The 576,716-nt window shown below is 42.0% G+C and overlaps 1 protein-coding gene, 1 long non-coding RNA gene and 2 pseudogenes across 3 annotated transcripts in view; 1 reads left to right on the forward strand and 3 right to left on the reverse strand.

The window, feature by feature from the left end:
* Positions 1-117,256: 117,256 nt before the first annotated feature.
* Positions 117,257-463,269, reverse strand: LOC126261993 (uncharacterized protein KIAA1143 homolog). Its single transcript, XM_049958585.1, has 3 exons — positions 463,076-463,269; positions 462,225-462,357; positions 117,257-118,283 (listed from the first exon to the last, which is right to left on the reverse strand). Exons 1-3 carry the CDS (start codon positions 463,181-463,183, stop codon positions 117,997-117,999), a joined length of 528 nt encoding a protein of 175 aa, XP_049814542.1. The 5' UTR covers positions 463,184-463,269; the 3' UTR covers positions 117,257-117,996.
* LOC126210348 (5S ribosomal RNA) lies at positions 202,862-202,979 on the reverse strand (annotated as a pseudogene).
* A 58,747-nt stretch (positions 463,270-522,016) lies between the features above and the next one.
* LOC126210856 (5S ribosomal RNA) lies at positions 522,017-522,134 on the reverse strand (annotated as a pseudogene).
* An 11,746-nt stretch (positions 522,135-533,880) lies between these two features.
* Positions 533,881-576,716, forward strand: part of LOC126262025 (uncharacterized) — a 100,230-nt gene continuing 57,394 nt past the window's right edge. For both annotated transcript variants that reach the window (XR_007546707.1, XR_007546706.1), the window contains exons 1-5: positions 533,881-533,967; positions 534,182-534,282; positions 536,026-536,217; positions 537,702-537,769; positions 553,447-553,574. This is a non-coding gene — a long non-coding RNA (uncharacterized LOC126262025). The remainder of the gene's footprint in view (positions 533,968-534,181; positions 534,283-536,025; positions 536,218-537,701; positions 537,770-553,446; positions 553,575-576,716) is intronic.

Raw genomic sequence — 576,716 nt, forward strand, 5'->3', positions numbered from 1 at the left:
GTCAATAGCGGCAGTTCTGTCACATTCGATCTCACTCGCATACTGATATGGTACCCATTAACATAATTCATTCACAGATTTACAACATTTCCTAGATACCACCTAGAAGAAGAACCTTCAGAGGTGTGGAACGACTCATTACTAACCATAGGAAAGCAACCCTTGGAAACTCAATTTGTGCGCTTTGTTAAAACGAACTATATTGTTTCATAGTATTTGTGTTTTTTTTTTTTTATCTTAAGTCCGAAGATTGGTTTTAAGCAGCTCTCCACTCTAGTCTACTGTGTGCAAGCCTCTTCATCTCTGCATAACTGCTGCAACCTTGCGTACTGTATTCAGGTCCCATCTCGCTCTACAATTTCCACCATCCACACTTCCCTACATTTTCATTCATGTCTCAGGCTCTGTCGTACCAACTAGTACCTTCTTTTAATCAAGTTGTGCTATAAATTTCTTTTCTCCCCGATTCGATTTAATATCAGTTCATTAATTATTCGCTCTACTCAATTAATATTCAGATGTCTTCTGTAGCACCATATTTCAAAAGCTTCTATGCCCTTCTTGTCGCGCTGACTGTCGTCAACGTTTCACTTACCCACAAGGAGGACTGAAGTCAAGACATAAACTTTCAGAAAAGACTTCCTAACACTAAAATATACATGCGGTGGGCAAAAATATGGAAACGCCACCAGGAGAATACATTACCATGTTAATACACTACTGGCCATTAAAACTGCTACACCAAGAAGAAATGCAGATGATAAACAGGTATTCACTGGTCAAATATGTTATACTAGAACTGACATGTCATTACATTTTCACGCAATTTGAGTGCATAGATCCTGAGAAATCAGTACCCAGAACAACCACCTCTGGCAGTAATAACTGCCTTGATGCACCTGGGCATTGAGTCAAACAGAGCTTGGATGGCGTGTACAGGTACATCTGCCCATGCAGCTTCAACACGATACCACAGTTCATCAAGAGTAGTGACTGGCGTATTGCGACCAGCCAGTTGCCACCACTGACCAGACGTTTTCAATTGGTGAGAGATCTGGAGAATGTGCTGGCCAGGGCAGCAGTCGAACATTTTCTGTATCCAGAAAGGCCCGTACAGGACCTGCAACATGCGGTCGTGCATTATCCTGCTGAAATGTAGGGTCTCGCAGGGCTCGAATGAAGGGTAGAGCCACAGGTCGTAACACATCTGAAATGTAACGTCCACTGTTCAAAGTGCCGTCAATGCGAACAAGAGGTGATCGAGACGTGTAATCTTCTTCCTGTCGGTTAAATTTCGCGTCTGTAACACGTCATCTTCGTGGTGTAGCAATTTTAATGGGCAGTAGTGTACAATGTAGGAAAAATGTTGGCATTCAAAGCAGCTTCCAGTTGTCTCGGAATGGATAAATACCGATCCTGTATGGTTTTCAAGGGAATTTTATATAATTCTTCTTGTAAAATAGTGGGAAGTTCAGTTAACGATGATGGAGGTGGTTGGCGATCACGCACCCTTCTCTCCAAGGTATCGGCAACGGCTCAGTAATGTTGAGATCTGGAGACTGTGGTGGCCGGGGGAGAAGTGACAATTTTTGCTCACAAAACCAGTACTGGACTATGAGCTGTGTGAACATGGGCGCTGTCGTCTTGAAAAACATCATCAGTATTGGGGAACAAACACTGTACCATGGGATGGATCTGATCAGCCAAACTGGTCACATAATTCTTGGTACTAATGCGACCTTGCAGAGCAAGCAAGGGCCCCTAGGAATACGACGATATGGCTGCGTAAATCATCACCGAACCCCCCGTCCTATTTCACTCTTCGGACATAAACGCGGCCAGAAGCTGGAAACAGTGTGAAACAAGACTCATCCGACCAAATGACTTTCTTCCATTGCTCCATAGACCAGATTTTACGGCTTCCTCGCCACGCTTTCTCGTTAAGGGCATTTGCTTCACCGATGAGAGGTTTTGGACTTCCAGCTCTCTGCAATTCCTTGCATCTGGAGTTCCCTCGTGTTGTTTTGGTGCTGACAGTATATGCGAGTGTGACATTCAATTCTGCAGTGAGTTTTGTAACTGTCGTCCTTTTATTTTTCGTGCCGTCTCTTCAATGACCGTCCGTGCCCGCGGCTCGTGGTCTTGCGGTAGCGTTCTCGCTTCCCGCGCACGGGGTCTCGGGTTCGATTCCCAGCGGGGTTAGGGATTTTCTCTGCCTCGAGATGACTGGGTGTTTGTCTTTCATCATCATTTCATTCTCATTCACTCGCAAGTCGCCGTAGTGGCGTTAAAGAACTTGTGGAGCGGCGGCCGAACCGCCCCGCGAGGGGTCTCCCAGCCACCAATGCCATACGCTCATTATTATTATTATTATTATCAATGACCGTCCCTCACGACAGCACACAGTTTCGTGCCCATTGTGATCTAGCGGACGATGTTTTTTTTCCCCATTTTCCCTAAGTGCGGTATAAATCTCCGTCTCTTGAAACTCCAAATACTTCCGTAACCTTCGTTACCGAAGCCCCCACGATACGAGCATCAATAATTTGCCCCACGTTGCATTTACTTAGTTCCGACATTACGCACACACAACTTCTGACCAAGACTGACACATGTAACTTATTGAGGACATTGCAGAAGTGCCGTTCGTGGTCAAATACATTAGTGGAGTCTGCAGGCTTGGCTAGCATCTGCATTTATATGCAAGCATGCATTTCTTCCATTCCATTTTTTGTGTAGCCCATGTATATCAATTGTTAACGTATTTCTCTTTTTCATAAAACTTGTTGCTATTACTGAAATCTGCATTTTATTTCTGCCAGTACCCCTCCCCCCCCCCCTCCCAAGAGCAATATTCACCTTCATAGCTGAGTGGTTAGCGTACATGGAAGCCATGCAGGACCCGGGTTCGAGACCCACAACTACCCAGGATTTTTCCTTAGACGATCGACTGGTATGGCGTGCACTCAGCCGCGTGATGTCAACTGAGGTACTGCTTGATTGACAAGTAGCGGCTCCATTGTTGGGAAAGAAGGCGAATATATATATATGCTGGTTCGTCAGTTACATTACATAGTTTCTCTCTTATTGACAGCTTAATATTTACTTGAATACCTCGGTATTTCCAAAGGCTTGTTTACAGTACATTATAGCTTGTCTTTTAGCTTTACAATGACATTGGTACTAGCCATGTAGATAACCAAAAATTCCAATCCTTGAACTTAGAAAATATAATGTATTTTAGAAGAAGCGGTTAACAGGATATTTTTAATATTCTTTTGCACTGATACGGATTTGTGTTTCTTGCTTTATGTTACTGAGAGCTTGAATTAATTCTCGATGTTGACGAAGACTGGACAGTGGTTATGCACGGCGGACAGCGGCACAAGAAAAAAATGGTTCAAATGGTTCTGAGCACTATGGGACTTAACATCTGAGGTCATCAGTCCCCTAGACTTAGAACTACTTAAACCTAAGGACATCACACACATCCATGCCCGAGGCAGGATTCGAACCTGCGATCGTAGCAGTCGCGCGGTTCCGGACTGAAGCGCCTAGAACCGCTCGGCCACCGCGGCCGGTAGCGGCACAAGACCTGTTTTAACAGTAGAAACATTAGGCTTGCAGATCTGTGTGTGGCTTTCGAGTAGAGTGAAAAAAAATACACCTATTAAACGCCTTGAAAATGTCGAGTTATGTACCTACAAAACAGCATTTGCTGGATGTGTTACACTTCTGCTTTTATCTCAACGGATCTGCCGCGGAAAGTCATCGTTCGCTAACGGAACAGTGTGAAGAACATTCTCCGTCGCAAGTAACGTGCAGAGATTGGTTCCGACGATTCAAAGACAACGATTTTGAGGTGGGTGACAAAATATGTCCTGATTGGTGTGGTGTACCATGAAATGCTGCAGTCGGGTCAAACGGTGAATGCAAAACGGTACGAAGCACAGTTACTCAATATGAATCGCGCACTTAAAGACTAGCGCCCGCAATATGCAAAGAGACATTACAAAGTCATCTTAGTGCCAAACCACATATTACAAATCGAGTGAAGAAAACCTGGAACTGACTTCGATGGGATGTCTTAACCCCTCCGTCATATTCACCAGACATTCCTTGTTCGAATTAACATTTCTTTCGGTCTATGCGGCATGGCCTTTCTGAACAACACTTCATATCTTTCAATGGTTTCGAAAATTGGCTCAATGAGTGGATCACCCTAAAAGAAACTGAATTTTTTTATTGCGGAATTTATTTGTTACCCGAAAGTGGGATAAGGTTGTAGCTGCCTTATCTTGTGCCATTCTACTAAAATAAACACGTGTTTTCTGTCCAACAAACAGCGATAGTTTCAAATACCCAACATATAGGTTATGTTGAACATTCGCATCAGAGAGCGTGGCTTCTCTCCCTATCCTAGACAAATAGGCAAAAACAAGATGAAAAATATTTTTGTGTCTTTGTGTTTTTGAAAATTACAGTTCACTTATTTTTACTGTGGGCGAAATAACATTTTCTTAGGGTAGAAAAACGATCCGATTTACATCAGTTACAAAATTAAATTATTTTAAAAATAATCTCTGTTGTGAATACTCTAGCATGTATTAGGTCATCATTATCATCAGTCAGCAGATGTCTTACTTTCGCTCATCGGAATAGATGTCATTGGAAAGCCTGCAACTGTGTCATTCGCGATTTAAATAATGAAACACTGCACCAGTTACTTATTTTTTCGTGCTTAGCACAACGCGTTTCGTGAATGTATTACCGTTGTCATGCGCAGATATTCATATGAGTATTATGAGTTTGCATCACACACATTACTAATGTAAATATTTGCGGTTGACTATGAAAATAAAGCCGCGCGGGATTAGCCGAGCGGTCTTAGGCGCTGCAGTCACAGACTGTGCGGCTGGTCCCAGTGGAGGTTCGTGTCCTCCCTCGGGCATGGGTGTGTGTGTGTTTGTCCTTAGGATAATTTAGGTTAAGTAGTGTGTAAGATTAGGGACTGATGACCTTAGCAGTTAAGTCCCATAAGATTTCACACACATTTGAACATTTTTTATGAAAATAAATTCTCGGAACGAGTTGTGCTAAGCATGAAAAAATAAGTAACTGGTGCAGTGTTTCATTATTTAAATCGGATATAAACTGCTTCCTTTACAGTTATCCTTGTGTTATGCTACTACTGCATGTTTTGGGATGTGATCCTGCGGCCTTTCGGTAGGCACTTGCCGCCGTCTTTTCTTACCTCATGCAATAGGGCAAAGAACTTCTTTTGTCCATCTCTCTTACTTTCAGCAAGTTATCTGTATCGCTTGTTTATATTTCATTTTCGTTTGCTTGTCTCTCGGTTCCTGTAGTAATTTCAATTATTGCGCTCTCCATTGCTTACTAAATAGTACTAACTTTTTGAATTCTTTCCCCTTTAAAATATATGTAATTTGTCAAAACTGGTAATATACACTGTAAATATCCAGTTTCAGACAAATTTATAGTTTCGTTTCAAACACCATTTTTACTCCTCCAATTACTTCTCTCCTTCTCTACCCATTAACTCTAATCTTTTCATTTGGAAAATTGAGACGGAAATGATTGGCTTCTTAGGCTATTTTCAATGAATGAAGGAAATTTTCAGATAGTGAAATGAAGTTCGAGCCAAACCAATATTTATAGGACTCCTTAAGGCAAGGCACTGCAAACAGATTTTGATACCAGTATTAGTGGCTTTCCGTCTTATTCCATTCACGCATTGTCTGTATGCCTCTGTCCGCGGCCTAATCTCAGTTTCATGATCCCCACGCGAAATGTGGATGGTGGCAGTGGGACTGTCAAATAGTCTTCCTCGAATACTGACTGTCTTAATTTACCCAGCAGGTCTTCGCAAGAACAACGTCAGCTCTCTTCCACCAATTCTCCATTTAAGTCCCCTAAGGACCTCTATTACACTTTCGTAGAGGCTATACCGACCTATTCCGATATTGAATTCTCTTGAGCACTGTTGTCATGTGCCTGTTTGACAAGAACTCCAAACGCAGGGACAATAGAACTGGTCGCACGGTCGTCTCATACGTGATTTTTTCCAAAATGATGATGGTGTTTGGTGTGTGGGGCGCTCAACTCCACGGTCATCAGCGCCCGTACAAAGTTCCAATTTTTACACAATCCAATGTAGCCACTGTCACGAATGATGATGATGACAGTTAAATGATGAGGACAACACAAACACCTAGTCCCGGGGCAGAGAAACTCCCCAACCAGGCTGGGAATCGAACCCAGGTCCCTGTGATCCAGAGGCAGCAATGTTAGCCACTAGATCATGAGCTACGCATGATTTTTTCCCCAAGATACACTGCAGTTTCCCAGAGCTTTCCCAACAAATCAAAACCTAAGAATTTTATGCGACTTCCCTGATAGCGATTTTAGGTGTTCTACCTATTTCTTCTTGATATTAGGCCTAAATATTTAGACCACGTGACGTGCTCCAGGTGTTCGCTACTAATCTTGTAATTGGATTCCGCCGTGTTTCTTAGCGTAGTGAGCAGTTGTGGCTTGTCGCATCTTGCAAAAAGTCACTGCTTGTAGCCCTACACAGACTTAGCACACTGGACTCGCATTCGGGAGGACGACGGTTCAATCCCGCGTCCGGCCATCCTGATTTAGGTTTCCCGTGATTTCCCTAAATCGCTCCAGGCAAATGCTGGGATGGTTCCTTTCAAAGGGCACGGCCGACTTCCTTCCCTAATCCGATGAGACCGATGACCTCGCTGTTTGGTCTCTTCCCCCAAAAACAACCCAACCCCTACACAGACTCTTTCTTAAGTTCTAGGCTTGATATTCCTCATTCCTTTTACACACTTGTTATTGTGAATCGAAAAAATAACGGTTTTATTCAGTTAATTCGCAAACATCTAATGCTGTTCAAGTTGCTTATAACATCGCAATAAATAATTTTAAAAGGTATTATTATAATAGGCCACACATTTTAATTCAGCTTACGATCAACTGCGACATTTGATATCATTGCAAAAAATGCAATTCAATCGGGTGTCCATATTCAGCACTGCTTCCAGAAAAACCACTTGCATGATGCTGATGTCACACACTACGCAAATCTAAGGTGTCTGAGGTCGATAGTAAATAAATAGAGTTAGAAAACGGTTGCAGCATTTGCACATCGTTCTTTTTTCTTTTTACGTAATTGCAGAACTGTTTAAGATTACAAAGACAGCGGAATTACAGAGAACTCATTTAAGCTACCGATACTGTGTCGTACCACTGTCTAGACTCCAGTACAAAGTGTCACGTCAACTGCCATACCTCTTATATAGATACAGGTGCATCTCGCTATCTTTTATTGCATAATCCAAAAACAGTTTTAACTCCTTAATCAGTATACGTAGAACTTTGTTAGTGGAACTCTAAAAGCATGACTGGCTTTCCTTGTTCAACTATCAACATATGCGACACAGACAATACGTCGAATTGATACATGAATAGAAAGATCTATTCTGTTTAGTTCGGCAATAGATCCCTTTGAGATTGAAGCTTTTTGTGGCTGGATTGTCGTTCCTGTTATATACGTCGGGATATAATGGATATGCGCGTGTACTTGGTCCAATGCTTCGCTAAAGAAACAGTATGTTTTATATCTGTTGAGCGGCAAACAAGGGCGCGGTTGTTCAGCAAAGAGCCCGCGCGAATGCGTATTTCCACGAGCCACTTATGGAGTTCGACACGACCTCTGACCTTTTACTCAACAGAAACTAGAGTATTTGAGTTGCCCAAATTTGCGCGGCAAATGTGCTCGGAAGCAAGTGGCAAGAGACTGCAAATATCGTACGGCTGTGCTCCATATCCGACACCATTCCACTGAAGAGACAACGGCATACAATCACAACTTCATAATGGGACTTTCGTACTGATAGTCACTCAAATCATGGACCAGTTCTTCAGAATTACTAACAACTGCGTTCTGAATATTCAGATTGTAACACAGTTGAAAGTTACCTTCCTTTCATCTACACTGCTGGCCACCGTAAATGCAACACCCTGAAGGAAGCATCCGAATCAAGTGAAATTTACACCATGGGTTTGCAGCGATGAGATATGCAACTGATTAGAATTTCAGCGCAGACGCACATCACGCGCGCCTGTGGCGCCACCTCATAGCGCCATTTAAGGCTTGGCGATTTCGACGAGTGTACGTTCGGCACGTGTGTTTACCTTGTGGTTGTTTCACAAGACGATCAGTTATGCCTCGTAGACAACAGCGAACATCTTTTGATCAAGTATCCGAGTTCGACAGAGGAAGGATAGTGGCTTACCGAGATTGTGGATTATCATACAGAGAAATCGCTAGTCGTGTTGGACGAAACCAAACAACTGTAATGCGGATATGTGACCGTTGGATGCAGGAGGGTACGACGGACCGACGTGGTCGATCGCATTCACCTCGGTGCACCACTGCACGTGCTGATAGGCAAATTGTGCGCATGACAGTGACGGATCGCTCAGTGACACCCCGAACCATAGCACAGCACACTGCGTCTGTAACGCATCATCCAGTGTCTGCGCGTACCATTCGACGCCGTTTACAGCAGAGTGGTCCGTCCGCAAGACGTCCATTGCTTCGTCTACCATTGACGCAGAACCACAGACGTCTCCGTCGCCAATGGTGTGATGACAGACGGATGTGGACGGCAGAATGGAATGACGTTGTCTTTACTGACGAGGCACGCTTCTGTCTGCAGCACCACGATGGTCGGATTCGAGTGTGGAGACACCGTGGAGAAAGGATGCTGGACAGCTGCATTATGCACCGCCACACTGGTCTTGCACCGGGTATTATGGTATGGGGCGGTATTGGATATTACTCTCGCACGCCTCCAGTACGCATTGCCGGTACTTGAAGTAGCCGGAGCTACATATCCGAGGTGCTGGAGCCAGTTGTCCTTCCTTACCTTCAGAGCTCGGCCACAGCCATATTTTAACAGGATAATGCGCGACCACACGTGGCACGCATTGTCCAAAGGTTCTTCGTCAATAACCAGATTGAATTGCTTCCTTGGCCGGCTCGCTCTCCGGATCTTTCGTCGATAGAAAACATGTGGTCCATGGTTGCTCAACGAGTGACCCAGATTACATCCCCAGCTGCCACACCAGATGATCTTTGGCAACATGTGGAAGCTGCTTGGGCTGCTGTACCCCAGGAACACATCCAACGTCTCTTTGACTCAATGCCGAGACGTGTGGCAGCGGTGATCTCCAACAATGGCGGCCACTCTGGCTACTGATTCTGGCAGGAACCACATGTCACAGACGTCTGTAAACGTAATCATTTGATACTTGGTCAACATGTTATCTACAAAATAAATCTTGTTGTGCTACCTCTTGTCTTTCTTGGTGTTGCATTTACGGTGGCCAGCAGTGTAATTCTATAGCTAGCTGTAAACCACTACAACGTAGGCAGGAAATTAGGAAGTTTCAGTCAAATGGGGCCGTTAGTGCAAAACACTTTTTTTGGATTATTAGTCTTTTCACTGCTTTGACACTGTCGCCTCTTTCTACTATGTGCGAAAGGTTTCGCCTGTAGCATATCTGCTACAGTTCACAATCTTGACGAAGCGTTTAGGTACTCTAAACTTTCTATTGCCTTATCCCGCTTTTATGAGCTCGTTACGGAACTTTAGACCTGAAGCTTCCTTCCTTCGTTCTGTTCCTCTCTCTTCTGCTCCTTCCCGTGCTAAATGAACTATTGTATATCTTAACAGAAGTCTCCTTAACCTGACCCTTCTTATGAAGTCTCACTAACCTGAACCTTCTTATGATGTTTTCTGTGTCCTCGAGTTCTTCGCCTTTTCTTTCTGTTGTCTCTCCTTTTTACGCTGTAACAGTTCACATTTTGTGCGACATCCTTTTGTAGTACCGCATTCCAAATGCCTCCAGTTTGTTCTCCAGTTTCCTCATGCTTCGCGCCCCATTTCCAGGCAAATATCAGCGCCCGAAGTGCTGTTTCAGCCACTTTCATCCGAATTACATGCCAATATTTGATATCAGTAAAACTCTCTTCCAGAAAAATGTTGTTTTCGTCTGTACCAACTTGTTTCAGGTTTCTTGCATTGACTGGCTGCGGAGATCTTATTCATCTTTTACGTATAGTGCGTCGCTATTATTCTTTCTTCATGTCTTTCGTCTTTCCTTTGTTAATCTCTAAGACAAATTTTGTGCAAAGAACGCAGCTCATTCCAGTCAAGAGTTCCTTACACTCGACCAGAATGGGAACGTCGTCCGGTAACTTCACCAGCCTCTACCTGTTTTAGTCGTGTTATGTAATTCTCGTTCGCTTCCTTCACTGCACTTCATGTCTCTTCACTCCTATCTTCAGCAACTGTGACAACTTGGAACAGCCACGTGCTTCTCTCACGAGCTTGCTAGGCAACAGTAGGTGCGCCTATATTTTTCATTTGTACAAAGCAAGAACACAGACACATGTGCGGCAAAATATTCTCAGGACTCCACAACTGCAATATTCGAACCCAACCATTCATCAGAAGACGGTATCACATTCACAGAGCAGTTATATCAAAGAGGAATTGAGTGATCAGAGCTGTCTGAGATCGCCTGATGCAGGGATGGATCTGTATTTCGTGTTCTTTTTTTCCAGTTCGTCTCTTTCCTGTAACGCCAGAGTTGTTTCATTGTATAGCAACGGGAAAGCCTTTTGCTGGAACAGGCTTGGCTACTGTCAGCGGCGCCAGTACTCTCTATTAATGCAGAAAAACAGAGCCATTCACTAGTCGGACATGGGACCACGTATTTGCAACAGGGAAAGACCGCTAGTTGCTGCATAGTTGCGACACACATACTGCTGAAGATAAATGGGCAGAAGCTCGAGACATCTCTGACCCTTTACTTTGCTGCTCCGCCTCCCATCTTTACGGAGTGTCGATTGCGTACTCCTCCATTAGGCTGCGTCTCTGTCAGAGTCACAGCTTCTCTAAACGTCTGATCACTGCGCTGACGTATCTGACCACACACCTCTGCAAATCTATTAATTAGTTTTATGGTGACAATCACCATTTACACTCTCTAATTTTTGATTACACATCCACAGACATTACTTTTTCCGTATTAAATCACACACACACACACACACACAAACACACACACACGCACAAGCAAACACATAGGATATATGCATAAAATAATATTAAAACGAAAATCACACATAAGAATGGTACGCTTCTGTTACTTAACTTTTGAATAGCTAATGAGCTTCCACCTCTTCTCTCGAACAATTCGGATAATGCTTTCTCTCTCTCTCTCTCTCTCTCTCTCTCTCTCTCTCTCACTTGTGGCGAACAATACAAGTTAAAGAAGAGAGAACTTCTACTGCATGAGATAAAGATTATTTCTCGTGTGCTTGAACTGCCTTAAGGAGCAACACTATTAGCCTCATTGTTGCCTCTATTTCTTTCTATTGAGTGAGAGGACGAACAGATTAAGACATCTGACCTGCATTCGAAAAGAGTCGAATCCAAATTTCTTTCCATATATCCTGACCAAATATAGAAAGCGAACCTCTAATTCTTCAGTTTCCACTGGAATGGGATGTTCAAGAAACTGTCTTTCGAGTACCTTTATCGATCGATAATTTTTCCATTAAATTTCTTGAGGAGTTCTCAGTAACGAAACGGTACTCTGAATACTTAAGGTGGAATAAATGGTCATCATCTCTGTTAAACCGACATTTAGAGAAGTGATTATGGCATACGACTTCTCCTCGCTTGACTGTATGCCGATTAATGTTTTAGACTAAAATCCAAATCTCGCAAAAGGGTGTCACGGAGCGATGGCAAGTGACCGTTGACGGCGATTCAACCCTCAAACTCGGCGGCTCCCTTGATATTCATCGAAAGAAGTAGGTTACGTGCTGGCACCGCTCTCTTTTTCTCTCGTGTCACCGACAACAAAAACTCAGTACAACAAAAACTCACCCACACCTCATTGTCTAAATCAGACAGTTATATTTAAGACACCAAACATTCAGCCTGCGGAAATGGTATCAAGTCGAAATGATTGCTTGATGAAACAACATTATTATTATCAGAGAAACCCTCACTTGGGATCAAAGACGCTTTGCCTGATAAATTAGCCACAATGACCTCAGAGAATGTTCGTCGTCGCAGACCAGAGATAGAAAAGGTTAACATGATTTTAGTAAACTTCAGGAGCATCCAAGGAAAGGTCCCAGAATTAATATCGCTTACTGAAGATTATAATACACATATAGTATTAGGAACAGGAAGTCGGTTGAAATCTGACTTTAATGACAACAAAATCCTAAGTTCACATTGGAATATTTATCGTAAAGATAGATTAGCCGTGATTATTGCAGTAAAGAATTCTATAAAATCTAGTGAGGTTATTACGGGTTTCAACTGTGAATTAATCTGGGTGACATCAAGTATCAAAGACCGGTCAAAAATGATAATGGGATGCATTTATAGACCACCTGTGTCAGGAGCTCTAGTGGAAGAGCACTTCAGACAGAATTTGCAGAATATCGTTAGTAATTTTCCTCATCGTGCCGTTATAATAGGAGGTGACTTCAACTTGTCAGGTATAGATTGGGAGTGTCATGCTATCAAAACTGATGCCAGAGAAAGGGATTTGTGTGACGTTGTTCTGGATGTCTTGTCGGAAAATTACTTTGAGCAGATGGTTGAGAACCAACTCGTGAGGGTAAGGTCTTAGACCTCCTGACAACAACCAGACCTGAACTTATCGAATCAGTTAACGTAGAGGAAGGTATCAGTGATCATAAGGCTGTGATAGCATCTGTGACAACGCGTCTTACAAAGAATGCTAAGAAAGGTAGGAAGACATTTTTGCTCTGCAAGAGTGACAGGATACAAATTTCAGAGTATCTGAACGGTCAGCATCAAATATTCGGTGATGGGGACGAAGATGTGGAGAATAAATGGAAAAAATCCAAAGGTATCGTGCGATATATCCTAAACAACTACGTTCCGAGTAAGGTGTTAAGGGATGGGAAAGATCCACCATGGTTTAATAAACTTGTTAGAAAACTGCTACGTAACAAAGAGAACTTCATCTCAGATACAAGAAAAGTAAAAACATTGCTGGCAAACAAAAGCTGAACAAAGCGAAAATGAGCGTAAGGAGAGCAATGAGAGAAGCGATCAATGGTTTTGAAAGTAAAACTTTGTCAACCAATCTCATCAAAAATCCTAAGAGCCGTAAGAGGTTTTGGTAAGTTATAAAATCAATGAAATGAAATGATCGTACGGCATCGTTGGCCGGGAGACCCCTTGCGGGGTGTTTGGCCGCCGAAATTGCAAGTCCTTTTTAGCTGACGCCACTGCGGCGACTTGCGAGTCAATGATGATGAAATGATGATGAAAGACACACAACAGCCAGCCATCTCGAGGCAGAGAAAATACCTGACCCCGCCGGGAATCGAGAGCGCTGCCGCAAGACCACGAGCTGCGGACATAAAATCAATATTTCGGTTGAAATCGTCTATTCATTACCTCAGTGACCATACTGGCACCGAAAAATAGTACAGAGAAGGCCGAAATAATGATTCGTTCTTCCGATATTGTTTCGCCGTGGAAGATCGTAACATGGTCCCTCCTCTCAACGTCGAAATGCCAGATATTGAGATAACCGATAGCGAAACAGAAAAACAACAACAATTGCTCAGTAGTCGAATGAGATACCTATGAAATTCTACAAAAATTACGCAAAAGAACTTGGTCTCCTGGCAGTAATTTATCGCAGACTCCTTCAGCAACGAAGAATACCTAGCAACTGGAAGGAAGCGCAGGTCAATCCCGTTTTTAAGAAGGGTCATAGGACAGATGCACACAATTATATACCTATATCGTTGACGTCACTCTGTTGTAGAATTATGGAACATGTTTTATGCTCAGGAATTATGAAGTTTTTGGATAATGAAAATCTCCCCTATAAAAATCAATATGGATTCCGCAAACAGAGATCCTGCGAAAATGAGATCGCTCTGTTTCTCCATGAGATCCACGGAGCCCTAGACAATGGTGCCCAGGTTGATGCCGCGTTCCTTGACTTCAAGGCATTTGACACCGTCGTACACTGCCGTTTAGCGAACAAAACATGGGCTTATCGAGTATCGGAGCAGATTTTCGACTGGATTCAACAAGTTACTCTTCAAGGAACAAAATCAACAGATGTAAAGGTAATTTCCGGGGTACCCCAAGAAACTGTGATAGGACCGCTACTGTTGGCAATATAGCCCTATACACTGAAGAGCAAAAGGACTGGTACACCTTCCTAATATCGTGTAGGGCTCCCGCGAGAACACAGAAGTGCCCCAACACGACGTAGCATTGACTCGACTAATGTCTGAGGTAGTGCTGGAGGGAATTGACACCATGAATCCTGCAGGACTGCACATAAATCCGTAAGATTATGTGGGGGTGGAGATCTCCTCTGAACAACACGTTGCAAGGCATCCCAGACATGCTCAATAGCGTTCATGTCTGGGGAGTCTGGTAGCCAGCACAAGTCTTTAAACTCAGAAGAGTGTTCCTGGAGCCCCTATGTAGCAATTCTGGACGTGTGGGGTGTCGCATTGTCCTGCTGGCATTGCCCAAGTCCGTCGGAATGCACAATGGACATGAATGGATACAGGTGATCAGAGAGGATGCTTACGTACGTGTCACCTGTCAGAATAATATTTAGACGTATTTAGACGTATCAGGGATCCCATATGCTTCCAACTGCACTCGCCCCACACCATTATAGAGCCTCCACCAGCTCGAAAAGTCCCCTGCTGACATGCAGGATTCATGTTCAAATGGTTCAAATAGCTCTGGGCACTATGGGACTTAACTTCTGAGGTCATCAGTCCCCTAGAACTTAGAACTACTTAAATCTAACTAACCTAAGGACATCACACATATCCATGCCCGAGGCAGGATTCGAACCTGCGACCGTAGCGGTCGCGCGGTTCCAGACTGTAGCGCCTAGAACCGCTCGGCCACTTCGGCCGGCCAGGGTTCATGTATTGATGAGGTTGTCTCCATACCCCTTCACGTCCATCCGTTCGATACAATTTGAAACGAGACTCGTCCCACCAGGTAACTTGTTTCCAGTCGTCAACAGTCCAATGTCGGTGTTGACGGGGGCACAGGCGAGGCGTAAAGCTTTGCGTCGTGCAGTCATCAAGGGTATACGAGTGGGCCTTCGGCTCCGACAGTCTGTATCTATGATGTTTCGTCGAATGGTTCGCACGGTGACACTTACTGATAGCCCACCATTCAAATCTGCAGCAATTTGCGGAAGGGTTGCACTTCTGTTACGCTGAACGATTCTCTTCAGTCGTCGTTGGTCCCATTCTTGCAGGATCTTTTTCCGGCCGCAGCGACATTGGAGACGGGATGTTTTACCGGATTCCTAATATTCACGCACTCGTGAAATGGTCGTATGTGAAAATCCCCACTTCATCCCTATCTCGGAGATGCTGTGTCCCATCGCTCGTGCGCCGACTAAAACACCACGTTCAAACTCACTTAAACCTTGACAACCTGCCATTATAGCAGCAGTAACCGATGTAACAACTGCGCCAGACACTTATGTCTTCTATAGGCTTTGCCGACTGCAGCGCCTTTTTCTGGCTGTTTACATATCACTGTATTTGAATATGCATGCCTATACCAGCTTCTTTGGCGCTTCGGTGTATATAAATGGTCTCACAGAAAACGTCGGATGCTCTTTAATGCTGTTCGCTGATAATTCGGTTGTCTGTAACAAAGTAGCAACATCAGAAGGTAGTAACGATTTGCAGAATGACCTCTAGAAAGTGATGAAAGATGCAGGCTTTGGCAGTTGACCCTGAACGAATAAATGTAACATATTGCGTATACGTAGGAAAAGAAATACACTACTGTACAACCATACTATCGATGATAAACAGTTGGAGAAGGAGCACTTGCCCGCGAGTTCGAGTCTCGGTCCGACACACAGTTTTAATCTGCCAGGAAGTTTCGTATCAGCGTACACTCCGCTGCAGAGTGAAAATCTCATTCCAGCTGGAGACAGCGTATGCCGTAAAATATCTAGGAGTAATTATCCAGACCGTCCTTAAGTGGAATGACCACGTGAAACAAACAGCTGAAAAAGCAGATGCCAGACTCAGAATCAGAGGAAGAATCTTAAGGAAATGTAACTTATCCACGAAGGAAGTGGCCTATAAGGCGCTTGTGCGACCGATTCTTGAATGTAGTTCACCTATTTGGGATCCGAACCACGCAGGACTGATAGAAGAAATAGAGAAGATACAACGAAGAGCGGTGCATTTCGTCACGTGATCGTTTAGCCAGCGTGAGAGCGTTACGAAGATGCCCAACAAACTCAATTGGCAGACGTTACAAGAGAGGCGTTGTGCACCACAGAGATTTATAATTGAAATTTCGAGAGAGCGCTTTCCGAGAAGAGTCGGACAACATATTACTTCGCCCCACATACGTATCGCGTAACGACCACGAGGAGAAAATTCGAGAAATTAGAGCCAATATAAAGGCTTACCGACAATCATTCTTCCCACGCACTAGTCGCGAGTGGAACAGAGTTGGAGGACTCAGTGATAAAAGATGTACCCTCCGCCACACACCGTTTAGTGGCTTGTGCATTATGATGTAGATCTCTCTGAGTCCAAATTATTCATTTCAAAACTACTAACGAAATTTTCTTTTTGCGCTGAGGTTCGAGTAGGCAAAACGCAGAACGATTCCGTGATGACTTTACAAACTTCAGCGATGATGGAGAATCGTAAATGTATCGATATGAGACGAGGGACTCCGGTCCGGAGGCGACCTAGTCGAAAAATATAAACGAAAATTCTTCTGATACCAATCGCAGTGGACTTCTTCCAGTACAAGTTCTTTGGCTTCCATATTTTGGGAGGAGGTATATGGACCAAAACAAGAAAAAATTGTTTAATAAACATGGGCTGTAAAATGCATACCTTATCAGCTAAGAGTACTCGTTTGGTAAAAGAGATGTGTTTCACAGTAGCAAAGACAAACAACTGCTCATAGGTCGTAAGGTAGGCATTTTAGAGCCCACGATTACTGGACAGTTTTTTCCTGTTTTGAGCCGTCTACCTCAACCCAAAATATGGAAAGTAAGTGCTTGCATTAGAAGACGTCCATTGTCAGAGATATGAGAAAAGATTTACGCTTATAACTTTCGACTTCGCCGTTTCTGGGCCAGCGTCCCTTACTTCAGATTTATACGTTTATCCTTCTCCATCATCCCTGAAAGTTTGAAATATCAACCTCTACATATGCAACACCATGTAATGATAATGCCCCACAATTAGTGTTGAAATAGTTAAGATTAACGAATTGGAAGCACAGGAAAGCATGACACTATGTGGCATTAAAAATTATAACCGCCGATAAAAATTTCTATCTGCTGTGGGCACAACTGTTATCTCGGGAAGGCTAGGGACTCCAAGGTCGAACAATTTTTTCCAAGCCCTCTCGCGCAATTCGGCGATGTCATAAGTACGGTTTTGGGCATGCTGCCACTGGATAGTTTGTATCTCAGAACAACTGATAATTGGTGAATTATAGTTTCAGGTCGAAGCAGCTTTGTACAAATACGTTAAATAAACTTCGAAAGAAAATTTTACCGAATGAACATTTTATAACTACATGACCGAGTGCAACTAACAAGTGTTGCTGTTGCGTTATCATGCTGATAACAGGAAAAGCAGGCAATATACAGGGTGTAACAAAAATGTACGACAGAAATTGCAGGACACGTTCCTCACACGTAGACGAAGAAATTATGTGGTATGAACGTGGGTCTGGAAACGCTTTGTTTCCACGTTGCAACTCATTTTCTCCGACTTATTAATCATGGGGAATACACAAGAACAGAACGCTAGAACCCTGGGAAACATTCACTCTTGCTGACGTCAACATGCACTCTTGGTGACGTCTGGTTACTTAGTGGACCGCCAGTGTCTTGTTTTCCATGTCGCTATTGCTATGCGACGTACGTTGTTGCTTATTGCTACAGTCATGGACTGTGCGGCTGGTCCCGGCGGTGGTTCGAGTCCTCCTTCGGGCATGGGTGTGCGTGTTTGTCCTTAGGATAATTTAGGTTAAGTAGTGTGTAAGCTTAGGGACTGATGACCTTAGCAGTTAAGTCCCATAAGATTTCACACACATTTGAACATTTTAAATCAGAACCAACGCCTGATGGCAAGTCACTAACACTACTAACATCGCCAATTCTGCAGCGCACAGTCTGGACATCATTCGTATAAAGTTAAAAAGGTTTCCGAAAAGCCATTTGATTTCAGTGTGTGCTTTCACGTGCCAAAAGACCACAGGTAAATAGGGATTAGGTGTCGCTGTTTTTGTTCTCCTTTGTTTAAATCGAAACCTATTTGAATATAATCAGCTTTCCCAATTGTGCCGTTGCGATCATGTGTGTACCGTTTTGTAACATTTCTGTACAGTGTAGAGTGGAGTCCGGGGTAAAAACAGCTCTACCAATTTCTTTTCATTGGTCAAAAAGAGATTCATAATATTTCAAGTCATTTTCAAGTCGCGACGCAAGCATCGTGCGTGGTAATGTTCTATTTGTGGTTTGGTTACATGTGATCTTTTCAGGTGTTTATCAATATAATAATGGGGTTAAACTGTGCACCTGATAATGTCAACTACGAAGAAAATCAACAGTAAACAAATAGCAGCAGAAAATAGTGGTATAGGCAGAACTAACCAAAATGAAAAGACACAACTGAAAAGCACAACTTCTAGATTTTTATTTCAACTATTATTATTACTATTATTGCTGGTATTGAACACAACGTATGGCCCAGTACTATGGATCCTTTGCAAGACGCATTTAAGACACAATTCCTAATTCCGTTATAGTGAAAACAATAAAATGAAGCGGACTGAATGTGCAGATGAAGCGGAAAGCACCACTGCAGACGTTCTACAGAGGCAACCAATGTAGAGTTCGCGCTGTATACGGTGAGCCATGAGCAATGAATTTTCGTCCGAAGCGCTGGGTGAGTTCATTCGTTTGTTCGGGAGGGGAGGCCGCCTCTGTCCTTTGCCTTCTGCCGTGCAGTGCACGTCTAGAGATCGAACTGCTATGCACAGCATGGGATCCAGTCTCCAAGCACCATAGGGGCAGGAAAAGTCCTGAATAAGTAAGCACGAGAGATTGTTTATATCATAATAAAATTTATGTCGGAAGAGGCGATAGAGGGGATAAAAGTCCCACTAAAAAGTATAATAGAAAGTGTTCAGGCTGCTACTAGTGTTTCACTTCTGACAATAAGAAGAATAAAGAGGGCAAAATCTTACATTTACATGATTCTAACGAATAAGTTGTTAATAGAATGATACACAATTTTCTTATGACAAACAAACAGTGTCCCAAAATAAAGTCACTTTTTCCTGTGCTAAGAGAAAATACGTCTTTTAAATGTAATAGTTCTTCACTACAGTACCTACACCACAAATTAAGCTTTAGGAACGATATTTTTTAATTGCCATGTGCTGCATATACATTTTAGGGTAATTAACATGGCTAATATTTACCAGGTGACATAAAACAACAGATAACAGTAAGGTGCTCGTGGAACATGTAGAAATACGCAGTGAGCATATTGTCTATTTAAAAAAAAAAATAAAAAACTACTGTGAAAAGGGTAGACCATTGCATATGTTGATGAAACACATATTCACACACCCAATAAGTGAACAGATGGACCAAGTGAGGGAGTAAAGGAAGGCGCCAATTTCAAAAGTACAACCTCTCGTCACATTCCGGCTCGAAAATGAGTGCACTACATAAACTCCATTTTCTTGAGATTGGCGACACACAAAGAGAGAGAGGGAGGGAGGGAGGGAGGGAGGGAGGGAGGCGGAGAGAGAGAGAGAGAGAGACCTCCCCAAAATCTAAAGAAAAATTCAACATATTAGCTAAATTTCATGCACAGCAACATATAATATGCACCTCGTGCTAAATCATAGCGACCCCTATTTTTCATTGTAAACTTCAAATATCATGCATATCTTCAGGTGCAGTTGTAGCGTCTTTATTAACAAAATGTCCTTTACGAATACCCACAAGAAAAGATCCAGAGGCGTCAAGTCTGGCGAACGAGCCAGCCACGACACATCTCCTCCGCGTCCAATCCAACGATTTGGGAAGTGTCTCTGCAACTCATTTCTAGGCATCAGCGAAAAATCTGCCGGAAACCCATCGTGTTGATACTACATTCTGTTTCTTGTTCCTAAAGGTATTTCTTTCAGTAACAGACCTAATGTTTCTTGCAGGAATGTGGTGTACTTCTTAACGTTAAGATTTCCTTCGATGACATAGGGGCCTATAATTCTGTCCTCCTGAATCCCACACCATGCACTCACCGACCACGGTTTTTGGTGTGCAACTTGCAGCAGCCAACATGGATTTTCAGCTGCCCAATAATGCTTGTTACGCAAATTAACATTTCCATGGTTCGTGAATGTAGCTTCGTCAGTAAATAAAATCAAATTAATAAATGTGGCATCTCCCTGAATCTGAAGTTGGGCCCATCAGCAGAATTCAATGCGACGCATACAATCAGTACCAGTTAATTCTTGGTGGAGACCGACATGGTAAGGATGATATTTATGGCGATGCAGAACACGAACAACACTACTCTGGCTCATGACATATTCCCTTGCGATTTGACGCGAACTAACACAAGGATCTCGAACCACAGTGGCTAGAGTGCCAATTTCCGTTTCCCTTGCCGGATATGTTTCCTATGCGTTAAAGATCCAGTTGTTCTCAATGTATCATACACGTATTTAAATGCACGTAGGGTGAGTACGTTGACGATATCTTTCAGCGTGTAAGTCTCTAGCTCTCACGGAATTTCTTTGGCATTCTCTGTAAATGAGAAGCATATCGATTTGTTCTTCAAAGGAATACATCATTCACATTCGCTTTATTCTACGATACTAGACTTACCGTTCCTATTACTGTTGTATTACGAAACCGTCGAATGTTGTTTAGATGTCAATGGCACGTCAGATGGATACGCAGTATTTGGCGAGTATTTACTATTTGCACGATATACGAGAGAGCATTGTCAGAGCATGTGCTTCGGTAAGTTCAAATGGCTCTGAGCACTATGGGACTTAACGTCTGTGGTCATCAGTCCCCTAGAACTTAGAACTACTTAAACCTAACTAACCTAAGGACATCACACACATCCATGCCCGAGGCAGGATTTGAACCTGCGACCGTAGCAGTTGCGCGGTTCCGGACTGAGCGCCAAGAACCGCTAGACCACCGCGGCCGGCCTTCGATAAGTGCCAAAGTGATAGGGAATACCACTCAATCCATGATAAGAAGATTGCAGCACTGCATTGATACCAACGGTCATCACTTCGAACACCTTCTGTAAATGGACGTTCATGCCACCTTTTTGACCTTCGTTGACCTTCAAAGACCTTACTGTTACACATCATTGGATTCGTCTCGATAGACGCTGTCAGAAAATAAGTACCAAACTATAGCATCCCGTTTAAAAATACAGTTGACCTTCATGTCTCTGCCGCGATCCCACCTAGCAACAAAAAACCAACGTCATATTATAGCACCCGTTGTCCCATACGAAATTTGTCCCTCAAACTTTTCCGCTACTGTCATACTTTTGGAGTTATTCTAGGTGGCAATAATTAGTGACTCACCCTGTATGACAGACTGCGAAAGTATTCAAAAATGCTCTGAGGACTATGCGACTTAACTGCTGAGGTCATCAGTCCCATAGAACTTAGAACTACTTTAACCTAACTAACCTAAGGACATCATACACATCCATGCCCGAGGCAGGATTCGAACCTGCGACCGTAGTGGTCGCGCGGTTCCAGATTGTAGCGCCTAGAACCGCTCGGCCACCCCGGCCGGCGCGAAAAAGTATTGATTTGCTGACTAAGTACTTGTGCAAGCCCTGCTTGTCAGGATTGTCGAGACAGTGAAATATGGAATTGAGTCACTGCACATGCACAGACATCAACAATGGCTGACTCAGTTGGAAAGGGCTATAAAGGAGAGAGCGAATCTTGATCAATTATTTGATGCTGAACCATCATATTTGTCGTTTGAACGCTTTCTTCTTCTTGGAACAAGCAAGTAGCTCTCCGAAAAACTTGTCTATCGTATATACTAGTATTAACGATTGTATATCTTTTCGTTTTTTTTTCCCTTTCAGTTTTGCAGACTCTATACTAGTCGTCATATATAAAGTACTCACTTTGAGCAATGGTTGAAGAACTGTGCTACGTGTCCCCAAAATTTAGTGTGTGCGGAAATTCTCTACAAAAAATATAAGTCTGATATCATCTACCTACTGATTCTTCTGCTTATGCAGATCGTTCACAGAGTCTCTTCTCTTTTATGTCGTTATACGTGTTTCTTGCTATATCTATGAATACAAATAAATTGTCTTCCCTATGGCTTTTTTTTATCACTCAGTGTTGTAAATCTGTAGGTATCAATGACTCTCAAAAGTACAGTCCACTGACTGTTGATCAGCAGAATATCTGCAGCAGCTAGTAGCCGACTGAGGAAGAAGGAGAAGAAGAAGCCTCTTGGTAGGCTGAGCATCATTGCCAACTTTGTGGTTTTATTGTATAAGCATTAATGGGTAAGTCATCTATGAAGCATGTTAAAATCAGTGATGATAGTCTGGACTGGTCTGGGTGGATTCAACTTTTAAAAACCAATTATGTACTGGTGTAATAGCCAATCATGATAATTTCACAGATCACAAACAATTTCTTGCCGCATGTTTCCCTGTTTTGACCAACAGAGTGCGGGAGCTGGGTCGGCCAGTTAAGATAAATGTTTCACTAATCTGTCAGTTCCTATTGCGCAAGTCTGGAAAGGTTACGAAAATGTATATGAGCACCAAGAACGCAGCTCTGTCTCTCTCTGCCGACATCAGTGAATAGCACTCAGCCAATGTCGCAGAGTGAATTAAAAAATAAAGACAAGAAAACTGTGGTAACCGTTAGTTAAAAGAACGATGTTTATTGCCTGAAATGATCAGTTTGGGAGTAGATAGTTTGTACCCAGAAAATAACCATGTGAATCTTGTGGCTAGCGATCTTCCATATTCAGATCTATTAAACTTTTGCAAATGTGTCTTTTTCCCACTTAACTGAGTCATGTAGTGATACCTGAGAAAACAATGTAAATGTATCTTTTAATGTGTATAGTATTCAGTACTCTGAGTATGAGTTTATGGTTATAGGAGGGACTGAAGAGGAACATGAAGGAAAGAAGTTATACGTGGTCCCACTGTATGTCTTGGAACAGTATAAAAGCGAGAAGCGTGAATGTCTTAACGCTATCTATTACAAACGCATGAAGTCACCCTTTCTGCTCAATGAAAAACCTTTCGAGACTAGCACGAACCAGCATTACTGCTTGTCTCCGTTAAATTGAGGTATGTGAACGACGTTCATCCTACTTCCCTTGTAAAGAGAAGTTGACAGCGCAAACAGTGGACTGTTCACAGTTCACACCAATGAGAAGTATAATGCCCCAAGCGAAGAAATAATTCTCAAAATTCGACTTGTACAACAAACAATTATAATTGACATTCGTCGTTTATGCAGACACTGAATGCTCGCTGCAGCCGTGTACTAGAAACGAAATTCTTTCACCACATAATGTAGTTGTCTAAGTTCACTGTAGTTGTAATGACGAATATTCAGAGTTTGAGCTGTACTGTAAAGTAGATTGCAAGGAGTGGTTTACCAAACAGTTGTGTCAAAAGACTGCTGAGTGAGTAAAAAATTACCTGTTGCAGGACAAGCAGATTAATTTGGAAGAGGAAGCAACTCTTCGAACAGCAGAAATTTGCCATGCATACAAAGAAAGCTTCAAGCAAGCAGCCACTTTAATGTAGACATAATTTTCTGGTGACTGTTGTGTTTCAAAATTTAACGAATTATAATGTGCACTTTATAATCATGAATAACTGTGAACGAATGAAAAAAACAGCTAAAATAAAAGCTTTCACTAAATTTATCGCAGTGGAGTATCGTAGTCAGATAAAATTTCACTTTATAGAGTCCTTTAACTTTCTGGCATGATGTCTAGAAAAAATTGTCTCATATTTAAAGCCTTAAGAGATGAAAATAACAACAGAATATTTCCCTGACAGCGAGCAGTTTAATTTAATCAACAAGAAAGACGTCTTTCTCTGTCAGCATGTAACTGATGAATCCGTTTTGTTGGAGGAATAGTTGCAGGTCGATTGAGGCGTTCAAAAGCTTGATGTCTGGTGAACCAACAACCAACGAACGGGAATACCAAAGAGTGTGCAAAGTGTGGAGCTTACTTGATTGCAAGGCTTGGGAGATTACTCTGACTTACACTCGTACTTAAAAACCAATGACTCGCATCTGGCTGATGTGCTTGGAAGCTTCTGCACTCTACATCTACATCTTCATCATATTCCGCAAGCCAGCTAATGGTGTGTGGCGGAGGGTACTTTCGGTACCACTATCTGATCTTTCCAACCCTGTTCCACTCGCGAATAGTGCGTGGGAAGAATGATTGTCGGTAAGCCTATGTATTGGTTCTAATTTCTCGAATTTTCTCCTCTTGGTCAATACGCGAGATGTGTATGGGGGAAGTAATATGTTGTCCGTCTCCTGAAAACCGCTGTCCCGAAATTTCAGTAGTAAATCTCTCCGTGATGCACAAAGCCTCTCTTGTAACTTCTGGCAGTGAAGTTTGTTTAGCATCTCCATAACGCTCTCTCGCCAGCTAAACGATCCTTGACGAAACGCGTCGCTTTTCGTCGAATCTTCTCTGTCCCCTCAATCAATCCTACCGGGTAGAGATCTCAGACAGATGAACAATACTCAAGAATCGGGCGAACAAGCGCCTTATAAATCACTTCTTCCGTGGATGAGTTACATTTCCTTAAGATTCTTCCGATAAATCTGAGTCTGGTGTCTGCTTTTCCCACTATCTGTTTTATGTGGTCATTGCACTTAACGTCGCTGTGGATGGTTACGCCTAGATATTTTACGGCAGACGCTGTCTCCAGCTGTTTGTCATCAAAAGTGTAGCGGTACAGCAGTGGATTTCTTTTCCTACGTATGCGCAATATGTTGCATTTATTTACGTTCAGAGTCAACTGCCAGAGTCTGCACCATTCATCAACTCTCTGCAGGTCGTTCTGCAACTTCTTACTATCTTCTGGCGTTGATACTTTGGTATAGACTACTACATCATCTGTGAATAGCCTTAAAGAGCATCCGAAGATTTCTACTAGATCATTTATATATACTGTGAACAGCAACGGTCCTATCACACTTCCCAATGGCACTCTGGATATTACCTTTACATCAGTCGATTTACTTCCGTAAGAGTGACGTATTGAGTTCTATCTGCAAGAAAGTCTTGAATCCAATCGCAGGTCCGCTCAGATACTCCATAAGCTCGTATTTTTTTTTTTATCATACGGCAGTACGAAACGGCGTCAAATGCCTCACTGAAATCAAAGAACACGGCATCAGCCTGAGCGCCGTTGTTCACTGCGCTGTGGATCTCACGGAGGAACAGGGCGAGCTGAGTTTCGCAGGATCTCTGTTTGCGGAATCGATGTTGATTTTTATAGATGAGATGTTGATTTTCCAAGAACGTCATAATTCTACAACAGATTGACGTCAATGATATACGTCATAATTGTGTGGATCTGTCTTACGGCCTATCTTAAAAACGGGAATGACCTGCGCTTTTTTCCAGTCGTTAGGCACCTTTTGTTGCTCAAGCGATCTACGATAAATTACTCCTAGAAGGGGAGCAAGTTCTTTCGCATTATCTTTATAGAATCTTATACGTACCTCACCTGGTCCTGATGCCTTTCCACTACTAAGCGATTGTAGCTGCTTTTCAATTCCGCCATCGGTTATCTCAATATCTGCCATTTCGACGTTTTCACGACGATTGAAAGGATGGACAGTGATACGATCTTCTGCGGTGAAACAACTTCGGAAGACCGAATTCAGTATTTCGGCGTTCTCTCTGTTATCTTCCGTTTCAGTACCGGTGTGGTCGCTGAGAGAATCAATAGATGATTTTGATCCATTTACTGATTTTACATACGATCAAAATCTCTTAGGGATTTCACTCAGGTCAGTTGGCAACGTCTTACTTTCAGAATCATTGAACGCTTCTCTCATTACGCTCATTTTCGCTTCGTTCAGCTTTCGTTTGTCAGCTAGGTTTTTTCTTCTCTTGACTCTGAGATGAAGTGCTCTTTGTCTAAGTAGCAGTTTTCTAACACGGCTATTAAACCATGATGGATCTTTCCCATCCCTTAAAGCCTTACTCGGAACATACTTGTATAGGGCATATTGAACGATGCCTTTGAATTTTTTTCTATTTGTTTTCCACACCTTCGTCCTCATCAACGATTATTTGATGCTTGCTGCTGAGATATTGTGAAATTTGTATCCTGTCACTCTTGCTGAGCAAATATATCTTCCTACCTTTCTTAACACTCGTTGTAGACCTGCCATCATAGATGCTGCCACAGCCTTATGATCACTGATACCTTCCTCTACGTTAACTGATTCGATAAGTTCAGGTCTGTTTGTTTCCAGGAGGCCTAAGATACAAACTAGATCTGGCATGTTATATGACATCACATGGCGTGGCATGGGATGCACTGGCTGGAAACCACTGAAGAAAATTTGCACCTTATTGCTTATTGAGCAATTATAATTTGTTGGCCATGGCATCAGAGGTGGTATTGTCCACTGCTCACACTGACAAGCAGCAGCAAAAAATATGTTTGTGGCTATGATGAAAATAATGGTGAGTCGTATACTGGACACCTCCATGTTAATGATGTGTACAGGTGAGACATGAAGCAACACTCACCACTCTCAGCGAGTAAAGCATGTAAGTAGGCTGTTTAGGTTTTTATGTTGGCAACGCCACCTAGCGCGCTGTATGAAAATCGCTGACTGTGCTGTGTGCAGTCTGTGGCTGATTTGCATTGTTGGAATATTCGCTATTGTAGTGTTGGGCAGTTGGATGTGAACAGCGCGCAGCGTTGCGCAGTTGGAGGTGAGCCGACAGCAGTGGTGGATGTGGGGAGAGACATGGCAGGGTTTTGAAAGCGGACGATCTGGACGTGTGTCCGTCAGAAAAACGAAATTTGTAAGACTGGATGTCATGAACTGCTATATATATTATGCCCTTTGAACACTATTAAGATAAATACATTGTTTGTTCTCTATCAAAATCTTTCATTTGCTAAGTGTGCCTATCAGTAGTTAGTGCCTTCAGTAGTTAGAATCCTTTATTTAGCTGGCAGTATTTGCGCTCGCTATATTGCAGTAGTTGGAGTAACGAAGATTTTTGTGAGGTAAGTGATTTATGAAAGGTATAGGTTTTTGTTAGTCAGGGCCATTATTTAGTGGGGATTATTGTAAGTCAGATTGCGTTGCGCTAAAAATACTGTGTGCCAGTTTAGTGATCAGAATAAGTAGAGAGAGAAATGTCTGAGTACATTCAGTTTTGCTCAGCTGTTTGAAACTCAAATAACGTAGAGGTTTACCAGCACAGTAATTTATAATTTTCCAAAGGGGACGTTACAAGCATCCTGAAAATTGACACCCCACTTTGTGGGGCCATATAAGATGCTGGAGGTACCCACTGCAGTCACGCTTAGGCTCTGTTAGGAAATGAGTGGAAGTGGGTTGTGGGTGCACCTTAGCCAAGTTTGGAGAGAGAGTTTTAATTAAGTCTCCCTTTGTGAGAACTGCCCTGTTCCCTGGGCTCCTGTTTTGGGGAGGGGAGGGGGGGGGATAGGGCTGAACCGTTACGTGGCCGGTAGCTCGCATCACATTCCTGGAACATTCTTTGGCATTAAGGGGACGTGGCACGTTTACCGCGAGTGCCGTTGAGACCATTTTTCTGGGTAGAGGCAGTGTGTGAAACAGCAGAGACAGCGCACTTCCACAGGGCAACGGGCTAGCTGTTTGTTCTACCGCTCAAGTTAGTCTGGAGGAGCATCTTCTGGGCACGAGGGAACTACACCGGAAATGGGAGTGGACACATTATTCCTTTGGCCGACCAGGTCTGGAGGCGAATTGTGGGTCGTCGTCATCTACACATCTGCTGGAGGCTCCGAAGTTGCGGCTTTGTATGCTCGTTGAAATACTTCTGCTTCGGTTCCGAGACCACGTGGCATCCGTAAAGACCGGTGTTGCACTCCGCTGTGAGCGTGATGATCGTGACTGGTTCGCTTCCGGAGCACGTCTGTGCCCTGCTGCTTCTATACTGGATTCAGTTCAGCCTTCTGTTGTTGTTGTCCTCTGTTCCTGCATCTGGCCAGACAATTTGAGGAGCGTGTCACTCGGATCCAAACGTAATAGCTTCCATTTGGTAACTGCCATAGAGTTGTTATTTGAGGGTGTGTTTTAACCCTTTGTTTCCTGACATAAGAAAATTTTTACTTTTTAACATTTTCTTTGCAGAACTTATGCTATTGTGGCCTCAAATGACTAGGATTTTTTGTAAAATTTTATTTTATTTTTTGCAACTTTTTTCTCTCCTGGTACTCAGAAGTACCGTCAGACTCCATGGACAGAATCACAACATGCGCAGAAAAATGCTCCAATTTTTATAACTTGTACTTTATTCCACATAAATATTAAATATTTTTACATTAGAAAATTAACAGAAATATGATATTTCTGAAATTTTTTTAAAATTTCGCATAAATTTATTCTAGAGCAACTTTACAATACATAGTAACTTGGCTATACATTTTTGACAGTATATACATATCACATATTTAGTGATACTTCATGAAATTGTAGGAAACAGTTCTTTTTCTCATTGCAGCACAAATACGCTTTACATGTACTACATTGTGAATGTGGTCTCGACTGAATTTTATTTTTTGCACACATTTCGCATCGTCCTCTTTTACAACTGAACACTACAAAATGGTTTCCTCAGTTGCCAAGACGTACATCCTTCGGAACAGAAAAGTTATCCTTCCTTCTCTTTGGGAGAGTTATTTCATCTTTACCAGAGTTTCTCTTTTTGAGATTTGGCACTTGCTGTTAATTCATTAGCCGTAGTGCCACAGCACGCCTGAATTCCAGCAGTGGCAGTGCCCCATGTAGATCACTGAAAATGACGTAAGCATTGACAAAAGCAATTTCTATTGCTCCCCAGAAGAGACGGTGCCACCATTTCTGTGATCACTTGTCAAGACCATAAGTTGAACGTAATCTGTCTGCATTATCCACACCACCCATGTTTTTATTGTAATCACATACAATAACTGGACATGGTATAGACATACTAGTTCCATCTTTCTGTTTTCTTGTCACTACGCTCTGTTCGGTGCTGTGGAAGTTTGACGCAAAATACACTACTTTATTTTCCTTCCATTGAAATACTGTTAGTTCTAAAGATGACACTCTGTGATTTGATTTAGACATTTTTCTTTAGGTGAATTCCCTGGCAAACCTTTCCTGTTTTTTCTAATTGTTCCACAGGCAAATGTATTTACGGATTTCTGTGTGAGAAAAAGTGGACAGAACAACTAGTGAGAGGTAACGCATTGTTACTACAATAAAGTGTTCGCACAACCTGACGGTACTAATAAGTCCGCCTTATATTTTCCCCTTTATCTCATTCACTTGTAACGTAATACTTCAAACTGTTATAAAAAAACAAAGAAGGTAAGTACGTACAATGTAAAACTCAACGGAAGCTTCAATAAATTGCGCACAAATTCAGGCAACACCACGGAAACAAGCACATACAATCTTCTGTTTTCACAGCAGCGCGCGAAAAACAATTTCAAGCTCTGACCGCCAGAGAGGTCTATGTATTGCACAATAACAACTATGAAACAGTAGAGCAGAGTTACTGTTACATACCGACAGGCTCTCAGATCACGAAACTGCACCACGAGAAAATAATGAGAGTCAAAACTTACTGGTACCGTCAGGCAACAAAGGGTTAAATTACTGGGGCTTTGTAAATTACTCTGCCCTTGAATGTGTCATTATTTAGGACGTTCAAAGTATTTTTTGTTTTGTATGTTATGCACTAAATCGCCAAGTTGCTTTCTTTAGTTATTTGGAGCCTGCAAGCTTATGCGCCTTGTTGGGGCAAATCTTGTTCCACGTATTTTGGTGGGTTATACTTCCAAGCCAAGCTTGTGTTTACATAGGACAGGTTCATCAGCCAACCGTTCGCACCTTCCTTCGACCTATGTTTTCCGTCCTGTTCGATGGTTAAGTTTTTACTGTTTCCACCTTTTGGCGTGATTTGAAGCTGAATGTTGGTTGGCTGATGAACTTCTTCAGTATCAGGCGTAAGTGGGGGTTGTGCCTTAGGACAATGCTGGGTCAGCACATTGCAGTAACTGACCTGCTTTACAGCACTGATCACGTCTACCTACACTCATGGCATTCGTTCTACCCTCTTCAAAGAATCTGGCACACCAAATCTCCCTGTTGCTGCACGTGAAACTAGTTAATTATTTACAGATCATTGTGGCCACATCTGGTTAGTCTTCGACTCACAACAGCTGTAAGTGTCTGTCAGTGACTTTTTAACAGATAAAACAGATACCGAGTTACATTTGACACAGACACACACACACACACAGACACACACACACACACACACACACACACACACACACACTGTTTATAAGGCTCCATCCGCTAGCTGTTTCTAAAAACTAGTCCTGAGAACAAATACCAGAAATGGGTTTTCACAGTTACATTACACAAGCTTAACTTCCCTTTTGCAGTTCACTCAGTGCAGGACTCTTAAGTGTGTTAGGTCACACAGTGTACACACAACCATTGCCACTGGTTCATTCCTTCGGCACTTCACTGGTACCACAATTGAATCTATACCCAACATAATGAAAATTAGGACAGCAGCAAGAGGAAAAATCCAGGAACAACAGGTACAAGAAACCTAAAAGTAATTATGAAATGCACATTATGATCCTTACTTATGTTTCCCTTAACTGCTGCAAACGTCGAACCACAACTGTAGGCTCCATCCCATTTCTAATATATCGTGCAGAGGATGTGGGTATGCTCTGATAGAGGATGCTGGAGCAGATGAGTCAGAAGCCACTCAGAGGTAGCAGAATTTCTCTATTAATTTATTACAAGCTCAGTCCTTATTTGGTGTCGGCTGGAATGTTGGCCTCGACCAATGGACCCTATCTTGATGAAGCGTTACAGTAGCATGCTGGCCACTGCTACGCTCAGTGCAGCGTAGACGTAGTTCGACCTTGCATCGTAGACAGCGGTCAAGCTCAGTCCCTTATCTGGTGTCGGCTGGAATGTTGGCGTCGACCAGGACTGATGCAGCAGGCTGATGCTGCCAACTTAGTGTAGGTACAGCCAAGGTTACTAAATAATAAGGTTGGGCAGTAAGCGCTCTGCTCTGCCATTGGCTGGCCTAGTGACGTCAGCGTGGAAGCAAGCGCTCACAAGCAGACGACACGGCATGCGCGTTTACGTCAAGTTTTTGGCGGAAGATTTTGTTTATACCAGAACTGAGATGTCTAAACTGCTTTTCTGCTGCTAAAATATTACAGTTAAAACTTATGAGTTATATTCTTTCGCAGCTTATGCCTCACACATCGGTAAAATATCAGATCACAACCACACTGACACACACTTGAAATTCGAAACCTCGGCTCAAATAAATCAGAAACTATTCATTTAATCGCATTGAAATGAATTTACTTAAGAGCTCGAAGCTGCACACACTTGTTTGTATGAACAGCATTCCTTCTTTCTAAAGCCGCTATAGTATTCATCAAAGTAACTTTATCTGTGTCTGAAAAAAAAACTATCATCTGTACATGTGCTCTTATTATGATGTTTCTTATTTGGTGACAGTTTTTCCAGAGTTTCCAGAGATCTCTTATGTAGTTCTCGTTTCTTATACCGTTTGGTTCTGTCTTCTGTTGCGGGTGACACATTGACAGTCGCACTACTGCACGGCAAATTGCACGAAGGAACTGCATCTGGCTTGAGCATTCTTTTTCGGGGCAAATTAAGCAATTCAGACTGTAAATCCCTTAAGTAATCTGTTTCTGCGAAATGGCGAGAACATATTCGTGCATGCGCAACATTTACACTGTCTTTCCTACAACATTTCCACAACCATAGTTTTTGTAATGTTTCATTACGCGGGAAACTGATACATTACGTCAGTTTCCTTTGTGTTCCGGTTGTAGGAAAAACAGCCCGTAACAGCAAAGCGTGGCATTGTAAAAATTAATTTTCTCACTCACTTGTAGATTCTCCAATAAGAATTTCACAGGACGAACCATAAACTATAGAGCTGGCGAACACAATTGTTGATCCCGCTGTCCACTATCGCTAACTATTTCATTTTCGAATCAAATATCAATTACAGCAAAAACCGTTAACACTCCCGAATTCCGAATGTTTCCGCTGTTGACTGAGTACCTCAGAAGAAAGAACTCAATCAAAATACTCCTTCAAACACAAAACAACACAAGAAAAACAATCACACACAATTCGAACTGTGTACTGTGTTTGGCACAGCTGCTTCCACCGTGACGTCATGCGTACAGCTCTGAAAACACGTTGCTTTATGCGCATCGCTTTCTGCGCCCCCCTGGGTACAACCATCCAGGGAGCAAGCACCAAGGCGGCAACCAACTGGCAGCAACTGGCACTGGCGAGTAGGGATGGGAGAAACCGATTAGTTGAAACCGATAGGGCCTCGTTTGTAACAAGTTGTTTTATTTTTTACTAATCATGGATAAAAAACCAGTATATCAGTTTGCCACAGCAGCGATGCTAAAATTTTCAGCCCTTAAATAAAACTTTTTAAAAAAACGAGTGATTTTTATTTGTAAACTTTCCATTACTTTGAAATATTTGGCTATTATAGAAAATCAGAAAATCGATCAGTCCTATTTCAATAACAACGCCGACTATTAGAAACGAGCAAAAAATACATGACAGAAGCATCGGTACAGTATTGAGACAGTACTGTACACTATGCCCTGACGGCGTGTAGCGCGGGCTACTGCATGATGTGTGTGCATATGCAGTGAATAGCGTGCAAGACTTACCAACAGCTGGTTAAAACTAAATAAATATATCTGACTACAAAACGAGCTTTTCATTCAAAATAGTTAAAAAAACAGAACGTTATAAATTTTATCTGTCTGCCATTGTTACGAACTGTGAAAGACAAAGGAAATTGTGGCAACAGTAATAAAATGAAAACTTAACAGTTCAGTCTTAATTTACAATGACAATAAAAAGTAGCTGATCTGTTGTCTGTGTCTGTATAATATGGTTTTAGGTGCTCGTAGACCTCGGAAACAGACACTTAACTTGAAAAACAAAGAGTTGTCCAACCACGGTTTTCACTCTTCTAGCGCTGACTTTTTGTAACGCCCGAGCAGTGGTATGTTCTTCGATTATAATTCGACTTTTGATCAAAGTTTCAGAAAAATCGCCATCAATAGGAGCGTACTGGTGATTTTTTGTACTTTTCAAGCCCTCTACTCTTTACGAGAAAAGCAGCGAATGGTCAACTGACAAAGATTTCTTTTATTTACCTATTGTAATGCTCGCCCACTGCCAGGCTGGAAATCCAAATTGTTTGTCAGGACACAAACCAAGGACTTACCTGGCGTCTTTATACACAATAAAACAGTGTTCAAGATCATTCCATTTATTACTAAGAATACAAGTCACTGCCGTGTCTTCTGCGACGGCTGGTGGCTACATAATCCGGAGACGAATCCGCTGAATCCACCAGCGGACTCAACGCTCTCAAAGACACTGCATCGTCCAGAGTGGAAGTCGCTGAGACACTGGTGCGGTGGTTTGGCGCCCACTGGCGATGTAGGCACACCCTATCGGTAGCGCTGTTTGGAGATGACGGTGAGCATGACGTGTGTGTTTCACTCACACACAGTTTCCGGGAGTGCTCAATGCTTCTCCGATCACTGCCAGTGTTGTCCCACCAGGTGGACCGCGATGTCGGGCCGTGAAGTCATGCTGAATGCTGAACATGGCCCCGCTGTGCGGTAAGTTGTCAGAGTCGTGCAATGCTGGAGTTTTGGGGCAGCTTCTGCCCTCGACTGGAGCTGTGTTCGTAGACGCCTGGGCTACCCGTCAGTGCTGGCTGCTCTACTGGCTTCACTACCAGATGCTCAAGTTCATTATCCAAGGCTACAGATAGCTGACCTTCTCATAAGGTTGCAAGTGTAAGACCAAAATCAAAAAAATCTCACACAGAAGATATTACAACCAGAGAATCGGGTGCAAACGACTTGAACGCCATCGATTCTACAAATCGAGTGCTCTAGGCTAGTGAGGGTTGAGAATTTACGTCGTCGACGAGAGGCTCTGTTCTTCTGCTTAGTCAAACCTCTGGCACGTAGTGTTGCGTCGTACCTAGTGTCACTCATGTAACGTTACGAAGGCAGTTCAGTCGGCACCCTTCTAACGATGTCCTGCTAAGCTTGCTTGCAGTCTGATTCAAAAGTCTTCACCCTGCTATTTTCCTGACCGAATAATGGTGCTGAAATACTTCACTTCCCGGTTGGCGGCTGTTGATGCGTCCACGTGACTGAGAATAATGGCGATTGTTCGCACTTTGAAAGTTTTACTCTCCTGTTTCATTGCCAATTTGTCACATAACGTTTCCCTCCACTTTAACAAATTTCGTCCCAAATTTTACCCTTTTCTATACGTTTGGTTAAGTATTTTACATTTTTACATCCACTCTGAACTTTTTGTTCTCTTAAGCACGGAGAAAATCTTATCCTAGCTCAGAATTATTGTTCTAGCTTGCTTCTTTTTACATTTTGCCTTAGAATCTCGTACTTACTGGTATGAATCCATTCGAAAGGAATTTCATGGATGGTTGTTCCCTTTGCACGGTTTATTCTCTTTCTGAGACAAAAGCACACTGCAAAAATGACAGCTACTGGCTGATACACTGATTGTAACAATATTTTATTTACGCTTCTCGTGATATTTCCGCACATGCTGAAACATTTGGTCTACCGAAATTTGTCCTTTTCTGCAATGACTAATTCATTTACCGTCCATAGTAAAGTGGCATCTGAAACATAATTTAGGAAGGTTAAGTTTTGCTCGGGTAACACGCTAAACATTGGTTGAGTTCCCGTACTTACTGTGATACCCGTAATAGTAGTAGGAAGGTGAAACCTTGTTCTGGCTGTATCACACTTGGCACCATTCAGTAATAACCCACTTTGTTTTAACTCTAATTTTGGCATCCCCATAACTGTCTTATTATTGTAGCAATTGACTGTTACTGGCTCCGACAGAAAAATATAATGTAACCAGTGCCTGTCAATCCGCTGAAAATGTGCTTGCGGCATTGACAATACTTTTTACGCTCTTTTGCTTTCATATGTCCCAGGAGTAACTGAACTGCACATGACTGCTTGTCAGTTTGAAATACCTGTGCTGTACGAATGGTGACCAGCTCTTTGACACAATTGCTAAGATCTTCTAATGACGTAAGAATATGTGTATTTCTTTGTTCTGACACAGGTAACATTTCATTACTTTGCACTTGTACAAGCTTATCTATAATTTTCTATTTGACTGGTTACAGGTGAACCGTGCAAAACTGATAATGATAATTTAAAACTTGCAACTGGAAGCAGTAAGTTAATATACACCCTAGATCGATCTGAATAACCTTAATTTTAAACATGAAAGGAGAATGCTACATTACTTTTCACTAGTGGTACAACATGTCATATCCCTGTTGGAAATTCTTCTTCCTCTTGCTGCAGTCCCAACAGAAACTACTGTGATGTTAAGAATGTTGTACATAACTGTCCGTGTGTAGCATGATGTATTGCTTCTTCTACCTTTCCAATTTCTATTCGCCAATGGCTGCATTTTAATTACCTTTCCTTCACATATGTGCAAGAGTATTATTCCCATGATAATACAGTTCGACGTCATCTTCGACATCATCTAGGAGAAATGAGTTACTTGTGAATCCCATTTCTCCTCAATAAAAAAGCGTATCTCACAGCAAACTACTATAACAAACAAAACAAAAGTATTAATCTAGGTAAACCAACTGAAGATTAAATTCGACACATGGATATTTTATTACTTATCCATAGACCTAAGCTGATAAGGTCTCGCTCTGTGGTACTCTCGTTCCGCAGTAGTAATTGCTTTTCCTGCGGTAAGGATGCAGGTATTTGTGGTAACCCAACAACTGTACCCTTAAAATGTTTTTCGTCGGTAATTCCAACTTAACATTTACTGGTGAAGTCATTTTCACTATCTGATACGGTCCTCGAAACTTCATCAAGAATTTGTGTGGTTTACCCTTTGGGGTATTTGGAGTTGTTGGTAGAACACGTTGTCCTACTCTGTATTCAGGTAATTTACTTGTACCCTGGCTAATGGCTGTTGACGGGCCAATGCCTTTGTATTTGCACGTCTCAGTCATTGCCAAACTTCTTTTAAGGTTTTTGCCAGTTGCTTCACTTGTTCACCCTGGTTGTAGGAAACAATGCTGTTTATCCAACATGTCATTACTTGACAGAGTTCTATTAAACATAAAGCTTGTTGCGGAACATCGATGTCTATCACAACCCTAATTATCTTTCCTGTACCTGCTGGTACTGTGTCATTCAAAACAACTTGTAATGTACTTGTACACAGCTTTGTTGGTTCTACCTTAGCAATGTGTGCACCTTGTTACACAGAAACATTTGCAGCTGCAGTCCCTATCGAACACAAATCCCAGTTGAGCTCAACTGTTTGTTGCCAAAGATCCATTTTAACATAATACCAAACCAGAAAGTCTCAACCGCGTATTGCAGAAGGTACTTCCATTTGTTCATCAAACAACGTGTTTCCTGTTGTAAACTTGAGCTGTGTTGCCCACACTGAATCTATTTTGTTATTCCCTATTGCGCGCAATCTATACCTCGGCGTTTCCAGTCTCCTCTTATCCACGAGGTCCAGACTCACAACCAACACGTGTGCCCCAGTATCTACTAAAAACTTATATTTCCTTTTATTTCCTCAAGCTGTCATGCAACTATATGTCAGAAAAAGGTTCCACTGTTTTATTCGCCTTCTGTGTTAAACTACTGATTTTTTTCCTAAAAAACCGTGAACTGTTCTGTTTTCTATACTTCTTATGTGAACCCTCCGCTAACTCACTGGTACCCTATTAAACACTTCATGATACAAGATACAGAGTCTTGCCTCGCCTGTGATACGTAACTTGGTCATCGGCAGACATGTTTCGTCTGAACAGCTATTTAATGCGGCCATGGATAATGTATACTCCATAAACACAGTACCGTCCTCTGTTGTTTTCCCGGAGAAGCGGGTTATGAGCTTCGTTGCTGAAGGATCAACGGATGAAGGAGTAACATTTACTACAGTTTTAACTTTATTCAAACTTGATTGTGGCTGTTGTTCTGCCAATAAAGATGGTAACTACTGATTTAACTGTTCAATAAGTGCTATCTATTGTTCATTATCCTCTAACAATTTCGAAACTTGCTCCGTAAGAGCATCTATTGCCTTGTTAGTACTACCTGATCGTGTCTATGCCATTTTGGTGCAATTTACCTTTCTCTCTTTTACGCGAATCGAACTAGCATTACTTCCGACAATAACTCAATAGCCACAGTTGCACAAACAAGAAATTACATGTAATTCCTACGTCTAACCATTAACCAATGACACTCTGAACAATCATCAGACGTGTGACCGTATTTTGTACATGTAGTACATATTGCTGGTGAAAATCTATCACATGGTGCTCTACGTGCCGTTAAATTATTAAAATTTTACGAAGTGTCAGAACAAGATACGCTTACCGACTATTATCCTTGAACTGCGATAAATCAGCCAGTTGTGTCTGTGTATACAAAGTAACTTCAGAATTTTTAAACCCTAGCCAGGACACTGCGAGAATTACTTTTTTTCTTTTGAGAACACTTAAAGTCTTCTCTTTGACTCATCCTGTGTAGCTGTTACTGATCTTGGTGTGCCGGATCGTTGGCCTCCAACTCTTCCTGGTACTGGACTGGAGCACTTCTGACCACTAATCTGTAGGGGTCGCCCATAGGCACGCTGTAAACCCATACTGTTTTGTCAGGATGCAGACCAAGGACCTGTGTGGCGTAGTTAGACGTAATAAAACAATATTCAAGATTATTTCATTTATTATTCAGAATACAAGTCGTTGCTGCGACTTCTGCAACGGCTAGTGGCTACATAGTCCGGAAAAGAATCCGCTGAATCCAACAGCGGACCCATGTCTGTCCAGGGTACTGCATCAGCTCGGAGTGGAAGTCAATGTGGGCCTAGTGCAGCTGTTTGCCATCCGCTCGTGAGGTAAGTACGCCCCCTCAGCAAATCTGCTTGGAGATGGCAGTGACCACGACGTGTGTGATTGATTCACACACAGTTTCGGGGAGTACTCAATCCCTCCGAGATAAATGCCCGCATTTTCCCATCACGTGGACCGTGATGTCGGATGCTGTGACATGATGCTGAATGCTGAACCTGGCCCACTGGTATGGTGGGCCATCAGACTCGTGCAGCTGAGGAGTTTCGGGGTACTTTGTGCCCTGAACCGCAGCCGTCTTGGTAGACGCTTGGGCTACTCAATAGTGCTGGCTGGTGTGCTGACTTCAGTACTGGATGTTGGACTTCATTATCCGTGGCTACGGACCACTGATTTTCTCTCAAAGCAGCAAGTGTAAGACCGACATTAGAACAATCTCACACACAAGATATTACCATACTACACTCCTGGAAATTGAAATAAGAACACCGTGAATTCATTGTCCCAGGAAGGGGAAACTTTATTGACACATTCCTGGGGTCAGATACATCACATGATCACACTGACAGAACCACAGGCACATAGACACAGGCAACAGAGCATGCACAATGTCGGCACTAGGACAGTGTATATCCACCTTTCGCAGCAATGCAGGCTGCTATTCTCCCTTGGAGACGATCGTAGAGATGCTGGATGTAGTCCTGTGGAACGGCTTGCCATGCCATTTCCACCTGGCGCCTCAGTTGGACCAGCGTTCGTGCTGGACGCGCAGTCCGCGTGAGACGACGCTTCATCCAGTCCCAAACATGCTCAATGGGGGACAGATCCGGAGATCTTGCTGGCCAGGGTAGTTGACTTACACCTTCTAGAGCACGTTGGGTGGCACGGGATACATGCGGACGTGCATTGTCCTGTTGGAACAGCAAGTTCCCTTGCCGGTCTAGGAATGGTAGAACGATGGGTTCGATGACGGTTTGGATGTACCGTGCACTATTCAGTGTCCCCTCGACGATCACCAGTGGTGTACGGCCAGTGTAGGAGATCGCTCCCCACACCATGATGCCGGGTGTTGGCCCTGTGTGCCTCGGTCGTATGCAGTCCTGATTGTGGCGCTCACCTGCACGGTGCCAAACACGCATACGACCATCATTGGCACCAAGGCAGAAGCGACTCTCATCGCTGAAGACGACACGTCTCCATTCGTCCCTCCATTCACGCCTGTCGCGACACCACTGGAGGCGGGCTGCACGATGTTGGGGCGTGAGCGGAAGACGGCCTAACGGTGTGCGGGACCGTAGCCCAGCTTCATGGAGACGGTTGCGAATGGTCCTCGCCGATACCCCAGGAGCAACAGTGTCCCTAATTTGCTGGGAAGTGGCGGTGCGGTCCCCTACGGCACTGCGTAGGATCCTACGGTCTTGGCGTGCATCCGTGCGTCACTGCGGTCCGGTCCCAGGTCGACGGGCACGTGCACCTTCCGCCGACCACTGGCGACAACATCGATGTACTGTGGAGACCTCACGCCCCACGTGTTGAGCAATTCGGCGGTACGTCCACCCGGCCTCCCGCATGCCCACTATACGCCCTCGCTCAAAGTCCGTCAACTGCACATACGGTTCACGTCCACGCTGTCGCGGCATGCTACCAGTGTTAAAGACTGCGATGGAGCTCCGTATGCCACGGCAAACTGGCTGACACTGACGGCGGCGGTGCACAAATGCTGCGCAGCTAGCGCCATTCGACGGCCAACACCGCGGGTCCTGGTGTGTCCGCTGTGCCGTGCGTGTGATCATTGCTTGTACAGCCCTCTCGCAGTGTCCGGAGCAAGTATGGTGGGTCTGACACACCGGTGTCAATGTGTTCTTTTTTCCATTTCCAGGAGTGTATAATCAGTGAAACGAATGCGAACAACATGGACGCCATCGATCCTACTGACCGAGTGCTCTAGGCTAGTCCGGGTTGGAGTATTTATCTCATCGAGGAGACGATATGCTATACGACGTCATTCGTAATGACCGAATCAGTACTGGTCTTCTTTAGTCTGACCGTGTAGCGGTGTTGAAATCTTCACGTTTCCTGGTTGGCGGCCTTTGATACTTCCGCGTGACTGAGTAACTCCGGCTGTTCAAACATAGAAAGTTTTGCTATCCCATTTTCATACTAAATTGTTGCTTAACAGTATTTTATTTGAAGTTTTTGATTCTACATATTTTGAAACGTGTAATGCAAAATTCTGCAGATTCTGCAAATGAAAAAGCCGGGTGCAACCGAAAACCGGTCGTTTTAGCGATAACCGCCCGTCTCAGTGGCCAGTAGAGCCTCGATTCGAGCCCTGGCCAATAAAGTGTCAGCTGGCTCGTCTTGGCAGGGGGTCCTGTCGCCATGATGGCAGAATGGCGGTGACCTTGATGACTCGGTGACTCGCTGCTTCGACGCATACCCAACTAGGCTGGGTTGGTTCAAATGGCTCTGAGCACTATGGGACTCAACTGCTGAGGTCATTAGTCCCCTAGAACTTAGAACTAGTTAAACCTAACTAACCTAAGGACATCACAAACATCCATGCCCGAGGCAGGATTCGAACCTGCGACCGTAGCGGTCTTGCGGTTCCAGACTGCAGCGCCTTTAACCGCACGGCCACTTCGGCCGGCCAACTAGGCTGGGCGACCGCTATTTAATAGCGCCTTAATTTTGTTTTATGTTGCGTCTGCAGAAGTCATGTATGTCGCGTTGCGAAGTGTCCCTGGTTTTGATATTCATCTGGGCACTAGCTCACTGACTGGCAGGCAAACGGCGGCGCCCGGTGAACGCCCTGGCACTCCGCTGGGGCAACGGACTGCTAGGCTCGTGCTCTTACACCAGGTGTAGTTGCGGGAATTTCAATTGTGTGTTGCGTTACCCATTCACATTACGCTTCAATCACATCAGACGCAATTATTACCGTTATATATCCTTGTAACAAGAATTTTCAAAAATTAGAATGCATTAAAATTCTATTCTGGCTTGAAATTGTCTGTAGTTGAAAAAAATCACAGCTCCTTACATTATTCCTTGCTACATCTCTTTTACTTGTTTTTTATATGGGTATTATTGAACTACACAGCCATTAATCATTATCTTCAAAGCAATAGAGCTATGTTAACTATTGCATTAACAAATGTCAGCTTCATATAAAGATCTACTATTGCACTACTTGGATAGGTCCTCCATAAAATATCTACTTGGAAGTAGCAAGTGTGTTGTAAAAACAGCAGTGTATATCGATATGGAATTGTCAGTTCCATTACAAACCTAGAAGTTTCCAAACAACAAGCAAATCTTACGACTCCACTATTACTGACGAAGTCATTTTACGCCTCTGGTCAGATAGAGAAACTGTTAGAATTTTGTGACGTTTTGGAACCTCTGCGCTTCGTCTCTAACGACCTTCCAAATGCGATGTAGAAAACGAGTTTTTCTGTTCTGCCTCTCCTCGCGCATGTTCCTAGAATGATGAGACTTTCACCATTAATAGTTAAAAAGTGTTGAGTGAAAACAATACTGTCGTTTATAAATAGCAAGTCACAAATATTGAATTAAATGATAATTAAATCGAGACCCTAAGCTGTCGACAGGCGTTGATATACATCAACAGGCACAGTTGAAAATGTGTGCCCCGACCGGGACTCGAAACTGGGATCTCCTGCTTACATGGCAGACGCTCTATCCATCTTTTTTTTCTTTTTTTTCATTTTGTTCGATATTGTTCGTTGCGTTTGGTCTGGGCGGACGTCACAAGACACCCGTTCAAGTTGATCGTTGATTCCTTTACTCAGTTTTTTATTACAGACGGAACACGCTGAGCTACCGTGGCGGCGGTCTATCTGAGCCACCGAGGGCACAGAGGATAGTGCGACTGCAGGTATTTATCCCTTGAACGCTCCTCGTGAGACCAGCATTCCCAACTTAATGTCTACCCACTACATTCGTAGTGCCCCTGAACATTACACTCATTACTCGCGGCAGACAATCTTACCGAGTCCCGCAAGAGTTCGGGCAATGCGTGTGCATCCAGCGCAAAAGAAGGTCAATGGCCGGTTAGCCTTAACTATATGAAGATGGTATCTGTTCTTTCGGACATGTCCGATCGAAGTGCCACAGTGGCAACGACCACAGAATACCGTAAACTGGGAACGGCTGCCAGCTACTTGAACAGTACAAGCACTCATCGCGTAACAGGCAGAACGATGAGGATAAGACGATGGGTTTTCGCAGTGTCGGACATCCAGCTTCTGCGGTTGTACACTCATGTCACTGCCGCTTATGCATCCTTGACGTCTATAGCTACTAAGTAGGATGAGTTTCTTTTGCAGAGTAAAGCGGATAAGATCGATTACTGTTTCTCCTGTTCTTATTTTTGTGATAATCGATAGCTTGAATGGTTATACGACTTTCGCCAGTCATCAAATACAGAACTTCCAACAACAATAAAATAGAAGACGTTGAGTAGAATTTATAATGAACGCTGTACAGAGAGATATTTTTCCTGCGATACAAGAATAATTCACTTCGTTTAATTTGTAGAGGAAATTAGCCTGTTATGAAATAATACAATTCGAAGAGAGGTTACTTTTGTTGGCTACGAATATGTAATCGTCTCTTATATGTATAATACTGACTCTGCAAGTGTAAGTTATCTCTTCTGCTTTGCTATAAAAATTCTAATTTTTTTCAAATTTTTTCTTTATAATTAAAAATATGCTTTAAAAATTAAATATGTTTCTTTCACAGAACTGCTGTACACGTTAAATTTTAAGATCATTTCAAACAATGTTACTAGGAATACAAAAGTATTGTAGAATTTTATTCGTAATTTATCCTTTATTCATACCTTGAAAATATTCAGTTGGAAACATGCGGGGCTCATAATGTATCCAGGTTTTGACGACGCAGCGCGCGATTATTACATGGCTGCCGACTCCTGATCTACACTGTTTACATATTTTGTAATGAAGAAACAATATATTTTTTACAGCTAACAAACAATGTTCAATACTGATACCATTATCACTATGTGTCGGAGAAAACTGTTTATGAACCAGCTCTCTCACACGACGTTGGCCCATCAGTTAACGATCTGCATGCATGTACCGTTGCCTGTATGAGTTCGATCACTGTGCATGTGGCAGGCCAGACTGCACTTAATGCCAGAAAAGATAATAACACATAAAATCAAATTTGCACGAATCCTACGCAGACAAGGTTCCTAGTATATACCAGTATAATCGACAATGCAATACAGCAATTTGCTTAATTAATTTCCAGGGACGCCCCAACAGAATAGAAGGATGAGCCATGAGGAAATTCTTAAGTTTAGATTTGAAAGCAAGAAGGTTATTCCTAAGATTTTATTTTATTCCTTGCGGTAGCTTACTGAAAATGAATGCAGAACAACAATGCACGCCTTTTTGCCCAAGTCCGACTCCGCAGCGCAGCGGTAGCTTTACCGCCTACCACGTAAGGGGCCCTGAGTTCGATTCCCGACAGGGATCATCATTGACACGCAAGTCGCCGAAGTGGCGTCAGGGATCATCATTGACACGCAAATCGCCGAAGTGGCGTCAACTAAAAAGACTTAACAATACGGCGGCCGAACCCTGAAGGGGATATCCCGGCCAATAAATTCCACACGATCATTTCATTCTGCCCACGGTCAAAGAGGTGCGATCCAACTGAAGACTGAATTTCTACCTAATATTAACTGACTGAAAGCTGCTAATTGTTGGGAATAAGCTTATACTGTTAACAAATGACATAATGGAAAATATATATTGAGAGGCCAATGTCATAATTCCTAGACTCCTGAACAGAGGTCGACAAGAGGTTCGCGAACTTAACATCACTCATTGCTCGCACTGCCCGCTTCTGAGTCAAAAATAGCCTTTGCGAACGGGAAAGTAACCTCAGAACATATTGCTCTATGTCATAAGCGAATGAAAATAAACAAAGTGGACTAATTTACATATTGGACTATCACTCACTGCAGATACTGTTGTACAGTAAATAAAGCAGCATTCAGTTTTTGAACAAGATGCTGAATATGGGCTTTCCATGACAGCTGGCCATCTATCGGAACAACCAGGAATCTGGGTTGTCCAGACTCACTAATCATATGCTAATTCTGTGTAATTAAAATTTCACGATATTTGAACTCTGTGTTAGAAACTGAGTAATACTGTGATTTAGCATCAATTTATTTTTTACATGCGCTAAACTTGTGTCCTGAAATGCACTAGTTGATTCCACTCAACATCCTTCACTACCAAGCTAGTATCATCAGGAAACAGAAATATTTTATAATTTTCAATGCGACAGGGTCCGCAGCTGCGATGAATTTTTTGAAAGACTTTCGATGCCTTCAGCTGCCATTCTCTTTATTTCAGTTACGATTGTACAATTTTGGCTTTAGGCCATTTTCAAGTATCTAAAACGGCAGTATCATACATTGGATATATTAGTGACACTTGTGATTTTGATGTAGGAACAAGTCATATCTGTAGATATACTAGGCGCATTATAACTTGCTTTATGGATGAATTTTTAGTAGTAAATTATGTCATGTACGTCGTTGCTCCTATGACACCACATTATGCTCATATACCGAGCGAGGTGGCGCAGTGGTTAGCACACTGGACTCGCATTCGGGAGGACGACGGTTCAATCCCGTCTCCAGCCATCCTGATTTAGGTTTTCCGTGATTTCCCTAAATCGTTTCAGCCAAATGCCGGGATGGTTCCTTTGAAAGGGCACGGCCGATTTCCTTCCCCATCCTTCCGTAACCCGAGCTTGTGCTCCGTCTCTAATGACCTCGTTGTCGACGGGACGTTAAACAACACTAACCTAACCTAACCTAACCTAACCTAACCTATGCTCATAAAATAAATCCGAGATGTTCACGCTATTACAGGAGCACGTTACTTTCGAGCAAGTGTTGTAAAGCTCTTATATATAAGATCCATGCTTTAACGTACTTAACACTAGGAAGATTATAATTATTTTAGAGAAATTTGCTACTTAACTTGCATATGCGTTTGTTCTCAGTTATATTCATTTATCGTTCATCATCGGTGTGAATATGACTGTATGTAATTTCTTTAAAATAACTTGTAAATATTTGTTCTGTTATTGTGGGAGCACGTCAGTTTTGAATAGTCGGTACAAATATCTCATATATGAAGTCTATTACAGTACTCTAATGAAACAGTACTGAGAACTATGAGAGTTGAGTAGAAATAGCTTTATGGCTGCGCGGTATTTCGCATTACAGTCATACTTATTAATGAGTCGAGCGATAATTTTACATTCTATGGTTCCGTAATGGGTCGCCGTAGAACTGGTGGAAAGTTGTCTAGGATTTAACCATTTCGCATATCTTTTTGCTCATTTACAACTCTGTCTGACTGATCTTTTAAATTACATCCATAATTTTTCCTTTCTCTGACTTATGTAATTATGAAGTTAGATATTTTGTGGTTGGTGTCTTTTTAAGTGTGCAGCAAATGTGGATGGGTTATTGCCGCTTACTGTCGTGTACTCTTTAAATCGTATACTAACTTTTCTTCTTGTTTGTCCAATATAAAATTTTGGGCATTCTTCAGTTAATTTTGTACATTCCTGATTGCGAAAACGGTTCTGATTTACGTGGTATGTGTCTCAATAATCGTTGTAGATTGTTAGTGGTTCTGCAACTGGTGTATTATTTTGTATTCTTGAAACATCGAGTAATTTTGTCGGAAATAATACCTAGATATGGCCATACAAGAACTTTATTTTTATGTGGTTCGTTTTTGTCACTAGTTAGTTTTTTATCTGTGGGATTAGCACGTGTTTGATTGGTTTTCTTTTTGAATAACGTGACTGCTAAGTTTTTAGGATAACCATTGCTTGTAACTACATTTCGATGAAGATCTAGTTCTTTCTCAATTTTTTTTCTTTTTCCAGTTGTAAGTTGTTTAGTCTATGTAACATAGAATGAAAAGATGCGAGCTTGTGTGCTCTCGGGTGGCATGACCTGGTTGTGGATAATTATGTCTGTTGTCGTTGGTTTACGAAACATATCGAATATTTGTTCAGATTTTTCCTTATAAATTTTTAAATCCAGATAGTTTATGCTCTTATTTTTTTCTCTTTCCATAGTGAACTTAATTTTTGGATGTAAACTGCTGAATCGTGAATGCATGACGTTGCACTCATCTATTGTGCAATCGAATGGGATTAAGATGTCATCGACACATCTCTAATAATAAAGTTTTTTTTTTTTTTTTTTTTTTGGCTGTTTGAGTGAACTTGTTGAAAAAATTTTCTTCTAAAGTATTAAAGAAAATATCTGCTAATGTACCTGCTAGACATGAGCCCATTATTACCCCATCTTTTTGGAGATAAATTTTGTTCTGAAATGAGAAATAATTGTAAGAATTGATTAATTGTAGAAGTTCTATTATTTGACAAATTTCTCCTTGAGTGACTGTCTTATATTAGAGAAAGATGTTTTTAATGATTTCTATAGTTTCTGTTACTGTAATGTTTGTGTACATGTTAGATATATCGAATGGTAAGAGTATTCCATTTTCTGGTAGCTTAATATTTTTAATTTTACTAACAATATCATAACTTTTTGTAGTGTATTCATTCTTGTGTATGTAATATTGCTTAAGGAGTATGTTGAGCTTTTTACTTACAGCATGTGCTGGACTATTAACATGTTAACAATTGGACGAATCGGGATTTGTTCTTTATGTATCTTGGGCTGGGCACTCAATGATGGTGTTGCATTCATTATAATGGAGTCTTTTATATCTTTTTCTGTGAATATGAAGTTACATCTTTTTAGTGCTTTGTTTAGTTGTGCTTTAAATTTGTTGGTTGGATCCTGGTCGATAATTTTGATATTATTTTGGTCGAAAAATTCTAGTACATTTTTGTTGTAATCTTCTTCTGACATAATCGTCAATGTATTTCCTTTATCTGATTTTACACTAATTGCATTATTTTCTTGAAGCTTATTATTTATCTGAGGTATAGTACTACTGTCCTTCCCTTTTATATTGGTCCTACTTTCTCATTTTATTTGTGTTTATATTTTAGAATCATCTGTCACATAAGAAGACAAATCACATATATACGAAATAGTAGTGGTTCCAGAACTGGCCCTTGATGCACTGCCCAGTTATTATACCCCAGTCAGATTCTGCTCATAGCTGTTATCGTTGCTTTGGAGAATGGCCTTTTGCTGTCCATTTTTTAAGTATGAGACAAACCAATTGTGAGCCACTATTATTCCACAATGGCCCAACTTCAGCAATAATATTTTGTGATCAACACAATCAAACGCCTCAATTAAATCAAAGAAGACGGTTAGTATTTGCAACTTTTTGTTTAATCTGTCCAGTGCCTCACAAAGAAAAGAGGAAATAGCATTTTCAGTTCTTAAGCCATTTCTAAATAGACAAACTGCGCATTTCACAGTAAATTATGTGAATGAAATGAGCAATTACCCTTGTGGATATAGCCTTTGCAACAACTTTAGCAAACACTGATGGTGTAGAAATAGGTCTAAATTGTCAACGTTATTCCTTGCTCGTTCTTTATAAAGTGGTTTCATTATTGAGTACTTTAACTGTCTAGGAAACTAACCATTCCGAAGGGAAAAATTACAATTGTTGCTAATTTCTGGACTAACATATGTAACACAGCGCTTTAGTACAATACTAGATAACCAATTATATCTATGAGAGTCCTTAGTCTTCAGCGATTTAATTATTGTCTCAATCTCGCCCTTGTAAGTATTTCGGACTGTATGATTAAATGATGATGGCGTCCTCTTGGGTAAAATATTCCGGAGGTAAAATAGTCCCCCATTCGGATCTCCGGGCGGGGACTACTCAAGAGGACGTCGTTATCAGGAGAAAGAAAACTGGCATTCTACGGATCGGAGCGTGGAATGTCAGATCCCTTAATCGGGCAGGTAGGTTAGAAAATTTAAAAAGGGAAATGGATAGGTTAAAGTTAGATATAGTGGGAATTAGTGAAGTTCGGTGGCAGGAGGAACAAGACTTTTGGTCAGGTGATTACAGGGTTATAAATACAAAATCAAATAGGGGTAATGCAGGAGTAGGTTTAATAATGAATAAAAAAAATAGGAGTGCGGGTTAGCTACTACAAACAGCATAGTGAACGCATTATTGTGGCCAAGATAGACACAAAGCCCATGCCTACTACAGTAGTACAAGTTTATATGCCAACTAGCTCTGCAGATGATGAAGAAATTGATGAAATGTATGACGAGATAAAAGAAATTATTCAGGTAGTGAAGGGAGACGAAAATTTAATAGTCATGGGTGACTGGAATTCTCGTCAGTAGGAAAAGGGAGAGAAGGAAACATAGTAGGTGAATATGGATTGGGGGGAAGAAATGAAAGAGGAAGCCGCCTTGTAGAATTTTGCACAGAGCATAACCTAATCATAGCTAACACTTGGTTCAAGAATCATAAAAGAAGGTTGAATACCTGGAAGAATCCTGGAGATTATATAATGGTAAGACAGAGATTTAGGAACCAGGTTTTAAATTGTAAGACATTTCCATGGGCAGATGTGGATTCTGACCACAATCTATTGGTTATGAACTGCAGATTGAAACTGAAGAAACTGCAAAAAAGTGGGAATTTAAGGAGATGGGACCTGGATAAACTGAAAGAACCAGAGGTTGTAGAGAGTTTCAGGGAGAGCATAAGGGAACAATTGACAGGAATGGGGGAAAGAAATACAGTAGAAGAAGAATGGGTAGCTCTGAGGGATGAAGTAGTGAAGGCAGCAGAGGAGAAAGTAGGTAAGAAGACGAGGGCTAATAGAAATCCTTGGGTAACAGAAGAAATATTGAATTTAATTGATGAAAGGAGAAAATATAAAAATGCAGTAAATGAAGCAGGCAAAAGGGAATACAAACGTCTCAAAAATGAGATCGATAGAAAGTGCAAAATGGCTAAGCAGGGATGGCTAGAGGACAAATGTAAGGATGTAGAGGCTTGTCTCACTAGGGGTAAGATAGATACTGCCTACAGGAAAATTAAAGAGACCTTTGGAGAGAAGAAAACCACTTGTATGAATATCAAGAGCTCAGATGGCAACCCAGTTCTAAGCAAAGAAGGGAAGGCAGAAAGGTGGAAGGAGTATATAGAGGGTTTATGCAAGGGCGATATACTTGAGGACAATATTATGGAAATGGAAGAGGATGTAGATGAAGATGAAATGGGAGATAAGATACTGCGTGAAGAGTTTGACAGAGCACTGAAACACCTGAGTCGAAACAAGGCCCCCGGAGTAGACAACATTCCATTAGAACTACTGATGGCCTTGGGAGAGCCAGTCATGACAAAACTCTACCATCTGGTGAGCAAGATGTATGAGACAGGCGAAATACCCACAGACTTCAAGAAGAATATAATAATTCCAATACCAAAGAAAGCAGGTGTTGACAGATGTGAAAATTACCGAAGTATCAGTTTAATAAGTCACAGCTGCAAAATACTAACGCGAATTCTTTACAGACGAATGGAAAAACTGGTAGAAGCGGACCTCGGGGAAGATCAGTTTGGATTCCGTAGAAATGTTGGAACACGTGAGGCAATACTAACCTTACGACTTATCTTAGAAGAAAGATTAAGAAAAGGCAAACCTACGTTTCTAGCATTTGTAGACTTAGAGAAAGCTTTTGACAATGTTAACTGGAATACTCTCATTAAAATTCTGAAGGTGGCAGGGGTAAAATACAGGGAGCGAAAGGCTATTTACAATTTGTACAGAAACCAAATGGCAGTTATAAGAGTCGAGGGGCATGAAAGTGAAGCAGTGGTTGGGAAGGGAGTGAGACAGGGTTGTAGCCTCTCCCCTATGTTATTCAATCTGTATATTGAGCAAGCAGTAAAGGAAACAAAAGAAAAATTCGGAGTAGGTATTAAAATTCATGGAGAAGAAGTAAAAACTTTGAGGTTCGCCGATGACATTGTAATTCTGTCAGAGACAGCAAAGGACTTGGAAGAGCAGTTGAACGGAATGGACAGTGTCTTGAAAGGAGGATATAAGATGAACATCAACAAAAGCAAAACGAGGATAATGGAATGTAGTCAAATTAAATCGGGTGATGCTGAGGGGATTAGATTAGGAAATGAGACACTTAAAGTAGTAAAGGAGTTTTGCTATTAGGGAGTAAAATAACTGATGATAGTCGAAGTAGAGAGGATATAAAATGTAGACTGGCAATGGCAAGGAAATCGTTTCTGAAGAAGAGAAATTTGTTGACATCGAGTATAGATTTAAGTGTCAGGAAGTCGTTTCTGAAAGTATTTGTATGGAGTGTAGCCATGTATGGAAGTGAAACATGGACGATAACCAGTTTGGACAAGAAGAGAATAGAAGCTTTCGAAATGTGGTGCTACAGAAGAATGCTGAAGATAAGGTGGGTAGATCACGTAACTAATGAGGAGGTATTGAATAGGATTGGGGAGAAGAGAAGTTTGTGGCACAACTTGACTAGAAGAAGGGGTCGGTTGGTAGGACATGTTTTGAGGCATCAAGGGATCACAAATTTAGCATTGGAGGGCAGCGTGGAGGGTAAAAATCGTAGAGGGAGACCAAGAGATGAATACACTAAGCAGATTCAGAAGGATGTAGGTTGCAGTAGGTACTGGGAGATGAAGAAGCTTGCACAGGATAGAGTAGCATGGAGAGCTGCATCAAACCAGTCTCAGGACTGAAGACCACAACAACAACAACAAGTATTTCGGGAGTGTATTTCAGCTGTCAGTCTCGGAAAGTTTTTTTTCTAAGAGATCTAAATTCCCCCAGTACAAACTAAGTTTTTATCTAATTTGTCTGCTATATTCAGAAAGAGATTTTTCAATAATGTATATATATCTTACTTATCAGTAGCAAAAACATTTTCACTACATATTGACTGTATATCCTTGACCTTGCGCTGTTAGCCATATACTTCCTTTACCATTGACCATATGGTGTTAATTTTATCCCGAAAATTAGTTATTCTATTTGGATATCACATGGTTTATGCCTTCCTAATAACATGTTAAGCACCTTACACCACTGTTTGTAATGGATTACTGCAGCTCGATTGTGACTATTTCTAACGTTTTTATAATCACTACCTTCTTCTACATAATATGATATTCGTATCCCGCAAGTCATCCTACCAGGTTCCCGGTTAGTACCAGTGACTTGTTGATCCAGATTCACACATCGTTGACTTCGCCTGAATGCTCCTTGCATACAACTTCCGCATTTCGTGACTCACGATCGCAGCCTGTTGGGAGTTCCAGTTGTTCATTAATTCGAACAACCAAAAGGAAGTTCCATGCATGTCGTAACTGTATTGTTCTTCCTCTTCCTGAAGAGGTGGCTTGAGGTGAAGATCTCACGGAATTTACGTTGTTGGGTGTTTAAGTTCTTCTGGTTTTCTTTTGATGTTTGCTTTTCTTGTAGAGATATTTGTTTATTTTAGTGCTACTTGAAGAGTAACTTGCTGCCAGTCGTATCAAGACGAATCATATATGCCATTTATGGACGGGGGCTTCCTTGGATGCCTCTAAAAAGGTCTCGGTTGCTCTGAAGAAACTTTTTCTCTATTTTAGTCGTAGATGCGCATGATACTACCAGTACAGAGGTGTTAAGATCTTCCTTTCCTCGTTGACTGCGGCTACTTCTTAGTGTATGCCAGGGGCGCAGTGTGTGGTATTGAGCACCCTGTAACGCGCAGCACGTCTCATTAACTGCAACATCCACTTGCTTGGCATGGCTAGATCTGTACTGCGCCCGCCAAGCACATCCACCAGGACAACAGCATGGTGTTAACAGAAATGTTCCAAGTATGTGCAGCAGTTTCGCCTCGCAGTACCTTCGGCTTCCGCACAACATTCTTTCGAGCTGTTAATTTTTGCTCGATGCTCATCAGAATGTCTGTGCTGGCTAAAGGCTTTTCAGAAATGCAAAATCAAAAGTAAGTTCCGAGCACTGGCGCCCTAGAGAATGTCCTCGGGCACATAGCTCATTTCTGCCATAATATCAAGGGTGTATCGTGTGCCATACACATAGTCTCTCAAAACAAACACCGACAAGCTTTAGGAACAAGTTCCTTATACTAAACGACGAAAAAAGGTCTAGCAAACATGGCGTCCTAAATGCATACCTCAGGAGCTATGAGCACTTGTTCAGTAGAAACTAGGGAAGACGGAGGTGCTCACATCTCTTAAGGTAGGCATTTTAGATCCCGTGTTTAGTTGACGTTTCCTTGGTTTGCTACACACGACCTCCACCAAAAATATCGGAAACAAAGTCCTTGCAATAGAAGATACGTGTTTCATTGTACTGAACATGAAATTTTTGTCTTGCTTTGGTATAAGGAACCTGTCCCTCAAGCTCGGCGGTGTTTTTTGGGACACCCTGTATGTTTTGTTTTCTCGTTGACTACATTTCGATTCTGAAAACTGAATCCACTATCAAGATAATTAATAACAAAAATTTAGCACTACCTGTCTATTGTTTCCAAACTAGACGTGTTAATATGTAAATTCCTATAAATATGAATTACGTTACTTCTGTTCTTCTTAAATTGTAGTACCAAGGCAGTCCAATATCCTTGTAAAAGTGATCAGCATATAAATAAAACTACTGCTACTTCTACTACTTTGCAAGTCCCAACACCATGGAAGGGCTGTCTCCCTAGATAGATGCCACCAAAAGTACATTTGGAGATGTCTGTAAAAGGATTTACTGAAAACCATCATGTTTCACAGCTGCAGAAAATGGATGAAGGCTAGTATATCCTGATTGCTGAAATGAGGTAACTTATCTAGTAGATAATATTTAATTTCAGGGAGATAATTCATGTCTGCTAGCACGTCTACACCTTTACAGCAGTTTAATGGAGAGGAGACATATCTGAATAGTGAATACTATACTGCTGTTGAGATAGGTATTTGTGACTCTCACATTGAAGACTAAATATGCTGACCTTTCAACGTTCATCTACATCTACATGAATACTCTGCAAATCACATTTAAGTGCCTGGCAGAGGGTTCATCGAACCACCTTCACTATTCTCTATTATTCCAATCTCGTATAGCGCGCGGAAAGAACGAACACCCATATCTTTCAGTACGAGCTCTGATTTCCCTTACTTTATCTTGGTGATGGTTTCTCGCTATGTAGGTCGGTGTCAACAAAATATGTTCGCTTTCGGAGGAGTAACTTGGTGATTGGAATTTCCTGATAAGATTCCCTCGCAACGAAAAACGCCTTTGTTTTAATGATGTCCACCCCAAATCCTGTATCATTTCAGTGACACTCTCTCCCCTATTTCGCGATGATACAAAAAGGGCTGCCCTTCCTTGAACTTTCTCGATGTACTCCGTTAATCTTACCTGGTAAAGGTACCACACCGTGCAACAGTACTCCAAAAGAGGGACGGACAAGTTTAGTGTAGGCTGCCTCTTTAGTAGATCTGTTACATTTTCTATGTGTCCTGCCAATAAAACGCAGTCTTTTGTTAGCCTCCCCCACATCATTTTCTATGTGTTCTTTCCCATTTAAGTTGTTCGTAATTGTAATTCCTAGGTATTTAGTTTCATTTACGGCCTTTAGATTTGACTGATTTATCGTGTAACAGAAGTTTAACGGATTCCTTTTAGCACTCATTTGGATGACCTCACGCTTTTCGTTATTTAGGGTCAGCTGTCAATTTTCATACCATACAGATATCTTTTCTAAATCGTTTTGCAATTTGTTTTGATCTTCTGATGAGTTTATCAGTCGATAAACGACAGCGTCATCTGCAAACATCCCAAGACGGCTGCTCAGATTGTCTCCCAAATCGTTTATATAGATAAGGAACAGCGAAGGACCTATAACACTACCTTGAGGAACGCCACATTAGGGGAAATAGGACTATCTTTTAAAGATCCAAACAGGAATCCACCAGTGTGACACATCATGTGACTGCCCACAGTCATCTTGCTTTTTTCGTTATAAAAGATAGGTAATAAAATAAATAAAAAAATCTCCACCGCTTAAGAATTCAAAAATGGTTACAACAGCTGCAATAATGCAGATTATGTTCCAGAAGCCCTGTATTCACAATTTTCATTGCTCCAGCCAGTGAGATACTAGAATGACGAAACTGTGCAGTATTTGCAATGAGTCTGCCTCAAACGATGCACCACAGCATTATAGAGAACATAAGAGTTCGTCATTGCACAGGCATGATTCTATTCGTACCGACTTCCTCACTAGAAACAGCACACACTGCCTGCTGAAGTTGTTGACGATGGACGCAGCACGGCTGCCAAGAAAATACTGCGCTGTTCGAAATTAGGCCAGCACATCTTCACAAGTCTTGTAATGAAACTTTACGTTTTGGTTTTCCAACCCTGTTCTGTACAGACCATAAATTTCAACGTTTCAACTTTATGTCTTATTGTTTAAATGTTTTGCTCGTTGGTTGACAACGGATCCTATATTTAGATGCAATAAACATATGTAAGCTCATTGGATTGTGAGAGCGAGCCTTTACAACTAACGCTGAGCTATGCAGATCACTGCTGTGGGAGAGACTTACTATTGAAATTTCGGGACCGCACTTTTCAGGAGGAGTCAGACAACATATTACTTTCCCTCACATACATCTCGCGTATTGACCACGAGGAGAAAATTCGAGAAATTAGAGCCAATACAGAGGCTTACCGACAGTCATTCTTCCCACGCACTATTCGCGAGTGGAACAGTGTTGGAGGGATAAGATAGTGGTACCGAAAGTACCCTCCGCGACACGCCATTAGGTGGCTTGCGGAGTATGATGTAGATGTAGAAATAAGATCAAAATGACAGTTAGTGTCTTTTTATCAACAAAAGTGGTAGTGCGTTTCTTCTGACGAGCTTCTCATAACTTACAGCGCTGCCTCACAAATGTGCACCGATGAATAATTCGAACAAGAAAAAACTATAACGATATAAGTACGATCTAGGATAGCTGCTGGCTAATAGCGGCCAGCGCGCCACATGCGGCCCACTGATGGTTTTTGTGCAACCCGCCAAAACAGTCGGAAAAATCTGCCTTGAACCGAGATTTCCTTCCCATGCGCGACCGAAGATTCGGACGGTCACGTCAGCATGCAAGCTCAGTGTAGATACTATTCGTGCAAACCAAGTTGACACTCTGTCCTCCCATCAGCAACGGCGCCCGGTGTCAATTTGGTTTCCTCGAATAGTGCGATGTGCAGAGCTTTCCCAGCTGGTCTGATTTATTTCCATTTTTGCTATGCAAACAGTAAATATAGAAGTTTCCAATTTTATTGGAGCCATGAACATTCCGAAAAAATTTAAAATCCGTGATCAATGTCGTGTGTTTAAGAAAAATGGACAAATATATATTTTTTTGTTGATGCAGGGAATAAAGCCGTGTCTTTGTTGTGTCGTGAGACGGCATCCGTGTTCAAGGAGTGAAGTCTGAAACGGCACTACGAAACAAAACACAGCGGATCTGGCTGCAAGGGATAGCTTAAAATTGAAGATGTGGAGTATGTGAAAAGACTGAAGATACAACAAATGTAATTTAAAAGGCAATCAACGCTTCAAAACAGCGCTACAGAAACAAGCTGCAGGAGAGCCTATAACCTTGCTAAACGCAACAAGCGATTTCGGATAGCGACATTATGACGCAGTGCATGGTAGAGTGTGCAGGCATAAATATTGTGTCCTGACGTTAGAAGCATTATGACAGCACTAAAGTCAGCACATTGACTTAATCAGTGACGAACGCACATAACAGTTGAACGTAGGGAGCAACGATTTTGTTTGGTTTTCCGTGACAATGGATGGGAGCACAGATAATGAAGACACTGCACAGTTACACATCTTTATCTGACGAATTAAAGAAAATTTTGCCATCACAGAGGAATTATTTGGCCTAGAAACAATTAGAGATAGAACGAATGGTCAGAATTTTCTAGAGTGTGCCGTGAATTTTGTGGAGAAAATAGGTTTATCCTGGAACTTTTGGGAAGCATTACAACGTAGGAACCTCAAGGCTTTCAGTGGGGAATATGTATATATGGCAGAACTTAAAAAAAAAAAACAAGTTACAACGACAAGACACAGACAGTGATGTCTCGTCTCTTCATTGCACTTTGCACCAGGAGAGCCTTTGTAAAGCTGCACTGGACTTAAAGCATGTGGTAGATCCTGTTGTTGTTGATGTGAACACAAGATGTGAAGCAAGAGCACTCCATTCTCGACTGTTCAAATCTCTTCTTGAGGATATGGGCCAGAGTATGAAAACGCAATTTACCACAATAGTGTGAAGTGGTTGAGCCTGGGCACAGAGTTAAAAAGAGTCTGGGTATTGCAGAATGAAGTCCTCTTATTTCAGCACACGAAGGAGATATGATTTTGTTACAAAAATAGGGATGTATGGAGTGAAAATAAGTGATGATGGTTGCGGAAGTTAAGAAATTGAATGAACTGAATCTGGCATAGCAAGGAAAGTGGTTGTTTGCATATGCATGTTAAGCAAAGCAAAGCTAGGTATATTTGCAAGGCAAGCACGCGAAGGCAATTTTTGATATTTCCCTTTATTAGGAAAACAGAATGTGCCTGAAAGTGTTTCTGCTAAGATCAGGAATCATCTGTAGAATTTGGAAGAAGAGTTCACAAGAAGATTTTAGGACTTAAGAAAACTGAGACTCAATTCAATTTCCTAGTGTATCCCATCACTGCTGAAATTGACACATCACCTGAGGAGCTGCAGTTTGAACTTAATGACATCCAGTCAGATCGCACTGTGAAATAAATGTTTAAAGCTGTGACTTTAGTCGATTTTTACAAATCATTGTCAGCTGAAAAATTTCCAAGTATGAAGAAATTTGCTGGGAAAATGTTCTCCGCATTTGGGTGTACAAAATTTTTTGAGCGAAGTTTTCTAGGTTGAAGATCAACAAGAGTGAGTATCGATGATCTTTGACCGACATTAACTTGCAGGCTATATGAGAATCTACATCTACATCTACATGATTACTCTGCAATTCACATTTAAGTGCTTGGCAGAGGGTTCATCGAACCAAAATCATACTATCTCCCTACCATTCCACTCCCGAACAGCGCGCGGGAAAAACGAACACCTAAACCTTTCTGTTCGAGCTCTGATTTCTCTTATTTTATTTTGATGATCATCCCTACCTATGTAGGTTGGGCTCAACAAAATATTTTCGCATTCGGAAGAGAAAGTTGGTGACTGAAATTTCGTAAATAGATCTCGCCGCGACGAAAAACGTCTTTGCTTTAATGACTTCCATTCCAACTCGTGTATCATATCTGCCACACTCTCTCCCCTATCACGTGATAATACAAAACGAGCTGCACTTTTTTGCACCCTTTCGATGTCCTGCGTCAATCCCACCTGGTAAGGATCCCACACCGCGCAGCAATATTCTAACAGTGGACGAACGAGTATAGTGTAAGCTGTCTCTTTAGTGGACTTGTTGCACCTTCTAAATGTCCTGCCAATGAAACGCAACCTTTGGCTCGCCTTCCCCACAATATTATCTATGTGGTCTTTCCAACTGAAGTTGTTCGTAATTTTAACACCCAGGTACTTAGTTGAATTGACAGCCTTGAGAATTGTACTATTTATCGAGTAATCGAATTCCAACGGATTTATTTTGGAACTCATGTGGATCACCTCACACTTTTTGTTATTTAGCGTCAACTTCTACCTGCCACACCATACAGCAATCATTTCTAAATCGCTTTGCAACTGATACTGGTCTTCGGATGACCTTACTAGACGGTAAATTACAGCATCATCTGCGAACAACCTAAGAGAACTGCTCAGATTGTGACCCAGGTCATTTATATAGATCAGGAACAGCAGAGGTCCCAGGACGCTTCCTTGGGGAACACCTGATATCACTTCAGTTTTACTCGATGATTTGCCGTCTATTACTACGAACTGCGACCTTCCTGACAGGAAACCACGAATCCAGTCGCACAACTGAGACGATTCCCTATAGGCCCGCAGCTTGATTAGAAGTCGCTTGTGAGGAACGGTGTCAAAAGCTTTCCGGAAATCCAGAAATACGGAATCAACTTGAGATCCCCTGCCGATAGCGGCCATTACTTCGTGCGAATAAAAAGCTAGCTGCGTTGCACAAGAACGATGTTTTCTGAAACCATGCTGATTACGTATCAACAGATCGTTCCCTTCGAGGTGATTCATAATGTTTGAATAAGGTATATGCTCCAAAACCCTACTGCAATCCGACGTCAATGATATAGGTCTGTAGTTCGATGGATTACTCCTACTACCCTTCTTTAACACTGGTGCGACCTGCGCAATTTTCCAATCTGTAGGTTCAGATCTATCGGTGAGCGAGCGGTTGTATATGATTGCTAAGTAGGGAGCTATTGTATCAGCGTAATCTGAAAGGAACCTAATCGGTATACAATCTGGACCTGAAGACTTGCCCGTATCAAGCGATTTGAGTTGCTTCGCAACCTCTAAGGTATCTACTTCTAAGAAACTCATGCTAGCAGCTGTTCGTGTTTCAAATTCTGGAATATTCCATTTGTCTTCCCTGGTGAAGACTGCGTACAATAACTCCGCTTTAGCGACACGGTCGTCGGTAACAGTACCATCGGCACTGTGCAGCGAAGGTATTGACTGCGTCTTGCCGCTTGTGTACTTTACATACGACCAGAATTTCTTCGGATTTTCTACCAAATTTCGAATCTCAACAAGCAATGTCACTCCTGATTTCAATAAAACTGTCTCATTAAACTGGTTCTAAAATTAAATGTGCGTGCAGATGTAGATGATAATTAATTAGTTAAATAAATAAATTGGATAAATCTACAACTGTTGCACTTATATTTTCTGTTTTTTATAGTACAATTTATACCTTTTGTGAAATGCAAAGTTAACAAACGAATGCAATCGTTTTAAAAGGTGCGGCCCTCCACAAACCTCCGCTCCCAAAATGTGGCGCTTGAGCCAAAACAATTGCCCACCCTTGCTCTAGGTCTAGGAGTATTCCATATCAGAAGGTACTTCGCTTTGTTCTCGTTACCCTTGGTTAACATCACATAAATAAAGTATACTTCATTATTTTCGTGGGAAGTTTAAATAACACACACACACACACACACACACAGAGAGAGAGAGAGAGAGAGAGAGAGAGAGAGAGAGAGATGCCACATGCTCGTATGAGACAGCTTTATCAGTACCTGACAGAGTTTGAATGAGGCCTCATTGTAGGTCTGTACGTGGCCAGTTTGTTGAATCGTGCAGTATCCAGCTTTGTGGCACATTCTGATGCGACAGTGGCTCAGTGTTGTACTGTATGGGAATGTGACCATAGACACACTTGTCATCAAGGTTCCGGTTGAACGTGGCTGACCACATCACAAGGCAGGTTCGCCGTATCGTGTACCAAGCACATCACAGCCGCTTTACACGTGCTCCTACCATCTGAGGACAAGTAATGGACTCCCTGCGAAATCCTGTGTCATCCTGCACCATTGGTTGAAGACTAGCAACAGCTGTATTAAGGAATCACCATCTCATGAACAGGATGCCATTAACACCATGACACAAACAGGTTGCGTATGGAGTGGTGCCATGACTGAGAAGCATGGACTGCTTTTGAATGGCGTCGACATGAGGGGAGCCATTGGATATGACCAAGGTCAAAGCCGGCAGTGAGAGGGAACCCTAATGCCACAATGGTATCCTGGTTTATCATGTGTTACCTCTCATGCGACAGAATTTTGGTGTCATTTTCAACATTACAATGCTTGTGCACACATTGTACATTTCCCTGTGAACTGTCTGCATGATGCTGAGGTACTCCCATAGCCAGCAAGATCCTCATATCTGCCTCTAATAGAGGATGCATGGGTCATCTCGGACTTCAAATCTCTCCCAGTGCCATTATCCAAGATATCAAGGATCAGTTATACCAGTTGTGTGCCAGCTTGCGTCAGGAGAGGATACAACGACTTCGTGACATCTTTCCCAACTGCGTCAGTGGATGTATCCAGCCACGGGGCGTACAATGTTATAGTAATAGGTGGGTTCGCACTGCCAAATTCTTTGTAAATTTGACTCGATTTTGTAATAACTGAAACGACATTGCATACCCACTCAACTCATGAAATTGCATTCCGCTTACTCTTTCCCTTCTGGGTGCTTCGCTTTCTTTGTCTGACAAATATATGATGAGAAAGAACCAACCATCAGTATGATGTGGATAATGAGGTAGACTTCATCAGTACGAGACCCACCCCCTCTGTAAATTTTAATTAGAATATTCGATTCTAGAAATTCTATCTGTATCGAGAAGCAGTGTTCTGGAAGTTCTCAGAAATCACCTGGACGACTCATACCAATTCCACCAGCAGAATTGCCTTTCCAGCATGCTAGGATTAAATTACGCGGACAATTCTCAACTTCTACTAGTGACAATAAGAGTATTTTTGTTTACACTGATTATCTGGCCTTATATGCCATTACAAAAGTTTTGAAAACAGCTGAGGCATCTGAGGTAGCCAAATTCGTATTGGAATACTTGTATTGAAACATAGAGCCCCAAAATCAATCATTACGGATCGACGGTAAGCTTTTTAGTCAAGACTTGTGGAGATAAACTGTTAGTTCAAATAGTTCAAATGGCTCTGAGCACTATGGGACTTAACATCTGAGGTCATCAGTCCCCTAGAATTTAGAATTACTTAAACCTAACTGACCTAAAGACATCACACACAGCCATGCCCGAGGCAGGATTCGAACCTGCGACCGTAGCAGTCGCGCGGTTCCGGACTGAAGCGCCTAGAACCGCTCGGTACCCGCGTAAACTGTTAGTGCAACATTGCACACCAAATGATGATTGTCTACTACTGTATCCTCAAGTAATGCGCTTATCAGCACCTTAATAAAACATTGGCTGACATGCTATCCAAGTATGTCAATGTGGAGCAGAGCGGCTGGGATGAGGTGTTACCTTTCGTAATGTTCACCTATAACACTGCCAAGCGACAGACTACGGGATTTATACCATTCCTCTGGGGCATGTCGTGGAGCAACAACGAAACAACGACGGACACAATGGTTCAGTTTCATTCTAACAAAGTGGGCGATGATTAAATCGGTCAGTTATTAACCAGGGGTGAGGAATATCGCCGGTTAGTTGTATTCTACTCGCCGTAGGCTGAAGAAACGGGTTGTCGAAGGCACGATGCGAGTCAGTGCCATGTTTTGTTCCAGCCTGGTGACCTCATCTGGATCTTCACTCCTGTTGGAAAGGCTGGTCTGTCGGAGAAGCTCCTCGTACATTTCTTTGGACCACAGAGGATCTTAAGGCAATTACCTGACGTTACTTGTGAAGATTCTTATTCTGCACGAGAAGACGAAAAATTAGAGAGATGGTCCACATCCTTTGAATGAGACTTTGTAGGGATCCCTCAATTCAGTGTAAATTTGATGCTCCAGCACGAATCAGCATGCTGAAAGGCGACGAAAGCAGCAACTTTGACATTAGTTTCAAGATATACTACAATAACCAAAACATGCAACACATAATAGAGAGAAATGCAAAAACCCAACCCTCAGATGCAAAAGTACTGTGATGTGGTTGGCAACGGTGCGAGAACAGTTCAGCGTAGTGTCGTTGTGCTAGTCTTTCATTGTATTCAGTGCATCCATCCAGGAGGTGCATTTCTGCGAACTATTCTTTATTTATAAACCCATCCACAGTACTGCTGTGTATCACTGTTAACACACATCTAACACTATCGGAAAACAAAACGCCAGACAGATCCGAACCTTACTGATCGCAGACTTCATGGCAATGAGTTAAAAGTGCTTTACTGTTGAGCGAATGGAAACGAGACACACATACCGTCGGCATTTGCGCTGTATTCTTAGTGCAGTACAGATACAAAGCAAATTGGGACTAGAAACCAAATGAAATGCAATAACTCTGTAACGAGCTGCTGGGGACTTTGGGTCCCTTATACCAAAACACTTAGAAAGTACTTCTGAACAACTTCCGAAAATTTGTTGATGGAGTTCTGGTTCACTCTCCTCTAGACTTCTCGATGCATTGTACTGAGGTGACAAAACTCTTGGGCTATCTCCTAATATCGTGTCGGAGGTCCTTTTGACCGACGTGGCATGGACTCAACAAGTCGTGGAAGTCCCATGCATAAATACTGAGCCATGCTGCCTCTATAGCTGTCCATAACTGTGACCGTGTTGACAGAGCAGGATTTTGTGCGCGAACTGACTTCTCGATTATGTTCGACGAATATTCCATGGGATTCATGTCGGGCGATCTGGGTCGCCAAATCATTCGCTCAGACTTCCGCAATGTTCTTCAAAGCAATGGCGAACAACTGTGGCCCAGTGACATGGCGCGCTGTCATCCACGAAAATGCCATCGTTGTTTGGGAACAAGAAGTCCATGAATGGCTGCGAAGGTCTCCCAATAGTGGAACATAACCATTTACAGCCAATGATCCACCCCATGTAAACACAGCCCACACCATTATGGAGATACCACCTGCTTGCACAGTGCCTTGCTGACAACCTGGGTGCATGACTTCATTGGGCCGGCGCCACTCGTGAACCCTACCATAGTCCAATGATACCATATTATTCCACCAGCTCAGCATCCGTTTTCGCAGCTTTTCCTCTCCAAATGCAAAAAGTTAATTACCCCACGATGCCCCACATTATCAATGGGCTGTCTAGTATTATTTTGTCTCCTCCAGTGGCATGTTATGCTACAGTGGTGTATGAAATTCAATGTGTACCAGTACAGCAGGTATGTAGTTGAAAACAAACAAAAAATAAGTATGTATCTATTTTTTGAGATAATAAGTATAGCTTTAAGATAGTCCCTTGTCAAGAAAAATGCAACTATTCCGCAGATTTTTTATAATTATTTTTGTGAAATAGAATTCTTCCTTATTTCCATTCACTGCAGAATCTCCTTCGGTAACACAGAAAAAAAGTTTCACAGTCTTTCATATCAATAATAAATCAGTTTACAATGTTAATAAAACTCATAAATTATATCACTTCAGTTAATTCTGTTACAATAAATAATCTCTTTAATTTGCCACGCTCCTAGTTTGCAGACTATAAATGAAGCAGCGTAACTAACGAATTGTGTTTCTGTAGCATCGTGTAGTACACGTAAACACCTGTACCTTGCAGAATAGTTCCTTCTCACACGGTATTTTCTGTTTGTTTTAAGCGCAAAAATTATTAAACGTCTTTCATTCTTAACGTAGATTACTAACACTTTTGGGCTGATAGTCGTTTTCGACAGGATATTCATCCCTCCACTTCAATAGCACCTTAGACAGGCGAGGTATTATGTGAGAAGCATGGATGGGATCTGCGATAAATAATAAAAAAAAATTATCATCTGCATCACGTATTACGCATTTAGCCTATTCTGGCTCCTTATTCATGAAAAATAATAATTAATATTCCATTTTGCGTATTACGTAAAATTTACATTGTAATCCAGCCGCAAATGCCACTTCTACAAATCAGAGCAGCTAGCCAGAATAATATGACCCCGAAGGAAAACACTGCAAGAAAATCACGAAACACGGAGACAGAACTATGCTTAGTTTTGGGAAAAAGATGAACTAACGTATGTACCCATGTGATGTATGGTGAATCATATGATCATGGTTTCTAGTGTCAGACTCCGTCTGATCAAAGAGGAATATACACTGAAGCGTCAATCAAACAGGTATAGGCATGCGAATTCAAATGTACAGATATGTAAACAGGCAGAATACGGCGCTGCGGTCGGCAACGCCTTGATGACTGGAAACATGTTGGCTGGTCGGACGAGTCTCGTTTCAAATTGTATCGAGCGGATGGTCGTGTACGGCTATGGAGACAATCTCATGAATCCATGGATCCTGCACGTCACAGGAGACTGTTCAAACTGGTGGAGGCTCTGTAATGGCGTGGGGCATGTGCAGTTGGAGTCATATGGGACCCCTGATACAAAAATGTTCAAATGTGTGTGAATATTTTTGGGACTTAACTGCTTACGTCATCAGTCCCTAAGCTTACACACTACTTAACGTAAATTATCCTAAGGACAAACACACACTCCCATGCCCGAAAGAGGACTCGAACCTCCGCCGGGACCAGCCGCACAGTCCACCCCCTGATACGTCTAAATACTATTCTGACAGGTGACACGTACGTAAGCATCCTGTCTGATCATCTGCATCAATTCATGTCCATTGTGCATTCCGACGGACTTGGGCAATTCCACCAGCACAATGTGACATCCCACACGTCCAGAATTGCTACAGAAAGGCTCCAGGAACACTCTTCTGAGTTTAAACACTTCCGCTGGTCACCAAAGTCCCCAGATATGAACATTATTGAGCATATATGGGATGCCTGGCAACGTGCTGTTCAGAAGAGATCTCCGCCCTCTCGTACTCTTCTCTTACGGATTTAAGGACAGCCCTGCAGGATTCATGGTATCAGTTCCCTCCAGCGCTACTTCAGACATTAGTCAAGTCCGTGCCACGTCGTGTTGCGGCACTCTGCGTGGTCGTGGGGGCGCTACACGATATTAGGCAGGTGTGCCAGTTTCTTTGGCTCTTCAGTGTATTAAGAGAGATAAAACGAAAGGATTTTAGATAACTAATACTTAGCCGACGTCGTGGCCATTAGAGAGAAACACTAGATTGGATGCGATGAAGCTGATTGATGAAATCGACCGTGGGTTCTTTGAGGAACTGAGGAACATTACCAGCTTTGCTTTGAGGTGATTAAGAGAAATCACAAAAGTCTTGAATTACGATGGGCTGAGTGGAATTTTAAGTTAGTAGCGCCCAAACACCATGCAATGTTTCTGGTTTCATTAGCTCTGTTCGTAATTGCATTGTTCACCATATCTCTGCAGTTAGCTGACGATAAGATGTCGTGGGTTTCTCATGTTGAAACCAAAAGACCACGTACCATACAACATGAAATGTAGCTTAAGGCATAATAATTTGCGGAACTATTCTGCTTGTATTACTCGTAAACTGCAGATACCCTGGTAATCCACGCAGGAAGACGGATTTCTTTAAACGCGAATGATTTCTTTATTAAGCAGTTACAGTCAGAAGAATTATGATCGAAAACTCCTAAACTCCATCGTAAAGGTGCTGACGTATTTGTATGAAAAAATTATAACCCAATGCATCCAACTTGAGGCGAAAAAAGCGCTTTATCATTGTGAGAGTACAGAGGCGAGCGAGTGAGCCGGAGCTTACACCGGTTCACTACCACCAGCGCCACGTCATCATAACGCGTCTGTGCGTGAAATGAAAAATTAAAATAACTTTTCCGAACTTCGTCACTGTATGCTTTAGTATATTAATGTTAACATGGTAAGGTATCAGAATAATCAAATGAAAATACGAAGCAAAATATACGATCTTAAAAAAAATGGCGCAGAATAATGTGACTACACTGCTAAAAACTGTTCAGAATACGCAAATGTATGTCACAATTAAAAGTTACAAGTCGCAACTTGATAAGAGCATTGTTTTGGCCAAAATCGGCGTCTTTACAAAAAACTGAAGGTGCTACACATTAGAATCAGAAAGATGAAAATCCGTATTTAACCTCTGTTACATGTACAACAAACATTATATACGTGACACCAATATTCTACCTCTATTAGTTTTCAAGTTATTTACTAAAAATCGAATTTGGAACGAAAACATTCTTATACACGATAGATTAAGTATCATATGTATTTGTAATAGAAAATTCTAATTACAGCATTCGATTACGTTCATGCAATAATACAGCTGTACCAAGTTTCAGGAGTGTATTGTAAATAATAATAATTACAAGGAATCTTAAAGAGGCAGTTCAGAGGTCATGTTCAGCTGTCGGTTCCGTTCTAAAATTCTAGCCGGCAAAGTTACATGCATCGAGTTAAAACAGCTGCCTTATGTGCTGGCATTGGTGATAGCACCTGAAAAAAAAGAATGCATAATCGTATGTGATGTGTCCACAATGCAGTTTATCACTGTTTACAGTTCATGATGGGTGTCCAACATGTGTTGTTACTCGTTACGGTAACCCGCAGACATGTATTCAGTGTTAAGGCGCAACTGTAAGTAGTGGCCGGAAAACCGAATTTCGCAGCAGATGTCGTCGCCCCGAATGAAAACTGGAGCATTTAAGCCACAGGAAACTGGCCAAAATTCTCCACAAAGGACTGTTTCTGTTTGTATAATAGATCTGAGGAACATGATGTAAGACAGCGTGGGAGAAGGTATATGAATCAGCACCCGTTTGATAAATTGCCAGAAAACTGACGACTCAAAAGACGCCCTTCTACTTGTGAGTGGAACAGGAAAGGGAATGACTAGCATTGGTACGAGGTCATTGGTACGAGGTACACTCCGCCATGCGCTTTATGATGGCTAGCGCAGTATGTGTGTAGATGTAGCTTTATGGCCGTGAGCATCTAAACAATAGATAATTTCGTCGTTGGATTGGAAGGGGTGGTCCTGTGCCACCGCCAGTGCAATCGCTGTGTACCAACCACTGCTATGTATTTTATTTTACGGGTTTACATGCTTTTGTTGATAACTCCGGTAAAACCTGAAGAGGAATTGGTTGTAACGTCCTACCTGCCTATCTCTTTTCCCAACAGACACAGGGATACATGGCATGGTAGAAAAAGTTGACAGCTTTAAATATCTAGGGGGAAATAGTGCAACTGAAAACTAGACAACAACATCAGACGAGAAGATATGGGCAGTTCTTATCATAGGACACATGCTTTACACCAATGGAAAGCCATCCCAAGTTTAGGTAAAACTAAGACACTACAACACTGTTATTAAAAAGGAGTCTCCGTGTATTGTGAAAATCTCCGAATGACGGGTATCAGGACTAAGAAAATCTGAAAAATTCGAGAGAAAAACGCTCCACAAAATAATGGGTCAAAAGATCGTGGACAGGCATTATAGATTACGGAGAAGGGAAGAAGTAAATCAGGAAAATAAACAGTTAATCGAGCCAATTAGGAAAAGATGAAAAAATTTTTACGAATATCAATTTAGGATGGCTGGAAAGAGGCTCACCAAAACAGATTTTTAGTATACTTGACGGAAGATCCAAAGTTTGCGACTAACGATTCAGAGAGGTAAGAAAGGATATTGAACGGGACGCATTAAATCAAAGAGACATCTCATACCGAAAAATGTATAGGTCAGTTATCGACAGTTGAAAAGGCTTCCATGATGAACAGAAATTGAACAGGGGATAGACATAGCAAAGAAGACTGCCAGAGAAAGAAAGCAAAGATTTGGTCTAGGCTTCCAGTAAAGTGTAAATATCAGCTAGCTAACGTAGGCTCTAATGGGCGTCACAGAACATACGCAAGGTTCTCTATTCATCTTGACCACCCCAATTTAGTTTTTCCCTAGAACCTAAGTAACAAATGTGTCAAGAAAATGTTTAGCTGCCAGGGGGAGATTGACCAGCATGACTGCCTTTCTTGTAACGTGGTTCGCTAGGAAGATTTCAACAACAGTGCGTCCGTTTTACATAGTACCCCAAATTTTTTTATTCGGTAAGCCACTTCCTCTCCTCAAGAACTGTTCAAAAACATATCACAGTGAACCATTCACGCATGCACGACATTATTAAAAAACGTAACACAAAATTGTCTTTGATTCTTCTGTACTGCCACAAAGTGCAGGTAAACAGGGTAACGTAACCTGTTCTCTAGATGGAGTTTACAGTAAACAAATGGAAACACAAAAAAAAAAAACAGCCGTTCAGTCAACCGCCCTCAGCTGAAGCGTCAGGAAAGTACATTGCACACCAATAAAGGGAAAGTAGAAATGCTTGTGTGCTTGTACACAAGAGTCATAGACAATTTTGTGTTATGGTTTAATAACGTCACGCTTATGTGAATGGTTCACAGTGATGGAAATTTACAACGTTTTCAAAAACAGAAGATGAGTTCCAGAACAGTTTAATTAATAAAAAATGCGTATGGTACACGTAATTAAAACACTCCTATGCGAATGGTACATATCATTAATATCAAGATATATCCAAAACTGCAAACTGTTTAACGACGTCAAGAAAGCCGGTCTTGTAAACGATTAAAAACTGTTACACATCGTCATACGCAGTGTATATTTAAAAAAAATACCAAAAGAATGAAATTGTCATACTACAGTGAACATATAAAAAGTGACGTCCGTTTCTGGCACGGGCGTGCACGATGGATACATTATTTGAAACGGTTAAAATGTGAAACTATAGTTACGGTTCCGAAGGCGAAAACAGCCTTCATACAAAATAATAAATTCGATGGATAAGAAATCTGAACTTCCGAGAATTTAATATTCGACCTTCAGTTTCATAGTGGTGAATAAACTATTGAAAGGATCTCTAATTACACTATGTGATCAAAAGTATCCGGACACCTCGCTGAAAATGACTTACAAGTTCGTGGCGCCCTCCATCGGTAATGCTGGAATTCAGTGTGGTGTTGGTCCACCCTTAGCCTTGATGACAGCTTCCAATCTCGCAGGAATACGCTCAGTCAAGTCCTGGAAGGTTCCTTGGGAATTAGCAGGCCATTGTTCACGGAGTACTGCACTGAGGAGAGGTATCGATGCCGGTCGGTGAGGCTTGACACGAAGTCGACGTTCCAAAACATCCCAAAGGTCTTTTATAGCATTCAGGTCATGACTCAGAGCAGGCCAGTCCATTACAAAGGTGTTATTGTCGTGTAACCACTCCACCACAGGCAGTGCATTATGAGCGGGTGCATGTTAAAAGATGCAATCACCTTCCCCGAATTGCCCTTCAACAGTTGGAAGCAAGAATGTGCTTAAAACATCAATGTAGGCCTGTGCTGTGACAATGCCATGCAAAACAACAAGGGGTGCAAAGCCTGTCCATGAAAAACACGACCACACCACAACACCACCGCCTCCGAATTTTACTGTTGGCACTACACACGCTGGCAGATGACGTTCACTGGGCATTCACCATACCCACAGCCTGCCATCGGATCGCCACATTGTGTACCGTGACCCGTCACTCCAAGCAACGTTTTTACACTGTTCAATCGTCCAATGTTTGAGCACCTTACACCAAGCGAAGCGTCGTTTGACATTTACCGGCGTGATGTGTGGCTTATGAGCAGCCGCTCGACCATCAAATCCAAGTTTTATCACCTCCCGCCTAACTGTCATACTACTTGCAGTGGATTCCGAAGCACTTTGGAATTCATATGTGATGGTCTGGATAGATGTCTGCCTATTACACATTACGACCCTCTTCACCTGTCGGCGGTCTCAGTCGGTCAACAGACGAGATCGGCTTGTACGCTTTCGTGCTGTAAGAGTCCCTTCACGTTTCCACTTCACTATCACATCGGAAACAGTGGACCGAGGGATGTTTAGGAGTGTGGAAATCTCGCGTACAGACGTATGACACAAGTGACACCCAATCACCTGACCGACTTCCGACGTCCGTGAGTTCCGCGGAGCGCTCCATTCTGCTCTCTCACGATGTCTAATGACTATTGAGGTCGCTAATATGGGTGGCAGCACAATGCACCTAACATGAAAAACGTATGTTTTTGGGTGCGACCGGATACTTCTGAGCAAATAGTGTATTAATTGTGTTTTGCCCTTCTGAAAGCATGGATCGTAAATTAGATTCCATGCCAGTGATTGAGGATTCAGAATTTTCTGCAATTAGTGATGAAAAACTACCGTCCAATTCTCGATGCTATCCGTTGGTTGCCACATTCTTGGTCAAATGGCTCTGAGTACTATGGGACTTAACTTCTAAGGTCATCAGTCCCTTAGAACTTAGAACTACTTAAACCTAACTAACCTAAGGACATCACTCACATCTATGCCCGAGGCAGAATTCGAACCTGCGACCGTAGCGGTCTCGCGGTTCCTGACTGGAGCGCCTAGAACCGCTTGGCCACTCCGGCCGGCGCCACATTCTTATTCTTATCTTACTACAATCTGCCAGGTCCACAAAGAAATTGGAAAGATAGAAAGGTACCTTCGAAAGCACGTAGCGAATGTGAAATGGTTGTGTCCATTATAACAGTATAACCGCGATAGTGAAATAAAGTGCCCGAAGGTGTACAGTACGATGTTGTTGATAGCAGCGGTAATGATGACGACAAAAAAGCACCTGCTTCGTCAAAACATCAAACACAAATTATTCAAACACCGTTTTGGTGTCTGTTACGTATGAATATTTTACTCGATTAATATAAGTTTACAAGACAACTACTATTTAGATGTGTCACCAAACATGAATAAATACAATAGCAAAAATCACAACATTTTTGGCGTGCAACAAAAAATAATTTCATAAGAATGTATCATCATGTCGAGAAATTAATCAGGAATCTCGTACAGCGTGCATTTCCATCACTTTTTGTGACAAGAGTAACGTTGATAGTTTTGACATATATATTACGTTTTATGAGGGAAATGTGACGTATGACCACACGTACGCAAGAAATGAAACAGCTTACAACCAAGGTGGTAGGTATCTGTGAAAGAAACCTAGTGTTTAATATACATACCATGTTTTACGCAAAGTGATCCGCTTCTTCACCTGATTGAGACTGGTTCTCTTCACGAACAAAAATGTACCTAAAACCTTCTTTCGCTCCGCTACTGTTACGAGGACTTTCCAAAGAATATTAATCGGAACTTCGGTAACAAGAGAGAAAAGAACTGTAAAACAACTGAGTATCGAAATAAATTAACCAATAACACGTTAATTTTTACGAAGTATAAAAATTCCAGTTACCGCCTCTCAGATACTCAGTTTGGAACAACAGGAAATCGCCGCGCAAATGTTTTTTTTTTTTTTTTCAGCAGCGAAGTTAACTGGTGGCGGGACACGTCTTAGTGGCTGACGCTTCCGGAAACGTAAGAAGAGGAGTTGGTATTGGTGCAATAAGCAGCGCCGCTATTATTGGTTCAAATGGCTCTGAGCACTATGGGACTTAACTTCTGAAGTCATCAGTCCCCTAGAACTTAGAACTACTTAAACCTAAGGACACCACACACATTCATGCCCGAGGCAGGATTCGAACCTGCGACCGTAGCGGTCGTGCGGTTCCAGACTGTAGCGCCTTTAACCGCTCGGCCACTCCGGCCGGCCCGCTATCATTCAGAAACCTCAGATTCAAAACGCAGCGCCATGAAGAAGAAGGAAGACCCACACTGTAAGGTGTCAAGATTGTGTAAGCCCATTGGGCTTAAACACCAAAGACGAAGATAACGTGACAGAAATCGTAAAAATTAAAGTATACCTTTCCAAAAAGATTATGTGACACTAAACGTGATGGAAATGTGCAGAAGACGGATGGAAGGGAACTTAAAAAGTGTTGCGTCCCGTTCACATCGAGATCGTTATGGACAGAGCACTACCCCCACTGTTCAAGGATGAAGGCAGAAATAAGCCATGCCCGTCCTGAACGAAAAATCAAGTCCAGCTTCCTCCCAATACGAGTTGGATGTAGCTACGAGTCACCTCACTCCGTATGCGTCAGAGACTTTGAGTTGGGCACAGTCTCAAGATTTGTTACTGAGAAAAAATTTATGTACGGTTCATGCAGTGCATGTTGCATGCAACTTTTATGAGATTGAGCTGCAGTCGTTTTCTGACACATGGGGTGTCTGGCAGGTATCAAGGGAAACTTGTGACAACTTAAAGGTTCGAATCAGCCTGTGAAGCTGAGGTATTTGTTTCAATGGTTAGTGGGAAGTTTACTGAAAAGAGGCAGAGGCTGTGAAACCAGCAAGAGAGAAATCCCGTGTGGGCACAGTGTGTATCTGTTGCGAATTGTTCCTAATGCAGATACAAAAATGCTGTTAGTTGCTTTTTGAACTCAAAAGTGTTTGAACAGATCATCCAAGGGATCACTTGCAACAGGAACACATTGACAGGACTTTATTCCGTCGATATTGTCTAGTACACTAACGGTTGTGAAAATGCAATTGCTACAGAGAATAGCGTGAATGAATCCATCCGTAGAAGCTGTGTACGTCAGTGTACCGACAACAAGTGAGCAACATTGGGGGTGTATGCCGTAGAGCATGCACTACAGCCCCATTTTATGTTCGGGTGAAAATGTCGGAATGAAGAAATGAAGATGGGATTTAAGCCTGTTGACGAAGAGGCCATTAGAGACAAAACACAAGCTCGGAATGGGGAGGATGGAGGAAGAAATCATTCTTGTCCTTTTCCAACGAACAACCTCAACTTTTTCCTTAGACAATATAGGTAAACCACAGCTAAAACTGGGTAGTCGTAACATCTTTTTATGAAATGCGAGTCGAGAGTTTTACGACGGCACCACCTCACTCGATGGGAAATGTATGTTTAGCCACCTTCACCATTGAAGAGCCGCCATACGAAGAGGAAAACATAGAAGAAAGTGCCACAATGGCTAATCGATGTCAAGGAGTGGAATATCAACATGCTTGCGAGTTTGAATGGACCAGAATCATACGATGCAGATAGTTTTGCATTATCATAGGACCACAGCTCGTACAGGGTGTGCTGTTACGACAGTGTGTCCTGTGAGCACGCAGTAGACGGGAGAGAGTCTTGCACAGCAATGGCCGAGCACTGGACCACACAATGCAAGCACTTTTTCACTGCAATCTTGCTTCCTAGTGTCGGCTCGATGACGGAGAAACAAAATAGTGTGAAGCTACCCGCGGCGACCATTCGATTCAGTATGCTGCGGTATGCACGCAGTTGCGTCGACGTCCATTGCCGCAGACTGCAATTGACAAGTTAACGCTGACCCTGACACGCCAGATGGCAAAGTTTAGTGTTCCTGTTGTGTGCCAGTTGACTGTAGTGGCGATCGCAATCTGCAGCCTGCGCTTTTCAGCGGCATAGCTGGTAAATATCAAGTGTCTTAGGCGTCACTGACTGCAATATGTGATATAGACTCCTACCTGCAACATGAAGAACGAACACTACGCCAGAGAAGTTATAGAGTAAGGGACAGTGCTATTAGGCAACTCCAAATGTCACATTCAGCAGGGCAAAACGTGGAAACCCGACTCCTTGGTCGAAATCGCTAATGGACGCCAGTGCATTGTGTGCTCGACTTGGAGGTATCCAGTTCGAATCACGATGGTGTAAAAAATTTTCGTCGCTACTATTTGGCTGGCAAGAGAAGGAGAGGTGTTTGCATACAGGCAAAAATTTACGTCTATGCCTTGAGCTGAATTCTAACCTCTACACAATGTCTCGTGGAGGGAAGGCATATCAGACTACTGATGCCGACGTTTAACTCTACTGCCCCAGCTGCTATTCCAGAGGAGTAGGCTATGAGCTGGAAATGGTTTTCACCCTCTCCCTTTCCTTCACAAACACAAACATCATCCACAGTGTGCAAGCACACACCGCAACCGTCCGCACGACACAGATACACGCCTGTCACTTGCCATTACAGTGTTGCCATATCGGCCGCCACCTAACCCTCAGTTATAGGTGAGACAGAAACACGACAGGTCACTTCGCAGTTCTTTTAATGTGTAACGCGGAGCAATCTTGGAACTGGCCGCCGCGATGTAGGTCGGAAATGCGAGATGCAAGTGATTTTAAATGACTAATGGTTGAAGTGCGTTTTGTAGACCTGGATTTAAACTAATGTCCTGAGCTAACAACAGTCTCGTGATGCGCCATGTATCTGAGAAAACGGCAGTCTGCGGCAGAACTAGAATCGCGATCTTTTTCTTCACGGTGATTATAGCTAACCTCTATGAGCAAAAATTCAGTTTCAGCGCTAAAAGCAAACTGTAAATCCTCGCTAGCATTCGTTACAAGAAACTACCCTCACACTGTTTACACGAGCTGCTGCATTACCAACGGATGAGCAGCCCTTATTGGCACTTGATTGCAGATTACAGGCAACACCGGCAGATTAAAAGATGAAAAAAGAATTGTAAGAAGAAAAACATGAGCACAATAAAGAAGTCAGTATTATGATCATGAAAATGTGGCAAAGAACTATAAATTAAAAAAAATGCAATAACCCAAATAGCTGAACAAAAATAAGAATCAAACTATTTTGATTAGATACAGTATTTAAAAAAATTCACCACATTTGATGAGATTCGAACCTACAACCTTCTACACGTCATGTTTATTCGCTAACCATTGTGCTATGCTACAACACTGTGTTTCGTAATTATATTTATAACATCAGTGACCCAGCCGCAGTGATGAACTGCAGCCTACAAAAATTCGGCTTCGCCAAAGTGGTGCGAAGCTAATCTAACATAAGCAGATCTCTGTTATTATAATTAACTGTGTATGTGACACCGAAACGCGTCTTGTGCGAAGGTATGCAGTAGTGTTTAGTCAGTGTTGTGTGTGAAATATGTGTATTTCTTTAGCATTCTTTTGTGTGTGTGTGTGTGTGTTACCTTTGTGTGATGAAATACGAAAGAAAGAATGTTGACAAGGAACTGGAAGCGACTGACAAACTGTACTGGTAGTTTTGCAATGGCGAACAGTTCGTATATGATGTTGAGCACTCTGATTGGAGGAAACCAGCTCCAACACGTCACATGTTAACTAGCAAGTAATTTTAATGATTGCAGTGCCTTGTTCACGATTGTAATTATGTAATTCGCGCACCAGCTCAAAACGTTCATTTCCTGAGGAAGGGATTGAATTATGTTACAAGTGTAATGTCCACACACATGTGGCGAGGAATGTGCAACCCTTTTCACACAAGGACAGGGAACATTGCTTCCCTGGCCAGCACGTTCGCCTGACATGTCAGCTATCAATCATGTCTGAGACATGGGCGTTCAGCAACTTGTTCGCCACATTCTTCAGCCAACAGCGATTTCATTCTCCTCATGACATTTTAGAGACTTTGAATGCTTCTCATGACTGCCTGATATCATATTCACTTATCATAGTCCAACATCATAACACATCTCAGTGAAAAAGAAGTAAGATTAGGGATTAGCACCCCATCAGCGACGTGGTCATTCGAGACGGAGCACGAGCTCGGACTGGAGAAGAGTGGTTACAGGAATCACCAATGTCTTTTTGAGAGAATCCAGAGGGGGATTTAAGCCGTCGTCCTCCAGGATGCATGTCTCCTCACTACTATGTTACACCGATTTGTCAAAATTCGGGAATCATAATCACTTGAATATTGTCATGTACCTAATCTGTGCTGTAAAGTGAATTTGAATCACATGTATCCTTATTTGGTGTTGCATATGGTAGCGTATTTGATGTAAATGAAACAGGACTAGCTCATTTCACAGAAGAGACAAGTATAAGCATCTGTTCTCAGACATATAACAGAATAAATGGCAAATAACGTTTTAGAAAAATTATTGACTAGCTTTCTGCAAACAGTTTTTCTTGAGTTTGAAAAAAAAAAGAAAGAAACGCACAGTATTTTCTGTTCTACACAACAGTAGGTACAGCTTTACTTCCAAACACATAAAATGATCACGTATTAATGAAGCTGGCAAATGGAGCAAAATGTTTAGCTGACAAATTCTGGAGCTCATTAACAGCTGAGGTCAACAGCTTTGGAGTTTCGTCTCATTACTAGTGTCAGCCCAATTCAGTATGTTAACATATGTAGCCAGTTTTTCATCGCTAACGTAGTATCGAATGATATTTTAGGGCGAGGTTTAATGCAAAAATGTGTAACACACAAATAAGTGTGGTGACTGTAGACATCTTCTAGGCACATTTCACTACAACTTCATCCTACATATATTCCATGATGAAATTTGATATAAATGATCCAACATTTTTGAAGGTAATAACGATAATAATAATAATGCTAGTAAGTGTGACGCTAGATTAAAATATGATTTCCTTTACGTGTAGTGTAAAAGAACATACTTCCTGACAGCTTAAAACAAAGTTTTTTATTTGTATGTGTACTCATCTGTAAACGAGCAGTATCTAAAAAAAAAAATTATTATGTCAACAGCCCGAAAAGGATACGTTTCACATTACTTCAGTATGTCCTGAAAATTATCTCAGACTCAAATAATCATTTATCTAACATGCGGGGATCTTTAAGTTTAGAATTATCTAAGTACTTTCCGACAGATTGAGTTACAAATTCGAATCGGCTTTTCTCTTCTGTTGGTCTCGTCTGTAAAGAGATAGCTACGAACGTACTGAAGAACTGCACAGTCATCTCCACAGCCAAGTGCAGCATGAAAAGCAAAAGTAACTGATGGTGAAGGTATTTAAGGATAGAACAGCTCTATTTGGACATCGCCCACGTCCTGGGTTAAAGATTTACCCAGCGTGGGTTCTCGATGAGTTACTTATCGTCAGTCTAGATCGCGCGGGCGTTCAGTACATATTGACCTTCGCTTGGGAGGGTGCTGTGTGAGTTCGTAACTGTGACAGCTGAAACCGCTGTAAGTTCTCTTTCTGCATGCCTTGTCGACTAATACTCATGTTCTGTCACAGCCACAAACGCAAAAACTATGGTTCTTAGTTCAGCATACACTACAACTGTGTAATAATTCTTAAGCTTTGAGAAAGAATGAGTTTCGAAGTAAGTCTTCACTACCTGAAAATTACAACTTCGATATATTTGTCATTTCCATAGCGCAAATTGGCGTACTCTCGTATTCGTTACTATTTTAATTGTATCTGTTATTGATAAAGGACGCCTTCTTGTATATCATGAGCTGCACTTGGAAAGTACTTGCGAGACCGGTATTTGGGCATGTAGCCCATCCTCAGGGCATATACTGTGTACGTCTACCTCAAACGACGTTTCTGTCAAGTATAAAATCTTTATGAAGTGCAAAATTCTATGAGTCTCTGCTGTACGCATATCGTCGTGTGTACATAATATATGTTTCGTATTGCTGTTTTATATTTATATTATTTTGTTTTTTTCATTTTTTAGACTGAGTAGTTTAATAATATAGTAAGGGTGCTAAGCACAACAAAGTGGAACCTAATAAAAACAGCAACAACTACGACTCTCCTTCAGTCTCTGAACTGAGCGAGGTGCAGGGATGGCGGTTATCGCTGAAACAACCTTGTTTTCGGTTATACAGTTTTTTACTTCAGTTTAATCTGAATGTTAAAACCGCTCAAAATAACCAGCTTCTGAGTTAACCGATTTTCGATTTTCACTGCTGTTACTTTCAGTAATAAACTTTGAATTAGAACAAAGATTGAGAAATTTAATGAAGGTGAAGGAGTTGGAGATTTCGATCGACATGCGCTTGAGGCTGTGCCAGAATTCGATCTCATTTGTCTCCAGATGGCGAAGGCGAAGGAGACGATCGCGGTGACTACGAGAGCAAACCGTCACACGTTGGTGACTTTTCTGCTTCATGGATAGTATCAGTTTTTCACTCTGAAGCAATCACAGAATTAAGGATTCAGTCATTATCCCAAATTTAGTGCACGTGAATAAAATTATAGATATATAAGTTAAATTTGACTTCTCTTGTAAGGATCATCGTTGATGTTTTCTTCTTAGGTTGTTTAGTTTGTTGTGCCTCATCCACTTTTTAAACTTTTAAAGGAAATGGAGCACTGTACTTCATTGCTACCACAGTTTGTAAAATACTTCCAGACTAGGAATGGTGCCATTCTGTTATACAACTGGTGTCCAAGGACAAACGGGAAACTATAATATAGACCACGCGCGGGCAGGTCTTGCACACTGTACGTAAACGCTTACCGTCTAATAGGCCTCGCCCCATGACAATAGGTACATTATTGTCTTAGCAATGCTGTACCAATACTAGAGATGGGCAGAATTGTTCCTTTCAGAGATCATATCAGAACTGCTCACTCACTGGGATGAACTAGTACTGTTTCATGACTGACCACTCACTCACAAAATAAGTAAAAGGAAGGCATATTACCTTTTAATTCAGGTCACTAAACCTGTATTTTTATGTGGTTTGGTCCTATTTTGAAAGAACATGTGAAGAGAAGTAATAATTTTGTGTATTATCCCTATTAATTTTGACATATAAAAGTTTTAAATATCGTCTGCTGTAAAAATTATAAATATTACGACAAAATCCTTAATAATTTTTATCAAGTGGAAAAATTTTAAGAATGAAGGCTGGTTCTTGTTATATTTTTATTGCACAAAATACAATATAAAAATTATAACAGGACTGTAATTAAAACATAGCTACAGTCAGTATTACTACATGTGTACCCCAAAAGGAAAAATTAATCAAAATTGTCATGTATAAATAAAATCTGACCCATTTTAGTCGATGTGAGTCTGTTTCTCTTCTCCATGGACATTTATCCTGCTTTTGAAAATATTCGTTCACTGGGCATTGATGTTGCTGTGATACACAACACTTTTAGAACCAACTGATACAGCGTTGGCCACAGCAGTTTTCTTGTTTCCCAACAGTTCAAGGGGCCGCTGTTTCAAGACAAATATCCCTCCGTTAAATATTTGTCCAAGTTGACAATTGTTGCACTTTTCACGTCGTAATTTACTTGAAACCAACCAATAGTTTCACCAAACTCCTCCCAGGTTGAAGTCTCAGGCATTACGGTGGTAAATAGTTGGGAAATTAGGTGTGTTTTTCTTGTTGAACAACCAACGCTTTCATTTCTGCAATAGCCTTCATATAGCAATTCTGAAATGTTTTGTCAGCTGAAAATCCTTGCCGTTTGAATCGGAGGTCCAGTAATTTTGCCTCACCAATCAATTCGTTCCTGGAGATAACACTAAACCACTCTGATAACCCTTTAAGAAAATTATAAACCAATGACTCCATTTCTTGAGGACAATCTTTATTTTTGTCTTTAAAAGATTTCAGTTGCTATTCCATTAATCTTGGCAAGATTTTCATGTTTGAATGTGAGACTGTTTTCTCTGAGGACGCCTCTTTGATTACCTCACCGAAAGCTTTCAAAATATATAAAGCCTGTTGCATTATCTCCAAGTCTGTATCTTGTAAGTACAAGGTTATTGAATTTCCGCCTGAAATAGCGATACAAGAAATTATGGCATCTTCAAGTAAATCTTCGCAACATTTCATAAGTAGAGTTGCACCTGTTTGGGACACCTTGTTTCAGTTTCAATCGATCATTCTTTTTAAACTTTCTTGCATTTCAGCAAGACTGCTTAAAGCAAAGTGTCTCTCCTATCGGGTCTTTTGACCTCATCAATGGTTTTCTGTATGGACTTCTGAATTGCGTGTTGCACAGGGAGGTTGAAAGAACGTGCAAAGCATGGGATATGTGGAAGTTTGAGAAGCATGGAAGTCAATTTCATAATTGACGCATTGTCTGTTATTACGTAGGTCATTTTAAAATCGATAATGTATTTAGCAGTAGCAGACTATACTCGGTTTGAGATGTTTTCAGCAGTGCGTCTGTCTTCTGTCAGCACTGTAAAAGGTATGACTGTAGTTCACTCTTCTTATCTACGAAATATGCAGTGAGAACATAGAAACTAATGCTGTTTACACTTGTCCACGCATCAGATGTAAGGCAGACTGCCTTTGCCGTGGCCTAATCATTTTTTTATTTTATTGAAGTACTCATGATACAAACTAGGAATTAGAGAGCGTGATAACGTTTTTCGACTTGGTGAATTAAAATTTGGGCAAAGCATGTATAATTTTTCTTAAATTCTGTGTCTTCAACTACAGAGAAAGGATGGTATTCTTTGCAAATCATTTTTAAAGGCTCTACATCTAATCCCACACTTCTATGTAATGTGTGCGACTTTATAGTATTTATCTATTTACTTAGTGGTTGCTGTAACGTAAAAGTTTTTGGGAGTGAGGGCATCAAAAAAGGAATTAACTTAAAACTTAGTCCAGAACCCGACGACACTGATGGGCTGAATAAAGCTTAAGACCCAATTTGCCATTCTGACAGGATACCTTCACCGTATGTGGAAGCAGACGTCAGTGAGGACGGCTCACAAGAACTGATTTCTCGAGTTTCTGCATCGATTGATTGCGATCTTGATCGGCTTCCTGACCCAAATCGTTCCAGAGGTTCTGTAGGATGCTTCGATTTTAGATATCACTTCAATGAAACGATCGTATGGCATTGTTGGCCGGGAGACCGCATTCGGGGTTGTTCGGCCGCCGTATTGCAAGTCCTTTTTAGGTGACGCCACATCGGCGACTTGCGACACCCAGTCCCCTACCGGGAATCGAACCCGGGCCCCCTGCGTCCTAGGCGGTAACGCTCCCGCTACGCTACGGAGGCGGAGAGGTTTGATGACGAGCCGAAGCCACTGAAATTATCTGCTGGCACTAGCGGCACTTTCTTTTTTTTCTCATTCTGGTATAATGGTACAGTATATCTCTAGTAATTCTTTTAGTCCAAGGCAATCTGTTTAAATATTGTTCTGCAGCATTGAAAAGTACACTGGAAAAATAAAAATATTTACTGTTAACAAAGACATTTTAAATTGTCGAAGCTTAAAGTGAAAACAAATATACAAGCAGCACATTCTACATTCAGAAGTTATGAGGAGGACGTAGGACGTTATAATGCGCGAAATCTAGACCCACAATCGTAAAGTTTGTATCACATGCGAAAAAAAGGAAAAGTCACAGTGATTAAGGAACTCGCGAAGACAAGGCTGACAATATGCGAGGATTCACTGTTCAGAGTTGAAAATTTTGAATAACATGATATCCGAAGTTGGGTTATATAGCGTGTTGCGAGCTAACATCCCAAAGATGTTCGGGCTGACATGCGGTTCCTCTTCGTCGAAATATCTTGGCTCAAACTCGTCTAGGGGTTGAACCGCACGTGTCGCATTGCACGCCCAAAATTAGACCTTGTGACCCTTTGGTTGAATTTACTGGCTGGCGGAAAGTTTGCGAAATACAAAGTTAATATAATATACAATAACAATAAAAATAATATCGGGAACTAAATTAATGACCCATAAATGATGTAGGCCACACAGTTGCGATTTGGTTAGAATAATGTTTATTCAGAAAGCGAACTAATAGCGAAAGTAATCGTATTTAGAGTTACAGTTACACTCGAGCGCATATCCATTTGATACAGTTCGATCATTCACATTCTCATCGCGAAATACAAGTTATCTACGCGAAAAGTTAGAGTTCACACCAGCCGCGCGCCTGCTCACAGCTCAGTCCCGCGATACCACACAACGCGAAATTATGTAAGTCGTTTCACTTCCTCGCTGCCTAAAGACCGACTGTCGGCTTTCGCGTCTCAGTCCGAACTGTACCCTTTGGTGTCTAGACCAGAACTGTTCACTTTGGTGTCTCCAGCCGAACTGTCCGCTTTCGCGTCTGCACCAGCACTGACTCTCCGCCCGTCCCCGGTCGCGTTTCCGGCGCGCCGAATGTATTCGCTCAATTGATTAGTGCAGTTCCCTTTCCTAAAACCGTCCATCTGATTGGCTACAGCTTATTCCACATTATCTTACATTTTAACCTATTTAAATAAACAAACTTGAAAACTTTCACGTTCTAAATGAAGTAACAATAATATCAATTGTTAAATTCTTTTACAAAAAAAAAAAAAAAAATACAATTTCCTTCTTAACTTTGAATGTCACGGCCAATAGCCTTGCACCAACGTGCTTTCTGATAAATAAATAAATAAAGAACAAAAGTAACTATTATGCACTCAACTTTACAACAAATATTCTATTACGTAATGATTCAATAAGGTGTCATGCTGTCATCGTTCAATGTGTTTCGTGTGGAGGAAATGATGATCTGATGCTTAACTGAAAGTACTGTTAATTTAAATTTACTATATCTTTTAAACAAATTAAGTCACAGAGTTGATATTTAGAACGTTTGTCGTATGAATGATGCTCTACTATATGAAATATCGATCGCTGTCATCGACCAAAGCGTTCAGACTTTCAGCATTTAGGCCTTGGTTACAAAACGTGTAAATTTAACTTTAAAGTAAATCCTAAACTATTATATATATGATCAATATTCAAGTTTTATTGCCATCACCAAGAAAATTTATGAAGGATGGTCGATTAAAATTACCGTGGCTTCATTCCCTGCGTTACTACAGAATTAAATAGTTTCCATAAATGTTTCCCTTTATAGCTGATCTTAGGTCCGCCATATTTAACACTGCTATGTCTCCTCGGCCACAAACGGTTTCTACTGGGTTTGTCTATGACGTAGGTTTTCGTCTGTCTCACACACTACAGCGCTCAGGCCTCAATAGATGCCTGTGAGTTTCCCCATCTCGTGGTGAATCTGCGCCCTTTGTGGCACGCGGTCCTGGACGACAGGACAATTCCTGTAGGCTGACTCTTTCGGCCAAATATTTAAATGCTCGTTAACTCACAGTGTGAACAAGTGATTGCAGGATAATGATGTGGATAACGGCTGGAAGAAAGCAGTGCAGCCGGCCGGTGTGACCGGGCGGTTCTAGGCGCTTCAGTCTGGAACCGCGCGACCGCTACGGTCGCAGGTTCGAATCCTGCCTCGGGCATGTGCGTGTGTGGTGTCCTTCGGTTAGTTAAGTTTAAGTAGTTCTAAGTTCTAGGGGACTGATGACCTCAGATGTTAAGTCCCATAGTGCTTAGAGCCATTTGAACCATTTTTGAAAGCAGTGCAAATGAACTGCAAAGCTACGTTTCAGAATATCGACATCCATGTCTTTCTTCTAACGTACGTGAACACCAGGCTCAAGCCAAGCATGTTCTCCATTTCCGTAAACATAGACTCCAGTGTCCTAAGGTACAACAGAAGTAACAGATGAGGAGCTGAAGTAGCGGCATACAAGCGCTTTGACTTATTGCCGACTGGGCTACTCACATCAAACGGTAATGAAGACAAACAAGTTGGATATACGTTCGTAAATATCAAATCGCTTAACAAAATTTGCCTATCTGCGTCGTCTACAAAACTCCGACAGCAGGCGGCATAGCCAGTTTCAAAACTGACCTTCCAAAATTCGATTCGACTTAGGAGCATAGAAATAATGCTAATAACACATGCATATTTTGCCCATTCACTTTGGAGTTCACGTGTACAGTTTCTTCTTCAAATGTTACAGAACTTCAGCTTGCACCTACACTTAATGCAGCCTATAGTCACACTCTGATACATATATTTGCCACAAAATCCACAAGCAAAGAAATTCGTATCTGGAATCAGCTCACATCATCATATTCATGACTTACTATCTAATTATCCAAGGAACAAACCGTAAATGACAACATACAGAGAATTTAAGTGTATCAGTCTACTCGAACTTGTATTGGAGATGCAAGAGATAATTTGGGGGGACGAATTCCATTCCACCCCTGGATTTGAAAGACCCCCAAATCCGAGGAGAGAACCTGCACCCTGGTGAACAGAAGAGCTAAAACAGTTTATGAATCTCGGAGACACTGCACATCGGATTTACAGACAACCTCCTATCATTGAAAATAAAATTTATTACAAGCAAAAAGCAGTCAATCAAGCTGAGAGAAATGGTAACTAAGGAAAGCCAATGCATTAATCTAAAACATAATGACCAGATGCTTTTGGAAAATCTTGTGTGATCTGAAGAATATTGGCAAAGTAGAAGCTGCAGCTGATCACCTTTATCCCATTCAAGGAACTGGACCAGTACTTGAATTTAGCGACTACCATCACTGAACCGCAAACAAAACATAGACTTGCTGATTATTTCACAGAGGTAAATAACGGTAGTCGCGAAAAATTCTGTCCTGGGGTGACAACGCCGTCGAAAAATCCTTCAGATCGGCATAGTACAAATAAGCAAGCTTATTGTGACTTCTGAAATTTTCCCGGCGTATTTCTTCTTCTAATAATTTCCGGGTATGCAGCCGGATCCCGTCGACATTCTGCCACGATATTTCGGCCCAGAGACGTCCGGCCATCATCAGGTGAGTACACAACTACTGAAGAGCCCAGTTTTTTTTTTCCTTTATTGTATTTCAATTCCCCATCGGGGCGGGCTGGCAGCAGCATAGGCGCTGCTCTTCAGCCGAAAGACATAGAACAAAACAATAGAAGACATTTAAAAACAGCAAAGGAGAGAATAAGGTGAACATAGATATAAAAAAGGGGAACATCATGGAAGGCAATAGACAAAAAACGGGGTGACTGTAAAATGGAGATAAAAAACTGTTTAAAAGTAGCACACACAAAAAGCCACACACTGCGACGGTTAAAAGAACACGAGGCACAGTATGACTGGAGCATAAAGGTAGCGACGTATGGCAAAGCACATAATGTAACACTGATGGCGAACCTCAAGGCAGGACACAATTAAATCACACCTCTTGACGCACACGAGAAACAGCACTAAACAACACTGATGTGGCACACTGATGAAGAGCAACACAGAGGATCTGCCAGGCGCTAGGAGATGAGGGAGACCTGAAGAAGGGAGGGAGGGGAAGAGATGGGGGAGGTGACCGGGGGGCGCGTGGAGGAGGGCCAGGGAGGGAGGGATGTGGGAAGGAGAGAGGCAAGTATGGGGTGCAGGGTCTCAGGGGAGGGGGGGACTGAGGAAAATCCGCTCTGGGAGAAGGAGGAAAGAGGGAAAGGGGCCCTGGGGAGGGGGGGGGGAACAAGGCCAGGTTATAGTTGGAAGGAAGGGTAGATGTCATGGCGAAGTTCGTCATCCGGGAGGGGGAGGCGTTGGAAATTGCCCTGACGAAGGAGATGGAGGGTGTGGAGGTGGAGAGAGGGAGGGATACAGCGATAGAGGCGCGGCAACGGGCGGAGGGTGGAGAGGAAGGAGGAAACCAGAGGGTGGGGGGGATCAAGCCTGCGAACAATGTAAAGGATGCGGAGATGTTGGAGGAACAGGAGGAGGTGGGGGAAGGGGATCAGTTCATACAGGAGCCGTGTGGGGGAAGGAAGGCGGATACGGAAGGCAAGGCGGAGCGCATGGCGTTCAAGGATTTGGAGGGCCTTGTAAAAGCGGGTGGGGGCGGAGATCCAGGCAACGCTGGCATAACAGAGGATAGGACGGATGAGGGATTTGTAGGTGTGGAGGATGGTAGAAGGATGCAAGCCCCATGTCCGGCCAGACAGGAGTTTCAGAAGGCGGAGGCGGGAATGGGCTTTCTGCTGGATGGTCAGGAGATGAGGGGTCCAGGAGAGGTGGCGGTCAAGGGTGAGGCCAAGGTATTTCAGGGTGGGGGTGAGTTGGATAGGACGACCATAAAGGGTGAGGTAGAAATCATGGAGGCGGAAGGAGCGAGTGGTGCGGCCTATGATGATTGCCTGGGTTTTGGAGGGGTTGAGACGGAGGAACCACTGGTTACACCAAGTGGTGAACTGGTTAAGGTGGGTTTGGAGGGTACGTTGAGACCGTTGAAGGGTAGGATAGAGAGCCAGGAAGGCGGTGTCATCAGCATACTGGAGAAGGTGGACTGGTGGGGGTGGCTTGGGCATATCAGCTGTATACAAGAGATAGAGGAGAGGGGAGAGGACAGAACCCTGGGGGACGCCAGCCGTGGGATAAAAGATATGGGAGTTGGTGTTGTGGAGGGTGACATAGGAAGGACGGTGCGAGAGGAAGGAAGCGATCAGACGGACAAAATTGATAGGCAGGGCGTAGGTTTGGAGTTTAAAGAGGAGACCGGGATGCCATACACGGTCATAGGCATTTTGGAGGTCAAGGGAAACAAAAATGGCGGAGCGACGGGAGTTGAGCTGGAGGGACAGAAGGTGAACAAGGTTGAGGAGTTGGTCGTCAGCAGAGAAGGACGGTCGGAAGCCACACTGGGTAAGGGGGAGGAGGTGGTGTTGAGCAAGGTGCTGATGGATACGGCGGGAGAGGATGGATTCAAAGACCTTACTGAAGACGGAGGTGAGGCAGATGGGACGATAGGAAGAGGCGGCAGAAGGGGGTTTGTTGGGTTTGAGGAATAAGAGGACGCGGGAGGTCTTCCACAGGTCAGGGTAGAAGCCAGTAGAGAGGACGACATTATAGAGATGGGCGAGGACAGTCAGGAAGGAATAGGGGCTTTCGCGAAGGTGACGGTAGGTGACACAGTCGTGACCAGGGGCCGTGTTGCGTTTGGACCGGAGGATAAGTTTAATGTCTTGTGCTGTGATGGGAGTGTTTATGTCGGAGGGGGGCAACTGCCCCAAGTACTGGAGACTAGGAGCAAGAGGAGCGACCAAGGTATCGGCACGTTCCATGACCGTGGGGAAAAGAGAATAATCAAAGTGGGGATCATCGGGGATGGAGAAGACCTCGGAAAGGTGGGAAGCGAAGTGGTTGGCCTTACTGAGGTTGTCAGGAAGTGGGCGATCGTTATGGAGAAGGGGGTAGTGGGGAGCGGAAAGGGAACCAGTAAGACGATGGAAGGCGGACCAGTACTTGGAGGAGTTGATAGGGAGGGTGGCGTTGAGTCGTGTGCAGGTCTGGCGCCAGTCTCGGCGTTTCGTTGCTGTAATAAGGTTCCGTACGTGTCGCTGTATTTGCCGGTGGCGTTGGAGTGTATCCCTGTCACGAGTGCGCAGGAAGGAGCGATAGAGGCGGCGGGATTCACGGAGGAGGAGGACAGCCCGCGGAGGGAGAGTGGGACGGTGTGGGTGGATGGTTTTAGTAGGAACATGGGCCTCCACGGCGTCAGTAAGTACCTGCTGAAGGAAGGACGAGGCGTGGTTGATGTCGTCAGGAAGGTGATAGGTAAGAGGGTGGCTTTCGACCTGGGCGGAGATGGAGTCCCGGTAGGCATCCCAGTTGGCACGGCGATAGTCATGGACGACCTTGGGAGGGGGTGCAGGGTGCGGAGCCGGAGGGGGGCGGTTTGCAGATGTGATGGTGAGGAGGACAGGGAGGTGATCGCTACCTGTGGGGTCAAGGACGGCGACAGTGATACGCCCAAGGAGGTTGGCAGAGGCAATGACAACATCGGGGGTGGTGTTACTTTCAGGTCGGGTGTGCTGGGGAAGAGGAACAAGGTCACCTTGAAGTGTGGAGAGGAACTGATGCCACCGCCGAAGGGCAGCAGGAGTGCGGCTATGGATGTTGAGGTCGGCGGCAATCACATAGGTGGAGAAGGTGTGGTCAATGTGTGAGATGAAGTCATAAGGAAGAGGAGCAGTGGGGCGGACATAGATGGTGGCACAGGTAATGGTGAGGGAGGGGAAGAAGACGCTAAGGATAAGGTGTTCAGTGGGGTCATTGAGGAGAGGTTGTGGCCGGACAGGGATATGCTTAAGGTGGCCAATCGCGACTCCACCCTGCGCACGAGGACCAGGAGCGTCAGTGTGGTGGAGGATATAGGGGGAGGTGTGGATAGAATGGTGGGGCTGGAGAAAGGTTTCGTTCAAGAGGAAGGTGTCGACCTGGTGGTGGGAGAGGGTGTGCATGAGGAGGTATTTGTTGGAGCGGAAGGAGCGAATGTTCGGGAAGAGGATGCGAGACTCGTGCAGCACCATGACGGGAAGGAGGGGGGGAAGAGAGGGAAGGGAAGAGACTTAAACTAGGGTGTCGAGGCGGGTGAAGGTGAAGTGGGCTTGGTTGTGGGAGTAAGTGGCGAAGGCGTTCAGGTGGAAAACAGAGCGAGCAGCAAGGGATATTTGTTGGAAGGTGTGGGGGCGCTGAAAAGGGTGAATGTTTTGGAGGACAACGGTAATGAACCGGATGATGTCCTCGGCCGTGGGGGGTGGACGGAGGGAATTGTTGGGATGGACAGGGGGATCGACGGGACGAACTGGGACCGTAAGTTCAGGGGTGGCTGGAGGGGGTTTAGCTTTATATTTGTGGGAGTATGTGGGATGGGGGCCATTGCAGGTATTACAGGAAGGAGGAGCAGCGAGGTTGGGGCAGTTTTTAAGAAAGTGGGAGGCCTTGCAATGGGGACAGGTGGGGGGGTTTTTGCAGTTGGGAGTCAGGTGGTCATTGTACATCAGGCACCGCTGGCAACGGTAGGATTGGGGAGGGGATTTGGAGGATTCAACAGGGTGGCGACGGTGGTATAGCAGGGCACCCTGGGTGAGGAGATGGTCTATGGATGGGGCGGATTCAGAGAATACCCGCATGAGGTAGGTGGGACCAGAGGCATTGTGGATACGGCGGGCAGAGCGGATTTCCAAGTCCGGGTGGGAGTTCAGTTCTACCAACACTTCATCCTCTGTGATCACCGAGCTGAGCTTGGTGATCACAGCGGTGTAGGTGGGGGGGCGACGGGGAGGCTGGGGCTGACGAGGAGTGGAAGCGGAAAGGAAGGGTGTCAGAGAGGCGTGGGGGCCAAACATAACTCGTGGGAGTTTTCGCAGGAGGTCTGTGTGAAAGGATGGGGACGGGGACTTGATAAGGACTGAGTCCCTACGGGGAATGAGTTGGGAAATGGGAGCACCAGGTAAGTACTTTCGTATTTCCTTGGTGAGGGTACGAGCGTCGAGGAACTTAGAATCGGGAGTTGACAGGACGAAGGTGTGGAGGGTGGGGGCCAAGGTATGGGTGGCAGGAGGAGGGGTGGTGTCCATGGTGACGGCAGGGGGAGGGGGAGGGGGAGGTGGTGTTGATTTTTTGTGGGAAGTCTCGGGAGCAGAGTCGGTAAGGACGCGCTTTTGGGGTTTTTTGGAGACTGGAGGCTGGGAGGAGGGGAGAGGGACGGGGAGGAGAGGGAGGTGGCGGGTGGCAGATCCCTGTGGCGTAGCGGAGGCACCGGGAGAAGCAGCTGGTTCAGTGGTGGCGATGGTGGCTCGGCGCGACGTGATGCGTGCGGGAGATGCAGAAGACGAAGCGACGGGGTCGGTGAGAGAGGGGAAGCCAACGACCTGAGGGGCGGCAGCAGAGGCGGCAACAGAGGCGTACGTGAGGGCGGGGGTAGGAGTGGGAGCTGTTGAGGGCGTGGAAGCTGGAGGAAGGGTGTAGAGGTGTGGGTATACAGCAGGGGAGGATATAGGGGGATGTGTGAGCGGGGGAAGGGAAGGGGAGGCGGAAGGAGGGAGGCCAGGGGCGGCACTCCAGGAAGTGACTGTGGGAGAAGGGGAGGGGGAGGTGTAGATGACGGTGGAGGTGGGAGTACTCATTGCAGACGAACGGCGACGGACAGACGGACGTGCAGCAGGCAGCGGCGGCGTCAGCGGCGGCGTCGGCGATGGTCGGCGGCGAACAGCAGGCGGCGGTGGCGGCGGCGGCGGCGGTTACGACGACGGCGATGGACAGCGAGCAGGCAGGCAGGCGGACGGACGGACGAACGAACGAACGAACAGCGACAAGCGGCGGGCACACAGACAAACACACACAATCTTCGAAGACGGAGATTCCACCCTGAGAGTAGCCCAGGCTTTGCAATCTGACGCTTTCGAAGGAGGGGATCCAACCCTCTAGATGAAGAGCCCAGGTGCAGTCGCGGTATTTATGCCGAGTCTCGCGCATGCGAAATGTACTGGCATCCTACAGCGCATGCGTCAGGTGTTGACATGCGCAGCATAGCCGAGTTGTACGTGCTGCCCTCGATGGTGAAAACAAAGGTTCATCTAGTCATTGAGTATACAATCACAGTGGAATCGACAGTGTCATTCGATACTCAATGACTAGATGAACCTTTATTTTCACCATCGAAGGCAGCACGTACAACTCGGCTATGCTGCGCATGTCAACACCTGACGCATGCGCTGTAGGATGCCAGTACATTTCGCATGCGCGAGACTCGGCATAAATACCGCGACTGCACCTGGGCTCTTCAGTAGTTGTGTACTCACCTGATGATGGCCGGACGTCTCTGGGCCGAAATATCGTGGCAGAATGTCGACGGGATCCGGCTGCATACCCGGAAATTATTAGAAGAATCAAGCTTATTGTTGACCCACTACTGCTGACATTAACAACTGCTCCCTAGCTCTTGAAGCTCCCGCCTGGACAACACAGCAGAAATACTCGTACTTGTTCCCATCAGAATACAAGCACTTGAGATCCGATTGCTAAGAAGAGTAGCTGGAACATTTTTAATGATATTAATCTGTCCAGGTTAAACGAATAATTAAAAAATTAAACATAACATACAGGTTGTCTCACGACAAATGATCAATATTCAGTGATGATAGGAACGATCATTTGAAGCATAAAACTTCATGTGGACTTTTGCTCTATTCTGAATGGTTTCCGAGACACAAATTATTTAATGTACATTGTTATTTATTTTCTTTATTATTCAATACATTGTCATTGTTTACAATGTACCATAGTACAGTAGACAAAGTTGAGAACTAATAATTTGATATAGGACATGCGGGCTATCAATTCGGGAAACTACCTCAAATTGGCTTTCAACACATCTCAGCGTTACAGATTTTTTATTATTTTCTCACTCTCTTTGCGCAAACTATAAGCCTTAGATAAAGAATGAATAGGATCTTTTTATACGAAATTTAATGTAGTTTAATTTTGCATTGCAACACAGTTTCGCTACAGGCTAGATTTTGAATTAAAAATAAATAAATAAATAAAATAAAAATAACATCTACAGGAGTCAATTTAAATGTGTTCCATCTCAGAAACACTTTGGAATAGTGCATAAGCCTATATTTTATGTTTTGTTTCAAATGATCGTTCCTGTCATATCCCTGAGTATTGACCATTCTTCCTGAGACAACCTGTGTGCATGGACTATCATATACATTGAAATAATTACGTGTTACACATACCATTACTTTTATAAAAAGCTGAATTAAGATGGAGAGGTGTTCAGTCAGGAAGGCAAGTTGCCGCTGTATCACTGTGCAAAGAGCGCAGAGAACAAAATGACCCCTCAGTCGCCATCTGATCTGCTCCGCGATCTCATCCATGAGTATGGTGCAGAGCAGCGAGCTACCTTGCAGTCTAATCCGTAACAGCAGTGGGGACAAGTGGGCCAGTGAACTAACTTGTGTTCCGATCCCTGAGAACGGTGGGGAGCAGTGAGCTAGTGGACAGTTTGTGGTCCGATTTGTGAGAGTGGTGGGAGCTACTGGGAGTGGCGTGCTGTTTGGATCACCTTGCGATACACTCTTAACGCATGGTGGACGAAGACTGCACCTTATGTGGCCACGGACAACGCATCCAGAGTGTAATGCTAAGCCCAAAGATAAGAAGTAACAACTCGCTCAAAAGTATGTAAACGCACCATGAGCTTCTGAAATCTGAGGTTTTCTTTTCAAATGAAGTGCAGGGACACAGTGCTGCAAGTTTTTTCTCCGTTAATGTACTGCTTTAAATAGCGAATATGTTATTTCGGTAGCTTCGGCGGTCAGTGCAGCAGATTGAGAAGGGAAAGGATCTGGGTTCAGTTCTCAGCTGAGTCGAATTTTCTTTTCCTCTCCAAGATTGGGTGTTATGTTGTGCTTACTTTCATACTCTCATAATGGGCATTACTATTGAGATAACTGAATAGGTACGGCCTGACAGCCAATAAATTGAAAAATAAGCGGAGATTTATTTTATATTGTTTTTATGGAAGACAAAAACTTCACATAGTAACAAGGTATGCAAATCCGCATGTGCACATGGTCTATAACACATTTTTTGTAGCTTGGGAAACGTTTTCTTAAGGATGTGGAGTGGGGCCCCGCTGGAGGAACCCGCTGGAGAATTTTCATTCTCCTCATTACAGCCACCAGAGATGCCTTTTTGAAATCAGATGAGCAACCATTCATTTTTTCTGAATCACCCATCACCCACTCCTTAGAAGGATCTGACTGTTCGAATCAACTCAGGAGCGGATTCTCCATCTGCAGTCAATACTAATTTCAAATGTTTGTTGTACGTTTCGAACTGTCGGCATCGTTATTAAAATACAACTGATCGCTTTTTCCACTTTCTACAATTACTCAATATTGCAAAACAATGGAAATTTTATAAATAAACACTACACATTCTTTAAAAAAAGTTCTTTTTTAAACCAAAAAATAACCACTGCTGATATGGCAAATTACATGCAGGCTTTTCCACCCAGTTATTAGTAAAAAGTGGAAAATATCTGTTACGACCGAGACTGAACAGATACCGAAGAATACCAGTTAATCATAACTAAAATACAGGTATCGGTTTTAACTGGCAGGATTTCCCCATCCCTAGCGAGGTGGCACAGAACGTAATGCAAATGATATATATTCGAGAGTACTCGATCCCCTATGAGGCAGTCCTTATTAGTTTTTTCCCGTGGTTTCTGTAAATCACTTATAGCGAATATTAGAATGGTTCCTTCGAAAACTCACTGACGGTTTGCACACATAACCACATCCAGTTCGACTTTATGCTCTGCATCTAATGACTTCATCATCGGTGAGAGGGTGCAGGGTAATTCTGCTTCCATCCTTTTCAGTGAGTGTTGTTAGGGCATGCTAGTCAGTTGTAACCGTTTCAGAAACGAAACACATATTTCGCACAGTATAAAGAGCAGCAGCGTCGTAAATTCCTGTAAGTACTACGTTCGACACAAACGAAAGGGGACTGATTCTTATACAAACACATTTTTCCTATGATGGACGACTTGGTGGTGATTCGGGTTGTTGAAGTTCGAATTTTGGCTGTTCAGGGAATGTACCACTTCGAAAACCACCTCTGTGTCACTTTGGAAATGCATCCCACACACTTGTTCCATCATCCGAGAACAGATGAAGTCGCTGGCTGCCATGTTAAGGAAATACGGAAAGTGAGCCAAAAGGTGAGCCCAAAAAAACCAGGTTGTGTGACTGTGTCCTACGCTGAATCAGCTGGGGCGTTGTCGTGCAGAGAAGACAGACCCTTCGACAACTTTCCGACACAATTCGTCCTCAGAGCTTCGTGTATCCGCATTAGGCAATTTCAATTGTCTGCTCTTGTGACGGTTTTCTCCTTATGAGCATTATCTGTTAGCCATGACAGACACAAAAACACTCACCATCATGCTTTACTCCTATTTCGTGGGGTCATAGTGAGCCACCCATCACTCGTCCATGCTGACTAGTCGACTAAGGAAGTCATCTCGATTGGTCTGGTGTAGCTTCAACATTTCCACTATTGCCTCGATCCGGCGGAATCTTTGAATGTCAGCAGGATCCAGAGAGCGGGCGGTTGTAAAATGATATGCAAGATTTTCTGGTCCATTACTGATTTTTGTGTTTTTCATTCTCGCCTCAAGTGTGATACGCCAGAATTGGAGCACTAGAGTCTGCCCTTCTCTTGTGATCCTCTCAAGGGCACCCATACGATAGTTTGTCGGGGACGGGAGGGTAGAACTGGGTGGTATGGAGTATGTTTAATATTTTGGAAGACGACCAGTGACTTGTAAGCAGCCATAAAAAAATTCCACATCCGACCCTGTTAAAAACATGCATCATACGGACTTTAAATCATTTTTCTTGAAAGAAAAACGCTTGCCCCGGGTATGGGCGCCCTTGATTTCTGGTCTTTCTCAAAGAGATGGTTTGCCGCTTTGTTCTTCGTCATTCAGTCTTGTCTGATCGCACTGGAAGCGTCTGCATCACCTAACAACAGAGTCATAATACGCTGCAGTTCACTTCATCCAACTCCCCATGGTCAGTTGCAGCGTTGTCCACCTTTTAATGCAAAAAGTGGATTCTGTCCCACGTTAGTTGATCAATGCGTAGCGTCATTTTCTTTTCGCTCCTCTAGCGGCGTGCTACAGTATTATGGCGGGCGATATCGATGTGTTATCAGGATTACAGACATGTATCTGCAGAAATGATGGAATTCATTACTCTACTTTTTTAAGGTGATAATTTACAGTTTATCATTGCTCTTTGCGTTTGTCATGGCATATTAACGATCGACAGTTTGCAACCATACACTATATCGTTACACAGCAGAAGTTTGATTAAATTCGATTACATCGGCGGCAGCGAACGAGTAGTTCATTGCGGCGCAATACTGACAGAAATGTACTGTACACCGTCTGAGTCAAAACAATCGACGCCAATGCTAAAATTTGTTTACTTACGATATATGACATGTAGAAGTTTTTGAGAGGGAAATCATATCCTCAGTGTACTGGCGTAAAAATTATTTTTCTAGTAGAGGGACAGGCAAGGAAAACTATTCACTGATTCCAGAATGAGATTTTCACTCTGCAGCGGAGTGTGCGCTGATATGAAACTTCCTGGCAGATTAAAACTGTGTGCCCGACCGAGACTCGAACTCGGGACCTTTGCCTTTCGCGGGCAAGTGCTCTACCATCTGAGCTACCGAAGCACGACTCACGCCCGGTACTCACAGCTTTACTTCTGCCAGTATCTCGTCTCCTACCTTCCAAACTTTACAGAAGCTCTCCTGCGAAACTTGCAGAACTAGCACTCCTGAAAGAAAGGATATTGCGGAGACATGGCTTAGCCACAGCTTGGGGGAGGTTTCCAGAATGAGATTTTCACTCTGCAGCGGAGTGTGCGCTGATATGAAACTTCCTGGCAGATTAAAACTGTGTGCCCGACCGAGACTCGAACTCGGGACCTTTGCCTTTGAAAGGCAAAGGTCCCGAGTTCCAGTCTCGGTCGGGCACACAGTTTTAATCTTCCAGGAAGTTTCTTGTTCACTGATTGTTTGGGGATGGATCTAGGCAACCTATTCATTTATTTCGTCTAATGTTAATAACACATACATATTTCAGCAAAACCATTAAGCGAATATAGGTTGTGCAGCTCTGGTAGTTCGAGGACAGTCTGCATTATTGACCGATATCCCCCTACCCCATGAAGTCATGAAACATTGCTAGATAACTATATGTCTCCCCCTATGCTTTCTTTGCAAAATGGTTCAAATGGCTCTGAGCACTATGGGACTCAACTGCTGAGGTCATTAGTCCCCTAGAACTTAGAACTAGTTAAACCTAACCAACCTAAGGACATCACAAACATCCATGCCCGAGGCAGGAGTCGAACCTGCGACCGTAGCGGTCTTGCGGTTCCAGACTGCAGCGCCTTTAACCGCACGGCCACTTCGGCCGGCGCTTTCTTTGCATACCTGAGGAAATAAATTTCATCTGGTATACCCACCTCAGCTACATCTGTTTTCAACCAAAGAAGCGCTTCTTCACATTAAAAACATTAAGTTATTATTTCAAAATGGAAAGACGGATTAGAGAGGTTCTCTCCACATGCAATGCATTGCAGAAGGCAAAAACCATAAAAAAAATGGTTCAAATGGCTCTGAGCGCTATGGGACTCAACTGCTGAGGTCATTAGTCCCCTAGAACTTAGAACTAGTTAAACCTAACTAACCTAAGGACATCACAAACATCCATGCCCGAGGCAGGATTCGAACCCGCGACCGTAGCGGTCTTGCGGTTCCAGACTGCAGCGCCTTTAACCGCACGGCCACTTCGGCCGGCTACAAAAACCATCGACTAGAGCAACGCAGGCAACACTGTGTACAATTTTGCTCAAGAAATTTAGACAACATGACGCAACCGATTTAAGGGGACCCCCTCTGAGAACACAAGGTGAATTCTGCTTTCTGTTGCTGGTAATAGAACTCTCATACAAATCTGTGACACACACGCCTTTATGGAAAGTAACGGTGTTGACTGTATCTCAGGTGTTACGTAGGGATTTCCTCACGTAAGTCAGTCACATAGGCAAAATCATTTCAGATAAAGGTCGCCAATTCAGGCCGGTATGATGGAAAGCAACACTAAAGAGAAATGGGATCAAGCCTATTTTTATTTCATCATACCACAAAAGTTCAAATCCCACAGAATGGGTTACGAAAGATCTTGAAAACTTGCGCAGAATATACTGCAGCAAACAACATACTACGTGGGATGTATTTCTGAAGGATTTTCAAGATGTAGTTAAAGAGATTCGATACAGTATCACGTTACTGTTCCTCTTGACTGTCTTAAAGAAACAACAGTCATCGGACAAACTGAGAGAAGTAGTAAATGTTCCACCAAATAGACAACAGGGCAAATAATCTGTCAGTCAGGTTTTTCACAGAACACAAGATGCAGGACGCAAGCGAAAGGAATGTACTAACAAAAAGGGGGGCTGCAAGAGTTTGTTGTGGGTCAGAAAATACTAGCGAAATTTTTCAGATTGTCGAATATGCAAAAAAGGGCTACATTACAAATTATTTTCTGTATATTACCGTCCATTGATGATAAGAGGAATCGCTCAGGCAACCGGAGTCAAGCTAGAAGCCATTACATCAAGAAAACGGTTGGTGTACACCATATTAGCTACATTACACCATTCTGGGAGTAAGAGATAAGATACTGACAAAGAACGAGCAGTTTGTGCAAAGAAAAATGTTATCCAGACAGAAATGCAGTATGTAATGAGAGGAAGTGAACAATTTAATGTATGTAGCATCGATCACTGATGTAAGATTATGATAGGTGTAAGCAGTGGTACAGTGTCTTGGATTAGGATTAATTGGATAGAAGAAGAATGAGGCAATCTCTGAGAATGCTGATGTTTTTATTAAATGAGGTGTAAGTTACAATCATGAGGGAGATATGTGAGTACTGGTACGCATCAGTGTTGGCTAAATGCACTGATGAAACTGGGGCATCATAGGGAAATGAATGTCCTAATAGTGTTCTGTTGAATGCTGCATAGAGAAATTGCACACTGTTTCATGATAAGTAGTATTGGTATTTTAAGAGTTGTTATGTTTGTCCTTAGGTGATAGGTGTAGTAATTTTTGCAATGGATAATTGAAAATGGTCAAATATATGTTTTATTTGTTAGAGAGATAATAGCATTATACAATGGAGTTAAACTGATGCTTTACTCAATTTACATTATTGGAAATGGAGCATAAGAATGAGTAAATGTATGTAAATTACGACAGGGATACTCAGTCACTAAATAATGTAAGATAAACATGAAGTTTTTTAATTATTATGAAAAACCAGGTTATTAAGACAGTTTTGTTATTGATCTGTTTATGAAAACTGTGCAGAATCGCGAGCATCAAATGGGGCCGAGATGGAGACTTGGTCAGCATGCGTGCAGAGACAGACCCATGTGGCGGCAGCGGCTATCACCACGGCTGCTTGCCAAGTGGCAACAAGTTGAAGTGAATCACTCTCTTTTACTGCGGAGTGACTGATGGAAGGAGGAACAGTGGGGCACTGAGTTGCCTGGTGGACTATTCCCACGGGTGGGAGTCGGAGAAGAAGAACAGAAGGGTGGCTCTGCATCAAAACATGGTAGTGATATAACATGGCCGGCCGGAGTGGCCGAGCGGTTAAAGGCGCTACAGTCTGGAACCGCACGACCGCTACGGTCGCAGGTTCGAATCCTGCCTCGGGCATGGATGTGTGTGATGTCCTTAGGTTAGTTAGGTTTAAGTAGTTCTAAGTTCTAGGGGACTTATGACCACAGCAGTTGAGTCCCATAGTGCTCAGAGCCATTTGAACCATTTGATATAACATGGGATGCCGCAAGCGTGGATGTTTACAATGGGAAACTCCTAAGCTAAGAGCAAGGAGACTTCTTGTGATGTTCGCTTTATGGATGGCAGGAAATGAACATTTTTTCCTACAGCAGTTCAAACACTGGTCTGCGTAATGTATGATGAATTATTGCACGTTCTCTCCCTGTGAGAAATTTAGAGCATAGATAGTCTTTACCAATACACAGTACTGTGCTACTTGGCTATTACTCGATTTTCACGTTGTTTCTGCTATGAAGAACACCCACATTCTATCCCCCATAGAAAAAGTCTAGCCGGCCGCGGTGGTCTAGCGGTTCTGGCGCTGCAGTCCGGAACCGCGGGACTGCTACGGTCGCAGGTTCGAATCCTGCCTCGGGCATGGGTGTGTGTGATGTCCTTAGGTTAGTTAGGTTTAAATAGTTCTAAGTTCTAGGGGACTTATGACCTAAGATGTTGAGTCCCATAGTGCTCAGAGCCATTTGAACCATTTTTAGAAAAAGTCTTGATAAACATATACACTTCACTCTAAACTCATGGATAGCAACCACGTATTGATACATGTACTCCACAACCGAAACCTCTTCACCTCTCAACGAAGCCATTAACACCTCACTGGCATTGTACAGTCGGGTTAACAAATACAGAAAACATCCATCAGTAATTTGTCGACGTCTGGGAGAAACTGCAACCAGTCTCTGCGTCCAGAAGCACTAGCTACCCCACACCAATACTAAGAAGACACGATGTCTGGGTCATGTCCACAACTGAGTACTTTTTGCCACTCCATTGACAGTCCCATTGCTACCCTGTTATTGAAGATTCCTGGTGGAAGGAGGAGGTTATGTGCCTGTATCCAGGCCGAGATGAGCCTGGCTGTCATGTCACTCCCACCCAATGAACCACTACTGCTTATATGCCCTCAACGACGATCCAGAACGTTTGGTGATTGTGAAAGTTCCACTTCTCGTCTGACGCAGTGAACGCCCCTTTTGGTGTGACACATTGAACATCTCACAGTTCTCATGTGACAATGATTGCATCTGCAGTCTTAGATCAGGTTCATATTCAGTATTGTGTGTATTGTTATTTCAGTAGACTTTTAATTGATGCATGTACTACATATTGTTCATTGTGCAACAATAATTATGTATGTTGGCTCATCCTAAGATTAAGAAATTTTGTGTGCTAGTAATATCATTACATGCTTCTTGGCTTATATCTTTTGTGTTAGCTTTACAAGTAAAGCTACACACGCCATGTTTTCACAGACCACATACTACCTTTAAACCTTTCATTAATCTTCCAGTTTTATGTAGCTACTTATCATGATCTGGTAGATGTGGTTTTGTCGATGGTCACAGATATAAAACTGTTTTGGTGATACACAGTTCATCAGAATATTACAAAAGTTTACACTTTCACGCTACTAAGTCTTCTCTGAAATTCTTAAGTCACGGATGCAAGAATTTCAGGACTTACGACGCTGTGAAATTTTGTGGACCATGGCTGCAGCTGGAACAATCGCTCTGGGAAGCATCATGTTGATGGCTTACAGTAATTTATCAGATAATAACATCATCATCAGCCACACTTCCAACGACGCAACTACGGTAAGGCAAGGCTTTCATTTTGTTTTGTAGAGGTTTATGTGTGGAGTAACAGTCATCATATTGAAAATGTGGATACTCAGTTAATTTGAAAATTATAGATCGTTATCATAGTGAATAGGCTTTAAACTGAACATTCCATCAGTGTTCCACCCTCGTTCCTTGGTACAAATAATAAATTCTGCGAAATTTATGATCTTTAGCGTTGTATTAACATTTTCAGAAACGGTACTTCAAAATATGATATTAATTATGAATCTCGTTAAAAACTAAGCATTATGCATTCGTCACCTCTGCTTTTCCATTTTCTGACTTAAATTTTGCTGAAAGAAAGTTCACAAACTTAGCAATAATTTTCAGTAATTAATTACATAAAAGTTTTAAAGGTGGCTGCCTGAACATGGGATTAAAATCATTACTGCCTGCTGCAATCTTGCATTTTTAAGTAGAAAGCACAATTAACAGAACTGATTACTAATGCACATAAAATTTCAGAATCAATAAAAAATTAAATTAACTCCTTCAGAGCTTGGCGACCGTAAGAACCTAGATATAATACTTATTTCAGACGGTTTCATGAAGTGTTACAAACATCTTTTTCCTGTTCCTGCAACGAGAAGCTCATCTGGTGGAAGTAATCACGGTATCAAAACGATGCCGAAGGCACGCAGTGCTACGATTATGGCAGTGTTTTTGCAATAGTTGGTGAAATGTACGATCGAGCCCCTCACGCACCAGTAGTATCGCAGTTAGTAGTCAGATACTTTTCTTGTTAAATAACAGTCCAGTTAAGGCACACATAGCTCAGATTAGCAAGAAAGTGATAATAATATCATTAATTGCCCAAGTAACACCAATGCGAATATTCCTTGGGTGACAGGGCAAAGCTTTTTGTTTGACGATAACTTTTGCGAAGGCTACAGTTGCGATCTGCTTCACAGCCAAGGTCGCACGCCGCGAGCACGCAGACGACAGGTGCAGTGTCCAATTTCGTGCACAATGGCCGATGAAGCGAAACAGTGGCTTTCGTAGTTCAGTACAAAGGTTTTGACCACATCTGGCGCATTTAAACGATATTAACACATGTGACAGATAGTAATAAGACCAACTGATCAGGAATTATCAGTCATATAACAATATACATAAGAAACTCGATCAGATTATACACATTTTTATGTAACTTTTTCACCAAATAAAAGTACCAACTGAATTTACGTAAAATCGTAAGGATTCTGACATAATTTCCAATTGAGTTCTCTATCACAGATCTACGTACTTCATCTTTTAGATTTCGTCTTGTTTGTTGTTGTTGTGGTCTTCAGTCCTGAGACTGGTTTGATGCAGCTCTCCATGCTACTATACAGTAAAGCTGCATGTCCTCGGGAAAAATTACGGCTGTAGTTTCCCCTTGCTTTCAGCCGTTCGCAGTACCAGCACAGCAAGGCCGTTTTGGTTAATGTTACAAGGCCAGATCAGTCAATCATCCAGACTGTTGCCCCTGCAACTACTGAAAAGGCTAATGCCCCCTTCAGGAACCACATGTTTGTCTGGCCTCTCAACAGATACCCCTCCGTTGTGGTTGCACCTACGGTACGGCCATCTGTATCGCTGAGGCACGCAAGCCTCCTCGTCTTGTTTATGACTGCTTAAATTCTTGCTTAGCATATACTTACTTGGCGATATTCTAAGGAAAAACATTATTACGTTCTAGCAACATTTGTGTTTATTGCAAAACAATTACGTCAGTTATAATCATTGGTACAGAATAGACATCAGAATAGTACATAACTAGTACGAGTGAACCTTCAATCAGGTTGTTTTATCACTTCGCTTGAAAGACTAATCAGGGAAGTGGTAGTTGATAAGGGCAGAGTATCAAACAATTTCGTAACATAATACCAACTCTACCCGTGGTAAACTACAGAATGTTCGACCAGCAGGGCATTTGACATGCACATTGCGGAATTATTGATGATCACGTAATTGCTTTCAGCCGTTAGGGCTAATATGTAAGACGGTTTCCCTTTGGATGAATATAGTTTCTTTTATCTTTATTTTGTTCTTATTGCCGAAGATACCGTCTGTTTTACCCTTTGATCAGTCAGTGACTATGGTGCTTTGCTAGGTTAATTTGTAGACCATACCAGATAAAGCTCTTTGTAAAATTTAGCTTCTGATGCCCCACTATCTTCCGTAAGATGAATACCACCTGCGCAAAGTTCTTGTGCAAGCAGGATGTAGTGAAAGGTGGCAAGCCCTTCGGCCCGTCTCTTTTCATTTATTTACCTTTAATTACGTAACTGTGGGGGAGGGGCGGGGGGTGGTAGTTGAATTAATTCAACGGCAGTCATGAGATCACAGTGATTGCATGAGCTGATTCTTCTTCTTAACGTTCTGTAATCTAACATGGTACTAGGTATAATAGTTTGCTTCATGGGTAAGCTTTGGAAATGAGGAGTCCTGTGAATACGAGAAGGGGACTTGTACTGAGGCACGGTGAAGCGAGCCACGGGGAGCCGTCGGGCCGCCGTCTGTGGCACAACTATAGAGAAGAGAGGAACAGGTATAGCTCCTTGCCATATCAGACGTGAAAAGTCGCTTTGCGAATGATGAGCAAGTGGAAAGACTGTTTTGCAGATTAGTAGACACCACTATTGGAAACAATAATGCATGTCAGAAATGTTACACTGAAATAGTACATTTACGGGGATGTCTTTAGTTCTCACTGCTGGACTGATACTTTGACATTTTTCTAACATTTGATCTTCGCTTTTTTGTCTCATAAAATGGCAGTTTCACGTAGAAATCCCTTGCTGCATCAAGTGTTGGAGGTCTCTAAACTTCTCAAGTTAGAGTGGGATGAGATCTGATAGATTTCTTGTGGTGAAAGATTAATATTAAAACCACGATGCCATATATTTTGTTTTATTTTAAGAGCGTGAAATGGAAGTAACCATCTTACCTTTGCACAAATAATCCGGAAAGAAGAATTCTTCGGAATTTACCTCACTAGCTGTATCTTCACCTTCACGGGGCCAAGGGCCACGGAGTTGTTGCTTCATTGATGAACTCTCCCATGCACTATCGCAAGACCTTCAGAACTGAACAAGAGGTCCCATTCTTGTTGCAACAAAAGCTGGCTGAATGGCAAAATGACACTTCTTCGGACATAAAAAAACCGGGCCCAAGATCTGGGAAGCGCTTGTTCTACTCCATAATGTCAAAAGGAGATGGTTTCACTCTAGCTGCAGAAAAATGGCTCAGCAAACGGTTAGGAATTTCGGCAGGTGTATTTTTGTTAATGAAGACGATATTACGGTCACACTCCATACAAGAGTGACCTCTAATGGGAAACGTTACTGTGAGTTCAGACTACTTCTGTTGTTAATAACAGTAAGTGAGAATCTGCTAATAGAACAATTTTTATTCTATATGTGCATTCTACATGTCTTCAGCTATGCATGCCACTACTAACTTATTTTCGACAAAAATGTGACAGCCATCATTTTTCCCGTTGCCTCTTCATACAGCCTACATCGCAGCTCTTTATCGAGTCTAGGTTTCCACAAAAATCAATTAGATCATCCACTCCTCACATTAACAAACAAAAGAATCTGGTACGACAACTCTAATATTTAAACAGTCCTCTCGATCTTTGCTTCCTCACAGTTAACCATCTTTTACAGGTACAGCTACAGTCAGTTTCCAGGTCGATCAAAATACACATCACGTAAGATATGTGGTATTTTTCTTTAACTAACACTGATTTTTTTTATGTTGTGTATGTAACTTCTGATGTAACAGAAATTTGTTGGCAGTAGTTGAGAGCTATTTAACATTTTTTGACTGGGTGCACCTTCATAGTGAACAATGAGCATGGAAAGTCTCGTTCTGTAACTGTGAAGGGTTTCCATTATCATAATCGTTTGACAGGCTGCAGGTGTTCTATTCTATGGCAAGGTGTTTTTTTTAGACGATCTTACGAGGCAGGCATATATGTAAATACTTTTGAACTGAAGGAGACCACTAACTGAAAAGCAGAAACATTGAGTTGTCGATAGAAATACAAAAAAGGGACGAACTTGCTAGCTTTCAGAGTTATTCTTTTTCGAGGTAAAGTAAAATACACACACACACACACACACACACACACACACACACACACACACACATATATATATATATATATATATATATATATGTGTGTGTGTGTGTGTGTGTGTGTGTGTGTGTGTGTGTGTGTGTGTGTGTGTGTGTGTGTGTGTGTGTGTGCATACACATGTACATGGTGCCAGATGACGAATAGTGTCAGTGCTGCATTTTGGTGGACTAGGTCGTGACAACGATTATGTTGGGTGGGGTAGACAGAAGGAGAGAGAAGCAGGAAGAGGGATTGGGCGTCGGTGGCTAGCATCTCGGAGGTTTGCTGGATAGGTATTCAGAAGGAAGGGGTGGCAAGTACATGGGCTAAGCATGTGACCCACAGTTGTCAGATGGGGTGGGGGGTGGCGCATGCTGAAGGTGACATCGGGACATGAACTTGGAGGGGGTGGCAGGACAGATGAAGTGGAAACGGTTGGGTGGAGTGTGTGAGGGCAGTGGATTACCAGAGACTGAAGCCAGGGTGCAATAGCGAAGGATGTGTTGCAAGGATAACTTCCAACTGCTTAGTTCTGAGAAGAGAGAAGTTGGAGGTGGAGCGAAGGATCCAGATGGCCCATTTGTGAAGCAGCTATTGAAACTGAGCTGTTGCACTCAGTTGAATGTTGTGCCACCGAGGGTGGGGGAGGGGGGGTGGGGGGGAAGGTACACGAATAAATCTAAACCATAGTGATGGGCACCTATGTGATACCCTCCTATGTCAACCCGTTTATGGACCATCCAGAGCAAACCTTCCTGTCCTCCCAAACTCCAAACCCTAGTATGGTTCAGGTTCAATGATGAGATCTTCATGCTCTGGACTTTAGTAATCATATGAGGGTAGTTTGACAAGTCTGGTGAAACAAAAACCAAGAAAAGATGTTTGTTACATTAACAACTCACCCTACTCCTCGACTGTTTCCTTGAATGGACATAAACTTGGTCCAGCGCTCCTCCAGCTTTTTCATCCCACCACAAAAATAGGTTCTGCCAAATACTTGTTGACTGCAACTATCACTTCCTAATTTGATGAAAATTTCTTGCCTGCAAGGGAAGGTTTCAAGTTAGGGGCTGCACAGTCTGTGGCGCCTTGCCACGGCTCGCATACTCCCCCTCATCAGAGGTTTGAGTCCTCCATCAGGCATGTGTGTGTGTGTGTGTGTGTGTGTGTGTGTTGTCCTTAGCGTAAGTTAATTTAAGTAGCGTGTAAGCCTAGGGACCGATGATCTCAGAAGTTTGGTCCCACAGGAACTTACCACAAATTTCCAAAATTTCCAGGTTAGGGAACAGGAAGAAGTCATTTTTGGCTATGTCTGGAGAACAGGTGGATGAGGAACCAATCCAGTTCTCAATTTCATGCACTTTCGCCATTGTCATCGCTGATTTGTGGGATGATGCATTATCCTGCACTTTTTTGTGTGCCAATCTTACTCTTTTTCCAGTAAAGGCAAGTTTTACACGATCCAACAATGAAGCATAATAGGGTCCAGTTAGGTTCTGCCTTCTATGAGGATTATTCCTTGGGAATCCGAAAAAAGAAGTGAACATTACCTTACTAGCTGACAAAGTGGTCTTCAAGTTCTTTGGTGCACTCTCACCAGCCTTTGTCCATTGTTTTGACTGTCATTTTGACTCTGGTGTGTAATGAAGAATCCAGGTCTCACCTACAGTTACACATCAACGCAAAACGTCTTGCAGATTGTGGTTAAACATCGCCAGACGTTGTGTTGGTATGTTGTGCCAGATGTGCTTTTGGTCGACTGTGAGCAATTACAGCGGCCTCCACGCACACAGCTTCTTTATAGCTAATTCTCTACGCAGGATATAACGCGCTCGCTCATTTGGGATGCCTACAGTCTCCGCAATATCACGCGGTCTTGAATTACTGTATCAAGGATTTTGTCAATGATTTCTTTTCTGGTGACCTCAATTGGACAGCCACAGTGCAATTCGTCTTTGGTGCTTGTATAACCACTTTACATTCATTAATCCAAAAGTAAATGGTTCTCAATGACGGTGCACAGTCCCCGTGAACCTAATCCAATTCTGTATTGATTTGCGTGGCAATCCAACTCTTCAAATATAAATGTTTAACAACAGCATGAAACTCGGCTTCTTCTACTTTCAATTGCAGTCGACATACTGGCAAATTCAGATGACTGTCAATAATGAAATGTACACTGTATGATGTCGATATGCTTTGTATAGTACTTGGAATAATAAAGCTTACCAACCATGAAGGTGCAACAAAAATGTTCCAACCACCCTTCTAGCTGCATATGTTTGGGGGTTTTTGTGAATGAAACACCATTTTGAGAGATGGATAATCATTTACTATTAATTTTTAAAGTTGAGTTAAGTCTGCTAAGTACACAAATAAGTTCAAATATGTACAACTCTGCATTAACATCCAACAGTGATGTTGTCGTATCATGAATACTTCATGAATACTGCGTACAACACGCACAAAAATTTGCAGTGAAGCCTTCTTCTGAAGTGTTCTGATGGGTAAACTATTGAAGGGCACAACAGACATTTCTATAAAATCCATGCACATAAAGGTGCTACCTGAGACATTCATCCACAGTGCAGAGGATGGATGGGATGGCACACATCAAGTTTCCAAAAACAGATTCCTGAAACTGAGTGCATTGTGTGGCAGTCTTGCTGTTGTATATACTTTCGCTGTTGTTGAGTAGTCCCCAAAAAATGTTATATGACAACCCAGTGACTGTTGAGAGTTGAAGTTTGCAGTTATTTGTGTTTACTTTTGACATAATTGATACTATTCATAGTCTTATAGAACTGTATGGTATTCTCTTGTTGGTTATATTTTCATTGTTTTTGAGTAGTCTTCCACACACGAGGTATGAAAACTCGGTGGCATGGTTAGCATTTTAAAGCTGAGTATTGCAGTTATTTGTTTGACTTCTGAAATAACTGATGCTATTCAAAGTCTTATAGCTCTACTTTTCTGTCAATAAAGCATGGATTTTCAAAAATTACCACATCATTGAACTTTCATTCTGATGACAAGCCTATAACAGCTTGTTTACTGTCACTTCTGCATACTGATTTGATTTCTGTTCCAATGTGTGAAGTGTATTAAGCAATGCTGGTGGTTTGACGATTGCTGCAGACTTTGGATATGGAAGAAATTCAAAGACTGGAACTAATTCTGTGTCCTGCTTCAATATATCTGGCACTGCATCAAGGAATCTTTCTGTAGGCTGACTTGATTTCTGCTGTTGCTTAAATGTATCAGACACTTGTCATTACAAAGGAGGAGGAATAATAAAAGAAAATCATGCAAACACACACAACAAATTATAGTACTGCTAATAATAATAATAATAATAATAAACACAGAGAGGGGTTAATACTTACATTTGACTGTACGAGACTTTTTTGTATTCAGCTTGAGGGTTGTGAATCTCTGATGATGCTTCATGATCGAAATTTCACTATGGTGCACAGAGCTTGAGTGCCAAGTCCACATGATAGCTTGAAGCCTAGATGCTGTGGATGAATGGTGGGAGTAAGAGATTGCAGCATCACGGAAACTGGAACAACTATTTTGGAGTGCTAATATTTCAGGCTGTGCCCTTATCCATAGGACAGCCTCCTGGATCGCCATCTTGGATTTCAGCATCACTGATGATGTCATATTGATCGCCACATTGCACTGTGATATCATATAGGTGTGGTTCCATCTTTGCAAATGTGTCTTGGATTCTATACTTAGCACAAGCGACGTACTTCTACGGTAATATAATGAGAGACCCGATTAGAGCAAGTGCAATCCAATAAGCATTCAGACTGTGCCAGCTATGTAATGTTTATGAGTAATAAATAGAACCCACAGCTTTGACATTGCCGGACATCAAAGAAAAACCTAGCAGGAGCATCACTGGTAACAGCAGCAAACACTTGTGAAAGGTACCATGTTGTGTCTATTAAAAGCCCCATATCAGCATGATTGGTGTACGAGTGATGCAGAATTTGTACTGACCTGTTGTGTTGGGTCTGTGGTCTGCCCAACAGCTCTTGAGGAACTCTAGTGCTCCATGAGTTCAGCAAATTTTGCTGTAATATAGTGATGTAATGAAAATTTGTTACTATTTTTCCTGTAACATGGAAAGTTTTGTTACAGTTTTGCTGTGATACAGTGTTTTGTTACAAATTTTGCTGTAACATGAGGTAATTATCTAAATTTCACTCTAACATGGGATCAGTTTGTTACAATTTTGCTGTGACATGTAGATGCGTGGGCTGAAGTGTTGCGTAGTCTTTACAATGCAGCAGCATGAGTTGTATGTAGTTTAAATGTGGGTTGTTCAATTTCCCGCCGAATTCCAACTTCACATAATATTTTCAAAGTGTGAACTTTGTCCAAAATATTTCAGAGTAGCTTTCACAAAATCAAAGTCAATGCGAATTTGAATAGATCTAAGTTCGAAGTCAGAAATATTTGAAAGTTTAACAACAGTCGAACAAATTTCAATATTCCACAAAGTATATATCAGACTTGCAGAACTTCCCCCAGTATACACCTGCTGTAATTTCAGTGCAAATCTCCAAACATCGACAATCTTGACTTGTGAACGACTTCCTGCACAAGCACTCTTTCTGAAAGAAGCACTCCTGCTTTTGTCAGAAATGAGTTATAACCTTTGGGAAGATTCGATGTTTGTGCCACACTTTTAGATGTGTACCCAGTAGATCAATGCAGCTAACACCTGTGTTTGTTGAAAGTGATTTAGAAGTACCACAGAAACACTAAACGTCTACTAATTAAATCATCGCACATCTTCCGAGGAGTTTTCGAATGGATGTACTGTGCTGCTACACACATAAAAAAAAAAAAAAATTGCATCACCCCGGTTCCCGGAACTCCTGAAGATAGTTGTTGACTCTGAATATTGTTCACCGTCCCTTTGTTCAGACATATCACTAAACCCGCCCAAAGATGTAAACAACCATGCATGAGCAGCGCCTTTTAGACGGAAGGGGTCCGACAGCCCGTCAGTTCCAGTCGTTCCTCTAGGAAAGAGGTATCCGGCTCCTGTTGTCTGTAGTTCAACCACGCCTAGACGGTCAATACCGCGGTTCGATCGCGTCCGCATTTTTACTTTGTATCAGGAAGGGCTGTCAACAAGGGGAGTGTCCAGGCGTCTCGGAGTGAACCAAAGCGATGTTGTTCGGACATGGAGGTGATACAGAGAGACAGGGACTGTCAATGACATGCCTCGCTCAGGCTGCCCAAGGGCTACTTTGCAGTGGATGACCGCTACCTACGGATTATGGCTCGGAGGATCCGTGACAGCAACGCCACCATGTTGAATAATGCTTTTCGTGCAGCCACAGGACGTCGTGTTACGACTCAAACTGTGCGCAATAGGCTGCATGATCTGCATTTTCGCTCCCGACGTCTATGGTGAGGTCCATCTTTGCAACCACGACACCATGCAGCGCGATACAGGTTGGCCCAAAAACATGCCAAATGGACCTCTCAGGATTGGCATCACGTTCTCTTCACCGATGAGTGTCGCATACGCCTTCAACCAGACAATCGTCGGAGACGTGTTTGGAGGCAACCTGATCAGGCTGAATGTCTTAGACACACTGTCCAGCGAGTGCAGCAAGATGGAGGTTCCCTGCTGTTTTGGACTGGCATTATAAGGGGCCGACGTACGCCGCTGGTGGACATGGAAGGCGCCGTAATGGCTTTACGATACGTGAATGCCTTCCTCAGACCGATAGTATAACCATATCGGCAGCATATTGGCGAGGCATTCGTCTTCATGGATGGCAATGCGCGCCCCCACCGTACACATTTTGTGAATGACTTCCTTCAGGATAACGACGACATCGCTCGACTAGTGTGTTCAGCATGTTCTCCAGACATGAACCCTATCGAACATGCCTGGGATAAACTGAAAAGGGCTGTTTATGGACGACATGACCCACCAATCACTCTGAGGGATCTACGCCGAATCGCCGTTGAGGAGTGGGACAATCTGGACCAAAAGTGCCTTGATGAACTTGTGGACAGTATGCGACGACGAATACAGCCATTTATCAATGCAAGAGGACGTGCTATTGGGTATTAAAGGTACTGGCTTGTAGAGCAATTTGGACCACCACCTTTGAAGATCTCGCTGTATAGCGGTACAACATGCAATGTGTGGTTTTCAAGAGCAATAAAAAGGACGGAAATGATGTTTATGTTGATCTCTCTTCCAATTTTCTGGACAGGTTCCGGAACTCTCGGAATCGAGGTCATGCAAAAGTTTTTTTGATGTGTATATTTATCTTCGATTGTAAACCTGTCTCATCTGTCGTCATCAATCGAAAGGGCTACTCTGTCGCATCCCATCTAGAGCTATCTGCAATGCTTGTAGGCCCAAGATTTTCATGCTACTTCTACAAACTAGGATCTTGAATACAATTACGATGAACTATTCAGCGACTGCTTTAGGTTCTACACAATGTGATGTAAACCAACGGATGGTCATTGTCCCCAATCAGGCGACCAAAATCGCGAGCAGCACATCTCCATCCAAGCAACACAATACTACAGATTTATTCTCGCAATGTATATCCGTAAAATACTTGTGTTTATCTTCCTTACGATGGCACTGAACTCCATAGCTCATTACTCCTCAGATGTTCAACATCATAATACAGTACAATTCTCCAGGCCTTCAGAGATCCGAAAGGTACACTACCAAGTGCACATTATAAGCAACACAAAGTACAGTTCTTGTCGTAAAATACCATATATTACTGGATTGATTCCGCGTTTTGTGTCAAATTCGCAATGCCATGAGCAATGATTTGGCTGCAACATTCTTACACCTTAACGTCCGAGCAGAGAAATAATATTTGGATCTTGTGTGGTCGCAGCACAGTCCAGAAAGTTGTACACACATGTATGCCATGTAAACTCAAAAACACACCTTGCCACTGAATAGAAGTCTAACAACCTGCTAACCGATTACGAGCTCGAAAACCGTTCACAGGTGCCGGAACAGATATATACTCATTATCATCACGAAAGTGTGCCCTGTCCACAAATTGTTACTATGGTATAAACTGTGCATCTTGTCTTAATGGAAAAAAGAAGATTATAATTTCATTGGACAAAAGAATGCATTTCTATTCTTTTTGGAGTTCAGAAGTTTTATATACTCTTCCCGAATGTTGCTTTCCTTTCCACACTTTGAGAAACAAATTCTTTTATGATATCCGTAAGATTAATCTTCTTTTGTCGTCTTTTGATGAAGATGACCACGAATAGCTGGGTGAGTCTAGATGGTACCATTGTTAATCTGATGCAAGTTTTAAGTCTTCTCACGGCGCTAAATGATGTCTCAGAATGATGTTGACGACAGAATAAGCAGAACAATTAGTCGAATAGCTTCCTGAAACAGTTCTTTAGCCCTATCACATTCACAAATACACCCTTCGTAAAGGAGTATACGTTGCATGGTTACACAACAGTCTTAAAGATTTGCAACATTTCAAGCAGTGCATGAAGCCTGTACAGGTTAAAATCTGCTGTTTAAGTACTCCAAATAACTCTTCCATACGTCGTGTAGACGGAGGATTTGTTTAGGAGGAGGTAACAAGTATGTTTTCAAGATGTGATATCCGCTTTAGGTCCTCTTGGTCGAACCTTCGGTCAGTCTCCTGTTTCCTGAAATACAATTTTTCCTTAAAAGTTTCGAAGATTTTATTCGTGCAGCTCTTAGCACAACAGCGACATACTCGTTTTCCTTTTCGAGTACTCCAGAACTATACTGAAATTTCTGTCACAGTTGCCAAGACACCACACAATGGATCACAGCTTGTTGAAACTTCCTGTAATTCAAGATTCAAAAAACGGTTACTGCACTGGATGACTGGTCTTGGAGAAGGATTTCCTTGACATACTTGTTCTGTGTAGACATATTAGCTGCACCGTCGAAATAATGAGTGCGTCAAAACTCAGTTCCTATTGAGGGCCTTATTGAAGGATGTATTTGTTGCCAGAGTGCCCTAGAGTCTGGTGGTTTGTACAGACTCAGAAATACGTGTTCTACTCAAAGCGTCTCAGGGTTGACGAAACGCACAGAAGGAGTGAACTGCTACAGGCCAGCCACTTCCAGTCGTCGGACCTGCCGTAAACCTGTAAACTGGAGAATTTTTTATTTGTTACACAATGTTTAGCGTGAGCCATAATTTCCAGTACTGTATTCCTTTTGTATCAGAGGCGTCAACAAAGTGTTGTGGCACTTCTGCCAGATTTTCAGTTCTGGCAGAAGGTACTTCTCCTCATAGAAAAAATTTCCAGCGATCGTTCCATGACCTATCAGCGTGTTATCTGTTCGATCCAGGAACCTGAGAGAACTGATAATTGCTAGTAAAGCTGTTCTAGCTTTCCCCTGATCGGTCAGCAAATGTCGCGCGAGTATGCTGATCACAGCTGTGCTGTTTTCACGTTGCTGAAGAACTACGATAGACTTTCGATGAAAAAGACTGTTCTCCTATATTTGGAACTTTTCTGTAGCTTTTATTCAGTTACAGTAACCTTCTTTAAGAAGTGAGGTTTCTTTCTGTGGTCTTCTATTGCTGATTACTTGAAACTAACGCAGACGGAGCAGAGACAAATGTCTCTCCTTTATTCGTAATGTAGCTACGGTTAAGACACGAACCATTCCCATTACGGGAGATTTCTTTCCTTTGTAGAACACAGGACAGAATATTTTTGGAGTTACAGGACTTTAACATTAGCTGCTATACAGTAGAGTCAACGATGCGCTGGTTTGATTCAATTATGAGGAAAAACTGCTGTCAAGCAAAATAATTGCATATTTGCTGAAGTACAGGATAGTTTTTGTGCTGGCTCTGCCTGTAGGTCATGTACACCTGTAAGTGAATTTGTGAAGGCTGAGGGACAAAAGCCCCGATTCTCGCCCCTGCCCCCCCCCCCCCCCCCAATCCCTCGCCACTCCCCCTGCCAAGCTGATACCCTGTTGCCAGATTGCAGGGGCTGCGAAACGGAACAGTGCAGTTTTGAGTAAAGAATCAATTATGGCCACTCTGAAGAAAGCTAGCCCTCCGCCCTGTCACTGGTCTGTGGTTATAAGGGAAAGCGTGAACAAATTAAAAAAAAGAGTTTTGGCAGATATTTGTACCCAATATAACCGAATACGAGTTCAGGAGTTTACTTCTGCATCATCTAGCACAGTAGCATAAACTAGAGAATACATAATGCACGCATTCCCTCTTTCAAAGCTCTGGATACAACGTAGATATAACACATTGCTGTCTTGGTGAACAATGGAGGTGTCCTACCTTTGTCACAATCAGCCTCGATGTCGAGTGTGAAATGTATTTTGTGAATGACTGTAATAAGTGATTGTGGAGTGTGGTGTTGTATCTGTATTGTTAAAAAATTCGCCCCTGGTAGCTGAGTGGTCAGCGCGACGGAATGTCGTACCTAACGGGCCCGGGTTCGATTCACGGCTGGGTCGGAGATTTTCTCCGCTCAGGGACTGGGTGTTGTGTTGTCCTTATCATCATCATTTCATTCCCATCGATACGCAAGTCGCCGAAGAGGCGTCAACTGGAAAGACTTACACCAGGCGAACGGTCTACCCGACAGGAGGCCCATGCCACAAGGCATTTATTTATTTTATTGTTAGAAAGAAGTATGGAATTAAAGAAATTGAGAGATTAAGAGGATTGCCGACCTAAAGCATCCCAACGCGACGGATGAACATTGTAAGCAATGTCATATGCGATCACTTCATGATATAAGTTTGGCATTTAAGCTTCCGGAACGTCGATGCAGAATCTGGTGATCACAAACTGAATGCCAGCGACACACCTTCGATTACAACCTAAATACTGATCACGGAAATTCCTTCCACAACCAATACTGCACCTTCAGGTGCAGCGTCGCCACATGAGCGAGGATTGCTTGTCTTGACTACGACGGCAGGTTACATCACAAATGGATGTACCGATATTGAGCTACTGTTGAGGCGTAAGGGATAAATAAACTGTGGCACCACTTTTGTCACAGTGTGGATCAGGGGCGGCCCAGAAATCGCCCACGGGCCGTGCCTTGGCACGAATGCCGTAGCACTCAGCCTTGCTGGTACGTTTCCCTCACCGCTACGCCATGCTGTCTGAGGGCGAAACCACGAATGCGCAGAGCCGTATTTAAATGGCAATCAGTCGCGCTGTTAAGAGTTGGTTTTATATTTCAAATTTTTCGACAACACGCATAAAAAACAAAACAAATTTTCAGTATTATTTAATTATTTTTGGCACGCTGAAGACATATAATTTTTATGTGGTACAAAATGTCGGCATACGGACAGACGCAGACAATTTCACAGATTTTCGCACAGTTTTTGCCACTTAATCGTGACTTATTTAGTCGAAATATTGTAGCACTTTCGGAACCTCATTACAGTGACGTGGAAAATCTATCAGAGAAAGCAATGTGGGCGTCCTGCACGATGTTAGCGTTAAAGGAATTTGTCTTTAAAACGGGAGTTACCTTGCAGATCAGTCAGTTACATCTGCACATGCACTGGGGCGTTTCCAGCTGAAACGGCAAACAGTCTCGAAAACTGCTCGAAAACAGATACGAGATTAGTAATGTCCTCAAAACGTGTAGGAAGCGAAACTTGTATTTATTTTAAGGCCACAATGAATTCCTCAAACCTCGCGTTTTCTTTAACGCCAGTGAGCTTAGGAAACACGACTGTGTTTGTCACAATCTGTCGATTCTACAACGTGATTTTCTCTTTAATTGCATCCCCAACAAATCACAAGTTGTTTCTCTCCTTGCAATGTCCTACTGTTGGCAGTGTGCAGTCAAGTCCACTTAAAATGCGAGGCCTGCAATCCATTCGGGATGTTCTAATTTTCGTTCCTGCACTCCTTTTTCCTTTATAAATTCAACAATAGCAAGTTTTAAACAGAAAAATTATTAGAGGTATGCCCCATGACTTGACCAACGTACTTCGCAGTAATATAGAAAGTCTCGATATTCTTCGTCCATTTCCGTCGAAAACTGTACCAACTGACAGAGGAACAACGTGTACGACGTCAGAAATTTTACTATTTGTGCCACAAACTTTTTTACGTGCTCTATGGTTGCAAATTTAGCACAAAGTGCTTTTTGATGGAGAGGACGATTAATCCCGTCTGTCGATCTTTACAAATTTTGGCTCTTTCATTGCCAGCTGAAAGTTTAACTTCTTCCTGCATGATATTGTAATGTCGTTTCACAACAAATTTGCAGTAAATGTCGCTGACACGAGTGCCTGGTGTATATTGAGAACTGTTATTCCTACCTTGTATAATTCCCATTCATTTTTAAAGGTTTGTGACGATCACAAGATTGCCTTTTTTCGTGCAGACAGCCACTGGACCTGTGAACGCCCCCTCCCCCCCTTAAAACGAACAAATAGCGAAGGGTAAACAGTGATGACACCCCTGTTCTGCCAAACTTAAGAGAGTTGTACAGACCGAAAGACACCACACCGCAATACTCAATGAAATGTCGCGCTGTCCCGCCTACTTCCGTGAAGGACTGAGCAAAGCCGAGGGACAGCCGGGCCTTCCAAAGCCCACAGCCCGCACACACTGCTCGCGTGAAATTTGGCAAGCCGCGACCGGCCATACTACAGGCAGATATTCTTCACAGAACTGTACAAACTTTCAGTCTTCTGTTCCTTTCCTTCTTGTACAAACTGTGTCCAACCCATCACTTCGTATAGCTTATACATATTTTTCTAAAAATTTCAATCATAATGAAATTTTCACTCTGCAGCGAAGAGTACGCTATTATGAAACTTCCTAGGAGATTAAAACTGTATGCCAGACCATGACTCGAACTCAGAACCTTTGCCTTTCGCCGGCAAGTGCTCTACCGACTGAGCTACCCGAGTACAACAGGAGTGCTAGTTGTGCAAGGTTCGCAGGAGAGCTTCTGTGAAATTTAGAAGATAACAGACGAGGTACTGGTGGAAGTGAAGCTGTGAGGTCGGGTCGTGTGAGTCGCGCTTGCGTTGCTCAGGCGGTAGAGCACTTGTCCGCAAAAAGCAAAGGTCCTGAGTTCGAGTCCTGGTCCCGCACACAGTTTTAATTCGCCAGAAACTTGGAATTTCAAACATATTGCACTTTTTTAAGTTTTAAACTTTTTTCTATATCGGCATAACTTGTGCAAGTGTATTGATTTTTCTTAAGTCTTGCTCCCTTTTATCAAATGTCTCTGGCGCTTGGTACTGGTTCTGGTGTCGAGATGCAAGAATTGTTATGCTGGTTGTGCGATAATTGTCGTACTTATTTCGCTTTATATCTTTGTGATTGTGTGGGTGATATTCTTCCAGAAGTCTAATGGTACGTCTCCAGTATCCTAGACTCTACACTCTAAGTTGGTTAATCATTTGATCTCAAGTCTTCTAAGCCACCATCAATCTCTGAATCTAATATTGTATTTACCCTGTATTTACTCTATCTTAGAAATCGGCATCCACTTCTTACTACCTGCTAAAAGAGCCTTCAAAATTATGGAATCCAAGTTAAATAAGAAAGAATATTTAGCGTATAGACAGACTTGCTACGAGTAACACACAGAAACCGTGATGCAACATTTGAAAATTGGAATGCCACAGATCTGGGCACAGGAATTCGCACATTCGTTGATAAAAAGCGCTGTTACCCTTGCTGAAATCTGGAGAAACTATGAGAGAAGCTGCACAGTAATGTACCCCGGAAACCATGGGAAACCTAAGTATGAACGGCCGGAAGAGGAATCGTCACGTCGCTCGTGCTGATCGATGCATCCTATTGTGGTGTGCTCCATCTGGTTCAACTGAACTGAGGTAGGTAGCTCACTTTTCTGTGATACCTGCAGTTACAACTTATTTTTTGAATCAATGTGCTTATAACTTATTTTTGTCGTAGTATTTCCTGAAGTTTCTTACTTAAGGAAATAGTGCAAACCACAGCAATGATAACAGTCTATTAGCGCTTCAAATGTAAGCTGTCGGCGAAGGCGGTCAGTGTTACACACACACACACACACACACACACACACACACACACAGCCTACTGGAGCTCAAGAACAGAATACTTCAAGATAATGAAAAATCTAAGTTCAAGAAACTACAATATATCAGATGTTACGCAGATGGCCGAAAATAGGATTTTTAGGACAGTGCAACAATTAAAACTGTAAAAGTTCACATGAATAGTTACAGCTACGCAACTCGTCGCGCTTCACATCTAACCTGGTACTTATACACGAAGCTTCTCTCAAGTTTATATTTCAGAATGCAGGGGAGCGGAGGATGAGGTACGGAGGGACAGGAAACTACTGGGCACAATCAATCGTAAATCAATGTGAATCTGCACATACGAGGGAAACGTACAGCAGTTTGTCAAGGAAGGACAATAAATATTCTCATTTTTGTTGTTATACGCAGTTTATTTCCCACAGCGATTGTCTCTTTACAGTAGCATCAGCAAAACCGAACGGTAATGAGGTGTAAATATCTAACTATGGGCAGATACGATTTGTATTTATTTGCCCCTAAGGATTTTAATAAGAGTTTTGGTCTGTGCTTTCATTTCTGTTTAAAACTGTTAGTCAATAGTTCATCCGTAAATAGTCAGCAGCTCATCAGAGAGATTTGTCTTTACTGTCAAGACAGTAGGATTGGCTTAATGAAATCATAACTATAAGCCATGTTGAACTGGGTTAAGAAGTTCGATATTGATGTGTAACTGTCTTTTTCTTCATAACTGCTTTTAATATGTATACGTTTTATGTAATGGTGAGTGTATGTTATAAACTTTTCGTGATGTGTTGAAATACTTGTTCTGTGAAAAAACTGGACGTATCCTACAAGGATAAATAAACAAACTCACTACTTATGGGACTTAAATTATCCTTAAAGGACTATTATATCGGTAAAAGAAATCGTAAAATCATCGTAGACTATGAGTGCTGATAAAAATGAACGCATTGTGGAAGAGAGAGTACTACGGAGCACAAACGAGGGGATTGGCTGCGAAGGTAGTACCTGCAGCGAAGATGAAAGCTGACGAACGGACCGAGGCTCGACTGCGCCTCAGAGAGGAGACCGTCGCTGGGCGGCAGAGGAGGCTGCGAGTGCAGAGTGGGCGCCGCCTCCGGCCAGTGAGGACCGCGAGCTGTGCGCTCAGTCTTCGACCTCCTGGTCGTCGCCGTCCCCGAAGCTGAGCAGACTTGTGGAGGCAGGAGCGCGCCGCGGCCGAGCCCGGGCTTGAGGCCCCTCTGGACCGGCCGCCACTCGCTTCCTGCTGCTGCTGCTGCTGCTGCTACTTCTACTGCTGCTACTGCCGCCTCCGCCTCTGCCGCTGTTGCCACTCCCCCTGCCGCCGGCGTCCGGCTCGGCCGCCGGCGTCGATTTGGAAGGGGCGCGAAACACCACCCTCTGGCTCAGGTCCGCCGGTGCCTCGGAAGCCTCTGTGAATACCAGCACAAAATGTTCGCAAACAAGCCACAATTTATTACAAGGTACAAGAACTAATTCACCATCGGCTAGACTCTAGTCGGTAGCAACATCGCATCAGGGATCGATATTGGGTCAGTTGTATTTCTCGTCAGACGTACACTGACAATGCAAAACATTATCAACACTGCCCACTGCTACACTGTATTTCGCCTGCTGTCGTTGCAGGCACGAGACGCAGTAAGGAAAGTGTACAGGGTGTTCCGAAATTCCAATTTCAAAGTTCTAAGACTTGTAGAGAGCCGGCCGCGGTGGTCTCGCGGTTCTAGCCGTGCAGTCCGGAACCGTGCGACTGCTACGGTCGCAGGTTCGAATCCTGCCTCGGGCATGGATGTGTGTGATGTCCTTAGGTTAGTTAGGTTTAAGCAGTTTTAAGTTCTAGGGGACTGATGACCACAGCAGTTGAGTCCCATAGTGCTCAGAGCCATTTGAACCATTTGAACTTGTAGAGAGGAGTGAGTACATAATATTTTGAGTGGTAAACCATGTCCGGTTTGAAAACATGTTTTTGTGGGAAGGTCTGCTACAGTGTAGTATGATGGGTGCTCTGTAACAGGGTAGTAATGGGTGCTTACGTCGGATAGGCTCGTGTCAGTTGACGTCTGTCCTACCTCTCTGACCCACAGTTCGAGCTTCATTCACATGTCTGTGACTGTTCGAGCAACATGGATGAGTACACGTTTGCAGAATACACGCGACATTATGCTTCCGTATGGCGAAGCTCACGATAATGGAGCAGCTGCTCGTCGCCTTTATTAAGATCGATATGCACAACATTCGACTCCATTGCGTACCCTTTTCGCCACAATTACGCAACGGCTTCGATACTGGGGTACACTCACCGTCAGCAGACGTGACTGTGGTGCTCCAAGGAGACGCTACACACCCGAACTGGAAGAGGTCGTACCGCATCATGTTGAAGAGAACCCGTCAACGAATACACGAGCAATTGCGTGTGCAACGGATGTTGCTCCCAGCACCGTCTGGTATGTTGCGGATGACCACAAATTACATCCATACCACTTCCAACACTCCATACCACCTCTAACACTCGTAGACACGTGAATGAGTCTCGAACCAGTTGAGAGTGGTAAGACAGGCGTCAAATGACATCAGCCAACCAGGTGAAAGCAACCCACCCCTCTCCCTCCACCATGATTACCCTGTTGCAAATCTACTTAACAAACATGTTTTCAAACGCCTATAGCACGGAAACGGTACGTTTCCAGATGTGTGTTCCTACTCAAAATATTACGTACTCACTCTCCTCTACAAATCGTACTCGTAAAAGTTTGTAACGGGAATTTCCGGACACCCTGCATACGCGGAGCAGAAACGAACGGGGAATCATTCTAGAGAGGATAGGTACCGCCAGTGAAAATCGCTTAAATAAGCGACAATCACAAAGGACAGACTGTTATGGCCTGGTGCCTGACAATGAACATTTCGGAAACGGCGTGCTACTGTCGTGAGAATCAAATGACAGCGGTTCAAGCATGGTGAAACCTCGAGTACGCGACAAGGTGTTGGACGTCCACTGGTCATCACAGAACATGCAGGTCAGAGACTTCCCCGCTATGTAAAACAAAATAGGCGGCGATCTGCGGCAGATCTGTCGACACAGAAGAACGGTGGTAGGGACAAAAGTATTTCGGAGCACACTATTGACTCGACATTGTTGAACTTATGTCTACGCAGCAGACGACTCCTCCCATGTTAACCCAATACCGTCATCAATTACGATCTTGGCACGGGATCACCGAGATTGGACCGTGGATCAACGGAAAAATGTCGCCTGATCGGATGAATCACGTTCCTTGTTACAGCAGGCGATCGATCAGACGTCACCCAGATACGCCGTCATCCAGGCGAACAGCTACCCGAAATAAGTACTGTCCCATGGACACAGGTCGGTGGGGATAATGTTATGCCTGAGCTTTCATGGGACCCGCGGTAGTAATCGAAGGCACCATGAGACCTGAGGACAACGTGAACATTATTGCGAACCACATACATCCCTTGATATTTTATGTCTTCCCCAATGGCGATGGCGTCTTCCAACAGGGGAGGCCAGAAACAAGCTACAGTGGTTTGAGGAGCATGACAGTGAGCTTATGTTGATGTCTTAGCCGCAAGACTCACCTGATGCAGGCCCGATGATCCCACACCTGGGACAATGTCTGGTGCTAGCCCGATGGCCACGACCAGAAACCAATAAATTATGATTACTTCGTCTCCAGTGCACAGGCATCTGGTGCCACAGACCTCCGGAAACATATTAAGGACTTGTTGAATTCATACCACGCAAAATCGATGCTGCATTGCGTTCGAAAGTTGGACCGAAGTCAGTTAAGCAGGTGGTCAGTATATGTTTACTGGAACATATTTTCAAGCCTTTGCTCTCGTCTTGTGCCTACTGTGCACGCTAGAGACGGTTTTCGGTATCCAGGGAAGAGACTTTCTCCAGCATGAAAACGACGAGACGGTCTATCCCTAACATTCATAAAAGGATCGTGGTCCCAGCCGGCTAGGCTCGCTGAAGAGCTTGTGATTTCCCGTTAGTCAGTGTTTTCCAACACTAACTGTAAAGAAATTTACTTCTTTGCAGCAAATGCTAGTGCCGTTAGACAATGTAAATGTCTGAATTCTGTTGCTGAGAGTGATCGACTGGGTCAAGTATTAAATATTTCGTGCAGCGGTTTGGTATAGAAGTGGTGTCCTGCGAAGTCCGTAGTGAGTGATCCTTCACGATCAACCAAATTATTTCTTGAGTACGGGAAACTGCGATCATCAGAGAGTGCGCTTCCATGCGCTGGGTTGGATTTCTGATTGAACTATTCCCCGTTTTCTAGGCGAGTGTAGTTGTTTACATAGTAAACACGCACGCACGCATACACACACACACACACACACACACACACACACACACACACACAGTAAGCAGAGACCTCAACCTACGCTTTGGAGTACAGTAACGAGCTGAACGGCAATACTTTAATGAACAAGACGGGCTTCCCTAGGTTTGGGTTTCGTTGCAGCTAATAAATTACAATCTTTATCGCGGAAATTGGAATGAGGTGTTACTATGTGATTTTTTTTCCTCCTACTGTCTTTGAACTGTATTCCTGTTTTGTTGTTGTGGAGGTTATCGACAAAAGTTCCTAGGACCTAGATGGAGACAGTTTATGAAATTCTACAGGTGAACACATTCCAATCCAGTAATCGTATCTCGGAATCCCTACGAGAGAGGGCACATAGATACAGGGATTATAATTAATGACTGTGGAGTTGTGAGAAGTTTAGCCCTGTCTCAAGGGTCATCGCGAAGCTTGCCACCAATATTTAGCCCCCTTTTTTTATATATTTAGCCGTGGAGAGTATTAATCCAATGACAACTATAAATTCATAAATGCAACATTCGAAGTACTTATTATTATCCATCGTTCAGCCTTAATGTGTCACAGAAAGGACTGGCTTATTCAGTCATAAAAGGAGGAGGAGATTAGTGTTTAACGTCCCTTCGACAACGAGGTCATTAGAGTCGGAGCACAAGCTCGGATTAAATGGTTCAAATGGCTCTGAGCACTATGGGACTTAACTTCTGAGGTCATCAGTCCCCTAGAACTTAGAACTACTTAAAACTAACTAACCTAAGGACATCACACACATCCATGCCCGAGGCAGGATTCGAACCTGCGACCGTAGCAGTCGCGCGGTTCCGGACTGCAGCGCCTAGAACTGCTCGGCCACAGCGGCCGGCAGCTCGGATTAGAGAAGCATTGGGAAGGAAATAGGTCATGCCTTTTCAAAGGAAGCATCCCGGCATTTGCCTAAATCAGGATGGCCGGAGACGGGTTTGAACTGTCGTCCTCCCGAATGCGAGTCCAGTGTGCTAACCACTGCGCCACCCCGTTCGATTCAGTCATAAAAATCTTTAGCGCTTACTTAGTGATGTGAAGAATCTGACAAGTAATTAAATTAACTGCAAACACAAACTGAAAAGGTTTATGCTACACATTTCCCACTATCCAGAGAATAATTTCTGAAAATGTAATCATAAAGTGTGTGTCCTACAGCTTAAATCACTATGTTGTTGTGATCTTTGGCTCGAAGACTGGTTAGGTGCAATTCCCCATGATAGTCTATCCTGTACCGGCCTCTTCATCTCTGAATGACTGGTGCAACCTATACCGTACATCCGTTTAAACCTGCTTACCGAATTCAAGTCTATGTCTGCAACAATTTTTACCCCCCACATTCCATAACGAAACTGAGCGTTCCTTGATACCTTAAAATGTATTCCATCAACCAATCCCTTCTTTTATTCAAGTTGTGCCACAAATTTCTTTTTTCCCTAATTAGTTCAGTACCTCCTCATTAGTTATTCGATACCCATCTGAACTTCAGCATCTTCTGTATAAGGCTACACGCCACGAAAATCACTATAAATAAAAACAAACATAGTTGATGAGTAATTCGTATATGTCCAGAACTCATTTTAACACAGAGTTTTATGATTTTCGCACATATCATTTATTAGTGATCACAAGCAACAGCTGTGAGTTCTGCAAGGAGTTTTTTCTTCAGTGGGTTGACAATAACCCCATTGGCACATAACATCGTCACTACTGTGGAACAAGAATAATCAAAATAAAACGTGTTTTACGCTAGTGTGTGTTTATTATTAAATATTTGATAATCAACCTTTATTATTACAAGTTATGAACTACAGTATTAATTAATAATATTAGCTGCAAAGCATTTGTCATGCAGATATACGTTACGGTTTGCGGCATATTTTTACAGTTTTATTTTTAGAAAGCACGCATCTTCTGACTTGACCATTGAGAATAATATGTATGGGCATATAATCGGTTAATGTAAATGACAACCAGGTAAACTATCACAACGTTGGCATTTATCACTGTGAAAGTGTAGTACAATTGTAAACTGATTCGTTCTATTCGTTCTGCTTTCTAACTAACTAACACCTGGCATGTTAACTGGCGACTAGCTAGCCAGATTCTTCCAATTCTCAGCTCTCCCTTTCATATAGGAAAGAGTGCTGACAAGTTGTGAATGCCGTTCTCCGCAGTAATATACAAGGACAGAACAGACGCAATAGCACCAGCCGCGAGAAGAGCTTCCGACGAGTATGACACCGCCGCAAGTATCTGCGGACGACTCTTGATCGCTTCTGAATTAGCGGCCACTGTGACTGTACGTTGTTGATCATTGTTCCTTTCCGACGAAGATTTCTCACTGATTTCCCTGGTTGTGAGCTGATCTAGTTTCTAAATAAAAGAACGTCAGCAATATTAGATGCAAAAGGATATACTGAAATAAATCTGACAACGAAATTCGACAAAATTTTCATCGTTGACTGTTTTGCGCTGGGCTCTACGAGACTACCTCACTCTGCCCTCGACTAATACTATCGACTGATCCTATTTCAAGACGACCGCAGGGCAAGAGTGGATACTCGTCATATAACATTCTGCACTCGAACCCGTAGCACGAATATGAGATAAAACAAGGAAACGACTGGAGATGGGCGACAAATGAGATCACAAGCCGTAGAAATTCTATGTTATAAAACAGCATTAGAATAGATCCACTTGACAATAATATACACACACTTAATGCCGGCATTTTATTGATGCATTCTAACTCTTTCGCCTGCTACGATTGCTGTCGATAGCTGGAACAGACAAGGTCATTCCAAATGAAGCTATTTAACCAATGTACAGTACCTATAATTTTTACAGCAATACTGCAAAACTTCGCAGTTTAATCAAATAACGAAAGAGTTCTTTTTTGGTCCAGCAGTTTTTATTTTCTGTCATCAGAGCTTAGCACCAGTTAATACGAGAGGTGTTCACAAAAAGTTTTGATTATCACTTCGAAAAAATAAACTTTCGTAATTAATTTTTGGTTTGTTTGCAGCTACGTGTTTGCAGTGCTGTTCACACAGAAATCCCTGCGCTACAGAGCCGTAGCACGCCGCTAGTGGAGCCGCAACAAAATGCTGCGGCCTGTCCCCACTTTATCAGCAGACACGAGAAACTAAAATGAGTGTGAGCAACTGACGTTCCCCTGAAAGCGATCGATTAAATATGGCGCGAACGTAAACATTAGGCTACGCTACTGGTTAAAATGGCTCTGAGCACTATGGGACTTAACTGCTGAGGTCATCAGTCCCATAGAACTTTGAACTACTTAAACCAAACTAACCTAAGGACATCACACACATCCATGCCCGAGGCAGGATTCGAACCTGCGACTGTAGCGGTCTCGCGGTTCCAGACTGTAGCGCCTAGAACCGATCGGCCACTACGGCCGGCGCTACGCTACAGGCAATATCTTACCACAACCTTTACTAGCATTCACATTGTCGGCTTCGCTGACTCCCACTGAAATTATCAGCTTTCAACCTAGCCTATACCACGCGCTACGCAGCACATCAATCTGCCACCGCAATCAGTCCAACTACACTCCTGGAAATGGAAAAAAGAACACATTGACACCGGTGTGTCAGACCCACCATACTTGCTCCGGACACTGCGAGAGGGCTGTACAAGCAATGATCACACGCACGGCACAGCGGACACACCAGGAACCGCGGTGTTGGCCGTCGAATGGCGCTAGCTGCGCAGCATTTGTGCACCGCCGCCGTCAGTGTCAGCCAGTTTGCCGTGGCATACGCAGCTCCATCGCAGTCTTTAACACTGGTAGCATGCCGCGACAGCGTGGACGTGAACCGTATGTGCAGTTGACGGACTTTGAGCGAGGGCGTATAGTGGGTATGCGGGAGGCCGGGTGGACGTACCGCCGAATTGCTCAACACGTGGGGCGTGAGGTCTCCACAGTACATCGATGTTGTCGCCAGTGGTCGGCGGAAGGTGCACGTGCCCGTCGACCTGGGACCGGACCGCAGCGACGCACGGATGCACGCCAAGACCGTAGGATCCTACGCAGTGCCGTAGGGGACCGCACCGCCACTTCCCAGCAAATTAGGGACACTGTTGCTCCTGGGGTATCGGCGAGGACCATTCGCAACCGTCTCCATGAAGCTGGGCTACGGTCCCGCACACCGTTAGGCCGTCTTCCGCTCACGCCCCAACATCGTGCAGCCCGCCTCCAGTGGTGTCGCGACAGGCGTGAATGGAGGGACGAATGGAGACGTGTCGTCTTCAGCGATGAGAGTCGCTTCTGCCTTGGTGCCAATGATGGTCGTATGCGTGTTTGGCGCCGTGCAGGTGAGCGCCACAATCAGGACTGCATACGACCGAGGCACACAGGGCCAACACCCGGCATCATGGTGTGGGGAGCGATCTCCTACACTGGCCGTACACCACTGGTGATCGTCGAGGGGACACTGAATAGTGCACGGTACATCCAAACCGTCATCGAACCCATCGTTCTACCATTCCTAGACCGGAAAGGGAACTTGCTGTTCCAACAGGACAATGCACGTCCGCATGTATCCCGTGCCACCCAACGTGCTCTAGAAGGTGTAAGTCAACTACCCTGGCCAGCAAGATCTCCGGATCTGTCCTCCATTGAGCATGTTTGGGACTGGATGAAGCGTCGTCTCACGCGGTCTGCACGTCCAGCACGAACGCTGGTCCAACTGAGGCGCCAGGTGGAAATGGCATGGCAAGCCGTTCCACAGGACTACATCCAGCATCTCTACGATCGTCTCCATGGGAGAATAGCAGCCTGCATTGCTGCGAAAGGTGGATATACACTGTACTAGTGCCGACATTGTGCATGCTCTGTTGCCTGTGTCTATGTGCCTGTGGTTCTGTCAGTGTGATCATGTGATGTATCTGACCCCAGGAATGTGTCAATAAAGTTTCCCCTTCCTGGGACAATGAATTCACGGTGTTCTTATTTCAATTTCCAGGAGTGTATTTCAGCCGAATGACAGATATACCGTACTCATTTAAGCGGCTCATTTACTGGACTGCGCAATTTTGTTTTGCCTTGCCTAGAGGCGAGCCAAGTACTGGGACTCCAGGTACGTATTTGTAAACGAACGAAAAATTAATTACCTAACTTTATTGTAGAGATGACACTTACGACTTTCTGATTAATTCTCGTAAAGTTGTCGACAGACACTCAGAAAGGTTTGGTCGTTAACTGATATCACACTCTTCCAATAGTAGAATGTTACTTTGTAACGAAGTCTCACAAAGACGCAGCGAGTTACAGCCTCGGGACGCCTCTGTAACGGGACAACATCTGCTGACAGCGACCAAGAAAGTGGTTGACTTTACTAGGCTGCTGGAGAGCTGAACACTGCACAGACGATCTTTTGGAAGATCTTACGCAAACGATGGAAGGAAGGAAGGAAGGAAGGAAGGAAGCGAGCTCCTGTCGTTGTTGAGGTCATTAGCATAAAGCATAAACCAGCATGGGAAGGAAACTAACCGTGTAGTTTTCGAAGAAACCATCCAGACATTTTGCACAACATATTTACGGAAACGACGTAACGACTATTCTCGATCACGAGTCCACTCCTTAATCACACGCCATTTCAAAAGGTGTGTAGACACAATATACGAATTTGTGACACAGGAAATCCCAACACTATCGTGCAATACTCTTGCGAAAAATCAGAAACGAATGTCTTCAGTGCGATCTCATACTCTGAAGATTAAGTCCCCTGCCCTCTTCTTCTGTTGGAACACGCCTTTACAAGGAAACAAGATTAGTCTGTAACGTCCCGTCGACGATGATGACATTGGAGTCTGTGAGCATTACAAGACACGAGTACCTGGACATGTTGCAGAATTTGCATATGTCGCAAGCCAGAAATCCAGAATGTAGACATCTCGCGAATTCTTAAACATAGCACTGGTAAACCGTTCAGTTATTCGTAAAAAGGAGAAAGATCACATATTTCTGTTATGGCATCTAAGTACCAACGAGTTAATCTCATGCAGCGTGCGTGTAGTGTGAAAGATCCAGTGTCTGCTACACTTTTGCCATAACAACGACCTCGTTTCAACAGTGCCTTCGAACAGACCTACACGTCGAATGTGGGAGGAACTTGATTACATATATGATGTCAGCAGTTTCAATGTGATGGAACATGCACAAAGATATAGATAATTAATTTCGTTTGTAAACGACACGGCCAATTTGTATCTCTGAGCCGTCTTGCTTGGCTGTGGCTTGGTAGCCAACCACATGGCAGCCAACCACACGGAGAACAGTCAAGTGCATTACATGGTGTATGCCTCGATAACACGGTAGAAAAATTGAAACCTTCATAAATGAAACTAACCCATGGGGCTGGGTAATGCAATGAATAGAAATTTGCAAATAAATCCATGGTGGAAATGGTGATTTTTAACACAATAATTTCACGGCACTGGCACCTCACGCGAAGAAGAAAATCGAAAGATATGTAATGCAATATGAATCATGGTACACAGTATGCTGTTTCGGTGAGAACTTGAGATCTGGAATGAAAAGGAATGATAGAAGATAAGGATTTAACGGCAGGCTGACGACGAGACCAGTAGAGAAGAAGTGCAATATTGGAATTGAGAAGAACCGGGAATAACTTCGGCTGTGCCCATTCCAAGGAACCTCTTAGGTTTTAACTTAAGTGATTTTGACAAATGATGGAAAACCTAAATATGGATGGGCGTTCAAGGGCCCGACGCTCAGTGTGTGATTTGGAGACTGGCTGAAGAACGGCCTCTGACGGCCTATTTAGACTCTATTGTTAAATCTGTATAAGCAGGAGTTAAAGAAGGCTTTTCTTTTACGTCGTGTTTAGGGCTCTTACTGCTCTATGTGCAGTATAACAGCGGAGAACTAAAAAGTCGTCTTAAAGTGCTACCTGGAGGTCCTGGAACAGCTCGATAATGTGCATAGCGGGTTTGGAGATGAAATAGCATTCGGTATATAATAGGTTGTTGCTGGAGAGTAGTTTCACCTCAGTAAATGTACTGGCTATGGATTAGGACGCTTACATTTCTGTCTAGAACTCGAGTGAATATTTGTAAGTTGTTTCACGGCAGTGGCTCTGCGCTAGCAACAACATTTTTCGTCATTATTGTTCCACAGGAAACGTTTCATCGCCTTGTAGAAATACAATTTTGATTCGTCACCAAAAAGCCTCCTTGCGGTGTATGGCGGAAGGTAGTTTCGGTACCACTGTCACTCCCCCCCCCCCCCTCCCCCCCTGCTCTGTTCCATTAGCGAGTAATTGGCGGGAAGAGCGATTGCCGGTCAGCCTTTGTGTGGGGTCGAATCACTCTAATTTTATCATCTTCTTGGTCTCTTCGTGAGATATATGTAGGAGGAAGTAATATATTTGTTGATTTTTCTAGGAACGTTCGCTCTCGGAACTTGAACAGGAAAACCACATTGTGATTGAGAACGTCTCTCTTGCAGTGTCTGCCGCTGGAGTTGGTTGATCGTATCTGTAACACTTTAGTGCTTACAACATGAACATGTAATCAGTCTGCCATCTGACTTACTCGTGATTAATTTTATATGGTCGTTCCACTGCAGATCGATCCGTACCCATTCTCCTACATATTTTATGAATGTAAATGCTTCCACTGATTGCTCTGCAATTTTTTAATCATACAATAAGGGGTCTATCTGTCTATGTATTCGTAGTACGCTACATTTGTTTATACTGAGGGTTAATTGCCATTCCCTGCGCCATGTCTTCCTGCATTTCGTAAGAATTTTCTAGAGTCGCCTCTTCGCTGTATACGACAGCATCATCCGCGAAAAGCCTCCGAAATTCGGACGTTATCTGCTAGCTCATTTATATACAGGGTGTCCCAGCTATCTTGTCGACCCAAAATATCTCTGGAACAATAACAGCTATTGGAAAACGACTTTCACCGGTATCAATGAAGGGCTGGGGCCCATGAATGTACATATTTGGAAACATTCTAAAACGAAAGCATATGTGTTTTTTAACACAAACTTATGTTTTTTTAAATGGATCTCCTATATTTTTTCTTCAGCAATCCATACCATGACAAAGCACATACACAATGGCGTTGATTGCATCGCAATATTCCCATTACATCCCGAGATATTAAGACGCGAAGTTGACGCTTGAAACACCCGACAAGCGCTGCTAGCGCACGTCCTGAGGCTCAGGCGTGAACCCCATGCTGCCCGTAATCGCGATGTGATTGACATGTGTAATCACACCTCCATACTTATCAAGAGGTCTGAAACGAATAATACGGTCTGCTGCCATCCTGCATTAACGTCGTACATTGCAGCAGGTATTTATCCCATAGGCTAGGGGTGATGCGGTTCTGTAACACATCTGTGTACCGCAACGTTAGTCACAAAGTTAACTTCGCTTATCGCTAATCCGTTACTAAAAACTTTACTTTACTGTAGATCTAGCGCAAGTGACAGTTAATCATTCACTCGTAATAGTGAAATTCATGTTGATGGTTTTAGTGAAACGAGCAAGTGGACTAAAAGTTTTACCGTTGTTTAGGTAAAAATGTTTTGATTTGGGAAGTTCAGGTAGGACATAGAAGATGAATGTAAACATGTTTAACCAATTAGTTTTATTATCACATAATTATCAATGTTAAGTTTATCTAATGCGTTAAATGACAAATTGTTGCAAACAAATGTTTCTTAACATCACTGGGTAAAATGGCCCTTTGTAGAAACTTCCACTGTGATACCAGCACTACATGCTAAACATAGCGTTCACATCTCATGCTCAAAGTGATGCCCATTGGCTTGCATACATACGGTCACTCTGCGGATGAAGGATGCCCTACTTCGTGCTACTGTTTCCTCTTTGATGGCTGTACAAGCATCAATAATGTGTTGCTTCATGTCCTCTGGTGTTGTTGGTTCATGTTGGTAAACAGCGTCCTTCACTGCTCCCCAAAGACAATAATCCAGCGGTGTAAAGGTCCGGAGATAGGGCAGGCCACCTAACTGGGCCACCTCGTCCAATCCACCTACCAGGGAACTTACGGTTCAGAAGTCGTCGTGCTCGTAAGGCGTTATGTGCAGGGCATCCGTCATGCTGATACCACATGGCCATTCTCCGGTTCAGAGGTATGGTGTCCAAGAGAACAGGAAGATTGTGTCGTATAAATCTGGAGTATTGTCTGCCATTTTGGATGCCATTTATAAAGAAAGGTCCGATAAGGGTATCTCCAATAATTCCACACCAAACATTAACTTTCCACGGACGTTGATGCTCTACCTGACGGAGCCATTTTGGATTGTCTGCGGACCAATAATGCATATTCCTCATATTGACAATTCCTTTGTTGGAGAATGATGCCTCGTCGGTAAAGAGAACATCTGCAAAAAAATTTGGATTAGTCAGAAGTTTTTGCTGAGCCCACCGACAAAATGTTACCCTATTGCGGAAGTCATTTCTAAGAAGATCCTGGTGTAAATGATCATGGTAAGGATGAAATTTATGACGTTTAAGAATACGCTGTGCACTTGATTTCGACACACCAACTTCACGTTCAATTTGACGTGCGCTGATTTGAGGATTCACAGCTATGGTAGCGAGCACAGCAACTTCAGCACGTTCATCTGTGCGTGTTCTAGGACGATGTCGAGGTCTTGGATTTAAGCTTCCCGTTTCACGTAGACGAGATGTGAGACGACCAAACATCCGGCGCGAAGGCGATGGCTTGTCAGGGAATCGTCTTCTGTACAGTCGTTCTGCCTGAACAGCATTTCGTCCACCTACAGCAGGGTACAGTACAGGTATGTAGAGTAGGGTAGAAAACAGACATATTAACTTAATAATCATAATGTTCGCTAACAGTACTATCAACAAACAAGCAATCTCATACCGTATTTCCCGTCAACGTACATTCTCCATAGATCAGCAGCATTTCTACCATATCTTCATGTGTGTACATTATACTGTACAGTATAAGTTCCACAACACAACGTTTATTCACAATGTTTACTACCTCCGTGCCGTCACCAGATTACTCTGATGCACGACTACACTGGCAAGCGGTGTACTGCACGCCAAAGCAACAACAAATGGGATGCTGGGAGGGTGGTGGAGTACAGGAGTTTGCATGGGTCGAAAAAAAATAAACAAGGCGAAGTGGTAACTGTGGCAGTAGTGGGAACTACGTTGGACACTTGACTAGGTAGAGCCAGGCCCTGCGCGACAGGCACAATGGGTCATATAACGCATTAGATAAACCTTATTTTGGGTGTGCAGGATAAATAAGACAACCTGACGGGTATACACCGATCGGCACTGGTTCATATTGTGTACGTAGATACTTAAAACGTGCAAGAGGGAAACCATTATGTGCTTATGAGAGTTGATGGCAGCAGACCGTATTATTCGTTTCGGACCTCTTGATAAGTATGGAGGTGTGATTACACATGTCAATCACATCGCGATTACGGGCAGCATGGGGTTCACGCCTGAGCCTCAGGACGTGCGCTAGAAGCGCATGTCGGGTGTTTCAAGCGTCAACTTCGCGTCTCAATATCTCGGGATGTAATGGGAATATTGCGATGCAATCAACGCCATTGTGTATGTGCTTTGTCATGGTATGGATTGCTGAAGAAAAAATATAGGAGGTCCATTTAAAAAAAACATAAGTTTGTGTTAAAAAACACATATGCTTTCGTTTTAGAATGTTTCCAAATATGTACATTCACGGGCCCCAGCCCTTCATTGATACCGATGAAAGTCGTTTTCCAATAGCTGTTATTGTTCCAGAGATATTTTGGGTGGACAAAATAGCTGGGACACCTTGTATATAGCTCGTCCTGTAACACTCCCCTGGGGCACGCCCGTAGTTACTTTTACTCCTAAAGACTTCTCTCCGTTCAGAATTACATGCTGTGTTATGTTTGCTAGAAACTCTTCAGTCCAGTCGCACAAATGGTCTGATATTCCGTGCGCTCGTATTTTGTTCATTAGGCGGAAGTGCGTAACGGTATCGAATGCCTTACGGAAGTCAAGGAACAAGGCTTCTACATGGACGCCTGTATTTACCGCTTTTTCTGTCTTGTGGACGAACAGAGCGAGCTGGGTTTCACACGATGGTTGTTTTCGGAACTCATCTTGGTTCCTACAGAGGAGCCCCTCGGCTTCCAGAAATGTGAGAATACGTTAGTATTTTCCAAAATTCTACAACTGACCGACCTCAGAGATAGAGGCGTATAGTTTTGTTTGTCTGTAAACGACCCTTCTTAAAAACGGGAATCAACTGTGCCTTTTTCCCGATTATCGGGAACACTTCGCTCCTCCAAAGGCCTATGGCACACTGCTGTTAGAAGAGAGGTAAATTCTTTTGCGCACCCTATATAGAATGGTAATGGTACCCCGTCAAATCCAGTTGCTCTTCCTCTGTTGAGCGATTTCAATTGCTTTTCTACCCTGTGGTCACTTATTTCGATATTAGCCATTATGTCGTTAGTGCGACGGTATAAAGAAAGAATTACTGTGCAATTTTCGTCTGTCTTTGATTGTCTACATGCATGTGTACGCGGCTAATCTCTCTCATATTAATCTTACGGTCTGTACCCGACATATTCGATGGTGGTACATACTAAAGCATCGGTTCTCAAAACTTCCTCTGCAGGATTTCTTACTTCTGAAGATTTCCGTGCAAATTTCTCGAGGCTGTCTGATCCACTTTTTCACGGGTTACAGTGACATGTTACGATTCTAGTAGCACGGCTCAGAATTCATTCGATTTCCGCCTTTCAAACTATGGAACAGGACAGAAGAATTGGTAGCACTGGTGTCGTGTATGCGATTCACTTTGCAGACGCACCGTTTCAGGAAATCAAAGTCTTGCATTCGACTATCCTAATTCTTAACTTACCTGTTCTTCCCATGTTCATATAATTTCTTTGCATCATACATGAACGATGTGACATGCTCCAAACGTTTACCATTAATACTGTACATATTCTTCCATTCTCAGCGATAACCTATAATATCTCAATAAATCTTTACGTCGCACCGTACAGCTTCATTATCAACTAATGTTAACAATAGCTGTGGGAGTTTTTTTTTTCGAAATATATAAACATGTTTTACTGTGTATTTTTAGAGTTATTAAGTGCTGCACTACCCTTCAAAGTGATACCGCTATGTGACACTCTTTGTCAACAGTCACCAAGTGTCTGTAAACAACTCTTTCAGTTCCTCGACGACAGAAGTCAAGCATCCAATGGACAACCGCTGCGTGAACGTCCGTATCGTTGGAAAATCTCTTTCCCCCACACGTCCTTTCAGTTTACCGAGAAGATGGAAATCGCAAAGTAAAATAAGAGTTGTGGACTTCCTCATCAGCAGCGCCTACATCTGTGCGGCACTGGTCAAATTGTTGGCACCATTTATCTATGGTTGGACACGACACAGCATTTTATGCATATACCGTCAGAATTTCACGGTGAATCCGTGCACAATTTAGACCGTTTGTTCAAAAGAATCGTTCGGTCCACCATACCTCAACTTTGGAGAACACTTCTAGCTATTGCACTCCCTCACCGTGATACACCTGCTGTCGGTAGAGCAGGAAACACGGAACTCTCTTCTGACGTTGAGCCACCTTCTTGCGCAGTGATCAACGGGGTGACGCACGTAACTTACTTCCTGAACTTCCTGCATACATAGTGTCGAATTTAAAATATCTTGTAATCTATTTCGATCCTTTCAACATTAGGTGCCATCGCCTGAAAAGACAGTCATAAACAGGTCTACAGAAGCCATCAAAACGGGAAAGATTTTATTCTGGTGTCACAATGCCCAATTGCAATATAACGGAACGTTCCAATGGACAAAGCAATATCAAAAACTTTGGCAATCTTTTTTGTACAATTTTAATAACTTTTTCAAAAGGTCAGCACTGATTTCCATAAACGTTCGAGCCTATGTAAACTTTTATGCCTGCTTCGTAATACTATTCTACTCTGCAGTAGGACCTGCAATCGACACGGCCAATCGGAGTTTACGCTTCGAACACAGCGCTGCACAAAATGATATCCGATATCTAATTGGTTCCTGCCCACATCTTTTTACTGGTAGAGTTTCTGATGAAGTGATTTTAGCACGTCATACTGGTGCTTTCTGTGAAAGTATAAATAAATCTCAACCATTCGTCTCCTCCCGGTTTCGGTATAGCTACCAACTTTCTTGCAAATACTCAAAACTTCCTTTGGACTCTCGTTTCTGTTTTCATTTTTAAACCAAAGAGCATCTCTCACGTATTTGCACAGGGGCAGAAAAGAATAATTCATCATACTAACCCTGCTTATTGCTTTCGACACGACAACAAGTCCTACGCACACGTGAAGTTACGAACATAGCACAATTTGTAAAAGCGAACTGTGTCGATAAATAGTGTTCATAACAGTACAAAAGTGGACGACGTTATCGTGGTCACGTCTACCTTACGGGTGCTGCAGCTACGAAGTCAGTTCTGGCACCCAGCCAAACGAAGGAAAAAGAAGAATGTTGTGGCTTTGAAACTATTGGTAGGACTATTTTCAAACGTCCACCGCCTGATTTGTAGGCGAAGAAACTATGTGAACTTGGTCGAAAGACCCCTCATTTTCTTGCTCAATACATCAGCAGTAATTATTACTAATGCAATTCATACAGCAAATCCGCAAACAATTTTCAAAACTAGGACGTCGTTTCTTGTCTGATGAAACTAAATATTTTTGTAAGTTGAAACGTCCCCTTTTGAACAATTTTACAGGACTGTGCTTAACCTGACACACAATATTTTTTTAGCGCAACGCAATCTGACTTTCAACACACAATATTTTGTTAGCGCAACGCAATCTGACTTTCAAAATTCTCTACAAGAGAATGGCCCTGACTAACATTAAAATATACCTTTCACAAATCACTTACCTCACAAAAATCTTCGCTGCTCAAGCTACTGCAATACAGCGAGCGCCACTACTGCCAGCTAAATAAAAGATTCAAACTATGGAAGGCATTAACTACTGATAGGGATAGTTAGCAAATGAAAGATATTAATAGAGAACAAACAATGTATTTACCTTGATATCATCATATATATAGCAGTTCATGACAGATTACAAAACTCCGCCATCTCTCTCCCCACATCCACCACTGCTGGCGGCTCACCTCCAACTGCCCAACGCTACGCGCTGTTCACAGCCAGCTGCCTAACACTACAATGGCGAGTATTACAACAATGCAAAGCAGCCACAGGCTGCACACAGCACAGCCAGTGATTTTCATACAGAGGTGGCGTTACTAATAAAAAAACCTAAACAGCCTACTTACATAGCCCCCATGCTCCCCACAAAAAAATTTTACAAATTTTGTTGGGCACTGGCCAATACAGATTTGTTAAAATTTTTCATAATCGTAATTACAATAACAAAGAAATCAAATGCACACACTTCTTGATACAATGTTGGTCAAAAGCTAAAATTTTCTCACAGTCCATAAAGACAGTCCTGATCATTCATCACACTGCAGTATGTTTCTCAAAGTCTGAGCAGTAAAAGAAAATGCACACGGAAGTAGTGGATTTCCATGCAGTCTTGAAGAAGTAGCGTTGTCCTTCCAACGGAAAGACAGTGCTGACTCTTGACATGCTGACAGGTAATGGGCCACAACAGAGCAAACCCACAGCGGAGTCAATCGAAGTTTTGAAGAATATCGTTAGGTAGGTCATCACAGAGCAGACCCACAGTAGTGCTGGTAGAGATTATGGTATTGGTGGGCCACCAGAGGCGCAGACCCACTGCAGTCCTTGCAGAAATAATGGTCCTGGTGAGTTAGCAAAGACGCAGACCCACTGTAGTCCTTGTAGAGATTACGGTACTGGTGGGCCACCAGAGGTGCAGACCCACTGCAGTCCTTCTAGAGATGGCCAGCAGCCATCTGTTGTGACTGTGCAGGTGCACAATCACCATTGAAGAGTCTTGCGGATAATATAGCAAGTCCATAACCACCACTTGTGCACTCACAAAGTTTTTGGAATTGTCCTTAGAACCAGCAATGCTGTTATCCAGTCCCTTGCTGAATTATTAACACACATACAAACACTAACAGTCCCTACTTTTCACATATTGTCCATATACTATGACCAATAGAAACGTGTGCAGTGAAATGTAACTTACAAGTTACCCAATTTGATGAACTGCTGTCAATTACAATTTTATAACATAAGAATACAATTACAAAGGTACAAAATACATCATTAAAGAACATTACAATACAGATAACATTTGTAGTACAGGCTTTACAACAGAATAGAAATAAACATATACATCAATGTTACAGGAATTATGACATAAGTAGATACATAAAAGTTCAGAATAACTTTCGAAACATCAACGTCACCCATGAGCATTAAAAAAAAAAAACAGAACAAATAATGTCTAAACATCTTTACAAAGGAAATAACATAGTATTAGAAAAATTTACAACATAACAACATCAGCTAAACACATAAAGAGAGGAAAAACACAAATACACAAGGATACACAAACACATAGAGGGATGACACAAAAGGAAAGGAGAGGGTTTGTTTTACTGCAGTATTTTGCATGGAGATCTCCCTGCATGCTTCATTATTTCCAAAAGTCCTATCTATACCTGCTTTCTGTACTTTTCTCGTAGAGCCTCTCAATGCATTTTTTCCAATTAATCGCTGCTCATTCTCTTATAGGTTACCCCCTCTTAAGCTAACTTATATCTACTGAGCTCAGATGCTAAACTAAGGGACGAGGCAATGCAGCAGCACATAAAACAATTAATATAAACAGCAATGAAAAAAACGCAGATTTGCGAAGCAAGCAGCATTAAGAAATTAGCAAAGCAATTGTAATATTACAACTAATCTAAGGCAATGTGCAGCAAACAATAAAAATAAATCATTAGTAAAACTGGCTTATCAGAATAATACAAAGTCAAATTCAATAACACTATGCTTGGCAAACAGCAGCAACTTATACCTAAACATGACATAGCTCAAGCAGAAAAAATATTACACTAAAGATAACAATGCAGGTAAGGAAAATGTATAATCACATCTTAATGTCTAAGTAATTAAAGTGGTGCACCACAAAAACTAATTCTACAAAAAATTACTCAGCAGTTGAAAAGAAAATTCCGTATGCAATTCCTGTGAAGGGAAATATCTTTTTATGCTCCTTCGTTTTTTTTGAATAGATCATAAAATTATTTACTGGATCTGTAGGCATAAAATATTTATATTAGTACATCTATAAAATTTTATTTTAACCAGTGCTGCAGTGCAGCTAGAAACTAGATATCAAATGAAATAAGCAACTATGTACAAAGGAAAGCATAAAAATATCATTCAGTAGTCATGAGGTATTTCATAAGTTAGTAGAAAAATCTCTCAACTAGAGAGACAGTAGTCATAATCAGGTGTATAGACATAAAAATATTTCTCGTCATTTCATTAGGCATCCAGTGTAATCATATGTTTTCAAGTTCGACCGTGTCGTTTTTACGATGCTTTCTACAAAAGAATGTCAGAAGCGAGGTTAATGGCCTCCCTTTTTTTTTTTTTCTTCTCCACCTGTGCCTCTGGCACACACTAATGGCTTTTTCTCAAGGCGGCTGGCACACCTGGCCGCTCACAACGAATTACTTCACGGTCACTTACCTTTCTTAACGAAATATTTACGACAGCAGTTTTCGCTACAGCGACAGTCTCACATAAAAATTTCATAGGTCAAGAATTTGCGTTACAAATCTGTAGAAACAAAATCGTATGAATATAACAGTGTCCAAAAAATTTTCGCCGGCATTGTGATACATTCACGCATTTACACACATTTCATAATTCTAAAAATACGATTCTTGGTTTCCAACATCCTTTTCCACAAAGCAGAGTTCCTATCCACTATTCATTACTCCTTACCTTATTATACATATACATATTCGTCGACACTTCAATATTTCATCGTAACATGCGTATCATAATCAGATTCCTCATATAGCATCATCTCATTGATAATAAACATACCTCAACAACATAATACACATCATCGCCGTAATAATAACATCATAAAACCTCAGTCAAATCTCAAAAACGTCGTAGCTTCCTGGAATAATTTCAAAACCCTAAAAAATATTCTCTGCTCATTTCAATAGTGTCATCTACCTCAAACGTACCTTAAAAATCATGATCTCATACCAAATACATCATTCTAAGCTCTCATAGTATCACAATGGTTCCGAAAAAATATGAACAGTTTACAAAGTACTGACAAAATGCAATTTCATACGTGTGAAGTTATTCAACTGTGTAATTACGTAAACATCTGTCACTAATGTAGTAAAAAAAATGTTTGTCTCTCTCAGTTAAATGATTAGATAGCTGTGTAATTTATGTGTTAGAGAAATATGGTACCGATGTGTAAAGTTGTATAAGCAAATACCATATTAGCTAGGGTTCCTTGTGGTTGCCACACACATGGTACACAAAGTAAGCGTGTACCCCCCTGAGGATAAATGTAATTATACCCTCCGGTGTTACAAATTACAGCAATGGAATGAAATGTATCACGGAAAACTTTCTTTGCAATTCAAAAATCTTTAAAAATAAATGTTTTAAGTACAAAATTAATCACTCAATTACGTGTCCTGTAGCGCTAAACTGTACGTCATGTTGTAACATAATCTCTGTGGAAGTGTCGTAGTTATCGTCCTCCGAAAGATAAGTTCTGCAGAAGTCAATGTACTTACCTCATGATACACAAAAGTGAAATGCTTTGCGTATAGATATCTTAGTTATTACGCTAATTGCCGTGATGAGGAAAGTACTGTGTTGTAACGTATTGTTGTGCTACGGAAAAGGCTGTCTCCTTGTAGCTATACCACAAAAGTTAAATACTAAAACATGTTTTACTTTCCAGAAGAATTCAGAAAAACTGTGCAGATATAAAACAGATTCACCGCAAAAGCAACAAGGTGAATTGTGTCACACATTAGTAGTGTCGTGATATAGTCGTGTAGCTGTCAAATAAACTAACCACTGTGTCGCCTGGTATCTCTCAGAAAGCACCTTGAATCCATAATGTACTTGCAAGTAAACCAAAATGTTGCATTAAAAAAAAGCAGATTATCTTTCATTTCACGGTTTTACATGTGAAGGGTGGTGCAATCCTTTACACTTCATAGTACTCAGAGTTTGAACTTTAATGCAATTATCGTGCGGTATACGTCAGTAAAGAATACTGGAATTTTTCTCAAGGTTAGCGTCTATGTTATTTTTCTCGGAGCCAGCCGGCGCAGGTGTCTGCCTGCGGTGCGGGTCATTGTCTGTTGTCTCTTGTTGGCGCGCGTCGTTAATGGGATTCGGTGACCGAACTTCTACAAATTCGCCTTGCCGAGAGGGCCCTGCCGTGTTTAAATCCCGCCAGTTCTGATGCAATTCAGGTCTGTCGTTACGAATATATCGTCTGTCGTCATGTCGGTAGATTTCATAATTTCTTCCTTGTCCGTCACGTGGTGGAGAATTTCTCCCTGAATCGTCACTGTGCGCCGAACTGTTGCGTCTGAAGTTATTCTGCCCTTTTTTTTTCTTTTTAACAGCTTATAGTAAAAATCATTGTGTCGGCGAGTAGCATATCGGTCATTGTTACGTCGTGTCGGCGGTTCCATCTCAAAATCCAATGCGCCTTGCCAATTTCTTTCATAATTTCCGAAATGTCCTGTGTTATTATTTTGTGGTTGTTCCGTATTTCTATGTCCCTCTTCCCGTACTGGAGCGCGAGTGTCCTCTGAAATATGTAATTCTTGTATTATCTGCGTCAACTGATCTTGTACTTCCCGGATTTCTCTTTTGTACTGTGTATTGATTTGATTTTGATTTTGTTTGAATTTTCTAATTTGTTCATACTCTTCTGTGTCAGTGAAGGCTACAGGTCTTGTGTCATTCAGATCATCATCTACCTTTGTAGATAAGTTAGTGACCTGATCCGAAAGTTCGGCTACTTTCTCCGATAGTGAACACATTTCCTCAGTGTGTTTTTCTGAACCAAGTTTCAGAGTGTCCATTTGTGTTGAAACCGAATCTACTGTGTCCTTCAAGTTTTCCTGAGTTTTTGCAAGTTGCGTAACCGAATCGGTAAATGCAACTGAGTCAAATTTAGCTTGCAAGGTCTCGTGATTTTCATGAACAATGGTTTGCAGTTCTTTTATGGCTGCTTCGTGATTCTGTAATGCATTTTCATGCCGCGAAAAAATAGGTTGAAAATGCTCACAAATTTGTATTTTTACATCATTACAGACTTTTTGACATTTCGATTCAATATTATGTAACTCGGTAGTTAAATCTTCACGTGTTTGTTCAAGCTTATTTTCCACTGAGTCTAACTTTTGAAGCTTTTGTTCCATTTGTTTCTGATTTTGTTCAATTGTGTCTAATTTTTCAAGCTTTTGTCCCATTTGTTGCATTAATTGTAATAACAATGCACTGGTGTCTGAAACACGTTCCTCAGTGCTTTTCGGCAGTGAAGTAGCACCAGCAACATTCACATTTTGACAAGCAGAAAATGTGTCTTGACTTATTTGAGAAAACGGTGAGGACCCAAATCCTGAATCCACAGCATTTCCGAGATTGTTTCCTGTCATTTCGGATTCCTGAGGCGAGCTGTCGCCAACCGATCGATCGATAATGCTTCCCTGCTCACTATTTGTTTCACTGTCTACGCCATTGTTTAACGCCCGCTCCATTTCCCTATGCACAGTTACCAAATTACTACTTTGAATATTAGTTAATTCATTACACGGTGGCGCTAACACACTGCTTTCGTCTTCGCTGTCATTTCTCAATTTACTTTGGAGCCTAGTGTTACGTTTTTCACACGCCATTATTGTCACAGTATTTCACACGACAACACAGAAAAACACAATTTGAAGAGCAAAAATAAGAGAACACATTAACATAACACTGAAAATAATATCTAGTTAATTGCAGCTGCGAAATACTTGGTGCAAATCTACATGCATGCCACAACTGTTTTACTGTACAACAATGAAAAACTACAACTACAATGGAAATTCTCTCTATAATTATGCGCTGGCAATAAACAAAAGCTACACTAATTACACAAACTACAAGAAAAAATCAGAAGATTCCAGTGAGGTATCCTGGCAGGGTCGCCATATGAAACGTCCCCTTTTGAACAATTTTACAGGACTGTGCTTAACCTGACACACAATATTTTTTTAGCGCAACGCAATCTGACTTTCAACACACAATATTTTGTTAGCGCAACGCAATCTGACTTTCAAAATTCTCTACAAGAGAATGGCCCTGACTAACATTAAACTATACCTTTCACAAATCACTTACCTCACAAAAATCTTCGCTGCTCAAGCTACTGCAATACAGCGAGCGCCACTACTGCCAGCTAAATAAAAGATTCAAACTATGGAAGGCACTAACTACTGATAGGGATAGTTAGCAAATGAAAGATATTAATAGAGAACAAACAATGTATTTACCTTGATATCATCATATATATAGCAGTTCATGACAGATTACAAAACTCCGCCATCTCTCTCCCCACATCCACCACTGCTGGCGGCTCACCTCCAACTGCCCAACGCTACGCGCTGTTCACAGCCAGCTGCCTAACACTACAATGGCGAGTATTACAACAATGCAAAGCAGCCACAGGCTGCACACAGCACAGCCAGTGATTTTCATACAGAGGTGGCGTTACTAATAAAAAAACCTAAACAGCCTACTTACAAAGTTTCCGAATTTTTTCAGCAGTGTACTGAAAGCAACACTGTCGACGTTTAAGTTGACATGAAAGCGACTGGTCTCCAAGGCCTGTTCATCTGCCGAATTCATCATTGCCTTGTTCTGCAAATAGTAATCTACGTTTAGAATGTATGCAGCGAAATCGCTGCTATCGAGATATCAACGTTTACTTACGATCGTACATTTCACATACGTCATTCAGCAACGTCCTCTGAGGTAACACTACTGATAGTCTGGTATGTAAGATATAAGACAAAACTAATTAAAATCCCTCTACAACGCACAACAGTAGCTACAATAGCGATGGTGGAAACATACAATGGAATTTAGGTACCAGGAGGTAGCCTACAACGGAAGAACGTCACGTTTAACTCTGCTCCAGATATTTCAACAAACTGGATGGCACACTGCTTAAAACAATAGCAACAATAAATGTCTACTTTTATTATACGCAGTTTCCATTTATTACGATTTCTGTACCGGACCGCTTCAGCATTTCACCTTTGTCATGCAGGATGCTATCGGCGATTTTTCTACCACTTCTTTGTACAATTCTACGCCTGGGCAGCAATGACTGTAAAATAGTTAGTTACATGTCTCATATAATATTTTCACTACAGGAAGTGAAGTCAAGTATCGAGTCAGATCACTGTGTGTTTATATGAATGCGTGGCTTGTCCGAGAGAACAGATGCTACACGTACTCACATAATTGTTTCGCCTCGATGGGCAATGAATCCATCACTTTCAGTGCGAATGCACAACTATGTTCGACCTCCTGTGAGAATCTCAGAGTAGCGGGCGTGGAGAACGTGCGGATAGGTGGGAACGTGTATCGCCCGGGAGGTGTGCCGAGATGGTCAACGCAACTGCAATAATGCTTCGTCCAGATGGCGCAGCGGTTAATGCAACTGCCTACAAATCAGGATATCCCGTGTTCGAATACCAGTCCGCCACACATTTTCACTAGTCGCCGCTGATTCTGCATCAAGTCCCGATGCAGCTGACGTCAACAGTTCCTTCTCTTTTCTTTCCTTTCTCCACCCTACATTTACCTAATATTGTGTGTCTAATTAGCGTCCTACATATCAGAACTTTTATACTAATGGCCGAGCGTTCTGACACGGAGTTTGAGCCAGCGGCCATCTAATGGGGAGAAGCGGTGTCTAAATAGCCGGTCTTTCACTGCTTTTCCGAAACACCCTCAGATGAGTGACTAAATAATTTTATCGCTACATAACGCACACCGTAATTCTTCAGCCTTTCCCAGCGATCTGTTGACGTCTTGAGGTGTCGGGTGTTCTGTCGGATATTAGTGCCGTCCATGCGCAATATTTCGACAACGTGACTCTCTTGTTCCATCAGTTGCTACCTGAGTCTCACGTAACACACCTCAGGACAATAACGTGCACTCTTTGTTAACAAAATTTAACTTCAGTAAAGAATTTTGTATTATACCATTGGTTTTGAACTACGTTGAATTAGTGACAACAGAGTTCTTAACAGAATATATCGGTTGTTTCAGGTAAAGTGCTTTTCTCTGTAACTTACAAAATAATATATGAAAGCAATATTTATTTATATGGGTAAACGAGAAGAAGACGTTAATCCTTCGGCAGAGTTATGAAAATAGTTCATTTAGTTATTTCCCCGAGAGTTACAACAACAAGCTACAATCTTTTAAACAGACAAATATTTTTTCTATGATGGAGCTTGTAACGCCGGAAATGCATATCCTCCTATTTCCATCTATTGTACTATAATTTTTTTCCTTGTTTTGTTACCTCAAGATATGACATTTCTGTGTCTTTATATATTGTAATTGTTTTACTATTTGTATGTATATATATATATATATATATATATATATATATATATATATATATATGCATTTATGTCGATGTATAATTGGTTTGTTTTGTAAATATTATTTGTATTTTACGCTGGGTCTTGCCTAGGGAAAACTATGCTATCGAACGAATACATCGATAGGTCGTGTGAAGAACGAAAGTGTTTAGGATCTTTGGTAGTGTTAACTCTGCCGCGTGGAGCGCGGGCAGAGGGGAGGCTGGCTGGGGTGGTGCAGTGGAGCAGGTGTGTTGTGTGACGCTCCCGCGAGTTGCCGCGCTTTCGGGGTTGGGCAGCATGTAATTGCGCTCGACTTGCTATGATAGTTTCTGACACGGTGTCGCGGACGGGAAGCATTAGCTGGCGCACATCAAGAGCCCGTTTCGCCTGGTGACCGTGCCGAGAAGAAGGCGCGCCAACATCCAGCTTCTGCAACAGCGACGGCCGACAATGAGTGACTGTCGCCACCTCCTCGATCGACGGTTTCAAACCTTCAATCAACCAACAAGGAAGACTGGAAGCACGCAAAGTTTTAGAACTGTATGGCAGACCTCAGCTTTTCAAACTGTTCCATTTTCATAACTAAATTACAGCAACGTAGCATGAACCTTTGTTGCTCATTGTCCCAATTACATTACCAAGCAGGGTCCCTTCCTTTTCCGGAATGAATCCGAGTGTCGTTGAAATTAAAACGCCAGCATCATTCGATTTCACTGCTTTAATTTCAAAGTTCAGTTAAGGTATTCATAGCTGGCAACAATATTTAGATTACACAAGCACAAATTAAGAGTGCGAGTTTTGTTACCGTATTTTAGCTTACCTGTGACTGCAGCTCAGCTTGGTACGTACTCAATTTTACTATTGTTAATTGTTCAGAATCATTTAATTCAAGTTCAAAGTTAAATCTCTTATTTCTAAATTGCGTAGATTCAAGTAGCTTTTGAAATGATTGTTGAGGTAGTCCAAGACTAACCGTATTTTACTGAATTTCGATGTGCTTCAGAAAGAAAGCTCACTATTAACTTCAGTCACTAAATTAACTTTCGATTTTCCGGTGTTATTAATTCTTTTGCTAAATTAAGTCAGAGTGTAGCGAAATTTATTACTTCTGACAAACTTTCAGTTTTCACACTACATGTGTCAACCTTCAGTTGCCACGCTTCTAGTGCTAATTATATGTGTAATAACCTTTCTTTTTCAGTTACTATAGTAATTGTCCTTAGGACTGGCGACCGTAATTTCCCCCAAATCTCAAATATCTAATTACCGCTAGTTAATTGTTAACGTAACGGCCGCACATTTACTTTCTTTATTAACGTTACCCCTTTTCCAAATTAATTTCCACCAGTTTCATTTGCATTTTTCCTTTCATTTAGATGTAACCCTTTCCTCCCTCTTTACCCACAGATTAACTTCGGTGACGATTGCTTTTCCCGAATTTCCATTAGGTACACGCGGTTTAATTTTTCACTGTCATTAAGGTCGATAAGTGAGGGGGAGGTTACAAGCTGACATATTTAAACTGCGTATAACCAATTCGAATCGAAGTGACATCAATTGTAATTAGTGACGTTTAAGGATGAAGCCGGCCGGTGTGACCGAGCGGTTCTAGGCGCTTGTCTGGAACCGCGCGACCGCTACGGTCTCAGGTTAGAATCCTGCCTCGGGCATGGATGTGTGTGATGTCCTTAGGTTAGTTAGGTTTAAGTAGTTCTAAGTTCTAGGGGACTGATGACCTCAGATGTTAAGTCCCATAGTGCTCAGAGCCATCTGAACCATTTAAGGATGAATGCAACTTGCTGTAGATAACCGGCTGTGTTCAGATGGATGTTTTGGTGGCGGAATGTTCATTTAAGTGAGGTGTTCAAACGAGTGCCCAATGTCCTGAATGCACAACTAAATGCGCCTTCTAAACGACCCGCTAGCGACATCTAAACTTGCTGGTGTCAAGGAGCTACAAGATTCCCCCATTGTGCAGTTTGGAGTCATTTGAGATTGTGGGCTCTCTAGATATTCCCACAAAGAGATCTACTGGTATTAAATCGGCTGAGCGTACGGGTTATCCCTGAGAACTACGGCGTCCTTCAAACAGGACATCGAGGATGTGGCTTACCTCAAGGCACTTGTGGACACTCTTCCTTGCCGAATTCAGGCCATTATCGAGGCTGGCTGCGGTGTTATACGATTTTAGCGCGATGTCTCCCGGCGATGACTAATTGCTTGTCTGGTTTTTATGTCCAAAGTCTCAAGTACATCAAATTGGCGGATTAGATGTCGTCGAGCTGTGTATCCAAGTGCATGGAAGTGTAAGCACGTTCCGAATACGTTTTCTCTAGAAATAAATCTACGGCGGGAAATGAGCGAGTTCGACTGGGATACGATTGTAAAGGACCATAGGGTATTTCACAGGAGATGTAAGTTCCCTATGGACTTCTGGCAATGCTGTTATGGAGTGGAAACGTCAGGAAACTGCAGAGATCACTCATCGCTCTAAAAGACCAAAAAAATTAACTGAAGAGAACAAGAGAAGTCTGAAGCGGGCTGTAGCAGCCGACCGTCAGACGTCTTTGTCACCTACCGCAGATGGTAGGATGTGAGACCCAACTCGCTTTATTTGTTCATGAGACCCAGAAAATATTAGATACAGGCTCCCAGGTAGATGCTATTTTCCTTTACTTCCGGAAGGCGTTCGATACAGTTCCGCACTGTCGCCTGATAAACAAAGTAAGAGCCTACGGAATATCAGACCAGCTGTGTGGCTGGATTGAAGAATTTTTAGCAAACAGAACACAGCATTATCAATGGAGAGACGTCTACAGACGTTAAAGTAACCTCTGGCGTACCGAGCGAGGTGGCGCAGTGGTTAGACACTGGACTCGCATTCGGGAGGACGACGGTTCAATCCCGCGTCCGGCCATCCCGATTTAGGTTTTCCGTGATTTCCCTAAATCGCTCCAGGCAAATGCCGGGATGGTTCCTTTCAAAGGGCACGGCCGACTTCCTTCCCCGTCCTTCCCTAATAAACCAAACCAACCTCTGGCGTGCCACAGGGGAGTGTTATGGGACCATTGCTTTTCACAATATATATAAATGACCTAGTAGATAGTGTCGGAAGTTCCATGCGGCTTTTCGCGGATGATGCTGTAGTATACAGAGAAGTTGCAGCATTAGAAAATTGTAGCGAGATGCAGGAAGATCTGCAGCGGATAGGCAAATGTAACGTAGAAAAATGTAATGTATTGCGAATACATAGAAAGAAGGATCCTTTATTGTATGATTATATGATAGCGGAACAAACATTGGAAGCAGTTATTTCTGTAAAATATCTGGGAGTATGCGTGCGGAACGATTTGAGGTGGAATGATCATATAAAATTAATTGTTGGTAAGGCGGGTACCAGGTTGAGATTCATTGGGAGAGTCCTTGGAAAATGTAGTCCATAACAAAGGAGGTGGCTTACAATACACTCGTTCGACCTATACTTGAGTATTGCTCGTCAGTGTGGGATCCGTACCAGATCGGATTGACGGAGGAGATAGAGAAGATCCAAGGAAGAGCGGCGCGTTTCGTCACAGGGTTATTTGGTAAGCGTTACGGAGATGTTTAGCAAACTCAAGTGGCAGACTCTGCAAGAGAAGTGCTCTGCATCGCGGTGTAGCTTGCTGTCCAGGTGTCGAGGGGGTGGGTTTCTGGATGAGGTATCGAATATATTGCTTCCCCCTACTTATACCTCCCGAGGAGATCACGAATGTAAGATTAGAGAGATTCGAGTGCGCACGGAGGCTTTCAGGCAGTCGTTCTTCCCGCGAACCGTACGCGACTGGAACAGAAAAGGGAGGTAATGACAGTGGCACATAAAGTGCCCTCCGCCACACACCGTTGGGTGGCTTGCGGAGTATAAATGTAGATGCAGATGTAGATGGTTTTGTCTGCTGCTCCGGTACAGAGTTCAAATAAATCCGTCGGAGGGGGCGTATAGGTTTCGTCTTCTAAAGATTGTGCTGCAGTCGTCCGGAAGCCAGCGATCACGAGTACGAATGAGCGACGTCACTTCGAATGGCGCAATCAACTTCGTAACTGGCCTGTGGAACTGTGGAAGGGGAGTGTACGGACAGATGAGTCATTGTGCATTACGTGGCACTCACATGGGCATGGGTGAACTTGGGGAACAACTAGTGACCGTTATTTACTGGACTGCGTTGCCAAGAGAGTGTGTGGAGGTGGTAGCACTGTAAAGGACCTGCATTACAGGGAACTGGTTTTTTTTCATCAATATAAAAATGAATTTCGGTGTCCATTAAAGCGTTTTACATAATAGTCACGCTGCGGCTACACTTCGGAACTCTTTGTGACGAATTAGAGATGTAGCTGCGTGCCGCAAAAATTCGCCCGAGATCCCAGCAACAGTTGTTGACCGTGCTTCGGGTAGTATGAGAAAAAATTTCCCACGCCCGGGTTCCCGGGTTCGATTCCCGGCGGGGTCAGGGATTTTCTCTGCCTCGTGATGACTGGGTGTTGTGTGCTGTCCTTAGGTTAGTTAGGTTTAAGTAGTTCTAAGTTCTAGGGGACTGATGACCATAGATGTTTAGTCCTATAGTGCTCAGAGCCATTTTTGAGAAAAAAATTCACCTTTAGTATATCAAACATGCAGGAAAACTACGCCACAGTTACATTATCAAAAGAAGTATTAAACGATATTAGTTGCATGGTTAACCTATTTGGATCGGACAATAAAGGGTGTCCGAATATTTTCGAACAAATAATTTTAATTATTCACAGAGGTGAAATTAGTGTACGCAAAAAATTATTACGCTGTTACAAGGGATATCTGTAAGTAGTTTCTTAACAAAAAACATGTTCATGTGATACTGTACTTCATCTTCTTAGGTCATCTCTTTTATTGCTTGCTGGTGCGGAATGACTGATTCAGAATTATCTTCTACGACCACCTCCTCTTCTCGAATACTCTGTCGGACAGTCCATATTTATTAAAGTTTATTTTTGCCGTCAATTTTAAAATCACACCAGTGCTATTTGCTTCAACACTTGAGTCACTTCGCACAGGTGTAACGTAAAATGAAAATACTATATACACTTTTGGACAAAACAGAAATGGGTAGGGCCACCTACTACCGACTGCGGCATCCGGGTTTGTATGCAGATAGCCCAAATATACAACTACTCATCGAAAGGAGAAAGTTGACAGTCGCCATTCAGTTATTACATGCAGTATCCGATTTCAAATTAAATAATAAAACACACTCTAGAGTTGAATGTAGTGGAAGTGCGGCCTAAGAACGACAATGACATCATTATCGGTAATCGATGCTGCATTCACTCCAGCGATAGTCAGCAATTTTTAACCAGAATGAAATATTAATGCTGCATGTCACTTCTCCAAAGCAGCAAACACAAGGACGTTCCTTGATTAGAAGGAGTCCGGCGGCGGTGGCCGAGCGGTTCAAGGCGCTTCAGTCCGGAACCACGCGGCTGCTACGGTCGCAGGTTCGAATCCTGTCTCAGGCATGGATGTGTGTGATGTCCTTAGGTTAGTTAGGTTTAAGTAGTTCTAAGTTCCAGGGGACTGATGACCTCAGCTGTTAAGTCCCATAGTGCTTAGAGCCATTTCAACCATTTGATTACAAGGAACTTCCTGGGACAATGAGAATTCTAGGTAAGCGTTATGTAGTCCGCTGTCGGTCTCGGCATTTTCGACTGTTTTGCAAAGAAATCGCAACATGGAGTCTTCAGAACAAATGATTCGGTATATACGCATCCAAACTCTACAAAACCACCGAACGGTGTATGGCAGAGGATACAAGGTGTAAGAGAATCATCTTCCTCCCATCCCCGGTACGCAGCTCATGGTCTAGTGGTTACCGTCGGGTTCGATTTCCGGCCGGGTCCGAGATTTTCTTCGCTCGGGAATTGAATGTTTGTATTGTCTGAATCATTTCATCCCATTTTCAACGACGCGCAAGCCGCTGAAGTGGACCCAATAGAAAGACTTTCACCAGGCTGTCGATAACGCCATACGATAATTTCAACTCCTCCCACCTCCCTCCCTCCAGTTGTTTAGTCGATTCCGACTCTCCGTGACCCCATGTATTAAAGTACAACTACTGTCTGTTAAATAAAAGCGTGGTCTGCATAACACACAGATGGTAAAAGATATCGCCTTAGTTCTTTCATAGTCTAATAGGGGGATCCCTTGTCATTCAATCAATGTCCATGAAGCATTAGTTTAATTTGCATTCTTGACTGAGATACACATGAAGAGAGACGCGTGGCGTTTTGAGGCTGTGTTCCTCTGTGGCCACCTCAAAGGTCGGAAAATAAGTCATGCCGCGGCGTCTACATATATGGGGAACTCAAAATAACTTGCACAAAAGTGGATAATAAGCCCTAAATTAGTTAAAAACGTGGATGATTTTGAAGAACATGGTTCAACCGGTAAAGTGACTCCAAAATTGGAAAAAATGATTATTAACCTTTTTTCGTGAAACATAGCGTAAAGTGCAAGCAAGATTCACTTTGAAACAGCTGTCAACGCAAACTTGACACATCTGGAGGTCTCTTCCACGTGAATACGCGGAAAACTTGGTTTCAAGCATGCGTCGAAGATGCCAAGTGATTATATATCGACGCTGCGGGTGACTGGACGTACTATTAATTGCAATGGCATTTTTGTTTTGTTCATGTGTGATGGATGTGTATGTTTTGGTTTGTTGTCAAACACATTTTTCTACTGATTAGCACGAAGACGGTCTTACGTAATAGATTGTATTTGTTCTGTCCTGTACCTTCCAGGTTAGGATCCATTACTCCTGCGGTGCCAACCACCCAGCTCATCCTTTGCCTCTTATCCCTGTGCCTTCCATCTCCCCCAGCGTTGTCGTGTTTTCCAGCAGACACGTCCAAAGTAGTTCAGTTTTTGTATCGGTATAACACCTTTCAAGGAGCAGCCTGGTTTTAGTTACTATAGTACTGATCGATTCGTTCTGCCTGCGGTCCATGGAACTCTAAGGAGTATCCTCCAACATCACGCATCTCACATCAAAGGAGTCTATTCTACCCGTTCAGCCTTTCTTAGGGTCCAGATCTCATATCCGTACATCACAAATGGGAAGACCATATCCCTTAATGTACGGATCGTCGTTGTTTAAGTTTTATCTCTCCTCGATAAGCATTATCAAGTTTTGACATTCCTTTCTGGCAAGCAACAAGCGTCTCTTGATTTAGTGCCTGCAATCACCAATAGCAGAAATCTGCGAGCTGAGACGACTGAACATAGAAACTACCTCCACTGTTTCTCCTCTCTCCTTGAAGTGATAGCTGCCATAATGTTCATTTTTTTGACATTCAGCATTCATTTCTTCTTTCACCTTCAGTATGAGGATCTTTAACTATTCTTCACTTTCTGCCATAAGGATAGTATCATCTGCACATTTAAGGTTTCACTTACATTTATGCCAGCAAATTTTATTCCGCTTTCTTCTTTATCTAACCTGGCAAATCTCATAATGTCCTCTGCATACGGACTGAATAAATAAGACTACAATATGCAGCCTTACCGTATTCCTTTCTTAATCTTGACCGACTTAGATGCTCCATATAAGGTTTTTGCTGTGGCTTGTTGATCAGAGTAAAATTACGTATGAAGAGAAGGACGTAATCAGGCAGTTCTATGTTTCTGACTATTCCCCAAAATTTATTGTGGTCGATACAGTCAAAAGCTTCAGCATAATCAATAAAGCGCACATCTTTTTGCAATTCTTTTGCCTTCTCAATAATCCATCGGATGTTGGCAATTTGCTCTCTGGTCCCTCTTCCTTTACGAAATCCAGTTTGTTCATCAGGTAGCTTCAGTCCATTTTGTAAGATTCTAAGCACGACTTTGCTAGAATGTGAGATAAGTTCGACTGTTCGGTGATTCGGAAAGTCTTTAGAAATACTCTTTTTTTGGAATCAGGATGAATACTGAACTTTTCCAGTGTTTTGGCCAATGTTCGGTTCTACATATTTGCTGAAATATTGAACGCAACGCTTTCACCGCGTTCTTTCCAATGACTCTGAACAATTCTTATGGAATTACATCATGCCCACTAGCCTTTTATTTAGCCGTATTTTCTAGAGCCAATTGACTTCACTTTCTACAATATGCGGGAAGAAAGACAATAAGTATCCATCAATACGCTCGAATTTCTCTAAATAAACCTTCGCGTTCATTACCGCGAGACGCAGGTTGGAGGAAATAATTTGTTTCATGCCTTGCACTGAAGAGTTGACGCATGACGCATATCGTAAGGTGTTCCCCGATACATAACATTTACTTGTATTCAAGATGAGCTTGTCAGTCTTCACGCTTTGTCCTGAACCCTTAACGACTTTCAGAATTTCGTAACAATTTTATGACAACATGGTTTATCCGAATACAACTGCGTCGTCTTCGAACAGTCAGTACGGCTAATAGTGTTGTCCGCTACGTCGATGGCATATGCCGGGAACACTAACGGTCCTCTCACACTTTCATGAGGCACTTTCTCAGTTTCACTACATTCCAGATATACGATGACAGCAAGATGGAAAGCTCAAGCATAGCAATCATACGCTACTTATAATTTTTACGTGTTGGTTTAAGAAGTGATATCGAGGCGATGGCATGCACTTGTGGCAGCGATGAGGTTCTTAATAGCTTCATGTCACGTTGTTATCGCCACACAATAAAACCACAAAATGTGTTCACTTTAGCAAATGTAGACGAGTCTTTACATTAAAGGACAAATACAAGGGGTGTCGTTGTAGGAATGGTCAATCTCCAGAGATGTGACAGGAACGATCATTCAAAGCAAAAGTGTCTAGTAAACATGGGCTATAAAATAAGTAACTTGAAAGCTATGAGCACTACTTCATGTTCGCTACTATACAGCACATTTCTTCTACTAAACAAGAGCTCATAACTGTTACAGTATGCATTTTAGAGCCTAAGTTAACCAAAGAATTTTTCTTGTTTTGGTATGTACTGCCTCCTCCTAAAATATGGAAAGCAAAGAGTTTCAATAGAAGAGTTTTGTTTCACTGTATCGAAGATGGTGAAGCACTGATAGCTCTTAACATATGTATTGTACAGCACATTTATACACGACTTTTTTGCTTTGAATGATCGTTCCTTCCTATTCCTGGATACTGACCATTCCTCCCGGGACACCCTGTACAGAAACAATTTTCATGCTACTTTTTACAGACTACATTGGGACAAGCCAGAGTTGGGAAGTTAATGGCGTTTCCATAATGAACTGACCCCCCACTCCAACCAACACCTCCCTCTCCCCCCCCCCCCACACACACACAAAGAGAGAGTGGGGGGAAGAGAAGGGGGGGGGGGGAAAGAAGGAGGGACAACGTTCAATCAACATCGGGGTCATTAGGTAAGGTAGTGAAGTGCCAGGGCGACAATGAAGAGAAAGGAAGCCAACCACGGTCTTTTAGGAAACACTATCACATGGTGTCGTTTACAGAAATCAAAATTAAGAGAGCCTGGCAGGGGTTTCAACACTGCTCATGCCGAATTCCTAAAAATTAGAGGTAACCAGATTTTTGCTTTATCCTACTATGAATCTCAAAGTTAATAATCACAAGATAAGTACGTAGAACGAGCTAAAAAGATGGCTTTTACCATTATTTAAAAGAATAACTACTTAGATCCTGGCCATCTTAATAATACGAGGAAAAATGTAACTAGTACATCATTCTTATAAAACCATGTTAGACTGGACACATGTATGGGATTTGCAAAACATTCCATCATTCATTTGTATTTCACTCGTACTTTAAACAGGACGGAAAGGATGATGACGGTCTCACAGATGCACCTGGAGATTACAAACGGATTGGCTTAGAAAATTTCTTAATGTTAATAAGTCACAGAAGTGGACAATTAACGGAGGTTCCAATAATAGCGCGTGAAAATTGTAATGTTTACTCCGTGAAGAAGTCTGTTTAAATGTTAGGGAGGGTCTGAAGGCCTAATCTTGCCCAGTGAAAAAAATGCATACATAAATAAACAGACAGATGAAAATTAACTTTGATGCTGCTGGGTCCACACCCGACGTAGTTTTTTAAAAATTTCTTTTGAGTCATCAGTCTTCTGACTAGTTTGACGCGGCCCGCCACGAATTCCTCTCCTGTGCCAACCTTTTTATCTCACAGTAGCACGTGCAACCCACGTCCTCAATTATTTTCTGGGTGTATTCCAATCTCTGTTTTCCTCTACAGTTTTTACCCTCTACAGCTCCCTCTAGTAGCATGAAAGCCAATCCCTGATGTCTTAACATATGTCCTATCATCCTTTCCCTTCTTGTCAGTGTTTTCTACATATTCCTTTCCTCTCCGATTCTGTGCAGAATCTCCTCATTCCTTACCTTATCAATCCACCTAATTTTCTACATTCTTCTGTAGCACCACATCTCAAATGCTTCGATTCTCTTCTGTTCCGGTTGCCCCACAGTCCATGTTTCACTACCATACAATGCTATGCTCCAAACGTACATTCTCAGGAATTTCTTCCTCAAGTCCTTTGTTTGATACTAGTACACATCGCTTGATCAGGACCCTTCTTGCCGCGCTAGTCTGCTTTGACATCCTCCTTGCTCCGTCCGTCATTCGTTATTTTGCCGTTTAGGTAGTAGAATTCCTTAAGGGGCTCCGGAAAGGCTCAAAAATCATGAAAAGTTCAATTTTTACTTTTTTGCGTTTTCTGAATCTGCAGACTATTACCTTTTAATAGATATATAATTTATTCAATTCCGAAGACTACAACTATTTTTAAATTTTTTTTGAAATGTGTTCTACATGGGCGTGACCCACTGTGACGCTGTTAAACTGCTGTCAAATGGTGTTATTATTAACGTCCGTGTTCATCAGGTACATTTTAGTGATGTGAGATAAAGTATGTGTTGTGGCTAACCTGTGATGGTTCAATATATATCGCTGGTGTGATTGTCGATTGTTTCATGTTTATTTACTCTGTCGTTATCTCGAAAATATTCGTAATTAATTCTGTTTCTTGAGTCTCTGTTTTGTTGAAGTATAATAATGAGTAAAAGTAAAGTTATTAGAAATCCTCTGAAGGCTTTTAAGAAAAGGATAAATGTTGGAAAGCCAAAGGTATGTGTTATTACTGTAAACAATAAAGACGATGAAAATCCCCAACATAGCTTGTGTCCCAAAGAAGAAGACAGTTGGTGTAAATATAACAAAGGATTGCTAACTGGTGAAGTGTACACTCATAAGCATAGTCTGCCTCATGCAACAATGGAGGTGATAAAACCTATTTTCAGAGACTTAGCAGCACCTGAACTGTTGAAAAAGTGTATTCACGGAAAAACTCAAAACCCCAATGAAAGTGTAAATAGTGTTATATGGTCGAGAATCCCCAAGACTGTATTTGTTGGAATAGAAACACTTCACTTTGGTGTGTATGATGCTGTTGCGACTTTCAATGATGGCAACATTGTAAGGTGCAAGGTATTTAGAAATATGGGAATGAAGATAGGTTCTAACATGGTACGAGCGATGCTTGCTTTAGACAAGGAACGCCTTCGGGCTGCAGACAGGGCTGTAAAGAGTCTAGAAATACAAGCAAGAGTAAACAGGAGGAGGAACAAGAGGAAGCTGGAGGAGGAGTTTGCAGAGGATGAAGATAATCCATCCTATGGACCTGGAATGCACTAAAAAGTTAATCCAATCTTTGTCGCTCGATTCCCAAAACTTTTATTTTCTCATACTAATTACATGTTTTCTAAGGATCTTCCAAACATATTTGTTTCAAACTTTCAGTAAATGTTACACAGTACCTTCTGCATAATTTAACACAGCCTTTTTCCAAAAAACTGTATATTTTTGAATATATAAATAAAAAATTGCAAAAAAATGTTGTGAATCTTCATTACAGTTGAAAAAAAATCATCTTTAATAACTGAACTAAAATTTTGTAAAATCGCTGTGTTAAGTTGTAGCCCATATTCCAATAAATAATCTGTAAAAAGTTCAACTTCCTACCTCAAATACTTTGTGAGGAAAGATGTAATTTATAAGCGTTATTTTAATATTGCAAGTATAGGGCGTTCCGGAGCCCCTTAACTTCATTTACTTTGTGACCATCAATCCCGATGTTAAGTTTCTCGCTGTTCTCATTTCTGCTACTTCCCATTACTTTTGTCTTTCTTCGATTCACTCTCAGTCCATATTCTGTAGTCAGTCTTCATTCCACTGAGCTGGTCATGGAATTCTACTTCACTTTCGCTCAGGATAGCAATGTCATCAGCGAATCGTATCACTGATATCCTTTCACTTTCAATTTTAATTCCACTCTTGAATCTTTCTTTTATTTCCATCATTGCTTCTTCGATGTACAGATTGAACAGTTGCGGCGAAAGACTACATGCATGTCTTACACCCTTTTTAATCCGAGCACTTCATTCATGGTCGTCCACACTTATTCTTCCCTCTTGGCTCTTGTATATACTGTACATTACACGTCACTCCCTATAGCTTACCCCCATTTTTCTCAGAATTTCGAACATCTTCCACCATTTTACACTGTCGAACGGTTTTTTCAGGTCGACAAATCCTATGAACGTGTCTTGTTTTTTTTTTTTTTAGTGTTGCTTGCATTATCATCCGCAACGGTACAATTGGCTCTCTGGTGCCTTTACCTATCGTAAAGCCAAATTGATCGCCATGTAACACAAAACTAAAACTCCGTCCGAATAGGCCTTGAAAGGCCCAACGGTACCGATCGGCCGCCGTGCCATCCTCAGACCACAGGCGTCACTGCATCGTATATGGAGGGGCATGTGGTTAGCTCACCACTCTCCCGGCAGTATGTCAGTTCACGAGACTTCTCAGTCACACCTCAGCTTGCCTCACAAGTGCTGAGTGCCCCCCGTTTGCCAGCAGCAATCGGCAGACCGGACAGTCACCCATCCACGTGCTAACCCAGCCCGACAGCGCTTAACTTCGGTGATCTCGCGGGAACCGGTGTTGCCACTGTGGCAAGGCCGTTGGCACCGTGATGTAACACATCCTGAATTTTATTTTCCAGTCTTCTGTATATTATTCTTGTCAACAACTTGGATGCATGAGCTTTTAAGCTGATTGTGCGATAATTCTCGCACGTCAGCTCTTGCAGTCTTCGGAATTGTGTGGACAATATTTTTCCGAACGTCAGATGGTATATCCATACCCTCATACACTCTACACACCAACGTGAATAGTTGTTTTGTTGCCACTTCCCCCCAATGATTTTAGAAATTCTGATGGAATGTTATCTATCCCTTCTGCCTTATTTGATCTCAAGTCCTCCAGAGCTCTTTTAAATTCTGGTTCTAATACTAGATCCCGCTAACTCTTTTAAAGCGACTTCTGTTTTTTCTTCTATCACATGAGACAAATCTTCCCGCCCATAGAGGCCTTCAATGTACTCTTTCCACCTATCCGCTCTCTCCTCTGCATTTAACAATGGAATTCCCGTTGCACTCTCAATGTTCCACTTTCCTTTATGCTGAGTCAGTTCTTCCGAAAATCATTTCTTTTCGTTTTCTTCACATTCTTCATGCAGTTATTTCGTCTTAGCTTTCCTGTACTTCCTATTTATTTCATTCCTCAGCGAGTATTCCTGTATTCCTGAATTTCCCTTAACATTTTTGTACTTCCTTCTGTCATCGACCAACTGAAGTATTTCTTCTGTTACCCATGGTTTCTTTGTAGTTACCTTCTTTGTGCCTATATTTTTCTTTCCAACTTCATTTAAAGAGTTTATTATTCCAGAAGGGCTGTTCTATTTTCTAAAAAAAAGATCATTGTTTCACAACGGTTATTTTAAAATCTTTTAGAGCAGTCACGTGAAATAATGACCTCTTTTAATACACATCTCCAGCAATACTGTGTTGCAAAACAAACTACTCTCATCTCACCTGATGACAGCAACACTGAGTCAGCGATCACTGGAGTACATATCCAAACATAATAATTATTAATTTTAAAATGTAATTTTTCGTTAAGGAATTAGATGAATGCAGATGCTGGTAAGGATCATACTCCCTAGTAGCATAAATGGAACAAGGCTGAAGAATATTAAAAGAAGACAAGTGGTAAGAAAATGAGATGCGGTAAAGTTAACCACTGACAGTTCTACAGCCGTTCTCGCAAACTATTGAAGAAATACTGAGAAATTCAGCAGTGAGTGCCAAAATATCAGAAGAATGAATAGAATAGCTATGGATAAAAGACCTTTTGAAAAGATGAAATGTTTGTTGTTCTGAAAGCTTTAGATGAGGTTGGAAAAATAACGAAGGAAAGTAACAGGAAAGAACAGATTAATTATAACATATTAGATATGGATGAAAGTAGGATGTACGAAAATTCTGTTAAAATATAAAGAAAGGAAAACCCTTGGATCAAGTAAAATCTTTTCGGTACTTAAAACGCTTGATGACGGAAAATTGTAATTGTGTGGAAGAAATAAGGAGTGGAGGGGAAAGACTTTTTTTAAAAAAAGATGCCATGTTTGTTGACAGCAAAAAGAATTACAGTAGAAGAAAAAAAGAGATTCGTGAAGTGATTTGCGTGGAGTATGAAATTATATGCCACTGCATCAATCAAAAACAAAGAGAAAAAATCTTGCTTCAGTTCTGAATGTGTTATGATTGAAAATACTTAAAGTGAAATGAAGGGACACAATGAGCATCTCAGAGTACAAGCGGACAGGAAATTATTAGAATGCGGAAAACATACTAACTGGACATATACTGCGAAGAAATTGGGTGCAAAAAAGAGTCATCGAAGAAAACATTGCAAGGAAGCTAGGTACCAGAAGGCTTCGAATATTGGATGACATTAAAATAGGGCGAACTTGCCGGCAGATTAAGGAAAAGGCACAGGACAGAGCGATGTGGAGAGCGTCCAGTCAATTCATGTCGTAAAACAGCAACACCAGAGAAGTACACGCCTCAGCACCGCATGAACCACACATACGCTTCCTGAAATGGCGTTCGTACCAGAGAAACAGGTGAACAGTATCACCAGCAGTACCAACTAGTGGCCTTCGAAGAAAACCGCAAAACCAGTTTCCAAGGCGTACCGGTTCTTTATATTACTTATTTTTTCTTCCCTCATCTTCACTTTTCATGCGTCCGGAGAAAGGTTGATGTTTGTATGACTTCTCAAACTTCTCCGTGAAAGGTTTTTCTCATAATGGGAAGCAATAATCCAGTCATAAATCAAGTCAGTCTCTCAGACTGTATTAAATGAGCCTACAATATACGTACTTGTTCCCCGATGAACATACGTCGGGTAATGTGTGTAATCAGGAGAGGATAATAAAAACATCTGCAATGCAGTAATTAAGAAGCACTTAGCCGAATAGTGAAGGGAAGACAGCAATGTTTGGTGAGATAACAACAGTACACGTTACTATTCAACTGTAGCTCTTAACTCGACGCAGTGCACTGGAGTTCTTCAACGTGGTATTCATTCAAAAACTACGTTTGGGAACACGTGCCTCCTAGGAATGAGAATGCATTTGAAGTAACGATCACTCGTTCCTGAATTATTCTCCACGAAGATTGAATGGTTAAGCGAAAATAAACTTTAATACAAATGATTTAAACTGTTTCACTAATGCACTGTATTGGCTTTTTAGGGTTGCGTACTTCGGTCGGTAAAAACGGTACCCTTCTAGGATCACTTTGTTATCTGTCTTTCTGTCTGTCCGACTGTTAGAAGTCCTTTTTTAAGTTCCTAAGTTACTGCACTAAAGATAAAGCTATTCATGTCACACATTCTGATACTCGCATACTCACTCACCTAAAACTATAGGCTACTTCCCGTTGACCTAGAATCATGATATTTGGTAAGAAGCAAAGTTTCCCGTGAAAATTAGGGGAAAAAATTAGAAAATAGTGAATTTGTAATTATATCGCAAGAAAACTCATTTGTTATCCGACTTAAACTTAAAATTTAAAATTTTTCGAAAGTCTTGGAATCCCCAGGGTCGGCATCTTGCCAGTGTCACTAACCGGTAAAAATCGTAAAGACTGTCGATTCCCGGGATGGATGAACTGGCTACACACACAATTAAGTTTGAACGGAACCCCCAGAGCGCAAATCCTACTCACACCTGGCCAATTTTTCAATACAGTATTGTAGAGCTTGGCAGTCACACAGAGAAACTTAAGAATTTTGGCTGCAAGGGCTCAATTACCTCTCAATTACTTCCTGCTACTTCTGAACATATCGAATCTACAGGGTGTTTGACAATTTCTTTTAATGGCTTCTATGGGATTCAGTAGAACTTTCATAAGAAACCCATGTCCGGGAATGTACCGTTTGGATATAAAATAAGTCTGAAGATCGGATCACTTTCATATCTCCCTCTTCACGATACACACACAAACTAAAAACAGGGAGCCGTCGTCAATACGTGTTGTAATTAGCGGTCTGGGATTACTCTCGACGCAGACATCAAGTAACATTTCCATTCGACTACAACAACAGCTGCGAGAAATTGGTACATTCGCAACTGCCAAGATAAGAAACATACGTAGAAGTAGATATCCTCGGTGCAGCAAAGCAGCTTAAATCACTTAATAAAGGTAAGGCCTCCTGTCCAGATTGTATACCAGTCAGGTTCGTTTCAGAGTATGCTGATACAATATCTCCATATTTAGCACAGAACGATCCGCACCTAAAGACTGGAAAATTGCTCAAGTCACACCGATACCCAAAAAGGGAAATAGGAGTAATCCGCTGAATTACTGATCTATATCACTAACGTCGATTTGCAGTAGGGTTTTGGAACATTTACTGTGTTCGAACATTATGAATTACCCCGAAGAAAACGATTTATTGACTTATAGTCAACACGGATTCAGAAAATATAGCCGGCCGAAGTGGCCGTGCGGTTAAAGGCGCTGCAGTCTGGAACCGCAAGACCACTACGGTCGCACGTTCGAATCCTGCCTCGGGCATGGATGTTTGTGATGTCCTTAGGTTAGTTAGGTTTAACTAGTTCTAAGTTCTAGGGGACTAATGACCTCAGCAGTTGAGTCCCATAGTGCTCAGAGCCATTTGAACCATTTTTTAGAAAATATAGTTCTTCAGAAAATATCGGTCCTGTGAAACACAACAAGCTCTTTATATTCAAGAAACAATGTGTGCTATCAACAGGGAATGTCAAATTGATTCCATATTTTTAGATTTCCAGAAGGCTTTCGACACCGCTCCTCACAAGCTCTTCTAACCAAATTGCGTGCCTATGTAATATCGCCTCAGTTGTGCGACTGGATTCGTGATTTCCTGTCAGAAAAGTCACAGTTCGTAGTAATAGACGGAAAGTCATCGAGTAAAACAGAAGTAATATCCGGCGTTCCCCAAGGAAGTGTTATAGGCCCTCTATTGTTCCAGACCTATATTAACGACATAGGATACAATCTAAGAAGCCCTCTCAGATTGTTTGCAGATGATGCTGTTATTTACCGTCTTGTAAAGTCATCAGATGACCAAAACAAATTGCAAAATGATTTAGATACAATATCTGTATGGGGCGAAAAGTGGCAATTGATCCTGAACAAATAAAAGTGTGAAGTTATTCATGTGAGAACTAAAAGAAATCCGCTAAATTTCCATTACGCGGTAAATCACATAAACCTGAAGGCTATAAATTCAACTAAGTACTTAGAGATTACAATTACAAATAACCTAAATTGGAACGATCGTATAGATAGTGTTGTGGGTAGAGCAAACCAAAGACTGCGATTCATTGGCAGAACACTTAAAAGGTGCAACAGGTCTACCAAAGAGACTCCTTACACCACCCTTGTCCGACCTATTCTGGAGTACTGTTATGCGGTGTGGGATCCGCATCAAGTGGGAATGACGGATGATATCGAAAAAGTTCAAAGAAGGGCAGCTCATTTTGTATTATCGAGAAATTGGGGAGATAGTGCCACAGACATGATATGTGAATTGGAGTGACAATCACTAACATAAACGCGTTTTTCGTTGCGACGGGAACTTCTCATGAAATTTTAATCACTAGTTTTCTCCTCCGATTGCAAAAATATTGTGTTAGCAGCCACCTACATAGGGAGAAATGATCATCACGGTAAAACAAGAGAAATCAGGGCTCGGACAGAAAAATTTAAGTGTTCGTTTTTCCCGCGCACTGTTCGGGAGTGAAACGGTAGAGAGACAGCTTGAAGGTGCTTCATTGAACGCTCTTCCAGGCACTTTATTGTGATTAGCAGAGTAATCATGTAGATGTAGACGTAGATGAGGAGGATTTATTGTGGCGGTCCACGGAGGCACCGCATTATCGACTGTGAAGAGGATGGCCTTCGTCACGTACAAGAGAAACCGACGGCGAGTAGGCGAAACATTGCCCATGTCACGGACTTAATATGCAGCACACAGGTAAGAGCCCATTGTCTTCACTGTGTACGTATCGTGAAGCGGAATGTCTGGAAATTATTCGATATCTTATCAAAAGTGAATCAATTAAGTCCACTCCTGAACCGCTACGAGCCTCCAATAGGAATTCTGAAACTACCTGTACAATCACATTCGTCCCACGTTCGACGTAACATACCCGTAACAGTCTGGTAGAAGACAACATGATGGGTTCACTTCCACTTGTTAGTCCCTGATAAAAGTAGCGTAAACACAAATCTTTCTCACATGTTATAAACTTTGCAGGACACGTTTTAGCAGCCACACAGCCGTGACTCATGTACAAATAAGTGTGTGTACATGGAAGTTTAACATTATTCAGTAATAAAATACACTTCGATTTTAATACCTCATCCAAGAGTAATAACGCTACAAAAGTGTATCTATAAGCTCTACATCGTGTATTTCTACTGTATATCGCCGGTTCGAGTGAAAGATTTCATGGCCTTGCAAAAAACATGTCGCTGCCACAATAGCGAGTTTCAGTGGTTATTTTATCGGGATTATTTACGATAATATGGATGTTAGTAGCGCATAGAATCCATTCCCAATAGTCTCAAATACTGGAAACTGTACTGATCCTTATCTTCCCTACCCCGGCATCCAATGACTCTTGCACGGTTTATAAAGTAGATATATATACACGAGGAAACGTAGACGGAGATTTTCCATGGATCCCAACTTGTATTGCGGCATGTGAAAACGATCCGGATTGAAATTCACTGTCAATGTAGCCTTAAAAACAAAGAGTGTATGGCATTGTTGGAAGGGAGGCTCCATTCTGGGAAGTTCGGCCGCCGAGTGCAAGTCTTATTTCAATCGACGCCACAATGGGCGACTTGCGTTCCTATGATAAGGATGAAAGTTAAGGCTATATTTCATCCTCAATATAGCCGTAACTCTTGTAGTCACTAACGTCTCACAGAAACGGGAAATGAGTGTCCAGTTATCCAGGAAAACCTAACGGGGACAGCAGTGTTGTTACACGTCGTAGTCTGGCGTTACGAAACATTGCATAAATATTCAGTCTACTTCAAATGAGGATTCCGAGCAGGGCGGTGCATAAAGGTATGTGAAATCTCCACATCACAGACCATTCGGCATGAATGAATGCCCTCTTATGCTGATACCCACAACGCTCATTCCCGAATCGTTCTTCGACGGTGCACGTTGCATAAGTCGTGGCAGTATCTTGATGCCCTCTGCCATGACATAGTCAAGCGAAGCAACGAGAGGTCCAAGATTTCTCCCGGAGGGAAAACTACAACGAAATATACTTTAAACATTTCACTGAATGCCATACATCTCGTGAAACGCTTTAAGTACATCGACTCCGTTGTGGCAAATAACGAAAACCTGAGGTAGATCACCAAGTAAAATCCGGACGGGGTATGGAATTCTACGTGACGGAAACATAAACATCGAAGTCAAAGGAAATAAGACAGCCGTGAAGTCAGCATGGAAATGTCAGAAACCACTGAAAACCAGAGTAAGAGGATAGTTTTACTTGCGGCTGAGACATGTATGTAGGCACCATAAGGGATAGAATTCAGAATGAGGCAATTCGAAAGTAGGCTGAAAGTCCATCACAGTGGACTAGTGATGAGATTAGATTAGATTAAATTTACTTTCATTCCAATTGATCCGTAGTGAGGAGGTCCTCCAGGATGTGGAACATGTCAGAAAAATAACAATACATGACAAATATTTACAACTAAAACAAATAAGCTAATGTACCATTCCACAGGTCCCAAGTGGAATGATCGTCATTTTTTAATGAACACTAAGAGTCATTTTACAAATACTAATGTACTGAGAATAGATCAGATGACGACTCAAAGGAAAGAAGAAGACCAAAGAGGAGGTGAACTGACTGACTGATATGAGGATGACACACAACAAAGGGTTAAATAGAGGAAATCTGTCAAAAACATTTACTCAGCGTAATACAGGTAGAGATGTAACGAAATGTAGTTGAAACGGATGTAATCGAAAAGCAGCTACAATCGCTTAGTAGCGGAAAGGCTTCAGGACCATACGAGATATCTATAAGATTCTATAAAGATTATGCGAAAGAACTTGCTCCCCTTCTAGCAGTGATTTACTGTAGATCGCTTGAGCAACGAAAGGCACCTAACGACTGGAAAAAAGGGCAGGTCATTCCCATTTTTAAGAAAGGCCCTAAGACACATCCACACAATTATAGACCTATATCGTTGACGTCAATCTGTTGTGGAATTATGTAAAATGTTTTATGCTCAAGAATTATGATGTTCTTGGAAAATGAACATCTCCTCTATAAAAATGAACATGGATTCCGCAAAATGAGATCCTGCGAAACTCAGCTAGCTCTGGTCCTCCATGATACCCACAGCACAGTGGACAACGGCGCTCAGGTTGATGCCGTGTTCCTTGATTTCAGTAAGGCATTTGACACCGTCCCGCATTGCTGTTTAATGGAAAAAATACGAGCTTGAGAGTATTGGAGCAGACCTGCGATTACACTCAAAACTTTCTTGCAGATAGAACTCGACACGTCGCTCTTAACGGAACTAAATCGACAGACGTAAAGGTAATATTCGGAGTAGCACAGGGAATTGTGATAGGACCGTTGCTGTTTACAATACATATAAATGATCTGGTAGGAAGCGTCAGATGCTCTTTAAAGCTACTCGCAGATGATGCAGTTGCCTATATCAAAGTAGCAACGCCAGAAGATAGTAAGAATTTGCAAAACAACCTGCAGAGAACTGATGAATGGTGCAGGCTCTGGCAGTTGACCCTGAACGTAAATAAATGTAACATATTACACATACATAGGAAAAGAGATCCACTACTGTACAGCTACGCTACTGATGACAAACAGCTGGAGACAGTTTCTGCCATAAAATATCTGGGCGTAACTATCCAGAGCGACCTTAAGTGGAATGAACGCATAAAACAATTAGTGGGAAAGCACATGCCAGACTCAGATTCATCGGAAGAATCTTAAGATAATGTAACTTATTCACGAAAGAAGTGGCTTATAGGGCGCTTGTTCGCCCGATTCTTGAGCATTATGTATCCATCTGGGATCCCTATCAGATAGGACTGACAGAGGAGATAACGAAGATCCAACGAAGAGCGACGCGTTTCGTCACGGGATCGTTTAGCTGGTGAGAGAGCGTTACGGAGATGCTAAAGAAACTCCACTGACAGACGTTGCAAGGGAGGCGTTGTGCATCCCAGAGAGATTTACTATTGAAATTTCGGGATCCAATGATCATGCCAATCCGACGTCAGATAAATCGCTCCGTCTCCACATTACAACTGCACTGTTTTCCACGTCCCCCCGACACGCTTAATGTAGCCACCGCTACTGGTGCTGCCTCCTGCCTTCTGTGAGTGGTTACTCCACGTTTACATCTGACACAGACGTTTGTCACACTGATGTGACTGGACCATGTATGTGTCGCACAATGATTTAATTTTGCAGGTACATTTAGTGGTATAAGTGGACACTTCTGCAAAATGTGTTGCGAACAAAGTTAGTGGTAAATAATAATAAATTACAACGTCATCCGTGATGCTGAAGTTTTACTGCATGAATAGCGAAAGTGTAGTAAGCGATAAACTATTTCGTTTTGTCATTTTGTGGGGAGGATTAACGAAAACAATTTTCGTAAGGGTTTTCAATTATCTGTAATTGTGTGAATGTTGTCTGGGTAATTAGCGCCACGTGAGTTACGGTTTCTCAAGACGTATACACAGTTTCTAACTGGGTACACTATGTTTCACTGTGTTCAACTTTTAAGGTAATATTATACCTCGTAATGAACAGATTATGACAGCATTCTAAATTTTGAAATTTGGTCATTAATTATATTTGTTCCCCCTGGAAGCCGTTAGATAGGCATCGTGCGACTGAGACCGTGCGCTGTGCACCTGGTTAGCCGTATAGTAATACAGATTTGTAACAGAGACGTAACATCTGTCAGGCGTTCTCTAAACCTATGCGTCACCATCGGAGACCTATAAGGAGTACCGTTATTCATCACAGCATAAAATTTCTTTCCTCTGATCCAGGACGATCCACACACCAACAGAAGGCAGGTGAAGGGCATGTCTGTATGATACGTGGTTTATAGGCAGCTCCACAGCCCTCGATATAAAGTTTACGTCGCACGCGCCGAACTGTAGTGGTGCTAGGAATAGATACTGACCGCGTCTGCGAGTGGCGATGGAACATTGCCAATATTTCTAAACGACTATTACAACGTTCTGCTAACTTTTCAGTTACGAATAACAGCGGCCCTTAGAGATGAAAATTGTCCAAAGTTAATCTTTTAGATTAACTTATTTTGTGTACATCCATTCATTAATGTCTTAAACGCACAAAAGTTTTGTATAAACTATTCATTAAGGAAGATAGTACGTATTTCCACGTTTTATTCCGAAAGGCATATTACAGAAAATATGTAACGTCTGTGCCCTGAACTATAGCACATACTGGTTCAGGCAGAAAGCTTGCTCAACTTGTAATATCAGGATGCGCTTGTTACGTGAAATTTGATATTAACGATAATTCCGATTTCAACAACGGAAATGATATAAAACGCACTCCGGACGTTACTTAGCATTGGTAAGGAACTGACAGACTTCAAACTCGCCGAAATAAAAATAGTTGACGTTTTACACAATGACCTAAAATGTCTGACAGACAGATTTTTAGAGAAAATGTCTGCTGGAGTTCACTACAGAATAACTTCTTAATGATAGTGTGTGATTTTTCTGCAGTTTAGAAAGTAGAGTTGAACTCATTAATTTTAAGTCGTATGATAAATTGGCATAAAAACAGCTGTATACATAGCCACAATGTTCCCAAGGAAGCACCAGGAAGACGTGTCAACTTCTCAATATACTGACACATTTCACAGCACGATGAATCTAGCAAAAAAACATAATATGAGTATACATTCCGGCAGCTGAAGGGAAGTAGGTCATTCCGCTCATATTTAATCTGCGAAAGTCCCGTCGACAAAGCGAAATCAATCAGGGCGGGCTCCACCGAAGGGGGTAATTAACAAGTCGCCTGGATACCACAGTTATGAAAAGGAGGGGTCACGAAATTTTGAACATAAATACAGGAGATTCCCGCATGCTGGTTTTGTCTGTTAACATCAATAGCTATTTAAATACATGGCAACCATACATTGATAAGCCAAAACATTATGACCACTGCCCACCACGTTGGATGCCGCTTGGTGGCGTTGCGGGCATGTGACGCGGAAACAAAAAGAGTGTAAGCGGAGCAGATGTGGAGGAGGGATCAACCTGGCGAAGATATGGGCCTGAAATGAGGAAATCCATTGATGTAAGCGACTTTTACAAAGGGCGGATTATTATTGCGCAGAGTCTGTGAACGAGTATCTGGAAAACAGTGAAGCTATTCGAATGTTCACGTGCTACCGACGTGAACATCTACGGAAAGATGTAGGACAGTGAAACTACCACTACACGCTAAATTGTCGGAAGTCCACGACTCTTCACAGAATGTGGGGTTCGCAGCCTCGTCTGCTCTGTAAATTAGGGCAGATGGTGATCGGTGGCATCTGTGTCGAACGAGCACACTGCTGGTACACGCACAGGTGTTCCGGAGCACTCCGTTCATCGAGCATTGTCGAACAAGCAGTTCCGCAGCAGATCACACGTACGCGTTCACATGTTGACCCAACGACATCGTCAGTTACGATTGCAGTGGGCACGGGATCATCGAGATTCGACCATCGATCAATGAAAATGTGTCGGCTCTTCGGGTGGTTCACATTTTTGCTACACTGGGTCGATGATCGTCTCCATAAAAACTGACATCATGCTGAACGGCGGCTCGAAGCGTGCAATGCGCCACGGATGCAGGCTGGTGGGGGCAGTATTATGCTACGGGGGACATTGGCTCAAATGGCTCCGAGCACTATGGGACTTAACATCTGAGGTCATCAGTCCCCTAGAACTTAGAACTACTTAAACCTAATTAACCTAAGGACATCACACATCCATGCCCGAGGCAGGATTCGAACCTGCGACCGTAGCGGTCGCGCGGTTCCAGACTGAAGCGCCTAGAACCGCTCAGCCACACCGGCCGGCACGGGGGACATTCTCTTGCGCTTGCATGGGACGTGTGGTAGTAATCGAAGACACACTGACAGCTGCGAATCACTTGCATCCCTTCATGCTTGATGTCATTAAGAGCTATAATCTTATGTTAAAAGTTTAACAGAACAAGTCAAGTATTGTAGTTAGAAACCGCGTATATACAGGGTGACAGTTATTGAACTACACGAAAAAGAAAATACGTAAATTAGTTACAAACTACAGCATGCACACACTTTATTCAATATGCAAACGTCACTACAGATATTCGGATTAAGATTACGACATGATCGATACGCCTGCCGCCCTTGGCGATGATGTAGCGCAGATGAGTAGCGAAATTCTGCATGAACCCGGTGAAGTGTCGGAACATTGATGACCACCTGAATGGCTGTTTTCAGCTCTGCAGTGGTTTTGAGGTTATTGCTCGTACACATTGTCTTTAATATAGCCCACAAAAAGGAATCGCATGTGTTCAGATCAGGAGATTATGACAACCAATCGAGGCCCATACCAGTGGCCTCTGGTTACCCCAGAGCCACAAGGCGGTCCCCAAGGCGCTCTTCTAGGACATCAGCCACGCTCCTGCTTCGATGGAGTCCAGCTCCGTCTTGCATGAACCACATCTTGTCGAAATATGGGTCACCTTGGATAATGGGGATAAAATCACCTTTCAAAACCTTCACGTACTTTTCGGTAGTCATCGTGTCATCAAGGAATATAGCAACGATTATTCCTTGGCTGAACATTGCACACCACACAATCAGACACTGGGGGGTGAAGAGACTTCAAGATCGTGAAATGCGGATTTGCTTAATGACGAATCCATCCAAACGAAAGTGGGCTTCGTTGCTAATCCAAACGATACAGCGCTTACTAATTCCCATCATACCCCGCGGCAAACCGTGCAGTTGTCACCCTGTATCTTGGGGGCAACGTATCTCACGGCGCGCAAATTACCCAGTCTACAGTCATCCAGTATCTCAGAATGAGAGCACGTAGCGACTTCCAACAAACTTCACACATAATTTTAAGCTTCATGATACTCCTCCTCGCTGATACACTCCCCACAAAATGATGAAATGAAAACGATTTCTCACTTACTAAATTTTTGCTCTTCGTGCACTAACACTGCAGCATCAGGCGTGACGTTTTAATCTATTACTTCTTTACTATTAATTCTACTCGCAACAAATTTTGTAGACTGTGTCCACGTATACCGCTGCATTTAAAAACTAATCTCCTCCCGAACAGGCCATGAAGGCCCAACGGTACTGACCGGCCGCCGTGTCATCCTCAGCCCATAGGCGTCACTGGTTGCGGATACGGAGGGGCATGTGGTCAGCACACCGTTCTCCCGGCCGTATGTGTTCCCGAGACCGGAGCCGCTACTTCTCAATCAAGTAGCTCCTCAGTTTGCCTCACAAGGGCTGAGTGCACCCCGCTTGCCGACAGCGCTCGGCAGACCGGATGGTCACCCATCCAAGTGCTAGCCCAGCGCTCAACTTCGGTGATCTGACGGGAACCGGTGTTGCCACTGCGGCAGGGCCGTTGGCACCGCTGCATTTACCAGCACAATTACATCCCTGTACGACACATAGTTCGTAAGATGTGACGTTTTATACACGAGAGTTCTACTCTATAAGGAATAGGAGGTTTACTGCTTGTTATTAAACCAGTTTCTGTTATAATTGTTCTATTCAGTCTAAACAACATAATACTAAAATTTCGAGTTTTCTGAGGGAGTGGGGAGAGGCGTTGTGAGAGGAAGTGACCGTTAGAAGGAAAGAGAGAAGCCCTAAAATACCTAGAACAATTGCTGAGGACAGCAGTATTTAAAGGGAAATGACTAGTAAGGCCTTGCACACACTAGTGTACAAAGTCGAGCGATTTTTGTATCTAGGCAGTGTCTACAGTCAATCGAGCGATTTTGTATATAGACAACTGAGACAGATTGGTCTACAGACACGCTTTTGCAACAAAATCGCAGAACTTTTGACTACCGTGTGAAATGGGAGACATGAGACAAATCTTAGACAATACTGTGCAATATTTCATAGTGTGGACTTGTTGCTAGATATGGCCTCCATTTATTATCTTTGTTACGTGGAAAAAGCTTCATCGTTTTTTTTATTATTTTTGTTTTTCATACTGTTAAACATCACTTATCAAGATGCGACCAAAGAAAGTGTTGCAGGTGACTGAAGATTTGTCGCAGTGTCACGTTAGTGGGAAGTTTGTAATTCCGAATATAAAAATCTCAACACGAATTACTTGACTATCGGAGACCTGGCCAAAATATATTAAAGCATCAGTGAGTGATGTTGAAAAAAAAAAAAACAAAAAAAAAAAAAACAGCTTCCTTCTACTTTCAAGGTAGAAATTACATTATAGTCGAAACAAGGCCCCTCCACGATCAGTTCACGTTTCCAACAACGTCTACTCTTTCGATTTCTTTCATTATCCATTGTTATTACTGCACAAGCAGCGGTCCCAAAAAGGTCAGCCATATTTATCAAATATCGCGAAACAAGGCACTCAAGTGCGCACACGAGAAAAAGTACCTAGATGTCTCTATACTAATTCTAAAGACAATCGCTCGATCTTGTATACAAGTGTGTACTTACATTAAGAACAAAACTAGTTGTCAAAGATAAAGTTATCAGCAAGTAAAATGTTTTACATATTCGTACTGCTATATTTCATATGGCATACACCTTGATGATATGCTGAACAAATTTAGAAGTAGACCCTATATCCGGCAGTGTGCACGGAAACTCAAACAACAGAAATCGAAGGAAAATGGACAAATTTCTCGAACGCTGCTTCGATTCTATTTCTTGTGGATGGAACCAAAAGCAGAGTGTTCGAACGAACAAGTTAAAACCCGAACTCATGTAGTAGAAAATAATTGTTTAAAATGCACGTTGGGGTGTACACAAGAAGAAAATCATTCATCGGAGAAAGGAAAGTAAAATGGAGTAAAACGAAAGCAAATACCAGATTATGCTGCGATGATCTACAAAGTGTGGTTGTATGTAGATGCCTAGCAATAACAAACACAACAAGGCTGGAGTCGTAAATCAAGTCTCTTTTTCACCACAAAATTATCATCTTTCGATAAGAAGGCTGAGGCTAGGAAAGAAATATTATTTGGTACTGTCACCTATTGTCAGTCATAAAAAGATGGTTCGAGTGGGAAAAATAAGGGCAACGTTTTCATGTTTTTCACATTTCTTTTACTAATCGTTATTTATATACTATCATATGGTGTATCTTCCAAATGTGTGACTGGTTGGTGCAATATCAGACTAACAGAAAGCAAAACGTTACACTGGACGCCGAATGTTCGACAGAGACAAATGGAACTATGAATTTCCGGAGGAAGCGTAATAGGACTAATAATATTCTCACCATACAAAAACGGTTTATCATATGGGACCAGCAGCACTCTAAGACTGTTCGCTGATGATGCTGTTGTATTTTGGGAAATATCTCCACTGGACGATCGTAAAGAATTGCAGAAAAACTTTGACAAAATTTATACTTAGTCTAATGCATGGCAGTCAGTTTAAGTGGATAAACGTAACACTAATGAGCAATATGAAATGAGATGGTCATGTAAAATCAGGATAAGAGAAGGCGAATGGTAGACTAAGATTTATAGGAAGGATTCTTGGAAAGTGCGGGGTATTCAAGACCATACTACTGCACCAGTGTTTGGAGTCTTCATCCAGTAGGCCTAACAATAGACATCTAACAAATTCACAAACGCGTTGCTAGGATCGTAATAGATCGGTGTAGCCCATAAGGCGAAATCTTGTTGGGTGAACTTAGCGATCCTGCGTTCGAAGAAGACTTTGTGATTATTATACGACGGCCAAAGTAAGTATACCTCGCGTAGACGCGAGAAAAATTTACTTTACTCACTTTACATTCTTTTTAGAAGACAGAGTTCAACATTTATACCTATCCCAGCAATATAATACGGTAACTTTTTTCGCGAAAAACTAAAGAAATGGTTCTAAGCACTATGGGACTTTACATATGAGGTCATCAGTCCCCTTGACTTAGAACTACTTAAACCTAACTAACCTAAGAACATCACACACATCCATGCCCGAGGCAAGATTCGAACCTGCGACCGTAGCAGCAGCGCGGTTCCGGACTGAAGCGCCTAGAACCGCTCGGCCACAGCGGCCGGCGCGAAAAACTAATATGTCAGTCATTGTCTTATAAATTTCGGCATTTTACTAAGCTTAGCCTCGATTCTTTTATGGTAAATCTGACAGTAAAACTGTTGTGTGATAGTTGAGGTATCTGCGTTTTGGCACATAGCAGATGTAGACAAAATTTCTCTTTGGTGCATGAATAGCAGGTTGCTCTACATATAGAAAAATGTAACGTAATATGGATGAGCTGGAAAAGCAACCCTGTAACGTTCGAATACAGCATTAACTGGGTGCAGCTTCAAAATTGGAAATTTGTGGTAGGTTTCTATGGGACCAAACTGCTGAGGTCATCGGTCCCTAGGCTTACACAGTATTCAATCTAACTTAAACTAACTCACAGTAAGGACAACACACACCTATGCCCGGGGGAGGACTCGAACCTCCGACGGGGGGAGACGCGCGAACCGTTGTCAGGCGCCTCGGAGCGCGCGGCGCAGCTTCAAACAGTCACATCAATCAAATATGTTGACGTAACGTTGTAAAGCGACACTAAACGAATGGGCATTTCAGTTTGGTTGTAGGGAAGGGGAATACTCGACTTCTTTCTATTGGGAGAATTTTGGGAAAGCGTAATTCATCTATCTAGGAGAGGGCGTATAGAACTCTAGTATGACCCATTCTTGAGTACTGCTCCAGTGTCTAGGATACGCACTATGTCGGATTAAAGGAAGACATCGAAAAAGTTCAGAGGCGTGCTGCAAGACTTGTTACCGGTAGTTTCGAGCAACAGGCAAGTATTACGGAGATGTTTCGTCAACTCAAATGGGAATCTTTGGAGGGAAGGCTACGTTCTTTTCGAGGAGCGTTACTGAGAAAATTTAGAGAACAGGCATTTGAAACTGACTGCAGAACGATTCTACTAACGCCAACATACATTTAGTGTAAGTACCACGAAGCTAAGATACGAGAAATTAGAGCTTTATTTGTGAGTGGAACAGGAAAGGAAATTGACTAGTAATGGTAAAAGATACCCTTCGCTGTGGCTTGCAGAGTATTTATGCAGATAATAGATGTACTGAGATTTAGATTAACTAGTGCACGTACTGCCGATCCTTGAAAAAACTCCGCGTTGTAAGCGCAGCCATTCTAGCGGCCAGCTCGCTGTGCGTTGTGTGACTGGCAGAGCCAGAGAGAGGCAGTCTGCGCTGCAGTGCACCAGCTGTGGCGCGGCAGGTGTCTGCCACGGCGCTGCGGCGGCTGTTTGTTGCTGCCGCAGCAACAGCAGCAGCAGCAGCAGCAACCGTTTCTGTAACTGCCACTATTCTCCGTTCAAATTTCTCGTTGACTCTTGCGCGGCTAAATAACCTTTAGATTCGAAACCAGTCCACTGGAGTCACCGAGATTTATTCAGATCCTAGACAAAACTATTACACCCGGTATGCAAGACATGCCGGGCAGCCAAAATGCCCCCATACTTAAAGACGAATCTTCGAAAGAAATCAGGTGTTGACAGGTGCGAATATCACTGAACCTTAGTTTAATCAGTCATGGTTGCAAAACAGTGACGCAAACTACAATGACGGAAAAAATTGCAACAACAAAAAATAATTAAGGTAGAGTAATGAAATTATGAGAATACATTTATCTAGGTAACATATTTAAGTGATTAACACGGCAAGATCACAAGTTAATGCAGTTGCGAGATAAGCCATTGCAAATGTGAAATGCTGGTACGTTAACAACCGGTGTAACCGCCAGAATGTTGAATGCAAGGATGCAGACGTGCATCTATTGTGTTATAGAGACGCCAGATATCAGTTTGTGGGATGGAGTTCGATGTCTGTTGCTCTTGATAGGTTAATCCACGGGCGGTTAATGCTGGTTGTGGATGACGCTGGGGTTGTCGTCCGACGATGTTCCATACGTACCCGACTGGAGACAGATCTGGTGATAGAGTAGGCCAGGGCAACGTGTCGACACTGTCGCGCATATTGGGTTACAACAGCGGTACGTGGGCGAGAGTTATACTGTCGAAAACTCCTGCTGGAATGCTGTTCAGGAATGGCAGTACAACAGGTCGCATCACCAGATTGACGTACAAAATATGCAGTACTCCTGTTGGCATATAAAATCGTACCCCAGACGATAATTCCAGGTGTAGGCCAGTGCGTCTAGCATGCAGACAGGTTGGTTACAGGCGCTCACTTGGTCTCCTAACCAACACACGGTCGTCACTAGCACCGAAGTAGATCCAGATTTCATCAGACACAAAAAACCTTCATCTTGCCTCCTAATGAGCTCTCACTCAGGTTGGCGAAAGATGCGTATTGTACAAAATTACGATTGTACTACACATTTCTGACCGATAGTCAACAGTTGCAAAGGTTACCATCGTGTGCAACAGCACTGACAGTACTGTTCTTCAATGGTCCTGTAAACTACGCACAGAAAATATTGCGCCAGAAAAAGTTGAGGGATGGTCCACTAATTTCCCCCCCTCCCCCAATCCGAATTCCGCAACGGGCAGGGAAGGAACCCAGTCCTCCCGTTCAAAGCAATTGGTAGTATACATACATCTAGGCAAAGCTGTAAAACGTTTTTCTGTCGTAACAAATAAGGAAAGACGACTTTGATTATCCCGCTATTGCTTAAATATGAATTACTGCTTTTTGTAACAGTTCGTTTAGTTCTACCCAGAGTGTATGCACCACAAAGAGGTTTAGGAATTGACTACAGCTTTGGTGTCGAGTTAAATTTTCTTCAGTACCTCCAGAAATCTGTATATATCTTGGGCTGCAGGAGTAGAAGTGACTGTCGTACTTGTGAAAACTTTCGCAATCATTGGCGGTTTCTATCTATTGCAACGTAACTTATGCCCGTGCGGATGGAGGAAAGAGTGCATTTTTGCCTATATAAGTATCTACTAAGTAGTCGCAGAGTGTTTGTAGTTTTCACACGCAGGCATCGCTTACATTAAGTCCTCAAGAAAACAGTAACCAATTATTTCAGGATCCTGCATCAGCAAACCAAATACATAAGACAGAAGCTTACCGATTTCATTTCAAGAATAATTGTCGTGAGCAAGTCCCAACGTTAACATGTTTCGCCACCAGATCTGTGTTAGATAAAATTTACGATGTTATGATCACCTGCCAGAGTCAGTGAAGCAGGAGACTATCTTCTCTGTTTGAGAGTGTGGTATCCTTTTAGAACACTTTATAATATTTTATTTAGATCGCATAGATGAACAGTTTCAACCAGTTCAGTAGCCATCTTCAGATGCATAATCACATAATCTGCAACAATTTACCACTCTACACAATGTCTAATATATTGCAGGTTCGATAATTATGAATCTGAAGATCACCAACGAACTCCCTGAAACTGATTATCTATATAACAAAACTTGCGATATAGGCAATAAAGCGTTCTAAAAGGGTACTAGAATCCCAGAAATTTACAGCCGTGGATGCTTACATTAGCTTACACTTCACTTCTAGCTTTCATTACGCTTTCTTTAAGCTATGAAAAAATTATTGACGCAGATAATTTCAAACACAGATTATCACATTTATCAACAGGTGTTGAAAAGACATGCTGATAAGGTGAAGTTTTCTTATCGTCCAATGATGAAAAAAAACATTGAAATATAACGTCCATTAACAAGTCCATGGATCGTAAACAGCTGACAAAAAGTTTGTATAATACTTGGGGTTCCATCGACATATATTGGGTCACACTAAGGTTTTTGACGTTTTCAGCTTCACAGCATATTACAAGGTTCTGATCATTATGTAAGCACAAATCCGGCCCATCTGTAGTTTTCACATTTAATTTGTTTGCAAAAACATGAACCTGCTATATACTTGTAGGTAATTTCGGTAGAATTTTCCGCCTACCGTTGCAAATGGATTTTCGAAGGCTGTCGGCATCTTTGATGGTTGTCTTTTCGATGTGATCACCTTTCAGTTGGTTACATATAAGTTCTGATAGTCTCTCACATATATATTATGTGCTTTCCTCTTCAGATCACAGGCTATTTTCCGCCTCTGAATTTTATCACCAGCTATCTCTCACTGTTGCGGTCGTCTTCACTCTTGAGCACATCGGTGTCTTCAATGGTGGCAGTTTTAACAAAACATTTGCAATCCTTTATGTTGCACGTCCATCGCGCTACAGTTCATTTTAACAATGACTGTAACAGTGTCCGAGACATGTTCACTATGAAGTGATCTGTCGTAGACGGAAACCTGAGCCCACAAATGCCACTCCGAGGATGCGCGGAGGCTCGACGCTCCTACGTGCTGGTACTCGTACTTAGTCGGAGGCATGGGTCCTGTGCTACCCTGAGAGGCCAACCTGCACTGCGCAGACCTCTCTCCTCTCTGGTCCCTGCTGATTTGCATGTTGTAAGTTCTCTTTCAATGTATTTCATATCGGTGCAGTTTGACATGGGAATGGTTAGGTTACTGTTGACATTGTGAGGTGTATATCTGCATCATTGGCTAGCCTTGAGAGTTTGAATGAAAGAGCTGTGACTATGTACAAACCTTTGACTTTTCTGAGTCTGCTTATCAAAGCAATGATCCGCTGCTGATTTCCACCAAATTTAATGGGCTCCTAGGAACTGTGATAGTAAAAAAAAAATTGAGAAGATTAGGCGCCTGAAGGGAAGTAAGTCAGCTGTTACAAAATGATGTGAGAAAGAAAATGGAATGGTTCAAATGGCTCTGTGCACTATGAGACTTAACTTCCGAGATCATCAGTCCCCTAGAACTTAGAACTACTTAAACCTAACTAACATAAGGACATCACACACACCCATGATCGAGGCAGGATTCGAACCTGCGACAGTAGCGGTCGCGCGGTTCCAGACTCTAGCGCCTAGAACCGCTCGGCCACCAAGGCCGGCAAAATGGAATATTTATAGATATCTTTTTACTGCAGATACAGTTCTCCTAAAAGAAGTGCCATCTTTGAAATATTTTGGGCCTACACAATTCAATAACAGTTCGAAATCTGTAGCTCTAATTCGCAAGAAATTATGGCCATCTTAGGAATATTTTGGGCCTACACGATTCAATAACAGTTCGAAATCTGTAGCTCTAATTCGCAAGAAATTATGAAATAGTCCATATTACGATTCAGCTTTAAGTCAGACGTTAATTTTGTCCCGTCATACTGCTCCCTACCTTTTAAAAGACAGGTGGTCCACCAACATCTTTCCTTTTCTGCTTTGCCTGATGATCACAGTCTCGCAGTAAAATAACTACTGCATATGTGACGACTGCTAAATCATCTTCTTCCCTCACAATATCGGCCGGTGAAACTGTAATTAAAGCGCTACTTTATTACAATAATAAAATGGAGCAACCTCGACAAGTTATCTGAGCCAGCTGCGAATCCACATGGCTGAACCCGTTCGTCCCAACCCCTTGGTTTGGTGAGGACAACAGGCCGAATGCCAATGCTTTGACGACCAACGTTCGGCCGAATATAATGGCTGTCGTTTGCCTTCGTTGGGATAGTGAGCACGGCTTCCTTTACTTAGTTTTTAATAACCCAATGTTTAAAACAAATAGAAATTTTGCCAATTAAAACTTTTTATTTAGAAATTGCAGTTTTTCCCACCACTGATACGGCAAGGTCAGACAAGTTTTTTCAGCCTGGGATTTGTTTCAACCTCAGCGTACAATGATAAAGAAAACGACAAATCTAGTCTATCATTTTTTATTTAATGTTGAATAACATGTAAACTGTTTTTGTTCTATTGATTTTTGCTTATTTGTAACTGTTTTCGGCTTATGGGCCATCATCAAGATTAATGTTTCCTGGATGACGGCCCAGTAATCCGAAAATTAGTTGCAAATAAACAAAAATTAGTAGAATATAAATAGTTTACTTTTTATTCAACCTTGAATACGGATTTGTTCTACCGTGAAGTGACGGAATAATCCATAAATACTATTTATTAATTTGTGAGTTCGTACAAATTTATTTTCTCGAGCGCACCGTTGTATCTCTTCCATTTATGGCCAGACAGGTAAACAGTATGATCTATTTACAATGTCCAGCGGCAATGCAGAAAACAGAAGTCATTCAATTGATCTTCAACCTTTCTTTGAATTTAATGAGAACCGTGCTGAAGTTGAACAACTGAAAAACGTTAATGATACAACAATTTAAATTGTCTGCCGGCTGCAATTTGCCTCGTGCTCTCATCTAGAATTTTTATCGATAGATATTGGAAGCCTTCGTCGTTGTAAGAGCTGCCAACGCATGCAAACTAACAGTGGGTGGCGCTGTGTTATTACCAGTGTATTGATTCATTACACTGTCATTGGCGGTGAGTGACCATAACTGAAAAGCTATTATCCGCTCTCTCGAAACATTTTTACTTCCACGCTTCGTTTCGGCCGTGGCAAATTATCGATACGACACGCGGAGTTGGCAGTACTGCACAGAAGTCTCCCTGCACTGTTCCTCACTGTGCAGCCGTCGTCGGGCCAAAGCATAATTTTTTACCTTTTCTCAGAGGCACTGCAATGTGTTGCGTATGAAACACAAGGGTAAGAATCATTGCCACCGCGGGGAGTGGACTGCTGGCCGGCTAGATCGCACGCGGTGCTGACATTTTCAGCTCGTGCTACTTTTCGACCTCTTGCTGTGATGGAAACGACGCACGGAAGTAACAAGGTTTCGCGAATGTGCGTATAGACCTTTTCAATAAGATGCACAATCTTAAAATTTCAAGCTTATTTCCGGATGTATATGTAGTTTTGTAGGACATGTTTTGAGGCATCAAGGGATCACAAATTTAGCATTGGAGGGCAGCGTGGAGGGTAAAAATCGTAGAGGGAGACCAAGAGATGAATACACTAAGCAGATTCAGAAGGACGTAGGCTGCAGTAGGTACTGGGAGATGAAGAAGATTGTACAGGATAGAGTAGCATGGAGAGCTGCATCAAACCAGTCTCAGGACTGAAGACCACAACAACAAACATGTAGTTTTGCGCATCTTTTGCACTCTTCCGCCGGCCAGGGTGGCCGAGCGGTTCTAGGCGCTACAGTCTGGAACGGCGTGACCGCTACGGTCGCAGGTTCGAATCCTGCCTCGGGCATGGATGTGTGTGATGTCCTTAGGTTAGTTAGGTTTAAGCAGTTCTAAGTTCTAGGGGACTGATGACCTCAGATGTTAAGTCCCATAGTGCTCAGAGCCATTTGAACCATTTGCACTCTTCCAGTGACTCTAAAACTGAAGAGCAGGAGGATACTTCATCACTTTGGCTTGTCTTAAAAACTGTCTATATCAACTCTGTAGACTTTGATAATATGATTCAAACATTTGCTGAACAAAAGGCTCGCAATGCTCTATTGGCAGTCTTGTAGGCGAATAGGTTATAATAAACTACCCGTTGCACGACTTGTTGCGCTTAGCGGTGTTTTGTTCTGACAGACAACGACTGTCGGGTACAAAGTTCCGAAATTTTCCATGTTTTAGTTATATGTTACCCTGAAGATGCGGCATTTAGTGCCACGACACCGGTAGTGATCCAATAATAAAGGACTAAATACAGCTGAAGCGTTTTATTAATACCCAAGATGAGAGCTTCTGGCTGTTTACCGAAATGTGTGGGCACGTCAGGGGACGTGGGAGGGCGGGAGGGGGGGGGGGGGTATACGGACGAACATGGAACACAGGATATGGTTCCCAGCCTTACTGGCACCAGACAGACGGTCTCGGGAAAAAATAACAAGGGCTTCAGTCACAAAGCGTGCAGGCCGAACACAGGAAGAACGTTGATACAGGAACCATCGGTATAACAGTTGTACATTGTCGTAGCTGTGTTGAGAAAGTACAAGAGTTCCAAGCGCTAATAGAAAGCACTGATGTTCAAATCATTACAGGCACTGAAAGCTGGCTAAAGCCGGAGATAAGCTCAGCCGAAATTTTTACGAAGAACCGAACAGTATTCCGAAAGGATAGGCTAAACACGGTTGGCGGTGGCGTATTCGTTGCTGTTGGAAGTAGTTTATCTTGTCGCGAAATTGAAGTAGATAGTTCCTGTGAGTTAGTATGGGCAGAGGTCATTGTTCGCAACCGGAATGAAATAGTAACTGGATCCTTTTACCGGCCTCCCAATTCAGATGATACAGTTGCTGAAACGTTCAAAGAAAAATTGAGTTTGATATCTAACACGTACCCGACCCGTACGATTATAGTCTGTCGTGACTTTAATTTATCCTCCATATGTTGGCGAAAATACATGTTTAACTCCGGAGGTACGCATAAAAGATCATCCGAAATTGTGCTAAACGCATTCTCTGAAAATTATTTCGTGCAGTTAGTTCAAGAGCCCACGCGAGTAGCAAGCGGTTGTGAAAACACACTTGACTTCTTAGCAACAAATACTCCTGAGTTAGTAACGAGCATCAAAACGGATGCAGGCATTAGTGAACAAAGGGTTGTCGTAGCGAGAATGAACATTGTAACCTCCAAAAACAATCCTCCAAAAATAAACGAAAAATATACCTATTCAGAAAAGAAGATAAAAATTCACTTGACGCTTTCCTGAGAGGCAATCTCTACTCCTTCCAAATTAATAAGTGTAGACCAGATGTGGCTTGAATTCAAAGAAATAGAATCGGGAGAAATCGAGAGATTTATACCAAATAAATTAACAAACGGCGGAGCTGATCCTCTTTGGTACACAAAACGGGTCAGAACACTGTTGCAGAAACAACGAAATAAACATGCCAGTTGCACGGACTTCAATGCGAGATCCTTATAACAGTTTCCACAACGAAACTTTGTCTCGAAACCTGGCAGAAAATCCAAAGAGATTCTGGTCTATGTGAAGTACGTTAGCGGCAAGAAACAATCAATGCCTTTAAGGCAAAGGTCCCGAGTTCGAGTCTCGGTCCGGCACACAGTGTTGATGTCAGGAAGCTTCAGTCAATGCCTTTTCTGCGCAACAGCAATGCAGATACTCTCAAGAAGACAGTGCTGCCAAAACACATTTTTTTTTTAAATTACCACTACCAGTCATAAACTTTTTCGACTATTGTGTTACTTATTTATTTAGCGACATGTTTCGAGGGTCATACCTCATCTTCAGGCCAAATGGCATTACAAAAACAATTTTACAATAAGGTCATACTGATGTTACATAGTCTTTTCGTAAATGCTGTAGTCATCCTGTGGAAGAAGCATTCAGGATCTCGTTATTCCCCATGTGGCCATGGATGAATATTTCCATTTCTTCCAAGATGTCCATTTTCCAGCTCTTTTCTACATTATGTAGTACTTTGAGATCGTTGTCTATTGTAACATTGTGGCCTGTTTGATTTATATGTTTCGCCTGCGCTGATTTATTCGGTATGCCAAGTCTGAAACAGTCAATGTGTTCTTTAAAGCGGGTTTTAAAATTTCTTCCGGTTTGGCCAATGTAGTATTTGTTGCAATGACTCCATGTAATTTTATAAATTCTTGCTCTGTTAAGTTTCTCTGTGGGATATGAGATGTCACGTATCAGTTTCTTAGTATCAGTTGTTGGTGGCAAAGGTGATCCCGATGTCTGTTTTTTTTTTTTCAAACAGCTTGGCTATATTCTCTGATATGACACCTAAATATGGTAACGTTATGTACTTGGGTTTTTGAATGTTGTATGAGGAAGCTGTGTCACATTGTTTGTTGTTATTTTTAGTTTTGTGTTGTGATAGTGTGTTCTTTCATGTTCGTGATAGCCATTATTATGTGCAATGCATCAGCTCCATACTTAACAATACTAAACATACTAAACAATACTAAACATACTAAACAATACTTAACAAAACCTTTACATATTTCTTGAAACAGTCATGGTCGAAAAATAGTCAAAATGGCTTCAAATTCTACTGAACACAGCATTCCGAAATGCCCTCACAAAAGAAGAGGAAGTAAATATTCCAGAATTCGAATCAAGAACAGCTGCCAACATGAGTAACGTAGAAGTAAATATCCCCGGTGTAGTGAAGCAACTTAAATCACTTAATAAAAGCAACTCTTCTGGTCCAGACGGTATACCAATTAGGTTCCTTTCAGAGTCTGTTGATGCATTAGCTCCATACTTAACAATCTTATAAAACCATTCGCGCCGGCCGGAGTGGCCGAGCGGTTCTAGGCGCTACAGTCTGGAACCGCGCGACCGATACGGTCGCAGGTTCGAATCCTGCCTCGGGCATGCATGTGTGTGATGTCCTTAGGTTAGTTAGGTTTAAGTAGTTCTAAGTTCTAGGGGACTGATGAAAAATGGTTCTGAGCACTATGGGACTTAACATCTGTGGTCATCAGTCCCCTAGAACTTAGAACTACTTAAACCTAACTAACCTAAGGACATCACACACATCCATGCCCGAGGCAGGATTCGAACCTGCGACCGTATCAGTCACGCGGTTCCGGACTGCGCGCCTAGAACCGCTAGACCACCGCGGCCGGCGGGACTGATGACCTCAGAAGTTAAGTCCCATAGTGCTCAGAGTCATTTTGAACAATCATTCGCTCGACGAAAGATCCATACCCAAAGACTGAAAAGTTGAACAGGTCACACCAATATTCAAGAAAGGTAGTAGGAGTAATCCACTTAATTACAGGCCCATATTATTAACGTCGATATGCAGCAGGATTTTGGAACACATATTGTACTCGAACATTATGAATTACCTCGAAGAAAACGGTCTATTGACACACAGTCAACATGGGTTAAGAAAACATCGTTCCTGTGAAACGCGACTAGCCCTCTATTCGCATGGAGTGTCGAGTGCTATTGACAAGCGATTTCAGATCGATTCCGTATTTCTGGATTTCCGGAAGGCTTTTGACACTGTACCACACAAGCGGCTTGTAGTGAAATTGCGTGTTTATGGAATATCGTCTCAGTTATGTGACTTGATTTGTGCTTCCCTGTTAGAGATGTCACAGTTCGTAGTAATTGACGGAAAGTCATCGAGTAAAACAGTAGCGATTTCTGGCGTTCCCCAAGCTAGTGTGATAGGCCCTTTGCTGTTCCTTATCTATATAAACGATTTGGGAGACAATCTGAGCAGCCATCTTAGGTTGTTTGCAGATGACTCTGTCGTTTATCGACTAACAAAGTCATCAGAGGACCAAAACAACTTGCAAAACGATTTAGAAAAGATATCTGAATAGTGCGAAAATTGGCAGTTGACCCTATATAACGAAAATGTGAAGTAATCCACATGAGTGCTAAAAGGAATTCGTTAAACTTCGGTTACACGATAGATCAGTCTAATCTAAAGGCCGTAAATTCAACTAAATAGCTAGGAATTACAATTATCAAGAACTTAAATTGGAAGGAACACATAGAGAATGTCGTGGGGAAGGCTAAACAAAGACTGCGTTTTATTGGCAGGACACTTGGCAAATGTAACAGATCTACTAAGGGGACTGCCTATACTACTCTTGTCCGCCATCTTTTAGAATACTACTGCGCGATGTGGGATCCTTACCAGATAGGATTGACGCAGTACATCGAAAAAGTTCAAACAAGGGCAGCACGTTTTGTATTATCACGAAATATGGGAGAGATTATCACTGAAATGATACAGGATTTGGGCTGGACATCATTATAAGAAAGGCGTTTTTCGTTGCGTCGGAATCTTATCACGAAATTCCAATCACCACCTTTCTCCTCCGAATGCAAAAATATTCTGTTGACATCGACTTACATAGGGAGGAACGATCACAAAGATAAAATAAGGGAAATCAGAGCTCGTACGGAAAAATATGGGTGTTCGTTCTTTCCGCGCGCTATACGAGATTGGCATAATAGAGAATTGTGAAGGTGGTTCGATGAACCATCTGCCAGGCACTTAAATGTGATTTGCAGAGTAACCATGTAGATGTAGACATTCGTCAATGTACGGATCAGTGTAATACCTAACCTTATGTTTTAAAGTGAAGTGAAAGTGAATTAAACCAATTTACACAATAAAATTAAATGGAGCTTCCACAAGTTTTACAATAATTCATTACTGTGTAGCATCTGAAGTCGAATTTGTAATTTCATCAGTCATAGTGTCTTCATTACTGCTTTCCAAATCAGTGTTTAGAGTATTTTTTTCATTTTCCTATTCCATGAAAGCGTCATAGCGCTGCTGTTTTTTCTCAGTGTTTTTAACCTTTACACCTTCATTTATGATTCATTCGACAGGTTTGTTGGTTCTTCCAAAGCTGCGGTGGGAAAATAGGGACACGACGAGGTCTTTTTAAGCGGCTGCCAGCGACATAACCACTTTTTTCCTTTACTACATTCCAGATGTCTCTCACTGTAATAGAACATTTAACAACGTGTGTCGTAATAAATATTTCTAGTTTTCAGAAATAACATACGGCGCGAAATTACACATTTTTCTTAATAAGGCAATATCCAGAAATGTGTCATTTTTATTTTACTTTCTTTGAACGGAATTGTTATAATTACATCCAGTGAAATTACAGATATATTTACAAATTTTATTTAAATTTGTAGCTACCGCGATCTGTTTAGCTTCTGAGTGAAAACTGGAGTGGAAATCGGAAATGTGAATGCAGAAAATGTGCTCAAAAGAAAAAATTACATATTGGAGGCAGGCAATTTAACTTTCTGTGTCAGTTCTGTAATCAAGAATCCCATATTTAGACATTGCCGTAGAGAAACAATGTTATGAATTTCACAGAAGATATTCTGTGATTTATAGTAACAAACTAACTTCAGTGGTTATTTCCATGATAACAGCTGAAAGAAAAGCATCTAAACTGGGCGATGAGAATTGGTTTTTATATAAAGAACGAAGCATTTGCATACACTGAATTACAGATAAAAAATTTATATGTTAATGTCCTCTATGACAGCAGAACATTAGGAACAGTTATTCTAATACACCTGTATATAAACTTTCTGCTCTGCGTCAGAACTCTTCGTGCGAGTTCTTGGTGGGACACCTGCTTTATAGACACAATGCAGTGGCGCGTTACTATCTGCATAATTTCCTCGAATGTTTGCAGGCTCTGTCATCCAGAATGCATCGAACATGAAACCGAACTTTTGCTGTTTATAGTGGCTCGACGATACACGTGTGTATACAACAACATGTTCTGATTCAGCCTATTGCTCCATAAAAAATTAACTATTAGTCCGCTCTAATTCCGCCGACATAGTCTCGTCCAATGTTTTTGAGAACATACGTTTACTGTTAAATAATAAATTGTATTTATTATCTATGTCAACTTAATAATTATTTTTGTGTAGTTCCAACGCTCACCCAATTACGTTTAAATCGTGTTAAACCTTCTTTAAAATAACAATAAAATTCGATTGCTGTATTTGAAGTGGGGTCCAATCACACATCCTGCCCCGATCCCAGTGCTGGCTCTCACCGTCCCTGTCACTGTAGTGAAAATGAAATTAAAGTGGCAGGGAAACGTGGCTGGATGGGCGGATTGCAAGGAGAGGAAAGACTCAGACGTGGACCTAATGAAAAGTGGATACACGGCATAGCAAAACACATGAGCAGTAAGGATGTATACAGTTAAAGAGGTAGTATTTCACCCAGCAGTCGGTGTCATGTGGCTGACGGTGATGAGTGAGACGAAAGTGGTTTCAGTGCGCATCCAAAAATCTTTAAATTTTTGGACCTTGCCGTTGGTGGGGAGGCTTGCGTGCCTCAGCGATACAGATGGCCGTACTGTAGGTGCAACCACAACGGAGGGGTATCTGTTGAGAGGCCAGACAAACATGTGGTTCCTGAAGAGGGGCAGCAGCCTTTTCAGTAGTTGCAGGGGCAACAATCTGGATGATTGACTGATCTGGCCTTGTAACATTAACCAAAACGGCCTTGCTGTGCTGGTACTGCGAACGGCTGAAAGCAAGGGGAAACTACAGCCGTAATTTTTCCCGAGAACATACAGCTTTACTGTATGATTAAAAGATGATGGCGTCCTCTTGGGTAAAATATTCCGGAGGTAAAATTGTCCCCCATTCGGATCTCCGGGCGGGGACTACTCAAGACGACGTCGTTATCAGGAGAAAGAAAACTGGCGTTCTACGGATCGGAGCGTGGAATGTCAGATCCCTTAATCGGGCAGGTAGGTTAGAAAATTTAAAAAGGGAAATGGATAGGTTAAAGTTAGATATAGTGGGAATTAGTGAAGTTCGGTGGCAGGAGGAACAAGACTTTTGGTCAGGTGATTACAGGGTTATAAATACAAAATCAAATAGAGGTAATGCAGGAGTAGGTTTAATAATGAATAAAAGAAATAGGAGTGCGGGTTAGCTACTATAAACAGCATAGTGAACGCATTATTGTGGCCAAGATAGACACAAAGCCCATGCCTACTACTGTAGCACAAGTTTATACGCCAACTAGCTCTGCAGATGATGAAGAAATTGATGAAATGTATGACGAGATAAAAGAAATTATTCAGGTAGTGAAGGGAGACGAAAATTTATAGTCATGGGTGACTGGAATTCGTCAGTAGGAAAAGGGAGAGAAGGAAACATAGTAGGTGAATATGGATTGGGGGGAAGAAATGAAAGAGGAAGCCGCCTTGTAGAATTTTGCACAGAGCATAACCTAATCATAGCTAACACTTGGTTCAAGAATCATAAAAGAAGGTTGTATACCTGGAAGAACCCTGGAGATACTAAAAGGTATCAGATTTAGGAACCAGGTTTTAAATTGTAAGACATTTCCAGGGGCAGATGTGGATTCTGACCACAATCTATTGGTTATGATCTGCAGATTCAAACTGAAGAAACTGCAAAAAGATGGGAATTTAAGGATATGGGACCTGGACAAACTGAAAGAACGAGAGGTTGTAGAGAGTTTCATGGAGAGCATAAGGGAACAATTGACAGGAATGGGGGAAAGAAATACAGTAGAAGAAGAATGGGTAGCTCTGAGGGATGAAGTAGTGAAGGCAGCAGAGGATCAAGTAGGTAAAAAGACGAGGGCTAATAGAAATCCTTGGGTAACAGAAGAAATATTGAATTTAATTGATGAAAGGAGAAAATATAAAAATGCAGTAAATGAAGCAGGCAAAAAGGAATACAAACGTCTCAAAAATGATATCGACAGGAAGTGCAAAATGGCTAAGCAGGGATGGCTAGAGGACAAATGTAAGGATGTAGAGGTTTGTCTCACTAGGGGTAAGATAGATACTGCCTACAGGAAAATTAAAGAGACCTTTGGAGAAAGGAGAGCCACTTGCATGAATATCAAGAGCTCAGATGGCAACCCAATTCTAAGCAAAGAAGGGAAGGCAGAAAGGTGGAAGGAGTATATAGAGGGTTTGTACAAGGGCGAAGTACTTGAGGGCAATATTATGGAAATGGAAGAGGATGTAGATGAAGACGAAATGGGAGATAAGATACTGCGTGAAGAGTTTGACAGAGCACTGAAAGACCACAGTCGAAACAAGGCCCCGGGAGTAGACAACATTCCATTAGAACTACTGATGGCCTTGGGAGAGCCAGTCATGACAAAACTCTACCATCTGGTGAGCAAGATGTATGAGACAGGCGAAATACCCTCAGACTTCAAGAAGAATATAATAATTCCAATCCCAAAGAAAGCAGGTGTTGACAGATGTGAAAATTACCGGACAATCAGTTTAATAAGCCACAGCTGCAAAATACTAACACGAATTCTTTACAGACGAATGGAAAAACTAGTAGAAGCCGGCCTCGGGGAAGATCAGTTTGGATTCCGTAGAAATGTTGGAACACGTGAGGCAATACTAACCTTACGACTTATCTTAGAATAAAGATTAAGCAAAGGCAAACCTACGTTTCTAGCATTTGTAGACTTAGAGAAAGCTTTTGAAAATGTTGACTGGAATACTCTCTTTCACATTCTAAAGGTGGCAGGGGTAAAATACAGGGAGCGAAAGGCTATTTACAATTTGTACAGAAACCAGATGGCAGTTATAAGAGTCGAGGGGCATGAAAGGGAAGCAGTGGTTGGGAAGGGAGTGAGACAGGGTTGTAGCCTCTCCCCGATGTTATTCAATCTGTATATTGAGCAAGCAGTAAAGGAAAGAAAAGAAAAATTCGGAGTAGGTATTAAAATTCATGGAGAAGAAGTAAAAACTTTGAGGTTCGCCGATGACATTGTAATTCTGTCAGAGACAGCAAAGGACTTGGAAGAGCAGTTGAACGGAATGGACAGTGTCTTGAAAGGAGGATATAAGATGAACATCAACAAAAGCAAAACGAGGATAATGGAATGTAGTCAAATTAAATCGGGTGATGCTGAGGGGATTAGATTAGGAAATGAGTCACTTAAAGTAGTAAAGGAGTTTTGCTATTTAGGGAGCAAAATAACTGATGATGGTCGAAGTAGAGAGGATATAAAATGTAGACTGGCAATGGCAAGGAAATCGTTTCTGAAGAAGAGAAATTTGTTAACATCGAGTATAGATTTAAGTGTCAGGAAGTCGTTTCTGAAAGTATTTGTATGGAGTGTAGCCATGTATGGAAGTGAAACATGGACGATAACTAGTATGGACAAGAAGAGAATAGAAGCTTTCGAAACGTGGTGCTACAGAAGAATGCTGAAGATAAGGTGGGTAGATCACATAACTAATGAGGAGGTATTGAATAGGATTGGGGAGAAGAGAAGTTTGTGGCACAACTTGACTAGAAGAAGGGATCGGTTGGCAGGACATGTTTTGAGGCATCAAGGGATCACAAATTTAGCATTGGAGGGCAGCGTGGAGGGTAAAAATCGTAGAGGGAGACCAAGAGATGAATACACTAAGCAGATTCAGAAGGATGTAGGTTGCAGTAGGTACTGGGAGATGAAGAAGCTTGCACAGGATAGAGCAGCATGGAGAGCTGCATCAAACCAGTCTCAGGTCTGAAGACCACAACAACAACAACATGATCCTTTGAACGAACTCTATCCACCTAATTTGTTCAGTATTTAACGACTTTGGCAACAACACACACACACACAGACACAGACACACACACACACACACACACACACACACACACACACACACAGAGAGAGAGAGAGAGAGAGAGAGAGAGAGGGGGGGGGGATTTTGAGTGGATTTCGGGAATAAATTTGATATGCTCCACTCAAACCATTTATAAACGGAAGATGCTCCACCTATGTTGCAATGAAACTTCGCTGTGCTGTACACTGGATTACGACATGACAGTTTGCAGTGTATATGCGAAAGAAAGGTGCGAAGATTATCTTCATAAAGAGAATCCCCACTTGCAATAAGAATCTTCTTACGTTGTGCCTGGCTATGACTCTCAACGTTAATAAACACACATTTCCAGCGTATTTTTCCCGAAGTTATTGCCGAGTGATGTCTTCTCCGTTGTAGAAAAGGTTTCAAGTCTTCCTTTGGCACACTATTTCAGCGACGTCTCTCTGTAGTCATCGGTTTCCACACAAGACAGAGTAATACAGCAAGAGGCTGACGAAGATAGAGAGAACTTCGACGAACTGTTGTGCCACAAGGATACTGTGACCTAGCTGTGAGCGTAGGCTTCTGTTGAAACGGCACACACGTATTTCGCACCGTTACGGTTGACGTTACACCCGTGGCTTGTAGCCTTTCTCAATCAACTCTTCCTTTCTACCTACATGTATACTCCGGAAGCCACCTCGCGGTGTGTGGAGGACGATATTCCTGGTACCATTATCTCACCCTCTGTCCTTTTATCAACGTTGCGTGAGAACGATTATCGTAAAGCTCCGCACGACATCAAATTTCTCTCATTATCCGATCATGATCGTTTCGCAAGAGGTATGTGGGGGTATGTCCGATCCTTCTTGGAAAGTACGTCCTCGAAATAACAAGAGTTAATTTCTCAGTGACGCTTAATGCGTCTCTTGTAGCATTTGCCACTGGATTCCGTTGAGCGTCTCCGTAACGGTCTCGCGCCAAGTGTCCCACGAAGTAAGGTGCTGCTGCCGGCCGTTGTGGCCGAGCGGTTCTAGGCGCTACAGTCCGGAACCGCACGACCACTACGGTCGCTGGTTTTTTTCTTTTTTTTTCTCTCCAATCTAGTAGAATGCGGGCAGGCTTTATCGTGGAGTAATATCACTTCACCCAGTCTTCCTGGTCATTGCTCTCGGACTGCGTCAGCAAGACGTCTCGTTGTTAACCACAAATGTCAGCCGTTATGGTTACACCTCGTGGAAGCAATTCGTAGTGCACCACACCGCCGCTGTTCCACCAGATGCATAACATCGTCTATTGTAGATGCGCACAGGTCTCTGTACGGGGAGTTCCTGCTTTGTTTGGGCTCAGCCATTCCTTTCTTTTCCTTACGTTAGCGTAAAGACACCATTTCTCGTCATCAGTAACTATACAGGATAGGAATGGTCGGTGTTGATCAGGAGTCAGTTTGACGAGCATGCAGAGGTGACCGCCCACCCGCTGATTTATGTGATTTGGCTTACAGCACGCGGTACAACAAACCCGACTTTTGAACCTTCCCCACTGCAGGCAAATGTCGCACTGTGGTGGAATACCCATAGTTCTACACATCTGCCACTTCTCGAGCACACGGACGTGGATCACTGTGGCTTAATTCGTTTAAACGATCTTTGTCAAACCCCGAAGCTCTTCCTAAACATGGACAGTCACTAATGCCAAAATGGTCCTTCTTCAAAAGAGGAAGCCATTTTCTTGACGTGCTGTGTCCAGTGGCATTATCCCCATAGACGGAGCTAATGTTTCTGGTTGGCCCCGCTGCTGTCACCCCTCTGTTGAACTCAAACAGAAGAATACGCCGGAAAAGTAGCGATTTAGCCATTTGGCACCCTATTTTCTAGCGTCCACAGCTCCACTTACTATTTCCAAATGACTAAATGACAAAATGTGAACTTAAAAAGCAAATAAAAGAGACAATCGATAAATAAACCCATAGTAGTCGGTATACCAATATGTAAAACAAAAACGCTACGAACCTATGCACCAACCTAACATTATACTTTGTAACGGTCTTTTACTAATGAACAGTGCCTAATGATCGGCCGTATAATTGTTTTTTAAGCCACTTCTTTCACGAATGCATTTCCTTAATATTTTCTCAATTAATTTCAGTTTTGCTTCTGTTTTTCTTATTATTTGTTTAATGCGAGTATTCTATTTTAGGTAACCCGGATGCTTACTTCTAGGTACTTCAGGATAGCTTTTGTTTCAAATGATGTCTCATCAATAGTCTATCGAACTACACTAAACCCCTTTGTTTCTTTACGCGTAATACCCAACGTTAATTTGTGTTCAGGGTCAGTCACTCCCTGCACCGATTACCAACAGGTCTTATTGTATTTCGCTACGGGTTTCTGGCGTCGCTACCTTCTTATAGAGAACCGCAGCGTCCGCGAACAGTCTTATGGTGCTTCCGATATGTTCTTCTAGATCATTTATATACACTGTAAACAACAGCAGTCTTATCACACTTGCTTGGACTATTCCTGAAATTACCTTTACGTTTTCTTACTTTGTTCCGGTAAGAATAGCTTGTTCAGTTCAGTCTCCAAGGAAGTCCTATACACATTCGTAAGTGTGGTCCGATACTAGGTAACTCCGTATTTTGTCCATTAAACGACGCGAAACTCTACTGAATGCCTTCCGGGAGTCAAGCAATATGGCATTACGCTGACGCATTTGCCTGATGGACAGAGCGAGCTGTGTTCGCAAGATCTGTGTTTGCGGAACCCACGTCGATTTTTATAGAGATTTCCGTTCTCCGAAAACGTAACACGCTTGAGCAAAAACTCGTTCCATAATTCCACTACAATTGATTGTTCAATTGAGTGTGGCTCTGAGCACTATGGGACTTAACATCTATGGTCATCAGTCCCCTAGAACTTAGAACTACTTAAACCTAACTAACGTAAGGACATCAATTGAGTGTGAAATCTTATGGGACTTAACTGCTAAGGTCAGCAGTCCCTAAGCTTACACACTACTTAACCTAAATTATCCTAAGGACAAACACACACACACACACCCATGCCCGAGGGAGGACTCGAACCTCCGCCGGGACCAACCGCAATTCCATTACAGACTGACGTCATATACACAGGCCCATAATTATGTGTGACTATGTGTCGACCATTTCTGAAAATGGGAATGAACTGCGATTTCTTTTTCTTGTTTCTTCAATCGCTAGGTACCATTCGTTGCTCCAGAGACCTAGGACAAACTACAGCTAGAAACCAAGCAAATTCTTTCACATAATCGCTGTAGATCTTCATATGAATCTCATCCGCTCTAATTGTCCTTCTGTTTTTTCATGAAACAACAACCGTAAATTCATTAGAAGTAAAGAGACAAATCCACGCCAAACTGTAGATAGAGAATTTTTATTTAACTAATTTGAGGGTGAGGAGCTCCCTCGACTAACGTTCGCATTCAATAGTATTTCTCTATTTATTTCGTTCATCTGCCCTGAAATATGTTCTGTTATACGTATACATACTATGACCATACTGTTGACAGCTCTCAGCAACCCAATTTCAAATTTATCAAGATGCAGAACATCACACACAGAATTTTTCATCATGCTCATTTACAACGGTTTCGACAAGAGTGAAATGGCGTGTCCTGCAACTTCGGTAAGATTCAATTCATTCTCGTCTCCGTATCCAAAGAGAAACATTTGGCTGCTAGCCCTAAGGGCGGGGAAGGAGCTGCACAAATAACGCAGCGGCCTTTCGTGCTGGTGTGCAGCAGTACACGGCTCGTGGCGTCTCTCTAAACGGCTCTGAGCACTATGGGACTTAACTTCTGAGGTCATCAGTCCCCTAGAACTTAGAACTACTTAAACCTAACTAACCTAAGGACATCACACACATCCATGCCCGAGGCAGGATTCGAATCTGCGACCGTAGCAGCGACTCTCTAACTTGGCTGTCTGCTCTCAGTAGCATTCGAGACGACAAGGAGCAGCGGCCTGCTAACGGGAAAAGAGTAATAACGTAAAGCTTTCCCAAAGGCTACCCGCCCAGGAATGCTCAATATACCCTGCACGCGTCTCAAATCAAAAAAACCATTCTGGACAGCTCGAGAACCCGAACCATTCAAGATTGAAGATGTGTGGAAGGAAAAATGGAAAAACGACACCAGCATACTTCGCCATTGCCTCGAAGACCCTACATGCACACCAGGCTTCCAACTACCTAGAAGAAACAGGTGTGTGCACAACAGAATCCGATGTGGACATGGAAGAACTAAGTCCTTCACGTACAAATTGGGACTCTCAGACTCCCCGAAGTGCGACTGTGGAGCAGCAGAACAGTCTGTTGAACACATTGTAGAGGAATGTTCCAATAGATGTTTTAGTGGAGGCTGGAACGACATAATCAAAGCCTCGCCAGCAGCACTGGATTGGATAGACTCTCTGGATATCAGTTTGTGATATAATTAGTCACCATAACTCTTGTACATTCCTTTTGTTATGTATAAATATTTCTTTTGTATTGTGTAAATATCACTGTAAGTTGCATGTGTATTTCCATACAATAAATAAAATAAGTAATAACATGTTCACCTTCTGCATCTGATATCGGCAGTGTGTGGTTGCTCCAGGTCGTCACGAGTTGTAGGCACCTTGAAGTGCGGTACGTACTGTGCACACACGCCACCGTGATCCATTAGATCTTGTAGCCTCCCAGGCGTAAGTTTTTTTGTGTGATTTATTTGGCTGCGAAAAACTGTCTATACAGGTCAGAGAAAAATAATCACAATCCCCCCCCCCCCCCCCATTTCTCTCTCTCCCTCTCCCTCTCCCTCTCCCTCTCTCTCTCTCTCTCTCTCTCTCTCTCTCTCTCTCTCTCTCGACATTACGTCCGATTCTGGTTGTAGCAAATGTCGGGCAGCCATAACACGAGACAGAACACACGACCGCTGCACGGCTAAACACGCTACCAACTGCTAGAGGTCACGTTTTCTCCCCACCGCTACGAAGATAATTGAATTCAGGAGACAACAGTCAACAGCGAGAACTACTCTAACAGTCGCATACTTGGAGGAGTTACGTCATTTTATAAATTTCGTTTAGTTTAAAGGCAAATGATAATGAGACGGCAGAAGAGACAAAAATTCTCAAGTGATAGCCTAATTGACAGTAAAGGATACACGATGAGAAAAAATACAAATGAGAACGCTACATAAAACAACAAAACAAAAGAGAAAGAGTTATGACGCACAAACTAGTGATATCGACGGTAGGCAATGAAAACCTCATAACTCCATTTTGTTAAATTTTGCAAGTGAAGCAAAAACGGCTTTTTTAAAAATAACAAAGTGATACACAAAGTTGCTACACGTGTAACTATATAGTAACAGCCTAGTTTTTGACAAACTGGAGAAATACAAGCACTTTCAAATCTCTCTTTAATTATGGAGTTATTGGGTAATGGTTCAAATGGCTCTGAGCACTATGGGACTTAACATCTGAGGTCATCAGTCCCCTAGAACTTAGAACTACTTAAACCTAACTAACCTAAGGACATCACACACATCCATGCCCGAGGCAGGATTGGAACTTGCGACCGTAGCATTGGGTAATGGATTTATAAATCTTCACATGGCTTTAAGCCCTATGGGACTTAACATCTGAGGTGGAAATGGACTTAGAACTACTTAAACCTAACTAACCTAAGGACATCACACACATCCATGCCCGAGGCAGGATTCGAACCTGCGACCGTAGCAGCCGCGTGGTTCCGGACTGAAGCGCCTAGAACCGCTCGACCACAGCGGCCGGCCAACAAATTTTCACAGACAGATGGAGTCACGAGTTTTTCATTCCCTACCATCTATGTGCATACTGAGTATGACCGCAACATCTTCTCTGTAGACTCATGCCAGGCGTTGCTGTTACTGAGAAAAGGGGGCGATTTGTCCAAGTTGTACACAAGAATAACATTTGGCTTTCGTCAAGGGAGCAATACTTGTCAACAAAGCAATTTGCGAGCTACTCTGATGCTGGTTTACAGAAATAATCGTAGAATTCAATAAATGGAGCAGCTGTGGGCAACCGGCGCAACAAATGGCGTTTATGTGAGGGCAGGTCAACACGCCATACCGAATCTGTTCAGTACAAAAATAAACTAGGGGACCACCACATAATGAAACGGCAGTACAGCGAACAGAGCTACACGCGTGGCTGCTGTACCATCTTCCATTTACCATTGTCAAAGGCACTTCCGCTCGTTCTCATGCTACAGACAGACGACTGACGAAAGGAATCTGGGGTCTAGTGAAGCAGGGGATACAACCCGTCGGCTTTGACCAATGACGTCAGAATTGGCCAGGGAGCATTTATTACAGAGATGAAAGAGCTGACAAGACTGTTCAGAAACAAAGGAATACGACAGACGGAAAATATAGTTGACATATATCAAGACAAGTAGTATTTTCACGTTAAGACTATCGCGTGTTTGTATCGTATTGTTTCTGTGAAAAATGAAGGGGAAAAATGGATGGAAATATTGGTCGCATAGAATACATACCTCACGTCACATATATATGGGTTGTATATCGAACCTCATTAGAACTGTATTGGTTAACTGCAGTACGGGATACAAGTTTAGAGTATGTCGATTTCTTCGTTTTCGTTAGCGTTAATTTTGGGTCAAATGGCTCTAAGCACTATGGGACTCAACAAAATGGTTTAAATGGCTCTGAGCACTATGGGACTCAACATCTGAGGTCATCAGTCCCCTAGACTTAGAAACTACTTAAACCTAACTAACCTAAGGACATCACATACATCCATGCCCGAGGCAGGATTCGAACCTGCGACCGCAGCAGGCGCGCGGTTCCGGACTGAAGCGCCTAGAACCGCTCGGTCACCGCGGCCGGCTCATAAATTCTGTTGTCCAGTTAACTACATAGGTCAACTGAAGCACGGAATACAAATTTTACATGTGTTGCTTCTTTCGCCTCTGCTACCACTAATAGTCTGTTCTTACGTAGATAGTAGTATTACCGATGGCAGAATGAGCTACGTACATAATGTTTGTATCCCATACTTCCGTTGACCTATATATATGTACACTGCTGACGAAAACGTGGAAATGGACGTACGTTACATTTACAACCTGTACCTCAGTTGAACTACGCGAAGAGGCAATAAAATGACACATATACAATTTGTATCCCGTACTTCACTATAGGGTATAGTTTTTTTTCGCATCGATACTAATAGTATCGACTGAAAGTTATAGTTTTGATCACAGCAGTAACAATGGTATCCCATTCTTTAATTGAGCTATATAGCTATAAACAACATTTGTATGCTGCTCTCCAGTTGACATATATAGGTAAATCTCAGCAGTGTTACATATGTCGTTATTTTCGAATAGGTAGTGTCAGTGTAAAGGTCAACTGAATGACGGGATACAAATTTTAGTTATGTCGGGCGTTTCGCCTTTAATATTGCTAGCACAGATTCGAAAGAATCATTCTGATACTAGTGCTGAGAAACGAAAGAAGAACGACACCTGCGAAATTTCCATTACGTACTGGAGTACACGAAAACATACGTAATGGTGTAATACAAAAATGAAATACGTCAAAATAGTCAAATGTAGTAAAACAAAAAAATGGAAAACTGAACTTAGCACACGGGAACGACTTTAAAGGAACCAAAGCTCGCCCAGGAAGACATCAACAAAAATCACATACCCACATACACAACAAACAAATCATTACGAAAGCGCGCGCGCACACACACACACACACACACACACACACACACACACACACAAGCGCGCGAACACACACACACACACACACACACACACACACACACACACACACACACACACACACAACCCCCACCCTAATGTGAAATTAGCTAACATATTTCGGACCGTACATTTGCCCAACCCGTGTAAGAAAACATTTAAACGGGCAATATGTTTGGGGAATACTACGCCTCCATGAATATTCATTTGACTGACTTTGAAGTGTGGAAATCCGGCGTTTCCCCTTCCCTACAAGAGATTTCACAACTGACCAATAACACCCTATGCTATTTGTGCAAGCCCCTGTGGATAATGATCTGTACTCAATATTGTGATTAACTACGAGATGCTGATAACCTCTTTCCCCTAAATCCCTATATCAAGAAAAACCATCTGAAATTACAATGGAACCCTCTGCAACGTGATCTTCAATTAAGCTTCCTTCCTTCGATTGGGTACTACTTTAAACACTACATCATCACACTCTTGACCTGAAACAACAACAGCCCTCTAAACCCATAATCCCACCGGAGGTTCCTCCCTGTTGTACTTCCTTTTGCCAAAATGCGACTCGCGAATTTCGATCATAACACCCCCCCCCCCCCCCCAACGGCCCCCTACATTTCATGTATTCGTCAAAAACTTCACTGCAAAAAGAGTACCGATCCACAACCGTACGCTTACTCACACGACATTCATGGGCACACAGCCACACAGGATATCTCAAAAACCAACAGTACGTGATTTTCATAATGTCTCTTAAGGCGAGCTTAGATTTTTCGAACCACGTCCCTCGTCTAATGGACAGCCACAACCGATCTTCGGTGCAGCGCCATACGAGTAAGGTGTGAGTACGGCGACGAGATACACTTCTGAAGCGCATATGTTCGCCGCACTCACGACATCGAACATACTCGGCAAAGAGACTACACATTCGTAAAAAGCAAATCATGGCCAACATGTCTACGCCCATAGCCTCTCTCAAATCATCCAGGTTCATCGGAACAGATAAATCCATATCTACAAACGAAAATGAGATACTAAAAATTGTCCTAAAATAAGAAACTAATAGTCCAAATTACCTCAATATCACTAAGAATGAAATTAAGAACCGAATGAATTGCAAACAACCAATTATTTAAATAAATGCACACGAAGAGCAATATTTTGAGCAACATGGAGCGATAACTTTTAAAATCACATTCAATTATTTTAATGTACAATGATAGCGCTTATGCGGAACACAGAACTGTTTTATTATCTATGGCTGACAGTGAAGACATTATTATCTATGCTTTCACTAGACCCGAAATCTTTCTCTTGCTTCCAGAATAACTCACTTTCTCTCTGTCCTCCTCCTGTCAACAGAGATAAAATCGCTGAATTGGTTTTAAATTAATTAGTCCACACCAAATCATGCTGATACTCGATCATTTACATTGAGCTGACGGAAGTCATGGGATAGCGATATGCACATAATATACAGAGGACGGTAGTATCGCTTACACTAGGTACAAAAGGGCACTGCATTGGAGGAGCAGATATTTGTACTCAGGTGATTCATGTGGAAAGGTTTCTGACGTGATTATGGTCGCACGACGGGAATTAACAAACTTTGATCGTGGGTTGGTGGTCGGAGCTAGACCGATGGGACATTCCATGTTCGGAAATCGTTACGGAATTCAATAATCCGAGATCCAACGTGTCAAGAGGTGTGCTGAGGACGAACATATCCGTTAGGATGATCGTGACTGTATCGATTGGATCCTAGGCGACTGAAAAACCGTGGCCTGGTCAGATGAGTCACGATTTGAGATGATAAGAGCTGATGGTGGGGTTCGACTGTGGCGCATACCCCACGAAGCCGTGAACCCATGTTTTCAGCAACGCATTATGCAAGCTGGTAGTGTCTTCATAATGTTGAGGGCTCCGCTCTGTTTCCATGGATTTCACTGAGTCCTTTGGTCCAACTGAACCGATCATTGACAGGAAATGATTATGTTCGGCTACTTGGAGACCGTTTTCAACAATTCATGTACTTCATGTTCCCAAACATGTCACTGGGCCACAATTGTTCGTGACTGGTTTGACGAACATTCTGGACAATTCAGCGGAAGAACTGGCCACCCACACCGCCCAACACGAATAGCGTCGAACGTTTATAGGACTTAATCGAGAGCTCAGTTCGTGCACAAAATCCTGCACAGGCAACACCTCCGCAATTACGGACAGCTATAGTGGCAGCAGGGCTCAATATTTCTGCAGGGGCCTTCCAACGACTTGAGTCCATGCCACGTCGTGTTGCTGCAGTAATCCGGGTAAAGGAGGTCGGCCGGGATATTAGGAGGTACCCCACGATTTTTGTCAGCTCAGTATGTTAACAAACTTCTGCCTGGAGAACACAAATTACAACATCTCCATTTTTCATTTATTTTACGACTGTTGAAAATGATACTGCAACACAGAGGAAACTGTTTTTGATGTTGCTGAGCAACAGTCATACAATAATTTTTAAATGAATACACCACTATTTGAAACTTCCTGGCAGATTAAAACTGTGTGCCCGACCGAGACTCGAACTCGGGAAACACCACTATTTGCCTGTATTGTTTATGTAATCACGACCTATGTTTCGGCCTTTTATGCCATTTTCAGGTGATTGAGTTTATGTCATTAACACAAATCAATCACTTGAAAATGGCATAAAAGGCCGAAACCTATGCCGTAGTTAAATAAACTACAATACAGTCACATAGTAACGTGTTTATTTAAAAAAAATAGAGGAAACTGCTCAAGTGAACGGCTAATTGATAGTAAAGGATACCTGACGAAAAAGAGAGATGAAAACGCCACATAAAAGCATGAAACCAAACAGAGCGAGTTATGACGCAGCCGCAGGAGGTGCAGTTTATTATATAGGTATCAATTTGGGTGGTTGTATTGGTACTGTACACCTGATTAGTAAGGGAATGCTTCCTTCTACATTAATAATATTTGCTACGTCAAACAAATAGACGTTGCATCAGGTACGAAACAGCTGCGAGCAGGCTGCCTGCAACAGTTCCTGGCAAACACAGCGACAGTGTTGTGATACGGGAAAACTGTTTTCTCGCATCCTCCGTCACTACCCATCTACGTGTAAGGTACTGTCAGCTGATGTAATCTCGAATCCACATACGACTGTGCGTACTGGTCGCCTTTTGTGGATCGGGTGCATATTCCATCAGCAAGGCACTTTGAGAGGTTGCAGGGATATACAAAATAAATGATCCAGTGCGGTTGGAACAGCTTTCTGAAGATTTTTCACTTGAAGACAATCACACTTCTCTAAAGAGTAGCCTCGCCGTTGTGTTCCGTTAGTCGATTCATCTTCTGTCTCCTCCTAGCAGTTTAGATACGTACTGTTGGCCCTACTCACATGTGAGCAAACACCTGTAGCTTGATAAGGATCTCGTATCCCTCTTTGTTTCTGTTCCTGTTGTTCGCTTCACTTACTCTTAAAGCTATCTGGTTGAATATGATGCTTTTTAAATTTCATACGTAGAAAAATTCGGAGTGTTTCCTTGCCGAAATAGCTGCCCTTCTAAATTGCTATAGGGTCTAAATATTTTCTGCAATGTATCTCTCGATGTTGGCGTTAAATTGTGAAGGGTTACTCACAACCACACAACTTACTTCTCCAGTTATTTAAGTAAGCGGTCAAAGAAACTGCTGTCTTTTATACTTTTCACTACTTTCTGTCATTTGCTAAGTAGTAGTTCGCACTACGGGCTGCAAATAAGCAACTAAACCGATGCAGTGCTGAGATAACAAGAGCAATTGAGTTAGTTTGCCTGATTAGTTATTTATACGTTCCAAACTTCCTATTATGAATTAGGGTTTCTACTTAGCTTCTTTTATTGTGTCAGGTATAGAACTGTTACTGGAATTGAATGCTACAAGGATGAAGGGAATATGCCCACTGGTGGCGTTACTGTGTTGCATATACCACATGGAGAATATGGACAACATGTTACATGTGAAAAAGCACTGTTTCTTTCCAAATGTCAAGGTATAATACAAGTGGCGGTTTCTAAAAATGTGAAAGTGGAACGACAGAGAATATCCATGGCGGAGTTCCCTGCAACGAAGGAATCAAACTAAAGTTATGACTTCGATGAAGCAGCACAGGTAAAGATGCCGGTAGCAATACCAGCATTCAGATAAAGAAATGAACACGTTGGCGCGACTGAAAGCAGTAAATCTTACATTCCAAAGAACAGAAAGTAAGACCTGATCATTGTCATTGTCAGAAGTTCTTGAAATGTGAACGGTAAATATCAAACGGATAACAATATCCCTGGTCGCGCTAAGAAGCTACGGGCTGTTGTGCACCAACGCTCGGCAGTTCATTGTAGGAACTGAAGAGTTTCGTAAGGGTTTCTGACAGTACTTTCCTTCTACTGTACTGTGGGAAAGAAACCGCCTAAAAACTGAGCTACGAAGGCAGCTTCAAACCATGAGACATTTTCAGGTCTTCTGTTGTCTGACAGGAGTAAATATGAGTTGTCTTACGAACGGTTGTTTATAGGTGACGCACATCGCAGTTGACGGTTTTCTTTTTCATGTCCTCAGGTACACTTCCAAAGGCGGGCAGCACCCTCCCCTGATTCCCGCCGTTGTGTCAGCCACCCCTCGGGCGGGGCTGGCCAGCGCACACGGTTAAGGCATCTATTCCACCAAAAGCTCGGGAGGGTGCATCGCTGTGTTGGATGAAGAGGGGGGAAGCCAAAGAGAGGGGGAAATGGAATCGCAGCAGATTTCTGGCATCCACTGTTCCCTAGTCGGGGACCGTTACACAAGTTGTGTTTGGGCAAGGCGTATTCGTTGGGAGAATGAGATTCATTTTACGAGTGACAGCTGGAGTCCCAAGTCTGTCTGCGGCACTGCTTTCGTGCAATGAACTTAATGCAGCAGGTTACAAATACTGAAGAAAATAATTTACTGTGGAAGTTGCTACCGTCACAAGTGGGAAAAGAAACTGCACTCATAATATTTTTAAAGAAAATCCAGATCTCGTCTATAAATACATAATTTCAATTTTACATTATCATTACCTAGCTATATAAACTAAACTCCGTCCGAAAAGGTCTTGGAAGGCCCAACGGTTCCAACCGGCCGCCGTGTCATCCTCAGCCTTCAGACGTCACTGGATGCGGCTATGGAGGGGCATGTGGTCAGCACACCGCTCTCCCGGCAGTATGTCAGTTTACGAGACCGGAGCTGCTACTTCTCAATCAAGTAGTTCCTCAGTTTGCCTCACATGGGCTGAGTGCACCCCGCTGGCCAACAGCGCTCGGCAGACCGGATGGTCACCCATCCAAGTGCTAGCCCAGCCCGACAGCGCTTAACTTCGGTGATCTGATGGGAACCGGTATTACCACTGCGGCAATACCGTTGGATACCTAGCTATATGGCGAAATAAAATCCCAAAGCAGAAATATTTGTCAGCCAGTTCAAAGTACATTTAGTAGAACGCTTCCGTTACATTAATTGTTAACACAGTATTGTTCTGTATCATAACTGACGGTAAAAATATTGTACCTTTCAAATTAATGTGTGAAGTGATACTACTGATTTTTGTAGAGTTAATTAGCCCCTACGTTTTTTCTGAGAACGATCGTTCAGCCTCTGTGCGGTTCTGCTGGGGTACGCCGTGACTGCCGGCGAACGAAGCTCTTGTGATGCACTGTACAGGAGCAACTTTTTTCCTCTCAAAACGGCGACGAAGGTGTTGGCCCGCAGCTGGTTCCAAAGTCCGTGGCTGTGTGTCTGTTTTAGGACGAAGCTCTGGAGCAAGCACCCTTTCGCTGCTCAACGCGCCCAGTAAGAAGCAGGCACTCTGTTGTCTGGAGAAAAGGCACTACCAGAAGGCAGCCTGGATTGCGACACAACAAGCCACTGCTTACGTTTATCGGAAATCCATAACGAGAGCCACATCGGCGCTCATACTCCCCTTGTGGGCTACTTGGGAGAGTCACGGTTTCGCCGGAGATATCGGAGTAAGCCACGTCTCTGCCAAGATTCCTCCAATGTCCCACAGCAGTGCAGTTTCTGTTGTTCAGGTCTTTAAATGGGACTATGATGCTTCTCAGAAGTATGCCCTAAGTCCAATCATCGAACTATTCTTGATAACATTTACGGTTTTGTTCCATGTTAGATTTTCTTCCATTTCTTTTCTTGTTTTAGAACGATATCGGTACGTAAATAAAAAACAGGAGTTCAACAAGGGACCAGCACTTCTTTAGATAAAAACTTGTTTGCATGAGCACGGGCAGTTCGCCGTTGAAAGCTTTTTGAACTCACTGCCTTTGACAACTACAGTGGTGGAATTATTTACTGCATCACCAATTATTACTTCATTAATTTGACTTTGGCGGCTGTTTTCTTCAGGTTACACCAGTCCATTGTTTTTAAATCGTCTGTTTCATATTCTTACTGTTGAATACTGCATAGTCGTCGAATATGGGGTGTCTAGGAAATCTGCTTTCACGGATCACTAAACAACAATTCAAATGAAAATGAGGGCAACATGCATATAAGAAATCTCTTCAGTATTATACAATTCCTAAGTCGCTGGTCTTGAAGTGTCTAATCTTGATGCTTCTGTAGAACTGGCTAGTCTTGATATTATTCTTGAACTCGGTGCTGTAGAAGTCGTAGAACTGGTCTGCCACCAGTCGGCGCGGCGCTTATGTCCTCTTCGCATAGAGGTCGCTGCCGTCGCGTTGTCGTCCTAGAGAGGGGTCGGCCAGCGTGCAATTGGCTGACGTCTTCTTCACAGCTCTCTCTGCTCTCTCGTTTCGTACTGGCACGCCGGCGCTTAACTTTACGCCAAACACGTGCCTTTATTGTTTCACTTCCTACCACATTTTTTTTCCAACATTATTCAGCTCCTTGTTGCCATTGTTTTCATCTACCATGAAGCAATGTTCGTACAGATCTTTTGTGTTGACAGACTTGCTTATGCGTCAGCTGCTCTCAGGGTAAGACAGGCATCCTCTAAGATAGGTTTTAATCAGTCTGCAATTTCGAAGATGATGATAATGATGTTTGGTTTGTGGGGCGCTCAACTGCACGGTGTTCCCAATTTTTTCACAGTCAAATTTTTTGCACACTCCAATCGAGCCACTGACAGGAATGATGTTGATGAGGATGAAACGATGAGAACAACACAAACACCCAGTCCCCGGGCAGAGCAAATCCCCAACCCGGCCGGGAATCGAACATGGGACACCGTGCTCCACAGGCAACAACGCTAGCCACTACACCACGAGCTGCGGACTGCAATTTCGAGGTTACTGAAAAAATTCAGAAAGAGAAAGAGAGAGAGAAAGAGAGAGAGAGAGAGAGAGAGAGAGAGAGAGAGAGAGAGAGAGCGAATGTTAATCGTGAGGAAGGAAGAGATAAGAAAAGGGCATCTACTACCAAACAAGATAGGATCGTCGCGCACCTAAGGCGAGACTGGTAAGCAATTTGTGACGTCTCAGTAACCAGTAGTGTTCTTAGAAACAAACTGCTGGCAACTGGGCTCGCTGCCCGTCGACCTAGAAAGAAATCTTTGTTGACAGAAACAATGCGACAACAGTGGAAATTATAGCACATTTGACAGACTCTGGAGATATTGAACAGAGTAATCTCTTCGTATGAGTCTAAATTTAATCTGTGTGGCTCCAATGGCAAAGTGTTCGTGCGTCGCAGAGGTGGTAAAGGATTTTTGCCTTCGTGTATAACACGAACATCCAGCAGGTGAGATGGCCTGGGTATACATTTCTACCCACGGAGTAGGTCGCTTGGCCTTCATAAATGGCTCCGTCAATGCAAGTATACATCGGCATCCTTGAAAGGGAGCTTATGCCCACAATAAGAGATTAGTTTGGAAATATTTCCAGTTGCATTTTCCAGGACGATTCTGCACCTTGCCACAGAGCTTTGCAGGTAGGTTCAGTGATCAATGTTTGTGTCAAGCATGAAGCAGACGATGTTCCAACTTAATTATGCTGCATTTCGTGTAAAAACTTTCCTTAAACAAAATGGGGCTCAAACGTTAGAATGGCCTGGAAATAGCCGCAATCGCAATCCTATAGAGAACTGTTGGAAGGTTACGGTAAATGCTGTTGCAGAAAAGAAACCACGGAATAGACGGGAAATATTGGAGATTCTTGTGCGTGGGTAGTGAGTGAGGAATACACTGAAAATTCTTTCAATGTCTACACGATATGAATAGCGGTTATCAAGGCATTTTGAGAACTGATCAAGTATTGAATGGCAACAGTGAATTCAGACGAAGTAACTGTAGGTGTAAAAACATCAAAAATTATCAGTGTTATCGTGAAGTTTATTCAGTGTTCCTTCCAAGATTAACAGTGATAGTTCGGAAGAAGAAACAGATCAAATGACGTATGCACTTCCATCCGGTTCCTTAAGAGTGTTAAAATGTAAATAACAACTCCTCTTATAGAAATAAATCAAGAGACTAAAATAAAATTTATATATATTATTGTGTACATTTGCTTCCTAGAGAGAGGGAGGAAAATCAAGCCAATTCGCCTAAGATTTTCGACGATTATAACAACAGTACTGAATTATGGAATCTGATGCAACAAATTCCACCACCGTAGTTTTACGCAGTCATCAATATTTGAAACAAAATGCGGCGGACCTACTGAAACAATGAGCATCAACTTTGGAAAATGGCATCTTCATCCTGTTGATGCTTTTATTCGAGCTAAGGCAGCTTCCGGTATTGCGCATTTTGATCCTTACCAAACGCTGCTATTTCCGACGAAGGGAGCACGTGTGCTGCTCCCCAGCGAATTAATTGAGCACTGCAAAATTTCTCGCTTTTCTTACAAGCAGATCACCGCAAATCTGCCGCTGTTACTATTCTATCCGTCATTATGTAAAAGCAAACTAATTATTTTATTACTGGAAGATAAAAAAGTTAGTAGGCGTTACTGTCTTTCGAACGCAACAGATCTAAGCGTTCCCAACTAATAGACGTGAAGCATTGCTTGTGGTTCTATCGACGAGATGTTTTTCGTCTCTGTAGCACGGGGGCAATCTTCGAGCAACTAGGAAGTACGGCAGTGAAACGCTAGACTTTTTAGCTTCGTAATCCCTGCCTGTCCGTGACGATTCTCTTGGTGCGTCTTAAACTAGTGCATCGTTCCTTACCTTAGCAGACTTTGAAATCTAAGGGGGGCTCTACAATTTACATTAAATTCTAGCAAAAGAAGAAATACTACTTTGCGTTTTGCTGTATGACAATTACTGAGAATTGCACTGACTTAGTGGATGTCAGACTACATATCTGAACGTTAGGGTCTTGAACATGAAATAGTCTTTCTGGAAATTAGCGTCAATTCCATCAGTAGCTGGCAGACTACATATCTGTACGTACGCGATATGATCTCGTGTTGGTCTTGGGATTTATGTCTTGAACTTAACGTGGTTTTAACCTCTGATAATGCTTTATGAATGTACCATAGTCAAGCGGCAGCATCGCTCGGGCTCCACGATAAACTGTCAGCAGCCTCCATATAACAGTGTCGGTGAACCGGTTCACGGGTTGAAGGTACGAAAGGGCATCGCACCTCCAGAAAGATTATGCCCTGTCAAGCACCGTGCGGTTCAAAACAATGTTCGGACAGACGACTGGTTTTCCTTATAGTAACTGAGACAACACCTTACTAAAATGTTTCCCGCCCAAAAATGCACAACTGTCACACGCTTCGATTTCAAAATCGTATGCTAAATTGGAAAGTGATTCAGCTAAACGTTTGTAATCTTCATTGGTGAGATAGCTATGTAGTAATCTAGCACTCATGAAGCAGCAGTATGTGAACTGGATAAAACCAGAAACAACACTCGTTGCTTTATCTCATCTTCAAACCAACAGGTGAGGGGCATCGCATGTTTGAACAGTGTTACAGAACAAATTTTACAGTAAATGCGTTGCAACCAGATGCTTTTTATAATAAGTGTACCGCTATTACATTTCTCATCGTTGGCAGTACTGACTTCCAAAACTCCACAAACATATTTACTTTCCTTGACTGAGTACCGTTTCTGTTACGAAATTACACACACTCTGTTATTTTACAACATTTAAGGTAACGAAGCTCTTCACGGCAAATCCCCGTTTCTAATAATTATTGAATTGTTAACGTTTAATTGATTAGGAGATCTAAACTCCAGACGATGTTAACTCTAAGAACGTTAAACTATTTTCAAAAAACATCTTGGGTATTCTGGAGCATTTGCTTCAAGTTTCTTTAGGGCTAAAGCGACTGGTTGACGTTAAAGAGCGAGCAAAACGGTTGATGCGTATAGCATTCAACGGGGAAACACAATCAGAAGCTTCGACATTAACGCAAAGAATCTGAAACCAAATACTTAGTAAAGTGGCTATTAATTACGGTGCTCTATAGAGTGTCCCAAAATATTAGAATTAAAATTATAAAGATGGTAGTACAGCCTTACATGACTACTGTACGATAAGAAAGTAAATGCCATGTGACTAGGGCCTCCCGTCGGGTAGACCGTTCGCCGGGTGCAAGTCTTTCGATTTGACGCCACTTCGGCGACTCGCGCGTTGATGGGGATGAAATGATGATGATTAGGACAACACAACACCCAGTTCCTGAGCAGAGAAAATCTCCGACCCAGCCGGTAATCGAACCCGGGCACTTAGGATTGAAAGTCTGTCGCGCTGACCACTCAGCTACCGGGGGGCGGACAGATAAGAAAGTGATGATCTGAAATGAATACTTAGTTTTTTATTGACATAAATAATTAAATCCTTACAGCAATAATTTAATCTTACAGTAACCGTTCAATAAACGATCTCAATGCATTCATTATACCATAATCCACTGACAGATCTGACCACTTTGTAACTGGTGCTCCACCTGTACTCCGCAAACTTTATTCATTGAAGTGAAGATTTCACTAGCAAGCCGAATGACGCCTAATGCGAAACTTTTTTCTGTACATTCTTTCGGCTTTGTAGGAACTGCATCCTGCTGCGACACACATTGAATGCATATCTGCAAGTTCCTGTAACGAGTAATGCTCCATCTTCGACTACTAGTCTTGAGCTGCAACAGAGGTAAATTCCAGTAATAACGAACGACAAACTGTTGTGGATTGTTTCCTCAAGGTAGCGACACCAAGTTTGATGTAGCGGATAACTTGTTTGTTATGAAACACAGGCCGTTAACAAATGTGTCTCACAAGCATTACTCATTCAAGATCTCGTCCCATCTCAAATATTAATTTCCGACCGTTGGTTTCACATCTCATAATAGTTTAGGGTTCCACATCTCATAATAGTTTAGGATCCTGCGATAATTTTGACCCTAAAGGGTTTTGGAGCTTCCTGCACCAATCAGCCAGTCGATAAAATGTGGATTTTTGTCTCGTTATAAAAACACTAAGTCAGGTATTGGTTTAGAGCCTGTAGCAGATTCTGTTATAGTAGTCAGGAAGATGCTTTCTTTATAATGGAGAGTAAGTTACGCCGCTATTAAACTTCACATCGTTGGAAGTACTGACTCTCAATATTCCACAGATACAGGTGACAAGAGTCATGGGAGAGCGATATGCAGATATAGACATGGCGATAGTATTGTGTACAAAAGTTATAAAAAGGGCAGTGCATTGGAGGAGCAATCATTTGTATTACGATGATTCATGCGAAAAGTTTCCGATGTGATTATGGCCGCACGACTGGAATTACCAGATTTTGAACGCGGAATGGCAGTTGGAGCTAGACGCATGGGAGATTCCATTTCGGAAATCGTAAGGAAATTCATTATTCCAAGATCCATAGTGTCAAGAGTGTGCCGGGAATACCAAATTTCAGGCATTACCTCTCATCACGGACAACACAGTGGTCGACGGCTTTCATTTAACGTCCGAGTGCAGCGGTATTTGCGTAGAATTATCAGTGCTAACAGAAAAGCAACACTGCGTGGAATAACCACAGAAATTAATGTGGGACGTATGAAGAACATATCCGTTACGACAGTGTGGTGAAATAAGGCGTTAACGGGCTGTGGCAGCAGACGACAGACGAGAGTGCCTTTGCTAACAGCACGAAATCGACTGCGGCTCCTCTATTGGGGACTGCAAAAACGTTGCCTGGTCAAATAAGTCCTGGTAAGAACTGATAGTACAGTTCCAGTGTGGCGCAGATCCCACGAAACCATGGACCCAAGTTGTCAGCGACGCACTGTGCAAGCTGGCGTTGACTCAATAATGGTGTGGGTTGCTTTTACATGGGATTGACTGGGTTCTTTGGATGTTCAGCTACTTGGAGACCATTTTCAGCCGTTCATGGGCCTCAAGTTCCCAAATAACAATGGAATTTTTATGGGTGATAATGCGCCGGTCACCAGGCCACAACTGTTCGAGCTTGGTTTGAAGAACATTGTGGACGATTCCAGCGAATTTTTTGGCCGCCCTGATCGCCGGACATGAATTCCATCGAACATTTGTGTGACATAATCGAGAGGACAGTTCGTGCACAAACTCCTGCACCGGCAACACTTTCGCAATAGTGCACTGCTATAGAGGCAGCATGGCTCAATATTGCTGCAGGGGACTTAACAACGAATTGTTGAGTCCACGCCACGTCGAGCTGGTGCATTACGCCGAGCTAAAGGAGGTACGATACGATATTAGGAGGTATCCCATGACTTTTGTTACTTCAGTGTATATTTACTTTCTATGATGCTACAGTCACGCTTTGATGCACATACGGGATCAGCCGCAATTGACTTTTTTTTTTAAACTTGTGTGTGCCATAAAGAGCTTAATTACCTTGAAATGTAACAACGTACAAATGTTGAAAGATAATAGTCTGTGACGTAACTTCCTAAGAGATATGGTGCAATGTCATAGAAATTAAATGTATTTGTCGACTATCGGGAGTCGTACCATCAACGATGTGAAACGTAATAGCGACGTAACTTACTCTCCATTATAAAAGAAGCTTCTTACTACAGTGCGGAAGAAACAGACTGATGTTCTCATGCAGTTAATGATAATTTAAAGCTTGTGTTACGATGTTTGAAACTATGTAACGGTTTGTACCGGGAGCCTACGTTGTAAAAATATTTCTGTCAACAATAAGCAGGGGGGAGTAACAGTCGTACACAAAGTACCCTTGCAACACATGTAAGATGGCTTGTAGGATATACATGCACTTGTAGTCAGCCATGGACGAGTAAATGTTAAGCAGTTCACAACGCGTCTGGTACGAAGTTTGAAAACAATATAACCGTAAAGTGCTGCACCACGTAGAAGTCTGCGGATGCAGATAAAGAAAGAAGAGCGGTTTTGCTTGGCGCAGTATCCTGGCTGTTTCCGTGCGTATTTCCTCTGCCCTTTCACAAGGAAAGGCACGAATGGCTGCTTCGGTGTTGGCAATGATGTCCTCCATAGGTATGGTTCTCGGGATGATAGCGAAATTCCCTCCTTTTTGAAGAACAGACACTTCCTCTTCGGTCAATTGTCGTTCAGTGAGCTTGACCACTGTGTGTGACACGTCGGGAGTCGCCTTGTCGGTCTGCTTCCGACATGTTTAAAACTTTTTCTTCTGTCGTTCGGCGCTCGAGTTCGTTCTGCATGCTCCTGTGAGTGATGCTGTCGATCTTGTCCCAGTCGTCTCGATGCATTCTGCTACTTAGTTGATAGAAAATGTCCAGAAGTTCCTGATCCGTTCTTGCCAAGTCTCTCCGTGTTGTATGTATTCGCTCACGAAGAAAAGCTCGTTCCATTCTGTCGTAGATGCGATGTGCTTGGGCGGTGGTGAATAGGCGCTTGCATCAAAGAACTTCGGTGTAGCACATTCATCTCGGCACCGCGACAGAAAGGCGAGAGAGGACATCAGTCGCGCTTTCTTCTTCCGTCGTTGGTCAAGGCGTCGGTACAATCTGCAAATCTCCTCCCCGTAGAAGCGTAATACAAAATTGTTGAGGCTTTCGTGGCCACTTGTTGACAAACTGCCTATTGGCTTCTGTCTCTGCGCCGAGCAAAACCGCCAGCTTGCAACCTGAAGAAAGAAGAGGTACAAGCCATTAAGAATCTTAACGCCGACAAGAGTATATTGGTACTGCCTGCTGATAAGGGGAATGCGACCGTCGTAATGAAGACCGAAGATTATGAGCAAAAGATCCGAGACCTATTAGATCAGACGACGTACCGAAAACTAAGCGCAGATCCGACGCACCGTATCACACGGAATACGAATCGATTGATCAAGGCGTCTTCTATGCCGGCGGACATACAGAGAAACCTGCGCAACACAGAAGCCCTACCACCTCGGCTGTATGGATTACCCAAGATCCATAAGAACAACGTTCCACTGAGACCGATCGTTAGCGCTCCTGGATCACCGACATATAAACTGGCAAAACACTTGGCCTCTCTGCTCCAACCACACGTGGGGAAGACCGACACATACATTAAGGACTCAGGACATTTCATTGAGAAGCTGAAGAAACTGAAACTTGCACCAAACGACATCCTGGTCAGCTTTGATGTTGTTTCGTTATTTACGAAAGTGCCACTCAGTGACGCTCTGGAGCACATCGGTTCCATTTTCCCGCTAGACATCAGAAAGCTCTTCCATGCATGTCTCACCACGAGCTATTTCACGTGGAATGGCGACTTCTACGAACAGCTGGAAGGCGTCGCCATGGGTAGTCCTCTCAGTCCAGTGGTGGCCAACTTCTTCATGGAACAATTCGAAGCACAGGCACTGGACTCGGCGACTTGCAAACCTAAGGTGTGGTACAGGTAGTTCATCTCGGCACCGTGACAGAAAGGCGAGAGAGGACATCATTCGTGGTGTGGAGCCATGGTGAAGAACAGCTCGGTGACTTCCTAAGACACTTGAACAGCCTCCATGCCAACATAACATTTACCATGGAAGTAGAAAAGGACAAGAAACTGCCATTTCTAGATGTGCTGGTCACAAGGGACGGCGAAAACGTGGGACACAGCGTGTATCGAAAACCGACTCACACGGACCGATACCTGCACAAACTGTCAAACCACCACCCGAGCCAGAAAAGAGGCATGATTAGTACGCTCGTAACGAGAGCAGGACGAATATGTGAGCCGCAACACCTCAAACGAGAAATGCAACACCTGGAAACTGTCCTGAGGAGCAATGGGTACTCCACAAATTATATTAGAAGTGTAACTGAGCCAAACACTCGGCGAAGTAAGGAACCAGAAAAAGAAATGTCGGGTACGGCCTTTCTGCCATACATTCCCAGAGTGACGGACAGAATCGGCCGTATATTGCGCAAACATGGCGTAAAGACGATTTTCAAACCGACAAGGAAGATCAAAGAGTGTCTTAGATCGGCGAAGGAGAAAAGAGACCCACTTGCAATGTAGGGAATATACCGCATACCATGCACATGCGGAAAAGTTTATGTCGGAATGACTGGACGATCCATTAACACCAGGATCAAGGAGCATAAGCGACATTGCAGGTTGGGGCAGGTGGAGAAATCGGCCGTGGCAGAACACGCACTGAATGAGACCGACCACATAATAAAATTCGCCGACACGGAAGTTCTGGCTGTAGATAGACTAATAGCACGCTCAGGTCAGTGAACATATCGAAATTAATAGTTTTTAGAAACTGAGACATTCAACAACCGCTACACCGTCAAGGGGTTTGGTACAAACGAAGATACAGCTATTAGACAGTATAATGGAATACTACCTGTTTCACTACCTGTATGGTGCGTGAAATATTGGAGATGCATCTCTCTTTTAGTCTCGACTTAGGATATGAGACAATTCATCATGGGAACTAAGACAAGCTGACACTCTAATAAACTTTTGCCCCTTATTCCTGTCCCAGTATCGATCCATACCCCCCACCCCTCAACACCGGCGGGACGTGTCATTCTTACAGTCTGGACACGTAGTACTTTACTCATTTATTGATTTATTCAACCTGGCAACATTAGGGGCACCAGGCCTTCTCTTGCATCTAAACAAGCGCTCTACATATTTCAGATTGTAGAAATTCGGTGAGCATGTTGTAGCACACTTATAAAATAAAAATTACAGAACTACATGATAAATACTACAATACTTAGACATTACGCCACGGTAGATTTTCAATTATGAGTGCTAGCAGCAATGGGCACGGAGAAGGGGATGGAGAAGGGACGGAAAGAGGAAAGTAATAACAAACAGTTCGTGAATATAAGGGAAGAAACCGTGATGTGACTCAGAGAGAAAGGAAAAGACAAAGGAGAGAAATTGGAGCATTGGCTTTAGTATTACACAGAAGTAAAGTTGGCCACATACGTTAATTTTTGGGGAAACGCTACGAGGAGAGAGAAGGAGCCCGCATCTCGTGGTCGTGCGGTAGCGTTCTCGCTTCCCACGCCCGGGTTCCCGGGTTCGATTCCCGGCGGGGTCAGGGATTTTCTCTGCCTCGTGATGGCTGGGTGTTGTGTGCTGTCCTTAGGTTAGTTAGGTTTAAGTAGTTCTAAGTTCTAGGGGACTGATGACCATAGATGTTAAGTCCCATAGTGCTCAGAGCCATTTTTTTTAGAGAGAAGGAAATTCTTCACTTTCTTATAAGCAGCAGTTTGTCCCTGAGGCGGACAGCAAAGGAGTTAGCAAATGTTTCTGATTTATGAATGGGCACTCTAAGGACACTAGATAAGTGAGACTTTGTGTTTATATTATGATGGCATGAAGGGTGTTTAACCTCAGATGCGAGATACTGCGGTGTTTGCGCACTGAGGAGCCGATGAAGTAGTTGTAGCGTGTGGCAGTTCCGTTAACTTGTCTGGCCACAACTACCCTAACAGGGCACATGAAGCGCGAACATGGTCATGTTAACGGATGCTGCTTATGTAACGCACACAAGCATTCATTGTTAGTTCTAACAGTCTTGTTTCTTCACGAATCGTGCCATACTGAATTACACTACAATAGTGGAGGTTCGGCAGAACGAGTGATTGCTACAGTTTCCGTTTCACATCCTGAGGAAATATGTTCTGAAACTTTTTGAGGGCACAGAGGCACGCGGGAGTCCTTCAGCACATTGTGACGGTATTTTCTGCCCAGTTTAGATGCACAACCGAAGTTACATCTACGTAGTTCACCATTCTGATTGGTCTGCACTCTTTTGACGGTCTCTGAGAAGAATAATGTCATAAGAATCGAGATTTCAGCTTATTCCGCACTTCGTCGTAGATTTGAGAGACCTGAAGCTGATGTCTTCCCTTCTAGAACTGGACAATACAGCTGCACGTGGTCCGACATACCTATGGTTCCGCAGTTACGAGTGGGTTTATTACTCTATATATGGGCCACGTCCTGTTAGAAAGTATAAAAAAGAACCGGTTGGCTGAGCGTGACCCAATCAGCGTCTCTCCCCCCGAGGGCAGCCTTTGGTGGTTATTGTTGTTGGGCCTCTCTACGCGCACGGTAGTCTACAATCATTTATAAAGTTTATCTCGACAATTAAGATGCCTCAGCAGAGCAAATAACGAGTGCCACCGAAGGTTATCAACGGCACCAGACACGACAACCAATAGGGAACATACTGGCTCTGTGATCCTCCCCCATCTTCAGAATGTGGTTAAATTTCCTCTTTCCGAAGCCATACTGAGTGTGAAACATTGCAGTTTCGCTACTGTGAAGGTGAAGCCACTTGCTTACTACTTTTTCAAACGCTTTCGCAAAAACATTAAATAGGCAAACGGGTCTACAGGATTTTCCCTTGGTAAAAATCTTTTCCCTAGCCTCTTTTCTGCATTATGACCTCTGCTGATTTCCATGTTTGGCAATTTTCCTTGCGCAAGAAACTCACTGAATAGCCTTCTTAAAGTGGAAACTGCTGCACCTAAATACTTAAATATGTCGCTAGGAATGCCATCTGGACCTGGCACACTATTTTACAATGTGCTGAAGATCCCGAGAACTTCTTCATCGCCAACCGGATTAACAGCCCGATTGATCTCGGATCCCTCACTCAGCTCTTTCCTCAATATTTTGTGTTAGTCTTTGTCATCTTCTTGCCTGTGGCAATAGTACCCTCAAGAGTAGTTCGACTTACTTACAAGGAATATTGTTTTAGAACTACGAGCAAAACTGCAACACGAAAGAATTTCCCCCTTAAAGTAATTGCAGTAACATACATAGTGCATACGATAAAGCAAAGGGACTACAAATGTAACCTTCTACTTCTCTACAGATATATATGTAGCTGTATAGTGAACAGGGACATTCTGCTAAATCATTCAGTTCGTCTGTTGGTAGATGCCTAAAGTGAACATCAGCATAATGCCTATTAGCAGCTTACTGCCATCCTTGATGAGGTGAGAAGCCTCTGCTGAGAATAAAAGCGAATGAAACGACAGAAGCCAGACCATGGGCGTTCACTGTAAAGCTAACATCTTGTAACAAAATGGCTCCCTCCGAGTAACAACGGCAGCGCTGAAGCGCACCCCGTGAACAGTAAGTCTTCAAAAGTGGGCAGCAATATTTTATTCGATGCTGGTGAACCTACTGTTATGAATTAGAAATATACCTCATTATATTAAATATTCGAGTCGATAACTGTGGCAGGAAATTTAAGTTAGACGAGAAACATTAGCAAAAAATAATAAACGAAAGTATCGGGGTTCTCTGCGGCATGTCTTGGAAAATGTGCGAATATTTACATAACAGTGTGTATTGAAGCTCGTGAAAACTCAATAGGTAACGTTCGCACTTCCTGCTGTGATAAACAAATTCTAAAAAAATAAGATAAATAAAGCTCACAAAGTGAGGAATATTGTAATGGCGTGTTAATGATGTAGCAATTCCACTTCGAAGTGGAAGATTTACACCACCAGCTAATCTAGAAAACGTGAATTTATATGTACAGATTCCATCGTTAGAGAAGTTAATGACCTTCGACTTCCGATACAGTTTTATCATTGTGATTGAATGTTGATATTTCCTTAACTGTTGCACTGTAGAATCTCAGTTGGGTCAAACCAAGGTCTCTCAATCTGGCCATGTCCAAGTCTCTTTAACATAGAGAATGCAATCACCCGTGGTTCTCCTGTGCAGCACTGCACATCTGATTATCATGGATCATCACTGTCGCTTTTGGCTATTAGTATTATTTACATAACTGTAAGGTCCAACTTCAGTCTTTAGGCCACTGCGAAAACAAACTGTAAACATTAAATTGTACCACCTCACTAATTTCTCGTGGAGTTTGTAATGTTAACAGTCAAAGGCGACAATGTTTTCTTTTAAAGAGTTTTATATGACTATGGCCTTCAGGCTCTGGCTCTGAGCACTATGGGACTCAACATCTTAGGTCATAAGTCCCCTAGAACTTAGAACTACTTAAACCTAACTAACCTAAGGACATCACACACACCCATGCCCGAGGCAGGATTCGAACCTGCGACCGTAGCAGTCCCGCGGTTCCGGACTGCAGCGCCAGAACCGCTAGATATGGCCTTCAGGCAATCAAAACATAATCACATTAAGAGCAGCTCGCTACATACACACACACACACCGACATGACAAAAGACATGCGATAACTCCCAATATCGTGTCGGACCTCCTTTTGTCCGGCGTAGTGCAGCAACACAACTGGCATGGACTCAACAAGTCGTTGGAAGTCCCCTGCATAAATATTGAGCCAAGCTGCCTCTACAGTCGACCAAAATAGCGAAGGTGTTGGTGTAAGATTTTGTGCGCGAACTGACCGCTAGATTATGTCCCACAAATGTTCGATGGGATTCATGTGGGGCGATATGGGTAGCCAAATCATTCGCTCAAATTCTCCAGAATATTATTCAAACTAATCGCGAACAACTGTGGCCGAGTAACATGGCACATTGTCATCCATAAAAATTCCATCGCTGTTTGGGAACATGAAGTCTATGAATGTTTGCAAATGGTTTCCAGGTAGTCGAACGTCGTGTTGTTAGCAAAGACATTCGTGGCGGTCGTCTGCTGCCATAGCCCATCCTGACGAACACGCTCGTCATACGTTCCACACTGATTTCTGCAGTTATTTCACGCAGCGTTGCTTTTCTGTTAGCACTGACAACTCTAAGCAAACGTCGCTGCTACCGGTCGTTAAATGAAGACCGTCGGCCACTGCGTTATCCATAGTGAGAGGTGATCCTGAAATTTGGTATTCTCGACACACTCTTGACACTGTGGATCTCGGAATACCTAGTTACCGAACGATTTCCGAAATGTAATGTCCCATGCGTCTAGCTCCAACTTCCATTCCACGTTCAAAGTCTTTGAATTCCCGTCGGGTGGCCATAATCTCGTCGGAAACCTCATCACTTGAATCACCTGAATACAAATGACAGCTCTGCCAATGAACTGCCCTTTTATACCTTGTGTACGCAATACTACCGCCATCTGCATAAGTGCATATCGCTATCCCACAATTTTTGTCATCTCAGTATGAGATCTGTTGTAACAAAATGAGATGCGTGGTCAAACGCGTAGTGTTTGAATGGTCTGAAACAGTGAAACAGTTTTCCAAGTGTTGCACAGGGCCAGTAAGTTGTAGAAGGTGCACTGGTGTGGAAATGTTTTTCATCTGTTTGCGACAGGCGTACTACACACGATTATCTGTAGAGCGACGAATTACACACGTCTTCCCACCCTTTTTAAAAATAAGAACCAAGGCTTCCGCTGGTTAGGAGCTACAAATTTTACGGGATTGGCAAATGCAAATGGCTCTGAGCACTATGGGACTCAACATCTGAGGTCATCAGTCCCCTAGAACTTAGAACTACTTAAACCTAACTAACCTAAGGACATCACACACATCCATGCCCGAGGCAGGATTCGAACCTGCGACCGTAGCGGTCGCGCGGTTCCAGACTGTAGCGCCTAGAACCGCTCGGCCACAACGTCCGGCTTTACGGGATTACTAAATTGTTGTTGAGCTACTTCATTAATTTACGATGATACAAACTCATATTATGTTAACATGGCCTTATTCCGTAAGCAGTCTCCATTGCCCTTGAATATAATATCTTGATTTGCGCACTTAGTTTCGCTTCTATTTCATCACTGTCTTGTGCATAAATGTCATAGTCAAAACTTTTATCCTTAAGGTAAATCAGGTTCTTCACTGTTTGTCCCTGGGTCATGGCTAGATTATCACTGCTATGGTATGCTCACGAATATTACTAGACATCAAAAAGGACAGCTTAATGTTGTTGTTGTGGTCTTCAGTCCTGAGACTGGTTTGATGCAGTTCTCCATGCTACTCTATCCTGTGCAAGCTTCTTCATCTCCCAGTACCTACTGCAACCTACATCCTTCTGAATCTGCTTAGTGTATTCATCTCTTGGTCTACCTCTACGATTTTTACCCTCCACGCTGCCCTCAAATGCTAAATTTGTGATCCCTTGATGCCTCAAAACATGTCCTACCAACCGATCCCTTCTTCTAATCAAGTTGTGCCACAAACTCCTCTTCTCCCCAATCCTATTCAACACCTCCACATTAGTTATGTGATCTACCCATCTAATCTTCAGCATTCTTCTGTAGCACCACATTTCGAAAGCTTCTATTCTCTTCTTGTCCAAACTAGTTATCGTCCATGTTTCACTTCCATGCATGGCTACACTCCATACAAATACTTTCAGAAACGACTTCCTGACACTTAACTCTATACTCGACGTTAACAAATTTCTCTTCTTCAGAAACGATTTCCTTGCCATTGCCAGTCTACATTTTATATCCTCTCTACTTCGACCATCATCAGTTATTTTACTCCCTAAATAGCAAAACTTCTTTACTACTTTAAGTGTCTCATTTCCTAATCTAATTCCCTCAGCATCACCCGATTTAATTTGGCTACATTCCATTATCCTCGTTTTGCTTAATGTATAGTACGATGATAAGAACAAACCACGAAAGAATGTTTTTTTTTTTTTTTCCGATGCAGAACCGTAGTGCCGAATGCTTCCTTAGTGTCAATTGAGATGAATTCCGGCTAATTTTAGTCGAAGTCATATGGTACACTTTATTATTATTAAGAAGCCATTCCTGGGTTACTTAACCGGACCAGTAGCTACTATGTGGGAAATGTGTTGGCTAACATTCTTCGAGGGTATATTTGCTAATATTTTTTCTTATAAGTATTGAAATCAAGGGAATACAAACTGGTTCGAACCATCACTTCTCTCAATCAAACAGCACTCGGCAAGTATTGTACAGAGAACAGGAAAGAAGATTAATGATTAATGAGAACAACCACTGCTGTATTGACTCATATACATTGTGTCACGACCGCTTTCGTTCGTCAGATTAACATCAGGTTGCTGAGTAGTGCCAATTCCGTGATGTAAGAGATCGAGGTTCCTTACGTAACGCTAGACACAAAATCTGGAAATGACGATCATACACGGAAGAGCCAAAGAACCTGGTACACCTGCTCAGAGCCATTTAATTAACAGTAATGATGATTCAGTCTGATCACAGAATCATAAGCAGAAAAAAAGGCTAAGTATGTACTAGTTTGCTTCGAAAAGAGAAGAAAGCGCGCTATTTATTAAAATCGATCACCACGTGGCGAGTGGAGAGAACAGGCAAGGCCGACTGTGGACTGGCAACACAGTACCGCCACACCGGTATGGATGTGTTTCAGGCAAGCACTCCTCAAAGATCAGCAAATTCCCAACAAGAATTGTGTTCTTGGTGAAGAATTGTGTTCTTGTTGAGAAACCTTTTGTCACATCACACATATGTGGGACGGGTTAAATGAAAACGGAATACTTCTTGGCTGCGAGATAACAGTAATCAACCAGCATATTCTTTTCTTGTTAAAGAAATAGAACTATCCATCCTGTTAGGAAGAAAAGGGAAAGGAAGAAATAAAGCAATCTTTATTTACGAATCCTACTCATTCTTCTTTGACAGCCTACTTTATTATTAGCTCTAGAAACTGAAATAAATCATAAGTGGGTGTTATTCCTTGTGATTACGAATTTAATTTTAAACGTCAAATTTTAGTGGTGGTACTTCATACAGGGCGAGTCATATTTTAATTCTTAAATAAATGTCTTTCGAAAGGATTCTGCCTTGAGAAAATACAATTGTCTTCTATTCAGTCATATTTCGGGCGTGCATCCGAGACAGCAACATTTCTTCTTGCGTCTGCAAGGCGAGTCTGTTACTAAATCAGAATCACTTGACACAATGACATCCGTTTTTAGTGAATACCTCTTCCAATATCTCCAGTTAAATCTATAGACTGTCAGCTTCGGACAGTAAATGGGATCTTTGTATTAAAGCTGTAAGTACACTCATACTTTGAGTAGGACTGTGGCAGCTAGAAACAATAAAGTATGAATCCGACGGGAATACTTCAAGAAACACTATTTTCTTCCTTTTCACCCATACATGTTTTAGTGGGAGTTTCTGCTTAATACGTCACGGTGATTGAGGGTGTGTTTGTTAGTATAATTTCATAAGAGTCTTGGCAACATCTAAAGCACAAAAAATTGCAGATTACATTCTGCACCGAAATACTAGTTGTACTTCAGATAATAGACAGCTACATGAACAACAGTAAGTGTTATTAAGAATAAAAAGAAAGAAAACCCACTGACGATGGTGGAGCTTCACTGAAACATGAATGAGTGAAAAAAGAAAAATATCAGTGTTTGATGAAGGCAGTATCTTGTCAAAATATATTTATTTGTAGATGCAAAAACGGACATAAAATGTTGGCTTTCAATTCTAGACGAATATCACCGTACCTGGAAGAAATAAAAGATATTTTTCATCTAACACGTACAGTCTCTTGTCACAGCAACATTAATTCGAAAGTTATCGGTATCAACTTCGTTTTTTCAAATGGAATTATAGCAGTTTCGGTAGCTCGCATCGTAGATCTGAAAGATACGAACTCGCTGCTCGAAATTCGAGTAGTTTCAGAGAAATTAGGATAAAGAACTTAAGGTTTCTCTGTTTCGAACATCGACCTGGTTGCTGTCTTGTGCGGAAGTTTGCGAATTCATAACCAAATAAGGTAGTAAACCGTGTCATATAAATGGAAAACAGCATGTTAAACCGGCGCTGTTTCTCGTCTGTGCCCCTTGTAGACACAAATAGCGCGATACGACATAATTTATTAGCTGCAGTGCTGCGTTAGAAACAGGCGATCAATGTAACACGCTTATCATCGCCTATTGACGATGTTATTGTTAATAAAGGACTTTACTGTCGGTATTGTGTTAGTGTGTCAGTTTGTTCTTACGGTATATTTATCCTAACTGATCTTGTAATATATTTATCGTGATTTCGAACACTTTTGTTGTCCTCAAAAGCACTATCCCCGATTTAGCGTGGGTGTATTTTGATGGAGAATTTTCATCGTCTTCCGGGAAAAAATCAAGTAACGGACCAACGAAGGGTCACCTTTTATTCCTAAGTGTTGATGAGAAGATGGAGTTAAATCTTGTATTTTCATGGGTGCCCAGTGGATCCCATTGGCTGACGTACTTTGCTTAATGTACGAAAACTTTCCTTCTAGTCTTTCATTCTCGAACAGCATTATCCAGCTTGTATGCCAATGATTCGCCTGACCACTGATTCGATCCTTGAAAACTCGGAAGCGATCACGATTAGTTTAAAAAAAAATTTATTTAACGCTTTAACCAACAAATAATCGAAAGGAGATTCATTATCGCATAATTCTACTTTTTGTCACAGTGGCAGCCTACACTATCCGATCAAAAGAATCTGGACACTCCTATGTGACGTGTAACTGACCACTAGATCTCAAGAGAGGCGAGCGCGCCAGCTTAAAAGAAGGCGTTGAGTATTGTGTTGTCAGTAGAGGAGCGATAACAGCAGAATGGGTTGGTCGGGAGAGCTCAGTGATTTTGAACGTGGACTGGTCATTGGTTGACACCCGAATATCAAATCTACCAGGCCATTTCAACCCATCTAAAAATCCCCAAGTTGGCGGTTGATGAGCTGATTGTGGAGTAGAAACGCGAAGGAACAACCACAGGTACGTAAGTCCTGCCACACCACATGTACTGACGGACAGGGACCGCCGAGCACTCCATAGGGTGCTGAAAAATAACGCTGCATGAAATCAGCAGTGTTACCAGAAGTCCAGCCAGCTCAATGATTCTGCAAAGGATTATGAAAAAATGGAGTATAATGGTAGAGCAGCGCCAAATAAGCCACAAATATTTGCAGCGAATGCTAAATGACGTTTGACGTGATGTAAAGAGCGAAGGCACTGGACAGTGGAGAACTGTAAACGAGTGATTTTGAGTGATGAATCACGCTGTACCCTGTAGCAATGCGACGTTAAAGTTTGAATTTGGCGGATGTGTGGAGATCGTTACCAGCTATCACGTGTGGTGTCACCAGTGAAGTACGCAGGAGGCAGTGTTACAGTATGGGGGGTGTTTTCTGTGGTCAGTATGTTGTCCTGTTATTGCCCTTAAGAAAACGCTAAATGCGGAAGTATATGAACACATTATAGAGCATTGTGTACAGTAGAGGGACAGTTACGATACGATGTTTGTTTGTATCACCATGAAAATGTACTCTTTCATAAAGCAGTATCTGTGAGGCGCCTTGCCACGGTTCGCGCGGCTCTCGCTGCCGGAGGTTCGACTCCTCCCTCGGGCATGGGCGTGCTTGTCCTCAGCGTCAGTTAATTTAAGTTAGATTAAGTAGTGTGTAAGCTTAGGGACCGATGACCTCAGCAGTTTGGTCCCATAGGAACTTACCACAAATTTCCATCTGGGAGGCAATGGTTCGCGGACGAAAACTTTCCTGAAACTGACTAGCTTGGCCAGAATCGCGACTTGAACACAATGGAAGACGGGTGGACACACCGCATATTAATGTCCACAAAACGCGTGTCCGAATACTTTTGATCAGATAACGTACAAGCAGCAAGTCGGCATGTGCCAGATAGAACTATAATATTGTGAATCAATACACATAACTTTTTGATGACGATCGTTTTTCCGCAACTGATACGGATGTAGTACACACATCTTGAAAAATGTAATTGCAAAATTTATTCAATACTCTTTACCTCATTTCTTTTTACTTGTTGCCTTTTTTTCGAATTCATTGAGCAGCATTATTTAATGTTCAAACAAATTTCGGGCTTGCAGCCGGTCGTCGTTCAATACTTCGCACGATATTTCAACCGTCGCGACGGCTCACCTGAAGATGACTGGCAGGTGCCCAGTTGAAATATCGTGCGAAGTATTGAACGACGACCGGCTGCAAGCCCGAAATTTGTTTGAACAGTCAATTCGCCGGGAAAATTTTAAAATTCACAGCATTATTTAATATTCTCCGTACAACTAGCATCTCAAAAATTAATGTATCTAGTTCGTATTGGCGTTGTCATTATAGTTAGAGTCCTCAATGATTTGCCTTCGACAAGGAAAAAAATCGTCTTAACTGTCTTGTGATGCAAGATTATATTACGAACCATCTAGAGGTAAACTTGAAGAGATCGAAAAGATTACGGAAAAATAAAGTATTTTAGACTTACTATATCTGGGACAGAGACAAGACGCGTGAAGTCAGAAGTAGCATACAAATTGGCAAGAGGTCCGAAAGCCTTGTAGCTTGTGAAAGAGAAGCATTCTGCTGGCGTGAACCCAAAGCATAGTATGACATGCGAGAAGATTGAGATAGGCCTAAATGAGATGCACGAAAGATGATACTGCAATGAAATGGACGTCAAGATAAAATCCTTTCGGTCTGATTATCACAAGCTACTCCTTACGATGCACGATTGCGACCGAACGGTCAGCAATGGCCACATGAGTTCCGTTGTGGATAGCAATAACAGGAGAAAAGAAACGAGCTTGTATTTTATCACGATAAAAGGAAGATGGGCTAGAATCCATCATTTTTGCTACTTCATACCAGTACTATCGGCGATGCAACCCTACCTGCATTACTTGTTTTTTTTTCCCCCTCTTATAGCAGTAGCGAATTCTCTTCATTGCGAGAGGTAAACGAATAGCATATGACAAATTGCTGCGAATACCTTTCAAAGTAGCTTTGGAATTGACAGTTAATATACATTCCGAAACGGAATTTTATCGACAGGACTTTAATTTCTTGTTGATGAACCTTGGTTATGATATAAAAGCTTCGGGACTGCGTGTCTGTGAATGAAACTGCTCAGAACTCACGGCTACAAGTGCGCCAAAATGTCAAAAAATAAATAAATAAATAAATAAATAAATAATAAAAATATGGACTGCACAGCCGCGATAACTGTTTACAGATATCAAGCAAGACTTCACAGTAAAGATCTGTTGTGGTATACATTGCTACTAAACGACCTCTGTTACAGTATTTCGGGAAAAAAATCATTTTTGTAGTCCGTCCTTATGCGAGGACAAAAGTTCGTTTTCCTGTTTAATCGAATGTCTGTATATATTCGTCACTAAATACCATGGTGAGCATATCCTCAAACGATACCAATATTGTCTCAAAAGGAAGATTCAACAAGCAATATGTCTGTAAACAGAATGGGCCGAAATACTTACACAGTTTGGAAAGAAAGACATTTTAGCGAGTTGGATATTATAGTGATTGATTGTTATGGAAATAATTTTTTATCCGACCCAGTCAAATGCAATGGCCTTCATAGGCCATGCTCAGACCGTAAAGTACATGCTTCAGTCGAATCCCATCACTGTGGAGGCCACAACGTAGTTTCCGCAGTGGTGAATTGAGCCACAGCAAGTATTTTATGATTTCAGGATGATCTATGCCGGCCGAAACTGGTCATTTCGTTTGAAATTAGTGTGCCTGTGTCGGACAATAACTTATTTACAATTGCACGTTTCCTACTGTTCACGGGGATCGCGAAACTCTTTCCACCTGCCGTCCGCCTTACAGGGGACCTTACGGATTAACCCTCTTCGATTTTATTGGATCTGAAAGTCAGAACCCGCACATTAATTTACGAAACAATTTTTAAAAAATCTGGAAAAGCTGCCGTTGAAGATCTGCGGTAAGTACAAAACATTTCGACCAATTTAACAGAACCACCGGCAGCAATGAGCATGGTCGGTGCTTCGATTTTTTGCTGCTCTGTAGTATCTGTAGTCCGGCACTTTACAACTGAACCTACAGTTGTTATTAAATATTATATTTGGACTGATAAATTCAGAACATATTAAGGTCATGAAAAAATTCTGTATCATATTTCACTTTCATCGGTATATGTAACACAGAACAAACCATTAAACTTCATTGAGGGAACGGAGTGTGTACGAAAAGCTGGAAGATTATACTGGGTGTGCCATTCAATTAGGTGTGTTACTAATTATGTCACAAATAGTTCAATACGTCATCATGGGACGAGAACCAGTTTAATGCATTTATTTAAAAATGCAAGCAAAATGTACCTCTTAATTGCTGCATATTACACAGTTGAAGATTACTTAGAGAATTCTGAGCAGGGGGGATTAATGATAAAAAGAGGTAACTTGTAGCGCATTATACTCAAGTCTCGCCATTTTTATAAGTTCAGCATCTCACTCATCGTGAGGAGACGCGTGGCAGCATGGACGTGGTCCACACAGTCAGCGGCAAGTGTGTGTGGCTGCGTGCAGTGAAAAGTCTTAACGAACAATGCATAACAATTTTTTTTCAGTTTAGTCATCAATGCGTAATTATTTTTATGTACTAAGTTAGCTTGTTTCAATTATGTACAAATTCAAGAGAACTGTACGTCTGGTATAATTAACTGAAGTAGTGCAAATATTATAACACGGTCTAAGGTTAAGATGGGCGAGGCTCTTGTTCTAGCTGACCATCGTGCTAAATGCTTTCGTTAATTAAGTCAAAAGCTGGGGTGGTTCCTGCAACAAGGCCCACGGCCGTCCACTAGTCCTGCCGTCTCATCATTAAACACATGTTTATATTCAAATGCCTTCATATATACTGATGAGCTAAAACATTATCAGTACTTTCTTAACAGCGTTCTGGTCCACTTGTCGAATGCAGTACAGCAGCGATACTGCGTGCCAGAAGTTTTAAAAATCCTTGGTAGGTTTCCGATGTTATGTGGCGTCTACGCGCAGGTCACGCAGTTACCGTAAATTATTGGCCAGTGGATGTGGGCGCGAAGATGGGGCCAGGTAGGGTCCCAGATGTATTCCGTCAGGTTCAGAGCAGGCACGTTTGGTGGCCAAGACCTTAACTTGAGGTTACCTCAAACCACTGTATCACGATTCTGCCCTTGTGACATGGGCGTTGCGCCGAATAGAAGATGCTATCGCTCAGTATAATACTGATACTACTGGCCTGGCGCAGTGCGTTTCGAATAGTCTTTCGCGTGGACAACGGCGTATGTGGGCGCGACCGTCGAAAAAAAAAAAAATGGTTCAAATGGCTCTGAGCACTACGGGACTTAACATCTTTGGTCATCAGTCCCCTAGAACTTAGAACTACTTAAACCTAACTAACCTTAGGACATCACACAACATCCAGTCATCACGAGGCAGAGAAAATCCCTGACCCCGCCGGGAATCGAACCCGGGAACCCGGGCGCTGGAAGCGAGAACGCTACCGCACGACCACGAGCTGCGGACCGACCGTCGACCTGGTGTAACAAGGAGCGTGACTCAACCGACCAGGCGAGACTTTTTTAGCCCACAGTCCATTTTCGATGATCCCGTGCCCACTGCAATCTTGCACCAGCACTGTACTTCGTTGTCAGATCTACCACACATCAGCCTCTATCCTGCTAATCAAAGCCTCTGACCTCCACGATCTAAGATGTGTCGTGGACGGGACGTCTACCGCACTGTCGCCTACTCGCGATTTCACCGTCCTTCAAACATCTGCCACGACAGTAGCTTGTAAACAGGTGACCAGTTTCGCAATTTCCGAGATACTCGTTCCCTGAAACCGAGCCATAATAATCTGCCTCTTGGCAAAGTCGGATATGTCAGTGTATTTCCCATTTGTGCCCCGTACCGTCGCTAGAATGAGTCATGGATGGTCTCTGCTCCGTTTATGAACTTCCCTTATTGCGTCACGGGCCCTCAGCAGCGCCAGGCAGCGTTCCGTCTAGAGGCGGGCAGTGCTCATGTTGTTTTGGCTCACCAGTGTATGATTAGCATTTGCCGCGTATATCATCGTAAAATGATCCTTGGACAAACTGCTGAAACTTTTATACACGAGGGCTATGAGTTTAGAAGCCTTAATACCAAAATAAAAATCATCATCAAACAATCACGTTATGTAGCAAATTTCTGTTCGTTAGAGTTGCTGCTGTATTATACAGGGTGTTACAAAAAGGTGCGGCCAAACTTTCAGGAAACATTCCTCTCACACAAAGAAAGAAAATATGTTATGTGGACATGTGCCCGGAAACGCTTACTTTCCATGTTAGAGCCCATTTTATTACTTCTCTTCAAATCACATTAATCATGGAATGGAAACACACAGCAACAAAACGTACCAGCGTGACTTCAAACACTTTGTTACAGGAAACGTTCAAAATGTCCTCCGTTAGCGAGGATACATGCATCCACCCACCGTCGCAGGGAATCCCTGATGCGCTGATGTAGCCCTGGAGAATGGCGTATTGTATCACAGCCGTCCGCAATACATTTGGTACCGGCGTTGCGTAGACAAGAGCTTTCAAATGCCCCCATAAATGAAAGTCAAGAGGGTTGAGATCAGGAGAGCGTGGAGGCCATGGAATTGGTCCGCCTCTACCAATCCATCGGTCACCGAATCTGTTGTTGAGAACCGTACGAACACTTCGACTGAAATGTGCAGGAGCTCCATCGTGCATGAACATGTTGTGTCGTACTTGTAAAGGCACATGTTCTAGCAGCACAGGTAAAGTATCCCGTATGAAATCATGATAACGTGCTCCACTGAGCGTAGGTGGAAGAACATGGGGCCCAATCAAGACATCACCAACAATGCCTGCCCAAACGTTCACAGAAAATCTGTGTTGATGACGTGATTGCACAATTGCGTGCGGATTCTCGTCAGCCCACACATGTTGATTGTGAAAATTTACAATTTTATCACGTTGGAATGAAGCCTCATCCATAAAGAGAACATTTGCACTGAAATGAGGATTGACACATTGTTGGATGAACCATTCGCAGAAGTGTACCCATGGAGGCCAATCAGCTGCTGATAGTGCCTGCACACGCTGTACATGGTACAGAAATAACTGGTTCTCCCGTAGCACTCTCCATACAGTGACGTGGTCAACGTTACCTTGTACAGCAGCAACTTCTCTTGACGCTGACATTAGGGTTATCGTTAACTGCACGAAGAATTGCCTCGTCCATTGCAGGTGTCCTCATTGTTCTAGGTCTTCCCCAGTCGCGAGCCATAGGCTGGAATGTTCCAGTTCTGGCGCTGCAGTCCGGAACCGCGGGACTGCTACGGTCGCAGGTTCGAATCCTGCCTCGGGCATGGGTGTGTGTGATGTCCTTAGGTTAGTTAGGTTTAAGTAGTTGTAAGTTCTATGGGACTTATGACCTAAGATGTTGAGTCCCATAGTGCTCAGAGCCATTTGAACCATTTTTTTTTTAATGTTCCGTGCTCCCTAAGACGCCGATTAATTGCTTCGAACGTCTTCCTGTCGGGACACCTTTGCTCTGGAAATCTGTCTCGATACAAACGTACCGCGCCACGGCTATTGCCCCGTGCTAATCCATACATCAAATGGGCATCTGCCAACTCTGCATTTGTAAGCACTGCACTGACTGCAAAACCACGTTCGTGATGAACACTAACCTGTTGATGCTATGTACTGATGTGCTTGATGCTAGTACTGTAGAGCAATGAGTCGCATGTCAACACAAGCACCAAAGTCAACATTACCTTCCTTCAATTGGGCCAACTGGCGGTGAATCGAGGAAGTACAGTACATACTGACGAAACTAAAATGAGCTCTAACATGGAAATTAAGCGTTTCTGGACGCATGTCCACATAACATCTTTTCTTTATTTGTGTGTGAGGAATGTTTCCTGAAAGTTTGGCCGTACCTTTTTGTAACACCCTGTATACCCCAACGTCTGGGGATCTCCAGAGACGCCTTCGGCCTGGAATCTCATTGCTGGAGTAGAAATGTCTTCAGTGACGAGTCGCGTTCGAATTCAGCTCAGACGACCAGGGAACACGCGTCTGGAGACGCCCGGACCTCAGTGGGATACCAACCTGACTGTCGTCCGCCATATAGCCCGACAATCAGAAGTGATGGCCTGGGGTGTCTTCTTCTTTTCTTTTTTTTTTTTTTTTTTTCACGACCCCTTCGGTTGTCATCTGCAGCATCTTTGCAGCACAGCGGTACGTCGACGATATTCCACGCCCCGTTTTGTTGCCCTTCATGGCAAGCCGTCGTGGGCTTACATTTCAGTAAGATAATGGCCATAACAAACAGTGGGAGATTCTACTGCTTATCTTCGTGCTTGCCAAACCCATCTTTGCCAGCATGGTCGCCAGATCTCTCCCTAATTAAAAACGTTTGGAGCATTATGAAAATGGCCCTACAACCAGCTTGGGATTTTGACGAACTAAGGCGCCAGTAGGACAGAATTTAGCACGATATCCCTCAGAAGAAAATCCAACATCTCTAATTTCCGTCCCATTCGGATAATTCCTAGTTGGTGTGCTTTTTTTTTTTTTTGGTCTTCCAGTGTAGTTATTGTAGTATGCTGAGCATGCTGGGTGTCCCAGAAATTTTGCGACAAAAGTCTAGGATAGGTGCGGCACATCGTGAGTCTTGAGAAATCCATAGCAAACCATTTCTGCAAACGTCAGCGGTAAGTGGTAGCAAGGTAGAAGATCGGAAAGGAAACGAGAGAATGATTAATTAGAAACATTTATTGGGCACAATGAGTACACATCGTATACGACATGAATACTGCTCAAATGTTAGAACAAATGCTCAAAGTTTGCACCATCAGATGTCACCCATGCACGACAGCCACGGAGTACTGGCTGCCGAACACACTAAAACACACCGGGAATTTCTTCGATTGCAGCAGCTGTGAAGATCCATTTCAGACTAGACAAGATTGGGATAAAAGAGAGATTTCGTGGCTCCACACAGGCTCGATGAATTCGGAAAGAGAGCAGGACGGCGAACAGATCCCCAGGCCCATTCCATCGATGCGGGAATGACGTGTTCAAATGCCTACGAACAGACAGTCCAAAATGAGCAGCCGCCCCGTCGTGCTGGAACCACATGCTGCTCCTCACGTTTGCTGGGATGTCTTCAAGCAAGCTCAAGGAACCTGTTCCAGAAAGCTCTGTTAATTCGTGGCTGTCAAGCGGAATAGTGAAAGGTAAGGCCCGACTAAGGAGTCGCCGACCAAACCCGTCCACACATTAACTGTTATGCGACGTTGCGTCGCATGATGCTCCACACGGTAGGAGTTTTCTGGTGCCCACAAATGCTGATTTGGGTGATTGAATATGCTATCTCGAATGAATGTGGCCTCGTCAGTGAACAATGCGGAAGCTGGGAAATGAACATCTCGGCCATGTTGTTGCAGAAACCACTGTGAAAACACCCACACGTACAGGATGGTCATCGGGGTGCAATAACAGCACGCTTTGGAGATGAAAGGCGTGAAAGAACTCGACATTCAAAACATGCTGGACACTGCTACGAGACGTTCTTATATTCGAGACAACGGCACGTGTGCAGGTGCTTGGACTAGTCTCCACGGCATCCAACACACTTTCTTTCCTAATGACCGAACGCGCCGATCGTCGCCTGCCCTCACTAGCCCTCCCACTTCTTAATGACCCTTAATCGAACAAGTTGCGACGCAGATGTGAAAAGAAATTATGGTGCAGTTGATGTCTGTGAGGGAAGTGTTGTCAAAATGGTTCAAATGGTTCTGAGCACTATGGGACTTAACTTCTGAGGTCATCAGTCGCCTAGAACTTAGAACTACTTAAGCCTAACTAACCCAAGGACATCACATACATCCATTCCCGAGGCAGGATTCGAACCTGCGACCGTAGCGGTCGCGCGGTTCCAGGCTGTAGCGCCTAGAACCGCTCGGCCACTCCGGTCGGCGGGAAGTGTTGTCGATAAGTAGGTCCACAGCTCGTCCATTGCGCTCAGCTATTCCATACATTAAGAGCATGTCTGCAAGTTCAACGTTCGTATACCTTTCCACGCTACTGCTATGCTAGCTAGCGCTCGAATGAGGAAATCCACGAGTTCCCCTCCAGTACTCTCGTGTATAGCACCATCTAGCGGCGTACGACGTCGTTTGCGGCCATGGATTGGTGTGCAATTCTCAATACTTATGATATACCCACCTCCCCCAGAAGTTTGTCGCAAGATTTCTGGGGCACCCTGTGTAACATTATAAAGTAGTGTACAACAATGATTTTATGAAGTAGGAGTTCAACGTACGTCGACATCAAAATCATTCGAGACTTGGTATGACATCGGACTGGACAGGATGGGTAAGGAATCCAGCTGTTATCTCCTCAGTGTAACTACATCAGTATTCGCCTTAACCGACTTGGGGAAACTGTGGAAAAACTAGACCTGTGTGGCTGGTTGATGTTTTATGTCTAGTCCTCCAGAAGCTTCTTCTAGTACCTCTACCATCTCACCAACTCTTCCAGCAAATATAGGTTTCATAAGTGAGAACCTTTGTAAGTTCACTATCTAAAGCAAAGCAAATAGATATTTATGGTATGTCACTACCTTTCTGTCAATACAGAGAGAGGGGGATGGAGAGGGGGAGGGGGAGAGAGAGAGAGAGAGAGAGAGAGAGAGAGAGAGAGAGAGAGCAGCCAATTTTTAATCTATGTTTCTGGCGAGTGACGGCGTTTCATAATATTTTTGTAGTTTGATGCTTTCGTATTTTTTCATCTGTCACAATTTTAATTCATTTTCCAAATGTGAGAGTCTGTCTTTTACCAGCTCATACCTTAGTTTGCTTTACGTCTTTTGCAGGAATGTTATATTAACTTCACTGTATGCACAAAGATGTGCACTGCAATTTATGAGATCCATTTAGAATGTATTATTAATCGCTCACTTTAGTGATCCAATTGTAAATAAAAAATAATTAAATGATGACGTAACAGATATAACCAACTATCGAATTCCATAACTGATAACTTCATATTATGCTTCCGATCACACAACTCTGCAAGCACTTGCTGCGATGGTTCCGATGTGTACTAGTCGGACAGTAATACCTTTTACACATTTCTTGTCTTTTGGTAAATAAGTGGCAGTATCTGAGTATACATCGTCACAATGTCCGCATATTTCTTTCTTCTATTTGACTTTGGTTTCGTACAACACATTTTTAAGATGGCTGTTAGCAGAAATGCATAAGTAAATTGCGATCTATACTGAACTTTTGTATAAACCCTACTAGATCGCGAACCTCTGTTTAAATTTCCTATTTCTTACTGATGGCTGTGGTGCAAAAGTATAGAGTATATAGATGATTAGTAAAGTAACGGCACAGGTCTGTGTGCCGTGAGCATAGTTTGTGACGGAGGTTAGTCTGCACTCTGCAATGACCCGGGCGGTCTACTGCGCACCCTACTGCGCAGCTCGCCACACCTATATCAAGGCCAGCATGTTGAGCGCCTCCATCAAACGATCACTGTAGGATGAAGATACAGCAAAATCACAAGCCCTTCTGACTTTTAATAAGAGTAGGCGCTGGATAGAGGTCGACTGTCAGTTTCAATGAACAATGTAACATAAGTTGATACCGGACAACATGACTCGTGGTAAGGCTTCGCCAATGCAGGACAATTGTGAACAAAATTATCTCTCAGTAACTGAGATCGCCGAGAGCTGCAAAAGGATAACGGAAGTATAGGAGAACTTTACCAGCATCTCTAATAACTTCTTCCTGAGGGGACTGCACACAGAGTGAACATATGCTCCAAGTAAACAATGTAAAAGTCTTTGATCACAGCTAAGAGCGCGTCAGCACGACGCAAACGTTACTGAAACGTTTCACTGTGAAGACATTATTAGTGGAATCAAGTACAATGGGTCGTGAAGTGTCCTCCTCCTCCTCGTGGGCATAGTGAAAGAGTGTCCGCACTTAAATAGTTTCCCACTAGTCTTACACGTATTTCCCAAGAACGAACTATATATTCGAGAATTACATGGAAATTTCAGCTGATCAAGTACACTCTTATTGCTGTTGCTGTCATCGGTCCAAAGGCAGCTTAGAGGCAATTGGCCATACGAGTCTTTCCCGAGCACGCTCCTTCATCTCTGCGTATCTACTACAACCTACAGCCACTTGAACCTGCTTACTGTATTTAAACTTTGGCCTCCCTTCCAAGTAATATCCCCACCCCCTCTTCCACTTCCCACCATTAGCAAATTAATTACGCCTTCACGCTTCAGAACGAGTCCTCTCAAATGATTCCTTCTTTTAATCAATTGTGCCATAAAGTTCTTCTCTCCTCAGTTCGATTCAGTGCCTCTTCGTTAGTTACTCGGTATACCCATTTAATTTTTAGCACTTACTCCGTCACCATGTATCAAAAGCTGCAGTTCTTTTCTTGGCTGTTTCACTTCAAAATAAGGCAACACTTCACACAAACATCTACAGTAAAAACTTACTAAGACCGAAATTTATATTATTATACAGATTTAACTTCAAAATAAGGCTACATTTCAGACAGATACTTACAGAAAAGGCTTCTTAAAACTTAAATTTATATTCGAAGTCAACAAATTTCTGTTTCAGACAATGGTTCTCTTTCTATTGCCAGTCTGTATTACACATCATCTTTAATCTGTCATAATTCAGCTACACTCCATTATCATTATTATAGTAATGTTTATCTTCATCTTACATCTTCTCAAAATACTAACTATTCCACTCAACAGATCTTCCAAATCTTTTGCCGCCTCTGACAGAGTTACAATATCATCTGGAAATGTTAAATATTTCTTCTTCTTCTTCTTGAACAGTAATCCCTGCTCCAAATTTCTCCTTGCTTGCAGAATGAGATTTTCACTCTGCAGCGGAGTGTGCGCTGATATGAAACTTCCTGGCAGATTAAAACTGTGTGCCGGACCGTGACTCGAACTCGGGACCTTTGCCTTTCGCGGGCAAGTGCTCTACCATCTGAGCTACCCAAGCACGACTCACGGCCCGTCCTCACAGCTTTACTTCTGCCAGTACCTCGTCTCCTACCTTCCAAGCTTTACAGAAGCTCTCCTGCAAACCTTGCAGAACTAGCACTCCTGAAAGAAAGGATATTGCGGAGACGTGGCTTAGCCACAGCCTGGGGGTTGTTTCCAGAATGAGGAAGTTTCATATCAGCGCACACTCCGCTACAGAGTGAGGACGGGGTCTGAGTCGTGCTTGGGTAGCTAAGATGGCAGAGCACTTTCCCGCGAAAGGCAAAGGTCCCGGATTCGAGTATCGGTCCGGCACACAGTTTTAGTCTGCCAGGAAGTTTCTCCTTGCTTTCTTATGCTGCCACTCTATAGTATGTACAGACTGAGTAACATTAGGAGTTATCCTACAACCCTGTCTCTCTCCTCTTTCATCTATTGCCTCCCTTTATGCCCTTCGAGGCTTGTAACTGCAGTGTGGCTTCTTTACAATTAGAAGATAACCATTCCCTCCCTGTATTTTATTCCTGTTACATTCAGATTTCCAAAGAGTGTGTTCTAGGCAACACTATAAAAAAAAATCTAAATTTATAAATGTAAAAAATGTAATACGGTATGTACTACTCCTTTTGCGACTGTAATAAAAGTCTTATCTAGACCAGACGCGTTTTGCTTTATTGAGTGGTTCCTTTCTTGTCTCCTATTTCGTCTCCTAACATTCTTATACGCACAGGTGTTCGACTTTCAGCACAGTGCACTTCACACACATCACAATCCCCGTGTTAAAAACGATGTATATGAAACCAGTGTCGATTTACAAAATACGAAAACGAAAATATATTCCTTGTCAGCGAAAGCAAATGCCTGTATGTGGATGGGCGTTAGAAAATGAAGTAGGAGCCAAAAAAACTGCCCACCGAAGATTCTTTTAAATAAGACATTCATTGCAGTCGCAAAAGAAGGAATATATCCCATATTAAATACAAAACTACGACTGCGGAAGAGGGGCTACAGAAACAAGTAAAAGACAACATAATATAGATGTATTTACCTTACTTCAACCTGTCTTCTAGGGCAGTTGTACGGTCAGCATTGCCTTTCGTGTTCCTACATTTCTGCGGAACCCAATCGGATCATTCCCGCATCGTTTTAACCAATCATTACATTCTTCGCCGGCCGCGGTGGCCGTGCAGTTCTGGCGCTGCAGTCCGGAACCGTGGGATTGTTACGGTCGCAGGTTCAAATCCTGCCTCGGGCATGGGTGTGTGTGATGTCCTTAGGTTAGTTAGGTTTAAGTAGTTCTAAGTTCTAGGGGACTTATGACCTAAGATGTTGAGTCCCATAGTGCTCAGAGCCATTTGAACCATTACATTCTTCGAGTTACTATTTTTTTGGGCCATGAACTAATAAAGTGATGGAGCATCTGATAGCCACTCAGAAAACCCCGTACATCAAACCACTGGACTAGAAGATAACATTGTGCGTTCCGTGTCCACTTAGCCGCCTACTAGTGTCTCCTCCCCCCCCCCCCCTCCACCCCCACCCCCCTTGACTGAGAGTAAATAACAGGTAATAGGCAGGGAAGTGAAAACCTTCGTACGAAATCAGAGATTTTGACTTGCCTGAAACAACACAGTTTATTCGTACAATTAAAGTTCACCAAGTCATTTCTTTGCGACTGCAGCCTTCTTGGCTCGTTACCAAGACTGCCTTCTTACACTGTCTCCCACCAAAGTGTTGTGTCCGCTGGAGAATCTGTAAAGATACCCAGCGTCGAACACGGAGACCATGGGATAACCAGCGAGGTGGCGCAATGAAGAACGGCGATTCGAATCCTCGTCCAGCCACCCAGATTTAGGATTCCTGTGGTTTTGCTAAATCCTGTAAGGGATATTTAGGAGTGGTTCCCCTGAAGAGGACTGGAGCGATTTCGTTCTCTATACTTCCCTAATCCAGCATGTGTTGCGTCTCTTAAGAGCTCCTCGTCGACGGGACACTAAACCACAATCTTCATCGTTACTTAAATCGCGAATCACTACCGTCTCTCCCCGCGACTCAGAGGCAAACTCCATTTCACCAGATACAACTATGTCACATAATGAAAGAAGCAGGACATTTGTGTGAGTTCAACATAAAATATAAAAAACAATGTATTATATAATTAAATGGTATAAAGGTAAATAAACAACTGCGCGAGCCCCATCTTGAAGAATGTTCGCTGAACGGTGAGGTCCGAGACACCTGCAAGAATACAAAGTAGGCTTGGTTCACCTTTGGAATGCTACAAGGCAGCGAATCTGTGTAACATGGATTCGACAAGTCTTTGGTAGGCCTATCTACGCACAGATCACGCAGTTCCGTAAATTACAAGCTTGTGGTTTGTGGGAGCGTAAAAGGCGTCCGATTGAATTCCAAATACGTTTGATCCGGTGTAGATCAAGCGCGTTTGGTGGCCAAGACACCAGCGTTAGTTCACTATCATGCTCCTCAAACCACTTTAGCATCATTCTGGCTTTCTGGCACAGGAATTTTTTAATCGCCGTAAGGGAAGACATGTAGCATAATGGGATGCAAGTGGTCCCCAGTAAAGTTTACATAATCTACAGCTGTTACGGTGCCTTTGATTACTACCGTAGGTTAGATGGAAGCCCAAGTGATGTCCCTCATAGTCTGATACTACCACCAGAGGCCTGCATCCTTGGGGCGGTGCATGTTTCGAGCAGCCAGTCACCTGGATGACTAGCACGACCATCGATCTGGGTTAACAAGAAACGTGATTCAACCGACCAGGCGACACATTTCGTTTGATTCATGATCCATTCTTCCGTGCCCACTGCAATCGTAACTGGTGATTTCGTTCGGTCAACATGGGAACACGGAGGTTAGTCTGCTGTGGAGCCCCATCTTGAACAATGTTCGCTCAACGGTGAGGTCCGAAACACCTGTGCCTGCACCAGGTCTGCACTTCGCCGTCAGATCCGCCAGATTTGCCACACGTTCTCATTAGAGGTGTCGACGTCCGACAGTTCGTATCCTAACCGCAGTTTCACCGACCTTCAGTCACTTTTCATAGATCCTCACGACGGTGACATGTAAGCAGTCGACCAGATTGGCTTTTTTTTAAGTGCCAGGACGCAACAGTCTTCCCTACGTCAAAGTCTTATGTCAGCGGGTTCTCCCATAATTATGCGGCCCGTATCGTCACTATAATGATTCTTCATTTGTTCCTGATTCGCTTATAAACTTTCCTGGCCGCGGGCAGGCGGCAACCAATCTCGCTGCGGGCAGTGGTCATAATGTTTTAGCTCATCGATGTATTTAAGATATACAGTCAAGTCACATTAATGTGACCATCGCCTATGTTCGACGTTAACATGCAAAAGCACTCACAGACTGCAGGCGGCAGCACCAGTAGTGCAGGGTATATAAAGCCTGTCTGGGGGAGGCAGAAAACAGTGCAAGGATGAGGAAACTGAGGGATTTATCAGACGTCTAAATGGGAATGACTATTGGCTATCAGCCCAAGGATGGAAGTATTTCCGAAACGGCTAAGGTTGTGAACTGTTCGCGTGCCGCCGTGATTAGATATACCGTGCAGGGTAGAATGGAGCTATAAAAAACCGGCGCCTAGAGAACAGTGATGCACCACGGGCCATACATGACAGGGGTGACAAACGGTTGTGTAGGGGCGAATAGACGTGCAACTGTAGACCAACTGACCGCCCAGATGAACCAAGGGGCTACTAGCAGTGTCTCTTCAACAACTGTTCAGCGAACGTTGATGCGTATGCGCCTCTGCAGCAGACGCCTAGTTCAAGCACCAAGTTGACTGCTTTTTACTGACGAGGAAGGCTGGAATTTCCACGCCAATACCGCAGCTGGATGTCCATTAATGGCGACAGACGTCATTTTCGGACGAATCGCGCTTTATGCTCCATCGGACAGATGGCCGTTGGCTATAGGAGTGGAACGTCTGAAAGCAAACAAGGAGGGAGCGTTATGGCGTGGAGAATGCTTCCAAGGCATTCCCTATGTGATCTTGTCATTCTGGAAGGCACAATGGATCAACAAAAATATGCATCCATCGTTGGGAACATGTAATTTGTTTTCCATCGGCATAATGGTACCTACCAGTAGGACTATCGTGTCACATAGCTCGCAATGGACGTGCGTGATTCGAAGAGCACCAGAATGAGTTTATTGTACCCCTGTACCCACCAAACACCCCCCCCCCCCCCCGCATTTAAACAGAATCGAGAATTCTTGGGACGACCTCGACCGGGCTGTTTGCGGCATGGATCCTCATCGAGAACCTAGCGCAGCTGGCCACGACACTGGAGTCGGCATGATTCCACACCCCTGTTGATGTCTTCTAGAACCTAAATGACTATCTCCCTGCATGTTCGCAGCGGTCCGCTGTAAAAGCGGATATTCCGGCTTCTGACAGGTGGTCAGATTAATGTGACTGAATAATGTAGAAGACGTACAGTAGATCCAACGAAGATAGCTGCGTCTCGTCACGGGATGGTCTAGTAAATACGAGAATATTACGAAGAGATCAACTAACTCACTTGGGAGACGCTGGAAACGAGACGTTGAGCATCACGGAGAAACATATTGCTGAAATTCCGAGAGCGTGTGCTCCAAGAAGAGGTGGACAACATATAACGTCCTTTCTTTTTTTATTTATTTACATGTCAAGTTCCGTAGGACCAAATTGAAGAGAAAATCTCCAAGGTCATGGAACGTGTCATTACATGAACTTACAACATAAAAGTAATAACAGATAAAAATAAATGTTCATGAACCTGAAAGAAAATCAGTCCATAAGTTTAAGCAAACGCTATCAGCATTACAATGAGAATCAGCTTAATTTTTCAAGGAACTCCTCGACAGAGTAGAAGGAGTGACCCATGAGGAAACTCTTCAGTTTCGATTTGAAAGCGCGTGGATTACTGCTAAGATTTTTGAATTCAAGTGGCAGCTTATTGAAAATGGATGCAGCAGTATACTGCACACCTTTTTGCACAAGAGTTAAGGAAGTCCGATCCAAATGGAGGTTTGATTTCCGCCGAGTATTAACCGAGTGAAAGCTGCTTATTGTTGGAAATAAACTAATATTGGTAACAAGAAACGACAATAAGGAATATACATATTGAGAGGTCAATGTCAAAATACCCAGGTCGACAAGAGGTTCGTGAACTCACACCACTTATTGCCCGAACCGCCCGTTTCTGAGCCAAAAATATCCTTCTAGAATGGGAAGAGTTACCCCAAAACATAATACCATACGACATAAGTGAATGAAAATATGCAAAGTAGACTAATTTACGTGTCGAAGTATCACTCACTTTCGATACCGTTCGGATAGTGAAAATGGTAGTATTAAGTCTTTGAACAAGATCCTGAACGTGGGCTTTCCACGACAGATTACTATCTATCTGAACACCTAGGAATTTGAACTGTTCAGTTTCACTAATCATATGCCCGTTCTGTGAGATTAAAACGTCGGGTTTTTTTGAATTGTGTGTTAGAAACTGTAAAAACTGAGTCTTACTGTGATTTAATGTTAGTTTATTTTCTACAAGCCATGAACTGAGGTCATGTACTGCACTACTTGAAACCGAGCAAATGTTGCACACAACATCCTTTACTACCAAGCTAGTGTCATCAGCAAACAGAAATATTTTAGAATTACCCATAATACTAGAGGGCATATCATTTATATAAATAAGGAACAGGAGCGGCCCCAACACTGATCCCTGGGGCACCCCCCACTTGACAGTACCCCACTCAGATCCCACTTCACAGCCGTTATCAACATTGTGAATAATGACCTTTTGCTGCCTGTTGCTAAAGTAAGAGGTAAACCAATTGTGAGCTACTCCCCTTATTCCGTAATGATCCAACTTCTGGAGCAATATTGTGAGACTAACACAGTCAAATGCCTTTGTTAAATCAAAAAATACGCCAAGCGTTCGAAACTTTTTGTTTAGCCCATCCAGTACCTCACAGAGAAAAGAGAATATAGCATTTTCAGTTGTCAAACGACTTCTAAAGCCGAACTGTACATTTGATAGCAAATCGTGATATAAAATGATCAATTAACCTTACATACACAGCCTTTTCGATAACTTTTGCAAACACTGATGGCATAGAAACAGGTCTAAAATTATCTACATTATCCCTTTCTCCATTTTTATAAGGCGGCTTTACTACTGAGTACTTTAATCGCTTAGGAAACTGACCATTCCTAAAGGAAAAATTACAAATATGGCTCAATACAGGGATAACATGTGCAGCACAGTACTTTAATATTCTACTAGACACTCCATCATAACCATGAGAGTCCTTAGTCTTCAGTGATTTAATTATTGACTCAATCTCCCTCTTGTCTGTATCACAGAGGAGTATTTCAGACGTCAATCTCGGAAAGGCATTTTCTAAGAAATTTATATGATTTCCTGTAGAAACTAAATTTTTATTTAATTCACCAGCAATGCTCAGAAAATGGTTGTTAAATACTGTACATATAACTGATTTATCAGTAACAGAAATATTATTACTGCGAACTGACTTTATATCATCAACCTTGTGCTGCTGACCAGACACGTCCTTCACAACTGACCATATGGCTTTAATTTTATCCTGTGAATTAGCTATTCTATTTGCATACCACATACTTTTTGCCTTGCTAATAACATTTTTAAGCACCTTACAATACTGTTTGTAATGGGCCACCGTAGCTTGATTGTGACTACTTCTAACATTTTTATATAATTCCCGCTTTGTTCTACATGATATCCTTATCCCACTAGTCAGCCAACCGGGCTGTCCATTACTGCTAGTACCCCGTTTAGAATGTTCTAATGGAAAGCAACTCTCAAAGAGCATGAGAAATGTGTTATGGAAAGCATTGTATTTATCATCTATATTATCGGTACTATAAACATCTTGCCACTCTTGTTCCTTGACAAGTTTTGAAAAACTCTCTAATGCTGTTGGATTAACTTTCCTACGTAGTTTGTAATTAAATACGACGTTGGTTTGAGTACAAAAACCTTTTAATGTTAAAATTTGTGCATCATGGTCTGAAAGGCCATTGACCCTTTTACTAACTTATATACTTTTCGCGAAATGGCCACAACGAGAAAATTCGGAGCCGGCCGGTGTGGCCGAGTGGTTCTAGGCGCTTCAGTCTGGAACCGCGCGACCGCTACGGTCGCAGGTTCGAATCCTGCCTCCGGCATGGATGTGTGTGATGCCCTTAGGTTAGTTAGGTTTAAGTAGTTCTACGTTCTAGGGGACTGATGACCTCAGATGTTTAGTGCTCAGAGCCATTTGAACCATTTGAGAGAATTCGAGGGATTAGAGCTCATACGAAGGTTTATCGGCAGTCGTTCTCCCGTGCACCATGGAACAGAGACGGTGGGGCAAGAATGAATGTTCTATCACAAGTACCATCCGACATACATCAGGAGGTTGCTTGCACAGTACAGAGGCAAATGCAGACCTCTCCATAACAGTCGCAAAACAAATCTGTTTCTTAGTGTAGAAGTCACTTATTTCTCATAACTGAATTTCTTGTAACGATTGCACATCTTGTAAATGGCCAGAAACTTTATCGTTTGTAAGAAGCATTTCCTTCACTTCCCGAAGTGCGTAGATGGGAAACCAAACGACAGTTAGGTCGAAGATAAGGAAGAAAATGGACAAATTCTCCTTGTCAGCGTTACCGACGAACAGAGGTCGGCGCAGTGAGACAGGCTGCGCCCTGTCTTTCGGCAATGATCGTTAACACTGTTTATCAGGCTCAGCGGGCTGACAGACGAACTGTTTCCCTGGCCGGTTTATTTACCGACGGAGCCGAAGAAGATGACGTGGCGCGGCGCTGGCTTTCCACTGCAGGGTCCTGCGGTCGAGCAAACTCAGGCGTCCTGATCTCAGTTTCTGATAATTTCCCCCACGGGGCACCAGCACAGTCTAAGTCGTCTTCTGCGGTGAGTAGCGAAGGATGGGAGGTCACAGGTTGATTCAGGTCGCTTCCACAGGCAAATGGGCGCCCTACTACGGTCGGAGTATCATGCCTCCGAAGAACTAATGACAGAATTATGACTAAGTCATTTTCTGAATGTACTGTCATACAGACTACGTTTCTGAATCGTGTACTAGGTAACATTTCAGGCTCTTGCAGCTATGGTTACTTTCTTGTCATCTCAACCATATTGTACATTATAACAGGCAACTGACGTCATACAAAAGTAGTGATAGCTAGCTGCGCCCAACGAAAGTTGCCACGCATACTTAAGTTCGTTGAAAGGTTTGCGCGCCAATACCTATAGGTTCACAACAATTTATCAAAGTGTAAAAAGTCGCTCTTCAATGAACTGATTAGGATGTACTTATTAAAATAATGTAACTGTAACTTTATCAAAATAGTAAAACATGTTAACAGCCGAATCACTTCGGCGTTGTCAGAAAGCCACGAACAATGCCCCAGAAAGTGACCAGCCTCGGCAGTGAGTTTGTCGCGCTGCGCACCTTACCAACAGCAGTGTGGTTGCGTGTTGGCGCGTGCTGCGAACAATGTCGGCTAATTACTTATTTGGAAAGTCATTTATTACACATTGTTCATGACCACCCACCACTGCGCTGGACATACTATTTGGGGTAAAGATGTCGTGTCAGTACAATTTACAGAGATACGCGATCTTTTATGGTGTGTTAAGACCCAACTACGACCCCACACGGATCGCAGTATCAGTAAAATGGGGTCAGTACTGTGGATACAGAATCAGACCGTTCCTCACAAGCGACTTCTAATCAAGCTGCGGGCCTATGGGGTATCGTCTCAGTTGTGCGACTGGATTCGTGATTTCCTGTCAGGAAGGTCGCAGTTCGTAGTAATAGACGGCAAATCATCGAGTAAAACTGAAGTGATATCAGGTGTTCCCCAGGGAAGCGTCCTGGGACCTCTGCTGTTCCTGATCTATATAAATGACCTGGGTGACAATCTGAGCAGTTTTCTTAGGTTGTTCGCAGATGATGCTGTAATTTACCGTCTAGTAAGGTCATCCGAAGACCAGTATCAGTTGCAAAGCGACTTAGAAAAGATTGCTGTATGGTGTGGCAGGTGGCAGTTGACGCTAAATAACGAAAAGTGTGAGGTGATCCACATGAGTCCCAAAAGAAATCCGTTGGAATTCGATTACTCGATAAATAGTACAATTCTCAAGGCTGTCAATTCAACTAAGTACCTGGGTGTTAAAATTACGAACAACTTCAGTTGGAAAGACCACATAGATAATATTGAGGGGAAGGCGAGCCAAAGGTTGCGTTTCATTGGCAGGACATTCAGAAGATGCAACAAGTCCACTAAAGAGACAGCTTCCACTACACTCGTTCGTCCTCTGTTAGAATATTGCTGCGCGGTGTGGGATCCTTACCAGGTGGAATTGACGGAGGACATCGAAAGGGTGCAAAAAAGGGCAGCTCGTTTTGTATTATCACGTAGTAGGGGAGAGAGGGTGGCAGATATGATACGCGAGTTGGGATGGAAGTCATTAAAGCAAAGACGTTTTTCGTCGCGGCGAGATCTATTTACGAAATTTCAGTCACCAACTTTCTCTTCCGAATGCGAAAATATTTTGTTGAGCCCAACCGACATAGGTAGGAATGATCATCAAAATAAAATAAGAGAAATCAGAGCTCGAACAGAAAGGTTTAGGTGTTCGTTTTTCCCGCGCGCTGTTCGGGAGTGGAATGGTAGAGAGATAGTATGATTGTGGTTCGACGAACCCTCTGCCAAGCACTTAAATGTGAATTGCAGAGTAGTCATGTAGATGTAGATGTAGACTACTTTATTCTGACTTCATTACTGTACACCCCTGTTTACTGTTTGCACAGAGAATACCTTTCTTTATGAATTCAACTAACATCAGCACCAAAGACTTCGATACAACATGTTTATACCTACTTTGGTACTCTTCAAGCCACGTTACAGTGTGTGGCTGAGGGCATTTCTGGAACCACTATCTTTTCTCTCCTTCCCTGTTTCAACGGCGCGTGGGAAGAACGACTGCCGATAAACCTCTAATTTCCCCTGATTTTCGCGTTGTGGTCATTTCGAGACACGTATGGAGAGGAAGTAATATGTTGCACTACTGTTGTTGGAAAGTACGCTCTCGAAATTTCAGGAGTAATCCTCTCCGAGACACACGACTCTCTTGTAGCGTCTGCGCCTGGAGTTTCTTGAGCGACTTCGTACCACTCTTCCGGCGAGTAAATCGATTCCGGCCGCTCGCTCTCTCTCTCTCTCTCTCTCTCTCTCTCCCTCTCTCTCCCTCTCTCTCCCTCTCCCTCTCCCCTATTAACCCAGCATGGCAGTGTTGTATAGGTCCCAAACTGATGAGTGGTACTCAGTAATAGGTCGAATATGTGTTTTTAAGGCACTTCCTGCGTGGGTGAACTTCATTTCCATGTGAGTGTTCCAATGAATTTCAGCCTAGCAACTACAGCTCCCGGCTGATATACGTCTACAGAGCGGCAAGTTCAGTGTATATCTTTTTCTGTCTTCTCATCATACTATATTTATTAAATTTCGTGCGAATTTTTCTGTATAGGAGGTTTAATCTCGCCTTTATTACGTGTAAATTCAGTCACTCTGTAGCGCAGTAGTTTCTTACTGAACAAGCAGGTACAAAGCTCATTAACGCATCAGCGTCCATTGGTGATACACCAGGAGAGTAGCAAGCTGCATATCTAGGATTCAGTCTGTTTTTATAGTTTACTTCTTCAGTTAGTCTTTCTAGGATGGTTAGGAAGTGTGCATGCTGTGTGCGGATGCACCAGGAGCTGGCCGCAGTTTGCGAACAGCTGAATGCGCTTTTGGGTACGATCAGTTACGTTGAGGCGACTGCCTCGGAGTGGAGCGGTGGCGGAGAATCTGGCGCGTCGCATGGGACACATCAGGTGTCCCTTGTTTTGCCCACGGGCTCTGCTTCCGAGGCATCTCCTAGTGCATCCGGCGCGGTGGATCCACCTCACAGCAGGATGAGTGGTGGGTTGGTAACGCGTTCGCGCACTCGAGGCGGAGGGCCAATGTAGATACTGGCCGCCTGGCCTCGCCCAAGCACCCTGTGAGTGGACAGGTAGCCAATCCTTCAGCAGGGTGCGAGCAGGCTCACGGGAGGAGGGGTTTCCTAGTTACCGGGAGCTCCAGCGTTTGGCGCGTTATGGAGTCCCTTAGTCAGACAGCGTTCAGGGTTGGAAAGGAAGCCAATGTGCACGCGGTATGCCTGCAGGGGGGCTTCACCCGAGATGTGGAGACAGCTTTACCTGTGGCTATCGAGCGTTTAGGGTGCGTACGTTTGCAGGTTGTGCCTCACTCCGACACCAACGACGCCTGTTGCATGGGTTCTGAGGCCATTTGTGGCACTGTTCCCAGAGATGATCAGAGTCTTTTGATTATGAGCCGAGTGGAGGGTCTCAACCAAAGGCTTTGTAGACTCTGTGACGATCTTGGCTGCATATATCTAGAACTGCGTTATCGTGTGGGAATTTGTAGGACCCTCCTTAATAGTTAAGGGTGCACTACGCAAACGAAGCAGCTATTCCGGTAGCAGGGTACTTGCGGAGTGTACGTGAGAGTTTTTTAGGCTAGACGGTAATTTCAGGTGTTCTGATGAACACTGGCCGATCGATACGCAGGAAGGGCAGTCAGACGGCGTTCAGAGTAAAGACAACTCGACTGTCAAAATTTTATCAGTAAACTGTCGAAGTATCCCTAGTAAATTTGCCGAAATTACTACGCTCCAGGATGGTTCTCACGCTCAAATTATTCTTGGGACTGAGAGCTAGTTGAAACCCCATGTGGAAAGCTTTGAGATATTTAACAAGTCATGGAACGAATATCGGAAAGACAGATAACAGGCCATAGGAGGAGGAGTGTTCATTGCAGTTGACAAAAATATTCTCTCTATTGAGATCCAAGTTGAGTGTGACAGTGGGGTTATCTGGTCGCATATAACAGTTGTAGGTGAAACCAAGGTACCTGTTGGATGTTTTCTCCGGCCACCCGATTCCACTGTGACAGTTCTAGAGTCATGACTCATTCAAGGAAACTCTACGGTCAGAAGCGCGTAAACACCCAGATCATGCAATACTGGTTGGAGGCGACTTTAACCTGCCAAGTACACAGTGGGATGTCTATGGATTCATTATGTGGGGTACAGACAGACAGACAAAAGATCCACCGTGGTTTAATAACGAAATTCGGTGGGTGCTTAGGAAGAAGGGGCTGTTGCGCTCTCGGTTCACAAGAGAACGCACAATGACTACAAGCAAAGGTTAGTAGAGATTAGTGCGTCTGTGAAAAGATCTATGCGCGGAGTATACAACAACTACCACCGTCACACCATAGTAAAAGATCTGGCACGGAACTCGAAAAAATTCTGGTCCTATGTAAAATCGCTAAGAGAGTCTAAGGCTTCCATTCAGTGCCTTGTTGACCAGTCTGATGTGGCAATTGCAAATAGCAAAACGAAAGCCCAAGTTTTACACTGCACATTCAAGAACTCATTCACACAGAAGAATCGTGCAAACATAGCGTCATTTGACCATCGGACAGACTGCCGTATGGATGACATAGTAATAAGCATCTCTGGTGTAGAGAAACAACTGAAAGGTCTGAAAGCAAATAAATCACCCTTTCCGAATGGAATATCAATTCAGTTTTACAAAGAGTACTCTACGGCACTGGTCACTAACCTAGCCTGCATTTATTGTGAATCTCTAGCCCAGCAAAAATGTCCCAAGTGACTGGACAAAAACGCACGTGACTCCAGTATGTAAGAAAGATAAAAGAACGGACCCTCAAAATTACAGACCAATATCCCTAATTTCTGTTTGCTGCAGAATCCTTGAACATGTTCTCAGTTCGAATATATTAAACTTTCTTGAGACTGAGAAGCGAGTGCCCACGAATCAGCATGGTTTTAGAAAGCAACACTCGTGCTAAACTCAGCTTGCCCTTTTCGCACATGATATACTGAGAACCATGGATGAGGGGCAACAGGCAGATTCCATATTTCTAGATTTCCCGAAAGCATCTGACACGGTGCCCCACTGCAGGCTTTTAACGAAAGGACGAGCATATGGAATAGGTTCACAGATATGTGAGTGGCTCGAAGACTTCTTAAGTAATAGAACTCAGTATTTGTCCTCAGCGGCGAGTGCTCATCAGAAACAAGGGTATCGTCAGGGGTGCCCCAGGGAAGTGTGATAGGACGGCTGTTGTTCTCTATACACATAAATGGTTTGGCAGACAGGGTGGGCAGCAATCTGCGGTTGTTTGCTGATGATGCTGTGGTGCACGGCCAGGTGTCGAAGTTGACTGACAGTAGAAAGATACAAGGTGACTTAGACAAAATTTCCAATCGGTGTGATGAATCTCAGCTAGTTCTAAATGTCAAAAAATGAAAGTTAATGCGGATGAATAGGGAGAAAAAACCTGTAATGTTCGAATACAGTATTACTATTGTCTTGCTTGACAAGGTCACGTTGTTCAAATAACTGGGCGTAATGTTGCAAAGCGATACAAAATGGAATGAGCATGTGAAAACTATGGTCGACTTCGGTTTATTGGCAGAATTTGGGGAATTAGTGGTTCACCAGTAAAGGAGATGCATATAGGACACTGGTGTGATCTATTCTTGAGTACTGTACACGGGCGGATGAAGGAAATCTTCGAAATAACTCAGAGGCGGGCTGCTAGATTTGCTATCGGTAGGTTCGAACAACACGTAAGTGTTACGGAGATACTTCGGCAACTGAAATCGGAAATGCCGGAGGGAAGGCGACGTTCTTTTCGGGAAAAACTATTGAGGAAATTTACAGACCTGACATTTGAAGCTCTCTGCAGAGTAATGCTGTTACCTCAAACATACACTGCGCGTAAAGATCACCAAGATACGAGAAATTAGGGCTCATACGGAGGCATATAGACGGTCGTTTTTCCCTCGCTCTATTTGCGACTGAAACAGAAAAGGAAATGACTAGTAGTAGTACAGGGTACCCTCCGCCACACACCATACGGTGGCTTGCAGGGCATCGATGTAGATGTTTTTAGTACAAAGACAGTCGTTTTTCCGTCGCTCTATTTGCGACTGAAACAGAAAAGGAAATGACTAGTAGTGGTACAGGGTACCCTCCGCCACACACCATACGGCGGCTTGCAGGGCATCGATGTAGATCTTTTTAGTACAAAGACAGTCGTTTTTCCGTCGCTCTATTTGCGACTGAAACAGAAAAGGAAATGACTAGTAGTGGTACAGGGTACCCTCCGCCACACACCATACGGCGGCTTGCAGGGCATCGATGTAGATCTTTTTAGTACAAAGACAGTCGTTTTTCCGTCGCTCTATTTGCGACTGAAGCAGAAAAGGAAATGACTAGTAGTGGTACAGGGTACCCTCCGCCACACACCATACGGCGGCTTGCAGGGCATCGATGTAGATCTTTTTAGTACAAAGACAGTCGTTTTTCCGTCGCTCTATTTGCGACTGAAGCAGAAAAGGAAATGACTAGTAGTGGTACAGGGAACCCTCCACCACACACCATACGGCGGCTTGCAGGGCATCGATGTAGATGTTTTTAGTACAAAGACAGTCGTTTTTCCGTCGCTCTATTTGCGACTGAAACAGAAAAGGAAATGACTAGTAGTGGTACAGGGTACCCTCCGCCACACACCATACGGCGGCTTGCAGGGCATCGATGTAGATCTTTTTAGTACAAAGACAGTCGTTTTTCCCTCGCTCTATTTGCGACTGAAACAGAAAAGGAAATGACTAGTAGTGGTACAGGGTACCCTCCGCCACACACCATACGGCGGCTTGCAGGGCATCGATGTAGATGTTTTTAGTACAAAGACAGTCGTTTTTCCCTCGCTCTATTTGCGACTGAAACAGAAAAGGAAATGACTAGTAGTGGTACAGGGTACCCTCCACCACACACCATACGGCGGCTTGCAGGGCATCGATGTAGATGTTTTTAGTACAATTTGTTTTATGAGATCATTTCACTTTAGATTGTTCTGGATCGTTCTCCTAGGTATTTTATGGCACTTATTGTTTCCAGAGATTCGTCACCAAAAGTGTAATCCAACAGTAGCGGACTTATTCGCTTATTTATATGCAATACAGTACTTCACATTTGTTTATGTTCAGCGTCAACGGTCAATTCCTTCACAAATCATCGATCCCTTGCAGGTTTTCCTGCGATTCGGTACAGTTCCTGTGGTCGCTACCTTCTTATAGAGAACTGCATCATGTGCGAAAAGCCCCTTGGAGTTTTCGACGTTATTCACTATATCACTGGTCGTCGAACTGCGGCCCAAATTAAGTTTTCGTGTGGTTCGCGGTTCCGAGCCGTATTTTGTAACAATACGCATTTAGCAGCCAGCAACCAAATCCAAAAAATCTCAACTAATGTTAAGAGCTTCTTAAGAGCGTAGCTTCCCTGCTTAGTAACAAACAAAAATATTTTCAGAGACAGCAGTATTTTAAGGTGTGCTCGATTTTAATTGACGCTGGTGAACTCGGCCGTAAGCTAAGCAAAATTGCCCGCCTCTGTCAGGGACAGAGGGTAACCGGAACGGCTACTTAGGGATCACGGAACGTGAGAAAGGGAATGATGTACTGTTTGTCTTCCATTACTGATACCACACGGGCGTGCGCGACTCGGTCAGATCAGTTACTGTTGCATAAATTTTGACACAGACATAACACGGATTTGTGAATGTGCATTGCAGAGGCGGCCATCTTCAAATGCGGAACTTAATTGTGGTAAATAAAAAGAAATTCATTAAGGCTGTTGTAATACCATGCAGTAGGTGGAACAAAGCTGGTGTTTCATTTATAAAACTTTATAAGGGCAAATGCATCATTAACCGAAGTCATCCGCACACGTGGGGCAACCAACTACTCTTCAGCACGCAACTATAACGAAGGAAGGGAGAAAGGAAGGAATATTGGGTTTTAACGTCCCGTCGACATCGAGGTCATTAGAGAAGGAGCACAAGCTCGGATCGTGTCAAGGATGGGGAAGAAAATCGGCCGTATCATTTCAAAGAAACAATCCCGGTATTTGCCTGGAGCGATTTAGGAAAATCACGGAAAACCTAAATGTGGATGGCTGGACGTGGGTTTAAACTGTCGTCGTCCTGAACGCAATCCCAGTCTGCTAACCACAGTGTAACTATAGCGTCATAACTGTTAAGATGGGTTGGCAACAATCTAAAGTAGACCATAATCAACACTAAGTGTTCTGAACAGTCCCGGCATGTAGCCATCAGTTCTTTGGGGCTGCCGGCCAACTTCTCGCGTGTTTATCTATAACAAAAGTGACCAATAATTACAAAAGTGCAGTTTCTCAACGCTCTTCAAATTACAGTGACCTGTGAGGTCGAGGTTTTATTTAAAATTTTCTCGACGTACTTACCACCGTCTAAATGGCATTGTACGCACAGAAAAGTTTATCCACCGTGTTGTACATATTAACTGCAACTACAGCGCGATTAACATTGTAATGCATTTGATAGTTACGAGCATGAGTTGCCTGTATCTGAGAGGACCAATCTTATCTTGCAGTCTAGCGTACGAGCTTTGCATGGTTGCCATCTATCCGACATGCGCACTGTTGCAACTGTCGCTGTGTCGCTACAGGTGGAAATGTGGTGCGTCCCTTTCGTTGGCTGGCAGGTGCAAAGTACTTTTAATTGCACTGTAGTGAAATGCTGTCTCACGTGATAGTTATAGATTCCGCATTTAGAAAACACAACATAGATCGTACTCATTAGAATACTGCAGGTGCAGACATGGACGAGAAAGCCAAAACAGTACATCACAAGACATATTAATTAAATAATTTTTATACTTAAATTTCCCAGAATAAATAATTACCATTTGCAATTGTTCGCTATACCTGACTCGGTCGCCGAATCAAAAATACACTAGAGGAATTATAGCATGAGTGCTTAAAGCTGACCGGTCATCTCAGGGATGAAGCTGGGTGCACGGGCAGATAAGATTTGTCGTTGCAGGGTTAAGGTATTTGACAGGGGGAAAGGTTTCCTTGTTTGTCTTTCAGTATTGGCAACTCACGGACATGTGTGCCTCGTACTGATCAGCGGCTATGGTATGAATTTCAAACAGGAGTAACGCCGATTCCTGCGTGTGCATTATAGATGATGATGTTTGGTTTGTGGGGTGCTCAACTGCGCGGTCATCAGCACCCGTAAAAAGTCCCAATTTTTACACAATCCATTTTTTTTACACAGTCTGATCTAGCCACTGTCAAGAATGATGACGATGATGATGATGATGAAATGATGAGGACAACACAAACACCCAGTCCCCGACAGAGAAAATCCCCAACCCGGCTGGGACTCCAACCCGGGACCCCGTCATCCAGAGGCAGCAACGCTATCCACTAGACCATGAGCTGCGGGCATGTGCATTACAGAGAAAGTCATCTTCCCACGCGGCACGTATTTGTTGCAACGAATATCAAATTAAATTAAGACTCTTGTAATACAACGCAATGAGTAGAAAAAAAATGACACTCAAAACATTTAGTACGAATACTTGTTCTTGTATCTCCTATTGTAAGATGTGTTTAAATATATGTACAGTTACTGCTATTAATCAGTTAATCAAACACTCACGCAGACAACACAACAACACATCGCCAGGCAATTACAATGTCTCAACTTTCGGGTCGCTGAGCGTGGAAACATTCTGAAACGCAGAACAGCCGAAGACTAGTGTTCCAAAAGGTGTCGATTTCTAACGATCAGTACTTGGGGGGCCAGCACGGCTAAATTACTGCGCCCCTACTATAGCTAGTATATTATGTAGATTATCAATTAATAATTAGATCGAAAAATTTGCGATCCTATATGCCGCTTAACAATGTCAGTATTGGCTCTTGAGCAAAGAAGTTTGACTTGCGTTAAATGTTGCTGCTGTAAGACGACTTCAAACGCGCGATCCAAGTTGCATAGGTCAAGCAGAGCCTGTACTTCGGCCTTCAAAATCCCTTGATCTCAACAGACAAAAATTACTAAACCTGCTAACAAACCGTACATACGAATTACGTCCTCACAGCATCATATATATATAAAACAAAAATATGCAGTACATTGTATGGTTCAGTCGGAAGATGGCTCGACGATTCACAGCCGAAACACCACAACAGGAGAAGAAATGGTTCGGTTGCATTCCCAGAACTCCATGGATAAAATAATAATAATTGTATAAAATTACATTTGAAGAAAAACGTATTCGTCGAATATGTTCAAAACAGGTGTACCGTCTTTCACGAGTATCATTACATCCTTAGTGGCTGTTTAACTGAATCGAGCATGGAAAGTATTACGTGTGGTGCAATAAACCAATAATTCGCGCTAGCACCTCCTATCTCACAGCATCATGAGTAATATGAGCGAAAGCGGGTCTAACAATGGATAAGGATATAAGATTGTGGTTAGGTTACTATGAATATCATAGTGAACTTATTATCGTAGCCAAAACAGACGCGAATCCAGCACTCGTCACAGTTTCGAAAACGTGATCTTTTACCACCAAGAGGTACTGATAAATATTCTCGCCCCTCGGCGAGAAAAACGTTTTACAAGCCCGGCATGAACGTGTTACATATAGGTACAATCACTGTAATTACAACTCATACAAACAACACAACAACACTTCGTCAGGCAATTACAGTGTCTCAACTCTGGTGCCGCTGAGTTGGCAGCAATCTGAAAGATAACAGTGTTTCGAATGGTGTCGACTTTTAACGATCAGTACTTGGGGTCTGGCGACCATTATCCTGCAGTCTTACTACAACTTGTCTATTGCGGGCTCGTAAAATACTAATTTACGCAGCCTATCAATTGTTAATAACAGACTATCAATTGTTAATAATAAGATCGATACATATGCAGCTCTAGGTGCTTCCTCACAACGTCAGTATTGGCCCTTGAGGAAGAAGGTCGACGAGCACTGCACTAGATTATATATAATGTAAAGACACCACTGTGAAGCAGACGCCATTAGAGAAAACCCTGATCAAAGGAAAGCGAAAATTTCATGATTACTTCATTCTATTTTAAATGAAAATATGGTGACGATGTAGATGATGTTAGTATTTTACCATTAAATCGAATTCTTTCTGTCTCTCTCTTTGTTTACTAGACAACACTAACATTGTGGAGCACGCACAGTGTAACTTGTGCGGATTTCATTCATTTTTTCAGATATCTGAGATGCTAAACCAGCGTAACTTCCGCAAAAACTGAGTACCAAATTCGCCAGTAAAATACTCGCAAGGAGTCTTCTACTGCAAGCTCTTTGTTTTCCATATTTTTCGAGGAGGCAGTATGGTCCAAAACAAGAAAAAATGTCCAGTAAACGTGGGGGCGAAGAAAAAAGGAAAACCCCAAAGTACGCCACTTGGACGTTTCATAACTACTCGAAATAAGACTTTTAACTAACACCCTTTTGTCCAGGTTTGTAACAATGTTGAAGTCGCTTGGCTGTTGGTGGTGATGGAACGAGAACAAAAGTTCGTACAAACTTGGCTATTCACAATCTAACTAAATTTTGCGATGCAAGAGTTAAAACCTAACCGCATGTACTGATTCAAGCAGAAGCTAGTATAAAAACAGTTTTCATTTTTCGTTCAATCTAAGTCAATATATAACTAATTTGCAATTAATTGCGCTTGCAAGAGTAGCGCACAGTACCCTAACTAATGTTTTACATCTGTTGTGTGTGATATCCTTAGATTAGTTAGGTTTAAGTAGTTCTAAGTTCTAGGGGACTGATGACCATAGATGTTAAGTCCCTTAGTACTCAGAGCCATTTTTTGAACCATGTTTTACATCTCACATGAAAACTCCACAAAAACGCCAATTTTGGATCTCACAGCACAATTCCACCACAGAGCGTTTTTACAGATTGTTTCAGCATTTCGGAAATACATAGTTCGTCCTATGACTTGCATGTGGAACGGCAAATGTGTCAGTAACCTCCGTGTTGGCCATTCTAATCCACAAAGACACACCACACAAGCACACAATGGACTAGCTTTCTGAGTACTATCAGCTCTTTGAAGCTTTAACTATGAGTTTGATGTATCTGTCATCTGTTACGGAAACAAGGAAACAAGAATAATTAACGAAAAGTTTCTGTTGCACGGAGAAATTTTGAATATTTTATACATACACAGTGTGTCATAGTTAATGACGTAAACGCATACAGCTGAAAGTACACGATACTAGAAGCAAAGTAGTCTAGTAAACATGGGCTTTATAATGCGTACCTTAAGAACTATGGCACTTCTGCATCTTCAGTACTCCAAAACAAATCTCTTCTACTGCAAGCTCTTTGTTTTCCATATTTTTCGAAGAGGCAGTGTGGTCCAAAACAAGAAAAAGTGTTCAGTAAACGTGGGGTCTAAAGCGCATATATCTCTGCTACTGAACGCATTTTAGAGTCCATGTATATTGAACTTTTTCACTTGTTTTGGTTCATACTGCCTCCTTCACAGATATGGAAAACAAAGAGCTTGCGGTAGAAGGGGTTTATTTCACAGCATCGAAGATTGAGAAGTGCCAATAGGTCTTCAGCTATGCATTTGAGAGGCCAACTTACCTACACTTTTTTGCTTCTAGTATCATGCACTTTCAACTATATGCGTTGACGCCACTGGTTATGGTACACCCTGTACAAGTAATACCGTTCACAACACAAAGGTCGGTTTGAGCACCACAATGCTCAACAAGGGATGGCCCCACTGGAAGTAGTAGTTTATTCAGCCTGTTATAGGGGAACCTGCAGCTTATTTGGGTTCCGAACTACGGTGCAATTTAGTAATTTTCAGTTTAACAAAAAACTGCCGATGGGGAAAGAAGAGATAAATAACAGAGAAATATATTAGGATCGACTAGCGATAAAAATCCAGAACTTTGGATTTTCCAACCTGGCACTTACAGAGCCACCGTTTCACACATTTCATTTATGCAACCGTGTATTAAATTATGGAGGCTAAAAGAAACTTTATGACAACCTCGTCCACGACAGCCAGTGTAAAATTCAAGTTGAACACTTTGTAGGCATCCCAAACAAAAAGACGCACAAAATGCTAACACAAGCCAGCTAGAGATGTAGGTCTGATATGAGGAATTTTCGTCGTCGCTACTGCGTACCACTGACGTGAATACCCGACACTGCACGTGAATATCATATGTGTTAGTCGTTGGATGGCAACACCGCCATGACTGAGATCCGGTATCGGCAACGCGTCAATCAACACTTTTACAGAAACCACTAACAACATTAGATTCGAATCTGCAGACAGCGAAACACCTGAAAACGACGGACTTTCCAGTTTGCGGATGCCTCTAGGTGTATTTCTACAGACATCCAGGCTGTGGTGGTTGTCAAATAACTCTCTTAATGACAGCTTACAGCATGGCTTAGCTAAGTACAGGTATTGCATGCTGATCGTTTACACTTGGGATGCTGTCTGATTCATCAGACTTATTTAATCCGTCACTGATGACCACGATGTCGCTGGTACACTAAGCCGCTAGGCATTCCGAAAGTGGGACAAATGACTGCAGTTTAACGTCTCGTTAAGACGTCGGAGTTGTTAGAGACAACCTCCTCGGTTTTGTGGAAACGACAGAAATTCTACCTCAAGATGATAGACGGGGGTTTTAGCCCTCTCCTCCTAATGTGAGGCTTAATAAAACCTGAGGCGCCAAAAGTCATGGAATACTTCCTAATATCGTGTAGGACCTCTTTTCGCCCGGCGTAGTGCAAGAACTTGATGCGGCATAGACTCACCAAGTCGTTGGAAGTCCCCTGCAGAAATACTGAGCCACGCTGCCTCTACGGCCGTCCGTAACTGCGAAATTGTATCTAGTGTAGGATTTTGAACACAAACTGACCTCTCGATTACGTTCCAAAAATGTTCGAGAGGATTCATGGCGAGTGATCTGTGTGGCCAAATCATTCGCTCCAATTGTCCATAATGTTCTTCATGCCAATCGCGAACAACTGTGACCCAGCTGTCACGATAGATTGTCGTTGCTCGGGAACATGACGCCCATGATTGACTGCATGAGAAAGTTTACAGAACCGGCATTTGAAGCTGACTGCCACCCGATTCTGCTGCCTCTAACAAATTTTATGCGGTAGGAACACTGAGATAAGATACGAGAAAGTAGAGCTCATATGGAGACACATAGACAGTCGTTTTTTCTTCGCCCAATTTGCGAAAGGAACAGGAAAGGACATGATTAGTAGTGGTACGGGGTACACTCAAAAAAAAAAAAAAAAAAAAAAAAAAAAAAAAAAAAAAAAGGTTCAAATGGCTCTGAGCACTATGGGACTTAACATCTATGGTCATCAGTCCCCGGGTACACTCCACCACGGGCCGTATGGTGGATTGCGGAGTTCCTACGCAGTTGTAGGTGTAGATGGTTCAAATGGCTCTGAGCACTATGGGACTCAACTGCTGTGGTCATTAGTCCCCTAGAACTTAGAACTACTTAAACCTAACTAACCTAAGGACATCACACACATCCATGCCCGAGGCAGGATTCGAACCTGCGACCGTAGCAGTCTCACGGTTCCGGACTGCGCGCCTAGAACCGCGAGACCACCGCGGCCGGCTGTAGGTGTAGATCAGTTCAGTTGGAGCAGAGCACCTAGTCCATTCATTTAAACACAGCACACATCATTATGGAGCTACCACCAACTTGAACGATGCCTTGTTGACGACTTGCTTCGTGGGATCTGCGCCACATTCGAACCCAACCATCAGCTCTTATCAGCTGAAACGGGAACTCGTCTTATTAGTTCACGATTTTCCAGCCGTCTAGGGCCAAAGCGATATGGTCACGAGCACGCGAGAGGCGCCGCAGGAGACGTGCTGTTAGCAATGGCACTCCCGTCGGTCGTCTGCTGCCATAGCCCATTAACGCCAAATTTCGCCGCACTGTCCTACCGGCTACGTTGGTCGTACGTCCGACACGGATTTCTGTGGTTACTTCAAGCAGTTTTGCTCGTCTGTCAGCACTGACAACTGTGTGTAAACGCCGCTGCTCTCGGTCCCTAAGTGAAGGCCGTCGGCCACTGTGTTGTCCGTGGTGAGAGGTAATACTTAAAATTTGAAATTCTCGGTATTTCCGAAATGGAATGTTCCATGCGTCTAGCTCCAACTACTATTCTGCATTCAAAATCTGTTAATTACCGTCGTGCGGACATAATCGCATCGTAAATCGTATCAAATGAATCACCTGAACACAAAAAGACAGATCTGCCAATACACTGCCCTTTTATACCTTGTATGGGCGATGCTACAGTTATCTGTATATGTGCATATCGTTACCCATGATTTCCGTTACCTCAGTGTTCCGGCTACTGCGCCACCTATGTGGGCAATACCACAGGAAAGACTAATGTCGACTATGGGACAATAAGAGAAAATAAATTATCTCTCCAAAGAAACATGTCTTATCTGCGGAAGCATAAGCCGTTCGAAAAGCAGGTATGTGTGGTAGAAGAGTCTCACGTAAGAAGCTTCTAATCACATCAGACGGCAAGAGGGCATTACAATCTTTGTAGTTGCCCAGTATAGTGCAAACACCATATAAACGTAATCCGATCACCAAGCAAGAAACGAATGCAATGCAACTGGCCATTGGGTACTATTTTTTTGCGTTACGGGCCACACAGGGATAACATTCTAGCATCTGCGCAGACTAGCAAAAGAGGCACTGAATAAGCCGCAAACACAATATCGTTTCAAGCTATCACGAATTCACATTAACCGCATCGTTCAAAAATGAGTCTTTCAAGAACTCGTAAACAGTTGAATCACTTTAAAATAAAAGAGGCAAAATTTACGCAAAACTACATGCAGATATTATACAAAAATCTTGGTTTACTTCGTAGGTAACAGAAATAAATAAAATCGCTAATAAGAGTGAGACTCAACCACAGTTCATTTCTAGTCATTTGCATCGAATCAATGAGATTGGAACATCAATTTTAACCTTCACTTTTCCCTGCAGATCGTCCGACAGACACCTAAAAGATACACTGTCCTTCTTTGTAAGATCTGGGAACTAGTTACCAACTCCTGTCGTTTACTTACTACCCACGAAATATCGAAAGTGTATAAAGTACAATATAAATTTTTGTGCAAATGTAATATATTTATGTAAAGAAAACTGTAGAATAAGTATAACAGGAATATGTTGCAATGTATTTCTGTTTAGAAATGTTCTAATACATACACTGAAGCGCCAAAGAAACTGGATTAAGCAGGCGTATTCAAATACACAGATATGTAAACAGGCATAATGCGGCGCTGCGGTCGGCAACACCTATATAAGTGTCTGGCGCAGTTGTCAGATCGGTTACTGCTGCTACAATGGTAGGTAATCAACATTTAAGTGAGTTTGAACGTGGTGTTATAGGGGGCGCACGAGCGATGGGACACAGCATCTCCGTGGAAGCGATGAAATGGGGATTTTCCCGTACGATCATTTCACGAGTGTACCTTGAATATCAGGAATCTGGTAAAACATCAAATCTCCGACATCTCTGCGGACGGGAAAAGATGCTGCAAGATGAGACCAACGACAACTGAAGAGAATCGTTCAACGTGACAGAACTGCAACCTTTACGCAAATTGCTGCAGATTCCAATGCTGGGTCACCAGCAAGTGTCAGCGTCTGAACCATTCAACGAAACATCATCCAAAAAAGATCCAAATGGCTCTGAGCACTATGGGACTTAACATCTATGGTCATCAGTCCCCTAGAACTTAGAACTACTTAAACCTAACCTAAGGACATCACACACATCCATGCCCGAGGCAGGATTCGAACCTGCGACCGTAGCAGTCGCGCGGCTCCGGACTGAGCGCCTAGAACCGCTAGACCACCGCGGCCGGCCGAAACATCATCGATATGGGCTTTTGGAGCCGAAGGCCCACTAGTGAACCATTGATGACTGAATCGACAGAAGGCTTTACGTGTCGCCCAGGGCCGTCAACACCGACATTGGGCTGTTGATGACTGGAAACATGTTGCCTGAGCGGACGAGTCTCGTTTCAAATTGTATCGAGCGGATTGACGTGAACGGGTATGTCAGCAGGGAACTGTTCAAGCTAGTGGAGGCTCTGTAATGGTGTGGGCGTGTGCAGTTGGAGCGATATGTGACCTCTGATACGTCTAATACGGCTCTGACAGGTGACACGTAAGTAAGCATCCTGTCTGATCACGTCCATCCATTCATGTCCATTGTGCATTCCGACTGACTTTGACGATTCCAGCAGGGCAATGCAGCACCACACACGATCAAAAAGGGCTCCAGTATCAAAGGGTACATGGCAAAGAAACGACGATAATCGACCAAGCAACAGTCGGTATTGTAGTTGTAAATTGTCGTAGCTGTGTTGGAAAAGTACCAGAGCTTCAAGCGCTGATAAGAAAGCACTGAAGGTAAAATCGTTATAGGAACAGAAAGCTGGCTAAAGCCGGAGATAAATTCTGCCGAAATTTTAACAGAGGCGCAAACCGTGTTCAGAGAGGGCAGATTAAATAAAGTAGGTGGTGGTGTGTTTGTATCTGTTGGTAAAAGTTTATCTTGTAGTGAAGTTGAAATAGTTCCTGCGAATTACTATGGGTAGAGGTTATACTCAACAGCCGTACCAAAATAATAATTGGTTCCTTCTACCGACCCCCCCACTCAGATGATATAATAGCTGAACGGTTCAAAGAAAACTTGAATCTCATTATAAATAAGTACCCCACTCATACAGTTATAATTGGTGGAGACTTCAATCTACCCTCGATTTGTTGGCGAAAATACATGTTCAAAGCCGGTGGAAGACAGAAAACATCTTCCGAAACTGTACTAAATGTTTTCTCTGAGAATTACTTTGAACAGTTGTAAATGGTTGCGAAAACACGCTTGATCTCTTAGCCACAAATAATCCTGATCTAATAGAGAGCGTCATGACGGACACAGGGATTAGTGATCACAAGGTCATTGTTGCGAGGCTCAAAACCATATCAACCAAAACCACTAAAAATAAGCACAAAATATATCTATTTAAAACAGCAGATAAAAATTCGCTTGATGCCTTCCTAAAGAGAGTCTCTATTCCTTCCAAGCTAATTATGTAAGTGTGGACCAGATATGGCTCAAATTCAAAGATACAGTTTCGACAACAACAGATAGATTCATACCGCGTAAGTTCATAAGAGACGGGACTGATCCACCATGGCACACAAAACACCTCAGAACACTGTTGCAGAAGCGACGAAAAAAGCACGCCAAATTCAGAAGAACGCAAAATCCTCAAGACTGGCTAAGTTTCAAGGAAGCTCGAAATCTAGTGCGGACGTCAATGCGAGATGCTTTTAATAGTGTCCAAAATGAAACATTGTCTCAAAATATGGCAGAAAACCCAAAGAGATTCTGGTCGTATGTTAAGTACACCAGTGGCAAAAAACAGTCAATATGGTCACTGCGCGATAACGATGGAAATGTTACCGATGATGGTGCCACTAAGGAGGAGTTATTAAATACAGTTTCCCGTAATTCCTTCACGAAAGAAGACTTCGGAACCAGAACAGTTATTAGCATGAGTGACATAAAAGTAGATGTCTTAGGTGTTGCGAAACAACTCAAATCACTTAAGAAAGGCAAGTCTTCCGGTCCAGATGGTATACCAATCAGGTTCCTTTCAGAGTATGCAGACCCAACAGCGCCTTTCTTAGCAATCATATACAACCGCTCACTTGACGAAAGGTCTGTTCCTAAAGACTGGAAAGTAGCACAGGTCACACCAATATTCAAGAAAGGAAATAGGAGTCACCCATTAAATTACAGACCCATATCACTGACCTCAATTTGCAGTAGGATTTTGGAGCATACACTGTACTCGAACATTTTGAATAATCTTGAAGAAAATGACTTATTGATACATAACCAACACGGATTCAGAAAATATCGTTCTTGTGCAACACAGCTAACTCTTTATTCCTATGAAGTAATGAGTGCTGTCGACAAGGGATCTCAGATCGATTCCAGTTTCCTAGATTTCCAGAAGGCCTTTTGATACCGTTCCTCAAAAGCAACTATTAATCAAATTGCAAGCATAAGGAGTATCGTTCAAAATGGTTCAAATGGCTCTGAGCACTATGCGACTTGACTTCTGAGGTCATCAGTCGCCTAGAACTTAGAATTAATTAAACCTAACTAACCTAAAGACATCACACACATCCATGCCCGAGGCAGGATTCGAACCTGCGACCGTAGCGGTCACTCGGCTCCCGACTGAAGCGCCTAGAACCGCTCGGCCATACCAGCCGGCTCTAGGTGATAATCTGAGTAGCCCCCTTAGATTGTTTGCATATGACGCTGTAATTTACCGTCTAGTAAAATCATCAGACGATCAATTCCAATTACAAAATGACCTAGAGAGAATTCCTGTATGGTGCGAAAAGTGGCCATCGGCACTAAACAAAGAAAAGTGCGAGGTCATCCACATGGGTACTAAAAGAAATCCGATAAATTTTGGGTATACGATAAATCGCACAAATATAAGGGCTGTCAATTCAACTAAATACCTAGGAATTACAATTACGAGCAACTTAAATTGGAAAGACCATATAGATAATATTGTGGGGAAGACTGCGCTTTGCTGCCAGAACACTTAGAAGATGCAACAAACCCACTAAAGAGAAAGCCTACATTACGCTTGTCCGTCCTCTGCTGGAATACTGCTGCGCGGTGTGTGATCCTTACCAGGTAGGATTAACGGAGGACATCGAAAAAGTGCAAAGAAGGGAAGCTCGTTTCGTGTTATCGCGCAATAGGGGTGAGAGTGTCACTGATATGATACGCGAGTTGGGGTGGCAGTCACTGAAACAAAGGCGGTTTTCTTTGCTGCGAGATCTATTTACGAAATTTCAATCACCAACTTTCTCTTCAGAATGCGAAAATATTTTGTTGACGCCCACCTGCTTAGGGAGAAATGATCATCATAATAAAATAAGAGAAATAAGAGCTCTAAAGGGAAGATTTAGGTGTTCGTTTTTCCCACGCGCCATTCGAGAGTGGAATTGTAGAGAAGTAGTATGAAAATGGTTCGATGAACCCTCTGCCAGGCACTTAAGTGTGACTTGCAGAATAACCATGTAGATATAGATGTCCAGAATTACTACAGGGTAACTCCAGGAACAGTCTTCTGAGTTTAAACACTTCCGCTGGCCACCAAACTCCCCAGACATGAACGTTATTGAGAGTATCCGGGATGCCTCGCAACGTGCTGTTCAGAAGACATCTACATCCCCTTGTACTTGTACAGATTTATGGACAACCATGAAGGAGCACTACTTCAGACATTAGTCGAGTCCATGCCACTTTACGTTGTGGCACTTCTGCATGCTCGCGGGGACCCTACACGATATTGGGCAGGTGTACCAGGTTCTTTGGCCCTTCAGTGTGTTTGGCTGTACATTCAATGTAACCAAACGCCCAAAATAAATAAATAAAAATAAAACTACGGAAAAAGGCGTTCATTCAAAATAATGAGTAAACTCGCTGCCTACAGGACAGGTAGAAAGATGAATTCTCTTTCTAAGCGAGCCACTCTGACGCTAGGAAGTGGCCCAGCTGCAATGGTTGAGGTGCTTGTAACGGTAGAGGCGGTTGTCGTTGCCCTTTAGTACAATACCGGCCAGCGAACAATCGGCGATTCCTAAAAGGGGCGCTGCAGGTGATTGCCACTGAAGATCGGTCAGCAATGAGCGTTGCGGGGCAACTTCACAGCAGGATAGGGGCAAGGGGAAGGGGCGTACAGAAACCCTTCGTTGTCAGCTATCACAAGCCACACCGTCAGCGCTGCAATTTGAATCCCAATATACGAAATCTGAAAACTAACGTGAAGTGCATGCCTGAAGGTCTTAGCATTGTAGTGCTTGTTAGGGCTTCTTCCCGTTCCAATCGTGTTTGAAGCGCGTGAAGTTCGTGACAATTCATGACGGGTCGGACGCTCCTTGGAATATATTCACTGTAAATAAACTTCTGAAGAAAGGGTACACTACTTAATCTAACTTAAACTAACTGACGCTAAGAACAACAACACACGCCCATGCCCGAGGGAGGACTCGAACCTCCGACGGAGGGAGTAGCGCGAACCGTGGCAAGACTCCCTAGACCGCGTGGCTACCGCGCACGGCGCATGGGTAATGTGGTACAATGTTTCGCGTCATTTTTCAGTTTCGTAGTGTTGGTAGTACTTTCCTTTGCTTGGCGTAGCAGTGCGGAAGGTTTATGCAGCTCCTCCTGTCTTCGCCCTGAATAGACTAGTTTGCGCTGTAGAAATATATATATATATATATTTTTTTTTGTTGAGGGGTAAGTGAAGTTCCATAGTTTTATGTGCTCTTTTACACTGACTAGTTTCCATGTGCTTGTAAATTCTTTATTAGTGAGGTTAGCGACTTGTTTTCCATTCTGGTGTGTTCTGAGGCATCTATAGAGAGACTGTGTGAAATATTGTCATCTCTTGGCATAGTTCACTATCGGCAACAATACATTTACGATCAGAAAAAAGGCACGATTTCGATCAATACAGTGCTTTAGTTTAGTTTGTTAACACTCATTACTGTAGACACATTATACACAATTACTTCAAATAAGTTCTATACATTTAAGAATATTTTCTCTTGCGAGTTTTTAAAGAAAATTCTTTTTTTTCTCTTAGATGCGCCAAAAACGACCAGAAAAGAAAATCTGCAATAAATGGAGTCTAATTGCATTATATGAGGCAATAAATAGTGTAATGGATGGAAATTTGAGCCTTCGAGCTGCATCAGAATTATACGATTTTCTTTCGGTACGCTGCATATTAAAGTACAAATTAAAAAGGAAATACAAGCTGGGTTACCTCCGACTATAAAAAACAAAATTGGTCATCCAACAGTGCTGAATTCTGAAATGAAGATGCTTTGATCCAGAAAGTTTTATTTCTAGAACAGGCGGAACTGGGTCTGTCGCTACTCCAGTTAAGATGAGCTGCAGTTCGGCTGGCTGAAAAAGTAATTTGAAACATCCAGGGAACGTAGAAAGTAAGGTTGCTGGAATCGATTGGTTTAGAGCATTTCTTAAGAGACACGCTAACCTTAGCCTGCGAAAATCTTTTATGAGTCAGAGCGAAAGACTTAAATAAAGCGGTAGTAAGTAAATGTTTCCAGACTTTGGAAGAAATCATAAAGAAATACCATTTGTCTGATAAACCATAGTATATTTATAATATGGATGAGTCCGGCTTTCCTCTTCACAACAGACCTCCAAAAATACACTTGTGTCCAAAATTAAACCATCAAACTGCTATTTCCCCGTCCTGTGTTCAAATCAAGATATAATCATACAAATTGTCAACAAATGTCGTTACGATCGTGTTCTGCAAGGAAGATAGCATTCCGATCAACGGCCAACCACGATAACAATGACGTCAGGGCACCTATCAAGCGAGATGGTGTTTGCAGAGTAGTCCTACATCCACAATCACTGTGTACACAGTAACAGACGGTGCAGTATGGCACAGAGAAAACGTCTACAGACTCTGTACTGTAGAGGACCATAGGAAGAATGGAAGCAGGAGAGTCGCAAACTGATGTCGCCCCATGGCTTAATGTGAATAGTTCTGTTGTTTCTCCGATGAGGCGACAGTTTATAGAGAACGAAACCGTATCACGGAGACCAGGACAGGGCCGACCACGTGTGACATCAGAAAGAGTGGACTGTTATTTGGCTGTAAGGCACGACGGCACACCATTAGTACTGCACTGCAACTGGCATCTGACCTCGCATCATCCCCTGGACGTGTTGTATCGAGGCAAACGATGTACAGAAGGCTTCAGCGGAGTGGCCTTTATTGTTGGAGACCTGCTGTCTGTTTACCTCTGGCGTGTCTACAGAAGGGAACGTCTAGAGTTGAGCCGTCAAGATGCCACGTGGACGGTCGAAGAGTGGACCAATGCTCTTTTCATAAATGAGTCCCGATTTGGTCTGGAGAGTGATTCTCGACGGATTCGCATCTGGAGGCCACGTGGAATACGATTTCTGGACTCAAACATTGTGTAAAGAGATCGATATCAAGGAGGATCCCTAATGGTGTGGGCAGGGATTATGTTGACCACTCGAACACCTCTTCATGAAATTGTACGGGTGAGTCAGCAAGATTTAACTGCTATCAGGCACCGCGAGAAGATCTTGGAATCTCTTGCATAGTTGTTGTGAGGTGCTGTGGGTCCAGACTTCACGCTGATGGACGATAATGCTCGACCTCTTAGAGCATGGCTAGTTGATGTTTTCTTGGAAATGGAAGATATTGCACGCTTGCCGTGGCCTGCTCGCTCTCCCGATTTGAATCCCATAGAGCACGTCTGGGATGCACTAAGCAGATTGGCTGCATCACGTCAGCATACACCAACCACTCTCCAAGACTTGTGGGCAGCTCTGCAGGAAGAATGGGCGTTATTGCCTCAACATGAGATTGATGACATCATTCACAGCATGTGCCGTCGTTGTTAGGCCTGTACTGGTGCCAGAGAGGGTCACACCCCATTCTGAGCACATTAATCGGTTGTCAGAATGAGTGTGCGAGTCCGTTAAGTTTGAAGAAAACAACGAACGTTTTTACCTACCATTATGCACATTGCAGTTGATTACGTTCTTAATTCTTTGCCTCGTTTCTACTTCACTATCACCTGTTCACACTGTTTTGTGGCAAAACAGACGCACCCTTGCAAAGTTTCCGTTTGCTGCTTTAATTTTGGGCACCTGTGTAGTTAGTCTTAAGGTAAGTGAGAAGTTGTTTCACTAACAAACGTGGAAAGAGAGAAAAATGCGACTGTTGCTGCATGCATGAATGCATCTGTAACATTTACCACCAATGTTAACGTTCAAGGGAATGAGGAAACGCCCTCAATTTCAAGATGGCTTACCTCATAGTTCCATTACGGAGATGAGTGAATCGGGTTACATTAATGAAGAAATTTTTATGATCAGGCTTAGACAGAACTTTCTTCAAGTCTCCAAAGGCTAAATGTCACAAAAATCCAACTGAGTGGATTCATCATAATCCCAATAAAGCATTACAAAACAAAGATTCTGTACTATTTTCTGTGATGCCTGGAGCAAAACTGCATCTGTTTGGTGTGCAGTCAAGGGGCTTCAGTGCACAGGAATAATGCCCTTCTGCAAAGACGTTGTTGCCGACAAGAAATTTGTACCTTCAACGTCATTCGAGGCTCCTGCTCCTTCAGCCTCCACCAATCAAGCTACTACCATCATTCTGGGTGAAGACCGCATATCTTTACAAGGTGTAACTGAAGAGCACGACAAATCTGTAACACCAGCACCCAGTACCATTTCTCAACACGATGCTGTCAACGACATTTTGCCAACTCCAAAGAAAAAAGTATCGTCTCGGAAAAGGAAAACACAGACATCAATTCGACTCACTTCAGATGAAAACCTGGACGACCACTGAAGCAAGAGAAATCTTTTTAAACAGGGATCAAACAAAGAAATAAGCAAATGCAACAAGAACAATAAAAAGAAATATAGTCTATGAGAAATGATGAAAAAGTATTAAAAACTTCAAACCGCACAGCAAACAACGGGAATAATTGTGGATTTCGTTCCTTGCATTAATATAGTGCGGAATCATTGGCAAAGGCAGACTGGATTCGCTGCTAAAAATGTAATGTTTGGTACCATGAAGTTCTCGCCGGTGCCCGAGAGGAAAAGTGCTTTTTATGTGGAAGATGTAAATGATCAGAATTGTACCAAGAAATTATCACAATTGTACCTAGTGTGGTACATTTTTCGAACAGTTTTACACAATTCTGTAGCCTTTCCTTGTGTTTAAACCAAGACTTGTAACGGTGTAGTATTTGTGTTACATATTCGTTAAACGATAAAGAAAAAGTGCCATAATTTAAATTATTTCTTTCCTCAACGTGTTTCCAGGTACGATAGCATTCGTCCGAAATGATCGACATTGTACCTCCTTACCCTGAGGATAGAGGGATGCCGAATGTCTGCCAAGAATGCAATGCGTGAAGTCTTCAATGACTACCTAAAGAAATTCTAGCCATATGTAAAGACTGTTAGTGGCACCAAAGTGTCGAATCACTCACAGACGAGGCAGGAATTGAAACTGAGAGTGTGAAAGCAAAAGCAGAAATGCGTAACACTGTTTTCAAATGTTCCTCTGCAAAGGAAAACGAAGGAGTATTGCCTCCAATTTAATTCTCGTGCCTCTGAAAAGATGAATGATACAGGTAATAGAGTCAGTGGCGTTAACAAACAACTGAAATCGTTAAAATCCATAAATCCGAATCATATTCTATACCCAACTGAGTTAGCCTCTCTGTTAACTATAATCTATCGTAGTTCTCTCAAACAAAAAACCGCGGGCACAGTAGTTGGAGGAAACAACGGGTCTCAGCTGTCTACAATGAGGGTAGTATAAGTGATCCACAAAACTACTGTCGAAGAACCTTGAAATACAATTGTAGAAGAATTTTTGAACATCTTCGAAGCTCAAATATAAGGAGGTATATCGAATAGAATGACCCCCTCTTTCCCATCCAGCACGGATTTCGACTTCATCGATCATATGAAGTCCAACTCGCACTTTCCTGCGTGACATACGAAAAATGATGGATCATGGCAGTCAGGTAGATGCAGCATTTCTCGATTTTCGAAAAGCAATTGACTCAGTACCACTCCTAAGCTTATGATCAAAAGTACGATCGTATGGGGTTGTTGTTGTGGTCTTCAGTCCTGAGATTGGTTTTATGCAGCTCTCCATGCTACTCTATCCTGTGCAAGCTTCATCATCTCCCAGTACCTACTGCAGCCTACATCCTTCTGAATCTGCTTAGTGTATTCTTCTCTTGGTCTCCCTCTACGATTTTTACCCTCCACGCTGCCCTCCAATTCTAAATTGGTGATCCCTCGATGTCTAACAACATGTCCTACCAACCGATCCCTTCTTCTAGTCAAGTTGTTCCACAAGCTCCTCTTCTCCTCAATTCTATTCAATACCTCCTCATTAGTTATGTGATATACCCATCTAATCTTCAGCATTCTTCTGTAGCACCACATATTCTCTTCTTGTCTAAAATATTTATCGTCCACGTTTCACTTCCATACATGGCTACACTCCATACAAATACTTTCAGAAACGACTTCCTGACATTTAAATCTATACTCGATGTTAACAAATTTTTCTTCTTCAGAAACGGTTTCCTTGCCATTGCCAGTCTACATTTTATATCCTCTCTACTTCGAACATCATCAGTTATTTTGCTCCCCAAATAACAAAACTCCTTTACTACTTTAAGTGTCTCATTTCCTAATCTAATTCCCTCAGCATCATCCGACATAATTCGACTACATTCCATTATCCTCGTTTTGCTTTTGTTGATGTTCATCTTATACCCTCTTTTCAAGACACTGTCCATTCCGTTCAACTGCTCTTCCAAGTCCTTTGCTGTCTCTGACAGAATTACAATGTCATCGGCGAACCCCAAAGTTTTTATTTCTTCTCCCTGGATTTTAATACCTACTCCGAAATTTTCTTTGGTTTCTTTTACTGCTTGCTCAATATACAGATTGAATAACATCGGGGAGAGGCTACAACCCTGTCTCACTCCCTTCCCAACCACTGCTTCCCTTTCATGTCCCTCGACTCTTATAACTGTCATCTGGTTTCTGTACAAATTGTAAATAGCCTCTCGCTCCCTGTATTTTACCCCTGCCATCTTCAGAATTTGAAAGAGAGTATTCCAGTCAACACTGTCAAAAGCTTTCTCTAAGTCTACAAATGCTAGAAACGTAGGTTTGCCTTTCCTTAATCTTTCTTCTAAGATAAGTCGTAGTGTCAGTATTGCCTCACGTGTTCCAACATTCCTACGGAATCCTAACTGATCTTCCCCGAGGTCGCCTTCTATCAGTTTTTCCATTCGTCTGTAAGGAATTCGCGTTAGTATTTTGCATCTGTGACTTATTAAACTGATAGTTTACATCTGTCAACACCTGCTTTCTTTGAGATTGGAATTATTATATTCTTCTTGAAGTCTGAGGGTATTTCGCCTGTCTCATACATCTTGCTCACCAGATGGTAGAGTTTTGTCAGGGCTGGCTCTCCCAAGGCTGTCAGTAGTTCTCATGGAATGTTGTCTACTCCGGGGGCCTTGTTTCACCTCAGGTCTTTCAGTGCTCTGTCAAACTCTTCAAGCAGTATCATATCTCCCATTTCATCTTCATCTACATCCTCTTCCATTTCCATAATATTGTCCTCAAGTACATCGCCCTTGTATAGACCCTCTATATACTCCTTCCACCTTTCTCCTTTCCCTTCTTTGCTTAGAACTGGGTTTCCATCAAAGCTCTTGATATTCATGCAAGTGGCTCTCCTTTCTCCAAAGGTCTCTTTAATTTTCCTGTAGGCAGTATCTATCTTACCCCTAGTGAGATAAGCCTCCACATCCTTACATTTGTCTTCTAGCCATCGCTGCTTAGCCAATTTACACTTCCTGTCGATATCATTTTTGAGACGTTTGTATTCATTTTTGCCTGCTTCATTTACTGCATTTTTATATTTTCTCCTTTCATCAATTAAATTCAATATTTCTTCTGTTACCCTAGGGTTTCTACTAGCTCTCGTCTGTTTACCTATTTGATCCTCTGTTGCCTTCACTATTTCATCCCTCAAAGCTACCCATTCATCTCCCACCTTTTTGCGAATGCGGTATCATGCGAAATTTGCGACTAGGTTGAAGATTTTTGGCAGGGAGGACGCAGAAAGTTAACATGGATGGAGAGTCATTAACAGATGGAGAAGCGACTTCGGGTGTACCCCAGGGACGTGTGTTGGGTCCCTTGCTGTTCATGCTCTATGTTAATGACCTTGCGGACAACATTAATAACAACCTCAGGGTTTTCACATATGTTTCAATTATCTGCAATGAAATACTGTCTGAAAAAAGCTGCACAAATATTCAGTCAGATCTCGTTAAGATTTCAAAGTGACAGAGAGTTTGGTACCTCTAAATGTTCAGAAATGTGAAAGTACGCATTTGAGAAAACGAAAACAACGTGGTATCCTATGACAATAATATCAAAGAGTCACTGTTGGTATCGGCCAACTCGTGCAAATACCTGGATGGAACACTTTGTACGGATATGAAATGGAATGAGCACATAGGAGTCGTTGTGGGTAAAGCAAGTGGTAGATTTCCCTTTTTCTTTTTTTTCTGGCTGAGTATTGGGTAAGGGTAATCGGTCTACAAAGGAGATTGCTTACAAATCACTCGTGCGACCCATTCTCTCCCCATTCTAGAATATTGCTCGTTCTAGCATATTGCTTGAGTTGTGGTGGGACCCGTACCAACAGGAGTAACAGCGGATATTGAACGTATACGGAGAAGATCAGTACGAATGGTCACAGACTTGTCTGATCAGTGGGAGAGTGTCACAATTATGTTGAAAGAACTGAACTGGCAGACATTTGAAGACAGACGTAAACTATCCAGAGAAAGCCTACTAACAAAATTTCAAAAGCCTGTTTTAAATGAAGGCTCTAGGAATATACTACAAGCCCCTACATATCGCTCCCGTAGGGATCGTGAGGACATGATTAGGTTAATCATCCCGCGCTCCATACGTGAATGGGACGGGAAAAAGTCCTAATAACTGGTACAATGGAGCGCACGCTCTGCCATGCACTTCACAGTTGTTTTCACCACAGCTTTAATCACTCAGTCTTACCTGGTTTCGTCGCTATAAAATAGCAAAATGAATAAAGAAGACGTTAGACAAGACAGTCAGAGAGAAATATTATGCTTCGGCTTGGACATTGTTTCAAGAGGAACCATAAATAATTCTGGCGTCTTTGTGTCAGTTCGAAAGAAACGTCACGCACTGGTGATGGGTTTATCAGCGCGTCGCCGGAGAGTGAATTCGTTACTGCATGACGATGCCAAGTCTCACGACGGCCAAACCAAGGACGCGGAAATGACATTTAGAAGCACAACACTGCCTCATCGTCCTTTCACCCTAAACTTAATAAACGTACTCACTGTACCTCCAGTAAGCGTAAAGAAATCCATCGGGGAATGAGATTTGAAAATCATGAATCCCTAATTAAAATCGTGATCACCACTAATTAAAATCTACTATTTCGTCGTGCTAACATATAGATGTTTCTGAGTTTCAAGGATGGAGACAACGCGGATAAGATCTCTCTTGTTAAACATATATATCAGCATTACTTTTATTATTACAGTCGTAGAACTAAAAAGGACTTGTTTTGAAATACGTTGCACATTTTTTGGATAGCTACACTTTCTCTAGCCCAATTATGGATGGCAAACAGTTCTTCGTAATGTACAGGGCCAACTTCACAGATATTAAAAAGAAGAAGAACTGGCGAAGTTCCTTAATGTGTGAATATTTTTTACTTACGCGTGATATGAAGATCAGATGGCTTTTCATATCGGGATTCTTATTTTCTCTACCACCGAGCCCTACACGCGGTGGACAAAACCACGAGAACACCGCGATAAAAATGTGCTTGAACATAAATGCAGACTTGACCACGAACAGTGCCTGTGCAATATCCTCAAAACGTTACAAGGGTCAGTCGTGGTCACAACAGTTTTCTGTCTACTTCTGAGTGCTTTGTGACCGAGCTCAGCGCATTCCAACATGAAAAAATTATTGGTGCTCTTTTGGTGGGTGGTTCTGTAACCAAGGTAGCCGAAGCGTTTGATGCTTCAAGAGCCATCGTAACGAAGATTTATACCAGATACAGGGAAAGCGGAGACACATGATGCGTCAAGTCACGACGAGGACGAAAGTGTGTATTGAGTGATAGTGACGGACAGTCGTTGTAGAGGTTGGTTGGTAGATTTGGAGGCAGAGACAAAATAGCGAGGTTATCCGTTCCATTGGATTAGGGAAGGATGGGGGAGAAAGTCGGCCGTGCTCTTTTCAAAGGAACCATATCGGCGTTTGCCTGAAGCGATTTAGGAAAATAACGGAAAACCTAAATCAGGAGGGCCGGACGCCGACTTCAACCGTCGTCCTCCCGTATGCGAGTCCACTGTGCTAACCACTGCGCCACCTCGCTCGGTCCGTTGTAGAGGATTGTGACGAAGGATATGAGGACGACAGCTGCGAAAGTCACTGCAGAACTGATTGTCGCACTCGCGAATACTGTCAGCACGAAAGTAACACGAAGGGAGCTCCAATGGCACAGAATTGCATGGCGAGCTCAATTCAAAAACAGAACGTCAGTGATGCAATTGCTCGTAACAGGAACACATGGTGTCGACGCCATAGAAGCTGGATTACAGATCAATGCAAGAATGTTATTTGGTTGGATCAGCCCTGTTTCACACTTTTCCAACTTCCGGCCAAGTTTATACCCCAAGAGTGAAACATGGTGGGGTTTCAGTGATGATTTTGGCAGTGGTATTTTGATGTTTCACGGGCCCTATGGTTACTCTGCAAGGTCGCATTACTCCCACAGACTGTGTGTTTATTTCAGCTGAGGTCCATCTCACGGTAAAATGTATGTTCACGATTGGGGACGCTGTGTTCCAAGAGGACAGCACCCTTATTCACACAGCTTGCATCGTCCAGGACTGGTTTTGTGAGCACGACGATGAATTGTCGCATTTCCCCTGACCACCACTGTAACCAGATCTGGATGTTATCGATCCTTTGTGGTCGACCTTGGCGATAAGAGTACGTGATCGTTATCCACCTCCATCATCGTTACCTGAACTTATCACTATTTTGCAGTAAGTATGGTATAAGATTCCCTCGAAACCCATACAGGACCTGTGTTTATCCATTTCTAAATAATTTGAAGCTTTTTGGATTTCAACGGTTTTCCTACACCCTATGAGGTACGGTTATGTGTTGTGTTTTTGATGTTTTCATATTTTTGTCGTCCCCCTGTAGGATTGGATAGCAGCTTTCCACTTCAGGTCAGTGTGGTTAGTAGCACATCCTCATTTGTCATGTCTTTTTCGATCATCTAGATTTCTTTGTGCATCCGCAGTATCCCATAATTTGATTTGCGTACCTCCGCTGTGGTCCTCTGTAGTTGTTTTTTGTATTGATATATATCTCTAGTGTTACATTTAGTGCGACGACCAATATGTCTCAATAGATGTCCAATAATCTGCACTTCTTCCTTTGTAGAGTTCTATAAACTTCACTTTCGGAGTATGCTGATGCATTAGCTCCATACTTAACAATCATATACAACCGTTCACTCGACGAAAGATCCGTACCCAAAGACTGGAAAGTTGCACAGGACACACCAATATTCAAGAAGGGTAGTAGGAGTAATTCACTAAATTACAGGCCCATATCGTTAACGTCGATATGCAGCAGGATTTTACAACATATATTGTGTTCGAACGTAATGAATTATCTCGAAGAAAACGGTCTATTGACACACAGTCAACATGGGATTAGAAAACATCGTTCTTGTGAAACACAACTAGCTCTTTATTCACATGAAGTGCTGAGTGCTATTGACAAGGGATTTCAGATCGATTCCGTATATCTGGATTTCCGGAAGGCTTTTGACACTGTACCATACAAGCGGCTCGTAGTGAAATTGCGTGCTTACGGAATATCGTCTCAGTTATGTGACTGGATCTGTGATTTCCTGTCAGAGGAGTCACAGTTCGTTGTAATTGACGGAAAGTCATCGAGTAAAACAGAAGTGATTTCAGGCGTTCCCCAGGGTAGTGTTATAGGCCCTTTGCTGTTCCTTATCTATATAAACGATTTGGGAATAAATCTGAGCAGCCGTCTTCGGTTGTTTGCATATGACGCTATAGTTTATCGACTAATAAAGTCATCAGAAGATCAAAACAAACTGCAAAACGATTTAGAAGAAATATCGAAATGGTGCGTAAAGTGGCAGTTGACCTTAAATAACTAAAAGTGTGGGTTCATCCACATGAGTGCTAAAAAGAACGCGTTAAACTTCGGTTACACGATAAATCAGTCTAATCTCAAAGCCGTAAATTCACCTAATACCTAGGAATTACAATTACGAACCATTTAAATTGGAAGGAACACACAGAAAATGTTGTGGGGAAGGCTAACCAAAGACTGCGTTTCATTGGCAGGACACTTTGAAAATGTAACAGACCTACTAAGGAGACTGCCTACGCTACGCTTGTCCGTCCTCTTTTAGAATACTGTTTCGCGGTGTGGGATCCTTACCAGATAGGACTGACTGAGTACATCGAAAAAGTTCAAAGAAAGGCAGCACGTTTTGTATTATCGCGAAATATGGGAGAGTGTGTCACAGAAATGATACAAGATTTGGGATGGACATCATTAAAAGCAAGGCGTTTTTCGTTGCGACGTAATCTTATCACGAAATTCCAATCACCACCTTTCTCCTCCGAATGCAAAAATATTCTGTTGACATCGACTTACATAGGGAGGAACGATCACAAAGATAAAATAAGGGAAATCAGAGCTCGTACGGAAAGATATAGGTGTTCTTTCTTCCCGCGCGCTATACGAGATTGGAATAATAGAGAATTGTGAAGGTGCTTCGATGAACCCTCTGCCAGGCACTTAAATGTGATTTGCTGAGTATCCATGTAGATGTAGATCCTCTCTTCTAAGGACGTAATTTTATCAGTCCATGTGATTTTCAGGATGTGCCTGTTACACAGCGTATTAAAACAAGTCTGGCGTTTTCCTTTCCATGAAACAAAAATCCTAATCTCTGAGCCATACAATGACACACGAAAAACAAGCTTTCAGAAGAAAGATTAACGTTTACGTCCCATCAACGACGAGGTAATTATATACCAACCAAAAGCTCGGATAGAGCAAGGAAGAGGAAGGAAATCGGTCAAATTCTTTCTATCCAACTAGCACAGCATTCGTCTTAAGTGATTTAGGGAAATCAGGGAAAACTAAGATCTGGATGGACGGACAGTGAATTGAACAGCCGTCGTCCCGAATACGAGCCCTTTGTATTGCCAGTGCACCACATCTCACTCGGTATATCCTGGTTCCTACGCATCTCTTGTCAAGGGTGACGTTCTTTTTCGCGTTTCTCGGACTGTCCATGTCTTGTGATCTTACTTCCTGAATAAGAAACTGACTAATCTCGTTCCAGTAGCTTATCAGTTATCACCTACATTTAAACGAGGTTTGGCTTACCATATTTTATCACAGGTTTTTGTCACAGATTTATTTACTTTCATTTTATATTCTTCACCCACACCCCAAAATGATTAAAGCCTCTCACGTCCTGTTCAGTTTGTTTATTGTTTGATAAACTTGTCATTGTGGCTCCAGTTGGTTAATGTCACGTCCACTTTCTATTTCTTTTCTTCTGGAAAAACGTATTAAGGACAAACATGTTATGCTCGCTAATTACATAACGTATTTCCCCTGTCATATCCGAAATTTCCCATTGAAGAACTTTTATTAAGTTTTTGTCTACTTTTTCCAGCTTTGCAAATCTCCCCGTCTTGTCAGAATGTGAATACATCGGGGCATTGGCCTGAATAGTTTCCGTGGAATATCTTGTTTCAATTTTAAAATTATTCTTGATATTCTGATATACTGAGGGGTGCATTAAAATGTACACACTCTTTGATAGTATTAATTACGCCTGTCAGTGCTGCCGGTGTGACAGCCGCACAGGACGCGTCGGTGTTTCTCGTAGCTCGTTCAGTGTAGCTGCTTTCTGTTGATAAACTTCTTTTTTCAAGGTCCCCCATAGGTAGATGTCAAGAGGTGTAAGGTCAGGAGATCTTAGAAGATACTCAACAGCTCCTCTTCGACCTATCCACAGTTCTGGTAGAAATTCAACCAAGTACATCTGACATCTCTGTGGTGGTGAGGCGGAGCGGCTCCTTGGTGTAAGTAAAATCTTTCATTTCCAAATATCTCTCGGATGGCAGGTAAAATCGATGTTCGCAGCATACGAAGATACACCTCACCAGTTACGGTACCTTCAAAGAAGATTGGGCCAATCAAACCGCGCGATGACAGAACACACCACACAGTAACACCCGGTAGATTAACACGTTTGTCCACCTGAACGTGAGGATTTTAAGGATCCGCGGTTTACAGTACCGTTCAGTTTCAACTACGCCTCGTCAGACCAGATAACCATCCCTGAAAACCGTTCATGGTCGCGAAGCATGCTTTCAAAGCACTCGCAGTACTCTAAAAAAATATCCTTCGATCCGGGTCGTCCTCGTTCAAAGCGTGCAGCAATCTTGAACTGTACAGTCATACGCTTGATCGGCTTATCCCGCTTTCACGTGCACCTTCTACACAGATTTTTGAGGTAACCTAGTAAAATGTTGCAACACAGCAGCGCTGGACGCTGAACCCGTTTTGTTTGGTCGGCCTGACCTTTCCTTATGCACATCCTGAACGGTATCGTCGGCTCCAAATTTACCCCGAATACGACAAATTGTTGTACGTGATGGTGGCTTAGCTCCGTACACATTACGCCACTACCGTTACCTCCGTCATAGTTTCGAATTCCAGTATCACTTCAATACAGCCTTGCCCTGTTCAAGCGACAACTTTACTGCACTGTCATCTGCTGGAAAATGAGTGCCAAGATCTGTTGAAAAAACAACAGACTACGCTACCGTGCAAAATTGCAAAGATATGTTATTTTGTTCCAAAGATGTCAACTATTAAAGAGTGCCTACATTTTTCTGGGCACCTCTGTATATGCTACATTATGTCACAAAAGAAACAGGACATCAGAGAACAAGCCAATGGCACCTTAATTTCGTAAACCACACTGAGAAGGATTATTCGGCTTAAAGGGCATATCGTATGTCGAGATTTACGTTAAAGTACCTGGTATCAAGCTTTTCGGTGTAGTTTCCGGAATGACAATTTTCTTAACATACTCTCCCACCTTTCGTTATTATAATGTAAAAGCTCTGTGAACCTGAATATCAAAGATTTGATTTCATTACAGCGCTTTAATAACGCATGTTAATGACGGCAATATTTTACATTTTTAAATGTATGTTTCATAGAAACAACGTACCGGTAAGCAGTATTTCTTAGGATTTACGGAACAAAATTGTCTAATTTTTGTTGTTGAAGAAGCCATAGATTTCTGCAACAGCTGCAGAAGCCAGTTTACGTTTATTTGATTTATCATGCTGAACAATACTGGAGTTCCTAACACGTCCAATTGAAAATCGGGCATTATAAATTTTACACTGAGCTTCGTAACTAAGCCTTGTCCCTTCGAGGAAAAGATATTTTTCCTTTAAGTTGAAAGAAAACGTGTATTTGCGTTTAAGCATAATAGCTTAATTCACGCAAGTAACAGCACACCACCAGTCAACACTGTACTGAGCAAACTTAGTCTGTCTTTGTTGTTCACAGAACGCGCTAATCAATGACAACAATAAGCGAGATAAGCGCCGATCCAGTGCTTCTCACAAGAAATGGCGAAAATTGTTCGTATTTAAGGAAATAGAGAGGTTTTTCCCGTTTTTTTTTTTTTTTTTTTTTTTTTTTTTTTTTTTTTTTTTTTTACGGGAGGAATGACAGGCTTTAAGTCGACTGTGGAAATGCTTAAGCGGTTTCAAGATTCAGGTTACGTGTATCTTTTGAGGAACGCAGCACTATAATTTTGCTGAAAATATTCTGTAGCTTCCCACGTACGAAGCACCCGTAGAGTTTTATATTTTAATGGAGCACTGCCTTGTAGAATGTACTGCAATTCAGTTGTTTACTGATGGCCTACAGATCGCACACGCTTGCTGGGAAAACGCCTTGCCTTTCTCGTCATTACGTGATCCATCAGACACTCGTACAGAAATCCGTCAGAAGTTTATATATTCTGCTCATTTTTTTTACCATCAGCAACTTCATTAAACATCGTCTAAGTCCCTTCTCTGCAAAATATAAATAAGATAAGTGCCTCCGAAAAGCTCCGACTTGTTATGCATTTCGAAAGCAAGAGAATGGTGGTAAAACGAATTTGTAAGGGCAAAACACGACAACGTAACGGTTTTTAAAATTACGGTCATTAATACAAGTTTATCATTCAGAATGCGAGCTCATGTTTACGTGCGGAAGGCTTCGTCTGGCTATTGCAAGGCGCCGTGGGTGTGGCTCGTGCACCGGAGAAGTGAATGGCAGGAAACACAGCTCTTCAAAGAAAACACGTAGAAAACGCCTCCAGCAGGTACTTTCTGGAAACACGTGGGGAATTATTTTTTACAACTGTATCTCTCTGTCACTGGTGAGGGTCAATGACTGTGGGAATTGTGGAAGCGTGCCGTCGCCCGGACCCCCCCCCCCCCCCCACCCGTTCGACGCAGCGTCACTATGGCGCATAACATAATGGAAAAGCTGCGCTATCGAGCTTTCTGCAGAGTATACATACCGGGTACTACTGCGCATGCGCAGCAAACTCCCCACTCGAACTCTGCGCACTTTCTTCTGACTCATGTTCGCCCGCTGACAGGGAGCAGTACCGACAGTTAGCGGTAAAACGATCCCAATACAGAATGGAAAAAAAAGAGATAGGTCGGTCGCAACAAGACCTGTTACCAAATTTATCCTCTCACACAAAAGTCATTATTATGACGTATTTTCACATGCGATTATCGAAATATTAAAACTTCACCGTAATTATCAGTCTGAAATTCTTGTTTCAGCAACCTTTAGTTCAGTACTTTCCATGATTTCTGTCATTCAAATCAAGTATCGTAATACTCATGACAACAAATCTTCCAGCGAAAATGTTGATTTTTACCGTCCACTTGCAAACAGAATGTTTATTACAATGGGTACATTTACAGTAATAATAGGATTAATACTTAATTGGCAGATTTACATAGCAGCATCGCCAAAAGTCATTACAGTGTGATTAGTTCACCTTTATTTTAAAAGGTGTTACAGGCACTGCTGGAGGTTATTTTTATGGATATACCCTGCATTTTCCTACCACTGACGTAGCAAGATTTCTGTAAAAAAAAAGATAGTTTTAACTATCGTAGTGTGGATGTATCACGAAATCTAACAAGCTCATTTCATAAAATGATACAGTATGCTGCTGCTGATGGCACATAAAGACAAGACACACAAAACGCAGTAGACGTTTCAACGTTTCCCTTTAAAAGCACACTGTTGTTTACAAACGCTTTAGTTTCTTTATGTTAATTATCCTTAGAGCTGCAAGGAAGCCCACGTCGTAATGTTATGAGGACATGAGAAAAAAGTGTATATACGACGTCTCTTTGGCTGAAATATGGCGCTTTAAAACTACTGCACAACAGATACCGAATATTTACGATACTAAAAAATATGGGCGCATATTATGTGGAATCCAGTTCGCGATTTTCACTTATGGATATCTGGAAGGTACGAACGACATTAACAAGAGAATTCTCTGTTGTCTTTTTTTCCAAAGTAATTTCACTGACCACTGCACCGACTAGGATTTGTAAATCCGTAACGTATAGTAAGAGATTTACCGTATTTGAGGTTTTAAAAAAATTATCCTGTATCAATCTTGTATGGGACGCTAAAATATCTTATTTAATATTTTATCGCTAACTTAACTGGTAAGGTCATCAGTCCCTAAGCTTACACACTATTTAACCTAAATTATCCTAAGGACAAACACACATACCCATGCCCGAGGGAGGACTCGAACCTTCGCCGGGACCAGCCGCACAGTTTGAATTTGCTTTATTTAAACTTTAACCAAAGACAACTGTCAAAGTAATTTAAATAACACAGTCTACGTATTACTAAGCAATACTTTGAAGTATCAAAACTTGCGACAAAATGAACGATAATTTATAAACGAAAGAACAGCAACTGCTGCTCCGAACCACCGGCAATTACTCGTAGACAATAGACGTCAGTCATCATTGATCGACAGTTGACATCAGTTGTTCGTTGTACGAATACGGTAAACATCGAAGTAATAAGGTCTAATTTATCTCCTAAACGAGTTAAACAGATATTTGTTCATCTAAAAATAAGAGAAAGTAAACATCCACGGCTAACATACGTCAGCAACAATTCGTTCACGTTGAAATGCGTTGAGTTGTGAATTCGTTCACGTTGAAATGCGTCAAGTTGTAACTAACATTTACAGCTGGTAGGATTTATTTATTGTTGAAAGTGATCAGAAACTGTTGAGTAAAACAGAAGAAATAAGTGAAAACGATTATGCCTGAGATTAACCCATGATGAAATGATACATGCTAATGTTATTTTAATACTCTGAATGTTTTGCAAGTGTTTAAACGAGCTGTTCGATACATTACATTCCAATTATTAATACAGTATTTTACATACACTGATTAGTCTAAGTTTTCTGGTTACTATATTCTGCATGACCGTCACTTAATAAAATAGCAGCTGTTCGGAAAAAAAATTCAGTGTTATCATTACTGTCCCTTACTGACGTGTTGCAGAATTTGGCAACCCTACCATCGATTCCTAGTAAAAGAACTGATTTAAATTTTTAGAACGACATTGGCAGGTAACTAGTTTCGGCAAAGCGACTATCTCCAAGTCACGAATTAACACTAAATCAGGTTTAAGGAAGTTTTCCTTTTATTTGCAGCATTTGTGACGCACACGTGTGTCTCCTAGCTTATTCATTTTTCACGAGTCCGTAAGTGTAAAAATCGGCAATCCATTGCCGAGCTAAGCATACTCTCAGGCCAAAACAGTGTTGTAACCTATTTGAATAAGTCCGTTGTCTATTTTGTGGACTGGCAGTTTGTGGTACGACTTTAGCCAGACAATATGCGCAATATTGCAATGGACTACCGGATTTGGGTACTTATGAAAAATGGATAAGGTAATACATATACGTGTATGTCACAGATGCTGGAACTAAAAGCAGTTTTATAATTTGATCCCAAGGAACTTTCCTTAAACCTGTAATTTATTTATTTGATCGAAACGACTTGTTTGTGAATAGATATTCACTACAACAGTTTTCGGTAGTTCTATGACGCCGTCCTTTAAATGAAATGAAATTGCACAGACTATAAATTTAAAATAATATCGCTATACATACCTAGCGTGATTTAGGGTGGACTACGGATTTATTGAAATGACTTCCGAGTGACTCACTGTTGTACTTATCACTCACGCTGCTGTTAATGGTTCAACAAACACCAAACGACAGTTCGCAGGGAACATATTTATGTACATCTGGCCGTTATCTGAGGGAAGTTTCATGGAGATCCATTTCAGCGTTGATAAGATTGCACCTTGACATTATTGCCTAAAAATTCTGAAAGTGCAAAATACTTTCTCCCACTAAAGTGAGGACTAGTCTTCGGACTCAGGATTAATGAAGCGAAGGGGAACCACGAACATGTAGTGTTTTTACAGTTTAGAATTCATGCAGTCCGTATCAGACGCAATTAACGTGGCATCCTGAATTTGTACAGCAACAATATCGTGTGTAGTTTCAAATGGTCATCGAATCATTAACGTATCACACGTTTTACATAAACGGTGAAGTAAACAAAATGCCAAAAAAAAAAAAAAATGGAAACAGGAAAGAAATTTTGGAAAAATCTCTTAGTACAGACTTACTGATAGGCGGATTGTGAGGTAAAATTATTTATGAGATGTGGGAGCGCATACAAGCAATGACTTGTCCAGCGCTCAACAGGTAAGTGAAACAGAAAGGGGATCCCTCAACTGGTGCTGCAGCAAATCGAGGGCAATGGGTTCAAACTAAGATCCAGCCGCCCAGATACCGACTCTCCTACACACAAAATCAAACTAACACACGGTGTCCTGATCACTGGTGTGACACTCTGTGTAAACTGCACGCAGGTATAAGGCTACACGAATACCTAAACTACACGTAGCTCTCACTACGCTTCTCTGCTGACCAGGTATCTGCCTCACTCGCATAAATCGCCTAACGGTACAATACTTACTGGTGGCAGTGCCATTAACATGCCCAATTTTTGTGTTTTCTCTCACTGAGCACTTAGTACAGCTGTCATCAACATGAAGGCTTTTTTGAACAGCGCAGTGCTTCGCTAGACACGATCCTGTTGGAAGTGGTTTGCCCTTGCCCTCCTCCAGCCTCTGAAAGCAGCCAGTTATAGCGAAGTCTAAAGTGGATCCCGCGCAGCGACGGGACATCGCATTTTGAACGTTAAAAATGTTTGCCAGAGGTGAAAGGAGCAGTAAGTGAGATAATTAATCCTTGAACCGAACAGGAATCAACCACCACGCCTGTGGGTTTGCAGTCTAGCATTTACCCACCGAGCTCCAATGTCAGATTATGACGTGCAAAATACTCTCTTCTGCTGAGCCACGTAATACTTCACTAAAGCAGTTCTGTTTTCCTTTTTTCTTTGTGAACTGGTCTTATTTCTATTGGTCCCGTCAGTAAAATCAGTGGGACTAAACTTGAGGTGAAAAAAAGACCATTAAGTGTTCCACTACGGATTGAGACAGAAAGATCTGTGAAATTGCAGAAAGGCAAATCAACAATTTCTCTGCTAAAGGTAGGAAGCTCTAAGGCGACAGCCAATAATCATATTTATCTAATACGCCCATATTTTTCTAAGTGCTGTATGTCCAATACTTCTGAAACCGTAAACGCGGACAACGGTTGCACATGTTGTACGTTTTCCTTATAGGTGGTGTTAGTTCGCTGAACCGCTGTTGAAAATCTTATATGAAGCACGGTCGCCAGGTGGAAATTACTATATCAAGACTAAAAGACAGGAATGTCAATGTAGCTGAAATCGGAAGTCCATCGGGTGTTTGCTTTACTGCTACACAAAGTGTCCCACTTTTATCTTCAAACTCCATATAACTTTTTGTCCAGAAGCAGAATAAAAAATTCATAAAACTAATGTTCTTTAGCTATCAGCGGGAGATAAACCAACATAACTGCCTTGCTTGTAACTTTTTTCGTTACGAAAATATGAACAGCAGCTCGATTTTTTAAAATAGCACCCTATGTTTTTTTGTTTGCTAATCCACTTCCACCAACCCAAAATTTGTCCAGAAATATATCACAATGTATCACTCACGTAAACATGACATGGTTAAAAACATAATAAAAGATTGACTACTACACTTCTGTACAAACACACACTGTAAGTACTCGGGGTAACGTAACCTGTCCATTCGTTACAGTCGACTATAATCAATAGAAACACAAGGTCTTTCAGTCGACCGTCTTCACTTGAATGTTTGTCACAATAAAAAGCACACTAACAAGGATATGGTAAAAATGATACCATCTGCAAAGAATGTAAGTTAGCCGAACAGTAACAGCAATAGTGCTTTCTTATTTACACTATGGGTACATGTAGTTCAGTGCTATAGTACCTTAAAATGATTTCTACCATCTTTTCTTTAGTATACGTTCCACTCACACAAACCTTCAACTGAATGCAGTTGACTAAATGAACGGTGTGCGTTTTCCATGTGTGTTCCGTTTGTTTATTCTCAACTCCGTCAAGTGGACGCGTTACGTTACCCTGGCTATTTGCCCTGTCTGCTTGTACAGGAGAGTCGTAGTCAATTATGTATTATGTTTTAAACCCTACTAAATCCTCGTAAAATTTACGATTACATTAGGGTATAAAACAGTACATTTTGAACTTAATTTGGTATGTAACTTACCATTGGAGTTATTAATAGTAATTAACTAATCCGTAAATTATAAATTAATATTTTCTTTGAATAATCGGTGCAGTGGTAAACTTTAAACTGGTTTAGTAGGAATGTTGTATTTTCGTCCCTTTTAGTGTTCTATAGTTAATGATGCCATGTTTACGCGAATGGTACGCTGTGATGTGATTCTTAACAGGTCTTGGGCAGAGGAAGTGGATTACAAAATTAAAAAAATATACGGCGCTGTTTAAAAAAGAAGTATTGTTGTTCAGTATCATAGCAGTGAACAAAGTTTTATTTTGTTTCTGGACAAAAAGTTTGTTGGGGTGATCAGGATAAATGGGAAAAGTAGTATAGGAGAGATAACGTAGGTGTTAATTACAAAGAATGTACGAGTTAATGATTTCGGCACCTGTCAAGCACTGCTGCCACTCGTCATATACGCATGCAGAGAATGCGTAACTCTGGCTGAAATAGCTGAGCAGCTGAAGGCCAAATAAATACAATAATAAACAAAAAGAAAGCGCAGCTGAGGTAACAAGACATTAGGGAGGAGCGACCTAGAAGGCGGTCCGCGAGGTGAGGTGAATCAAGATGGCGACAAAGAAGCCGGGAGCCAAGTGAAAGTAAAGCGTGGCGAGGAGCCGACGGAACGGCGGATACGGGGGTCGGCGCCGCAACCGGGCGACGCCAGCGGCGGCCTTGATGAAACGCCGGCCTGACCACACTTTTCGCGATGCCCAAAATTCCGTCGGTACGCCGGCTCCAATAGACGGATGTTATAATTCCATACCGCACAAGATACGCTACGCCGTCAAATGTTTTCTAAAAGTCCTATAGCGCGGGCGAGGTTATTACAGTGCTAGGCAAGAAAATCGATTTTCTCATTTATCGTTTTCTCGGCGGCGGGTACAGTTTCGTAGGACGAGCGCAATGGCGGCTGCGCGTGGCTCGTGGACGAGGAGGAGGAGGAGGAAGACGGAGGGGAAGAAGAGGAGGAGGAAGAGAAGACTCCGAGGAGAACGGAGAAGGAGAGAGATAACTCGCCTTGGAGGAGAGCGGGAGAGGCTGCTACTAAAAAGACACGTCAGCTGCCGCTGTGAGGCGCGCGGATGGCGGAACAGGCGGCGGCAAAGGCAGCGGAAGTGTAGCGTAGTGTGGCCGCGCTAAGCGTGGTGGCGCCTCGCGCAACTGGCGGGCCGGGAGCGCATCGGGTGGCGGGCAGTGCATCCAAAAATGAAGAGTCTTGCGTGCTGACACTGCCAGTCCTGTAAAGTTAATGCTAGCATTTCGTATACAGGGATGGACCTTCCCGACAGGAATTTTTTTATTAATTTATATATCCACGGAAGATCAGGCTCTTCAGGCCCTTTATTACATCCAGAGCCGTACCGAGAGGATCCCGCGCCCTTGGTAGAACTACCAAACCTCCCCCTTCCCGCCCCTACCCCTTCTGGTAAAATTACCTCGCTGCAATTTTTAATCTACGCTGATCTAGCAACTTTTATAATTTTGTATGGGTTTAAGCAAGAAAGTACAGCAAAAATGACTATCCAGGGAGACTCTGACATAAGAAATACATCGGTTAACATTTAACACTCTGATTAGCAACTAAACCGAGAAGGTGCTTTACCGTGCGTTAGAGTTTCATTCGCAGTACGACAACAAAAAATCTAATGCATAAGTAGGGCTTACCAGATGCTTCAACACTGCAGCCAACGAGCAATGGCAATGTTCACATAAGGTTTATCTGGGATGGACAAAATACAGCTGTCTATAGGTACAATGACTAACAACAGCCGGCGCTTCAGTCCGGAACCGCGCGACTGCTACGGTCGCACGTTCGAATCCTGCCTCGGGCATGGATGTATATGATGTCCTTATGTTAGTTAGGTTTAAGTAGTTTCTAAGTCTAGGGGACTGATGACCTCAGATGTTAAGTCCCACAGTGCTCAGAGCCATTTGAACCATTTTTTTTACTAACAACAAGTCCCAAAATATTATCAATTAGCCATACAATGTTTAGTCTTGAAATTCTTTTTATTTAAGTGGTAGATTGTACCAAGCGAAACTTAGGTGCCGCAAAAGTACAGTACTGGCCGGAGAGGGAAGCCTTTTTTGCTAGCCTCCACCACCGTTGCGTCTACTTCCAGTCCTCAGTCGGCAGAAATCTGCAATAATCGAAAGCCTTCGGTCAAATGGCATATTTGCTTCGGCAGTAATTTGCCGACCTTTGTGATCCTACAATTCTGTAGCGAATTAGCAGCACAAACTCCATAGTTGAACATGAGCTAGCTGTACAGGAGGCAGCTGCGTGGGCCGCGCACGTTGTTGCCACATTAACCACGTTAGTGCTTGAAGTCATTTCGTTTTTGATGCTACCTGTTCGAAATGACGCTATAAAAATCACATAGCCACAACAGCGTGACGCGTACCGAGACAAAGGCTTCCTGTCGAAGATAGATGATACGAAAACGGGAAGAACTTACGTACTTCTCCCGATTAATTCTGAAAGCACCTTTCCGCCTTGGTTTTTCTCGGTGAATTTTTGCGCATCTTCTGGCGGGGGCCTATCTTGCTGCCTCCTCCGTACAACCTTGGTGAAGAGCAATGCTCACTGCTGACTCATACGTTAAGTAGAGAAAATACTAAATATCTTGCTTAGGAAAGCAAACGAAAAATTTCATAAATAGTGAATATGGAGCGTCCCAAGAGGATATTTTTCAATGATTCATTCATCCTAGAAAGATTAGTATCATCAAAGCCTTTCTTACATTTAACCAGGTACTCTACATATGATTGTTGAAGAAAGAATATCGCGTAATCCATTTTCCCGATCTTCCGGATTGCGGAAAGTTAGCATACCTGGTGTTACCGCGGGAATTACGAATTCTTAATTGTTTACAAAGAAAATTAAAATAAAAGAGTATCGTGCAAGTCACACAACGTAAAAGGTGTGACTTCCGTGTAACTGAAAAAGAGTGTAATACGATGTAGCCGTAAGCTCTGTGAGGCTGTTCTCGGACGATGCTACTGTCTATATGGAGGTTGCAGCTCTACAAGACTAGTGAAATGCACGAAGACCTGCAGAGGGTCTACGATTGGTGCAGTCTGCCAGTCTCAAAAACAAATCTCTGATGGCCGAATGTGGCGCTTACCCAGCGTTGCCAGTTACCAGGGTAGGCGACCGCTAAAGTGTGTAGCGCGAGGCAGAGAACACACTGGCACCACCGCAAAGTACTCTCCGTCTAGCTGCACAGAAAGCAACCAGTACCTGCCTTCGTACTTGGAACATATCATTCAAGCAATTGGTCACAAGTCTGTCTAACAATCACATTAGCAGAGAGTGAAGACAGCGGCTTGTGAGTCGCACCTGGATATCACAGTCGATATGACCGAAAGGCAACGCTCCAGGTCCTAGTCCCGGTCTGATACACGGTTTTAATCTGCTGGTAGGTTTCAAAGACGAGGGAGGGCTAGTAGAAATCCTTAGGTAACAGAAGAAATATTGAATTTAATTGATGAAAGGAGAAAATATAAAAATGCAGTAAATGAAGCAGGCAAAAAGGAATACAAACGTCTCAAAAATGAGATCGACAGAAAGTGCAAAATGGCTAAGCGGGCATGGTTAGTGGACAAATGTAAGGATGTAGAGGCTTATCTCACTAGGGGTAAGATAGATACTGCCTACAGGAAAATTAAAGAGACCTTTGGAGAAAAGAGAGCCACTTGTATGAATATGAAGAGCTCAGTTGGAAACCCAGTTCTAAGCAAAGAAGGGAAAGCAGAAAGATGGAAGGAGTATAAACAGGGTCTATACAAGGGGGATGTACTTGAGGACAATATTATGGAAATGGAAGAGGAGGTAGATGAAGATGAAATGGGAGATACGATACTGCGTGAAGAGTTTGAAAGAGCACTGAAAGACCGAGTCGAAACAAGGCCCCGGGAGTAGACAACATTCCATTAGCACTACTGACGGCCCTGGGAGAGCCAGTCCTGACAAAACTCTACCATCTGGTGAGCAAGATGTACGAGACAGACGAAATATCCTCAGACTTCAAGAAGAATATAATAATTCCAATCCCAAAGAAAGCAGGTGTTCACAGATGTGAAAATTACCGAACTATCAGTTTAATAAGTCACAGCTGCAAAATACTAACGCGAATTCTTTACAGACGAATGGAAAAACTGGTAGAAGCCGACCTCGGGGAAGATCAGTTTGCATTCCGTAGAAATGTTGGAACACGTGAGGCAATACTGACACTACGACTTATCTTAGAAGAAAGATTAAGGAAAGGCAAACCTACGTTTCTAGCATTTTTAGACTAAGAGAAAGCTTTTGACACTGTTGACTGGAATACTCTCTTTCACATTCTAAAGGTGGCAGGGGTAAAATACAGGGAGCGAAAGGCTATTTATAATTTGTACAGAAACCAGATGGCAGTTATAAGAGTCGAGGGACATGAAAGGGAAGCAGTGGTTGGGAAGGGAGTGAGACAGGGTTGTAGCCTCTCCCCGATGTTATTCAATCTGTATATTGAGCAAGCAGTAAAGGAAACAAAAGAAAATTTCGGAGTAGGTATTAAAATCCAGGGAGAAGAAATAAAAACTTTGAGGTTCGCCGATGACATTGTAATTCTGTCAGAGACAGCAAAGGACTTGGAAGAGCAGTTGAACGGAATGGACAGTATCTTGAAAGGAGGATATAAGATGAACATCAACAAAAGCAAAACGAGGATAATGGAATGTAGTCGAATTGGGTGATGCTGAGGGAATTAGATTAGAAAATGAGACACTTAAAGTAGTAAAGGAGTTTTGCTATTTAGGGAGTAAAATAACTGATGATGGTCGAAGTAGAGAGGATATAAAATGTAGACTGGCAATGGCAAGGAAATCGTTTCTGAAGAAGAGAAATTTGTTAACATCGAGTATAGATTTAAATGTCAGGAAGTTGTTTCTGAAAGTATTTGTATGGAGTGTAGCCATGTATGGAAGTGAAACATGGACGATAAATAGTTTAGACAAGAAGAGAATAGAAGCTTTTGAAATGTGGTGCAACAGAAGAATGTTGAAGATTAGGTGGGTAGATCACGTAACTAATGAGGAGGTATTGAATAGGACTGGGGAGAAGAGAAGTTTGTGGCACAACTTGACTAGAAGAAGGGATCAGTTGGTAGGACATGTTCTGAGGCATCAAGGGATCACAAATTTAGCATTGGAGGGCAGCGTGGAGGGTAAGAATCGTAGAGGGAGACCAAGAGATGAATACACTAAGCAGATGCAGAAGGATGTAGGTTGCAGTAGGTACTGGGAGAAGCAGGCAAAAAGATAGAGTAGCATGGAGACCTGCATCAAACCAGTCTCTGCACTGAAAACCACAACAACAACAGGTTTCAAAACAGCGCATGCTCCGTTGCGGAGTGAAAAATCGTACTGGGAACGATGCCCTAGGTTGCGGCTAAGTCATCACTGCACAGTAGCCTTTCTTCTAGAATGCTAGTGCGGCAGGGCATGAAGGGGAGTTTCTGTGAAGACTGGAAAGTAGGAGAGTGGTATCGACAGAATGAAGTCACGAGGACGGGTCGTGAGTTGTGCTTGGATAGAGCAGTCGGGAACAGCTGTGCTGACGGAAGACACGGTTCCGAACCGGAATCCCAGGGAAGTATACAGTCTGACAGGAGGTTTTAAAATTGCGCACACTCCGAATCAAAGCGAAATACTTCTTCTTGAAATATAGTGTCATTCCAACAGTACTCGGATACAAGGTAGAAGAGAATTCAGCTCTTTGTGTCCATGAAGTTACGCATGGATGATGAGCTCAATTTACGACTCATGACAGCTTAGTCTTTTGCGTACATGCAATTATTAATACGTAAAGAACATGAATAAAATATTTGTACGTCTATGATATGACATGAAATTCAGTGATGAAACAAATACACAAGCGGTTCTTAGATGCTCTGGCCGAGTGATAACTCTACATTTAGAGTGAAAAGGGATAAGAACTGATACTATGTAGGAACGGAAGACGCACCGAACAAGCATTACAGATGTTCTGGTCGTTGGCTGTTGGTTTTGATAGCTGCAAGGACAGAGGAACGGAGGAAACTTGAAATTCGTCGACGTCGAGGCGAATAAGCGAAACAGCGCTAGCTCACCTGGAGAAGAAAGGGGGTTAACTCCAGATGCGATACTACAAAAGTACTTATCCTGTGCTTAAATGGTGATGAGAAGCTGCTCCAAAGAAAACACATTGTAATTTTTTTTTAAAAATGTCAGTTTTAACATAGTTTGATTTATTATTCTCGCAATTGCATAGGTTGCGTTTCCTTTACGTGGTGTACTCTTGTACCAAGTATGGGGTAAGAAAACGCATTCATAATTCTTCATTGTGACTTATCGCTATCGACCTCTCTCACAAATGTTTGACACGTGCAGGCTGTTTCAAGAGGAATGGTAACTATTTCAGGAATTGGTGTAGAGTAATTCGAATGAACTTTTTTTCTTTTACAACTGTTAGAATGTAACGCAAACACTTACGGAACGTGTTACGCAATGGTAAATGATTAAGTTCAACATTGATTTTCATAAATTCCAGCTCAGACTTAAATTCTTTCTTGAATTCTACTGATAACACCAAGAATAGTTCTTCTGCGGTTGTTTTGGCGTTCTTTTACGAAGCCAGCACTATTCGTTATTTGAACCATCAAGTCGTCTCTTGTCTAGTTTTTTTTTTTTTTCCTTCGCCTTTCAGCCATCACTACAGGCCAAAATCTAAAGCGATAAGGTCCAGGGGCCTTGGCCTTGATGGCGAGGAGACGTGACCGCTTCTGCCAATCCATCTCCAGGGGAACGTAAGGTGTGTGTGTGTGTGTGTGTGTGTGTGTGTGTGTCACCTAACGTCTATAATGTACTAGGGGCCGTCATGTTGGAAGAACATAATCGTACTTGTAGCCAAAGGAAACTTTTCCAATAATGCTAATATTCCCTAAGGCTCAATGCTCTGGTGAAAGTCTTTTAGTTGGGACGTCACTTCCGCAACTTGCGTGTCCCTGAGCCAACAGCATCCGCTGTACCCTGGCAGTTACCCATCTAAGTACTAACAGGGACCAACGTTGTTTAACTTCAGTAATACGACTAGAAACGATGAATCCAACGTGGTGTACCCGTTGGCTCCAATAATGTTGAGAACTGTTTTCAAGAAAGTCTAAGGAATGGGGACCTATAAGACGGTGCGGTAATACAACAGGCTCAGTCAGCTGACTGTCAAAGCACAGCACAGCACATCACACCACACCACACATTTACGGAGAAACGTTGAGAAAGTGTCTCCTCAGAGACATACGGGATTTCATCGGTCCAGATACGTCAGTTAAAGTATCGGCGATTTTCAATTGGCCAACGTCTGCCTTCATCTGCTTCTCGAGAGTGTTGAATGTGCTGTAAATAATAAAGGCCGAGCATATGTAACGTCCAGCATATTCTTGTGTGTGGAACGCCGATGTGTGCAGAATTTCTGCGAGTGCTTGTTCATGGAGTACTTTCTACCAGCTGAATAATGTCTTCTACTTCATCCACGCACTGTATAGCACTGTTCATTTCCAAATTTAGACTAGATATAACAGGTCGGCACTGCACCAGTCTCACGCAGTCTAGTGAAAAACCGAGCACATACTCTTGTATATGGTACTCTGTGGTTTGGAAACTGTCTACTCTACAAGCATCAGCAGCGTTTCCATTATAAAATCCGCACACAAATATCATATCGGTACGCTGAGCATTTATAAATACGTGCGACACGCCTAAACGATACAACAGAATTGGCTAAAAAAATCACAATCACAGTTGAAAATTTCAATTATGTGAACTCAAGCGTAACTTCACAACTTAAACTTCAAAACAAAAATGACTGTCTATAAACAAATTCATACCAACTGGAATCCAAAACACGCGAAATCAAAACTTATAGCTGTCACCTGACGTATGCCTGAAACCGATAAAAACAGGATGCATGTTATAGGGAACGTTTTATTCGAAATAGCCAACATTACAACCTAAAATACTTACTACTATTCGTGAAATACCTTATATAGATTAAATCTCCAAGCAGGGGTAGAATCTATGAATAGTATCCGAAAGTTATCCTGTATAATTCGCTTCTATCCTACGGTTGTGGTGGTTTAAGGGCTCTCAGCTGCACAATATTCACTTTTATCACAATTACCAATTATCAATCAATCACCACAATCACCAGTTTTGCAAAATTGAAAATATGCATACGCTGACCTACAAACTTGGCATTCCAAGCACTGTAACTGCAATAATGTCACTGAGCGTCTGTACAGCAATGAGTGGCTAGAGGAAGGTGTGCACAACTCATCCACGGCCTTATCAACCGACAGTCTGCAAATGACAAGATCTCTGTACCAGAAAATATACTCCCCACCACACGACAGGCGTTAACCAAAGTATCCGAAGCATGTTACTCACTTTCAAAACAGTCATGGTCGAACAGTCATTAGGAAGCAGGTGTTGCAAAATGCAACTATTTCTGATGTAAATGTAGAGCACACAATTTATCACGTTGCTTTAACTGAACCGTCACAGGGAGATAATGTCATTCGTATGCGTGGGGAAGTGTGGCTACATTCGAGACTAAAAGATTGACAAGCATGAATGATTAAGTACTTCGTGTAACTGTGCTTGACCATCTGCTGCATAATTTTGTGAACTCATTCCGACTAACACAGGGAGGTTACATGCTTTATACGTTTAACAAAATACAAAGTAGTTGACCTGGTCACCACAGACATAACATGTCGTTATTAAAAAGACTTGCGTGTTACAGATCTACAGAGGTGATCGAATTATTAGACTAAACGATTATTTTTTATACTCATAAGTTTTCTGGTGTAAAAATCGGAGAGAAAAGTGTAATTGATTTGTTTTAATGGTGTGATCGATGCCACGAAATTTCCCTTATTTCCCTTCCAAGCATCTCACAGATCACTGAATTTTTCACAGCTGGTAATATTGTTATTTTCCCTCCAAATCGTGTTCGTGTTAGTTGTCTGTGTACATGCTTTGAAACTATGTTTACAGTAATGTTTTATGTTTCTGTAGTATACTTCAGTTTGTTATTAATTCTATCGACTCCTTGCTACATTAACAAGACATCACATAGCATGTGAACTTGCATGTTTTCAACTACAGGAATAAATCGTGGAGTTTCTAAAGAAAGTGAGATTATGGGGAAGACAAAAGATGTTTCACCTCGGAAAGTTTCGGCTGTGGTAGCACTTCTTGCTAAAAATCGTTATACACAGCAAGAAATTGCTGACAGAATGAGAATATCACAGAAAACTCTCAGCAAAATCAAACTTTCAATGCAGAAAGATGGTGAATACAAGCCAAACAGGAAAGGAAAATGTGGACGTAAAAGAAAAATCATTCCTAGAACAATGAGAAGACTTACAAACATGGCAAAAATGAACCGTAAATTTACTTCTACAGACCTGAGCCACCAGCTGAAAGGTTTGGGTGTTGAAGTTTCGCCTGTGACAGTGAGGAGGTGGCTGTTTGAACGTGGTTTAAAGGCATGCCGAAAGGAAAAAACAGAAAATCACATCTGCCATGAAAACCAAAAGATTGCAGTGGGCTAAACAGCTACAGGAGTGGACAAGTGAGGACTAGGCTAAGGTATGTGCAATGGTATGGTAAATTAAGTGGGTCTGATCTCTAAAGTTAGGAGTTTTGGCTCGAAATTGTAATGTTTTATTGATACTGAAGAAATGCACATTTGAATTTTGAGACTGTTGATATCTCCTATGCTACTATTCCCAACTTTTCTAACTTGCAATTTTGTACACATGCTTCAGGTATGCTTCAGTGATGAATCTGTATTCACTGTGATGGAAGAAAGCAGCCAAGATGTTCGTTGCAGACCTGAGGGACAGTTTAAAGCAGAATGTGTGCAGCGATGTGAGAAGCATCCAATTTCCATTATGGTCTGGAGTGTGATGTCCGTGAAAGGTCATGGCAGATTACACATTGTCGAAGGGACAATGAGGCAAGAACAATGTAAAGAAATCTTTTAAAAGGAACTTTTCCCCCCAAATAAATGAGTGGTTTCCCAATAAAGATGCCATTTTTATGCATGATGGAGCATCTTGCCAGAAAGCCAAAAGTGTTGCCCTGGCCAGGGAATAGCCCTGACATGAACGCAATTGAAAATTTATGGACTATTATAAAACAGAGGATAAGGAAATTTACAATAACCACCAAACAAGGTCCCATGAAGAAACTCGAGGAAATCTGGTACCATAACAATGACATAAAATGTCATGTGAAAAGTTAATAAAAACTATGCCAAACCGGATAAAACTGTTGATTAAGAACAAAGGCATGCATGCAAAGTATTGAATGTACAAATATAATCTGTATGTGGATGTAAACGTGTAATAAATGTAAAGTTTTGGAAAAAGTGTCTTTAGTCTAATAATTTGAACACATCAGTATACACGAGGGCGGATAAGATGTACATGACTTTGACGAATTGCAGATTTCTTATTGGCAATGAAGTTGTATATTAATCCCATGTTACTCGTATAAATTCGTCGTCATTCTTTTCTTAGAGCACTTCTGTGACAGTCGTCAGCCAATACTTGTGTGTTCCTTCGTGAAAATGGAGAAAAATAAATTTCATGGTCTGATAAAGGACTTGCTTTTTGCGTAGTACGACGGCGAACGGAACGGAAAATAGGTTGAGAGAGCATTATAGAAACTTCTCTATCACATGGTTCGCTAGTGGTTCACAGAATTTCGATGTGACCCTTCCAGAAGGAGAGATGCCGAGCGCGCTGGACGTCCACGTGAAGGAACAAGAGAAGAAATGGTGAACACAGTTCACGATATTGTGGGACAGACAAGACCGTGAACTTCTCAAATGAACGAGTCAGTAATATTCTGCACGTATATTTGCGTATGAGAAAAGTGTCGGCCAGATGGGTTCCGCGGATGCTCGGAGCTGACAGTACGCGAAATCGTGTAAATTCACAGGTTTTTTTAAACTTAATCAAGCGCAGTCCAAACGTGTTTTATAAAACATATCCACAATTGCGGACTCTTTCTGACATTAGCTCATTAGGTATCAATATATTACCCACTGGTGACACATGAAATTTTGTGCTCGACTAGGACCCGAAACCGGATTTTCCGCTTGGCGTGAGCGGTCGCCTTAGTAACTACTCTACGACATTGGCCCCTTACCTAGCTTGCATTTATCGTGAATCTCACGCCCAGCGCAAAGTCCCAAGCGACTGGAAAAAAGCGTACTGACTCCAGTATACAAGAAAGGTAAAAGAACGGACCCTCAAAATTACAGACCAATAACTCTGACTTCCATTTGCTGCAGAATCCTTGAACATCTTCTCATTTTGAATGTAATAAACTTTCTTGACACTGAGAAGCTTATGTGCACGAACCAGCATGGTTTTAGAAAGTATCGCTCTTCCGGAAGGCAGCTTGCCCTTTTATCACACGATATACCGAGAACTACGGATGAAGGATAACAGGCAGACTCCATATTTCAAGATTTCCAGAAAGCGTTTGACACGGTGCCCCATTCCAGACTGTTAACGAAGGTACGAGCATATAGAATAAGTTCACAAATATATGAGTGTCTCGAAGACTTCTTAAATAATAGGCCCCAGTATGTTGCCCTCGACGGCGAATGCTCATCAGAGACTAGGGTATCGTCAGGAGTGCCCCAGGGAAGTGTGACAGGAGCGCTGTTGTTCTCTATATACATAAATAATTTGGCTGATTGGGTGGGCAACAACCTGCGGTTGTTTGCTGATGATGAGGTCGTGTAGGATAAGGTCTCAAAGTTGACTGACTGCAGGAAGACACAAGGCGACTTAAACACAACGTTGCAATGAACAGGTGAGAACTGTGATAGGGAAGGCGGATGGTCGATTTCGGTTTATTGGGAAAATTTTAGAGAAGAGAGGTTGACAGTATATAGAACACTGGTTCGACCTATTCTCGAGTACTGCTGGAGTATTTGGAATCCGTACCAATTCGGATAGAAGGAAGACATCGATGCAATTCAGAGGCGGGTTGCGTTACGGAGATGCATTGGGAATTCAAACGCGAGTCCCTGGAGGAAAGGCGACGTTCTTTTCGAGAAACACTATTGAGAAAATTTAGAGAACCGGCGTTTCAAGCTCACTGCCGAACTATTCTACTGCCGCCAACATACATTGCCCGTAAGGACCATGGAGATAAGATACGAGAAATTTGGGCTCATACGGAGGCATACAGCAGTCGTTTTTCCCTCGCTCTATCTGCGAATGGAACAGGAAAGGAAATGACAAGTAGTGGTATAGAATACCCTCCGCCACGCACCATTCGGTGGCTTGCGGGGAAAATTATGTAGATGTAGATCCAAGCAAGCTGCCATGACCGACCCAAACTTCCACATGTCACACCGTCTACGACCCCATCACTCGCAACTTTACTTGGATACCCGACGCAGGGTTTCAAGGAGACAAATATATTCAACGTTAGTATTTTTTGTTGGTATCAAGGTTGATGAAGAGTGGTACCCTTATATGCAACAAACAACAATACAACCAGTACATATCGTCCACGGGACTTGCTCCGAAGACAGTAAAAACCATTACGTCACAGGAAAAAGTCCTGGTAACTGTCTTTGGGATTCGCAAGGCATAATATTTATAGATTATCTAGCAAAGGCTAAAACAGTCACATGTTCAAATCACGACACCTTACTAGATCAGTTTCACCAGAAATGGGGAAAGAAAGGACTCTATTCGGCGAAGAAAATGGTTATCTTTCATCAAGGTAAAAGATGGGTCACCACGTCTGTCGTTGCCACGGCTAAATTGTTGTAATTGCGTTATGATTTACTACCTCGCCCATCCTATTTCTCCACATAATGCTCCGAGCGGCTGTTTCCTCTTCGGAAACCTGGAAGATCGGCCCGGTGTGAAGAACTTCACGTCAGATGAAGACATCATAGCAGAAAGAAACCAGTATTTTGCAGACCTTGAAAAATCATATTCCTGACAGGATTATGTATGCGAGGGAAACGTTGGCGAAGGTGTATCGAGCAGACAGGAGGATATGTTGAGGAATAAAGCTTACTTCTCGCAAAATAGCATTATTTATGTCTAAAGAGTGACGGACTGATCAATCCGCCACTGTAGATACGTATTTGAGGTTTTCTTAGCTCCTTCAGAGATATCGCAATATTGCCGTCAGTCTGTGATATGGTTTCCGCTTCTCTCGTGACTGTATCCTGCTGCTTAATTCAAAGGAGTTTCGAATGACAAGAGATTAAAGTACGTTGCTCTACTGATTGTGAAATAGTTGTAACAGTCAGGCGAGTACATCTGAACTCAGAGAGTAATTTACACCTCATATCGTGTTTCCTATTTGCTTTTTTCACATCAAAACGTCAGAGCCGGCGAAAACAAGGAAATCGTTGTCGTCCGAGCTCCGTACTTGGACTATGTGGAGCCATGTTTGCAGAAAATGTTTGATTGTGAAGCTTGTGGTCGTCATAAGTGCGGTCCCCTGACTGGTTTTACAATGCCTGGCGAGTCAAACGTTCGAGACCACCACTAACAACAATACTACCTGTCCTTGCTAGTGTCAAATGCAAAGCTCGTACGTTTCATTTGACACTTCTGGTGCTCACTGTGAGGTGTTGTTGTTGATACTTAAGTAAAGCATATCAATGCGAGATGATTTAAACTACTGAATCTACGATCGTTCGGGCGTAACAAATTACGGATATAAAGGCAGTGGTTTTATCAGAGGTTGCACAATTGGTTGTACAAGTCGGAGGTGGTATCTACGCGGCTATCAATTACGGATAACAGCAGCACCGTAAAAAATTATCATTTCATTCATTTGTATAACAAAATTAATTTGACCGTAAATTGCTTATGTCTTCAACGATTAGAGGCTATAATGAAAAATGGAGTGTTGAAGATAAAAAAAATTACGTCCCCTTAACTGAAAGTTTGCCATAACAGATGACATACTCGTTTGGATCAGAGACCATCCATGGAATTCAACGGTAGGTTGTGGAGGACAATCATTTCAAAAATTAATTTATCAAGTGCTTTTGACTGAGGGTTTACCAGATTTCATTTTAGATTTTTCTTCATATGTTCCTTCAAAATTACCTTTTTATTACTTTCTTGTAGCGTGGCTAAAGTATAGGGTGGTACTAAAGAGTTCTCCGCATTCTTCATACAATGCAAAATGTAAAGATTTTAATTTTTTTGTAAAGAAGTGTTTGTACCCCTTTTACTTCATTAGCTTTTCTTGTAAAGTTTTTTGTTGTTGTTGTTGTTGTGGTGGTCTTCAGTCCAAAGACTGGTTTGATGCAGCTCTCCATGCTACTCTATTCTGTGCAAGACTCTTCATCTCGGAGTAACTACTGCAACCTACGTCCTTCTGAATCTGCTCACTGCATCCATGTCTTGGTCTCCGATTTTTACCATTCACCCTTCCCTCCGCTACTAAATTGGTGATCCCTTGATGCCTCATAATGTGTGCTACCAACCGATCCCTTTTTGTAGTCAGGTTGAATCACAAATTTCTCTTGTCCCCAATTCTATTCAGTACCTCCTCATTAGTTACGTGATCTACCCACTTAATCTTCAGCATTCACCTGTCGCACCACATTTCAAAAGCTTCTATTCTCTTCTTGTCTAGACTGTTTATCGCCCATGTTTCACTTCCTTGCATGGCTATACTCCATACGAATACTTTCAGTCTACATTTTATATCCTCCCTACTTCGACCATCATCAGTTATTTTGCATCCAAAATACCAAACCTCATCTACTGCTTCAAGTGCCCTTCGCCTAAAGTAATTCCCTCAGCCTCACCTGATTCAATTCGACTACATTCCATTACCCTCGTTTTGCTTTTGTTGATGTTCATCTTACATCCTCTTTTCAAGATACTGTCCATTCCGTTCAACTGCGCTACCAGGTCCTTTAGTGTCTCTGACAGTATTGCAATATCATCCGGAAACTCAAAGTTTCCATTTCTTCTCCCTGGATTTAATTCCTACCTTAAGTTTTTCTTTTATTTTCTTTACTGCTTGCTCAATATACAGATTGAATAACATCGGGGAGAGGCTACAACCCTGTCTCATTCCCTTCTCAGCCACTGCTCACCCTTTCATGCCCATCGACTCTTGTAAGTGCCATCTGACTTCTGTACAAATTGTAATCAACCTTTCATTCCATGTATTTTAGCCCTGCCACCTACAGAATTTGAAATAGAGTGTTCCAGTAAACATTGTCAAAAGCTTTTTCTTAGTCTACAAATGTTATAAACGTAGGTTTGCCTTTCCTTAACCTAACTTCTATAAGAAGTCGTACTGTCAGTATTGCTTCGTGTCTTCCTACATGTCTCCGGAATCCAAACTAATCTGCCCCGAGGTCGGCTTCTATCAGTTTTTCCATCGTTCTGTCTCTGTAAAGTTTATACATCGCAATATTTGCGTCAAATTCACAGATCCAGTTCCAAACCGCATTTCTTCCTAGGCTCCATTATGATTACTTTTGAGACACGGGAGTGGCTGTTAAATGAAAATCGCCTAAAAAAATGGTTCAAATGGCTCTGAGCACTATGGGACTTAACATACGAGATCATCAGTCCCCTAGAACTTAGAACTACGTAAACCTAACTAACCTAAGGACATCACACACATCGATGCCCGAGGCAGGATTCGAACCTGCGACAGTAGCGGTCACGCGGTTCCAGGCTGAAGCGCTTAGAACCGCACGGCCACACCGGCCGGCGAAAACCGCCTAATACTGAGCAACTGAGCAGTGCATGAAAGACTGACTTTAAAGAGTGATCGGATCGCTAGACATTATCTGATAACCGATTATGTATTGTTCCCAGTTTCTCTGTTACAAAACGTCCTTACGAAAATCAACAAATCCTCCACATAGTGGACACACACATGTTTGTACTCGGCGCAGGAGGCAGGAGGGGACCGGGTGGGGAAAGGGGGGCGGGGCATGGTCACGCTAGCAAAATATAACATTCACAAACCGAACTCAGATCCTGCCCCGATACACAGACAGACGTTTAAATTTCATTACCAGTTTGAAAAAAAAAAAACCGGAACATGTAATAGTTTTTCGGCAGCATCAGTTGGGCCTCCGCATCCCTCGCACCTCAGATTCTGGGTGCGGTTTCGAACATACATTAAGCTTTTTATTTCTTCGGAAAAAGCTGCGTTTGAAAAGTATCTGTGCAGACGCGGAGACGGAGGCGGAACTTGAATTGGGAGATCCAGCCCTTCGGAGTCGGTGGTGGAGATCCATTTCATCCTTGTAGGAAGTATGTAGTTCCATTTACGAAACATTTGCAAAATAATTTGTATTATTAAACGGCTAACCCGGCGCACGGTTGCAGTTGAGGGTGGCCTATCTAACGGCTGCTAAGGGCAACAAAAATTTGATTTCGAATATTTTATACAGTTACTGACCGAATGTAAACGTTTCGTTAAAGGTGTAGCACAATATGTCAAGTGTTACAGTTAGAAACTGTGTGTATGACTTGAGGCAGCGTTAACTGGCCAGAATATAGAGGGTGTTCGGAAATGCCCGTTACAAACTTCCAGAACTTATAGAGTGGAGTGCGTACATAATGCTTTGAGTAGGAACCCACGTCCGGAAACAACGGTGTAACGCGTCTACGTCTAGTGAGGGAAAGGGAAAAATCTGAGTTGCTTGTCCTGGTATACAATACACATGGCGACGTGTACTACGACAGACCATCAGCTGATGTGTTAATGCATAATTACTGCACCGTACGTACAGTATGTTGTCTTCTGTTTTGGAATAACATAAACACGTAATGTTTAAGTGTTAATATAGACAAATGTGCTTAAGTGAGCCGCGCGGGGTAGTCGCGCGGTCTAGTGCACCTTGTCACGGTCCGTGTGGCTCCCCCTTGTCGGAGGTTCGCGTCTTCCCTCGGGCATGGGTGTGTGTGTGTTGTCCATAGCGTAAGTTAGTTAGTTAGTTGGTTGGTTGGTTGGTTGGGGGAAGAGACCAAACAGCGAGGTTATCGGTCTCATAGGGTTAGGGAAGGATGGGGAAGGAAGTCGGCCGTGCCCTTTCAAAGGAACCATCCCGGCATTTGCCTGGAGCGATTTAGGGAAATCACGGAAAACCTAAAACAGGATGGTGGGACGCGGGATTGAACCGTCGTCCTTCCGAATGCGAGTCCAGTGTGCTAACCACTGCGCCACCTCGCTCGGTGCGTAAGTTAGTTTAAGTTAGATTAAGTAGTGTGTAGGCTTAGAGACCGATGACCTCAGCAGTTTGGTCCCGTAAGACCTTACCACAAATTCTCAAATTGCTTAAGTGATAAAGGGATGCTTCATTTTGTTTCATTTCTAATTGTTGCCTAATAATTGTACTACGTCACCTCTAATTCTATTACTCATGTAGAAGTGAATAAGTTAAGCACATGAACTGAGACCGTCGTAGAACGGAAACGATGCGTTTGCGCACGTGGGTTCCTATTCAATATATTATGTACTCACTCCCGTCTACAAGTCCCAGAAGTTTGTAACTCTGCATTCAACCAGTATTAGAGGATAAGTGCATTTAGTGACTTCCAACGAACTTTACACGTAACTTCAAACCTTCCTCGCTAACAAAAAATGGTTCAGATGGCTCTGAGCACTATGGGACTTAACATCTGAGATCATAAGTCCCCTAGACTTAGAACTACTTAAACCTAACTAACCTACGAACATCACACACATCCATGCCCGAGGCAGGGTTCGAACCTACGAACGTAGCGGTCGCGCGGTTCCAGACTGAAGCGCCTAGAACCGCTCGGCCACAGCGGCCGGCTTTCTAGCTAACACAATTCCACGAAATTATGAAGGAAGAAAAAAAATTACCGCTTAGTAACATTTTCTCTGTTCAGGCAGCAAAACTTCAGCATCAAGCGTAACGTTTCAATTCATTAATTCTTTCCTACTAACTCTATTCTGAATGCCTTTTTTTTTCAGATGGTATACACATACACCAGTGAATGTACCTGCAAAATTATATTATTGCGTGACTCTTAGTTCAGGAGAAATGACGCCGTAAACATTGAGATACGTGAAAAACTAGCTTATGCTTAAAACGCAGCGCAAATTAGACAGACTATACTGGTCCATTGTTTGATTGGGAAAGCAGTTAAGAGATTTCCAAAAGACTGTAAATATAATATCATATCTTTTCTAAACTACTTCTCGCTTACATATTTAACCGCAAAAATTTAACACATTACCTCGTTTGTACAATAATTTGACGTCTGAAGTGGTTTTATACATAGGTCTTCGATTTTGCAAAGAATCAGATGCGGGAAGGTTGTTCAGCAGTTAACTTCTATGCCGTGTTCAGATGAAACGTAAACCGACCACCGTGGTGCGACTATTGCTGGATTATCGATGGCGGTGTGGAAAAACAGAAATCCGATAAATTACCGTAACGCGGGATGGAGTACCGCGAGGCTTATGACGCGGGGGAAAGCAGCCAGCGCGGTACAAAGGGGTGTTTCACGGGGGTGGTGAAGGGGGAGAGGGGAAACAGGAGGTGGGGGCGGGGGGAGAGGAATTTGGTTGGTGTTGTCAACGCGAATGAACGGCCGCTTCAGTTCAGGACAGCCGGTCGATGACGCGCACGCAACGCGCTAGGCCGCCAGCGCGCGCCAGTCAGGCACTTGTTAGCGTGGTGCAACCGCGGCTGCTAGCAATCTGCGCGCTCGCTGCACCGCCGACCCACTTCCTGCCGCCGCGGGAACTGCTCGCCCTCGCCAACTTCCCTACACCAGCCCATTCAGGCCGCGTCCCCACGCTAGAAAACTGTAGCAGGTCGCAGGAACACCTGCGGAGGATCGGCACTTGGTGCAGGGACTGGCAGTTGACGCTCAATACGGACATCGCGTACAAATAGGCGGGAAGATCCCTTATCGCTTTATTACACATGGTAACCGAACAATCATTGGCGAGATTTTGAGTACCGCAGGGCAGTATTTACGCGCTGTAGCCTACCCGTTCCGACAGCCGAGCAGGTTAACGCACCGCTTCCAGGATTCGGGGAGGGGGGGGGGGGGGGAGGAGGGCGAGGCTGCCTCGAATCCAACGCGCCTCGGGGACTAACCGTTAACTCACAAGGTGACTTTTCTGTAACATATACTACGAGGTGGGGACTCTGGGACCCCTAAGTTTAACCCGAGAATTACGCCACAAATCATTTGAAATTTTTAATCTTAGTTAAATAACCATTATTTTTACAATATTATTTAAGTGTTGTTTGAATACTCTTTGCTCATTCTATTGTACTAAATAATGCCTGCATTATTTTACTTTTTATCACACAAAATCACACATACTTTTGTGCGTGTTTTTTTCTCTTTTTTTAAAAAAAATAGTGCACATAAACGAGCTATCAGACAACTGAATTTCACATTGTGATACATTTTAGTATCTTCGTAGCTAGTAAATGGTCACATAAAACAAAATGCGCGGCTTTAAACATCCACATAAAATTGCAGTCTGCAAAATAGACATTCAGCACTGTGATCTACATTTTTTCTATCACCATTCAGAACACATTTGACTTTAACAAGCCGGCCGGTGTGGAAGAGCGGCTCTAGGCGCTTCAGTCTGGAGCCGCGCGACTGCTACGGTCGCAGGTTCGACTTCTGCTTCGGGCATGGATGTCTGTGATGTCCTTACGTTACTTAGGTTTAAGTAGTTCTAAGTTCTAGGGGACTGATGACCTCAGACGTTAAGTCTCATAGTGCTTGGAGTCATTTGAACCATTTTGACTTAAACACTTTAAATACTTAATTGGAGAAACAACAACATTCCCATCACAACTGTCCTGAAGTTCTTCCTCTGATTCACCGTCCTGTTCGCTAGCGGAAATGTGATAATTAGGTATTGTTAAATCGACTTTTTTCTTGTTCTATATCACCGACATCTTTCATTTACCCACCGATAAACAATGTAATCAAGATTAGGATCGTTAACATTGACACCTTCCTGCGAAAACATTTTATACGATAGAGAAGAAAATAGGTACGTAATTCACGAGGTGCGGTATACGACACCACAGCACGTGCCAATAACGCGTGTTAACTACGACAAAAAAGAGGATGATAATGCAGCCGACAGCAAAACATACTAGCGTTGGCGATATAAGGAAGGAGCGGGCGTATACAAGGATTCCACTAAAACTGCCCTTGGAGAGAGAGTTCGAAAATTTTCGCGCGGACTGAGAGACCATAGCTCGTGACTTACGGATTAATGGCGTCGGAAGAAGCTGGCGAGCCTGGATATGGTTTTTAGGTGACTTCCCACATACAGCTAGATCCACCAGAAGATCCACCTCAGTTACATGCCACGCAAACGTTTCAGAAACGTCTCACACTTGAACACAGATTTACTCTAGACGGAGAGAGATGGGGCACATAGAGTCCATCCCTGGGGGAGTGTCAATGTCAGGAAGGGCATCCGGACCCGGCTATCAAATGTCACTGATCATTGGAAAAGGCCATATAAAAATGCCGACTTCGTAGAGAAACTTCAAAAAGCAAGAAAGAAGAAGAACTAGACTGGAGCCTAGGAGCCTGCATAACAAAAATTTAAAATAAAAAAGTAAACTGTGTTTGAATAGTGTATTGCGGACCGGACCCCCTTACAATCGTTAAAGTCGTGGAAGTAATTATTTTGTGTATGTCTGGCATGAATCACGCCAGCAATCATCTCGCGCTCCCTCGCATCAGATTCCCTGTAGCGCCTGACATGTCACTCTGCAAAATCGCTAAGGCTTCCCAGAGAATGATAACGGAATTGCAGCAGTGTGAAGAAGTGAGTTCGATTTCTCGGAAAGCCGATTTCTTCCATACGTGATTTCATCCAAACGAGGGACCATACACTTTTTTTACTTCCCGTCGTCAGTCGCGGGCCTTTGAACTCTTGAAAATCATTGATAACTTTGCCCATTAGCGAGACATTCTGGGAACCGACCAAGATGACACTTGGCTTACTGACTCATGACGTCATAGCAAGGTATAAAACCACCTTCAACGTATTAGTTGAAAATTCGAAGTCAAATAAGCAAGTCACTTTCCCAAAATAAACACTAATGTTTCACTATAGTCGGCATATTCGTCTCAAGAGAATCAGCAAACGTATTGATATTTAAAATATTTCTCATTTATTGTTCAGCACGTTTTTTAAAATTAAGTAAAAGGCTTCGATCACTTTGGATCGTCTTCAGACCTAAGTAGCTGTGTCAGCAACCCGTCTTCTCTATTCAGAACCTCATATCAGACTGCTGTACTCTACTTGTCAATTCGGATCCTAATACGAAAGTACTGTACAGTACTCTGATACGAGGCTCTGAATAGACAAGACGGGTCGCTGACACAACTGAAGATCATCCAAAGTGATCGAAACACGCCATTTAATTTTTTTTTTTAAATATGTAACTGAGACTGAACAATAAATGAGAATTATTTAAAAACACTAATGTTTTTTTCTTAAATATATACTTAGTTGTAATACTTATACTACTACCAATTGTTTATGTACGCCTCTGTAGCTGCACGTTCAGCGTTGCTGACAGCCATGCGGAGGACCTGGGTTCTTCTCCCGGAACTGCCAGAGATTTATCCTTTATGGGAGGACTGGAACGTGGTCACCCAGTCACGTGATACGAGATGAATATCTAACTGAATGAGAAGTTGCGGCTCCAAGGTCTACAAAGCCCAGAACCTCATCCATAATATGATTCTATTGTTGAGGATGGCATGGCGGTCGGTCGGTCCCAACTGGCTTGCCTGAGGCCAGAACGGCGGAGCTTTTTGATATGCTTATAGTTCCAATACGTCATTATTAAAACTGAAATACTGATTTTCACACGGGCATGAAACGCAGATTCGTATTCCACTAATGATTTCAATTATTTTCTTTCTTAAATTAAATCTTATTAGTTCAACAAAACTTGCAACACTGTACAACAACAATTTATACAATTGAATTATAATCTTTAAATGCTACTTTATACGTTGTTAATTCAAAAATTGCTCTGAAGTGGTATTTTTGTGGGTTAGTTCTAACAAAATTTCCCGTGTTACGAAACGCACTACAAGATCATCCTAGTAGTACAGGTATGGAAACATCGCGAGAAATGCTGCTAAAACATATATTCAGATCCTAGCCAAGCCTGCAGGATGCGCTGTTATATTTGACCGCGAACAGCATCTGTGCAGTGTTCTCAACACGTTGCAAATATCAGTCGTGATAAGAAAAGTGTTGTGTGAGTGCATTATATCGGAGCTACGGGAACTCGAACGTGGGGAAATTGTAAGTTCTCGTATGGTAGGTGCTTCAGTAATCAAAGCAGCCGCAGTGTTTGGCGTTTCAAGAGGTAACCTATCAAAGATTTATAACGCATACAGGGAGAGTGGAAAAACATCATCCGCTAAGTCAGCTGGAATTCCAAAACCACACAGCCAGTGATGCAAATGCCCATAATAGAAAAACAAGGTGAGGAAACCACAAATTCTCGGCTACGGAGCAATTCAAAAATGTCAATCTGTCATATGAGTCTTGTTTCGCACTGTCTCGACCTTCTGTCCGAGTTTACGTCCCAAGAGTGACAAGGCGGGTGGATGGCTGACGATTTGGCCAGCCATATCGTGGTATTGCATGGGCTCCACAGTTATTCTGAAAGGTCGCATTACTGCCAAGGATTACGTGACGATTTTGGTTGATCGGGTCCATCTCGTGATACAATGTGTGTTCCCCAACGGTGATGCTGTGTTCACACAGCTCGCGTCGTCCACAACTGGTTTTATGAGCACGAGGGTGAATCCTCGCATCTCCCCTGACCATCACCATCACCAGATCTCAATATTACTGAGTCTTTGTGGTCTACTTTGTAGAGAAGGGTGCGTGATCGCTATCCACCCCCATCACTGATACCTGAACTTCTCACTATTTTTGCAGGAAGAACGGTTGAAGACTCCCTTGAAAACCACAAGGGATCTGTATTTATCCATTCTGAGACGAGTGGAAGCTGTTTTGAATGCTAACCCTTTTCCTACACCGTATTAGGTACGATCATGTGCTGTATTTTTGATGTTTCTATATTTTTGTTCTCCCTCTGTATCTAGATCCCAAATACAGGCTTGGCGTGCGGAGCTATTTAAAGGTACGGACCACAAAAAACTAATAGGTCGAACGTAGGTGAAACTAGGGTACCAAGCGCCCCGGGCAAACATAGACTTTGTGCCCCCTCCATTCCGGCGTCAAACTAAATTCTTGTTTTTGTTTATTCCTCACCTCACCCCTCCTTCCATCTGACCTTGTCAGTTTCCTATATTCGAAAGAACCAATAAAGCAAAATCGCAGTGAACGTGCTTTTCACTAGCTGCTAGGAACAGCGTGTCCGAGACGAAACTTCATAGTTTGAAACAGTTATACTGAACGTAATAAACAACCTAGACGCTTTTGGTGGATGGTAGATTAATTTTATTATTTATAATGTTATATGAAGTTCAGTCTTTATTCATTTTTGGATTCCGTACTTCAGTCGGTAGAAACGGAACCCTAATTGGTTCACTTTTTAGTCCGTTTATCTGTCTGTCCGACTGTTAAGAACCCTTTTTTCTCAGAAACTTGTTAGTGTAAAAAATTAAGCTTCCACGTCAATGCAGTCAAAAAATTGGCTATTTACGTCACATATTTTGATGTAACAGGCACAAATCGTCGAAATCCCGATTCGATGAACTATCTACATACATAATTATGTTTGTATGGAACACACTAAGCGGGTGTCCTACTCGCGTTTATCGGATTTTTTATTTTTTAGTTTCAGGAGCTGTAAACCAAAGAAACTGAACGTTTTAAAACAGCTGAAAATGACAGCGAATGCAGAAAAAACACATGCCGTATGGTGGCATGCAGAACTATGGTCAGCAATAGTTCAACGGCGTTCCCGTGCAGAGTACCACAGGAACTTTTCCGTTGTCAAGAGAATCAACGCGTGAAAAACTACATTTATAGAAACAAGACGTGTTGCTACGAGATGCGGTGGCACACAGTCAAGAGCACCACAGAAGATTGATAATTGCATTTCTAACACGTTCGCAAGAAGTGCTACGAAATCCGTTCGTATGACGCCACATGAGATCTGTGTTCGAAAATCAGCTGTCCGCTAAGTGCTACACAGGTGCCTACAGCTTTATGCATAGAAAGTGCACTTGTTACCTGATGTGAAACCCGACGATAAACCACAACTAGCAGCATTTGCCAAGATATTCTTCAGCGCCTCGACACAGACAAGAACTTCTTGGGTACGATTATGTTTTCCGATGAGGTAACATTTCGTGTCAGCGGGAAGGTCAACAGACACAATGTGTGAATGTGGTGATGGAGTATCAACGAGACAGCCCAAAGGTCAACGTTTGCTGTGGCTTCATGGAGGATGAAATTATTGGACCTTTCCTCTATCCAGAGACTACTACTACTGGACACTCTCATCTTGATAATTAGTTAATTTTGTACTCCCTCAGATAAGACATCTACACCGACACTTGCGCTTCTACCAGATGGAGCATCTCCACACTGTTGTTACTGTTGTGGTCTTCAGTCCTGAGACTGGTTTGATGCAGCTCTCCATGCTACTCTATCCTGTGCAAGCTCCTTCATCTCCCAGTACCTACTGCAGCCTACATCCCTCTGAATCTGCTTAGTGTATTCATCTCTTGGTCTCCCTCTACGATTTTTACCCTTCATGCTGCCCTCCAATACTAAATTGGTGATCCCTCGATGTCTCAGAACATATCCTACCAACCGATCCCTTCTTCTAGTCACGTTGTGCCACAAACTTCTCTTCTCCACAAATCTATTCAATACCTCCTCATTAGTTATGTGATCTACCCATCTAATCTTCAGCATTCTTCTGTAGCACCACATTTCGAAAGCTTCTATTCTCTTCTTGTCTAAACTATTTATCGTCCACGTTTCACTTCCATACATGGCTACACTTCATACAAATACTTTCAGAAACGACTTCCTGACATTTAAATCTATACTCGATGTTAACAAATTTTTCTTCTTCAGAAACGCTTTCCTTGCCATTGCCAGTCTACATTTTATATCCTCTCTACTTCGACCATCATCAATTATATTGCACCCCAAATAGCAAAACTCTTTTACTACTTTAAGTGTCTCATTTCCTAATCTAATTCCCTCAGCATCACCCGACTTCATTCGACTACATTCCATTATCCTCGTTTTGCTTATGTTGATGTTCATCTAATATCCTCCTTTCAAGACACTGTCCACTCCGTTCAACTGCTCTTCCAAGTCCTTTGCTGTCTCTGACAGAATTACAATGTCATCGGCGAACCTCAAAGTTTTTATTTCTTCTCCATGGATTTTAATACCTACTCCGAACTTTTCTTTTGTTTCCTTTACTGGTTGCTCAATATACAGATTGAATAACATCGGGGAGAGGCTACAACCCTGTCTCACTCCCTTCCCAACCACTGCTTCCGTTTCATGCCCCTCGACTCTTATAACTGCCATCTGGTTTCTGTACAAATTATAAATAGCCTTTCGCTCCCTGTATTTTACCCCTGACACCTTCAGAATTTGAAAGAGAGTATTCCAGTCAACATTGTCAAAAGCTTTCTCTTAGTCTAAAAATGCTAGAAACGTAGGTTTGCCTTTCCTTAATCTTTCTTCTAAGATAAGTCGTAGTGTCAGTATTGCCTCACGTGTTCCAACATTTCTACGGAATGCAAACTGATCTTCCCCGAGGTCGGCTTCTACCAGTTTTTCCATTCGTCTGTAAAGAATTCGCGTTAGTATTTTGCAGCTGTGACTTATTAAACTGATAGTTCGGTAATTTTCACATCTGTGAACACCTGCTTTCTTTGGGATTGGAATTATTATGTTCTTCTTGAAGTCTGAGGAGATTTCGCCTGTCTCATACATCTTGCTCACCAGATGGTAGAGTTTTGTCAGGACTGGCTCTCCCAAGGCTGTCAGTAGTTCTAATGGAATGTTGTCTACTCCCGGGGCCTTGTTTCGACTGTGGTCTTTCAGTGCTCTGTCAAACTCTTCACGCAGTATCATATCTCCCATTTCATCTTCATCTACCTCCTCTTCCATTTCAATAATAGTGTCCTCAAGTACATCGCCCTTGTGTAGACCCTCTACATACTCCTTCCACCTTTCTGCTTTCCCTTCTTTGCTCAGAACTGGGTTTCCATTTGAGCTCTTGATATTCATGCAAGTGGTTCTTCTTTCTCCAAAGGTCTCTTTAATTTTCCTGTATCTATTTTACCCCTAGTGAGATAAGCCTCTACATCCTTACATTTGTCCTCTAGCCATCCCTGCTTACCCATTTTGCACTTCCTGTCGATCTCATTTTTGAGACGTTTGTATTCCTTTTTGCCTGCTTCACATACTGCATTTTGTATTTTCTCCTTTCATCAATTAAATTCAGCATCTCTTCTGTTACCAAAGGATTTCTAGTAGCCCTCGTCTTTCTACCTATTTGATCCTCTGCTGCCTTCACTATTTCATTCCTCAAAGCTACACATTCTTCCTCTACTGTATTTCTTTCCCCCATTCCTGCCAATTGTTCCCTTATGCTCTCCCTGAAACTCTGTACAACCTCTGATTCTTTCACTTTATCCAGCTCCCATCTCCTTAAATTACCACCTTTTTGCAGTTTCTTCAGTTTTAACCTACAGTTCATAACCAATAGATTGTGGCCAGAGTCCACATCTGCCCCTGGAAATGTCTTACAATTTAAAATCTGGTTCCTAAATCTCTGTCTTACCATTATATAATCTATCTGAAACCTTCTAGTATCTCCAGGATTCTTCCATGTATTCAACCTTCTTTCGTGATTCTTGAACCAAGTGTTAGCTATGATTAAGTTATGCACTGCGAAAAATTCTACCAGGCGGCTTCCTCTTTCATTTCTTAGCCCCAATCCATATTCACCTACTACGTTTCCTTCTCTTCCTTTTCCTACTGTCGAATTCCAGTCACCCATGACTATTAAATTTTCGTCTCCCTTCACTACCTGAATAATTTCTATTATCTCATCATACATTTCATCAATTTCTTCATCATCTGCAGAGCTAGTTGGCATATAAACTTGTACTACTGTAGTAGGCGTGGGCTTCGTGTCTATCTTGGCCACAATAATGCGTTCACTATGCTGTTTGTAGTAGCTTACCCGCACTCCTATTTTCCTATTCATTATTAAAGCTACTCCTGCATTACCCCTATTTGATTTTGTATTTATGATCCTGTATTCGCCTGACCAAAAGTCTTGTTCCTCCTGCCGCCGAACTTCACTAATTCCCACTATATCTAACTTTAACCTATCCATTTCCCTTTTTAAATTTTCTAACCTACCTGCCCGATTAAGGGATCTGACATTCCACGCTCAGATCCGTAGAACGCCAGTTTTCTGTCTCCTGATAACGACGTCCTCTTGAGTAGTCCCCGCCCGGAGATCCGAATGGGGGACCATTTTACCTTCGGAATATTTTACCCAAGAGGACGCCATCATCATTTAATCATACAGTAAAGCTGAATGCCCTCGGGAAATATTACGGCTGTAGTTTCCCCTTGCTTTCAGCCGTTCGCAGTACCACAACAGCACAAGGCCGTTTTGGTTAGTGTTACAAGGCCAGGTCAGTCAATCATCCAGACTGTTGCCCCTGCAACTACTGAAAAGGCTGCTGCCCCTCTTCAGGAACCACACGTTTGTCTGGCCTCTCAACAGATACCCCTCCGTTGTGGTTGCACCTACGGTACGGCTATCTGTATCGTTGAGGCACGCAAGCTTCCCCACCCACGGCGAGGTCCATGGTTCAGGGGGGGGGGGGGGGGGGGGGAATTCTGCTCATTGGCATGGATTGGCAAAGATGGTCCAATCCGATGGCCACCCCAGTCGCCTGACGTTACACCGCTGGATTTTTTCCTGTCAGGGTATGCTGAGAACAGGGTGCACCATACCAAAATGACAATATGTTGTATTAAAGATGTTTCAAATTAGAGCGCTTCATCTCGGACACCCTGTGTTTCACGCAAAAGCTATTACGTTACTTTTTTCCATGAGAAGTCACCAAATTGTCAGTTAGAAACTGCAGACTACCAAACTGTCTAATTTGTAAATGAAATACGCAAATGCTTAAATAATCACAAGTAAGTATTGTTCTGGTTTGTCTGGTGTAATATTTACTAGGATACTGTGACCTTAGATAAAAGGCATCGATAAATTAGTTATGTTGTTGCAGAAAGAAAAAAAAGACACTGAAATTAAATTTTTAACGTTTCAGTACAAAGAATCAAAGCGAAAACTCACACATTTACCCACAAATATTTTTTTTAGTTGCTTGATAACTGTGTCTCGCTTAACATAAAAAACTTGTGATATCTCGCTAGATTAAGACTATACTCCTACAGTATACTTCTCCGACTGTTCCCTTCTGCTCCGCCCTCCCTCTTCGCCTCTTATTTTGCCTGTCAGAAAACCGCGCCCACAAGCCAAACAGCACGCAGGGCTCACGGCCTTGGTTACGCCACGCGTACGTAAGATGGATGCCGCACAGAGATTCATTGGACGAGTCCTCAGAAAGTGAAGTTCAGTGAGACAGAAGGTAGCTTACAAAATCCTTGTGCGACCAGTGTGCGAGAACTGGTTGTCAGTCTGCGACCTCTACCAGACAAAATTGACACAGGAAATGAAAAACGTCAAAAGAAAAGCAGCGTGTTTCGTCACCGGCTCGTTCAAGAAGTTGGAAGGCGTCACGAAGATGCTCATCCATCTCCAGTTGCAGACGCTGCAAGAGAGGTGGTGTGCATCACGGTGTGGTTTACTGTTATAATTCCGATAGAGTATATTGTTACAAGAGTCAACCAATGATTGCACCGTATACCTCACCAAAAAAACCATCGAGATAAAATCAGAGACTTGGTCTAGTACAGGCGCTTACTACCACTCCTATTTTCCGAGCACCATTCGGTACTGCAACAGGAAGGGGGCGGGGGAAGGAACTGCTGTTAACGAGGTACCCTCCATCACACACCGCAAGGTAGCTTGCGAAATATAGATCTAGATGCAGAGAGCGTACATACGTCAAGATCCATTTGAAGTGTTCCAGAAGTGAGGTACCTGCTCGAATAAACAGACACTTCGAGCAGAAAATAACTCCCCTTGGCTGGAGCAGAGCCTACTGACACCCACTTACTAGCCGCAGAGCAGAAAAATTGGCGCCGTGACGCCGACATCTATCTTCGAACTCACACAGTTTCGGATTTAGTAATCCATCTGGAAGGTAACTGCCTCCTACACAGTAACTAAAAAGAATTCTGAAAACATTAATTATGTAAAAAAAAAAAACTTTCTTCGAAGCTGATGCCACCCGATGTCTCAGCGGTTCAGGTAACCAAATTGATAGTCTGTTTTTACAGTCTTTAAAAAAGAATTTCATGGACGTGTAGGTCGTTAGTGACGCAGATCAGTCTCATGTACAGTCGTGGACAAAACGAGCGAGACCCCTCGCCTTTTCGTTATGCTGATCCGCACGGCTTTAAAGTCTGCTACACAGCATAACAGGCAAGGCGACGAAGTGCTACCAACATACTATGCGCAGGCGTGAAATTGACAAACTATCTGAACTTTTTTAGACTGTATTCCATAATTTCTAAGACTATATTAATGCTGATTAGTGTGTTAAATACAACACGTAAACATAAGACAGAACTGAAAGAAGAAACGCTAATTTGTATGAAACGGACGAATAAAAATGAATTTCAGCTTATCCAGATAACAGACAAAGAACCCCAGACCGTTACGAATTAGCAAAATATTATCCGCATTCGCCCGCGAAACGGTCTGTGTCAACGTTCAGACCAGTCATACTGGATTACCATTGCTGACCTACCATGAAAGTGTGCAAATTTAGCAATGCGTGAAGATTCATAACGAAATTCACTTAAACATCATTCAGTGCCACACTTAAGTCAATTCCATTATTGACAGAAGCGGAAAAAGGAGGCAGTATCATGTATGAAATTCTACAAGAGTGTCATATTGACATCCACAGAGCGCCAGTACAGAATAAAGGTAGCGATAAATCGTATTGGGTGCGCGAGAATTTCTTAAAATTGCTTTACTGATATTCTACCTGCCTCCATAGAGATTAGAACCGAAAACAAACCAGACCTTCCTTTCACTATGCTAGCAGACAACCTAGGCAAACAGCCCTCTATTATTACCCCAGACATGAACAAGCAGGCAATTTCGCAATAAAAATCTGCAGTTTCTGTTGCATAGAGCTTTCTGGACTCAAAAACATGAATTTTCTTCCTTTATGTCACCACTTATGCGACAATCATTCGGGATGATTATCGAAATAACAAATTACTGTTATTAGAGAGTAAATTTTGTAGGATAATTCTGCACCACCCCAGGAAATAAACGGCTACATAGCTGCCAAACGTATTCTGCATTGTTTCGAATTCTCCACTAGACTCGCCACAGCCAGAAAACGTTCATTAGCAGAAGTGTTTCTTAAGCTAGCTAGCAATGAGAATGTTCGTACTTCTAAAACGCGGTGGCATTAATACTGGGATGTGAATTACCACGTGTATAGGCAAATACATTCTATTTGCATTCCTGTAAACGTGATTTGGATCGAAAACGTAGCTACGACTAATATGCTTATGTATCGACAGCAACTAGAACATTTCGAATAAAGAGTAGCGGGTGTTATTTATGCGGCCCTCATCTTCAGTGTTTTCGTTGTTAGGATTTCGTCACCTAAACCGGTAAAAACGGAACCCTACTAGTCTCACTTTCTTGACCGTCTATCGGTCTACCCAACCCTTAAAACCCGTTTACCTCCAGAACGGGTGGACATAATAAGCGGAAATGTATCGCACTTCTTGCTGTAACCGGTCCCATGCTGGTGTAAAAAAGTGAGCTTCTATGTCAACGCTATCAAAAGATACGACGGTTTATGTAAAGAAAATTTACGCGAAAGGTCAAAAAATGGCTTCAAGAACTATGCGACCTAACTGCTTAGGTCATCAGCCCCTAGACCTAGAACTACTTAAACCTAGCTAGCCTAAGGGCATCACAGACATCTATGCCCGAGGTAGAATTCCAACCTGCGACTGAAGCAGCCGTGCGGTTCGTCACTGAAGCGCCTGGAACCGCTCGGCCACCGCAACGCGGCGAAACCCTACTCACCTCATGTATAATGATAATATATACTGTCTAGTGAGGATAAACTGTATTCGCCAGCAACTCAGATCGTTTGCTCACGGAACTTTTACGAAGCTACATTCAAACTTTGTCGAAGTCGTCTGCAATATCCATTACAAACACCCTAGGAACTTCGTATGCGATATCCACTTCTGAAGACGCTGGCAGATACTGCAGTACTATAACAAGTAGGTGGGAACTTATTGTTATTGGTCCATGCATGACACTTTATTTCAATATCACTTTAACGCGCCTAGGTGTTCGTATATGGCTGAAATTAATGAACAAAAAGTAAATAAACAGTAAACAACTTCGATGTTCAGATCAAGTGAAAGTCACATGTCGTAATTACAACATAATTTCGTTGTTACATCTACATGACTACATCAACAGGATTTCTTTGCAATCCGGACTAACGTGCCTGGCAGAAGGTTCGGATTATTTCTCTACCGTCCCACTCATTAACAGTGTGCGGGAAAAGGGACTACTTAAATCTTTTCTTGCGAGCCTTGAATTACATTATTACTATGGTTTCTTCTTGTGTAAGTACCCTAGGAAATAATGTTTTGGCATTCAGAACATATGGTGGTGATTGAAATTTCGTGAAAAGATCTCGTGGCAACGAAAAACGCATATGTTTTCATGAATGTTACCCCAACTCGATTATCAAATCTGGGATCCTCTCTCCCCTATTTCGTGACATTACAAAGCGTGCTACCGTTCCTTGGACGTTTTTGCGTGCACAGTCAATCACGTCTGTCAAGGATATTATAGCAGTGGACGGACAAACGTAGTGTAGGCAGTGTTTTCAGTTGGCCTGTTGCGTATTCTTAGTGTGCGGCCAATAAAACGCAGTCATTCGTTTGCCTTCCCCACAAAAGTATGTTTTCGATCTTTCCAGTTTAAGTTTTACTGGGTACTGAGATGAACTGACAGTGCTTCGACTTGTGTTTTGTCATGTAACCGAAAGTTAATTATTGTTATTGGACGCAGCTTTCGTGTTTAATGTATTCCTCAGTCAACAACAGTAGACTCCTCGTACACCACACATAACTGTTTCAAAGTATTAAATTGTTACTGATCTTACCATGTTGCAGTGGTCATCTTAACTTGCCGTTTTGAAAAAAAGGAAAATATTTTAGCGAAATGTAGCAACTAAGAAGCGGAGTATCCAAACAAACAAACGTTTCCGGTTTAAGTAGTTGCAGTAGGTCTACTACACAGTAACGTAAATTAGGAGCAAAGTCCATAAGTAGATCCTCATCAGGAAAACCAGCCCTCATAATGCAAAGTGCAACTACAACAAAGAAAGTTTCCAAACATGTCAATGAGTAGTCGAGGAAAGTGGACGCATTCTGTCTACTGAATCCCAACGCACGCAATTTACGAGGGGGCACGCCAAGTGTCAGACCCCGATCTTGCTTTTAACTACGCTCATTGAAAGAGGGGACAAAATAAGCTTAAACTCTACCGCTTCTGAGAAAACGACGGTCAAAGTGTTCAATGCGTTGTTGCTATAGTGTAGATACCGCTTAGCGGTTAAGGATTCAACTGAAGCGGTGGCTCTGCGGCTACCATAGCGACTTCGGAACTTTGCGCTGCGAGTTCGAAACCCGGTTTTTCCTTTTTTCCCCCCTCACTCTCTGAATTATCTACGAATGTTTATTCCAATTTATGATGAAACACTGTTGTCGTTATTCGTCAGTTAATTTACTGTGTAAAGAAATAAGTTAAAAAGGGAACACACAGTGCGTAGTGGGGCGATCACTCTGTTGTAGAAATAATTCAGAAGCCAAGATCGCTTAAATACTGTCTACTGGATAACCGGTTTCAACACACTAAAGGTGCCATTATCGGATCTAAATGTAGATTAACATTGATAAACCATTTGGATATAACGATACATGAGGCAGACTAGATGATTTTATATCAGCTTGTCTCATTCGTTTATTATTTTTTTAATTCATTAATTACACATAAAGTTAATTGTCGAGTAATGACAACATTATTTCAACATAAATTAGAAAAAAAACATTCGAAGATAATTCTGATAGAGAGGCAGGAAAATAAAATAATTAAAAAACCCAATATGGTCTCGAACACGGGAATCAATGCTAAGAAGGAACGACGGTAGCCACTGAGCCACCGCTTCAATTGCGTTCTCGGCTGCAGAATGTATCTACACTAGAGCAACAGCGCGTTGATAACTTTGGCCGTCGTTTTCTCGGAAACGGTGGAGTGTCTGCAGATAAGCCGAAACACAAGTTCGCTTATTTTGTCCTCTCCTTCACTGACAAGGGGAGGCCGCCAATTGTGAAATTCAGATTCGATTCATACTGCGCGTAATAAAAGCTCATGGCCAGAGGTGTAATGTGGCAAAGCACCAAGATGCACTTCTCAGCCGTTGTCGAGAAAATCGACAGTTAGAAGAAACCGCTGCGGTGAAATACTCTCTACGATTCATAATTTTCTACAGCGTCGTGGCGCAGCGGTAAGCGCTCGAGTTCGTAATCCGAAGGTCGGCGGATCGAATCTCGCTCCATGCAACTTTATTTTTTTTAGTATTTGTTTTTTGTAATTCAAATGTGTGTATAAACACACACACACACATATATATACCGCTGCGCCACGACGCTGTATATATATTTGAATTACAAAAAAATAATAATAATAAAAAAATGTTGCATGGCGTGAGATTCGATCCGGCGACCTTCGGATTACGAACTCGAGCGCTTACCGCTGCGCCACGACGCTGTAGAAAATTATTAATCGTAGAGAGTATTTCACCGCAACGGTTTCTTCTAACTGTCGATTTTCTCGACAACAGCTGAGAAGTGCATCTTGGTGCTTTGCCACATTACACCTCTGGCCATGAGCTTTTATTATGCGCAGTATGAATCGAATCTGAATTTCACATTTGGCGGCCTCCCCTTGTGAGCAAAGTTTCGGGACAATCAGCCTATGACACTTGGCGAGTTCCCCTCGCTCGTCGAGTCGCTTCTTACGCCCGGCGAGAATTATGTATGCCTCCGAGTAAACTGCGCCACCTGGAAACACGGCGAGCGGGGATAAACACGTTTTCCTTCTTATAAGGCAACCCTCTACAGATAAAATTCATGAAGTGTTCTTCAGGTTGCCTCAGATATTTCAGAAATGTTTCTTGCGTCAGGCCTGCCGCATATGCAAAACGTAAACATTTCATTTCATGTAATATTTATCAGGATAAGACATGACAAGAGTGGACCAGTCCCTTCTGAGAAAAATTAGAGATTTTAAGTTGCTCCACTATGTAATGACACGGGTATGGGCTTGCGATCTCTCTTTTATGCCATTGATTTCCGTGTTACACATACTTGGCCACTGCGTTGTGGCTGCCATCGTGGAGGAGGCAGTCTGTTTCCTGCCAGCGCTGTTTCCGCAGCCAATATTAACCGCGACGAATCATTCAGTCAACGCTAAATGGCCCATCTGGCTGAGGCAGACAAGGGCGCTATAATAGAACACCATGCAGAGGGATCTTCAAATGCCGACATAGCAAGAACTATGGGTCTTCACAAGTCGACGGTAGCCAGGTGGATCAGACGAAAGGAAGAGAGTGGTAACTTGAATGGGAGGCCTCATGGCCGTCGCCGCAAAACAACAGCAGCTCAGGATCAGCAGATACGCCGTTTCAGTGAGAACCACCCATTTGTCAACGCACGACAAATTCAGCAAACTTTGGGTCTCAATGTTAGCAGTAAGACCGTCACTCCTCGTGTAAGGGAAGGTGGACTGAGAGCAAGAAGCGCTGCTGTGAAAGAGACATTGACTGTTTCCCAAAGAGAAGCTTGCCTTGCTTTTGCTACTGAAAATGGCGACAAACCTCTCCAGTTTTGGAGGCGAGTGATTTTCACGCACCAAAAAGTTTTCTCTACGGCATCATCCGGAAAAGTACTAGTTTACCGGCCTAAATGTGCTAGGTATAATCGAAAATATATTTACAGTTGCCGAAGGAGTGGCAGGTTGTCGGTGCCGGCCGGTGTGGCCGTGCGGTTCGAGGCGCTTCAGTCTGGAACCGCGTGACCACTACGGTCGCAGGTTCGAATCCTGCCTCGCGCATGGATGTGTGTGATGTCCTTAGGTTAGTTAGGTTTAAGTAGTTCTACGTTCTAGGGGACTGATGACCACAGATGTTAAGTCCCACAGTGCTCAGAGCCATTTGTAGTCGGTAACGGTATGGGCGTGGATATCGGCCGAAGGGTGTGGGCTCCTGTGGGAAGTGGAAGGAAGATTCGATGCGCGCAATTACATATCAATTCTGGAGAACGTGATGTTGCCTGCTGTGGCAGCAAGATTTGGCGATGATCAGATCATGTTCCAACAAGATCGCTCGTCTATTCATATGGCACGTGTGGTTAAGAGGCGGGTCGACGACCATAGTAATATTACTGTAACGGAATGGCCACCTAAAGGAGCTGACACGAATCCTATTGAGAATATCTGGGCAGAAATGGTCAGAGTAATACGAGAAAAGGGCAGTCACCGTCGACTCGCCGACAGCTTTCTGATGTGATTCATGACGCTTGGAATGAGTTACTTGAATCTCCTAGTTATGTGGCTCGAGTTGTGGGCTCAATGCCCAACAGACTTCGAGCTGTTGTGGAAGCCAAAGGAGGCTTCACCAATCAGCTGTTTCAAGTTTTGTTTCTTTCTTCTTCGTCTTTTTTTTTTTTTTACTTACAGACGTATATTTTATATAATTTCAAGGAAACGCAGTAAATGGAATGTGGACTGATTTTTGAGGCTTCATTTTGTGACGGCTAAACAGTGCTGCATCATGGGACCCGCTATTTGTCCACATGTGGCTGAACATCAGAAGTGTAAAAAATTTTGAGGTGCCGAAGTTCTCTGGAAGAATAACGTCTTTTAGACAAGGAGATGATTTTTAGTTCATTTCATTTTAACCATTCACACTATGATTTGACATTCTAATCTTTGATTTCATTTTATTATTATGTATCTTTTCTCCAGTGAAAGTCAACGGCAGTAAGTTTCAAGATATGAAGAATAACTGGAAGTTTCTAATTTGTGGAAAGCGTATTTAACAGTTAATATTTTCGACAAATCTGTAGTTATAGGACATATTAAGAAGCGAGTCAAAAATGGCATTGTGGAATGATCAGGTTGGTCTCTAAAGGGTAACGACGATAAAATAGCAAATATGAAACTATGGGTAACAACTATTGTTGATGGTGAGGAGCCATAATCGATATGTCACTTTTCCGTAATTGTATTTCTGAAGTTTATCGTCAATCCTAGGACTGACACCGATACTCTGTTTTACGTAAAGAATACAACCTTCAAAATTTATTTAGCAGCGCAGAATATTAAATCACAGTTTATAGATCAGGAACCTAATCCAACTGCCTTTAATTTTATTCTCACGGATGACTTTGGGACAGTAAATAACAAGAGAAATAACAAAACTCTCAGAATCAATATATAGAATTCAAGTGTCCAGTGGATTCAAAAGTTTGCTATAATAGCGATTAATTGCTTTTACAGACTCCTTCATGCCTACATTTTCTATCAGACAATGTTTGAAACTAGGACTAAGAAGGTAAACAATTTTTCCACAAATTGTCAAATTGGAAGTCGGAGAGACAGTTACACAAATTACGATGACAACAAACGTTTTTCAAGTAAACTGATCACAGGGGGAATCCAACGCATTTATTGTGAGTTACATGCACAGTATGTAAACTGGCAACGCCACCAACACACAATACCACTAACAAGGGAACATCCCCATCGCACCGCCCTCAGATTTAGTTATAAGTTGATACAGGGGATAGGCCTTGAAAAACTGAACACAGATCAATCGAGAAAACAGGAAGAAGTTGTGTGGAAGTATGAAAAAAATAAGCAAAATATACAAACTGAGTAGTCCATGCGCAAGATAGGCAACATCAAGGATAGGGTGAGCTCAGGAGCGCCGTGATCCCGTGGTTAGCGCACGCAGCTGCGGAACGAGAGGTCCTTCCGTCAAATTTTCCCAGGAGTGAAAAGTTTAATTTTTATTTTCAGACAATTATTATCTGTCCGTCCGTCTGTCCGATGCGAGGTAACCGCGCCGTAGTATGATGACGCTACACCTAAAAAACATCGAAAGACATGACGTCAGTCGACTATAGCGCACGGAAGAGAGAGTATTCCTGCTAATGAGGCTCCCTGGCTGGCAGTTAACTGTTCGCTACTTTGGACGAGAGTGCATTAAATACGTGCGATGCATTGCGTGGGCAATATGAATCCAGCAAATATAGCTCGTGACTCCAATAACAATGTCAATGAATATTTTCCGAACTGTAAGGCATCGGAAAGTTCCTTAAGGGATCGAACGATTGTCGAACATTTGTATGATTATTTCCTACATTTGTTGAATAACAGTACGTGTGGTGATGATTGTCTGAAAATAAAAAAAATCAAACAACTAACCCGAGGGTAGACTTAAACCAACGACCTCTCGTTCTGCAGCTCCTCACGCTAACCACGCGACCACTGCGCTCCCGTGCTCAAGCTATCCTTGATGTTGCTTATCATGCACACGGACTACTCAGTTTGTTTGGTTTGAATATTTTTTTCATAGGTCCACACAACTTCTTCCTGTTTTTCGAATGATCTGTGTTCAGTTTTCAAGGCCTATCCACTGTGTCAACTTATAACTAAATCTGAGGAGGGTGCGATGGGAAGGTTCCCTTGTTAGCTATGAAACAACTGTAGCAAAACGGAGCATCCTCGTTATCCATGTGATGGATAAGACGACTAATTCGCAACATAAATGTCAATGTAAGCATCAGTTTCTGTTGGAACGTGCTTCCCGGACCAAATAACATACATTTCCTACGTCTTCAATGCGAATCATGTAGCAAATGTAATTTAAAGGACATAAAAATATCGAGTGAATTTACTAAAATAATTATGAACCACTTGAATTTGCATTCAACAGGCAATGTTCAGAAGTCTGGTGTAGGAGTACTGCATGCTCTAATTCGAAACAACAAAAATCAACAGAGTAACTATTATTGAACGTCATCAGGTCACTCATCGAGCATTCCTATGCAGTACTGTTACTGGTGACGTGTTATGATGCCTTTATCGTTAACTTCCTAAGAAGAAATGAAAGGCTGAGCCCCACCAAAAGACGTAAACTCGAGGAGAGAGTTGCGTGAACATATTATTTTACATCTGATAAATCCAAAAGTGTGTTTTGGGCTACGAATTCTGCCCCCAGGGTGTGTGCAACACAGCTGGAATTTGTTGCCAACAACTGAGTCACCTTTCGGTCACAGTGTAAGAAAATCGAGCAACAAAACTACATCACCTGTGCTACTGCATGATAACGCACTATGTTGATTTGAGAAACAAAACTATCCAGGAGATTGATAGGAAAGTCGTCTCTCAGGCACATTTGTATTGATAGGGAAGTCCTCTCTCAAGCACTTGTCCCTCTCGTCATATATTTGTAAAATTTTACCTTTCCCACTCTAGATCGATCAACCGTCAAGGCAATTCATTTCTAGACGAAAATACTTTTAAAACTACTCTGGTTTATTGACATCGTTAGAACAAGTAGGTTTCTACAGGCGTAGAATTTGTAAACAACTTTACCATTGTCATATCGTTTTAGATATCGTGAAAGAAAATTCTGCTGCTAATTAATTTCTCTTTGATAATTACTGTTGCGTTTAGTAAACTAATGGAAAATGCAATTAAAATATTCACTGTACTAATACAAACTAAAGTCAGCTTAATACAGAAACATCACGACGGCAGTCTATCTTAATAAAGCATTAAGTTTCTGTGAGACAATTGGGCTTATTTTAACACGAATTAGTAGGATATTACAGACTTTACACTTAGAAAAGATCTGTATTTATTTCATTTCCTGTACCATTCGTAAGTGTTATGAAAATGGGGCTTTTCATAGATAAAATTATGTATTCACAACAACAAAAAAATGTCGGCAGAAAACAAAAGTGGCATTATGAATCTGGCAGTACCGTAAGGTTTTCACTCTGACACTAAGAGTTACTGAAAGTAGCAAGAAGAATTTTGCTCGAGCGTTGTCTTACGATTCCCTTATTAAGATTTTATCTGCCTGCTTGTAGCTGTGCTACAAAAGAATTAAAAATCTGGCTTTCAGCAAGTCTCGAAAGGCGAACAAAAGCAGCTTGCACCTGGTTACTAAGCATGTTACCTGGGGACTGGTTTTTTCTTAAAGCGGGAAGACATCCTTTTGTGGTTCAATTGGCAAATGTCAGTCAGACGTGTGACGTTAGTCTAAGCGTTTCGGTGTGTTGAATTTGTACCAATGATTTTTCTACACGTTTTTTCTGTCCCAAATAGAGTTGAAGTCTCCCATTAGTATTTTCACGTCATCTTGGTGAATTTTGCTCATGGTATTTTCGAGTGTGTTCCAGAATTTTTCAACATTGTCGGTGTTTTTCTTATTTTCGATGTTGGTGGGTTCAAATGGTTCAAATGGCTCTGAGCACTATGGGACTTAACTGCTGTGGTCATCAGTCCCCTAGAACTTAGAACTAGTTAAACCTAACTAACCTAAGGACATCGCACACATCCATGCCCGAGGCAGGATGCGAACCTGCGACCGTAGCGGTCGCGCGGTTCCAGACTGTAGCGCCTAGAACCTCTCGAACACTCCGGCCGTCGATGTTGGTGGGGACACGTGCATTGATGAGTGTATATGTTTTACTGGGGCTCTGAATGACCATAGTCATAAGTCGCTTGTTGACGGGCCAGCCGCGGTGGCCGAGCGGTTCTTGGCTCTTCAGTCTGGAACCGCGCGACTGCTACGGTCGCAGGTTCGAATCCAGCCTTGGGCATGAATTTGTGTGATGTCCTTAGATTAGCTAGGTATAAGTAGTTCTAAGTTCTAGGAGACTGATGACCTCCACTGTTAAGTTCCATAGTGCTCAGAGCCATTGGAACCTTTTGATTGTCGATCGGTGTGAATTCTTTGGCAGAGTTGATAGATCGGTGTTCGAGAAATGCAATGCCGAAGATTGGTACGCCTTTCGTTACCTTTTGTTGTATTCTGCTCTTGAAGATGCAATGGTTTCCCTAATACACGGTTTCATTGTCAGTTAGTCGTGGTTCTTGAAGTGCAAGGATGAGAATTTTTTGTCGGTCCATTTCTTTTGTGAAATTATTTAGTTTTCGTGTTTGGATCAAGGTATCGATGTTTACTTTTAAATGCATGTTTTTTGCTTGTAGGGAAATTTACCAGAGATCTTCGATATTCTCTGTCGTGCTAACCTGGACTCCCCAGAATCCGAAAATCCAACTGCCGCCTGTCGACAGCCGGGTTGTGTACCACCTGGGATAAAGTTGACTTTGCTTGCATAGTTTACGTTTGCTTGTGTTTCATTGGTTGTGCTTGGGTGATACCAGGACCGGACAGGACCAGAGGGTGTTGAAGCCTTTGAAAGCAAATATTTTCAGCCAAGCTCATTGAGCTAACACGGTGGCCAGAGTAACGGTGATTTTCACTCAGACGTGTCTGGATTTTGCGTTCAACGGATTGAGTAGCCGTTCAGGATTGTGTTAGTATTTGGTTCACCCCTAGTATTTGATTTCCTCGGTACCACCCATATGGGGGAGGGTTTCCACTATCCGCCACACGCGATTATTATTATTATTATTATTATTATTATTATTATTATTGTCATTATGTCTCAGCAAATCCCATATGGTGTATCTTCCCACCACTGAAATAGATGTGTATTGTTCGATTCAGTATTTCCATCACATAAATGTGGTTTATAATTACGTTACATTGCTACTAGTAGACATATTTCTCACTTTTTCTTAGACAGTTGCTACCTGTTACTCCATCATAGGAATTTATGTGCGAAGCATTGTTGAAATACAGACGTTCAAATTATCCGATTTCTGTAATTTCATTTCGATACCAGATCGTTCTAATCGGATTCAGCCAGGTAGTCTTAATGTGGATATCCGACCACGACTGTCATCATATGATAGACTGTGTAAACCACATTCTTTATCGGACTGTTGAATATAGATCACTTATCTATGACAGGACCTGAATTCTTAAACACTGTGGAAAATAATAATCCGATGTGCTTATTACAAATACGTTATTCCAATATAAATATGTGAACTTACGAGATAACAGTTTATTTACAGGAGCAGAACTAATGTTCAAATGTTCAAATGTGTGTGAAATCGTATGGGACTTAACTGCTAAGGTCATCAGTACCTAAGCTTACACACTACTTAACCTAAATCATCCTAAGGACAAACACACACACCCATGCCCGAGGGAGGACTCGAACCTCCGCCGGGATCAGCCACGCAGCTCATGACTGCAGCGCCCCTGACCGCTCGGCTAATCCCGCGCGGCTACTAAAAGTATACTCGTCCACAAAACCCATGTGGACAATTATCTGATAATCGGTCAAGCTTTGCTTTGTCGCAGCTCTTTAGGATACAAGTCCATTTACTTTCAGGCTCTTACATACAATTCTTGCAATGCAAGGTAATTGAAAAAACTCATCCACTCGACGCCAACTGAGGAACTGACTGGTGCATGTGTTGTTCAACACACAGTAGTTGTCACCCTCACTGGAATCAATGAGTGTGTGCGTGTGTGTGTGTGTGTGTGTGTGTGTGTGTGTGTGTGTGTGTGTGTGTGTGTGTGTGTGTGTGTGTGTGAGTGAGTGAGTTTTCGTGTCAATGCACAATCTGAATCAATACTATTAACATCAGACAGACAACCGGGCATCAAATATGACTGTAAAGTATGTTAATGCGATGGGAAGTTACAAACTGAATTTTCACCTAACCCACGTCCTGCATATTACGTTAAGTAAGATGTATTAACTCCATAGTATCGTTAGCAGAGAGTGCGCTCTTGTTGTCGAGGCCTGCGACAAGCGCAGCGATCAGCACTGCCCAATGCCGCCGCGATTTGTTTATGTTGGCTGAGCGTGGACACTGCAGCAGACGCTTCGCCATAAACAGAAAGAAATCACCTTGGCTCTGACTGCAGTGAGCGGATATCACTGCCTGCGTGTTCTTATAGTAACCAACGTGAGACTCTACTCACAGGTGCCATGGAGCAATTGCAACGGGTATCATGTCATTAGTCATGAGAATATTAACCAGTGATGAAATGTCCACTCTATTTGAATCCTAAGAAAATAGGAACCTTCTCACAAAGGAATGTGAGGTGATATCAAAATTTATCCAACATACAAAAATTAACTGCAGGGCTTTCATGTATGCAGTAGTAGCACACAAGGAAATAATATGTCTTGGAAGCGTATATTTCATTTCCTCTTCTCATATTAACGTCCTTGTTTTAGAATGAAGTGAGAAAATTAACGCGAAAAACTTAAGTTCCTGAGAAGCATATAAGTCATTTCCTCGTCTCATATCATAGCTTTTGTTTTAGTATGAGGTGAAAAAATAAACAGTTTACGGCTCTGAAACATAATATGACACCAGATTCTTATCGTAGGCGCTATCGGAAACGCAAAAAGCAGGGAGCTGTCCATTCTTTTGTCCTAAAGAGCTGCGACAAAGCAAAGCTTGACCGATTATCAGATAATTGTCCACATGGGTTTTGTGGACGAGTATACTTTTAGTAGCCGCGCGGGATTAGCCGAGCGGTCAGGGGCGCTGCAGTCATGAGCTGCGTGGCTGATCCCGGCGGAGGTTCGAGTCCTCCCTCGGGCATGGGTGTGTGTGTTTGTCCTTAGGATGATTTAGGTTAAGTAGTGTGTAAGCTTAGGTACTGATGACCTTAGCAGTTAAGTCCCATACGATTTCACACACATTTGAACATTTGAACATTAGTTCTGCTCCTGTAAATAAACTGTTATCTCGTAAGTTCACATATTTATATTGGAATAACGTATTTGTAATAAGCACATCGGATTATTATTTTCCACAGTGTTTAAGAATTCAGGTCCTGTCATAGATAAGTGATCTATATTCAACAGTCCGATAAAGAATGTGGTTTACACAGTCTATCATATGATGACAGTCGTGGTCGGATATCCACATTAAGACTACCTGGCTGAATCCGATTAGAACGATCTGGTATCGAAATGAAATTACAGAAATCGGATAATTTGAACGTCTGTATTTCAACAATGCTTCGCACATAAATTCCTATGATGGAGTAACAGGTAGCAACTGTCTAAGAAAAAGTGAGAAATATGTCTACTAGTAGCAATGTAACGTAATTATAAACCACATTTATGTGATGGAAATACTGAATCGAACAATACACATCTATTTCAGTGGTGGGAAGATACACCATATGGGATTTGCTGAGACATAATGACAATAATAATAATAATAATAATAATAATAATAATAATCGCGTGTGGCGGATAGTGGAAACCCTCCCCCATATGGGTGGTACCGAGGAAATCAAATACTAGGGGTGAACCAAATACTAACACAATCCTGAACGGCTACTCAATCCGTTGAACGCAAAATCCAGACACGTCTGAGTGAAAATCACCGTTACTCTGGTCACCGTGTTAGCTCAATGAGCTTGGCTGAAAATATTTGCTTTCAAAGGCTTCAACACCCTCTGGTCCTGTCCGGTCCTGGTATCACCCAAGCACAACCAATGAAACACAAGCAAACGTAAACTATGCAAGCAAAGTCAACTTTATCCCAGGTGGTACACAACCCGGCTGTCGACAGGCGGCAGTTGGATTTTCGGATTCTGGGGAGTCCAGGTTAGCACGACAGAGAATATCGAAGATCTCTGGTAAATTTCCCTACAAGCAAAAAACATGCATTTAAAAGTAAACATCGATACCTTGATCCAAACACGAAAACTAAATAATTTCACAAAAGAAATGGACCGACAAAAAATTCTCATCCTTGCACTTCAAGAACCACGACTAACTGACAATGAAACCGTGTATTAGGGAAACCATTGCATCTTCAAGAGCAGAATACAACAAAAGGTAACGAAAGGCGTACCAATCTTCGGCATTGCATTTCTCGAACACCGATCTATCAACTCTGCCAAAGAATTCACACCGATCGACAATCAAAAGGTTCCAATGGCTCTGAGCACTATGGAACTTAACAGTGGAGGTCATCAGTCTCCTAGAACTTAGAACTACTTATACCTAGCTAATCTAAGGACATCACACAAATTCATGCCCAAGGCTGGATTCGAACCTGCGACCGTAGCAGTCGCGCGGTTCCAGACTGAAGAGCCAAGAACCGCTCGGCCACCGCGGCTGGCCCGTCAACAAGCGACTTATGACTATGGTCATTCAGAGCCCCAGTAAAACATATACACTCATCAATGCACGTGTCCCCACCAACATCGACGGCCGGAGTGTTCGAGAGGTTCTAGGCGCTACAGTCTGGAACCGCGCGACCGCTACGGTCGCAGGTTCGCATCCTGCCTCGGGCATGGATGTGTGCGATGTCCTTAGGTTAGTTAGGTTTAACTAGTTCTAAGTTCTAGGGGACTGATGACCACAGCAGTTAAGTCCCATAGTGCTCAGAGCCATTTGAACCATTTGAACCCACCAACATCGAAAATAAGAAAAACACCGACAATGTTGAAAAATTCTGGAACACACTCGAAAATACCATGAGCAAAATTCACCAAGATGACGTGAAAATACTAATGGGAGACTTCAACTCTATTTGGGACAGAAAAAACGTGTAGAAAAATCATTGGTACAAATTCAACACACCGAAACGCTTAGACTAACGTCACACGTCTGACTGACATTTGCCAATTGAACCACAAAAGGATGTCTTCCCGCTTTAAGAAAAAACCAGTCCCCAGGTAACATGCTTAGTAACCAGGTGCAAGCTGCTTTTGTTCGCCTTTCGAGACTTGCTGAAAGCCAGATTTTTAATTCTTTTGTAGCACAGCTACAAGCAGGCAGATAAAAACTTAATAAGGGAATCGTAAGACAACGCTCGAGCAAAATTCTTCTTGCTACTTTCAGTAACTCTTAGTGTCAGAGTGAAAACCTTACGGTACTGCCAGATTCATAATGCCACTTTTGTTTTCTGCCGACATTTTTTTGTTGTTGTGAATACATAATTTTATCTATGAAAAGCCCCATTTTCATAACACTTACGAATGGTACAGGAAATGAAATAAATACAGATCTTTTCTAAGTGTAAAGTCTGTAATATCCTACTAATTCGTGTTAAAATAAGCCCAATTGTCTCACAGAAACTTAATGCTTTATTAAGATAGACTGCCGTCGTGATGTTTCTGTATTAAGCTGACTTTAGTTTGTATTAGTACAGTGAATATTTTAATTGCATTTTCCATTAGTTTACTAAACGCAACAGTAATTATCAAAGAGAAATTAATTAGCAGCAGAATTTTCTTTCACGATATCTAAAACGATATGACAATGGTAAAGTTGTTTACAAATTCTACGCCTGTAGAAACCTACTTGTTCTAACGATGTCAATAAACCAGAGTAGTTTTAAAAGTATTTTCGTCTAGAAATGAATTGCCTTGACGGTTGATCGATCTAGAGTGGGAAAGGTAAAATTTTACAAATATATGACGAGAGGGACAAGTGCTTGAGAGAGGACTTCCCTATCAATACAAATGTGCCTGAGAGACGACTTTCCTATCAATCTCCTGGATAGTTTTGTTTCTCAAATCAACATAGTGCGTTATCATGCAGTAGCACAGGTGATGTAGTTTTGTTGCTCGATTTTCTTACACTGTGACCGAAAGGTGACTCAGTTGTTGGCAACAAATTCCAGCTGTGTTGCACACACCCTGGGGGCAGAATTCGTAGCCCAAAACACACTTTTGGATTTATCAGATGTAAAATAATATGTTCACGCAACTCTCTCCTCGAGTTTACGTCTTTTGGTGGGGCTCAGCCTTTCATTTCTTCTTAGGAAGTTAACGATAAAGGCATCATAACACGTCACCAGTAACAGTACTGCATAGGAATGCTCGATGAGTGACCTGATGACGTTCAATAATAGTTACTCTGTTGATTTTTGTTGTTTCGAATTAGAGCATGCAGTACTCCTACACCAGACTTCTGAACATTGCCTGTTGAATGCAAATTCAAGTGGTTCATAATTATTTTAGTAAATTCACTCGATATTTTTATGTCCTTTAAATTACATTTGCTACATGATTCGCATTGAAGACGTAGGAAATGTATGTTATTTGGTCCGGGAAGCACGTTCCAACAGAAACTGATGCTTACATTGACATTTATGTTGCGAATTAGTCGTCTTATCCATCACATGGATAACGAGGATGCTCCGTTTTGCTACAGTTGTTTCATAGCTAACAAGGGAACCTTCCCATCGCACCCTCCTCAGATTTAGTTATAAGTTGACACAGTGGATAGGCCTTGAAAACTGAACACAGATCATTCGAAAAACAGGAAGAAGTTGTGTGGACCTATGAAAAAAATATTCAAACCAAACAAACTGAGTAGTCCGTGTGCATGATAAGCAACATCAAGGATAGCTTGAGCACGGGAGCGCAGTGGTCGCGTGGTTAGCGTGAGGAGCTGCAGAACGAGAGGTCGTTGGTTTAAGTCTACCCTCGGGTTAGTTGTTTGATTTTTTTTATTTTCAGACAATCATCACCACACGTACTGTTATTCAACAAATGTAGGAAATAATCATACAAATGTTCGACAATCGTTCGATCCCTTAAGGAACTTTCCGATGCCTTACAGTTCGGAAAATATTCATTGACATTGTTATTGGAGTCACGAGCTATATTTGCTGGATTCATATTGCCCACGCAATGCATCGCACGTATTTAATGCACTCTCGTCCAAAGTAGCGAACAGTTAACTGCCAGCCAGGGAGCCTCATTAGCAGGAATACTCTCTCTTCCGTGCGCTATAGTCGACTGACGTCATGTCTTTCGATGTTTTTTAGGTGTAGCGTCATCATACTACGGCGCGGTTACCTCGCATCGGACAGACGGACGGACAGATAATAATTGTCTGAAAATAAAAATTAAACTTTTCACTCCTGGGAAAATTTGACGGAAGGACCTCTCGTTCCGCAGCTGCGTGCGCTAACCACGGGATCACGGCGCTCCTGAGCTCACCCTATCCTTGATGTTGCCTATCTTGCGCATGGACTACTCAGTTTGTATATTTTGCTTATTTTTTTCATACTTCCACACAACTTCTTCCTGTTTTCTCGATTGATCTGTGTTCAGTTTTTCAAGGCCTATCCCCTGTATCAACTTATAACTAAATCTGAGGGCGGTGCGATGGGGATGTTCCCTTGTTAGTGGTATTGTGTGTTGGTGGCGTTGCCAGTTTACATACTGTGCATGTAACTCACAATAAATGCGTTGGATTCCTCCTGTGATCAGTTTACTTGAAAAACGTTTGTTGTCATCGTAATTTGTGTAACTGTCTCTCCGACTTCCAATTTGACAATTTGTGGAAAAATTGTTTACCTTCTTAGTCCTAGTTTCAAACATTGTCTGATAGAAAATGTAGGCATGAAGGAGTCTGTAAAAGCAATTAATCGCTATTATAGCAAACTTTTGAATCCACTGGACACTTGAATTCTATATATTGATTCTGAGAGTTTTGTTATTTCTCTTGTTATTTACTGTCCCAAAGTCATCCGTGAGAATAAAATTAAAGGCAGTTGAATTAGGTTCCTGATCTATAAACTGTGATTTAATATTCTGCGCTGCTAAATAAATTTTGAAGGTTGTATTCTTTACGTAAAACAGAGTATCGATGTCAGTCCTAGGATTGACGATAAACTTCAGAAATACAATTACGGAAAAGTGACATATCGATTACGGCTACTCACCATCAACAATAGTTGTTACCCATTGTTTAGTATTTGCTATTTTACCGTCGTTACCCTTTAGAGGCCAACCTGATCTTTCCACAGTGCCATTTTTACTTGCTTCTTAATATGTCCTATAACTACAGATTTGTTGAAAATATGAACTGTTAAATACGCTATTCCACAAATTAAAAACTTCCAGTTATTCTTCATATCTTGAAACTTACTACCGTTGACTTTCACTGAAGGAAAGATACGTAATAATAAAATGAAATCAAAGATTAGAATGTCGAAGCATAGTGTGAATGGTTAAAATGAAATGAACTAAAAATCATCTTCTTGTCTAAAACACTTTACTCTTCCAGAGAACTTCGGTACCTCTCAAAATTTTTTCAGCTCTGATGTTTAGCCACATGTGGAAAAATAGCGGGTCTCATGATGCAGCACTGTTTAGCCGTCACAAAATAAAGCCTCAAAAATCAGTAAATAAAACTATTCTTGTACAGTTGCTCCGAATCGCATATACCAACCGCCCTTTGCTGCGACAACTACTCAAAGTCTATTGGGTATTTGATTTTGTTCTGCTTTTTCGGGCCTCCTTACCTCTCCTTCTAGCCCAACCTTTGTTCTGCAATTACGTCTTCATCGGGGAGCTTCTCCTCAACATTTTTATTTTGTGCTGAACTGTTTTGTACCCTTCTTGCATACACACGTGTGTCACGTATTTTATAGAGACTGAATGAATATATAAGGTGAGTATTTCTTCTCTTATCAAATTAAATATTACATATCTTGCTGTGAATTAATTTGTTTGTCCCCATTCCACTTATTGCGTTTCCTTGAAATTATATAAAACATAAGTCTGTAAAAAAAAACCGCGTATAGCCTCCTTTGGCTTCCACAACAGCTGGAAGTCTGTTGGGCATTGAGCCCACAACTCGAGCCACAGAACTAGGAGATTCAAGTAACTCATTCCAAGCTTCATGAATTTGCTGATTTGTCGTGCGTTGACAAATGGGTGGTTCTCACTGAAACGGCGTATCTGCTGATCCTGAGCTTGCGTTGTTTTGCGGCGACGGCCATGAGGCCTCCCATTCAAGTTACCACTCCTCTTCCTTTCGTCTGATCCACCTGGCTACCGTCGACTTGTGAAGACCCATAGTTCTCGCTATGTCGGCATTTGAAGATCCCTCTGCATGGAGTATTATAGCGCCCTTGTCTGCCTCAGCCAGATGGGCCATTTAGCGTTGACTGAATGATTCGTCGCGGTTAATATTGGCTGCGGAAACAGCGCTGGCAGGAAACAGACTGCCTCCTCCAAGATGGCAACCGCAACGCAGTGGCCAAGTATGTGTAACACGGAAATCGATGGCATAAAAGACAGATCGCAAGCCCGTGCCCGTGTCATTACATAGTGGAGCAACTTAGAATCTCTAATTTTTCTCAGAAGTGACTGGTCCACTCTTGTCATGTCTTATCCTGATAAATATTACATGAAATGAAATGTTTACGTTTTGCATATGCGGCAGGCCTGACGCAAGAAACATTTCTGAAATATCTGAGGCAACCTGAAGAACACTTCGTGAATATTATCTGTAGAAGGTTGCCTTATAAGAAGGAAAACGTGTTTATCCCCGCTCGCCGTGTTTCCAGGTGGCGCAGTTTACTCGGAGGCATACATAATTCTCGCCGGGCGTAAGAAGCGACTCGACGAGCGAGGGGAACTCGCCAAGTGTCATAGGCTGATTGTCCCGAAACTTTGCTCAGTGAAGGAGAGGACAAAAGAAGCGAACATGTGTTTCGGCTTATCTGCAGACACTCGACCGTTTCCGAGAAAACGACGGTCAAAGTTATCAACGCGCTGTTGCTCTAGTGTAGATACCTTCTGCAGCCGAGAACGCAATTGAAGCGGTGGCTACCGTCGTTCCTTCTTAACACTGATTCCCGTGTTCGATACCATATTGGGTTTTTTAATTATTTTATTTTCCTGCCTCTCTATCAGAATTATCTACGAATGTTTTTTTCTAAGTTATGTTGAAATAATGTTGTCATTATTCGCCAATTAACTTTATGTGTAATTAATGAATTAAAAAGTAATAAACGAATGAGACAAGCTGATCTAACATCATCTGGGCTGCCTCATGTATCGTTATAACCAAATATTTTATAAATGTTAATCTACATTCAGATCCGATGATGGCACCTTTAGTGTGTTGAAACCGGTTATCCAGTAAACAATATTTAAGCGATCTTGGCTTCTGAATTATTTCTACAACAGAGTGATCGCCCCACTACGCACTGTGTGTTCCCTTTTTAACTTATTTCTTTACACAGTAAATTAACTGACGAATAACGACAACAGTGTTTCAACATAAATTGGAATAAACATTCGTAGATTATTCAGAGAGTGAGGGGAAAAAAAAGGAAAAACCGGGTTTCGAACTCGCAGCGCAAAGTTCAGAAATCGCTATGGTAGCCGCAGAGCCACCGCTCCAGTTGAATGCTTACCCGCTAAGAGGTGTCTACACTATAGTAACAGCGCATTGAAAACTTTGACGTCGTTTTCTCAGAAGCGGTAGAGTGTAAGCAGATAAGCCGAGACACGTGTTCGCTTATTTTGTCCCCGCTTTCACTGAGCGAAGTTTCAGCAAGATCGGGGTATTTCCTCGGGAACACAGGAAGAAACCATAGTAATAATGTAATTCAAGGCTCGCAAGAAAAGATTTAAGTGGTCCTTTTTCCCGCACACTGTTAATGAGTGGGACGGTAGAGAAATAACCCTAACCTTCTGCCAGGCACGTAAGTCCGGATTGCCAAGAAATCCTGTTGATGTAGTCATGTAGATGTAACGACGAAATTATGTTTTAATTACGACATGTGACTTTCACTTGATTTAAACATCGAAGTTGTTTGCTGTTTCAAAATGGTTCAAATGCCTCTGAGCACTATGGGACTCAACTGCTGTGGTCATAAGTCCCCTAGAACTTAGAACTACTTAAACCTAACTAACCTAAGGACATCACACACATCCATGCCCCAGGCAGGATTCGAACCAGCGACCGTAGCAGTCGCACGGTTCCGGACTGCGCGCCTAGAACCGCGAGACCACCGCGGCCGGCTCGTTTGTTGTTTATTTACTTTTTGTTCAATAGTTTCAGGCATATACAAACACCTAGGCGCGTTAAATTGATATTGAAATAAAGTGTCATGCGTGGACCAATAACAATAAATTCCCACCTACTTGTTATAGTACTGCAGTATCTGCCAGCGTCTTCAGAAGTGGATATCGCATACGAAGTTCCTAGGGTGTTTGTAATGGATATTGCAGACGACTTCGACAAAGTTTGAATGTAGCTTCGTAAAAGTTCCGTGAGCAAACGATCTGAGTTGCTGGCGAATACAGTTTATCCTCACTAGACAGTATATATTATCATTATACATGAGGTGAGTAGGGTTTCGCCGCGTTGCGGTGGCCGAGCGGTTCCAGGCGCTTCAGTGACGAACCGCACGGCTGCTTCAGTCGCAGGTTGGAATTCTACCTCGGGCATAGATGTCTGTGATGCCCTTAGGCTAGCTAGGTTTAAGTAGTTCTAGGTCTAGGGGCTGATGACCTAAGCAGTTAGGTCGCATAGTTCTTGAAGCCATTTTTTGACCTTTCGCGTAAATTTTCTTTACATAAACCGTCGTATCTTTTGATAGCGTTGACATAGAAGCTCACTTTTTTACACCAGCATGGGACCGGTTACAGCAAGAAGTGCGATACATTTCCGCTTATTATGTCCACCCGTTCTGGAGGTAAACGGGTTTTAAGGGTTGGGTAGACCGATAGACGGTCAAGAAAGTGAGACTAGTAGGGTTCCGTTTTTACCGGTTTAGGTGACGAAATCCTAACAACGAAAACACTGAAGATGAGGGCCGCATAAATAACACCCGCTACTCTTTATTCGAAATGTTCTAGTTGCTGTCGATACATAAGCATATTAGTCGTAGCTACGTTTTCGATCCAAATCACGTTTACAGGAATGCAAATAGAATGTATTTGCCTATACACGTGGTAATTCACATCCCAGTATTAATGCCACCGCGTTTTAGAAGTACGAACATTCTCATAGCTCTGCTAATGAACGTTTTCTGGCTGTGGCGAGTCTAGTGGAGAATTCGAAACAATGCAGAATACGTTTGGCAGCTATGTAGCCGTTTATTTCCTGGGGTGGTGCAGAATTATCCTACAAAATTTACTCTCTAATAACAGTAATTTGTTATTTCGATAAACATCCCGAATGATTGTCACATAAGCGGTGACATAAAGGAAGAAAATTCATGTTTTTGAGTCCAGAAAGCTCTATGCAACAGAAACTGCAGATTTTCATTTCGAAATTGCCTGCTTGTTCATGTCTGGGGTAATAATAGAGGGCTGTTTGCCTAGGTTGTCTGCTAGCATAGTGAAAGGAAGGTCTGGTTTGTTTTCGGTTCTAATCTCTATGGAGGCAGGTAGAATATCAGTAAAGCAATTTTAAGAAATTCTCGCGCACCCAATACGTTTTATCGCTACCTTTATTCTGTACTGGCGCCCTGTGCATGTCAATATGACACTCTTGTAGAATTTCATACATGTTACTGCCTACTTTTTCCGCTTCTGTCAATAATGGAATTGACTTAAGCGTGGCACTGAATGATTTTTAACTGAATTTCGTTATGAATCTTCACGCACTGCTAAATTTGCACACTTTCATGGTAGGTCAGCAACGGTAATCCAGTATGACTGGTCTGAACGTTGACACAGACCGTTTCGCGGCCGAATGCGGATAATATTTTGCTACTTCGTAACGATCTGGGGTTCTTTGTCTTACTGAAACAGTTAAGTCATCTCGATAAGTTGAAATTCATTTTTATTTGTCCAGTTCATACCAATTAGCGTTTGTTCTTTCAGTTCTGTCTTATATTTACGTGTTGTATTTAACACACTAATCAGCATTAATATAGTCTTACAAATTATGGAATACAGTCTAAAAAAGTTCAGATAGTTTGTCAATTTCACGCCTGCGCATAGTACGTTGGTAGCACTTCGTCGCCTTGCCTGTTATGCTGTGTAGCAGACTTTAAAGCCGTGCGGATCAGCATAACGAAAAGGGGAGGGGTCTCGCTCGTTTTGTCCACGACTGTACATACTAGATAAGGAATATGGACAGATCGATCTTGGTCTTATTCCAAAAACTAACCTAAAAAAAGTCCTGTCGACGTCCATATCATTGGAGACGAAGGGCAAACTTGGATGGGGGATAGATGGGCAAGGAAACTGGCCAAGTTCTTATCGAGCGCTGTATTTGCCTAAAGCGATTTACGGAAATCAAGTAAAACCTAGATTTGGATGGTGGAAGGTGGATTTGAACTGCCATTCTCCAGTCCAATGTGCTGACTCCTGCGTGATTTCGCTCGGTCAAACTAGCCTGGTAGTCGCATGAACTGATTTAGGGAAACAATTGAAAACTTAATTCGTTTTGTCAGACATGGATCTGAAACTTTCCTCTCCTAATAGGAGTGTCATTTCAAAGGTCCTGCCCACTTGTGTACACACGACCGTTTCGGTGGCGTGATCAAGTTAAAATTCAGGTAAGTTGTGAGTGAAACTTTAGGCTTGACGATCGTATGTGTGTTTGCTGATTTGCGTGTCCGTGTCGTCAGTAATTCAGTTTCAAAACGGAGGCTGAGACCAAGTCAGGACTGATTACACGTAGAGGTAGCGCTCCAACGTCAAAATCGAATCCCTACATGGAAGAAACCCAACGGAAATTTACAACGCTTTGAGAGAGATGTTTGGGGATAGTATACTGCATCATAGCAGAGTATCACGGTGGTCAGCTCGTTTCGTGAAGGCCGGGTAAGCATTGAGGACTACTCAAGAAGTGGAAGGCCATCAACTGCAGTAGTCTACATCTCTCAGGATATTGTTAATGACATTTAGAGAGAGGATCGATGAAAAAGACGTGAGGAAATTGCAAACGAGGCCAGAAGGTCTGCACCTCAATTTACAGAGTAATAACCGAAAAGTTAAAGATGAGAAAAGTTGCTGTCAGATGGGTTCAGCATGATCTGTGTGAAGAGCAGAAAGCAGGTCGCAAAAGAATCACAGAAGAATTGTTTTAACGTTATCGAACAGAAGGATAATAGTTCGTGAGGAGGAATGTTGCACTTGATGAAACCTGGATATGAGACTTAGAGCCAGAGCTTAGGTCTCAGTCGTCACAATGGAAAAGTTCCGACTATCCACGACAGAAAAAAACCGTCGCCATCAATCAAAGATAAAACGGATGATGATCTTTCCGTGTAACATGAATGAAGTCATAGCTACAGACAAAGTGCCCCAGGGGACCTCTATAACAGGCGCGTACTACAAACCGTTTCTACAAAATGATTTGCATCCGAAAATTCGTCGAAGAAGTATGTATCTGGTCCAATGGTGACACGATTTCTGTGTATAGTCCATTACAGGCAAACATACGGCAAGACTTTTTGGGGCTAACGATTAACGAATGGAATTACACATATTTTACTGGTACTTATGATTAAATAGCGGGCGAGGATATGAATTATTTGCCATCTTCATGTACTGTAACGACAAAGAAGGTCCCGCCATACATTTGAACAGACACTACAAACGATTTCTGATCATTGTGAGTGCCTGAAATATTCAGAAGAAAATGTAGAATAAGAAAAGAAGGAACACAGATCCTGATGCTTACGAGAGACAATATATTCAGAGGCGAAATCCAAAGGGAAAGTACATATTATACGGCAACTGCATAATGCAATGATCAGCACTTGCGGCAACATTTTTGAAAAACGTGAAGACGGAACACGAAGGAGGAGGCGCCAAGTGGGGGTGTGTGGTGACTCCAAGTGATCCCCAACGAAAGACAAGAACATAGTCAGCAGTACAGGAAAAACCAGATAAGAGTTAAAGAGTTTTCAATATTTAGCAAAAGCAGTGTTGTTGTTGTTGTTACTGCTGCTGCTTCTTCAGTTCGAAGACTTGTTTGATTCCGTTCTCCACGCTACACTAATCAGTGCAAACCTGGTCATCTATGAATAACAACTGCACACTACATCAATTAGAACTTCGTTTTTGGACTCAAGCCCCCGTTTCCTAACAACAGATCCCTTCTTTTAATCAAGCTGTGGCACGGATTTCTTTTTCCCCAATTCGATTCAGTACCTCCGCATTAATTAGTAGTTCTACACATGTAATTGCCACCACTCTTATATAGCAGCACATTTCAAAAGCTTTATTTCCTTCTCGTCTGTGCCGCTTATCGTCCACGTTTCACGTCCGTAACAAGCTACACTCCATACAAATACCTTCAAAAAGGACGTCCTAACATATAAATTTATATTCAATGTTAACAAATTTCTCTTTTTCAGAAGCGCTTTTCTTCCTGCTACCAGTCCGCATTTTATATGCCTACTTTCTACTTCGGCTATCTTCATCTATTCTGCTGTTCGTAAATTGCTTTTGGTGTCTGATTTCCTACTTCCATTCCTTCGACATCGCCTGATTTACTTCAGCGACATTCCATTACCCTTGTTTTACTTGTGTTGATGTACAGCTTATAACCTCTTTTCAAGACAATATCCATTCCATTCAGCTGTCCATTCAAGTCCTTCGCTGTCTCCGACAGGATTACAATGTCATCAGCAAACCATAAAATTTTTATTTCTTCTACCTGAACTTCAATTTCTTTTCCAAATTTATCCATGGTTTCCTTTACTGCCTTCCCGCTGTACAGATTATATCACACAAAATTTGGGATAAGCTACAACCATGTTCACTTTCCTCTCAACTACTACGTCCTTTTCATTTCCTTCGACTCTTGGAACTGCAATTTGGTTTCCGTACCAGTTGTAGACAACTTTTCGTATTTTATCCGTACCACCTTCAGAATTTAATTGAACGTGTGTGTTCCAATCAAAATTGCCGAAAGTTTGCTCCAAATCTACAAATGTAGGTTTGCCTTTCTTCAATCTTTCTACTCATATACGTCGTAGAGTCATTATTCCAGCAAAAACAGAAGCAAATCTACATCGAAATCTGGCTACTGGAAATAGGGTATAAATGATCAAATACCCATATAAAGGTAACCAAATATTGGAAGTTACAGTTCTGGAGTCACCAGAAGAAGACCGTCTTGGAACAATCATTTGCTTTAATCGGAGTATTGACTCATCTAGCCATCCGAAGACAGCGTCAACTTTGTGTGTCTTCTGCGGGAAGGCGGCGCGGAAGGAACGGTTAGCGGCCAACTGCACTACCCTTCAGGAATCGGAAACTGCCACACGTCGAGCAACGGACTTGCGTGTGTTTACGTATCTTACGCAAAACTTCTGTAAAAACTATTACTCGTCGCTGTCCTAATCTATTTGTGAAAATAACGCTGCCAACTTTGATGGGGCGCGCGACGCAACTAAAACACATGCGTCTTGAAAGCTGTCATTTTTTTCCCGCTTACAGTGTCATATTTTCTCTGCTTCATTTATTAAAAATACATTACGACAAGTATGAGAATATTTACCCGAGCGGCTCAGCGCCAAATGATTGCACTCACAATGGTGATTCAGCTACACTGTATTAAGTTTCCTGTAGCTCTCCTGATCAGAGCAGCTGTGGTCGATCACTTTCTGAGGTGGCGTAATGACACCGACGTTGGTACAACGTTAAACACGAAGATGGGGAAGAAGAACAGAGTTTAGTCGCTTATATATCGCTTTTTGGACTGTTCAAATCTGAAATTGTTGTAATGGTAGGAATTGGTTATATTTTTCCATTCAGTATTACGTAGAGAAACTAGAAACTGTAAGCAGGATATGAATTTTAATTACAACTGTGGAATATGTAGTGAAACTGAACGCAATGCATGCGCATTTTGTGACGTATAGAGGAATTCACTGCTGCTCTTGTGCAATTTCTTCCGCTAGTACCTATTATTAGCGTCTCCAAGGTCGAGTTAGGTGAAGGAGTAGCAGACGACACTATCGTGGAGGGTTCCAATCCCGGCAGCGAGACGATGAATCATAACTTTGCCTCTCTTGGTGTTCATCCCTTCCCTTTCCCTGTATCATACATAACAACATAAATTCGAAAATTTGCGATATTCGCCACAGTCATTAACCCAGGACACACAACTGCAGGATCCATTGTACGCCTGTTAGGTCTAGGCTCTTACCATGAAAACAAGATTTATTCAAAAAAAAAAATGGTTCAAATGGCTCTGAGCACTATGGGACTCAACTGCTGAGGTCATTAGTCCCCTAGAACTTAGAACTAGTTAAACCTAACTAACCTAAGGACATCACAAACATCCATGCCCGAGGCAGGATTCGAACCTGCGACCGTAGCGGTCCTGCGGTTCCAGACTGCAGCGCCTTTAACCGCACGGCCACTTCGGCCGGCAAGATTTATTCCTTCACTGTCACTGCACTCACCCACGACGTAACTGAAATGAATTTCTGCAGATTAACAGCACAAAATTTTAAATAATTAGATAACATATATAATATTCGAAGAAAATAAAAAAAACTGCATGTACACGGGTCAAAACAATCTAGGGATAAGAGTAAAGCGTAAGCGCGTAATGTATACATAGCGTGATACAAACAGCCGGAAAAAAAGTGAAGCACCCAGAAGGGGAGCAGGGAACGAAACGAAACTTCATTAGTTCAGAGGGTGTGTCATGGCTTGTCAACGATTTACATAGAATTTGCCAGAATGAGCGCAGTTATCAGTATGACATTGCATCCGCTCTGGCTTAGATGTATGGATTAACTCAGATATGAATGGTGTCATAAACCCATTTTTCCTGTCCTGAGGCAACTTTCATATCCACCATCCACCAATAAGGGGCGCTAACTGCCTCAATGTGCGTGCATATAGGGAGATCTTGTGCACTTGGATGGGTGTCATGAGTAAGATTGGAGCAGAACAGACTTCGCTATAAGCAGTAATCGACTCGGCTCGCTCTGTCCCTTGAATGTTGATTGTGGCCTCCTACTTCTTGTCAACTGCAAAGTAAATCGGTGACAGTGTTGCAGGGAGTGTTGGTCACAGACAATGTGAGGTGATCTTTCAATCTCTAACTTCATCCTAAGAATGCGAGAATGCTCTGCGAGTCCCATCCATATAGCAAAAGATGGGCAATCGTAATGGTAAATTATGTTCTATGATCAAAGTGGTAGAAATATGAAAATCGATATACGACACTGTCTGGTATGATTTGGTATGTATAGGTTTGAGAATTAACAATGAATGGACGTACTGCGCAGTCGTCTATCTACATTCACAATGGTCCTCGCCAAGTAGTGGGGGCATGGTTTAGCAATGATACAGAAACTGGAATACATGCTGATGTGTCATTGGTTGGCGTTGAAATTACGAAAAAACTGGTGAAATAGATAAAACTGATCGCACTGTCAACTGCGGTGCTTATTACAAAACACAGACAGTGCGTTTTCCATCCTGAGTGTCCACTGATAGGCTGTTTATTACCACATAATGACTGACTGACATCGCTTGTTTGAGATGGAGGGAGAGTCTTGGTGGAGGGGCAACACTTTCCAGGGATGGACAACACTGAAACAGTGACTGCGTACATGACTGCAATATGAGAAATCAGTCGAAATGGAATACGGAGAAATCTGCTACCCCATCACTGTGAAAGATGAGTTTAAATGTAGAGGTCATCAATCACCTTCAGACAGCTGTTTGGGAACGGTCCACAATGCTGCAAAACTCTTCCAGTTTTCATATGTTGCAATGTCTTCCACATTTTTTTCTTGTCGATAAGGAACAATACCTCCGTCTTTTATTTCTATCATCCTGTGTGTGTTGTGGCAGCAGCAGCATAATATACAACAAGCGGTCTAGTTTTCTGTGAGAACCAATGGCTCACAACGTGTTAATCGCAGTTTAGAACCTGACACAGAACTCGAAGTCGTGGTGGAAAAAATGAAATGTATGGCAATGTACAATACTTTGGCCATACATTGCTTGGATGTATTACAGCAGAAAAAGCATGTGTTCAGCAACACACAGACAGCCTCTCTTGTAACTGATGCCTGTGGGGTATGGTCCTCCTACAGTACAGGGGATGAAACTTTACATTGGTCTGTGCAAGCGACTTAGATCATTGGCCACCTGCTCCAATGGACTAATACCTGTATAGTTAATAGGATCACCACATATGCTCAATGCCAGTACACATACAGTACTTGTTCTCGAGATATATATATTTTGGAAGTCAGGGAAGTGGTGAAATTTCGTCAAGTACTCTACCGGAAGATGTTACTATAATTTTTACAGGCTGTAGTTTTTTCTCCGTTGGATGGTTCTAAATAACGATGACAGAATGTTTGGTTGACAGATGTGAGTGCAACCCGAGGAATACAGATCTCCTTCAGACTATAGTCCAAGTATGTAGTTTGGAAATGCACCACACTGCAGTAGCAAAATCCTCATCCTTCTCCCAGATGGCATAACTGCTCGTTCTACCGTTTCTAGCCCTGACTCTCTCTGACTTCTGCTCGGTTCCGACTTAAATTGGAAAGATCACATGGACAAAAGCTGCAGGGAGATTGTAGCAGAGACTGAGGAACAGTTAAAAGATGGGCAGGAGTTTTACTATAGCACAGAGGTTCGAAAAAAATGACTTGTTTCGAGATACGAGGATGCCAGGAATATGATTCACAAGTGGCTATAATCCTTAAAAGACATCTCCATAGGATTCAACGCAGGTGTGTGGTTGAATAGAAAGCTTTAACTTCAAATTGTAGACAATGTTTCTACCAGAAAGCGTAATACTATAGATCTGAATAGCCAGTGTACTGGTGATAGAATTTTGTACATTTCTTATGACCTCAATGTAATGATGCATTTTTTAAAGTGATTCCTCACACCACCTATTATATGTGATCTTGCTTGTGATGAGACAGTAATTCCCCTCGTCTGGCTTCTGATGGACTCTGAGCAATGGCATGGGATAGCACAGATGTGAAATGGTTAAGATGTGCTTAGTGCATAATATGGCAGTTCTCCCTTGTGGTGGTGCCGGCCGCGGTGGTCTAGCGGTTCTAGGCGCTCAGTCCGGAACCGCGCGACTGTTACGGTCGCAGGTTCGAATCCTGCCTCGGGCATGGATGTATGTGATGTCCTTAGGTTAGTTAGGTTTAACTAGTTCTAAGTTCTAGGGGACTATTGACCTCAGAAGTTGAGTCCCATAGTGCTCAGAGCCATTTGAACCTTGTGGTGGTCAGACCTGGTAGACCTGAAGATTGAGAGTGGCTATGCCTGCAACCACATTCTCTTGCAGTCCAACACCTAGCCACTGTCACCCCTGAATACCTCCCAAATCTATGTAACGCATGATTTGACCAAGCAGCTAAGTAGAATCCCACAATGAGATGCGTTTCAAACTCGTTGAGGTGCTGATACGGCTTTCTCACCCGAGTACGCTGCATCTCCGTGGCCTTCACAGTGCTCACTCAGACTCTGTTCACATCGCTTACATACCCTGCCAGGTCTGGTAACAACGTTAAACATGAACAACACTTAAGCACTCTAATGGCTGTTCTATCTGTCACAGAGACGGGCACAGATTATCATTTACATTGGCCGATGGTGCGTACGCGTACATAGTTACGAGTATATCTGCATCTGACCCCGTCCTCTGGGTGCTTCACTTTTTTGTGGAGCACTGTATTTTCTGCTTCAGTAATGTAGCTGTTCCGAAATCACTGTCTACGAGTAATGTTCGAAAAGGTACCAACTCTGAGATGCCACGGATGTGCGAAAACTATACAATGATCTTTGGAAAGGTACAATTATTCAGATGGTGCGTTGTAAAATATCACAAAAGTAACTTTTAGCAGTTTATTTATGAAGATGGTGTAAACAATTAGGTGTTAAGATTACGAGCTGTAATAACTTACTTCGTTTTAAAATGTTTGGAACCAACAAATAAAAAAGTGACTTTGGACCCGAGATTAAAGAAAGGCTTCCCTTGTTTTAGACGGTTAAGAAGTAAGCATTTGAGCTGTAGTCGTGCATCCACTGAAGATAAAAGCTCAAGGTATGCAAAACTTGTACGATTGACAAGACTGGTAAAAGGTTACAGTCCTATAGTGTAAGACAGCGGGTTGAAGGTAGGCTAGCTCGCTGACTGCACAAAGGTCTGGACAGACTGTGGCCACCATAGCTTACGCAAATTTTTGAGGATGACAAAGCTTTTCACTCGATGGCGCAGCGTGTGTGGCCATCAATCCTCCACCTTCTTCTTCTTCTGCTTTTATGGCCTCATTGGACCACTTCAGTCAGTCACTTTCTGATCACCTTCTTCAATAGGTTTACTTTCCGAATTGCCCACTACCTTTTCATTTTTTCTGATATTTTTTGTTGGTCCTCATCTGTAAGTACCCTTTTTAATGCTTGTCTTTTGTCTATTTTTGATTTAAAACTTATTTTTTGGTTTCTCAGCTTCTTTAAATTTTCTGTTTTGTTTGCAAATCTTCCAGCGTAAGTTCTAGCACTTTCCTATCCTCTCTGATTTCCTTCATCCGTCCTACTTGTTGCTTCATGTTCCAATGTTTCTCTATAATTTTTCTTAGTAATCTGGTTTCTGATGTCCTCATAATTCGGCCAAAAAAAGAAAAAAAGAGATCCTTTTTTCCGTATAGTATCTGCTATGGGCTGCAGTTCGGTATACATCATTTCATTTGGCACCATAAGCCATTGTCTATCTTTTTTATATTACTTATTTTTGCATATTCTAGCTATTCTTCTCTCTATTTTTATGATTTTGTCTTGTGTGTGTGTGTGTGTGTGTGTGTGTGTGTGTGAGCCTGAAAAGGGTTTCACTTCCGTATGTCACTTCTGGTTGAATTTTGTTAGTTCTTTCTTGCCAAGCAGGTTTCTCGTCCAAGTTGTATGTTATAGTTTCTCCTATGTATTTAAACTGCTTCGCTGTTTTTACCTCTCCTGTTATTTACTGTTATGTGGGTGATAACTAGTGGATCTGGTACGATTATCTCAGTCTTTTCGAATGATATCTGCAGCCCCATGTTTTGTCCTATATTAGCCATCAATAAAAACGTTAAAATAAAAAACTGCTCAAGAATGTTTGGACAAACTTAAAATGCACCAGTTAGCTTCTTCGACGATTCATTAGATAGATGATAATAAATTCTTCGTAACATGCCAAAGACAAAGCAGCTCGTAAAAGATGGAAGTGCACCAAAGCATCTAGTAACGGATCGATCTGCATCAAAAGTCATGGATACCGTTTCTTGCTATTTTCGCAGCGTGGTGATGACAATCCACCCTTACAAAAACAGAGCCTTCATTACTGAACTGCTATTCAGCTTACGTGACCACATCCTGCAAAGAAAGAAGTTTGCTTAAACAACGATAATGTGCCCCCAGGTAGATGCCTGATTGTTTTGTAAAACTATATGAACTTTTCGCCGGCCGGAGTGGCCGTGCGGTTCTAGGCGCTACAGTCTGGAACCGAGCGACCGCTACGGTCGCAGGTTCGAATCCTGCCTCGGGCATGGATGTGTGTGATGTCCTTAGGTTAGTTAGGTTTAAGTAGTTCTAAGTTCTAGGCGACTGATGATCTCAGAAGTTAAGTCGCATAGTGCTCAGAGCCATTTGAACCATATATGAACTTTTCCTCCATATTTGACTATTTGGCTCTTTCCGATAACTTTTTATTGCTAAATTTGAAAAGATCGAACGGATATTCACATCAAATGGTGAGGTTAAATCTGAGAGAAACGCATATTTTGCAACGTTGCGTAACTGTGCGTTCACAGAAGGTATTAAAAACTGTAGCATAGTAATACGGATTGTGTGTGATTTACATGTTGATTGTTAAAACAGAACTAATGTGTCTTATATCTTGTGTTTCGTCAGAGCGACAACTTTTAGAGTGTACTGTGTACAACAGTGAAGAAACAGAAGAAAATGGTTCCTGCAGCTCAGAATAGGTGAAGCACAAAAGCCACTGGGCAGTCCAGATCTAAGGATTAGTTTTCCATTTCTCAAGAAGCGTCGTTTCTAGCTCTGAAATAGACGTGGCCTAAGCTGACCTAGCTGCAATACACATCCCAAAAAGCAAGACATACGAGGGGTAGTCATCAAGCTTTACTTATAACCTCGGGAAAATAAAGTTAGGAAATTAATTTTTTGTTTGTTTGCAGGGACGTGTCTGCAGTTCTGGTACGTACTGAAACCCCCGCGCCAAAGGACCCCACCATACGAATGGAGACGCATTCCTTAGACGCCTGGATTCGCCTGCAACAGCTGTAACATATGCACAGCTGTTGAAAATGAATTACCACACGATACTCCACTTTATCAATGGGTTGCGCAATTTCGTTTTGATTCTTCTGGCTGAGTACAACAGTACTGTGGCGCGTGGATTTCTACGTGAACCAGACGGCAGACAATTAGCTGCAAACAAACAAAAAATTAATTACCTAACTTTCTGTTTTCGAGGCCTTACTCAATATAATTGTTGTGTAAGCAGCACGATGGCCGCTAAATAGAGCCCCCTCGGTCGAATATCCTCGTTAAAAACGAAATCGCCAATGGCACGAGACGACAGTTCGGCAATAGATCGAATGGTCTCGTCTATATACAGGGTAATTCTGATTAATGTTTAAAAACACTCGAAGTGATGTAGATGCTGTTGCGACAATGAATTTAATATAAGACACATGGAGTCGTAAGTGTCCTGAATTTTCCCAAAAGTGGATGACAAATGTTGAACACGTGATGTCACCAGATGACATACCTCGCCGCACTTGCCAGCGGTTGGGCTTGTCGATCCTACACTCGTCGGTAGTGGAAAGTGCTACACATCGCTGCACAACAGTGCAAATTTCGAAGACCCTTTATAAATGTAGTCTGTTGTAAACGAAGAGGTTACAAAATTACTGCCTCGCTGTAACGATGGAAAAGCTGTTCTTATTACGTGTTTCTTTCCTTTTCCCTCTTCTTTTTTGTTTACAAACATTATTTAGTACAGAAAACGAACGTCATTTACTAGTAACGAGAAGCTTATACTCATTTACTTTTGACGCAATGCGGTAGGTTTTTGTAGAACTGTACATTGCAATTAAACAGCGGAGACCGCGAGATCGGTAAACAAAATAATAAATCTTATCTCAATGTAACACATAATTGTCTGACGCAGTGAAAAAAATATGCTCCACGCACGGAAGTTGCGCACTTCGGCCCGGAACCACACAGACCTGAATATTTGAGACGTGTTGGGACGATCAGGCTGTTCAAACACCCTGTATATTAGCTTACAGCTTTAACTGCTGTATAATGCTGTCTCGAAGGTGAATGTTGGTTTGAACACCACAATGCTTTACCAGGGGTGGTCCCATTGCATTGCTCCAGGGATTGTTATTTAAACAGCGCTGCACAAACGTGTCAAAAAAGCTTAGCTGAAGAGTAGACGTACTCCAAAAAATAAGGCGAAACAGCTGGGGAATAAATGCGCACACACTACGCCATGCTGAAATCTCACTTGCATACTCAGCTGATGAATATTGTGCCCTTGCATTGGAAAAAAGCACACATTCAACTAAGACCGTGTGGGCTGCAGATTCCTCGACTTGCGTCCTAACCGCCGTCTGCTTCACGTCTGCTGTGCAGCGAGCTACCTTAATTTGAGTATTAACTGTATTTTTCTTACTTGTCACTTCTTCTTCCGTGTGTTTTTGCTTTTAGGAAGCTTTAATTGTCGAGTGCTATTAATAGTGTTCCATAGATTTCGTGTTTGTTTTGAATACAGTCAGAGAGAGTCCCTTTAGTCAACCATAGTGCCAGTAGTGCTAGTGTTTGTTTCCAATACAGTCCAGAGACAGGTAGTGCTATTTTCATTGCTCTCTACAAGAAGTGGCTAGCAATCACAGTTTAGTCAATAATCAGCCGCCTTTAGTGAATTAGCAGTCTAGTTAAAAGTTGATTAACTCTCTTCAGTAAATAGATTCCTTAGGATGGATAGGATGTGTGACTGCTGTGTACGGGCGCAGGAGGAGCTGGCCACTGTTCGCGAACAGCTGAACGTGTTGATGGCCGCGGTCAGCCGTCTTCAGGCTGCTGCCTCGGAGTGTAGCGGCAGTGGGGAGTCTGGTGCGTCGCAAGGTACACCCCAGGTGTTACATGCTTCACCCACTGTCCCTGCTGTCGAGATATCTTCGCGGGTACCGGGCGCGGTTGGGCCACCCTCTCCCCAAGGGGAGTGGCGGGTTCAGCGGCGTTCGCGGCGCACGAGGCGGAGGGTAATGTGGAGGCTGGCCGTGTGGTATCGCCCGCTCTGCCTGTGAGTGGACATGTGGCTGCTCCTTCAGCAAGGTCCGAGCAGGCACACGGGGGGAGGGGTTTATTAGTTATTGGGAGCTCCAACGTTAGGCGGGTGATGGAGCCCCTTAGGGAAATAGCGGAAAGGTCGGGGAAGAAGGCCAGTGTTCACTCTGTCTGCTTGCCGGGTGGTCTCATCCGAGATGTGGAGGAGGCCCTACCGGCGGCGATAGAGAGCACTGGGTGCACCCGACTGCAAATTGTTGCTCATGTCGGCACCAGTGACTCCTGCCGTCTGGGTTCAGAGGTCATCCTCAGTTCGTACAGGCGGTTGGCGGAATTGGTGAAGGCGGAAAGCCTCGCTCGCGGGGTGGAATCAGAGCTAACTATTTGTAGTATCGTTCCCAGAACCGATCGCGGTCCTCTGGTTTGGAGCCGAGTGGAAGGCTTAAACCAGAGGCTCAGACGATTCTGCGGAGATCTGTGGTGCAAATTTCTCGACCTCCGCTATCGGGTGGAGAAATGTAGGGTCCCCCTGAATAGGTCAGGCGTGCACTACACGCCGGAAGCGGCTACAAGGGTAGCGGAGTACGTGTGGAGTGCACATGGGGGTTTTTTTAGGTTAGAGAATTCCCTCCCTAGGCCCGACAAGACGCCTCCTGAGACGCGGCAAGGTAGGAGTAGGCAAAATGCAACAGGGAATAACAATATTAATGCGCTAATAGTAAACTGCAGGAGCGTCTATAGAAAGGTCCCAGAACTGCTCTCATTAATAAACGGTCACAACGCACATATAGTACTAGGGACAGAAAGTTGGCTGAAACCAGATGTAAACAGTAATGAAATTCTAAACTCAGATTGGAAAGTATACCGCAGAGACAGGCTGGACAGTGAAGGGGGAGGCGTGTTTATAGCGATAAGAAGTGCAATAGTATCGAAGGAAATTGACGGAGATCCGAAATGTGAAATAATTTGGGTGAAGGTCACGGTTAAAGCAGGCCCAGACATGGTAATTGGATGTCTCTATAGGCCCCCTGGCTCAGCAGCTGTTGTGGCTGAGCACCTGAAGGATAATTTGGATAATATTTCGAGTAGATTTCCCCACCATGTTATAGTTCTGGGTGGAGATTTAAATTTGCCAGATATAGACTGGGAGACTCAAACGTTCATAACGGGTGGCAGGGACAAAGAATCCAGTGAAATTTTTTTAAGTGCTTTATCTGAAAACTACCTTGAGCAGTTAAACAGAGAACCGACTCGTGGCGATAATATATTAGACCTTCTGGTGACAAACAGACCCGAACTATTTGAAACAGTTAACGCAGAACAGGGAATCAGCGATCATAAAGCGGTTACGGCATCGATGATTTCAGCCGTAAATAAAAATATTAAAAAAGGTAGGAAGATTTTTCTGTTTAGCAAAAGTGACAAAAGGCAGATTACAGAGTACCTGACGGCTCAACACAAAAGTTTTGTCTCAAGTACAGATAGTGTTGAGGATCAGTGGACAAAGTTCAAAACCATCGTACAATATGCGTTAGATGAGTATGTGCCAAGCAAGATCGTAAGAGATGGAAAAGAGCCACCGTGGTACAACAACCGAGTTAGAAAACTGCTGCGGAAGCAAAGGGAACTTCACAGCAAACATAAACAAAGCCTAAGCCTTGCAGACAAACAAAAATTACGCGAAGCGAAATGTAGTGTGAGGAGGGCTATGCGAGAGGCGTTCAATGACTTCGAAAGTAAAGTTCTATGTACTGACTTCTAAATGTCTTTTTCCAAAGCTGTTTCACAGAGGAAGAGTGCACTGTAGTTCCTTCTCTAGATTGTCGCATAGATCACAAAATGGTAGATATCGAAATAGACGACAGAGGGATAGAGAAACAATTAAAATCGCTCAAAAGAGGAAAGGCCGCTGGACCTGATGGGATACCAGTTCGATTTTACACAGAGTACGCGAAGGAACTTGCCCCCCTTCTTGCAGCGGTGTACCGTAGGTCTCTAGAAGAGCGTAGCGTTCCAAAGGATTGGAAAAGGGCACAGGTATCCCCGTTTTCAAGAAGGGACGTCGAACAGATGTGCAGAACTATAGACCTATATCTCTAACGTCGATCAGTTGTAGAATTTTGGGAAACGTATTATGTTCGAGTATAATGACTTTTTTGGAGACTAGAAATCTACTCTGTAGGAATCAGCATGGGTTTCGAAAAAGACGGTAGTGCGAAACCCAGCTCGCGCTATTCGTCCACGAGACTCAGAGGGCCATTGACACGGGTTCACAGGTAGATGCTGTGTTTCTTGACTTCCGCAAGGCGTTCGATACAGTTCCCCACAGTCGTTTAATGAACAAAGTAAGAGCAAATGGACTATCAGACCAATTGTGTGATTGGATTGAAGAGTTCCTAGATAACAGAACGCAGCATGTCATTCTCAATGGAGAGAAGTCTTCCGAAGTAAGAGTGATTTCAGGTGTGCCGCAGGGTAGTGTCACAGGACCGTTGCTATTCACAATATACATAAATGACCTTGTGGATGACATCGGAAGTTCACTGAGGCTTTTTTCAGATGATGCTGTGGTGTATCGAGAGGTTCTAACAATGGAAAATTGTACTGAAATGCAGGAGGATCTGCAGCGAATTGACGCATGTTGCAGGGAATGGCAATTGAATCTCAATGTAGACAAGTGTAATGTGCTGCGAATACATAGAAAGATAGATCCCTTATCATTTAGCTACAAAATAGTAGGTCAGCAACTGGAAGCAGTTAATTCCATAAATTATCTGGGAGTACGCATTAGGAGTGATTTAAAATGGAATGATCATATACAGTTGATCGTCGGTAAAGCAGATGCCAGACTGAGATTCATTGGAAGTATCATAAGGAAATGCAATCCGAAAACAAAGGAAGTAGGTTACAGTACGCTTGTTCGCCCACTGCTTGAATAATGTTCAGCAGTGTGGGATCCGTACCAGATAGGGTTGATAGAAGAGATAGAGAAGATACAACGGAGAGCAGCGCGCTTCGTTACAGGATCATTTAGTAATCGCGAAAGCGTTACGGAGATGATAGATAAACTCCAGTGGAAGATTCTGCGGGAGAGACGCTCAGTAGCTCGGTACGGGCTTTTGTTGAAGTTTCGAGAACATACCTTCACCGAGGAGTCAAGCAGTATATTGCTCCCTCCTACGTATATCTCGCGAAGAGACCATGAGGATAAAATCAGAGAGATTAGAGCCCACACAGAAGCATACAGACAATCCTTCTTTCCACGAACAATACGAGACTGGAATAGAAAGGAAAACCGATAGAGGTACTCAGGGTATCCTCCGCCACACACCGTCAGGTGGCTTGCGGAGTATGGATGTAGATGTAGATAGGGTGGTGGGGTTTCGGGTTCCGCTGGATAGGTCAGGAGTCCACTACACGCAGCAGGCGGCTACACGGGCAGCAGGGGTTGTGTGGCGTGGACTGGGCGGATTTTAGGTTAGATGGCCTCGGGCAAGTACAGAAAGGGCAACAGCCTCAAAGGGTGCGGGGCAAAGTCAGGACGTGCGGGGACCAAGCAGCAATCGGTATTGTAATTGTACACTGTCGAAGCTGCATTGGTAAAGTACCGGAACTTCAAGCGCTGATAGAAAGCACCGAAGCTGAAATCGTTATAGGTACGGAAAGCTGGCTGAAGCCATAGATAAATTCTGCCGAAATTTTTACAAAGGCACAGACGGTGTTTAGAAAGAATAGATTGCATGCAACCGGTGGTGGCGTGTTTGTCGCTGTTAGTAGTAGTTTATCCTGTAGTGAAGTAGAAGTGGATAGTTCCTGTGAATTATTATGGGTGGAGGTTACACTCAACAACCGAGCTAGGTTAATAATTGGCTCCTTTTACCGACCTCCCGACTCAGCAGCATTGGTGGCAGAACAACTCAGAGAAAATCTGGAACACATTTCACATAAATTTTTTCAGCATGTTATAGTCTTAGGTGGAGATTTCAAAACAGAGAACCGACTCGTGGAGATAACATCTTGGACCTACTGATAACAAACAGACCAGAACTTTTCGACTCTGTAAGCGGAGAACAGGGAATCAGTGTTCATTAGGCCGCAGCAGCATCCCTGAATATGGAAGTAAATAGGAATATAAAAAAGGGAGGAAGGTTTATCTGTTTAGCAAGAGTAATAGAGGCCAGCTTTCAGACTACCTAACAGATCAAAACGAAAATTTCTGTTCCGACACTGACAATGTTGAGTGTTTATGGAAGAAGTTCAAGGCAATCGTAAAATGCGTTTTAGACAGATACGTGCCGAGTAAAACTGTGAGGGACGGGAAAAACCCACCGTGGTTCAACAACAAAGTTAGGAAACTACAGCGAAAGCAAGGAGAGCTTCACTGCAAGTTTAAACGCAGCCAAAACCTCTCAGACAAACAGAAGCTAAACGATGTCAAGGTTGGCGTAAGGAGGCCTATGCGTGAAGCGTTCAGTGAATTCGAAAGTAAAACTCTATGTACCGACTTGACAGAAAATCCTAGGAAGTTCTGGTCTTACGTTAAATCAGTAAGTGGATCGAAACAGCATATCCAGTCACTCTGGGATGATGATGGCATTGAAACAGAGGATGACACGCGTAAAGCTGAAATACTAAACACCTTTTTCCAAAGTTGTTTCACAGAGGAAGACCGCACTGCAGTTCCTTCTCTAAATCCTCGCACAAACGAAAAAATGGCTGACATCGAAATAAGTGCCCAAGGAATAGAAAAGCAACTGGAATCACTCAACAGAGGAAAGTCCACTGGACCTGACGGGATACCAATTCGATTCTACACAGAGTACGCGAAAGAACTTGCCCCCCTTCTAACAGCCGTGTACCGCAAGTCTCTAGAGGAACGGAAGGTTCCAAATGATTGGAAAAGAGCACAAGTAGTCCCAGTCTTCAAGAAGGGTCGTCGAGCAGATGCGCAAAACTATAGACCTATATCTCTGACGTCGATCTGTTGTAGAATTTTAGAACATGTTTTTTGCTCACGTATCATGTCGTTTCTGGAAACCCAGAATCTAATAATCTAATCTGTAGGAATCAACATGGATTCCAGAAACAGCGATCGTGTGAGACCCAACTCGCTTTATTTGTTCATGAGACCCAGAAAATATTAGGTACAGGCTCCCAGGTAGATGCTATTTTTCTTGACTTCCGGAAGGCGTTCGATACAGTTCCGCACTGTCGCCTGATAAAGAAAGTAAGAGCCTACGGAATATCAGACCAGCTGTGTGGCTGGATTCAAGAGTTTTTAGCAAACAGAACACAGCATGTTGTTCTCAATGGAGAGACGTCTACAGACGTTAAAGTAACCTCTGGCGTACCGAGCGAGGTGGCGCAGTGGTTAGACACTGGACTCGCATTCGGGAGGACGACGGCTCAATCCCGCGTCCGGCCATCCCGATTTAGGTTTTCCGTGATTTCCCTAAATCACTCCAGGCAAATGCCGGGATGGTTCCTTTCAAAGGGCACGGCCGACTTCCTTCCCCGTCCTTCCCTAATCCGATGAGACCGATGACCTCGCTGTCTGGTCTCCTTCCCCAAACAAACCAAACCAACCTCTGGCGTGCCACAGGGGAGTGTTATGGGGCCATTGCTTTTCACAATATATATAAATGACCTAGTAGATAGTGTCGGAAGTTCCATGAGGCTTTTCGCGGATGATGCTGTAGTATACAGAGAAGTTGCAGCATTAGAAAATTGCAGCGAAATGCAAGATCTGCAGAGGATAGGCACTTGGTGCAGGGAGTGGCAATTGACCTTTAACGTAGACAAATGTAACGTATTGCGAATACATAGAAAGAAGGATTCTTTATTGTATGATTATATGATAGCGGAACAAACACTGGTAGCAGTTACTTCTGTAAAATATCTGGGAGTATGCGTGCGGAACGATTTGAGGTGGAATGATCATATAAAATTAATTGTTGGTAAGGCGGGTACCAGATTCAGATTCATTGGGAGAGTCCTTAGAAAATGTAGTCCATCAACAAAGGAGGTGGCTTACAAAACACTCGTTCGACCAATACATGAGTTTTGCTCATCAGTTTGGGATCCGTACCCGGTCGGTTTGACGGAGGAGATAGAGAAGATCCGAAGAGCGGCGCGTTTCGTCACAGGGTTATTTGGTAAGCGTGATAGCGTTACGGAGATGTTTAGCAAACTCAAGTGGCAGACTCTGCAAGAGAGGCGCTCTGCATCGCGGTGTAGCTTGCTGTCCAGGTTTCGAGAGGGTGCGTTTCTGGATGAGGTATCTAATATATTGCTTCCCTCTTCTTATACCTCCCGAGGAGATCACGAATGTAAAATTAGAGATTCGAGCGCGCACGGACGCTTTCCGGCAGTCGTTCTTCCCATGAACCATACGCGACTGGAACCGGAAAGGGAGGTAATGACAGTAGCATATAAAGTGCCCTCCGCCACACACCGTTGAGTGGCTTTGCGGAGTATAAATGTAGATGCAGATGTAGAACTCATATGTACGTCTGAATGAGGCCATGCGGACAGTTACCAGCACAGTCAGATCCACTCCCTCTCAGTGGTTGCCTGTTCTAGCCAATATTGTCCCTTCGGATCTCAGAAGAAAAGCTGGGAAGACGCCAGTTCTTAAGTAGGCGGAGTCGCTTAAGAATCTATTTCTAAGCAGCGGTTTCCAGAATCCACCAGCTATACGCCTGAAGTGACAAAAGCCACCTTGGGTCGGCCTTCGGGTAACAGGCGTTTCAGATGTCCCCGAGAGGTGAAAAGAACGCTGAAATAAACATCCTTCCCAGAAAGGCGATCCTAATTCGAAATCCAACAACGACGATCGCAGAGTTTGGTCTTCCCCGACACGAATGGTGCAGACTCAACCGTATCTGAATAGAACAAAGATGTGGTCACATCTTGAGGTTGCCGGCCACGGTGGTCTAGCGGTTCTAGGCGCTCAGTCCGGAACCGCGCGACTGCTACGGTCGCAGGTTCGAATCCTGCCTCGGGCATGGATGTGTGTGATGTCCTTAGGTTAGTTAGGTTTAAGTAGTTCTAAGTTCTAGGGGACTTATGACCTCAGCAGTTGAGTCCCATAGTGCTCAGAGCCATTTGAACCATCTTGAGGTTGTGGAAGTGCTGTGTGTGACTGTGGTACGATGGAACAGATAATAAGACGTTTTATGGAGAACTGTCCATTTCACGATTTTAATGATGGTCTGAAAGACAGGCATGAAGTGACGCCCAGTGTTGTGATCTGGATGTCAAAATTATACATTAACCTGTAAATTCATTCTGCATGTCCAGGTAGAGGGACTGGACAGAAATATGAAAACGCCGCGAGAAATGCGTGCTTGAACATAAATACAGATGCTAGTCCAGCCCACACGTTGCGCTGTCGTCTTTGACTACGAACGGCAACTGTGCAGTGGGCTCAAGTCATTGCGTGTGTCAGCCGTGGTCAGAACAGTGTTCTGTGTAGTTGTGAGTGCATTATGACGGAACTGACTGATTGCGAATGCGGGCAAACTGCTTGTGCACGCTTGGCGAGTGCTTCCATATCGAATGTAGCCGAAGTGTTTTGTGATTCAACAGGCACCGTACCAAAGATTTACACTGCATACAGGGAAAGCAGAGAAAGATTATCCCCAGAGTCAGAATGCAGACGAAAGTGTGTGTTGAATGATCATGATGGACAGTCAATGAAGAATATTGTGACGAAAAGTAAGAGGATGACGGTTGCAAAAATCACTGCAGAACTGAATGTTGCACTTGCAAACTCTGTCAGCACCAACACAATGCGAAGGGAGCTCCAGAACTGGGAACTGCTGGGCGAGTTGCAATTTCAAAACCACACACGTCAGTGATGAAAATGGCCGTAACGGGAAAATGTTGTACCGGAGCCATGAAATTTGGAGCAATGGAAGATTGCCATTTGGTCGGATGAGTCTTGTTTCACACTTTTTCCAACTTCTGGCCGAGTTTTCCAAGACTGAAACGTGACAGCGGTTCTGTGATGATTTGGGGAGCCATATCGTCGTATTCTTTTGGTGCTACTGTTACTCTGGAAAGTCGCATTACTGCCAAGGTTTGTGTGACCATTTCAGCTGATGAGGTCCATCCCACTGGTGAACTAACAAGATGACAGATTGCCAACTCTCACAGCTTGCATTATCCAGCACTCGTCTTGTAAAGATGAATTGTCGCATCTACCCTGGGTACCACAGTCAGCAAATCTCAATATTATTGGGCCTTTGGAGAGAAGGGTGCGTGATCACTATCCACCTCCCTCAGTGTTACCTGAACTAGCCACTGTTTTGCAGGAAAAAGGGTATATGTTTCCCTTAAAAACCATACAGGACCTGTAGTTAACCATTCCGATACGACTGGAAGCTATTCTGAACTCCAACGGTTTTCCTACACTGTATTAGGCGTGGTAATGTGTTGTGTTTGTGGTGTTTCCATATTTTTGTCCAACCGCTGCCTACTTTTGTGTTATGTCCTGAGATGATTATGATGATTATAATAATAGTAATAATCAAAATATCCACGGGTGTACTGCCGGTCTACAGTGTCCAACGGGCACAATATTTCGGCGATCACACATGTCGCCATCATCAGGTGAACTGACGGACTGAGCTCCTGTGAACGTGCCGGCACGGAGATCCGTACGCTATGGGTGCTTTTCCCGTTACGTGGACGACACGTTCGTCATCTGGCCACATGGTATGGATAAGCTCCTTGACTTCCTTACACATCTAAACTCCATACACCCCAACATCAAATTCACTATGGAGACGGAAACGGAGGGTAAATTACCTTTCCTTGATGTCTTGGTCAAGAGAAGGGCTGACGGCACCCTAGGTCATGGGGTGTATCGGAATACAACGCACAGTGATCTGTATTTGCACGCAGACAGCTGCCACCACCCTTCACAGAGGAATGGGGTACTTAAAACTCTAGTACGCGACCGTGGCGCGGGGCGCGGACAGCGGAGGGAGCGCGCCGCGGGCGGAGGGTATTTAAACCGGCCGCCGCCGCGACTGAACCCAGTTCCCTATGAGCAGCCATAGCGTACGGATCTCCGTGCCGGCACGTTCACAGGAGCTCAGTCCGTCAGTTCACCTGATGATGGCGACATGTATGATCGCCGAAATATTGTGCCCGTTGGACAATGCAGACCGGCAGTACACCCGTGGATATTTTGTTTATCAAATACGCCGGGAGAAACTCAAGAATCAATAATAATAATAATAATAATAATAATAACGATGATATTACTTTGCAAAAAGTCGCATTACTGCCAAGGATTATGTGACCATTTCAGCTGATGAGGTCTATCCTCCTAATGAGGTCTATCCCCCTAGTGAACTATGTTCCCCTGGTGAACTATGTTACAAGACGACAGAATGCCAATTCTCACAGCTTACATCGTCCAGTACTGGTGTTGTAAGGATGAATTATCGCATCTACCCTGCGCGCCGTAGTAATAATAATAATAATAATAATAATAATAATGATAATAATGACATAATACACTGGAGAACCGAAGAAAATGGTACACCTGCCTAATATCGTGTAGGGCCCCCACGAGCATGCAGAAGTGCTGCGACACGACGTGGCATGGACTCGACTAATATCTGAAGTAGTGCTGGAGGGAACTGACACCATGAATCCCGCAGAGCTGTCCATAAATCTGCAAGAGTACGAGGCGGTGGAGATCTCTTCTGAACAGCACATTGCAACGCATCCCAGATATGCTCAATAATGTTCAAGTCTGGGAAGTTTGGTGAGGAGAGGAAGTGCTTAAACTCAGAAGAATGTTCCTGGAGCCACTCTGTAGCGATTTTGGACGTGTGGGGTGTCGCATTGTCCTGCTGGAATTGCCCAAGACCGTCGGAATGCACAATGGACACGAATGGATGCAGGTGATCAGACAGGATGCTCATGTACGTGTCATCTGTCAGAGTCGTATACAGACTTATCGGGGATCCCGTATAACTCCAACTGCACACGCCCCACACCATTACAGAGCCTCCACCAGCTTGCACAGTCCCCTGTTGACATGCAGGGTACATGGATTCGTGAGGTTGTCTCCATACCCGGACACGTCCATCCGCTCTACACAATTTGAAACGAGACTCTTCCGACCGGGTAACATGTTTCCAATCATCGACAGTCCAACGTCGGTGTTGACGGGGAGCAGAGGTGTAAGGCTTTGTGCCGTGCAGCCATCAAGTGTACACGGGTGGGCCTTCGGATCCGAAAACCCGTATCGATGATGTCCCATTGAATGGTTCGCACGCTGACACTTGTTGATGGCCCAGCAATGAAATCTGCAGCAATTTGCGGAAGGGTTGCACTTCTGTCAAGCTGAACGATTCTGTTCAGTCCTCGTTGGTCCCGTCCTTGCAGGATCTTTTTCCGGCCGCAGCTATGTCGGAGAGTTGATGTTTTACCGGATTCCTGGTATTCACGGTACACTCGTGAAATAGTCGTAGAGGAAAATCCCCACTACACCGGCTACCTCGGAGATCCTGTGTCCCATCGCTCGTGCGCCGACTTTAAAACCACGTTCAAACTCACTTAAATCTCGATAACCGACCTAACTGCGCCACACACTTGCTGTCTTATACAGGCGTTGGCGACCGCAGCGCCGTATTCTGCCTGTTTAAATATCTCTGTATTTGAATATGCATGCCTATACCAGTTTCTTTGGCGCTTCAGTGTACTGTGTGTTACTCGTTAAAAAAGAGATTCGGTTCCTGCGATATGCGGGCTGCACTTCCTACAGGTAACCTTGGGCAGCAGGTCTGAATCCCGCGTTTTGCCTTTACCAAATCAGCATGCGCCATCTCGATCTCAAAAGCTAAAAGGAACTACTACCAGAACAGTGGCATGGCACTCAGTTGCCACGTGGTCATGACGCAGCGGAACGTACACGCCCACTTAACATCGTACGCTGCGTCATGTCCAATTAGAGTCCACTAATTCTACTGTTAGTCTTATACCTATTTTCAATCTAATGTAAAGGAGACGAATACGTATCTCTTCACCTCTTTTCTCACGAAGTCGAGATAAAGTGCTGTGAGTACTTGGTCCACTTTAAAAGTTCCTCTTTCCAAATGGCCACAACAAGTGACAAACAGGAATTCTCCTCGTATTAATTTTTTTCTGTTTTTCTGACTGTTTTATGCTTACGTAGTATGTTGCGGAACCTTTGCCTTTCAGCGGTTCTCAAGCCCACTTTCCTACTTATTGATTTTAAATGGGCACTTGACAACATACTGTGCACTTAGAATGCAAGACAGCTTATCAGAATCTTTCTGCACTGCTGTGAAAATGATCGCAACGAGAGTTAATGAGACACGCATACGGTTACGCCTCACTGTCGCGCAACCTTGGCAGCGATGAGGCACAATTATGTAAGCGATAGTTCAAGAGCTCCTCTGTATATCGATTTTACCCCTAATAACTGGGCAGAAGTCTGGAAAGTTCGTAAGGGCGGCTGTCTGTCCGCAATGCGTACCCAACAGATCGCTAGCACGCTGTGTATGCTTTTCTCGACAAACCACGAAGTAGATATCTCCGCCTGCGTGGAGTTCATCAACAGCAGCATCTCGATGCGGGCGAGCGGTATCGTTTATCAAGAATCGCACACATGTTGCAACCGCCATGCCTGTACTTCTGAGAGGCAGCTCTACCGCCTACCGAAGACGATATGAAGCTCCGAAGGCCCATCCAACATGGAGCCTTCATTTGAACGAAACTGTTCTCTTCCCACAAAGTAGCGGTGTTACCAGCTATCGTATTCCCTCCACACAACGCGCGAACTGAGGAGTATTTCCACCATTCATTCACAATCCACACTCGATTTTCCTGACTAGGTAACAAACTCGTTTCTGCGGTGCTTATTTGGAGAAAAACACGTATTACGAACTGTAAGTACCATGCTTCATGGCTCAACCGAAATGGTTGCAAAAACTGGAGAACAATCAGCTTAAATATTGCTACAAACTGGTAACTTCCTATCGAAGAAGTCGAGAGACGATCTGAAAATTTGTTCGCCCCTCTACATCAAAAGAAGAAAACGTAGTTATTACAGCACCGTCTTACTCAAGATTTCAAGACAGACTGTTAATCTGTATTGCTCTCCGTGATCAGTGGAGAATTACAGCGAACGTAATTAGCCAAAGAAATCGTGTAATGAGTATAAAAACGAAGTTGTGACAGAAAAAGAAACTTTCGATTGTGAATCAGATTGGGGGGCTGAAACTGACTTGGAGCCACAACGAAATTATTCGTCAAAAACCAGGGCATAGATGATTTCTCAATGTTTTTCTTGAAGGAGGTCATGAATGAAGGTCACTGATCGTCATCCTGGAATAAAAGCGATTTTCATGAGCTATAACTCATTGCTCCCCTCAACAAGTTTCTTCACATGCCACAATGGCAAAAATACTAAAATCATATATATTTATTGATGAGAGGTTTGATAAAAAATGAACTATTCTGCAAACTAATCTAAAAGCAAGATGACAAAGAATAGGAAGTGTATTTGGACTTGAAAATCATCATCTACTCATATATCAGTTTTATTCACTAACTGCAAATAAATGTTTTTGTTTGCCAAAATGATTACTAGTTCGAATAATTTTCTTGTCATTCTCAAGTAACGAATTATGATTTTCAATTACAGTGTTATCTGAATAAATTTGCCCAAACTGTGGATCCACTCCAACTTCTAGCACTCTCCTAAACACAATTTGTCGGGAAGATGAAAATGCTAACACTCAGTTTCGCACATTATCTTCCGTTTTGGAATGTAGTACACGTTGGTGAAAAGGAATTCTATTTGTATCACCATTAAGAACTGTCTACTACATAAGCTGTTTTGTCTCTCCGAATTTAAGTTATTATCTTCGAATTTAGCCATACAACGTACAGTAACTGAGAATGATGCTCTCGTACTTTCTTCCGCTGATCAGTTCAGTTTCTTGTGGGAATCTATGGATATCCTCACGCAATAAAGCCAGATAGTGGCCCTATGGCAGCGTAGTTAATCTTAGACGACCATGCATTATGCTACGAAAAATATGTTGTAAATTTCAAAGACGCAGCCAAAGCCCTGACCTGACACTTCAAAGTTGTTTATGCAGTGGTTATTGTCTGACTTGGTTTAAAGAACCCGAGGATTTACATTATAAATACATACCCTGTTCACATAGAGCAAACACATTTGAGACATTAAGGCCGTAAACCACTGATATTAGGATTTTTTAATGACCTGATTATTCGAAGCGTCGGCTGTTCCTTACCTAAAAACATTAGGATTTTGGGGCGTAAGGAAATCTTAACATTATTTACGAACACAGTAGCTACTCATATTTCATCTTGCCATTTTTTTCTTTTCACTATACTGTTTAACATCTTGACACTAAGGTAACGGGTTTGGAAATTTGCTAGCTGTGACTTACGCTAGATGCACTACAAATTAATTCTCAGTCTCTCAGAGTAGTTAAAGTACGGGCGTTTTTCCTAATCACATTAGTTCAATGCGACTAATAGTGAACAAATGACTCAACCATTTATTTCTTACTTTCCCATGATAGGAATCATCCAGATAGGAGGAGACATTCCGCTGGGCAAAATTTCATTGACCTAAAAGTGAAATCTTTACCTGTAATGGAAATCGTGATGTATTTATTCTTGATCAGGTCGGGCGTGATGCAAATTGGGGAAGAATCTAGAAGATAATGGAAATAAAAATGTGGCACTAACTGAATGTACGGTGTTTGTCACGGCAATGTGCCGCGAACTAAAGCTAAGCCCCTCTGCTGCAAGAAGTGTCTGTTGCTGAAGAAATGTCTATTTTACTTCCCGTGAGTAACACTCCACACTTCACAGAACAGTTTAGCTTAATAGTGGGTCCGCCTAGTAATTAACTGAAACAAAATAACCGTTAATTTTACTGCAGCCGACAGTTCAACTTTAATTTGTACTGAACTATAGTCATTTTCAGCTTAACAATAAGTATTATGAACAGCCATATAATTCAGGGGTAGGTCAAATATGTCACGTCTGTCAGTTGCTGTCTCTACCAGGCACCATGAGAATCTAATTTCTGCTCCAACAATTGAATATTCACAGAATTCGCATACTTTTACTAACAATTATATGGTAGTACCGCTCCTTGGGAGTTCAACAGAAACAAGAAATCACATAATGTGTACAGCAATTTTCGTTCACATATACAGTTAATAGTGGAACTGTAGACAGAGTCTCGAGTTATTTGTATCCACAATAAGAGTAAAAATTAGAACAGAAAATATAACATTGCTAACACGTTCAGAAACTATGGAACAGTTGTCATCTCTTAAACTACCGACTAAAAAGGACAATTGTTTCGATGTACTTGTAAGACGCCTTGAAACGGAGCAGTGTACGGTATGAACCCTCCATCCCTTTCCCTAATCCCAAGAACAGAGCTTCAGATTTCTACGCCGAATGCAAAATTTGAAGTCACCAACTCGACAGTAAGCATAGTGCACGAACCAAGAATTAGAAACAGTCAGCCAACAGGATCTAATATGAGACCGATAGAGCAAAGGAAACGCATAGACAATTGCTTCGACACTCGACAGAATGTGTACTCTACGATCAGACAAAGAACATACCATACTGCAGGCCCTACTCTGTCAAGACTATTCCCTCAGGAAGCAACCTACTACAGTTAAATGGGGCTACACGGAAAGTAACAGTTAAAATTGCTCAAGACGAGGGTGGTTGGGTACTGGTTCCAGGAATCGCGAGGCAAATGTTAAACCGTCTGCATTCTCTCTGACCTGTCGTGGTTAAGGTTAGGGATGGCCTCACATGATCGTACGAACATGTTTAACTTGGGAAAAACACAAAGTAAGTGCGAGTGCCTGATGGGATGTCGAGCACGTTGGCGGTTTGGTTACTCGTACATAGGCCTACTGGACTGAGCGGGGTCTTCAAATCCCCGTCAAGATATACAGATTTAAGTTTAACGTGATTTTCTTAAATCACTTCAAGGGAATGCGCAGTTAGTTCCTTTGAAAACAGTGACCACAGCTAACTTTCTGCCTCGTCTTTGTCGAAATGAGTAAGTCCTCAATATCTAATAACCACATCACTGATATGAACTCTTATCTTCCATGCCCACGTAGAGCTGCAATATATATCTCGTCTGAAGCACTAAACTACTGACAAAATTAAGGACCTTACTGTGACGAGCGTTCTTCCAGCTATTCCGTCTTTCATTACTCTGCGAGTGGGCTGTCTGGGTTGCAGCTTCTTCTTGTCCACTTTTTCGTAAATTTGCCTTAATGTCTACATTAGGTCGCAGTTACAAACAAACTTTCGCGATGTTCAATCTCTCGGCAGACGCATCCACTCGCTTACATGATCAGTGCTGAGACCGTCAGGTGGACAACCAAGTTGTTACCGCCTTGATCATCTCGAAATAAATTCTCATGTAATTTCACGGAGGAATATTGGTATATGTTTCTGAAGTCTTTAAGAGTTAAATCGTTTGCCAGATTCACATTGAAATGTTCAAGGAAGATATAGTTCATGTTGTTGTTGTTGTGGTCTTCAGTCCTGAGACTGGTTTGATGCAGCTCTCCATGCTACTCTGTCCTGTGCAAGCTTCTTCATCTCCCAGTACCTACTGCAGCCTACATCCCTCTGAATCTGCTTAGTGTATTCATCTCTTGGTCTCCCTCTGCGATTTTTACCCTTCACGCTGCCCTTCAATACTAAATTGGTGATCCCTCGATGCCTCAGAACATGTCCTATCAACCGATCCCTTCTTCTAGTCAAGTTGTGCCACAAACTCCTCTTCTTCCCAATTCTATTCAATACCTCCTCATTAGTTATGTGATCTACCCATCTAACCTTCAGCACTCTTATGTAGCACCACATTTCGAAAGCTTCTATTCTCTTCTTGTCTAAACTATTTATCGTCCACGTTTCACTTCCATACATGGCTACACTCCATACAAATACTTTCAGAAACGAATCACTGACATTTAAATCTATACTCGATGTTAACAAATTTTTCTTCTTCAGAAACACTTTCCTTGCCATTGCCAGTCTACATTTTATATCCTCTTTACTTCGACCATCATCAGTTATTTTGCTCCCCAATTAGCAAAACTCCTTTACTACTTTAAGTGTCTCATTTCCTAATCTAATTCCCTCAGCATCACCCAACTTAATTCGACTACATTCCATTATCCTCGTTTTGCTTATGTTGATGTTCATCTAATATCCTCCTTTCAAGACACTGTCCACTCCGTTCAACTGCTCTTCCAAGTCCTTTGCTGTCTCTGACAGAATTACAATGTCATCGGCGAACCTCAAAGTTTTTATTACTTCTCCATGGATTTTAATACCTACTCCGAATTTATCTTTTGTTTCCTTTACTGCTTGCTCAATATACAGATTGAATAACATCCGGGATAGGCTACAACACTGTCTCACTCCATTCCCAACCACTGCTTCCCTTTCATGCCCCTCGACTCTTATAACTGCCATCTGGTTTCTGTACAAATTATAAATAGCCTTTCGCTCCCTCTATTTGACCCCTGCCACCTTCAGAATTTGAAAGGGAGTATTCCAGTCAACATTGTCAAAAGCTTTCTCTCAGTCTACAAATGCTAGAAACGTAGGTTTGCCTTTCCTTAATCTTTCTTCTAAGATAAGTCGTAGGGTCAGTATTGCCTCGCGTGTTCCAACATTTCTACGGAATGCAAACTGATCTTCCCCGAGGTCGCCTTCTACCAGTTTTTCCCTTCGTCTGTAAAGAATTCGTGTTAGTATTTTGCAGCTGTGACTTATTAAACTGATAGTTCGGTAATTTTCACATCTGTGAACACCTGCTTTCTTTGGGATTGGAATTATTATATTCTTCTTGAAGTCTGAGGAGATTTCGCCTGTCTCATACATCTTGCTCACCAGATGGTAGAGTTTTGTCAGGACTGGCTCTCCCAAGGCTGTCAGTAGTTCTAATGGAATGTTGTCTACTCCCGGGGCCTTGTTTCGACTGTGGTCTTTCAGTGCTCTGTCAAACTCTTCACGCAGTATCATATCTCCCATTTCATCTTCATCTACCTACTCTTCCATTTCAATAATATTGTCCTCAAGTACATCGCCCTTGTATAGACCCTCTACATACTCCTTCCACCTTTCCGCTTTCCCTTCTTTGCTCAGAACTGGGTTTCCATTTGAGCTCTTGATATTCATGCAAGTGGTTCTTCTTTCTCCAAAGGTCTCTTTAATTTTCCTGTAGGTAGTATCTATTTTACCCCTCTACATCCTTACGTTTGTCCTCTAGCCATCCCTGCTTACCCATTTTGCACTTCCTGTCGATCTAATTTTTGAGACGTTTGTATTCCTTTTTGCCTGCTTCATTTACTCCATTTTTATATTTTCTCCTTTCATCAATTAAATTCAATATTTCTTCTGTTACCCAAGGGTTTGTACTAGCCCTCGTCTTTTTACCTATTTGATCCTCTGCTGCCTTCACTATTTCATCCCTCAAAGCTACCCATTCATCTTCTACTGTATTTCTGTCCCCCATTCCTGTCAATTGTTCCCTTATGCTCTCCCTGAAACTCTGTACAACCTCTGATTCTTTCAGTTTATCCAGCTCCCATCTCCTTAAATTACCACCTTTTTGCAGTTTCTTCAGTTTTAATCTACAGTTCATAACCAATAGATTGTGGTCAGAGTCCACATATGCCCCTGGAAATGTCTTACAATTTAAAACCTGGTTCCTAAATCTCTGTCTTACCATTATATAATCTATCTGATACCTTTTAGTATCTCCAGGGTTCTTCCATGTATACAACCTTCTTTCATTATTCTTAAACCAAGTGTTAGCTATGATTAAGTTATGCTCTGCGCAAAATTCTACCAGGCGGCTTCCTCTTTCATTTCTTAGCCCCAATCCATATTCACCTACTACGTTTCCTCCTCTTGCTGCTGTCGAATTCCAGTCACCCATGACTATTAAATTTTCGTCTCCCTTCACTACCTGAATAATTTCTATTATCTCATCATACATTTCATCAATTTCTTCATCATCTGCAGAGCTAGTTGGCATATAAACTTGTACTACTGTAGTAGGCGTGGGCTTCGTGTCTATCTTGGCCACAATAATGCGTTCACTATGCTGTTTGTAGTAGCTTACCCGCACTCCTATTTTCCTATTCATTATTAAAGCTACTCCTGCATTACCCCTATTTGATTTTGTATTTATGATCCTGTATTCGCCTGACCAAAAGTCTTGTTCCTCCTGCCACCGAACTTCACTAATTCCCACTGTATTTAACTTTAACCCTTTCATTTCCCTTTTTAAATTTTCTAACCTACCTGCCAGATTAAGGGATCTGACATTCCACGCTCATATCCGTAGAACGCCAGTTTTCTTTCTCCTGATAAGGACGTCCTCTTGAGTAGTCCCCGCCCGGAGATCCTAATGGGGGACTATTTTACCTCCGGAATATTTTACCCAAGAGGACGCCATCATCATTTAATCATACAGTAAAGCTGCATGCCATCGGGAAAAATTACGGCTGTAGTTTCCCCTTGCTTTCAGCCATTCGCAGTACCACAACAGCACAAGGCCGTTTTGGTTAGTGTTACAAGGCCAGGTCAGTCAATCATCCAGACTGTTGCCCCTGCAACTACTGAAAAGGCTGCTGCGCCTCTTCAGGAACCACACGTTTGTCTGGCCTCTCAACAGATACCCCTCCGTTGTGGTTGCACGTACGGTACGGCTATCTGTATCGTTGAGGCACGCAAGCCTCCCCACCAACGGCAAGGTCCATGGTTCATGGGGGGGGGGGGGGGGGGGGGGGGGGGAATTCTGCTCATTTGAAGTATGACGCATAAGAACACAAATAAAATTTTTTGAAGAACAGTAGTGAAAAATGTTGATGAACGCCTCTAGAAGACAGGTTAATTTTTACAATAAAGTCATGTCAGCAGCCAACCACTGCCAATAACGCTATTTATTAGGGATAAACAACCGCCGTCATTGGTTTCGAACCGACAGATTCAACGTCAGATGGGTGTTCACACATAAAATTCCTCATAGTTTATGCTGCAGATGTGATGTCCGATGTGGCGAAATTTGTTCGTGGTGTTGGTGCCATCGAAAATCCTGCGTCTTTTAATGGTTCTGTTGATTGCTTTCGCAAAGGTGTATATTTCGCCGAAAGGCAGGCAGGATTTAACGCTTTCCTGAACTCTGAGGAAACAGAAAGCGTAGAGCGAGCACCCCCCCCCCCCCCCCCCCCACACACCAAAACACACACCTAAATATTCCCGCCACGCGACTGTTCATAAAAGGTGTACCGTTTATCTTGACCACCACAAATAATATTTTGCCCAGAAGCAAAATAAAAAATCTGTAAAGCAAATATTGATTAGCTACCAGGAGGACATTATCAACATGACTGCCTTTCTTGTAAGTTTGTTCGCTATGAACGCAAATTATATATACTAACAAATATCACCCTATATTTTTTATTCGGCAATCCACTTTCTTTCCTGGAATCCTGTTCAAATGTGTATCACTCACGTAGACACGACGTTATTAATAATTTAACACAAAATTGACTTTGACTCTCGCGTACCAGCATACAGTGCAGGTACCCGGGGTAACGTAACTCATTCGTTTGCTAGAATTGACAGGGAACAAATGGAAACACAAGGAAAATGCGTGCCAGCCATTCAGCCAACAGTCTTCAGTTGAAGGTTTGTGGGAAAACAATGTACAAACTATAGGATGTTACGAAAGACAAACAGCTGATCACATATTTATAATTAACAAAATTACAAGAAAGGCAATCATGCTGGTTTTTATTTGGCTCCTGGACAAAAAGTTATTTGGGGTGGTCAAGATATATGAGATATCTTGTATACAAGGTTTATATATAACATCTATACAAACGTCCATATTGGCGAAATACTTAGCTGTGTGGTATATGATGGAACGACGTCCGAAGCGACTTGCACTGCTGGTGCAACATCCATTGGACAGCAGCGTGAATAGGTGAAAGTAGCGTGGAACATTATCTCCAAACATGAGATGACACCTCTATGCACGACTGGGCAACCAAAATGGCTCTGAGCACTATGGGACTTAACGTCTGAGGTCATAAGTCCCCTAGATTTAGAACTACTTAAACCTAACCAACCTAAGGACGTCACACACATCCATGTCCGAGGCAGGATTCGAGCCTGCGACCGTAGCAGCAGCGCGGTTCCGGACTGAAGCGCCGAGAACCGCTCGGTCACAGCGGCCAGCTCGACTGGGCTACCGTATCGCAGTTAGTTACTTACTTACCGAATGGTTCACAAGTGTTTGGTATAATATATAAAAATGTTAGGTATAAAATGATGTAGTCGTAAGGATAGAGCTGAACATATTAACAGTGTATACACAGGGTGAGTCAAAAAGAACTGAACACAGAGGTCTGTCGCAGAGCATATTATTCAATAAAGATATTATTCGGCCGCGTGGAACCACGTGGAGAAGCTTATAAATAAGACCTTTCCTCGAAACCGTGTCGTAGGCTGCAGTCAGGTCAATATACACCATTGTGGGTTTCAAGCTTTTCTGAAACTCAAGTCTCAGTAAGTGTTGTTAGGCTGAGTACCTGGTATACACAACTGCGATGGGGGTCTGAATCCAGCTTGTTCAATAGGAATGTGTTCTAGTATCAATGGGCGTATTGGTTCTAGAATCACTCTTTTTATGAGACTGTAACATGGACTCACTTTCACGTAGGTTCTATCGGTTCGGTTTCAGTACTGTTATGACTTGCATCGTAGTTAGAGAAGGCTACGCAAGATAGTGAAATTTTTGTGCAAGACAGTCTTTTCCTAAGTTTCTTGCCATGTTATTACGACCAAATTAATTGTCGTATTGTATAATTCATCAATAAAACTTCGTTCATATGGACTACTGTTTGAAGTGGCAATTTTTCATTTTGCACTAGTGTGCAGCAGGCAACGATAAGCAGAAAAAGAATTCGCTACTCTGAACGAAATTTACACTTTTAACCTGTGGAAAATTCTGTGAAGACCGAAATATTGCATTTCAAGTTCTAATGACATTTGTTTTCTTAGTAATGAAATACCCGTTTAATGCCTTCACCAAAGAAGACGAAGAGAATAGTCCAGAATTTGAATCAAGCACAGCAGCCAACATTAGTAACTTAGAAGTAGATATCCTCGGAGTGGTGAAGTAACTTAAATCACTTAAGAAAGGCAAGTCTCCCGGTCCAGATATTATACCAATTAGGTTCTTTTCAGATCATGCTGATGCAATAGCTCCATACTTAACAACTATATACAACCGCTTGCTCGACGAAAGACCCGTACCCAAAGGCTGGAAAGTTGCACAGGTCACACCAATATTCGAGAAAGTAGTAGGAGTAATTCACTAAATTACAGGCCCGTATCATTGACGTCAATATGCAACAGGTTTTGGAACATACACTATGTTCGAACACTATGAATTGCATCGAAGAGAACAGCCTATTGATACACAGTCAACACGGATTTAGAAAACATCGTTCTTGTGAAACACAACAAGTTTTTTACTCACACGAAGCGTTGAGTGCTATCGACAAGAGATTTCAAACTTATTCCGTATTTCTAGATTTCCAGAAGGCTTAAAAACACCGTACCTCGCATGCGACTTGTAATCAAATTGCGTGTTTACGGAATATTGTCTCAGTTATGCGACTGGATTCGTGATTTCCTGTCAGATAGGTCACAGTTTGTAGTAACTGACGGAAAGACATCGATTAAAACAGAAGTGATTTCTGGCGTTCTGGAAAGTAGTGTTATAGGCCCTCTGGTGTTCCTTTTCTATACAAGCTATTTAGGAGACAATCTCAGTGGCCGTCTTAGGGTGTTTGCAGATGATACTGTCGTTTATCGTCTAGTAAAGTCATCAGAAAACCAAAACCAACTGCAAAATGATTTAGATAAGATACCTGTATGGTGCGAAAATTGGCAATTGACTCTACATAATGAAAAGTGTGAGGTCATCCACATGAGTGCTACAAGGAATGGGTTAAACTTCCGTTACACGATAAACCAATCAAAACAAAAGGCCGTAAATTCAACTAAATACCTAGGAATTACAATTACGAACAAGTTAAATTGGAAAGAACACACAGAAAATGTTGTGGGGAAGACGAACCAAAGACTGCGTTTTATTGGCAGATCACTTAGTAGATGCAACAGATCTATTAAAGAGACTGCCTACACTACGCTTGTCCATCCTTTTTTGGTGTAGTGCTGCGCGGTGTGGGATCCTTACCAGGTAGGGTTAACAAAGGACATCGAGAAAGTTCAGTGAAGAGCAGCATGTTTTGTATTATACAGAAATGGGGGAGAGAGTATCATTGACGTGATACAGGTTTTGGGGTGGGAATCATTAAAACAAAGGCGATTTTCGTTGCGGCGGGATCTTCTCACGAAATTTCAATCACCAACTTTCTCCTCCGAATGCTTTAATATTTTGTTGACGCTGATCTACATAGGGAGGAAAGATGATCATAAAAAGTAAGGAAAATCAGAGTTCGCATGGAAAGATGTAGGTATTCGTTTTTTTCCGAGCGCTGTTCGAGAGCGGAATAATAGAGACTCGGTGTCTAGGTGGTTCAATGAACATTCTGCTAGGCACTGTGTGATTTGAAGAGTAGCCATGTAGATGTAGAACCAAAACTGCCAGCCATACGGTTACCTGCCTTAACTACCAAACCCAGGAAATAACTGTAATAGGAACTGCTCCGTAAACGAGCACGCCGTTTTGTTCGATCTTGAAATACAGCTCATAAAGATAGGAGGTGGGCAGATATACGTACATCAGCAGCAGCAAAGGCCGGCACCAATGGGCCTCTTCCAGACTAGACACAATAAAATGCACGAGGCTGGATTTATTTTCGAAATAAGTTCTCACATTATTGCGACACAAACAAAAGACACACGGTTGCACTAAATGAAAAGTGCACGATAATTAAATAATACTGTTGTCCATCTGATATTGAAATCTGTTTCTTCTGGAAACGTATTGTACCTAGTGAAGATTTATTATTCCCTTCATCCATCGACCGATTAATACCGTCCTTAATATCTAGGAAGAGGAAGGAGCCGTTTATCAGGAGAGTGTATCACGTCATCTCTGTTTTTTTTTTTTTTTCAATATTAGATAGATATGTTGATGGAAACTTACAGTATGCGCTCTCAATAGGTTGACTGTTAAGAGGGACAAGGCGAATATTTCATGTGATTTTATTAGACAGGAGCTGAGTGTTAATTTCAAAACGGGACAGTTTCAGATTATAACATTATGCAAATGGGGAAATTTCCCATATCCGTTGCGTGTTCCGAATTAATGACCACAGAGAAAACCATTAGCAAAGATGGAAAAAATCGTAAAGAACCAATTAATGTATACACTGAAACGAAATTACGAACACATTACAGAGGCTTGTGATATGAGTAGTTAGGGCATTAGCCTTGCAAGACCTACACTGAGCATTATTGAACAAACAGTTTGTTCTGCACAATCAACTCTCTATAAGAGTATAAGGCACCGCTCACATTTTATGTATAGCCCCCCCCCCCTCCACACCCCCAAGCTCGTTCTCGTTCTCTCTCTCTCTCTCTCTCTCTCTCTCTCTCTCTCTCTCTCTCTCTGTGTGTGTGTGTGTGTGTGTGTGAAATTTTTCTGGCTCGGTTTCTCCCTCTCCCTCTTTGCACTTATGTTAATACTGCAATACTACACAGCATTCTTTGTATATTTTAATAAGTGCTATGAAGTGTTTCAAACGACACCACCTTGGAAAGATACATTCTATAACACAGCTTCATCATTCAATCAACTTTCCATGTGGCTGGGTCTCATTCCTTTCTTCTTGGTGTGGATAGAGCAGTGGTTCGGTTTTATGTATTTGATGAGTTTCCAAAATTTCTCCGATTTTGCTTAGTTTCCTGGAGCATGAGTTCCCAAGCCGTCCTGAGAAAGGTCTGTAGTTTACGTTTCATTCACCTGACAAATCTGTCATCCTACAATCAATGGGATCTCGGTAGGTTTGTCACCTGTGTAGGCAAGCGGTTCGGTTCGATTAATTGGACCGACGTTGTTTCCGTCTGCCGTTACAGATAAATCATTGTCTTGTTCAGCTGCGTTGTTGCCTTCGTGTCACAGGTTCCCCAAAAGGAGCGAGAGAGGGGTTGGGAGAAGGGATGGCCAAGGAAAAATTTCTCCGGACGCCCATGCTCCTGTCATAATGTCATCAGATTGAGCGTCAAATTCGTCATATAATACGTCACCACTTCCATCATTGTCCTTAGATCAACAAATGGCAGTAATTTCATCAGGAAAAATTATTCTGAAATAAAAGCAATTTCTTTCCTGTTATTTTTCCAATATGATGCCGTTGAAGATCCAACTTCAAATTGAACAGTAACATTTTTCAACAATTCTGCTTCATCCATCGCATCTAGCTGTTTTTCCATCGACATCATCAAATCTTCTCTCTTTGCTGCCATTTTACACTCGCAGCAAACGGAGGCAATACAGTACTGTACAACTCGGTATCAACTTGTCAAGCGATATTGTGCCGTGATTTGGGCACGGCGGTTCGTTAAATTTAAATTTAATGATTACTGTCGTCGGCTGTTGCCCGTGTTACTTTCAGATTATCATACACTGTGCAATATTATTTAGCCTCTTGGAAAAAAAGAAAAAACTATATGGAAGAACGGAAAATACCAATTATTGAGGACCCGATAAACGAGTTTCCTCTGCATGGGCAATGTTTCGGATACTTGTTCCCGGGTTCTCTTCAAAGTCCTGTTTAAAATCGAGAATGCAGCGCCTCCGTCGAATATCATAGCTAACCGTCCCAGTTTCGAAAGTACAAGTTTTTCGCATCCGGTGTTGTAATCGGACGACGGTATTACGTGATACTATCGTTACAACAACATGGACTGAAGACGGCTCCCTCTTCTACGCTTGTGTGCGTAGCATGAAGCGAAGAGGGAGATTTAAAAAATGATCCACTCTTCAAACGGTACATTTCCGAACACTGGTTACTTACCAGAACGTCATCTACTAAGCCCCTCTACAACCTCTAGTAGCCTGTAATAGGAATTTTTAATCACCCTGCGTTAGCGGATTAGCACAAGAATAAGAGAAGAAATTCCCACTACTGCAATGTTTGCTCGCAAAGTAGAAATTCAGCTGGTTAATATTTAAAGAAGTTTTACAGTATCCGAAAGAAGAAATGGTTATCCAGAATATAACCTTATAAACCAGTTTAGCTGATTCGCATCATATTAGTAGTGTATGCCAACAGTCTTCGTTGTTATGCATGTAAAGAGCGCAAAATACAGACAAGAGAGTAAGAACTTTCTACAAATAGAAAAAGAAACTGCTACTTTCGGCCGGCCGCAGTGGCCATGCGGTTCTAGGCGCTACAGTCTGGAACCGCGCGTCCGCTACGGTCGCAGGTTCGAATCCTGCCTCGGGCATGGATGTGTGTGGTGTCCTTAGGTTAGTTAGGTTTAAGTAGTTCTAAGTTCTAGGGGACTGATGACCAAAGAAGTTAAGTCCCATAGTGCTCAGAGCCATTTGAACCATTTCTTTTGCTACTTTCGATCACTGGTGCAAAACAGAAAGAAATTTTAAAGTTGTCTTTGTGAATGCCAAATACAGTATCAAAATGGGGAATAAAATAAAGATGCTTAATGAAATTTTCTCATTATATTTATGTTTTAATAATCAACCTTTCGACAGAACTGAGCAGCTCCACCATCTCTTACTGCCTTGGGTATATCATTTTATCTCTTCTCACTTCACATTACCGGTATCACATTGTACGTTTTTCAAACTTACTTCGAGCATCAGGAAATTGTCATACTTATCCAGCGTTCTCACATTACACGACTAGTTATCATAGAAATTAGACAACGTGGGTTGAAAATACTTCTCAATGACTTTTCAACGGCTCCTCTCTCCGGGTCTAGTTTAGCAGGGGATACAACCCGTCGGCTTTGAACAATGACGTCACAAGTCGCCAGAGAGCATGTATTACAAAGATGAAAGAGCTGAGGAGAATGTTGAGAAACAAAGGAATGCGAGAGAGATAAACTTTATTTCACATATGTAAGGGCCAGTAGTATTTTCACGTTAACGATATCGCGTGTTTGTATCTTAGTATTTCTCCGCAAAATACAGTGGAAAGAAATGAATGAAATTACTAGCAAAGAATACATCGCGTTACATGTATGTCAGTTGTATCTCGAAAGTCTTTCGAACTGTATTGCTTAAGTGCAGTACGGGATACAAGTTCAGCGTAGTCGATTTCTTAGTTTCAACTAGCATTGCTGTCCTGTTGTTCACTTGAACTATGTATCCCCTGCTTCACTAAACCGCAAATGAAACACCCGATACAAATTAAAAGCTCATTCGATGTGTGTTGCTTAAGTACAGTCCGGAATACGAGTTTGTCGTAAGGCGATTTCTTCGTTTTCACTAGCATTACTGTCCTGTTCTTCACCCGAACGATGTATCCTCCGCTTCAGTAAACCCTAAGTGGAACACGGGATACAAATTGTAGATGTGCTGTTTATTTCGGCTCCGCTATTACTAACAGTCTTTTCTTACGTACATATCAGTATTACTGATGACAGAATGACCTACGTATGTAATATATGTATACCAGACTTCCATTGACCTCGATATATGTACACTGGTAACGAATAGGTGGAAATACACGTACGTTACATTTGCAACCTGTTTCATTTTATATGTTTTGATTGTTTATTTAATCTTTGTGTTTCACTTGTTGAAAGGGAACTACACATTGATCTTGTCAAAAGCCGAGAAGCGATTCTTCTTAGTGTTGTAGCTCCCTTCAGTAGCGGATAAGTTGTTTTTGGCTTTAAAAAAAAATCTCACGAGATAGAATAAACTGATCCTACTTTATTAAGCAATCAATAAAAAAACTAAACTAAAACATAATCTATTCTATTTTCAGTTTACCATTTTCGCTTTTGCTGTTATGTTTTAGTTTAGTTTTTTTATTGATTGCTTAATGAAGTAGGATCAGTTTATTCTATCTCGTGAGATTTTTTTTTAAAAAAGCCAAAAAACACTTATCAGCTACTGAAGCATCTGTATCTTAGGATCAGTTTATTCTATCTCGTGAGATTTTTTTTTAAAAAGCCAAAAAACACTTATCAGCTACTGAAGCATATTGGTGGAATAAGAAAGTGAAATATGGCAAAATAGTGAAATATAAATAAACGATCGCTTTTAGATTCACATTCAATTATTTTAATGATAGCGCTTATTAGAACACAGAACTGCTTCATTATCTATGCCTCGAAGTGAAGACATTACTATCTATGACTAAGGAATGACGTCATTGTTCAAAGCCGACGGGTTGTATCCCCTGCTTCACTAGCAAGATGGCAAGAAATTTTTCAATAGTTAAAAGTGTATTTTTTTTGCAATATACAGTTCACGCGGCAGAAAATAACGTTTTAGCACTATTTTTATTCCACAAGATACACTGTGTTGTCTAACTCGGATAAATTCTAGTGTCCAATTTTACTCATCGGCTTTGAGCAATGACGTCATAACTAAGGCATAACTATAAGCAGCGTATAGGCAATCTATGAAAGCAACGTATCATGCTCGTAAACAAAGGAATGTAGCATACAATAAAATTATAATCACATTCACGCAGTTATTTACTTAGTCATGAATTATATCGAAACGAAAATAATTAAGAACAAGAATTAAAAACAAATTTTCAAGTCTGGTAATCAGTATTCTCGTAATTTATGCGACTAGAAAAGCTTAGAGAACCTTTAAATTGCATTACAGTAAAGCACATGGTGAAGTCATAATGTTATAAAATAGGGTTAATTTTATACTAATTATTGAATCTAACGGGACAAGCACAGGAAAGTGGGAGTTTTGGGCGCGGAGAAACTAATATGTATCAGAAAAACGGGAAGTTTAAATGAATGACAACAAATACGAAACAGTAGCATAAAATGTGCACAAACCGGCACACTAAATTCTAAAAGAAAAGCCAGTACATGATAAACGAATATCCACAAAAAATAAAGAACATTGGAATCGATAACTACAATTAACATATGTAGGTAAATTCCAGTTACAGATTCTAATCGCTCCATGACTCATATGTAACTTACTTTTGCAGTTGTATGCATGAAACGTAATACCATTTCTACATTTGTAACTGCTCTCTAAAACTACTGCAGTATACAACAAAAATTGGAATCGGTAACTAGGAGGTCAGTTTTAGTTACCGATTCCAATATTAGCAACTTTTTGCAGTAATTGAGAGAGCAATTACAAATGCAGAAAACATATTAGCCTACGTCTTAGTGCACACAAGTGCTGAAGAAACGATCTAATTAATGAAGCATCGAATGGTTGGAATCGGTAACTAGAATTGACCTATATAGGAGGACATTTTTGCACTGTGGACTATGTTTTTGTAGAATTTCTAGATTTCTTATTGATCTCAGATCTACAATGAAAAAGTAATAAACATTGTAGGTACAGCTTCCAAATTTTTCTCTTTTCCATAGTAATGAAGATAGTAATACCTTTCGTATAAAATTCTCTAACACGTTAGTGCACACACTTGTTAAAACGATCTAAATAATGAACCGTGGAATGGGTGGACTCGGGAACTAGAAATAACCTATAGAGGGCAGCTCCAGTTACCGATTCCAGTATTTGTTAGACCCTACTTTTTGCCAATTTTCGATACTTGTCTACTCGTCCCGTTACATTTAACAATTAGTATTAAAAGTTAACGCTAATTCATGATATTATGACTTTACCGTGCGCTATACTGTACTGGATTTAAAAGTTCTTTGTGCTTTTCTTACTCGTATAAATTACGATGATAATTTATTTCATACATGTATATGTCTCTTTTTCCGTTCTTATTTCTTTTCGTTTCCTATAATTCTTGTCGGTATAATTTGTGGCCAAGTAATTAATCATGTGAACTGTGTTTGTTATTTTATCGTATGCTACATTCGGTTGTTTATGAATATGATCAGTTGTTTTCAAAGATGGCATCTATGTAGCTTCTCTGCCTTAGGTACGAGTCATTGCTCAAAGCCGACGAGTGGAATCGGACACTAGAATTGACTCAATAACTCAACATCACCGCGCCATGTTTTCCAGCAGTGAGTAGTACTTCTTGGCGTCCTTTGTTTCACCTATTTTCAAGAACAGCGAATTATGTCAACAGCTAGTCTTCAATTGCCTTTATCTTCTTCAAACTAAAACATTTGTTTCGATATTCGTTCCGTGCTTTATTAACTGGCATTGTGCCGAGAGGCGGGCGGTTATTGTATGCCATTGATTTTTCGTCACGCGTCATTACAAAACTGAACAGAAACTGTTGCGAGAGAATGAAACAAGGCGCACCACAGACTGTGAAGTCTTCCGTTTATTTGTGACCTCGTACGTATTCATTTATTAAGCTTCTGAAATTAATTCCACTTCTCGAAATTACAAGCAACTGCAGGGACATGTACGTCTGATGTCACGGCCACAAAGGTTATTAGTTTATCCGTATTTGGAGAGCGCTGTTGCTCGGCAACTGTGTATTGAATTGATTAATAACCGCTCCGGTTACTAAAAAGTTCTCTTATTTTATTTCACGACCGGATTCGGCGCAGTCGTTGCGACGCTGGCGGGCGTGTGCGTGAGGCTAGTTCAAACCAAATTACCAGCTTGTTATTTAATATTTATCATTTATGGACGGTTCCTGAAGTTATCTTGTGTTTGTAAAACACCAGCACTCTGGAGTATTCAGAATTTCTACAAATAGCTTCATTTTCCGCCCAGGAGGTCAGTTCGGTTCTGGTTGTACGTTGGTACCACTGATAAACGTGCGTCTAGTACTAAGTGTTGTACTTCATTGACGTCCCTGCTTTCGGATTTTGACTTGATTGTGGTTTCGACGTGCCACTATTTGGTAGTGACTCCAGGTACAAACACCTACCTGACCGTGACTCCAATCAGGCAACGTTAAAGCCTTCGCATACACGGACAGGAACCAGAACACAAGCAGTACGTCGTTACTCAGATCGGTATGTTCAGGAGAGATGTGGATTGCAAAACAGCAGTAACTCAGCGGCATCTCAGTCATGCATCACTGTTTTCCGGAGACGCTGGTCAGGACCTGACGAAATGCCTGAAGAGATTCGACCGCGTCGCCAAATACAACATGATGTGTTTAGAAAATGTACATTTTTACTTGGACGGCGAAGCCCAACAGCAGTTCAAAAACAACGAAGAGAAGCTCAATAGCTGGGATAAACTCAGGCTGAAGTGAGGAAAACTTTTGCCAAAACCAATACGATGTCCATTTAATGGACGAAGAAGTGAACAGGGGCACCCATGTCGTGGGGAATGACGCAGTCGTACATACTGAACGTTTCGGTCCTATGCCACATCGTGGCATATGGCAGAAGACGAAAAAATCTCACTTGATGAAAGGCGTCGCAAAAGACATGTGCCAAACTCATTGAGTAAAGGATATCAGAACTACAAAAGAATTCATCAGGTCTTGCCAGGGAATCGAAGAAATGCAACAGAAAAGAATCGGACCACAGAGATATGACCGAGTGCCAAATGTGGTACCCATGGCACTTGTGGGCCACCATCATAAGCTCGCCTCTATCATACGCTTTCTATGGCAGCTAGAAATGTGAGACTGAGTACACAAGAGATAGCATACGTCAGGAACTACAAGAAAATGTCGAAGAAGAGATGTATCGATTTTTAGCACCAATCTCCGTCATTAGTCACATGTGCCATGAAGAATGGGCTCAGTCAACTAGGTCGTACGTCAAAAACCTGAAACGACAACCAGCATCCAAACAACATAGGTACAACCAACTCTTCTGCTAAGTACAAGGCCCAATAGAAGAACAGAAAATTGGAAAACAGACGACTACACGTTGGTGTGTTTCCACTGTGGGAACCCCGGACACGTTGTACGCTATTGCAGAGAAAGAAGGCGAGCTTTCGACGACTACTTTGCCGCAAGGCGCAAGCCATCACAACAGTTATGTTCATGCCAGTCAATTTCAGATAATTATAGTCGACCTTAGGGACGAAGTAGGTCGTCGCACACTGATCGAGGACGTTCCCCGAATCGCCGTTTCCTGTCGTCGTACAGAGGTACCAGCACATATAACAAAGATTGCTGTGAGCAGTTGTTTGCCACCGAAGACATTGTTATCCCACCATCATCAATGAGACGATTTCCAACTGTCAGTCGAGATGCTCACTTAAACTATGAAACTTCTTCTCTCGACTGAAAAAAGCTACTCAGGTTAATAGAGGAAATCTACATGACGGCGATCACAAGCATTGTAGACGGTCAGGGAGAACTTTGGATCACTAAGAATCACGAGCAGCCAAAACTCATCCGTAAAGGCATGTACATACAGACAGCTAAACCAGTCCAGAAACGGAAGCTTAGAGTCATTATGAAGAATTGTGCTCCTCTACTCTACAAGCAACGCAGCAGAGTAAGTTACTATTGAACTGCCGACAGGATCTGGCCTGAGCAAGGAACAACATTGGCAAATAGTATCCATTCTGCGTCAATTTTCAGATGTTTTTAAATCCAGAGTGGAGAAAATACAGACCAATGACCCATGGTAAAACGCCACACCAACATTGGGAATCATCCGCCAATTTGTTAGTGATAACACATTCTATCTCCAGCCGAAAGGCGGATAATCCAGGAGGAAGTAGAGAAGACGCTCCAAGATGCATCACTGAAATTTCAGAGTGTCCTTGGTTCTCTCCTGTTGTCCTTGTGAAGAAGTACAGCACTTGGCGTTTCTGCAACGACTAAAAACAACTGAGAAAAATCACGAAAACTGTTGCTGCACATTGATGACACCCTAGACTGTTAGACTCTCAGCCATGGACATGCAGACAGACTACTGGCAATCGAGCTTTACAAAGATGACTGAGAAAAGATTTCCTTCATAACTCCCGACGACATATCTGTTAGTTTAAAAGTTATGCTGTTCGGATTATATAACACTACAGCCACCTTTGTATGCATGATGGACAACCTACTTCGACGTATTGGATGGACACTGTATCTTTTCCATCTGGATGACATCATCGTTTTTTCGAATGCATTTGAAGAACATCTAAGCCTGACAACTGTGTTGAAATTTGTTCAAATGCATGCCTCCACCTGAATCTTAGAGAGTTCTCTACACTGCCCAAGAGGTAAAAATCTTGCAGCATCCTGTGAATGACGTCGAAGTCCATCCTGATCCAGAGAAATACGAGCAATCACAGATTTTCTTACACTACGGTACATTCGAGATGAAGAAGTTTTCTCGAATCATGTTCGTACTACTAGCATAATTCTGAAACACAATTCCGCGCTGACAATAGCAGTTAGGTGCAGTTAAACTGAAAATTCATGAAAGTGCTGAAGAGGTGATAGCTTATGCTTCCAGAGTACTCCTCAAATCGGAGATGAACTACTTTTCAACCGAGAAAGAACGCTTTGCAACTGCTGGAGCTATCAACAAGTTTCAGCCATATTTGTTTGATAAACCATTCTCGATTGTGGCTGTCCACCATTCTCTATGCTGGTTGATTAGCCTAAGGGATCTCGACTGATGAGTTGGGCACTAAGGCTTCAGGAGCATGATGTTACAGTGGCAGACAAGCAATCACAAGAATTTCGACTGCCTTTTGAGGAATCCTTTGGTGGAACACAGCAACGTGGATGAAATATTAGTCAGTACTGCTGAACAGAGGGAATATACAGCACTGCTTAAAAACACAGAAGCCTTGAAGAAGAAGAAACTCACCAAAGGAGAATTCCAATTAACAAATGAAGCACTGTAAACGGTAAGTATGATCCAATGGGGCAGAAATGATTGCTCATCACCCAAGCTCATCTATGGCCAAGTATCCTACAGTATTTCCACAATGTTCCAGAAACTGTTCATCTGGGGTTTGTGGAGACTTCAGACAGAATCAGATTCAGGTATCACTAGTCAAGTCTCTACCGATCCATTAAAACCTGTATGAGCCACTGTCAGGAATGTCAATGGTGGGAGCTCTTGGTACAGTTAACTCTGGGGCATCTGGTAGCCATCCACCACACAGCAGCGCCATTTCACTGAACTGGAATCGACCTTATTGTGGAGGTTCCCAAAATCGACAAACGGAAATCGATGGATAATAGTCTGCACTGACTATCTCTCGCATTAAGCTGCCACAAAAGTTTTGCCAAGTGCTGAAGCTTTGGAAACTGCATAGTTCCTTGTAGTAGACATCGTTTTGAAGCACAGAGCACCTCGTTTGGTGATGCACAATCTCCTGTCAAGATCACTAGCAGATGTAATCTCACTGCTGCTTACCATCCCCAAACGAATGTCCTCACAGAAAGCTCTAATAAGACATTGACAGATTTATTCTTAAAGTACATTGATGCTAAACAGGGACATTGGGAGACATTGTAACCCATCATGACATTCACATACAACACCGCGAAGGAAGACACTACAGGGTTCACACCATTCTTTCTGCTGCACGGTCGGCAGGCCGACACAACAATGGAGACACTACTCCTGTTTCGACTGGGCAGTATTCAGAATGACTATGCACAACACCCCATCTCTATTATCGAAGAAGCAAGGCTACTGGCTTGCATACGAACCCTGGTCTCCTACGAGGAAGACCGAGAGCACTGTAACGCCTAGAACCAGCAGGTGAGATGCACTCTGACACACTCGCTATGGATTTTTACGCGTATGTGGAAAGTGGTACTATCGAAAAAGTTACTAATGCATTATCTGGGCTGTACTGTATCCTACGTCACTTGTCGGACGCATGAAGTTGAGGATTATCACCCTTCACCAAGAAGACAAATGCGCAGAGACGTCGTCCGTGTCTCGCGTATGAAGCTTTTAATACAGCTCACGGGCGTAGATCTATGGTGGGAGATTCAAGGAAACTGGAGATCCATTCGATGATCGTGAACTTGCGATGTGAAGGGGTACCTTCGATGTTCTCCTTAAGGTGCGTACTGTATTAAAGCTGATTATGGTAAAATAAAAGTACTAAGTAATCTTGGCTCACATGAAGTGAACGATACCCCACCTTAGAAATAAAAACAAAAAATCCACTATTACACAGCTATGCAAAAATGTTTAAATGTCAACGTTTATAAATACTTAATGTAATTACAATGAAGATTATGGACTACTCACAACAGATAGACAATTAACCGTATTTTATTTATGAAATGTATGCTGTACAGATTGTTTTGCATAAATAGATCGATGTATGATAGTAATGTCTTTGCTATACGTTGTCAGAGAAAAATCTTTGTTCTTTCGAGCAATTGGTTGCAGGAGATTGCAGTGCGAGGATGGAGAACGAATTATGTGTTTTTTTTTTTATTATTGATTTGTATAGTGAAGTGAAATGACCGAAAATGTATTTGTAATTCTGCAGAAAGTCCACCAGAATTCATATTATTATTGAAACAACACGATTGTCCTCTAGATGATAATACAAAGATAAACCACAGAAAGGAAGTACATAGCGAGCCATTAACACACAACAAAGAAAAGCAACAAAAAGACGAGTATTTTTATTATTAATAGAACTGGTTGTTTAAATTCGACTGTCCCTAACACTCGATGCAGTGCGTCACTATCTCAGCGTGGCAAGTGCTGTGAAAATGTGACCAGCCACCCAAATTACTATCTGACTCCAAATATTAATAAATCAAGATGGGCAACAAGGAGGTGGGGACGGTCGAGTACACACTGGACCAAGAAGTCTAACGAACGACAACCAACCGCTTCGTTGGTCGAAATCCACTTAAGTATTTACGGGCGGCAAATCGAAGCCAAGGGAGCTGTTGGCCTTGATGCGCGTATTGACGGCGGTAACATCAAAGCGTTGGTGGTGAGTTGTGCTTAGGACCCACCTCCTAGTGTGGACGCTGGTTCAATGTTCGTTGTTTCAGTAGCTATCTGCTGTGTCGGTTGAACAGGTATGTTTCCATTGTGTTCAAAAATATTGGAGTACTGAGTAGAATACGGAGACAGCATTAAAGCTGGCTTTATTGTGAATGGAAATGTTTATGATCCCTATGAATTGCGCCTCTAAAAACGGATTGCAAAGATTAGACGCTTGGAGGAAATAAGTGAGCTGTTAGAAAATAGTGTGCACGATGTGATTCGAAATCTATAGCTCTCATTCTCAAAGAATTATTAAAGAACCCTTATTCCAATTCAGTATTACTATCAGACATTAATATAGTCCCATCACACTGCTCTCCACCAGTGTCATTTCTACTCCTTGTTTTGTGATGATTAGCTTCTTGCAGTAAAATAAATGCTGCGCAAGCGACGACCGCTAAATGCTCTTCTTCCCTTATAATATCGGCCGGTGAAACTGTATTAAAATGCTACTTTACAAAAATAATAAAATGGGTAGAACCTCGACAAGTACAAGTTATCAGGATCAACTGCGATTCCACAGCCCTTGGTCCCAGTTGCTTGGTTTGGTGAGGACGAACAATGCCTTGCCGACCAAGGTTCGGCTGAATCCACTGGCTGTCGCCCGTGTGCCTTCGTTAACGAGAATTTACGCGCCTACAGTGAAGAGAATGCACAACCAGAATGCGAGGATCCTCCAACGACGCCGTAGAGAGGAGCAATGACAAGATCTAGATAAAGGTTGCTGTAGTCTGCTCCAACGAGAACTTCTGAAACAGGTAGTCGTCCTTTTTTCCGAGAGGGGGTACAATGCGCGAACTGTAGTGCATGCAGTATAGGATAGGCAAATTTTTAAAAATTTCAGTGTAATTTGCTATATAGTTATAAAAGATATCGATATTTCAATATATCAGTCGACATTTTTAATATTTATAAGAATTTTTAAAAATTGATCACAGCCGTAGAAATGATTAGCAAACATTTAATAATTCACAGATTCTTTGTTACTTCCAATATTAATCAATAAAGGTTCAAATGGCTCTGAGCACTATGGGACTCAACTGCTGTGGTCATTAGTCCCCTAGAACTTAGAACTACTTAAACCTAACTAACCTAAGGACATCACAAACATCCATGCCCGAGGCAGGATTCGAACCTGCGACCGTAGCAGTCGCACGGTTCCGGACTGCGCGCCTAGAACCGCGAGACCACCGCGGCCGGCAATCAATAAAGGATACATAACATACTGTACAGTAACTTACTAACAAAAAACTAATTAATGAAACTAATAATCATCAGCGACAAACATTAATAGAACTCACTGTTTAATACGTTCCCCCGTTAGCCTGGTTCTGTTATCTGGCACAATAAAGTTTATTAAGGAAGCCAGCAGTTCGGACGAAACAGAAGAGGCTTGCCCTTTTAAGTATTTTGAGCAATTTCTGACACGACAGGTGAGAAATGACGACTATCAAGCCAGAACTTTACAGGATCGCAGTTCCGTCTTAAATCTGCCTGATCGAGGTATTGTTTTACCTTGTTGGGCACAGAATTAGAGCTTCGAATTTCTTGCGTGATTGAGTTTTGGGACAACTGTTTTCTTCATATCGCGACCAAACTGAAGGCTTGCTAGGGTCTTCTTGTGTTACATACTGAAGCTCTGTGTTCAGGAGACAACTGAGCCATCCGCCTATGTTCGGAACAAAGTTCCTTACTTATTTCCGCTATTGCAGCTCACACTGCAAGAGGAGAATTAAAGTGAATGCGTTTGAACCGGGGACCCATAATTGCAGATGTGGCAAGAAAAGTAATTTCCTTACTTATTTCCGCTATTGCAGCTCACACTGCAAGAGGAGAATCAAAGTGAATGCGCTTGAACCGGGGATCCATAACTGCAGGTGTGTCAAGAAAAGTAAATTTCCTTACTTATTTCCGCTATTGCAGCTCACACTGCACGGGGAGAATCAAAGTGAATGCGCTTGAACCGAGGATCCATAATTGCAGGTGTGGCAAGAAAAGTATTTCTTTCCAAAAAAGTAGTCGGCCAAATACTCTTGCGAAGAGAGAATTTTTTTACATATGCTCCTAAATCAGTTGAAGCGCTCGCATGCTCAATTTCTTGTCAAAGTTGATTTGTTATAGGTATGCCTAAGCTTGCAGTCACGTAGCTGGCGCCACTAATCTCTTCAGTAGTTTGTTTCAAGGGGCAACAAGGTCAACACGGTCTATTATCACGTTAAGCAGCGATGTTGCAACGTTTCAGACACATTCCTATTTGACTGATTTTTTGTAGCCAAGATTTTAGCTTCAATTGCTGACTATCTTATAAATCTCTGTAGCATGTCAATGCAGGAGCTCCATCTTATGCTAACTGCTTGTATTACAGTGAACACACCATCCTTTTCTTCAGCTGCTTGTTGTTCAGCTCTTAGCAAGTCCATAGCACTAACTGGTTGTTTATTGTAAATTGATTTGTAAGCACTGAAAACGTATTATTCTCCTTTAACGCGCCATTGACTACCAAATTTAGTAGGTGTGCCATGCAGGGAACCCTAGTCCCCTAAAAACAATCGTGCAGCTGCCACTAAAATTGCACGGTCATGAAGCAAGAGAAGATAGACAGTAAAAATATCGCTTTCGACAATCCACTTTTAAAGTCGATGAAACGACACATACACTATTCATATATCGACATTATAACGGAAAAGTATGGGTATTTTGATACATTGGTGGTTAGTGTCCCTGGTTGGTGTGCTGCGGGTCGCCAGTTCAACCCTGTCTGCCAGAAATTATTTTTTATTCAGTATTTATCATTTCTGGAATGTTCTCGGAATATCTTATGTTTGTAACATTTGTGTATTCTGGAGTGTAGGACAGTTCAGTTCCGGTTGTACGACGGTATTAGTAATAAACGTGCTTCCCGTTCTACGTGTTGTACATCATTTGCGACCCTACCTTCAGATTTGGATTTGGCTGTGAGTTCGACGTGGCAATACTGAAGCTATTTTGTAGTTGAATCTTCTGAATAAGTTACGTGATTAAATGTGTACTATGGCACTTCTTCAGAACAACTACTCTCAATCAGGATCAATGAAAGTATACGGAGTTTCAGTTTAATTACTGACTGTAGTAAAGTATTTTAGAGGTAAAAAATTCGGAGGGGTGGATGATCTCAGAGGGCATCATGATGAATAACTACTTGGCACAGGGTAGAACAGTGATTGGTCCTTTTTACCTTATTGCGCTAAATGTTCAGTGCATTGAAGCAGAAATGACAACGATTAGATTAAAATAATATTCTCGCACAAAAACAATGTTCGCACTTCGATGTCAAAAATGGACGAAAGGTACTTCAAAGGTTTTTGTTACCCACCCTTTTCCACAGTTCTGAGTCCATGTGGTTCTTTATGTCTTACACTGAAAAAAAAAAAATGGCTCAGAGGGAAGAAATTTACATCAAATGACAGGTTATATATGCTATAAATAAGTATTAAACGCATTAGGAAAGACATGAGAGAAACGAAGTATCTCATTGGTCTAAATACGGTAACTAATCTCAATCGTTTTTCTATTGAGAAATACATTTTTAAGTTATGTAATAAGTTTTTTCCAAACTTACCGGTTCAACTTCTTACTCGTTCGTCAACCTCCGAGACAACTGTTTTTTTTAAACTTCTGTGTGACAACTTATACGTGGGCTTCGAATACAGAACCTGCAATTGGAAAGTGGTGTTCTCCAACTGCCCGCGAACTGCGGGTACCCAAGCGCGAGTACCACACCGGTATCCAGTTTGAACGCGTAGCATATGACGAACACTGGCAGGCGTAACACAACTACAGCCATTGTTACACACACACCTGATACGTGAAATTGTCAATAGAACCAAGATTGCAGTCAAGCTTTAATAATAAATGCCCTTGAACGAAGTGGTGAGCTGTTGTGAAGTACCGTTCTCAACATGAAACGCAAATGTAACGTCAAGGAATTACACTCCGGGCTCCTCTGGAACGCACGTTCCATCGACCACATCTCGCTCAAGAACAAAACAGCTAATTCAAGAATCAAATTGAACCCGATGAAGACTCCACAAGGACCGTAATGCAATGTGTTAATAAAGCATGAGTATTTGTGTTGATCATTAACCTTTCCGTACAAGTGGTTTCAATATAAGTTGAAGCAGCATCCGTACAGAAGATTCGGCACAGTTACATTCCTGAATGTGACAGTGCAGAGCGAATAGCATACGCAATACCGCCTGTCATATATACATCTACATCTATGCTCCGCAAGCCAAATTATGGTGTGCGGCGGTGGGTACTTCGTGTACCACTCTCACTTCCCCGTTTCCTGTCACAGTCGCGAATTATGTGAGCTTGAATCTCTCTATTATTGCCTTCACGGTCTTTTCGCGAGGTATGCGCACGAGGAACCAATATACTGGCCAACGTAAAATACGCTCACGAAATTTTAACAGTAAACCACGACATCAAGCATAACGCTAAATTATAACGTATGCTACTGCAGTCGGATGGTCATCCTCGTTAAGTTTTCGCGCTTATTAAGAGAGCTTGTGACGAAACGTGATGCTCTTCTTGGTATCTTCTCTACTTCCTCAGTCAATCCATTCTGGAAAGGATCAAAATGGTTCAAATGGCTCTGAGTACTATGGGACAACTTCTGAGGTCATCAGTCCCCTATAACTTAGAACTACTTAAACCTAACTAACCTAAGGACATCACACACATCCATGCCCGAGGCAGGATTCGAACCTGCGACCGTAGCGGTCGCGCGGTTCCAGACCGAAGCGCCTAGAACCGCTCGGTCACAACGGCCGGCCTGGTACGGATCCTTGGGAACAATTTTCAAATATCGGAAAAATGAGGGTTTTGTAAGCTACCTCATTTGATGGAATCTGTCCAACCTGGCACATATGCCTTTGCTGCGATTTGTTTTACGCGGTCGTTCCAGTTTAAATAGCGATGTACGCCTACTCCCAAATATTTTATGGATTTGACTGCTACAAGTGCTTGTTTGGCAATCGTGCAATCGTACAATAACGGATATATCCGCCTATTTTGTGAGCAACGGATTCATTTATTCATGTTGTGGGTTAACTGCCAATCCATTCACCAAGCGTCGATCCTCTACAGGTCTTCTTACATTCTGACATTTCACTAGAACTTTCTAGCGTTGTGACTTTCTGTATACAACAGTAGCATCTGCCAACAGCCCCATGAAGCTTCCGACGCTATCCGTCATGTCATTTATATATATAATGAATATCAATGGTGCTATAAAACTTCCTTGAGGAATGTCCGAAGTTAGTTTTACCTCTGCAGATTTCTCCCGTTAAGTGTGTACAGTAACTTAGTTAGAATAAATGTACAATGAGAATTGCATGTAAGGAGAGTCTGCGATTTCTAAATACTGTGCCATTACACTGGAGTTGCAAACTGAATGTTCAGAAGTGTAGGAATCGTTTCCCTTCCTCCCCCTTGTCATGATTATTTAGTTGATCACGCTGAACGGACTTATGAAATAATTTAGCAGACAGAGATTTAAACTGGAAAGTACACATACACTAAAATGTAGATTAACTTATTTGAAACAAACACTCGTGTTGAAGCAGGGACCATAATTTCAGTAATTAATGTAACTGAAATAGAAGAGCGGCGTAATCCATAACTGTATCTGAAAACTGGTCTAGCAAGCATCATACACAAATTATATCAAAATACAGTGTGAAATACTCGAAACAAATTTTGAGACTTCCTTTACCACTTCAGTCACAAATATTCCGCCTTTATTGTGTTACATAATTCATTTCGGTCCTTATGGGTTCATTAGCCTTTGAGTCTTTCCCGGTTACGTTACACTTCACAGCCACCCAAGTTGGACCAATAATCGTTGTAGTATCTACAACAAACAAACACAAAGGGCACCAGGACAATTACACAGTGTAGCTCTAACATGATAGCTGAAAATCTACTATGCATTTTAGAGCTATCCATACAATATTGAAATCTAATGTCTTCTGAAAATGGAGCCCAACATAAATCGACTTAAAATTTTCACGATCGTTGACATTCGGGGGTTCAAACTCGTCGTATCTACTGAATCCAACAAATTGCGAAAAAAAAATTTTTTTTGGACAGTCCAACCACATGCAAACAAGAAAGCCAATTTGGAACTACAATTATCACCATCGTCAGTTCACAGCATGCGTATCAACTTCACCTTATTTCTGCTAACCCGGAGCATGCTCCAGACACAAGACTCCAATTTTGGGAATGGTATCGAGGCAATCTTAGCGAGGATGATTGTTTACATAATCACTTTTAGGACCGCTGACGCAATTCTTAGATACTACGGTTTCGACAACGCAGTGGTCGCAAGCTATATGATTTTGGTTGGAAATAGGGCAATAATCCCGGAGTTTGTGTGTAATTACAATGCGAACAACTGTATTCGTTAGATCCTCTTTCCTTTTTCCTAGAGGCTATAACACAATAGAGTTACAATTGCTTGCCAAGAGGAAAAACATTTATTCTACTTGACGGTCTGAGTAGCCGGCGTTGACCGGGTATACACTTACTCCAATCCTTTATTAGTCCACCTTCGCCTTCCCCCTCTCTCTCTGTCCATTTCCTCCTCCCTTTCTTTATCCATGTCTCTGCTGTCTCCTCTTGCCCGTATCTCTGGCCGGTTCCTCGCCACTGTCTACATCCCCATCTCATCCTCCGCCTCTCTCAGTCATTATCATTTTTCCTCTCTCTCTGTCTAACTCCTCCTCTTCATGTCCCTGCTCATCTCCTCCTCTCTCTCTGTCCATATCCTTCTTCCCCTTTCTCTGTCCATCTCCTCCTCCCCCCTCCCCCCACTATCTGCCCATCTTCGCCTCCTGCAGTGCACTTCCTCTCCTCTCTGTCTGTCCATCGCCTCCACCCAATCTATCTGTCCATCTCCTCTTTCCCCCTGTCTTCTCTCTGTCCATTCCTCCTCGCTCCTATCTGTGTCCATGCCCTCCTTCCCCCTCTCTGACTCTGCATCTCCTCCTCCTCCTCCCACCCTTCTCTGTCCATCACCCCACACCAATAGGAGGTTAGTGGTTCTTACCCCTATTGTATTTCTTTCCAGATAGTAGGTAACACATGTAACAAGTTTCGTTTAAATCAATCCATAGGTTTTGGATGAGCTTTTTATTCGTGATTCCCCCTGTATTCGCACATGTCACACACATATTTAAAATTTATGTAACATATTGCACGCATATTTGTACACGTATTTCAACTGTATCTCTAGCGAATTTCACCCTTCAGTTTCATTTTCACACACCTCAATATTTATGACGTCTTATTTCCTGAATTATGTGTCGTACAATGATATAATTTTGTAGATACATTCAGTGGCATATGTGGATAGAGTCTGCGTAAAGTGCTGGGAATAGAGTTAGTAGTAAAGAAGTAATAAATTAAAACGTCATGCATCATGTGGCACTTTTTACCAAATCTCAATGTTTGTGACACTACATCTTCTGAACGATGTGTCGCATGTTAATGTAATTTTGCAGGTATATTCAGTGGTATATGTGACTACTTTAAAAAAAAAAAACTATGGGACTTGACATCTGTCATCAGTCCCCTAGAGTTAGAACTACTTACACCTAACTAACCTAAAGACATCACACACATCCATGCCCGAGGCAGGATTCGAACCTGCGACCATAGCAGCAGCGCGGTTCTGGACTGAAGCGCCTAGAACCGCTCGGCCACAGGGGCCAGCATATGTCACTACTGTCTACAAAATGTGCTGATACTAAAAAAGTAATAAATTAAAACGGCGTGCTGGATGTGGAAGTTTTACTACGTGAACAGCGAAAATGTATTAAGCGATAACTTTTTTATTTTCATCATTTTGGTGTATCTGCGGGGAAATGTTTCGTAAATGTTTGAAATTTTGTGTAAAGTCTGTTGCACGTGATTAAGTCCCTCATTCTCAAATGTTGGATGAATAAAGTCTGGGTACTTCAACGTCGTGGGTTACAATCATTTCTATCCTTCTCCCCCTCGCCCCCCCCCCCTCTCCTTTGTCAGATACGTGTTTCTTACTCCTTCAGGGCTTCTTTCCAGACAGTAAGTGGTATGTGTACCCAATCTGGTTCGAATCTAACCATTAATGTATGACGAGATGTAGAACATACATACACATCTCCATTTTCATAATATGTATGGATGCCAGATTCACCGCCTTTTTACAGTCACACAGAAACTTTTGGTTCAATGTAATGAAAATATTTGTAATAGCTGGACTCGGATTATAAGAAGATTAAATATCACATTTGGATTTTCGTTATTAAGTCTTTAGTTTCTTCTTTTTTGTTTATTGTATTGGATAAAAAAACTGAATTTCATGACATTACGTACAATTGTTGACCACAACAGATCATGTTACAAGTATGAAATAACATTCCAGTATATCTCGTAGAGTGCCACACACAAGTATTACGGAAATGCTATGTAAATTCAAATGAGAATAGCTGGAGTGAAGAAGACGTTCCATTCGCGAAACACTATTGAGAAAGGTTAGAGAATGGCACTTGCGACAGACTGAAGAACGATCCTACTGCCACCAACTAATATATCGCGAAAGGACCGCGAAGACAAGATAAGAGGAATCAGGGCTCGTGCGGAAGTTGCTAGGCAGTCGTTTTTCCCTCACTCCATTTGTGATTGTAACACGAAAGGCAATGATTAGAAGTGATACAACGTACGCTTCGCCATGCACCACATAGTGGTCTGCGAAATATTTATGTCGATGTAAATGGAAATCTGTTGTATCCCTACGGAAAACCTACAACTGAATGCCCGAACAGTGATTTGAACCCTGCTCCCCCAGAAAGCGATACAGAGTGGACCGGCACGTCTGTTTTTCAACATGCCTAATTCGAATATATTTCAGCAATAAGCACAGAAAGAGCACAGGAGGAGGAGGACTAGTAGAAATTTTACAAAAGAAACGAGACTGAAGTTGCACATTATATAAGCCTCGACCGAACCGGCCTTGCTAACTAGTTTGCACAGGACCAAGACCAAAAAGGCACGCCGTCGCATGAACGTTATTCACCTGCGATACTGCCAAAATTGCATCGCATATCGACGCCACAACGAATTCCTGAAACTATTCTACTGAATAAGACGATTACTAACAAACTTTTCGGGTACTACATAGGCAAGCCTAACGTTTATCCGGTAGTATGGAGTGCTCTGTTTTCATGATTTGCCAAATTCATTTTATTTTAATTTTGTGGCCCTATTCACTTCCTGGCGTCACAGTCGTTTGTTAACCTAAGGGAACGAAGTCGTCCGCCAAGTGTCCCTAAATTGCGTAAACTTTGTTACGTATGTTATCTGTGGCGAAAACTGGTGACAAGCTCAGCATTTTCCTAAACAAGCGTAGGAAGTCGCCCTAGAACCACAATCAGACTGGCCGGTACATCAGACCAACACTCGTTAGTCCGACATCTTGCGTAAGTATTCCAACTTAACAACCATTTTAACTTGCATATTGTAGTCAAGCCTTGGTCTTCCTCTAATATCCCCATATCTCTGCCCCCCCCCCCCCCCCCCCCCCCACACACACACTTCATTCAGTTATCAAATTGACGACTCTTTGATGTCTCAGGATGTCCTATCAACTGATCTCTTCTTTTAGTCAAGCTGTGCCATAAATTCCTTTTCTTCCCTCCCCCCCCCCCCCCCATTCTGTTGAGTACATCCTCATTAGTTATTCGATTTACCCGCCTATTTTCAGTATTCTTCTGTAGCAACACATATCAATAACTTCTAGTCTCTTCACTACTGAAATGCTTGCCACCACGTTTCAGTTCTGTACAAGGGCACACTCCACACAAATGCCCTCAAAAGAGACTTCCTAGATCTATATTCAATGTAAACAATTTCTTCCTTATCATAGGCGCTTTATTTGCTATTGCTTCTCTGTATTTTAAATCCTCTCTATTTCGGCCATTGTCCGTTATTTTGCCGCCCTAATAGCAAAACTCATCAACTACTTCTCGTGTCTCATTTTCTAATTTAATTTCCTCAGCACTGAGTATATTCGCTTACCTATGTGTCACTTTTGTTGATATTCTGTTCATAATCACTATCACGAAACTACCCATTCTGTCCTTTGCTGTCTCCGTCAGAATTACAACGTCACCAGCAAACATCAAACTTTTTTTTTCGTCTTCCTGAACTTTAATTCCTTTTCGAAATTTTTCCTTGGTTGCCCTCACAACTCGCTCAATATATAGAATGAATAACATCGGGGGTAGCCTAAGACCTGTCTCACTCCCTCCTCAACAACTGCTTCCCTTGCACGCCCTTAAAGTCTTTCAGTTGCAGCCTGGTTGCTGTACACATTGTACGAAACCTTTAGTTCCTTGTATTTTATCCCTGCTACCTTCAAGATTTCAGAGTATATTGGAATCAACATTTTCAAAAGCTTTATATAAAACTGGAAATGCTATAAACGTAGGGTTGTCTTTCCTTAACCTAAGATCAGCAAAAAACTGGAAATGCTATAAACGTAGGGTTGTCTTTCCTTAACCTAAGATCAGCACTGCCTTGCATTTACCCGCATTTCCCTGGAACCCAAACTGGTCTTCCCCGAAGTCGATTTCTACCTGAAGCAAATCATGGAAGACCGAAATCTGGCTGGCAGACGGTGATCTGAGCCACGGTCGTACCGAATATTAATCCATCGTCTTAACCATTCGTCCAGCTCAGTTGGTGAAACATCAACGAAGATACAGCAAAAAGTGTAAAGCAGAACGTGCTTGTTTGTGTGGCCATCCTCCTCAGGCTGCATTGCATTTTATTTCTCCCAGACGTGTTTCGCCTTTTTCACTTTAAGGCATCATCAGTAGGAGCTAGGATGATACAGTTTTGTTTTGATGTGTGTTGTTTGTAGATTATAAAACAGTTCATGTCAGGTTTTTTATGTAAAAGACTGATCACTTACAGTTCTTCGCGTTTTTGGTTGGTATCTGCATTTCCTCTCACATGTGAGCAGATGAGACGAAACGCAGATGCCAACCAAAAACGCGAATAACTATAAACAATCACTCTTTTACCAAAAAAACGAGACGAACTGTTTTATAATCTACAAATAACACAAATCAAAACAAAACTGTATCATACTAAATCCCACTGCTGATGCCTTAAAAAAGGCGAAACGCGTCTGGGAAAAATAGAATACAGTGCAGCAACAATAGGCAGTTTTTATTTACAAAAAAGTGTAAAGTATACTTGATCAGAATGAAAATGAAAAGAAAAGTTGAGATTATACTGAAAACGACAAGATCTTTCGAGTAATGTATAAGGAAAAACAAAAGATTCCGGACGCGACGCTGACCAAACACTGTACAGTGTTCAGTCCGATTTACAAGTGTGAATTTCTGGCCAAAATTACTACTGGTCGTGGGTCCGCGTCATATCAAGTCAGCCTGCAACCACACTGCGAGGGATCAGTGAGTCAATGATCAACTGATTGCGCCGAGTATGGAGTACACTGCAGCTAGCTCATGCCCAGAAACAGGGATTTGTGTTGGCGTCTGCTAACCCGCACTTTATCTTATTCTCGCCAAGCCCACTCTAACTTCAATAATGGATGTTACGCTTTTGTATCTTCTAGTCGTTATTCTGATGTTTGCTTTGTTTTCGTGACATACGGCAAAGGTTGTACAAGGATATGATATTTCTGCAAATAGTGTCCTCACACAAGAGAGACGAAATATCTCAGAGCAAAATGGAATTTACGTTTTACAATACCCGAACAAAGAAAGAGCCAACACTATGCGTAAATACGAACGTAACTAGATACACGGTTGTAATGTAAGCTGCTTCAACAGTCAGATCTATTTAACTAGAATAATATTTTTCGTTGTTATTTTGACACTTACAAAGAACAGAGACAAATGCTAAGAGAAAGTGGCCGTATGTACTGCTTTCTAAACATTGTTTGATACGTAAAAATCAAATTCCACTTTGCTTTGAGATATTTCGTCTCCCTTGTGTGAGGACACTATTTGCAAAAATATCAGGACCTCGTGCAACCTTTATCGTGTGTCACGAAAACAAAGCAAACACCAGAAAAACATCCATTATTACGGTTTGAGTGGGTTCAAATGGCTCTGAGCGCTATGGGACTTAAGATCTGATGTCATCAGTCCCCTAGAACTTAGAACTACTTAAACCTAACTAACCTAACGACATCACACACATCCATGCCGGCGGTTAGAGTGGGCTCGCCGAGAATAAGTTAACTTCCGGGTTAGCAGACGCCAGCGCAGATCCTGGTTTCTGCGCATGCGCAGTCTGCAGCGTATTCCACGCGGTGTAGTCATTTGATCATTGTCGTCACTGACCCATTCGCTATGTGATTCACAGAAATACATAACTAGACTGGCAAAGGCACTTCTTCCACTGAAGCCTCACGTTCGGTGAGGTAGGATGACAGCGCCAGGGAGTTTGTGTATGGTACTACTACGATTTTCTGAAACGAAATGACGTTATGCAGTTGAGAAAAAATTTGCGTACTAGTTAAGTTTAACACATTAATTGAAGAATCGTGTTATGAGAAGTACATCAGCTTACATACAGTGTGACAAAAAATTAAACCATATATAAAAAAATTAGTTACAAACTACGGCGTGTACACCCTTTATTCAACATGAAAACGTGACTACAGACATTCGGATTTAGGTTATGACAAGTTCGATATGCCTGCCAGCATTGGTGATGATGATGCGCAGATGAATAGCGAAATTCTGCATTACCCGCTGAAGTGTCGGAACATCGAGGCTGTCGATGACCTCCTGAATAGTTATTTTTAGTTCAGCAATTGGGTTGGGGTTATTGCTGTACACCTTGTCTTTAACATAGCCCCACAAAAAGGAGTCGCGTGTGTTCAAATCCGGAGAATATGGCGGCCAATCGAGGATCGTGCCAGTAGCCTTTGGGTACCTCTTAGCCTAAATGCAGTACCGACTTTCCTGCTTCGATGGGGTCGAGCTCCGTCTTGCATGAACCACATCTTGTCGAAATCGGGATCATTTTGGATAACGGAGATGAAATCATTTTCCAAAACCTTCACGTACCGTTCGGTAATTACAGTACCATCAAGGAATACCGCACCGATTACTCCGTGATTTGGCACTGCACACCACACAGTCACCCAATGAGGGTGAAGAGACTTCTCGATCGGGAAATGCGGATTCTCAGTCCCCCAAATGTGCCAATTTTGCTTACTGACGAAATCATCCATATGAAAGTGGGCTTCGTCGCTAAACCAAGCAACAATGCGCATACTAATTCCCATCATGCCCCGCGGCCAACCGTGCAGTTTGAACGTCGTAACGCAAACCGTTCAGAAGTCATGATGATTTCATTTCGTATAGTTCAGTAACTGTCACCCTGTATACACACGTTTAAAGCAGACCGCAGTATACGTAATAACACTCAAATGAATAAAGACACTTGTTGTCAACGACAAACAGCACGTTCTGATTATAGGAGCATTTTCGTAAACGGCGTACTATTCGAGGAAAAGCAGAAGTTGATCAAAACTGGTTAAAAACACAATCGTTAAGCTACATCTGTTAATACTAGACTTCTTAAACCTCGTAAAATACACATAATATATTAAAAATGGTTCAAATGGCTCTGAGCACTATGGGACTTAACGTCTAAGGTCATCAGTCCCCTAGAACTTAGAACTAATTAAACCGAACTAACCTAAGGAAACCACACACATCCATGCCCGAGGCAGGATTCGAACCTGCGACCGTAGCGAATCTATTAAAACACTGGCGGTATTTCAGATAAGACAAATTGCTATGTATTTATTTAGTCTTACATATAATAAAAAAGCTAAAATGCCTAAGTTGTTTCTAGTTACGCTTGCACTGAGATATATTACATTCCTTGTGATCTCCCGTCTGCTGTACAAAAATTACAGCTAAACACGACACATGTATTGGCCATTACACTAATGATATTGTGTACGGTATTTCCACTCTAGCAATGCATGTCTGTGGATTGATTAATGTTATGCTTACTGATATACTGTGTAGTAGTTTCTATTTTAGGCAGGCAGCGATTACGCGTAACGGAAAAACTCACTGCAGCTGAAGGAGACGGATAGGACGGTCGTCGAAATATGTACACGTATTGTGCACAAAATAAAAACAATTACACAGCAATACATCAGAAAGCATATCATTATTGTTAGATATGTTAATAACTACATACAAATTTTACTGGGAAAATACATGTAGACGTTTTGAAAAGTTTGGATGACACTGTTCCTGTTCTTTCAGTTCGAAGGAGTGTGAAGAATTTATTATATGACCTTCGTCAAGAACATAAACTACGAATTTTGCTTTGTCCTCAGAAGGCATGTGATACTGCAGCTATACAAAATCTCTGAAAAGTATTACAGGACACAAACATCAATTGCCGGCCGCGGTGGTCTAGCGGTTCTAGGCGCTCAGTCCGGAACCGCGCGACTGCTACGGTCGCAGGTTCGAATCCTGTCTCGGGCATGGATGTATGTGATGTCCTTAGGTTAGTTAGGTTTAACTAGTTCTAAGTTCTAGGGGACTAATGACCTCAGAAGCTGAGTCCCATAGTGCTCAGAGCCATTTGAACCATTTTAACAAACATCAATTAGAGTTTAATTGTATAATGGTTGAATATAAAGAATAAAACTTGGTAGTAAACAATCTCGAAAGTTTCCTATCAACAAGGATTTGCTTTAAAACTATTAGATGACAACTACTCTCTATAAAATGTACGTAAAAAAATTGGATCCTCTTACCGACTTCCCAACTCAGATGATACAACTGCTGAAAGGTTCAAAGAAAACTTGAGTCTAATTTCAAACATGTACCCGACTCATGCAATTATAGGCCCAAGTTGGTACTGACTTCCATTTATCCCTGATATGTAGGCGAAAATACATGTTTAAATCCGGAGGTATGGATAGAAAATCATCTGAAATTGTGCTAAATCCATTTTCTGAATATTATTTTAAGCAGTTATTTCATGAGCCTACTCGAATAGTATCCGGTTGTGGAAACACGCATACCTCCTACCAATACATAATCATGAGCTAATAATGAGCATTAAAACGGATACAGGGATTAGAGAACACACGGTTGTCATCCCAAATCCATCAAAAATAAACGAAAAATATATCTATTCAAAAAAGCTGATAAAAATTCGATTGGCGCCTTCCTGAGAGTCAATCTCCACTCTTTCGAAACCAACAACGTAAGCGTAGACCAGATGTGACTTGAATTCAAAGAAATAGTATCTACAGCAATTGAAAGATTTTTACAAATAAACAGACATACGACGGAGCAGATCCCCCATGTTACACGAAACAGGTCAGAACACTGTTGCAGAAACAACGAAAAAAGCAAGGCCAATTTAAACAAACGCAAAATCCACAAGATTGTTGATCTTTTGCATAAGCGCGAAATTTAGCGCGGTCTTCAGTGTGACATGCTTATAATAATTTCCACAAGGAAACTTTGTCTCGAAACCTGGCAGAAAGTCTAAAGAGATTCTCGTCGTATGTAAAGTATGTTAGCGGCAAGACACAATCAATGCCTTCTCTGCATAGATACTCCGCAAGCCACGCTACGGCGCGTGGCAGGGGGCATCCTGTACACTACTATTTTTTTTTATAGTCTTTCCTTTTCTGTTCCACTCGCAAATAGAGGGAGGAGAAACTGAGACCATATGCCTCCGTATGAGCCCTGATTTCTCGTACCTTATCTTTGCGGTCCTTACGCGCATTGTATGTTGGCGGCAGTTGAATCGCTCGGCAGTCAGCTTCAAATGCCGATCTTCTAAATTTTCTCAATACTGTTCCTTGGAGAGAGAAAAAAAGAAAGAACGCCACCTTCCCTCCAGTAATTCTCATTTGATTTACCGAAGCATCTTCGTAATACCTGCGTTTTGTTCGCACCAACAGGTAACAAACTAGCAGCCCGCCTCTGAATTGCTTCGATGTCGTCCTTTAATTCGAAGACTCGGGCAGTACTCAAGAATAGGTCGCACTAGCGTCCTATATGCGGTTTTCTTTACAGATGAACCACACGCTCTTAAAATTCTCCCAATATACCGAAGTCTAACATTCCCCTTCCCTACCATAGTCCTCACATACTTGTTTAATTTCATATTGCTTTGCAACGTTACGCCCAGATATTTAAATGAATGACTGTGTCAATCAGGACACTACTGGTGCAGTATCCGAACAAGATGGGTTTGTTTTCCCTACTCATCCGCAGTAACTTACATTTTTCCACATTTAAGGCTAGCTACCATTCATCACACCAACTAGAAATTTTGCCTAAGTCATCTTGTATCCCCCTACGGTCACTCAACATCGACAACTTACCGTACACCATAGCATCGTCAGCAAACAACCGTAGATTGCTGCCCACCGTGTCCGTCAAATCACTTATGTGTACAAAGAACCATTCACACTTCCCTGGGGCACCCTTGTCTCTGATGAACACTCGCTGTAGGGGACAACATACTGCAGTCTATTACTCAAGAAGTCTTCGAGTCACTTACGTATCTGGGAATCTACTCCACATGCTCGTGCCTTCCTTAACAGTCTGCAATGTGGCACAGTGCCGAATGCTTTCCGGAAATCTAGAAATACGGAATTTACCTGTTGCCCTTCATTCGTAGTTCACAGTATATCTTGTGACAAAAGGACAAGCTGAGTTCCGCAAGTGCGATGGATCCTTTCTAAAACCATGCTGATTCGTGGACGTAAGCTTCTCGGTCTCGCAAATATTTACTGTATTCGAACTGAGAATATGTTGAAGGATTCTGCTGCCAACGTAAGTTAGGGATATTGGTCTGCAACTTCGCGGGTCCGTTCTTTTACCCTTCTTAAATACATAAAGATATGCTGGCAGCAAGACACAATCAATGCCGTCTCAGCGAGACAGCTATGGAAGTAGTATCGATGATAGTGCTGTTAAAGCAGAGTTACTAAACACAGCCTTTCAAAACTCCTTCACTAAGGAATACTTAGAGAAAGCTTTTGACAATGTTAACTGGAATACTCTCTTTCAAATTCTGAAGGTGGCAGGGGTAAAATACAGGGAGCGGAAGGCTATTTACAATTTGTACAGAAACCAGATGGCAGTTATAAGAGTCGAGGGGCATGAAAGGAAAGCAGTGGTTGGGAAAGGAGTGAGACAGGGTTGTAGCCTCTCCCCGATGTTATTCAATCTGTATATTGAGCAAGCAGTAAAGGAAACAAAAGAAAAATTCGGAGTAGGTATTAAAATTCATGGAGAAGAAGTAAAAACTTTGAGGTTTCGCCGATGGCATTGTAATTCTGTCAGAGACAGCAATGGACTTGGAAGAGCAGTTGAACGGAATGGACAGTGTCTTGAAAGGAGGATATAAGATGAACATCAACAAAAGCAAAACGAGGATAATGGAATGTAGTCAAATTAAATCGGGTGATGCTGAGGGAATTAGATTAGGAAATGAGACACTTAAAGTAGTAAAGGAGTTTTGCTATTTAGGGAGTAAAATAACTGATGATGGTCGAAGTAGAGAGGATATAAAATGTAGATTGGCAATGGCAAGGAAATCGTTTCTGAAGAAGAGAAATTTGTTAACATCGAGTATAGATTTAAGTGTCAGGAAGTCATTTCTGAAAGTATTTGTATGGAGTGTAGCCATGTATGGAAGTGAAACATGGACGATAACTAGTTTGGACAAGAAGAGAATAGAAGCTTTCGAAATGTGGTGCTACAGAAGAATGCTGAAGATAAGGTGGGTAGATCACGTAACTAATGAGGAGGTACTGAATAGGATTGGGGAGAAGAGAAGTTTGTGGCACAACTTGACTAGAAGAAGGGATCGGTTGGTAGGACATGTCCTGAGGCATCAAGGGATCACAAATTTAGCATTGGAGGGCAGCGTGGAGGGTAAAAATCGTAGAGGGAGACCAAGAGATGAATACACTAAGCAGATTCAGAAGGATGTAGGTTGCAGTAGGTACTGGGAGATGAAGAGGCTTGCACAGGATAGAGTAGCATGGAGAGCTGCATCAAACCAGTCTCAGGACTGAAGACCACAACAACAACAACAAGGAAGACGAAGTAAATATTCCAGAATTTCAATCAAGAACAACTGCCAACATGAGTAATTAGAAGTAGATATCCTCGGAGTAACGAAGCATCTTAAATCATTTAATAAAAGCAAGTCTTCCGGTCCAGATTGTATACCAATCAAGTACCTTTCAGAGTACGCTGATGTAATAGCTCCATACTTAACAATAACATACAACCGCTTGCTCGGCGAAAGATCCGTACCTAAAGACTAGAAAATTAAACGGGCCACACCAATATCCAAGAAAGGCAGTAGGAATAAACCACTAAATTACAGTCCCATATCACTGACGTCGACATGTAGCAGGATTTTGGAGCATGTATTCTGTTCGAACATTGTGAATTACCTCGAGGAGAACGGTCTATTGATACATAGTCAACATGGATTTAGAAAACATAGTTCTTGTAAAACACAACTAGCACTTTACTAACACAAAGTATTGAGTGTTATCGGCAAGGGATTTCAAATTGATTCCGTATTTCTGAATTTCCAAAAGGCTTTTGAAACCGTACGTTATATGCGACTCGTAATCAAATTGCGTGCTAACCGAATATCGTCTCAGTTATGCGACTGGATTCCTGATTTCCTATCAGAGGTGTCTCAGTTCAAAGTAACTGACGGAAGGACACCAAGTAAAACAGAAGTGATTTCTGGTGTTCCCCTATATAGTGTTGTAGGCCCTCTGCTGTTCCTTATCTAAATAAGTGATGTGGGAGACAATCTGAGCAGCCGTCTTAGGTTGTTTGCAGGTGACGCTGTCGTTTATCGTCTAATAAAGTCATCAGAACATCAAAAGCAATTGCAAAACGATTGAGATAAGATAAGGTTCGAAAATCGGCAACTGACCCTAAATAATGAAAAGTGTGAGGTCATACACATGAAAGCTAAAAGGAATCCGTCAAACTTCGGTTACACGTAAGTCAATCAAACCTAAAGGCGTCAAGATCAGTTAAGTATCTAAGAATTACAGTTACGAATAACTTGAATTGGAAACGACACACAGAAAATGCCGTGGGGAAGGCGAACCAAAGACTGCATTTTATTGGCAGAACACTTAGAAGATCGAAGAGATCTACTAAAGGGACTGCATACACTATCCTTGTCCGTCCTCTTTTGGAGTACTGCTGCGCGATATGGGATCCTTACCAGATAGGGTTAATGGGATCCTTACCAGGTAGGGTTAACAGAGTACATCGAGAAAGTTTAATGAAGAGCAGCGCGTTTCGTATTATCAAGAAATAGGGGAGAGAATGTCACTGACGTGATACAGGATTTGCAGTGAAAACTATTAAAACAAAGCCGACTTTCGTTGCGGCGAGATCTTCTCACGAAATGTCAATCTTCAGCTTTCTCCTCCGAATGCGAAAATATTTTGTTACTGCCGACCTACATAGGGAGAAACGATCAGGGAAATCAGAGCTCGCACGGAAAGATTTAGGTGTTCGTTTTCTCTGCGCGCTGTCTAAGAGTGGAATAATAGAGAATTAGTATGAAGGTAGTTCGATGAATCCTCTGCCAGGCTCTTAAGTGTGATGTGAAGAGTAGCCATGTCACTGTAGATGTGCCAAAAGCTCTAAATCAATGGAAAAGGAAACGCCGAGGAGTGAATATAGTTATGGGTGTAGATATAGATGTAGAAATTCGCTTGTGCCGAATGGAATTTGCGGACGATAATGTCGTGATTGTCAACGAAAACGGATACCTAGCTTGCATGGCACGAAAACTACAAAAAGAGTATAAACGATGAGGCTTAGAATTTATGCCCGGAGAACAAAATATCTTCCAACAGGGGCAGAACTATCCAGCATTCAACTCGATACACAGGATCTGTTTGAGTTTAATACAGGAGTGACAGCAGCGGAGATAGCCAGAAACATTTGCGCGGTGTATGGGGATAGTGCCAAAGGAAACAGCGCGGTAAGGAAATTGTTTTCTGCTTTTAAGGGGGATCGTTTTGGCATTACTGACTCTCCACGTTCTGGAAGACTTTCGGGGTTTGATGAATATCGTTTAAACGCATTAATCCACAGTGATACACGTCAGTGTATTCGAGAACTGGCAAATGTGATGAACTGCGATCATTCTTCCATCGTGCGACATTTGCAAGCAGTGGGGAAGGTTTGGGTACCACATGCTCTAAGCCACAATCGCAAAAATCGGCGAGTGGCGATATGTTTATATCTGCTTGCTCGTCATCAATTGGCTCGTGAACAGCACAGACTATTCCTACCCCGTATCGTTACTGGTGACCAGAAATGACGTCTTTATGCAAACATAACTAAAAGAAAGGAGTGGCGTTATGCATGTGGTGGAGCAGTGACGGTGTGATATAATATGAATTGCTTCCCTAGGGTGTAACCATCACTGCTGACATTTACTGTCAACAGCTGAGAAGTCTTGCAGACGCAGTCCAATAATAACGACCAGGAAGACTGCGTGAAGTGATGCTACTTCACGATAGCGCCAGCCCGCATTCTGCTAGAGTGATAAAAAACGGTACACAGGAGTTGCTTTGGGAAGTCATTCCCCACCCACCTTATTTACCTGGCCTTGCGCCCCCGGATTTTCACCTTTTCCGCTCTTTGTCGTACTACCTTCAAGGAACTTCCTTTCCTGATGAAAATGTACTCCGAATATGACTCAACGAGTTGGTCGCCTCTAAATCACGTGATTTCTACAGTCACTGAATCGAAAAGTTACTCCAGAGCTGGGAGACTGTCGTAAATGTTGAAGGAGAATACCGTATCGGTAACTTACGTCTCTGTTATGTATGCGTGTTGTGTTTACTGAACTTGGCCGGCCAGAGTGGTTCTAGGCGCTACAGTCTGGAACCGCGCGACCGCTACGGTCGCAGGTTCGAACCCTGCCTCGGGCATGGATGTGTGTGTTGTCCTTAGGTTAGTTAGGTTTAAGTAGTTCTAAGTTCTAGGGGACTGATGACCTCAGAAGTTAAGTCCCATAGTGCTCAAAGCCATTTGAACCATTTTTACTGAACTTGTAGAAAAACGCTACGAATTTGTCAACCAGCTTAATGATATCGAATGACCACGTCCAACGGATGGGTGAATCCAGGTAACCTAAGAAAACTATGCTGTGGATACCATCGAACCGCAGAAAACGTGGAAAGCCGATGAAAACTTGTAAACAGGATATTGTAGGAGCAATGAGATCAAGAGAGTTAGGAGAAGATCAATAGCACGATACAGAATCATAGTAAGGCGCTCGTGTAAAGCGGGTCTAAAGATGTGGCAGCAGCCGAACGACAGACAGGCCCGGCTGCGGGTGCAGGCGGCCGTACTGGGACGCAGCACTCTCGTTGCGTGAGCACGCGCTGCCTCCGCAGCGTTCCGCCGCCGCCGCCGCTGCCGCCGCCTCCGCTTCTGCCGCCGTAATACGTCTTCGTTTCCAACTACTATCGATCGGCGCAACTTTCATCAGCCTCCTCCGCGTCCGCCGCGACTATACTTTCCGTCCGAGGCAGGTCTGCACCGTTCGACGTCCTGAGCTACTCACCACCCGCAAGCTCAGTGTCAGCAATTGTGTTCACTCCACAGCGAAATGCGCGTCTAGCGCGTGCAATGTCTTTTACAACACCAATTTTATGCGTGTAGTGTGTGTTCTTTCGGACATTTCTGAAAGAACAGACATCACATACATAATTAAGGTGATAACGGCCAACGATTCTTTCAGTACAGGTGCACATTAAGCTCGAGCTCTACATCTACATCTACATCCATATTCCGCAAGCCACCTGACGGTGTGTGGCGGAAGGTACTTTGAGTACCTCTATCGGTCTCCCTTCTATTCCAGTCTCGTAATCTTCGTAGAAAGAAAGATTGTCTGTATGCCTCTGTGTGGGCTCTAATCTCTCTGATTTTATCCTCATGGTCTCTTCGAGAGATATACGTAGGAAGGAACAATATACTGCTTGACTCCTCGGTGAAGGTATATTCTCGAAACTTCAACAAAAGCCCGTACCGAGCTACTGAGCGTCTCTCCTGCAGAGTCTTCCACTGGAGTTTATCATCTCCGTAACGCTTTCGCGATTACTAAATGATCCTGTAACGAAGCGCGCTGCTCTCCGTTGGATCTTCTCTATCTCTTCTATCAACCCTATCTGGTACGTATCCCACACTGGTGAGCAAGCACTGGACGAACAAGCGTACTGTAACCTACTTCCTTTGTTTTCGGATTGCATTTCCTTGGGATTCTTCCAATAAATCTCAGTCTGGCATCCGCTTTACCGACGATCAACTTTATATGATCATTCCATTTTAAATCACTCCTAATGCCTACTCCCAGATAATTTATGGAATTAACTGCTTCCAGTTGCTTCTGCTATATTATAGCTAAATGATAAAGGATCTTTCTTTCTCTGTATTCGCAGCACTTTACACTTGTCTACATTGAGATTCAATTGCCATTCCCTGCATCATGTGTCAATTTCTTGGGAGATCCTTGTGCATTTCAGTACAATTTTCCATTGTTACAACCTCTCGATATACCACAGCATCATCCGCAAAAAGCCTCAGTGAACTTCCGATGTTATCCACAAGGTCATTTATGTATATCGTGAATAGCAACGGTCCTACGACACTCCCCTGCGGCACACCTGAAATCACTCTTACTTCGGAAGACTTCTCTCCATTGAGAATGTCATGCTGCGTTCTGTTATCTAGGAACTCTTCAATTCAATCACACAATTGGTCTGATAGTCCATATGCTCTTACTTTGTTCATTAGCTCTTACGTAAATAGGGCAGATGCTGCGAGTTATGAGCCTAACGAACAAGGACACTACATCAGTAATGTCTGGTGTAAGTTGGGAATATGTGTCTGATGGGGGGCAGGCTGTGGTACCCGTGCGGCTGTGGTGACCACTGTAGTGGCGTAATGATCAGCGTATCTACCTAGCAAGCAGGCGACACGGGTTCCAATCCGAGTCCGGCACAAGTTTTCAACTTGACCCATTGGCAGCTAATGTCTTTACTTCCTTTGTGTCTCAATACCAAGCTTGTTTTTGAATCCAAAGCATTTAAGACCAAGTACCTTCAGCTGGTGAGGCAACACTGATCCAGCGTCTTATTGTCTACTATAACCCGCAAGCTGTATTATGGTGTGTGATGGACGGTATTTTGTGTACCACTGCCACTCATCCCCTTTTCCTGTTTTAGCGCTGTAAGGTTCGCGGGAAGAACGATTGTTGGTAAGCCTCCGAACGAGTTCGAATCTAATTTTACGTCCATAGTCCTTTCGCGAGGTATTCGTAGGAGGGAGCAATGTACTAGTTGACTCTTCTCGAAACATATGCTCTCCGAATTTTAACAGTAAACCACACGGTGAGCAGAACGCCTTTCTTGCAGCGTCTGCTAATGGAGGTGGCTGAGCCACTCCGTCACGCTTTCGTTCCTACTAAACGAATCTGCAACGAAATGGACTGCTCTTCTCTGGATGTTCTCTATTTCCTGTATCAGTCCTATCTGGTACTGACCCGTGACTGAAGAGTAATATTCAGTTATTGCTCTAACGAAAGTTTTGTAAGCTACTTCATTTGTGGAACAACTAATTTTCCTTAACATTCTTCCAATAAATGTTAGTCTGGTATCTGCCTTACTGGCTATTACTTTTACTTAGCCGTTCCACTTAAGATCGCTCAGTATGTATACTCTTCCATATTTAATGAACCTGATTGCTTCCATTGGCCATTTTGAAATGGTGTAATCATACAATAATGGGTCTTTCTGCCTATTTATATCGGAGGATAGGGTGAAGTAATGCGTAATTTATTAAAAAAAAGTTTTTGAAATGATGACTGGAATATACAAAGAACAAATAAAAAATGAAACCAAGCAGATATTTGGAAAAAAAAATTTAAGTTTAGAGAAGCTATAAGAACTTTTAGGTATACCGATGACTAATTCTGCAGAGACGGCGAAGAACTTGCTACATCAGCTGAAAGAAGTAGATGCTGTCTTAAAAAGTAGTTATGAGATTAACACCAACAAATGTCAAATAAACCAATGAAGTGAAGTTAAATCATGTCCTGAAGGAAGCAGGTGAGGAAAGCAGACACCAAAAGCAGTACACGAGTACTGCGGCGGGGATGACGGCAGAAGTAAACAGGATATAAAATGCAGATTGTCTATAGCAAGAAAAGCATTCCTGAAGAAGAGGAATTTGTTAACATCGAGTAAAAACTTAAGCTTAGGACATCTTTTATGACGCTGTTCGTCTGGGGTGTAACCTTGTACGAAAGAGAAATGTGGACGATAAATAGTACAGACGAGACGAGAATAGCAGCTTTTGAAATGCACTTCCACAAAAGAATGGTAAGGATTAGTTGGGTAGATCTGATAATAAACGAAGTAGAACTGAACTGAGTCGCAGACAAAAGATCTTTATGACACAGTTTGACAAAAAGATGGCACAGGTTGATAGGACACTACTTGGGTAATAGAGGGAAGTGGGAAGTGGGGGAGGGAAGGAGGGGAGGCTAGGGTGTAAAAACTGTACAAGGAGATCAAGATTCGACAGGATCAAGTGCACGTAGAATACAGTATTTATGGAGAAATGATGAGACTTGCGTATAAGTTGCCTGGAGAGCTGCATCAAACCAGTCCACGGACTGAAGAAAAGAACATTTTTTACCCCCGCATTTTACTATTACTGGTCTACAGAAGTTCAACACGAATAACCTATGGAAGTCAATGATATATTACGCCCACAAGTATCTTTCCGGGTTCACTCGAAATAAAATTTTGGAAGCTAAACAATCTATCTTTGTAAATCTGTGTAGTTCCAATTCGTGTAATAAATGCCCGTGACAATGACCAGCACAAAACCAGTATAACATAAAAGAACACTAAACTAACTTTATGATATATTCCTTCTGTTTAATGCCATACTCGCATATGGTAGTGTGGTTTGTTAGCTATGCTGATAATTGCCAGATGGCAAACTCAGAGTTTGTGTGTTCTGTCACCGACTGGTTCAAGTGTCTTTTCTGAAAGTTCAGTAGACTTTAATTTCTAGCAGCATTTCTGATAACTGAAAAAGTCTCATTTGACGGTGGTTTACTACACTGCATCTGTCTGCATAACAGGCTGGCTGTGAGCCAGGGAGGATAAAAGCATAGGTGTGTTCTCCTCAGCAGAATAAGGGAAAATACTTTGCTGTTTAAACCAGCCTTTGGGTTAACGGCAGCTTTACTTTGTACAGGACACTGAGCGAGGTGTCCTGGCACACTGGCCTCGCATTCGGGCTGGCACACTGACCTCGCATTCGGAGGACGACGGTTCAAATCTGCGTCCGGCCATCCTCATTTAGGTTTTCCGTGATTTTCCTAAATTGCTCCAGGCAAATGCCGGGATCGTCCCTTTGAAAGGGCACAGCCGATTTCCTTCCTCATCCTTCCCTAACCCGAGTTTGTGCTACGTCTCTAATGAGCTCATTGTCGACGGGACGTTAAGCACTATCTCCTACTCCTTTGTGCAGGAGGTTAACTATGTACCAGGGAACTACTGATGGCAGAAATGCATTTCGTGTTTAATTCGCTACACTCCCTTGTACAAGTTGGCCACAATAACGTGGCCATATGTAAGCGTTAGTCAACTTTTCTAGAAACAATCTCTCGTTATGACTTCCTACTCTTTCCTTACACAGTTTTTTCTCAGTGCCTCACTAACGGGTACTATATTATAACTGCTGCAGTCTAAATCATGTTAAACTTGCTTACTATAATCAAGCCTTGCTTTCCCTCCCCCAAAGTTATCAAAGTGATGATTTTCGGTTGCTTCTGGATCTATCCTATCAACCAGTATCTCCTCTCAGTCACGTTACACATTTCTTTTCCCACCAGTATTATTCGATACCCCTTCATTACTTATAGGATCTATCTAATTTTGAAACATTCTTCTGTAGTACAGCATTTTAAAAGCTTCTATTCTCTTCTTGTCTGAACTTTTTATGATCCACGTTTCATTTCCATACTTCACTACACTTACGATAAATACCTTAAGAACGACGTCCTAACATTCAATTTCTACATGAAAAGGAATACACTCAGCAACGTAACGGATTTATTCTCTAAGCAAAGAAAGAAAGTCGGCAAACGTACGATGAGCTGAGAGGCACAGCGTGGACTGACATGTCTGCTTCAAGGAAACCCCAAGTAGGGGCAAAAAATAAACAAGTCCTCAACAAATACAAATAGGGTGTTTGTTTGTAGCATACTTAATGATTTTTCGTATTACGGTTCATTTTTATTTTTCATGGAGGCCGAAAGGGGGAGGGGAGGGGACAAGGGACACGAGTGAGCATTGTCAACAGCCCTTAATACAGGATGAGTAAGTGCAGCAGAACATGTTTGGGTCCGTCTACGCTTGTGTCATGAGGGTTTGCAGGTCACAACCTAATTGAACCACACTCCTGCCCCAACGCAACGATGTCACTACCTCTACTCCTCCCCCAATCCAAGATGTCCCCAAGTCCTGGGAGGCGTAAGGTTCTGGGTTCGAGTACTGTCATGTTTAATTTCCTCAGATTTCGTGTTTTCCACGCTAGTGCCACGAGCACCCGCTAGGGTAGGAGTGCCCCTTCCCCCCCCCCCCCCCAACAGCAGCACCGCCATCTGTCATTTAAACAACTGGAGCATTGGCAGAACTGCAGCATAGCATTCACCACTTTATTTAAACAATTAGAACAAAATGTATGCAGCAAACAATTGAGAGAGAGAGCTGACACAGTGAGCAATTAACGTACAGTGCACACACACGCACACACGCTGACGGCCGACTAATCAAAACAGTGGCTATCATACGAAATTATGGAATTTAAATAATTACAACTGTGCACGGCAGACCTAGTCTTGCAACCCATGCATCCGGCTGAAATTGTCGATGAAGATATAGCGATCGTTCCGCTTTCACCGCCATGATATTATTATGGAGACATACTGAGGGGAGCAAGTACGATTTAGTCATTTGTTTGAAAAGCGAACGTCTGCTTTGTACGTACTTCGTTGCCCAGACACAGACGGTTAACGCGTAACAAATTACGTGGTAACATTTGGCTAAGTACGACAAGTGCAAATTATTTTGTTAACAATTTTGGCTACTGTGGAAAGAAAACTTACTTATTGTACGGTTGCCCCCTTTTTCGGTAGCAGCTATAGTTGTTCGGAAACATTATCAAGCTGTCTTGTTAAGCTGTATCGGCCAAAACGATGTACAATGAAACCTGTAAATTGACAGGGAGATGAAACCAACCTCTCCGACTGAGTCGAATTAGGTAGTTTTTCATCTACTCCTGACACTTAAACAAAACAAACATTCGTCGTTTTTGTTATTTTATTTTACTTTATTTATTTATTATGCAATGACTCTTAGCGACTAAGGTGTTGTAGAGTTTGGCGCGTATCTAGTATTCAGATTGCCTAATGCACGGTTATTTTAATTAATACAAAACAGAGCTGTCCTTAGCTCAGTTAAGATCATCGAAATGGAGAAAGAAAGTAAACTTATCTACACCGAAGAGCCAAAGAAACTGGTACACCTCCCTAATATTGTGTAGGGTCCCTGCGAGCACGCACAAGTGCCGCAACACGACGTGGCATGAACTCGACTAATCTCTGAAGTAGTGCTGGAGGGAACTGACACCATAAATTCTGCAGAGCTGTCCATAAATCCGTAAGAGTACGAGGTGGTGGAGATCTCTTCTGAACAGCTCGTTGCAAGGCATCCCAGATATGCTCGATAATGTTCATGTCTGGTGACTTTGGTGGCTAGCGGAAGTGTTTGAACTCAGAAGTGTTCCTAGAGCCACTGTGTAGCAACTAAGGACGTGTGGGATGTCGCATTGTCCTGCTGGAATTGCCGATGTCCGTCGGAATGCACAATGGACATGAATGGATGCAGGTGGTCAGACAGGATGCTTACGTACGCGTCACCTGTCAAAGTTGTATCTAGACGTGTCAGGGGTTCCGTATCACTCCAACTGCACACGCCTCATACCATTACAGAGCCTCTACCAGCTAGAACAGTCCCCTGCTGATATGCAGGGTCCATAGACTCATGAGGTTATCTCCATACCCGTACATGTCCATCCGCTCGACACAATTTGAAAGGAGACTCGTCGGACCAGCCCACATGTTTCCAGTCATCAAGTCCAATGTCGGTGTTGTCACGGGCCCAGGAAAGGCGTAATGTCGGTGTTGTCACGGGCCCAGGAAAGGCGTAATGTCTTGCGTTGTACAGTCATCAAGGGTACACGAGTGGGTCTTCGGCTCCGAAAGGCCATACTGATGATGTTTCGTTGAATGGTTCGCACGCTGACGCTTGCTGACGGCCCAGCATTGAAACATGCAGCAATTTGCGAAAGGGTTGCACTTCTGTCACGTTGAACGACTCTTTTCAGTCGTCGTTGGTCCCGTTCTTGCAGGTTGTTTTTCCGCCCGCAGCGATGTAGGAGATTCGATGTTTTACCGGATTCCTGTTATTCACGGTACGTTCGTGAAATTGTCGTAAGGGAAAATCCCCACTTCAACGCTACCTCGGAGATGCTGCACCCCTTCGCTAGTGCGTCTACTATAACACCATGTTCAAAATCACTTAAATCTTGATAACTTGCCATTGTAGCCGCAGTAACCGACCTAACAACTGCATCAGACACTTGTTGTCTTACACTATGTAATCAAAAGTATCCGGACACTCCTAAAAACAAACGTTTTTCATGTTAGGTGCATTGTGCTGCCACCTACTGGCAGGTACTCCATATCAGCGACCTCAGTAGTCATTAGACATCGTGAGAGAGCAGAATGAACCGCTTTGCGGAACTCACGGTCTTCGAACGTAGTCATGTGATTGGGTGTCACTTGTGTCATACATCTGTATGCGTAATATCCACACTCCTAAACATAGCTAGGTCCACTGTTTCCGATGTGGAAACGTGAAGGGACACGTACAGCACAAAAGCGTACAGGCCGACCTCGTCTGTTGACTGACAGAGACTGCCGACAGTTGAAGAGGGTCGTAATGTGTAATAGGCTGACATCTATCCAGACTATCACACAGGAATTCCAAACTGCATCAGGATCCACAGCAATTACTATGACAATCACGCGGGAGGTGAGAAAACTTGGATTTCATGGTCGAGCGGCTGCACATAAGCCACACATTACGCCGGTAAATGCCAAACGACGCCTCGCTTGGTGTAAAGAGCGTAAACATGGGACGATTGAACAGTGGAAAAACGTTGTGTGGAATGACAAATCACGGTACACAATGTGGCGATCAGGTGGTAGTGTGTGGGTATGGCGAATGCCCGGTGAATGTCATCTGCCAGTGTGTGTAGTGTCAACAGAAAATTCAGAGGCGGTGGTGTTATGGCGTGGTTGTGTTTCTTATGGAGGGGGCTTGCACCTCTTGTTGTTTTACGTGGCACTATCACAGCACAGGCCTACACTGCCTGCGAAAGTGGAAGCTTTCATCAAGGCTAAGGGTGGGCCAGCACCGTACTGAATTCCAGCATTACCGATGGAGGGCGCAATGAACTTGTAAGTCATTTTCAGCCATGTGTCCGGATACTTCTGATCACATAGTGTATATACGCGTTACCAACAGCAAGGACGTATTCTGCCTGTTTACACATCTCTGTATTTGAATACGCATGCCTATACCGGTTTCTTTGGCGCTTAATTGTATATCGTATAATAATGTGTTGCATGAGAGACTGCACAAGTGAGACTAGAAAGAAGAATAAAACACAATCTAAAATCAGAAGAAACTGAAAGAAACCACAGGAATACAACCGGAGGATGGCGTGGTCCGAAAAGATTAGTTCAGAAATATAAAGAGCATACACAAAGCTCGTTGTTGAGCGTAGAGATGCAGTTTGTCAGACAGGAGACTAGAATGGGGAAATAAAAATCAGGGAAACGGATGGATGGTGCCCAACATATGGATTTATAAAAGGTGAGGTGTTACTACATCCAAACCAAAACGTCATATTTGAAGATAATGCTGTTCGTAGTGCGACCGTATGTGATTAATTAGATCGCATGACAAACCACCTACAAAGGATGCACCCAACCCTAGAGTTAGATACCCGTAAAATTACAGACGTCTTAGAGTTCCTCTTGAAGGTAAATTCTACCTACTTTGAAATTGATGTTCATGAGGTTTTCCTAGAATATGCGAATCCAAATAAGGTTTACAACCACAATGAGGATGTTATGAAGTTAGAAACTGTAGAGGAAGTAGATATTCTCTTTGTTGCACTGAGACATATGGTGAGATTAGGTCATCATCGAAGCAGATCAGTTACGTTTCCAGTACGACTGACAGCAGATTGGATTCAGTTCAGAAGATGAAACCTACCTCTCGATGTGAAAAAGCTACTTGATCTGCTTCGTACAGTATTCACAAGGCGAAACGCTACATCAGATATGGATGGGGTGTACGGAGATCTTGTTCAGGTTCATAGGGGCTTAACATATGACATCTGCCAACCGGTTACGAAGGGAAAAGTACGTCTGCAATACCAAAATGGCTAGTAGTCCAAATCAGATGCTATACGTAGTGCAGTGAAACGCCTTGAGAAGCGCTATGGTCGTGAGTGAACAATTCAGACTAGCAGAGGAGAAGTGGGTCGACGTTGAATATGTGCAGGAGCCATGAACTTTAAACAGCAAAATTCCAAATCTACCAAATACAGTAATAGCGACACTGGAAGGTCCAGACCCCAAGGCTGTCATAATTGCATCTAACAAGAATTTGATGATTCTGAAGTTGGATCAGGTTTGCCACGAGCACTTGCTCAGTGTGGAAGTTATTGCTACTTCTACAAAAATGGTAGTAACAAATATTTATTTGCAGTATAACGATTACATAAGCGAATACTTGGAGCGTATGAAGACTGCAATTTTTGGGTAGGTAGAAGAAAATATATTGTGAGTATGGACGCCAATGTGGTTGGTTGGTTTGTGGGATTAAAGGGACCAGACTGCTATGGTCATCGGTCCCTTTTTCCAAGTACTAAAAACACCCACAGAGAATAAAAACGATTAACAGAATAGAGCACAGACGACACAGAACAAGAGAAACTGAGACAAATACCAGACAAAACGAACTAAAATCGCACAGAGTGTAACGGTGGTTGGCCGACCATAGAAATAAAAAAGGAAAAGCCAACCACTTAAAACACATTAAAAAATCTGTTGAAAACCGGAGGCCAAATGCCAGAATCAACACAAAACAATAAGATAAAACAGAAACACTTAGATTAAATGATAAAAACCCCCTGCCCGAATAAAACGTAAAACTAAGTCAGCCGTAGCAGAGTCATCTGTTAAAAGACGCCAATGTGCGCTCTACAGTGTGGAGTAGTAGCTGCACTGAGGTTAGGGGACTACACCTAATGAACCAATTATCCCAATTTAATAACAGTAAGCAGGCCTAATAATCAACGACGTATCAATATCGAGTAGGAGCTATTTCAAATACTGACGAAACACTTGGTTCAAGAGAAGCCTTTGACGATATTAAAGAATGGTAAGTAGATAACGAGTCAACTACAGGCAATCACAATACTATACACGATGTTCGGATATTTCTGTTACAAACTTCTAGGACTTATAGAAGGGAGTGAGTACATAATATTTTGAATGGGAAACCATGCCGGGAAACATCATGCAACGACGTTACAGAACCTCAAATTCGTCTGTAAAAGTATCCACAAGGTGATTCCAGATTATGTTACACACTTTCTAGGATAATGGAGCAGATACATGGATCACTTTGAGGTAAGGGTCCCTGTACCGGAAACGAACAAGTCGATAGTTATAAGCGAAAACCGTTCTGATACGGCTGACAGTGGAACAGACGTACTGTTACTGTTGCTGCTAAATTGTAGGGTAGGCAACTTTCAGAGGTGGTAGAATGGACCAAAACAAGACAAAATGTCCGGTAAATATGAGCTGTAAAATGCATACCTTAAAAGCTGTGAGCACTTGCTCACTAGATATTTGTTTCACACTAGCGAAGGTGAACAAGTGCTCATAGCTCTTCAGGTATACATTTTAGAGCCCTTTTCTGCTAGCCTTTTTTTTTCTTGTTTCGGCCTAGACTGCCATCTCTGAAAACTGAATACTCTACATTCTTAGCAACAAAAGTACCGGTAAATGTATTCCACCGTCAGACGTAACAGAATTGTTTTCGTTTGTAACTTTCGACTCAACTGATACAATTATCCATCTCCTTCATTCCAGAAAGTTTGTACCATCATACGGAATCATCCTGTGTATAAATACATTTACGGGCGCCGGTGCCTATAAATCTGACGCTCTGTAGCGTCGCTGGATGACGTTTCCGGGCATGGGTTCCTATTCGAAATATTATGTAGCCACTCCCCTCGACAAATTCTAGAAGTTTGTGATGAGAATTTCCGAACATTGTGGAGCATAAACAGGGCACAGGGGCACAATAGTGACTCATCACTACAATGTCCAAAAAGCTGACTGGTCACTTATAAGATCTGAACCTGTCAGGACGAGACGATCATCACAGTCTTCACAACACAGCAAGCGGGATGGGAAAAGCAACAACACACGCAATGGACAGGACTACGTCGATTGTCAGAAATAAACACCTACGATGGAAAGTACCGTAGACTGCAGAATACAGTAACTTCAGAAAGGAGGTCTGTATGTACCGTGAGATGTATCAGCGAGACTAGATGACAACGAGAAAAAGAGAGAGAGAGAGAGAAACGGCTGAAAATTCATAAAGAAAAGCAGCTGGGACACAAGAAAACATCATTAAAGTGCCTGATACTGGTGGATGAATTACGTTTCAAGTTAACTGTGCTTAAATCTCCGAGGTACACCTTTTACAGTAATGGCCAGCAAAATAAGAGCACATACACTTCTGGTAATTTCAAAAAGAGAAGATGGGCAGCTAACGAAAGACGGACATGAATCGACCAGTCGCAGGCGTTACTGCCGGCTGATAAAGAGGAAGATGAAAGTCAGAGCAGGTTGCTAGAAGAAATAGACGAGATTTATGACATACATATTTCAGTAATGATCTTCACTGACGAAGAAGTAAGACTGGCTACCCGTGAGATAAAAAAAGGCTCGGGAGCCAGAGTGAAAAAATGCCGAAGTATTTGAGGAACTGGAGGATAAGATTATGTCCTAATTGACAAGACTTAAAGGACTGTTCGTTGGAAGGGAAAATCCCAAACTCGTGGAAATTAGAACAGCTGGTCATCTGTATTAATTAACGGCTAACGCTGTGCACGGCGCACGGGCCGCGCGGGATTAGCCGAGCGGTCTTTGGTGCTGCAGTCATGGACTGTGCGGCTGGTCCCGGCGGAGGTTCGAGTCCGCCCTCGGGCATGGATGTGTGTGTTTGTCCTTAGGATAATTTAGGTTAAGTAGTGTGTAAGCTTAGGGACTGATGACCTTAGCAGTTAAGTCCCATAAGATTTTACACACATTTGAACATTTTTGAACGGCGCACGGTTCCCGTTGCAGGTTCACTATCTGACGGCTTCCAGTGGCGACAAAAATTTTATTTTCAGTATTTCATACATTTATTAGCTGGATTTAAATATTTATAATACTGTCATAGTGCTCGTTAAGAGCTAAACTCTTATGTTAAAGGCTTGACACAGAAAGACAAGTCAGTACTACAGTTAGAAACAATGTGTATATCTTGAGGCTGCATAACTCACAGCGCGCTAATTACCCAGACTATATTCATCCCTTATTTGAGAATAAGAGCACATAGCGACTTTCAACAAACTTTAATCGTAATTTCAAACGCTTTTCTCACTTACATTCTTGAGGTCGAATATTCAACACATTAACTCATTTTTATATTACTCAAACAATTGAAGCTGTTTTATATTTGGCAGTTTGATTCTTTAAAAAATTGGAGTGGGGTCACTGTTCCTTCAGGAACAGAACGACAAGAATCCCTTATAGGCGAAGTTCTATTGACCCATATGCCTATTAAATAAATCAGCAAAACTGCAAGAGGGATTGCTCTCCAAGAGACTAACAAAGTTAAAACAACTGAGACGACTCAACCAAAACCAGCATGGGCTTTGGCACGGGTAACCTGCAGTGGCATTCACTGTTCTCAAGCCTGCATGACTTGCAATGCCCTAATGCTTTATACAAAAGTTTAGGGAATGTTGTATTAACAGGCAAGCCGAATTTACTTGCCCAAGTACAGTTAAGCAGGAAGTAATAAGGAAAGGATATCCACATGTTTCTATTTCAGGATATCCGCAAGTTTCTATTCCAGGAACAGGAGTTTTGGATCTACACATGGAGCCCTGCTACAAAAAATGACAGCGGTGCCAAAAGCAACTGGCTGTATAGCTTAGGTATACGATCTGCTTCTAATCGTGGCTGACAATCTACAGCATAGATAGGAGACAAGGCAAAGATTGCAATGGAAATAATACACAAATAGTGTCCTGTAAATAAAAGTTGCTCTTCATAAAACGGTCCATATACTACTAAAAGAAGTCTATGACACGAAGTCATACGCTTAGGAACGGACGAGAAGCCATTCGGAGGGTAAAAAAAATACAGTTATTTAGGCATATTGTTAGATGAAAAGCAGAAATTCCTAGCTCATGGTAAAAATGTCAGCACCGAAGCCTCAGCCATAACGCAAAAAAATCGTCAATATGGCCCTACATAGATTTTTACAACTAATGAGAGTATATCACGAGTAAATACTCCTTGGCATCGTGGCATACCGAGATAGTGTGTCACGGAGGTAGTGTAGTGTATACGGAGGTAGTGTGGAGTAATAGTGTTAGAGACTGAGGCTGGCGAAAATTTTACGACGTGTACAGAAAGAGGCCTTGCTACGGACTTGCAGGGGGCTACCGTACAACAGCAGGTGATGCTCTCACGGTGTTTTCTTGGATATGACCAACTGCCTCTGTCGAAAGATATAGAGGAGACGGCACACAGAGCAGTTCCGTGAGACTGTGGGTGCTTATGCTGATAGCACAATGAAAATAAAGCCCAAGTTATAAGACAGTGGCTGGAAGTTTCGGAAGTGACAATACTGAAAGCTGTATTTTTACGAAATACTTCATAACATCGAGGAAAGATAACTGATGAGCTATATCTAACTATCCTAGGAGATGATCCACTTTATATCCTCTCATGCACCATACCCTACGTACCTGAAAAGGATTAAAAAACGATACTATGATGTACGTGACTGTGGACACCTTGGATCGCCAGATCATATTATCATGGTGTGCGCGATGCACAGATACGTAACAGATGAAAAACGGTGCATGTTGGGAGAGAAAAACATACATGCCACAGTCATATATGGAGGACTGTGCGATGTGTTGAACAAGATATGTCAGAATGTCGCATGAGTTAGAATAGTATCGGTCAGCGAGACATGGAATTTTAAGAGATAGAACCTAGAGATCGTCGCAGAGAGAGAGAGAGAGAGAGAGAGAGAGAGAGAGAGAGAGAAGAATGAGCCAAGGGAAGGAAGCACAGTTGAAGGCCAAGGAAATGAGGATGAATCACACGAAACGACACGACACTAACGAGAGAACATCGAGTGGGTCTATGAGCCACACGAACATGGTAATGTTCTATAAAAGTAATTATTACGTCGACTGAAAACCACAAAAAACCTGCTAAATGTGAGCAGGACTCGTGCACCGAGGGCTCCGTACAAACCTAACTATGTACAGGGAGGGTCCAGCAAAAAGACCTCCCGTATTTGGAGAGGCCGCGGTGTGAGCTGTGGCGGGGATACTGATGTGGAATGTGGAGGGGGTATCGATCGATAGCGGTATACCTGCCATCTTCAGTGGGAGCAGTGGCTTGGCTAGGTGACCCGATCTCGGACTATAACAACGCCGGTAAATGTGGCGCGTCTGAGAGCATCCGTCCAGCAATCTCCAAACCGTTCAGCACTTAACATGCAGCTTCCCTGGATTGTCTGATACGAGTGTAGGAGATCTTCACATGCGCCCAAACTAAATGAAGGTTACTCAAGAAATAAGTGAAAGAGATTTTGAAACTCGCAGTGCTGTGTGTTAAGAAATTCTTCACGGCATTCCCGCCGGCGTTGTTTTGATTCCTTTTGATGAGGCCTACTCCCACTTGTTACGTATCGTAAACAAACAAAATTTCCGCTATTGGGCAGCATAAAACCCTCAGGAACTTCACTAGCGACCACTTTTCGGCCATCATGAAACAGTTTGGTGCGACGTTGCTGAATTTGGTGTTGGGGGTCCGTACTTTTTTGAAGAAGATACCGTAACGACAACGGTTAATTCAAATCGCTACTGCCACACGATAGAGACCTTCCTCTGGCCTAATTTCAACCAATTTCTTGGAAATCATGAAGAGGAAGATGTCTAGTTCCAACAAGACGGAGCCACAACTTGCTCTTCTCGGTGTTCTCTGGAAATTCTGAGAGAGTTGTTTCCTAGAAGTCTCCTCTCTTCGCGAGGAGACATCGCTTGGTCCCCAAAGTCACCCGATGTATCACTTTGTAATTTTATTCTCTGAGGACACTAGAAGCCTCATGCCTACAAACATTGCCCCACAACCCTGCAAGCACTTAAGGAGAAAGTCACCCAGGAAGTGGCTGTCATTCCACCGGAAATGACACGAAGAACTGTGTTCAAGTTCCGGAAAAGCCTTCCTCAACGTGTCAGCAAGGGAGGACACCATTTATCGGATATAATTTTAAAAACCAGCTAATATAAAATGGCGTACTATTTGTTGTTCACAAATAGAAGTATTTTCTCTGTATCTTTGTTTGCTTGTAATTACTTTTTGAAATGCTGGAGGTATTTCGCCGGATCCTGTATACAGATACTTCATCCATTCTGGGAATCGAGAATTTCCAAGACTTTTGCCTGTTATCGATTTCGTACTGGCAAGATAACAAAATAGGTGACACAAACCTTTTGACTGCATGGATGCGCAATCTTAAATTTTTTTACGTCGCCAATGAACCGTAAGTGTGTTATGTGACATAAATGTGAACTTGATACCTCTAGACAGTCCTGAGGAAAAGCTTTCTTAGCAGGCATACAGACTGACAGTCGGATAATAGGAAAAAACATTTTTTTCCAGCGATATAATTAAAAATTAACAATCTTTGTATTTTTGCTTTACTTGTACCAACGACACCTTGCTTCTTGCCAAATTTCATGATTCTAAGTCAACGGAAAGTATCCCATAGGTTTTGATGAGTGAGTTTGCGAGTATCAAAATATGTGACAAATGGCCGTATCTTTTGACTGCAATGACTTAGAAGTTTACATTTTTTCACACCATTAAGGAACCTTAGAGCTAAGTATGTGGCGTAAATTGCAACTTGGTACGTCTGTTCGTTCATGAGAAAAAGGGGTCGGACAGACAGACAGTCAGACGGACCGACAACTAAGTGATCCTATAAGGGCTCCGTTTTCACCCTAAAAAGATCAAAAGCGCATTAATTTACTAACGATTTGCATGGTTAACAGAAAGACATCGAGGCTTGTCAAGGACATGGGTAAACAGTGTGCACTTGTCTGGCCTGGCACCCCAAGAAACAAACTGATGTAACAATCTATTCTTCGGAAAATTGTTTCAGTCCCATGACAGTTAATTTCAGGTAGCATCATATGAGCAAACAGTGTGTAGATATGGAGAACGGAGTGTCATTACAAGGTTTCCTTTGGTTTATACGTTTCTTGCGTTGATACCATGATGTGATAGTCTGATATGGTTGTGAAACAGATTCTGCTTTAACATTAGGGTACAACAGTAATTTAACATTATCGAATTATAGGTTCGCCTGTTATGCAAACAGCTGTTGCAGAATACACGTACCTGAAATCCAGTAATTTTGTCTGCAGACACAGTTACTGTTGAACCTTCAAAAGCAAATCAAGAGTAATGTACAACTGCAATGTTACATTTATAAATGAGATTAAAAGATAACTAACAGATAACATCTGATATATATTCTATGATGAGACGAGCCTGCTGATGCCATGAAGCATTAGTGATTAGAATTGTAATTAGAAATTAGATACAATTTTAACTTATCATATTAACAATTTATAATGCATATCTTGAACTAGATCACTAATACACTGCCGCGAATTGTGGTGAGCGCATTGTACCGTACCGCTCTGCTTCCCTGGCTGGCGTGCTGCGGGTCACCACTTCAAAACCGTCCACCAGTAATTAATTGTTATTTGGTATTTTTCACTTCCGGAAGATTCTCCAAATTTCTTATGTTTGTAACTTTTCTGTATTCTGAAATATTCGATGTTTCTGTAAATAGCAGCAACCTTCGTCCAGAAGTTCAGTTCTATTCAGGCTGCACGATGGCGTCCGTAATAAACGTGATTCCAGTGCTAATGATGACTTTACTGATGACGCTGCTTCCGGATTTGAACAAAAGTGTGGTTACGATGTGGCAATATTATGCCGAAATTTATGTAACAACAGTGTCTGCATTATGAAACAATGGTATACCTTTCATTTTTTCATGTAGTAGCTAGTACGGTTTATCCTAGTCACTAGACGGCAAATCTCCTATATGACGGCAAATACATAAATACAAATAAATAAATGTTCTTAGGCCGAAGACTAATGTGAGCAACTCACGGCTTTGTTAGGTCTGGCCCTATTGGAGATTGCGTGCCTTCCTCTGACCGTCGAGCTGACCTAACCAGCCGGTAATAAGGGAGGAGTCTACAGTTTGGTTAGGTAAGTCAGTTTAAAGGTCGGAGGAAGGCAAGGGAATGCCATCTACAACAGGACCTTACCTACCATCTGTAAGCAAGCTATTTAGTAAACGATATACTTCCGGCAAAGGAAAGTCTCTTTATTGGCTCGTAGTACAATTGAGTTAAATAACTACGAGCACATAATGGTACCGTTCGTTATTACGGCTTCCTGTAAACTACGTCCTGTGAAATTTGCTCCCAGAAAAGGTCCCCCAGGCAGAAGAGCCGAAGGCTCTTACATGGTTTTCTACTTTATAACAACGACTTGTAAAGAAGACAGCAGATGCTGAAACAGGAACTGCACCCCCACAAGTTTTACGATCGGAACTGAGCCTAATTTGTTTTATGTTCTGTCTGCAGCGGTCACAAAATTTGTTCTTGTGACCAGATATAAAACATAAAAACCGAACTCCGAACACGGAATTTAAAAAATCATATCCCTTCTAAAACTGGCATTCCACGAGTCGGAGCGTGGAATACTAGATGTCAATCGGGTGTGGACATTAGAGGATTTAAAATGGGAAATTGATAGGTTGAAGTTCGATGTATTGGGAATTAGCGAGGTGCAGTGGCGGGAAAAAATTTGGAAATTTGTGGTAAGGTCTTATGGAACCAAACTGCTGAGGTCATCGGTTCCTAAGCTTACGCAGTACTTAATCTAACTTACGCTTAGGACAACACACGCACCCATGCCCGAGGGAGGCCTCGAACCTCCGACGGAGGGGAGCCGCGCGGACCGTGACAAGGCGGCTACACCTTACGGCTGTGGCAGGAAGAACAGGACTCCTGGTCAAGTGACTATAGGGCTCTAAAAACTAAATGAGATAGGGGTAATGTAGCAGTATCCCTAATAATGAATAAGAAAATAAGCATTCGGATAAGCGTCTATGATCAGCGTAGTGAACGCATTATCTTAGCCAAGATTGCACGAAGCCAACACGCACTATAGTAACACAAGTTCACATTGCAGCTAACTCAGGAGGTGAAGAAGAGGTTGAAAGAATATACAGTGAGATAAAAGAAATATTCTGAAAATTGGGAGAAATGGCTCAAATAGCTCTGAGCACTACGGGACTCAACTGCTGAGGTCATTAGTCTCCTAGAACTTAGAACTAGTTAAACCTAACTAACCTAAGGACATCACAAACATCCATGCCCGAGGCAGGATTCGAACCTGCGACCGTAGCGGTCTTGCGGTTCCAGACTGCAGCGCCTTTAACCGCACGGCCACTTCGGCCGGCAAAATTGGGAGAGAGGACAATTTAATTATAATGGGAGACTACATACAATTTGATAGTCGGAAAAAGAAGAGAAGGCAAAATAGTAGGAGAATATGGACTGGAAGAGGAGGGAGTTTTGCACAGAGCGTAATTTAATCATTGTTAACAGATGAAAAGACTGCATACTTTCATGTTCAGATGTGGACTCTGACCGTAATTCATTGGTTACGAAATGTGAGATATATACCAAGGAATTGCAAAAATATGGGAAATTAAGGAGATGGGATGTGGGTAAGTCGAAATAACCAGAGATTATTGAGAGGCTCACAGGGAGCCAAGGGCAGAACTTGACTGAAGCAAGGAAAGGGTATATAGTAGAAGGCGAACGGGTAGCTTTGAAGAAAGGAAGGTTAGAGATTAACTTCTCGTCGACAGCGAGGTCATTGGAGACCTTTCGGAGATGAAATAGTGAAGGCAACGGAGGATCAAATAGATAAAACAAAGATTTCTATTAGAAATCCTTGGATAAAACAGGAGATACTGAAATCAATAGATGAAAGATGGAAAAAGAGAATACAGATGTCTAAAAAATGAGACTTGGAGAAACTGCTAGGAATGGCTAGAGAAGATGCCGTAGAAGCATGTCTGACTGGGAGAAAGATAGATATCGCCTATAGGAAGATTAAAGAAAACTTTGGAGAAAGGAGAAGAAACCGAAAATATTTCAAGAATTCAGATGGCAAACTAGTACCAAGCAAAGAAAGGAAAGCTGAAAGGAGGAAGGAATATACAGAGGGAAATGAATTTGAAGGCACTATTACATAAAGAGCAGAAAAAACAGTTGAAAATGAGATGGGAGACGGGATATTTGACAGAGTGTTGAAAGATTTAAGTTGAAACGAGGTCCCTAGCGTAGACGACATTCACTCAGATTTACTCAGATTCTTTGGAGATCCAGACATGAAATAACTATTCCACTTGGAGTACAAGATGTAGGACGCAGGCGACACATCCCCCAGACTTCAAGAAGAATGTAATGATTCCAATTCCAAAGAAAATAGTTGCTGACAGGTTTGAATATTAGCGAACTGTCAGTTACATAAGTCATAGTTGCAAAATACTGACACGAATTATATACAGCCGAGTGGAAATAATAGTACGCGGCAATCTCGCGAAGGGTGAGCACAGGACCGAGTGAAGAAAGGTATTTATACACTCCTGGAAATTGAAATAAGAACACTGTGAATTCATTGTCCCAGGAAGGGGAAACTTTATTGACACATTCCTGGGGTCAGATACATCACATGATCACACTGACAGAACCACAGGCACATAGACACAGGCAACAGAGCATGCACAATGTCGGCACTAGTACAGTGTATATCCACCTTTCGCAGCAATGCAGGCTGCTATTCTCCCATGGAGACGATCGTAGAGATGCTGGATGTAGTCCTGTGGAACGGCTTGCCATGCCATTTCCACCTGCCGCCTCAGTTGGACCAGCGTTCGTGCTGGACGTGCAGACCGCGTGAGACGACGCTTCATCCAGTCCCAAACATGCTCAATGGGGGACAGATCCGGAGATCTTGCTGGCCAGGGTAGTTGACTTACACCTTCTAGAGCACGTTGGGTGGCACGGGATACATGCGGACGTGCATTGTCCTGTTGGAACAGCAAGTTCCCTTGCCGGTCTAGGAATGGTAGAACGATGGGTTCGATGACGGTTTGGATGTACCGTGCACTATTCAGTCTCCCCTCGACGATCACCAGTGGTGTACGGCCAGTGTAGGAGATCGCTCCCCACACCATGATGCCGGGTGTTGGCCCTGTGTGCCTCGGTCGTATGCAGTCCTGATTGTGGCGCTCACCTGCACGGCGCCAAACACGCATACGACCATCATTGGCACCAAGGCAGAAGCGACTCTCATCGCTGAAGACGACACGTCTCCATTCGTCCCTCCATTCACGACTGTCGCGACACCACTGGAGGCGGGCTGCACGATGTTGGGGCGTGAGCGGAAGACGGCCTAACGGTGTGCGGGACCGTAGCCCAGCTTCATGGAGACGGTTGCGAATGGTCCTCGCCGATACCCCAGGAGCAACAGTGTCCCTAATTTGCTGGGAAGTGGCGGTGCGGTCCCCTACGGCACTGCGTAGGATCCTACGGTCTTGGCGTGCATCCGTGCGTCGCTGCGGTCCGGTCCCAGGTCGACGGGCACGTGCACCTTCCGCCGACCACTGGCGACAACATCGATGTACTGTGGAGACCTCACGCCCCACATGTTGAGCAATTTGGCGGTACGTCCACCCGGCCTCCCGCATGCCCACTATACGCCCTCGCTCAAAGTCCGTCAACTGCACATACGGTTCACGTCCACGCTGTCGCGGCATGCTACCAGTGTTAAAGACTGCGATGGAGCTCCGTATGCCACGGCAAACTGGCCGACACTGACGGCGGCGGTGCACAAATGCTGCGCAGCTAGCGCCATTCGACGGCCAACACCGCGGTTCCTGGTGTGTCCGCTGTGCCGTGCGTGTGATCATTGCTTGTACAGCCCTCTCGCAGTGTCCGGAGCAAGTATGGTGGGTCTGACACACCGGTGTCAATGTGTTCTTTTTTCCATTTCCAGGAGTGTAGATTTAGCGAAAGATTTTGGTAATGTTCACTGGATTACAAATTGTAATGGTAACAGGAAGCAAAAGGTCATTTATGACTTGTACAGAAACCATACTGCGGTTAGAAGAATCGAAGGACATGAAAAGGAAGCAGTAATTGAGAAGGGAGTGGACTGGTTGCAGCCTATCTCCAACGTTATTCCATCCGTACATTGAGAAAGCAGTAAAGGAAACCAAAGAAAATTTGGAGTAATTAAAGTTCAGGAAGAAGGAATAAAAAGTTTGAGGTTTACCAGTGACATTGTATTTCTGTCAGAGACATCAAAGTCTTGGAAGAGCAGTTGAACGGAACGGACAGTGTCTTGAAAGGAGGATATAAGATGAAAATCGATAAAAGCAAAACAAACATAATGGAATGTAGTCGAACTAAATCTGATGATGCTGAGAGAATTAAATTAGGAAATGAGAGACTAAAAACAGTTTATTATTTGAACAGCAAAATAATGGATGATGGTCCAAGTAGAGAGGATAAAAATGCAGACTGGCAGTGGCAAGAGAAGCATTTCTGAAAAAGAGAAAAGTGTTAACATAGAGTATAATTTTACATATTAGGGAGTCTTTTTCGAAGATAACTGCCAGGATTGATTGAAACGTAAACAAAAAGCAGTTCAGAGATTAGACGAGTACATTGTGCAACTAATGAGAAGATACTGAATAGAATTCGGGAGAAAATAAATTTATGACACAATTTGACTAAAAGAAGAGATCGACTGATAGAACACATTCTGAGGCATCAAGAAATTGTCAGTTTTGTACTGGAGGCAAGTGTGTTGTGAGGGGGGAGGTACGAGTTACAGGAGAAAGATAAGGGATGAATACAGTAAGTAGATTCAAACGGATGTACGTTTCAGTAATTAATTCGAGGATGAATGTGGCTTGCACTGAACAAACTAGCGTCTTCGGACTGAAGACAAGGATAACAACAACACTTCCACTTGACAAAGTGCACTTTCCGCGGGTGGTCGTTGACACTTTCATATCAAACCTATCATCACACAAACACAGGAGGCGCACAAATCGGACTTTACAATACTTAGAGACGTGCTAAAGATGATTGTTGTAGCAGTTATCCACGGGAGTGGACGAAATGCAAGGGAGACAGTGACTACTAGGGAGCGTTTCTGGTGTACGAGGATGTCGGCGTGCACGCGCGTTGTGACTTAGTAAGCAGGTAGTTTCCAGGAATACTGGGCATAAATTTCATTGGGCGCCGTTTTCATATATCCGGTTATTACATTTAAAAGCGCGTCTGAAGCCACACACACTCCGATGCTCTCGCCGCGGCAGGTAGCAGAGAGCTGGAGACTGCGATGATCGTTCGCGACGTTGCCAACGGATAAGTGTGGGGTGAACTGCGAGGTGACAGCGCTACACACCTCCATACGTGTACAAGTCAGTTATCAGTCGCAGTACGGAAGCCTACAAATTAATCATTTTTATTGTCTTTTCGTTTCTCCTTAAGATGTCATTTTCCATATTCTGTCGTTTATGCCAGATACACGCACCACATCATAAATGCTGAACTGATCGAGCAAACTCTACGCGCTGTACAGAGCCCGTACAAACACACAGCATAGCCCACAGCATGCTTTTAATAACGAATCAGAAGGCTTGGGACAGAGACCATGTGATGGCCTACAGCGACCGCCTGCAAAGAACAGGATTTGCAAAAAATGCAGATGTTTTCATTGTATTTATGACTTGCACTCTGCCTCCATTTCATAGAGCACCTGACGATGATTAGTCGATAATTGAAACTAGATACACTGGCTATCAAAAGAATCCCGACACTCTATGTGATGCGGAATTGACCCCTAATGTCACGAGACACGGACCTGCCAGTGTAAAAGGAGGGGGAGGATGGATGGGGGGGGGGGGGGGGACGTTGTGATGTCTGTAGAGAAGCAGTAACAGCAGAAGCGATCGGTCGGAAGAGCTCAGTGGCTTCGAACGTGGACCAGTCACTGGATGTCACATGAGTAACAGATCCATCAGGGACATCTCAACCCTTCTAAAGCTGCCCATGCCGACCGTTGGTTACGTGACTGTGATTTGAAAACACTAAGGAATAACACGGGCGTGCAGACCTCACCTACTGACGGGGCCAACGAGCATTTCGGACGGTTGTTGCGAAACATAGCATGAAATCAGCGGAAGGAATCTCTCATAAGTTGCAAAGTGCTACCAACAGTCCACCTATCATAATGACTGTGCGTAGAAAGTAAGATAAACTTGGGTGGAATGGTCGAGCAGCTGCCCATAAACCACACATCTCTACAGTAATGCTAAGCAACGTTTGATGTGGTGTAGAGAGCTGCTCCACTGCACAGAGGGTGACTGAAAACGAGTGATTTGGAGTGAGGAATACGCTACACTTTGTGGCAGTGCGATGTAAGGATTTGGGTGGGTGAATGCCTGAAGAACGTTACCTGGGTACACTAGAGCAACTGTTGGTAGACTATGACTGGCTGTGTCTGCTTGACAGTGCACCCTGTCATAGAGCAGATTCTATGAGGAAACGGTTTGTGGACAAAAACGTTCCTGGAATGGTCTTGTCTGTCCAGAATCCAGACATGGAATACATTTATGATGAGTTAGAACATCTACTCCGCTTCATACCCCAGCGCCCAACATTACTACCTTCTACGGTTTCACCTCTTGAGCAAGACTGGGATATCATTCCTCCACAGACATTCAGACACCTCATTGTAAGTCTTCGCAGCAGAGTTCAAGCCGTCATAAAGGCGAAGGGTGGACACACACCCCATATTAATATCCACTAATAGCTGTCCGTATACTTTTAGTCAGATAGAGTATGCCATAAAATATTGTACAAATGGCACTACTGTTTCATTATTGCAAAATTCTACAACTGGGAGGCCCATCACATCTAACGACAATAATGGAGAAAACAATAGTTTGTTGCCAGAATGAGATTTTCACTCTGCAGCGGAGTGTGCGCTGATATGAAACTTCCTGGCAGATTAAAACTGTGTGCCCGACCGAGACTCGAACTCGGGACCTTTGCAGAGTGAAAATCTCATTCTGGAAACATCCCCCAGGCTGTGGCTAAGCCATGTCTCCGCAGTATCCTTTCTTTCAGAATTGCTAGTTCTGCAAGGTTCGCAGGAGAGCTTCTGTAAAGTTTGGAAGGTAGGAGACGAGATACTGGCAGAAGTAGAGCTGTGAGTACCGGGCGTGAGTCGTGCTTCGGTAGCTCAGATGGTAGAGCACTTGCCCGCGAAAGGCAAAGGTCCCGAGTTCGAGTCTCGTTCGGGCACACAGTTTTAATCTGCCAGGAAGTTTCAATAGTTTGTTGCTTCGTATTTAGTTGCATGAGCTTCTATAAAGACGTACCAACATAGGGACTGTCATATGAAGGAATCCACACAGATGTATGCAACAATTACAGAGCTTATAACTGAAGACAAATGCTCCCGCTAATAGCAGGATCTGTGCGATATGACTGTAAAAACTGGGAGCAAACACGTGTTCTGTGGAGTAACTTTATCGATTTCTCGGTCCCGGGCAACCAATGGCACACACCTTGCTACTATGTCGGCCGGATATTTTACAGCTAGACACCCGCCAACCTGCTACTAATGATAGCGTACTGTGGTAATGTGTGCAAATCAAACTTACAGCAAAACTTTGAGTTGTGACTTTGGTACTTTATTAACTAACTTCAAAGTTTTTGCTCTGACAGCGAAATATACTGGTGACCAAGCTTATGCTGTTGAAAAATAACAGCGCTCCTACATGATCTGCAAGGGGAAAAAAAAAGCACCCTATGTGCGAGATTCTGGTCACTAAAAACGTCCTGTAAAATAAGGAAATGGGTAGTAGGACCAATTACGGGGATCGTTCGCATTATCTTTATTTTTTTAAGCAACTGTTGTCAAGGCGTAGGACAGAAATCTTTGGAAAACATTCTTCCTTGTTTTTTATACTGTGTATCATCAAAGGAGTATGTGTAGTGCCACTGGCTACTGTCCACCTGTTCTGACGTGTTACGCAGCGTCTGCAGTAGCCAGCTCCTGGCGTGCAGTGTGTCTTTTTGCTCCGCGTTTCAGTTATCTTTAACCGCACAGCAGACTGCTGAAGCGAGCCTTGTTAAGGAACAATTTGTGTGAGGTAAGGGGAGAGCGTGAACTGATATGATTGAGGTGGCATACAAATATACAGTATATATTGTAATTATTGGCAAAACTGACACTGGTGGAAGAATACGATAATAGAAGCAATAACGCTCCAGTAAGTGTGGATCTGCAAGAGAGGCGTTTGCGAGGTAATTCCGAATATGTAGTTGTTAGGTGATACTGACTTTTGCATGAAATATTGGTCATAGTTAGGATAAATGTACGGAGCCACTGCAAATGATTCACTCGTCTCGAAAGCTTTGTATTTTCAGATTATTACGTGTACAAATATGATTAAAGTATGAACTGAACAGTAAACTCAACCGAGTTGGCATTTTGCACTCTACAAACGTTCTATGTGCGCCACTCTGGTAACACGAGAAACGTCCAATCGGTAGTCAAGCTAGTTCCATACCTTGCGTAGCAACGTCCTGTCAATAGCCATCGCAGCAACACTGAAGCGTTCTCTGAGCTGTTCCGATGTTCTTGGCAGTGTGGGTACATAAACACTGTCCTGCATGTGCACACAAAGGAAAAAGCCTCAAAGCATCGGGCTAGATGACCTGCGGGGCGAAGCGAACAGTCACACCGTCTTCACCACTACGACCAATCCAGCGATGTGGAATTTCGTCGTTTACGCAGCTACGAACATCGATGCTCCAATGAAGGGGTGCCCGTCTTGTTGGAAATTGAAATTTTTTGGAATCAACTGTCAGTTGTGGAAACAATCACAACTGCAACATATCAAGGTAAGAAGTATCCTGCCACAAGCCTTCTCACGAAGAAAAACGCCGCACGCAGCTTCGCCTGTGACGCTTCGGCGAATCTCGTTCATGCGCCACAATTTCATGAGGATTTTCAGTGTCCCACATCCTCACACTGTGGCGACTAACATTTCCAGATAAATGGAAGTTCTCGCATATTCCAACACACAGACACTCTTTTCTTGTTTTATCGCAATTTTGTCAAGGCCACTGCACTCGTAACCGAATTGGTGGGCACAATGCAATCTCGGTGAGTCTACGGTACTATTAATACATTTATCATATTTGTACATGTAATACTTTGAAAAATATATAACTCTGAAGCACAATGATTCATTTACAGCAGCCATACATTTCGAACATAAACTTTTCCGTTGGATTCCCATCCAACTGGACACAAATTTCACCCATAATTCATGTCTGGGAGATTTGGTAAATGCGTTGTGGGATATCTGCATATTTTGCTGCTCATGTAAGAAGACATCTGACGCGTCAGTATGACCCAAGCTGAATATATCGATCAGGGCTTATACCTTGACGTCCCAGATCATCCACCCCAACCCTCAGAATGTACTAAGGTCACCTAAAAAAATGAAGTGTACAACTCTGCCGTTGAATTAGATGAACTGGAGCAGCGAACTGAAGTCTTGTTACAATTTACGAAATTATACGAGATGCTGTATTGCATCCAAATGCAAGGACGAAAAAGCGAAAAACTTCTATCAACAGGAACGATTATACAATATACTGGAACTTGCAAAATGGTGATGCAGTATCGTATTTCTTACTAAGGTATACCATACGTGAAATTTGAATACAGTTATATCGTACAAACTTCATATTTCAAATGCATTTCTTCTGACTAGGGGAATGTTTCACACTGAGGACAGCAGTGATTCGTAACCACGCTTTCGCTGTTACCTCGCGAATGGCTCCTTTGTAGACCCATGTCAACCGGGACGTTTTTGCTTCTATTATCGTACACTTTCACCGGTGTCAGCTCACGCTAATACACCGTGCTTACTCGTGTTTGTGTTTCCATAGTGGATCAGCATAATGTTGTAATGCAACTGTACTTTTGAGAGCAAAATACTTTATTTATAAACTGTTTTGCGTAAGTCATTTTGTGAAAAACGCAAAGGACAAATAGAGAGAGTTGGTTTGTTTTTACAGTATGGCCTGCATCATGAACGTTTTACTTATGATCAGTGTGTTTTCATATTTCAGATGTAGGTAGACAGTTGACTGTTTACTTGCAAGTGCTTGTAGCTTTGAAGCTAATGTTGATATTTTTTACAGTTTGTCCGCTGTCGAATTTCGTATAGTTTTCACAAGAAATTTTTTATATTTCCGGGTTCGAAAATTCTGAGAGTTTGTCTTTTGCTGATCGAATTCGTGTTTTCAGAAGAGTGATCGTGCGAAATGCTAATTATACATTTGTCTTCAGTAAACGTTCGTTCATTTTGTTCGTTGTGTGGCCCAGATAATTTATTGGCAAATATGTTCTAGTTGTAAGTTCTTTTTCCAGTGCTATATCCTTACATATGGTTTGTATTTTAGGTTTTGTTTGTTGGATGTACATTCTGAGCACAACATCTTGGTGGGAATTATTTTTCTGTGCTGTGTACTGTAGTGTTATGATTTCTTTTTGTACTGCATGTTGCTCTAGGGGAAAATTTACAAGTCTGGTGATAACTGATTTAAGAATGCATATTTATGTACCATCCAAGAAGAAGTAATGGACTTCCTGCAACATTCTGTACCAGCGCACACCATTGGTCGGGGACAAGCAACCAGCGGTACTGGGGAATATTGCAGTCCCACACGTAGCCTACCGTTACCCGCCAGGTTAGCTGAGCGCGCTAACGCGCTGCTTCCTGGACTCGGGTACGCGCGCCGACCCCGCATCGAATCCGCCCGGCGGATTAACGACCAGGGGCGGTGTGCCGGCCAGCCTGGACGTGGTTTTTAGGCGGTTTTCCACATCCCCCTAGGTGAATACCGGGCTGGTCCCCACGTCCCGCCTCAGTTACACGGCTCGCAGACATCTGAACACTTTCGCACTATTCCATGGATTACACTAGTCGCAGGCAGTTGGGGTACACTAATTCCTTCCCGGAGGGTACGGGGTGGCGGCAGGAAGGGCATCCGGCCACTCCTACGACTAACATTGCCACATCCGATTAACCATGCCGACCCTGCGTATCCGCGGGACAAACGGCACAAGCAAAAGAAAAGAACATAGTCTACCGTTAACACCATAACACAAACGGCTGCTTTTGGAGGGGTGCCGCGACTGGGAAGTGTGGATTGCTGATGAATGGCGTCGCACTGCGTTCAGCAATGAATCGCTGTTCTGCATTACTCCGGATGACCATCGGTGATTAGTACGGCGGCGACCCGAAGAGCTGTCCCACACTCCCAAAGTTTTGGAGAGGAACAGCTATTTTACTCCTGGCGTCGTAATGTGGGGAGTCATTGGGTATGACTTCAGGTCAAGGCTGGTAGCAATTGAGGGAACGCTGACGACACATCAGTACGTCACTGTCATCCTGCGACCTCATGTGTTTACCTCTCGTGCGACAGTATCATGGTGGCGTTTTTCAGCAGAACAATGCTGCTTCACAAATGGCACGTGTCTCTAATAACTGTCTGCGTAATGATGTGGCACCCCCGTGGCCAGAAAGATCCCCAGATCTGTCCCCAATAGAACACGTGTGGGACATCCTTCGACGTCAACTCCGTCTCAGTGCCTGTATCAAGAAACAGTTCCAGCTTGCCACAGGAGAGGATACAAAGTCTTTTTGACAACCTTCCCAACCCAATCAGAGCATGAATCCAGGCCATAGAAGTTGTAACGTCATGCTGGTAGGTGAGCTCATACCACCATCTTTTTTGTCACACTATATACCCTATCAAAGCGTGAAGTTTCATTTCTTTTCATGTTCCCTTTCTGGGTGCTTGGCATTTTCCGCCATACAGTGTAAGTCGTAGAGTCAGTATTGCCTCGGTTGTAATGAATATAAATGTGCAGTAGCCTTCTCCGTATGTTTTGTATTTCTTCCTCCTTTACGTTTCTTTGACTACGTCCTTGAGAATGCATTTTGCCCCGAAACTTCATCATTTATACAACAATGTTCGACTAATTAAAGCACCTACAAAGAATGCATTTTTTAATATTTCAGTTGCTCTCAAAAAACTGTTGACAATAAATTTCATCAGGACGAGAAGTCTCATAGCAATCGCCTGGATACCTAGAGACGCGGTCAGATCCTGTTTCTAGATACACGGTCACCTCTTTTTTCAAGCACGTCACAACGATCAGGGGCTACCACTGCAGCATGTGAATGCTTCACACTATACTGAATTCTCGAAGTTAGAGACCATTAGTCTACAGTTCTCCAACCCTAATCATTTTTACATTATTTGTGGTGTTACCTTGATTTCAGACACATCTCTCTCTCCCTCTAAAACGTCAAAACGTCACTGTATTATCATCGTAAGTTTCACGACGCAACTGCTTATTTTTTTCCAGTGACTCTTTCACTTTATTTATTATTCGAATCTGGCCAATTCAGGGCCACGTGAAACAGCTGATTTATGACATCATATTATTTTTTTTAATTCTTAATATTAGTCCATACTTGCTCTGTTGTTCTCTTCTTTCTCCTGTCCATGTCCTCCCACTATTCTTTTGTGGTTTCTTCTGGAAACCATTGACTTTTTGTACTTTTCCCGATTTCATACCTGTTTTCTATGTCTTTTGTTATTCCCAACTCGTGTAGGCCTTTGTCAAAGTAGCTGAATTTTATGTCAGTCCCTTGTAACCCATTCTCTTTAAGTGGCCACAAAATGTAATTCTCCGCTTTCCCATTGTGTCTACTACATTCCCATTTTTTCATACACTTCCTTGTCGCTTCTTAATTTCCAAATCCCATTTTCATAATTTGGACCCATTTTTTGGAATTATTCTTCTTTCTTTCTTCTCCATATTATTAAATTATTTGGCTGTGTTTACATGTTAATTTTTAACGTTCATCTGCGTCTAAGTTACTATTAAATGGCAGTTTATCTTTGTCAGACAAACATGTTAGAAAAACCTATCGCGCCCTTTCTGAGAAACGAATCCAACATGTACCCCCTTTTAACATAAGACGAATCACATTAGTCCTGCCAGATCGGAGTTTCAATGAGTAATTCTGATGTTGAGCCCAGGATTCCTGTGACCCGGCTTCCTCCTCCTTCGACCTGCGTTGTACTATTAAGTAAACTCTGAAACAGCATTCCTTTATATAATGTCACCCGCACAAACCGAATTTTTGTCGTTTCCAACACTTCGTCAAAAATTTCGTAAGTCCAAAAATAACTTTATCCTGGGAACTTGCACTTTTATCTCCCACAAACTACTCTTGCTGAAGTTCTCGCTTAACTGTATGGATTGTTGCCACCGATTGCTGCTGGGAAGTCTACTAGGACACTGCACTGTACATTAAATAATTAAATCCCATATTCAACCATAAATATTCCCATAACTACAATCCGACAAATCAAAACGACTTGCAAAATGACTTAGATAAGATATCTGTATGATGCAAAAAGTGGCAATTGACCCGGAATAAAGAAAGTGTGAAATTATTCACATGAGTACTAAAAGATATCCGCTAAATTTCGATTACGTGATAACTCACACAAATCTTAAGGCTGTAAATTCAACTAAATACTTAGGGATTACAATTACAAATAACCTAAATTGGAACGATAGCATAGATAATATTGTGGGTAGAGCAAACTAAAGACTGTGATTCATTGGCAGAACACTTAGAAGGTGCAACAGGTCTACTGAAGAGACTGCTTACACCACGCTTGTCCTCCCTATTCTGGAGTATTGCTGTGCGGTGTGGGATCCGCATCGGGTGGGACTGACGGATGACATCGAAAAAGTACAAAGAAGGGCAGCTCGTTTTGTATTATCGCGAAATAGGTGAAATAGTGTCACAGGCATGATACGTGAATTGAAGTGGCAATCATTAAAACAAAGGCGTTCTTCGTTGCGACGGGATCTCCTCATGAAATTTCAATCACCAGTTTTCTACTCCGATTGCGAAAACATTCTGTTGGCACCCAACTAGACAGGGAGAAATGATCATCACGATAAAGTAAGAGAAATCAGAGCTCTCACAGAAAAATTTAAGTGCTCGTTTTTCCCGCGTTCCGTTCGTGAGTGGAAGGTAGAGAGACAGCTTGAAGGTGGTTCAGTGAACCCTCTGCCAGGCACTTTATTGTGAATAGCAGGGTAAGCACTTAGATCTAGATGGTGTGCTCTGCCAGGGTAATAACAATTTCTACAAAATTTACATTTACACTGTCGACTTTCGGCAAAGTAGTTCCATCTCCGCTAATTTTTGCGCACTCATTATTCTAGGGGATATTTCAGGAGGAAAAAGAAAAATCAGAAGATGATGAGACGTTTTAACGCCCATCATCAACAAGACTATTAACCAGACGTTATTTCGATAAACGAAACAAAATCGTAATCAGCACAGTTGTACGAGGAGTATGCGCTCTCCTTGCAAACATGTACCCGGTGTCTTAACCACTACTAAATAATTCTAGCGCAGATTGTAATGAGTTTGTGTGAAGCGTTGTGTCTGTGTGGTTGTCAGAGCGAAACCAAAGAAAACAGCCAAACTAAGAGTCACAAAGTACCATGCACATCGTCGTTATAAATCAAACCGATACCATCAACAGTGCACTACGCGTTTGCTCTTTGTGACACCGAACAAACCTAAATTTTAATTTGGAAGTTACGTGAAATTACAGTGTTTATTGCTCTTGATAAGTGGCACGTAATCGTAATCTGTAAGTAGCACATTCACGTTGCCTCTCTCTCTCTCTCTCTCTCTCTCTCTCTCTCTCTCTCTCTCTCTCTCTCTCTCTCCTACACACACACAGACACACACACACACACACACACACAAAAATCACTCTCAGCAGTCTTTTAAGGGAGGTGGGGCGGTGTTAGTGTCTCATCAACATGAAGATCAATACGGACGTAGTGCTAAGCAAGTTTCTCACATGACCCAGTAACAAAATGTCTGTAACCTTCTTAAGGAACTAACTCGACATTCTAATGAAGTAAATTCAGAATGCCGTGGGAAATCTAAATTAGAAGCCTGACTGGAATTTGAACCTACCCCTTACGCTCTCGAGAGCGGCGGGGGAAACGAGGAAGGCCACTGCTGTTGCTACTATAGTTGTTACTTCCAACACTTGTGTAGCGAGTGGCGGGAGGCGGATCGGGCCAGGGGACAACGAGAACGGCAATGCTGTTACTACAGTTATGCCTATTCCACACAGTGAAATTGTTCCTCTAGCGTGTCCTGTCACATTTATAAGTGATAACTAAAGGCTTGAACTACTAATAAATAAACTGTCATCTTTCAATACATAGGCGAAGGATGCCCAAAGAGCGTTTGCTTTGGCGACGACACATCTTTAAAGCTACTTCAAAGCTGAACTTTCAATTCCAGGCGTACGCCTAAGAGATAATACCTTCCATTTCATATTAGGTAAAGGTTTGCTTCTTAAAGTATGAATGAATTTCATGAGATAAAAGCAGCTAACGTTTTGTAACGAGACACCCTTTACTAGGAAGTACTAATTCTTCGGAATCTAAAATCAGAGTCTCTAAGTATGATTTTCCGCATTTATTCATTTATTTGCCTACGTTGAACTGGGAGATATTCATAGGCTCTTGCGAAAATTGTTTTACGTTTTGAGGCCTATATTAATCACATGATGGCTGTAATAGCTCACAGTAGTTCTTCATTCTCAGAAAATTGTAGGTTACACCAACTCCACGAATTTGCCTTCCACACAGCACAGGTACTCAGCTTCCTGCAATTGCACTCTGCGTGCTCGAGAAACAAGCCGCACCACACTAACACGATTATACTTCTTTAATAAACCTATGCAGGTATGTGACTTATGGTCAACGCGCCTGCTAATGGTGTGAACTATTCCTCGTATCCGTTTTAAGTGATCCACATCCATTTCCATTTCTCCATTCCTTGACATCCGGAAAAAGCTAATAAACTTCCATACCAGTCTTGTGAGTGTATCTTATTGGTATTCTTTGTCTATCAATTTATTTAGTTCGTCCTTGTTCCATACTCTGCGTCACTCTTGGTCTCCTCTATTTTATCCAGATGCCTCCGAATCTTTTATGTGGAAACTCTTAAAGTACTTTAAATAAAACAAACGTTATTAACATTCTAGGTCTTTATTTTTCAAGTCTACATATTTATTTCTCAACATAGTCACCCTATCAACGAAAAGGTTTCACCCAACGAGAGACCAGTTTGTTGATACTGTCACTGCAGAATGTTTGACTTGGTTGACGTAGCCACAACCTCACCTCTGCCTGCACCGCTTCATCACTATCAAAGTGAAGCCCTCGAAGCTGATATTCAGGTTTTGGAAAATCGGATGGGGCCAAGACTGGGACTGTTTAGAGGGTGGTCGATGACAGTGAACCCAAGGTATCCGATACTTGCAGATGTCGCAGAGGTCGTGTGTGGTCTAGCATTGTTGAACTGAAAGAGAGGGTGCTCCATGTATGAACGAACTTTTCGAATTTGAAACTTGAAAAACAGCACGCCGTTTCTCACGCACCAACATATTGTAGTTATGTTACACACCGCCATGTTACACGCTACAATTCGGAGACCTCCAGCGGCATAGGTGATGTTAGTAATGTTCGTTTTATTTAAAATGCTTTAAGAGTTTTCACATAAAAAATTAGGAGGCATGACTTTTCAGCACGCGCTCGTACGTTTACAGGGCCGGATTATACGTCACCGAATCGTATTATTTGCAAATCGATTGTACGTAGACCGACGGTTGCCAACGGAGCTTCTACTGACGTTTCGTAACACTCAATGAACCGCACACCTACATGTACATTCTACACAGAGCTACGACAGACGGGCCTTTGGGGCCATACCTCCTCCATTATCAACAGTAGACGTCATGATCTGTGTATGATTCGCCCGTATGAAATACGGAGGAAAGTTAGATGTGTTACAGCCATAACTAACGATTCTTTGCATCACTTCGTGTCTTTATGGGGGGACATGTGTGCAATGGCTCCTGCATTTGTGCATTGTTTCCTGACCCATGGTGGTTTATAGCCTGATAAGTGACTATATTGACCAATCTTTCATAGATCTATATTTACGTACATTCTCCCGTAAGCCACCAACGGTGCATATGGGGGGGGGGGGGGGGGGTGTTTCTTGGAGCACTGATAATCCTTCCATTTCCTGTTCTACTCGAGAGTGAAGCGAGAATCTTCATGTTTCCATACGAGGTCTGATTTCTCTTATGTTGTCTTCGCGGTCCTTACGCTAAATGTCTGTTGTTGGCAATAGGATCGTTCTGCAGTCTGACGCAAATGGCGGTGCTCAAATGTTAACACTATTTCGTGAAAAGAACGCCTTCTTCCTTCCAGGGACTCCCGTTTGAGTCAGTAGGGCATTACGATAATACTTGCATATTGATCGAACCTACCGGTAACAAATCTAGCAGCATGCCCCTGAATTGCTTCGATGTCTTCCGTTAATTCAGTCTGATCCCATACACTCGAGGAGTACTCAATAATGGGTCACGCAAGTGTTCTGGACATGGTCTCATCTACATAAGCCACACTGAGTAAAAATATAGATCTGCATCTTGTCTTCGAAAGCGGCCTTACCCCTCATCCTAACCCATCCGCAAATTGTGTGCATGAATATCGAGTGTCATTACGCTTATGTTTCAAACCGAATATCCCTAACTTTACCATCAGAGTCGTTAAGCGATATGTGTGTGAGAGATCTATTAAGTTCCTTGACTAATTTTAAAACGTAATACCCTGCATTTTATCATGATGCACAATGTGTGCCCAGTAGTTTCTTGCACTGGGGACTGTTCCATGAAGCAAACCTGTGATAAATCGCACAATTCGTCTCCAAGTGTTCTAAATATCTTACATTAATCAAATTTAGTTTGAGCACGAGACAAAGGAATCACATTCAAGAACCGGTCGAACAAAAATTTTGTAAGCCACCTCCTCTATTGATGAATTACTGGTTCTCAAAATCTTTCAATGAAGCTGTCTTGCATATGCCAAAAAAGAAAAAAAAATGGCTCTCAGCATTATAGGACTTAACTTCTGTGTCACCTAGACTTAGAACTACTTAAACCTAACTAACCTAAGGGCATCACACACATCCATGCCCGAGGCAGGATTCGAACCTGCGAACGTAGCGGTCGCAGACTGTAGCGCCTAGAACCGCTCGGCCACTTCGGCCGGCATTTGGCAAATGACCAAAGATTTTTGTGGCAGCATAATTCACCCCTTTCTGTGCCAAAGTGAGATTTAATCCAGAATAGTGAATATCATCCTTTCCTCTAGTTTAGTAGCTATGCACTCCGCTGTTATTTTTGAATTGGGATGGGTTATTGATGACAAATTTCACTGTGAATATCCTGAGTTCCTTAAATAAATGTCTATGATGTTGGGTGGGCTCCAGCTATTATTCTGATTACACGCTTTTGTACAATGAATACTTTCTCTCACTTAATGACTAATTGCCCCAAAATATGATGACATATGAAAGTAGTGAAGGAAAATAGGCATAGTAGGCTAATTTACTGATATGTTTATCACCAAAATTTGCAATAACCCTAATAGCATAAGTAGCTGAACGTAATCGTTTCAGCAGATCATCGACGTGTTTCTTCCAATCCAATTTCTCATCAATGCACACACCCAGAAATTTTGAGTATTCTGCCTTAGCAAGATCCCATATTTACAAGTCTACGCAATAGAAGGCAAAGCACTAGATAATTTTCTCCAAAATCCAGTGCAAAACATCATGGAAAATCCTTAAAAGTATAAAAGTATCAAAAGCAGTTTCCTATCTTCTTATACAGCTGTTTAATGTAATGTAACCAAGAACAAATTTGAAGTGAGTATGTAAATTGATATTACAGTAGAATACACTATAAAATGGTTACTTCTATTTGATAACACTTATGAAGACAATGTCGCCCTTCTTCCAGTAATTCTCATTTATTTCCCATTAGCTTCTCAGTCACACTGTAGTATGAGCTATGTGGACTTATAAAAATCCTGGCAGCGGTCTCCTTAACAGATGCTCCACTGGTTCCAGTGAATTACTTACAATGGTCTAATCCAACAATGTCGCATCTTTTCGACTGTTTACAGACTTACGTTGGGGGTCAGGGTCTATTTATATGTGGAAGCCGGCAAAGGATAAGCTTTCGTTGTATTTAAGATATACATTAGCCAGCAGATGGTCTATATTATTGTATAATAATATTGTGCAATATTACTGAAGCTCTCCCTAGACAGTTCTATCAAAATGTGCCATATATAGCCTATTTCGAAACTATGGACGATCAAGATGCTGTTGCAGTGGTAAGCGGTCTGTTTTGTTTCAAACAAAAGAAAAAGAGACAGTGGTTAAAAAACAGTTATAAGGACCGCAAGAAAGTCGCTCACGTTAACTTGGTGAGAAAATGGAGGATGAACGAGGTGAACGATTATAAGAAAATTTTACTCTTTGAACGGTCCAACATTTGAGCATTACTGGCAATAAATGTCTCCTTAGCTTGTTCTTCAATAATTAAAAAAAATTAAGAAGTACATCCCTCGTAGCTGTAGGGAAAATCTTCCAAAAATAATTCATAATTTTCAGATTTTTATATTCCTCTGTCTTAACATCAACACCGCCGGCAATGCACTATAATATGAATAATCTTTCTTCTTAATTTTAACTCATTTTAGTATATAAGCACAACAGCGAACACACGGAAGTCCTGATACGCACGTAAGCCAACTATCATTGATATTGTCAATAATGCCCACAGATGTTACAGTACTTCTCAGACAGCGTAACACATCTTAAAAGTTTTCGATCTGTTCAGTATTGCTACACAATCCTCAAACTAACTCACACACGTTCAGTATTACTGAACATTCGGGATTACTGAGCAATAGTGCTGACAGTCGAGGGGTCGCCAAGAGGTGCTACTGTAAGTTGGGGCTTCGCCTCCAGCCCCCTTCTCCCTTTTTTTCCTACGAACGCCATCTTCCATATGTAGTCTACTCAGTAAAAGAGTTCGGCGGCGACCCCTTGTGCCACCAGCTTTTTTCCTTACAGATCACATCAAGACCACACTTTACTTAGTACATGCCTCACACATCAGTTCCCAACATTTACCTCTGCGAATCTGCACGCAGAGCATATTAGGCCCTCCACTGGTTTCGCATTTCTGTGTTTAACGGTTTTGTTTTTGAAGAAAATAAAAAAGGACCGACGGAATCCTTTTCGGCATAAATTAATCTGCATTAACGAAACACTGAATATGCTTTTAACCTGTGCAACAGTTTGTACATTCGTTTAGCAAAATTTGTTGGCTCTTAATGTTGTTCGCAATGAAACGTCCCGATCCCTCCGATTACTTCGGAGGAATCTTCCCTGCCAGCTAACTGATGTGCTTACAAACAATAGCGTGTAATCAATCCAACATGTCCAATAATAAAAGACAATGATTTTTTGTAACTGCTTGACGTCTGGTCGACAGTCTGGCTAGCTCGGTTTGAAAAGGATAGGGAAGAAATTGGCCTTGTCGGAGGAATAACAGCAGTATTCTCCTTCTGATTTTTGTGGCGATTACGGAAATTTCATCGGTGGTCATACCGGGATTTGAAGCCGGATCCTCTCCAATAAGAGCCCAGGTCCGCATCGTTCAGAAAGATGCTAATCTTAAATCTGGCACAGAATCCACTGGGGTACAAATGAGAGTATTTATTTACATAAAAAGCAAGCACACACAATGCGACACTGGAATACTGAATTAAACTGCGAACTGTCATAGGCGCCACGAGGAATCTACACGATATGATTGGATCATTAGCAGTCACAATAGCACGTATCTTTCTTCAACAACGTGTCAGACACGAAGTGTGTGTGTGTGTGTGTGTGTGTGTGTGTACTCTCTGAAACAAGTACTCATTGGGTAATTAGTATGATATAATTCTGCCCGCTTTTTGGAGACAGATTCATTTATTTCTATTTCGTGGGTGCTGTTTCCAGATATTTGCTGGATTTGTTGTTAATTAGACGCATGAGAGGCACTTCGCGTTGTAACTAAGAACAAGTCGCCCACCAAAACGATCAGCAAAAATTACAACGACGACGCCAGTTTCGATGCGCATTTACATTTCATCTCTGGGACATCTTAATGAAGCGAAGCAAAAACGCATTCGCCGGAAAAGTAAGCAGAGACATTACCAATAGAAAGTCATCAAGCTCTTTAGGAGCGTCGCTGGTACTATATGTAGTCTGGTCACTAGGTACACATACAGTTGGTTAACCTGGCGACACGTAAGCCAAACGCACTACTGAGCAATGTGAAAGTGAATTTCCACACTCAATCCCTAAGGTACCCCAATAAAAAAAGTTAAAAAAAAATTCACGTTGCACTCTACTCTTGCTGACTAAGGCCGTGTCATTTGGATCGTACTCTTTCTGATTATTCTTTAAAATGAATTAATTGCAAGCAGTGAGTCGCGAGACAGAATATGGCAAATTTTAGGCTTTGTTTGTTTGTGTGTGCGTGTGTGTGTGTGTGTGTGTGTGTGTGTGTGTGTGTGTGTCAGCCACTTAAATAAATTAACTCAGGTTGCCATCATCGCGAGTTACATTAGGAAAATATCGTAACACTAACAAGATGTGCTTAAAGTAGACCCTCTGTACCAACAGCGCCAACGAAAATTGTAACAAGACGCAAGCCTCAGTACGCATTCCAAAACAGAAATATGCTCCCTGCGGCAGATAGCTGATTTGATGCGTATGGACGATACCATTACCGTGGGGGAGGCCGTATCATGAATTTCAGTTACTGCTACGGCTTCCCCTCCCCCCTCCTCACAATGGACTCGCCCGAAAATTTCCAAATGGAACGATGACGTCAGCACACAAGCGCATTCATGAAACGAAATAGATTCAAAGGAAGAACGCGGTAGGAGCCTGCATTTAACGTATCTCCCGCTTCACGGCGCTACGTCACACCTGCCTATCCTTAACCAAAGTTTATTTATACATTTCATGATTACACGTTTTAGAACACGGGTCTACAAGTTTCGACAACTTTTAAACAAAACAGTAGCCAAGTATTTGGTGATGCAGATATGCACAGTTTTTAAAATTGCCGCTCCCGACACTTCGCCCGAGTTTCTCGACACGTACTTTATTTTAAAACACCCGCACACCATAGACAAATTTTAATAATTTAACTAAATAACATAAAAACACTTATTGAGCATATTTAAACGGCGAGTTGCCTTTAAGGGTAGTAATTATTATGAACAACAATAATGTAGGCGCAGTAGTTCATTACGAGCAGTGCAATGGTGTCAAAATATTATTATAGAATAACAATTAACAATGATATGGACTAATGCTTCATATTTACAGGTACATCATATACAAAGGGCTACTAGACATTGTATTGCCTACATATTACTAAGATCAACAAGGCACAACAATAAAATGTATACAGTCACATTATGTACAACTTTTGGCAAATTATTAGTGGCGAAAAAATGTGTTGTAAGAAAAGACCGGAATTAAGGCATGTGACACTGGCTATTCAAATTATTAGTGATGAACAAGTGTAGTACAAAAAAGGAGATACAGCACAGAATATAACACCTACATTCAACAAACTGGAATGCTCATAAAGCAACACTGTAACTAGGGAACTTAAACTTGGTTACAAAACATCATGTTTGCACATCTTTGCAAAGTAGACCATAAAAATGCTCCTATTCAATTGCCAGTGGAATGAATCATACACAATGTTAAAAGTGAGTGTTTTTGCCTCTGAGCACAAAGACAAAATGAAAATGACAAACAAAACTTTGATAACTGCAAAATATACACAAATTTTCAAGTTCTACAAAATATGTGGCAACTCACATTTTACAATAGGAAATATTTGAATTATTATTTTCAAAGCACTATTCACTTACAATGTCTCGGGTCAGGTACAAAATGTAATAAATACTATAACAGGCATAGGAAATGAAGATGCTTATCTTCCGGTATAACTACAAGTGGCAGACTTCATAAAATGCTACTTAATAGTCAGAAATTGGCAAGAGTGCCAAGTAAATGTCTACACAAAAACTTCTTTGGGAGCTGAAGCAGCCCTTGCTACTAATAGGCTACTCATAAATTCCACGATACAGCAGTTCGACAACAGTGAACATTAAATACTAGGCATTGTATTTAGCAGACTGTATGAAGCAGGAATAGAAAACCTGGGCAGGACATGTAGACCTATTGCATTTCATCTGTTTTTCAGGCAACATAAAGATACACAATTTCAAAAGTCACAATTTCAGATCATACATACGTACATACATTAATCCTTGTTCCATAGATCATGAATACGACATTTTGTAATGATGTGGAATGTGTCATTTTAAAATAAGTTTTCTTTACACTTTTTTTTTTTAACTACTTCATATCTAAGAATTCATCTATTGAGTAAGAGGAGTTGTCATTCACAAATTCTTTTAATTTGCTTTTAAATGTTGGTTGGCTATCTCTCCGACTTTTAATACTATTTGGAAATGACCAAAAATTTTTGTAGCAGCATAATTCACCCCTTTCTGTGACAGAGTGAGATCTAATCCAGAATAGTGAAGATCATCCTTCCTTCTAGTGTTGTAGCTATGCACTTCACTGTTATTTTTGTACTGTGAATATCCTGAGTTCCTTAAATAAATGTCTGCAAGGTGATCTCTAGTGGACTCCAGCTATTATTCTGATTACACAATTTTGTGCAATGAATACTTTCTCTCTTAATGACGAATTGTCCCAAAATATGATGACATATGAAAGTAGTGAATGAAAATAGGCACAGTAGGCTAATTTACTGATATGTTTATTGCCAAAATTTGCAATAACCCGAATAGCATAAGTAGGTGAACGTAACCGTTTCAGCAGATCATAGACGTTTCTTCCAATCCAATTTCTCATCAATGCACACACCCAGAAATTCTGAATGTTAGTAAGTTGCCACTTTTACAGGTATATGCAATAGAAGGCATTTTCTCCAAAATCCAGTGCAAAACATCATGGAAAATCCTTAACAGTATAAAAGTATCACAAGCAAGTTTCCTATCTTCTTATACAGCTGTTTAATGGAATTTAAACAAGAACAAATTTTAAGTGAGTATATAAATTGATATTACAGTAGAATATACTAGAAAATGGTTACTTCTATTTGATAACACTTAAAAAGACTGCATATTTAGTGTTCATACAATAGAAGTGACATACAGGACACAATAGATAAATGGATGTTTAGGGTAACCAAGTAAAAAAGACCAAAACAGGTAGAATAGGGGGAAAAAATCTGTAATTGCTGATTTTTGACACATGGGGGAAGGTAAGTTGCCAGGTTGTCACTGTGCAGTTCTCTCCTTCTGTAGGTCTACAAACTGAAGATCAAACATGTGACTCCCAACTCTCTCTCTACCCCCTCTACATCACATGAAGCAACTACATAGTGTTTCACAAAGCTGTACTGACTATACGGACCCTTCCACAGCTCGCTTTACAAATCACTGGTACTCCAGTGCACATGCATGTTGGGGGGGGGGGGGGGGGGGAGTTGGTGTTTATTTTCCACAAAGTGCATTAACACTACATGGAATATAGATATGAGTTACTGTAATACTAACTCACGATAGATTCTATGTAAATATAAGCACATTGTTCTACACTGCTAGAGGAGAAATTGATCCTTAGCAATTCTGAACAACAGTTGTAGTGTTCTTCTGGAAAAGGTGACTTCCCCCACCACTATCCCTCCTCCTGCTTCAGTTAACAGGCAGGCTGTAACTTCCCAGCATTTCTTGTCCAGTTTTCTTATGTAAGTAGACAAAATAACTCCACTAAGCTCATGTCTATATAGTGGAGTTACTTTCAGTTTATTAAGTATTTAATTGCAGTTGTACAGAGAGCTTTTATAAGTTTCTATAAAAACAGCCGAGAAACATTTAATCTGCAAGTTTGATGTTGTAAGTCATCTATCCAGTGTTGGGGGAAAGGGAATGGACTAAGTGTGGTATCCAGCTGCTGTCTACCGTTGACAGCATACTGTAAAGCCTTGTAATGTGTTGTAGACAAATGGTGGTGAGTTAGTGAATGACTAGAAAGTTAGTGCATTTCTTTCACCATTAATTATGTTGCTGGTAGACTGCACAAATCTCTTCCATTCAGGAATTGCTGACACCTCTACAGTGGACAGCATTAATTGGAGCCACTTACCACACATCTACAGTATATCTTGCAAGATGGATGTGCATGTGTGTGATAGAATGGGACTGGCCATGTTCAAGTTTAGAACAGAAACATCTTGTAATTCATTGTTACACATGTTGATGTACCTGAGGCTCCATAAAACCTGGTTGGCCTGCTTCCATTGCAGAGAGGGCCAATTTTAGCCTTTGTGCTTCTTCAGAGGTTGGGATAGCTGAGGCTAGGATGATGAATTTGATACCTTTCACACTGCAAAAAGTATTCCAGCCATTGGTAGTGGAGACAGTGAAATTGAAATTGTCAAATGCATAGCGACAGCATGTTACACTTGGGGCAACCTCTTTAGTGTGGTAGACAATTGATAGCTTTTTTTATATACCAGCTAGCTTGACAACTGCAAAAAGTACTCACCCAATTGATTGAAAATGACCCCACTATATAAGCACGAGCTCAGAGAAGTTATTCTGTCTGCTCACATAGTAGAACTGTAGAGGAAATACTGGGGACGTGCAGCCTGTCTGTATACTGAAAAGTGAGCAGGGTGGGGGAAGTTGCCTTTCCCGAAAGAATGTTACAGCTGCTGTACAATATGAGTTTCCCTCCAGATCAATGTGCAGATATTTACACAGACTCTGTCCATATTCGTTTCTTGAGCTGGTATAAGAGTAACTCGTATCTGTATTACATGTAGTGTTACCACACTTTGACGAAAATAAATACCCAGGAATGTCTGTGCAATACATCACCAGTAATTGATAATGCACACTGTGGGGGGTCGATATAACAAAAACACTCTTTAGTTCCTTCTTGTGATGTAGCGGGACAAAGAGCATGGGGACTCACCTGCTCACTATTCAGTTTCTGGAACTATGTAAAGGTTGGTTGGTTGGTTTGGGGAAGGAGACCAGACAGCGTGGTCATCGGTCTCATCGGATTAGGGAAGGACGGGGAAGGAAGTCGGCCGTGCCCTTTGAAAGGAACCATCCCGGCATTTGCCTGGAGCGATTTAGGGAAATCACGGAAAACCTAAATCAGGATGGCCGGACGTGGGATTGAGCCGTCGTCCTCCCGAATGCGAGTCCAGTGTCTAACCACTGCGTCACCTCGCTCGGTCAACTATGTAAAGGGGAAATGCATAAACACATTCTGGTGACCTGCCATCCCTCATCTACTGCACTTAGATGTGATACACACATTTAATATTTGTTCTTAAACCACTTCAATTAACAATAAACATTAATTTTATACCATTACAACACTATTTCCAATAATCTGTGATTTTTCCATCACTTGCAATGCAGAAACTATCAGTCCTCGAGAAATAATGAATAGGACATTTTTTGTAGAAAGTTTAATGTAGTTTAATTTTGCACTACAAAACATTTTCAATAGAAGCCTTGGTTTTTGAATTATTGAAGAACTCCCCCCCCCCCCCCCTCGCCCCACTCACATCAAACCAATCAGGATTTTTAGCTTGTTGTTCTTGGCTCTCATTTCTAGCACTGTACAAAACTTTGTAGCACGTATTAGTATCATCTAAGTGTAATGTAGCTGAAGGAAATGAAAAGACTGACGTATAGACCTAGCTGTTACGTTAGATGACACAAAAATGAAGGGAAAAGAAAGAATTCATTGGCGTACAGGTAAAGAAACCTTGTAACAATAACTAAAATTGCACACAATATGCGATAAGAAAAGCACAATATTCGTTGGAAACTGAAATTCAGCAGGGACTGAAAATGAAGAAAACCAAAAGGTATTTGCAGAATGGTCCTTAAGGACATGGAGGAAATATGTTAGATACTCAGACATCTCTTCTAGAGAATATAATGATGCAGCAGAATATCAAGAGCTGAACAGAACAGGAAATTACAAATAATCAAAAACTTAAATCATGCCACAAAATTATATGCACAGAAACAAAAAATTTGCAAGATGAAATCCAAGAATTCTTGCATATGCAACAGCTGCAACAATTTATTTCTTAATTTAAAAGTTAAATCACAAAATAATATAACCAACAAAAAATCCATTCACAAATGCAAAACGAATGGAAAATTGCATCTTTTTCTAGTAACACGAAAGTTAAAAGCTTATAACAACTTGAAATACAAAATATAAATTTAGCTGAAAAATGTTGTTGTTGTTGTGGTCTTCAGTGCAGAGACTGGTTTTATGCAGCTCTCCATGCTACTCTATCCTGTGCAAGCTTCTTCATCTCCCAGTACCTACTGCAATCTACATCCTTCTGAATCTGCTTAGTGTATTTATCTCTTCGTCTCCCTCTACGACTTTTAGCCTCCACGCTGCCATCCAATACCAAATTGGTGATGCTTTGATGCCTCAGAACATGTCCTACCAACCGATCCCTTCTTCTTGTCAAGTTGTGCCACAAATTCCTCTCCTCCCCAATTCTACTCAATACCTCAATTCCTCATGAGTTATGTGGTCTACCCATCCGATCTTCAGCATTCTTCTATAGCACCACATTTCATGGCTACACTCCACACAAATATTTTCAGAAACGACTTCCTCACATTTAAATCTATACTCGATGTTAACAAATTCCTCTTCTTCAGAAACGCTTTCCTTGCCATTGCCAGTCTACATTTTACATCCTTTCTACTTTGACCATCATCAGTTATTTTGCTTCCCAAATGACAAAACTCCTTTACTACTGTTAAGTGTCTCATTTCCTAATCTAATTCCCTCAGCATCACCTGAATTTAATTCGACTACATTCCATTATCGTCATTTTGCATTTGTTGATGTTCATCTTATACCCTCCTTTCAAGACACTGTCCATTCCGTTCAGCTGCTCCTCCAGGTCCTTTGCTGTCTCTGACAGAATTACATCATCTTCGGCGAACCTCAAAGTTTTTATTTCTTCTCCATGGATTTTAATTCCCACTCTGAATTTTTCTTTTGTTTCGTTTACTGCTTGCTCAATATACAGATTGAATACATCGGGGATAGGCTACAACACTGTCTCACTCCCATCCCAACCACTGCTTGCATAAAAATGTATGCCCTATATTAAAAGAATTCACGGTAAATAGTGATAAAAGTCTGTTAAATTCATTTTTAAGGCACAAAAATATGTGCAGATTGTAAAGTGGTGCTGAAGGGCTGCACTATGCACAAAAGCAGGGACTAGTACAGAAAGTACCAAAATTCAAACAAGAAAATCCTACAAGAAGTGGGGACACAACAACAAGTAGTTTAACATAAACAAAGAGAAATTACACAACAAAAACTGAGAGCTATGATACTCATTACAACAAGTAAGTGAGAAAAACACATGAGTAATTATGAGAAAAAAAACAATACAAAAAATGAACACGAAGAAAAAACATTACCACTTTAAAATAACTTTCACTCAAACCAATATCAGACAAATATAATATACACAATACATATTGCTTTAACACAACAAAGCAGGAGTATTGTCTGTTGAAAAATTCTACTGCATAAGTTTGTCATGAGACTGTCATAATCAATAAAAGACAGAAAAATAACTTAACTGGAAAACAAAAGATCCAGGTTTAACATCAGGTTAACATTGTCAATGTAAGAACGCATAGTGCTGCTAATAGGAAAATTTTGAAAAGTGTCCAATCATAATGAAGATTAAAGAAGCACCTGACGGGACTAAAATGCAATAACTACTGATTTTGACAAGATATGATAAGATCTCAAAGTGGTGCAAAGTTTGGCAACTTTCTTTGAACGTCCAGAAATGTAAAACTGTGCCCTTCACAAAATGAAAAGTTTAGTACCCTATGACAACAGTATCAACGAATCACAATTCAAATCGGTCAAATCATACAAATATCTGGGTGTATTACTTTGTAGGGATTTAAAATCACACAGTCTTAGTCTTAGGTAAAACTGGTGGCAGACTTCAGGTCACTAGTAAAATACTATGGAAATGTAGTAAATCTGTGAAGGAAATTGCCAGAAATCACCTGCGTGACACATACTAGACTATTGCTCAAGTGCGTGGGAATCATGCCACATAGGACTAACAGGGGATATCGAACTTATACAGAGAAGGGCAGCAAAGAATGGTCATTAGGAAAGTGCCACAGAGATGTTGAAATAACTGAACTGGCAGACTCTTGAAGACAAACATGAACCATCTTGAGAAAATGTACTTGCAAAGTTTCAAAAACCACTTTAAATGTTGGAAAATACTACAGCTCCTTGCGTATTGCTCTAGAAGGAACATGAGGATAAGATTAAATTACTTACAGTACACACAGAGGCATTTAGTCAGTCATTCTTCCCCATAAAAGGAACAGGAAAATGCACTAAAGAATGGGGAGTACTATCACCCATGCACTTAACAGTGGTTCACAGAGTATGGATATAATGTAGATTATGAACCACAAAATTTTAGATGTTGTTTTTAGGTAAAGACACAGTTAGTTCACATGATGCAAATGCATTTAAAAGAACTGCAGACATGAAAAACTTAGAGCTTCATTTTGAAAGGAAAAAAGAATTGGTTAAATCACAAATAACTGAATCCTAGTATTCTGTACTTTTATTGGAACACTTATTCTCAACTTAAAAAGGTGGTATCTCTGAATGCTGCATCACAACTGTGGACCCAGAAGAGCACAAGTTAGAAATGCAGACAAGCAATATTGTAAATCTGATGTAATAATTAGGGAAAGTTTTGACAAGAGACTTCTTGTTTCCAGGTAAGTTGATACTAATTTTCTGTCTAACAGTACTGAGTGAGGACACTTTTTCGTGTCCAGCCTTCTATTAGTTCCCACAGTAAAGTTCCCAAAAAGGATCAAAAGCTAAATTATAATAGTATTGACAAATTGTTGCTCGATTCATATAACATTGACTTAAATGTGAAAGTGGTAGTTAACAGTTTGTATGACCTTGGTTTTCAAAAGTTGTTGATAAAATATGATGAGCAGTTAGGTTACTACCACAAAGAAAAACTGTGTAATTACAACAAAAATGTAACTAATGGCTCAGTAACTATACACACAAACACTTTTTAGGCAGAATGTAGGGAAACCATAGACACAGTACATAAAAATATTAAACTTTTTTCCTCAAAGATATTCCTTTAGCACTTTGTGTCTTGTTTTCACCTAAAGTAAATGAGGGTACGATCAAACAGATTTAGGATAATGAGTGGACAACACACAAGATTTAAAACATCTCTTCACAGGAAGAAAAAAAACATTAATTAATTAAAAAAGTTATAACTGAATGCTAAAACGCCATATTCACAAATATTCTATAACCTTCTGTTCCATTGTTAAGAGATACAAATATACACACACTGCATGAAATAAAGCAATCGATGAGAAAAACAGAAATGATCTGTTGTTTTATTAAACAAACATCATATAACAAAGTGAGATGAATGTAATTGGATTCCTGCATAATAGCTGCTGTTTTAATGACACACTGAAATTATGAGCCTCCAGTTTCAATTATTCCTTCCTGAGAATGGGAGGAAACATTGCACCTGGTATTTAACAACTAAATATCAATGCATTAAATTTACTCTGGCAGGTTCTGCTTAGAACAGCAATATACACTCGTTCCAGCAACACAGTCTGTAAGGAGATTGTAGTAATCATGTGCACTCTATAATGTAGCGATTATACTGGCTATGATCCTATTTCAGGCAGAGTTGTGCTGACTATATAGGACTAATTTTGAACTACCCCTGTAAGTAGTCAATGATTCAAAGGGTATTTCCACAAAGACTGCCATTTATTCATAAAAATACAGACAAGGTAAAAAACCTCTAAATTAATTATGGAGGCATTTCACTCCCTCCGGTCTGTTCAGAAATTTCTGAGAAAATGGACTTCACTTGACTGTTCACATCCTGTACGTAGCACAAATTGGTAACCGCCTCCACTGCTTCATGCGTTCAGCAATTTTCCAGTTGCCGACATGACAGACAAACATAATAGGAAAAAGCTTTTTTAAAAATCTTTACAAGTAAGGATTTTATACGAGTAAACCAGAAACCAATCATCAAGACTTTGTCATCACCACAGCTGAATGAAGCAACACTAGTGAGCAACATCATAAAAGCTATGTTACTTTTTTTTCAGCTTGGGGAGATGATAATTCACCATAAATTTGCTCCCTCATGTACCACAGACAAACCAGTAATACTCCCTTCAGATAGTAAAACTGTTGTTTTAAGCATCAGAAAGAAAGATCTGCATTGTGGTGATATCAACCGATCGGCTCATCCACGACAACACCAACACTACTCTCAGTCACTATATATTGGAAAAATGGTAGTTTTTGCCCAAATACAGGATCAGCACTTTAGGATCTATCATACTCATTGAATCTGATTCCCTGTGTCTTCTTCGCGTTCCCTAGAATGAAACGGAACTGAAAGGAATATGTCCTCAGAACACAGAAGATGTAACACAAAAATCACTGAACACTAAAACAGCCACTCTTATGTAATAGATACTTTTGCATAAATGACGACTGGCTGACTGTGTGTAGTAGAGGCACCCAGCTGAAGATACCATCACTAAACAACTTCATCTAATTACATTTAGATCTTTCCTTGTACAAAATCTCAAATGAAGTACTGGCGGAGCAAAACAATAAAGGCTGATTTATCTGTAGTCTAGTCAAATACTATGCTGGTGTGGTCTATAAAATTCTACTTAGGAAACTAAAATGCTGTAGCATTAACAGCAGTCCTCTGGAATGGAGTCTATTCTTCATAACACAAAGAAGAGCATGCTCAAAAGTTGCGTCAGAGGAATAAACTAACTTTAGAATGTGGTGGTGGGGGGTGGGACATATAATGTGTGGTCCCCCAAAGGTTAGTACTGAGTCCAATCCCATTCTTAACCTATGTTAGAGACCTTCCAATAACTTTGAAGAACTGTTAAAAAAACTACAACATTTGCAAAAGACACTAGAATACTAACCAAGGGCACAGACTCAACCATGTAAGATAATATCTGAAGAGACATAAAACTAATTCACAGAGCTTACATTTACCAAGAATGTATAAACAAACAAATCAAAACCACACTTTCTATAAAAAAATCAAATTGTACAATAAATTGTCTCAGGAAATTACTAATATCTTATCCTATTTCAGAGATCTACATCTCACTCATTATGGATATACCAGCTTGGTTTCTGGAGCAATCAATCAAATGAGAAGCAGTGAAATAGAGAAGGGGTATCAATAATCATCTTCGGGCTCCTGATGTCAACTGATAAAAGTGTGTGTGTGTGTGTGTGTGTGTGTGTGTGTGCCAAAGCAAATAGTAAGAATTTGATGAGAAATAAATGCACATACATCTTGTAAAGTCATCTTCAAACATCTTTTCATTCTAACTCATTTCCTGATGTCCTAATCGTTTAGTGGTACTTGCCACATATTATAAAATCTGTCCAACTGACCTACATACATGTGCAATACAAGGTACAAATACAATTTTCCTACAGACTTTCCATCTTCATGTATGTTCAGAGGAGGAATCTGTACCCTCGTTTAAGGACCTTCAACAAATGTACATCTGACAAAAAGCAAAGCATAAAGATAAAAATTCAAAAGAAAATTAAGGACATTCCTTGTTACACACATCTTCAAATTATCAGATTACCTAGGTCGAATAACTAAAGATTACAGCTGGTTGAGTGACAAGTAACAATGTTCACTGCAAACAGACAGTTCTCTATTTCTGTGGCACATAGATAACTGTTGTTATATAACAAATATCAGTATGGCCATACAGATATTAAGCTAATTATACAAATAAACAACAGGTATTTACCAGAAGCACTCTGCATTGGAATATACACTTCCTGACTTCCATGTCACACCACAACTCAAACCTAAACCCGTTGCTTTTGAGAGCAATGCTCTTACTTATTAAGCTATCCACATGTGAGACACATCCTATCTTAATAGCTGATGGTGGATTATCATGCATTCCTGCATAGCTCAGTCAGTCATCCAAAACTTTCTAATATTATTTTATTCATGGCAGTTACTTTCTCAGCAGCTGCACAATTATCACACACAATATGTACATAGGAGACAGGATGACAGCAATGTTGTTTGATGATTTGATGGTGTGGGGAACAATGAGGAGAAAGTACAGAAGTACTTAGATTTGGGGAATAAGTTATGCTAGAGTATAACCTAAAATTTAATGCAAAGAAGTGTGAAACAGTCGTCACAACAAGGAAAAGGAATAGACCTATAATAAACAGGATATTGGGTGGGGAGCAGCTGAAAATTGTGAAAAGCTTTTCAAGTACCTGTGGAATGTAATGCAGGAAAATGAAAGTAAGACATAAATGAATATGCAAGGCAAACTGACAGAGTTATGAGAAATGTGAGACGAATGATATGAAACAAAGAAGTCCCCTAGAAAAGTAAGAAAGTGATACACCAACTGTATTATATATATATATATTTTGTTGTACACTGTAGAAAACTGGGCCATGAAGGCAAGGGAAGAACTAAAATGCAAATATGCAAATAAAAGAATTGAGTTTTTGAGAAGTCAGATATGAACAACAAAAAGATGCAGTAGGAAATTTAGGAGGATAACACATGAGGAACCACTTCAAGAGAACACTGAGGAAAAATATTAAATTGGTATGGGCATGTGAAAAATTTGAATGAGCTGAGGATGTATAGAAAGATGCAGGGGATGTAGAGGAATAACAAGAGAACAAGAGCTAAAAGGAAAGGGCCAGAGGAAGTGGGTAAGATCAGAGAAAATGGTGAGACGTGTTTTCCAATCAGACCCTGCCAGTGGCAGGAAAATATACAAGAAGATGATGATGATGATGCTAATGGTCCTTAGTTATAAACAAATGATGTGTTCCATTACCTATGAAGATTTTTTTTGGGTGATTAGAAAGTAAAATTAACTGCCGTAAAGCATGTCAGCATAAAAATAATACCTACTGTTTCAATGACTTTCAGTACATCGAAACCAGCTGTAAGGCTATCTGCCAGATGGGACTAGATGTGTGTTTGTGACCAGTACCCAATGCTGCCTTAAAATACGTACCATGCAATCATGACATTTTTAATGACTGAATGGATGGACTAATACGCACCAATCAGATTACTGGAAATGTCAAAAATATTGTAGTCAATTAAAATCAGAGGCAGAGGAACTGGGAGTGTAAATCTGCACATTTTTATAGAATTTTTCATACTTAAAGCCACATACCATTGTTTGTAGGAAAGCTATGACCATGCCAAATTAATAAAAGATATCATAAAAGTAACTCAGCATACTATCAATTATTTTGTAAAAATTCTCTGACAAAGTTCTTTTATAATTTAATACAGGCATTAAGCTTTTTCTCTCTTGTAGGAACCCCAGAAAAACTATTTCACAATTCGGATTCGGTAACTAGGATGAATTAAATAAAACATATTTAGTATGTGATAAAAGCTATTCAGTGTGTAATAGTGGTTTCTGTGCAAGAATTACACTGCAAGGAGTAAAGTTTCAAAATAATTTAAAAACTATACTATGCCGAAGCAAAGAAATATTCCACTGGCACGAAATTATTAAACAAAATACTTTTCAAACTGAGGAATAGATATGCAGTTGTACTGGATTTTGTGGTGTTCTCCTGTAATGTATTACTACCTTTACAAAATGAATTCCACAAGCAAATGACAGTAAAGTCACTACAGTTGCAGCAAAAACTAAAAGAACAATTAGCAAAGTCTAAGTTGTACCCTTGTTTGAAAAATTAGCTCAGTATCTCACAGGAGTGATTCCAAGTCACAACAGGCAATCATCCTCCAACTGATCCTTCTCATGTACTCGTTAGCCGAGATGTAACGTGTTACTGACTGTCAAGCTGCGATAGCCATTCAGTTACAGTAATGAGAGTGGAACGACACAAATGCTTCATTGTTACGAGAACTGTTGCAACATTTGACTGAGGAAAACTACTGAAAATATTCACATCACAATTGGGAATTGATTATGAGCCTCCGATTTTACATTGAGTCAGTGCAAGTATATTTTCCCGTAATTATATGAACAAACAGTATCTTACTTGTGCTAGATAACCCTCTCCAGGGTGAAAGTATGTCTACCAATGTGTTTACCTTGGAGCAGATCTGACTAAGAGGAGAAGATAATCAGCCCTTGGTGCAAATAATACCATCTACCTCCCAACATAAACAAACTTAATTTAATACAAATAATTATTTAACATGTCCCTTGTACTGAAAGCACAGGAAAGAAATTGAAAGTTATTTGGATATGGTTCCCTAGTCCAAATACGTATCTACTTATTTCTTTTTTGATAAAAAGGTTTGGCTATGGTATCAGTTGTAAATCTTCAGAAATTTTGCCTATTCTTGATAGATTAAGTTCCTATCAAACATATTTAATAAATAACTTTTGTTGCCACTCATTCTGATGCAAGACTTAGCAATGTCTTTGATCTATGTAGACTGTTAGTTCACTATGAAACTGATACATAATAGACAGGGTGGTAAGAAACAATTTGGAAAGCTTGTAAAAGAGTTGCAGGCTAGGTTGTGCTGACAAGTAATTGCTAATAAAAAAAATTCAATGCATTGGCCTGTTTCCAAGTTAATTAGCATTGAAGTTAGACAGTCAAGCCACTGCACACACAAATTCAAGGACGCTGCCAGATACAACTAGTGTCAGTAGTCCTCATAGCATAAATGAGTTCGATCCTTACACCCGTCCCATGTCCAATTTTTATATCGCCCTCTTGTTTGGTTTCAGGAAATCAAATGAACACGTTTGGTGACACTGTATATGGCAGGCCACTTGAATCTGCATGTGAAACAACCTGATTCACTAACTTCAATGCTAATTAACTTGAAAATAGGACAAAGTATTGAATTTTTTTCTTAATAATTATTTCTCAACACAATCTACCCTGCAACACCCTTATAAGTTCAGACTGTTTCTGACCACCTTGTATACCTGACACTCAGGAACTACATGACAACTAGAAGGTGACACCGGTCGCACACAATCAATTTTAAAAAATTTACAGTACAATCCCAGTATCAGACCTAATACTCATGTTCATGAGTTTTAAAAATTAATCCCACACAGCCAATGTCAGCTTTCTGTCATCACGAAGATCCTGAAATTTGTATAGCCTGGAGAGCACTGTGAGTATAAAGCACATATATGGCATATTGTAGCCTTCATTATTAAACTGAACTTAATACATGTCTGACATTGAGAATTGCCAGTTCCAGTGCCCAAGTACTACTGGTATGCTTTGTGCAGGCTCCCATACAAACTCTTATGAGAACAAAGGGCACAGTATTCAACAGGCTAGCTCCTACAATTAATCCACTACCCATCCCACAGCAAGTAAGTTTTAGGTCAGGGAATTGTTGTACATCACAGATACTGAGTTTAACACAGTACATCAAAGCTCTGATCTTTAAGTAGGAAAGTGACTATTTGTGAAACACATCACAAAAAATTTATCATGGGCTGATATGATTCCATCTTTAATGTGACAGATACTAGAGAAGCTGCAAAAAGAAGACAAAAAATAAGAAATTTTAAAAAGAAGGCTTTATATGTATTTTCAATGTATCCTTAACAAAATTCTGAAGAGAAAAATGTAAGAAGCTTTATCTACTTACTTTAAACTATCTCAAACATATATGGAGCCAGCAGATTGTTAATCAACATTGTGCCAAGTTACTACTAAAATTGATGAATAGTTAATAATTTAACAGAATTACAAATCTGAATAGTTAATAATTTAACAGAACTACAAACCTAACTGATAAGCATCTTCTAAATATTGGTCAGTCTTTAACGACAAGATTCTTAACTGTGTAAAGATTATTAGTATGTCAAGTTATGTAAACCTCATAAATAATGAAAATGTTTTATGATTCTAATTGACCATTTCTTACAAATAAGGATTCCAATCAGTTGATCTGTAAGTTTTGTAACACACTGCACTACTACCCTAGTTCAAAAACACATGATAAACTTTACTAGATATCCTTCATATTTTTGTTGTTTTACATCTGAAACCATTCTGTAAGTTTTCAGTGGGGCTACATTTATTTACTAATAAATCTTAGTAGCACTGTATTACTACTTCATTAATGTATTCTAATAATAACTTGTTTGTCTACATTATACTTCATGTCAACTGCAACCACAATATTACTCTTTTTCTGTACTAACCAGTTCATATAGTCTTTAGGCCTATTACATTGCCAAAGCAAATCTTATCATCAATAATCAACCCATAAAGCAAAGCTAAGAAAAACTTTATACATATTAGTGTCTGATAGTGCTGATACAAAATTAATATGGCTGTTTGGACAAACCAAGATAAGAAAAGAAGTTTCAATATACTAGCCCCTAGTAAGTTCATCACTCTAATTATTTTGGTAATACCAAGGTTAAAATTACACTACGCCACACCAGAAAAGACATGACTACAAAATGCAGGATTATATAATTTGTAAACAATCATCTCGATGAATTCTCAAGCATAAGATTTTCAAGATCTACCCTCAGGTCTGACAGTGCAGCATCAAAAACCTTATTTTAAATGTACAAAGGAAATATCTGCAATTAAAATTATACACTGATACTATATAGTCTTAATAAAATAACTTACTTTGTAGCTGTTCTGCCTTTATCTGTTCTGCTTCTTCTGCCGATATGTCACCAGGTTTCAGTACGACGACAACAGGCTGCTCATCATCTTTGTCATCTAAATCATCATCAGTGCAGCTTGGTAAAGTTACTTTCTGTAAAATAAGTTTAAAAAGTTATATCCACTTGCTGAGACAAAGAACAAGGACAATTCTATGCTTTCAGTACATCAATGCCTTTCACTTCTTGAAAGAAGTTACAATGTTTCTGATCCATAATAATGTGCACTACAACACTTCTGCACAGTATTCTAGTATATACCTAGCTGTAAGGCAAATTACATACATTTAAAATGTGCGCACACACACACACACACACACACACACACACACACACACACACAGAGAGAGAGAGAGAGAGAGAGAGAGAGAGAGAGAGAGAAATTTAACGCCCCGCGTAACATTTTTCTATGGAAAAATTGTTGACATTGACTGTATTCCGTTTTTATCGGTTTTTCACTAATGGATAATGCTACACGAATCTGGGTGTCATAAAATGAACGCGTAGGTTCTATTTCTCTTAATATGTCGGAGTGACGTGACGCAGTTTTCTGCAGCAGACATCAGCGACATTAATATCTCATCACCGGTACTTGCGTTCTTTAGTAGCATTGTGAACGTCATACGAAAACTGTTCATGCATTAAATTGTGTTCTTTCGAGGTTATACAATTTTCCCTTTATCTTAAACTCTACAGATGAAGAAACAAACTAGATTCTGTAAATACAGCAATGTCCGATTTATCCTGCATTTGTCCCTAAGAAATCAAAATTAGATAGCAATATTTGATATAGGTCTAGAACATTACGGCTACCTTCGTTTCAACTGTATCTTTAGGAACAAAACCTGCTTCTTGTTTTAATCTGGTTAAGAATGCAGGCTCTTGTGGCTTAACGTAAGAAATAGTATTTCTTTTAGACATATTTCATGGAATAGTCAATGGGTACATAAACTTGCATTTATTTGTAAACAACGTTATTCAACCGCCATCAAAACAGTTGAGCAACGAAACCAGAGTAGTTAGTTTTGTACAAACACATGTTCGAGGCAAAGACTTTACAACCCTGCGGGCTGATTGTACAAACATCGCTGACTGGAGATCAATTTTGACGTTTAACCGGGTTCACACACGCAACGAAAGTATCGCAACAAGTCAAGTCATTCTGGAGTGGCGCTGTGAGCTACCGTTCAAACAGGACGCCACAAATTCTTCGTCATTGCGCAGTTTGCAAAATGGCGTCACCTGTCTCAGCTGATTAAACAGCTGTACATATTACTAAATAAGATGTTTTGGAAACATAATAAATGTAACATATTACTTACCAAAGTGTTTCTCGTCTCTCTTGTCTCTACTACATGTTTTAAGAACCGGTCTGCAGCTTCAAACCAAGCATGGCTGGGTTTATAAATACCGCCTGTAGACGCACCACTCTTAAGAGATTTCAATACTTTTTTATGTTCATACATGTAAGCATTTCGAATGCTTCGAATTTTTAATTTTGTTGTAGCTACATTAATTCCAGGTACATATTCACGCATACTGTTTACTATTTCAGTTAATGCAGCATCTCTCAAATTTCTGTCTTTGTATGATTCGCTTTTGAGGTTCCAAAGGCGTTCTCGTTCTTGATACACCTCCAAGAATCTCGTAATTGTCGCTTTTGACCACTTTTTCGGCATATTAATAGCAAAAGTAACAACAAAAGCACTAACTGCGAACGATTACGCACTAGAAAGGTTTGAATCCAGCCGCGAGGTAGCAATCGAATGACGTTATTCGATTGTGGAGATGGCAAAATGGCGCAACAAAGTAGAACCAAGTTCAACTTTTTGTGGCGTGACAAAAGTTGCGCTTCTTAAATGGCGCCACCGAAAATTAGGAGTTCACACATGCAACTACAAAGCAACTGCAGTTCGCCATTAGCAGTGGCGATACTTTTGTTGCCTGTGTGAACCCGGCTTTAGATTAGAAATTGAACTCTTGTTTAGATCACCGTTCTATTGTGTAGCACTAAGCTTGGATCCACCAAAGGAGGTACAGTGTTGATGTAAGATATCAAAAAATATGTTTGGCCACACTTAGGAAATCAGCTGTCGAAACGATTACCACACTCCGAACACAGAGATTAATCGTATATCGAAGAGACAGAGCATTTATTATTGAAAATGTCCTGTTATGATAAGTAAGCAGGAAAAGAAACACTTTCCGAATTTCTTCCCACATAAAATAGATTTTTGCTGGAAATCATATTGAGCCAATATGATGACAAAACGGAATAAAAAAAAGCTGATAAAGTTACTGGCGCCAACAAGAAAAGGCGTACGGATAACTGGTTTGTAGAAAATACACTTTTCACAAATCCTGCACTCATTGCATTGTAACTCTTGTTAGCTTCATTTTCTGTTGGTTCTGAGCTTTCTTTGCTGAAAGATTTCATCCCGAAGTAACGTACGATGCCTTTACATATTTTAATATGCTCTGATTGAGCTTAGTGCCTGAAATTGGTTGTACGTTTAAAGAAACCCATCAGGGACGATTCCTAAACATCTCTGCATTTTTGCCACCAGGGGATATGATGAGGATATGGGTACAGTCCACAGCACCTAAAATACGAGGAAGACGTGACATTTGGTAAAAACCACACTGCGTTTGCATCATGTTATTTTCTTCCATATATATTCTGATGAACTCTTTAGTTGGTCAGGCATTGCAGGCCGATTCCTTGGGAACAGCGCTACAGACTGATGCTACATCTGTTTGAACAAATCGCCAACCATCATCTGACAGCTTCCTGTAGCGCACAATAGTAATGTTAAAAGTAGCGTGCACATTGTAGTCAGGGGCTGGTCTTTTTTTGTGGATTTTGTATTCCCTCAGCCTTAATTTCTAACAGCTGCTCAGTATTTTGTTCTTTTTTCTAAGCTCAAATGATTGATCAATTAACTTAGAGAATGAGTTTGCCCCTTATCGTCCTCAGCAGACACATCGGAATACTAAGAAATCTGCAAAGTGAACGGCAGGAGACAATATACCGTAGTTCACATTGTGTAAGTTTCTTGAATACAGAATGATGCCTACCACAGTTGCTCAGAACGTGCAGAAAATGGAAAGGGTGATATGGTTTCAGAACGTAGCATTGTTATAATTATCTTTATGATCAATACAGCAGAGAAAGTAGCATCAAATCGAAAAATTCCTAGAACTGACCTAGAAATAAACTTGAGATTCTTCATATGAGAGTCCAAAATGTATGCTTTGAACTACCGAATCCCTTGTGCAAATTGTGCTTGATAAATAAGTACTTGCCAAATAACTTATATGTACATGCTTATTTCTCCTTTGTTCATCAGTGCTCATGCTGTTTGTCACACCAGTTTAGTCACGTGTTCAATAGTTCGAAAATTAATATGTGTTGTATAGTTACTGCTAACAGCCGAGAGAGCACATTTATAAGACACATTCAAGCATTATTGTCTGTTGTCAATATCAACATATGTAATTATTCATGACAAATATTTCGAACTTTCCTTTCTTGCTGTGTTGTTGAGTGTCCATAAAATGCCTCAAAATTAATAACAGAAGTTGTGGGACGTCTCATTGAGTTGTTATGAGATAAATTATTATCTGCACACATTATGTACATAGCTGGTAACTCCATTAACCTAATCTAATACATAAAAACAATATTTCGAACTTTAGCAGTCTGTGAGAGGCATACTTACATATTTACGTCTTAATAATAACTTCGTTGTAATTTCAATTTTTATTTCCGTTAAACAAAAGTGTTATTTGGTAAGGTCGCTTCATGATAAACTAACGATTACATTTGAACCAGTCTTTCATCCACGAATATCCGCCAGTCAAAGTTGATCCTACTTCAACATGATATAATCTGGAATTAACGTTTATACAATGCAGAATTTCGAAATAAGATTGGTCCATGATCATTTCCTGTGTTACTCTAAGGTCGAATGCTTTCTACAATCGGCCCTACGTGAGTCTTGCCAGAGACTGGCTCTATATAGCTGATCCAGGGGAGCGTCTCGCTGCTTGGCTGCCTTGACATATCGGACCAGAAACTGGAATTGTGTGACAAGCTGAGGCACATGCCTGGCTGCAATGATGGAAGAACAGCTGGTGCAGAACTCTATGCTCAGGTGGAGTATGATTGTATATTTGTAGCTTTAAAATTCGTATACTTTTCCTCATTTTGACCTTCAGTTATCTATGTGCACTAAACACATAAATTCATTTGTAATCACCGAAACAGGCCGTGGGCTCAGCAGGGCAGGGGTTTTTGGGTGGCCATTCTGGCGGTCGGCCTGGTTCCGCTAGCAGCCGAAGCAAGAGGGTGGAAATGCTGTAGCTGAATGCAAAATGACACTTTGTTAGAAACTGGCGGCGCCGGGCATCCCAGTGCCGGCCTAACCACTTTATTAGCGAGTGGACATGATATGGGAGTTTGGTTTCCTTACCCCGTGTGCGGATACAGGTAAAGCAGTGTTGGACTGGTGCCCAGCTAATGTGTTTATTACAAGAACAGTGTATCTTGTGAGATGGGACGACGAATTTCTCCATATGTCGCTTTTCTTAGATGCCACAGCGCATCGCCAAAACGGCGCCCTCTAATGGACGAGATGGAGCTTGTTATCACTAGGAATCTTCCCTCATCTTGTGAAATGCGCTGGGGTTTTGGTTGCAGGATCTCCAGGCGTTGTGTGCTGTTTTTTCGGAGAACAGAATGTGTACTGTACTGCAGTTACTGGTTGAGGAAGATTGGGTTTCCTCGCTGGAAAACATGGTCGGCACAGTAACCATTGATGGGTCATGATAGGCTTATTCAAGAATATCGGGGAAACGGCTGTGTTTTGGAAGGTTTTGATCAATGGTAGAGGCAGGGACTTGCTTCTCGACCCTCGCGGGCCCGCATCTCGTGGTCGTGCGGTAGCGTTCTCGCTTCCCACGCCCGTGTTCCCAGGTTCTATTCCCGGCGGGGTCAGGGATTTTCTCTGCCTCGTGATGGCTGGGTGTTGTGTGAAGTCCTTAGGTTAGTTAGGTTTAAGTAGTTCTAAGTTCTAGGGGACTGATGACCATCGATGTTAAATCCCATAGTGCTCAGAGCCATTTGAACCATTTGACCCTCGCGGAGTACGGACGCTAGAGCTCTTCCATTTCTATGGAGAGAGCAGTTAGTTGTATACTCGTCCAGACACCCGGGCAAAACTTCAATATTTTCGCAGACGTGAGACAGTCACCGGCGAACGTGGAGTCATCTGCTGCAGTACGATGCACCACCAAACCTTGCAGCTTCCACAGCGCCTGCACGTATTCGACGGCATCTCGTCTTTCACTAGCTATATCAGTAACATTGTGCAGCTTCAGCAAAATCAGAAGCTTCACGGCCATCTTTTTTGTAGCATTGCATGCTTAATTGCATTTTGATGTGAGAGACCAATCAGTGGAACGATACAGCAGAGTCTGCTTGCCTAGACTGGCAATCATCCACTCACAGTAGCCAGTCTCATCTACACATAAATTCCAGTTGGTTTCCCCAAGTCTATTGCCAACCAAAGTAAGTCCATGTAAATGAAATGCTGTACAGTTGAAGTTTTTTGTTTATATGTTTGTTCTCCCTTGATCTCGTTATTAGTTAATAAATCTCTTTGTGATATTGTAGATCTTTGTTATTAATTTTTCAATGACACCCATTCTCATTCCCCATGATGTTCATTTATTTTGTTGTGGTTTTGAAGGAATGTCCGCAGCTCGTGGTCGTGTGGTAGCGTTCTCGCTTCCCACGCCCGGGTTCCCGGGTTCGATTCCCGGCGGGGTCAGGGATTTTCTCTGCCTCGTGATGACTGGGTGTTGTGTGATGTCCTTAGGTTAGTTAGGTTTAAGTAGTTCTAAGTTGTAGGGGACTGATGTCCATAGATGTTAAGTCCCATAGTGCTCAGAGCCATTTGAACCATTTTTAATATATTATGTGTATTTTAAGAGGTTTAAGAAGTCTAGTATTAACAGATATAGCTTAACGATTGTGTTTTTAACCAGTTTTGATCAACTTCTGCTTTTCATCGAATAGTACGCCGTTTACGAAAATGCTCCTATAAGCAGAACGTGCTGTTTGTCGTTGACAACAAGTGTCTTTATTCATTTGAGTGTTATTACATATACTGCGGTCTGCTTTGAACGTGTGTATACAGGGTGACAATTACTGAACTATACGAAATGATTTCTGAACGGTTTGCGTTATGACGTTCAAACTGCACGGTTGGCCGCGGGGCATGATGGGAATTAGTATGCGCATTGTTGTTTGGTTTAGCGATGAAGCCCACGAAGCCCACAGGAATTAAATTAATTTTATGTCAAGTTAGTCAACTCATTAAGTGAAGCACACGGGGACCACTATGTAACGAATGTCAGATTTCCTTGCGCTCTTGATAAACATGGCACCTCTTAGGTGTGGTGGTTATGACTTAGTCGTTTGGCAGAAGGAGAACTGCCGCCACCATAGAGCAGCTTGCAACGTAACTTGTAACATCATAAACAACTGTACTTTTCTCTTTCATTGAAGCTGATTTTTTCACTTAAAATGTCATGTAATGGGAACTGCTTCGTCATGACATCATGGCCAATTTGAATTGACCTTAAGTCTCATAAACAATCATTTGAAAAAAAATGGTGAAGTTGATGCAGAAAGAAAATAATTTACTACAGTTTAGCAAAGTAGATTTATTTGTTAAAAATTGTAATATATTTTTTCCAAAATAGATTTTTTGGTCCAGCCACTTTACAAACCAGCTGAATATGTTTCAAAGTAGAAGTGTACAATACTTACAAAATATTTTAACAATGTACAGAATATATGCACAATAAATAGGTCACACAGGTTGGAAGAGCTTGCAGAGTACATTATTCACAAAATTTTGGTCCTACACGTTGAAACAATGTTTACAGCTTGGAATAGCTGTAGTACTCTTTAGCCACAGTTTACAATACTGTAGCACAGTATTAAAGTGTAATATGTTTTCAAAATAGGTCCAACCATTGATGTTGTAACACATCATATGATATTTTTCTGCGCTGTTGTACCACAGTTTAACAGTTCGCTTGCTAGAGATAAAATTGTGAAACCAAGACTCCACTTTATATGGCCAGAATCTAGAAAAACTTCACTAACACACATATTTCGTATGTATTCAGTCATACTTGCATACACAGTAACCAATGGATCTGAAATCGGTTTAACTAGCATCGAACATACATACATACATACACACACACACACACACACACACACACACACACACACACACACACACACACACACACTGACTGAAAAAAATCGCAGCAACAAAAAGGAATTGTATGAAGTAAACGAAAGTTGACAGGCATGTTTCTACTTCTGAAAGATGATGACTATTCCAATTTTCCGCCAGTCGCGTAAGAGTGGCACTAGTTGCGCCACTGTGAACATGAAGATCAGGTTTGGTTTAAATGCACATTGCAACGATCGTGGGTGTTAGTTATCTTAGAGATGGGACATGGTAAGTTGATGTTAGTCAAGAATGCCTTTATGGCAACAAAAATGGCATTACCATCACCTCTCCAAGTTTGAATCAAGTCATGTGATAGGGCTACAAGAAGCTAGATGTTTCTTCTGTGATACTGCAGGAAGACTTGACAGGATTGTAGCCGCTGTTAGTGACTGATGGCAGCGGTGGTCACGAGAATGCACAGTCGCAAGAAGACTGTGCTCCAGATGGCCATGTGGCACCACCAAGAGAGAACACTACTATGTTTGGTCTACAGCTCTGGTCCACTGTACTGCATCTGTGGCAGCAATTTAAGCAGGCATTAGGACCACAGTGACACAACAAACTGTTAAAGATCGGTTACTTCGTGGACAGCTCCAAGCCAGACACCCTATAGTGTGTATTCCATTTGTAACTTCGGTGGTGTCATTGGAAGGTAGGGTGGTGGTCTGTTGTGTTTTATGATGAAAGCTGTTTCTGCCTCAGTGCTAGTGATGACCATGTATTGGTTAGAAGGAGGCCAGTTGAAGGATTGCAGCCAATCTGTCTGTGTACTATACACATTGGAACTAACCTGGAGTTATGATCTGGGGTGTGATTTCATATGACAGCAGGAGCACTCCCTTGATTATCTCAGACACCCTGACTGCAAATTTGTTTGTTAGTCTGGTGATTTACTCTCTTGTGCTGCCATTCACGAACAGCATTCCAGTGGCATTTTCCAACAGGATAACTCTCACCCATGTACCGTTGCTTTAAAGTGTCGAAATGTTACTCTGGCCTGCTCAATCACCAGATCTGTATCCAGTCGAACACATATGGGCCATCATCGGATGACATCTCTAGTGTCATCCACAAACAGCTTTAGCTCTCTCTCTCTACTGACTGACCAAATGCAACAGTCATGGAACTCTATCCCACACACTGATATCCAGCTCCTGTGGAACAGAATACATGCACGTTTGCATGCTTGCATACAATATTCTGGTGGTTCATTTGCGCTTACACTAACCTGTGATCTTGCAACATTCATCTCTTAGATATGTTACCTACACAAATACATTCCTGAAATTTCATTATTGTACATTATTTATTTTTTGGTGGTGCCATTTTTTCTGCATGTGTCTGTGTGTGTGTGGGGGGGGGGGGAAATGGATAATTTTATTCCACATATATGCATGCATATTAGCTATCTATACTACACACAAACCTTATCTCTCTCTCTCTCTCTCTCTCTCTCTCTCTCTCTCTCTCTCTCTGCCTCTCACTCTATCATCCAAGTGAATAATGTGAGTATGACAGAGTTCCAATACCATCCTCACAGATGATTTATCATGTTGCAATAGTCTGATTATCAACTGTGGCACTCTGTGTACCACATGTACTCAAAATTGAAAATTAACTTGATGCAACGTACATGGAGAAAGAGAAAGAGCATCATCTGCCCCATAAACAACACCAAGGCCCTTCAAGTAATCTTCAGCCTTGAGATTCATTGAGGCTACACTGCACACCCTTAGCCTATCTCAGGGTGGCACCTGCCTGTGCACGATATGAGTACTTTTTTAGGGGAGACCAACAAACCCCACCATCAGCGACCCATTCACCTCATGTTTCATCCAACCAATAAACATCTTATTTACCGGCTTTACAGCCTAAGAGTTATTAGGTGCATATTCAGATGTGTCAATTGATACATGGTGGCACCTTGTGACTTCATGTTGATCATCAGCCTTTAGTAAAAAGATAAAGCTTTTTGTGTTCATATTCAGTAACTTTGGGTCTTCTACATAAAGAGGTTTCATATACTGTACAGAAACCTTCATCATTTCAATAGCTGCAAATTCTTTGATGTAGCTTGTGGTCCATTTAAAATTCGACCTGTTGATTAATTTTTTTCACAACGTCCACCCCAGAACTGACTAAATAAATAATGCAATGTTTTATAACATTTTCATGATTTTCCAGATAATTGAATTATTCATTAACCTGTAAAAATCTTTTTTGAATGAACTTTTCAAATTCATATATTCAGTGCAAATGAACGTCTCTTGTATATATATATATATATATATATATATATATATATATGTATATATATATCCTATAAATAGTTTTTTTTTATTTTCAACCACATTAACTAATAACCACACTCACACACTCACACTTTATAAAGAGCTAGCAGCAGGACTTGCAGCAGCAGAGTCTTGTAATTGTGAGCCTTATCACATTGTTTTTAAATTGGAAGGAAGTCAGTAATATTGTTTGTACAACTGGCAGATTGGTAGGACACCAAATCGGACATTTGTAAAATTGGTGATAAAAGGCAGTTGGGTAGGATGCCAAATCCAGAAATGACTGTACAGTTGGTAAATTGGTAGGATGTGAATTCTGGAAAAAGGTAAGATTGACAGTTTAGTAGGATGTCAAATCTGGAAACTGGTAAACTGGCTGTACAGTTGGTAAATTGGTGGGATGATGGCGTACATACGCCACATATGTCACATATGCCACTATTATGCTACATATACCACAAGTACATCATGATTAAGCTACAACTACGCCACAATTATGCCATGCATATGGCTTAAGTATGCCACAATTAATTATACCATGTCTGCACCATACATATGCCATATATACACCATTCACACATGACATATACACCATACATACATTGTACATACACCGTAGTAAGATTCTATGACAGCATAAAATAATAACATCGTACCATAGTTTGTATGAGTGGCTCCAAATCTGGAAATTAGAAAACTGATAATTTGGTAGGACTCAAAATCTGGGAATTGGTAAACCTGACTGTGAAACTGGGAAATTGGTAGGACATCAAATACAGCATTTGGTAAAATTGGTAGGATATGCCAAAACGAAATCAACACTTTGTGTGGGTGTGTATCCACCCTCTGTGCAAATCCATCTATTCTAGTAGAAAAAATGTGTGCAATGTAAATAAATAGCTGCCTGATATTAAGTGTAGGTCTCTGCACAACAGTCCTCAAGCAAGAGTCAATCACAATGCTTGGTTCAAATGGCTCTGAGCACTATGGGACTTAACATCTGAGGTCATTAGTCCCCTAGAACGTAGAACTACTTAAACATAACTAACCTAAGGACATCACACACATCCATGCCCGAGGCAGGATTCGAATGTGCGACCGTAGCGGGCGCACTGTTCCAGACTGAAGCGCCTAGAACTGCCCGGCCACTCCGGCTGGCAATCACAATGCAGCCTGTACTCAAAAGTATCTGAACAATGTGAATTATTTATCGAACAATCACTGTTGATCTCAGCCAATAGCTGTAGTGGTACTCTGCTCTTAGACAATTTATTTTGCTCTCCATCCCAGATCTGTGCTTTGTAGTCAGAGGGATAGGATGTGAGTATTTGTTATAAGTAATTAATTTGATTTTATTATTCCAGTTGCATGAACTTTTGTCAGTTGCTGTGGCGAGAAGCAGAGACTTTCAGACTGTGGTGTTTGTGACATCATAGCATATTCTACAAAATTCTGGCAAATATTAACATGAGATATTTCAGTGTTGTAGAGTGTCTGAGTTCTAGAAAAATGTTAATCCTCTAAATTAATGATGTGCATGTGACCTAAAATGGTAGCACATTTTACCATAATTAATGGCTTTTACATCTAGCAGCAAAGTATTGGGCTTTTTTGTAAGCATGCCACAAATACTGAGAGTGTGTAACACATTTAGACTAAATATTTCGAGGCTGTGAATAAGTGTTAACAATTGCACATGTTAGAGTATTTGTTCTATATATGTCGTTTATGCATTTCGCTATTTTGCTGACCCTACACATATGAATTTTTACCGAGTTGGAGATTGCTGAAAGTACTGACTAGGTAGTTTCGCAAGCCACAGCATGTCAGAAAAACATTCTCACTACTGCCATGTGTAAACCAAGAGCCATGCGACAAAACAAGTGCTATATTAACATAGCATGAGAAAAATATTCATTTTAGCACAATACAGTCAAGCAATGTTGTTTTGCAGGTCTTAAGAAAAAAGAACCAATGTCTCAAACATAAACTATTACATTTTTCTCTACAGTTTTAATTATTTAATGAGGAAATCTAAACACTATTGTAACACTTCTTCTACCACATGCAAGATCTACTGTTTTGTGTTAAGCTCCAATTTACAAGTACAGTATATTCCATTTACATGTGAGGAAGAAGATATTTTAATACTGCAATATAGCTGCACCGAAAGTGATGTTAGCATGTTCACATATTGCTCTTATCAAATGTGATCACCTGCTAAAATTGGTGGAATAAGTCAAAATACAAGACATCTCCATCTGCGTAATTTTATGGCTGCACTTAGCACGATTAGAGGCACTGCCTCCATTAGAAAGAAAGACAAACTATTGCTACCCACAAAGGAGTCGTTGCATTCTCTGAAAGCATTTCATAACATGACCATTTCCAATTTTTTATGTCCTTGCACAGTAAAATGATACCTAAAGCAAAAATAAGTTCCATGTAATCGTGATGTCGTTCACTGTGTAAAGTGAACCCCGCGCCAAACGTATAGGGCCCAGCTGCCAAAATTGCCTCCTGAGCTACGCACTATAGACGACCCTCCAGATGGGTAAGAAAAACGTCGTTTTGCTGCCCTCCTCCCTGAATTCTGGAACAACGAACGTCCTACATCCATGTACATATGTACATACAAGAACCACATCTTTATGCAACTGACGGAGAGAGAGACTGTATACCACCAGGATATCACGCAGTCGGCGAGCTCTATACTGACTGCATATTGCTAGACACTGCATCCCCTCACCATTCCAGCCTGTCTCTCAACTCGCTAGCCACGCTAGAGGCACAACAGAGATGCCACTGACCTTGACGAGACATGTCTGATACCATGCATGGGCGGCATGCATGTTGACGCAGTGTGCCCTCATCTCAGTTTAGTGATACGCAAATCATGTAAGTTTACAGTGTATGAGAAATAAATCCATCGCTCTAATAGGAAAGCCTTGGATACGCTTGCAGAGTACAGGATAGTAGTTTTTAGTATGCTGTTTATGGTGGCACTGCATCACAGTCGAAATAAAACAAAATGAATCTCCAATACTTTTTCAGAATTAGTTATCGTTTCAATCTGATAGTTATTTGGACTTAAGTATGTCTGAACACCGGACGGGTTACTCTCCTCCACAGTAAAACAAGCTCCCATGATATTTTATTGTGATAATTATACTCCACATCCAAACTGGCAGGTGTCCCAGGCTGATGAACAAATCCCATATTTTGCACATAACACACGACAAAAATTAAAAACGTGTTATGCAGGAGTTAAATAGTTATAGACTGGCTCGAACAAGATGAGTAATCAGAAGTAATTTTGCGAATGCATGTTGATATTAGTGTTGCATTATGGAACTGTTGAACATTTACACATATAATATTATCTGTTGTAGTATTAGAGCACTAATGTACCAGATGGAAAAGCGATGCCATGGTCATGTGATCAGCTTATAAGCTCCTCACAGGTAACAGAAAAATCTGTTCAGCACATTGATTCCTTTAGGTATCTATATCTTTACCAGCAAGACAGTTGGGGCTCAAGAGATGTACAGCTATTCTTTGCATTCCCATGGTTATGTCATGGAGACAACGACTCTTACTAGAGTTTGTCCGTATTCTCAACATTAACAAAGAAAACTGCTGGCTTTTGCCAGCCATAGAGAGCGGAAACAACCACACACTGGAACTGTGGTCGAAAATGTCAGAATCTAGACTGTTTACTACTTCAAAAGACAAACTAAACATCTGTTTATAAAACTGCTTTCACATCTGGGTCTGCTTAAAAAAAGAGATGCTTGCACTGCACCTAAATGTGGCGGCCTGAGTGTTGTACATCTAGTCTTGTGCATAGAAGTGGCAGTTTACCAAGGAAATGAATATCACTTAAGGTCAAAAAAAAAAGTCTTATAGCTGGATATGGACCCCAATGAACCATGGACCTTGCTATGATGGGGAGGCTTGCGTGTCCTAGTGACACAGATAGCTGTACCATAGATGCAACCACAACCGTGGGGTATCCGTTGAGAGGCCAGACAAACGTGTGGTTCCTAAAGATGGGCAGCAACCTTTTCAGTAGTTGCAGGGGCAGCAGTCTGGATGATTGACTTTGTAACATCAACCAAACCAGCATTGCTGTGCTGGTACTGTGAATGGCTGAAAGCAAGGGGAAACTACAGCTGTAATTTTTCCCAAGGGCATGCCGCTTTAATGTGTGGTTAAATGATGATGGCGTCCTTTTGGGTAATATATTCTGGAAGTAAAATAGCCCCCTCTTTGGATCTTCAGATGGGGCTACTCATGAGGATGTCGTTATCAGGAGAAACAAAACTGCCATTCTACAGTTCGGAGCATGGAATGTCAGATCCCTTAATTGGGCATGTAGGTCAGAAAATTATAAAGGGAAATGGATAGGTTAAAATTAGATACAGAGGGAATTAGTGAAGTTCTGTGGCAGGAGGAACAAGACTTCTGGTCAGGTGAATACAGGGTTATAAATACAAAATCAAATAGGGTTAATGCAGGAGTAGGTTTAATAACGAATTAAAAAATAGGACCACAGATAAGCTACTATGAACAGCATAGTGAACGCATTACTGTAGCCAAGATAGACATGAAGCCCATGCGTACTACAGTACTACAAGTTTATATGCCAACTAGCTACGCAGATGACGAGCAGATTGAAGAAATGTATGATGCAATAAAATAATTTGTTCAGATAGTGAGGGGAGACGAAAATTTAATAATTATACAGGACTGGAATTCGATAGTAGGGAAAGGAAGAGAAGGAAAAGTAGTAGGTGAACATGGAATGGGGGTAAAGAATGAAAGAGGAAGTCGCCTGGTAGAATTTTGCGCAGAGCATAACTTAACCATAGCTAACACTTGGTTTAAGAATCATGAAAGAAAGTTGTATATGTGGAAGAGGCCTGGAGACACTGGAAGATTTCGGATAGATTATATAATAGTAAGATAGAGATCTAAGAACCAAGTTTTAAACTGTAAGAAATTTCCAGGGGACGATGTGATCTCTGGCCATAATTCATTGGTTATGAACTGTAGATTAAAACTGAAGAAACTGCAAAAAGGTAAGAATTTAAGAGATGGGACCTGGACGAACTGAAGAAACCAGAGGCTGTAGAGCGGTTCAGAGAGAGCATTAGGGAGCGATTGACAGTTACAGGGGAAAGAAATACAGTAGCTAGAGAGATGGAATAGTGAAGGTAGCAGAGGATCAAGTAGGTGAAAAGATGAGGGATAGTAGAAATCCTTGGGTAACAGGAGAGATAGTGAATTTATCTGATGAAAGGAGGAAATATGAAAGTGCAGTAAATGAAGCAGGTGAAAAGGAATACAAACATCTCAAAAATGAGATCGACAGGAAGTGCAAAATGCCTAAGCAGGGCCGGCTCAGTGACAAAATTAAGGATGTAAAAGCATGTATCACTAGGGGTAAGATAGATACTGCTTACAGGAAAATTAAAGAGATGTTTGGAGGAGAAACAGGCACCTGTATGAATATCAAGAGCTTAGATGGAAAACCAGTTCTAAGCCAAGAAGGAAAAGCAGAAAGTTGGAAGGAGTATATAAAGGGTCTATACAAGGGCGATGTGCTTGAGGACAGTATTGTGGCAATGGAGATGGGAGATATGGGAGATATGATACTGCGAGATATGAGACGGGAGATACGATACTGCATGAAGAATTAGACAGAGCACTGAAAGACCTAAGTTGAAACAAGTGCCTGGGAGTAGACAACATTCCATTAGAACTACTGACAGCATTGGAAGAGCCAGCCATAACAAGACTCTTCCATCTGGTGAACAAGTGTATGAGACAGGCAAAATACCCTCAGACTTCAAGAAGAATGTAATAATTCCAATCCCAAAGAAAGCAGGTGCTGACAGGTGTGAAAACTACCGAACTATCAGTTTAACAAGACACAGCTGCAAAATACTAAGTCGAATTCTTACAGACAAATGGAAAAACTGGTAGAAGCCGTCGTTGGGGAATTTCAGTTTGGATTCTGTAGAAATGTTGCAACATGTAAGGTAATACTGACCCTACGGCTTATCTTAGAAGGTATGGAAAGCTTTTGACAATGTTGACTGGAATACTCTCATTCAAATTCTGAAGGTGGCAGGAGTAAAATACAGTGAGCGAAAGGCTATATACAATTTATGCAGAAACCAGATGGCAGTTATAAGAGTTGAGGAGCACGAAAGGGAAGCAGTGGCTGAGAAGGGAGTAAAAAGGGGTTGTAGCCTATCCCTGATGTTATTCAATCTGTATATTGACCAAGCAGTAAAGGAAACAAAAGAAAAATTTGGAGTAGGAATTAAAATCCACAGAGAAGAAATAAAAACTTTTCCGACTACATTGCAATTATTTCAGAGACAGCAAAGGAGCTGTAAGAGCAGTGTCTTGGAAGGAGGATATAAGAAGAAAATCAACAAAAGTAAAACGAGGGTAATGGAATGCAGTCGAATGCAATCAGGTGATGCTGAGGGAATTACTTTAGGAAATGTCATTTCAAGTAGTAGGTGAGTTTTGCTATTTGAGGAGCAAGATAATTGATGATGGTCGAAGTAGAGAGGATATAAAATGTAGACTGGCAATGGCAAGGAAAGTATTTCTGAATAAGGGAAATTTGTTAACATCAAGTATAGATTTGTTAGGAAGTCTTTTCCGAAAGTATTTGTATGGAGTATAGTTATGTATGGAAGTGAAACATGGACAATAAGAAGTTTAGACAAGAAGAGAATAGAAGCTTTCGAAATGTGCAGCATCAGAAGAAAGCTGAAGATTAGATGGGTAGATCACACAACTAATGAGGAGGTACTGAATAGAATTGGGAAGAAGAGGAATTTGTGGCACAACGTGACTAAAAGAAGGAATCGGTTGGCAGGACACATTCTGAGGCATCAAGGGATCACCAATTTAGTATTGGAGGGCATCGTGGAGGGTAAAAATCGTAGAGGGAGACCAAGAGATTGAATAACATCGTGGAGAGGCTACAACCCTGTCTCACTCCCTTCCCAACCACTGCTTCCCTTTCGCCTCCCTCGACTCTTATAACCGCCATCTGGTTTCTGTACAAATTGTAAATAGCTTTTCGCTTCCTATATTTTACCCCTGCCACCTTCAGAATTTGAAAGAGAGTATTCCAGTCAACATTGTCAAAAGCTTTCTATAAGTCTACAAATGCTAGTAAAGTAGGTTTGCCTTTCCTTAATCTAGCTTCTAAGATAAGTCGTAGGGTCAGTATTGCCTCACGTGTTCCAATATTTCTACGGAATCCAAATTGATCTCCCCCGAGGTCGGCTTCTACTAGTTTTTCCATTCGTCTGTAATGAATTTGATGTACACACCTGAATTCGAAAATGTACTTTTTTTCATAGTCTCCATGCTCTGTGCTAGCAGATGCGAGCACATGCCACGTGTTTAACATGTGAGGTAATGGGCGAATTGTGGCGCCCTAAAAATATTCTAAGTTCGGAGTTTGCATGGTCGCACGGGCCGCTTGGTGGCCGCGGGCCGCTCAGCAGGCCGACCACTTGCTGCCGGACGTTGGCCGAAGCAAGAGGGGTCCACCTCGATCGCGTCGCTGGGAATTCTATGTTAACGCTGTGCCGAGGACGGTGCTTTGTGTCGATGAAGGATATGTCTATGCCGGGAGTGCCAAAGATGGCGGACTTGTGAAACCATAATAGCAAACATTTCACAGTTTGTATAGAAATTAATGGTAGCCAGATGAATGATGATGCCTCAAAAATAAACATGGACATTACCTTTATTTGCACGACGATTCTGTGGTGTAATCAGATTTTCAATATCTTTATTAGTGTTAAGTTTAATATCCGACTGTAAATTATACAAGTAACACGGAGCAACGAATTTCCAAAATCTAAACGCTTGATCCGATTTCGTCGATCGATGCGTCTTTAGAAAGCTATTAGTGTACACCAAAATTGGTATGAATTACAGGTATGTAACTTCAATAGTACATGAGTTATTGGAGGTCAAAGTGGATGATTACTATCGATCGCGTCAGGCCGTAAGTACTCCACAGCTACACGAAAAAACGGTAGCAGCATGCTTATAAATATATTTATTCATTTATGTCTTTGTTTATATCTGATATATGCTATTCATGAAGAAATTGGTCAATCATTTACTGTGTTTTAGAAAGCACAGACATTAGGCTACTGGCCTACTTTTGCTTGCAATTCCTTTGATATATGTCTGTTTAATTTATTTATGTATTTAATAATATATGTTAGAGTGTGTTTATGGTCCAGCCATAGGCATATTTATTTAATTTCAAGTTTTTAAAATGTAAATCCAGCATCTGATATGTCTTTGTGAGTATGCGTTGACTTGGAGACATGACGGAAGCGCTATCGCCAATCACAGCGCTCGTTACTAAGGGAGGCGACTACCGAAGTGAATGGAGGGGGAGTTAGGAGGAGTACGGCACAGGACACGGAGAGTGCTGGACGTGAAGGTGCGATGGACAGTCGCGGGAAAGACTTGGACAGTGGAGCAATTTGCGCGTGATCGCAGAACATAGAAATATTTCGGAGTGCCGACTTGTGCTCTTGTGATATTTCAGTAGCTTCTGCAGTGAAGATGTAGTGTGCTTTTAGAAGTGAATATCTCACAAGCTATGTAGTTTTTCGTAACTAATTACGTGCAGTAGGAATCTATTGTTTGCCTGTTATCCAACTTATATTTTATTTAATTTCTGGACCATCGACACCAATAAGTGTTTTGCAGAAATGTATGACACTCTCAAAATTACTTCTGCTATTGTACTCATCATTTAAAGTCGTTAAGATAGTACCTGAAGATTTTATTTAGTTGCAATCTTTCATTTAGAAATTCATATGTTACTTTCATAATTCGCAATTGCCGAGTGTCAGAAACTTTCGACCATTCGATTCATGTGTGTATTCTTATCGTATACTGTAGACTCAGCAGCATATACACGTAATTTTGGGAACATGATCACGCCCCAGTGCTCACACAAGCATTCTCATAATATATGCACAATGTATGTTGTGCAAAAGTGGGCCAGGGGATAGTCGACGATCGCCATTTGTGCTTAACACATTGCATGTGCTTGCGTTGCCAGTGCAGAACATGGAGGCTAGAAAAAAGGAGCATGCATTTCAGAAGAGGTGTGCACATCAAATCACATATCAAAATTTACAGCTGTGTCCAGCTCCTTCTTCCAATGTTGTATGGTTGCATAGAATTTTAACTTAACAATTTTTCGTTAAACGAATTATCGATGAGAGCTGTTACTCTATACCAGGGGTCTCCAAACTACGGCCCGCGGGCCGAAACCGGCCCACGAGGGCCGGCAAACCGGCCCGCGTTAGCTGGCCGGACATCCCTGGTATCCGGCCCGCCAAATATTTGAGGTGGTACCTATACTGCCAACAATTGAGTTTCGAGGCCTATCGCGACCAATACACCACGACGTTGTCGATGTTTACAAAGCGGAAGGTCATGGTTAAACTTCTGGCTATCCAAATAATACACATTGGTTTGTTGCTTGACTCCACCACGAAATATTGACATCCCCACCGCTCTTTAAAAATTCTACATTCACTGTCAACCTTTCGTTTCTTTTCCATATTTGCACAGAACTTCACAAAAGATTGTAACCTGAAAATAAAATTGTGCTAATTAATACTAATAAAACTAGGGGGTAGTCTGCCTAAACAAACTGCAATGAATTTATTTTTAAGGTACTCCAATTACTAAATTAAATACTGACAATTACACTGTAGTTCCACTACAAAATACAGTGATAAAAAAACTCAAGTTGTGCTATACGTATTTCGAATTCAAACTTTGAATTGTCCCACACTTGGTCGTCTCACCTACTAGTACAGCGCATAAAACACTAGAAAAACTCGTGAGACACGCGCAACATAGACACAATCACGCAACAGAACAATCAAATATATGATCTGGCTCTGCTACTCGCTACGAGACTACATAACTAAACTTATTGTTGCGCCGCTTGAAATAACAATGGGTTGACATACACTACCTCATGTTACGTCTTGCAGTAATAGTGTTGCTAACAATGATTTTGAGATTTCGTTAACTTTGCAGGACGCTTTCGTGAAGTTTGTGCAGTGACATACTTTTTTGTCGGTGAAATTCGACAGAATAAAATACGCCAGAATTTCGGTCAGGTACGTCCACCAATCAAAATTATGTAATTAAATAAAAATCGCAGTTCGTTTTACTGCTAGGTATTTCCACAACCTTAGATTTTTGCGGTTTCATCTTTCCTTTAGCCTTACATTACGGTGATCATGGAGTGCTAGGGTTCTTTAATCCCACTAGGTAGATCTTGGTCCTTATGACTTCGTGGAGGAGTCAATGTGGCCCGCGGACTAAAAAGTTTGGAGACCCCTGCTCTATACAGGCAGCGTGGTTCAGTTTTAAACTCTGAAAAGGGCTGATATGTTGCCAAAAGTACAACATCTAGTCCGCCACATTTAAATGCAATGGTAGGTGCGCTTTTTAAGCAGATTCAGATGTGAATGGAGCTTTATAAACATGTTTTTATCAGCTTAATCGTAACACATCAATTGTGCTTAGACATTTATTACTCCAGCTGGCAAACTGCAGAACACTGTTACACAGCTCTCAGCAGCTGTTCCAAATACCAGTTATTAACTGATACTGGGTGGAGTAATTGTCCTAGTGTACATTGTTTGTCTTTGCAAAGGGCAAACACACGATCCGTTTGTTCCCAGCTCCCAAGATTTTATTTTGGGATAAACTGGTAGGCCTCTATTCGCTTTCAAAACGGCTACTACCATCCATAGGACTAGATATCCAGCACCTAGTCTGCCACATTTAGATGGAATCTAGCCATCCTTTTTGAAACAGATCCAGTTGTGAATGCACTTCATAAACAGACTTTTCGTGTGTCCCTTTACGCAGTAAACTGTCTCCTTTCCGACGTTTTCGACCACTATTCCAATATACTGGTATTTGCGCCTACACCTGAGGTGACAAAAAAAATGGTTCAAATGGCTCTGAGCACTATGCAACTTAACTACTGAGGTCATCAGTCCCCTAGAACTTAGAACTAATTAAACCTAACCAATCTAAGGACATCATACACATCCGTGCCCGAGGCAGGTTTCGAACATGCGACCGTAGCGGTCACTCGGTTCCAGACTGTAGCGCCTAGAACCGCACGGCCACTCCGGCTGGCAGGTGACAAAATTCATGGTACAGCGATATGCAGATGTACAGTTGGAAATTGTATCACGTGCACATGGTATAAAAGGGCAATGCATTTGCGGAGCTGTCATTTGTACTCAGGTCATTCATGTGAAAAGGTTTCCGACTTGACTATGGCCACATGGCAAGATTTAACAGACTATGAACATGGAACAGTAGTTAGCACTAGACGCATGGGATATTCCACTTCGGAAATGATTAGGGAATTCAGTATTCCGAGATTCACAGTGCCAAGAGTGTGCCGAGAATACCAGGTTTTGGGCATTACCTCTCACCATCACCAACACATAGAATTCATTTAATGACCGAGAACCGCAGCGTTTGCATAGAGTTGTCAGTGCCAACAGACAAGCAAAACTACGTGAAATAATTACAGGAATCTATATGGAATGTGCGACGAACATATCCCTTAGGACACAGCGGCGACATTTGGTGTTAATAGGCTATGGCAGCAGACTACTGACGCCAGTGCCTGTGCTAACAGCGCGACGTCGCCTGCAGCGTCTCACCTGGGCTTGTGACCATATCAGTGATCCCCTAGACGAGTGGAAAACCATGACCCGGTCGGCCGAGTCTAGATTTCAGTTGTTAAGAGCCGATGATAGGCTTTGAGTGTGGCGCAGACACGAACCCAAGTAGTCGACAAGGCACTGTACAGGCTGGCGGTGGTCTACAACGGTATGGCCTGTATTTCCATGAATGGACTGGGTCTTCTGGTCCAAGTGAACCGATCGTTGACTGGAAATGGTTATGTTTGGCTACTTGATCATTTGCACCCATTTCGTGGACTTCATGTTTGCACGACGATGGGCCATGTCTCTGGACCACAATTGTTCACAATTGGTTTGAAGAACACTCTGTACAGTTTGAGCGAATGGTTTTGGCACCCAAATAGCCAGACATGAATCCCATAGAACATTTGTGGAACATAACCGAGAGGCCAGTTCGCGTACAAAATCGCGCACTGGCAACACTTTCGCAATTACGTATCGCTATACAAATAGCGTGGTACAATGTTTCTACAGGGGACTTCCAAAGACGTGTTGAGTCCATTTCATGTCTAGTTGGGGCACTACTCCGGGAAAAAGAAGGTCTGGTGTGATACTAGGAGGTGACCCGTGACTTTTGTCACCTCAGTTTACTATGGTTGGCAAAAACACCGGCTTCCCAGTGCTTTCCTTAGCTCGTATTAAGAAGGACAAACTATAGAAAAAATCATTATCTCCATGACAGTAACTATGGGAATGAAAAGAAGAGCTTTACATCTCTAGAAATCTGACTGTCTTGCTAGCGAAGGTATATATACCTAAAGAGTCAATGAGTTGCACAGAGTTTACACATTACCTATTAAGAGCTTATGAACAGATCACATCAGCATGACATAGCTTTTCCGTGTGTTACGTTGGTGCCCCTAACACTGCAACAGATAATACACTGAAGAGCCAAAGAAAGTGGTACACGTGCCTAATATCGTGTAGGGCCCCCGCAAGCATGTAGAAGTGCCGCAGCACGACGCAGCATGGACTCGACTAATGCCTGAAGTAGTGCTGGAGGGAACTGACACCATGAATTCTGCCATGCTGCCCATAAATCCGTAAGAGTACGACGGGGTGTAGATCTCTTCTGAGCAGCGCGTTGCAAGGTATCCCAGATATGCTCAATAATGTTCATGTCTGGGGAGTTTGGTGCGCAGCGGAAGTGTTTTAACTCAGAAGATTGTTTTTGAAGCCACTCTGTGGCAACTCTGGATGTTTCGGGTGTCGCATTGTCCCACTGTAATTGCCAAAGTTCGTCGGAGTGCACAATGGACATGAATGGATGCAGGTGATCAGACAGGATGCTTAAGTACGCGTCACTTGTCAGAGCCATATCTAAGCGTATCAGGGGTCCCATATCACTCCAACTGCACATGCCCAACACCATCATAGGGCCTCTAGCAGATTGAACAGTCTCCTGCTGACATTCAAGGTCCACGGATTCATGAGGTTGTCTCCATGCCCGTACACGTCAATCCACTCGATACAATTTGAAACGAGACTCGTCCGACTAGGCAACATGTTTCCAGTCATCAACAGTCCAATGTCGGTGATGACGGGCCCAGGCGAGATGTAAAGCTTTGTGTCGTGCAGTTATCAAGGGTTCGGCTCCAAAAGCCCATATTGATGTTTTATCGCTGAATTGTTCACACACTGACACTTGTTAGTGGCCAAGCATTGAAATCTGCTGCAATTTTCGGAAGGGTTAGACTTCTGCCACATTGAATGATTCTCTTCAGTCTTCATTGGTCTCGTTCTTGCAGGATCTTTTTCTGGTCGCAGCGATGTCAGAGATTTGATGTTTTACTAGATTTCTGATATTTACAGTACACTCGTGAAATGGTCGTATGCGAAATTCCCCACTTCATCGCTGGGTCGTAGACGCTGTGTGCCATCGCTCGTGCGCCGAGTATAACACCACATTCACACTCACTAAAACCTTGATAAACTGCCATTGCAGGAGCAGTAACCGATCTAACAATAGCGCCAGACACTTGTTGTCTTATATAGGTGCAGCCGACCGCAACACCGAATTCTTCCTGTTTCCATATCTCCTTACTTGAATACGATGATGATGATGATGACGATGATGATGATGTTTGGTTTGTGCGGCGCTCAATTGCGCGGTCATCAGTGTCCATACGAAGACCCAACTTTTACATAATCCAAGCTTGAAACAGTCCAATCTAGCCACTGTCATGAATGATGATGATGAAGAGGAGGACAACACAAATACCCAGCATCAAGCAGAGAAAATCCCCAACCCGGCCAGTAATCGAACCTGGCACCCCGTGATCCAGAGGCAGCAACACTAGTATTTGAATATGCTTGCCTACACCAGTTTCTTTGGCGCTTCAGTGTATTATATGTGTAAATCTCCTACAGGTCAAAGATGCTACATTACTATCAATACTCACTCGTAAAAGTACCCATGATTACCCATCATGTTCGATCTGATCTATAGTTAATAATCATCGGCATTATAGATTTCACATTTTTGTGAAGTGTTATTTGCAAAATACAGGAATTCGTCTTCAGCCTGGGACAATTATCAAGTTGTACTAATAGATGTGAAGAGTAATTACCACAACAAAATATCATGAAAGCTCATTTAATGGTGGAGATGATTACCAGTCAAGTCGTTTACAATACATCTGTCCAAGTAGCTATCAGACTGAAACGCTAGCTAATTCTCCACACATACTGCAGATTCTTTGTGTTTTATTTGGATTGTGATGCAGCACCATCAGAAAAGAAAACTGTGAACTACTATTCTGCACTTTGTGTGTATTTCAGACACTTTCTGATTCGAGCAATAGATTTAGTTCTGATATACTGTAGATGTCTTGATACTTATAATTTATGTGATTTGCTTATATCTTAACTGGAATGAGAGTGCACTGCATCAAGGCACAAGCCAGCCATGCACGTTACCTGATGCACTTCATCAAGGGTAGTGACATTTCTGTGTGCATGTGGTGCAGATGGTGAGCTGAGAAACAGGCTGGAGGGGTGGGGGGGGGAGGGGATGTAACATCTCACGAAATGCATTCAGTGTAGAGCTGGCCTGCTGTGTGACACCCTGAGTATTGGAACAAAGCCAGCACCAGCCCAAACTAGCGTTATCCAAGATGGCGGCGATGACGTCATCCAAGATGGTGCCAATGACGTCAATAAAGATGGCGGATTTTGGTGGGAAGTGCCACGCCCACTCGCCCAGAAAAATGGGGCTAAGTTAAAATTCCAACAAGATAATGCATCACACCACGCTTATCTCTACTAAGCAAAGAAAATGGCGGAAAAAAGTACTTTTCTTTATTATTTAACCAATTGCAAACACATGTGTTCTCCACTGGATCTGGACTCTAACTGGCTTAGTTCATATCGTGGCCACCAGAGGACGCCACCGTGATGTCAGGTGATAATGCAAGTAGCATTATTCAAGATGGCCATACCCAGTGTGTTCACCACGAGCTCCAGAGCCCAACTGGCTTAGTTAATATCAATGCCACCAGAGGGTGCTCTCCTGGCGTCAGATCATGATGCAAGAACCGGTATTCAAGATGATGGCACCCACTTCGACTTGGAATCAAATAGTTAAAGTCTCCACCACGATCCTCAACCCAGCAACACGCCCCCTTATCTACCCATGTTGGCGGGCTAACATGTACTAACGTGCACTAATCTGTACTAACATGTACCAACGTGCACAGCACATGACGTCATCCAAGATGGTGGGGCGAAATGGGAAAACAGATCTGAACACATGTCTTTATTTTGCAGGTGATGTCTCCACCACAAGATTTAGTGTCCAACTGACCTGGTACACATTACTGCCATCAGGTCGTACTGTCAGCCCTCTTATGACCTAATCCCAAATGGTGGTCTGTAGGGGCGAGAATGGTGCCAAAAGGACTCAGGTTGCGCTGGGCTGCTGGGGAGAGTAAAGAATGAGTGCACCTTATTTATTTTGGAACATCTTATTTAGGGATCGAATATATTTATCACACTGAGGCAAAACACTCACAGGCCGGTGTGGCTGAGCGGTTCTAGGCGCTTCAGTCTGGAACCACGTGACCGCAACAGTCGCAGGTTCGAGTCTTGCCTCGGGCATGGATGTATGTGACATCCTTAGGTTAGTTAGGTTTACGTAGTTCTAAGTTGTAGGGGACTGATGACCTCAGATGTTAAGTCCCATAGCGCTCAGAGCCATTTGAACCATTTGAACCAAAACACTCGCCATCTTATGCTTGCGCTGACAATACACAGTCATTAGACACCCAAACAACTTCTAATTTACGTAAATAATTTAATTACAGACATTTAGAGTCCTCCTAAATAATGCTGCACACTCAGGTGTAGACACGCTCAGTACTCATAAACTGTCCAAATAGCGCATAGGACAGCCTACAGACCTCCTCGTACAATAATTCAATCAACTCGCGCAAGCACAGTCCGCTGCCCCCTGTCCAGTAGAGTGTACAGTAGAGTTTACATAAGGTAGTGGTAAGTGACGCATCCGTCAGATGTCAAACCGCGCACAGGCCCCCGCCCTTGTCCCGCAAGCGGCCACATTCCTTTCATACTTCACACGTGAGAAATTGCTATAGCCTAGTCGCAGATGATGACGAGATCAAACGGGAGCGCAGCCGCGAGCTGCAGCCGAACACAGGCGAAAGTTGTAAGTAGGCACCGTTGATGACGCGATCGGACAGGGGGCTTATTTACAGAGCGCGCCCTCCAAGCAGAGCCGCCCGCAAGGGGCGTTCCTTGCTACCCTCACTCTAATTGCGGTCCGACAAAGACGCTGCAGAATTCCATTCCACAGTAGCAGAACCTGCTTCCTCCTTAGCGAATCTAACGGACCATACGTCACGTTTGACTGAAGCTTCACCATGCATAGCTACTTACCATCGCAAACGCATCTAGCAATCTTATCAATCTTATACTTAATTCACATTGCTATCAAAAACATTAACCAAGTCTAACTTTAGTAAATTCCATACCCCCAGAAATACTTAACGTGCGATTTTGTACTAGTTTTCGTCTTCTCTCAGCTTTTATGCACCGAAATTCATGCCCTAACAGAACCTCGTTACGAAAATAACGCACAATAACGTTCAATGCTGTCTTCCTTGCGGGACTAACACGATACCCACCCCATCCTGTGATACCCATCCTGCTCTCAACATAAGCAAATATTCGCACAGCTATGTAGAGGCACCCATATCCAAGCACAAAGCATGTTAATGAATCCAACATTATCATTTGCTCTAATCCAATTTACTCGCCGAATTACTGATCCCGCTGGTATCAAAGCACCATCCACCTGTTCTTTCTTGGACTATGTGTATATTGCAAAGGAACTGGAAAAAATTATCGTATGCCTACACTCACACCGTCTATATGTCACGACCCCCTCACCCCCCCCCCCCCCAAGTCCTAGGGAAGCACCGTCAGCCTTTTCTTTCTTTCTACAGACGCGACATTCAGCGGTAATAAACTACTTTACACTGATCACCTCACAAAATTTTTTTTTTTCTTTATTGTATTTCAATTCCCCATCGGGGCGGGCTGGCAGCAGCATATGCGCTGCTCTTCAGCCGAAAGACATAGAACAAACAATAGAAGACATTTAAAAATAACAAAGGAGAGAATATGGTGAACATAGATATAAAAAAGGGGGAACATCATGGAAGGCAATAGACAAAAAACGGGGTGACTGTAAAATGGAGATAAAAACTGTTTAAAAGTAGCACACACAAAAAGCCACACACTGCGACAATTAAAAGAACACAAGGCACAGTATGACTGGAGCATAAAAGGTATCGACGGATGGCGTAGCACATAACAAACACTGACGGCGAACCTCAAGGCAGTACACAATTAAAATCACACCTCTTGACGCACAGGAGAAACAGCACTAAACACAACACTGTTGTGGCACACTGACGATGTTCAAAACAGAGGATCTGCCCGGCGCAAGGAGATGAGGGAGACCGGAAGAAGGGAGGGAGGGGAAGAGATGGGGGAGATGAGTGGGGGGCATGCTGAAGAGGGCCAGGTAGGGCGGGATGTGGGAAGGAAAGAGGCAAGTATGAGGTGCAGGGTCTCAGGGGAGTGGGGGAAGGAGGAAAATCCGCTCTGGGAGAAGGAGGGAAGAGGAAAAAGGGGGCCCTGGGGAGGGGGGGGGGAACAAGACCAGGTTACAGTTGGAAGGAAGGGTAGATGTCACGGCGAAGTTCGTCATCCAGGAGGGGGAGGCGTTGGAAATTGCCCTGATGAAGGAGAAGGAGGGTGTGGAAGTAGAGAGAGGGAGGGATACAGCGATAGAGGCGAGGCAACGGGCGGGGGATGGAGAGGAAGGAGGAAACCAGAGGGTGGGGGGGGATCAAGCCTGCGGACAATGTAAAGGATGCGGAGATGTTGGAGGAACAGGAGGAGGTGGGGGAAGGGGATCAGTTCATACAGGAGCCGTGTGGGGGAAGGAAGGCGGATACAGAAGGCATGGCGGAGCGCATGGCGTTCAAGGATTTGGAGGGCCTTGTAAAAGCGGGTGGGGGCGGAGATCCAGGCAACGCTGGCATAACAGAGGATAGGACGGATGAGGGATTTGTAGGTGTGGAGGATGGTAGAAGGATGCAATCCCCATGTCCGGTCAGACAGAAGTTTCAGAAGGCGGAGGCGGGAATGGGCTTTCTGCTGGACGGTCTGGAGATGAGGGGTCCAGGTGAGGTGTCGGTCGAGGGTGAGGCCAAGGTATTTCAGGGTGGGGGTGAGCTGGATGGGACAACCATAAAGGGTGAGGTAGAAATCATGGAGGCGAAAGGAGCGAGTGGTGTGGCCTATGATGATTGCCTGGGTTTTGGAGGGGTTGAGACGGAGGAACCACTGGTTACACCAAGCGGTGAACTGGTGAAGGTGGGTTTGGAGAGTACGTTGAGACCGTTGAAGGGTAGGATAGAGAGCCAAGAAGGCGGTGTCATCAGCATACTGGAGAAGATGGACTGGTGAGGGTGGCTTTGGCATATCAGCTGTATACAAGAGATAAAGGAGAGGGGAGAGGACAGAACTCTGGGGGACGCCAGCTGTGGGATAAAAGATACAGGTGTTGGTGTTGTGGAGGATGACATAGGAAGGACGGTGCGAGAGGAAGGAAGCGACCAGACGGACAAAATTGATAGGCAGGGCGTAGGTTTGGAGTTTAAAGAGGAGACCGGGATGCCATACACGGTCATAGGCATTTTGGAGGTCAAGGGAAACAAAAATGGTGGAGTGAGGGGAGTTGAGCTGGAGGGACAGAAGGTGAACAAGGTTGAGGAGTTGGTCTTCAGCAGAGAAGGAGGGTTGGAAGCCACACTGGGTAAGGGGGAGGAGGTGGTGTTGAGCAAGGTGCTGATGGATATGGTGGGAGAGGATCGATTCAAAGACCTTACTGAAGACGGAGGTGAGGCAGATGGGACGATAGGAAGAGGTGGCAGAAGGGGGTTTGTTGGGTTTGAGGAATAAGAGGACGCGGGAGGTCTTCCACAGGTCAGGGTAGAAGCCAGTAGAGAGGATGACATTATAGAGATGGGCGAGGACAGTCAGGAAGGAATAGGGGCTTTCTCGAAGGTGACGGTAGGTGACACAGTCGTGACCAGGGGCCGTGTTGCATTTGGACCGGAGGATAAGTTTAATGTCTTGTGCTGTGATGGGAGTGTTTATGTCGGAGGGGGGCAACTGCCCCAAGTACTGGAGACTAGGAGCAAGTGGAGCGACCGAGGTATCGGCACGTTCCATGATGGTGGGGAAAAGAGAATAATCAAAGTGGGGATCATCGGGGATAGACAAGACCTCGGAAAGGTGGGAAGCGAAGTGGTTGGCCTTACTGAGGTTGTCAGGAAGGGGGCGATCGTTATGGAGAAGGGGGTAGTGGGGAGCGGAAAGGGAACCAGTAAGGCGATGGAAGGCGGACCAGTACTTGGAGGAGTTGATAGGGAGGGTGGCGTTGAGTCGTGTGCAGGTCTGGCGCCAGTCTCGGCGTTTCGTTGCTGTAATAAGGTTCCGTACGTGTCGCTGTATTCGCTGGTGGCGTTGGAGGGTATCCCTGTCACGAGTGCGCAGGAAGGAGCGACAGAGGCGGCGGGATTCACGGAGGAGGAGGACAGCCCACGGAGGGAGAGTGGGACGGTGGGGGTGGATGGTTTTAGTAGGAACATGGGCCTCCACGGCGTCAGTAATTACCTTCTGAAGGAAGGACGAGGCGTGCATGATGTCATCAGGATGGCGATAGGTAAGAGCGTGGCTTTCGACCTGGGTGGAGATGGAGTCCCAGTAGGCATCCCAGTTGGCACGGTGATAGTCATGGACGACTTTGGGAGGGGGTGCAGGATGCGGAGCCGGAGGGGGGCGGTGAGCAGACGTTATGGTGAGAAGGACAGGGAGATGATCGCTACCTGTGGCGTCAAGGGCGGCGACAGCAATACGCCCAAGGAGGTTGGCGGAGGCAATGACAATATCGGGGGTGGTGTCACTTTCGGGTCGGCTGTGCTGGGGAAGGGGAACAAGGTCACCTTGGATTGTGGAGAGGAACTGATGCCACCGCCGAAGGGCAGCAGGAGTGCGGCTATGGATGTTGAGGTCGGCGACAATCACATAGGTGGAGAAGGTGTGGTCAATGTGCGAGATGAAGTCATAGGGAAGAGGAGCAGTGGAGCGGACATAGATGGTGGCACAGGTAATGGTGAGGGAGGGGAAGAAGACGCTAAGGATAAGGTGTTCAGTGGGGTCATTGAGGAGAGTTTGTGGCCGGACGGGGATATGCTTAAGGTGGCCAATTGCGACTCCACCCTGCGCATGAGGACCAGGAGCGTCAGTGTGGTGGAGGATATAGGTAGAGGTGCGGATAGAATGGTGGGGCTGGAGAAAGGTTTCGTTCAAGAGGAAAGTGTCGACCTGGTGGTGGGAGAGGGTGTGCATGAGGAGGTATTTGTTGGAGCGGAAGGAGCAAATGTTCTGGAAGAGGATGCGATACTCGTGCCGCGCCATGGCGGGAAGGAGGGGTTTAAGAGAGGGAAGGGAAGAGACTTAAACTAGGGTGTCGAGGCGGGTGAAGGTGAAGTGGGCTTGGTTGTGGGAGTAAGTGGCAAAGGTGTTCAGGTGGAAAACGGAGCAAGCGGCAAGGGAGATTTGTTGGAAGGTGTGGGGGCGCTGAAAAGGGTGAATGTTTTGGAGTACAACGGTAAGGAACTGGATGATGTCCTCGGCCATGGGGGGTGGACGGAGGGAATTGTTGGAATGGACAGGGGGATCGACGGGACGAACTGGGACTGTAAGCTCAGGGGTGGCTGGAGGGGGTTTAGCTTTACACTTGTGGGAGTAGGGGGCCATTGCAGGTATTACAGGAAGGAGGAGCAGCGAGATTGGGGCAGTTCTTAAGAAAGTGGGAGGCCTTGCAATGGGGACAGGTGGAGGGGGTTTTGCAGTTGGGAGGCAGGTGGTCATTGTACATCAGGCACCGCTGGCAACGGTAGGATTGTGGAGGGGATTTGGAGGATTCAACAGGGTGGCGACGGTGGTATATCAGGGAACCCTGGGTGAGGAGATGGTCAATGGATGGGACGGACTCAGAAAATACCCGCATGAGGTAGGTGGGACCGGAGGCATTGTGCATACGGCGGGCAGAGCGGATTTCCAAGTCCGGGTGGGAGTTCAGTTCTGCCAACACTTCATCCTCTGTGATCACCGGGCTGAGCTTGGTGATCACAGCGGTGAAGGTGGGGGGGGGGGCGATGGGGAGGCTGGGGCTGACGAGGAGTGGAAGCGGAAAGGAAGGGTGTCAGAGAGGCATGGGGGCCAAACATAACTCGTGGGAGTTTTCGCAGGAGGTCTGTGTGAAAGGATGGGGACGGGGACTTGATAAGGACTGAGTCCCTGCGGGGAATGAGTTGGGAAATGGGAGCACTAGGTAGGTACTTTCTGATCTCCATGGTGAGGGTACAAGCGTCGAGGAACTTAGGATCGGGAGTTGACAGGACAAAGGTGTGGAGGGTGGGGGCCGAGGTATGGGTGGCAGGAGGAGGGGTGGTGTCCATGGAGACGGCAGGGCGAGGGGGGGTGGTGTTGACTTTTTGTGGGAAGTGGCGGGAGCAGAGTCGGTAATGACGCGCTTTTGGGGTTTTTTGGAGACTGGAGGCTGGGAGGAGGGGAGAGGGACGGGGAGGAGAGGGACGTGGCGGGTGGCAGATCCCTGTGGCGTAGTGGAGGCGCCAGGAGATGCAGCTGGTTCAGTGTCACAAAAATTGTCTACAGATCATCAAATACATACCAGGCTCGCAAGAATATTGGAGCGTGAAACCGATCACCATCCCAGCAGTATATCACCGAGTACCGTGTCGATTTAGTAAACATAGAGTTCACATCCCCCACCATACAAAATAACCCCTTTTACATCAGCAATCCGAAGTCACTCTCAGAACTGCTCTACAAATTCGCGATCGTTTCCTCTCGACACAAACGCGATACTGTCTCTGCTACCTTGCCTGCTCGCTTTTCTATGCACGTCTCCAGACTTGGGGATTACAAGAACACACGTATTTTCGCCATAATATTATAACATTTTCTCTATACTTCTCGATATCAAGTACATAGCAGTAGCCTCCCGATCGCTAACGCAACATAATTCCCGACATATAGACTCGAAATCATTTATCTACAAACACGAAACTTTAGCTACGTGGAACGTCCTCTAGACCACTGAGTAACTAGAAACAAACACATGAAAAATCATATTTCCACCCGCGAATACCGATCTCGCTGATCTAACATACTCCAAATCATCCATATAATTTACAAACCAACTAAGATCTTTCCCATGTCTGGAGAACAGACAAACGTATCTTCCACACACAACATTCGATCTTCTCTCAACTAAATAAAGACCCGAAATGTGCACAAACAGTCAACTGAACAATTTACATGGAAGTGGGGATTTACAGGGAAATCATACCATCTTCTCAAAGTTCCACTTGACCACGAAAGCGCTCAACACATACTAAGTATCAGTTCGCTATCTTGCCGTATAGACAAGGGCAAAGTTAACTCATATACACTACTGGCCACAAAAAATTCTACACCACGAAGATGATGTGCTACAGACGCGAAATTCAACCGACAGGAAGAAGATACTGTGATATGCAAATGATTAGATTTTCAGAGCATTCACACAATGTTTGGCGCCGGTGGCGACACCTACAACGTGCTGACATGAGGAAAGTTTCCAACCGATTTCTCATACACAAACAGCAGTTGACCTGCGTTGCCTGGTGAAACGTTGTTGTGATGCCTCGTGTAAGGAGGAGAAATGCGTACCATCACGTTTCCGACCTTGATAAAGGTCGGGTTGTAGCCGATCGCGGTCGCGACACTGCTGCTCGCGTTGGTCGAGATCCAATGACTGTTAGCACAATATGGAATCGGTGGGTTCAGGAGGGTAATAGGAACCCCGTGCTGGATCCCAATGGCCTCGTATCACTAGCAGTCGAGATGACAGGCATCTTATCCGCATGGCTGTAACGGGTCGTGCAGCCACGTTTCGATCCCTGAGTCAACAGATGGGGACGTTTGCAAGACAACAACCATCTGCACGAACAGTTCGACGACGTTTGCAGCAGCATGGACTATCAGCACGGAGACCAGGGGTTGCGGTTACCCTTGACGCTGCTTCACAGACAGGAGCGCCTGCGATGGTGTACTCAACGACGAACCTGGGTTCACGAATGGCAAAACGTCATTTTTCGGATGAATCCAGGTTCTGTTTACAGCATCATGATGGTCGCATCCGTGTTTGGCGACATTGCGGTAAACGCACATTGGAAGCGTGTATTCGTCATCGCCGTACTGGCGTATCACCCGGCGTGATGGTATGGTGTGCCATTGGTTACACGTCTCGGTCACCTCTTGTTCGTATTGACGGCTCTTTGAACAGTGGACGTTACATTTCAGATGTGTTACGACCCGTGGCTCTACTCTTCATTCGATCCCTGCGAAACCCTACATTTCAGCAGGGTAATGCACTACCACATGTTGCAGGTCCTGAGTGGGCCTTTCTCGATACAGAAAATGTTCGACTGCTGCCCTGGCCAGCACATTTTCCAGATCTCTCACCAACTGAAAACGTCTGGTCAATGGTGGCCGAGCAACTGGCTCGTCACAATACGCCAGTCACTGCTCTTGATGAACTGTGGTATCGTGTTGAAGCTGCATGGGCAGATGTATCTGTACACGCCATCCAAGCTCTGTTTGCCTCAATGCGCAGGCGTATCAAGGCCGTTATTACGGTCAGAGGCACTGATTTCTCAGGATCTATGCACCCAAATTGCGTGAAAAGTAATCACATTTCAGTTCTAGTATAATATATTTGTCCAATGAATACCCGTTTATCATCTGCATTTCTTCTTGGTGTAGCAATTTTAATGGCAAGTAGCGTACATTCCTACAATCCAACAGGCCTCTGCATTCGCATGGATGCTGCTGTTAACAGGGGACGTGCATCATTACCACCATGGACTTTGCATACACGGTATCATTCCGGAAAACCGGTCGCATATATGTTTATCATTATACTTACAATTAAATGTTACGATAGCTCTCTCAATTGAATGAGCGAAGTATCGGAAATACACCCTCTTGTGGGCAGTGGCTCGGGAAATAGCTGTACTTTCCTTACAGCTGAACATACTCCCCCATTGCTATCATAGTACTCCAAGTCAAATCCTTATGTTCCCTGCAACATGGCGTAGTCATCTCCTTTCCACAAACACACATACTGTATAAACCTGATGCTCAAATGCGAACATATCACACACCCACCATGCTACCATTTATATTACTTTGTCAATAACTCATTGCCTACCATACCAAATGATACTGATCGAAGATCAGCATTGGGCATGCATGTCTCTTAAGTTCTTTTTTCGAGTCCTACCACTGTGTCCTAGAAAGAGACAAGTAATCGGTGAGATGTTAAAGAAAAAAACCGATGCCAACAACTACTGCATGTTATTGTCACAGTCAGTCGTAGTTCTACAGATGCACACAAGTATCCATGTAAAAATCTATACCCGCATTACGAATCGAGGTACATTACTTCTGAATGAGGTAGTTTTTTCTGGACAAATACCGTGACGGTGATCGTAGGAATAGGTATTATCAGCCAATGATGCAGCCTAGGGATAAAATTACTGAACTTTGAAAGTGATTCGGATACGGAACGTGGTATGTACGCGGTATTTGCGACTCACTCACACTCCCCCCCGCCCCCAACTATATAATTCTTTAGTATTTGTGACGCACTCTGTCTCGACATCATATCAGAGGTTCCGCGATGCATCCACCAAGTTATAGGCGATGACTGATTGAGAAGGAACACAGACAGTAGTAGTAGATGATGTGCTGACTGAGGTCGTAAGAAGAAAAATGTACACTAGCTTCTCAGATCTCTAGTGTTACGCTATATGTTCGAAATGATGTCAATCATTTGGAATCACCTCTCTCTATTCAAACACATACCTCCATCGGATTACAACCACTACTCAATCATATTTGTGGCACTCTCATATCTCGAAACGAGTCACCTTTCCCGAACCTAGCTTCTACAGTAAAATTCCAACGTTGTTTTAGTCACCCCGTACACATCGTGCAACTGATCCCATTTCTGCAACTTCGCGCATGTGGTCGGTCTAATTTAAGTCTGAACTGAGCAGCAGTCGGAGAAAACATATCCACAACCTTCAACAATCTCTACAGAAACAGAACGACCTGAACTAAGGCAACAGGACCGTGTTTTGACCATTCGGTGGAAATGCACGCAATGTGATACATCCCCAAACTAGATAAAGTACTACAGATCCACGTACATTCAAATCAATCAGCCCAACAGATAAAAATTAAGAACTATAAAAGCTCATACGAATTAGAAGTCACCAAGGTACCGATGCAGGCGCAATGACGCATAGCTGCGGTCGGCCTCCAGCGCGGGAAAACAGATTTCACAATACTTCCCACAATAGCGTAGCGTGCAGCCACCCAAGCATTCCTAGCCATATAACCCCTTCCTCACCGTCTCTCATCTCAAACTGCTAGTGCTACTGCTACTGCAGCTGTATGGGTGGGTGGGTGGTTTGGGGAAGGAGACCAGACAGCGAGGTCATCGGTCTCATCGGATTAGGAAGGACGGGGAAGGAAGTCAGCCGTGCCCTTTCAAAGGAACCATCCCGGCATTGGCCTGGAGCGATTTAGGGAAATCACGGAAAACCTAAATCAGGATGGCGGGACGCGGGATTGAACCGTCGTCCTCCCGAATGCGAGTCCAGTGTGCAGCTGTATGTATGACACGATTCTATTACATATACAGACACCGCCAAGGCCACTTTAAAGTTTGGTCACCTATACTCTAGGCGAATTATCGTATGACACGCTCCCTCCGGTCCTGTTTAGTTGTCTCAAACACTGTTTTCTAACATGCTTTTGAACAACGCCAAACATTTAGTTTTTCTGCCTCGAGTTCGATGCCTGCCTCATGTTCTAAACTAACATTAAGACGCCTGGATACATAGCCTCTCACAGAAAACTATACAACGCACCGTGTAAATCATTTTGTTATTGCAACTACCATAACACGCCACACATCTGCTTATTTTAAATAAAAACCCAGTTACAACATAACCAAAGTAGAAGACTTTTACGGCGTTGGCGTATGTCTCCAAACTGATGTTCGAAAGCGAATGACGACCTATACATTTAGACTCGTCTCTCACACTGACGGAACAGCTGACGACTATGCGTTCCTCATATTGCACTCATGTACGCGATCACTGTTTCGCTGCTAGCAACCCCCAGAAGCTGCAATCCATCCACGAAAACTTTTCACCCAACTCAAAAAAGCCATATCAGTCAATCATTATCTGCTAACCAATGCAGGGATGGGATGGAAAAGACACCATCCATGTACTCTAATAATAAACATGAAACTTGATAGCGCAAACAATTTTACACTAGCTCCAACACTGGCCAATGATACGACAGCACGTTTCCCCAATTTCAGTATCATAGCTAAACCATGACCTTTCCATATTGCGAGTATCATTGGGAACATGGATAGATGACTGAGCAGTACGTCCATTCAGTCTTAATTTTCGAACACATAAATCATCAAAGTATACCAGACAGCGCTACACATATTTCTACCACCTCGAGCATAGTGTTTAATTTACCATCCATCTCTCTGTGTATGGGAGTCACAGAGCATTCTCGCTGTCTTAGGGTGAAATTAGAGAGTGAAAGACCGTAATCACAATGTCACTGACCAACCAGCCCTGCAGCACAGGTAGCGAATTAATCTGCAACCGTCCAGAAGAAGACTGCTACACTCCACGTCTCGTGAATGAATTGAGCTTTCCGAGTCCTAACACGTCCAAGTGCACGAGATTTCTCGACATGTGGTCATGTCGAGGTGCTTAGGATCCTTCTTCACGGTTTCTCTACGCTGAACTATCTCATCGAATCGTAAAACGAAAAAACTACTTCCATAAAACATTTTCTTTGCATGATACAAGCACAATATAGCTTTGCGGCGTTGTATAGTGTACACTGTTCACATCCAATCATGGTTCAGAAATTATACGATGCTCGCGTCAGGTCTATATAAAACGATAGTTAGTAGTGGGGGATACCTCCTACAAGGAAACAAATAAACGTATAGCAGCAGTGTCCGACATGTGAAAATTGCAAGTCATTCCGTCACTAACTCTGTAAACAGCACATCTGTCGGCCAAATGTGTACAGGTGGTTGCAGCGCCTCACAAGCTCCTATCGCTAACTTAGTTATTACGCTGAAGTTTCGATTTTATACCCAAGATGCGACATGGGGGGGGATCACATAAATCAAAGTTCGTTATAGGAATGTGTCAAGCTTCATCACACATTAGATGGAAGTTCTCTGACGACAGACATGTTACACATGCCCCATGTTTCATTGAGGTTTCCTGACAGGGATACATCAATGAAATATCAGTAACACCTATGTGGTGTCGAGCAGTCGAAAAAAAGTTTATTAATTCAACCTGAGTAGGGTATAAAAAAGTCACAAAATACATTAAAATACAATATACTTTATACACATAATCATCAAAACAAGACATAAGCATCAATATTCAATCCTTTTGTCACACATCGTCTAAGTTTTCTGGACTATATACTTCTCATTTAACAACTTTATTCAGACTTCGTGCCTCGATCACAACTCGAATGCCTCCATCCTTCTTATTCACAATAATTAGTGGGGTATTATATTCACTAGTACTCATTTCTATAACCCCCCATTCGATCATTTTATCTACGTATTTCGGCCTGCACGGTTTCTCTCTTAGCTAGTGGTGCTGGCTGAAGTCTCACGAAAAATGATTCATGTTCTACTGCATCTCTATATTTATCAGTGTAACTACAATTAAATATTAGGATTGCTGCCACAGTCTGACACTGATCAGTGTACTGGAAAGGTCTCCTTTTGATGGCTTCGGTTCTGGAACGAATCTCAGTATCTATAGCACACTTAATTTTCCATGTAAAAAAAATCTTTCATCCTCCTTACAGCTATCGATGTGCTGAATCTATACCTCCCTTACGACAGGACACACAGTAGCGACCACCAGACACTCATACATATACCGCAAAGGCTGTTGTACAAAGGCTGCATCGGTTCCCCTCAGCACAAAGGTATTACCGTTTCTGGTCCCGACCTACTTGCTTGCTTTCTACACCAATAACCAGACTCTGGGATTACAAGAACACATGTATTTTCGTATGGTTTGCCAGAAAATTATACCATTTACGCGATACTTCTCGATATCAAGCACATAACAATATCGCTTGCATAGCAGTATCGCTCTCGCAACATAGTTCCAAAGATATAGACTGGAAATTATTTATCTAGAAATCCCAAACTTTAGCGCGGTGGAGCGTGCTGTAAACCCCTCAGCAACTAGAAACTTATCCCGTCTGTGAAGACCTTTAGATGAAAACTCGAAAAAATAGAGAATACTGACATTTCCACTCGCGAATACCGATGACGGTGATGTAACCGATCCCAAATCTTATCTACGAGGGCGCTTCAGAAAGTAACCTCCGATTGGTCACAGTGCGGGTTGTGGGGGGAGTAGCGACGCCATCTGTGCGTTCACGCACTCAACAGGTCAGTCGGCATCAAGCCGTGGTCGAGTGAACGTCGTACCTGCGCTAGTTTAGTTTTTGTGGCAGTTTGAAATGTGTGCTGCAACAGAAAACCCTGCCAAATGTGAAGTGCGTGCTGTCATAAGGTTTTTTACAGCCAAAGGATATTCTGCAGCAGCTATTCATCATGAGCTTTGTGCCGTGTACGGACCAAGAGTTATGAGTGAAGGAGTTGTCCGTGAATGGGTACGTTTATTTAAAAGTGGACGAGAAAACGTTCATGATGAAGAGAGGAGTGGTAGACCATCATTGGTGACTGACGAACTCGTTCAGACAGTTGATGCAAAAGTTCGTGAAAATCGACGTTTCTCAATGTCGGAGTTGTCTACTGGTTTTCCACAGATTTCTAAGACTCTCTTGTACGAGATAGTGACAGCAAGATTGGGTTACCGTAAGTTCTGTGCACGAAGGGTGCCCAAAATTCTTACCGACCACCACAAAACTCAACGAATGGCCTCTGCATTAGACTTTCTGTCACGTTATGAGGACGAAGGAGAACCATTGTTAAACAGAATCGTGACCGGTGACGAAACCTGGATTAAGTACGTGAACCCTGAGACAAAAGAACAATCAAAGATGTGGGCACATTCAAATTCGCCTACCATACCAAGAAAAGCCTCGCAAGATTTTTCTGCCAGAAAACTGATGGCAACGGTGTTTTGGGATGCCAAAGGGGTGTTGTTGGTTGAATTCATGGAACGTGGTACGACCATTAATCAAGACATGTACTGTGAAACAATAAAAAAGTTACGACGGGCTATACAGAACAAACGCCGTGGTATGCTGACTTCCGGTATCGTTTTTTGCACGATAACGCCCGTCCTCACTCTGCTCGCAGAACAATGGCCCTTCTTGAGTCCTTCAAGTTGGACGTTATCAACCATCCACCTTACAGCCCAGACCTGGCGCCAAGTGATTATCACCTCTTCATGCATTTGAAGAAATGGCTCGGGTCACAGCGGTTTGATGATGACGAAGAGCTCAAAGATGCGGTCACAGGCTGGCTCCAGGCACAAGCGGGTGATTTTTATGCAGAAGGAATTTCAAAGCTTGTGAAGAGATACGATAAGTGCCTCAATCGCTATGGAGACTATGTAGAAAAATAGTGCAAAGATGTAGTTGTAAGATGTATATATTAAAATATTTTTATTTAACTTGGTGTATTTTTTTAAATCAACCGGAGGTTACTTTCTGAACGGCCCTCGTATAATTTAAAAAGTCGACTAAGGTGTTTCTCATGTCTAGAGAACCATCAAAAATGTCTTCCACCTGTTTTTCAACTGCTAGATGCACACACCACATGTTCCCTCAACTAAATAAAGATGTGAAATGTGCAGAAGCAATCAAACAGACAGTTCACATGGTAGGAAATAATGGTCCAGCGCAAACACATGTCAATATTTAATCTTCTCAAATTTCCATGCGATCACGAAAGATGTCCAACACGTACTAGGTATTAGTTCACTAGGTATTAGTTCACTATTTGGTTAAGTCATATACATTCCTGCATCCCAACAGGACTCTCCATTTGGACAGCTGCTACCATTAGCCAGAAACATGAATCATTCTGGCCACAGGTCACTGCCGGCCCGCCATGCACACCTAGGCAGTATCATCATTCTAGGAAGCCGGCCACATATATATATTTTATCATTTTAGTTACAATTAAATATTACGATCGCGGTCTCAATTGGACGACATTGGACAATGAGCAAAGTATCGGAAATAACTCTACTGACGGCTCTGGCTCTGGAAGTAGAAACATATGTACCGTTCTTATTACTTGACATACTTTCCCCTTTGCTCTCACAGTATTCCACGTCAAATCCATACCTTCCTTACGACTCGGCATAGTCATTTCTTTTGCACATGTCAGCCTGGTACTAAAAATAATACTCTGCCAATAACTGATTGCTGGCGTTACGAAACAACACTGAGCCAAAATCAGCGATGGGTGGCCATGTCTCATAAGTTATCCAGCGAGTGTCTTAGAAGGAGAGAAATAATCGTCTTACAAACCGCTATATGTTAAAAAAAAACATGACAATATTACTATCCCAATCGGTCTTGGTTCTACAGGTGCACACATGTATACATGTTAAAATCTGTATCCGCTTTATAAATCGACTCATGGCATTACCTCCGAATTAATTGGTTTATGTAGACAAATACCACGACACTGAATATATATGGTGATCACAGGAGTGTATATTATCAGACCAGGAGTGCAGTTACACGTAGCCCATGGTGCAACCTCGTGATGAAATCACTGAATTTTGAAAGGGGTTCGACTAAGGAACATGGTATGAAACTGGTATTTGCAACTCCCTCTTGCTACCGCTAGATATTTCTCCAGTGTTTCTAATGAATTCTGTCTCGATGCCATGTCAGAGGTTCTGCAATATACAGGGTGGTCTATTGATAGTGACTGGGCCAAATATCTCACGAAATAAGCATCAAACAAAAAACTACAAAGAATGAAACTCGTCTAGCTTGAAGGGGGAAACCAGATGGCGCTATGGTTGGCCCGCTAGATGGCGCTGCCATAGGTCAAACGGATATAAACTGCGTTTTTTTGAAAAATAGGAACCCCCATTTTTATTACATATTCGTGTAGTACGTAAAGAAATATGAATGTTTTGGTTGGACCACTTTTTTCGCTTTGTGATAGATGGCGCTGTAATAGTCACAAACGTATAAGTACGTGGTATCACGTAACATTCCGCCAGTGCGGACCATATTTGCTTCGTGATACATTAACCGTGTTAAAATGGACCATTTACCAATTGCGGAAAAGGTCGATATCGCGTTGATGTATGGCTACTGTGATCAAAATGCCCAATGGGCGTGTGCTGTGTATGCTGCTCGGTATCCTGGACGACATCATCCAAGTGTCCGGACCGTTCGCCGGATAGTTACGTTATTTAAGGAAACAGGAAGTGTTCAGCCACATGTGAAACCTAAACCACGACCTGAAACAAATGATGATGCCCAAGTAGGTGTTTTAACTGCTGTCGCGACTAATCCGCACATCAGTAGCAGACAAAGACAAATTACGCGAGAATCGGGAATCTCAAAAACTTCGGTGTTGAGAATACTACATCAACATCGTTTGCACCCGTACCATATTTCTATACACCAGGAATTGCATGGCGACGACTTTAAACGTCGTGTACAGGGAAAAGAGAGAAGAGAAATTACGGGACGATGACAGATTTTTTGCAAGCGTTCTACACTCCTGGAAATTGAAATAAGAACACCGTGAATTCATTGTCCCAGGAAGGGGAAACTTTATTGACACATTCCTGGGGTCAGATACATCACATGATCACACTGACAGAACCACAGGCACATAGACACAGGCAACAGAGCATGCACAATGTCGGCACTAGTACAGTGTATATCCACCTTTCGCAGCAATGCAGGCTGCTATTCTCCCATGGAGACGATCGTAGAGATGCTGGATGTAGTCCTGTGGAACGGCTTGCCATGCCATTTCCACCTGGCGCCTCAGTTGGACCAGCGTTCGTGCTGGACGTGCAGACCGCGTGAGACGACCCTTCATCCAGTCCCAAACATGCTCAATGGGGGACAGATCCGGAGATCTTGCTGGCCAGGGTAGTTGACTTACACCTTCTAGAGCACGTTGGGTGGCACGGGATACACGCGGACGTGCATTGTCCTGTTGGAACAGCAAGTTCCCTTACCGGTCTAGGAATGGTAGAACGATGGTTTCGATGACGGTTTGGATGTACCGTGCACTATTCAGTGTCCCCTCAACGATCACCAGTGGTGTACGGCCAGTGTAGGAGATCGCTCCCCACACCATGTTGCCGGGTGTTGGCCCTGTGTGCCTCGGTCGTATGCAGTCCTGAATGTGGCACTCACCTGCACGGCGCCAAACATGCATACGACCATCATTGGCACCAAGGCAGAAGCGACTCTCATCGCTGAAGACGACACGTCTCCATTCGTCCCTCCATTCACGCCTGTCGCGACACCACTGGAGGCGGGCTGCACGATGTTGGGGCGTGAGTGGAAGACGGCCTAACGGTGTGCGGGACCGTAGCCCAGCTTCATGGAGACGGTTGCGAATGGTCCTCGCCGATACCCCAGGAGCAACAGTGTCCCTAATTTGCTGGGAAGTGGCGGTGCGGTCCCCTACGGCACTGCGTAGGATCCTACGGTCTTGGCGTGCATCCGTGCGTCGCTGCGGTCCGGTCCCAGGTCGACGGGCACGTGCACCTTCCGCCGACCACTGGCGACAACATCGATGTACTGTGGAGACCTCACGCCCCACGTGTTGAGCAATTCGGCGGTACGTCCACCCGGCCTCCCGCATGCCCACTATACGCCCTCGCTCAAAGTCCGTCAACTGCACATACGGTTCACGTCCACGCTGTCGCGGCATGCTACCAGTGTTAAAGACTGCGATGGAGCTCCGTATGCCACGGCAAACTGGCTGACACTGACGGCGGCGGTGCACAAATGCTGCGCAGCTAGCGCCATTCGACGGCCAACACCGCGGTTCCTGGTGTGTCCGCTGTGCCGTGCGTGTGATCATTGCTTGTACAGCCCTCTCGCAGTGTCCGGAGCAAGTATGGTGGGTCTGACACACCGGTGTCAATGTGTTCTTTTTTCCATTTCCAGGAGTGTATTTAGCGACGAAGCGTCATTCACCAACAGCGGTAACGTAAACCGGCATAATATGCACTATTGGGCAACGGAAAACCCACGATGGTTGCGACAAGTGGAACATCAGCGACCTTGGCGGGTTAATGGTTCAAATGGCTCTGAGCACTATGGGACTTAACTTCTGAGGTCATCCGTCTCCTATAACTTAGAACTACTTAAACCTAGCTAACCTAAGGACATCACACACAGCCATGCCAGATGCAGGATTCAAACCTGCGACCGTAGCGGTCGTGCGATTCCAGACTGTAGCGCCTAGGACCGCTCGGGCACCCCGGCTGGCTTGGCGGGTTAATGTATGGTGCGGCAGTAAGCGAAGAAGGATAATTGGTCCCCATTTTATCGATGGCAATCTGAATGGTGCAATGTATACTGATTTCGTACGTAATGTTCTATCGATGTTACTACAAGATGTTTCACTGCATGACACAATGGTGATGTACTTCCAACATGATGGATGTCCGGCACATAGCTCGCGTGCGGTTGAAGCGCTACTGAATAGCATTTTTCATGACAGGTGGATTGGTCGTCAAAGCACCATACCATGGCCCGCACGTTCACCAGATCTGACGTCCCCGGATTTCTTTCTGTGGGGAAAGTTGAAGGATATTTGCTATCGTGATCCACCGACAACGCCTGACAACATGCGTCAGCGCGTTGTCAATGCATCTGCGAACATTACGGAAGGCGAACTATTCGCTGTTGAGAGGAATGTTGTTACACGTATCTCCAAATGCATTGAGGTTGACGGACATCATTTTGAGCATTTATTGCATTAATGTGGTATTTACAGGTAATCACGCTGTAACAGCATGCGTTCTCAGAAATGATAAGTTCAAAAAAGGGACACGTATCACATTGGAACAACCGAAATAAAATGTTCAAACGTACCTACGTTCTGTATTTTAATTTAAAAAACCTACCTGTTACGAACTGTTCGTCTAAAATTGTGAGCCATATGTTTGTGACTATTACAGCGCCATCTATCACAAAGCGAAAAAAGTGGTCCAACTAAAACATTCATATTTCTTTACATACTACACGAATATGTAATAAAAATGGGGGTTCCTATTTTTTAAAAAAACGCAGTTGATATCCGTTTGACCTATGGCAGCGCCATCTAGCGGGCCAACCATAGCGCCGTCTGGTTTCCCCTTTCAAGCTAGACAAGTTTCGTTCCTTGTAGTTTTTTCGTATGACTCTTATTTCGTGAGATATTTGGCCCAGTCACGATCAATAGACCACCCTGTATACACTGGGTTGTAGGTGAAGGTTGATTTATAAGGATCACAACAGTAGATGGTGTGCTGATTGAGGTCATAAGAAATGTACACTAACTTTTCAGATCTCTAGTGTTACGCTCTCTGGTAGAAATGCTGTCTGGGATCTGGAATCAGGTCTTTCCATTCAACTACATACCTGCGTTGGATCCTATGGAGAAGACCCTTAATGATTACAGCCCCTACTGAATCATGTTTCTGGCACTAGCATTTATCGAAACGAGTCATCTTTTTCGAACCTATCAGCTACATCAAAATTTTAGATAGTCTCTTTGCCTTTTGAAACTGCTCCTATTTCTGCAGCTTTGTGCATGTGATCGTTCAAATTTAAGTAGGAACTGAACAGAAGTCGGGGAGAGCTGTATCTACCACCTCCTGCAACCCGTGTAGAAACAGAGTGACCTGAGTTAGTGCGACGGATCGTGTTGCGACCTTTCGGTAGAAATGGGAACATGTTGTCGTAGCTCCGCCAACTGTGCACGTTGTGTGAGATCAGCGCCAAACGAAACCTGTTCCCACACCGCGAGGTAGTATAAAAGACAGTATGGAAACTGGAGGAAGGACAAGGATTTTGCTACTGCACTGTGGTGCGCTCCCAAACTACGAGGTGCATTCAAGTTCTAAGGCCTCCGGTTTTTTTTCTAATTAACTACTCACCCGAAATCGATGAAACTGGCGTTACTTCTCGACGTAATCGCCATGCAGACGTACACATTTTTCACAACGCTGCCGCCATGATTCCATGGCAGGGGCGAAGGCTTCTTTAGGAGTCTGTTTTGACCACTGGAAAATCGCTGAGGCAATAGCAGCACGGCTGGTGAATATGCGGCCACGGAGTGTGTCTTTCATTGTTGGAAAAAGCCAAAAGTCACTAGGAGCCAGGTCAGGTGAGTAGGGAGCATGAGGAATCACTTCAAAGTTGTTATCACGAAGAAACTGTTGCGTAACGTTAGCTCGATGTGCGGCTGCGTTGTCTTGGTGAAACAGCACACGCGCAGCCCTTCCCGGACGTTTTTGTTGCAGTGCAGGAAGGAATTTGTTCTTCAAAACATTTTCGTAGGATGCACCTGTTACCGTAGTGCCCTTTGGAACGCAGTGGGTAAGAATTACGCCCTCGCTGTCCCAGAACATGGACACCATCATTTTTTCAACTCTGGCGGTTACCCGAAACTTTTTTGGTGGCGGTGAATCTGTGTGCTTCCATTGAGCTGACCGGCGCTTTGTTTCTGGATTGGAAAATGGCATCCACGTCTCATCCATTGTCACAACCGACGAAAAGAAAGTCCCATTCATGCTGTCGTTGCTCGTCAACATTGCTTGGCAACATGCCACACGGGCAGCCATGTGGTCGTCCATCAGCATTCGTGGCACCCACCTGGATGACACTTTTCGCATTTTCAGTTCGTCATGCAGGATTGTGTGCACAGAACCCACAGAAATGCCAACTCTGGATGCGATCTGTTCAACAGTCATTCGGTGATCCCCCAAAACAATTCTCTCTACTTTCTCGATCATGTCGTCAGACCAGGTTGTGCGAGCCCAAGGTTGTTTCGGTTTGTTGTCACACAATGTTCTGCCGTCATTAAACTGTCGCACCCACGAATGCACTTTCAACACATCCATAACTCCATCACCACATGTCTCCTTCAACTGTCGATGAATTTCAATTGGTTTCACACCACGCAAATTCACAAAACGAATGATTGCACGCTGTTCAAGTAAGGAAAACGCCGCCATTTTAAGTATTTAAAACAGTTCTCATTCTCGCGGCTGGCGGTAAAATTCCATCTGCCATACGGTGCTGCCATCTCTGGGACGTATTGACAATGAACGTGGCCTCATTTAAAAACAATGCGCATGTTTCTATCTCTTTCCAGTCCGGAGAAAAAAATCGGAGGCCTTAGAACTTGAATGCACCTCGTACACTCCTGGAAATGGAAAAAAGAACACATTGACACCGGTGTGTCAGACCCACCATACTTGCTCCGGACACTGCGAGAGGGCTGTACAAGCAATGATCACACGCACGGCACAGCGGACACACCAGGAACCGCGGTGTTGGCCGTCGAATGGCGCTAGCTGCGCAGCATTTGTGCACCGCCGCCGTCAGTGTCAGCCAGTTTGCCGTGGCATACGGAGCTCCATCGCAGTCTTTAACACTGGTAGCATGCCGAGCGACAGCGTGGACGTGAACCGTATGTGCAGTTGACGGACTTTGAGCGAGGGCGTATAGTGGGCATGCGGGAGGCCGGGTGGACGTACCGCCGAATTGCTCAACACGTGGGGCGTGAGGTCTCCACAGTACATCGATGTTGTCGCCAGTGGTCGGCGGAAGGTGCACGTGCCCATCGACCTGGGACCGGACCGCAGCGATGCACGGATGCACGCCAAGACCGTAGGATCCTACGCAGTGCTGTAGGGGACTGCACCGCCACTTCCCAGCAAATTAGGGACACTGTTGCTCCTGGGGTATCGGCGAGGACCATTCGCAACCGTCTCCATGAAGCTGGGCTACGGTCCCGCACACCGTTAGGCCGTCTTCCGCTCACGCCCCAACATCGTGCAGCCCGCCTCCAGTGGTGTCGCGACAGGCGTGAATGGAGGGACGAATGGAGACGTGTCGTCTTCAGCGATGAGAGTCGCTTCTGCCTTGGTGCCAATGATGGTCGTATGCGTGTTTGGCGCCGTGCAGGTGAGCGCCACAATCAGGACTGCATACGACCGAGGCACACAGGGCCAACACCCGGCATCATGGTGTGGGGAGCGATCTCCTACACTGGCCGTACACCACTGGTGATCGTCGAGGGGACACTGAATAGTGCACGGTACATCCAAACCGTCATCGAACCCGTCGTTCTACCATTCCTAGACCGGCAAGGGAACTTGCTGTTCCAACAGGACAATGCACGTCCGCATGTATCCCGTGCCACCCAACGTGCTCTAGAAGGTGTAAGTCAACTACCCTGGCCAGCAAGATCTCCGGATCTGTCCCCCATTGAGCATGTTTGGGACTGGATGAAGCATCGTCTCACGCGGTCTGCACGTCCAGCACGAACGCTGGTCCAACTGAGGCGCCAGGTGGAAATGGCATGGCAAGCCGTTCCACAGGACTACATCCAGCATCTCTACGATCGTCTCCATGGGAGAATAGCAGCCTGCATTGCTGCGAAAGGTGGATATACACTGTACTAGTGCCGACATTGTGCATGCTCTGTTGCCTGTGTCTATGTGCCTGTGGTTCTGTCAGTGTGATCATGTGATGTATCTGACCCCAGGAATGTGTCAATAAAGTTTCCCCTTCCTGGGACAATGAATTCACGGTGTTCTTATTTCAATTTCCAGGAGTGTACATACAAATACTGTTGTCCGAAGCAGATCCGCATCCCTCAGGGACCATTCATGTCTATCAGCCCAACATGCTATCTTCGTTATTCTGTACCATCCAACAGAGAAAAATTACGAACTATAAAAGCTCCACTAACTTCATCCAATAGAGAACTCAGTAAGATTTTTACCGCATCGCTCTCCTCTCATATATCGGAAACAAATACCGTCTGTGTGCTGGCATCGAACACATGTGACGATCCTATTAAATTTAAAGCTATTGATCCAATGCATGGACCAGTGTAAAGTTGCATCACTTGTACTGTAGGATATCCCACAAACTATACTATAAGTCGAAGATATGCTCCCTGTGACCCTGTGTCGTTGTTTGAAACATTGTTTTCTTTCTGCTGTAACACACTTTGTACACTGCCATACATTTTGTTTTTTCCGCCATGACTTCGAGGTCTGTGTCAGGTTCTAAACTGACATTAACACGTTCTGATCAATTGCTTCGCACAGAAAACTAGACGTTGCACGGTATAAGCCACGTTGTTACTGCTACCATAACACACCACACACACTGGATGATTTTAAATAAAAGATAGTTACAACATAAGGAAACTAGAAGGGTTTGGTGGCGTTGTGGAGAGTTTCCAAACTGCTGTCCAAAGGTGACTGACGACCTCTACATTTAAACTCATCTGTCACAGTGACGAAATAGCTGATGGCTCTGCGTTCCATTTCGACTGATTCCCCATATTGTCACCATGTACACGATCACTGTTTCGGTGCTAGCCATCCCCAGGAGGTGTTGCCCCTTCACGAAAACTTTTTCTCCATCTCAAACATGCAATGTCAGTCAATCATTACGTGGTAACCAACAGTGTACCAGTGGAGGTATGAGATAGAAAAGACACCATGGATGTAGTAATAAGCATCACAGTTGATAGTGCGAACAATTTTAGCAATTTTACAGTAATTTCAACACCGACCAATGATGCTATAGCATGCTTACCAATTACAGTATCATTGCTAAACCACCCCTCTTCTACTTTGCTAGTGTCATTGCGAATGTAGATAGATGTCTGTGTAGTACGTCCATTCATTGTTAATTCTCGAACACATACACCATCAAAGTATACCAGACAGAGCTCTACATATTTCTAGCACCTCGAGCATAGTGCTTAATTTACTATCTATCTCTATGCAGATGGGAGCCACAGATCTTTCTCGCAGTCTTAGGATAAAATCAGAGACTGAAAGACCCCCTCGCACTATCTTTGACCAACACACCCTGCAGCACTGTTACCGATTTAATCAGCAGCCGACAAGAAGTAGATCACTACATTCCACGTCCTGTGAATGAATGGAGGTTGGTGAGTCCTCGCCCATACAAGTGAACAAGATTCCTCTAGATGTGCCCACGTAGAGGAGGTTAGCACTCCTTATCGATGTATAGTAACAGATTTGAAAGCGTTGTGATGTAATAGCAGACTGTTAAGAAGATCAAGAAACGGGTGATTTTTACGCATGATGGAGCTTCACACAGATGGAGTTCGAAGCATTTTATGTGAATCAACGTTGCTATCAATTTTAAAGTATTGTTCTAGTGTCTGTGATCAGTACCAGGAGAACATTGGTAAGAGAGAATATAAACACACATACTCCTAAGGCTACACGGTTCCGCTCTTGAAACAGGCTATAATGTTAGATCCCTTGAGTTTCCAACCAATCAGTCGTGTGGAATGCAGTGCTGTTAATATTCCAATGTAAGAAATATATTTCCAGCGCATGACATACATCCTTCTTGGAGGTTTCTCTACGATTAACTATGGTAACAGACCATAAAACGAAAAAACTATTTCATTAAAAAGGCGGCTGTGTGTGATACATGCGCAATATAGCTTTCCAGAGATGTAAAACGTCCACTGCTCACATCTGAACATGGTTCAGAAATTATACTATGCCCATGTCAGTCCTATATAAAATGATAGTTAGTAACGGAGAATAGTTCTTACAAGGAAACAGATAATTGTATAGCAGCAGTGTCTGACATGTGAAATTACAAGTCATGCCATCACAGCACATCTGTCAAGCATATGTATACACAGGGATTGCAGTGTCTCACAAACAGCTATCGCTAAGTAGTTATGAAACTGAAGTATCGATTTTACACCCAAGATGCGACAGGGAAATAGAGTACATCGCATAAATCTTCGTTCATTTAGAGGAATGTGTCACGTTTGATCACACATGAGATGGAAGTCCTCTGATGACCGAGATGATTACTGTTAACGATCGCAAATAGACACTGCTCTAAGAACCACACAGAACATGTGGTTTTATAAGAGTCGAACGCAGGCTATGTCACACAACTGATGCATCCTGACAGAACATGAGGAAAAAACGGTCTAATTACCTGCAGCAACTTCTTTCTCTCTCTCTCTCTCTCTAGAATGCATCATCAGTCTACCATTAAATCGTACCTCGTTACAGCTCTATCTCAACCAACCACTCCATCCACACTATGTCATCCTTTAACGCAGATGCAAGTAAGTTTAGAGGCAGATGGTTCTTTGTCTTCCTGAAAAGCATCAAGTACAGTAATCAACTCGCATGTATCACTGTTACCTTAATAGACATACAGTAGAATGCTGCCTTGATGGAAAAAAAATGCCTTTTCCCTGGTTCCCTTCGCTTCCATGTCGACGTTTTATCGGATTCCTCTTGCTGCCGCATACCAATTCCTATGTACAAATTGTTCTGTGCCAACCAAAAGACACGCAAGTACTTTCTCAATTTCCCCAAATTTCGGTGTATATGCCCTCAATTTATACGTATTTTTCACAATTCTATCGCTTTTATGTCCATTTTAACCATGCGATCATGACATAACAGTGTTCTGTGTTCTAAAATTGCTTGTAAATGTAGTACAGCTACCAACACCTAGCCCAAATGCACTGATCGGGAGGTATAGTATAGCAGTGTACTGATTGTATCAAGTAACACTCGAAGAACTCTAACTGTAGACATGACTTTCACCTGCTGGCTGCCGTCAGCAGCGGTGCAAGAGCAATGGTTTGCTCCCCATGTGTTTGTTTATTCGGCAGTGGCTCACAGTGGCATCTACGCGTGCGCACGTTGGAACACTCCACTGTACGTCGCGGTTGACGATAGCTCGAAAGCGTTTTCACATGCAGTGAGTGTTTGTGCACTGCATTATTTTCGACTGTTTAAGCATTGTGAGAGTGTTTGCGTAGCGTTACACATGCGTTATATTTTGACAGTTTACGAGATGTTTTCATGTCTGTTGCGTTATTTTGTGAACAGGTGTGTAAGATGTACAGTGCAGGAATTCGACAGTTGACGATTAGCAAACGTGTTTGCAGAGCCTTTTACATGCATTATTTTGACAATTTACGGGTTTTTTGCGTCTCTGCACATCAGTTTATTGCATTATTTCTGTGATTTGCTAGTAGTTTGCAGGTCTGTAGACTATTTACTGCGGCCTCAAGCAAGCAAGGGTAAGTGTTTTGTATCAGTGTAATAAATAAACTACGTGAAATCCGTCCCTAAATAAATTGTGTGCATTATTTCGAAAGTTTATAATTAGTGAGTGTGTCTGCACATCAGTGAACTGCATTATTTCACTGATTTACGAGTAGTTTCAGTGTCTGTATGCTGTGTACTGCATTATTTCGGTAATTTACGAGTTGTTTGCATGTCTGTACATCAGTGTACTGCATTATTTCGACAGTTTATGAGTAGTTTGCAGGTCTTCAGACTTTACTGTGACCCCAAGCACATCAGGGTGAGTGTTTTGTAACAGTGTAATAAATAAACTACATGAAATTCGTCCCTAAATAAATTGTTCCAAAAATAAATAGAGTACACTCCTTCCTCTCTCTAGCAGCCTAGCACAGGCTGAGTCCTTTTCCCGCCAACCCCCCCCCCCACCAGACCGCCATCTTGCATTACATCATGGGAGGGACGATGGCGCCTCTGGTGGCGGTACTGTGTACGAGGTTAGTTGGATTCCGGACCTTGTGGTGAACACACTGGATGGAGGTACTGCCTCTAATCGTTTAAATAAAGAATACCTGCAAAATAAAGACTTACATCCATCTTATCCAGCACAGGCTGAGTCCTTCTCCTGCCAATTCCTATGAAGAGGTAGTGGTCAGATGACTTAGGTTAGTGGAGGTAGCCCAAGTGACCTATTTTCCCACCAGTTCGTTAGGTTAGTGGAGGCAGCCATGGTGTGTTGCATTGTCCTTTTGGAATTTGAACTTCCTGCAATTTTCTGGGGGAGGGGAAAGGGAAGGAGGGCGGGGAGGGGGCTAGGTTAATGGAGGTAGCCCAGTTGACCTATTTTCCCGTTAAAATTTTAACTTCCAACCATGACATCATTGCGACGTTGCCATATCTATCACCGCCATCTTGAATCCTCCATCTTAAAGACATTTGGCAACAATGGAGAGTGGGATCGCGCTGCCCTTGTTCTACTACTGTCAGAGGCCTATCCGCACTGTGGTGTCTCAGTTATGAACAGTTTTCTCCGCCTCTCCATTTCTCATCAGTAATATGACGCCTTGGAGTGGCGGAAATCGAAAATTGCATGTTATTAATCCGTATTTTAGAGTTTTCAGAATAACATTCTACATACTGTCATACTGCACTGTTTGTGCTCCTAGTGATGTCTCTGCTCACTCTGCTAAGCCTAGAAACTTCATATACATGGCTTATATTTGGATATGTTTACATTTAGTAATAATTGTTTGACAACTCACGAGAGGGGGTTTTACTGCTCATTTCTACGCTGCTCCTTAAAATGGAGCTTTAATCCCTAGTTGCCATAGCCCGATAAGAAGTATTACGACAAGCAAGTCTAGTTTTTATTGTTTATGAATGGTGTCAAGCTGTTCTATGGAGGTCTGATGTGATGGTAAGTCTGAAGGACTGGCAGCTTAACACATCATGGGTAGGTAAAGCATAGTATTTGCTATAAGAAACACAGCTTTGCTAGCAGTAGAAACACGTGTGGTAGTAACATTCCCATGTTGTTCTCGAAAATTTTGAATATGGCTGAACATCGGTTCTGTTGTAATACGTCCATTTTCTTCTGTGATTAGCTCATCGATGGAATGTAGGTGTACTGGATTCAAGGTGTTGTTAAGTAATGTTAAAGTCCAGGTACATAGGATACTCAAAGGTTTGTCCGACCAATACAATTTCAGTGTTGACAACTTAATGAAGGTTGTACCAGTAATGCTTGCAGCTAAACGATAGTTATGCCCTGCTATATAATTTATCGTAACATTAATCAAGACCGCATTGTTCTGTAGTTCCATCCTTTCCATGCCACTAGGTTTCCTATCCTCACAACAGTTGATTATTACAATTTCTGGTGAATGGCATGCTAGGTGGCTTCCTATTTTCTGAAAATGTAGTTTAGGTTCCAACACTTCTCTGTGATACTGTGTGGCGTTATGTTCCCCTCTGAACAATGTACCTCACGAGAAGGTGTGTCCATCTGTACCACGCTATAAGGACACATAGTGACACACCTTGTTTTAGTCTCCTGCAAATCCTATCTTGTCATGAGAGTATGTGCATTGCCTCCTCATTCCGTTATTATTAATACTTCTTTCGTCTCTAGCTGCACCCATTTACTGATGGTTTCCTGCTTTATCAGTTAAGGATGAATGGTGTGTCACTGAGAATGTGAATTTCGGTTTACTGCCATAAATCGGATCAGTATGAGCAATCTCGCCTTATATGTTGTAGCCTCGATGGTGGCTATGCTAAAGAATAATGCTAAATTCCTTTGAATCAATTCGATTTCATGCTAAAGTTCTGCCGGATAAACTCTCTGCACTTGACATAACCCTTCCAAAAATTATTGCAGTGGCATCAACGCCGAACTTAATTGCCGATGTACTGCATGATGTACAGCTTCTTGCATTCCTTCAACATGCATCGTTATTCTATCTACTAGAACCTGTAACAGTCTAGAAATTGTCATATTCTCATATAAGGTACTTAATCGTTTCTGAATGACTGTCAGGTTATTATTAGCTGTTACTACTTATTGCACACACATTCTGTAAGTCCTGCCATATTGTTCAGTCCATTATGTTCCAATTCGCTGGTTGAGTGATACATCACTCTACCATGGTTTGCACACTTTTTGGTGCATCTTGCACCTGATTTATGGTCGTGGAAAAGTTATTGTACATCTTCTTCGTTTACTGTCTCAAATAGGGTTATTAACAAGGTCCCAGTTACGTTGATCCATCTCCTCTCTCTACTTATAGCTGCCTGCGATACCATATCTGTCACTTGCGTCATACTACAGATCCAAGAAGAAAAAAATGACATGGAAAAGAACACTGTAAACTAGTTCCTCAAACTAAGTTCATACTGTGTCCTATGTGTCGAACAAGTATCTGATGGCACATTATTATTAACCTTTCTCATTTTTTTGCTTCTCGGTGGTACTGTTGCCGAAATTTGCGGTAAACCTTTTTTAGCTAGTTACATGTTCCATACCTCATTTGAACGAATCTTTTATCGATAGGATGGGGAAGTGTCAATTTACAGGATATGTATACATCGGTAGTGTTGATATTAATGAACTATTATTATTTTTAGCCCAATTCATACAACTATCATTAATTTCTATTTTTTTTACTGGCTACCAGTTTTTAACTAGAAGGAGTTTGGACAATGATTTTAAATTGGATTTAAAACTTCCTTCGCTACCTGTCAGACGTTTAATGATCAAAAATTTTTGTTGCTGCATATTGAACTCCTTTCTGAGCCACTGATAGCTTCAACAATCGGTAATGAAGGTCGTTTTACCCTCTTGTGTTGTAGGTATGGATATCACTGTTATTTTCAACCTGTGATTGATTATTTATGTTGAATTTCATTAGTGAATATGTGTATTGTGATGGTGCAGTTAAAATGCCTTGCCCCTTGAAGATATATCTACACAATGACTGTGGTGAGCACCACACATTATTCTTATTACGGGCTTTTGTTGAATCAATACTTTCTTTCTATCAGTAATGAGGCTACCTCAGAAAATTATTCCATAAGGCATTATTGAGCAGAAACATGCAAATTATTTCAGGATGTTGATACGTTAGTTTCCAAGATTAGCAATTATACCAAGAGTGGAAGTAGCTGAACTTAAATGTTTGAGGAACTCGGTAACATGCTTCTTCCAATTCAAGTTTTCATCAGCATGTACTTCCAAACATTTGGTGAATTCTAACCTATTCCCTGACACCTGTTCATGTCTTAGATCAGATACTGACATGACTATTTGTTGACCAGAACTGTATGTAGTGTGTTTTTCAAACTTTTGAGGGATTCCATGTGCAGAATTCTCGGGAAAATACCATGTGCCAACTCTTCTGTTGCTTTCTCTGCAATAGGGTTTATTATAACACTAGTATCACCTGCAAAAAACACCAATATTGCTTCTTGAATGTCAAGTGGAGGGTTATCCACATATATAAGGACTAGGAGTGCTCCCAAAATTGAACCCTGTGGGACCCTATTTGTATTTTTAACCCAGTTACTAAAATGTTCTATATTTTTGACGTTATCTGTGTTTTTCAAAACAGACTTTTGCATCCTGTTTGTTAAGTATGATTCAAACCAGCTGTTGTAAAACTATTGTTTCCACATACCAACAGTGATATATTATTATTTAAGGCTTTTACTATGTGATGAGTGAAAGTATAAATAGCTTTCTCACTCAAGCTACCCTTCTCAAATTCAAACTGTCATATGCTATGTAAATTGTTTCTGCTGAAGTGTGCAACTACTCCTGAATGCATTACTTTTGCAAATATTCTGGAAAAAGACATCAGTAAGGAAACCAGATGATAGTTGCTTAAGTATTTCTTGTCACCTTTCTTATGAAGTGATTAAGTAATAGCATATTATAATCTGCCTGGAAAAATTCCCTGTGCCTATGATGCATTGCATATATCAGTAAGGACTTTATTTAATACATTGGCACAACTCTAGAGAAATCTGTTTCAAATTTCATCATCTCTGCAAGCGTTTTTATTTTTTGGAATTTTTATAGTTGTGTTAATTTCATTCAAGGACGCTGGTACTACTTCCAGTTGCTTAAAGTTTGGTGGAATGACGTTTTTAATATATTTTCTTGCTTCTTCCACTGAACCATTTAGTCCTACATTTGCTGCTATGTTTGGAAAATGATTGATGAAAGTACTTGCAGCTTGTGAATTATTAGTCACAACATTGTCCTTTAGTTTAATTGTTATGGAATATTGTACACTGTCCTGTCTCTCTTTTCACTATGTTTAGTATATTTTTAATCTTATTTCTGTCAGTACATGCATATTTCAGGACATTTTTAATAACTTTCCTTAAAATACTACAGCATTTTTTGTAGTATGTAAACGATGTCAAACCTTGACTTACTCTGGCCTTCACATAAGTTTTCCTCTTCCTGTGAAATCTTAATTATCCACAGTTCCTTTATTTTTTAAATACATAGATCTTCTGGATAATTTTTCTAGGGATGCAGATTTCAAGTATTTACAGAATTTTACTATGGAATAATTTGAATTTGACATTAGCATCTCTTCCTACATGTACCTTATCCAATACCACCCCTTTAACCTAGGCTTAAGATGTGGTATCCTGTTTTCATTAACAAAACTCATGGCTTTGTATGAACCTGTCTCAGGGTTGGCAACTGTTTATTTCCACTAACTGTGCATCATAACCAGGTAGTCCATTAGCAATTGGGTACACATTAACTGTTTTAGCCTGACCACTGTCTATATAAATATTGTGAATCAGCATCCTACTATTTTGCTGCACAAGAGTTGGAAAATTGAATACCGAAAGTAGATACAAACACCCAAATAATAGGTCTAGTTCATTTTCTCTGTGTGTACATTTTAAGAAATCTACATTGAAATCCTCACAAACTAGTATTTCTTCTTGTGTGACAGGCAACTAAATAATACACCTGGATTTCGAATAAATAGCTGAAATGTGTAAGCTTATTTACGCACTGTCCCACACGTTCTTACCTTTCCAGTCACTTTGTATTGGCTCTTTGAACTCTTCGTAATACCTCATGTATTCTTTCAGTAAATTTTATTTGCTTCGATTTTAGCACATCTCAGGAACGTCACATTCTTCATCTGTAAACTACCTCGTAGGGCCAGAGTCCAGTGTTAGTATGGACTTTAAAATTTTATGCACTGATGACATATCCAAGATTTGTTTCCCAATCTGCATGTTGTCTATTCGATATCGTTTGGTGAATGCACTCCATAAACCTACTTGCTTGCAGCTGAAATGGACTCATTCATAGCTTGTGTACCTGCAGTTTCATTAAATCAGATAAGAAGTTAGTACTGTGATTATTTGTAATATTTCTGAACCTCTAATTTAACCTCTAATTTAAGAAGGGTGTAGCACCCCCCATGAACCATGGATCTTGCCGTTGGTGGGGAGGCTTGCGTGCCTCAGCGATACAGATGGCCGTACCGTAGGTGCAACCACAATGGAGGGGTATCTGTTGAGAGGCCAGACAAACATGTGGTTCCTGAAGAGGGGCAGCAGCCTTTTCAGTAGTTGCAGGGGCAACAGTCTGGATGATTGACTGATCTGGCCTTGGAACATTAATCAAAATGGCCTTGCTGTGCTGGTACTGCGAACGGCTGAAAGCAAGGGGAAACTACAGCCGTAATTTTTCCCGAGAACATGCAGCTTTAGTGTATGATTAAATGATGATGGCGTCCTCTTGGGTAAAATATTCCGGAGGTAAAATAGTCCCCCATTCGGATCTCCGGGCGGGGACTACTCAAGAGGACGTCGTTATCAGGAGAAAGAAAACTGGCATTCTATGGATCGGAGCGTAAAATGTCAGATCCCTTAATCGGGCAGGTAGGTTAGAAAATTTAAAAAGGGAAATGGATAGGTTAAAGTTAGATATAGTGGGAATTAGTGAAGTTCGGTGGCAGGAGGAACAAGACTTTTGGTCATGTGATTACAGGGTTATAAATACAAAATCAAATAGGGGTAATGCAGGAGTAGGTTTAGTAATGAATAAAAAAATAGGAGTGCGGGTTAGCTACTACAAACAGCATAGTGAACGCATTATTGTGGCCAATATAGACACAAAGCCCATGCCTACTACAGTAGTACAAGTTTATATGCCAACTAGCTCTGCAGATGATGAAGAAATTGATGAAATGTATGACGAGATAAAAGAAATTATTCAGGTAGTGGAGGGAGACGAAAATTTAATAGTCATGGGTGACTGGAATGCGTCAGTAGGAAAAGGGAGAGAAGGAAACATAGTAGGTGAATATGGATTGGGGGGAAGAAATGAAAGAGGAAGCCGCCTTGTAGAATTTTGCACAGAGCATAACTTAATCATAGCTAACACTTGGTTCAAGAATCATAAAAGAAGGTTGTATACCTGGAAGAATCCTGGAGATACTAAAAGGTATCAGATAGATTATATAATGGTAAGACAGAGATTTAGGAACCAGGTTTTAAATTATAGGACATTTCCAGGGGCAGATGTGGATTCTGACCACAATCTATTGGTTACGAACTGCAGGTTGAAACTGAAGAAACTGCAAAAGGGTGGGAATTTAGGGAGATGGGACTTGGATAAACTGAAAGAACCAGATGTTGTAGAGAGTTTCAGGGAGAGCATAAGGGAACAATTGACAGGAATGGGGGAAAGAAATACAGTAGAAGAAGAATTGGTAGCTCTGAGGGATGAAGTAGTGAAAGCAGCAGACGATCAAGTAGGTAAAAAGACGAGGGCTAATAGAAATCCTTGGGTAACAGGTGCTCATGGCCTCAACCAGTTAACAGGCACTAAAGGGTAGGCCACCAGGAAGAGTCGGATTGTTGGGGGTTGTTTTGGGGGAGGAGACCAAACAGCGAGGTCATCGGTCACATAGGATTAGGGAAGGATGGGAAAGGAAGTCGACTGTGCCCTTTCAAAGGAACCATTCCGGCATTTGTCTAACCTAAATCAGGATGGCCGGATGTGGGATTGAGCCGTCGGCCTCCGGAATGCAAGTCCAGTGTGCTAACCACTGCACCACCTCGCTCAGTCAGCAAGAGTCCATTGCAATGTACATCAACAGCGGTGAGTTACGTGGCTGTTGCTTAGTTATGTCTTGTGCTTCGTAGTGGATGTAGTGACAACAATGAGTTCTAGGAACAGTCTGTTTTCGCAAAGTTGGGAAGAACAGTTTTCGTTTGTTGAGAAACATGGGTTGCCTCAGTGTATTGCGTGTCATTAAGTTCTGAATAAGACAAAGAAGGGTCATATGCAGCATCTCGACATGTCTCTCCATGCGACGCAGTACGATGAGCTGGACGGCAATGCAATAAATCAACTCATTGTCGCACTGAAGGGCGAAGTTCAGCAACAGGTAAATCCAACTCAAAATAAATAAATAAATATAACAAACGAATATGTGCTTCTTCTACATGCTCTGTATTCATATTAAACTAAAACTAAACTCCGCCTGAACAGGCCTTGGAAGGTCCAATGTTACCGACAGGCCGCCATGTTATCCTCAGCCCACAGGCATCACTGAATGTGGCTATGGAGGAGCATGTGATCATCACACTGTTCTCGCGACCGTATGTTAGTTCATGAGACCGGAGTCACTACTTCTCAATCAAGTAGCTCCTGAGTTTGCCTCACAAGGACTGAGTGCAACCTGCTTGCCAACAGTGCTCGGCAGACTGGATGGTCACCCATCCAAGTGCTAGCCCAGCCCGACAGTGCTTAACTTCAGTGATCTGATGGGAACCGGTGTTACCACTGTGGCAACGCCGTTGGCTCTGTCCACATATTGATTTCGTTTATTACTTACGTTTTATGCAACTATTGTAGATTGCTGAAGTCAATGAAGATTCAACTGATGCAGCACTTCGAGCATGCTAAAGCGGTGCACACACCATTACAACAACTGGAGCACAGTTCTCATGGGATCCCATGGTGAAATCATTCCAGCTCGCTGTTGTCGAAGGAGCTTGCCTCTCCTACCAATTGGTATCTCGTTGGATGCGCCATATGGGCACAGATTTCGAAAGTCAACTGAAGCAGAAGTGCCAGACTTTTGTAGCTTTTTCGTTAGACCTTCATGAAATCACAGATGTCACAGACGTTTCTCAGCATGCTATGTTTGTGAGGGGCGTTAATTTGGAACTACAGGTTTTTAATGAGCTACTAGACATGATACTGATGGAGTACACAACTTCATGTCACATCATATTTGAGATCATCTGTGAATCTGTAGCAAACATGTGCTTGCCATGGCCGGGCTTTCTTCTGTGGCAACAAACGGTGCACTGCAAATGGTTGGGAGCCAGGAAGGTTTTGTGAGTCGTTTGAAGGAAAAAATCAAGACGGAATTTCGGAAAGAAATATGAAGAATACACTGTTTGGTGCACCAGGAAACACTTTGTGCTAAGAGTGTGAAATGCACCGCCATCATGAAGGTCGTGGGGAAGTGTGTAAATTTTGTAAGGCGCCATGATGCCAATCACCGCCAGTTAAAATGCATTTTGCACTACTAGGAAGCAACCTATGGTGATATTCCATACCACTGTATAGTGTGGTGGCTTAGCAGAGGCAAGGTTCTCAATGTATTTTTCGCAGTTCAGGAAGAAACTGCGCTGTTTGCGGAAATGAAAAGGAGAGAGGCAACCATCACTCAGTGACGAGACATGGGTAGCAGACCTGTACTTCCTAACTGACATTGCAAGACATTTAAACAGCTTAAATACGTCAGTTCAAGGAAAGGATCTATTAATTGTAGATGTGGTACGATAAAAATAATATATATGTGGACAAACTTCATCTATTGGAAAGGCAACTTGGTAGCAGAAACTTAGCTTTTTCGTGTTCTTCATCCCTTCAATTGCCTGGAGAAATAAGTTTTAGTGATTATCCGCAAATTATCATACTTTATCAAAGTTTTGAGGCGAGCTTGCAGAGTATGTGATGCCTACAAAACGAGTCAAAACTGTTTAGCATTCGATTTTCAGTTGCACCAGATACTGTTCCTTCAGAACTGGACCTAGAACTAATAGATTTGTTAAACAGCCCACTGCTTAAGGCCAGATATTACAAAGCCACGAATTTGGCAAGATGGTGTTGCGATCTTCACGCAGAAGACTTTCCATACTTACACAGGAACACAGCTGACATATCTATGTTTGACTCAGCATATGGTTGTGAACAATTGTTTTATGTAATGAAGGGAGTGAACTCTGCAGAAAGGTACCAGTTGCATGACCCAACACTTAAGAGTATTCTCCATCCTGTGGCAGCCCGAGAACAGACACCCAATATTTCATTACTCGAGAATAAACGGAAATGTATTTCTCAGACTACGTAAAATGTTCCTACGAGTGGCTTATGTTAATGTTTTTTGTTAATTATAAACAGGCACCGTGTTCTGTGCACAGTGCTGCATGTAAGCTGCTTGTCCAGCGCTGTCCACCTGTGACATTGGACACAAGCTGTTTACTCACTCCTGCCCACCTGTGCACACCTGGTTGTTCACAGCTGAGCTCTCGAGCTAGAATAGCCTGTATGTGAATGCTGTTATGTAGTGTCAGGTACATAATACGAAAAGAACTGCTCATTGTAGAGATAAGACGTCTCATCCGCTACAGCAAACCAACAAACCAAAAACGTGACTCAGAATGCTTCTGTACAACCAAAAATGCTTTATAAAACTGCATTTCAGAAACCTGCAGAGAAAGAAAGACCAATATCCCAAGCAGCTGCCATCGTATCAGCCAGAAATTCAGGTGCCAGTGACAGAAAAAAATCTGATAATCGGCACTAGTGATGATCAATGAATGCTATAAGGAGAGAAAAAGGCGTGGTTCCATTTAGGAAAAGTGAAAAATGCCACTACAACTGAAAATGTAATCAAAATCCCCAAGAAAATCTTTCCAAGTTCAGAAACTAGAAATTAAGGGTGTAAACAACAGCTTCAAGATTGTGTCAACTTCCTTCTAAAGGACAATCTAATAGACACTGTGCCATATGGCCCAAGAATATAGTAATAAGGTGTTTTATGTTCCGGAGATAGAGCAACGCCCCAATAATATAGAATTTGAAAATATAAAATAGGACCACAAATTATCATACAGAAAGAACAATAGTGATTACAGTGATGTGCATATTGTTATAGCAATTGTTAATGTCCAGTTTTTAAGAACCAAGGTGGACCTTTTGCCATTTCTTTCTAGAAGAAGTGAGACCGATGTTTATGTATCAGTGAGCCAGGTTGGCTGAAGCAGACAGTGACTATTACAGATCTTCTGAGTATTTGGGTATGGTAAATACGTGATATCGAGCTACTACAATTCCTGGTCATGTATCTGTGTATGCATACAAAAATATTACTGCAAAGGAGCCACTGTTATCACTGTGTGCAATTCACCAGATGGTAACTTTGAGAACTTTATTGTACAGATGGAAAACTGGTTCCTTACCTTACATGCCTTAAATCTAAAATTGCATTGTGTTATAATTGAAACATATTTATAGGTGACAGTAGTACTAAAGAGAGTATCTTCATGAGCTTAATAAACAGATATTGACTGTCTGTAGCAAACAAATTCCCCTTAAGGGGTAATGTCTGTCTAGACACAATTATCACCAACCTCAGTATATGGGATTGTAATATCGGTATAATTGAACCACTGATTGCAGACCATGGTGCATTAGTAATGGAACTCAGCATGAAGAGTAAGAGTAATTGCAATGAAGCAAATGGCTTGCAAACTGTACTTTCAGTAGAAGGGTTATTAAAAGAAGAGAGATTAACTGACCTTAAAGCAGCACTAGCTGGTGTGAATTGGCAGCAGAAAATTGCAAAATGTGGGCCAGTGCCTCATTTGAATGTATGTTTCAAACCCTGAAAAGAAAATTTGATGACATATTCCCAAAAATTCTCAAGAAATATCATGCATGCAAATCACAAGGAAGGGAAAACCTATTAAAGGGAAGATGTTATATACAACTGAGCTAGATAAATTAAAATTCGTTGTATTAATGTTTAGGGACTGTATGATGACAGCTTTAGATCTTCCAACTAAAAACCTGCTTCATTGTAACGACTTAAGAGCCAAGAGGATCTATAGAAAGGAGTGGAAGGTACAAAGAAAAAATACAGTGACCAGTTAATTAAAGAGTCTCATAATCCATGTAAAGGAGCTTGGAATCTGGTAAATGAGCACAGGAGGAAGCCCACCTCTGGCTTAAATTCATGTAGTTCTGATGCCTTCAGTCTATATTTCGGAAGTATAGTAGGAAATACTGTAAATTAAATTCCAGACTCAGACTTAGATCCCACAGCTAGGATAGTAAATGTAAGCTGCTACACTTTTAAATACTGGAAGAAAGTTTACCCTAAGGACATTACAAAAATAGTGAATACATATTAACATTCAGAGAGTGCAAATATCTATGGCATATGTAGCACAGCCTTGAAGAAAAGTATTTCAGAGCTTGCTCAACCATCGAAATCAATAAATGTGTATCCTTTTGTGTCTTCCCAGCGTTCCTGAAACTGACACAGACAGTACCAGTCTACAAAAAAGGTGATCCATTAGAAGTGTCCAGTTTCAGACCAGTTTCTATAATCCCCATCCTAGCTAAAGTTATGGAGTCTGTAATGAAATACCAGTTACAAAATTACTTCAAAGACAATAAACTCTCTCAGGACACACAGCATGATTTTCACAAGGGAAAGTCAATGATTACAGCAGCAATGGAGATAAGGTGAGGTTTTGAAGACAGGGAGAGTGTGGCACCGACACTCTGTGACCTCAGAAAGGCATTTGGCAGCATCTTCCATAAAATATTGCTTTTTTAATTAAAGTGTTATGGTATTTGAGATGTTATGATGGCTACTCTTCAAGCCTGTCTTGAAAACCGAAAGCAGGTAGTATCAGTTCATGGTGCAATCTGCCAAGAACAGAAACTGGAGTGTGACTTATTCCAGGGATCTGTCATAGGACCTCTCCTGTTCCTTATTTACATCAACGATCTGGGTTGTAGCGACCACATGAAACAGTTTGCTAATGACACCACTCTTTTGCGAAAGGAAAAGCTGCTGCACAAGCTCTGCAAGCAGCAAATGTGCTCTTTGAAAACGTCAAAGAATGGTTCATCGTCAATCAAATGGAAATGAATGAAGAAAGAACGCAACATCTGAGTTGCAATCTTAGCAATGTTGCATACCATGATAAACTGCTAGGATTCATGATTGACAACAATCTATCAATGAATGAACACACAGTATATGTGTGCTCCAAAGTCTCCAACGTTGAACACCTTCTGAGAAAATTAAAAAGGGTATTAACTGACCCATACCTTAAAATATTGTATTATGTACTATTTCTCGGCCACATAAATTATAGCCTACTGTTATGGCGACACTTTGCAGGTTGCATAGGTTTATTAATTCTATAAAAGAAAGCAGTCAGAGTCATTGCATCAAGCGCAAGACTAGAGCAGTGCAAGCCTATATTCACCTGGTTAGGAATAATGACAATCTTCAGCAAGTATATGCTCTTATTTTTTTATTTACTTATGCATTCATTCATCCACAGACAAATTTCTATGTATGGACGTCATCGTTACACACACACACACACACACACACACACACACACACACACACACACACACAGACTAGAGCAGTGCAAGCCTATATTCACCTGGTTAGGAATAATGACAATCTTCAGCAAGTATATGCTCTTATTTTTTTATTTACTTATGCATTCATTCATCCACAGACAAATTTCTATGTATGGACGTCATCGTTACACACACACACACACACACACACACACACACACACACACACACACACACACACACACACATATATATATATATATATATATATATATATATATATATATATATATATATATATTAGAGATACATAAATTAAAGGAAAAACACGGTTTGCATAAGAAAATCATAATAGAAATATATATATGCCCAATTTATCACTGCATTATGTAAGGCAGAAAAGCCAGCTTCAAACAAGAGTAATGAATCGTAACACTCATCCTATAATACACCTTGGGTTTGTATTGTGTGGAATAAATTACAAACTACAATGTATCGTGTTGCTTACAAATATACTCCATTCTCTTTATCTACTTTGTAATTGGTCAACCTGCCTATTTATTTCTAATAATTTTGTCTTGCATGAACTATTTAATGAGTAAAATCTATTGTTTCACAAATATTCTTCAAGATGTGTTTTAAATTTATAGATTTCCTTTATGTTTTTGTTCTATGTTGGCAGTTCATTACATATTTTGACTCCTTTGGAAACCATAGTGGTTTGGGTCTTCGCCCTATTCATTCTATCCAGATACAAGTAATCACTGTGCCTGGTTTGATGATCACATTTGAAGCTGTTTGCTTTATATTGCCCAATGTTTTTTGTATGAAAACTGCAGTTTGGAATATGTATTCCCTTGGAAGTGTAAGAATATCCCTTTTTTGAATAGCTCAATACAATGGGCTCTTTTGTGAGTTTTGGTCTTTATTCTGACATCTCGTTTTTGCAGTTCAAAAACATTTTCCACATTCTCACATTTGCAACCCAGAATACTATGCCATAACTTAAAATTTCAGAAAGCATTCTGTAATTAGAGCAAAGCAGCAATCGGTATAAAATGCTAAAAATCAAATGAAAATAGTCCCGATCCCATTTTCAGATTTTTATTCATTAGCAACCGCCTTCAGCCCTTTCATCAGACCACCTACAGGCTTTTCCCCGCCATTGTGGCTGCTGATGGTGGCTGACAGAGAGAGATCTGTAGAAGTAAGGAGGTCACTTCTCATGTGATAGAGAATGTTTTTATTTGATTTGTATGCCATAACTGCTATTAGAATATATGTGTGCATAGTATATTGATTTTAGGCATGAGCTATTACACACTGTGTTTAATATCCATACGGAATAGCATGCTGTTTTAGTTTTTCGTGTACCCTGATATGTTCATCCCATTTTAATCGTTGTCAACAAATGTAAAAATTTTGTGCTAGCCACATGGTCTATGGTTTCATTAAGTACTTTAAGTTTTGTTATATTAGGTTTTCTGTTTATTTAGAAGTTCATGTTATTAGGCTTTCCTACATTAATAGTTACTTTATTGTTATTTGACCAATTGTAGACTGCCATAAGTGCCTTTTCAACTTTTACTACTAACATTTCTGGTGTCCTGTTCATAATTGCCTGCCGGATTGGCCGAGCAGTTATAGATGCTACAGTCTGGAACCTCCCGACCGCTACTGTCGCAGATTCGAATCCTGCCTTGGGCATGGATGTGTGTGGAGTCCTTAGGGTAGTTAGTGGACTGATGACCTCAGAAGTTAAGTCCCATAGTGCTCAGAGCCATTTGAACCATTTGTCCATAATTATTGTATTGCTGTCATCAGCAAATAATACAATTTCTGTGACCCACAGTAGAAAATCATTAATGTAAATGAGAAACAGGATTGGGCTTAACATGCTCCCTTGAGGGATTCCAAAGTTCAAATATTCTGGGTCTGAAACATGTTTCGTCATATAATTAGAGCCACTTGAAATTTGGGACATCTGTACTCTCTGTGCTCTGTCTGTTAGGTAAGACCTAAACCACTTATTTACCACCCCCTTATTCCTGATCTACAAGTTTACCTGAAATTGTTCCTTGAATCAGCTGTGTCAGCTGCGTTACTGAGGTGTGGGAAAATTCCTGTTAATTGTTCTCCTTTGCATATAGCTTGTAAAACCACGTTTGTAAATTTTGCTATAGCAGCTTCTGTTCCCTTTCCAGACATGAAGCCAAATTCTTCTCTGCACAGAAGCTGGTATCTATTTAAATAATCCATAAGCCTGTTTTTCATAATAGTTTCTATTATTTTTGAAAAGCAAGACAGTAATGACACTGGTCTATAATTCTCTATATTTTCTGTATCACCTTGTTATGTATGGCAACCTAATGAGAATGACTTATTTATAATGTTTTTAAGGGCACTTTTATGTTTCTTGTGCAGTGTTTTAGTAGCTTTATCTAGACCTATGCCCATTTTACTCTTAAATTATGGAAAATGGTTCTGATTTCCTCCCCTGTGACGGGTAGCAGCAACATTGTGAAAGGTACATAGTTAACTGCAGCTGTAACTTGTATTATTGGAAGCTTTTCTTGGAGTATGGTTACTGCATTACTAAAGTAGCTGTTTACAAACTTTGCCAGGTCCTTAGAATTATTTATTAAACGACTTTCCTTTCTAATTTTTATAATCATCTGCTTTGGCCTTGCATTACCAGTTTCTTGTTTTACACTGTTCCAAATGGCTTTGCTTTTACCGTCCGAGTGCTGCATGGTCATATCATTTTGGATTCTTTTTACTTCCTACAGCAGTTTTCTCAACGTTCTTTTGTATCTGAGAAAGAACTGTAAGAACGCTAGATCACTCTTAATTTCTTCAATGGAACTGAGATATTTGAGAGTTTCAGAAGATTTTGTGATCAATTTTACTACCCAGTTTTTTCTACTAAATTCTCTAACAGAATTTACTATCTTAGGAAATGCCTCCTCAAATTTTAATTTTAATATGTTTGTGAATTTGTTAAATTTTTAATTTACATGTGTTCCTGAATATACTTCTGATCATGTCTGATTGGTCATCTGCATTGCAAATTCACACCCATTTGATTTCGGAAACACCCTTCTGTAGGCAACCACTTTTGCTTGTTTTTTTTCTTTTTTTTACATGTGTTTTCAGTTCTGCAATTTGCCTAAGATGGTATGATATCCCAAAGTTTTTGACAGTTATCTTACAATATTTGTGGTTGATATCTGTTAGAATATGGTCAATAACTAAGGATGAATGATTGGTTATTGTTGTGACATTTGTTACCCATTGTGAGATACAATAGCTGTACATGAGATTCATGAATCTGTTGCTGACTTCATTCACTTTCTGATCATATTGATATTTAAATCTCTACAAACAACGATCTGTCCTTTAGGATTACATAATTTGTCCAAGACTTGTATTAATTTAGTGAAAAAATTTCGACATCACCATTAGGAGACGTAAATAAGCACAGTATAAAGAGTTTTTAAGTTTTTATGCTCTTTTAACTCTATCACTGAAAGATCAAAATGTTTTTCTTCACTTAAAGAAATCATATCCCTTCAAACTGTGAATTAGAGTCCTCCTTTTCCTTAAATACATGAGCCTCTGCCCCTCTTGAATGTCATGCTATAATAAGAAGCTAATTCAAAAGAAGGTAAAACTATGTATTCAATTTCAGTTCCTTTACGCCAGTGTTCAGTAATGCAGACAACCAAGCTGTCTATGACTTCCAGTTCACTTTATTTGCATTTTGTTTCTTATTGTAGTGAAATACTGTTAAATAATTAAATTTACTTATCTTGTGTGCTTCTCCTTCCTTCCTTCTCTTAAAAAGTCTTTTAGATGCGAAGGAGGTGTGTCCTCCTTTTACTCGAACTGCTACATGTTGGTTCTACAGTTGCTGCTACTGCTACTGTTGATTCCTGCCATGCTTGTAGTAATGATGCTCCTCCCATCGTAATTGTTCTTCTCCTTTTGTCTGCTTCACTGTATCCTAGATTTTCTGTTGCTAGATGTTTTACATTCCTTGTTGTTACTGTTTTTGTTGAAACTGGTAATGCTGACACTAATCCCTCCTCTGACAATGTTATTACAGCTGCTTCAGTTGCAACTGTTGTTTCTGTGTCATCTGGATGTACGAGGGATGCCTGTTGCCGGCTCCATTCCTGAGTGGAGCCTCTTCTGCCTGAGTATTGTTTTGTCTCCAATGGAACTGGTCCATATATTTCGCTATTTACGTAAATAGTTTTCAGTACCTCGCTAAGTTTTTTTACATAAATAGTATTTGCCTTTCTTGATTAAGTACATTTCATGTTTTGTGAATCACATTCCTTAAAAATCAATTGTATCAAGAAAGAAAACGTTCTCCATCGATCTGCAGATTTTATGTAGGTCCTGTTGGTTTTCTGGATTTCCTCGTTTACACAAGATCATTCCGTTAGATCATGCCTATGAGTTAAGCGTATTGAAATAACTTTTTGATCTTTTAATCTCCCTCATTAGTGTAAAAGAGAACCAAGAGTTTTCAGCATGAGGCAAGGCTACATAATCATGAACCCACAACAAGAGGAACATTGATCTACCAAACTGTCGACTGTCTGGAACACAAAATAGTTTCCCAATGGTACTTTTAGAAACGCTTATCTTTGTCCTGAGAAGTGCAATCCCTGCTACTGCGACCATTCAATAGGAAAATTGCACAGGACTTGAAATGAAATTTTGTAAATAACTCATATGTATGTACGTAAACTTGGCGCAGTCTGTCCAGTCAAGACTGGTAAGTGCTTCAGATCTAGCAATAAAGTAATACAACACTATTTGGTCATTGACGGCGCCTTCAATTCTTTTCCAGCCCTTTGATGTCCTTTGGAATCGACTTTAAACAGTTGTCTGCATGGAGGTAAGCCCGGTCCACACGCAACGATCTGTCTGCGCAGACATCGGCGCAGATATCTGTACATGCAAAAGATCGCTGCAAATGTGGTGTGTTCACACGACACAAACCCCAATCTACTACTCGCCCGCCATCTGTCGGTGTAGAAATGAAATATCGGTGGCAAGCGACTACGCTCCCCGTAAACGTCAAAATTTAATTCAGTTATTTTGACATATAGAAATGGAGGAAGTTCTGTTGTGGTCTGTGTTCGCAACTTGTGTTGCAAAAAACATTCAGACCAACCGCAGAAAATAGAGAAAGCGGTCAAAATGGTGTAGACAGTGGCTGCTAAAGCGAAAGCAGTTTTCTCACGTAAATTTACTGCGAGAGTTGCAGGGCGAACCAGTTTTGTTTTACATTACCTCGTGTTCCATTTTCTCGCACATTGACACTCCAATTTCGTCTTCAATTGTATTCCTGCTTGGTCTTGGCGTTTCTTGATCACTAAGAAAGACAAGCAGATCAAAATACCATAACGTTGGCTGGTATACTTGATCTACTCCTACACCAGATCTTCTAGATTTCTGAACTTTGGATAACTCTTTTCGGTAAACAATTCGCTGACAGACTTAATTTACTTGACTTGCCTTCATGAACTCATCCTTCAGGAAAGCGTAAATAGCTTCACATCTGTTGGGTATTATTTCACTCATTGCTTGTTTCGATATTGCAGATGAAAATTCCAAATCCTTGTAGCTCCTTCCTGTTGCTAGGAATCTTAATGTTACCGCCAGCCGTTCATGAGGAGAAATTGCCCTTCTCATACAAGTATTTTTTCTCATAATGTGAGGGGTTACAAGCTTTAAGAGATAATTATAAGTTTCGACATCCATCCGCAAATAATTTCGCCAATTCGCAACGAAATTAGTTTTTTATTACCGTTTCTCTGATTGCTGAGGCGTCAACTGCCCGCAATTTTTCAATTAGAGCATTGTATGCTGCTGTCTTTTTGTCTCGGTCACTATATTCTTTACTTTTAATCTTCCACAAACATGGGTGGTTTCTGTATATTTCAATGAATTCACGTACAAACTCTCGAGAACACTGACGAGTATCTGCCATTTTAATGCTCTGTGCGTACAAATACAAACACTAGACTGAGGAAACAGCTGTTTCGCGCCAGATTTGCGGCGATCTCCTGTCCACACGCTCCAACTTGTCTGCGCAGATGTGGTTTGAACCTACAGATTTGAGAGGTTTCGCTCAAACCTCCAACTCCAACTTCCAGGTTTGCACACACCTCAGGTTGGTGCAAATCTTCTGTCCACACGCAACGATCTGTCTGCGCACATGTGATGTGCGCAGACATTTGCGCAGACAGATCGTTGCGTGTGGACGGGCCTGTATACCTCCATGGTTGTCTGTCCGACATTTTGTTTTAATCCTCTCTGCATATAGAAGGCCACGCACTGTTCTCAATTTCTCTGCATGACGTGGTTGTGACGTCAGAGTGTCGTAAAGTTCTTGTGGCTGTGTGGTGTTGCAGCAAGTGGTGTGGAAAACTTGGGTCTAAAATTGCAGATATGGGAGTTTCACTGCAATTTAGGGACGTCGGATTGAAGAAGCTGCAGACAGAGGAACTCGTCGAGTGGATAAGTAAAGTCCGCTCTAAGAAATCTACAATGAAGAGAAAGCGTAGGAGGGATCTAAGAGTGGAGGCGATTTTGTCAAGCGCATTGCTTAGGGCGGAACACGAACTTAAAAGCAAGCAGCAAGAACGCTACAGGCGTTGGCAGCGAGTTAAAGTGGAGCTTTGCAAGAATTTAGAAACTTCTAGACAAAAGGTCACCAATTCAGATTGGGATTATCAGGCATGCGATGATATCAACAGCTTTAATAGTTTTATGTCTATGTTGAAAGAAGTGAAGATATCGCCGCAGAGATGATCATGGGTAAGGTTTGCAATATTTGAATGTTTTAATAGAGGAGACGTTTCATGGTCACGGGTTCATGAAGCCATTTCCGTGTTGCAGGAGATTTCGTCATGGCGTCTCGTGTGACAGACGGTCCTGTGGTCTGTTGTGGCGGTAGATCGCGACTTGAAGCAAATGGCGTTGCGGTTTGTAATGACGGGACTACTGTAATTTCATTGGTTGAAATATTGTGATTCATATTGAATTGTACATACATTCTACGAATGTCTGTAACATCGGTTGCATATTGAGTTTTTGTTAACTCTTAATTGAATGTTCCTTCAAAATAAAATTTGTAAAAATTTTAATTTTTGTGTATGTAAATTATTCTTATTTATTAAAAAATGGTTCTTTTGTCAGATTACACAGGCCAACATGGTAAATGAAATGCGGGCCGTTCAACTACTTATCGGCGGAAATGGTCGTGGAGTGTTTTTGCCGAGGAAGTTTCAGCATAAATGGTTGGTTAATACGTTTAAACTTTAGAGTGAGTTTTATATTATTAACCAAATGTCAATGAATCAGTATTTTGATGAGTGACGTTGTCGGGGGGGAAGTGGCAGCTAGTGGTACTGATATTCGAATTTTTTATGCTCTGGCTTTCGTTGAGGAGGATTTGTCATGCACACTTCAGATGAGTAAAAGCTGCGTTTCGAGTGGTCTTCTGTGTAAAGTGCTCTTCTACATAAATTGTGTTAGTAGTGTACGTATCCATTTTCGTTTTGAAGAAATTTTCGTAATAGAATCATTAAATGTACTTTTTCATGGTGTTAACATAGAACCAGAAATTTTAGTTCAGGTATGTGTAACTGAATTATTTTTAGTGTACAATAAGCTGTTAGTTTCCATGATTGTTGTAATGTTGTCAGAACTCATAGGGGAGCCATTAAAAAATCCCTTTATCTGCCAAATATGGCTCTTACATGAAAACACTATTTGAATTTAATTCCTGTGTTCAGCGATTAGGATTAATTTTTATAGATTTGTCTGTAATGGGTGGTTGATAATTTACTGACAACATTCTGGTTTCCCTAAATGGCTGAAGTGGCTGGTTGCTGTATTTCTTAAGGTAATACAGTACACAGCCATGGAGCTAAACAATCAGTAAAATGGTGTAACCTAATATTCTGTGTTTATTTCTGAGGGCTGTTGTTCTTGTAAATGATTTGGTGTTGTGAAGTATAGTCTTCAGCATTGCTGTCCATTTTAAACGTTAATAAATTGTGTGGCTTGGGATAACAATGTGACTGCAGTTCTGTGGGTGATCCTAATTGCAATTTTAAGTGGTAGAAAGTTTCAGAATTGGCAGGGTTGTGTAGTTTGTCCATATTTCAAGTTTAATTTACAGGTTAATTGATAGATGAAAGTATAAATTTTCTAACTTGTCAGCCCAGCTATCATTGAAAATTTCTCTGACCATTCTACTCTACAGTGACATACTCTTTGATCATTTGCAGATGTGACTAACCTCCATTTTAGTTTGCTCCACATGTGGCATCAGACTGATATGTGGCTTACTCCACCATTTCAAGGTTTTGAGTTCCATATCTGAAACTGTTTAGATGTGCTGGTGTGTCATTAGGTGTGGAAAAATGTTGCTCGTAGGGAGCAGGAAGGTGTGCCTGGTTATTGAAAACAAATAGAAATGGTTTTCCACATGCTTATGTTACTGTTGGAGTTATGGGTAGCAGCTAAAAAGGCTGTCACTTGCATGATGAAAACTGTTCTGCACACACAGTAATATATTTTGCTGCCCTAAGGACAAGAACGTTGTATAGCCTGCTATTCAATTCTGACAAATAGTTGCAATTTGGCAGTGAAGTATCGTTCAAGAAATATAAGTACTTTGTTAATCTGTGGCAGCTGTTAATTTTTGGTGGGTTTTCATGGTACACACATCATTACTGATTGCTTGAAGACAAGCAACTGGACATTATCTTCCAAAGTTATTAACTAGTTGGTTGTTAGTAATGTAATTTTATTACATGTTGTGTTGCGAAAATGTTGACAAGATATTTCGAAAATGACAGATGTACTGTGGAATTTTGTTGCATCTTTTCTTTGTAACTTGATGCATAAACTTTAAAGTTGATAACAAAGTTACATAATACCTTTTTCAATTGGCAGATACTTTGTTTATCCTGTGGATTCATGTAAAATGGAATGTTTGAATGTGTAGTCTAATTCCTGTTTATGGTTGACAGTTAATCAGAGTTAAATGGCATCTTGACATCTTCTGTATGATGAAGACGTGCTCTATGGCCATTGCTCCTTAATGGGTATATATGACTTCTGGCAGTACTGGCTCACTGAAAGCAACGTTATTGGTGCCTTGTGGATGAAGTAAGGTGGAGTGTGAAACTGCACCAGCATCATGTACATCTACAAGCACAAATGTAAGATGATTTTTGAGTATTGTGCAAGCATGTTGCTTGCAGAATCATATAGTTTACTTAAGTTTTTATTTAAACATGCAGGAACAACCAATGTATGTTTACAAATGAGCTACTGATCATATTTGCTGCAACGGCTGCCATAATGTATTGAAATGTCAAATATTGGATTTAAATTACTTCTGTCCCAACTGAAGTGCTGTTGGAAGTATTGGGTGAATCTGTGTGAGAGAGTAGTTGTTGCAGCAATAATAATTTATGCTGGTGGGAATTTGTGCTTTCTTTATTTCCTCAGTTTAAAACTTTAAAAAGTTGGTCTTTAAGAAGAGTTAATTTATCAGGACAGCTATATTGGTGTAAGAGAATAGTATTACATATTGTAAGATATGTCAAATCATTAACTATAGGAATTTTCCCAGGCAAAGTATGTTTGAAGTAAATCAAACAGAATGAAGTATGTTAGTTGTCTCATGTGAAAAGTTGCTTAACTTGTTAACTGATGTCAGTAGTGTGCCATATTCTTGATACAGAAATGGTGTAAAACCCCTTACACATCAGAATTAAAGCATAAAAATTAAGAATAACAGGAATTTGATAGTTTATAAAATTAGGGAAGTGGAAAAGACATTCCATATTTGTCTTAGAGCTAAAATCTTTGCTAGTTTTAGTAAACATTGATTTGAAAGTATTAATTTCATAACACATTACTGTTCAAAAGATATCAGAGGGTGTACACTTTTTTTTAGAGGTAACTCATAAGTGACTTTGTTTAATGTGCAATCATAAATACACTCATATCCATTAGATTTAATGTGCAGTAGTTTCTTGTGCCCCCTGCTTTCCAGGACTTTCTTCCACATAGTTTGAGGGATTGTCCAAACATCTGAATAAATTATTCATTCCCATTTTCCTATATGGTGATAAGAGGCTCTTAGTGATAATAAACATTATTGACAAAGGTTGTGTATAACATGATTATCAAGTGTTTCCATGCTAAAGCTGCAAGTAAAAACATTGAGTTGTTATTTAATAGCCAGATACAATTTGTCAGTCTGATAATTTATAGTTGACATAAAGGCAGTGGTCAATTGTTCAACTGCAGGTGAACTTTGTTTTCCAGTCAGACAAAATTTAGTATTTGCTTTCTGTAAGCATATGTAACATGCATACTTTTATGGCTTTGTGCGAGATTGATCAGAGTAATTGGTTTAAAAATTACTTGAGCAAATAATTTAGTGTAATTGCTGTAACTTTGTGGTTCATTTAGGGTATACATGCAGTATGTAACTGCTTAAAAAAATTCAGCAGTAGTTGAGATATAATTACCTCAATTTAAAGACTTACAGAACACTGATTTTTTGTTGGCAAATGGTCACTTGAAATAAATACTCAACATGGTTTTGGAAAGATGTAAAAAGTTCTTGATTGTATAATTATTGTGTTAATGGTTAGGCAATAGTTGTAACATTTGTGTTAATGCATTCCAGATTCTCCAGTTTGTGGATCGTTTATTGATGGCTATAGGATTTTTGTCACATTTTTTCCAGTGAATCGTGTAAGTATTATAGTTAACTTCAATGACTTATGATTAGTTTTCAGTTGGTTTTCGAGAAAGTTTTGCTTATTTCTTTTGTGGGCCACTGAAGGAAACCCAGGCATGAATTGATACTGCTTGTGTGAATTGCTGCAGATGAAGCCTTATATGGCAGTGAAAAGTGAAACTGACTGGAAGAGAATAGAAATTTTTGAAATATGTTTCACATGCTGATATAGTATTTAAGAGACTGAACAGTTGTTGAGCAGAGCTGTGTGCCACAAATGCACTGAATCAATAGGATCCCACATCCTGTTGTCCAAGATGCAATTAATTTGGTAATGGAGGGAAGTGAGGTGAGGGTAGGGAATTATAAGACACAAAAACTTGGAAATAATAAGGTTCAGATGAATAAGGGTTGCAGTAGTTACAGACATGGACATTTTCACAAGAGGTTAGTGGGAAGAGTTGCAGCAAACAAATCTTCAGGCTGGTGATCACAATTACATTGGTAGAAGTATTTTTAAAAAAGATTACATGCGTACTACTTAAAGTGAGCTGAATAGTTAACACTTGTTTCTTTTTTGCCCCTACATGTAGCAGCTGAAAAGGAAAGGAGGTCTTGAAATGGTTTTGCATAAGTGCTGAACTTACAACTTGCCTTAATCAAAAATGTTAATAAAAAGAGGCTCATGTTTATAAAAATTGCTGTATTTAACTGATGTTTAAAAACAGTTGATCAGATCTGTAAGTTTGCTGAGAAATATTAATATTGGTGAATTAAACTGATAAGATTCAAATTGGGATTGTTGAGAGTTGATAAATATCCCAGTAGTTCTGCCTGTTCATTTTCTACTCAAGAGGGTGTGAAATGTCCAGAAAATGTATTTAATGTATCTTTTTCTGGTTCCTATGAATACATTGAGACAAAATTGCCTCAGATGTTTTGATTGTGGAATTTGCTAAAAGTCACTGAAAGGTATTGCCAGCCATGTTTTAAAGTACAGTCCACATTTGATTTTCAAAAAGTCTGGCAAATCATGCATACAATGTTGTCTGATATAGCCTCATTTAAAGGAAGTTTCATTTGGAAAGCCTCTGCATAAGGTTAAATTCCTCTTTCTTCCATGATAAATTTTTGCGGACTGATTCTTCGTGTTCACTGATCCCAACTTGCAGTCAGCATATTGTTAGCTACATCTGTTCATTGCTGGGACCATATGTTAGTGGATTGCAGGAGCCATCAACTTATTAAATAACAGACAATTTTAAAGAGAGATTTGGACCACAAAATTGAAAATCACCTTTGGTCATTTATGGGCTTAGCTGGCAATACAGGATGTACCATACTCGGGCATTCACAGAGAAAAAGGAGCTGGAAGTACTTACAGTAGTTAATAGGTAGTTCTGCTGAGGGCACTGCTCACCTCAGTTTGCATGTATAAATGGCAGGAAGAAAGTTTCCGAATAGTGTGTAAAGTGTGCACCTTTTCCTTTTTATGAACCATTTATCTGATCTGTGCCGATTTTAGAAAAATGTGGACGGCCTGCAGTCTATGGAGAAAAAATTGCTCCAGTAAAAAAGTAATTTTAATGCCAAGTGTCACAGCTGTAAACCCCAAACAAATCAGCCAGCCAAGAGCTATCTGAACTCCAGACACAAAGTACATGTTGCTGAGAAATCAGTATACCCATTGTTTGTCGGACCTGCTGCACATGTCGAGGAATCGTTCAGAGAGTTTTGCACGATTTGAAGCTTATGCCATACCATCCATAAAGTATTCACATGTTGAATGAGGAAGACTTTTACAGATTACTCAAATTTGCAGAGGTGAAGTGGGAAGGTTCTGACCTCATACGGACGGTCAAATTCAACCCAAGTATTATGAACATGCAACTGTTTATTTGGGGTCCATAACATCCCCAGTCTCACCATTAAGATTAAGTCTCCAGGAGTGATGATTTGTGGTGTCATGATGCACAGAGGACTGATTGGCACTCTCTTCCTGGAAAGTTGCATAATGGGGACTCTGACCATGTTAGGTCAGAACTTCAAAATAGATGGACTTCGAACTGTAGTGTCAGTGAGATGATGCTTTGCCACACTTTGTAAATAACTGTTTGGGTGTTGTTACATGAAGTGCTTCCTGAGCATTGGACTGGCTGGTGAGGACTTATGAAGTGGCCAGCCTGATCTCAGACTTATCCTCTCCACCCCAACCTCGCCCCCATTTCCCAGAACTTGAGGATAAGGTGTATTGTAATCCCATTACCCAAGAGCAATGTCTGTGTGAGGTGATTATCCAGGAGTTCAACAACATTCCAGGGGTCATGTGCAGGGAGGAGTGAAAATGTTTATAGACCTGTGTTGACGCAGAGGGTGGCTAGTTGACCACTACTTGAAAATTGAGGACTGTCATAACAATTACTAACATGTATATGTTATCCCCTTTTTTGTAATCCTGGCTAGTGTGTAGCAATAAAAATATTAAAAATTGAGTATCTCCATCCCTGATTATTAATTTTCAACATATTTTTAAAGTTAGTGACCAGTGTTGTCATTTTTACAGTTAGTAATATTTAACATTACCAAACAAGTGTTTTGCTTAATTGCTAGCCTCCCATTAAGGGGTAACTGACAGTTTATTTGGGATTTTCACTAACTGAAAGAATGTTCATATGTACAAAAACTTCTAATACTACAATGTTACTGCAGTTGTTAGATGTCTACTTATCCAGGTTTAACTAGTTTTTGCATAGGTTTTGTAATCACTGCTTTCTGCCTACGTATGAGGCATATAGCTAGACTTAAATGTTGTCTTGTTCATATTTCATGTAGCACAGGTGTTGCAGTTATTTTTACAAAAGTCTTTCTTCTCACAGTAAAGTTGCAAATTTTAAGCAATTTTTGAGAGTTAGACCATATTCAAAAAATTGTCTAGTTTTTGGAATATGGACATTCTTTATGAACTTCGTAAGGCACTTGAATTTCCTTCCATTTAACTATTGATAAATTTGGGTTAGATGCTGCTACAGTGCTTAAAATTGGGGGAATGAGGTGGGACTCAGTGTCTAGTTACTAAAAGCAGCTTAAGTGCAATATTGGCTTGGGATGGGCCATGTTGGGTTTTTCTTTGTTCAACTGATCTTATGTGTAGATCATTCTGTTGGCAGGTCATTAAATTTGAAACTCCATTCCTTCTGGATCTGCATTTTATTTCTCAAGTGGCTTCATCTGATTTCTGATAATCCAATTCTTAAGCAGTAGCACTCGTGGAAATAAACTTCATACAAATGTGCTTAGCATTTACAGTGTTGCTGCAAAACTAAATTATGAGCTATGTGTTTTGTCATCTTGAGATATTAGTGCTGAAATGAGTGGAAGGTAGATTTGCTCATGCAGCTGACATCAGTCCAAATGTGCAGGGTAACTCATTGTACTGGATGGGCAGGTTATTTTAGTATCTCATAAACTAGTAACAAAATGTATGTTACATTAGACACACTTTGATATCAAGCCAATAGTGTGTTGATTAAAACACCAAACTTATATTGGGAACCCTTTTGCCCCTGTAAATTAGTGGAAAGGATTTTGAACATCATAAGAGGGAAAATGTACTACCAAATAATACCTGTTTTGCTAATGATTTGATTTTCATTGGTGAAAATGTGGAATTACAGGTACCATACATTGGGTAATGCTGGGTCTCGTAACGCTGTGCTTCCGGACATGTTGTGGCAATAAATTGGCGTTACAGAAGCAACTGAATCCACATGCTTGCTTTGACCCATGACATCAGTATGGCAGAAACAGCCATTTGTAGCAAATACCATAGGTGACAATGATGCCACTACATACATAAGCCAACAAACGCGGGCAAAAATAAGTGGCAATAGCGTTTCATTCCAAAAATAAAAGAAAACTAATGGGGCAGCTACAGAAAATTGGATGTTTACGGTGGGGCAAGCAAAATACAAAACAATGAAGAAACACTACACCATCCTAAAACATAATATCTAAAAAGATTTAAATTACAACAAAACAGCAGGTATCTGACATTTCTCTTAATCTATATAGCTCAACCACAACTATAGATACCAAAAAGCCAATACCTATAAGCCCGTAATGTGGTATTGGGCACTTCCTTTTACTTATATAGCTCAACTGCAGCTATTGATATAAGAAAACAAATACCGACATCTCCAAAAAGTGAAACCAAAACAGATACCATGTGTTCACTATGACATACCATAAATATACAAAAGACAAAGATCACAATTACTGTAGAATAAAACCAAAACAAAAATTACTTGCCAACAAAAGCCTCCAGCAATACCACCTGGGTTTTGGTTCATTCTTGTCTTCACTGTCCTCATGTTCCTCTGCCATTTATTTCTGCAACACTTCATCAGTTGTCATGGACTGAAAACAGGGCAACGCCTTCATCACAATCAACATGTTTATTGAAGCTACAGTAATCAAGATTTTCTTCTTGCTCTGGTTTTTCCCCCTGCCATTATTCAGTTGCAGTTACTTCATTTCCTGGCATGTTGTCTTCTGTTAATTACAGGTATCCGATGGAAACAAGCTGCCTTGGAGCAGTTTGAGATTTTGCTTTTGTGCACAGAATCCCAGGCACTTCTTACAAAATGTGTAGCATCCAAGATGTAACCTTTCTCATTGTAGAATGAAGATGAGCCAGACTCCTCTGTACAAGAATCGGCATGTATTTTGTTTCGGGCATTTGATAATGTCTCACTGAGGTGACAATGTGGTTTGTACAGCTCGGAGGAAAAACACTGCATTTATATTATGTAGTTACATCGTATCTTTGTGATGCACTGCGAACTGGTCAATAAACTTTATTATTTTTCTATTTCTAATGCCTAGTCTTGCATCCCAGGCATGCAAGAATTTTATTCATAGTTGTCGTTACCCATGCACTTGCATTACACATCAAAACATGCATGAATAATGCTGTATGGCACATTTTGCAGTTTTCTGGAAATCAGTAAAAACTGTTAATTTCATAGAACTATTGCAAAATAATAATTTAATCAGATATGTATTGTTTGTGCATACAGACAATTGAAAATATTTAGTTTTGCTCTTTAAAATTAAGCTAAGCATAGTTTTTTAAAAAAGTATTAGAATGGAAAAAAATGTAATGTAGCTATGGATATGCAGCATTATTCTAGATCACTATGTACTCTGCTGTAATAATGTTGTCTAGAATCCAAAAATTGTAAGGAAATTATAACAAGATACAAAAGTAATATTTATTGTAAACTGATTACTTCATTCTTAAAGTAATACAACAAGAGTTTACAAAGTTGATAAATAAATTTGGTACATTGAACTCAGTTGCTACACTGCTAGTTTTTGTAAAAATGCCTGTATTTTGGCTTAATATACTTTAATGTCCAATAGAACAGTTTTGTTCTCGTTATGAAGTGTGTGCTGTGTTGTAGAGCTGAAGGCAACAGAAAATGTTTTACTTGATGTTCATATCCATATTTTAAAATACATTCTTCACTGTGGGCGAAGCAAATCGTGACCACAACACACGCTTATGCCCTGAGGATCATCACTATGCAGTTTCAACCAGAGTACATCAGTAATTTTCAAAGCAGGTGGCTTTCTGAAAACCAACTCAATGGGTCTTTTGTCCTTGAAATCTTCCATCTTGTGAATGGTCAGTTTTGAAGAATCTACAAAGTCCTTACCAATGACATGCTTCCATTTTGAAAGAACCATAATTTAGATACACTTTTCTTTTCTTTCTCAATCAGTGCAGAGCCCCTATCACAAGATAGATAACTTCAACCCAAACATTAAAAAAAATGATATAGTTCTGTAAGTACTTGCAGCTGACCGGATGGAAGTTAATGTGCTAAAACTCTAAAGTTACTGTTCTACCTGACAATGTTAAGAGCATACAATCAGTTTGCATTCCATACCTTCAGGTGTATTGTAATTGTTTGACACAAATTAAAGCAGACAGGAAACTACTTTGGCTGAACCTTTACTTGTGATGGTTTCATCACACAAATTTACTGTTATGTTCCCAGTAATAACACGAAGGCTGTGTCTGGTAGAAAACAGTGGAATGCATGGAATGCATCAAGGAAGGACAAAATAAAACCTGTTGTAGATAAACACACACGTCTTGTTTCTTTGAGCCATTTCTGTATTGCTATTTAGTGCTTTGTATGCTTGGTCTGCTTTTGCATGATGCAACTGACTCTTAAGTTCGATATTGTGCAGTTAATATTTCATCTGAAGCTGCATTCATTTTGTTAAACAACAAATCCCACTGTTTGCAAGTATCTGACCTAGGTATTCTGAAACAAATTAAAATCTGTCTGAAGCATACTTTGATAGTATGACCTGCATATTAATTTAGTGGTTAACTTTACAGTAAGCAGTAGATACATTCTGCAGAGGTTAAGGCTTGTGAGCACACGTTCTTGTGGGGGTTTGTCCCTGCTGTAATAGCTCATCTGCTTTGGGAAACTCATTTTCCTTGACTGTCTTTAGGAGTGGTCATTGCACCTTTTAGTTTACTTTGAAGGGTCTGTATTTGTCACTGGGTGATACACAATGTCAATGTCTTTTGGCGAACTTCTTTTGACAGGACTTAGTATTTTAAAGTTGCTTGTTTCTGTGAAGCGTGTGTCTTACCTTTCTTTTGTCTGTCCAGCACATGTTTCCATGGATTTTTCAAGTAAATAGACTGCTCATTGTACAGTAAGTCATGAAATTCTTTGTACAGCTTTAAATTAATTTCTGGGTTTATGTCGTTGCATCATTCTTTTGAGCACACGTCTCCATTGCATACATGATCCTGTATCAAAACTGTGGGTGTTACTGTCTTATGTTCAGCTGGGTTATAATATTTCACATTCTCTTTTAGTTGTATAACTGTTCAGATTGTGTTATTTTTGTTGTTGATACTTACAGAACTGTAGTTAGTTGTATTCATGTCACATTTTTACTGTAATGTTTTGAGGAAATGCACATAACATATGTTAGTGCCATGTACTATACGGGGCACATAGGCCTCTGTACAGGGCACATTTGCTACTTTCTAGCTGTACTCCTTTTTACAAAACACATACAGCATTATTCTGCTCACCGGTGTTGGAGGTTGTATGGCAGAACTACCTTTCCTTCTCTTGATTTATGTTCCAGTCCAGCTTCACAAGGCCTTTTCCTTGTAATATCTTCCCAGTTACAGATGTTAATTTTCCTTTTCTGTGTGTTATTTGCATGTTTCATGCCACTTGTGGTAAGCTGTACCTCACTACATTATTACCATTATTACAACGTACAGCAGAGGTGCAATAACTGCGCAAATCTCCTCGCTGTTTATTGCTGCCCTCGGATGGTAAACAGGTTAACTATTACAACAGGTGATACAGACTGCCATATACAACATTATTCAACTAAATTCTACAAAAAGTCAAAATATGCCATACCGTATTGCTTGTGCACTTGCTTCATATAGTGACACGGAAGGAAGTGTCCACATATATTTGAAGTATTGTGGGCTCTTCACGCTTTAAGTAATAGTGGCACCAACTTTCCTGTTCTGATTTCATTACAACATAATAAAAAAAGTTGCCCCTCTACTAAACTTTCTACTGTAGTATTCTTCTCCACTGAACTAGTTTTGTCAGGCAGAAGGTGGAAAAAAGAAGTCCATTTCGTCTGCCTTAAATTCATTGGGGCTATACTTTCTGAAGATTGATTGGAAGAGTGTTTTTTCCAGACTGTACAGTGTCAATGTTCACGCCTGCAGCCTTGCCTCGAACATATTTATATACTAAATTCTGTTCTTGAATATTTTGTTCTAACTATTGGATGCTTTGAAATTTGCTAGTCCCAACTTTGGTGCCAAATAGCTTGGTGTAGCACAAACTAAAATACCGTCAGTTGGTGTGTTCAAAGCATGAACTTGCTTAATCCACTTTCGTAGCATGTTTTCCACTTCTGGACACTTATGCGCTCATTTTTGTTTGCCATTTCCTCCTTTCCAAACATGATGCTTCAATTATTTTTTCGTTTCTTTGCCATGGTATTTAATGTTGATAGAGGGATGTTCAGTTTTTGTGCGCTATTAGTATGCATCGTGTGTGGATTTTTGCCCACTTCCTGGAAGTATCTTCTTCTTGTTTGTAAACTATCTCAATGTCTTTTATGTATTGCAAACCAGTACACTGTTTAACATACAAAACATCACGGGCTGAGTGTCAGTCGAATGTCAAATGCTAACAAAAACAAATGACTGAATAACATGCTACTGTTTGTTTGGCTGTTGCAGAAGTTATTGGAGGTGCTATCAGCCTAATCGACTTACTTCCGTGCATCTTTTCTGTCATAATGAGTGATCTTTAGGGCTTGGAAGAGTTGCTGATACTGAATAGCACTGTCTCCCTGAATATTTCCACAGCACTCTCACAACTTGTGGCAGCAAAAATTTCAACTGTCAAATAGTATGAATACTTAAAAAGTTTGAACACAAATGAATTGATTTAACATGTGTTTAATGCAGGAACATGGACTTTAAAAAATTGAAGTGATGTGTAGGGAAAATGTGGTTAATGAGACTCCACTGTACTGCATGTCTGTTCACATTGAACACAAGTTATTTATGGGGTAATGTAACACTTACATGGCAGCAAATTTTAATAGTGAAACATGTTTTTGATACAACAATGCAAGTTTCATAAAGGTCTGAAACTCTGTAAAGTTTGTGGAAATTGCTAAGTGCTATCATTCTTAAGGGTGAATATATTGTGTATGGCAAGTTTTGCTGCCTCAAGACATATCAAAGTTTCTAACTTTAATACTTGGCTTACTGTGCGAAAGCTTAATGAGGAGATTGACATCTCAAATATTTGTTGGCCCCCACTCCCCCCCTGGAAGTTAATAGGCCAGCAATTGCACCTGGCACTGTGAACTATGAACTGAGAGAGCTGTTCAGTATCATAGATTGCTATAGTCTTAAATGTAATTCACAGTATTTGAAAAATAGGCAAAAAACATGTGCATGGTGTAGTACAGTGGATGCAGTATTGAAAAAATAGCTACACTAGTAAGCCTATATTAAAATTTATTAGGAAACTCATGGGTCACACCCTGAAAACTTACCACCTTTACTACTGCATTAAACTGGTTTATCCTGATACTTGGTTCAAATTTGACACTGGATTTGCTATTGATGCACTCAGAAATGATAGTTTTTGCATCTGCAGTAAAAGTAATAAAATGTTTTAGTTGTAAAAAATGTCAGATATGAGGCACAATTTAATTGCTGCAGTTTTGACAAGTGCTGTGACAAACCTTAATGTGTTTAGTCCTGTTCAATGTGATTCTGTGAAGTGATGTACTCCCCAACTTAGTTCAGTTGCTGGTGGAATACAGGGGTGGTAGCAAGTGGGGGGGGGGCCTATAGACTCCCCCCCCCCTTCATGGAGTATCATATTACACTGGGTAAAATGACTTCAGAAATCAGTGAATATATTACTCCAACAGATTCAATCTTTTTTATATAATTATGTAGCAATATCGGTTGCAATGTATTCCACACACATTTTAACAAAAGAATAAGAGTGGCAAATACGCTTACTACGTAAACCAATAAATATGATTTAACTTCATTAATTAGTAAGATGCCTATTTATACACATTTTGTTCCCTGAACTCCAAAACAGTTACCAAAAACTACTTTAAGCGACACCAAATTTTAACAATTTGTCGGTAGAGGACCCCAACTCTCCTTTTGTTAAGCCATATTCCATTCCCCCAAATTTCCCCCCTCCCCCTTAGCCCCCCCCTCCCCCTTGACTGACTTCTAGAATTGCCCCTGGGAGGAAATATAAACAGTGTAAGTTTGCTTTATAAAAGGTGTTTTATAAATGGAAGGGCAGTAGAAATAGCTCTGTGTTCTATAATTTGAAGCAAAATTAGGCAGAAGCTGGAAAGTCCCCCCCCCCCCCTCCAGGACTTTGCTTGCTGTTAATGGAAATGTGTTTAGAATGGTAGACTGTAAATAAATATTCATTATTTTTGGAAGGGATATTGCATTATAATTACAATATTGTCAGTGCATTTAATGCTCTATAGGACAATTGGTAAATATTTTTTGTCTTGTTGTATGTAATGTTTTAGTTTTTCTTTTAGTTCACTGCACAGCTGGGACATTATCTGTAGAGAATTTAGTTTGTCAGGAACATTGGTTAATATGTTTCACCTTATCATGGGCAACAGAATACTGATTGCTGTCTGAATTTTCATCAGATTAGTACTCCTGTAAAATTCGTACTGGTAAATGAAGTGAATGACAATACTGTGTGTGTGTTTGTGCCCAGTTTGAGTCACTGTAGGCATTATTATTCATTCCGACAGTATGTTACCTTTTACATACTAATTGCACCAAATTTTACTGTCTGTAATTTGCCAGACAAACTTTACTACCTTCGCAAACAGATACAATCATGCACACAGCCTACAGGGAATACTCCTTCACACAGGTGATTCTTTATACAGAATAACTTGTCATAAGCTTGTCACAGTGGCAACAGATAAATTGTGGAAAATTGCAACGTATGTTAGTGTTCTGATATTGTGTGCATTGTACAGATGGTGAGAAGTTCTGAGTGCTTTACTTGTGAAGCATAAAATAAACTTGCTTATGTCATGATATGGTGCACAAAATATTTTGCTGTTCTCTAGCTGAGTAGGCATAAGAAGGTGTTGTAGTAGCATTGGGCTGGGACTGAAAGCTTCACGCGCCTGTGTCAACCGGTCACATAATGTGATTTTGTAGACATCTTCGACAATGTCTGTGTTGTAAATCTATAGACTGCTATTGTTTTTGCCTACAGTTGAAGTGATGAATGGCAACAGTGATGCCAATTGACAGGGACCCATGTAACCTTCACTCAGTGTAGCCATTGGATCACAAACTCCTGTGTTGTTGCATACTCTTTTATATGCTGATCACATGGGTTGATGGCATGGATTCAAAATGTTTAACACAACCATCTCCACAGACTGCCATCATCCAGTGGAATTCTCCTGGGCCTAGAGGAAGCTTGGTAGTATGACAGGTTTTTGTGCTACCCTTCTGTGCCCTTGTGTGTATCTACTTTCTTTTTCATTCTTACCGTTTTGAACTGAATGAACTGCCTTCCGCTCTCCCGTAATGTGTGTGTGTGCTTGCAGATCTGTAATACCGTACACTGCACAAAAAAGAAATCATGTCACATGGTTCCTTCCTAGACTGAAAGTAGGAAAATTCTATACTGAATAGATAGTGCTTTATAGGTTTGTCCATTGTCAGTTGTTGCTAATGCTTCTGGGTGTTATGCTAAGTAGTTTTTGGTGTTTAGTAGTTCTTTCCCTTTTGGGTATAAAATGGGGAAAAAACTCTGCTGAACACCTAAAAGAATACTATTAATCACACTGAAAAACCTGAGATCTAAGGTTAGATTCCCAGTGACTCTTAAATTTTCTGGCATGAGAGAAATCTGGAGTGGGATCTACATCTATTACATATTTGATGTCTACTAAGAGGAAATTGCAGGCCTGGAAGCATGTTTCATGAAAGGAACTACAGTGTTTCAGCAAACAATCATTTATTCAAGCTTTAAATATTAATCTTCACATTATTAATTGCATTTGTGTGTAAACTGTGCCCTGCTAGTTACTTCATCAAGTACAGTAGAAACTTGATTAACTTGATTAATTGTTGTAACAAGTCATTTGGATAACTGAAAATCTAGATAATTGCCTCTATGAAGAAGAGAGATTTTTGTAGAATTACTTCTAGAAAGATAACGTATGTTGCATGCATATGATTATTTTCAGGTACATTGCTCTGATTCTTTCTAGGATAAGTAGTATACAATTTTTTCTCTACATTGCTGCTGCATCATCAGTTAATTTTAATTGTAGTAAACTCACTTATCACACTGTCAAACAATCTGAAAGTGATTTCCAGGGTTTAAAATGCTTCAAAATGAGTTGGCCCTGTATCGTTTTCTGCACCTACATTTTCTTCTGTTTCATTGTCTTGCATTTATTGCTGATCCTTCAACAATGGCATCATTTCACATGTTTCAAAAACCTTGGTCTCACAAGTCAGCCACTCTTTCATATCATTGGCATCACATTTCTGGCATATTTGTATGTTTGTCATTAATTCATCTATATCCTCCAAAACAGAATCATCCATATTGGTTATTGAATTTTTGTTTCGAGCTTTGTTCGGTCTTCCTTTCAACCAAATACCCGCATCGACAACCATGTAACAACACTCTTTTAAATCATTTGACTCAAAAATGATAAAATTACTTTTAAATTTTCTTAAACAGATACCATATTTACTCGAATCTTAAGCTGCACTTTTTTCTGGTTTTTGTAATCCAAAAAACCGCCTGCGGCTTAGAAAAGAGTACAAAGTAAGTGGAAATTATGAAAAATGTTGGTAGGTGTTGCCAAAACCAACTTCTGCTGTCAAATGTATGTAGCGCTACACAAGCATGCTTTGCTGCCACAAAGATAAATACTGGCACCAAAACCTCTGTGTCAGTAAATAAATTTAGAAAAAGGTGGAAGACGAGATTTTTTTCTCTGCCTCGAATTTCGTCCACTGCATTTTCATACATTATCCAACAAAGTAAATACAAATTCCGTATTGTTCAACTTCGAATGTAGCAGCATTTCAGTGTACTACGAAAATTGGACTGGCAAGACTGGCATGTTTGTCAATATGGCCAACTCTACGTTCTGAATTTTTTCCTACCTGTGAGAAGATGGTTGCTAATAGGAACTTTTATGAATTGTGAATCACATGCGCTATTCTCTTCACCATAAGAATAATATGAATATAAGCATTTTGCCATGTATTCTTTCGTGTTTGCTGCTATCTCATTTAAATCCTGCCTGCCTAATAAACTATGAAACTAGAGTGAGACAACAGCAAATGTGGAAGAAAATATTTATCATGTCATGTTTATATTCATATTATTTTTATGCATAATCGTGATGGTCAGAAATGAAGCACAGCAATTGACTAGATTTTTAAATCTAAGATGACTAATTTCTGTGCAGAATGTAATGTACTAAAAGACGTGTCTGCAAAGATTTTAAACGGAGAAAAATTTTCGCTTAACACTCGTTCAGATCATCTATCATAGGCAGTCTATTTGGTTCTTGTTGATCATTATCAAAGAAAGCAGCAATGTAAGTAACAACAAATGGCAGTCTCTTGCCATCGTTTCGCTAATGAAACGATTCCCCTTGCACGAAAGCAAGCCATGCCACAAGTGGGGACAGGCCGTAAACACTCATTGTCAGAATGCGACAAACAATGCATGACACAGTACAGTAATGCATTTTCAACTTGGAGTGAAATAAACATCTATAACAAAGAGAGCGGCACTTATCAGATCAAAGAAAAATAAGCAGTCAATTCAAACTAGAAGAAGCACGACAAAAATAAATATGGACAGAGCGCCTGACTCAAAGCAGTAGCTTCCTGGTAAAGCTTAACTGCTAAGCTTAAGACTCGAGCCAAACTACCGTAGCTGTATAGTCATTCATTCGACCAAATTGTGTCTCATATTACAATGGACCAACTTTGTTTCGATTTGGAGGTGCGGCCTAAAACTTTTCTCTCCCCTTGAAATTAGTGTCTCAAATTTCAGGTGCGGCTTAGATTCGGGAAATTTTTTTTTTTCCCCTTGATTTAGACTAGCATTTTTCAGGTGAGGCTTAGATTCGAGTAAATGCAGTAATAACCAACATAAAAACTGTTTTATATAGTCATTTTAATGTTTCAAAAACGTTTGATCCATTGGTTGTAGCAAGGATATGAGGCAATATTTTACTGTGAATAATCAATCTTCTCTATAACAGTTAAGCTGAAGAATGAATTGATGCATTATCTAGTAAAATTAGGACCTTCTCTTGTTTAATTTTGAAAATTTTTGTGCTTCAGGGATAAGTTTTCATACCAATGACTATTTTGGACTTCAGCCATGTCAGTTTTTGCTTTTTATAAATTAAGTGAATCATTGTGATTTGTGTATCTCAGGTTTTTTGATTTGCTGATGAGGAGCAAAGGGATTTAATGGGGCCCTCTAGCATTTGTGAAAACTAATATTGTCACTTGCTTTCTGTTTGCTTTATATCCTTTCTTGCTAAGAAGCTAAGGATTTTCACAGTAATGATATACAATGTACTCAAACCTTCTCAGACTTGTTAACAAAAGCCAAGTCAGGAATTCTTTTTTAAAACCATTTTTAGAACAACTTACTGCCTCTACGTCAGCTGACATTTTTTCACCAAGTATTTCCAGTTTGCGAATTCCATGACAAGGGTTAAATCTGTAAAACTAAGTTGCAACAAAAGATTCATTGCCACCAATTTTTTTAACTGTAATGCCTTTTCACAGAGCAAAGGACCAGATATTGGTTGTTCTGGTGATGGTTTTTGTAAAGACCAACAATAGAAAACTTCTATCAAAAGTTGGTTTCTCAATTTCTTCACCACTTTTCAATGTTCATTCCCATGTTCACTATAAAGTTTGCAGGCACACTTCAAAATGAAGCAGTATTCTTAATATTGTTGATTGTAGAAGTACTTAAATCATACTTATTGGCTAACTTATGAGCAGATTCTCCATTTTTGGCAGCCGTCTAACTCTTAAAATAATTAAATGCATGCTATATAACTCAAACAAAAATCAAAAATGTGGAGCACAGATTGTTGGTGGATAATGCCAGTGAGATGTCTGTGCATAAATGGACTATACTACTTATTTACTCATGGTTGACAATGTGAATAATTGTGGATCTGTATAACTGAGATATGGATAACAATTTTCACTGTAGTTATAATTGAAAACGCAGGGATTAAAGGAAGATGAAAGTCAAAGAATTAAAGAGGCTAAACTCATCACAACTACACTCAGTAAAAGTAATGCCTACTGCTTTTCCTGTTATTGAATATATTTTCTTGATTTTTTTTAATACAGGCATTTCTATTTCTATTGGTTTAAGTGAAAGCAGTTGTTTTGTGTGGGTGATAGTAAAGAAGTGGAGAAATACATTTGAAATGATCAAATTGTTACACCCTCTAGGCAATATTACTAACTACAGGTTGATTTGATTTGAATATTTTCTCAAAGAGAGCAGCATTATTCACTTGCTACAATGTTTCGAAAATTTTTGTTTTTTCTCAAGCAAGAAAAATTTCCACCTTGAGAAATTGTGAAAAGATGTTACCTCTAAGTAGTAAGTATTTTGCCCAACCCTTCATCTTTCAGCTCTTTTGTTCTGAATTATTAGAATTGGGAATATTTCAGATCAATGTTTTTTTTATACGGAGCTGATAATAACGATTTTGCAACTTAACATAGCACTTCAGTAGCCATTAACATATAGATGTAGTGTATTATGGTCCATTTTTTAATGAGTATTCAAGCAATTGTGAGTACTACCTCCAACTCATTGTAAGAGCAGGTTATACTCTGTCGCTGTGCCTGTGTTTTTTCATCCTTATCCAGCTGAGCTAGTGCTGTACCCCAAAGAACTTATATACATCACCTGGCATTTATTGATTCTGTTCCAGATATATTAAATAACTTTGTGGTGCACTTTTCTATTTGAACTCAAAATTCTAGGTGAGAGGCAGGGTTTTGTAATGATCCCATGGATTCTAATGCAGGAAGCCATAATTTCTGTGAAAACTGGTGGATGCTCATTGAATTCTATAAGGAAACACACATGGTCCTGTTGATTGAAGATTGAGGTAATGAAAGCAGCAGCTTGTAGCTCAGATAAAATTTACTCTGTGATTGAATGTTTGTTGCAAGGGTAATGTTGATGGCTGGTACACAGCATGCCAGGTGTCAATGCAATTAATGTAAACCTGTTTGACTCTTTATTCTGTGCACTTTGTAATGTGTTTTGCCTGACAAGGTTCTTAATGTCTCTAAAATGGAAACACAGTGAGCGCACAAAGCATTAGAAAAAACTGAAATTGGCAGATGAGTGATCCCTTCCATCCAACTTGCTGAAACATCAATCACAAAGTTATTTTAATCGGTGCATAGAAGTTATACTTCTTTAAAGCTGGAGTATTTGTTAATGTAACAACACTCAATATTTATTTCGATAATTTCCTTCACAAGTTTTTATTGTGACTTTATTTCTAATTTTCCCGCTGTATTTGAAAATTTTTGAATTGACTTTCATACTTGTGAACTGACTTTTATTGCGTAGTTTTTGTGAATCACTAATTCATTGTCAGGACACCTGTTATTGCAAAGTAATCCTTAAAATTTGTGATTTGTAACACTGTTTAGTTGCTGGTGTTAAATCATTGGTGAACTTCTTTGATAACTGAATGACATCAAAATATAATAGCAAGTACTTTTTTGCTGTTACCAGGTGAAATAAAGAAACTTCATATAATGTAGTGTCTGTTGGAAAGTTAAGTTTAAGGAAACAAGCCGCGATTTTTGTTCTCTACACTACCCTTCGTAAAACCTTAATCTTGAACAAGACTTTATTTTGTAATTTGATAAAAACATATGGTGACAGATATGTTGAAAGTATAAAGATGCTGCTCGTGTTGGTTGTAAAAATTGGAGATGTAATGCATTTGTGGATGCAGCATCTTATTGTTAGGTAAGTACTTAACATTGTAATACTGACACTAGTTGGTGAGAGAATTTCCATTGAATAAAGCTTCTTGCAGCATCCCATTTTAAATGTAACAGATCAGCAAAAAAATTCTGATTTGTATTGAATAACTTGCATAAAATTTTCTGGGGAAAGTGAGAGATGGTACAACACAGGAGAGCATGCTATATATTAAAAATGTGAATGGATGAAATGAGGTAATATCTCAAAGCAATTGATGCTGTTCACTATTATGTGCAAAGATACCATCAATGTCACTAGGGGAGAATGATTTCCATATATATATTGCTTATGTCTCCATATGCCTGCCTGAGTGCAACATCATGCTTTTACCGGTAACACACCTTTTGATAAAACATTGGTCTGTTTCTCCATAAACCGATCACTGATGGCATTTGCACCATTAAGAAAGGTTAACACATTTTTGTAATAAGTGGCTTCTGAAGAGCTTGGCAGCTGTAAAAGTTCGATCACCTCTCAACAGTTACCAGGGCAGCTAGGGAAATACATTAGGTTTGGCTGAGTCATCAGTAGGTTCTGAGTTCAGCATCCCCTATTATTTAATTTCTTAGGCATACTGCAGTAATCATTGTTTAGTACCGGTGGAGCATTGGACACGTGCATTTGACAGCATAATAAAAATTATAAAAAAAGTTTAGTGAAATGATTTGTCTAAAATCAAGAAAATGACACACAGGAAACATTTGATGTGAATTCGAATGGTGCTTGAAATTATGTAGAGCAATTCAAACACTGAACCAAAGATGTGGTTGATATTGCTTTGGAAAATCATGGTTTTTAAATATTTAAAATCATAAACAAAGAACTGTAGCAGCTGGAATGTTCATACATTAGATCTTGTCACGTGTTCTTTTCAGATATTTGAAAAATTTTCTATTGAAAAATCTGAGCGACTGAAAAGTTGAACTTCATTATTCCTTGGATAGTGATAGAAATGTCAGGGCCACTGAAGGCCAGACTGCATAGTCTACATAATCCACCTGAAAATTATCGTTTGGTTCTCTTTAGAATTCTTTGATTCTACGTTAAACTTGGAAGCTTAAGTTCTCAATCAGCACCTCATTTGCTGTTCAAGCTTCGTTTAAAGGTCTGATGTGTTTCTGATCTGTTTTATTTCTTAAATTTTTGCAAATTATTTCACAGAACAGACTTTTCAATTTTTTGCAATTTTTGTTTTGTTCAGAAAGCATGAAAAATAATAAATTTCAATATAGATCAGTGCTGTGTTATTAAAGAGTTTGTAGGTCAAGAGAAAGCAAATGAGGTATTAACTGAAATGTAAAGTTCAATTTTAAGCTTAGTTTTAAATAGTACTGGAGGATTTTTGTCTGGTGGATTTTTGTTAATTCCCCTGTTTACTTTCACCTAATTAAATCTTCTCCAGAATTAATGTTCTTTCTGCAGTGGAGTGTGCACTGATTTGAAACTTTCTGGCGAATTAAAACTTTATGCCATATTGGATATCAAGCCTTGTTTGGGCAAGTTCTCATTGACAGAGCTACTGATGCACAACTCCCACTCACAGCTTTACTTCCACGAGTACCTCATCTCCTACCTTTCAAACTAACTCTTATGGAATTTAAGGTAGCATATGGAAGTTCTTGTGGAAGTAAAGCTCTGAGAGAGGATCATGAATTGTACTTGGATAGCTCAGTCCGTATGGTACTTGTCGACAAAAGGCAAGGTTTTGAGTCCATCTGCCACGCAGTGTGACAGGAAGTTAGAATTTATTTGTTTGGCCAAACTAGATCTTGTGCTGGTCAATTTGATTAGCTATGAAACTTCTAGTATACAATTGTAGGGAGTCCACTCCTTTGCTCAAGTATTGAATTGCACAAAAAACTGTGCACCGCATCATGATGTAGCATTGGAAACCTGATAAAGGCAACTGATTTTGCTATGTGAAGTTAAGAATGGTAAAAAGTGTATACATATTGACAGCTGTAGCGTAATGAATTTGCACATCTGTGGCATAGTTGATGGTCAAATAGGCAACAGCCTGGGGACAAGGTTTGGTTTGTATCTAGATAGCACAATTTTTTGTTACTCTATTAATTTGTTTAATCTGTAGAAATCACAAAGTTTATAGAACAGTTCAGTTCTTAAGGTATTTTAGGCCCTCTAATAGGCACAGCATGTGACTTGTTTACCACTTTTCTGTCCAGAGGCGTTAAACCTCGATGACAATCTGCAAGGAAGAGTATCTGGAGAGGTGGGGGTACTAAATGTTGCTGCCACCTCCTCCCAGATAACTGGTGATATTCCTAAGGTCATGATGAGTTTTTGGCCCAGAATCAGGCCAGTTTCTCACATGGTCTATGTAATTTGGTCCATGCATTTTAAGTATAGTTAAGGTGTGGTGCAGGAGAGGGCAAATCGAAGAGAAATTGCATTTTGTTCTGCAAACCACTCCTGCACTGTTGCTGAAGAATATTGGTGACTATACCTGCTGGAACCAGTTCACACACTCCTGGCACCATTGTACTATTCCCATAATGGGAATACTGGGTTGTACAAAGTTGACCATCTATCCTGTGGAGCAGTCAAAGCCCACAGAATACATCTTGCCCAAAGCTACCACACACACACACACACACACACACACACACACACACACACACACTGCAAGATGTCTTATGGATGTATTTGGGATCTGAAAGGGAACCTTGGGCTCTTGTACTGGGCCATCATTCTCTTAGGAGAGTGTAGATTCACAATACACTGTCCTCATTAAACACTAATTGATAGTAAATTTTCATCACAGAACCTCATCTTAATGACCATGCATTTGCTAACAACTCTAGTCTCCCAAATTTGGAGCTGGACTGTGACCACAGACCCAGTAGTATGTTTCAACTGCCCTGTGTTTAAAAAAGGATTTTGCTGTGACTTGTTGACAAGTTCATTATCTTTGACAGGGTTGTTACACACAAGTCAAGTTCCCATACACCCACTGGATTCCCTATTGTCTTGATAAAGACACAGTGTGCTTAGGAACACTATACCATGTTTGAGCCTCTGGCGCCATTGAAGTCCTTTCTTTCACAAGAACAATGACATGGTCACGAATAGCCTATGGACGAGGAGGCATAGTTCATTAATAATGTGACTTGACTGAAAGCAATGTGGTGTAGATATTTGACCTTTGTTGTATACTAAAATTGTCTACTATAGGACGAATGGTACTCTTGCTGGCCTAACTCACTCAACACTGTCAGTTACCATATAATATCAATGAAACCATGTGAATAGAGGTAGCAAATTTAAGTTATTTGTTTCTAGGGATGTCATTCTTCACCAGAAGTTACTCTCATTGATTTATAGCCAAAATTCTGTTGCACCTTGTGTGAAAATTAGGTGCACATCATCAAAATGTTTCATAAAATGCAGCAAATTCTTGAATCGGAGCAATTTGTTGTATGGCAAAGGAAATAAATTCACAAGGACTTGTACACAAGTCTTCACACGTAATGCCTACCTTTATTTCATACAACTACAGTAACCATTTATGAAGCTACAAGGTGTGATCAAAAAGTAATGGTAAGAGCTTTGTAAAAGATCATTATTCAACATCAACTTCATTTCCTTCAGAGTAATTTTCCTCAGATAACACACACTTGTGCCAGCACTTTTCCAAGGAATTACTTCTGGAATTTATTTTTCATTGTGGAATTCAGCTCCTGAGTGATTCTGTTTTTATTTCATTAATGGTGACAAAACAATGTCCAACAATAGTTCTCCTCAGCCTCGGGAATAGAAAGAAATCGCAAGGGACCACACACAGCAAGAATGGTGGCTGAGGTGTGGTGAGTGGGAGTATTCTTGATGCAGTTTCCATGAAGGGTTTTGCCACAATCCTGATCTTTTTTAATTGCTATCCAAGAAAACATTGAGAAGAACCTTCACATTTGACTGAACTTCCTGAATTTTTTTTGGTCTTGGCTCTTGAGGCAGTTTCCATTGAGACAATTGGGCCTTCGTTCAATGTAATACCCTTATACCCATAGTTAGTTACCTGTTTTAACCTTTAGAATTCTTGGATTGTTGTTGACTTCATTCAGCAATACCTGAGTGATGTCTGCAGGGGGGGGGGGGGGGGGGGATGATGATCCTGGTTGACATACAAAAATTTTGGAATAAACTTTTCCTGCTGCATGTCCAGAACATCTGAAAACATAGCTGTGCATGAGCTGAAGCATATGCTGACATTGTCATTTGATGACTTTCCAGAACCATTATCTTTACTTCTTGCCCATTGTAGTCAGTAATTGATTTGCTTCTCAATCACCTTTGAAACATTTGTACCACTGGAAACCTTTTGTCTTGTAGTACAGTCATTGAAAGCCAGTGAACATTTCAACTGTGATGCTTAACTACATTCTATTTTTCAAGCAAACTTTAATGCAAATTCTTTGCTCATTTTTCTAAAGTAAAAATTCAGTGGGCACTCAAAAACACGCACAACCTTTTTGACTGTCTACAATTAACTAAATATTCAAAGCAGCTGATAATGCAGATATACATCAAGAACAGCTGCACCAGCAAAATATTTTTAAAAAATCAGATGTATAAAGCCTGCAAAATTAAATTCATGTCTCTTTGATCACACCTTGTTTATCTTTTCAGTGAACATGGCAATATATCTATAGATGGCAGTATATCTATAGATAAATCACAATATTCTCATTTAGTGGTTGAAGCTCTTTTGTCTGTGTTCGCTTTAACAAAGGTGCTAAAGGTGGACCCCATACAAAAATGTGTATCACAATATTCTGTTTGCAGAAAAAAATTGTGCCTTCATGGAACAGACCTGGAATACTGACACAGTTTCCTGTAGTTTATGAAATTTTTGTGCTGTCAAGTGTACTACTTGACATTGTCAGGAATTGATACAAATCTTTTGTGTACCTTTGTGGATTGTCAGATTCTAAGCTTTGGGTTTGTAGGGAGTGTGTGAAAACATTGGTCAAGGTGATCTTGAAAGGGTTTAGTGTAGTGTGAACTGTCTACTTCCATTTTCTTGAGTTCGAAAAAAAGAATGCTTAAGATTCAGATGGTGGATGGAATATTATCGACAAAAAAGGTCAGCTTAAAACTTTGCCCCAAGGCTATTGAGAAACAAATTAGTATTACAGAAGCAGATATTCAAATCACCATTTGCTCATTGGCGGAGTAAAACTCATATGGTTTATTTGTTTACATTGTGCACATGGAAGGGAAAATTACTCTTAATCTGTTTCAGTACACGCCGTGTTTCCAGTTGCTAATAAAGTGAGTTTCAAATTTTTTCGTGTTGTATAAAAGTTTATACGAATTATTCTATAGGTGTATGTGATGTGATGTGATCCATTTATGTGAGTAACAGATTCATTAAGCTCTAAATTTCACTTAAACTCGTGGAAATTATCAAAGAAATTTAGACAACAGAAGAATTACCTGACAATTGGAAGTATGCACTTATTCACCGCCTGCACAAAAAAGGTGACAGAACGGATGTCAACAAGTACTGTGAAATTACACTGCCACCTACGTGAAATTACACTGCCACCTAAATCTTCTCTTCATGCCTATGGCAGAGAATACAGGAATAAATTGAACACAAGATAGGGAGTATCAAGCGGGTTTCGGACCCGGACGTTCCTACCCTGAACAAATTTTTAATCTAAAAACATTGAAATACAGAGCTATTACACACAAGCCCACCACATGCACATTCATAGGCTTCAAGTTGTATGACTCAGTCAACTGTAAATCCCTTGTCAACACTCTAATAGAACTCGGACTTGACCAGAAAACATGTAAGCTCATTGAGCAGACACTCTCCAACACAACCTGTAAAGTAAAATTCACGGGGGGAAATCTCAGAACTGGAGACAGACTATCTCCAATTCTGTTCAGTATCATTTTGGACAAGATAATAAGGAATGGGAGAGTGAAGATTGGAAGGTAAACTGAAGTCACCTACCTAGCCTTTGTCGATGACCTTTCAATTATGACATACAGTGAACAAAATGCAATACATCAAATAGAAATACTCGAGGAATGCACCGAGAAGGTTGGCTTGCAAATTTCTTTTGAGAAAATGGAATTTGTGTTCACTCTTAAACATACAGAATCTAACCACAAAATATGGATGAATAAACAGTTCCACATTTTAAATACCTGGGGAAAGTTTGGAACCCACCGGACTAGAAGAATCTCAAATTCGAGCACAGAAACTAAAGAGAGCCTACGGTCGAATGCAGGTACTTTACAAGAAAAATGTGCATGTCCATGCATGCAAAAATCACAGTACAGCACTGTCATTAAACCTGTGGTGCTATACGTAGCAGAGACCTTGTCAGTCCATAACAAGATACTACTACAAAATCTGCAAAAAAAGGAAAAGGTCATTAGGAAAATCCTTGGACAACAAAAAACTGAAACTGAATATAGACTGCAAACCAACAAAACTACAAAGAAAATTTCAAATATTGCTGCTGACATTAGAAAAAGATGCCTTAAATTCTATGGAAACATACACAGACTCCCTGAGTATAGACTCACAGACCAGATACTCATAGCCATTGAAAACCTTAAAGGTATGACATGGGCCGAACAAGTACGAAGAGACCTTACTGACGCTCAGCTCGCCATTCACGACACTGCAGACTGTAATTTCTACAGATGCAAAATAGACAAGTGGGAAGTCCAGCCAGGGACGAGAGCCAAAAAGTCTGCTACAAAGTGGATAGATGAAAGAAAGCAAGTCATGAGCAAGAAAATGGTCTCGTGGAAAAACTGTAGAAGCTTCACGTGATCCATAAAGGGTCTACTATGTGTGTAACAATAATATTTTTCGTAAGTGATTTTCAACAAAAATGTGTTATGCAGATGACCCCAATACCTCCTAAGCTTTAACACTTCTGTTAATGGTTATGGGTGTATTGTAGGGGAATAGATGTGCAATATAATTGATAGTAAATTGGTTCATTTAAGAACGTACAGGTCTTTTTGTAGCTGGCTTGCAGTGTGGCACAATATATTATGTAGCAACAAATTACAGATTTTAATTCTAGAAAAAACAGAAAGGTACAGTATTGCCAGGATTGGTATAAATGTATTTTGTTAATGTGAGTATTTGGATTGGAGGTGAAGGCATTATGAAACAATGGAAAAAATTGAAATAGCATTAATCATTCAGAATTTTATCTGGAGTTGTGGGACAGTGAAAGTTTTCTACACCACACAAATGCTCTTTTTTAAAAGTTAGTGTCTTCGGGCAAATTAAGAGTTGTAATGTGCCACTAGTTGATGGGAGTAACCAAAAATTGTCAACATTGTCATGGACTAGAGGTAAATTTGTACTTTAATCCAGAAAATGAAGCTAGTTAACATTAGCTGTGTTATATAATGTACAACTTCAGTCAGTTTATTGAGACTGTGTTCTAAATTAGCGTGAGACATTCTTGGCAACATCATTAAATCAGTAATTGATAAGATATCGTGCTTCAATCACAGGTATTAATCATACATCATAATTACACAGTATTTGTTAGTGAAGGTGGTGGTGTAAAGGAGGGAAAGAACAAAGGGACTGCATGTTTCTCAGACTTCATAACATAGATCTATCAAGGTAACTTTAAAAAGTGGAAATGTGCTTAAAGAACATTACTTGATTTTGAACACAGATCAGTACTTTGATTGTGAGAGACTTAACGATATAGCGGGTTGCAAATGGGGAAATTAGATCGCGATTCATCTGTTAGAAGACTAGGTAAAAACATTAAATTGGGTTTAGGATGGTGACATTATGACGACACATGAAGGAAAATTAATTCAAAATGGAATGTCTATCAAATGAAGTAAGTTGCATTAAACTGTCTCTTAATTGTTGTCACGAGAATAAATTACAGCAGTAAGATCTGTAATGGACATGTCAGTAGTGTGCAGGATAAGGGAGAGTTCGAAAATTGAACTGAATCATGATTGCGATCTTTCATTTATTTATTAGTTGCTCTTGTTACATATGACTTGCACCCTGGAAGATACTGCAGATCGTTTCACAGTTAAGCAGAGGACTAGTGATACCAGCTTTGCTGAGGACTAGAAGAGAGGGGGAGATGGGAGTAGTGAGTGGACAGCAAATTGTCATGTTGCCAACCATGGTAATCTATGCTGTGTACACTGGCTTTTTAGGAATGTCTCCCACGTATAAACTGCAGTTTACATACACCCATTTGACTTAACTTCAAAATGGGACAAATCGTATCAATGTCTGCAGGAGACAGTAAAACTCCGGATAGGGACCAGTGGCAGACTCATTTCATGCTGCGATATTGTCGACGCTCACCTTGATGTATGACAAGAACAAAAAGGGGCATGTCATCTGATGGCTCTACACACCCAATGAGTGTGTGGTGGGTAGATGTGATGGGAAGTGAGAGATATTGTAACATTACCAAATCTGGATAGAAGTGAAATCTGGTATGTATTCAGATAAAAGCCAGTGTGTTCTCATGTCCCATGGTAATCACCACCTCAGAAATAGCAATGTATGTGAAAGAAATGGTCAAATATATCTGACATCGGAGATATAAATTTCAGCTTGGTGGTGGTTGTGGTGGTGCCGCCGCCACAGATGATAGTAAGTGAAAAGTCTAGAAAAGACATTGTACGGGAATTAGATAATAACGTGGTATGTGAATTTGTCAACCATATGTTTCCATTTATTTTGTTCTTGAATTATCAAAATATAAAAAACAAATTGCATATTTTTAGAATAGGTGTAATGTTAACGTTTTAGGCAGATACTTCGTCAATAAAACAGTTTGTACTTTTTGTTAGTCAAAATATGTGATAAATAAAGGGGCCGTCTTATAATAGAGGTTGTCATACGCTCTGATACAGTATTTGTGTTCATTAACGCCTGAGCAGTTATCATAGCAGTTTTGTATAACATGGATGTTCGGAACTTAATCGTTACCCTGCTGTGACAATTGACTTGCCTAGAATTTAATAATTTTGTAGCTACTGCTATGCAACTTAAATAGATTTGTAAGAGGAGTTTAATCACTATTGGCTAACATCAAACTCGTACACTTTTTTTTTTCTCCCTGCAAATAATTTGAATGTCCCTTTATTACAAAGTAAATGTATGCCTTCAAACATCTTCACTTTAATGATGAGTGTTTTCATAGAATGCTATTGAGAGAAATTGTCTATACTCCTTGCAATTGGAAAATTTTGAATTTCAGCAGTATGTGTGTCATATTTACATATTTAACCCTTTGTTTCCTGACATAAGAAAAAAATTTACTTTTTAACATTTTCTTTGCAGAATTTATGCTATTGTGGCTTCAAATGACGGTAGGATTTTTTTGTAAAATTTTATTTTATTTTTCACAACTTTCTCTCTTGGTACTCAGAAGTACCGTCAGACTCCATGGACAGAATCACAACATGCGCAGAAAAAGGCTCCAATTTCGAAAACTTCTACTGTATTCCACATAAATATTAAATATTTTTACATTAGAAAATTAATTAACAGAAATATGATATTTCTGAGTTTTTTTAAATTTCGCATAAATTTATTCTAGAGCAACTTCATAATACATAGTAACTTAGCTATACATTTTTGACAGTATATACATATCACATATTTAGTGATACCTCATGAAATTGTAGGAAAAAGTTCTTTTTCTCATTGCAGAACAAATACACTTTACATGTACTGCATTGTGAATGTGGTCTTGACTGAATTTTATTTTTCGCACACATTTCGCATAGTCCTCTTTTACAACTGAACACTACAAAATGGTTTCCTCGGTTGCCAAGACGTACATCCTTCGGAACAGAAAAGTTATCCTTCCTTCTCTTTGGGAGAGTTATTTCATCTTTACCAGAGTTTTTCTTTTTGAGATTTGCCACTTGCTGTTCATTCATTAGCCCCAGTGCCACAGCACGCCTGAATTCCAGCTGTGGCAGTGTCCCATTTAGATCACTGAAAATGACGTAAGCATTGACAAAAGCAATTTCTATTGCTCCCCAGAAGAGACGGTGCCACCATTTCTTTGATCGCTTGCGAAGACCATAAGTTGAACGTAATCTGTCTGCATGATCCACACCACCCATGTTTTTATTGTAATCACATACAATAACTGGACATGGTATAGTCATACTAGTTCCATCTTTCTGTTTTCTTGTCACTACGCTCTGTTCAGTGCCATGGAAGTTTGACGCAAAATACACTACTTTATTTTCCTTCCATTGAAATACTGTTAGGTCTAAAGATGACTGTCTGTGATTTGATTTAGACATTTTTCTTTAGGTAAATTCCCTGGCAAACCTTTCCTGTTTGTTCTAATTGTTCCACAGGCAAATGTATTTACGGATTTCTGTGTGAGAAAAAGTGGACAGAACAACTAGTGAGAGGTAACGCATTGTTGCTACAATAGTGTTCGCACAACCTGACTGTACTAATAAGTCTGCCTTATATTTTCCACTTTCTCATTCACTTGTAAAGTAATGCTTCAAACTATTACAAAAAAACAAAGAAGGTAAGTACGTACAATGGAAAACTCAACGGAAGTTTCAATAAATTGCGCACAAATTCAGGCAACACCATGGAAACAAGCACATACAATCTTCTGTTTTCACAGCAGCGCGCAAAAAACAATTTCAAGCTCTGACTGCCAGAGAGGTCTATGTATTGCACAACAACATCTATGAAACAGTAGAGCAGAGATACTGTTACGTACCGACAGGCTCTCAGATCACTAAACTGCACCATGAGAAAATAATGAGAGTCAAAACTTACTGGTACTTTTAAGTACCGTCAGGCAACAAAGGGTTAATTAGTTCCTTTAGATTCCTGTTTGCACAAATCAAAATCATTTATGTTGTAGTGTCACTGCATTGGGAACTGATACTACTTGATCAGTGAAGTTTTGCTAGCCAAACTTGAACCCAACTCGCATCAAATAAGGTGTGTTGAATGTTCAAGTAAATAGATTTCAGTATTCAGCTCGATCAGAGTTTTTGGTAGGTACTAATCTAAGGTTATCTGCTTTATGCACTTGGCCCTTATTGTGGCAAGATCAAAAATACATCGTGACAACCAAAGATTAAAATGTAGTTTCAGCACAATTGCAGACCAGAACATGGTACAGTTTATTTGACCGCACACTTTTGTTAACAATTAAGATTTAGCCAGTTCCCTATCCATTATTCCGGCTGTCGGCTCGTTAGCTTAAGAGTTTAGTTGTGAGTGGACCGGCAATGCTTCTATAATGTGCGGGACAGACATTCGAAAATCGCTTATGGTCATTTTGACCGCACTGTTTGTGTAAATTTTTATTTCTGCAGTTACTTTCCTTACATATTCACGATATTTTCCATTTCACAGCTTTTGAAATATGGCAGAACTTAGTAGTTCTACAGGTAAAGGATCTGATGCAAGTAGCGTACAATGTGTGAATACTTCAGACTGAAACTTTGAGGAAACTGTGAGCAGGTGGTTGGAGGAATCAGACGATAGTGACTGTGACGAAAATCCTGAAGAAACCCATTGTGAATGAGCATGACTCTCAGGACAAAGTGCAACAGAAAATTACTCTGATGAAAGTAGTGATCCATGTGATGAGCTACAGAGAAGCAATTAATTCTCTGGCAAGAATCAGTACAGATGGGCTAAAGCACATCCGATCTGAGCTGTTAGAACTCCTCGCCATAACATCATGAAATTTCCATCCACCACGTTGACTACAGGAGATCCAAAAGACCCATTTTCATTATGGCATATAGATTTTGATGACGGAAGTTCTCCATCACATCCTTCTATGGACAAATGCTAAAATAGATTGCGTCAGGCAGAAGTACTCGGACAAAAACAAAGCTGAACTTCAGAACCTGGATTTGGATGCACTTTTGACTTTTTTAGGACTTGTGATATATTCTTCTGTCTTTAAATCCAACCACGAAAATGTAAATTAATTTGCAATTTTCAAATGTGCTATGTCTAGGAACTGTTTCCTAATGTTGTTGAACTGCTTACGGTTTGATGGCTTTTGAACTAGAAAAGTGTCTGAAAGTTGACAAAATGGCAGCAGCCTCATTTCTCTTTAGAAAAATTGTGGAAAATTCCCAAAAAATATTTAGACACGTGCTACTGTAGATGAGCAACTAGTTTCCTTCTGTGGTAATTGCTCATTTGTGGTCTACATGCCAAAGAAGCCTGGTAAATACAGTTTAAAAATAATGTCCTTGTGTGATGCAAGGACCAGTTACTTTTATAATAGGTATATGTACACTGGAAAAGGCTCTGATGGAGATACTTTGCCGGACAATAAGAAACTGACGATACCAATACAGTCTCTGTTGCGATTGTGTAAACCAATCTATGGCAGTAATTGCAACATTACTGCTGACAATTTGTTCAGCTCAATACAGGCTGTAGAAGAGTTAAGGAAAAGAGGATTGACTTTTGTTGGAACTCTCAAAAAGAATAAGAGACTCCCCAAGCCTTCCATCCAAATAAGCATAGGCTAGTTGGTTCGTCTTTTTACAGTTTTATGCAAGGCACCACTCTTTTGTCGCATGTGCCAAAGACAAACAAAGCAGGTCTTCTTGTCTCTTGCATGCGTCATAGCCCCACTGAGGATTTGACTTCTCAGAAACCAGAAATAATACCATACTAAAACACCACTAAAGGATGTGTTGCTGAACTGGACAAAAAGTACTCCACATACTCCTGCAGTCAAACTCGAGATTCGCCGATTTCTTTATTCTACCGTTTATTGGACATCTGCACAGTAAATGCATATTTTCTTCAGAAGAGTGGATCAGATGAAGTTCCCGCCGACAGAGGTATCTTCCTGAAAGAGCTGGCCCGTCGTCTTGTGCTGAAACATATGCAAAAGCAAGCTCAGAACCCACGACTTCCGCAGGAGTTAAGACTAATGACCCACCGGATTTTAGGCCCTGATGCTTCAGCAGAGGCAGCAGTGGAAGCAGAATCAGGTCCTAGGAATAGGAAAACGTGCAGAATCTGCCTAGCCAGCATTGTTGCTACATTTGCAAGAGACAAATATGCATGCCGTGCTGTTCCCAGGTCTGCAAGCACTGCTGTGAAAAATTGTGATTTGGAGGGCTCTGATTTTTCATGAGGCATTTTTTCAGGTTAAAAACATTACATTTTTTGTTCCATTAGTTTGTCAAGAAGAAATAAAAATGTATCAAAGCATTAACTTGCTTATTAGCTTACGAAAAACGTATAAACATATTAGCTTATGAGATGTGTAGTAAACATATCTGAATGCCAGTTTATCAGTAACTATTTAATATTAATGTTTTGTGTTTTCACGTTTATTTACATTGTATTAAAGACTCTGCCATGTGCAAAACAGAGAATTACAAAGGGATTCAAATTATTTACATTACACCCACCTATAATTAAGATGTCAGATTGACTGCACGACGGTGTTAGTGTCCCATGTTTGCAACTACATTAATTAAAGGTTAAGAGCAGTGATAGTATTATAAAGTCATTAATGGTACATGAGAAATTGCATTAGTGATACTGTATGAAGTAGGCTGTCTGCCCAGCTTTACATTCATGAGATGGGCAACTCGGAGACCTCACCTCTGAAGATTAATTTTGCCCATTGTGGCAGAATATATTGAGGTTGACTTGTGTCATTTATTCTTGTGTGTGACTTTGAGGGATTCCATCCTAATTTCAGGTGTCTGGGTTTTAGTGTCCCTTGTGTCTAATTTCATTTGTTACAGTAGTGCTGGAGTGTGTCAGCTTCTGTAAGAAATCTTTCCCAACTTTAATCATTACTGTTCCTGCTGGTAACAAAGCACAGGATGAACTTTAGATGATGTTGCTTTTATTTTATGGCTGAAAGTTATCATCAAATGCTGGAATTGATTCTAGCAGGATAGTAGCACAAGTTTATGATACAATCTGTACTTTGATAGGGTGGGTCAGTACAATGCAGAGCATGATTACTAAGCTTTACGGTAGCACAAAAACAGTGAGGAAGTCCTTACAGTTTATGGGTATGCTGCCCAAGTTGTACCCGTAAATTTTTGCTCATTGGCCGTTACTTGCAACTTTGTCAGTGCTGTACAATATATAGGGCACTAATGAAAGTATTTTGAAGTGTATTTTTCCTTCCCAGGAGGGGTTTAGGTCCCTGTTTCCTTTACTGTAAGTTTGGTTTGAGGTGGTTCGTTTTTCTAGTAAGTTGAGAATGTGATATTGTTCTTGTCTGCAACCGAGCCAAGCAGTCACGTGAACAGTGTTGCCATAATCCAACTGACCACTATCTACCTGTATGCTAATCTCGCCGGAACTGATTGATACTGTGAATGGCAGCCATTTTGTACACCGCGGATGACCAGCAGCAGGTGCACCACAAAGCGTCACTGCTGTCACTTAAGCGAGTGAACGTACAGCACCTCAGTGGTTAAAGCAGACAAAAATGATAAAATGCTGTTCAATACCACTATCAACATATTCTGCCAGTCAGGTCATCAACAGTTGTCAGATAACACTTCCAAATCTTACTGAAAGGGTAATCCTTGTCTCTATTTACAATATTGGCTGCCAGTGTAATTTCAACAACTTCCTCTAAAACCCAGTCTCAATAGCAAGACGCAGGGGTAACCATTTGTGTCTTACTGTACATTATTTTGTTCATTAGTAAGATAGTGCTCTTCCATCACAGATTGATTTGTCTGCATCAAATGTGTTGCTGGTGGTGCTTAGTAGATCAGTATTGAGTAATGTGAACTATCTGGCCAGTATGATTTCCCACAACGGCAAGGGATTTTATCATCACTGGGGTTTCTCAGTCCAAAGTCATCTGTACTGAGCCAAGAAGTGCTCTAATCTTGGCTGGCAGATAAAATACTTTTGCTGTATCTTTTTAAAATTCTTCCTGTTTTTGAAGACATGCCTCCAGCATACGGTGGAAAGACAACTGGTTTACATGTGCCTTCACACGATCCCAGAGCAGGTCCAAACTCAAAGACAGGACAGATATGCTTGTACATACTATTTTGTGGTTAGGATAGCCATTCAGCTTAAACACTAACTGAAGTTTATCCAGCTCTTGGGTCAAGCTCTCTCCCATCTGAGATGACCTACGACCTGTTTGCCAATGTCAGCAGGATCCTTGTGCATTGGTTTTCAAGAAACACGTGCCCATCTTTCTGTAGACCAGCAAGTTTAGAAACGGAAACCTTCCATCCCATTTGACCTCCATCATGAACTTGATGCTGAAATGAAGGCTATTAAAATGATACAGGGAATGGATTCAGAACAACCATTTCCATTACCATATACATATTGTTATGTACCTCCAACAATGGATGTTTTAAAAATGCTGTCATCAGTGCCCTGTCTTCAAAAATTTTCTAGAAATAAATTGGCAACAATGGGGGGGGGGGGGGGGGCAATGGGTTCCTTGAAGTCTTCTAGCCTTCCATCAGTTTACTCAGAATAATTATCATTTACTAAAAAATCTAGACAGCAGCACTATGGCACAGCTTCGTCATTTCTGTGTCCAGCTTTTCACTAATTAACATTGAGGATTCTTAAAGGCAAGCCCAGGTAAAAGACACGACATCAAAACTCTCAAATAAATCCAAGGGATCAAGACAGACTTCAACCACTGGGAAAAAATCATGGAATCAGAAATGTGATGTACACATTTTCTATGTGAAGGCTAAGAACAGTCCCTTAAATACTTAGCCAAGTTGTAAGCATGTGCACCCAAATTCCGCAATCTTCGGTATTCTGTGTCCTTAAGTAAAAGTAAAGTAATCTAATCAATGAAGATGTGTGGCATTACCTTTGTCTGTTAGTGGCATTAATAAATCTGGACCTTCTCGAATTGACCAGATTGCTGTCCTATCGATAGCAGATATAATGCTCTACTGGTGCAGAGCCTGTCTCAACATATGTTAAACTTCTCACCAGATTTATTCTGCTTGGTCTTCAGGAAAACTAGACACCACTTGCTCCACCGAGCAAATAAATTCAGAGGTAAGACTCATCAGTGTAGAAGCAGAACGTTGGCTTTTCTCCAAAACTGATTGTGTCATTGCCCAGTTCTTTACTCATGTAATCATGATCCATTGATAGGTGTCGTCATACGATGTCAAGGATTTAGAGTAAATATGTTGGCAATTTGAATATTGTTCTGGCAGGGCAACATATTTCTTTTACTCACGTGTAACTTGATCCTTTATGCAAAGATTTATTATTTTACCTGCACTTGGCAGTTTCATCACTGCCATTGCTGTTTCTTGAAAATGGGTGGAATGTTTTTGGGCACTATCAGGATCATCAGTAGTTGGTAGTCTTCAGAGTTTCAATGTCTTTTCTCGACTGAGGTAACTCATCAATGGTTTGTGATTGATGTCACGAGTAAAGAATTGGAAGATGCTGTGCATCAGTTTTGGAAAAAGGCCTAAATTTTGCTCTTCTCTTCACTGGATGTATTTTGTTGGTGGAGCAAATGGTGTTACTTCCTTGTGGACTGAACAGAAGAAATTGGGTAATAACTTTGCAAAAGTTACATCAGGCTCCACCCCTTCTGTTGAAAGGGCAGCAATCTGATCCATTAGAGAAGTAAGGGATTTTTTGTGCTGCTAATGGACAAAGGTAATGCCGCAAATCTTCATTCACAGAAAAACTATGTAAAATGGATCTATTACTTAAGAACAGGATGTACTGAAGATTGCAGAATGACCTGACTGAATGAATAAAGTGGAAGACACTTTCATTTCTCAAGGAGAGTTAGTTATCTGACAATGTGATTAAAGAACTGGTGCTGCTGTTCTGTTGAGTTTATACAGTTTGCCAAAGTTCATAAGAAGGGTTCCACTACGTCCTGTTGCGAATAATTTGGTTATGCATATTCACAAATTGGCTATGATTTTAGCTTCTGTTCCTAGCTTTCACATACGAAAATCTGAAAAACATGTTTCCAGTTCAGTGATTTTTATCCAGCAGTTGAAGTCTTCTTGTATTGGTTGCTTGATTTGTTTGTGAACTAAGCATAGTGTCTTTTTACCTGCGTTCCTCTTGAAGAAACATTGAATAATGTTAATTGGTGAAAAACTGGACATGTAGATGATGCTCTGCCATCACTTGCCAACTAAACAGTTTCAATAACAATTACTTTGAGCAAACTGATGGGGTGGCTTTGGGGGAACCATTTTAATTGCGTTCATCCTAGTGTAAAGTTCATGGCAGAGGTCAAAGGTGTGCAAAGCTTCCATTTCTAGATGGACACTGGAACAGTGTTTTATTAGAAACACACATGTGGACTGGTATTTGCATGTATAAATCAATATAATTTCTTTTGTAGTGTCGCTGCATTGGGAACTGACTGAAGTTTTTACTACTACGATTTGTGCAACACCTGTGGAGTTCCGAGAAACAAGTGTCTGGGGGAAGAATCCAGGTGGTGCATGTGGTGATATTGGCACTGAGGTCACTATTGTCATGTTGCAGAGCATACCGATGCACAAGGCTGAAAAATATTTATATAACAGCTGGTATATGACATGTCATTTCATTTCACAGGTGGCTCTCCCTTTGATAGGGTTACCAGTTTACAGGGCTGGTATAAGTGGTGGTAGGAGGGTGCACAGGGCAAGATCTTACAGTGTTGATGGTCACAGGGGAAGGAGCCTTAGTGTAGGGAGTTAGGTACAGAAGGAGCATAGGGTCAGACAAGAATACTACAGAGATTGGGAGGGCAACGAATAGCTATTGTAGGTGTGGTGGGCAAAATCTCTCCTACCACTACCTATACCAGTCCTGTAACTGGCAAAACATAAGCCAGCAAAGGGAGAGCCACCTGTGAAATGATAAGTCGTATACCAACTCTTTTGTGAACGCTGTTCAGTGTTTTACATCAACATTACTGCCACCAAATGATCAGTTAGGATGCATGGGCATAGGTAGAGAGTGCATACTGGCAACACACAATATCCTGTTGCAGAACATGCTCTACAACATGACAATCTCAACCTTGGTGCCTATTTCACCACGTGCGCCACCAGTCTCTCAGAACTCTGCAGTTGGGAACTAGTGCTACAACATGTTCTTGGTTCTCGCTACCCACCTGGCCTTAATTTCCTTATTTTGTGTTAATTTCTTCTGTCTCAGCATTTCTTCACAGTAACTGCTCCTTTTTTCACTGCATTTTAGTTTTCTACATGTTTCATTTTCTTACCCATCTATTTTTCATTGCCCCCTCCCACCTCTGTTATATACAATGAACATAGCTTTTCATTCTTATTAACTTGACTGTGATGTTTTAGCAGTAGCCTCTTTCTTGCATATTACCCTGTCTGCCACCTTTAAGCTATCAGGTTTTCAAGTCTCGTCCAATGCAATCCTCAACAATCCGGTGCAATCCTCAACAATCAGGCTTTCCGTCTCATCCTGTCCAGAAAGTCTTCCCTGACCTGCCATTTTGGGTGACCTTTCAGAAATCTTCTCCTTTTCCTAGACCTGTCCAGTCCTTTTCATTCACCCCCTCTTCTTTCCCCTTCTACCTGAAGGAACCACTGGATCAGAAAGCTTGCCTAATTGTAACCACTTTTTGTGTATGTTCAGCCGCTCCGTGGTGAATAGATATTTTATCTATCCGATTACATTAGAATATACTGATAGAGGTATTTGATAGTATTTTGCATTTTTGCTGGCTTTGACCACAGGGGCATTGTGCATTCACTTGTACTGAGCAACAGCAACAATTTGCGGCACAGGTGCTGTTAGCCTTACATGGTGTATAAAAGGCCTGCTGTTCACAGTATTGATCACTTCCAGCAAGATTAGCAAGCAATGTAATCGTCTGAAGATGACTGCCAAGTGGACCGTAGAAAATTGTATTCACGTGATTGCCTGATGTGGTTACAAACTTGAAGACGATCAGATAATGTGCTGGGAAATTATGTGTAGTCACAGTTGAGACGGTAGCTGGCTCGCAGAATGTCCTGTTCTGTCTCAGTTTCTTGATTTGAACAGCGATTGCACAATAATCAGTGACATCAGGAAGATGTTGATAGTTGTTGAGAAGTTATTTTTCTGTTTCCTCCATCTTCTCTTCCACTGACAGTATTTTATTGAGGTAGTCTCAGATTATGCAGCTTAGTTTATAAATTGACTTTTTCTGATAAATTATAGTTCCCAGAATCATAAGTTGAAAACTCCATGTGGTTTTTCCAGGGAAATTTGAAAAAGAAAAAAACACTGGAAAGATCTTGTTTTTGTCTCAGTATATGGAATGTTCATTTACTGAGGTGTCGTGCATTGTTGCTGGCTGGGTGTAGCCGAGTATGTGTGCCACTTCCCTATCCCTCATTACTACTGCTTCTTCCCTTCCTACCACTCCCCTCAGCTTGCAGTCAGTGCTGCTACCACTTTTCCCACTAGCCTAGTAGCTGCCGATGAGAGGCAGGGAGGCATGAGGAGTGGTTTGTTAGGATCTGATTCTCACAGACTGTCGTCGCAGCGGCTGGAGACTTGAGTCGTGTGTGTGATTTTGTTGGATGTGTGCACACTCTCATTTTCTGACAAAAGCTGTAGCTAAAAATTTGAGGGTGTTGAGTGTCTTATCTATGTCCCCACCTGGGGCTCAGCAATCATCTTTACGGTTAATTGTTACCTGTCATTGTTATTGATTCTCAAAGTGTTTGAACTCGTTACCTGTTGCATGGATTGACCACTGTGATTTCAGTTCAACAACATGCTGTCTGTGGCTCATGAATAGTTAGCCACATGAGTGGATTTCCATGATGGGCCAAAACTGCAGGCGGGCAGTTTCTGCGGGTATCTGTAATGGATCGAGCCTGCTGATCTGAAGCCATTCGGTTCCCACTAATGTGCAGACTGTACCTGTCCAGTCTAGTCTTACCAATCTGCCCACGGGCTGAGTCTGTTCGTGTGTGGTGTATCACAGCGGATTTTCATAGTTTATCCACAGACCCAGGACTTTTTGCTCCTTAGCAGGCCATAGGCCATGGGCGATGAATTTCAGGATTTGCAACTGTCTCACTGCAAATATGTCCTACAGTGTGGCGTTTTGTAGACATTTTATTTGGTCTAATAAATTTTGGCATTTAAAAAGTTTATTTTTTGGAAAGTATGGATGATAAGAAGAAGAAAATTGTCAGTCGCTGGCAGTTTTTAATATGTACTCATATTTCTCGAAGGAAAAATCACAAAATGCCTGTAAAATAATAGGTGTAACACAGTGGGTAATAAGAGACAATAACAAACATAGTACAACCAACATTTCATTGTTGCTCACCTATATTCTTTGTTTACACAAACTTCCGCATCTTAACTTCTTCCGTGAGCCTACTTTTTTCTGAGGTTATTTTTTAAATCGGAGAAGATATTTTAAATTGGTCTTGCAACTCCAAGGAAAAGTGTATTTTTGTCACCAAATGTTTCGTTTTGTTGAAATAAAACCATAGTAATCTTAATGAACACACACACACACACACACACAATTTGGCTTGCATTCTCTATCTAAACAATTCATTACAAAAGACGTTGTTTTTAGTGCTTAAGATATTTGTTCACATCAGGAAACACCATCTGCTTTAAAGTATATATATATATATATATATATATATATATATATATATATATATATATATATATTATATATATATATATATACCAAACGAAACTGCTGGCAGGTCGACATACACACGAAATTCAAGCTTTCGCAACAAACTGTTGCTTCATCGGGAAAGAGGAAAGGAGAAGGAAAGACGAAAGGATGTGGGTTTTAAGGGAGGGGGTAAGGAGTCAATCCAATCCCGGGAGCGGAAAGACTTACCTTGGGGGAAAAAAGGACAGGTATACACTCTCGCTCGCTCGCGCGCGCGCACACACACACACATATCCATCCGCACATCCATGTGCGGATGTGTGTGTGTGTGTGTGTGTGTGTGTGTGTGTGTGTGTGTGTGTGTGTGTGTGTGTGTGTGTGCGCGCCTGTCCTTTTTTCCCCCTGCAAAACCTTTCACCTGACTCCATCAACCTCCTGACCCCACCGACACCCCGCACCCCTACCTTCTACCTTCTTCCTAAAATCCACAAACCCAATCATCCCGGCCGCCCCATTGTAGCTGGTTACCAAGCCCCCACAGAATGTACCTCTGCCTACGTAGATCAACACCTTCAACCCATTACATGCAGTCTCCCATCCTTCATCAAAGACACCAACCACTTTCTCGAACGCCTGGAACCCTTACCCAATCTGTTACCCTTACCCAATCTGTTACCCCCGGAAACCATCCTTGTAACCATTGATGCCACTTCCTTATACACAAATATTCCGCACGTCCAGGGCCTCGCTGCGATGGAGCACTTCCTTTCACGCCGATCACCTGCCACCCTACCTAAAACCTCTTTCCTCATCACCTTAGCCAGCTTCATCCTGACCCACAACTTCTTCACTTTCGAAGGCCAGACATACCAACAATTAAAGGGAACAGCCGTGGGTACCAGGATGGCCCCCTCGTACGCCAACCTATTCATGGGTCGCTTAGAGGAAGCCTTCTTGGTTACCCAGGCCTGCCAACCCAAAGTTTGGTACAGATTTATTGATGACATCTTCATGATCTGTACTGACAGTGAAGAAGAACTTCAGAATTTCCTCTCCAACCTCAACTCCTTTGGTTCCATCAGATTCACCTGGTCCTACTCCAAATCCCATGCCACTTTCCTTGACGTTGACCTCCACCTGTCCAATGGCCAGCTTCACACATCCGTCCATATCAAACCCACCAACAAGCAACAGTACCTCCATTATGACAGCTGCCACCCATTCCACATCAAACGGTCCCTTCCCTACAGCCTAGGTCTTCGTGGCAAACGAATCTGCTCCAGTCCGGAATCCGTGAACCATTACACCAACAACCTGACAACAGCTTTCGCATCTCGCAACTACCCTCCCGACCTGGTACAGAAGCAAATAACCAGAGCCACTTCCTCATCCCCTCGAACCCAGAATCCCCCACAGAAGAACCACAAAAGTGCCCCACTTGTGACAGGATACTTTCCGGGACTGGACCAGACTCTGAATGTGGCTCTCCAGCAGGGATACGACTTCCTCAAATCCTGCCCTGAAATGAGATCCATCCTTCATGAAATCCTCCCCACTCCACCAAGAGTGTCTTTCCGCCGTCCACCTAACCT

This window comes from Schistocerca nitens, chromosome 1 (assembly GCF_023898315.1).
Source record: "Schistocerca nitens isolate TAMUIC-IGC-003100 chromosome 1, iqSchNite1.1, whole genome shotgun sequence".
Classification (NCBI taxonomy): Eukaryota; Metazoa; Arthropoda; class Insecta; order Orthoptera; family Acrididae; genus Schistocerca; species Schistocerca nitens.

Bases quoted from the DNA above. Each gene is read 5' to 3' on its own strand.
- LOC126261993 (XM_049958585.1), bottom strand. From the start codon at position 463,183: ATGTCTAAAAGAAATACTATTTCTTACGTTAAGCCACAAGAGCCTGCA. The intron at 462,358-463,075 runs GTAGCCGTAATG...CTTATTTTACAG, and splicing joins AAGATACAGTTGAAACGAAG to AAAGTAACTTTACCAAGCTG. The intron at 118,284-462,224 runs GTAAGTTATTTT...TGGTATTCACAG, and splicing joins AAAGGCAGAACAGCTACAAA to AGGCTTCCGAGGCACCGGCG.